The 541,175-nt window shown below is 40.2% G+C and overlaps 10 protein-coding genes across 39 annotated transcripts; 7 read left to right on the top strand and 3 right to left on the bottom strand.

Moving 5' to 3' along the window:
- Nucleotides 1-4,102: 4,102 nt before the first annotated feature.
- On the top strand, nucleotides 4,103-9,603 carry LOC129201865 (lysozyme g-like). The gene is made up of 5 exons (XM_054813713.1): nucleotides 4,103-4,512; nucleotides 5,179-5,268; nucleotides 5,885-6,081; nucleotides 7,080-7,218; nucleotides 8,650-9,603. Exons 1-5 carry the CDS (start codon nucleotides 4,506-4,508, stop codon nucleotides 8,781-8,783), a joined length of 567 nt encoding a protein of 188 aa, XP_054669688.1. The 5' UTR covers nucleotides 4,103-4,505; the 3' UTR covers nucleotides 8,784-9,603.
- Nucleotides 9,604-16,518: 6,915 nt separating this feature from the next.
- On the top strand, nucleotides 16,519-20,618 carry MITD1 (microtubule interacting and trafficking domain containing 1). The gene is made up of 7 exons (XM_054813703.1): nucleotides 16,519-16,826; nucleotides 17,117-17,218; nucleotides 17,342-17,478; nucleotides 17,560-17,646; nucleotides 18,278-18,393; nucleotides 18,730-18,790; nucleotides 18,878-20,618. Exons 1-7 carry the CDS (start codon nucleotides 16,619-16,621, stop codon nucleotides 18,971-18,973), a joined length of 807 nt encoding a protein of 268 aa, XP_054669678.1. The 5' UTR covers nucleotides 16,519-16,618; the 3' UTR covers nucleotides 18,974-20,618.
- A 3,050-nt stretch (nucleotides 20,619-23,668) lies between these two features.
- LIPT1 (lipoyltransferase 1) lies at nucleotides 23,669-25,679 on the bottom strand. The gene is made up of 2 exons (XM_054813702.1): nucleotides 25,590-25,679; nucleotides 23,669-25,148 (listed from the first exon to the last, which is right to left on the bottom strand). Exon 2 carries the CDS (start codon nucleotides 24,881-24,883, stop codon nucleotides 23,753-23,755), a length of 1,131 nt encoding a protein of 376 aa, XP_054669677.1. The 5' UTR covers nucleotides 24,884-25,148; nucleotides 25,590-25,679; the 3' UTR covers nucleotides 23,669-23,752.
- Nucleotides 25,409-65,157, top strand: TSGA10 (testis specific 10). Its single transcript, XM_054813701.1, has 18 exons — nucleotides 25,409-25,581; nucleotides 37,085-37,294; nucleotides 38,001-38,066; nucleotides 39,496-39,696; nucleotides 40,166-40,321; nucleotides 40,666-40,839; nucleotides 41,008-41,085; nucleotides 43,617-43,768; nucleotides 45,172-45,287; nucleotides 47,136-47,290; nucleotides 48,381-48,436; nucleotides 48,660-48,828; nucleotides 51,017-51,127; nucleotides 51,689-51,874; nucleotides 56,490-56,692; nucleotides 56,999-57,103; nucleotides 60,890-61,024; nucleotides 64,277-65,157. The coding sequence occupies exons 4-18, from the start codon at nucleotides 39,670-39,672 to the stop codon at nucleotides 64,350-64,352; spliced, it is 1,899 nt and encodes a 632-aa protein (XP_054669676.1). The 5' UTR covers nucleotides 25,409-25,581; nucleotides 37,085-37,294; nucleotides 38,001-38,066; nucleotides 39,496-39,669; the 3' UTR covers nucleotides 64,353-65,157.
- A 4,707-nt stretch (nucleotides 65,158-69,864) lies between these two features.
- On the top strand, nucleotides 69,865-137,103 carry CRACDL (CRACD like). 3 transcript variants are annotated; one of them, XM_054813698.1, is made up of 11 exons: nucleotides 69,865-70,141; nucleotides 109,901-109,977; nucleotides 110,930-111,095; nucleotides 113,993-114,128; nucleotides 114,486-114,650; nucleotides 115,290-115,358; nucleotides 118,572-118,802; nucleotides 120,936-122,535; nucleotides 133,072-133,271; nucleotides 134,974-135,109; nucleotides 135,931-137,103. In XM_054813698.1, the coding sequence occupies exons 2-11, from the start codon at nucleotides 109,911-109,913 to the stop codon at nucleotides 136,074-136,076; spliced, it is 2,916 nt and encodes a 971-aa protein (XP_054669673.1). In that variant the 5' UTR covers nucleotides 69,865-70,141; nucleotides 109,901-109,910; the 3' UTR covers nucleotides 136,077-137,103. The 3 variants fall into 3 exon arrangements, with proteins under 3 accessions (XP_054669673.1, XP_054669675.1, XP_054669674.1); XM_054813700.1 differs by lacking the exon at nucleotides 69,865-70,141 and adding an exon at nucleotides 70,163-70,180; XM_054813699.1 differs by lacking the exon at nucleotides 69,865-70,141 and adding an exon at nucleotides 92,629-92,856.
- A 15,657-nt stretch (nucleotides 137,104-152,760) lies between these two features.
- MGAT4A (alpha-1,3-mannosyl-glycoprotein 4-beta-N-acetylglucosaminyltransferase A) lies at nucleotides 152,761-230,024 on the top strand. 3 transcript variants are annotated; one of them, XM_054818031.1, is made up of 17 exons: nucleotides 152,798-152,900; nucleotides 153,653-153,795; nucleotides 156,952-157,266; nucleotides 183,990-184,157; nucleotides 186,664-186,804; nucleotides 188,873-189,006; nucleotides 199,338-199,384; nucleotides 199,985-200,098; nucleotides 200,721-200,796; nucleotides 202,252-202,366; nucleotides 210,941-211,071; nucleotides 211,703-211,810; nucleotides 212,213-212,406; nucleotides 224,734-224,812; nucleotides 227,008-227,074; nucleotides 228,107-228,219; nucleotides 228,390-230,024. In XM_054818031.1, the coding sequence occupies exons 3-17, from the start codon at nucleotides 157,173-157,175 to the stop codon at nucleotides 228,414-228,416; spliced, it is 1,608 nt and encodes a 535-aa protein (XP_054674006.1). In that variant the 5' UTR covers nucleotides 152,798-152,900; nucleotides 153,653-153,795; nucleotides 156,952-157,172; the 3' UTR covers nucleotides 228,417-230,024. The 3 variants fall into 3 exon arrangements, with proteins under 3 accessions (XP_054673987.1, XP_054674006.1, XP_054673996.1); XM_054818012.1 differs by lacking the exon at nucleotides 153,653-153,795 and having other exon boundaries at nucleotides 152,761-152,900; XM_054818021.1 differs by lacking the exons at nucleotides 152,798-152,900; nucleotides 153,653-153,795 and adding an exon at nucleotides 156,155-156,235.
- A 4,016-nt stretch (nucleotides 230,025-234,040) lies between these two features.
- On the bottom strand, nucleotides 234,041-238,707 carry UNC50 (unc-50 inner nuclear membrane RNA binding protein). The gene is made up of 6 exons (XM_054818045.1): nucleotides 238,596-238,707; nucleotides 237,681-237,964; nucleotides 236,658-236,778; nucleotides 235,057-235,196; nucleotides 234,879-234,980; nucleotides 234,041-234,345 (listed from the first exon to the last, which is right to left on the bottom strand). Exons 2-6 carry the CDS (start codon nucleotides 237,958-237,960, stop codon nucleotides 234,209-234,211), a joined length of 780 nt encoding a protein of 259 aa, XP_054674020.1. The 5' UTR covers nucleotides 237,961-237,964; nucleotides 238,596-238,707; the 3' UTR covers nucleotides 234,041-234,208.
- Nucleotides 238,708-238,725: 18 nt separating this feature from the next.
- On the top strand, nucleotides 238,726-244,422 carry LOC129203492 (cytochrome c oxidase assembly factor 5). The gene is made up of 3 exons (XM_054818058.1): nucleotides 238,726-238,949; nucleotides 239,440-239,523; nucleotides 241,609-244,422. Exons 1-3 carry the CDS (start codon nucleotides 238,848-238,850, stop codon nucleotides 241,648-241,650), a joined length of 228 nt encoding a protein of 75 aa, XP_054674033.1. The 5' UTR covers nucleotides 238,726-238,847; the 3' UTR covers nucleotides 241,651-244,422.
- Nucleotides 244,423-249,924: 5,502 nt separating this feature from the next.
- INPP4A (inositol polyphosphate-4-phosphatase type I A) lies at nucleotides 249,925-380,602 on the top strand. 26 transcript variants are annotated; one of them, XM_054817974.1, is made up of 29 exons: nucleotides 249,925-250,043; nucleotides 301,949-302,008; nucleotides 307,785-307,831; nucleotides 308,923-308,977; nucleotides 325,729-325,791; nucleotides 328,268-328,486; nucleotides 329,315-329,359; nucleotides 330,845-330,963; nucleotides 331,079-331,195; nucleotides 332,896-332,975; nucleotides 335,619-335,730; nucleotides 336,699-336,789; nucleotides 337,445-337,592; nucleotides 341,254-341,384; nucleotides 341,733-341,837; nucleotides 342,647-342,755; nucleotides 344,416-344,433; nucleotides 347,028-347,211; nucleotides 349,089-349,307; nucleotides 350,467-350,605; nucleotides 354,063-354,095; nucleotides 358,382-358,554; nucleotides 360,023-360,146; nucleotides 360,877-361,003; nucleotides 363,321-363,461; nucleotides 364,799-364,896; nucleotides 367,784-367,896; nucleotides 368,252-368,406; nucleotides 377,550-380,602. In XM_054817974.1, exons 6-29 carry the CDS (start codon nucleotides 328,381-328,383, stop codon nucleotides 377,680-377,682), a joined length of 2,820 nt encoding a protein of 939 aa, XP_054673949.1. In that variant the 5' UTR covers nucleotides 249,925-250,043; nucleotides 301,949-302,008; nucleotides 307,785-307,831; nucleotides 308,923-308,977; nucleotides 325,729-325,791; nucleotides 328,268-328,380; the 3' UTR covers nucleotides 377,683-380,602. The 26 variants fall into 26 exon arrangements, with proteins under 26 accessions (XP_054673949.1, XP_054673807.1, XP_054673830.1 ...); XM_054817832.1 differs by having other exon boundaries at nucleotides 335,577-335,730; nucleotides 350,467-350,740; XM_054817823.1 differs by lacking the exon at nucleotides 249,925-250,043 and adding an exon at nucleotides 287,660-287,824 and having other exon boundaries at nucleotides 335,577-335,730; nucleotides 350,467-350,740.
- Nucleotides 380,603-395,915: 15,313 nt separating this feature from the next.
- On the bottom strand, nucleotides 395,916-500,478 carry TMEM131 (transmembrane protein 131). Its single transcript, XM_054817781.1, has 41 exons — nucleotides 500,248-500,478; nucleotides 479,782-479,843; nucleotides 467,154-467,194; nucleotides 457,574-457,642; nucleotides 447,413-447,536; nucleotides 446,318-446,434; nucleotides 445,350-445,472; nucleotides 444,551-444,631; nucleotides 441,137-441,287; nucleotides 440,964-441,020; nucleotides 439,916-439,977; nucleotides 434,516-434,624; nucleotides 432,494-432,602; nucleotides 431,503-431,656; nucleotides 431,231-431,401; nucleotides 430,784-430,894; nucleotides 430,563-430,697; nucleotides 429,973-430,077; nucleotides 428,828-428,914; nucleotides 424,325-424,477; nucleotides 424,095-424,170; nucleotides 423,859-423,976; nucleotides 421,748-421,886; nucleotides 421,529-421,638; nucleotides 421,074-421,140; nucleotides 419,947-420,098; nucleotides 419,111-419,253; nucleotides 417,790-417,976; nucleotides 416,449-416,634; nucleotides 412,812-412,970; nucleotides 411,639-412,231; nucleotides 408,560-408,735; nucleotides 407,193-407,320; nucleotides 405,646-405,770; nucleotides 405,333-405,488; nucleotides 404,024-404,204; nucleotides 403,566-403,687; nucleotides 403,380-403,476; nucleotides 401,777-401,874; nucleotides 400,421-400,584; nucleotides 395,916-396,959 (listed from the first exon to the last, which is right to left on the bottom strand). The coding sequence occupies exons 1-41, from the start codon at nucleotides 500,405-500,407 to the stop codon at nucleotides 396,663-396,665; spliced, it is 5,655 nt and encodes a 1,884-aa protein (XP_054673756.1). The 5' UTR covers nucleotides 500,408-500,478; the 3' UTR covers nucleotides 395,916-396,662.
- Between the last annotated feature and the right edge of the window lie 40,697 nt (nucleotides 500,479-541,175).

Below are 541,175 nucleotides of genomic sequence, written 5' to 3'. Positions count from 1 at the left end.
GACATACAGGTTTTAAAGCTACTGTCTCGTCTTACTTTGTACCAAGTTGCTCAGCAGTACATCTGAAGACAAGGTCTTAGCACTGCCAATCTCCATGCTAACTCCCACCAAGCCCATGCAGTCAATGCCAAGTGAGGTAAGGGCTGCTGTGCAGTTAAATACAACTAAACATGAGCACCTTGGTATTTTCTACCTCCTGGCAGTTGATGTAGCAGAGTTTTCCGGTAGTCATATAATAAATACATGTCAAAAACATCCTGCCTTTTCGTTCCTTATTCAGGAAAAAAACCCCAAAGTTTGTAATTTGCCTTAGCAAAGATATAATTGGCTTAACATGTATCTTCACGAAGTCCTTACACACACATGGAGATGGCTGCAAACCTCACAGCAGACGTTCACTGCAGACATCCCTCCACATGGGTGGCAGCTTCACCTTCTCCCCATCCGCGCCACCAAGGTGGTCTGCGCTCCACACGCTGGGATTTGCCTCCCACAGCTACAGAGGGGATTTAATCTCCAATATCCAGCATCTCCTGTCCTCTGGGGACTGACACCACCAGCATCCCTAGCCCAGAGCCAGAGCAAGGCAGCGGGGTGGGAGACAGGAATGGGGAAGGCAGAAGTGTCCTGCTGTAGTACGAAAGCAACTGCCACACTAGGAGTCATGACATAGCGTTATCCTCTGCAAGACATGTAAGGTCTTCATGCTAATCATCACCAGAAAGGCCTCAGCCAAGGACCATGTTTGGTTTGGGTAGCTACAGCTCAGCAAAGATGGGGAGCAACTGGAAAACCTCAAAACCTCAGCAATAACCATGATCAGAAGTGAAGAAAACGTGGCCTGAAAAGACTGCAGAACTGGGATGGCTTAGACAAGAAAAAACATACTAAGGACAAGTATGTATGTCTACAGCTACATAACAGCCAGGAAAGGGAAAGTGGTAAACAGGTTTGCCATGCAGACAGAGTAGAGCAGGTACACACACATAAATGAAAAATACACGTAGTTTCCCATTTTTGGCTTTCATTTTTAATCAGCAATGAATACAAAGCATTTAAGTATTGCTCTTCAGTATTTATCTTGTAACGAGAATGGCCTTTGCTGTACTTAGGTGAGGTCATGAACAAGACTTCCAAGACACTTGAGAATTTATCTAAAGTCTCAGCTCAGCTTTGCAAGACCCAAGGCTTGCAAAAATGAACTTCTTATAAAACACACTGAAATTTGTGCAATTTGTATAAATTTCATGTTGCAATCCTGTTTGCACTCTCCAGCATGGGGCTTTACATCTGCTGATGGGACAAATAGAACTTCTGCAAAAACTACTGGGGACTTTTGAAATCAAATCAATAAATAAACCAGCAGGGTTTTGAAATGTATGGTGCAACTTGTTCCTTTTACTAGGCACAGCCACTGCTTTCCTTCTTTCAGTACTGTTGGAGCTTAACATCTTTTTGATTGCTTAAATGCTAAACTATAAAACTGAGCTTCGCTACGCTGGTGTCTTAAGTTAATTTCTTAAATATGAACCATTATTATAGAAAAGAAAAAAATAACCAGAGCAATCGTTGAGAATAACGTATCATCAATGGTATAGTTTACTGATGGGACTACACTACCTAAAAATTACATAGGAAAAAGAAAAGAGCCAATTTAATCCCACATACAACACCAAGGAGCCATGGGTGCTTCTAAACCAAGTCTGCAGTAGTAAAACATGCGAAGGATAATCCACTCAAAATTTTTGTTACATTTGGGCTTGTGTGATTCTTCATGAAATGCAGGAAAGGCCTAAAAGCATGTTCTTAGTTTGCTTTATGCTGCCCTAACCATTGCTTTGTACCAGACAGGTCCTGTTTGGCCTTCTTGGGCCTCTCTCCTTTATGGAGAAAACTTTGATTAAATGCATGCCAAAACTCTCAACTATTGGCTTACCGGAGTGGAAAAGAGACTTGTTTTATTTTAAGGGAAGATGTCCTTACTAGTAGTTACTGAAGATAAACAAGAACTAAAAGTAACATAAATCACAACTGTCTTCACACATTGTTTAAACATTTCCTAGCAGGGTTACCCAAATTCCACCTTCTGATTCTGGAAGGGTCACTATTTCACTGTTTCTCTAGCCATCAAAAATGCTGCAAAACCAGACAGGACACACCTGAGGACAACACAAGCAAAATTAAGTCCAGAAGAAGTAAGTCAAATCACACTCCTACAGTTAAAAACCATCTAAATACAGTCAAAAAGTTGTTATATATAAACCAGTTAAATACTATTTAAAAACAGACAAAGTTTCATTCATCTCTGCAGCACGATGTTAAAAAAAAAAAGCATGCTAGTCATTGCTTTGCCTTCAACTGAAAAGATTTCCAAGCCGCCCTGTCCCAGGCTGTGTGATATCACCTGCCCTCACAGGAGCTTTACACGGGTATTCTTCAGGTGAAGCTTTTGCGGATGAGCCAACGCTCACTCCACCACTGAGAAACAACTCTCTGAATCCCTTTCAGTAATGCATAACCAGCTTCTGAAAAATGCCAGGGCCTGCCTCCACAGCCATTATCTCAGTTCTTACACCAAACATTTTCAGTTTATAAGTTTCTGTTTTGATAAATCTTTCACTCATGGAAACCAGATTTAACTGACTCTGTCTCTTCCTACTCTTTCTTTCAGGCTTTTCCCCTCCTGACAGACAATCAGCAAGTTAAATTATTCCTTCGGGTATGTATGTGTATATCCCCGTTACCTTCAGATTATGCCCTTGCCTTCGGTGGGGTTGCAGAGACTTAATGGACGGAATTCAGCAGAGGTTGCTGGGGAGGGAAGAAGCAGCCCACGGCGCTGGCTCACGGCACTCTGCGGTGAGGTCAACACAAGACACCGAGTTTCATGGCAGAACCACACTGACAGGCTTTTTGTAGAGTGTCTGAGAGGTGAAGAAAAACTAGGATGAGCTGGATAAGAAGTAGAAGCTGCTGATTGCCACAACTAACAGCAAGTGCAAGGGGAATCCAGAAGATAAACCACGATTTGGGGCACTTTTGAGGCTGCCCAAAGCCACCACCTGTACCCCTGACGTAGCAGGAGAGATCACAATGCAGCGCGGCTTATGTACTGCCTCCTCAGTGACAAGCGAGCGATGGGACAAGTGAGAGATGCTGCAAAGAGCACTGGCAAAAGCCATAACTGGTTCTCCATCCCTGGAGACACGAACCTGCAGCAGCTCCCGAGCTCTCGCTGGAGCCTGCGAGATGCAGCCTGCTTGACATCACACAGATGACAGCCAGGGCTGTTGTTATGAACCATCGTGCGGACGTGCCATTCTCCCCCAGGAGTGTGAATACAGGTTTGCTGAGGAAAACACTTCCCAGGATATGTGCGACTCCATGCATGCGTATATGATTAAATAATAATTTCTGGATAGGGCTCCAGAAAACCCAGGAGATCCACCTGCCTGCCTCAATTACTGTGATGTAGAAGAAGCAAACTGGTATACCCTTTACGATTGTCCCCCAGCAACAAGGGAGCACAGGCTATGTGGAGGTTACTGGTTTGTAAATCATCTTTAGTAGTATGTTGAATTTTCTTTTTTTTTTTTTTTTAATGTCACTCCTGTATGAGCTATATCTGTTTTATTTTCCTTTCTGGCAGAGGTACTTTCCTCTGTTTCAACTTTCTTTAAACTTGCTCCTAATCGTGAACATGAAGAACTGCATACAAGGGCTGCTGTGACTTTTTGCAGCCAGTTCTCTACGTAAGGCATCAACAGTACAGGAAAAATTCACAGAATTGAATCTTTCAACACTATAACACAAGATGAATTCCCCAGCTTAAAATGTGAAAGAGCTGATAAAAGAGTGAAACAGCATTTCACCCTCATAAAATTTCCCAGGGAGGGGAGACGGATGTCGGGACGAATTAGTAGTGGCTGGGAGCTCTGCCATCCAGTGGCTTTTTTCCTGACTGCTGAACTGCTACAGCAGCTTTGACCCACGCTGCCTGCTCATTTGGGCTTGTGCCTTCACCGTTGTTGTTACTGTACGAGAGGGGATAACAACAGGCACCTGGCACAGTCTCTGCATATCCGAATTCTCAGTGGTTGCAGCCCTGTGTAATGTTATTGTTGCTGGGTCTTTGCCTGCAGAAACTTTATTACACCCAAAAGCACGGGTTCCTGTTTTCCTGTTGTCAGCACGTAATTGCTTCCAAGAACTGAAGGGGGGCGGTTGTTTTCAGAGGCTTCTCCTAGTTCCAAACTGTTAGCAACAGGGTTTTACATTAAATTAAAAGGTATTTCATTTTTAAAATCGTAATGTGCTGTAGAGCAGAAACCCTGTTGTGTTTGAGAGGACGCACCAGAAGTTGTTAGGCGTTCCTGTTTCTCGTAAGACCAGCGGCGTGCGGGAAATGCACTGAGTCAGCTGCTCCAAAACACCGCCAGCAGATTAAAAGCCCGTTTGTCTCTAGGAAGCATGGCGAGAAGGTGGGGAGACATCCTGCAGCAAACATGTCAGGTCTGTGATATTTGTCTAATATTCTTGTAAATAATTCACTGTACCAAAGTCTGTTTTCCATTAACTGCTGGGCTTGGGTTAGCATTGCTCCTCTTGGTTGTTGCTTATGTGTTTTCCCTTCTGCAACAGCATGTTCAGGCAACAGATAAATGTAGATAAATTGCATGTCAAACAAGCTGCAAGTCAGATAAATTTTAATGGATGTAATTGAAGGATGTTTCTCTTTGATTTTTCCTGTTGACGGTAGCTATGGAAAAGCAAGCTGGAGCCAGTAAGTAGTGTAGGATTTCTTTTGGCTCTCATAGATTTTTTTTTTTTTTTTTGGAATAGAAAAACTGCCTCTTGGAGGTGCTTTTCTCCATTGGCTATGTGGGCAGCCCAAGTCACAAGCTTGGACTAGACAGCTAAGTTTTAGGCAAGCTAAAATTTCAGATGAATTGTGCACAAGCTAGTTCACCTCACAAGCTAAGCTCTGGTTTTACGTTAGCATGACTGAGATGTAATCCTTTCCAGAGCACACGGTATCATGACCGCATCTCCTAGTACAAATGCCTGCACCAGTATCAAAATGATGCCATGGATTTCAGTGATGGATCTGAAAACATTTTAATGGCATGCATCACACACTGCGCTGGCCTGACGTTTGATTGTAAATACTGCTCTTAGGCTGTTTGGAGCGTTACGGGAATATACTGAATGTTGACACAAATGGAGCTTCGGAGGCAACCGCAAAACCGGAAGGTCTGAGCTATGCAGGTAGGCACTAATTCAGTTGTTCATCTCCCCTTACATCCACGCACAAGCTCATGCCTATTATGTGGTCTCTGGCTGTCAGTCATTGCCAAGCAAGCAGATTTTTCCACAGCCAACAAAGATCCCACCTGGGCACATAAGTTTATGTTGGGAATAGAGTTGCCTTTGAGATGTTCTAAGGAACATTCAAGATCATCACAGAGAAAATGCAAGGTCTGCTGGGTGCATCCAACTCCTGCCATCAGGCCTGATTTTCTCTCTCCTTTAAGGGGGTTTCCCTCATGACCTAAGTTTCTGAACATTTCCCCACTATAGTCCTAAATTAAAAGAAACTAAATCTGGGACTAATACAACCAAAGGCTTAGATTTAAAACAAGAAGATCCACCTTTTAGTCTGCACATTAAAGAACTGCCCTCTGCATTTGAAAAAATGTCTTTATATCATCTGTGTATTGATTTTTAGGGCACTTACTTACCCTTCAGCAAAATTGTTCAATTCTATCATTGCTTCTCTCTCAATAGATTCAGAAGGATTCAAAATGTCAGCTCAATCATAATGACTGTAGGAACAACTTGTTTCCGATTTTTAAAATGAAAAGTCATGCACATTGTGTTGTAGGAGTTCCTGCTTCAGAGAAGATTGCAGAAAAAGATTTGAAGAACATGGAGAAATACCAAGCGAAGATTACAAAAGTCGGCAACAGCAAGTGTGTTGATCCAGCTGTGATTGCTGGTATTATCTCTCGAGAGTCACATGCTGGGACGGTGCTGAAGGATGGCTGGGGTGACCACGGAAATGCATTTGGTTTAATGCAGGTATGGTTAACCTTCTTAAAAACACACACCTCATCCTTCTTTTGAAGCAGAAAGTCAGAAGAGCAGCAGGGGGCCCGCTGAAAGGCAACCCCTTTAACCTTTTCAGACAACTCTTTGGCCAGAATAAAGCCAACACTGAGCTGGCTGGCAGCTCCCAGCACTGGGGAAGGACCCCGGTGAGCGTCAGGGTACGAGCAGACTGCTTTTGCACTGTGAAACCGCTGCTTGCTTCCTAGTGCTCTCTTGCGAATGAAGAGATTAATTGTTCCTATTTCATACTGTAGATAAAAAATCTTGTTTCAAAAAGCTTTCTTTTTTTTAAACTAAGCACGGAGGTCTGTATGCTGCAGCTACACACAGTCAGGTTAATTACGCTTTATGCACCACAGGGGCCTGGCTAGTGGGGGATCCTGCTTCATTATTCATGCCTACATTCACGCCTCACTTGTTTGCCAAGTTGTACACTTATCCGTACAATCCCTAAGCATTTGTTGCACGCATTGGGATCCGCTTTTCTAACAGCTCTGGCCCTCTCAGACTTGTGCTTTACTACCCCATGGATAGGAGAAGGAGAAGGAGAAGAAGGAGAAGGAGAAGTAGGAGAGCAGAACTGGGGCAGAGACCAAGGGGTTTTCCCACCCTTGACGCAGCTGGGGAGGAGAGAAGCAGTCACATTGCAGCTGGAAAATCTTGAACAGCAGTACGCCAGCTTTCTGCACCGTCACCTTTACAGCAGCAGCTGTGTAGGGTTTTTAAGGCTCTGGCAGACAAGGAGGTGGGGCAGGCATTCCTCTTCAGTGCACCGATAGTCTGCTACTCACACATCTGCTGGTTTTGCCCGCACCTTGAGCTAAGTTTGCTTCCTCTCTACAGAATTACCAAAGAGGTAAATCGGGAGATGAATGATGAAAATTAACACAAGCAGCCTGTAAGCAATGAAGAACTCTGGATAAATAGTGGGGTTTTCTGGTGTGCTGATATTGCTGTCTCACTTTCAGGTTGACAAACGGTACCATAAGATTGTCGGGACATGGGACAGCGAAGAGCACTTAGCACAAGGCACAGAGATTTTGTGTGGCATGATAAAGGAAATCCAGAAGAAATTCCCAACATGGACAAAGGAACAGCAGCTCAAAGGTAGAGGTTTGTCAGTTTTAAAATGTCACCTTTAAAACACTTCATACACATAAAAGTCAGGCACAGTAACACTGTAAAACTGAGCACTTCAGGAAACTAAACACATCCCAGTCCCCCAGTTCATTTTATTGAGGTGTGGAACATATTCCTTGACACTCACTAAAAGGAATAGAAGAATAAGATGTGGTTGGCTTTCTAGCAGGCTTCTGGAAAACTTGGCAAATATCGTAAATCATAGAATGGTTTGGGTTGGAAGGGACCTCAAAGATCATCTAGTTCCAACCCCCCTGCCATGGGCAGGGACACCCTCCACTAGACCAGGTTGCCCAAAGCCCCATCCAACCTGGCCTTGAACACTTGCAGGGAGGGGGCATCCACAACCTCTCTGGGCAACCTGTTCCAGTACCTCACCACTCTCACAGTAGAGAATTTCTTTCTAACATCTTATCTAAATCAACCCTCTTTCAGTTTAAAGCCATTACCCCTTGTCCCATCACTACATTCCCTGATAAACCAGCCCCTCACCATCTTTCCTGTAGGCCCCTTCAGGTACTGGAAGGCCGCAATTAGATCTCCTCGGAGCCTTCTTTTCTCCAGGCTGAACAATCCCAACTCTCTCAGCCTGTCTCCATAGGAGAGGTGCTCCAGCCCTCTGATCAGCTTCGTGGCCCTCCTCTGGACTCGCTCCAACAGCTCCATGTCTCTCCTGTACTGGGGCCCCCAGAGCTGGACGCAGTACTCCAGGTGGGGTCTCACAAGAGCGGAGTAGAGGGGCAGGATCACCTCCCTCGACCTGCTGGTCACGCCTCTTTTGATGCAGCCCAGGACACGGTTGGCAAATATCATGACATTTTTCAGTTGCAAGGAGTAAAGGCTGGGTTTTTCCCCACCTCTCTCCATTTCATTTGTTTTGCGTTTCTATACCCACCTACAGAAAGCTACTATCCTGGCAACTCCAAAGAAGGAACACATTAATTTTGAAACCGTATGGTTCTCTCTGAAGGAAACATGGTTATATTCTTGAGCACTGATTACAGTTGCAGTTGTCACAGTTGGATCCCTTTACTCCAATTACAATAGAAATATGTCTGAGGTTATTAACACGGGTAGACGTGAAGGAATACGGGTAGACGTGAAGGAATATGCACAAAAGGAAACAGTCATACAACCGAAGATGTTATATTAGCAAAATATAGCTAGGGGACAATGACCATATAGTCTGGATGTAAAGGAGGAAATTATAATTTCTTCACAAAGTTAAAACACAAAAGGAACACCTCCGTGGCAAAAATAGCTGGAAATGGTAATACAATATTGGTGAAAAAGAGCGCTGAAAACCAAAGCAACACATTTAAGTTGTGATTTGTGTTCATTTGTTTATTTACTGATGAAGTGTCACCCCTGCTTATGTGTTTCTTTCACTCATTTCAGGTGGGATTTCAGCCTATAATGCAGGCCCTAACAACGTCCAGAGCTACGACAGAATGGATATTGGCACAACACACAATGACTACGCCAATGATGTGGTTGCAAGAGCCAAGTTTTATAAGAGAAATGGATACTGAGATATCCAAGTGATGATTAGATTTGAGTCACTGATTGCATACTTTGCTTCTAATTAAAAAAAATCCTGGATTTCTCCCCCAGAAAGAATAAGAATGGGGGAGGGCAATGAAACTAGAAACCAGTGCAAGCTTTCAATGTTTTTTTTTTCCAGCTGAGGAAAAAAAAAAAAATCGCTTTAAAAGATAACATCGCTAATAATCTGAACTGCAACCTATCTTTTGCCATTTATTTTTTATCTCACTTCATGAGAATATTTATGCAGAGTTTTCACCTGTGCTTGCAGTTTCTCAAGCAGCAGATTAATGCTGCAAGAAAGTTATAACACTGCTTAACAAGATTTTATCTGCCTTAGATTTTATCTGTCAATACACATGTCTAATAGCACTACAAAATTTTTTTTTTACAATTTGCTATTTTGGAATTTAATATTTGCAATAAATATTGCATATGTTTAATCCACCAGAAGAATATATCACAGTGTATCATTTCCTTTTAGAATAATTGCTCTTAACTTTGGTGGTGTGACCTCAAAGCAGCTGTTTCTTGTGACAGGAGGGAAAAAACTAAGCTATCCTTAACTTTTTTTTGCCCTTGATACTACTTCACTTTAGCATTTACAATTGCAAACAATCTGTAAAACTCAAGCTGCTGTAAAGAGTATTTCTATTGAAGCTATATATTAGCTTCAATGCAGGGTCTGGAGTAAGAATATGCACATTCCATCCTGTTTTTAAAATGGCACGTAGTTTATAAAATCTGATACAAGTTCATGCACAATAAACAGATCCTTTTAGTCAATCATATAATATAGCTTTTGGGGAGCCTTAGCTTCAGAGTTGTTGGGTTCATTCAGCCATTTCAAGACACAGGGCAGAAAAGTAAGTGGTTTAGAGTGGTTAAAGAAACCCCCTCAAGCATATCACTAGGGGCTAAAGGAGAAATAACAAAGACACAGGAGGGTTGTATGTTTGTTTGTTTTAAATATGATGCATTTTTTTATAGCTAGTATTTTGTACCTGTCATTAAAAATATCCTGATACTATTATTAAAACACTGTATTAGACTACAGTATTAATTACCAAATCCAAAACAGTAAGTGAATCTGCAACAGAGCAATAGCACAGAAATAGAGATTTATTCTTAAAACAGTACATTTCTACATTGTTACCACATACTGCACCAAATATTTGCTTGAATATATTTTAAACGCTACAGCAGGTAGACACAGCAAACGGTTCCTACCCAACAAGCAAGCTCAACACGAGCCAGCTGTGAGCTCAAGCAGCAAAGGCAGCTAAGGGTACCCTGGGCTGTATGAACAGAAGCACAGCTTGACCAAGGGAAGGGATTACATGCCTCTACTAAGTGCCTGTTAGATCACATCTAGAGTAGCATCCAGTTTTGGGCCCCCCAACACAGGAAAGACCAGTTAAGTAGAGTGAGGTCAGCAGAGAGACACCAAGGTGGGAGCTGGAGCCCCATGAGAAGGAAGAGCTTCAGGTGGACCAAAGAGCAGCCCCACAGTACCTATCTGTGAGGGACAACTGAGCAGATGGAGCCAGGCTGGCTCCTCCTGGTAGTGCAAGGTGAGAAGAGAAGAGACAACAGGCACAAGCTGAAAGAAGAGAGGTTCAGACTGGATACAAGACTGTATCTGGCATATAACCTTTCCCCATGAGGACAGCCAGGCAGCAGAGCAGGCTGCCCAGAGAGGCTGAGCTGTCCCTGTCCTCAGAGATATTCAAGACCCGGCTGGACAAAGTTCTGACTCTAACCTCAGCGCTGGCCCTACGTTGAGCAGGAGGCCAGACTAGAGACTTGCAAGGTATGTTCCAACCTGAATTTTGCTATCAGCTTAAGTCAGCCTGTTTGTTCCCTGCACAAAAAGGCAGCATCTCTTACCTGTACTTCATGCAGATTTACATGAAGCATTAACAATGCTCCATTAATGAAAGGACATGGACACACACTGTTTGAGCACCCTGTAGGTTCAGGTCTTAGACCTGAGAGAAAATCTTTAGAGAACGTATGCTTATACAGAGCAGGTTTGGGATAGCAGATTGACTGTATGACAGTTGTAACCTTGGAGGAAACACTATGTTAGAAACACCCAAACTTACACATATATTAAAAATTCTAAGAAAATATAATTTCCTTTTTTATTAAAGCTCCCAGCTCATCAATTAAAGACAGCTGTAAACATCTTTTGTAACTAAATCTTACCCAGAATAACAGATACTATCTAAAGCATTTTCCCTTGTCTGTACTTGAGAAGCAGTTATTAGCTCTGCTCTAACTTAAAAAGCACGTGATAAACTAAGTCGTGCACAGTACCAAGCCAGCTTGTTCATTAACACATTTTTCCTGGTTTACATTGCAGTACTTTTGAAGGCTGCAGCATCTGTATAGTGTAACGAATAGAAGATCCATATTCATAGACATACTGTGCACAACAGAACTGGCAGCGCTCCCTCTGTTGGAGATTCACCAGGCTGCAGTGCCGTGGACACAAATCCTGAAGGTGCTTGGTAAGGCTGAGTGATCCTGGCTTTGGTTCTCTGGGCCACCAAGTCTGCTACAAGACTTTTATTTGCTACCCCTCAGCAACAAGACCCATTTGCCTAATTTTGTGGGCCCCTGTACTTGTGCCATCTCTTTTAAGCATACCCTGTACCTTGGATGCACTACATACGTCCTTCAAAAGGGCTGAAATTTCAGCTTTACTAAGTACCTCCCTGTGGGGAACGTGGTCAACGCCACACAGAGATTGCAGTTAGAACACACTGCAGCACAAGATGCTATGCAGATACTGGAAGGAAGGAGGGAGGGATGGAGGGAAGAAAAGCAGCATTCATCTACCTGCTTCACTTTTTCCTTGCTAGTCTATATACTTTAGACCAACACCAGTATTTTCTGTGTCCTTCCGACTACAGCCTGAAGCTTGTTGAGAAACTGAGCTTTTTCAGCTCAATTTCACATTTCTGCCTTCAGCCTGTCTGTAGGAGCCATTACACTCTTCAATGCCACTGCCATAGCCTAGCCTTCTTTTTCTCCTGCACACACTGTCTCCAGCTTTTATGTCCCTCTACTGGTATGTCTATTCCTTTAAACTCCCACTGGTGTTTACTCTTCTCTGCAATCACGCAGAAAGGATAAACATTCATTTTCAGCCACTGTATCCCTCTGATCTTCTCAGAACATACAGTCATTAAGATTAACTCCTCTACAGTGTGGTAAACTATGGAATTTATGCTCGTGGGAATGAAAACTACTTTATCATTTGATACAGCAGCGCCTTCCTAACTTTGGCCACAATTCTTAAAACTGTAAATAAAAATACGCACACAGTACTATTCAAGATCCTTCAGTGAAAGGTGTTATTTTATAAACTTGCAGTCCATAATTACTAGCTTGCATCAAAGAAGTATGCTTCGGGGTCTCCAAATATCTGAAGTTTGCAATTTCACAAAAGAAAAAAAAAAAACAACAAACCCACAAAAAACCCTATCAAGTTTCACACAGACTGCAGCTCTTAGGCTATTATAATTAAACATTTAGGATCAAGAAATATGTATGAAGCGAGGTAGTATGTTTCCTGAAAGACAAAACTATGCAACCTACCAAGATGTGAATCACTCTTCTGTTACTTCCAGAAAGCCTATCATTCATTTAATATTTACGGCAAATATTAACAATATTGAATTTTATATTTGTACACATGGAATCCTTATTTAAGCATCGGTGTCAAGTCTGCCGTTCGTACCAGACAGGGTAAGAATTAAGTTTATATTTCATACACAAACTCTTAACTCAGGCATTAAATTATTTATTTTATAAAATATAAATCCAACCAGCACACCTTATGACTTAATTTCTTTCTGATCCACAGGTTTCAGATGCCGTTTAATGACAAGCTCTCCATTGCTTGTAAGAAAGGTGTCCGACATTTCCTCTTCTGTCGGCAACCCGTAAGGTAGTTTCAGTGGCTGTATTCTGCAGGCAAAAGAATTTGCTTGGTGAAGTCCTATGACTACAAGAGAGTTACATGAAGTGTGCCAAATTAAACAAATAGTTAACAAACCTTATCAGATGTTTAACAACTTTCAGTCTGGAATTCACAGAAGGGATATTTTTGTGCAGTCTTGGCCGATGCGCCTATATAAAGGATAGAATAGGTTTCACCAATGCATTGCCAAACCCCAAATCTCTGTTCACCGAACTTTTCACACTATCAGTAAAAATATAAACCATATTTGCAAATGTAAGATTTAGAGAAATAAGTTATGCATCACGAACATATATCAAAATACAAAATCAAAACTTGATCAAACTCTTGATTCCAGTAGAATGAAAAGTTCAGCTTTATTCTCATTACATTATCAATATGTTCAGAATTCTTCCAACTGTTAAAAATACTATAAATGTAAATACAGCAGTTTAGGGGTAAGACTGCTTGCTTCAGTTAGATCTTAAATTGATCTGTAATATAACATTTACTAGACAAATTTTTGCACAATGTGCAGTTGGCCTAAAAAATTTGGATAAACACATCTTTGACACAAATTCTTAAGAGTCTGTTTGAAAATTTATCATCCCTTTTGGATTTGGAAGCCTTTTCATTAATAAATGAGTCTTATTTGCCTACCTGCAATATCTGAATAGTATGACCCACAGAGAAAACTGAATTCTATGAATTTACAAAACTATTTTTATTATTTTAGCATAATTCTCAAGGTAAGGTTCTCCTCAGGCATGCATAACAATACCATACAGTGATATTCTAAATTTCCACTAAATGGGCATTTGGCAATAATGTTCCTCTCAGCTCTTAAACACATCAATTTCTCAATTACATTTATAGCAACTGTAAACCAATCCAAGTTTTGTGACTGCAAAATTGAGGTCCTTAAAAAAACCCCACCACCTTAATTCTACCCTACGTTTCTACATTTCTGATGTACACAATGAAGTATAAAGAACAACAATCATACTTTATCCAATCCAAGATCACGTATTATCTTCTTTTCCCAATAGGGGCGACCAATTACACTTTTTATTCTAGTAACAACATGGATTTTGTGGGGCTGCTCAGGATCACCTCCATACTTTTCATGATCTCCAGGCCGCGGCTGAAATACCTAGAATAAGTAGTTCACAAAAACAGAGGTTTTTTTCCTAAATATCTGAATTATTATAGTTTACAAAATAAATACTTCAACCTTGGTAAAATATGTTACATGTTTAACCACCTTTCTTTTCAGAAGGCCAAAGTGACCTCAAATTTAGCTTTTATAACATTAAGTCAAACATATTTTTATAATGGTTTGCACTCTTGAGTTTGGCCATACAACTGCATGGAAATACATGGACAACACTATACCAGCACAGCACTTAATTCATACGCATCTCATTGAACAACCTCTGCTTAGGCTCAGAATAAGTTTCTCCACAGGCTTTAAGAATGATTTTAAGTAAGAGAGTCAACTGACACTAGATGGTATCTTACAAAAAATAACCTAAAAATGTAAACTGTAAGTCAAACTTCCCATCTCTTAGTTTTATTTATTTATTGAATAGAATAGAATATTGTGGTTGAAAGGGACCTACAACAAATATCTAGTCCAACTGCCTGACCACTTCAGGACTGACGAAAAGTTAAAGCATGTTATTAAGGGCATTGTCCAAATGCCTCTTAAACACTGACAAGCTTGGGGCATTGACCACCTCTCTAGAAAGCCTGTTCCACTGCTTGACCACCCTCTTGGTGAAGAATCACAGAACGGTAGGGGTTGGAAGGGACCTCTGGAGATTATCTAGTCCAACCTCTGGCTAAAGCAGGATCACCCAGAGCAGGTTGCACAGGATCACATCCAGGTGGGTTTTGAGCATCTCCAGAGAAGGAGACTCCACAACCTCTCTGGGCAGCCTGTTCCAGTGCCCTGTCACCCTCAGAGTGAAGTTTTTCCTCATATTCATGTGAAACTTCCTGTGTTCTAGTTTGTGCCCGTTGCCCCTTGTCTTGTCACTGGGCACCACTGAAAAGTCTGGGCCCATCCTCTTGACATCTGCCCTTTAGATATTTGTAAGTATTGATGCGATCCCCTCTTAGTCTTCTCCAGGCTAAAAGAAATGCTTCCTAATGCCCAGTCTGAACCTCCCCTGGTGCAACTTTGAGCCGTTCCCACACGTCCTGTCGCTGGATCCCAGGGAGAAGAGCTCAGCACCTCCCGCTGCACCTCCCCTCCTCAGGAAGCTGTACAGAGCAATGAGGTCACCCTCAGCCTCCTCTCCAAACTAGACAAGCCCAAAGTCCTCAGCCGCTTCTCAGGGGACATTCCTTCCAGCCCTTTCACCAGATTTGTTGTCCTTCTCTGGATGCATTCGAGTACCTTTACCATCCTTCTTAAATGGTGGGGCCCAGAACTGCACATAGTACTCAAGGTGAGGCCACACCAACACTAAATGCAGCAGGATAATCACCTCTTTTGAGGGGCTGGTTATGCTGTGTTTGATGCACTCCAGAATGGGGTTTGCCCTCTTGGCTGCCAGGGCACACTGCTGACTCCTATTGAGGCAGCTGTCAGCCAGCACCCCCAGATCCCTTTCTGCAGGGCTGCTCCCCTGCCACTCCTCTCCCTATTTATACTTGTGCCTGGCATTACTCCGTCCTAGATGCAGAATCCAGCATTTGTTCTTGTTAAATTTCATGCCATTGATGATTGCCCAATGGTCCAATCTATCTAGATGCCTCTGCAAGGCCTCCTGTCTTTTGAGAGAGTCAGCAGCACCTCCCAGCTTGGTATCATCAGCAAACTTGCTGATGGTATGTTCAACTCCTGCCTCCAGCTTGTGGATAAAGATATTGGACAGAACTGGCCCTGGGACTGAGCCCTGAGGAACAGTGCTGGTGACCTGTCACCATTCACTAGCCCCATTCACTACAACCCTTCGAGCTCTGCCCTTCAGCCAGTTCTTCACCCAACACACTGTGAACCTGCTCATTTCACAGTCTCTAGAAATCTGTCATAGCACAGAAAGCACAGAATTAAGTAGGGTAATGTGTATTTTTCAGTTTCTCAACTACTGCAGGACATACCGACTCTGGAATTCTTGACCTGGTAAAGAGACAACGAACCCACACTGCAGATGCCATCCCCTCCATCCTCTTCCCCAGGATCTGCAAAGAGAGCAGGACATAACCGGTCGGGACTTTCCTTACAGCTCCTCATACTTGCAAACAGATTACGCAGCCACTCAAACTCAGACCGGCTGAGCACATATCCCGCGTCTATTACAGCTCCTCTCGGTGGCTGAAGAACGGACCGTGCTGACACCGGGCACCCGCAGACTCCTGGCCTTTCAAAGCCGCGCTCTCCTCTCAGAGGAGGCACCGGCCGGGCCCCGGGTGGTGCCGCCCCGAGGGGGCGAAGCTTGGCCCCTCGCGCCGCCCGTGACCGCCGCCCTCTCTCCTTCCCCCTCCCAGCGGCGGCTGCGGGGCACCGACAGGGCCGTTGCCCGCCGCGCCTCGCCTCGCCGCTTCACGGGGGAGGCCCCTCGCCGCCGCAAGCGGAACGCGCACAGCCAAAGGCGCGGCGCCGGTGCCGTGTCGCTCCCGAACCAAACCGCATCCTGGGCCACCACCTTCCAAGCGGCTGCCTGCCCCAGGCCTGCTCGGCCCGCCGCGGCCGCCATCTCGCTGCGCACTCTTCCGGCCGGCCACCAACACCACGGCACTTCAGTTCCGTGCCGGCGGAAGCACAACGATGAAACACAGCCCTTTCCCTCTTCCTCCGCTTCGGTTTCTAGGCCCCCGGTGGCGGGTGAGGCGGAGCGCATGCGCAGTGCCAACCCCCTCCCGTCCCCGGTCCCTGTCCCCGCCGCGGCGCCCATGTCGCGGGCGGGGGGCGATGGCACCGCCGCACTGGAGCGGGCCGGGGCGGAGACGGTGAAGCGGGCGGTGGAACTGGACCTGGCGTCTCGGTTCCAGGAGTCGCTGGTGTGCTATCAGGAGGGTATCGACCTCCTGCTGCAGGTGGTGAAAGGTACCGGGCAAGGGGCGGTTTGACAGACGTTTTACCGCAACCGCCGGGGCGGTTAGTTGTTAAATACAGCCCGGTTCTGTCGGAGGCCGCCAGCCGGGTGTGGTTTTGAGGAGACATAAGCCGTGTTTGGCGCCGAGGGCCGGTCCCGGTGTGCCGTCGCCTCACGGGGAGGGAGAGGAAAGGTGGAAAGGTGGCGGCGTCTCCCCGGGAGACCGGGGCCCGGGCAGGGCTGAGCTCCCCGCGCTTCCCCCGCCCCGAGGAGAACTGGCCTGTGTGCTTTTGATTCACAGCCACGAAAGATGAGGCAAAAAAGCATCGTTACCGGCAGAAAATATCAGAGTACATGACCAGAGCTGAAGACATTAAAAAACACATTGAGAAAGAGAAACAAGGTATGGAGCTGCAATGTACCTGTTTGCATTTAAACACCTGTTGTTACGTGACCATTTTATGGGTGAGGTGGTTAAGAATTATGTCATGATCTTTACTGAAAATGAGGCTTATTTTCTTTTCAGATGGCAAATACCATAAGCAAATCAGGATAGAGGAAAATGCAACAGGTTTCAGCTATGAAAACCTTTTCCAAGAGTACCTTACAGAGATTGTTTCTGAAGTTTGGGTGGAGGACCCGTACATTAGGCATGTTCATCAGGCAAGTAGATATTCGGTGTAACTGATACAGATGTAACTACTAAAAATATCCAAGTTACTAAATGAAATAAAACTTTTACAGTTGTATAACTTCCTACGATTCTGCGAGATGCTAGTTAAGGGGCCGTGTAAAGTGAAAACAATTCATCTCCTCACTTCCTATGATGAAGTAAGTGTCTAGATTTTGGTTTCTATTTCCCCGTACTCAGGTGATACCACATGCAAATACATATATATTAATTTTTAAATATAGATTTGTTCTTACCAGTACAGACTGAAGCTTTGATGCCTTCAGCAGAAAACACAGATTAAGAGAAAAAAAAAAAAGTGATAGTTGAACATAAGCAATTTTATAAGTTCAGAGTTTTCTGATAACTCTAACAAATTCTTGGTAAGCAGAATCTTAAATGGAAAAGATATTTTTGTGAAAGTTTTTTATCTATTGAGATATGGTTTTTTTTAATCTTCCAACAGTTGTATATAGTTGTCATTTTAGAGGCTTTGATGAGCTAAAACCTCTCAAACTATCACTGCACTTATTTTGGCTCAAATAGTAATTCCTGTCTAGTTTCAAAGGGCTGAGAGTGAGCTCCTCCTCCACATCCCTTAGCAAGCGTACCTGTAATCTGTCTGCTTTTTATCCTGTCTTTGAAACTGCGAATCTGCCTTCATCCAAGTTTCTTTCTTTCGGTTTAAGTTATTACTAAAAAGGTTTTGCTGGTGAGTTTAGAAAGAGGTCACCAGAAGTAGAATATATCATTAAAAAACCAAACCTACCACGGTATTTTTACTTTTAACAGGGTAGTGGGAAGAGTCAGCAGATAAGCGGCTTGGAAGAAATACAACAATCATTGAGGAATTATGGAGTAACACTGAATGTTGCATTTTCATCTTCAATACATGATCGAGAAATTAGGTGGGTGATATAAAAAATCAGTGAATGCCAGTTATTTGAAGTCAAACTACTTAACCATAACTTTTGAGACTATTTCTAATTACAGCTGTGGTTAACAAAGTGGAAGGCAGTGGCCCCCACTGGATGAAATCAGCCCTCCACAGTTTCACGTGTTCTAACTGTGAACATAATAGTAGGTGTCTCTTTCTACAGAATAGTGTCTTCCATGGTTCATACAGGTATCGGCTACACTAGGAAATAATTGTGATTGAAACAAGGAGCTTGTGTGTCATGTGGATATAACTTCTTTTTAGTCAACATACTCGTAGTATTCAAATTTATTAATTTTTAAAACAGATTCAACAATGGATGGATGATTAAGATTGGAAGGGGTCTTGATTATTTTAAGAAACCACAGGTAAGAATGCTTTGACCTCTTTAATTAACTTACACTGTAGAAGAGCTCATTCTATGTTCACCATGTCAATTCTGTTAATTTCTGCAGGGTCGTTTCAGCATTGGATACTGTGACTTTGACTTGCGACCTTGTCATGAAACAACAGTGGATGTCTTTCATACTAAACATACAAAGAAAATGTGATCAGATATGACTGCTTTTAATGAGTGTTTTTATAAGCATAAAAATGTAAGACTGGAAGATGCCATTTGAGTCCTGCTGTCCACCCTCAGAAGCAGTTCTTCTAAGTACTTAGTCCAGCACAGCTTTTATAATCTATAGGTTTAAGGATATCTGAGACTTTTCAGTCTGAGAAAACACAACTGTACAATTCCTTCACTGTACTTCTCCCATAATCTTAATTAATACAATCCATGTCTGAATTTGATCTTGATTTCATAACAGACCCTCAGTACTGCTTCTCAAAGGCCTCTCTACAATCAATTCTTATTTTCACTATCAATTTTGTCTTGAGCAAATTTTGGGTTTTACATCTTTAATTGACAACCTCACAAACATTTGAAGCTGGGCTGCCACATGTCCTCTTTTATAAGCAGCCCTATTTATTTCCTTTAATTCCTGTATTCTAGTCATGATTACTGTTCTGCTGTGTTTTGGTCAATCCCATAATACCTGACTTCACAGACTTTACCAGTAACCCCAAATATAACATTCCATTTTCCAAGCTCCTTGCATACAAATATTGTAGTGTTCAATATACAGACATTTTAGGGTTGTCTTACGGGTCTCTGCATGATGGATTTGGGGCTTGAAGGGATACAAACAGCTGTATTCTTTTCCCCGTCACTCCTATATGTTCTTTTATTCCGTGAGGTATGTTCTTATACCGGGTTTTCACCCTTTGCGTTAGGTGTGAAAAGGTTGTATGATCTTCTCCCAGTCTTTTCCCTGACTTCCAGCTTTAATGTCCTTCCAGCTAGTGGTGCCAGTCTGAAGTGCAGTAATCTATTTCTCTGCTACTAAAAAAATAATAATTGATTTTTAAATTCTTCCAGAAGTTGGATACCCTGAAACTTTCTTGTTAATAACAATTCTAAGAAATATGCTAATTGGAAAAAAGACAAAATCTTTCCTCGTCTTCCCTTCATCCTCTGGAAAGCAGAAGGTATCACGTGAGCTGCTGCTGCTTTTTCTCCTAAGAGTTTTTGATCATTGTCAGCAAGAATCTGTTGAAGTCGTATATTCTGACATGAAGAACAGGCGGTGGCCTCTTTTGCAGGTCCCATCAAAATCTTTTCAGCCTCAGGATTGATAGGTGCCTTATGTTTTCTGCTCTTGTAATACAAAATGCCTCTGTATTCTAGTAGCATGTTCATTGCTAGAACTTTTTCTCTCTCCTATGTTTCTTTTTCCTGATGGCTGGTGTATTCCATTATCCTTTTTTTATTATTTGCTTTACAATTCTTTCACCTTCTGTCATCTAATGCTGCTATTCTTTTAGTCTTGCCTCTAACACTACAAATCTATTCCACAGCTATCAAGAAAAAACAGAGCTGGTCTTTGCTTGGTTCTCTGAGTCACAGTTTGTCAGTAGTCTGCTGCCTTTATCCTTTTGCATAATAATGTCTCAGCTTTTCAGTGTTACATCAGCAAAAAGAATAACATACTTGCCACAGTAGCTGTATGCTACCAGTCAGTCCCCCCAAACATTCCGTAGAGGCTCTCTGGCCTCTGTGATACTAGATTTCTGGTCAGTCATCAGTTTTATTCAGTTGTGTATAAAATATGCCTATTTTTAATGGGAATAAAGGTTATTTTTTATTATTTGTAGTTTTAGTCATCTGTTTTAATTCTTCTCTGCACTACATACAGTAATTCAAGGAAGCTGGGTAATGCCTTCTAGATAAACCATGATTGGGAGAATGTGAAGCTTTGTATCTTTTAACCTACTCCAGCAGTTTCAAACATACGGGGCAAAATAAAAAGCCACCTTAAATATTTTAGATCAACTTTAAATCTTAATACTTAATTGGAAATCAAAATAAAAATCTTTATGCTTTCTGCATCTTGTAATACAATATGCCTCTGTTCTAGTAGTAGCTCCTTATGATGTGGTCCAAATACAAGAGGCAAGTATGGTCTTCCCTCTCTTGCCTGTTCATTGCTAGAACTTTTTCTGTTTTCTAATTAGACTATAATTCAGTAGTTAAGACTATGGCTTTCCTTGCAGATGTCATAGATATGCAGTATCTGTACATATGCACAACTAAGCCTTCAGTGGCATACCAGTTGGCACTGCACTGCAATTTTTACCTCTAAGCCCTTTACCTCTGAATAGTTCCTTTCATGGTCATTAGGAACACCATGTACAAAAAGGAATGTATATCAACGAATAGAAAAAAAAAATTATCAGAGCAAGCTAAGAATACAATTCCACAATCATTTTACTTACTCCAGGCCACATTCTTCTCTGGTACCACTTGCACTTATGTAGTCAGGTCATCACCTGGATTGTGCAGCCAGGACTGTCCCTCCTGGCACCAACTGTGGCGATGAGCTTAAGCCACCTTCCCAGCTGGAGTGAGCCAATAAGCCACCTTCCCAGCTGGAGTGAGCCAAGTGTCATTCAGCTCTGCAGTCCTGTCAGTCCCACTAACCGAGGGCTGGATTCACCCCCATCAACTGCTCTCCTTAGATAAAGGTAGGTCACTCCTGCCATGTCATTTCCTACTGAGTACTGGTCAACTAATGTGCAAGTAACATAGTAACACCTCACAGGCCTTTGCAGGCCTCACTAGTTAACAAATATTTGCAGCTAGAATCTCCTTGGCACAATTTAATTATCAAAGGAGTGAAGTATTCATAAAAGGATATACTGCCTAGGGCTCCCTAATCTATCTGTCTAGATCCTCCTTATCTGAAGAATTTCAATTGCTGCTGTTACCACATTACGCTTATTTCATAGTTTGGTGAGGAACAAATTGTATAACGTAGAAGTACATAAACTGTAACTGCCTCACTTCAGCGGAGATCCTATCGGCAGAGGCTGTCTCTGCTGCTCTCTGGTCTCTCCTATAGCAATGAACTGCTGCTGTTTTCACCTGATCAAAATTGCTTTGCAGTTATTCCGTGACAGGATTTGGTGCTGTGACTTGGATTCACACGTCCTGCTTCACCTGGGAGGACCGCAGACTGATCCCTGCCGAAATCCCGTTGGTGCCACTCAGAAAGGTAAGGGACCTTTTGACATCCCTACTGGAGCTTCAGCCAAGAGTTGTCTGTATGGACAAGGACGCTGGAAGTCAATGTCCTTACAGACCTAATCATAAGTCTTTAAAGTCCAGTAGAGTTCAGTCACCCTGACTTTCCAGTTAACTTTTCCTTCATGCCACAGCCTCAGAAATGTGATTAGGACACCCCCAAGGACATAAACATCATTGCTCCTTTACTTTCTTTAGGCCAGACTGGTCCTTATTTATCTTGCTCCATTAACAGCAACATTGTTTCTTGCCTAATTGATCTGGCATTTCTCATTCCACTTTACATGCCTCTGATTTTCCTGCAGTTCCCTTATCTTCAGAAGTAGTAAACGCTGTTGGTATTTCAGGACAACCCTAGAATGTCATCCGGTAACAAGCCCTTTGTCTGTAACTATCCACCTCATTTCTGGATACCATGCTTTCCTTTAAAGTCCTACCACCCCAGTTAACCCTCTGGGAAAACTCTTAAGTAAACTGCGCTGTGCCATAGCACCCTGAATGGAATTTACCTTGATGTGCTCACACTCAACAGGGTGAATTTATGGCTTTTTTGCTTGATGACCTTCCCATTTCAGATTTAACTAGCTCTACTATTCAAGGGCAGTTTGGTGAAGAAAGAGTTATAGAACATAAAGGTGTGTAAACTCTCTGCCTTATTTGGGCAGAGTTCACATCAGCAGAGTCTGTCACTGCTGCACTGGGTTCTCTCCTACAGCTGTCGCAATAAACTGCTTCTGTTCTGACCTGATCAAAATCGCGTTCTGCTTATTCAGCAACATCTTGAGCCTTCCTTTCGTAATGTTACTTTATACTGCTATTATTTTTATTTAACATGAAAACTGTCATTTTCAGTTTACTATTGCCTTTCATTAGCAAATTTTCTCTTAGGTGGTAACATAAGTAACCCTTTTCTCCTAGATCTGTATTTGCAAGTGTATTCCCTAATGCAGAAGAAGTGTTCCCACTTTTAGCTTAGATACCAGTACCTATGGCCGCAGCGGCTCTCAGCTTTGTGCCTGGCAGTGCAGGTGCAAAGGAGGCACACATGGCCTCCCTCCCAGTTAGCCTCTCCTGCCCTCATCACATAAAGCCCCGCACTGAACTTCCTAATCCTTCCCCATCCTTTTGTACACGCACAGACAAAAGCCCTAATCCAGGGAAGAACTGCTAGGCTGATTCAGTACACAGCAGCAAGCTTAGCTTACTACAGCAGAGAGGGTTACCAGCACTCTTCAAAAGGACTTTCAGCCAGAAACCAGGGGGACATCCCTTTTCACACAGCTCAGGGGCTGAGACACGACCTTTGAGCACTATCTGCAAGAAGGGGGATGCAGCCTCGGGGATCCAGCACAGAGGCACAGCAGCAGTTCTCCATCTGTCAGCCATCCGTACCTTGTCTGCTACAGAGCCAGTGTGTGATGCCTCCACCATTTTCCCTGGTTTAAGCAGCAATGATGTCTATCAGCACAGAGCAATACAGGGCTGCAGCTTATTGCAGTGGCTTACATCCAGTTTGGGAACCTTGGGTGCAGGCAGTGTGAAATCTAATTGCTGGTAGGCAATATTATGCAAAAGCACAAGATTAAACAGTTTTAATGACTAATAAAAGAAAAATTCAGCTTGTAGAAATTAATGTTTTAATTTTGTTTTCAATAAATTAACTTAAAAAGCAGCAGTTTAGCTTGCATTTTCAAAATGCAAGTCACATTAACATTTTCATACTCTCGCATAGCAGATTCCACCTGCTGTGCAACTCGTCATCTTGTGGACACAGTCTTAGCAATGTTGTTGCTAGTGTAGTGGTTTCGTTTGGGCAAAACTTACTGCCAATAAGGCCCTTCACCAGTTCACTGCACAGTGCTGGTGGCAGCCACTGCTCCGGCAGATCAATGTTACAGACTTCAATCCTTCCATGCTTTACATCCATATCTACTTTAACATCAAGAACAGAACCTTTATAGACCATGTTAAAACAAGTGCTTACGTTGAACTTCGGTGTCTTTCCATACACCCATTCCCAGGTTTGTAGTTCTTTAGTTTTATTATTAATTCCAGGAAGCGCAGTCTCATCAGCTGGATTTATTAAGGTGATATGATGATCTATTTGGTGTTGCATAGCATATTCTTCAGCAATGGCATCCAGGAGCATCTCACAAGTTAAACCAGGATCCTCTTCAAAGAGGTTTTTCACTGAGGCAGGCACGCTCGGAGTGGCATTGCTTTTTAGCCCTTTATAAGGACTCTTAAGCACAGAAGATAAAACAAACTTATCTGCGTTACAGAGTAAGGTGCAATGGTGATAAGCAGTTGCCCTTCCCAGCTTTGCAGCTGTACCTGAGATTTTGTATTGCCTGTCTAGCAAGATGTCATATCTGTCAGTGACATGTACATCTAACTGGGGGCACAAGGCTTTCAGTGCCTTCACAACTAGTTTCAGGTTTTCCATTCGTTCATATTTTTTTCTGGTTGTAAAGAAAGTCAAATTGATATTGCCTAAGTCATGGTAAACTGTCCCTCCTCCACTTCTCCTCCTGGCTAGTTTTATATTTTTTTGCCTCAATAGCCTGAGGTTGCATTCCTGCCAGGGATTCTGATGTCTCCCTATTACCACAGCAGGGGAATTTCTCCAAAGGAAAAGGACCTGTCGGTTCTCTAAATTCAAGTGGTCATGGATCCAGTCTTCCACAGCCAGATTTTGGTAAACATCATTAGAAACAGACTGGATAATGAGGCCTCCGCTAGTTGTGCTTCTGAAGCCAGCTTTTGGAGTCCTGAGGATACAGGATAGCTGAAGGCAGTTCTTTAATGATGACTGGAGTACCATGTTTTTCATAACTGGACAGCAGATAGAAGGAATGCTTGGTCTGGTAAAGCTGAACGTGGCAAGTGCTGTGTCACAACCTGCTGTTGTGACAGAAATGAAATGCTAGTGGCAGTCATGCTCTTCCCAAAATAGCAATGCTCCTGAACTGATGTGACTTGCAAGGCATGTTTCTCCTCCTGAAGCTCATGATGCCGTTCCAACCCTGACGTGTGCTTAACATAAAAGCTGGGGTTGTTGGAGTAGCTTCTCCTCACAGTCCTTGGTGCCTAAAAAACTAAAGGAAGAAATGGAATTAAACTGTGGATTTCCCCCTCCCTCGGTAGTCTTGCTAGTACAATTTGTGTATTTTGCTAAACTTTTAGTTGGCCATGTTTGGGGGTTTTTGGTTTGTTTGGGTTTTTGTTGGTTTTTTTTTTTATCTAATAAGAAAAAATAGGTGCAACAAGTTCACGAGCTTGTTGGGTCAGTGACAAGCCAGCCAGGCACAGGGCTTGCTGCCCCAGAGCCTGCAGCGCCAAACCGAAAGGCCCCGCGGCGTTAACCGGAGCCGGAACCACCCGGTGCCGTCCCAGGCGCCATTTCGCTCTCGGCGTAGGTGTTCCCTAAGCCACGGCGGCTCCCCTCGGCGGCCACCCCTCACCATACGGCAAGCCGAGCGGCAGCTGGCTCCATCCCCCCGTGGGGCTGCACCGGGACGATGCGAGTCGGTACTCACGGCGGGGCGGGGCCAGGCGAAGCGAGGCGGCGGTCATGCACGAGCAGGCCCTTTACCGCCGGCAGCGGCCCCTTAGCGCGCTCCGGAACACCTTCCGGTTCCCGAGGTTAGAGGTGCTGGGGGCGGGCGGCGGGCCTGCGCCGCGGTACGTGAGCCCGCCGCCCGGGGTGTAGGCGAGCAGGCAGGAAAGTCAGCGCCCTGCTGGTAGCGGAGAGCTGCGAGCGGCTTTTGCGGCTCAGGTGAGAGCTGAGGGGAGTGGGTGGCCCCACGGTAAGCGGCGCTCTGGGGCCGTGAGCGGCGCGTGCAAGTAACGCTTCTCACACCGCAGCCAGGACGTGCTGCGGCTTGGGGAAGGTGAGAAGGAGCGAGAATGATCAGCTCGTTGATGGGCAACGTGCAACTAAGTTAAGACTCATCAGCCTGGTGAAAAAAACCCCAAACCTCCTGTGGTAAGAGATTGTAAAGTGGTAAGTGGTGTTAAAGAAAGTAGGTCAGTGTTGATCTCTCCTGCCCCTCCCAACACGGTAACTGTGAGGTGTCGGGTCATGCCAGCAAGCGGCAGATGCATAGGGGGTATAATGGGTGATTCTTTGTGCGAGACCCAGCTGTGCAGTGACTCGCCACAGGATGTTCTGGGTGATAGAAGCTCTCCTGAGTTCAAAGGGGGACTGAACAAGTTAACACAAATGCAGAGAGGCTTGTCACGTACATAGAAACTATCCGTGGCATTCATGAAGATACACAAACTAAATGTTGATAGCATAATTCATTAACAAGCTGGAAATGGACAAAGACTAGATAATTAAAGATGTAGTGCATGCAGCAGATTGTCCTCAGATTTGCATTGATTTAAGCCATTCTTAAAGTCTACCAGACCTGAGCTGTAGCTTCTTCAAGAGCTGTTGTCTGTATTTAAGTTATCATTGTGGGTCAATGCACTACACTACTAGTTGAAGTTTTTATCCACAGTAGTATCTATATGGGCAAATATATGCTATATATCTCTTGCTGATGCACATGTATTCATAAAGGATACATTGCATGCTTTTAGTTCTCATTCCTCCTCAATATTAGAGTCCCAAGACATGAAGGAATTGTAGAGAAAAAGAGTGGGACAGTGGGTTGTGATAATTCACATAGACTATGCCTGTTGAAGAGGAACAGTTACAGGTAATTTTCTTCTTTCCAGTTCTAGGAATAGGTGGCTTAGGAAGAAACACCAAGTCGATATCCTTATTCAGGTGAAACAGTGAAATTATTTGAGGAAGTATTTTGGCTTTGAGTATGAGGTGTTCATATGTTTGCTTTGCCAAAAAGAAAACTGTTTACGAGGGGGCCTGAATTGCCTTTATCTTCTTATTGAAGAAACAGTACTAGAATAGCTATGTTCCCTGAAAGGTGAAGGAGAAAAGAAGGTGGATAAAGGGTGAAAGGCTTCAGAGGTTAAAGATGTGAGCTTGGGGTTGTTTCCTACCAAAGAACTGGATCATTCCTTACCAAACTCTTAAAGGAAAGATGTGGGTTTAGCAGGGCGAGTCACCAGATGTGTGCTGGCGGTGATTAATGGGAGAAACAGACTCTAAAAGGTGCCTGACGTGATGTGTGCCCCAGCACTTGGCATGTTGTACTATTGCATTAAAAAAAAGTTGGTAATTATTTTAAGTAGTTTGAAATGGGCATAATTTGTTGCTAAATTAGACTGGTGATAATTATGCACTAGGGTGAACTATTCTGTAATGCATAGGATAAAAGTATGTGGAATTTGTCCATAACAATGTGTTTGTTTAGTGTTCCAAATATTGGAAAATCAACTTTTGAGGCGGTTGGTAGAATGCACAAGTGAACCTGGCCACTGTAACGCTGGTCAAAGGAAGTGAAATGCACCTTGTGGGACTTCTGATGTTACTGAAAAACAAAAATGCTGGACGACTTGTTTCCATTTTGGCACCTAACTCTTGGAAATTTGCAATGTGTTGTTTTGCCACATGCTGTCACTAAAAACATACTGAGAGCTGTTACACTCTTGGTTTTTTCAAGTTGAAAACTGTGGGCCTAACCAAGGAAATTCTGTTCCTCTAGTTAGAACCAGAATTTGCTAAAAATGTAAAGTGTGCAGAATGCTAGGTGGACAGGTAAAAATGTCATGGGTCTGTTTCTGATGTGCTGAAGGATAAAATAGGCATGCAATCGTAAATGCCTGTCTTGAAAAATGGCTATTGTTGAAGATAAACCCAGCAAGATAATCAGAAATATTCTGGCAGTAAGCAAAAAGTACGAATTCATACAACAGGATTATGTTACATTATGAGCCAGCAGAAGATCCTGACAGAGAAACTCAGAATATAGAGTCAGCCCTTGGTAGGATCCAGCAAAAAAATGCCTTAGTGACACTTATTCCAGCATTTCTCTCAGGAATGCAGCTCTAGGTTCATTCTCTGTGTGCAGGAATCCCAAAGCCATCGGGCTGCTCTCCTGTGATGGAAGTCTAAGGCAAACGTCCATCTGCATAGCCAATGCTGATTTTCACAGAGCCTCAGGCAGCAGCCTAAAGAGGATTTTTAGATATAAGGAAAAAATTATTCACTGTGAGAGTGGTGAGGCACTGGAACAGGTTGTCCAGAGAAGCTGTGGATGCCCCCTCCCTGGAAGTGTTCAAGGCCAGGTTGGATGGGGCATTGGGCAACCTGGTCTAGTGGAGGGTGTCCCTGCCCATGGCAGGGGGGTTGGAACTAGGTGAGCTTTAAGGTCCCTTCCAATCCAAACCATTCTGTGATTCTGTGATTCTAAGATTTATTACTTTCTTCATTTTCTCTAGCAGGAGCTAAATTATGCATAAAGATGTGACTAGGGCAAGAGGGGAGAAGGTGGCTCATGTTAGCAGAAGAGAGATTGAACAAAGTCATAACAATGCTGACATCTTTTTCCCTGTGGACCCACCTAGCACCTTTCTAGACTTGACTTTAAATAACCAGCTTGCCAACTGGACTTCTGCAGTAAGAGGTACTCTGGTCACCTTAGCTCTGCTGCTGTCATCATAAATCTCGACCTTTTAAAAGTCTTCAGAAATATAACATTCTCCCAACTAATTTTAGAGATATTTTCCCCATTTTCTGTCAGTCCTGAGAACCACCTTAGAATGAAGACCTCCTTGTAACGATTTGAGCTCTTTGTTTTTCATGGGCCAGTAAGTTAGCCAGACTTAACGCTGTTGCTGTGGTTTCAAGTCTCATGGCCCAGCTACCCCATAAGCAATTCTGCATTTGTGTTTTACTGCCTTCAGATGCCTGTCAATGTAAACTGCTTGAACTTCCCATCTACCAGCTCAGTGACTACTCTAATAATGAAGTTAAAATATTTTTTTTTCTCTGCTAGAAACACAGGAAAGGGGCAAGTCTATCAAATTAACATCAACATAACATCTCTGCCATCTTATGTTGGCTAATGAGACTAGTGTCCTTCTGACTCCTTAAACAGGCCATGCATTGTTACAGAAACGCATCCTCGATGCCTGCCCTAGCCCCAACAATCAATGTAATGTGGAACAAACTATAATGATTCTGTATCTGACCTAATTTGTACCAAATTTCCAGGTGTGGTATCTGATATTTTCCCAATGGATGAAGAGTACACACCATGATTTATTTCTCTCTTCACTCAGCCTGCTGAGGACTGCATTATGTAGGAAGCTGCGAGTTTTGGAGGGTGAGGTTCATGTAAAGGTAGTGCAAAGCTATATATACTAATGCCATCTTCTTGGTGGACCAAAATAATAACCTTTTGGGATTGGAATTTTAAAATTTCTTGTGTCTTAACTACGATCCTATAAATCACATATCTGCAAAATACAGTGATTATTATTTTTGCTTTTGAAAACAATCCTGTCTATGAGTTTTATTCTTGTTTTATAGAATCATAGAATGGTTTGGGTTGGAAGGGACCTCAAAGATCATCTACTTCCAACCCCCCTGCTGAGGGCAGGGACACCCTCCACTAAACCACGTTGCCCAAAGCCTCATCCAACCTGGTCTTAAACACTTCCAGGGAGGGGGCATCCACAGCTTCTCTGGGCAGCCTGTTCCAGTGCCTCACCACTCTCACAGTAAAGAATTTCTTTCTAACATCTCATCTAAATCGACCCTCCTTCAGCTTAAACCCATTACCCCTTGTCCCATCACTACACTCCCTGATTAACAGTCCCTCACCATCTTTCCTGTAGGCCCCTTCAGGTACTGGAAGGCCGCAATTAGATCTCCCTGGAGCTGCCTTTTCTCCAGGCTGAACAATCCCAACTCTCTCAGCCTGTCCTCACAGCAGAGGTGCTCCAGCCCTCTGATCAGCTTCGTGGCCCTCCTCTGGACTCGCTCCAACAGCTCCATGTCTCTCCTGTACTGGGGCCCCCAGAGCTGGATGCAGTACTCCAGGTGGGGTCTCACAAGAGCGGAGTAGAGGGGCAGGATCACCTCCCTCGACCTGCTGGTCACACCTCTTTTGATGCAGCCCAGGACACGGTTGGCTTTCTGGGCTGCAAGCGCACACTGCCGGCTCATGTTGAGCTTCTCATCAATCAATACCCCCAAGTCCTTCTCCTCAGGGCTGCTTTCAATCCATTCCTCGCCCAGCCTATAGTCGTGCTTGGGATTGTGCCGACCCATGTGCAGGACCTTGCACTTGGCCGTGTTCAACTTCATGCGGTTTGCACAGGCCCACCTCTCCAGCCTGTCAAGGTCCCTCTGGATGGCATCCCTTCCCTCCAGCATGTCGACCACACCACACAGCTTGGTGTTGTCGGCAAACTTGCTGAGGGTGCACTCGATCCCACTGTCCATGTCACCGACAAAGATGTTGAACAGTGCCAGTCCCAGTACTAACCCCTGAGGAACGCCACTCATCACCGTTCTCCACTTGGACATTGAGCCGTTGACCACAACTCTTTGAGTGTGACCATCCAGCCAATTCCTTATCCACCGAGTGGTCCATCCATCGAATCCACGTCTCTCCAATTTAGACACAAGGATGTCATGCGGGACAGTGTCAAATGCCTTGCACAAGTCCAGGTAGATGACGTCAGCTGCCCTTCCCTTATCCATGGATGCTGTAACCCCATCATAGAAGGCCACCAAATTTGTCAGGCACGATTTGCCCCTAGTGAAGCCGTGTTGGCTGTCACCAATCACCTTATTTTCCATGTGCCTGAGCATAGTCTCCAGGAGGGTCTGCTCCATAATCTTGCCAGGCACAGAGGTGAGACTGACCGGCCTGTAGTTCCCTGGGTCTTCCTTTTTATCCTTAAAAATGGGGGTTATGTTTCTCCTCTTCCAGTCAGTGGGAACTTCACCATACTGCCAGGACTTCTCAAATATGATGGAGAGTGGCCTGGCCACTACATCCGCCAGTTCCCTCAAGACCTGTGGATGCAACTCATCAGGTCCCGTGGACTTGTGCACCTTGTTTTGATCTACAAGTTTTTGTTTGGTACACAAACAGCAAAGCAACATTAACCAGCATTAACATATAAGAGAGAACTCACCATACGTCACTTAGAGAAAACCATAGACATACCAGAACAATGCCAACTAAAAATATATAATTTTATTCCTAAAATGAATTTTCATGAGGAATAATTTTGATAAGGTTATGAAAACCTGAAATGCTATCTTTTTACATCTGTTTTGGAGACAAACATGAAAATGCAGAATCTTCTGTGATGATTTCCACCATGGCAAAATCAGAAAGTAAGACTTAAAAGAAATCCAGGATGAGGAGAAGAAAAAGACTGTTTCTCTTGCTCTTTTTCTGGAAGTTAAAATCTTCCAATTTCTTCTCTGTTTTTGGGTGGAGATCATATTTCAGAGGTATTACTCCTAATCTCCAGAAAGGTGAGCTCTATCCATGAATGCTGAATAGTGGCAGTTGCCAAAAAAAACCCCCTCCTGTCATTTACCCAGCACTGTCTCCAGAATATAGAATCTGCACCAATGCCTTACAGAGGTGCTGTAAATAAGAACTCCTATCATGGGGTATAAGAAAACACACGAAAGAAATTACTTATGATTTTTGCTAGTGGAATAAAGAAAAACGTAATTAGCCTTGTAATACCTTGATGTTTTTAACTTTACAATGTTTGTAAACCGGTCAATATGTTAGCATTAAAAAACAGGAATGAGTTCAGACTGGGGTTTATCATATGTGTGAAGCTAATGCATGATACTGTCAAGAAACAAGTTTAACGTTAAAGGTAGTATTTATTCTGGACAATACAACTGACACTGATATCTTACAAATACATATGTAAATTAGACAGGTGTTTGATAGAAGATGAGGTTTAATTAAAGGAAGGCTATTTTCACAAGATTAAGTCTTTCTTAGCTAACACTTGTTCTTGTCACGCCAGAGAGGTATGGCAATTGTTGGAGTTTTCATCTGTGAAAGTGTCTCCTTGGATAGTAGTTTCTGAAAGAGATGAACCTACTCAGAGTAGAGGTGTTCAGCTGAGCTCCCTGCCTGTCCCAGCTGATCAGCTGTAGCAGTTTACCATACCCGTCTTCTATCCTGGGGCTGGACTGACAAGGCATGGCTATTTGGCTTTGTCTCTGCAATCTTCTGACCTGTTAGCATTGCTCATGCTGCTTCTCCCTTTCTCTGAGGCTTTTGGATTAATTAGGGGTGAGGACTATGCTGCATGTGTGCAGGGAGGTTGGAGTTAAAGGTGGTTAAGGGTGCTTGAAAACAAAAAAAAATCCACTCAAACCAACAATGGGAGGTATTATTGCATATGTCAGGGTATGCCAATTTGTGATACTCAATCACCTCCCTGTCTCCATCCCCAAATAACTATGAATTATTGAATTATTATTTGAGGAAGTAGTCTTTTTTATCTGTTGAGGTCTGGAGACAACATTATGTCACTTAAGAGACTTAGCTTAGCTCCCCCCGCAACAAAAAAAGCCATTCAAAAGGATATAGCAGCAACCAGTCACTAAATACTCATTCGTACTTAAATCCAAAAAGAAGTATGAGCACCTTTTCTTTACTTTAGTAATGTTTATTGAGGAATTATGCTGTAAGTCATAAACCTGGTATCTGGAAGATATATTTTAATAGGTAAGAGTTACTCAAAAACCTCCCAAGATGAAACCAAGTAAAGAAATAATTAAAATTTCTATGAAGGCAGCGCTTATAAATACTTATATCAGAATTAATGGGAAAAGGGTTTTACTGATAATTTTGTACAAGATTTTACAGTGCATCAGGGTTTTTTATGATTTTTTTAGGATTATTTCTAACCTCTCATTTGGTTTTGCCTCTAGCATGTCAGTCGTACACCCCTGTAAGGACACCAGGTATTATGATCATTTCTGAAAGCAAGATTAAAGAGCATAAAAGTACAGAGACTGCATGCTCACTACACAGAGCTACTCAGCTTAAGCTGTTGTGCTGGTACTGTGCCAGAAGTTGGTATGTCCATTGCAGCTGCTTGGCTTTTGTCCAGCAGGACTCCCAGCCCAAGGAGGTGGAACAGCCTCAGGGGGAAGGGCAATATTGTGAGAATGTAATGGTGATGGGTAGCTTTTCCTTCAGGGGGAGGCTGGAGTCGGGGGTTCTACGGCCCTTCACAACCATCCAGACTAGCCAAAGCTTTCACTCAGCTACCTGGGAGAAGATGAACCACCTCCCGCCTTAGCTGTGCGGCCGCGGGGAGGCGAGGAGCTGCCTGCTGGCGCCGAGGGCCGTCCCCAGGGCTGAGGAGATAGCCTTCAGAGACGTGGGGGCTGTCCCGCCGCCTCCTGCCTCCCCCAGCCCCGCTGGGCAGGCTGAGAGGGGCGGTTGGGAGGGTGCGGCAGCCCGCCGGCCGTTGCCGGGCGCCCAGGGAACGCGGAGGGGAGGCAGCCGTTGGGGCGCGGGGAGCTCCCCGTTGGGCCGGGACGGAGAGCGGGCGCGGCGGCGGGTGAGTGCGCGGGGCGGGCAGCGGCAGGTGCCTCACCTGGCCCCGGCAGCTGCCATGAGCCGGAGGGGGAGAGCGGGGAGTCGCCCCAAGGTAGACACCGGCGGGACTTGCCTCGGCGGGACATGCCTCGGCGTCCCGCTCGGGGGGTGGGGGGGTGGGTGTTCGCCGAGCGGCCGGGGGCGAGGGGTAAGGAGGGCGGCAGCGCAGGGGGCGCGGGCATTTCAGGTACCGCTGCTGTGTACGCTGCGGAGAACAAGGAGGAAAGGAGCATCTTAAACGATTAAATACTGAAATACTTGGAACTCAGAAACAGTTTGGGGGACTTAATCAGCCTAAAAAGTTTACTATCTCTGAATTCTTTTGGTCGCGCTGCAAATGTCTTTAGTGCTGTGTGAAGTTTAGCGCGAAGTTTCATCCCGGTTGCAAGGGGGTTGCATTATCGCAGTTCAGAGGATGGCCGTGAAATGTATCAACAGCAGTAGTTAAATTTTACCACTTTATGGCAAGCATAAGTAATAGCTATTTTAGGAAATATAAATATCACCATGTTTTTCAAAAAATTCTCTTTTACAAGTTGAGTCGAAGTAGCATTGTGAGTGAGCAAATACTTTGTATTCTATCTGTAAATTTGAGTCCTCAATGCCCAGCGAGATACTGAAGGTACCAATAGCTTGTAAATGACTCTGATCTGTTCTCTTCCTTTTCTGGAAAGACTAAAGCAATGCATGTAAGTGGAGACAGTTGTGAGTGCCTCTGTCAGAGAGAACAGAATATTACGATGGGATTCACCTCATCTAATTTGACATGTCAATAGTGATGATGACTGTAATAGAGATGTCTAGGCTATCTTTATCGTCAGAGATAGTCCTAGGGCATGATTAATTTTAGGATGAATGCCTAAAATCTATGACAGGACTCACTTTGTAGAAATGCATCTTTGTAGATACCCCAAATTAAGTCAGCTTACTCTTAAACCGAACTATTGCTTATAGTGGTGCTTAAAAATACCTTGAGGCTGATGGTCAGACTGATAATTGGTGGCAGAGATTTGATTCAGATGAGGATGAATGTGGTAACTCATCAAACCAGCTGCCCTAAATTTCCTTGAAACTCTTGAATCTGAGCATGGAGAGAAATTGTTGTGGTCATGCTGGTGGTGATAACTTCCTGCTGGTGCGTAATTGAATGTTCATATTGTTAAACCTGTGGGCTACTTCCCATGTTATAACAAGAGCAGCCTATCAGGCGTTGAATAGCAGTGTGAGGCACTGGTGTGCTTGCCGCTTGCCCTGCCTCACTGTGACTTGTTAACCTTTCACTGAGGGACTCATTCCAGCAACCCTGCTTTATCATATTTATTCTGAAAAAGCTGCTAGAGAGCACTCCGTCTTTCTCTTCCTTCTTGTATTTCAAAGTGTTTGTGAATTTCTAAGGAAACATAAGCGACAGTAATGTGAGTTGATGATAACTAGCTCCATATCCCTATGTTCAGTGGAATTGAACAGAATTTGAACACTTACAAATGTTACTGGCCATGCTCTATATTTGAGAAGATGCTGATAGATGTAATTCATAAGTAATGTCCATATTTCATCTTATCATGCATTTCCTCTATTTTGATATAGTTGAAATAGAAAAAGATGCTTTTCTCCATCCTTTTATGCTTAAGAAGTTAAATGGTAGCATTCTCCTTGCCAGTTTATATTGCTGCAACAAACTTTCATGAGCTAAAGCAGAATGCAATAACATGACAGGAGCAAAGGTTATTTGTACTTTATGATTCTTTATGGCTATGAGTATTTTTTGATAGTGTTGGTATTGGGTTTTGAGTCTATAAAGCCTTAAGTGCTTGGTAACTTTGCTTACAGGTTGCTTTCATCGCATAGCATTATGAGCACAACTGTAATTAGCTAAGGTGTTCAAATTATAATTCCTGTCTGTGTAAAGCAGAGTAAATTTCTAAAATGGTATTTTCCATGAAGAACCCTTAATTTTGTAGTCTAAATATGGTATCTCTGAGTGCTTGCCATAACTTTCTTGGTTATCCAAGAGAAGATGAGGGGGGAAAATCATAGAATCATTTAGGTTGGAAAAGACTTAAGCTATGATACAGGTTGGCTGTATGGAACAACAAAACCACTTTTGGTGTAGTCAATTACTTGAGGCTTGGGGGTGTAGACGTGACTCAGACTTAAATTTCGTCATTTTAAGTGTTGTTTGTACATTCAGATAAGAGTAGGATTTAGCCTCCCTGCCCTTCATTGGCACTCCTGTTCCCACCATGTAGAGCAGGTGTCATTGTGAACTTCCTCCAGCTACAGCAGAGCTCTATTATTTTATAACTTATAAAAGTGCAGGAATCTGAAAACATAGATGTACAGATGCTGTCTCTACTGCCCTTTGTGGATGCTTTCTGTGGTGTGATGAGGTTTGGTTTTGGGGTTTTTGGGGGGTTTTTTTAAACTACTTTTCCACTCAACCAATCCATAATTACCACATTTTCAGGTTTATAACTGTGCTTTGTTATTAATTCAGCATCATTAGCTGGATCAGACTTGATGAAAATAATAAAATGACAATGAAAATAAATTCTTTTTTTTTTTTTTTTTTCACTCTTCTAATATATTTGTATACCCATTGGGCAGAAGTGGCAAAACGGCAAAATTAACTACTACAGGATGTTACAGGACAGAGCCCACCCAGAAAGCTTTTTGTCACAAGGCATCTTTCAGGTCTTCCTAAATAATTCAAGATGTATTTTTGTGCACTGCTAGTAGTACCTGAAGAAAGCTCTCTGACTATTAGAATCACGTGAACCTCACAGAATTCAACAATACTGATTTCTCATGCATTACAGGATCAGCCTGTGCAAGCAATGGAGTTTGTGTGTCGCACTGTATCCATATCTTGATTGGGCTGTGATTTTAGGAAATCTGAGGACTTGGAAAATTGAAAAGCTATATAAGGCAGTAATGTTCCTGTAGACTGAGATGTTACAATAAATTGATATGGCCAAAATAGTTAGCAACTTCTGGCTTCTTACAAAAAGGCCATATAATATTTTTCTAAAAATACAACATTGTTTCAGGGAAATCATTAATCTTATATTAATTGATGAATTCATATTAATTACCAATTTGCTACATTTCTGCTGGCCTTTGTGAGGTATGTGTGAAGGGTATGGGCCAAACTCAAAGAGGAGGATTGAAGGGCATTCCTACGATCTAACAGAACTATAGTGAGTAACTGTTGGAAACGTGCGACCAGGCCTGGAGAGACATTTCCCCTTGCAGTACTGTAGGAGAATAACTGTAGTGGCAGCCCAGCTTGAGACAGTTTTTAGCAGAAACGTTAAGGATCAGATTCTCCATTGTCCAGAACCCTTCAAAATTAATCTGTTCAAAATGGTGCTAGTAGTGTGTATATTCTTCATTTGTGAATAATCTTTGGGTTTTTTGCTTGTTAAGCATAAATTGCATCTTATTATTAAGTAATCTCTGCAAATCCTTGAGGATAAAGTAAAATACTTTCTACCTCCTTGTCCTCATAGATTGAAGATCTGAAGAGGATAAACCATGAGCTAAGGCAACATGTCATACAACTGCTTGATAAGAAGCTAGTGGTGGAAAGTCAAGTGGATAGAGTCACCTGTAAAAACGATCATCTGTGTAAACAACTTGCTGTAATTGGCAAACTATCGGAGCAGCTGGAAGAAGAATTGCTGTTGAATACTGCTGAGAAGGAGCTCGAGGAAGCAAAGGTGTCTGCTTATTAGAATTAATGTTGTGCAGTGATATTTTAGTGTGGTTTGCTAATAATACGGGGAGCTGTTTTGGGTGGGTTTTTTGACCTTTTGGGCTGAATTTCCAGCTTTTGTTTCTGCTTTGAAGTATCTTTGCTGGGATGAGGAAGGAGTAGATTCTGGCCACTGTGGTATTTTTCAAGTGTAGAATGGTTCAAGGATTAAAATCACACTTGCAATTGGAAAGAATGTAATTTCAGTGAAATAATTTTTTGATTTCATAGGATAATGGAGAATTGCATTCTATGCACATGCAATTGCGTGATATAGTAGTAGCAGTCAGATGGGAGAAAGCATATTCTTTGTTTGCAGTTAGTGTAACTGCATACTCAATTCTTTAGCTCATAGGTAGATTCAAGCTGTCCCTGTTTTCAAAAGTTTCTCGATAAAACAGTTCTGGGACAAGGTATCCCATGCTTCATGCTTCCTTTTTCATTCACTCACCTGAGAGTAACTCAACTGTTACTGTTTTTCCTAATCCTGGACTTTTAACTGATTCCCTTCTAGATTATTGTTAATAAATAGTATGCTTTCAGCCTAGTCAAACTAGAAAACATGTACAGAATGCTCCTTTGAACTAGAACAGTTGAGCTAAAATGCTGGATTTGCACTAATGTTTAATCCAAATTACTGCATCTCTTGCTCTCAATTTTTTTTATGGTAGATTCAAATTCGACACCAGGAGAACAAGATAAAGAAGCTGGAATACACAGTGAAAACACTAAAAGCTGTGAGTTAAACATGTATCCTTAATATGTATGTAGCTATGAAATCAAGTCATTTCCACATGAAATTAATACTTGCACAAGTGAATTTCACTTGCTTTGTTTTCACTGATAATGGACAAGCTATAGAATGGATAAACATATCTGTGTTCATTTGTAGTTCTCTGTCTCTAGATGGATGGGAATCTGTTTCTGTTTTGCAACTAGCTTGTCATGATTTTGCTTTTGAGAATCTTATTTTTTTTGCGGAATTGCATGTAACTGTTTTGAATACCTTGTAAATCACTTGCAAACCAGAAAGAAGTCTCATTTTCTCTTTAAAATTTTTATCTTAGTATTCTGTCTTCCTTAAAGTGTAATGATACTTCTGGAATATTTTGAAATATATACAGTGTTGTAATTGTAGAAATATTTGCCAGGGGTAAATCCAACTTAAATTAACATTTGAATTTATTAAGTGGACTCATTCACTTGCTTCCCATATAAGTTGATGGGGATTTTTTTATGTGTTCAAAAAAATACTTCTTTACTGTAATTTAAAGTTTTGTCTCAAATTTCAGGGCAGTGGGAGGTTTGTTTTTTGGTTTTGGGGGTTTTTTTTCCCTGTATAAAATATTTGAGCTTATGCCACAATCCTGCAAAGAACTCCCTCTGGAAAAAAACAAACCACTCTGATCATGTAGAGCTTACCGCTCAATTACTCTAGAAAGATTTCAGTCCTTCAGCCAGAAATTTTAGGATTTGAGAGCTAGATTCACTGAGAGATTTAAGTGATTAATTTACAACTTTTCAGGGATTTAAAGACCTACTTCTGCATGTTTCTTAAGAAAATAATAAATTTGCAGGGTTTAGTATCCCCTAGGTACTTAAACTTTCATGAATCCAGGTACTTCCAACAGATAGATTGCGACAGAGGGGGATTTGGTGTGCGATTTTGAACTTTGGAATTGCAGTTTATCTTCAAAATATGTTTTAGGCCCCTAGATGACTTCCTGGACATCAACTTTACTTTTTTGCACATTACTTTATTTCCGTTTCAAAAATTCACTTTTCATGGATCTTAAGGAAACATAATGGCCTAATTTATTTCATATTTAAAAATTCGTGAGATATTCCATACAAATCTACTTTATTGTCCTCCTTAGTTTTGAACAGATATATTCCAAGTTAATTAACATTTAGCTTTTATGTCCTTTTCTGTTCTGTTAGATCCATTTTAGAAGGACATTGGAGACCTATTCTGCAGTATAACAAAAAAAAGATAAAATATAGACATTCAAAAGTTACTTTAAAGTATTAAATGGCTATTTATTTTTATTAGGTGTCTGCTCCATCTTGATTTCGAAGAATACGTTTATCCATTTTACATTGAAGTATCATTCATTACAAAAGTTCTGTTTCAGTGAATGAATTCTCTCATTTTTGCATATGCAGGTTATTTTACAAACAGAAGCTGAAAAAAAGCAAGGGAAGTCACCTTCAAGGCTTGATACCTTTATTAAGACATTGGAAGAGGACAGAGACTACTATAAATGTGAGACTGAGAATTTGCTGAAGGTATTTAGAAACACATTTTCAAGTCCCAAGCGAACCTCTACTTGTGGCAGCATGTCAAAAAATTTTTTATCCATCCAGGTGAGCTTGGGAAAACACTTTGGAAGGGGAGGAATGCATTTTTTAAAATATTGGTTTGTCTTATGCTAAACTACCAAAGCCATAATTACCAGGAAGAAAAACTAATAGATTATAAACAGAAGGATGCATAAGATGGGAATGGGCCAATAATGTGAATTTTAATGCTGCTTTACAGCACATGCATGTATATCACTTTAAATGGTTACTGACAACTGCTTACATTTAACGTGATTGTCAGTACCATTTGTGATAGACATTTGCTGCTCAACATAAATGTGTATTTTAGAAAATGGTATGTATATCTTGTCTCTAATACTAAGAAATATATTTGTACAGTCTTGACTACATAGAGGTTACTAAGCTGGAAGGCATATTAAATCTTTCATAGAAATTTTCAAACCAGATGTAATAAGAAAGTGTACCAAGTTTTGTTTCTCTACTTCAACCTTATATCACCTTATTCTTTAAGGGAGTGAGTTCTGATCCGGAAGTTTTGAAAATATTGAGAGAACGTGAAGAACTTAAGTCAACGCTGAAAAAATATGAGCGCCATGTGGCAGAAATTCAGGGTAACTTCAAAGTTTTAACAGCTGAGAGAGACAAAATTGTCAATCTTTATGAACAGGTAATTTTATTTATATTTGTATGATTAACTAAAATAAGGTGATGTGCAAGAAAAAAATCCTATTTTTGGTTTAGTGTGAAAAAGAAAAAAATGCAAAACGTGTTTAAAAATAGGAAAACAGCTATGGAAGATCTGTGATTTGAATCTGCCAGTTAAATACAAGTTTGTAAGTGCTGTCCTGAGTCAAGAATGCTTTCCTGAATCAAAGAATATATGCACAAATCATTACTACTTCTTTTATATTACACAGTTTCTGGGATGCTTTGCATTACCAGCCATATGCCACAGTAATATATTACATTATCTATTCCATATTTCTGGTATGCCACTGTTTTTAAAAACAGGCACAGGAAGAGATTTCCCAACTTCGTCAGAAAGTTATCAAATGCCCCAGGACTCGTAAAAGTACTGTGACAGCTCAAGCTATGTTAAGGCATGTGGAGACAGAAAGGGATACAGCACTGTCAGATTTCCGAAGGATGACTACGGAACGTGATAGCCTCAGGGAGCAGTTAAAGGTTTGATTCTGCCCCCAGCCCAAGGTTATTTTAACATGAAAACTACTTAGTAGTGTAATTAAGGTTGCTAAAGGTTTTTATTCTAATCCTGAGAGTTAATTGCATTACACATCTGTGGTGAGTTCAGACTTGTTCTATATGTGATTTTGTTGTTGTTGTTTGATACAGATTTCCCAAGAGACTGCGTTTAATGAAAAGGCTCATTTGGAACAGAGAATTGAAGAGCTAGAAACTACTATTCAAAATGTAAGGGAACATAATTATTTATGGAATTGTAAATGTAATACAGGTGATGGTCCTGCAGGATTAACCATGAACAACCTGACTGCTTTCTATCAGGAAACAACAGGCTGAGAGCAGTGGATGTCATTTACCAAGACTGCAGCAAGGCTTGTGACACTGTTACCCACAGTGTTCTTGTATCCAGGTTAGGATATTATGGTCTGGATGGTTGGGCAGCTAGGTGGGGAAAAATTTGATTGTATGGTGAATCTTATCAGGTAGCAGTTAATGGGTTGTACTTGGCCTGGAGAGTGTTAACATGGAGCACCACAGGGGTTTGTTCTGAGGCCTGTCCTGTTTAGCATCTTTATTAGTGACCTGAAGGAGGCAACAGAATGTGCGCTCATAAAGTTTGCAGATAATACCAAATCAGGGAAAACTGTTAATATACTGAAGAGCAGGGCTATCATCCACAGGGACTAAGACAAGTAGGAAGAATGGGCAACAGGAACCTTATGAAATCCAACAAGGATGAATACCAATTCTTGGATTTGGGAAGAAGAGCCACTGGCACCAATACAAGTTAGGGACCAATGGCTTTGGGAGCAGCTATGCTGAAAAGGCACTGGAGGCCCTGGTGTACAGCAAGCTGTACATAAGCCAGCAGTGGGCTGTGGCGGCAAAGGCGGCCAAGAGTGTACTAGGCTGTGCTAACAGCATACAGCCAGTAGCTCAAGGGACGTGATTGTCCCCTTTTATTGAGTACTCCTTAGACCACAGCTGGAATACCACATCCAGTTTTGCCACTGTGGTACAAGAAAGACATTGTTAAACTGGAGCAAGTTTAATGGAGGGCTCCCACAATACTTGGGGCTGGAACACTTCCTCTATGAGAGGAGGCTGGCGGAACTGGGCTTGTTCCACCTGGAGCAGAGGTGGCTAAGGGGCACCTAAGTCCTACCTGCCAGTACTCATCAAGAAGTCAGAAACAGCCTTTTCACAGTAGTGCATGGTGGAAGGATGAGTAACAATGGGCATCAGTTGAAATGAGAAGGGTTCAGGCTGAATGCCTGTCCCATGAGGATAGTCGAGCAGTCTCTGGCCTTGGAAGTTTTTCAAGACTGGACTGGACAAAGCCTTAAGCAACCTTACCTCAGAGCTGGCCCTGCTTTGAGCAGGAGTTTAGACTAGAGACCAGGAGTCCATTCCACTGTGAATTATCTTATGATTGTATATTGTTAAGACCTGATGCTTCAAAATCAAATGTAATTGTACTGTTCTGGCAAGTCCTATTTAATATGGTTTAAGTTACTTGTCTGTGCAATTATTTGCTAACATATGGCGCTAAAATAGAAAATGAAAGCATAATTAAAGTGAATATAAGTTACGTATATTTACAGTCTTGGTAAAACTTGATTTTTAGGTAGATTAATGTTGATTTCTGTAGTGTATCTTTCTTCTAGATTTTGTGGTTATAAATTCTGGTTCATTTTCTTTTTCCCCTTCAGCACTTTAAATCCTACCAAGTTTATAAGTATAGTTCCAAGGATTATAATATTAAACTGAGTACATCTGTGATGAAGAATACACTGTAGGCTTAAATAGCTCTGAGTACTCGGAGCGGTAAATTAACTTTAACCACACGTTTGACATATGATGTTTTAGGTACATCATCTTATTTCTTCAGTTCATTTGATAACCTTTGAGGGCTATACATAAATATGAAATTTATGGTACTGGTTTTGAAAAATACTGCATACTAGAGGTTTACTGACTTGCTCTTCAGCAGTCTGACCTTTGATTATAGTAACACAGAAATTAGTACTGAAAGAATCAGTAAATGAGGAGAAGCATGAGGTGGGAATTTTTTACCTTAAAAGAGTTGTTTCAAATAATTTAGAAAGGATAGTTCTTTAAATGTTAAGTGCAAGCATTTTAATAATGAAACACAGCTTTCTTTAAACTGGAGATTTCAAACTAGCTTTGTTGGAGTCTGTGCAAGAGTTTCTAGACCCGTTCTTTGTTCTAGGTCCAGGTGTAAAGGCCTCATGGTGGTAACTTGGTGATATAGTGCTTTATGCAAATGTTTTACAGCGATTTCTGTACCCAGTTGTCGGCATACCTATCGAACTTAGTAGAGGCCTAAATCCACCTTTGGTAGTGTTGTATCCCAAACAGTGGTTTCTTCCTTCATACACTCATAATAATGTTTTCTGTTATGTTATTTTGCACTGAAAACTTTTAATGTTGATCAATGCCAAACATTTTTGCCCTTGGGCATAATTACCAGCCTAAAATTTTAATAAATGAAAATATTCCCAGAGATCTGAAAGATTGGAAATTCATTGTTCCTCAAAGGAAGCAAAATCACATTTCAGCTCTTTGTGAACTACCTTCAGTAGACTGGGAGTCAGGCCGTGAGTAAATGAGATACTCAGACATTTCTCCTTCAGTAAAAGATTTGTGCGAAAAACAGAGTATAATTTGAATTAATAGGAGAAATTCTATGTATAAATCAGCTTTTTTCAGCTTTTTATGTTTAATTATATTTATAGTTAGATAGTGAACGGTTAGAACAGATGTCCAAAGCGAGGCTAATGAAAGACACCATCGATTCTCTGGAAACTGAGATGAAAAGATTGGCAAGAAGAGCACTGGACTCTGAAACTGAGCTGAGCCGACAAGAAGCTGCATATGTTTCACTTAGGTAAGTAAAAGTATATAATTGCATTAATTTGATGAGGAATGTCAGCCTATGTTCATTGGTTTTCATAACTGTTATATAGCTGAAAGGGAAAGGAATTTACGATAGTTGTTCTTATGAGCCATCCTTCTTTTTGGAATTAAATTGTTTTCCTCATTGCTTATTTATATGTAAATATTCTTGGCTTGTTGACATTACAATATGCTGAAAACCATCTTTAGTGAAAAAATAAAATTCACTCTGACGTAGAGTTAGGAGCTTTCTATTGAAGCTGCAGGGATTGATGTTTTTTTGTGAATTGTGTATGAATTAATTTTTTTTTTTATTGGTTGTTTTTATAGAGGCATAAACTAATGAGTGTCACATGTAGTTAATTTCAAACATCCTTTTCCTAGTCTTGGAGCTTTTTCATGAGAGGAAATAAAACTGAAGCCTTGCATAGGGTTTATAGCCTGCTGCTCAACTGGAGTTCCCAATCATGTTCAGAAGCATGTAGTGGGACTAGACTCAATCGAAGCCTTTATGGAAGAAAGCATAGGTCAGTGAGTGCAAGATAAAAAAGGATAATTTACTGACTGTAGGGGAAGATCAAGCACCTGTGAAGTTTCTGCAGAGAGCTAAGAACTAGATCACAGACTGAACTAGGCTACAGAACGAACAGACTGCAAGAGAAGATACTGTCACTTTTCCTCTTGTATTTCCTTAAATATAATTCAGTTAGGCAAACACTCTCCTAAACATATGTATCCTTACAAGTGACTGGTGTAGTCGACACATGGGCGTTGTAGGGTTTTTTGTTAAATTTTGATTGGTGGGAATGCTGGATGCTAGCATGCAATATTGTGCTCGCACACAATACCTTTCTAAGGATACTGTGATTTCTAAAATAAAATTAATTCCTTTGCAAATCCTGTCCTGAGTTACAGCTGCTTTATAATAAGTTGTCAGATTTATGAATGCTGTAAAAATTGAGTTGTTGAAGGTTAGCTGCTGCTACTAAAATATCTTTTTCTTCCCCCACCCCCCTGCAAGCCAGGCTGGGTAGTTGTCCTCAGTTTCAGAATAAATAATATTACTACATGATTCGAATTTTGACTTGGATATAACTTGAGATAGGTCAAGCATTACAATGTATGTCCTAAATGATGATTTTTATTTTAATAATTTTTGAGAAGTTTTTATGTCCACTTGTAAAGAATTCTTCTTACTTTTTTGCAGTTCTTTACAGGAGTATTCAGACTTTAATATCCAGAGATTAAGGCTAACATTAATAAAATATCCCAAATAGTCTAAAATATACAGAAGAATCTTGCTTTTTCTTAACTTTTTGCAATTTTAGTGACATTTCAAAAAGGAAAAAAACCCCACCTTCTGAATTCTCCTTTTTAATGCTTCTGCTTTTCCAGTTTATTGAAAGAAAAGACAGAACAGAGTCTTTCAGAGACTCAGCAAAGCCTTATTAAGAAAAAATATGAAATGCAACTTACCCAGGAGAAAATCATGCTTTTGGATGAAAAAATTGGTGAGTGATAGATACAGATTTTGTAATAAAATTCAGTAGGCTAATTACTATACACTTTTTTTTTTCTTATGGGTTGAAAGAAAAAATGTTGAATGAAATAAATCTACTTTTGACGGCTTAACATTTCAAGTGCACAACATCTGTTTTCTTTCATTATTGAAAGGCTTTTGCATTTTAACATTATGTAATAAAGCTCTTGAAAGTAAGCTTCAGTGATATTACATACTGTCAGCTGAACAATGTGTGTTGGTACTGATGTGCAGTGTCTGAGCATATCAGTTATATTTATGATCCACTAAGGCGGTGGCAGCACCTCTTAGCATCATAAGATGATGATGACAGAATCAGGAAAAGATCCTTTATACTATATATCCTATATTATATATTGCACCTTTTTTATATTATGGGAGTAAAGGCGGTAGATACAGGAATTCCTGTAGTGTCAAGGAATATGTTGTGTTAGAAGTCTTTTTTTATTTTCCATAGATGGAGTTGACATAATCTGTTCTCAAACGCAGTGCTGAATTTGTGAAGGGAAAATAAAGCTAATGGCATCTAATGTTAGAGCTGCCTTACACTATTAAAACACCTTGTTTTCTGTTCCTTCCAAATTTCAAACCCTGGTTGTTTGGCTTTAAATATTTCATTCGAGATGAACATTTCACTCAAATGAATAAGTATTTCATTCAGAGTTAAACACCTTAGACAAAGCATTAAAAAATTAACTTAAGCCACTCTTGAGAAGGCTAGAGAAAAAGATGTTTTATCCATATTAAAATCTTCATATTTTATTTTGAAAGTCCTATATGACTGGTACAGTAAAGTAGGGACTTAATATTTGATAGGCATGTCAGTCTATGTGTTGTTGCATGCTTTTGATCATTCCCAGGAAATGTGACCAAATTAAGCATATTTTAAGCCTCAAAAAAAAAAAAACCATGAGGTTGTAGCCAGGTGGGTGTTGGTCTCTTCTCCCAAGTAATAAGTGATAGGACAAGAGGAAATGGCCTCAAGTTGCAGCAGGGAAGGTTTAGGTTGGGTATTAGGAAAAATTTCTTCACCGAAAGGGTTGTCAATCACTGGAACAGGCTGCCCAGGGAAGTGGTTGAGTCACTATCCCTGAAGGTATTCAAAACGTGTAGATGTGGTGCTTAGGGACATGGTTTAGTGGTTGGACTTGGCAGTGTTAGGTTAATGGTTGGACTCGATGATCTTAAAGGTCTTTTCCAACCAAAACGATTCTATGATTCTGTATAAGAATTGATTCTCTGACCATTTAAAGGTAAATGTAGTGTGTAACACTTTATTAGCTGAATGAAGATAGGGAGAGACATCTTTTAGAATTTGATTTTGTAGTGAGTAGATTGCTTTTTTAATTATTATCTTTGCAATGTTTAAGTGGTGTTGAATTTTATAAATGCATTACTCTTATTCACTTTTATATAAAGTTCATTTAATAGAAATAGGATTTCAGAAAAAGTGGCTAATCAATCTCTTTTATTTCATCAGACTACACGCTGCAGTCTACATATTGCTGCTGTCTATTGTAATTCTGCTTAAGCCTTTATTGTTATAATACCCAAGAAAGTTTTTTCTAATGATCTGAACATTTGCTGTTTAAAGATAGATTTGTTTTGAGCGAAGTAATTTAAGGCCCTGATCCACGGAAGAATGCAGTTCTGTAAGTATTACTCAGATTATTTATATGTTCCGAAAAGGTACATGCTTCAGTGTTTTCTTGAAGGGGAACTTTTGCCTTGTTCTTTTATGGTTTAGAAGTGTATCAAAAGAATTTTTATTTCAAATGGGTTGAATTACTAAAAATGAGACCTTTCTGCTTGTGTACAGATAACTTTTCAAGACAAAGTCTCGTACAACAAGAGGAGATCTATGCTTTGAAAGAAACAATTGCACAACTTGATAAAGAGAAGGCAACTTTGCAAGACTGTGTGGAAGAAGGAAGTGAGAAGATTGCTGCTTTTGAGGAAAGCCTGGCAATTAAAGTATGGTCTAAGATGTAAACAGTCACATAGTCACAAAAGATAAATAGGGAAAGGATCTATTGGGTCAGCACACCTATCTTATGTTCGTATCGGCAACAGTGCCTGGTGCTGACCTAGTTCTGCTTCAGTTTCAAGGCAACAATAAAACTCATAGAATCATGAAATGGTTTGGGCTGGAACGGACCTTAAAGATCACATAGTTCCAACCCCCCTGCCATGGGCAGGGACACCCTCCACTAGACCACGTTGCCCAAAGCCCCATCCAACCTGGCCTTGAACACTTGCAGGGAGGGGGCATCCACAGCCTCTCTGGGCAACTTGTGCCAGTGCCTCACCACCCTCACAGTGAAGAATTTCTTCCTAATATCTAATATAGATCTGCCGTCCTTTAACTTAAAACCATTACCCCTTGTCCTATCACTACCTGCCCTTTTAAACAGCCCCTCTCCAACTTTCCTGTAGGCTCCTTCAGGTACTGGAAGGCTGCTGTAAGGTCTCCCTGAAGCCTTCTCTTCTCCAGGCTGAACAGCCCCAACTGTTTAGTGTGGAGAAGACTGAGAGAGAATCTTATAAAGGCTTATAAATACCTAAAGGGTGGATGTCTAGAAGAAGGAGCTAGACTCTCCTCAGTGGGGCCCAGTGACAGAACAAGGGGCAATAGGCACAAACTGGAAAACAGGAAGTTCCATCTGAACAGGAGAAAAAACTTGGTCACTCTGAGGGTGACAGAGAGGTTGTAGAGTCTCCTTCTCTGGAGATATTCAAAACCCGCCTGGACACAATCCTGTGCGACATGCTTTAGGTGATCCTGCTCTAGCAGGGGGGTTGGACTAGATGATCTCTAGAGGTCCCTCCCAACCCCTGCCGTTCTGTGAATCTGTACCTTTATTTGCCAAATTAGATTATCAGAATTTTCAGCTTTAAACAGTACCTGATGAAATGTGGAAAATCACAATCCATTTTGCATTAAACAGTTAAATTAACCAGCTAGCTGAATAAAAGGAAAATATAAATAATCTTATTTAATTTTTTTTCCATTTATACTGAGGAGTGGTGAGAGGTTTATTTTAATTTTGTGTTCCTTTTCAAGGAGAAAATAATATCAGATTTCAAGATGCTGGTTTCTGAGTTGGAGCGTTCCACAAAGTAAGGATAAAATGTAAAGATCATTATTAAATTTTGATTAATTTATAACATTATCTCAAAAATTGAATCATAAGATGTGCTAATGTATAATTTTTTTTACTCTATTCAATATTAAAGTTTTGATTTGTTTCATGACTTGCAAACTTAATCACTGGAAAAGCTATCATTTGTATTAGGTTGGGCAGTATTGTCATACCTGAAGTATTTGTTGTTTGCCACATAGAAAATCTGCTGAAGCACTCTGTATCTGTGAGAAAGATATCACCACTTTGCATCAACAGCTACAAGAAACCACTAAAGAACTTGCACAGACTAACAAGAACAAAGAATCATTAGCTCAGGAGAATGACAGGTTACAAGAGCATCTTTGTAATATGAAGCAAGAAAATCAGGTATATTTGTACAGAGAACCCTTGAATAAAAAGGAAAATCATGTATTTTTCAAGTACTGCATAGAATTATTGGGCCCTCATCTGAAGTAAATCTGCAAACTAGTTTTTAAGCTCGCTTTTCAAACTTGCATATTGCTCAGCTCTCTTGTATAGTCTTATGTAATGGTTTGGGTATTTATCTGGGGGAAGAGCTAATTAATGTTTCCGATCTTCATGTAAAAACACTGTGGCAGTTATAACTATTGCTTATATGGGAAAGTACTATAAAGGAGGCAGCGAGTATTTCTTACACCGTGCTGTGACTGGCCCAGAGCACATACAAGCTTATGAATTTGACTTGCTGATAATTTAACACAGTATGCATTTTAATAAGGTTCAAAATTTTATTAATAGTATTGTATTTATTTACATTCCCTTTAAAGTGGCCTTTGGTTAAAAAAAATGCTGGAAATACTTGGTTAGAATACAACACTATCTACTGTGTAATTTATCTGTGTGCAGTTAGTAATTAAAGTAGTTAAAATACTTTAAAGTGTCATCCCATACATGCACAATGTTCATGCATCAATGTATCTTCCAAGCAGCTAGAAATTAAGCTTAATACCTGTAGTAGTTCATCACTGTGTAATGTTCTGTTTTTTTCATCTTTTTGTTCAACTTCTTGCCTTCATTTAGATTTTCTAATACTTGCTCTTTCTTCTCTGCATTTATTCTACTGCTTAGGATATCTTTGTCTTTGAAAATACTTTCTGCTTACCTGGCTTTCTCTTCCTCTAGAAGTGCTACCCTGTTTTGATGGAGCAGATTAACCTCACCTGATTTTAGCTGTATAAAAGTTTTCAGGCATTAAGGCTCCCTTTTACATGAAGAAAAGTCCTCCAGAAGGAGATTCATCCCATCCCAGTTTTTAGTGATTCATTTTATCTGTCTTTTTCCCTTCGTTACAGAGGAAGTGTAGCTAACTAGATCAGATCAGGTGCCTAATTCTGCACTGCAAAAATTAGGTGAGACAGCTCCCATGCTGAACAACTCTTCTCTCAAACATACTAATATTTTCTCTTTAGCACTGTCTTTGAGTATGCTAGAAAAGTAGCTTTAACTGCCAAAGGTAGTTTCTAGTGAGTGTCACTAGAAACATGGATTGCTGGAAGAAATTACTTTAGGGAATCGCTATTCTGAACCTTCTATCAGAATCCCAGTTGTTACTGATGTGGTCATCTGGTACAAAACACAGCCTCCTGTTGCTTCTAGCTGCTTTCAAAAGCCTCATGGTTTTCTTTGCAATGCCTGAATGCTTGTAGAAGCAGTTAGAAACAAAAAGTCTTAGCCTCACAGGATCAACTACTTTTTAATGGGCTTGCCTCTATAATATGTAATGGTTCCTCTAGGTTCTTCCATTACTTTAGGTGATATTCAAAGTATTTAAATTCACATTTCCTTTTCTTCAGTTTGGCTTACTGGAAAAGTTCACAGAACCTTTCTCAGCAATTCACAGCCCTTTTCACAATAGGAAGAATTTCTCCATAGCCTACTTCCTCCCCTCCCTGCTCCCCTCTCCACTGACCCCTCCATCTCACCCACACACACACATACTGGTTCTTACAGCTGAGTGTTCTCATAATAATTTTGTAAGGAAGGAAAAGTTTCTGAACAGGGCAGTTCAAGAAAGCCTTTCTGTAGGTTCTCTTCTTCATTCTGTTCTGTTTCTCAAGCAATAGTTGCCAGAATTGTGTCCATTCTCCTACTGGGGCTTTATTTCTCCTGATTAGGAGATAACCACTTAATTAATTAATTCAATTGTTAGCTGTCCTCTGCTTTTTTCAACATGTAAAAAAGAGGGAACTGTCTCTGAGCCCTGCTCCTTAAATGGGGCAGGCTATTTTGTTATGACCACCTAGCTGCTAAATAAACCTTCTGTCTTTTTCTTCTTAACTACTACATTCTTTTATTGATATTTTCCTTTCTCTTAAGAAGATTTAGCATTATTTGTAAGTCAGAGAAAGTAAATATTTTTGACATATGCAAAATTTCATTTATGGAAATATACATTGGTTAGATTTTATGTAGCCTTTAAATTACCTAGTTAAAGCCATGGGTTCTAGATACACACTAATTCTGTTTTGTTTTTTTTTTTAATAAAGGTGCAAACAGTATACTTTAACCTTATGAAACAAATCTTTCTTCGTAGATACTATATAAAAAACTAGCAAAATACCAGAAAGAACTTGATGATATGAAGTTGAAAGCCCAGCATTCAAACACAGATATTGTCAGGCTGAAGGATGCACTGAAGTCTAAAGTGAGTATATGGATTAAGGCTGTTAATAAAAGCTGTTGTTTTAACTAAAAGTGAAATTTTAACCATATTTCCATGGAATGATTTGCTTCCTAGCTGAAACTTATTTGCATTCTACTAACATGTTTTTAATATTTAGAACACATTTTCATTTGCAGTACATAAGTAAGAAATATATTCCAATGTGTTTTATATATATGTATGTGTGTGTTTATTAAACTTCAGAATTCAGACCGTGAAAAAGACAGAGCCTTGGGACTCTCTTGTCTTTATTACCATATGGGATTAATAGTAAAAAAAAAAAATAAATTCTGCAATATTTTGCTATACCTCACATTTGAAATGTTTACTTAGACATTTTTAACAAATGTCTTTTGAGCATTAAAACACAGCCATCTTGAACAAAACACTGGTTCATGAGAATTCTCTCAATGTTTTGGCTAAATGGCAAAGTTTTCAATGGAAAGAGAACATCCAATACCATGTCATACCTGTAGATGTCTAGATATCCCTATTTTGTAAAGCTTACTGTAAATTGTTAAACACACAAGGTTTATGTGTTAGGAGAGAGAGAACTGCGAGCTTTTGGAGAATTACCACAAAGCCTGTGAACAAGGAGAAAGTTGGGAAGCAAAATGCCATGAAACAGAAGGAGATTGTAGCTCTGTTAGACTGGCACTGATCAGTGTGGAGTCTGAGAACCGCAAGTTGAAAGAGAAAATGGAGTCCCTTGAAACAGAGATGGAGCAAGTAAGTCTGGTAGTATTTTAAGCCTGCAGCTGTTTAAAATTATGTTTAATGCCACTTCTCATGATTTAGAGATACTTGCTACAATGAACTGTATGGAGTTTGATTTTATTTAATAACGTGACTAGAATTCCACTAGTCACACTTGGAAAAAAAATCTTACCAAATAGCAGCATATTTCAAAGAAAAAAGTTTATAAAATGCACTCATGTTTGGAAAGACTGCAGGCATAATGTCACACACAACTCCACAGCATGCCTGAAACATACCTGGAACTTTATTACCTGTTACATTCCTGTCCCTGCTTTTTTTGCTTCCAGCTTTTCAACCTTTCCACTGCTTTAGGTGTCCCAAAGATCCTCTTCCCACTTGAAAATCTGAAAAACTTAAAGGGAAATGCACCCAGTATGGCTTTGGAAATATATTGCAAACATATAAGCTACCTTCTGGTTTTGGGTTGTTACAGTTTTTGTTGCAGATCATCTCTGCTTCCTGAATATCACATAGGCTACTGAGGGCTGCCCATGCACATTAGATACAGAAAAGAAACTGAACTGCTGCTCTTTAGAAAGTGGATGAGAACATAACAGTAGCAAAAGAGCATAGGAAGATTGTGTGGCAGATCTTGACATTTTTTTAATATACTAAAACTGGTGTGTGGTCCTAGTTTGTCCAGTGAGCCTCAAACGCGTAGAGATTTCATCCTTCTAATTCCTTCCCACATGCCTGCTACTAAGTGTATGAATAAACAGGCCTCTTCAAGAAAACTGTGTCAACAAATTGAGTCAGAATTCCAGATGTCATATTCAGGTTCTTAGCAGTTACATGTAAGGCACATATCTAAACCACAGAACTTTTTAGTCAAAAATCTCAACGTGCTTAGCAGTGCCCTGTGTTTCTTTTGCTTTTTTTTAGGTAAGATGGAGCTAGAATTAATGTGATGTGCTCCCCTTACCATCATTTCTTTGGATCTCATTCCTAATAAATGCTTCAAGGAAGTCACAGTGCTTTGTCTCTCCCTTTGCTTTTGCAAACCTCCCAGACTCATTCTGCCACCCACTGAAAATTAAGTAGCTAAAAGTGACCAGCGATACAAGCGTCACTGGGCAAAGTACCGGCATTTTTCAAAAAGGAAAAGCTAGGTTATGTTAATCTTAAATATACAAAATTCTGAATGCATTTAGTCAGAGCTGCTGCTGCTGAACTTCTCTGTAGTGTGACTTCTGTCATCTTGTAGTCCGGTGTCCTGGTTTTTGGCTGAGATAGAGTTAATTTTTACAAGAAGCTGGGAGGGGATGCAGCCAAGATGCCTTACCCAAACTCATCAAAGGGATATTCCATACCATATGACATCATGCTCAGTAGGTAAAGGGGGCTAGGTGGGGAGGAGGGATCACTGCTCAGGGACAGGCAGGGCATTGGGTTTTAGGTGGTAAGCAATTACATTGTGTATCACCCACTTTGTGTAGTCTTTTATAAGTATTGTTGTTGTTTTTTCCTCTTTCTTTGCTGTCCCAGTAAACTGTCCTTATCCCAACCCACAAGTTTTACCTTTTTCTTCCCATTCTCCTCCCCGTCCCACCTGGGTAGGAAGGGTGAATGAGCGGTGGTGTGGTGCTCAGCTGCCGGCTGGGACTAAACTATCATGCCTGAGTTTATGGGTGACAGCAGTGTAAATATGACTGACAGTATCTCAGCGTTCACTGATCATCTGCATGCAAGAATATATTTTATTGCTAAAATAAGAGGGTCTAATCTGAAAATGACATGGGGGCCATGGCAGAATTTTGACCCTTATTAGCTCTGCAGAAGGAGTAGAATTCTAGGAATAGAGTTTAAAATGTCAGTAGCTGATTTTGCTGTCAGAAGCAAGAACTCTTCTAATTTTTATATACAGGACTTATTTAAAGAAATAAGTTTAAAGTTTATTCCAGAATAAATGACTGCTGCCTCTTAAAATTCACCACAATCACAGAGATATTTTTGTAGGATTTTGGAAGCAGTTTTAAATTTTTTTTGCAGCAGAGTTTTGGTTATCTGATACTGCTTTACTGTAGCATTTAACAATGGAAGAAGCATGCAAGTCTCAGAGTTCTGTCTTAAGCAAGTCTCTTGTGAAAATGGAAGGACAGCTTCAAGACATACATTGGGAGAGAGTCTCTATACTTGCAAATCTCACATCTACGCAAGAACTTTGCATTAAACTAGAAGCATTCAAAGAATGATTAAATCAGCAGTTAACTTCCACAGCAGAGAAGGTAGAAAGGGTATGTGAAATATATTAGAAAAATGAGTTTATGCTAATGTTATAGGTAAGGGTTCTAAATCTACTTTGGGATCTAGAATGATCAAAAAGTTCACTACTGATGATTAGTATTTCAAGTTTTTGAATGTTTAATTTGGCATTCCTCAGGAGCTTACTCCTCAGAGGGTGGATGCTATATACTATTTGAAAAGCTCGCTGCTTTGCAAGGTTTTTACTATGAATACTCAAAAGTCAGGACTTAAAATTACTGGTTGTTTTCTTGAAAGATGCCTTGGATTTTACATCTAGTCACTAAGTAAGCAGAATAGCTGGAGTAGTTGATTGACAGAGAAATTTGACATGGACTTTAAAGTGCTTGACTGTTTTAGGAATTACCAATATCTCTTTAATAATCTTTATTTAATTTCCCTTGAAAATCAATTTCTGTTGACCTTGCTTTTTACAAAACCTACAAAATTAATGTTTGATAGGTAAATGTTTAAAAACTCAGCTTGGATAAACTCTGAAAAATTCGTACATACTCAGATTATTCAGATATTTTCACTATGATTCTATAACTGTCCTGTCAATCCTCTGCTCCAGCTGAGATAACTTTTTGTTCTTTACAGGCTTCCAGCATTCTCTTTTCACCTTTATGCCTTTTCCATACACCATGGGTAAAGCTGCTGTTTGACAGTTGGTTATTTGTTCCAGCCAAATGTGTGTAAGATGTCTTCCGTATGCCTATGGAATCCTCTATGATGCTTTCAATATGGAAGATTTCCAGCATATGACATTTGTCTGAAGCTTTCGTGAGATCAAATATGACTAAGTCTTCCTGGATCCTTCTGTGAGATTGTCAGTGAAAGGGCTTGCTGGGACTGTGGAGAGCAGCAACAGTTTCAGGAGAGAAAAATGTAGAAATGCAGTTGGAGAGTTGGAGGAAAGTCTGATGTTGGGAAATTTTCACTATTTTTTTCATACCTTTCAACCAGTAGCCTTTCATCAGCCATCTATAACCTTCAGATAGGGCTCTTATTTTACACAGTATTCCAATGCAGAAATCTGCGTGACTAGATTGCAGCATATGTATATTCAGAAGTGGAAACTAAATGTGATGCTGAATAATATTGTTCTTTCAGTGATTCTAATACTGTTTATTTTACAATAACTTATGCTATCTACAGTTTTCAGTATTCTTTTGTTCTGAAATACCAAAGTAGAATATCAAAGCTGTTTATAGGCAAGGGAACTAGGTTTTTGATTGGCAGTGGAAAATTGGATCTTTCAGGCTGAAGAAGTCTTTTAGTTCAGTTTGGTAAAACCAAATAATTTGAGTTTTGCTTTGGAAAGTGAAAAATGCTTTTTTTTCTTTTTTTTTTTTTTTTTCCCATTCCCCCCTCCATTGGCCTATGACCTGAGTTCTCTCAGTATCTTACTGGTTTGAACACACAAGTGGTTATCCTCTGAAAATTCTGAGGAATGTGCTCAAGTGGTGGGAGTTTGTTAAGATGTCTCAGTTCATAGATTTACCATGACCTTTGGGTGAGCATTAGAGTGCTTAATGTAAACTAGATTTGAGTAAAATACAGATAAAAGTGTTGGCAGTACCCCAAAGACATATTATAATACATACATGAAAAGATGAAGGAAAAATAGCATCTAGCTTGCTTATACTAAGATTAAAACAGGCAATTTTCTGTGTGACTGTAGCTGACTCAACACAGATTTTCCTGATATCTGGGATATTTTTTTTCTTTTTATGTATTTATGTCTCAGGTATGTCCATTCTTCCTGTTTCAGTGGAACATAATAGGTTTTATGGGTATTCTTCTTTTTTAGGTTCCCCCATGAGATGCAGAGGCTTAATCTCTTGGTTTGGATTTTATTCATTTTTCCTTTCCCCCCAGATTTATTCTTGATGCTCCTTTAATAAAATAAGTGTAATCTCACTGTGCTGGAGATGCAGATAGTGGTTTGTTATACCAGGTGTCATATTCTGCATGCAAATGGTTTATCAGTAGTTTCTTGCCTCAACAAAATGTAAAACTTCCCTCCTCTTTTTTAATGATTCTGTCTGCAGTCTGTGTCCATTGATCCATATATATTTCATAGCATTTTGTCATTTGTATCAAGTACATTTATATTCAGATATATACATTTGGTGAATTTATAAATCTGACACAGGATTCTGACTGAGGGCAAATATAACACTAATCATCCATCTGGGAATGAGAGCAAATTTTGGTCATTGAGCCCAGACTTCCTTTTCTCTTTTTCTCTTTTTCTTTCTTTCTTTTCCTAAAGGTTACCATAATAGATAGCCAGTAAGCTTAACAGACATACACCTAAAAATTTAAAATCTTTGTTTAGCTGCAGAGCAAGTGTGAGTCATCCAGTGCTGAAATAGAGCTGCTGAGAAAACAACTGGGAAATGAAAGAGCATCTATGAAAAACCTGGAATCTTTGCTTGCATTGAATCGTGAGAAAGGATTTCAGTCAGAGATAGCAAAGCAAGAACAAAACTCTGAAATTCAGTTTCTTAAGGAACAGCTTTCTTTAACAGAAAGTAAACTGTAAGTAAATGACCAGGAGAATATTGCAGGTTTTTTCATTCTTCCCAAGTGTATATAACCACAGATGGTTTTATAACTCGCTGCATTTTCAAATGGCCAACGTACTCTGGTTACTTTAACATCAGAAAATACCAAAAACCTGCTTCTGATTCCTTAGCTATACCCTAACAGACTTCTGTGTGGTGTTATATTTTACTCCAAAAATTTTTCTTAATCTCAGTTGCATGGTATAGATGCCCTTTTAATTTTGGTAACATACTTGGAGGATTATAGTTGCTGTCTAATTAAAGTGTATGGACTTTACAGTGCTGTGCAGAGTCGAGATTTTACTCAGCTCAGAAATAGAGCAGCTCAGCTAGAGTCGGAACTGGATATCACCAAAAGACAGCTGGGGACTGAGCGCTTTGAAAGGCAAGTGTGTGTTTTTGTATTGTGCTTCCTGCATCTAATTGGGATGAAATGCAGTATAGTACTAAGACTTGGACTAATTAGTAGGATAAACAGCAAAGTTTGATTTTTCTCTGCTGTATATCCTCTGTGTGTTCGTAGGCTATTCATGTCACTGAATTCAGTCTGTGTAGCTGTTATGCATACTGTCTAAATTAGTGGTCTAGGTTCCCTTTATAGCCAATGGAACAAGACAGTGAAATAAACTGCCCTCTAGAATTGCCTGATTTAGGATGGGATGGATCACTTTCTGAAGATGCTCATCTGTCTTCCTTATTTACAGCGATAGTCTTCATCTATAGTGATAGTCTAGATGACAAGTGATCTATAGACTACTAGTTCTGCGCTATGAATGGCTACCTTTTGGCTACGCCTGTACTAGTGAACTAAACCAGATCAGAGCATTCACTTGAGGGCTCCACACAACTGTATACTTGTCCATATAGTGTAATTGTTAGTACACACTCTGGACTGATTTTAGTCCATACCAACCCACGTTCTCCCAGGTACTGCTTGGGGCACAAGAAGGTGCTAGGGATGGTTCCCAAATCGCAGTATGGTCAAAGTAATTTTTTTTTTTCCATGGGAAGAGAATTTAACAATATGTACAGGCTGTTTCATATGATTTGGCCAGAGAGTGGTCCCTGGCCTGTTTCATGAGTTAGTTTATCTACATAGTCTCAGTTTCTTAAATAGTTTTCATATCTGTGAAACAACAGTACTTCTCTATTTCATGGATGTATTGAGGATAAAATATTACAGTGTCAGGCATTATTTTGGGTATGTAAAAGAGATGGCTGAAAGAAGCGGAGTGATGTGATAATAGCACAGGTTTGAGAATCAGGTGTCTTCTTTATTTGTAGTAAACTACTTTGTTGATATTCTGTTCTCTCATAAGTAAGGATGAGGGTTTTGGAGGAGGCATCCCTATACCCGAGGCTAGATGTTTTAAAGATGGATTTCTTAAATGTCTCAGCGTATGTTTCAATTTCAAATTGGATTCTCCTTTACCCCGATGTCATGGCAAAAACTGCTAAACTTTTGTGTTAGATGTGCAAGTCAGTTTAAAAGATGGCATTGTTTGTGCTTCTTCAGCTGCATAGAATGAGCCAGACCGTATGGTAACACAGGAGTACCTTTGTTTTAAAAGAAACTCAATCTTCTTCAGACTGTTGTTTCTCTCCTCCCCCTGTGTGAGTGCATCTGTCTCATAGTGCATGGGTGCTCCCTGGTAGGGATTGCAAGTGTTTCTTCTTTAAGTGTTCATTGGCAGAAAGTTGAATCGGCCTCCACACTTAATCTCTTCTCCTAGTTAAGGATAATTTGTTACTCATGTGGTTGTTTATAGTTGCAATGAGATCAACACTTAGTTTACAATTGGTTAGGAAAACAAATATTAGAGTGAGCCTATGCTGAGGCAAAGATCATCAGTATTCATTCCTGAAGAGAATTTCTCTTCAAGAGAATTACAAATATAATTACCTGAACTGTTTTGGAAAGAACAAAGCTAGGTTCCGTTATGCAGTCAGTTGCAAAAACAGTATGCAGAAATCTCAGATAGAAAAAACTGAAATGCTCTCATTTAAAAATCTGACATTAGATTTAGCTGTCTTTGAAAGACTAGATCTTTTTCCTTTTTTTGGCTTTTTCACAAAGACAAAACAGTGTCACTTCAATGTCCTGCAAAAGTTACAAGAATTCTATTTCTTGTCTGGTTTTCTTCAGAAAGTCATGCTTTACAAGAGCAGGTATCTATCTCTATTGCTTGTACGAAAAGGGATCAAAGCTCCAAGATGGCTTCTTACAGCCAATCTATTTTTCTGGTACTGGCAAGTGAAAACCAGAAAATTAGCCAGAGAGGAAAAATAATATCATCAGTATCATAATAGTATGTAATGGAAGCAGCAGACGTGAGTACTGACTGGGATTTTTTGTTGTCAGTTTAAAGAAGTGTGTAGGTGATACCCTTGTTCTCACACTGATTTAGCTAATCATATTGATTTACTGCCTTGGTGCAGAATGAAATAATGGCTGAAATTAGGTTAAAGGTGCCAGTGCTGTCAAGCCTTGAATGAGCACCAACACAGTGATACCAAGAGGCTTAATCCATCTGTCTGGGTTTCTCTTTACCAGTCAGGAGAAGCACCTCCCCATCCCTCCCATCCTCCTGACTGCGAAAGCAGTTTAGACTCAAGTGGAAACAACAGGTTTGATTTAGTGTCCTGTTCTGGCTCTGGTGACCAAGCATAGGGACTATGTCAGGTATCCGTGGACAGCCCCACTCTCGTGACTTGCGTATCTTTTTATCCCTTTCTGTTTCTTGACTCTCCGTTTCACTGCTCTTGTACCTCCCTTTCTCTGCCCCAGTCTCCTCCCAAATAAAAAAATTGCCCATAATTACTTTTCCCCATCAGTCATGGGGTTTTGCTACATTCATACCGAAACTTGATATTCTACAGGGCGATGTTACCTGTGAGAGGTGCAAGCAGCTGCACTCCAACTTCCCGCCATTGCCAGCACCACCTTGATCATTAAGACAGTAGAGCATATGCATAGTAAAGCCCTTAAAAAGCAATAATGCTAGTAAGACTAGCAGTCAACGTAAATAAGTCTTGTTCTGCAGTCTTTACAGCGCATATGATACCTCTCCAGGCACAGGGTTATGGAATGTTGGTAGCTAGGTGGAAGACCATTTACTGTCTCACTGGGCTCTGGCTGCTAGAGCGAGCCCTTTTCTTGCCTGTAGATTCAGATCTGTGAGCTGGTGCTGGATCTGATCCCTCTCCTGCAGGTTTTGGTGATTTGCTCCAGTGGTCTACTCCATAGGTAGGTCTGTGGTAATGGCTAAGCCATACTGGAGTCAATTTTAGTTCAATACCATAGGGGCAGTCCTTGTTATACCTTTATTTGCAAGGTTTTGGGCAACTTGGAGTCCATTTTCCAGCCTGGGTCAGTGATAGCCTCTCAATACGCCCATTCATTTATAATGAATCATTGCCCAGGTTTTACTGGGGTTATACTCTGAAACTCTGGGGCTGTTGTGAGCCAATTGTAGTTTCCCAATCCAACCCAGACTAGATTCTCCTCATGTAAACAATCAGCAGCCTGAAGCCAGAATCCCAGGTGAGTATATACCTCCAAAATTTTCCAACGTATTATCCAATCCCACGTACTTCCTGCCCCTATGCCCAGATGCAGGAGTTATGGATTGATCCAGTATCCAGGCCCTACCGTTTGCAGTCAAAATGACTAGACAACGATTTTACAACCTTCCCACTGAGAAGTTCAGCATCTCTTAAATATCCATTGGTTTCAGGGCACTTGAGGTAGACTGTAGTCCACTGGCCTTGCCAACTCAAACCAGCACATGAATACCGCAAGCAACATTGTTCTTACATTAATACCATTGCTGCTTTTAGTGATTGTCCTTATGTTGCAGACTTTTAAATAACCGTAAAATTAGGCTCTTCCTCCCTGGAGATTTTTACAATTTTTAGAGTTTAACCTGCAGCAACCATGGCTAGCTTCTGTGTTTTATGGAAAATGTATATGTAGAACTAAATCTGAGTAAGGGAGTAGAGAGAGTCACTTATCTGTCTTTCAGAGAAGAATATGATGAACACATCTCCTTATAAAATAAATAAAAAAGCTGACAATCTTAAATAGAAAAAAAAGATGATAATGACTATGAGATCATTTTGATGACTTTTGCAAAGTGCTTAGTCTCACTGTAAAATAATGTTTATTTAGGGAATGTGCTGTACAGGAGCTTCGACGCCAGAATTGTGCAATCTCCTATCAGTTAAGCTCTACGTTAAGAACATCATCACCTGAACATTCCCATCATCAATCTCCTGCTTGGTCTCTAGACTGGTCCCTGGAAGGGTAAGTGGTTTAACAGCAGTGAAGTTCCAAACACTGACGGGGAGAAAAAAAAAAAAAGATGAACTCTGGTATTTCTTGTCAAAATACTGACTGAATTGCATGGAATTACATTTCTCCAACAAAAGTTACAAGAAGATTCAGGACCACAATCTTTTGATGATACTCATTTTATTTTATTGAGCTGTATCAAAACTATATGATTAATAGGAACTACTTGCATCAGGATGCTACAGTCATAAATTCTTAAAATAGAAATAATGCTACAGACAATCTCTACTCGACTTGCCACCATTTTGTTCAGGTGTAGATGTAAATATTTTCATCTTTCCTACATAAAAGCTCCTAACTATCCAGCCTTTCTTCTTCTAGTAGTTTTCAGAATAGTTTATACATGTGCATTTTTTACAAGAAACATAAATGCATCCTCCAAGTCTTCAAATACGTGTAACCCTGAGGAGGAGCAAGCCCAGCTTTCTGTTTAACAGTCAGTGAAATGGAGCCTCCACAACATGCAGCTACTCCCCTATCAGTTTCACTCTCAGTGTAGTTTCATATCTGGTAGCTTGTTGCATCACACTTTTTTGGTAGATTGATGGCAGCACACATTAAAAAAAATGCCAGTTGAGAGGGAAAAAACCTCTCAATTCATGACTTGAAGGAAATGATTTGTGCTTTTGACATGGTTATGTACTTCCAAGATGAATTTTTTTAATACTTTTGTGTGGTTTAGTCCCAGCTGGCAGCTAAAGACCACACAGCTGCTTGCTCACTCCTCCCCCAGTGAGATGGGGAGGAGAATTGGAAGAAAAAGGTAAAACTCGTGGGTTGGGATAAGGACAGTTTATTAGGGCAGCAAAGGACAAGGAAAATAACAACAGCAATACTTACAAAAGACTATACAAAGTGGGTGATACACAATGCAACTTGCTCTCCGCCTGGAGCCTGATGCCCAGCCCATCTGGAGCAGTGACCCCTCTGGGGTGCTATGGTGTGGAATATCCCTTTGGCTAGTTTGGGTCATCTGTCCTGGCTGTGTCCCCTCCCAACTTCGGGTGAAAATTAACTCTATCCTAGCTGAAAACCAGGACAACTTTGTTAACTGAGATTATTACCTTTGGCACTTGATTAATCTTTGTTATCAAAGGCTCCTCTAAGTACATAGGTCCTAAGAATATGAGACAGGTTTCCTCAGGTCAGTGAGCTGATTCTGGTGCCCTTAGAAGGAAAACACAGCTGTGCAAGACAGTGATTTTGTAGCTATTGCCAATCCTTGATAGCAAGTACAGAGAGTCTTCATTCCTCTGATAGAACTGTGTCTACTCCTCCTTAGTCTGAGTACAGCATAGCTCTTATATTTGTTGAAATGAGCATTGTATCATTTGGAATGGTTTAATTTACTTTTAATTACCATAACAGTTTTTTCTATTTTTGATACTGTATAAAGAAAAGAGGGATCAATCCCTGGAGTCACCACATTGATACTAATGATTATGGTGGTTTTTCTATTTGTATCACTCCCTTTTCAGGGTGATAGAATTCCTTTCTAATTAGTAAACTTCTGGCTAAATACCAAATCAAGACTAATCTTCTACAAACTAGATTATGAATCCAACTCCTTTCTTGTTTGCTTTTTGGGTTTTGTGGGGGTGTTTTATTTGTATTTTTGGGGGTTTTTTTCCTGGCCTGCCTTATGTGGCATGATCTGCTTTTGCACATTCCTAGGGAACAATGAGTTTAAGTAAGGACTAAAAGTGAAATATGCGAGCCAGGTATAAAAACTTTGTTTGCTTAAAATCTTCAGCTGGTTTAAGCTAAATCTTTCTCAATTAAATCAATGTAGCTTTTGAGTGCAAATGAACTCTTTTGTTTTTCTGCTTAATTATTTGCCATTTTTGAGTGCTCAAGATATTAATATAATTCATAACTTTTTTCCTCATCCAGCTCTTTGTTATACTTTTTTGGCTAGCAACTAGGGTTGCTCCAGACTTAGTTACTTATACTAAATGGTTTGGGATTGTTTTCCTTTAAAAAAACTGTTCAATAAAAATAAAATCCGAAACTTTGGCAGTCTGTGCTATGTTTTAAAAGCTTAACTGGGAAGAATTTATCAGGTTTGTGTAGTGTAATGAAACAGTGATGAATAAAATAACCTGTTTGATAAGGCTCTCCTGAGATGAACAGAGATCTGAACGTGGATCTGTCTGCTTTGTATAAGTGATTTACATTTGATTTACCTATGTTTGGCTGAGTGCTCTAATGTCTGAATACGAAAGGTCTTTATAAAATATATGTCAAGAACTTAGAATCTGTATCAAGAAAAAGATGGAATAGTAGAAATGTCTGAAATATTTAGGAATGATGAAATAATTTCCATCCTGGCTAACTCTAGAAAGATTCAGACAAATTCATGGAGACCAGAAGAAAAAACAAGGTAAAATATGGCCTGAGAATAAAGCAAGAATATTAATGCAAATGTTTGGGTGTAATCATCAGCAGAATCACAGAATTAAGACTTTTTAGATAGATATGTGGGGAATTGATTAAACATAATCTAGGTGTAAGTTCCTGTTGGATTTAAAGCAGAATACTACTAGAAATAGGCGTCCAGGAGATGAAATCTCATTTTTCACTTGCTTGAAGACTAGTTACCAGGGTTTGAAAAAGGTATTGTAGAAACAACTACTCATTGTTAGCAAGGCTTCTTCCACAGCTAACATCTGACTGTGCAGTACATGAAGTATAATGAGATAACCGTGTTGGAATCGCCATTAATACCCTTCCTCCTCTCCAGTGTTTTGGTGCTATTTTAGCAGACAGACTGTGATGGGAGATGAGGCAGACAATCACTTTTTTTATTTTATTGAGAATGAGATATCAGAAGTAAATTGGACAGTAACTTTTTCTTACTCTTCCATCTTCCTCTCTGTCTATTGCACTAGACTCCTTGTTTCAGTAAAGAGAAAAGGATGTGCCTTGTAGTTTGTCTTGCAGACCTAGTGGGAAAGACCTTTTCTGTCTTATTTTCTTAAGTGATAGGAGTCCAAAGCTTGCCTTTCACCTCAAAGAGCGCATAGCACTTTTGTACAATGAAATCTAATCCTTCAAGTGATCTGGATTGACTGTTGAAGAGACTGGGAAGCCTGCTCAAAGTGCTTTCAGAATCAAAACCTTAAAATTTCACACATGGAAACATCAGAATGCATTTCTGTATTCACTGAACATGAAGCAAATTTGATTTCTTTTTCTTTCTAGGAATTCTTGTTTAAGGACTTATAATGTTATATTCACAATGGCTTGTGAAGACTCTGCACACCATCTGGAAAGTTAAAGTTTAATGCTTATTTAATTATCATTTTTCCCTGCTGAATGCTAAATTTCATTAAATCTATTTCACAAATGCTTGCACAGGTTTTTCATCACTCTTAATGTTGTTCAGTGGGAAGAAATCAGTCTAGATAGCTTCCTCTCCCATTCCTCTCCCAGCTCTTGTGTTATTGTGTGAGATGGCCCATCTCAGTAAACAGAAAAAAACCTACATGTTCCATCAACTTTACTGATAGTGTGCTTTTATTTTAAAAGTGTGCATACTTTTAAAGGATTATCAATATAACTGAAAAAAGGGAAAAAAATCATAATATGAAACTTTATTGGGGGGAAAAATGTGTCTATATTCAGGTGTTACGAATTCAGGTGTTATTTGGATGTATTTTTGCTGAACTGAGTATTACGGTACAGAGAATGCTGTGCCATCTCAAGATAGGAAGAGTTTGGGTTTTTTCCTCCCTTCAAACCTGACTGACTTATAAATTTGGATAAATAAGATACTAATGCCAGCAGATACCAGTGTTTTGATATCCATCTGTGAAGATATGTATTTTTTGTATGTTGCCATGCATACTGGAGGTGTGTTCAACTTCTAAGAATTTTATTAAAACTGCATGAAGTTTCTACTTAGAGTTCTTTAATGAGTGAGTACCATTTGGTGATAGTTATTGGCACTTAAAGTTGCTCTGAATTTCTGCACTTTATGTCATAACATTTGTCTGTGTTCTATATTCTCACGCTTTAAATGCAAGAGAAAATGTAAAATTCCTTATAAATCCTCTGAGAAATCTATACTTCTGTATTTGGAAAGTGAGAAGTAATTCCTGTTTAATTCATTTAAATTATCCTTTTTTTTTTTTAATAGATTCATCCTTCTTGGTATCTATATAAAAGAATTTTTAAAAAGGTCTCCAGTTTATTTTTGAAAGCACAGGCACATTGGTCATGGTAATGGTTTAAACGTACAGCTGGCATATATGTTCCTTCATATGAATTTGGTTTGTGATAACCTGACTGCTAAACATTAACATTCATATTTGAATAATGATTAAAGACAGCATAACCCATATGAATGCTCCTAACTGCCTTTTAAAACCTATTGATATGAACTGTAGATAGGAGTCTATGTTGCTTTTTGGGAACAGGTAGCTTTAAAAAGCCTGTAAAAGTATTTTGACGAATAATGTTAAAAAAAAAAGTAAAATATAAATATATACCTGTAACATAAATTCTAGGATTATCTTCCATAAAAGCAACAATATTTTTCAGTACAGGTGACTTGATTTTAATTTGTAGGTCCTGATTCTTCATTCTCTGTTTGGGGGACAGCCACAGAAGTAATTTCCACAATCACCAGTGTTAATGGGACTACTTCCAAGTTATAAAGACTGTAGAATCAGACATAATGATATTAACCATTTCCACATCATGCGGTTGTTAAAAGGCATATTGTAGACTTTTCCCAGATGAGAGAAAGTGGTCATCTCGTCATTCCAGAAGATGAAGTGGTTTATTGTTTTGCAATCATATTGCCACATTGATTTTTTTTTTTAGGTGATCACAAAAAGTTTGAGACGTGATCTTAGTTTATAAAACTAATACCTTATCATTTAGAAGATGAGAAGGAGAGATTAGATAAACATAAAATAGATAAAACTGAGTTATTTTGGGGAGTGGATATACTGTGCAGAGGCCCATGTCCAAAGATGTAATTCCTTAGCTGCAGTAATGACAGCTTTTCCATATAAGATCATAAAGAAGTCAGTAATGAGGTGCTCCACACCAAAGTAAAAGCTCAAGATTCTTAAGCAATTTGGACTTCAAAATTCTTCTTTTAAGTAGAGAGGATTAAGGGAATATGAGATTATAAATATCGAGATGTAATAAACTTGCTTTTTGTAGAGTACTCTGATAAAGTAACAGCCTTTATTAACAGGGTTAGCCTTTGTTTAGAAAACCTTACGGAAATGAGAACCTTGTTTTTCTGCAGGCAAATTGCAAAGGGATAATGTGATCATGGATGGGGCCAAAGGAACTTTTGTCAATGGCGATGGGATATAGACTTCAAGTGACTTCTAACAGCAATTAATTGCTATGTAGTTATCTATGGGTAAAAAAAAAAAAAAATCATTCAAGTGGGTACATTCAGAGAGCACTATCATTGTAGTGGTAACCCCCTACATCTGACCTAACACAAAGCCAGAAACTGAGAAAAGAAAAAATGAAAGAATTGATTGAATTTGCTGAAGTTTGCAAATAATACATTTCAGTTTAACAAAAAAGCTGCTTGTTGGCAATGTCTGTACTAATAGCCAAGAAGACTTGAACAGTGTTTGTTGATTGGGAATTGTATGTCCTGCTCCAATAGTATTTTTAAAAACCTGCATTGCTTAAGACAGATAATGAGCTCAGAGTATTTACAGTTCTTTGCTTTTGGTTGCAACCTCTCTAATCTGTAACATGCCTTAATTTTTTGAAAAAACAGGAAGTACTATTGAATATGCCCAAACTGAAATGTGTTATACATTTTGTGATAGTATCTATTTCCTCATAATGTGGGTTACTCATGGTAGGGTGATTTTCTTCTTGTTGCTTTATTACAGTATTTTGGTTGGAAAGAAACATACACCAAAAATCTCTTTATCATTTGTTTGTATTTGTGACACTTACTTGCAACTGTGAACAATGCTATACTTGATTTTTATCCTTTTTTAATTGCCTTTTACCACAATATTTTTACATAGGCAAAACTGAAAATACCATTTGTGGTTTTATATGAAGTAAAAGCATGTTAAACTTGTTCTTAGCTACTCTGTGATGATCTAAAATTATCTCTTTTGCGTAACAATCCTATAGTATTTTTTAAAGTATTCATGCTCTTCTGGAGCAATGTTTTTTAATTTCTAGCCACTGGTTATGGAGTTGTTTCCAACTGAGTTTGCTTACCCATGGCAATGGAAACTATTGCCATTAGTCAGTAGAAGGTATTTTACTTGAGCATAACTGGTTTACAGGGTTTGCAGAAGAAAGAATTCAGTGCCTCTGGTACCCTCCCTCCTTAGTCTCTTTTTCTTCATACTGGAAGAAACAGGAGCTACTATGTATACAGAACAGTTATCTCCATTACTGGTATAGCCCCTTCAAGGAAGAAGAATTCATTGTGTGTTGCTGGGTAGAAGTATTTCACTGCTTTTTGTAAAATCTATGCAAGCAACCTTTCAGCAGCATTTGGAACCATGTATCTGTGTGTTTTATCCTGCTCTTTCCACTCAAAGAAAACCAGATTTTTTTTTCCCCTTTCAGTCACTAATAAAGCTTGAACTTTAGCAACATGTAGTCAAAGTTAAGATTCTGCTGTCAGTGTTAAAGCAAGTGGTTTTAGTCTTTGACCAGAAAGAACACTTATGGCGTGGGGTACTCTTTGGTATAACTTGAGCTAAGATTTTTATTTTATCCCCCTTCTTTCTTTTGAGAGCAATTAATCCAGTTGGTATCAGTGTAGGCTGTGGAGTATTAGAGCGCCGTGTGGCTATCAACATCAGATATACTTTAGCAGCTCTGTTACTCGCTTGCTTTTGTATATTTATTTAATCTAACTTTGATATTAGCAGATCTTAAATGATACAATAGAATGCGTATAGTTAGTATCTATGGAATATTTAACTAGTTAATTTGCATTAGCTCCTCTTTCCAAGTGATTTCAGTATGCCACAAGGAATACAAGTTGTTTTACTGATGCAGACTTAAGAGTGTCTGTAAAGAAGTGTGATCTTTTAATAAAAGAAGCAAGAGGATTTTTTAATCTATCTTGCACTCAATGATCTTTCCTCTGATCCACTGAACCTTCATATTAATTTCCAGCAGAGGGAGTATGTGAAATGAAGATGAATGAATCATACATAGCTGTTGTGGTATTAACATACACAGTTATCTGAAGACATGGAAAGATATTTCACAGTTGGTTTTACGTTTTAGACACTTTCCACACGGAAGACAAATAGCTTGATAAGATGGATAAAATTTTCATGTGACTTGACTTAGATTGACTCTGTCAAAACATATATCCTCATTTCATGACACTGTTTCTTCAAAGTTTATTAATAAAAAATCTGATCAAAGTTTGCTCATAATGAAAACATTATATACAAGACATGGCCTGAAATGATGTTTCCATCAAGTGGACCTAACTCCCTAATATATTGCAATTTGATTTTTCTCTAGGCTGTCTCACATTTGACTTTTATTAAAATCCACTAAGCAGTTTAATCATTTCTTTCAGCAGATACAAAAGTCCAAGCTTAGTTTTAAGTTTCCTAGCTTGTGCTTCTCATCTACATTGTATTTTGAGTGGTTTTATTTCCTGAGGTGGGAGAAGAACAAACATTTTTTTTATCTTGAATGCAGCCTACACCCAAGCAATTATATAGAGTACACAAAGCAGAAAACTTCTTTGTTGTCAGAGCTGCAGTACAACCTAGCAGGTGAACAATGTGCTTCTCAGATTTGCTTTACACAAGGGTATGTCTTTCCTGCACACGGTAATATTTTGTAAAATTACTGTTGCCAATGCATACACATTTTAAAAACAATGCTACTTAACAGAAATAAAACTTACCATTTAATTTCTTTTTTGACCCATAGTGGCTGCTCTAGAAGTGATGTTGAAATGATTTCTCATTCTAAGACTGAGTGTGCACCAGTTTACCATTTTCATTTCTGCTCCCCTTACCACTGCCTTAAGAAATGAGCAAGCTCTACAGCATTTTTCATTCTAACACTTTTACCTTGGACTGCAAGGCAATGTAGTGTGGTGTTTGTCCTTTTTTCAGGCAACACCTGTATTTTCTGTGCAATACTGCTGTCCTCAGACTCACTGACTTTACACCAGAGAGTCTCTGTAGAGACAAAAATGGGCTCATGCTGAAGCTAGAGCTCACAAATTTGAGAGAAATTTATTGAAATAGATGAAGAGGGAAACTACTCTGTTCATGGTATTTTTGTCAACTCTTCCAGCCAATTCTTCCAGCCTTCCTTTCTTGCCTCTTGCATGAAAACTAAGCTTCAAATATACTATTTGAATATCCAAATGTACACAGCTGCAAGCAACTTCAGCTAGAACCCTTCACTTTGGTACTGCTGTATGGATCTTGACTGATTTTTAATTTAGGTCTGATCTGCTTTTAGCAGATGTACCTACTGACTGTAGCTACATGCTCCAATTACCCCGCTGACTCCAACAGTCTTTAATTTGCTTGAGATGAAAAAAAAAATGGAGATGGCCAGTTGCTACCTTAAACTACTAAGGGTAGGGAAAGGGGAAAGAAAAGCCGAGGCAGAAAGTTTTAGTGGTGAAATAGCTCTTTTACAATTGCTGGTCTGGTCTGCTCTCCTCTCCTCAGCCCCGTGTGTAACTCAGGGACCCAGCAGCGGCCAACGCCGGCCCGAGGCGGGGGCCTGGGCCGCCGTGCCCCTTACCTCAGCGCCGCACCTCTCCCGCCAGCTGCCCGGGCAGTGCTGCCGCCTTGCCTCGCCTTTGGCCCCGCGGCTGCGGGCGGGTCCTGCGCCGCAGGTGGCTGCCGGGCCCGCCGGGTCGGGCGGGGAGCAGTGAGGTAGGGCTGCGGGCAGGTGGCTGCAGGTCAGCAGCGGCTGTGGTGGTGCCGTCTGACTCACTCCTCGTCGCCTCCTGGGCGCTGCCAGCCGCGGGCACCGCTCTCCTGCCGTCTGCGGGCTGCCGGTGTCCTGGGCTGAGCCGCTGCCGGAGGGCTGCCGCCTCGCTCCTCGCACAGGCCGCAGGTGAGTGAAGGCAGCGCGGAGCCCCGTCGCCGGCACCGTGTAAGTGTTCGCGGAGTCCCGGGCGAGCACGTCGCCGCGGAGCGGTGGGAGGCCCCGGCGGCTCTGCCGTGCCCTCTCATAGCGGTGGGAGGCCCCGGCGGCTCTGCCGTGCCCTCTCATAGCGGCGGCCCCGCGCGGCGGGAGGCGAGGAAACGCGCCAGGAAGCGGCGGCAGGTGCCCAAAGATGGGCGCTGCGGGGGTAGCTTCGCCGCATGCCCTTTGCTGCGGCCTTGGTCGCGGAAGCGGGAGGAGGCAGAGTCGGGCGCCCGCCCGCAGGGTTCCCCACTGCACTCTCCCCGCTGGGCTCTCCTTTCCCCTCAGCCCCATCCGCCGGGATTTCGCCGCATGCCTCAGTCTGCCGGAACTCCGCCAGCCCGCCGGGGGCGGCGCAGAGGGGTGAGGGCAGCCCCGCACGCCGGCTCTCCGGCGTCGGCCGCCCAGGTAGAGCCGTTGTCGGCGCTGCCGGCCGAGCGCTGCCGTCGGGAGCGGGGAGGCTGGCCGCCACGGCGGTGCCCGCCGGCGGGGAGCGGCTCTGTTTCCCGTTGTGTTGTCCCGAGCCTGTTTTTCAGAGAGTATAGTGAAGGGAGACGCCTAAACTGAATCAAAATAGGCGTTTAATTTAGGGGCCGAAGGCAGATAGTGGGAGGACGCGGACACTTTTCCCTGTACACAAAAGGCTCTGTCGCTGTCAGCGTTTCGAAGTTTATCGAAGATGTGAATAAGATTGAGGGGAAGAGGCTTGCTGCGCTCAACAGCACTCAGGAAGGCCGAGTTCAGCTTGCGGGCCTGTTTTCTTGCCCCAAAAGGCTGTGGCTTTCCCTCTTCCATTCCTCAGACATGTCACAAAATGCTGACTGATCCTACGGCCTGAAATTATCCTTAAACGTTGTGACTTCTTCCCCACGTCAATATATTTGTGGACACAAGACCTGAAATATCACGAGCCATTTTTTCTTGATATTATATTAACTTCTATTGACAAACTTTACTGTCAGTAGTATATTTAATGTATTGAATTGTAATTGCCACTGATAGATCTGTAGGGGAATCAAAAACTAAGAGTGCAGGGAAATTTATTTTAGTTGTGAAAACATCATCCTGCCAGTTTTGCCATATGATTAACTGAAACCCCCCTCATATATTTAATACCAATATAAGCAGTAATTATATGCGTACTTTCACGCTAGTTAAAAACCTACTTTTTTCTGTAGCTAGTTTAATTGTATTTAATTTGCATAAAATCATGCAAATCTTAGGCTTTATATGCATATAAATACCAAAGCAATATAAATATCAGCTAGAAGTGTTCAGTGGACTATACGTTACATCCTTTGTCTGAAAGTAAATTGTTATTCCAGGTTGACACACACGAGATCTTCCAGAAGTTTTTCCTCTTCTACTGTTTTTCCATTATAAATCTAACATACCAAAATTAGCTTCCATAAATCTTCCTTCAGTTGGACGTCATGTTCTCTACTCAGTGCTGTATATTCTCCCATATTTGTCATCATTAGAAAGTTCATTTGTTTTATCACTCACATATCATTAGCCTCCAAAAATAGTAACCATGCATCAAAGCCTGTTTGATACTGATACAAGGCTGTATATCATTTTTGCATCAGAGTAATTTCTCATTCCTCATATCACCGTGCCAATAAACACTGGGGCACAAGTCCTTTTCCGTGCAACATGATATGGATTGGTTTTATGTAAATTTTAAGTGGAAGCGAGCTCTCATCAGCAGTTTCTACAGGGCAAAGATTAGATTACAGAAGGAAAAAATGTAACATTATTACTGGCACTTGCCTTGTAGCTCTTTAATCATTGAAAGAAGGCAGTTTCATGGTAGGAGTTGGCTTATCATTAAAGGAAAACGAGCAGGTGCCTTTAGCTTGATCAGTGATGAAGTAGAAACTTTCTGTGGTTGTAGTGATGGGTAATTCATTTGTTTACGTGCAGATGTCAGAGTTCATAGACAGCAGAAGGTCTTTGCTTTCACAATGACCATGTGAATTTTACTTCTACTGTGTTTTTAATTAAAAATGTTTTCTTTAGCATGAAGTATACTTGCAGATATAGTCTGATTCTTTTCTTGGGGGATAAAAAAAAGTAACCTGTGCAGTAGTGGCTGCAGCAGTGTTGCTTCTAACGTAGTGCATAGGAATATGAGAGCCTTCTGCCTGCTGCTGAGCTCTCCAGAGAAAAGGGCTCTGCTCACACGTGGCCTGGAGCAGTACCAACATCCTCTGCTATCCCTTCGTGCAGGACATTAACAGCTGTAAGTTACTTGGTGTCCTGGTTTTTGGCTGGGATAGTGTTAATTTTCACAAGAAGCTGGGAGGGGACACAGCCAGGACAGCTGACCCAAACTCACCAAAGGGATATTCCGTACCAGATGGTGTCATGCTCCAGCTATCAGGTGGGGAGCTGGCTGGGGAGGAGGGGTCACTGCTCGGAGACAGGCTGGGCATCGGGCTCCAAGTGGTGAGCAAATCGCATTGTGTATCGCTCGCTTTGCCTGTTCTTTCATAAATACTGTTGTTGTTATTTTCCTCTGCCTTTGCTGTCCCAGTAAACTGTCCTTATCCCAACCCACAAGTTTTACCTTTTTCTTCCAGTTCTCCTCCCCGTCCCAGTGGGGAGGGAGGAGTGAGTGAGCAGTAGCTGCCATGTGAGGCTAAACCGTGACACTTGATTGGCAGATTCAGTATTTATAGTCATGACGGAAGAGTACCAAAGAGGAGAAAAGAAAGAGCTCCATAATAGCAGGGACTGGCACTGAACTGTTACCAAGGAACTGAAAATATGATTAAATTATGGAAATGTCTCGGGCAAATATTTAGTGCAGTAGCAAGACTACATTTCAAATTCAGCAGGACTAAAGTGAAATCATTGATGTCATTAGACAAAGTTCTCCCTGTGTTTGTGTGAAGGTGTAATAAATGTCCATCGCCTTGTAGAGCATCCAGCTGTTCCACTCTTGGTTTCAGCACAACCAGTCTCTGACTGGGGCACTATAACCAAACCCCATTGTGGCTAGGGACCCTGCAGAGCACTCACTGTGCAGAAAGTGAAGGCGTCTCCTAAGTCTGTTTTTACTAGTGTCACGGATCTCTTGTCCAGTGTACTGTCCAGCTGGAATGCATTGGTTCTCTTGCCCTCTGAAGTCTTGCTTCTTAACAGCAAGAGCTGGCTTTGGCTCATTAAATATAGTATATATCCAGTGATGCACAATTCATTTATCTTTATGTTTTCAGATGCCTAGTAGTGCCTTTCTGAGACTGTAGGTGTTGATGATCTGAATGTGTCTGGTTTTTATCAGTCACAAATATTAAAGGACATCCATTTGAGCATGGAAATCTTTGTTGGAAGGCAGTAGTATGAAGGCTGTACATGCCAGGATTGTAACATACTCTTGTAGGAAAAGCTACTTCATTTCCCAGCTTTGCATAGTCTGTAAGAGAGTTAATCGCAGGAGAGATGGAAATTCAATCATAAACCACTAAATTTAATGTGTCCAAGATATTAAATATACAGTCTTCTCTTACTGAGAGATTTATGATTCCATATTATTAAAGAGAAAAGAGAGGCTATGCAAAAAGGTCAGGGAAGGAGACCATTTAGTTACCCATTTTGTTACAGTGAAATATCCATTCATGGACGAAATTATCACTTAAGGAAAATGGCTTTATCTGTACCGAAGCATTTCAGTGGATTGCTACTCATCCTAAAGTCCACAGAACTCCCTCAAAATTATGTTTCTCCATCCTTCAGCTTTGGGTTTGATAAGGTGAGGTCCTCACAGTTTATGTTTTTGGATCAGCCAGTACTGGCACAAGTCCCTCCTCGTACTCCCCAGAGCCTTCTCAGTGTAGTACTGTAGCCTCGCTCACTCCATCACCCCACGTGAAGAGGGCTAAGCTAAGATACGCTCATTAAATGTGTGTGATCTCATCAAGTCATTAATGGAAAGATCTTTCTAATTCAGTATCAGATTAACATTTTGCAGATCGATGTTGTGGGTTCTTCCAAAGTACAATTTAAGAGGCAAGGGGATCTTTGGCTGCTCTGAAATACATTTAAAATGGAAGAGTTTAAAATTTAAATATAAAAGTGAATGATGCAATCAGTACAGTAATTCTGGAGTACTTTAATTTTTGGTGTCTATAAAGTGTGAACATTTTGTGTTGTAGAATTTGGAGTGTAAAATACCTACATCTGTTTTATGTGTTATGACAAGGTGAAACTAAAAATCTTGGCAGTTCAAAAAGAAGCAATTGGGTCTGTCAGCACCTGGGAAAACACAGCAGGCTGGGAGTATAGCATAAATGTATTAGTAGATGTTTCTGCAAATACAATCAGCAGTGATGTTTTTAATGAAGCTGACACTTAAATAATCGTTGTCTTGATTTCAAGGGTAGCGTTTTATTGTGTTCATACCTCTTGCAAGTCCCACTACTTCTGGTGGCCGTACTCTGTATAGACTCAGCTGGAGCCAACAAAATTCCTCTTGGCAGAGGTAGCTTATCCAGTAGTGGTTGTAGGAATTTAACTAACAGAAAGCTGTCTTAGACCCCTTTAAACAGCAGATGGTGTATCTGCCTTTGTAGAGCATGTTTGAAATGTACCTTGGGAGCAAGTTTTGCTGTATGCATTGGTGATGCCTTAAATTCTGACAAATTTTGAAATAATTCAAGAGGAAAATTAAATCAATGACTCAGAGAAATATGCGTCAAAACAGGTGTAAGAGAGACAGTGGGATTTTTTTAGCAGTTTATCACTATTGACTCTCCATGACCTTGAAAGAGTCTAGTGAAGTGTCATTACAAGAGTATTTACTTAGGGCAAACAGGTTTTTAGCGTGTCTGTTATGTTCAAAGAGAATGAGATAAAACACGACACTGATTTCACTGGTATTTCTTCCAGTACATTTTTTTTTTCCTCGGAATTCTCAGGCCTGTGATTCTCCATGCTCTCAGCTGCTTCAGAGCAGACTTCATCAGTAAGCCCCAGGCATACGGGAAACCTACACGTGTACAAGGTGGTACATACTTTTGGTGGTGTCCTCTACCAGCTGGCTTTCTGATGAAGTCCGTTGCTAACCTGAGACAGAAGTAGTTTTCAAAAGAATCCTCCAAGAAAAATACCTTGACAGTACTGAAGTACAGCTTTTTCTTTTATGGCTACACTTACGGTTTTAGGTGTGATGTGCAAGTCTGAATTCACAAGGGGGACACACTCGTGAGAGTACACAGAGTTATAAAAAGTGCTTCAGCTTGTGCTGCTGAGCTACAGTCTCCATAATTTATTATATTCTATGGATAAAAAACCACAATAGCTCTGCTTTTTTTAAACAGCAAAAGAGTTTGGTGGGGTTTGGGTTTGGGTTTGTTTTTTTTTTTAATCAATTTATTTGGAATGGTGGTGTTTAATATTGCCTCCCTGAAAAGCTAAAAACTCAGCGTGCTTTGTTTCTTTATCTGCAGCACATGAAGGCACTGGGCAGGGGACACAAGTTGCAGTTTTACCCCTTTGTATCCAGAAGGGATAAGTGAGATGGGATAATTACCCAGTTTCTCTTTCTCCATGTCATTCTTCTTTTATCACATCAGCTTTGGCAACTCCGCTATTTAAAGAAAAATAGAATAACAAAGGAACAGCTTCATCTTCTAACTGATTGTCTAATACAATGCTATCAACTGCCTGTATTTTAGAATTTAGAAAGGGGTTTATTTGATTCTACACTTGATTAGATTTCATTCCTTCCTAAAATGGAAAATATTCCAGCACTGAAGAAAGAAGCTATAAATACAGTATAACAGAGCTTAAAGAAAACTCAGATGTGTAGATAAAAGGGCACTGTATGCCATCAAAATTAGTAGCTCCTGAAATCTTACAGTTGTGACATTCATTCCTTAATGCTGGAATTGGTATCGCTAAGCTTCTTGCAAGGTATTAGGGGTTTGGGCAGAAGCAAGGGCTGCACTGCACCATGGAAACATGCAAGAGAGACATAGGTACTTGGACAAATTAGAGGTTAAGGAGGGACAGACATGCTGTCTGTCCTTCTAACCACTTCCACTCCTAGAATAAGAATGAACTGCTAATTTCTGAAGCCTTCTGAGTTGGTATAGCATTTAATGTATCACCACTGAGGTGACAGTTTCATAGCTAGGAATGCTGTGCATATGGCTTAGGTCTCTGCTTGTAAGACTACAAAGCGGAGAGATTCCGAATTTACATCACTTTATGTACTGCTCTGCAGCAAAAAGACATATAAGTCTGGTCTCACCAAGATCCATTTTTTACTTAATTATATGTTAGCTTAAAAAAACTACTGTACAGAAAAACATTGGGAGAGGAAGAGAATTAATGTCACTGCTTAGTGGTACTAATCAGTGTACAGAAGCAGAGCACGAGTGAAGTATATATAGGAGTAGCTGGTGATAGTTCTCCGTTCAGCCTCACGGAAACTTTGGATTTGGTTGCCATCCCTGTCTTCTGCACCGTAGGCTGGTTGTGTAGTATGCTCAGGCATGCTCTCTGTTCTTTGGAAATAACCAGTCATGATAGCTTGGTAAGCATTCACCTCAGGGTCATCTGTTCTTCTCCAGCCTGCTGACGGCAAAGTCTTCATGAGAGAATGTCAGAGTGGGCAAAACTGGGAAGATCTTTGAGGTTGGAAATCACAGGGGAAAGACGACAAAAGATTGTTCCCCCAACCCTTTTATTTCATGTTTCTCTTTGGTGAGGGGGCAGTGTTGAGGGTTTTATCAAAGGATAAACAATGTAATTTTTATAAATTTAAATAAAAATCAAAACTCTGCAGGGATAGCGTGGTATTCAGAAAGACTATAGATGGCAGCATCGTAATAAAATAGAGCTTACTTGAAGTCTAGCCCAACAGAGATCAGTCCTTAGTTCCTCCAACAGTGTATCATGAAGAAATATACAAGAGCGTGAATCAAAACGAGCAGATGAGGAACGTGTTGGGGCTGATCACCAGTTAAACAAACAGGTAAAATAGGTCAATCAGTCTCTTAGATCTGTGTGTCCTGAGTTTTGTAAGCATGAATGAACATGCAGAGATCCTCTTTCTTGGTGCCTTGTGTGGTCCATTCAGGCCAGCAGTGGTAGCTGGGTCTTGCTACCCTGGCACATAATCCAAGCATGAAAAAGAAAACACTATCCTCATCAGCAGGATTCTCCCAGGATTTTGAAAGGGAGATTTTAAAAGAAAGACAAGGTAGTATGCTTCAGTGAAGTGTTCTGAATGTTCCTAAGTGGCTAGTGTCTTTGGGACACTGAAGGTAGATGGACTCTAAAGGCTGATGTTTTTCAGAGAGGAGTGCTCAACAGTTGATGAAAATGGAGCCTATTTCAGGTATCTTAAATTTGGCTTCCGAGCATGAATGCATCCAATGTATTTTTGATAAAGACAGCCCTTGTTACTGTAAGGAGGATAACATTTTTTATTTCCATCCCTCCTACTTACCATTAAGGTTTATGGGAACAGTTAATGTGGTGTATTACCTTGTCTCAGTGTGTGCCATCATTTTCTCCTAGTGTGCTAATTGCTTTATAGCAGAAATGAGAATTTTTTTTTCCCACAGCCCAGGGAGAACTGTGTGACCCATTTGACAGGGCACAGATTCACTTTCTTGTCCAGATGCATCCCCCCCAAAAGTACTCAGCCCCAAATTATCAAAGTGAAGTCATAGACTGTATTTGATCCATGGGTTTCTTGTTCCTCACCAATCTGCTTTCTAAGATACTGTGCAGTTTACTGCTCCAAATATTCACGTCAAATATGTACTTATCTCAAAGGTTATTTGATTCAAAATAATGGGAGCTATGGTAAACACATTGTTTAAAATCTTGTAGCCTAGCTATTTTTCACATCTTTCTGTAAGTGAGGTGAAAGTAGGAAGAAGGTATGCTGCAGACTGTAAAGCCAGACTGTCTAGTTGCTGCTGAACTGACTGATGAAGAGTGCTGTGATTCTTTACTAGTTTAGGTTTTTTAAGTGAGTTGATAACTGTATTTTGGTGTTTTAAATTGATTGCGCAAATTACAGAGTTCTGGATAGCATACATCGGTGAAAAGATGCTGGGGAAAAAAGTGTCACTGTGAAAATTATTTGTTCTTTCTAATGGCTTCACGTTCCCTTTTTTAATTACTTCTGCAAAAACCCTTTGACAGAATGCCAAACCAGTGTGAATTAAACTACTTAACTATTTCTGCTTGTCTTGTATCTCATGCTGCCAGGCAATGTTGAAATTTACCTCAGCAGCTTCCACGAGACTTCCATTTATTTGCTCAGAGATAGACTTGAAGCAAGATCTCAAAGCTGAAATATGCAGGTGATATTTTTTTATTTACCCAGGAGGAGGAAGACAACACTTGCTTGTAGTATTACTTCTATATTTCTTTCTTTCATAAGCCAGCAAAATGGATTAGAGACATTGTACTTGGGTGTCGAGGGATAACAGAAGTATCTCTCTTACACAGAGGCTTTTAACATCTTCAGGGATATAATTCCAGTCAACTGCAATAGGATTGAGGCACCTAACTTGCAAATCCCACTGTACGTCTTATCAGCTAATGATTCCTGTTCATTGCAAGAGGTGATGGCTCCCATCTCTATCTTGAAGCATTTAATGGCTCTGAAAACTTGACTCTCTAGAACTATATATTGAAACAGTGGATGCTTGGAGTGAGTACATCTGAACTTCTGAGCACAGGGTGTGCCATGCATGTATCATAGCTCTGTCTGGGTAGTAGCTGCATGTGTGTTATTTTCACCCTCTTGTTCACGTGCCTTGGTTTCAAGGAAAGGAAATTTGGTTCTGCAAGCCAAGAGGCAGCTGTCATGCACCTTGGGCATTCCCCAGATCTGAACAGTTTTGGGTGGCTGGACAGGGAAGATGCACCTGTCCTGCTGAACAGCACAGGGAAGCTCCCTGAGTCAGGCTCTCACTGATCACCTGTCCTCTACAATTGTTAGAACATACCTGGACACGGCCCTGGTTAGGTAGGCTAGTGATGGTTTTCAACAAGCAGTGTGGATGCAGTCACCTTCTTTCGAGGACCGTGGGAGTTTAGCAGTCTAGTTTCAAGCCATTGGCTCCAGTGCCACAGAACAGTCCTGAGAGCATTTCATTTACAAGAAAGATGCAGCCCGAGGCATGCCGCAGAGACTCCTAGATATGGGCTAGGCTGTATCAACCACACCAAGCAAAGTGATTTTGTCCTTACCCTGAGAGATGTCAGTAGGTGAGGGTTTAGTTATACTGGGGGGGGGAGATGAAATTGCCTCTTCTGTTTTGATGATTTTTTTTTTAAAGAACAGTTCTATTTTCTGTGCCAGCCTGTGCTGTATTTTTGTAGCACGGTATGAATGATTTATGTTTGATCCCACAGTTAGAGAGAGCACTTCCAGTTTGTAGGGCAGGAGAGGTCATTTGTATGTTGCTGTGAAGGTCTGTGGGAGCAAATGCTGAGCTTCTCACAGTCACAGCTGACACTTAACACTTCTGAGCTAGAGGTAAGGTCAGTGGGCAGCAGGGTGCTGATAAGGGTAGGAGTTCCCTGAAACAGATGAGTATTCACCCAGTTAACGCTTATTATTGTCTTATCCCCCCCCCGCCCCCCCCCGCAAGACTATAGCCCCTAACCCAAAGATGATCTAACACAATGCTGTTCCAATAGCTGCTGTAAGCAGAAGACATTCTGAGTATAATTGGGTTCTAAACACTGATGACTGATCACATGAATCTGATAAATTCTTATGACAGGATTTGTGGCTTTGAGGTTCATTGGAGAAGCCAGATTGTGCCTTATTTGCTGTTAAGGCTTAATAGAATTGCCCATTGATTTCTCTGCAGCCAGGTCCCCCAAGGGATTTATTCATTCAGGGATTAAAATTGTTCCACGGTTGTCTGATTTGTTTAAAGCTCATGTGTTACTCTTAACTGGAGACAGTGACCTCAAAAATAGCCAAAACCTTCCATCATCCTTATGTGGAAGAAAAAGGTGTACAAAAAAAATCATTTTCTAGCTAATGAAGGCTTTTATACCTCTGCTTTTGTACCTCCCTACTTCTGCTTGCTTGAGTCAAAAATGAGTTGAAATATCTGCCTGATGAATTTGTTTGGAGTGGAGGGAAGCCAAGAATTATTTTAACAAATGTTTTAGCTTGACACTGACTATGGAGGCTTAGTTTGCCAAGCTGGAAAAGTGAATAATTGGCAGTTTTTGTGAGGCTTATATAGGGTGTGGGTCATCTTAAATGTCAGTTCCAATCTGTGTTACATATTTGTAGAGGAGCATATCTTGTGAATGAATTGACGCATTCTCCTCATTTTTCTCTGAAACAACTGATTAGTTTTGAGAAACCGTGGCACATACTGCAATCAGCTGAGAAGCCTAAAGGACTTCAGGAAATCTACTCTTCTGTCTGCTGGACAGAATTTCACAGGTACCTGCTTCCCCTGTACATGTGTCTGAAGGAGCGCCGTGTTGGGTGTCGTGATGGTGTGAAGGTAATGTGTCTGGTAAGCTGGGCTGCAGAATACGGTGAGGAGCGTTACCAGCTCTTGTGAAAGATTGATGGAGTTCAGCACAGGAGAGGGGGCCTTCTAGCACTGCTCCTGTGAATGTTGGGTCCCAGTGGTCAGTGTGGTGCGTAGCTGTCCTGCTGTCTGCAGCCTCATGGCTGTACAACAGGCTCTCTAGCTCATTTTGACAGGTTTGCCACTATTAATTCTTGCCACAGCTGTGAAAGAGATCAACAAAACCCACCTGAAAGCGGACCTGCTGCTGCTACTTCCACTTTTGCGCCAGCATTTGAGAACACCGAGTAGCATGTATGAATGAAAACATACTTGAGCAAGACAGAGTGAAGAACTGCTGCAAGGTCAGAATTGGTGTTGTGACCCTGGATTCACTTGAGTTCAGGCTGTCAAAACTTAGGTCAAAACCAGGCAATTTTTAATAAGTTTTAGCCAGTGTTAGTCTGGTGATGAAGCCAGATTCGATCCTGATAATTAGAAAAACCAACCCAAACCTTGATTCCATGGATGAAGTAGAATTCAGTGAAGAGGAGGGAGGCTTCTCTGAGCATCACTCCCTACTTCGTTCCGCCATCAGTGAGGTGGTGCTCTGTCATTAGGCCTTTTCAGGGAAGTTTTCCCAACAGCTATTCTCGCGCTCTCTCAGACTTTCTGCTGCCTTTCCTGTATTGTTTTTCCTACAGCATTTCTCCTTCCTTTCTTTCTTCCCCACAGAAACACCTCTACCATACAAATATGTGCATTTGTGATAGCAATCTTAAGGGACATCTCCTTTGGCCCACAACATCAGTTGCTTCTTTGGACTTGCTGTGCATCTATAGACGATGGTTTTGTTGCTCTCGTTATCTTCTTTGATAAAGAGTCATAGAATCACAGAATGGTTTGGGTTGGAAGGGACCTCGAAGATCATCTAGTTCCAACCCCCCTGTCACGGGCAGGGACACCCTCCCTTAGACCAGGTTGCCCAAAGCCCCATCCAACCTGGCCTTGAACACTTCCAGGGAGGGGGCATCCACAAGAAGCTCTGTTGCATTTTACACTTGCTCTGAATTATAGCCATTGCTTCAGTAATGCTTAACTCAGTCACAAAAACTTGGGTTATTAATTTTCCTGTTGGCTTTTAGCTTGAAATTTAACAGCGGAAGATGATAGGAGAGAGAGAGACATTTCTGTCCTAGAAGCAAGTTGAAATTATGTGTGTGTAATAATTTAATACCGCATATCTGATATTCCAGGATCCCCAAGTGGGCTTCAACCCTTGAACAGGCAAAGTTCAAAGTTTTTATGGGACTGAAGGTTGGTCCATTTCAGAGATATCTGATGCAAGTAAACGTTCTGGCTCCTCTCTGACATTTGCAGTGAGTCTGCAGTGTATGGAAGGATAATGCTAGCTGGACCTGCTGTTTTGACAAAATTATGTTCTTTCAGCTGGTTACTGTCTCTCATGTAACTCAGCACTATTAGCACAAGCATATGAGGGTTTATATCTGGACTCTGGTGGAGTGCTTTAAGGAAATGCTGTCTGTTCTAGAGTAAAGAGGTTGTTTCCACAACTTTTGTCATGGTGAGAGGATTTTTTTAGTACAGCTGGTCCTGTGAATCTGATGCCAAATGACTCTGTGAGCAGAGAGCACTGTAAATTGTTTGTCATGTGTACACAAAAGATTTTTGGTCAGTTTTCAAACTGCTTAAATTTTCTCTGCAACTCTTGCAATGTGCCTGATGTAGCAAGTTTCTTAGTCAAAGCAAAATAAATAAATGGGTTTACTGGCAATTAACCTGTAACCTTTAGGTCTAATTCTCTAATTTTTATTCATATTGCTTCAACTATCTGGTTTAATAACCAGCTCAGCTGCTTTGTAGTCTTATTCTGAATGAAAGCACAAGCTGTAGCCCAATCACAACAATAATTTGTATTATAAAAGAGGACCATGTGTGCAAATAGGTATTTCTCAGTATGAACCTTCCTGTTGGACTCATGGGGACATTGGATCTGTGGGTGATGGTGGTGGGAGCCTCCAGCAGGGGCTTTCTGGCTCCATCTCCACAAAACGAACTTGCAAATTCTACTGAAAAGTATTTTGTTGTTTTTCCAACCACATCTGCTTCTACAACACTAAATTTTGTTGGCTGTATCTCCACAATATAAAGTCTCATTTCCTATTAGCTTTTCTTATCTGACTAGTTGTTATTGTAATAGCCTCTATTTCTGAAGCATAAGGCGAAATAAAACTGACCAACATATAGTTTTCATCATAATATTTATAAGTGCTTATACTATTTTATTTTCTCCATCACTCTTCAGGATGGAATTAGGCTGGAATTTACAATAGCACTCAGCATCATCCCAACTCTGTTTACTTTGCTATCAGATTTGGCCTAAAGCTGAGAGCTCGTATTAGCTCAGCCCAAGAGTCTGCTGTTGTGTCATTAAAATACAATATTCCACAACAGGTCTGTACAGCGGGTGGTGATCTGGAGACAATATCTGCTTTAATAGGTTAGGGTGAGGAAGCAAAAGCCATTTGCTAATGTAGGTGAGAAAGGTACTGCAATAGGAACATGCAAGTGGTCTACTTATATGAGAAGGTTCTTAATGAAAATGAACTTCAAATGTTAACTAGTCTTCCTGACATTTCTTATTAAACTCTCAGCCACTTTGCTTAAGAACAGCAGATTGTCAAATACCAGGGGAAACTACTTCAGTTTTTAAATGTTTTAGTTAATTATGTTGGATGTGGAATGTCTGATAACGTGCTGTGTGTTAAACCAGAACGCCCTGACAACTTTGTGCAGACTGCTTGAAAAGAACATTATTTACTTTGCTGAGTCAAAGCAAAAACTTGAGTGTGTCAGAACCAAGGTTCATTGTGCAACCATAACCTGCCTCTTGCATGTGAGGTGGACTTCAATTACACCACCACAAGCTAGTCATCCTTTTGCCCTCCCACTCAAAGGACTTAAAAGTTATACCACCTGCCAAAGTTACAAGCAACTGAATATAGTGAAGGAAATTAATACAAGTATCACTGTTATCTCATCTCTAATAAAATATGACTGGCTTATAGTGAAAGCCTGAAGGGAAGTTAATCAAGAAATAAAGACATTGTGTGCTGCATAAATCAATGCTGATTTCACATAGCTGTAAAAGTGAGGGTGTAAATTGTTTACATACAACTGTCAATTTCAAGACTTTCAAAACCAACTAAAATAGAGAGAAAATTACTTTTTCCTGGGCTTATATGTCATTGAAGAAATAAAAGGTACTTAAGCCCCATTTTCTTAAAGGCACTGTAGAATTTAAGAATTTTATCTAGATTAGGAAAGTAGTTTGCTCTGCTGTATGATTATCAAATCATACAGTAATCAGTAACAAGACCATGCCCAACTTATTGTAGAACAGACTATTTAAAAAAAATACCCGGTTTGGATGTTCAGATGGCTTTTAAAGTATGTTAAGGCTTTATTGCCTCGGTTTTCATTCTCTCCTCTTTTCTTCTTGATGTCACTGTTTCTTGCCTCAAGTGAATCCCAGGGAGAACCTGCACCAGGAATGAGCCAGAGAAATGGACCACATGCAGAGAGCCGTCAGATTCACAAATGGAATAAGCTGAAATTTGTGGCAGGGGCAGGAGAATAAGAAAAGGAAATTATTAAAAGTAACTGTGTTTGTAATAATGTTTCATCCTGCTACTTCAGAGGTTGCATACAGCAACAGGGCAGATGGTGCCTATTTTGTTCTCCTTGGTGTCCTGCCTGGCAGCTCGGCACGCAGGTACCCACCATCCAGTCTGCATGGGCTCAGCTCCGTGTCGGCCGCAGCGCCGCCTCTTGCCCTGATGATAACTGGAAAGAAATGGAGAGAGACAGTGTCTCTGCGAGGGTTGTTTGGGGTATACGGAGGAGCGGGAGCTCAAAGTGTTGCCCTTTGGACCATTAGAGTAACGCAGTAGGCACACGTGGGAGGAGACTGGTATCACTGTGCATTGTATGGAGATCCCGATTATTTCATTGCTTATGCAATAGCTTGTTCTTTCACTGGACGTTGGCCTTCGACAGTAAAAGAACTTTTGTGAGTAGTTATAAGGCACTGAAGATTGTCAAACCTTGCCTAGAGCGGATGCAATTACATCATCATAAATGTATTCAGAACATATTCATATACACAAAGAGAAATGAGCTATACTGGCACTTCATACCCAAGTGCTGTATACCGATAGCTGCACAGCAGGCCGTTGTTCCTTTCTTTAGCTCGTATGACCCAACCAACCAGTGCATGTCTTGCGTACTATACTGTATTGTGTATATTATAATGGATTGTCTGTAATACGACTGGGTGTGTTTGCATCAACTTCAGCTTAGGTGGAACAATAGCTGTGAACATGCAGAGACATGGACCACAGTGCAAGCTGGACAAGCCCTCTGAGGACTGAAGATGCTGATGAACCCCTGTTGTTCTTTTTCCTCATTGCTGTTGTTATCCGGGGGTGAACATGGCCCCAGCCTACATAATCTCACTATATAATATGAAAGCCATTTAGCCCTAATGCAAAGGGGAAAAGAATAAAGCTTCTTTGTTCCCCATCTCACCACTCCTTTCCCCAGGAGACCCTCTCTTGGTTACCATGGATATGCAGACTGGTGGTACAGTCTTCCTGTCCTTTATTCAGTACACCTACTAACATCTGTACCCGTGCAGCTTTCAAATATAGACCTGGCTTGTGCTGTATCTGGCTAGATCTGGTGCTGTTTTACACATTTCTGTGACGCGTTGGTTTTGGCTGGTTGTTCTACCTTCTCGAGCAGATGTAACATTTCATAACTTGTCACTGAATTTTTATCCATCCATTCATGATGGTGACAAGCAGAAATCTGATTGCCATCTCTTTATGAACCACTAACATGAAGTACATAAAGCAGCTTGGGAATTTCAAGAAACATGTTTCTCAGCACCACTCCCCTGCACGCTGGGTGGTGTGTGAAGTATCACATTACTTGAAGACCTGGAGCAGGCGGGTCAGCGCAATACAGTTCAGTAGCGAAGGAATTTGCATTGCAAAAAAATTTATACATCTTGTTCTTCAGTTGCACTCGAGTCTAATTGTGCTTGATTTGGCACTTACTGGGTAATTAGGGAATCTTTCTTTTGGCCTCAGTGGGCGTTGGATCAGAGCGGCTGAGACCAAGGACACTGAACTAGGATAGGTTTATTAGTTTCATAACTGAGGTGGGAAGCTCTGGAAAAGTAGGACCAGGTCTGTAGTGTCAGCATTTATCTAAATGTTAAGAGATCCAGATGCTGCAGACCTTGCACTGTTCTCACTTCACTATTTGATGCAAACCTGAGAGCAGGCGGGCAATTTGGATGACAGCTGAGCCACCAAAAACACAAGAGAATCAGAAAAAGACAAGTGTATATGCAAATTTAAGCATTTAACTAGGAGTTCTCAAGCTTTTGTTCACTTAGACTACTTGGATAAATTGTTGGTCTTTTGTGACATTCAGATATGAAATGAAATGAATATTTTTTCATGAAAGGAATGTTTTTTTCTTACTTTAAAATACCTTTAAAAGAGAGCAACAATAATAATAAGAGGATTAGAAAATGTGTTTGTTGAGAGTGTTGCTGTGCCTATGATTTGTCCAGAGCCATGCAAGATCTTCTCAAGTATGAATAGCACCAAGCTTTTTACTGCTCTTATTATTTAATTGTATTCTTATAGTATTCAAAGGACTCAGCCAGCACAAGGAGCTATTGTGCTTGGAACTGTGCAAACACTCAAGAGACGGAATCGTCTCTAAAAAATTTTGAGTTTAAAGTAACAACATGGGTAAAACATGCATATTCAGGCAGCTCAGAAATACCTTACTGTTAGGCATTCAGATGAGGTCATAGCGAGACCTTTGGGCACCTTTGCCTTCCTCCTCCCTCTGTGCTGCCTCCATCCTCTGCCTCACACCCTTCCCAGCCAGCTGCTGCTGCAGTTTTGCAGGCCCCTGTCCTGGCTGCCAGAGTTCTGGGCTGACAGCGGTCGCTTGCCTTTCCCTCTCCCCTGGGGTGCTGCCCAGGCCAGGTACCCTGCAGGACTTGAGCACGGTACCCATATTCATGTCGGTTATTTCACAAGAGTCCCCGTACATTGTCACTGAAAAGAGCAAGACGGTTGCCAAAGACTGTGGAAAACAATTCGGAGGATCTAAGTCAAGGTTTTTTTCCATACAGCGTTTGTTTCTTTTGGAAGTGCACATGCAATTCTCTGCCATTAGCCGCTGCACAACATGATATCCTCTCTTTGTACGAGGCCACACACAACATCAGCTGCTGGGGCTGCAAATCCTGCTTCTAGACAATAACCACAACGCAGACCACTTTCCATCATCAACCAAACATGGTTCAGTTCCTCTCGGTACTTGTCTTTCGCTCTGGGTTTGTGCTTTGTTCCCTGTTACAACTTTGCTCCTGTGGTAATGGCTCTCAAAGGCACAAGAAGGAGACCGGTCTGCCTGCTGTACTATTTTGGATGCCAAGTTGACATCAAGAATGAATCAATGCCATGAGATTGAAAAGCAAGTGTATCATTTAGCTGTTTGGACCAACAGATGGCAAATGTAGAGGAAAAAAATCAATCTAAGAGCCAATCCAGGGAATAGACATTAAATAAAGCCATCTGGCAAACGTATGAGGGGAAAGAAGAAGATGAGGCCAAGTTCTGCTTTAAATATCGGCTCACAACCAAGAGGAAGTTGCTGGGAACTCATGCCATGTGAGAGCAGACTTTGACCCTGTAAGAAGCTCTGTGGAGTGTCAAAACCTTTGGCAGCATTGAGGACTTATAAGAAAGACTCTAAATTGCCAAGCAGAGAGAGCCTAAGCAGCAGCAGCAGCATTTCTGCCTGTGAGAGATCCCAGTGATACTCCACGTAGAGTAGCGAGTACAGGACTGCTTGATCCCCCACGAGGGGATTGAGAAGACTACAGCTAGGAACCTGGTTTGTAGAAAAGGACTAAAAAGAAGGGCAGGGAGTAAGCAAAGAGAGTGATCTAATATATCCCAAATTCTGAAAGGCGTTGATAAATCTGGTTTTATGCCAATGCTGTGGCAATTTGTTACTTTTGCCCTACTATTATTCCCAGAGAAGAGAAATGTACGTGGTTTTGCGCTCAGGCTTTTAAGTAAAGTTTCAAAAGACAAGCACAATTCATTGAAAAGGGAAATGGTATCTTACATAAGTGCCCAGCCTTTCTTTTGGAAACTTGCTCTCAGGGAATGTGATTTCAGAACCCAGAAGTCTAGCAGATGTTATTACTATTTCTGTTTTACAGGTCAGTGCTTTGGTTTTTTATACTCTGAGAAATGCACACAGCTGCTAGCCTGTCTTTTACATTATAAGAATAAGGCAATTCTGTATCTTATTCCTAACTTATACATGTGTGCTTTTTTTTTTTCCCTGGTAAAATTGGGGGACTCTGGCACATCTTGAAAATTCAGATTCTCTAGTAACTGACTTTTGTTGGCAAACTGTGTCATCTTCTTATTCCCATAAAGAGCAATGGTGGATCATTTTACAATGACTTTTCATCTTGATGTCCAGGCCTGTGGCTTTAAACAGAGCAAATAATCCCACCGCGCAGGCTTAACTGCAATAAAAGGAAACAACTCAGTATTGTAACGTCATTTTTAATGCCTCTATTGATAATAAGGTTCATGTCAATGATGATGTAGTAGCTATATTTTGTGCGTTAACTGTTGGTTTCAGACACTTATGTGGAAAATGGTTGCCAACTCTTACTGAACAAGTTTTTCAAGTATCTGCTTCCTTTCCATCTCATCTGTATTGTTACTGATTAGTTATTGTATCTGAGAAAGTTGTCTTTAGTTTCCCTCAGCATCTAATAGCCAGACTAACAAAAAGGCAGTATTTCTGTCCCTCTGCTCAGATGAATAATTCATTGCCCTGCACTTTTTGTGTAAAGTAAATTTGAACTGTTTCTTTTGTAAAGATTATTTACAAGAGAGTCATGGACACACAGAAATTCATTTGCTGCCTTCAGGCATGTACTTATATTTTTACAGAGAGGAAAGTAACAGTTTATTTCTATTAAATTTGGTTAAAGAATTTGCTATATCTAGCATTAGAGGGATGGTATCCTTTAATTGGGGAAGTCGGAGTTTGGCAGGTTTTCAGTGCTGTTCTGCTGCTATTCTCCCCAGCTCAGACGAACAATGGGCTGGAGGGATGCTGGCAGTGTTGCTTGGATACAATTCATCAGTGTGAATCAATGCTTCACGCAGCTCCTTCTGCATCTGAACAACCAGGAGACTTCTCGATACTGTATTACTGATGTATGCGGAGATGTGACCGGATTACCTACTATCTCAATTACTGTAAAACTATACCTTTGCAGAGAGATTTGGACAGCAGCGTTTGACTTTCAGTGGTGGAAGTCAGGCAATTTTGAACTGTCTGTTTTACGTGGCTTTACAAATACATAGCTGAGTAAAGCAAATTTTGAACAACGTATTTTGTTGCAAGGTGTGTTTGATGAGTTTGGTACTTTAGCATCCTTCCGTATTCATCAGGAAAATTAAATCCTTCATTAAGTATATTCCCCTGGAATAGACACGTGCCTTGCTGAAACCTGCCTGCAGGCAAAGTAAAGCATGTAAGAGGAGCTGCCGCCTTCCTCTTACTCAGTGCATTCGGCCAGGTCCTAAGCTGGCATAAAATGAAGCTGGTGGAGTTATGCCAGTTTAGACGATAGGAAGATGTGACAGGTTATTTTTAACACCGTGGAATGGCTTTTCTGTACCCCACCCAGATCCATTTTACTACTCACCCATTCTTGCTGCTCAAGATGTGAACAGAGGAAATGTTAAGAGGGAGGAAAGGTGCCCAGTTTGGTCTCTCCCTTGAATCAGCATTTCCAGCAGCATTGTTCCCATCTACATCCTTTTTCTAACTTTTATATAAAACTGCTTTATTGCTTTGTGGTTCTCACTGTTTTATTGCCTGTTATCGCTCTGCTCCGTGTGCCATTCACACCCCCTTTTCCGCACAGAAGTTTAAAACTGCCCATGAGTCTTCACAGTTTTTCGCTTGTGCTTGAAAACACCTAAAAAAAATCGATGGCCGTATAATAATTGGCGGATTTGCCAAGAGTGTCAATGACAAATCACTGACTGAGCTATTTGCTCATCTGTGGCCTGGAGATCACTGGATTCTGGCACCTTCCTGAAGGGTTGTCTTCATCACCAAGTATCTCCTATGGCTCTCTACCCACATGACAGTCCTGGTAAATGTCCTTCAGTCTGTCTACAGAAAAATCCAGAAGTATTTTTTCTCATTTTCCTCCTCCCCTTTCACATCTGGAATTCTTGTCCCCAAAAGGCTTTCCCTCTCCCTCTCTCTCTCAGGCTCAGCAAGTCTCCGTTTCTTCTCAGATCTTCTATACTTGTGTCTTTAAATTTCTCTTTGTCTCTATTAAGGGCCTCATTATTAAAAGCTTCTATTTGCTGCACCTTTCATTTTGCCAAGCTTCCTCTTTTTCTCTAATTTATGTTATTTAGTGTCAGCTTGTTGCGTTGCTGAACATTAAGACCATTTGGAAGAATTTGTAGGAAAAAATGCACTGAAGTGGCACGCACTTCACTCGGTTTGCAAAAGAAGAGTCTATAGTAAAAAAATGAATCTAGCGCTATCCAAAATACAAATATTTCCATGAGCAGGTTCTCTGCATCATTCTGCCTTCTGGTAATGGTATCTTTAGGATGGCGTTCCATAAAGAAAATTGTTTCAGAATACCTGCACTACTTAAAATACAGTCACACTGCGCAAGACCTATGATTTCTGACTTGCACTCAGTATTGTTACGTGATCAGCTTTTCTTTAGCAGAAGGTATGTATTTAACAACTTAAATTTTCATTTTGTTTCCTCCAAATGTCACTTGGTTATCTATAAAGATTTTTTTTTATTGTGATTCTCTTTAAAACCTGGATTAATTCAGCTTTGCTGCTTCCTGGGTCATAACATCCATAACTATTCTGTTTGGAATAGTACTTTTGGTATAGGACTTAACACTGAGCTCTTCCTATTTCTGCAGAAAGATGAGAGAAGGTTAATGAGCTAAAGAACTATAATTTTCCTATCAATGTGATGGGCTTTGGCTGTTGTTCAGAAAGGTACTTGAAGCACTGTAATACTCATCTGCTTTTGGGCAGTTATAATTGCTGCAGGGATAGACTGATTCCCTGGGTAAATATGGACATTTATGGGGGAGGGAGAGATTTCAAGCAAAACTAAGATACCATTGCCTAACCCTGAGCCTGTGCTGAACACAGCTTCATTGGGCCACCGATCCTGGCTGTATGTAATAACGAAGAGAGTGCCTTTTTGGGGTACACTACACACATCAGTGGTAAACCTTAGGTGTGCCATTGCACAGCGGAGATGGTCTGGCGTTTCTGCAAAGACACTTGTATGCATTTCCCTTCCATTAAAGCATTGCTTTGCTTTTAACAGATGAAAAGCTATTGTAAGTTATGGAGTAATTCCCTTTTAAAGTCATAGCTGGACTTCTCTAGACACAACAGGCCAGCCTTCCTGTGCTCGAGACCCCTCTTTAAAAGAGCTTCTGCCCACATGGTGGCTGGGTGGTAGGTATACCCGCCGCAAATCTCTCATGCAGAGAGTGTGCCCTACAAAGATGATACTCAAGCTACTCTGCTGGCTGGACCACAGGTCCTCACTGATACTCCTGTCTGGGACTGGCAGCGACCGCCCGAGCAAGGAGGGAGCCACTCACGTGTGAAAACGTGCCCAGATGCAATGGGGGAGCATCCAGCTGGGACGAAAAGACTTGTTTCTGCACCGACGCCCCTCGTCCCTCCCAGCCTCACTGGCCCCTCCAGCCTGCGGGGGCCGTGCTGCGTGCGGTGTGCGCAGCATCGCTTCTTGGCATTCTTGTCAAGAGGACAGACGTTCCTTGGAGTCAGTGGAAAGCAAACAGGCATTTTTTCAGATAATCTGGTCTGTGTGAGACATTTATATTATACTGCATCCAAGGAGTCATTATTTCACTATACAGCATAACTTGGGTCAGTTATACCCCATGAAAAGGACCCAGAGGCGCTTTAGCTCTTCAGGTCTAATTCAGCTCTTATTTTTCATCTTTTAGAAAATGCATACTGAGGACGTTGAAGCTAAATAGAGGAATTAATACAATAGCATGCCAGTAACTTAAAACATTTAAAAGGACAGAAAATGCAGAGTTCTTGTGTCATCATTAACTTTCCTGATTTGCTTCTCTACAGGTTTTTATGTTATGAATTTGGCTTTAGAATATGCTTCGTGGCATACGTGTCTGGGATAATCTTCATGTCTTGATTTTTGTATGTTTAATATTCTGCCATTGCATTTGTTAGTGCCGTGGCTGTGTGCATGGTGGATAGTTTCTTCCATTTTATCTAATGACCAGATTTGAAATACAAAGATCTTATTTCAAGGTTAAAAACTTTCTGGTTTCATTGGCATGAAAAACAGAAAATTCACCCTCCATTTTTGCACGTGTGCTTCCCGTTTTCGCAACAGGTGCCTTTTTGTTGTAAAAGTAGCTTGGCTGCTGTCCCTTTGTCCTGGGTGGTGCTACACAGTGGCCTTTGCAAAGCCAGGAGTAACTTTGGCACGTCCCTGCCTTTCCAGGAAGGACCCAGCTAAGCTTCCTGAGCAACATCAGCCTCCGCTAAGAATTCAGGTCAGGATCTCCCTGCTCGTTTCCTAGCAACTGGGGGATACTGGTGCTTTCTCCTCTGACTGACTCCTTCGGCGTTAGATACAGGGATCACTTGGTGAAGGGATTGGGGCAGTGCTAATAACTCACGCTTCGGGAAGGCAGAGTGTAGCCCCGTGCTGGTAACTGATGAGACGTAGGGTGCACTATCCAAGTCGAACCGAATTGAGACTTTCAGAATCCTCCATGCAAACTTGAAAGTGCCTCTGCTGTTTTTGCTACCGCTTAAATGTCTGGCGAGGTGACAGATCCTTTTTGAAACACCAGTAGCCTTTTGTGTTACCTTGAATCTGGCAAACAGGAACGTACGCAGGTAAGCAGCTGAAGAAAGCTTATGTCTGAAGTCCTTTAAAGGTTGTTTTCCTGCAGGTGTCATGCATTTCTTGGTTACACAGATGCACAACATTCAGTTGTGCGAGTATTGACCTGCCTTTGTACCTATTAAAGTTTCATCGGATGGTAAGTAAAAAAGTTAAGTGGAAGGATGAACTCTCTTCCCTAGTTCCTTGTGGTGTCTGTCTGTAAAGTGCTGAAAACAACCTTTAAACTTCTCTAGTTAATTTATTGTAGAATTAGCTAATGAAAAATCCTTACGTGATCAAGAGTTATCAGTTGCCATGCTCTCGCTGCAACTGGCTCCTTGTAGCACTTTTACAAAAATGGAAAGCAGCAAGACCATCTAAGTAAGTATTGTGTGCAGGGGCCAGCAATCATTGCCTCTGGTTGGTAACACAATGGGATTTGTTACTGCTTTTTGTTTTCCTTTGATAGATTACAAGTAGAAACCCTTTGACAAATGTGAAAATTTAAGTGATGTGCTGTTCTAAAAACAAATGTTGAACCAAAAATTTTGTCTTCCTGGTGCTGTAACCTCTCTTTTCTACTCGCAGATAGCAGAGATGGTGGGAGGTATGCTAGGGTATATTCATATCTAGTGCTGATACAGGGCCGGCATGATAGTTTTCTGAAGGACCACTCCTCACAGAAAATAGTTTTCATATTTTGAAAAATGTGGAAATGAATGCCTGCAAGTGCATACAAGCTATTTAACTTGCCTTTTTCAGAAGTGTATAAACAGTACATTCCAGCTCTTCAGCGATATGATTTGGTACAGCTCCAATTAACTTCAGCAGTGGTCTGCCAAGTGACATCAGCCAAAGATCTGGCTGCACATCTCTAAGACAGGTACACTGCAACCATGTTCATAGGATTTTTGCACAGGAGGCTGTAGTGGTCCATTCTGTAAAAGTCCAGAATTCTTTAAAGCCATATGTTTTAATTATCTATAATATGAAGCTGTTAAATTTGAGTCTGACTGAGGCATTCAGGACTGATTTCTTCAGAGACACTGAGTAAGTGCAGTTTCAATTGATATATTTGACACTTGGTATTCAGAAAAAGTTCCCAGAGTGTCACGTTGCATACCTGATACAGCGGGCACCTTCCAAAGTGTGCATGTCTGATTTGGTATCCCAGGCTTTTTGTCTCTATCATAGATACGGGAGAGCTCATACATCGTTCCTGGGACTCACAGTGTATGTGTCCACTGAAGAAGAGAGAAAAAATCTATACCAGGGCAGGATCTTTGTGCAGTTCAGGATGTTCTTTATTACAAAAGGCTCTCCCAAGTATGTAACTTCACACTACTGTGTGTTTAGGTGATGTAGGACAGAGAAGGAGAAATACCTGTTTGAGGAGGTACTTCACATTTCATTTAATTGTTCCAATCTCAAGGTCAACAACTTTCAGGAGATAGTTAACAGCAGAAACCTCTTTAGTCACTTTGATCTAGCTGTTTTAGTAAAGCAGCACCCTCAGAGGATAGATGGAACCTGAGAGATTAAGTTGTCCGGCACTCCCTGATCTTCTGTTCACAAAGCCTTGTAGTGTCCTCTTAGTAATGCTCTTCTGCCAGAGCTGGGAGCTCTGCTAGACATCTCACTCCCTGCCCACTGCCATGACTCACAAATATTGTCAAAATGTCTGAAAAAAATGTTAAAAGGAAGGAGGCCCCTAAGCAAAGAGGGTCAGATTTTCCTCAAGCTTGAGCTAGTACATTTGCCAACTGCATGTAAAAATATTTTCCCGTTACACTTACACCAGAGACACTCTGCAGATACACAGATGGCTGGGCCCTTGCAAGTCCAGCCAAGGGAGCGTACGTCGGTGCTTCGGGGTTTGAAAAGAAGCTGGAATGGGTCCTGTAGTCTGGTATTGGCAGCCAGCATCAGCGATCTGGGTGGCTGGATGTAGGAAAGAGCCAATCTGGGGAGGTTATTGGAACATACGGCTTGCACAGAATGGCATTTCTTGACAGCAAACGGCTCAGACATGTTCTTGGACTCTGCAGTAGAGAGCGGGCTAGAGCTGGAAGGTGAATGCTTTCCTCTCTGCCTGTTTGCCAACCTATGCAAGTCTAGCTGAGAGCTGGGAAGCTTAAGTCTAATAGTGACCTCTGTGTCATCTAGCTGTAGAGGCTGCATGGAATCCAGTGCTTGGTTCTGCGCATCTGGCTGCCAGAAGAGGTGAGCTCGGAGTGGGGTGTGTGCAGAGAAGGGTTGGTAAGATGGCCAGGAGAATGGAGAGCTTTTCTCTGGGAGGAAATTAAGGTGCTGTGGCTTGTTTGGCTTCACAGGTGAAGGATGAAAGGGGAAACAGTAGTCTTCTCTAAATACTGCTGTCAGGAGAGAAAAGCTGCCTCAAGAAAAGGCATATTGGCGCAAAAATAAATAGGTATAGACTGGCCATTTTGTCTGGGAATTTCTAGCCATCAGAGTTACAAGGTTCTGGAATAGCATTTCAGTCAAAGGGATGGGGAAAATTGAATAGTTTTCAAAATAAGACTTTAATCAGCCTGTGCAAGGATTATGCAAAGTGTTTGCCAGCAACAACAAGGGACTGCATGCTCAGGAAGTGCCCCCTGGTAGTATGTTCCCAAGTTTTTTCTTGACACACCTATGCGAGGCTCAAAGATTTAAGTCTGCCAAAACATCGCATTCCTCAGGAGACTTTACCATATGAGAAAACTGAAAAAGTCCAGGCAATGCATGGAGCCCCTGCGCTGGGAAGGGGCTGATGGGTGGGAGGCATCTGATAGTTATAGGTCTTGCAAAACCACAGAGCTAAAGAGCCTTTGTAGGCAAAACAATTCATGACTAAAATATGTAAGAGACTGGATGGGTGCTGACCATCTCTTCTGTGACTTTGGACCTGACCAGGGCATCAGGAAAAGCCAAGAGTCCTGGGACACTTCAAAGGTACCATGAGACCGGTCATTTTGGACATGAGTTTTGATTTCTTGCTGTAACTCTTTACACACAGATATTTCACCTGCTTCCCTGGGAAAGCAAGCAAAACACAGCAGTTTGAGGCAGGGAGTTCCCTCCCCAGGAGAGGTGGGGTGGCCCTGGAGGGCTGTGCCATGCCTGAGGGACAGGTTGCCACTGAATGAAACCACTTCAGTGGTTTTACTCCACACCACCTGATTTGGTTGGGATGATGGCAGACCCACAGTAGGTGAGAGGAAAGCCCACCACAAGCAACTTTTTCTCGCACAGCTTTGCTTTCTGAGGTTCAGTTAGGAATGCTGCTCTGCCACTCTCTCTCCCAGTGGTGTCCCTTTTGTTCCCCATGAGGCGGTTGTGCGCCTCTCTGCTCCTCTTCCTGTGTCTGAAAGAGCATACTCTTAAGTTAGATTTTTCTAGTGTCTGGATGCCAATGCCATTTAATTTATGAATGCTACAGCACATTTTGTTGTGCTCATTTAAATCAGGCAGAGCTCATGTATCGTACAGTCACGTGTAAAGGTGACGGCAGATGAGAGCTCTTTATGTCGTGCTGGATTTCTGCAGCTCACTTGTGCTATATCTGCCAAATTGCAGGCAGGAAATTTTTGAATTAATGACAAATATTTCCCAACAGTAGTTAGTTAAGTGCCTGCACATGTTAAATTAACCATAATAATCTTGTCATAGTCATAAATTAATAACCTGCATCTCATCAGGCTTTTGAGTATTGAAGTAAAACATTTGTGGTGTAGTCAGAGAAGGGAGCCTGGGGACAAATGGGATAAGTCTCCAAATGGATCTTTTCCTTTCTGCCCCTTTTAAACAACATTCTCAGGTTGTTGTGTATCCTTTGGGGCTTACTTGGCACGGGGGCTGGGACGGTGGGGATGGGAAAGCAGAGCACCTAACCATGAGCTGCTAGATAACCCTGGCTTCCCTCTGTCCTCCGCAGAGAGGCATCTCCTCAGAGTAAGGTGATTCAGAGCTATTAATATCTGAAGTGTCTTCTTTTTTCCATTGCCTAGAGGGAGATGCAGACAGAGACAAACGTGCATGTGAGAGCTTTCTGCCAAAGAGATCTTAAACCAGCAAGGGGTTTCACAAGGAAAGTGGTCCTCAGGTCAGAGGAGAGGGAGAATTTCTGCCCCAGTGGCAGAAATGAGAAGACACTGAGGGCAAGTGGTGATGTGAGAAAAAGGGGACATTTCTCCCAGTGTATTCCACACCAATGGTCTGTGGGACCCCTTCCAAGGGAGATCCAGGGAGTGGGATCCAGTTCCCTTTGCCTCCTGCTTTCCACTGCACCACGGGGTGCCATGGGGAGCTGGGCCCTGGACCAGAGAGGGCACCTCAGTCTGTGCCATCGGCTCCTGCAGAGCTGGACCAAGGGTCAGGCCCGGAGCTGAGCACAGCTTCTGCATGACAGACTCACTGTGGTCCTTACTCTGAGGGATGCTTCTTGAAGGACATGGAATCATAGAATCACAGACTAGTTTAGGTTGGAAGGGACCTCAAAGATCACCTAGTTCCAACCCCCCTGCCATGGGCAGGGACGCCCTCCACTAGACCAGGTTGCCCAAAGCCCCATCCAACCTGGCCTTGAATGCTTCTAGGGATGGGGCATCCACAACTTCTCTGGGCAACCTGTTCCACTGCCTCATCACCCTCACAGTGAAGAATTTCTTCCTAACATCTAATCTAAATCAACCCTCCTTCAGTTTAAAACTGTTACCCCTTGTCCTTGTAAACAACCCCTCTCCAGCTTTCCTGCAGCCCCCCTTTAGGTACTGGAAGGCTGCTATAAGGTCTCCCTAGAGCCTTCTCTTCTCCGGACTGAACAACCCCAACTCTCTCAGCCTGTCCTCATAGGAGAGGTGCTCCAGCCCTCCGATCATCTTCATGGCCCTCCTCTGGACTCACTCCAACAGCTCCATGTCTTTCTTGTACTGGGGCCCCCAGAGCTGGACGCAGTACTCCAGGTGGGGTCTCACAAGAGTGAAGCAGAGGGGCAGGACCACCTCCCTCGACCTGCTGGTCATGCAGTTTTTGATGCAGCCCAGGACACGGTTGGCTTTCTGGGCTGCAAGTGCACATTGCTGGCTCATGTTGAGCTTCTTGTCCACCAACACCCCCAAGTCCTTCTCCTCAGGGCTGCTCTCAATCCATTCTCTGCCCAGCCTGTGTTTGTGCTTGGGATTGCTCTGACCCACATGCAGGACCTTGCACTTGGCCTTGTTGAACTTCATGCGGTTTGCATCAGGAAAAGCATTTAATCTCTCCATACTTTTGTACCCATCTGTAATACATCAGTGCCAGCAATTCTTTTTCCCCTTCGGAGAGCCTTTTCAAGTTGTAGGCTGGTTGTCATCCCAACGTAGTATATGTATGGACTGGTTCAGCATAAATTCATCACAGTAGGCTTCGTAGTGGTATGAATGGAAACAACTGTGCCTTTGTAGTACAGTTTCTTGAAATGCCGTGATGTTGTCCAGAAAGTCCTACATGACTTGAGGTAAGGGACAGGCCTTTCAGAGACCTGCGAGAACTGGCAGCTGCCTCTTCCACTCTTTTTTCTTCTCTCCACCTCCAAATAAAGTGGCAGCACCATGATAACGTCAGCGTCATTCTCTAAACAGCATCTGGCTTCTGCCAGGCCAGTCATGCTCCCCTGCTGCAGTATGCATCCCCCCCATGCGCTCTCTGCAGGACTTCACTTCTCAGTTCCTCCCTTCTCCTGACTCCCCGCCGTACCCTGAACTGTCCATATTCCCTAACAGCCAGCCTAGAGGCTCATCAGGGCTGCGCCTGGGCAACGGGTGTACTGACTGCTTGGCTGGCTAGCAAGAGGAACAAGCAACTGCTTTCCTCCTGCTGTCAGCTTTCCTGCAGTGGGGACTCTGCACAATCACCTTTTTTTTTTACAAAACTGGTAGGAACTTCATAGCTTTGAGATGCATCTCTCTATCAAACTCAGCTGAAAAGGACCAACGGCTTCAAAAGTGGTGGGGAAACGGGAAAATGGAGCAGCACAGACAGTGCAGTCACAATGTTGTTTCCTTGGGAAACTGAATGTAAGGAGTAGCAGCATTGTATGGTGATGTTTATCACCCGTCCTCCTGCACTGGTTTAAGATGAAAGCGCTGTCAGGGCTGGATCCATGTGCTTTGCAAATGAGAGAGGATGCACAATCAGTATGATATTGTGACTGGCAGCATATTCTGCTGCTGCTCTGAATAGATAAGGAGCAGGGCCCTCCCAGTGACTATGTCCCTTACTGTTGTTATGAACACTGTCAGGGAAGGTTTGAGGTCTTCAGCGCTGTCCTTCCTTGTACTTTCCTCAGTCCTCTCCCCTCATTTTGTTCTGCATGTAACATTTTTGCATATAATCTTCTGAATATATGAACACACATGCTCACTGTTTCTTGTCATGGACAAATTGACATGTGCAAATGCTTTCTATTTCCCAGTCCAAGGGAATGAGTGGGCTTGTGCAGGTGGTGTAGGGCACGCTGGAGACTTGGCTCTGGACTTCTGACAAGGCAGCAGTTAAAACTATTAAGCCGCATTCGGGGTATTGACTTCCAAAAGTCTGCAAATCTGAAGTGGCAACTGGAGGTGAAACGTGCGGAGTGACTTGCCAGAGGTTATTTTCACTGAGGTTATTTCTGCAGGGAAGGAGCGAAGGGGAAAACAAGAATCTGAGCAAGTGGCAATTATTTCCATTTGCTCATATCCTTGTTTTGGAGCACAGAGTGTGGTTTGGAGCACAGACCTGCAAGTATACAGGGAGAGAAGAGCTATGGGAAAATATCTCCTCTCTTTCAAACACAAAAAACCAAATTTGTTCTGAATGGATAGTAAGAATGTAAAGTTTACAAGTACATGTCTTGAGGGAGTAAATGACAAAAAATTATGGCTCTTACATTTGTGAAATCCTGATTGTGTTTTTCTTATAGATTGTGGAGGAAGGTTCCACACAAAGATGAAAGGACTCAGCAATGTTTTTTATTGTGGCGTGGTCAGAAAGCAACCTTCCAGCCTGTTCACATAAGAAATTATTTGGGTTAGGAAGACTGTCCCACTTAACTGGACTCCTACCTGAAATTCCTGCGGTAGTCACGTACTGTTGTGACCTTGCATTAAAAATCTCGTGCTCATTTTTTTCTGGAAGCTATCTGAGTGTTACTTGGATAGAGGAAAGAGAAAGGAGCCCATGGCTCATCTCTCTCCCATCTGGGCTCAAGAAAATGATTATCAATTGAAAGCCAAGAGAGACTAAATTAGGAAGGGTGAAAAGAGGCTAAATAAGGTCCTTCGCAATTAAAAGCCTGCCACATGTACCGCTTCAGAGTGAGCCTCATACAACAGTTAGACAAGAGGCCGTTCAGCTTTGCATTTAGCCTGTGGGGTTTTAATGCAACAGGAATGTGGAATTTGTTTACAAGGTAGCAGTTATTGCTGAAATATGTGAGCGCTGTTGCCTGGGGAAATTTCAAAGGATTGAGACTGTGCTGACAGTGGCTGTACCTCTTGGACAGTCCCTGTGGATGTTGAGGAAGAAACCGGCCCCTGAGTCTGCAGTCAGAGTGCTGTGGAAGGAATGCAGGGGAAGATGCTCCCCTTCCCCACCGCCTCCCGCTGCTCTCCCACCGCTCCAGCCGGATCTCACTCCATCCTCGCTGCTCCTTCGTACTAGGATGACCCAGGAGGGCGAACCGGTCCTTGGGCTGGAGACATGGCTTCTTGTTATCCGTGCATCAGATGTGACTCCAGGTTAGCGCATGAATGCAGCCTCTTTGGCGGAGTGGTGTGGGCTGAAACGAGGCAAAGCCAAGGGAGTGTTGAGGACTGAGGGCCCCTGATGGCACCTTTCATGAGCACCTCCTAGAAATCAATCTGCTTATGCTCTGGCTAGTCTCAGCTGGTAGGCTGGTTTATCTCTGCCTGGAAGGGCTCAGGCTTTTCTTAAAAGATTTCATTTTTTCTCTTTGCATTCCCTACCTCCTTTCTTTTTCCTCTTCTTTCAATATTAAAACTATTCTGCACATGGTGCATAGATGATCATAATGATTACTCCATCTTTCAAGCATAGGAGTTCCCAAGGAAGCCAGTAAAGCCCAGCCTGATCTCTTTATTGCATTACTTGTGTTTGACCGAACCAGACTGTATTTTTCATCGCATTAATGCAAAATATTTGGAAGTAGGACTGAGATATATTCTATGTTCAGATGAACATGACATTTGAAAAGATTTGTCATTAACTTTTAAAGAAACCTAATAAAACTGTTGAAATGACACTGTTCAGTACACCACACATTATGCAGCCAAGAGTAAATACTCCATGCAGTATAGATAGACTAGAAAGTATGAAAATTGGGCTGCATTCAGTTCTGATGTTAGCAATTGCCGCCTTTGTCTGGTTAACTTGGCCCACTGAGTTTTCTTCAGAATAGCAGATAAAGCTGAATAAGGATCATGTTCTGGGTAGTGCTAAATGCTTTCTGCATCTTAAACTGCCATTAACCTCTGCACTGCACAAGAACATGCTTACATTAGCCTAATTGATGGGGCAGCAGGTGTAAGTGTGCCGTTTCTCAGGGCTTGCTGTGGTTCCAGGTGAGTCTTATTCTTTCTTTGCCACAAAGTTAGTGTGTGTATCCGTATATAGACAATTTATTGTATTCATGGTGCCAAAAAGCAAGAAAGGATCAATGAAAGCCTGTTATGCTTCCTTGAATTTAAAGGCATTGAAACCTTATAACAGCGTCGATTTTTCTACTCATTCTGAATACCGAAAGACTTGTATAATTATTTTTGTGAAATAGCTTCAGAAATGTTCCCAGTGCTAAATTCAAGAATAATTGCAATTGCGACATGTAGAATCAAATGTAATTTTGTTCTAACTAAAGCAAGACATTTTACTTTCTTTTCTATTGCTTTTCAAGGAGAGGCACAGTGAATTTTTAATACTTTACCGACCTTTGACACTGAATGACGTTAGTCTGCTATTGTACAAAAGGGATGAACTTCAGAACATTATTAGCCAAAGTAGTACTCTACATGAACACTCAATATTATTTAAGTTAAAAATACAGATTGTGCTTCTATCAGTAAAGATGGCTGATACTCTGGTAGTATGTTGAGCTGTTTGTGCTCCTAAATATAGAAGAGGATCTCTGGTAGGGAGCCGTCCAGGGGAGGTCTTGCGTCTTTGTGTAAAACAGCTGTGTCTTTATTATCCCTGTGTGCTGAGAAAGAAGAAGGAGAACCAATGTGATTTTATTACTCTAACAGGTCTTTTAATAATAATGCTTTCCATATTGGTAGAATAGATCTCCTGGCCCCTCTATTGAATCACAAAAAAGAGAGAACTGAAAGCAAGAAGGAAGAGGTTACTCTATAGGAATAAGACATTTCACATGAGTTTCCTTTATTCTTTTGCCAACGTAAACTCCTCCCCCCTCCCTCCCCTTTAATTCTTTTATTCTTTTATATGGTTGTTTGGTTTGCTTTGTTGCTGGGTTTTTTTGTTTAAAGAAAGCACACAAGCTAAGGCTTTTCCCATGAACAAACTATGACCTTTGACAAGGTGTATGCCGTCGAGTTACTGAGCTCTATCAGGGAAGAAGAGTCCCCTCCACCCTTCTGGAGGGCAGCCTGTTCCCTGTGCTATCCAGGGCATCAGACTGGGCGATCGCAGTGATGTTTTCTGACCTCTTATGTTTGTCTGTTTTGCTGCAATGCACTTTTTTAAAAAACAAAAAGCTCACTCTTCAAAAGCTGCTTTGGAGGAAAGTTTATTTTATGGGGTGTTTCTAATTTCTCTCAGAAATGATGGGGGAAGGAAGGTCTATCAATTCTTGGAAAAAAACCCACCAGGTAGAGAGAGCAGGGTTCCCCCCCATCCCTTGGAAATGCATTGTGCTTGTAATAGAGAAAGGAATGTGCTGTTGGCAGGGGCACGTCAGAAGGGCTGGTGAGGATCCAACACAAGAATCTGCATGACCTTTGGAATAACAGGGACAGATACACCAGGGAGGAGTTTGTGCTGGTTAGGCAAAGGAAGATGCACACTGCCCAACAGCAGTGAAAGAGGCAAATTAAGACAACCAGACACCCAGAAAACCCATTGAAAGGCTTGGGAAGATGCATCTGCTGCCTCTTCTGTTATTCCTGTCGTAGCCCATGAAGTCCAACATGACGGCCATGGCAGGTATCACACTGTTTGCACAAAGGCTCGGAAGAGGAGCCCATGCAGCGAGCTGTGTCCTATCTCCTCTCTCCCCTATTCCTTTTAGCAGATATTTTATTACTTGAGATCCTTTAATGTCTCTTCTATCCGTGACCACAGGGGCATTGGGCACCACCTTATGTTTAAACAGTATGCAACAGGGGATTTGAGTGAGGGAGGCGAGTACTGGAAAGGAAAAGGCTGGTGTAGAGAGATAGTGGTATGTCAGTTGTTATACATAGCTGGTTCCTGTGCCGTAGCTTGCTATTCCTCCACCTCCACTGATGCTGGAGGTAGAAGAATAGCAAACTCTGGCACAAGGAGCAGCATTGGAAGAGATTATGTGTTGGTACAACTAACTTTTGTTAGTCATTTCTGAGAGAAAGGGCAAATCACTCACAGCTAGCTTGATTAATTTTGGCAGCAACTGGGAAGAGGATGAGAGGGTCCCTAAAAGGCAGAGGTTTAAAGAGGAGGGCATTGGCTTTGTGTTTGGGCTGGGTGCTCTCACCTGGATGCCGGCCTAGGACCCACAGAGCCAGGGAGAGGATGCTGGTAGCAAAACTACTCACAGCCAGCCTTGCTCTGAGTGTGAGGAGCGGCACACAGGCTCTCACCACACCATCGTGGTTGCACAATATAGAGATTTACTAATAACGTGAGAGCGTGCTACAAGGGTAGCAGTAGCTGGAGAAAAATACCAGGCACAAACAAAGAAACAAAACCATTTATTAACCAATAATGCAGATAAGAAAAGATGGGGAAGGTGTACCAGATTTGGTGTGAGACTGATGAAGACAGATAATGAACTATCATGTTTTATACAGCAAACCATTTGTGAAAATACCACATTTTGAAGATGATGTCCCCATGGACATCAGTCAGCATAAAGAAGTAGGTGCTAACAGCATCCGCACTAAATTATTAAAACTAGCAGAGAACACTGAAGTCAGAGACTTTGCAAAGTAATTCTTTTCATTTACTGATTCAAAACATTTGAACAAAATGGAAGGAGATGATTGTCTGCTCAACTTCGAAAACAAAAGGCAAAGTTATATACAAAAAGTGACAAGATGTTTTTCTTCTTGGTTTGGCATGAAGTTTATCTTTGATATTTTATATAGAGTTGGTAGAGGAAAACAGTGCCATTTTCTCAGGAAATATGTCTTCTCTGGATAAATTATTTTTAATAATTCAAAAAGGATGGGTATGCAGCTAGAATATGTACAGATCCTGTATAGGTGCTGACATGTGGTGGAAAGGCAGGGTGGCCCTTCAGTCACAGTGCTGGGACTCCACATAAAGCTCCTAGGATGTCTGTGTGTATGTAAGCAAGAACTCAAGTGCATTTGTTCATTTGATTTAAGAATTGGAGGCCAAATAAAAAGTGAAATCTGCGCTCCTTTGACATAAAGAGAGGTCTGGAGCAGGAAGATGTATGGCTTTGGAAATGGTGTTTCAGTTGTTATCAAATTCTCCTGTCCCTTTACGTGAGCTTTTTGGATGTGTTTATACAAACTAATTGGATTTGCAGAGACCTGCATCTCACTTGTGGACACTCCTAATACCTGGGCTCGTATGTGCTGTGCTAGCTCAGGGGAATCACTTCGCTGTGTTTCCTAGACCTCCTGTTGCAGAAGGTGGGGGTAGAGAGGAGAAGTTTATCTTAGTAACATAAGCTCAAGATGATGGATGGCTTCTGGAAAGGATTTTATAATTGGGCACACTGTGAGCTAAAGGAGCTCTGCTGATGTGCCTGCTGCTGGCGGGGGATTGCGGCAGGCGCCCTGGGCTTGCTCCCTCTGGAAACTTTGAGCTGTCCCTTTTCTGCGGTCCATGTGATGGGAGATAGGGCTGCACGGCCCATGGATGGTGCCTTCATTTCAGGTCTGAGCCCTCAGAGAGGCGGGTGGGTGAGGAAAAGCTGCCTAAGTGTTCGCCCCCAGTATTTAGGTTGTTTTGGTTCAGTTACTACCTCAGCTAGAGGAGTCTTTTTGAGTATTTGGGTTTTCTTTATATCCCCAGAATCCCTGCATTTTCTTTCCCAAATCCACAAGACTATGTAATACCAGTAGGAATTTTAGTGCATAACATGATATTGGAGAGAGAAAAGGGCAGATCTTTCTCTCATGTGAAATAATTTCCCTAAATCTGGATTTTTGAAGTCACTGTAATTCCTGATATTTCTTCGCCTACTAGAAACAGAAAATTTTTATGCAACGTAGGAATAAAAGGTGTAAATTGTTGTCGTTTGGTTCAACTGTGGGTTTTTTGGTCCACATTTTTGAATGTACTGACATTTAGGAGGGATAGTAAGGAGAATAAACACCTATTGTGTTGCCATATTCCCTCTCTATTCTCTGCACTCACGTAGTCTCAGCTGTATTTCTTGTATCTTAGCTCATCTAGAAAGGGCATGGGAAGAAAGAAGGAAAGTGGAAAAAATCTCTGCTGGGAAAAGTCCAATATAGAAAAAATACTGTTATAAGCTCGGGTAATATTTAGCAATTTATCATCAGACATTTTGGGCTTATAAAATCTCATAATAAATTGATAAACCAGGTATCTCTAGTATTCCGCTGTGAAAAGAACCACACATAAAATGCAAAGGTAAAAAAAAAAAAAAAAAGCAGAGGAAAAGAGTACGACTGCCAGCAGCGTGGTAAATCTTGCCCTTGCTAACAGAGGAGGAGAAGTGTTGCAGAGTGCTCCTCCAGGATGCGAATCCTGCTGAGTCTTCAGATCACAAGGTGATTTAACTTAGTGATGGACTTCAGCAAATCCTTGGGGAAACTGAAAATGAGAAAGCTCATCAGCCCTGCTCCACAGCCGAGCCTCCAGATCCAAGCATAAGTGCACACTGAATACCACCCGTGCCAGTGGGTACCAATTCAAAGCTGCTGAATTTTGCAGCATTTCTTTGCACGACTATTAAACTTGTAGGCTGTCATAGATTTCAGGCAAAGCATTGAGGAAGATAAAATTTAGCTCCAGAACAAACAATCAAATCTCTGTTTACGTCAGGGAAGTGACAGGTGGTTATAGTCATACCAAAGGTAAACTTTGACCTCTGTTGGTTTTGATTTTTTTTCTTCTTAAGTGTTGTGTTTTAATTAGATCTTTCATATGATGAATGTATTAATACCAGAGAGTTTGTTACAGACGCTAAGGAAAAAGCTTGAAAGATTGAAAACCTGCCTAAAGGTATTGTTAAAATAGGTTATGCTGAAGAAAAAAAGAGGAGATACAAATAGTACAGTTCTCTGAGTTCATATATTTGGGAAAGAAAATAGAGTTATCTCGCGGTGGGTGGTGAGCAAATGAAAACCAGCGTTTCTCTAACAGCAGTCAGCAAAGGAAGCATTTAAGAGGAAAAACAACTTTCCCCCAGGTCAATAAAAATGACATTGTAAATTTTAAGGTAGGAATGATTGTGATTGCCTACAGCTAGGTTTGGTGAGATGCTAAGCCAGGCAGCACCCTGCTTGCAGAGTGGTGCAGAGGATCTCTGGCAGCCGTCAGATGCTCAGCAGGGGCCAGTATCTCTTTGCGCTGTCTTGGGATATTGCTCCAGTGGAAACCATTGCTCGACAAAACACTCAAGCAAGTGGCTAAGTCTCAGCTTCAGTATTTGCTTAAAATCAAGGTTTGCTAAAAAAAACCCCGATCTGTTGACTTTGGAGCGTACTTCTGAAAACCCGGCCCCCAGCGCACCGCCTGCCAAGCTTTTCACAACTCCTTCCAGTCCCCTCCACCACCTGCTGACCCCCTCCGCCATCCTCAGGTTAAGGAAGCGGGTGTCCATTCATCCCTTGACGCAAACAAATCTCCCCTTGGTAACAGCAGCCATAAAACTCCTCCCGCAGCCTTGGCGCTGGGCGGGCGGCCGCGCCTCGCAGTCCTCGTCACGGTGCGTGTTTGCACAATATAGTGACTGCAGAGAGAGCTGCCGCCACCTCCTCCTCATCATCTTCATCCTGCGTGTCAGCCAGCACAGGCCCGAGAGAGTCACTTCGAACCCTGGGTTCGGACTGGAAACTTGCCTTTTGAACTGAAAACCTGAGGTACGTCCACTTGCAAGCTCTGGGCAGTGAAAGGTCTGCACGGTTTCCCAATCCTTGTAGTTGCACGCCGAGTTGAAATGCAGCAATATTGATAAAAGTCTTACAGTTCCCCCACGGCGAAAACAATATTGCTCATCTCACCCCAAACTTCTAGGAGTTATTTACCATATTTACTGTTTAAAATAACCACATTCCTGCTGGCACCATCAGAGTCTCCAGGCTCCTGCACAGGAGGCAGACGCTGCTGGTGCTTGTGCCCGGTGTCTCCTCCACCCCAGGCACCTCTGACCTGCACCTTGGGTCGCTTTTTGCTTCACTCCAAAATCATCTTACCCGGACAACCTGTCTCTGCACACTGCCTGGATCTCTTTGGCAGCTGTCCCACAGCGAAGCAGCCAGCTCTTCCCCCAGGCGGCACCAGGGAGCCGTCCAGGGATGACTCCAGCAGCAGTGGTGGGACCTGGCCAAGGACCTGGCTCCTTCTCACAAGCTGGTGCTCCAGCCCTGCACCCAGTGCTGCACCCTTGCAGGAGACATCCCCAAAAGCACGGCAGTGGCGGGCTGCTTTCCCCAGATCTTGGGCACTTTTCGGAAAGACACAGTAATTCTTAAAATAGCCTTACAAAACAGCAAAAACGTGGCAGACCTGAAAAACGGCCATGCGAGGTCAGAAGGAGAGTGAGGACCTTGCTTCGAGATGCACAGCTGACAAGGCGAGAGCTTATCAGGGTTCAGTAGCTTTCCGTTTCTCCTAAGTGAGGAGATGTATGCTGCACCCCTGGTCACATATTACAATCCCTAAATGTTTGGCACACCCAGGGGAAACTCTCTTCATGACCTTAGATGTCAGACATCAGTCACACAAACCTTCTCTGACACTATGGTGGAGCTAACCTTTTTAAAAATCTTTTTTATTCTCTAGAAAATTGGCTGCTAAGGTTTGAGATGGGACAATACCACATTTCTGAATTGTCAGAAATATATTATCTGCTTGGATTTTGCCAGAGGGAACGTGTTTATACTTGCCTGCATGTTTCAAACTAACATTTCCATTATGTGGATATTTATCCCCCGGTGCCTTTGCTATTCAGAACTGGTGAAGTATGGCATATAAACATTCAGATTAAAAAAATACACCCTCACCTGAGTGCAGCTGGATGCAGCGGAGCTGTGCGAGCGGGCCACAGCTGGGGATCTGAGTTATGGCATCCATAATTTATATAGAGATTGTAGGATCCCACCTCTGGATGCGTATAGCTTATAGATGCTACAGGGCATGCTTGTAACAGCTGAAGCTTTAAAGGTATTGATTTGCACTCCTGCCATTGCTATTGCATCATGACAACATGAATCTGAGACACCCTGAGCCTGTTTAATAATTGACTAGATGTGTCACAGCCCACAATACATATTTATCTGCTACCTCCCATCAGGCATTTACTTTAAAAATATAGGTATCATACATGTTCTTTTCTAGGGCTGGTTTCTTCCTAATTCTACCTACACAAGGCAGATGCCCTTGACCAAAAGTTGCTCTCCCTCATCTTAGTGTTTACCTCTGGTTTTGGTCTCCCAATGGGTGGTGGCAGGGGGTGTTTTAGAGTCGGCTGGCGGGGGAGCTCCGGACCGCTGGGCAGCAGAGCTGCCTTTGCTGTGCCTGTCGTGGAGCCGTTCGTCACGGCCCGGCTCAAGCGCTTGCTGATGGTTCAGGCGACGCATTGTGTTTTAGACTTGAGTAATAAATCTTTCATATCCATTTCGCTAACTCTTTGAATTGATGAGCCTCATCACTTAAGTCTGCTGGTACTTCAGGGGATCAAAATAGCCATGGTGCACTCACCTTCCCATCCAGGTTGTGGCGTCACCATTTCAGCCCAAAGTGTTATTCTACGGCACCATTAACTCACCATCCAGACAATGGCATCCATGACTTTATTCTGCCTTGACCATGAAGTTATGGTTTTCCAGATGAAGAAAAGAGAGCACAAAAAGACTACTGCTCTGAAAATGCATTTTAAATTATAGATATTCTGTCCTCAGGCTTGAGACATGTTAAATTTTGGAAATATTTTAAATTTAGGAACCTTAATGAGCAAAGTGATTTTGCTTCCAAAAAGCAAAGAAGTGAGAGGAGAAGAAAAGAAGAAATTGTTTTATTTTTACTTGTATTTTTCTGTTGTCTATATGAACAAAGGAATAAAAAGAGTTGTTACCTTTTCACAAGTTGCTTAAAAAAGAAGAAGAAATAGAATCCGTAGAATACTTCAAATTGGATATAAATAAAGGAAAAATATGTGCGGTTCTTCACTGACGTTACTTGTACATTACCCAAATGTCGTAATTATCACAGAGACATTTTGTCTGTGGTCCTGAATAGGTGCAGAGAGGGAGAGTCAAAGAAGCCCACGTCCTCTGATGCATGCTTTTGGAAGCATTTGAGAATCTCATGAAACTCAATTTTCAGTCAGGAGAGGCTCGTTGGTTAACTAAACCATAATGTACTATTGTCTTATGCAAGAGGAAATATTCTGTGGAATTTATTATACCTTAGACTAATAGGTTTCATCCCATGGGATATTTTTATATTTTATGTATATTTATATATATAATACATATATTTAGACATATCTTGTCTATGTATTTATATACAAAAGCACACGCATATTATTTTATATTTTATATTTTAGAAACTTGCCTGTATGTTTGTATGCATATATATAGTGAAGTACTATTATTTTGTTGATATGACTGACACTTTTTCTACCTCCTTTAGTGACTGTCACATGAGTTCCTCAAGGATAATGGACCCTAAGGTGCGAGAGACTGAAGGAGATGGAGAGGACAATTCAGGTACAATTGCTCCCTTCCCTGGTGAATGAAAAGTGCTGTGACTTCTTGAGCTTCAATGCTTTAGCTCTCTCACAGAAGTGAATCTGTTTGTTTAGAGAATGCATTCTCCCTTTCTCTCCTCCTGTCTCCAAGAGCTGTTGTATTTTTGACATTTTCAGAGGCTTGAAATATAAGACTTTTCTAGCATCTTGTGACAAAGTTAACTTTTTTACCCAACAAGATCCAACAGTAAGTGAAATGCTGACAGGGATGCCTCGCAGAGCTGTCATGCCAACTTGTGCAGGACAGGCACAAGTTGGTGGGATGTCTTGTGCAAAACTCTGATTTCATTTCAAGTAGCTTCCTTCTTGGAGCTTGCAGATGATCCTAATTTAGGTCTTTCCTTACTGAGCAGACTAGAATTGCTTTTCAAGATTATTGCTTGATTTCTAGTTTAATACTTTGTGATCCATTGAGTCTTGTAATTAGCATTCAAAATATTCTGGGATGTATTATAAAACTGACATTATAAAAGCATTAGCCTCCCAACACTGCACATTCCACCTAAGTTAGCCTTTTCTACATTTAAATTGCTTTTGGTAACAACATTGTCCTTATCATCACTATTTAGCTTGCTGAACAAAGGCAGTGGGTTTCCAAGTTGTAATTTCTTCTGAGTATCACAGGCTGTTAATACCAAAGTTTTTCTTCACAGTCTAATTATCTGAAGAGGCAAATAGAAACACTATTAGGAAAGATCCTACACTGTAGGTTATTTCTTATGTCATAAACATAGCAATCCATTCTCCAAGATAATAGTAATTTCATGCTATCAGTATAGTCTTGAAAGACATTAATGCAAGAGCAGACTGTGTTGCATTTTCCAGGAAAAAAATCTACTTATGCAGAAATTACAAGGGAATTATTATTGTTCCGAAAACTTGCACATGGTGCTTTATGTTTCTTCATTTAGGAAAGAAAAAATCAAAGTTTAAATCTTTCAAAAAGTTTTTTGGTAAAAAGAAAAGGAAAGAGACGTCATCTTCTGGGAGCAGCAGTCTGAAGTTATTCCAGTCGACAAGCGATGTTGCAGCCTCACACGACGTGTCCATTAATTATGATTCTGAAGATGAACTCCAGTAAGTGTTTGGATTCTAGCTGGTAAACAAATACAGAACTGCTACATTGTCTGTAGATTAAAGACACCCCAAAATTGCCTCTTCCTCTTGTTCAGAATGCTGCATTCTCAAACAGTTGCTTTTTTCAGGAAAGTACAAATTAAAATGACTAATGCAAAACAAATTGCAAGGGAATTGGATGGGGTGCAGCAAGAAATAATAACTAAAAAAGTTTTCATTTAATCATAAATAAGCCTTGGGTTATTGTTTCAAAAGAATGTAATTTCCATCTTCAAAATTTAATTAGGTATTCAGCTTATATCTTACCCTGATTGTCTTATGCCCCTAAGATGTAACTCGTAAGGATTTTTAAAGAAATTTAGATGCCTAACCATTTACACCAGGTTTTGAAATCAAGGAAGGGATAAGGGGATAACTGCAACTGAAATCAGCCTTTATTTCCTCTGTGTACATGGGATTCATCTGACCAAAGGACGAATGTCTGCATCTGAGTTATTCACCAGCTGCCTCTTATAATCAGCGGAGAAAAGTCAACATTACTAAGAAAGCTCATTGTAATTCTTGTGTAGACATCTGAAGTTGTTCAGATGAACCAGGCTCTAGAAGTGCCTATTTCTAGAGAGCCAGCGTGACCAGCTCCGATGTAGGTACCTGTGGTTTAACGTCTGAAGTTAGACCGGATGAATGGCACCCTGTGCATCTGTCTGCCTCTGAAAATCCTGTCTTTGTTCAGGCATCGCCAAAAATGTTCCCCACTGCTGAAAGGTAACCATGAGAAACACAGTCTAAAGTTCAAACGCGTTCCTGGATGGAGACATGGACTGAGGAGCCCCTTGGCTGCCTAAAAAGCAAGTCCTTGCGTTGGCTGTGCCTCTCAGAACAAACCTCCTGGTCCTCAGGCAGGAGATGCTGCTGTGGGCAGGGACGGGAAGGACAAACCACCCCGGCCATTTAAGGCGGCATTACACGACGCGGCCACCAGGCAGCGCCAAGCAACCAAAAGAAATTATTAACAATATATATTTTTTTTTTGGTCTTTTGTGGCTTTGGCAACAGTAATATTTGTCCACCTTGAAGCTCCAGGAGTTCCGGGCTCGCAGGACCAGATCTAACAGTGGGCTGTAGTGTTGTTGTTCAACAACATATTTTTAAGACATGGATGGTCAGATTTTCTCTCTCATGTGCATGATTCAACAAGGTGATGTCTGAGTGGGTACAGTCTTTGGCTGTTTTGGCCATGTTCCTGTGCCGTTACTTGCAGGGTTGTTACATTATTGTTTCTTAATATTTGTATAGACAGACAAAGACTGGGAAATTCCATGAAAGGAAGGAAAATTAATTTGAGCACTCCTAATCTGAGGAGACATTTAGGGTGCCTCCGCTACGCATCCGGGAGGTATGCATCTGCTAGAAAGAGAAAGCAAAGGTAGCACACTGGGATAAATGTGCACGTGCAACAACGCTGCTTCTCGGGCTGCCGTTGCAGTCGTTGTAAAATGTCGGTGTGTTGAGCAGCCATCACAGCCCTGACTGGCACTTACTTTGCAAATTGCTGTAGATCTGTCTGACCCTGGATGCATTGCAGAGATCGCATTTTCACTTAGATAAATTGTTCTTGTGATGTCTCTAATGCATTAAGCAGAAGCAGCAGGCTTTCCTTCCTTCTGCAGCAGAAATACAGATCAACTTTTTCCTACTATTGTTTTATCTGACATATTTATAGCAGCCATTACAAGGAAAATGTTACTTTCTGCCCTGTTTGTTTATGTTCCTGAATGTCCCTAAGACAGTATCTAAGATCCAAAAATACACAGTTCTCCTCCTTTTTTTTTTTTTTAATTTTTTTTCTTTAGAGTGTCTGCTCAAATAACTTGATAGTTACATGAACCCAAACAGTTCTGTATTCTGTACTCTGGTTTGCCGTTTCATAGCTGTCTTATTTTAAAAAAAATAAAAGAAGGGAATCCTAGAAGAAATGTCATGTGCAAGCATTTCTGGTCCCTGCTCAGTAAGGCTATTAGCTAGGCTGAGGAAAATGAGCACAAGAGACCTCTTAGCAGCTAGCTGTCTATCTGTGACTCTCCCATACCACTCTCATGAGGAAGCAAGGTGTTCATGCCCCACATGTAACATTTGCAAAAGAAGTTACATACCACATGCATCAAAAGTAGGAAACAATATGAGAGAAGCTACCCACAAAGCACCTCCTGCTTCCTCTCACCAGCCCTCAAAGAATGTCCATGAAAAAATGTGACCCCTAGGCTCATAAGGGAAAATCCCAGGGATCTTGATAAAGAGCACAGGACCTTGTAAGCACCTTGTAAGGATTTATACAAATGATTCTCTGTGAGAACTATATTGCCTGGAATATTTTCCTCAATGACCTGCATGGCAGAGGTACGTTAAATGCTGTACCACACTTACATAGTAAAAGGTACTTATTCTTCCTATGGTAATGGTCAGTCATTTGCAAGATATGTTTCTACATTAGCAAGTCCATCTCAGGTGCAGGCTTGTTTATGTGAACTCCCTTCATTTTGCACCTGGTTTTGCCTGAAGCACTGTCACGCCGCGCAGCTGCTGGCTTCTAGCCAAGGGGCAAGTAGCTTTTCCATAAGATGGAACTCAGTTGCTGGGGTTAAATTGTCTCTAACCTTGATTCAGTTTGCTAACGTGATGGATAACAGCATTTGCAAATTTTTGTTTGATTTTTAAAGGTGTTACCTAGATTAGCCTGAATGACTGTATTGTATTCATGGAGAAGTGTGGAATCTCGTGAGTGATGTGTGCTGCGCACACCTGTCTCCCACTCCATGTTCAACAGCCCACCTGAGCTAAGAGTAAGAGGACTGGCAAAAAAATCTGTATGTTTTCACTCATTTGTTATATTATTCTAGGACACATAAAGGCATTATGGGAAGCAGAGCTTTGTCACATGATAGCATTTTCATCCCTGAGACTGGGCAAGAGCCTGCAAGGCCAGTAAGAGTGTTTTCTCAAGAAAACATTTCTGATCGGATTAGAGCTTTACAGGTAATTTACACAACATACTTTTTTCAAATGCAAGAGGTGGAATGTCTTTCCAGGGTTGATTTTTTTGGGATAATATTTGTAGTTGAACATTTGATTAGTAAGTAATATCTGTCTGCAGATAAATGTTGCATTTGTTAATTAGACAGCAGTATCATATCTTGGTTCTCCTTAAATGATAGTTGAAAAATGGATAGGTTATTTGGCTCCCTGAGCGAATGTCTAAAGTGAGATGTCCTGTGCTCTGGATCATTCAGTTGTGAAGTTAAAATAAAGGTAACTCATTGACCTGAGCTAAAAAATGTACTGGGGAAACCTCAATCACTATCACATGCTAATGTATTTTATGCCACGCTGAAGTTGAAACTCCAGCCTACCATGAAATTGGGACCTCCGCCTCCATTTGGACTTCATGCAAAGCGAACAGAGGATGCTGGGACCAGTTCTGAAGATGATGGATTACCCAGGAGCCCTCCAGAAATGTCTTTGCTCCACGAAAACCTAAATTCAGGCACAACAACAAGAGTGAGTAGTTCTGGTGTTTACAAAAATCAGTGTTTAATGACTTGGTTTTTCTATGTGTGAAAGGCAGAATAAATTATTTGGTTTGCTATATGTATCACTACTTTATGCCTGGAATACCTTACTCAAAATGGGAAAATGCTATTTCTCTGTGTAAACAGCTACATAGAATCTCTGTTCCTTTTAAAATATAAATATCACGCCAGAAAATGCAAAACTAGGAAGGAGAGAATGTGTTTGTGTGAGTGCATGGGGATGCTGGGTTTTTTTAGGGACTACAGAGAGCTGCCAGGCATTAAAAAAAAAAAAAAAAAAAGCTGAAAAATCTGTATTTTCCCTTGAATGTGCTGATAAGAGAGCTCTTTTCTTTAATGTTTTTCTAGGCTGTCATCAGAAAAAGAAACATAAAAGAATTCGAAACTGTTTTTTCTTTTTAAATGATAGTTTTTTATATGTTATTTCATTCTTTATCTGCATGTCTTAACACTTTATGTTTGCAGTGTCCTTGCTAATCCTTAAGACTATAGAGAAAAACAACTTACGTTGTCAGTATCTGTGTGCACTTTGTGTAGATGGTTTCTGCGAGTATATCCACCTCGTTTGTCATCTTTTACTGAATCTCTTCCTCATTCCATCCCACAGTTCTCTGACTCTCACAAGCACCTTAGCTCTTTGAGTTTAGCTGGAACAGGCAGTGAAGAAGAAGAACAGGTAACTTCTGCCAACTGTATTAAGGGCCAAGCAATTATGCATAGTAGTTTTTTAAAGAAATGTGAGACATAAATATTATTTTGTTGCCCGTCTGCTGATAAAAAACAACCTTGTATGTATGTAATTGCATGCCTGTCTGTTTGCTGTGCTTTTTAATGCCTGTCCATCTAACATAAAAGTTCTGATTATTTATCAACATAATTCTGACACCAAGTAATCTCCCACTGATAATAATTAAGCCCTCTAGAATTGCTCATATCCTTTAGCAAACTTTACAGACATGATTTAATCTCCAAGCACAACCAACTAGATTTAGATACTGAAACAGTATCTCTTTTTTTAAAGATGGGAAATTGCAGTAAAGGCTGCTTGGGTTACATGTATAGCATAAGAGAGGAAGCTTGTTGAGGAGCCATGAATAAAATATAGATCCTCTGAAATCTGCCCATCCCCTTGCTTTAAGTACAAGGTTACCTCGCACTGATAAAGAAAGTGTTCGCCTGATGATAGTGGCTGACATTGCTGCTTAGGAGTCTGAGGTTCAGCCTTCAGTCGGATTCTGGCCACGTGAGCCAGCGTGAGCTGTGAATTTTGCTGAAGTGATGTTTTCAGGACTTGAGTACAGGCAAATAGATGGCTTTCTTCAATCAGCAGCCAGCCGTTCTGGCTGATTAAAGGGCAGTTTTGAAAGGCTCTGAAGAGTCCCTTTTAGTTGTCCGCAGCTGGAGTCATGGTGGAAACAACACAGGGGGTAAAGGGAAGAGCGTTTTCTAGAAATAGGAGGAGGCGTGGAGGGAATTGCAGAAAGGAAATAGAGACGCTAGCCCTGAGCTGACTGTTTCTTGGTAATTACGCAAAATGTATTTCAAGGCCAGCTGCAGCAGAGCTTAGCAAAGATTTCTGGCCATAGTTGTTAGATTCTGCATGAAGCTGTTGGAAAAACTGCTTATATACAGTGAAATTTTAATATTTGTAAAGAAAAACACCAGAACACGTGAAGAAGATATTTCTTGAAAACTGGTATAGGCTCACTGTAAATTTGTCCAGTTCAGATGATGTTTGCTAAAGGAGAATTTATGTCTCCCTGTTGTTCCATTAACATCACTCTCTGACTCACTCACTGACTCCTGAGACGCGGTGGTGACTGCGTGGCTGCTCAGCTTTTTCCGCATGCCCCATCATTTAGCTCAGAGCTCTTTTCATCCCAGTCCAGTTTCAGAGTGCAGCCAGAAAGTAACCCCATCTGAAGGCTTTCCTCCCAAACTGCAGGGTCGACTATTTGGCATTTCGGAGAGATTAGCCCTTCTTCTAGAAGTCAGGGGAGACCATCTCGCGGGACTGAGGAGCTTTGCATGACGCAGCCCTGAGATTTTGGGTGGCAGTGACACCTTGCTGTGTCTTGGAAGCTTTCATGGATCGAAGAAGGGAGAAAAGGATCCTGACAGTCTCATCCCTGGCTTTGGATATGGGGCTCCCTCATAGCCCCCCACCTTGTGCAACCCAGTGTGACCATCTAAAGGACAACTGAGCCATGTGCACATGAGGTTTGGGGAAAAGGATCTGCCAGCTGTCCCTTCCTCCAGCAGGCTTCACCAGAGCCAGACTTCGTGGGACAGGCAACTTCTGCAGCCGGCTCAGAGCTGGCATTCACTCGGGCTGCTGAAATTGAAGTAACAAACCAGATTCTTGATTTTCCAGCGTAATGGCCAACACTGAGCACTGCCAACGAGAAGACATGCAAAGTTCTCGAGGAAAAGCAGAAGCCAGAAGAAAGGCAGGCAAATAATGACGTGCCTTGAAAGAGAACATGTGCTGCGTCTTTATCATGGAGCTGAAATGTCAATGTATTCACTGTTAGGTACTAATGTATAATGCAGCCACGTATCATTTGTTGTACATTAGTCATGTTTGAGTACTAGACTGCAGATATTGTAGAGTGAAAATTAATGAGAGCATCCATTATTCAGCATGGCCGAGCTGCTTTTTTTTTTTTTCTAAAATAGAAAGTATGATCGGAAGCTATGGATCCAGCCTCCGCTAAAATCAATGGGTGTTTTCCCCTGGCCGTTGAGGAAGCTGTAGCAGGCCCTCTCTACACACAGAGTATCTTTTGGCGGCAGTGCATAAAGCAGAACTCTACTTGCAGAAAATGCTGATGCTTTTTCCCTCCCTAAATGAAATGAACACTATCCTGCTCTCCCCTTCTCCTATCCAACCCCCTCAGTAAAATATCACTTCCAGAGAGAGAAGAAAGAAGAAAAGACAAAAGAAGAAGAAAGCCCGCAGATGAAAGCATGACAAAGGAAGAAAGCTCTTCTAATGAAATGAACCAGAATTTCAAGCCTACGAAGGGAGTGGTGTCATGAGTTGTCAGAGGTCATGTTAATGCCATGACAGATAGTTTGGAAATATCATTTTGCCTTTCTGCAGAAACTGAATCAGAGAGAAAGGAAGAACTCTTTGTAGAGTCATTTTTCATAAATTCTTCGTTCTCCTTTTTGCATCAGCCTTGAGACTAGGGTAGGTTTTGGTGAAATGCACAGGCAAGCTGGATTCCAGCTTTATGAAAGTACTGCACCCCTTGGAGCATTCAGGAGTTGTTTCTGGATGGGTAATTGGCCTCTGGTAGGAATTATCCATCATTTCGTTCCCCAGAATGGTCTATAAATGAAATTTTACATTTCGGTTAAACTCCCTAGTTATTTTGCAGATATAAATACATGAGGAAAAAAACGCAAGCTGACTTAAATGTCAATGCCATTGGCATTTGATTCTTTTGTCTTTAGGAGGGTGTTGTAGACTTGGAAGAGACCTGATGAAGTATAGGAAGCTAGAGATGTTCCATCCCAGAATAACTGTGGGTAGGAGTGTAGACATGGATGCTGGAGGACAGACCCAGAAAGGAAACTGGCAGTTTAGGTTCTGTAACTGAGTACTCTTCATAAATCTGTCTTCTAAAACATGCCGGCCATGTATTTATGTGCTTTAGATCTTCTAGTTAAACGTGACTTGGTCCTTCCCACAAGCAGCTAAAAATGCAGAATTGCTAACACCTGTACTCCACATGCAACATTAGGAAATGCAATGCATTTTAAAGAGAGGTCAAAAAGAAAAAGAGGCAACCAATAAACATGGCCACTTATTTGTAGAATTGTTTTTTTCATGTCTTTGTTTCTTTGTTTGATTGTCTATTTGGGGATTATTTTTTTTCAGGTTACATTGGGTCCTTCTTCTAGATCTTGCTCTACAGATGGTCAGCTGTTCCCTAGGCACCGAAGTGCCAAAACTGGAGCTGCCCAGATATCTGACAGTACCGTTTCGCCTGCAGCCAATTTTGACACTCCACCTGAGCTTTCCTCTTGCTTGGATAATTCTGCTGCTAAACACAAGCTTTTAATAAAACCCCGGAACCAGAGATCCAGTAAAATGAGAAGATTTTCTCAGGTACTTGTGAAAATAAACAGTGTCACCTTTGACACAAACCCAAGAAGTTCTTACTGGACTTTGTATTTCAAACTTAGGTATGATAAGGAAAGTCAGATTGCAGCATGGGTATTTCATTGGGTTTTAATAGCTGTTATTTGATGACGCTATGTATATCTGGTGTAGACACTAGGAACAGATGAAATATTATGAATTTACTTGTTAATTCTTGATGCAACACTTAATGTAACAATTTCTTCTTAAATTTACCATGCAATACAATTTTGTGTCTTGTTTGTGATGCAGGCGTTGGGGCTGACTGCTTCATTTCTTACTTAAAAAAATTTTTCTGGAAAGTGTTATGGTCAACTTGAGTACTTTTCCTAGTCTGAAAGATCCTGTAAAATCTTGAGCCTTTGAGAGACTGTTGATGGAGGAGCTGTTTTAACTTCCCAAATATAATTGGGCTTATATTTTCAAAAAGTACAGAAAGAATAAGTTGTGACCTATTAATCGGAGCCAAATTCTGTACATTAGGACTGTTCTGAATTCAGACCTCTCCCTGCCCCAAAACTTGTAAACCCTTTATGTGCACTACAGAGACTTAAAATAAGTCTCCACATAAAAAAAAAGGTGTATGCTATTAAAAAAATTGTTTTTTAAACCAGCCTTTTAAAACACCATTTATCTGATTCTTTGACATATCTTCTGAAGGGCATAGCTTAATTTTTCTTTCTCTCCTCTTTTTAGAACTAAAGTTTGCAGCTCTTACTACAGTATTTCCACTTTATTGTTTGTGGTTTCTTCCAATGTTTTAAATACATTAAAACCATTAAATTGGCCTGATTATCACCAGGAATATTCTTTCCTCTGTCTTTAAATATTACTTAGCTGATATTCTGTATTTTCTAAAATCTGGGATTGATCTTTGGGCTCGGTAGAGCACTGCTATGAGCAACCCAACGATGAAGCCAGTTATTTAGAAAAGCATGTAAAGCAATAACTTGCTGATCAAACCTCCTCTTCCATTGTAACATTGCTACTGACATACAATTGCTTTGTCCGGTCTGCTTAGAAACTGCCCGATGACTGAGCCCTCCTGGAGAGCGTGCACATCTTTTGATAATACAATTTTTAATACTTTCCTGCCCGACTCCGCCTGTGCACCTTGCTTCTGGCTAATGGATGTCTTCCGCTTTTATGTTCCTGTGTACGTGGATTGTGAATGCAGGTGGCATTGCGGCTTTGTCTTTGCAATTGCACTTGCGAAACAAGAAGTTGGAAGAACCCTGAAAGTATCTTCAGCGTGCAAGTTTTGTGTTCTTAGGCTTAGAGCCTACATCCAAAATATATATTTACCCAACAAACTAGAGTGAATCAGTGAGCTAATACAGGCACCATATGAAAAGGCATATTCAGCAGCTTAATAATGTGCTTTCAAATCATCCTGTATATTTAGGCAGTCCTTATCTGAAGCTTAATCACAAGACCTCACAGATAACTACATATGCATTTATAAACCTTTATCAAATAGTCTAACTCTTGAAAGAAAAAGAAGACTTTTACACAAAGGAGGCAAGGCTGTAACGCTGTATGGCAGTGGGATTAGGCAGCAGACTGCCATATGGAGGTAGATACTCAGCTGGCATAGAGTGTCATAACCGGACGGACTTGTTAGGCTTTTGCTCTTCCTTCTACGCACCCTTCCCTCTTCAGAGCCATGCTTTAAGAAGAATGGGTTGTTTTATTTTTAATGCTAGTATGGAGTAGCAAAATACAAAGGGACAGATTTTTCTCTTTCAAGTGCTGCTTTTTGCCAGGAGCAACACAACATAGCCAGTATGCTCTGGGGAATTAAGTGCCAAGGACGCTCCAATGGCCATTGTTTGATGAACTTCCCATCTACAAAGGCATGAAAGCACTAGTTGTGCAGAAGGAAGTGTCACTTATTGCTTTTATATTGGTTAAATACATTATTCCAGGATCTGCTTAGGTAAAAAAGCATCCAGTATGTAGGTTAAGAAAACAGCAAGCTCGGCATTGGAGGCAAGCATTGCCTTCCTCTCTAAGATCTCAGTTGTAACTATAATGATGAATAAGAAAAAAAGTTAATCTGTACATGGTGATGGGGCTTTCTGAACTTCTTTCTTGCAGAGGACCCAGTCTGAATCTCTGACTGATTTGAGCTGTACCCCAGAAGAAGAAGAAGTGGATGATGAAAAGGAGATGCAGACCGACTCGCCAGATGCTGTATTCAAACCCAGCAATCAAGAACTGCCATGCGGCACAGCTGCAGCACAGGATGTGGCTTCCTGGCCCAAGCCCAGAATGCCTGAGGACCTTCCCCCTGCTTGGAGACCACTGATGACTCAACCTACTTCTGAGTCTGCTGTGATACAGGAAGCCCTGCTGCTAAAGAATAAACCAGAGGGCTGCCAACCAGCACTGGAAGTGACGTGTGTGAAGTCCGAATCCTCATTGCTGTTAGAAGGCAAAGACTCCACAACTTCTTTCTACTCCAGTCCAGACAGAGACGTACAAAAGCAAGAAGATTTCTCAGAAACACCGGTTCTATTGTCTGGGGATGTGAGCAATATGTCAATCAATATTTCAAATCAAGATAATGAGGAGCTTCCTACTGTGTTTTCAGTAAATAAAATACCATCTGAAGAAGATATTTCAATTAGTAAGAATAGTATTGTTTGCTTGGAAGGGTCAGAAGAAAATATACAGGAGGATGATGTGGAAATGCCCTGTAATAAAGAGGCAAAGAAAGAGGTTGCTGTATTGTCAGAGTCCAGCAAGCAATTTTCCATAGGTTCTTTCCAGCCCACAGACTCGTTCCATGTTTCACATCCTCCTTCCTCAGCACAGATGGGATCACCTGCTTCCTGCTCGATAAAGAAAACAAAGACTGCACAAGAGGCAGCTGCTTCTGGTGAGAACAGTCAGTCACTGGTCCACAAGGAGAAACTTTTGGGGAAGAAAGCTGAAAAAGCAGCCAATGAACTCAATGCCTTGAGAAAATTTTCTGTTTCCTCTGCACAGGAGAGACCAAGGACCAGAAGCCTGCACTTCCCAGAAAGATCAGAGTTGGAAAGCCCATTAAATACTGGGTTCTTCCTGTCCAAAGCAAAGCTCTCCTCGAGAAATGAGAAGTGGAAAGAAGACTTGCAGAAGGGATCAGATCCGGAGGAGGAAAAAAGTAGCAACAAAAAGCAGACTTTGCTGCCAGAGTCCGACTCTGAGAACACAGGCCAGCCTACAGAAATTTTGTCTGGCTGTGTTTCTCCGGCTGTCGATATAGTGCCAGGTGATTCTTCGGTGGTATCTCAGAATCGGCCAAGCTGTGAAGATAAAAGTCCTTTTCAAGTAAAACTTAGATCCACCTCACTGTCCTTGAAATACAGAGACAACTCGTCACCAGAATCAAAAGGGATTAAAAGATACAGTGCAGAGTTTAATTTAGAAAATGAGGGGTTGACATCCTTTCTAAAAGGTGATAAGACACAGATCAAAAAAACAGCCAATAGAAATATTGATGATTCTTTCAATGAAAAGATCAAACCCAAAGCGAAGTCCTCTGAACAGCTTAGTAGCAAACCTCCATTGCCTAAAAAGCCAGCCTTGCAAAACATAACCATTCCAAATACTACTGCAAACAAGGAGAAGCAGGACAAAACTATTCACTCTCCTGAATCCAGAAATGAAGATAGAGACTTGGAGAAAAAGTCAAATCCTTGTAAAGTTCCCGGTAAGATTCCCGATACTTTATAAAGTTACCTTAACTCTCATGGAATGACCTTACCTGTGAGAGAGGGCAAGGCAGCCCTGTCGTGCCAGTCACAACAGTGGTGAGCACAAGCTGATGGCTCTGCCTTCAGTGATGTTGCTCCCTGATTCTCCCTTGCTGAAAAGATTATCAGGACAGCAGGGAAGAAGCAGCAGACAGAGTAAGATATTATTGCCTGTGATTTTTGCATTTCAGGGCATTGTTTAAAGGATGTTCAAAGTGACACTCAAAAAATAAAGTGCATTAGCAAGTATTGTGAAACAGAAATATCAAGCCACTAAGTGTCCCCATTTAGAGCTGCTGTATGGCAATTCAAAAGCCAGGAGCACATATTAAGTGGAGTGCACTGCGTGGGATGAGTGACTCAGACCTCTAGACCTTCTTTTCCACCATAGCATTGAGGCAGACATACCAGTAACTGCCTGGCATGCTCAACACAACATTTATTTATTGCCTCCTGTGAGCTTTGCTTATTCATTTATCCATCTTTATCATTACTCATTCCTTGTTTAAAAACAAAAAATAACTACCCTGCAGCTTCCTGGAGTTTAAAGCCAGGAGAGACCGTAAGATCGTGTCTACTGCAGATTGTTAAATTTCACCCTGTTGTCTGTATTATATAATTGGGTTAGAGTTAAAAAAAAAAATTGGTCCTCTGGAGACTGATACATTGTCAGCTACAGGCAGAGAACAGAAAAGACTGGAAGTGGCACCACTGTCTGAGGTCTTTGCAACAACAGTAAACAAGTTAGGTGAAGCATGCTCAAGCAATTCTAGCAGGAGACCTCTGCTCTTCACTTCAGAGAACAGCCAAGAGCGGGGAAAACAATCTTTAGGTCTTCTGATATGTGGGAGAAACTTTTTCCCTGCCCTGAATCTGTCTGATGTTTGATGTTAAGAATGTGAGGAGGAGATGCTGGCCAAGCAAATGAAAAGGTTTCTTTGTGCCATTGCAGAGCTCCCCCCCACCTCTGATTGCTTTTCTCTGGTTGGGGTCAGTCTCTGAGCGTCAGAGTGGGGAAACACCCGGCCAGAAGAAGACCTCAGTGCACAGCAGGCCACTTGTCCTACAGGGTGACAAAAGCCTCTTCCTGGCCCCAGAGGCAACCTGCTCATGTCCTGAATGACAGCTTATTCCAGTTGTCATCTGCTGCAGCATCGCAGATGTTTTTGCAGGGCTCTGGCCACATTTACAGTTTTCTGCTCTCCCAGCAGCCGTAAAGGAGGGGATTCATCGGCTCCTGGCCTCCAGGGACAGCCGAGGCTCCCATGGCCGTCCAGCCAGAGCCTCCCCACACCCCATGGGCAACGCGCTCTCCCTTTACATAATCCCAACGCTCCTTTTAAAGGCATTTACCCCTCAGCCCTGCCCTGGGGAATAGTTGATTATTTGTAGTGATGCCCAAATCTCTGGTTGATTGAGATTTTGGGGAGGGTCATACTGGGAACAAGCAAGGAGGAGACCTAGCACAGTAGGGATGGTCAGGCAGAGGACGGGGGAAAGCAGCGGAGGCACCAGCAGTCCTGCACACAGCCTTTTTTTACATCCCTCCTGCTGAGTCCCAGGGTGCCTGCAGTGGGAGCAGAGCAGGAGATGGCAGGTGCTGGAGGAGGGAGAAGGGGAATAAACGAAGCCGAGGAGCACATTTCTCCTCCAGGCTTCTCTGCTCCTCAGCCCTGAGGTGAAGGAGACTCCCTGCTCCCAAGCACAGGACTGTCCTCTGCAAAATAGGGTCTGTGGGTGAGAGCCGTGCCCCAGCCCCCTGGCAGGGATTCACACTCCTGGAATTTGAATCTGGGGCTGCGGCTTGATGAGCCCCTTTTTAGACATATCCCTTTCCACTTGACAGTATTACACCAAACCTGTATGGCCTGAGGTTAACATGGTGGTTCAGATTGGTCTGCAGGTAATTAGTCTTTGTCCTTATCTACTGCCCCACTGATCTTATTGTATCACCTTAAGCAAAGCTGCTACGGTTTTCCACATTATTTCCAGCTTTGAGTCACTTGGTAATGGGTTCTGATATGTGGGCATGCCAGGACTCAAGAAAGAGTTTAATTCTAAATACAAAGCAGCCTGCTCCAAACTCACTTGAGGTCCTTCCTACCCCACTGCAGACCTTTCTCCTTCACCATCTGATCAAGCACCTCCTTGTGCTAAGTTGCTACATCAGCCTGAGCTGTCCGCCTGAGGTCATGGGTGAACGAGGTGTACCCACCTCCTCTGATTGCGCTGGCACCACACCAGCCTTGGTGGGGGGATTTGCATAGTGACCCCAGAAGCGATGCCCCTGTCCAAGGTGTAGGAGAGCCACGGGACGCAATGAGGGCTTAGCAGGGCAATACCCCTGCCCAAATGTCATTTTAAGCTCTTTGAAACATTTGCCTCAGCGCAGTGAGTTGGGAGCGTGTCTTTGCAACCGCAAGCAGCAGAAATCTGACAAGCATGATCAGCACAGCCCTTTGTGGATCACATGGCTTGCCAGCCATCTCTGGCCTCATGATCTGCTGGGACACTCGCTTCTTTTTACTTCATCCGCCCTTAATGCTGGCACCCAGCCCTCTCCTAGTCCTTGAGTTCAGCAGCCCTTTTGAAGAGCTGTAGTCACTGTCAGGAGATGCTTTAAGCTGTCAGGGAATTTCTTCCCCCTGCGTGTTAGGAAATCCCTGCACTGAGCAAGAAGACAAGTGTGAAAAGGTGATGTAGGGGGGTGCAGTTCCCTTCTCATGTACAGTCGTCTTGAAAAAGTCAGTTTGCTGTGTCACGGGATGGGCGGGAGCAATTTGGTTCGTTCAGTTCAATTTTTAGCTTTTCAGCACTCCTGGTGCCAAAGGCACAGGAGGGCTGGTGGGATGCTGGCTTACCACCCCAGGCAAAAGCAGCACTCCTGCTCTCCAGAGTTTTCTGGGGAACTAGCGAGGGGTAGCTTGGCCTCTGTCAGGCTGCAAGGTGGTTCTTTAATGGCTGCGTGAAATTAGTCACCCCAGGAGGAGCAATTTTTAAGTTGCTGGAGCTGAAGGCACAACTCTGCAAGAATTAAAAGGTTAAGCTGTGTTGTTTCGGGTTGATACACTTTGCTATAAATCCTGTAAAGGGCAGAAACAATTAACATATGCTAACGAGCAAAACCATAAGCAATACCTATGTGAATGTGCGTATTAGGATATATAAAAATCAGTGACTGACGAGCTGTAGCAGGGAGACATGCACTAACAGAGAAGGGAGCTTGGGGAGGGACAGTGAACATAATGGTGAATTAAATTGGCGTGTATTGTCTGGCAAATACAGGCTCTGAAATGACAAGAAAAATGTTTCTCTCTACATAAAAAAGACATTGCTTTAATGCTGTCCTGGCTACAGCTGAAAAGAAAGCTGTATTATTTTTTTTTCAAAAGAAGTTGCTTTTTCAGTTGTGTCAGGCTATTTTGCAATATGGCTGTTTTCCAGCAGTGAAATAGACTTTGATGCAAACATAGCAGTTTCTTGTGTAAAAAAGAGTCTCCCGGCATCGGTGGTATAGATCCAACCAAAAGTCAAATACCTTGCAGAGCAGCTTAGAGAAGAAAGAAATGTCAGACATACTTAGCCAAATCTTTTAGAATGGCTTTGTCTGAAATTAAGAAATTGGGTGTGTACATTGACACAAATGCATGTGGCGCTTTAATAAACAAAGGGAAGTATGTAGGCCAGGATATACTAAATGCCATATGCATTTGTAAAAACCTTCTTAAAATAACTGGTGTTTTATAAATGAGCAAAGATACAACAGTGTGGAATTGAATATGCAGGCATAAGCAGTGTTATAAAACAATGACACTGTTGTATACAGGGGGTGTTATCTCCCTGTGTAAAGTTGTTTGGATTAGTTTTGAGTATGTTTACTTTTAAAATACGCAGGGAATCCACAAGTTGGCTTTGCTTGCTCTCAGAGGTATGACTTTCAGTATTCTCTGACCTTTTGCCTGCATGGATGTATGTAAAGAGCAACCACTCTTTGCAGTCCTTGCAGGCATAAGATGTTAATTTTCAAGTATAAGATTTAAATGTTATAAAGAGCCTCTGCTATGTTTTGTGTGCACAGAGGCTTTTAGATTTAAAGAAAATGGGTACAATATCTGAGGCCATCTCAAAAAAAAAAAATCCCTGAATCTCAGGGTAATGTTTAAATATGTCTTTGCTGTGGTTAGCCATATAAGCAGCATACACACCCCCAGATATGCTCGAATACACTGAGTATATCTGTCTGTCAATAGACAGAAATAGGTATGCATTTCTCTTCCACTTTCTATGTGTGTGTATAAACCAATGCACAATAACAAGTCAATCAAAGATCTCCTTTTGTACATAAAGATTAATGTTTTATCTTCATCTTATTGTTCACACAACCAGTCTGACACACATTAAAGAATAATATCCAACTATCAATTAGAAGTGTACACATTCATTTCCACAATATTTAGGCAGAAGAAATTTCATCTATAAGATCAGAGCAATTAGAGCATTAGTCTCTGAGAAAAATTTTTTTAAAAAAGCTGCTTTAGTAAGATAGTGAGGGAAACAGATACCTGCATTTAATGAGGCTGCAAGCAGGGGAATTTCCCCCCTTAGGGACCACTGAGGCAGCCGGTCCTGCTGCTGTTAGACCCAGCAGAGAGGAGCTCAGGTGATTCTGACCTGCGGGGAGGAATTGAGAAGGCAGCTGTGGTTCACTTGGCTTCAGGACGTACCTTCCATGGTCACTCTGGAGGCTGCGGAAGTGATGAAGACCACAGACAGAGCGGCTGGTGTCGCAACTGTCCATGTGTCTTTGGTGGTGCTGGGAAAGAGGAGAAGAGAGGGGCTCCGGCTGCCTCTGGGTGGGGTTTTGTGTGGCAGCAGAAGACCTCAGCAGCCTACATTAAATACTAGTTTTAATACACAGTGACATTATGCACAGAGCGGCTTGACAAGTCCTGACCTGGTATCTTCCCATTGTCGGTGACTTATCCCGAGAGGAGGAAGGGGCTCTCTCGTCTTTCAGAAAGCCTCAGGCCAAGTCAGCTCCAAGGAAACCAGGGAAAGATGCAATCATGAGGTTAAGACGGAGTGAATGAGAGACAAATCGCTGCCAGCAATATCCTTTATTAGCTTATGAAGTTATTAAGTAACGAGTTGAATAACATATTGTTTAAAATAACATGTTGTAATAAGAACTGAAGAATATGATTCAGATTTTAGTTTTATTCAGAAAATCTCCCCAACGCGGAAGCAAGAGCCTCAGCCCTGCTTCACCGGAGGAGAAGTGAAACTCGGGGCATTTGCGGCAGCTGTGGCCTGTCAAACTCACACAGCTTCCGACGGAGGATGCTGCTGCTTGCATTCATACTATGTTGTCTCCCTAAAAGTGGCATTTACCAGCTGGGAACTGTTGTGCAAGCTGCTGTGGATGTGACGTGCGGCAGAAGCAGGAGTTAGATTGTGCTTTTGAGTACTTTTGGTTCCACTCTGGCTATACGGTTCCTTAAACGCTGCGCTTTAGCCACGTGGTAAACCATAAAAGTGTGCGGACTACCTCATGACGGGATGAAATAAGACAGGGAGGGCTTGTTCAAGGTGATCAGACAGTCACTGAACTGAGGAAGATGTGCAAGCAGCACTTCTCTTGCGAACAGTCACTTCCTGAGAAAGCTTTTGGCCTCTTGGTGCCCCTCAGGGTACCAACCACTTGATAGGAGAGTCTCAGATCACCTTAAACTGCCAAATCTCTTCACTGTACTATCATCTCCTGGATTACTTCACCACCTTTCATCCTTCTGGCTGGAACAACAACGCACGTATATTGCCAAGAAACCTTCTCTAGTTGGAGGTGGGAGGATGTAAAGACCTCTGGGCGATGGGAGAGATAATAAATAGTGACTATGCCTGTTCTATACCTTACAGTAATTCTGGCTGACAGATGAGGTAGCAAATCCTGCACGAGTTGCACCTATTTTGTTTTGCTGAAGAGAAGGCATCTCCCTGCCTTGCCTGCCTGCCTGGCTTTCTGCAGCAAAGGCTCTGACAGGGCCAAGAGCAGAACGTAATTGCTTAAAGAAACAAGAAAGCCCCTCCCGAAAGCAGATCAGCTCTTGATCCTCTGTAGGTGATACTACTCTGCTGTCCTAAGTCAGGCTCGTACAGATACATATAAAATGTTCAAGATGATGATAAAGAGCTTTTGTTCCCTACTATCACAGAGACATTCTGATACTATCTCTTATGGGATGATACTTGGCTGTAATTTGGCTGCCTTCTAATTGGCATGACTAGGATGTCTGGCATCTCATCAGGGAGAATTGTCTGAAGAGCAAAAGTGCTTGATGCCTTCGTTAGAGTATCTGCCTTATGAAAAAGGATGTTATAATAGCAGCTTCATCACTGTGGGACTAGGGACCCTGTTGTGCTAGGCAGTGCACATCGAAATAGCAGAAAGATGAATCATAAGTCCGTGAGGATGACAGAGAAACAGGAGCACAGGTAGCGATAACACCATTACCTGTAGCGCAGTAAATAAAGCCTGGCCATAGCAGTCATTTTGTCGGTATTGATTGTGTGGTGGGAGCAGAGAAGGAACGATGTGCAGTTCAGTTGGTGTTTACAGAAAGCTCCTGTGGTGTTACAGGGAAAATGGGACAAAACACAAAGGGTGATTTGGAATCACAGAGACTAAGAGGTACATCACTGGCAGCATCAAGGCAGAAGCCAGGTTCCCAGTTCATCAGAAAGTTGGTGGGTGGATTGAAAAGACCTTCAGGGTAAAGACGGTTTTTTTGAGCACCGAGACATTACAGACAGCGAGGGACAGAAGGTGGTGGAAAAGGATGCATCTGGTGGTGTGCCTGCAGCTGTACAGTCAGAGAAAAAGCCCAGTCTTCTCTGGGCTGAGAAGAAGCCTGTACATGGTGGGGAAGGAGTATGTTCAAGGGGATGGAGCTACAGGATGAGTCCAGCAAGGCACAGGGAGGTTTCAATGGGGAATCATCTTCATAATATTGAGCGTAACTGTTGGATGGGTATTCATCACAAGATGCTAGGAAAATTAGTTCACTAATTTGGATAGAAGGTAACTAAAGTGAAAAGCTACTTTAGGTACTCAGTGAGGGACCTTCGGTTCTGAGGAACACTAGACATCATCGTCACCTTCAGCAGTGGCAGTCGATCTGTGTACCACAGTAGTGCTTTGGGAACTGATGAAGCGTGGCACCTGGTTTTACTGGGCAATGCACTCATAGGTCCTGCCCCAATTGCTCACGACCTAAAACGGTGCAGATGGGTGCAGATGGATTCAAGGGCATGGCCTACAAGCAAAGGAGGGAATGTGATGGCAGGTGCATTAGCAGACATCACATCAATTCAACTGTGTGGGTTTACTTATGAAGATCCTAGTGAAGATTGTCCTAAAATACTCAGAGAAGATGGGCTAGCAGTCCTTGAGCTGCTAGTGGTTATCTTGGCAAACTGTGGAAGATAAGGGAAGGCTCCAGAAGGGGGCACATCTTGAAAAGGGAGGTGAGATGGTGAAGAGAGAGAGGGAGAAAGGGTGCTATATATACCACAACTTCATATGAAATACTGGAAGGAGTAATTGAGCTATTTCTAAATGTCTAGAAGATAACACAGATATAAGTTCCAACCAACATGGCTTGGTCAAGAGCAGTCATATCAAGCTGTAACTGGTATCATAGGGCATTCCTATAAATATCATGACATGCCTATAAATACAGTCTTGGTGAAGCTATTCACTGGGTTGATGCAAAACTACTGAGTGTGCCAACTAATGATTCACTGCCATAGTAGATGGTGGCGGTCTTAGGTCTGACACTGTTCAGTGTATTTAAGGGCATGGGTGACAGAACTAAGTGTGTGCTTATTACATTGGCAAGTTTTACCAAGCTGGAAAGCCTGTGGGCACACTGGAGGACAGTAATAGAAATCAGGGTTATCTTGGGAAAGTGGAAACATAGTTCGAAAAGAATATTTTTGTTACAGACAAGTAGAAAGTTCTGTTATGTGTGCAAAAATAACGTGATGCACAGATACAAACGGGGTGTGGAAGAAGGGAAGTAACACGATCCGGAGCTCACAAACTAAATACAAAACAGGAATAACATAATTCTGCAAGCACAGTATTTTGAAGATTTTGACCAAATTAGGACAATTCCTACAAAAGCAAGAGTGATCTAGAGAGTATGACTAATCATAAAAGTTAAAAAAATGGGGAAAACATGGTCTGAGTCTTCAAACGCATAAAAGGCTGCCACAAGGATGCTATGAGTAATCTGCTCGTGTCCATAGTGGATAGGAGAAGTTAATGATTTAAATTAGAGCAAGAAAGATTTAACTTACCCAATAGGGAAAAAATCGAGGATAAAAAAGAGCCAGGCCATAGGATAGGTTGTCTAGGAAGACTCTGACATCTGTCCCATCTTTGGAGGGTTTTAAGAACAGGTTAGATACCTATTTGTCAGGAAACAGTTTATGTGAAATTGGTCTTGCAACTGATCTTGCCTTGCAGCTGAAGGATAGACTACGTGACATCCTGAGACCTCTCCCAGCCTTATTATCTATCATCCTGTAAAATGAGACAAAAACGAAGCGAGGGTAGCTAGTGAAAGAAGGGAAGAAGATTATGGGAGGAACAGCTGTTGGCATGGAAAGATGGGGCGTGGGTGGGATGCAGAGAATTGGAGTAACTTGCTGTGCAAGAGGGAGGGAAGTTCCTTCAGTGTTCGGGGGCCCTGCTTTAGCTGTGCTGCATTTGCATAGCTGGACTCTCTGGCTTGTTTCTTTCAGAAGTTTCCCTGCCAGATCACACGAGGTGAACGTGAAGCGAAATGCAGGCATCAGCTGGCAAAAATATCTTGCTTCGGCCTTAAAGCAAAACTTGCGTTTTCTCTTTTTGTGGTTTTTCGCTGACATAGGCTTTACAATGTTTTCTTGCTTAAATAACTACTCTGTCTCTGGTGAGGTACAGCAGTGACTTGAGAAAAATCCCTGAGCAAAGAAAGTTTGTGGGGTTTCGTAATGCATCTGAGTTTGCAGACTCCAGCTCGTGGGAAAGCATCATCCCTTTCATCTCCCATGCCTTCATGAGGCATCTCAAACATGCCTTCAGAGACATTTGCCTGCTTTCCTGACTGGGGCCACGTTCCTCTAAACGTCCTGTGGCTGGGTGGCCTGGCTCTACGGCAGCACACCAGCAGAGCCCCGAGGGACTCTGGGGCAGTAATCCTTCCTGGCTGGGTCTGCCTCCTCCCAGCTCCCTGAACAAGACACTGACTAGGTAACAAACTTTTCCTAAGGGCGGGATCATGCGTGATTTGAGGACGAGAAGCTTAACTTCTGCTCTGAAATAGCCTTCTGTAAATTTGGGTACGTTAGTGGCCAGAAATGGAGGGGAAAGGTTAAATCATCTTTCCTTATGGCTCTAACATAACTCTAAGAGTGTTAGTACTGTTCTTGTTCCTTTTAAACCACGCAGAGGCTCCACATTAGTTGGAAAACTGAATTTTGGTTGCAGTGTGAGCCAATGAAGAAGCAGAGAACCTGGGGGCTGGAGCCAACAGAGGAGCTGAGGCACTTCTCTTGATCCAGTTCTGCTCAGCATATAGACAGGATTTCCCTTCACAGAATATTTGAATAGAGGGTATTTCACTTCCCCATACCTCTGGATACTGCTCGTCCTTGGGTAGCAGTTGTGAGGACGACAGGGTGGCATTTTTTACCCTTTACTCTAGGAAGTGCTTTTTTTTTCTTTCTTGTTTCACCGAAATCTCAGTTCTGGTAGAGCACGATGAAGGTGGCTGGCCCCAGTGCAGAACGCAGTCAGCGTCAGCAGAGATAAGTCAAAGTAAACCTTGCGTCAGAAGACAGTGAATTAACCGTCTGGTTTTAGCAGTATTTCTGTGTGATCAGACGGCACAGACCGTTGTGCTCGGTCACCCACAGCACCTGCAGGCACCAAGGGGCTGTGCGAGGGAGGCCGCTCCTAAAGGGGTGGAAGGAAGGCAGGAACCAGACAAAGGCATCGGCTGCCGCTGCATGGGAAGAGCGGGAGCCGAGGGCAGCCGCAGCGGGGAGGGGGTTGCCTTTGCCACACTGCGGTCCGGCTGCGTCCAGCTTTAAATCGGCTGCTGCTTGTCTCGAAGAGGCCACAAAGCAGATGGGAAGAGGGGGCAGAAGGGAGACATTGGAAAATAGGTAGATTAATGAAGCTTGATTCATGTTTCTGCATCTCCCTCACGTGAGGGCAGTGACATTGCGACTGTAGCTGAACAAAGATGCCAATTGATTTTCACCAGTGGAACAGTAACTTAAAACGGTGAGCAGAGGAAGATTGCTCTCGGGAGACCAAACTAAACAGAATTGCTGTTTACTCAGGCTGGTCACACATCCTGGGACCAATCAGCGTATTGAGCAAGTGCAGCTAATTACAATTCTCTTTCAAATAACCATGTATATAAATAATCTGTCAACAGAGAGAAGCGTGCCTTCCCCCGTGCCTGCTGGAGACTCTGGAAGAGATCCCAACAGTCCTGCGCAGCCAGCCTGGATTTCCATAGCGAGACAGAAGCAGAGGGGCATGCAGCAGGAACAGGAACTCGACGGAGAAAAACTTGTGGCTCTGGATGTTAAGTCAGATACAGAGAAACAGAATAAAGAGAAGGAGCAAACAGAGGTACTTACAGTACAAATTTGTGATGCTTTTGTATCACCTTCCTGTAGTATTCTTTGGATCCACTGCTATATTACTGTAATGCTGTGATGATCACAGATACTTAACGAGTATAATCATAAGTAACAAATCCACTGCTCTTGGAAATGCGTTACAGATTCAGAGTTCTCTGATTGTTCAGGTAAGTAATTTTACATCTCCAAGAAATCCTAGAACTGTGCGAGGTGTGTAAAATTTCTTGGGTGCCCAATACATCCTTACCAGATCTAATGTGTGCATTGCGTGCTAAAATACCCCAAATGAGGTGCTAAATTTTACCATCTCAGATCTCTCTCAATACAGAGGGAATACTTAACTATCCTTCTAAGCGCAGCATTTCATTGAACCTCCTATATCTCATGACTGATTTAACACTGAATGAACAGCTTGGTCCCAGAAGCTCCTAGGTAACAATTTTTAGAGCCTTGAGAAGTGAAATAGGATAAAAATAATGTTTGCACTTGCAGAAAGTGCCAAGACATAAATTCTGGTTCTCTGTATATGGATAACTCGGACACCCATGTGGTGCCATGGAATATGGGCTGATGCTTCCTCTTCAAAGATCCCATGCAAAAGAGGGTGATACCTGTAGCAAATGATCTTCCCAGACGACAAAACCGTGCTAGCAGAAGCGCTTGGCAGAATACTAACGAGGCTTCCCTGGTGCTGGGGTAGCTCAGGGAGGCAGCTGCCTGCATCGCCTCCTGCACAGTAAGAACCCTGCACTGATGCAGGAGCATGTGTCCCCTATACCAGTATAGCATTCCCAGTGCAAATGGCCTACTTTCTTGCTTCAGATGGCACTGTTAGAAACCCAGATAGCTGTATTATATCCTGGAATAAGAGAAGATGTCTAGATGATGAAAAATAGCAGTAGTTAGATTAACAAGAAATAATACCTAATAAAAGGTCTAGGCAAGATTATGAACTGCGACATTGTCGTAGCACTCAAAACACCAAGGGTTTAAATGATCCCAAAATACAGTTTCTGTGTCAGAATAGGAAACTCCAGATTTTAGCTGGCAATGTTCCCTAAAATTCATGCCATGCATTTTCTTTCCCTATATCAGCAAACAGAAACTTGCCAAGCTGCTCCTGACTGCAGTGCGTGAGGCTTGGTGCCACTGTCCTACTCCCACTTTCTCTTTCTCCCGCATGGCAGCAGGCACTATCACTTCAGGGTGGTTTTTGATACTGGCAAGAAAATCCATGGGAGGATGTGTTTGATTTCTTTTTTATGGAAAATCCATTTGCCATCAGCCCTCCAAAAATAGAGTGCCCTAGCCCACAAAATTTGGGAGGTGGAAGGAAAACATGAGAGAACAAGGCTGTTTCCAAATCCCATATATGTTAGTAGAGGTGTGCTAAGGGCTTGGAATACTTTTTGCATTGAAGACTATAATAACCTACTCACAGATACCATTATGAATGAGATACAGAGGGATAGTTTTAATTTGTAAAGTTGAGTATCATGGCTGCTAAAGTGAAACTGCTGGAGCTTTCTGAATAGGTATAAGCTGAAGTGAGAGATTTGGGACCAATGTGTGATGAGTGTGCATGGTCTTTGGAGTGTGACAGACACCACGTCCACTCCCTTTGCTCCTGTTCTTCCAAACTGGTCTCATTCTCTCTGCGCTACCTGGATTTTATCCCTCTCTTTGCCTAGGGGTCAGTGAAGCAGCAGTGGAGCAAACCTTCGCACTTGGCACCTAAAACCTCTTCTGAAGAACACAGGAAAGAGACAAAGTCTGAAGTGAAGGAGCCGCTGCTGAGAACCAATTCACTGTCACATTATGTCCCTGGTAGGAAATGAAATGCTTAAAATGTAGGCTGTTATCTCACAACCTTGCCAGAAGAAATCCTGCTTGAGTGTGCTGGAAAAGGAGTAGGGGCTAGATCCTAATCTCTTCCCCAGCCCCACATCAGCAAGGGCAAACTGTCTTCTCAGCACTCATGTCTGTGGGTTTATTTGGTGGCATCTTCCTTTTACCACTTTGATTACACAGCAGACAAAACTCGTGTTGAAAGAAATGTGAATCAAGAGCACTATGGCCGTTTCACAGGACGGGGTCCCAAATGCACTATCCCAGTGTAAAAAGTAAAATGCATACAAAATTATTTTCAATAGTGTCCAATTTTAATGTGGTTTCCTCAGCAAGCTGGAATGATGTGATCACAAACCGTCTGCCCATCAGTCCTCCCACAATAACTTCGAATCTATATTTGGTCTGTTCAAACTTGAAAGAAGGGCAGAGAGTTGGAAGGTAATAAAATTCCTGTGAGTTGGGGCTGGGTAAAGGAGGAATTCACAAATTAATGCTCTCGCTGATGAAAAGACTCTCCTTTCTTTGGCCTGGGTGTTAACACAGGGCAAGGCAAGGAATCCAGGTCATCATGTTGGTTTTGGTAAATTTAGGGACCAAAAGATATTAGTGATGGGAAAAAAATAATTCTTTGAGCATCGAATGGTTATTGCCTCAATACTGTATTGCAGAAGAAGCTTCCATGTGAAATGTAAATATTTTCCACCTTAGGGGAAAGCACAGGAAGTTTTTAATGAAAGAGCTAGGCTGTCTAGCTGCACAGCAAGTGAACATAAAATATCCATGTGTTTTATTCACAGTTGCTCCATCACCAGCACTGGTGGATAAAGAGGAAATAAGCCACTTTAAGAAAGTCAGTAATGCTGCTCCGGATCAGCCATCATGGATGGAACTGGCCAAAAAGAAATCGCAAGCCTGGAGTGATATGCCACAGATTATAAAATAGAATGATGCAAACAAATAGCATCTTTCATAATTAAGTCAACTACTTACCTGAACTTCTACAGATCAGCTAATCACAGTGAAGAATCTCTTGATACAGGAGAAGGGTTTTATTATATAGCTGTGGAGAGTGTGCAATAGGTGCAGTCAAAAAGTTTACCTTCGACTTTGTAGCAATCATGATTGCAGTGGCAATGGATTACTTAAATTATGCTAAGGACGGACATACACTTTGGAAAAAGTTTTGCCTACATATTTCCTGCGTTTTCTGCTTTTAATGACATTTGCATCAGAACAGAATCTTTGCTAAACTTTGCTGAACTTCCGTTGTTGCTGGAAACTTCTGTTTGTTATGGTTTCTCTGTTTACATTTATAAATTGTGCACTAACATCCTGATTCTGTTCATGTGTTTCACTGGAATCGCCTGACACTCTCTCTCTCACAGCTGTTTGGACCATGGAGGTATTCAGGAGTAGCTGCTAGCAAGTGCTCCCTTAAAATGTGTTGCTTGAGCTGCGTGTTTGCCTCGCTGAGCCAAGTGGTCCAGTTTCTGGCCTTAGATTACATTTCATGAGGCACAAATATGCACATTTATGGGTGACCATGAATAAAAATTCCTCAGCTCCTTCTGCAAGCTACCTTGGTTGCACAGTGTTTGCAAGCAGGCGAGCAGTAAGGAAACTGAACTGCAGTTGGAAGCTCATCAATGCATTCACACTTACTTTTCCTACCTGAATTTATCTGGTTGCAACTGGTTTTCCTTTATGTGAAATCATCATTCTCAGTTAGGAGGATAGTATTAGCATCAATGGACAATATGAATTTAGTTAAAAAATAAGAACTGAAAAGCCTTCAGCTAGAGTCCAAACTGAAATGCTGGGAAAAACTGTGAACTTCATTGCAGCGTCAGCTTCGCATATCACCCCCTACATGATCTTAATTATTCTCATAAAAAAACCAGCAACGTATAGCATTTCTGTTCTTTACTACCTTTATATAAAATTCTCATGCTCATCAGCCTGAGCCTCCCACACCAGTTTGGGACTCCCAGTCATGAAGTCTCCTAGGCTCTTCACCTTCACCCGTTTAACAAGACTGACAAGAGAAATTGTTGCTGCTGATTGACAAAAGTCACTCTGAATATATTTTAAGACCTCCCTGTGAGTTAAAGCAGCAAACGACAAACCCCGTTCGTTAGGGAATTTCTTTGAAAATAAATGCCCCACTGCTAAGGCAAGCATTTCACTTTGTGTATGTACGTGCGAAGTACTACCTTAGCACTGCACTCCTTAGGTTTGGTGATGTTTATATCTGCGGTTTTGTTTTTCTTGTCGCATCAATGTTCTTTTTGGAAAAATGTAGGGAGACTTTAGGAAGCCCAGGATTTCCTGACGCCTGCAGTTGCAGTTTTGAAATCTTGTCTGCTCTAAGGAGGTGAGGAGGAAACTCCCCTGATAATGACAATTGCATTTGGTAACAACTAAAGAAACAGGACGTTGGAACAGGTGAATATCCGAGGCACTGATAGGGGTTTTCAGACAGGTCGTCTTTCATCCTCAAAAACAGGAGGAAACCCAAGTTTTATATTATGTGTCAAAGCCTTTGGATAAAGCAAGTCAGCCTGCATGGCTACTGAAATCAGCCTGCGTGGCCACTGAAATCAGCCTGCGTGGCTGCTGCAGGCCTGATGCAGTCGCTGCACGGACCCGCTCCAGCCCATCGCAGTAGCTGTCAGCGGTCCCGACTCAAACGCGTTTCTGCCAGTTGGCCCAGGGTTTTCTCCTTTTTGCGGGTCACAAAAGGCAGCGTGGACTTACCTGCTGAAATCGGAAGCGGCCAGACAGCCCTCTGTTAGACAGACCCGCAACAGAAATAGCAACTGAATTACAGGCCATGCAGCCTTGGGCTCAATTGCCCAAAGGTTGGTTGTGTTTCACGTTGCTCCCTCAGGAACAAGCGTGCACAGTTCTTCATCTCAAGTGATTTTTTTGGGGGGGTATTCAAATCATACTTTAGGACCTACAGTAGAAATAGGTACAGTTTACAGATATAAGAAAAATAATGTCTCTCCCTCCAAAACACCCATTCTGTAATAAATAACTCATTAGCATAAAGTGTAATTTTAAGATTAGCTATTACTTTTTGTAGCAATCTTGAAAAAAAACCAAAACAGTTTCTGCATTAAAGGAATATAATATATAAAAAAAGACCAAATTTGCATTCTCTAATTATTGCCACCCCATGCAAAGAGCACAGTGTTTTCAGGAAATGTAGTTGAAGGTACAGTTTGTCTCCTTACAATTCTCTCCCTGTTTAAAATGATTAAAACTGTGTTGAATCATGACCAGGTTCCTCGAGCATGACCTGTGCAGCTGTGTGGGGAAGAGTACAAATCTCTTGGACTATCTCCTGTTTTCATAGACGGATGCTCAGGAATGACAGAGACAAAAGGTGGAGGTATCATGGCAAGCGCTGCACGGTCTCAAGGAGAACAAGCCCCGTGTGTCCCCCCCCAGCAGACATGTCAAGGAGAGGAGGTGAGGGTGGGCAGCTCTTCACAGAGCGCAGCCCTACTCCTCCTGCAGCATTTGGGATCTGAATTTGGGAGCACGCTGAGATGGGAAGTGCGGGGCGGACATCAACCTGCGCTTTGCCATGGACTGTGACATGGTCTGGGTACTGCTGCGTTAGGGTTTCCGCTGCCTCAACTCACTTTTGGTTTTTAGCATGGTCTGGGTGCGAATGAGTGCCTTGAGCGGTGGCAGCCGGCTTCATGGAACGCTACGAGCCCATGAGCAACCTTCACCCAACCTCCAAGGGAATGAGGCTGCGGCTCCGTAGGCTACTCAGGCCTCAGGATCTTGACCGATTCTGCCATAATTATGGGGGAATCTAAGTATCACAAAATGTGCTTCAGAGGAGCAGTAACATTATGTTCTCGTTTTCTCGCAATGCATAATTACACTGGAACCGATTGCCACAGGAGGCTGTAGACACCAAAGGTTTAGATGACTTCAAAAAGCAACTAGAGCACTCAGTGGAAGACAAAATCCATCAAGTGCTCCACTCAACACAAAAGACAGGGCCTTGGCCTGGGAGATTATGAAAGGCTTTGGGAGGCAGTGTGAATGCTGGACTGGTCATCTTGATATTCTCCTACCACTGCCAATGGCCCTGGCCTTCATGCAAGAGAAGACACTTGGCTACCTGGACCTCTGATGCGACGGCTAGGGGAATTGTTATTTTCTCACGGTGTCAGTCTGTATCCAGATTATTTCATTCTAAGTCAAAGGGTCATGCAAGTAGGTCTTGCTACAGCTGTCGTGGCAACAAGTAGGCAGAAAATAGTTTTAGAGCACATGTATTCTTCTTTGGTCAAGTGGCTCATTTGTGGCTATGGAAAGATGCAAATACAAATATATTTTACTTCTCTGTACGAATAGTGATTTATGTTTCACGCTCGATACCACCAGAAAAGCCTTTCAGATCTGATCAGCTTTCCTAAGGACGTCATTGTACTTTTCCAGCTGAGAAGCCGTATGACTGACTCAAGCTGATCCATTTTGCTCAGGCAGCAGCAATATATATCGTTGGCGTATAACATCTAACAGGGAAATAAAATGTAAAAATTCACCCTTTGTTCATGACTCATGCACATAAACTAACAGAGTTTGAATTACAGGCAAAGAACAACAACAACACGGACTTGAAAAATGAGAAGAGTTTGCTCTCCCAGAAGCGCTGCGTGAAACATCTTTGGCTTTCCGTTTATCGAGGAAGGGACAGTCTGGAAGCAGTTGTCCTTCCCAGCGGTGAAGTACCGCGCACAATGCAAATGAAATCGTAGCAGGCATCTTTCAGCGCAAAACCTCTACATTTGGTGACTTACACAATTTACTAGTTAGATTTGCCTAATTAGTTACCTCCTAATATTTAGTAATTTTAAGTAAAAATTACAACTAAATGATTTTTAATGCACAGCACAGTGCAATAAAATGTTAAGGCCAAAATATCCCTCTGGCCTTTACTTTGATATAGTGTTTTGCACCATGTTGCTTTTGATAGTAAAAATGTTTACTAAATCTCTTGCTTTTTTTTTTCCAAGATGCAGAGGAATATAAAATCTCATTGCCAGTGAAAATATCCAGCAGCAGCACAGCAAGCAGCTTGCTGTAATTTTGCAATGCCATTAATTCCCTCTTAGTCTCGAGGAGCATAATAAACTTGCCAAAATGTTTGCTTTGTCTCCATGATGAGCATTCTGCTGTGGGTAACAAAGGTTTAATTACAGGATTTTGTGTTTGTGGTTAGACGGTAACTTTTGTACTGTTATAGAGTCCAAAAAGACAAAAAAAAAAAAAAGGCAATTTGTGAACACTGGGCAGTGCTGCATGTCTCAGAAAGCCCCGGGGGAGAATGTAACCCTGTGTGGTCCAGCACGGAGTGGTGGCACGGGATTAACTCTGGAAGGAGAAGGCATTTCGGTTCCAAGTGGGGACAGGTCTCAGGCTCACATATTCCCGACGTTCACCAAGCTGCTCAACAAGCGACAGGAACCGTCGAGTTTTTATAGGATGGGATCTTTTATTGTCTGATTTCACAAAATAAAACACCGTGTGAAGATTTTTAATGGATTATTACTCCCAGATAGTTCTCTGCATCACGTTACACTTTGAAGCTGGAGACTGATGGGGCATGTTTTCACATAGTCCATCCAGATCTTCTTCCTTTGCAGTATCTTGCAGTGCCTTTGCTGCAGATCCTAATTCTCTATGTACACTGGCTGAATTCCCAGAAGGACAAAAAACCTCTCTAGCTCACCTAAAGCAGCTTAAATGGAGGTCATTCAGGAAAATGTTGAACTATCTCGCTCTCTGGGATCCCAAATCACTCTCTTAAGAACTGTTAGGAATGCACCTAAGAGTGTGTAAGATTTTACTGAAGCAAAGTGATAGAGGACAGTTTTCCTTCCTTCCAGCTCACACACCTTCACATTGAGTAGTTCTGTTGTTGATTGCTTTTTCCTTTGTTTATTTACTTATTAGCACATGAAATGGTATATGTTGCAGGTTCATAATTCCACTGAAGCCTATTCAAGGATGCTGAGCCAGGTACCGTGGTATCTGAGGGCCTCTTCACTCACTGGAGCAAGTAGTCTCCATTTTTCCCCACATATGGTTTGATTTCTAAAGTTTAGAATTGACATGTAATTTATTACCTGGCCTTTGAAAGTCAACTCTGCCTGAGAAACTTTTTAGTTTAAAAAAAGGAAAAAGAAATAAATCTCTCTTCACTGACTACTAGAAAAAGGACCAATGGGTCCTGCAGTGTCCACGCTGTCACTTGTCACCCACGTCAGCAGCTACAGGATGACAAGGCAACTGGGCCACCTGTGCTGCTCTCGGGCCAGACCATGGAAAACATGGCCCCATCAGAGAGAGCGAGGAGGCAGAGGAATCCAGCAAGGCTCTCCTATTGCTGACCAGCACCCATGCTGCCCTCCCCAACCAGCAGCTGGTGTCAGACCGCTGGTGTCGAGGTGAGGCAATGGTATTTACATGTCTCTGGGCTTCAGCTCCAGTCACGGGACTGTTTGTGCGAGTGACAGCCCAAGGTGCTGTAAAGATTTCAACACCGTATCAGAAACTGGAAGTCTTTGAACTGGAGAGTCAGGTTTTCCCCACGTCATGCTCTGGTGATCATGTCTCCCAAAGAAATCCTAATCCCATGTTATTTTTATCCGGAATTTAATGAGACTATCAGCAAACCCGTCCAAACTATTGCCTACATCAAAGAACCAAGGAGAACTGTCTGGAAAGAGCAGAGGAAAACACCGAGAGTTATGACAAGCGGAGAATTCAGTTACTAACCCTTCAGGAAAATAAAAGCCACCTTTCTCAGCAGAAATAACAGAGACTCCTTAATAAGCCGTTGGCTCGTCCTCGCTGCACTCGGCACAGGAGATAATTCTGATGGGCAGGCTGCCTGCAGACAAGGCAGAAGAATAAGGCCCTGAGCCTGTCCAGGCAAAACAGACATCATCTTCCCCATCTGGCCACTCCTTTAAACAAGGGTTGACTTCTTTTAACTCCTTTGCCTCTTCCTGCACTACTCGCCTCGAATATGTAAATGGGATTGCTTTTTGCCTAATGAAGCCTCTCGTTTGGTTCATGCTTTCTTTTGAACCACAAAAGAAAAAGACTCCCCAAATAAGAGGAGCCATGGCGCGATTCACTCCCCCGCACCCCGGCCTTGTGGCATTGCAAAGCGCGCCCAAACGCTCTTTCAAACCCCCAGGCTATGTGGTGGTTCAACTGCGCAGCAAATCCAGCTCCAGTGCTGCTGGAGGACCTGCTCAGAAACACAAGGGCCAACGGAGCCAAGGCCCTGCCGGCACACTGCAAATCGTACACCGCACGCTGCCACAGGAACCCCGGCGGGCAGACGTCATGCTGGACCTCATGTTATCAGACCTCCCATGGCCAGCAGAAAGCTGGTGTAGAAGTATAAGGCAAACATAAATTCACCCTTACTAATGGGTGTGCGTTCACCATGGACTAGATGTGCTGCATGTGCATGGGAAGTTGGCGGGCGCAGTCTGCGTGCGGTGGTGTTGCAGTCTGCATGCGGTGGTGTTACAGTCTCGGAAGGAAGAAAAGCAATGCAAAGAAAGAAGTTGCAGCTAGAGATAACAGAGGCAACCTCTCCTGCTCAGCGGGGAATTCTTACTGCCTGGTTTCTTTGCTGCTTCCCCCTCCTCCCTTGTGATTTTTGGTTTGTTGTCCTGGTGCGCTGAAGTAGCCTGCGGTGGGCTGCCTGCTGCCAAAGGCTGACCGTGCTTCTTCAACAGCAGATCCAGCCGCTGAGCTCGGTCCGTCAGCGGAGAGCAGGGCACGAGCAGCCTGGGGCAGCGGGTTGCACGGCACTTCTGATGGTGGGTCATGCCATCAGCTGCTCTCCAGAGAGACACTGAGCTTTTGAATTGCCTTTTCATGCCACAATCTCCCCCATTAATGTAAGGATATAATTTCTCTTACCTTGTGATCATGGGCAGGAGATCAGGGGAGGCAGATTTGACTAGTGACCTACTTCCCTAAAGCAGGACAGGAAGGAGGGTTTTGCTTTGGCTTAGGAAAACAGCAGCATTCCTCGTCAGAGCCTGTTTGTGTGGGCTTACGTTTCGTGGGGGGAAAGCAGAGGGTGGTTATTTGAACCGGTAGACTTGTGCTGGTTTTCCCATTTCTTTTACCCCGTTGCACAAACAAGCTCCTCAAATCTATCAACCAAAGTAAGCAGAATCCTCACCAGCTCCTGTTCGACACGACCCCCCGGCACAGTGCTGCAAAATAGTGACGCTCAGATTGAGTCCGAGAAGTTACACCAGGGATATGGGAGGAGAAGAGGTGGCTTCCTTGGCTGCTTTTATGCAATTGATGGACAAAAAGGGAGCCTCTTAACTATACGCACATCTCAGAAATTGGCTCAAGTAATTTGGAATCCTTATTAGCCAGTAACAGATGAGTTTCGGAGAGGGCAGAAGGATATAAGCTTAATTTCTTGTGTAACGTTATCGAAATACAACTGAAGTAGAAAGTTGAATTTAAAAGGGAGAATAAAAATCTCCATCTTGCCTAAATAAAATAACCTTTGAATTTTATTCTTCTCTTATATGTAAGCTAATAAGTTCAAATTATTGAAATATTTTATTTTAAAGGCAAATGCTTGCTCCCAGGACACAAGACATTCTTCCTCTTAATTTAGTGGGTGATTATTCCAATTTCTGGTCCTGAACTCTGCCTTCCCTTCAAGCAACTTAGTACAATTTGGAGCTTTTGAACTTGGGAATATAAACTGTTTTGATCAAACTGGAGTCCGATGTGTGACAACGAGTGTCCGTCTCTTCCTCTGCAGCCTGTCAGTTTTACGTGCTTAAAAGAACCTCCAGGTCTTGCCTGGCGCTGGGGACATCCCCAGCACATTCAGCAACTCCAGCCCAGACTCTGACCATTCATTTTAGGGGAATTTTTCTATTTACACACCAAAATAACTGAGTGTTGTGCTACTGGGAAGAAAATTAACTCTGTCGCAGCCGAAGCCAGGACACTGAGGTCAGGGCTAGCTCCTCTTCCCTATCAGCAAGCGATGGTGCAGAAATGCTGCAGGAGGAACCTCTTTCCTACGCTGTCAAGGCAGATGCTTTTATTACCTGCCTCTGGCTACTTTTCTAGATCCTGTTTTACTTCTTTTCAGCCTTGTTAGGAATTGCATAGAAGAACCCCTTCTGCTCCCAGGTCCCACACAAGGGGTGCAAACGTGGGCCCGTCACCTGGCGCGTGGGTCTCGCCGCCTTCCAACGGGCAGCGTGCTGGAGCAGGAGCCTGCAGACGCCTTCCCCAGGCTGCGGCACCAGGCACGGGCCTCCAGCTGACCCCAAATTTTACCCTTCATAGACACGGGGCTCACTTCAGCTGACTCAGTATAATTGAACAGGTCTTCTCAAAATTATATATATTGATTAATGAGTGAATTAAGCTATCGAATTCTGGCTCCCTGACCCCTCTGAGGTACAGCCACTGAACTGTTATGCTTTTAATCATATTCCACTCGGTTGCACATGGGGGGTCGTGCTGGTGCTTGCCATGCTTGGGGACCCGCTTCGGAGTGGCGTATTTTGATTACTCTAGCGAGATGTAGTTACTTGCTTGTTTCTGACTAATACATTTTATGAATCTTCCCTGCTGTTAATAAACATAGTGGTGTTTAATTATTGAGACATTTCATAAAAATGTTTTTGAGAGGAAGACAAATTTTATGTTCTGACTAAATAATTAAACATTATGCAAATGTTCACAACCCCAGCACTCCGGTTATGCAAAACAATAGTTGGATGATGGCCTTGTTTGCACACTGCATTAGTATTGTTGGGCTGTAATTAGCAGCAGATATGGTATTACTGAGATTTAAAAATATAACCAAGTTCTGATGAAACAAGATGAGCGCCAGGGTAAGGCTAAGGACTGCAGCCACGCTCTGTAAAGGAGAAGGTGGGACCTTTTCCCCCAGGAACCACCTGCCATCCCACTTGTGCTCCCTGGGGAGCAAGACCAGCCCTGGGCTCACCCTCCTGCAGCTGGCAACTTCACCTAAATGCAGAAGGAAGAAGTAGGGCTGTGGGCTGTGACACAGCCCGCAGTGTGGGAGAGACGGGGAGGAAAGCCATTGATTCCACACAAGCCCACTTCACCCGACGTGATGCTCTCCACCCTACGTGGTGCTCTCCACCTTGTCCTTGCATTTTCCCCTTCGGCGCTCAGGGACAAAACCCAGCCCTTGATGGTTTTAGGGTTTAATTATCCATAAACACGCTTGCCTCGAGACGAGTCGTCCTGAGGCCTGACTTTGAAGACATAAGTACACATGTGCTGTAACTCTGTAACCTAGGGTTAAGGTGTAATCACCTTAACAACCAAAGGGCTCTGCGTGTGTCAGCCTCGTAATTTGTTACAGCTCTGTTCCTCTCCGGATAGGAATAACAGTATGCATGCCTGCAGTCTGCTAGTGATACAGCTAATGTACTTATCAAACTCATCATCGCTGACATGTTACAAACTTCAGAAAGTTTATTAATTGCTCGGTGTGCTTCGGCTGCCAGCCGTACTTACGGCGCCGATTGGTGTCTGCTCCTGACCCCTGTCCCATTCACTCTCATTACTTGCACGTTTGGTGGGTGGAATTAGCATTTGCCCACGCAGTTGCACAGCACGTGGGATCCCACTGGGAGCTGTCATTCTGAAAAGTACTTTTGAGGAATAAAATACAATATCAACATATTGCTCTTAAACTGCTGGTTTCCCTTTCTGTGCCAGGAGAGTAATCTGCATGCGATTGAGAGGAGGCTGAACACCTAGTTTGCATGTGGAGATGGGAATCTAAAGCTTCGTTTGAATCTGTGAAGAAAGGAATGCACTGCTCCATTTAGAAATGTGTGTCCTCGGTGTCCTTCCTGGGGGATGGAGCTGTCTGATAGTCCCAAAGCTCTTATGTTATTACTGTCATTTTTGTTGCCTGTTGGAGCTGCAGCAGCATCTAGCTTGTTGCTATTTACACATTATTTCAGATATACGGGTAGGACTCCTGTCTGACTAGGGTTCATTTCTCTTTCTCCTGAAACCTTGGTCTAAAAAGTCCCAAGATGCAGAAAATTGCACTCGTTATTTCTAAATGCCGTGAAGAATGCTCCTGTCCTATCTATGTTTTCCTTGCCATCTACCATCCTCCCACTGCTGCTTGGATAACTATAGGTTTGCTTTGTGGGGAGGAGATGGGATTCTAAATTGGCAGAAAGATAACGCTCAAATGAAAGAAACATCACTAAAGCCTTTAAGGCCGGTCAGGACGACTTACAGCCAGGATCCCTGCTGCGATAGGGCAAAGCATGAGATCTTTTCATTACAGCAGAGCTACAGCTCTCCTAGTTTAAATGGAGAGCAGCTTTAATAATTATTTTAAGTGCTGTGGAGTTTGCATGCTCACAGGGATTGTCTTGACACTTGCCGTGTCTTGGAGGGATACAAGTTAAGGTTAATGATACGTACTATAGGTAAGTCGAGCAAGGGAGGCTAAAGATATCATTCTCTTATTCCTTTCTCCACCCCTGCTCCAAATCAGCTGCTGACAGAATCACTTTGGCACATACCTTGGGTTCAAATGACAGCTCTCATCTTCCCTGGGCTGGATTTGAGCCCACTCGTCCGTGGCCCTGTTGTGGTGTGGAATGACATGCACAATGAATATGCTGCTCAGGGTAAAGTTTAGAAATGGCAGGTTGATGGGGAAACCAAAAACCCCTTACCAGTGATTAGGGGTGCATCTAGGATTTGAACTTTTTACCCGTATCTGATGTGATGGGGCTGGACATGATTAGGAGGACACAAGTTGGAAGGTCATGCTTTTTCAAGGCACTCATGAATCCGCCTCTTCTTCCCTTCATGCCAGTGTGAGCTGGTTTTTTTTCTGGTTGTCTTTCACAATTTTAGTACATGATTATGAAGGTAAAGCAGTCGGGGAAGACAGAAGGGTGGCACAGGATCAGAGCAGGAGGTGTTGGGGTAGGGAAGGTACAGGAGCCATGGCTATCCCTCTTTGTCTGTTGAAGCAATGCTGACTTGAGCCTTGGTAGGCCACAGCCGACGACTGCAGTTAGTGCAAATTCCCACTCAACCATCATCTCAAGCATCAGGTTCCACATACACAGCTTTGGCTGGGAATGAGGTCGCTAAGAATGAATGTAGAGGGTCATACAGCTAGTACTGTTCATGGAGAGGCAGCCCGTCTGTCCTTGCGAACAACCCCATCTCCTGAGTTATTGCTACCACCCCCCCGTTCATCTTTTGCTGGGAGAAGGAATTTTCATTTCCTGGTGCTGTCTCTACTGGCAGAAAACACACACTGAGTTCATCCTTCACCTAGTGCTCCCCCTCTATGAAGAAAGAGGTCAGGTTGGTGCAAGAAAGCACAGGAAGCTTTCCCTCCCCACTGCTCCACCTGCAGAGCTCTTGCCGTAGCATGGCTCTTCGCAGGCTATTGACTGCCATCAGAAACTGAGCATGAAGTGAAGGGATGGGGCGGCGATCGTTTTATTCCAGTTTGCTCTGTGCGAGGTGTCCAGATCTGCCCTTCAGTGGAAGAAAGAGACACCCACTGACCAGACATCTCCTGGGTGATGGGGCAAGGGCAGGCGGGAGATACTTGCCCCAGAGCTGAGTTTTAGCCGATGGTCTGGTGTCTGATTTTGACTCTTAACGTCTAGTCCCTAAGGAAGTGGATTGAACCATGTCCCGCACCTGTGGGAAGGAGGATTGGCGATGAAGAGCCGGGCTGGAGTAGACAAAAAGAGAGGTGAGACAACAAAAATGACACAAAGACTAACGTGCGGCCAGCCCACTCTTTGGCAGGGGAGCCTGTGCCAGAAGTCTGGAGTATAAAGTTTTAGTCTGTGTTTCTTGGCAGTCAGAAATTTAGATTTGCATTGTTTTTGCAGATTTTAGCTCAGGTTTTACAAACCTCCATGTCTTTGGAGAATATGCTAGAGTCTTAACTGCGCATTACTCAAGTGGGTATTTGGGCATTTGTAGTGGGTGGAGCTTTATCATTTGTAACAATTCTGCACTAAATAAATCAAGAGTCCTTCAGGAGTCACCATCTCTCTCAAAGCTTCATCTACCAATGAGACAATGAGATAATTGAGACACCCTTCCTTCTAAAATATCTTCGCTTTTGCTATGTAAGTTGACTTGGATTTTTTCCCCATGCTGTCTGGACCTATTATTTATTTTTACTAGAAAAGAGTACCTTCAGAAACCTACACTCGCTGAGAGCCTGACTCAGACTTCCCTTCAACTGCAGCTTCCCTGCTGTCGGTAGACCTGGTTACCCCAGGGTAAGCGAAAGGAGATGTCTTCTCAGTGCGTTTTGCTTACAATGATGGTATCTAATGCACAAAGTCTAGTTCTCAAAATTTCCCTGAAAAAATTTCTGTCTTTTAAAATTAGGAGAGAGAGTACCATGAAGCAGGCACATGGAAAATGAGCTGGCAATCAAAATCCTTAATTCTTATAAGATTTCCTTTTGCTTGGACTATCTCTTCAACAGTAAATCTATCTGGCTGTTCTTTACGCAGGCATTGGACCTCAGCTACCGCCAGCAATATTGGCACAACATGAACTTCATGGTTTCCAGGTTTATGTTTATGTAACAGCAGGAATGCGTCTAAAAGCCTCTGCCTTCAGAAAGAGATGAATAAATGTAAATGTTCATCACCTCTGAGCATATGGCAGAAGCATTTGCGGCTCAGGCAGAACCTCCACAGCGAGTGAAATGACGGTGATGTGGGGGTGAGGGTAGAGAAACAGGAGTTTGGAGATGGAGCTCTGTACCCACCTCCCTGAGAGACTTCTTGGACAGATTAGTTGCTCTCTCCCACCTCAGTTTTTATCTTGTTAAAGTGGAACAACAATTTACTTACCGGAAGGGATGGCACCATCCCACCTGACTTCTGAGCGAGACACAGCTGTGTGAGAAGTGGCATCGCAACATATAACTGAAGATTATTTCATAATGTAGTTACAGAAAAGGCAGAATAAAGTTTACCTAAATGTGGCATTTTTTGGCTAAGCATATACATCTACAATCATATTTTCACGTAATTTTCTACATCTCTTTATTCGTTGAGTATTAGCACTACAATAGGTGCTACACAAGGCACACATTAATACATGAATTGTACATCTAGCAGCTTCGTGTATAAAATAAGTTTACAGTACTATGAAACAAAAACCGTCTTTTGCAAACTAGCCCAGCCACTGAAGCATTCATTTGTTTCGGTTTGTGCCTATAAAGCTGTAATGAGATCTGAATTTATATGAGCATCAAACCTGTCTGTGAGACGGGAAAACCTTCAGTATTATGCACACACCAGTTTACCCAGTCATAGGGAGAGAATGGGAAAGGCTGTTGGTTGAAAAAGGCAAAACTGGGGTGAAATAGAGTTAGAAGCACTGAGAGTCCCAAAGTGCTTGCTCTGTTACAAAACAAGGTTAGTGGCAGGCTGAGACTAAATCCTGTCTCTGAGACAGGATTCAATTGTCAGTCAGGAGACACAGACAATTTTCAGACGGACATTTTCCAGCTGAGCAACTGTTAAGAATTTCGCTGCCACTGCCAAGCACTCGTACCTTTTCTGCATCTTTCCTAGCTCCTGAGAAAGCCAGAACATGAGCACGGTGAAACACAAGAACAACAACGCTGTCGTGCTTCTGAATGAATCAGGAAAAGTGCCTGGATAAAACGAGCTTCAAATCTGATGAATGGCAACAACTGCACAGCCCTATAGAAGCCGGCGGCTCAGGTATGTCAGAAACAGTCAGTGCTGCATACGTGAAATTACGGCAGGCCTGGAGCATCTTTTGCCACTTTGTCTTTACTCTGACATTTAGGTAATACCTTAGCAAAAATTTCCCAGCATGAAATCTTCCCTCTGTCAAAATATGATTATGCATTTCTCTCTTGTGGTTTGTTTTTTGTTTTGTTTTGTTTTTCCCTGCTAGTAGAGAATAGCAAGCTCCTTGGTCTTTTTTTTTTTTTTCAGTAACCAAAGCTGGAACACTAAGGATTTAAACTTCCCATATTTTTAAAACAATTTCTTCCCCCAAATCTCCCCCATTATGGTTGTTATAGCATTTGCACCTTAACCCTTACATTTAAACACAAAGTGTTTGGAAGTGCTTAATCTTCTCCAATTTCAAACTGATACTCCAGTTGAGCAGCAGTGGCTGTACGATGAATGAAAAACTCGGCAGGAAGAAAGAATTCAGAAATCTGCCAGCATTAAATATTGTTCAGGCCTAAAAGGGAGCTGCCACCCCCACCAGAAGTAAGGGACATTTTAGCGTGTCGGCCAAACAGCCCCAGCTCCTTTTCTCTGGCAGCTGCAGCATTTTCCTTCACCATTTACTTTTTTCCATGCATCAAGCAGCGGAATATGCCAAGAGGCATTTGATTATTGCTGTGGTAGGTCAGTTGAGGGCAATGTTGAATTTGTTTGGGGTTTTTTTTTCTGTCTTGAACTTTGCCTTCCTTCTCAGGAAACTAACTTCAGGGAAAGATGTCAGAGGAACTGAGAAACAACCACATTACACTTACTCTATTGTTTGGGGAAGTTAATAGTTAATTGGTTACTGTCAAGGTCCAGTTGGTAAACCTTCCTAATGCAAATGTTCGATTAGTGGAAGAACAAAAAGTAGGAAGGCTCAGACAGTCCTCACGAAACAACTGTCATTAACCTCATCTTGTAACAGTCTTTTCTTCAGCAGACTAAGCTCTTCTGACAAAAGGACTTTTATGTGAAAATGTCTCCACCAGTTGTTTTTCTTTTCTGGCACAGAAATGCAAAAATTCATATCCCAAAGCAACACTAATCTATTAGAGGCAAACAATGGTGGCTCTAGTGTTTTTTAGCTTGCTGGGATCTCTACAAAAAATTTTGCCATAGATGTGTGTGTGTGTGCGTGAGGATGTGCATGCACTAATTTTTGTTTGAAAGTTATTGTGCTGAATTTGTTTTTTAATTAAAAAAATCCACTTCATTCCACTTCTTTACAAAAGGGAGGATTGAAGCGCACACTTACATAATAAATTCTCACCACTCAATGAATAAAATCACAGAACAGGCTGGGTGTCAAGACCTTGCAAACTTCTCCTGAGCTTCTTTTTTGCCCTCTGCCTGAGTTGCCACCAGCCCCTCTTTCCAAGCTTTGAGAAAGTCAGCAAAATCACTGAGGGCTATTGTGCTGGTACCCGAATGTGTAAAAATACTGCAATGTGTTTAAGCGTTGGTTAAAAAAAAAAAAAAAAGAGTAACCTATGGAGACTTGTTAAATGTCACTCTTCGGACAGAATAACTAGCAAGATTTTTCCACAGTTTCTAAAGTTCTAGTGGAGAACTATCCCACTGTATCTAGCATAAGAGCCTTAACCGAGAGCAAAAATGCGTGCTATAGACTTTGACTAAATTAGGTGGAAGATAAGAGAAAAAGGGGAAGCAACTGAATCAAAAAGGTTGAACAGTGCCAACCAGTTAGCACTACACGCTAAGAGCGTGGCTCTTGTGAGGTAGATTGGATCCTACCCTGAGGGTGCTATTTGTTTTTAATAGGAGCTTTCACATCCCAAAACACACACAAAATCCCTGGAACACATGAAACGAACCACTGAAGATAGGGGAATGCTTACAGACAGAAACACCACAACCCTTATTAATGAACCCATAGAGTAAAGCTGCCACTGACTTTTTCACCGGCTGCGCAACGCAGCGGTAACGACCCTCTAGAGGAAAGCAAGCTCATTTTCACACCTCCAAAGCGGTGCCTGTTTCACAGCCTCCTGGGCAGCACACATGCCATTGCAAAATGAACGCCCTCCCCAGAGCCACGCTGGTGAACAGTACAAAGGACAGAGGGTTCATTTAACTGGCGTGAAGCAACAAGCCGCTCTTTAATTCAAACAGTTCTTCATACAAGCTCTAGGAGATGATTAGCACAGTAGGAACTCAACGGTAAAATTCATGACTGTGACTTCTTGTCACTTGTGAGCATCGTGCAGGGCACCAATACATATTAATTTCTTGGCATTGACAGGCAGTGAGAGAAATCTGCTGAGCTCAACTTCCTCCCAGGAGCACAGACGCACCCTCAGACAGCAGGCCAGGGACTCGATCCTGAAACGACTAGAGAGCCAAAAACACGATGGACCTCCTGCAGCTGACCACGGGGCAACAAATAACCAAGTGCTGTGGCAGCTAAACCTTTCTCGGGACTCTTTCAGAACAATTAACCCCAAAAAACACCGCCTAAAAGGGGGACACACTGCCGAAAGAGCACCACTAACACACCGCAGCTCCCACCGTAGCTACTGTAGAAGTCCTCGCGAGACACAGCTATTTATAGCCGCGGCCGAAGAGAGCGACAGGCCACCCAGCCAATGAACAGCGCTCTTCGACGCGGCGTCCATTGGCTGCCAGCGAGGCCGACGCCTGGCCGGTGGGTGGAGTTCCCGCGCCGGTGGGCGGGGCGGAGGTCCGTGCGATTCCATGGCGCTCGGGGCGGGGGGTGGTTGTGCGACTTGGTTGCGTCGCTGACGAGGGAAGGGCGGGGGGTGAGGCGGGCGGGCGGGCGACGGGAGTGAGAGCCCCGGCGCGAGCCGGCACAGTCGCTCTCCGCCGCGCCCGCCGCCCGCGCCCCGCGGCTCCCCCTGCCGGAGCGCAGCGCACAGGTGAGGATGGCAGCGGCGGTCAGCGGGTCCCGCTACCCCTGCGCGCCCCGGGCCCCTCCTGCCGCCTCCGGACCCGGCTTGGAGCCGGCAGTCGGGTGGCAGCAGCAGCTACAGCCGACTCGGCTTTTTGGGAGGTTAGGGCCGGACGTCCCTCCTCTCCGCACCCTCTGGAGTGGGTGGGCAGCGGAGGTGCTTCCCCTCCCAGGGCCACGGGTCTCTGCGGTGTCGCTGGAGAGAGGGCAGGCAGGAGGCTGGGGGCCGTCCTGCTCTCCCATCTGCCTGCATGCTCCCTTCTGCGCTCACATGCACCTGCGTGGTGGTGGTGGTGTGGGGAGCGCTTGCGGCTCCCTTCGCAGGACTTGCTGCCACCCCCACCCCCTTCGCCCCTGTGCTTAGGGGTGCCCGCGGGGCGTGTGGAGGGCGGCGCTGGGGTCCGGGGCAGAACGGCGCTGCTCCCCCTCCTTCTCGGGCTAGGACGCCCTGGGGACCGCTGCTGCCCCTTCTCTCTCTGTCCACCCTTCGTCCTCCCTGCGTGCCGGGAGCCCGAGGGGGGTTCGGTAGAGTTTGCAGTTTCCTGTCTCTCTGCCTTCCCCCCAAATCTCGCTTCGATGCACCGGGCGCCGTGCAGCTCCCCGGACCGGCGCTCTCCCTCCCCTCCGTCGCCGTCAGCTCTCGCCCTCTGCTGCCCGGCAGAGCTGGCGGCGGCCGGTGCCGATCTCCCCGCCTGATTTTTCGTTTCCCCGACTAAATAGCCACAATCGAGGCGGAGAGACGCCGGGGAAGGTCCCGACTAACTCAGGCCGGTTTCCACGGAGGCAGCGCGTCCCCGGATCCCCCTTCACCCCGGGCTTGAGGGGACCCGGCTGCGAAATGGCAGGGCGCCGGCGAGCCTGAGGTAACGGCAGTTAACGGCCGCCGGTGACGGCGCCCAGCCGCGCGCCGCGGGTTTGCTGAAGCGTTTCGATGGAAATAAGGTGGAAAAGCCCCTGTCTAGCAAATCTCCTCCACCTTTTCCTTCTTGTTGTCTTTTAATCGTGGACCGTTCTCCCATGCCTTAAAGAACAACCTTTTAAATGCAGCACCGTGCCGCGGTAGGTGCTTTTGCACCTCCCGGCAGGATGGGGTCTGGCCTCATCCTCCCAGAAGTCTGGCACTCTTCAGGCTTTGATCCTGCACCATCAACTATGTAAAGAGCCTTTGCAGGGGCATCGAAGTGTATCTGGTTTTATGGCTTGCAGTTGGAAATATGCATTGTATGTGTTTTGGGAGTGCCTGGATACATACAGAAACTTCTTGGTTTATTTAAGATGTGATTCAATAGAGTGCTGCTCAGCACTTGAGAGGTGCTAGGTACCCTTCAGTACCCATGGCCTTCAGCATCTAGCAGGGTCATTCCTGTAAGACTGAAGTGGGAAAGGTTCAGGTCATAACGACGCTGGAAAATTTCATAGGCTTCATCTGTCTAGTTATACCCTGTCATAATGTCTGCTCAAACTGGATTACCCCTTGGTTAAATTTGTTTAGTTTGTGTTGTAAAGTATTGAACAAACCTAAAGTAACCACCTGGGGGTTAAATAATTTATGTGGGTTTCTGCTGGTTTAACTATATGCATTTTTAAAAGCTGGAACGCTTCTGGTTCATGCATGGCCTTGATGTATGCAGTTTGATATAGTGAAATGCTTGAATAATCATCTAAGTACTGCTGAGCTGCTGGTGCCTATGCTATGAGGAGCGGGTACAACACCAGAAGAGAAGGAAAAAGCGGAACCAGCCAACACAAACCCATGATAATTATTAATCTGACACAATTTTGTGCATACTCACTGCTAATTGAATCGTGTTGGTACTTTTTTGTTTTCTGAATTCTCAGGCTGTATTTTTCTGTGGATTCAAATAGCACAGTGAGAAGCCCTGATCACTGCATCTTGATTTTATTGCAGCAAATGTAAAAATGATGCCCACATTTTCTGACAAGGCAGGTGGTTCACTTTCCTTGCATTATCAGATGATATTTTTACTCTCCTGGCTGCCCTTTCTTGTTTGCATGTCAGACCAGCTGTCTGTTGCCTCCACGGGGATAATCTGTCTAGCTTGCAGCCTGGTCCTTCATGCACACCTGAGCTGTTCCAGAGAGATCTGGCTGCTGCTAAAGTAATGGTAAAGGTAGATTACAGTTTAGGTATCCTTGCTTCAGAGCCACTTTAGCTGTGTTAAACTGCTAATGTCATTGACCTTATTGGTTTCCTAGTCACTTCTTCTGGTGGTCTGGGAATCACCTGAACTTCCTAAATTCATGTACACAGGACTTACAAAACCTTGGGGTTTTGGGATCTTTGCCTCCCCTTGCTGTTAAAGTTCACCCAGACTTTTATCTTCTCACCTAATTACTATTGCCTACACTTCTGGCTTTCATGATGTCCATCTCCTATTTAAAGTGCTGGCGCTGATGATATTTCCTGGCATGCTGTGTTAGCTTTCTATAGGTCTCTCAGTTGTCTTTATCTTTCATTGTCTTGAATTCAGGTTTCTTGTATCGTAAAGCCTTTCACAGTTCTTTCTATTACTGCTCATTATTTTGTTTCTCACTGAATTTTACCATCCAATTTGTCTGCTTCCTGTGTACTTGTATTTGTTCCCTTCCTCATAGGTATTATGTGATTTCTGAGTTAATGTTTAAAGACACAAACCTGTCTGTGCATAAAGTTCCTCAAAACAAAGCATGTTTCTAGCATTATATGTGAGGTAATCATAGTCTGAAGGTAAACAGTTTCTGTAACCTGGTTGTTGTTACCAAGATTTGAATGCAAGAGTGTGTGGTTCTGCAACTTTGTTGTTCTCTTCCGTTCACTTGTTAACCATGCCTGTTGGCAAGCTCTTCAATAAAAGGTAGTGTGTGCTGCAGTAACTGCTTGGGAAGAGGAGTTCAGATTTGACTGGAATCTCTTGGTACTGTAATAACAAAAAGTATTTTTCCTCCTGTTGTTCTAAATGCACGGAGGCAAGAGTGTGACAGAGATTGCTTCCAAGGAAAATTCAAAGCAAGTTATTTATTACTGGGTAGCATACTTGTATCAGATGTAGTTTATGCTGGGGGAAAAACTGGCAGTGCTTTAGAAGAATGTTGAATGTTAACGTTTGAGCTACTGTAAAGGATGATTTAGTGCTTTGAAAACACTTCTCCCCCCCCCCCATCTTTTAAAGTTGGTTAATTTATTTCCCCATTCTCTTTGTCTTGCTCAGTTAGGACAGTGTGGTTAGATGCTGGCTGTGTTTGGCCAGTTGAGGATTTTCTAATCCCAGGATATGGAACCTTCCTCTGGGATAATACTGAACTGTAGGTAATTTCTGTATTTTGTCCTTGTGTGCCTGTGTGGCAGAGATAGAGGAGTAATATGGTCATATCATGGCATTTTGTGGAGCTTTTGGGTTGTTGCCAGTTGGTATAGATTGAGCAGTCTCTGCATGTGACTGTAGTCTGTGCTTTAGCTGCCACTAAGCTGGGAAAAAAATGGTTGTGGATGGATCAAATACTCTTGCACTGAGCAGAGAAAGATGAATGATGTAGGTTTGTAAATGCTGTTTAAAGCTCTGGTCTCTCTGTTTGCTTGAGGCGGTTCTGCTGCTGCAGTTAGGTTAGACCTCACTGATTTCAGAGGGGTTTTGTCAAAGTGAGTACTTAAGAGTGGGGCCTTGGGTTGCTGGCTTCCTGAAAACAACTCTTCTATCAGTTCATCACTTGCCAGAGCGACATGTGATCTTGCCTTGAGTTTATGATAGAATTGTAATGTTGGTGATGTGTATGTTTGTCCTTTAATGATCAAATTCATGTGAAATACAGCTCTTCCAGATACAAGCATTCTTAACAGAAAAAGGACAAATTAATCTAACAAGTTCTATTCCCCAAGCTGAGACTGAGGCAGTGCAAGGGGGGATGTGTGTAAACCACAGTATTGAGTGTGTAGTAGTATTTCTTTACAGTATTTTGGTACGTGGGGGACTCTTGTAAATATTTTTGGCATAATCTGTTAACATTTTGTTTCCTTTAAACAGGACTAGAAGAATAAAGAGAAGTTTAATTTATGAGAACTGTAAGAAAGCTTACAACAGTTTGGAATGGATTGATTTATGATACCTCTGATATGTGAGAGCTACATTTCGTGTCGCTGTTGGCCAGCTGCTGCTGGTGGACTTAAGCTGACTTCATTGCAGCAAGCCCAACAGATACGTCTTCATTGCTAATAGAACATAAACAAGTGTGATGCTGAAATGAGATGAGGCTCCGAAATGGAACTGTGGCCACCGTGTTAGTTTTCATCACTACTTTCCTCAGTTTGTCCTGGTATACTGCATGGCAAAATGGGAAAGGTAAGTAAAAGGCTCCAAAACCAAATTGACCTTCACGTGTACGGCAGAGGCATTTGCACTGCTACTGTATGTTAGCAATCTGTAAATTGCTTGTTGACTAGCTGTGTTCCAGAATATATTGCCTTGGTGAGGAATACACACCTGCTAGTAGATTCAGGAGAATTAACGTAGAGTGATCCTGATTTAACAAGAAAAAAAAATGTAGCTGAAGGAAAAACAAGTGCTGCTGTTGGAGGAAGGGGTTGGTCTAGGCTGAATAGTTATGGTTTGGTTTTTTTCTTCCTGGTTTATAGTTGTTGGAAAAACATATAGTCTCTGGTTGTTTTTCCGTTGTGTGTTGGTTGCTTCCTGCCCCTCAGTGTAACATATGGCCAATGGATCCGGCTGGAGAATGTTATTTTTGGTGCTGCTTTCTGTCTTCCCTGATGATTCAGTGATGGCAGTGGCAAACTGCCAATCAACATTGTTGAAAGACTTTTCTTGTTGTCTTTGAATGAAATGTAAAATATTTCTTGTCAGAGTATGATATAAGAACTAAAGTAATATGAGCAAATTGACCAGGTAATGGGAAATGCATATATTATAATAACATGAGCAATGTCATGAAATAATCAAGTAACTCTTGTGTGTAATAGACTTTTACATTTTTATATGTCTTTGTTGATCTTATTAGACTCCATGAGAACCTTGGAAAATTCAGTTTTTGTGAGGGTCAGGATGAAAAATAGTAGACTATGTCCTTCAAAGATCAAGTAATTTTAAAGCATGTTTTCTGTCTTAAGTGAGATTGCTACATGGTTTGCTCTGACTGTTCTGCTGAGAATATTCAGTTGTGCCTCAGGTCCAATAGGAGGTTTTCCAGGAATACTATCTCTTGTAGCACAGCCAACTTGTAACCCTTATGTAAGCATAAAAGAAGCAGATGAGTGCTGTGGCATATTGAAATTCCCCCCCCCCCCCCCCGCCATTGGGCACTTGTAGGAGAAGCAGATGCTTTGTGGTGTGATCTCTGCTGTAGCAGTTGGTTGGTAGGCTAGCCTTCTGAACGTAAGCAGCAGGAAAAATGTCAGGTTCTCAAGGTTGTGGTAATATATACATTTTTTAATTGGACAACAAAAGTGTAGATGTGCCAAAGACTGACAAGAAAAGGATATTTGAATAGCACTGTAAGTTGTATTTTCTTCATTTTGGCTAATACCACGTTCTCCAGTTAGATTTTTACGTTAATGATTCATTTCTTGCTGAAGAACTTCACAAGAATTTTGCTTTCACTTCAGCAAGGATATATATGTATGAAATTCTTTCTCATGTTTTTTTTTCTTTCTTACTTGACATGTGATTTACAAGTCTTGTTCTCTTTTGACAAAGCATAACACAAAGAAAAGTCTCCATTAAAAGACATTAACAAAAATCTGCTATTTGGAGAGTACTCATATATATGACACTTAGCGACAATTTAAGTTTTTGTTGGTCAGACTGCTCTATTTTTTTATACTTTTTTCCCATCTGGATGCTTAAAATCAATACTTTCTTAATGTTGGTATAAAAGTTCTGCATTTATCTTCTTCCAAATCTTCCTGTTGAGCATTAAGATGGTAATTTGTTAAATAAAAATCAGTGTAACAAGACATCAGTAATGTGTTAATCATAAATCACGGTTATAAAACTACAGTCTAAATTTCTCTTAAAGCAACACCTTAAGAGTGAATTATATAGAGAATATTGCTTTTTAAATGTTATTTTACTTTTTAACTTGTATTTAGCATTTTATTAAATTACACAGGTTGTCTAAAATCAAAATGGATTTGAGTTCATTTAGTACCATGTTTTCAATCAGAGACACTTTTGCACCAATGAAAAAGGTTCAGAAACTGATGATGTATATTTAAGATTTTTTTTTTTCCTAGCTTGATATCACTTTATGTTTATTTAGTGAGCCTTGCAGGATGGTATCTTAATTCATCAATAACATTTTTATTACAAATTGAGTGGCTCAATTAGAAGCAAATATAGTGCTTGCTGTTCCCATTCACTGAAAGGCTATGGGGTTTCACATACTGTCATCATCATCTTTTGTTATTCGTTACATTTATATGGCATGCACTGGATTCCTGTAGGTATTTGTCAGTCTTTGGACAGCAAAGTGAGTCTATACTTGGAAGGAAAATACTATTTGCATTTTTAAAAGAAAAAACAAAACTCCAAATTGCTAGTTTCTCAGTGATAAAACAAATTTTGCTTTTTAAAAGCAGAAGCATAGTGCTTTGTTTCTAACAACCCTAATCCAGTCTTCAAGTGATTAATTTTAATTGAGGAACTAAGGTCTTGGATAATTGTCACTTAAAATGCAGAATCATTTGTAGAATAGCAATAAGACTGGAATGATGTGATATTTTTGTAGATCATGTCTTCCTCTAGTAAATATACCTAGTCCCAGTCTGTGCAGGATAGGATTTAGACACTTCAAAATGATACAGACTTTGGTACTAGTTTAATGTGCAAAAATCTGTTTCTGCAGAACAGTGATTTACAAACTTTAAGGATATGCTGAAAAGTTATCAGAAGTTGAAGTCTGTCTGAAGTGCCATCACTGGAAACAGCATGGCTTTAGCTTGCTCAGTGGTCGTCTTATGTAAATAACCTTTCATGGGGTAGATACTGCTATTTGGATGAAATGGCCAATTACATGGTTTTGCTTTTAAAGTTAACTGTGTTTGAAGAAGGTTGACTGAAATACCTCTGTTCATTGGAGAGAGCCTTCAAAATTAGGCCAAGATCTTTGTCGCTTTCTGGACCCCATGCAATGTCTAGAAGCAGTATAAGCCCTAAATACACCTTGGAAGGACCTCTCCTGGGAGACTGATGAACAAGAGTTTAAAGACTGCTTTCTAGGAGTTAAACAAGTGCTATGGTTAGCACAAATGAAGTAGAAATCAAATCTTACTAAAATGCTAATTATTTTGGTGCACAGAAGGAGGGCTTTTAAAGGATCTGCAGTCACTTCACATTGACATTTGGTCAATTCAGTGTAAGATGTCCTTGAATTCCTCCTAAGACTGAGCCCTTATGCAAGTGACAACTTTCTACTTAACACCTTCTTTTTTGACTGAAACATGCTTTCTGGTATCACTGACCTGCTCAGGGTCACAGGTCTTCACCACCTCATTTGTAAGCTACTGAAATGCAGTGGAGTTTTTTTATCCTAAAGGCACTGCTTTTAGGAAGATCTAACCAGTACAAAACAGTACTGTGTACCTATTACACCAGTCACAAAAATTACATCAAAGCTATTGTGCGTTATGTAAAGAGTGTGGTCTTGATGCTTTGATCTTTAATGTGACTAGTGGTCTGAGTACCTAATGTTCCAGGAAGACCATTATGCTCCATAATGATCGAGAACTCTTTCTTGGGTCAACAAGCTTCCTGACGGCTTGTCACCACCAGGGAAATTGGGAAGGAAGGTAAATAACATTACTGAATTAGGGCAGGTGTGGTAGGATGAAATTCCTCAGCAAACTGAACCTTATCACTTGCTTCCTATGTTAAAGTCCTACTCTGATCCTGCTGCCTTTGATTAAAAAAAACAGCAGTTTTTTGTTTAAAGTATGCGTGGTTTGTTCTTGGTGATAGACAGTAGTTGGCTGTGTCTTGCGTCACTTTTAGAAGGCATTTGGCAACTTGAAGTGGTGAGGACATGTATGGAATATGTATTGTGAAAATCTGATGCAACTTAACCCTTCAGGATTGTCTAAACTGTGTAATTTTCAGAGCAATCTGAAATCAGTAGTGCATGTCATCTTTTTCTCATGTAAAACATTTCTTTAATGATGAAGAATTAGTTCAAAAACCTTCTGGTTTTCAGCTTCTCCAAGGAGGATGATGTAACTGTAGGATCTCTTCACTGTATGAGGATGGCTTATTTTGGTATGCTGATTTAAATTCACATGGGAAGACCTCCAAGAGGACTTTTGAGATATTTAACTAGCTTGCTAGTTTGCTGAATATTCACTTAAGTAATGATGGTTGGAGCTACTGTTTTATTTTAAGCATGACGTTTTCTCTCATTTGGAGAGAAAATGGCCTGGGCTGTATAATAAAACTGTTGTCATCTTTCTCCTCTGGCTGTTTTAATAAAATTAGAATTACCACACTGTTTCTCAGCCACAATAATCATAAATGCTTTAAAATATCTAAACTTAACAACAAGCATAAGAAAACCTAACTGAGACTAAACTAAAAAGCCTCAGCAAATGGTGGAAAATTTTGGAGTAAGAACCAGGAATATTAATTCCTGGAGTATTAATTCCTGGAGGGAGAAGAGTCCTACAGAACCATGGAGAGGACAGGAGAGAGAGAGAGAGAGAGAGAGAGATATACACACACACACACACTCTCTCTCTCTCTCTCTAATTTTTATTTGTTTTATTTTTATTTGTTTTATTTTTTCCTTTGGCAGTGGTTATGCAAATATTCTCTTTAAAAATAGATCAGAAATCTGAGAGATACATGTTAGTATTTTGCAACCATAACCTACCTTAGTTTATGCTTTGATCTGAAGAGAAGCTGTTATTTGAGTAAATGCTGATTACAGTCTTCTGGCTGCATGCTCTCATTTTCAGAGTTATGTGCTGATTTCCCACTGACATGAATTAAGACTGACCAACCAAAAAAGTTAAACGAACTACAAACTGGGAAGAGTGGATGCAGGAGAAGGGAAAGGACGAGATGGGATGCTAGAGTAGAAAGTGCATATAACAAATTATTCCAGTCAGCTTGTTTGGGGGAAAAGAGAGTTTGGGGTTTTTTTTTTTTTCTTTTCTGTTAAATAGAAAGGAAGTGTTTAGTTTCCTTTGGAAATTCTGTGGCAGATCTTCCAGGAGCTGAAATTAAAGGAAATACGAGTTTCCTTTTTTTCTTTTTAACACCAGCACATGAACATTACTCCAGTCTTTAGCTAAAATATACTTCAAGCTTGGTTTCCAAAACTGACAAATTGGCATGCAGCTTATTGAAATTCAACCCTATTTTTAATATCATTAAGGCCAATCAGGAATGTGGGATTGGAATTGTTACTGAGAGTCCTGTGCAGGTAGTGAATGCACTGTCCTAGGTGAATCGAGCAGAAGTAGTATATATCCCAGGTGGGCAGTGTTTAGATCTGCAGTATCTTTGTGTCCATCTTGTGGTGCTGCAGCAGAACAACTCTGACATCAGTGATTTTGGTGAGCTGCAGTGGAAAGAATCACAACCAAAGGGGCTTTTGCAGTACTGCCCTGTCCTTTTGCTTTTTTTTTGGTAACCTGCTAGCTAGGTTAGCCTGACAGTTTATGGGATTCTGAAACTTGGTTGCTACCAGAGCATTTAATGTGACTAGACTCAGCCAACATCTTGAGGCACTGTTCTTGATTGTGGGCCAGTCCTCAGAGTTGGGAAAAGGCAATACTTTTGCTCTGTGTGGCTTCTCTTAATACTTCTTCAGCCTGAGTCTTCTATGCTTGCGTGACTCCAAAACGCTGGTTGCTGCTCCCATGCAGAGACTATCATATGAGTGATTTCGCTAACCCAGGAAAGTAAGTTGCACCTGACACAGCGGCTTGTACCCTACTGTTGAGAGATGTATCTACTAAGAAACCTTTGCAATGGATTGTAAACCAGCATGCATTTATCTTCTTGCTAGCAACTGTCTTCCTAGAGTAGTCACAATAGATAGATGGTCACATTTTTAACAGTGAGTGGGAGGGGCTTCACAATGATCTGTCCTGGTTTTGGTGGTGGTTGATATTTTCCTTAGTGAATCAGGGTGATGAGAGAGAGATATTTCTTACTAAATTTCAAACAGCACCATGCTGGGAGGAGCAAGGAAGGTTGGCAGAGCGTTTCAAGTTTAAAATAAGTTATGCACATTGGAGACCGAGTCACGAAGGGGGTTGAATGGAAGGTTGAAGGTAGGTGATAGTGCCCCAGACAAAACATGGGGTGTAGTAAAGCAGAAGAAAATCAAATGTATGCATAAAGAATGGCGAAGAAATTTGCTGTTAGGATTCTAGTTAAGAATGGCAGTTTACTGCAAATTGCATTCTAAATGCGAGTCATCACATTATTGCAGAAAACAAAAGAAACTGAGCAGAAAAGGGGTGTTAAGGAAGTGAAGAAGTATGAAGTTTACTACTCCAGCAAGACACAGAACATCTTCTTTCTGCTCTACTTGTCATTCTGTCCACTTCTGGATGGTGTATTGCAAAGAAAATACGTTCTTTAGATGGGGTTTAAAGGAGCAATGAGTGATCAAAGATCTAGAAAATCTAAACTGTAAGGGGAGGGACAGTGTCCTGACATTCCTTAGCTTAAAGTAAATGTGTGAGAAGCGAGACAGGAAAATAATTCTCTATTTATTTTTTTTAATTTATTTTTTTTCAAGAACTTTTAAAATAAGGCATAATCTGTAGTTTGTGGCTATAGTGAATAACAGGATATAAGGGAGTGAAATTGAAAGGGAGAGCAAGGTCAGGTAGTGGAAAAAGTTTTTGTAATGGTAAGTACAGTTACATACTTGAGTAGATTGTTGGGAGGGGTGAAGAATTTCCATGAACAAGTTAAACCAGTGATGGCAAGTCAGATATCAACACCATATTTGGTACCGGTAGAGATTTGGGCTAGCACAAAAAGAGTGAGTTACACTGGTTTTTAAAGTCAATATGACTCTCCCAAAATAAATCTCAGGTAGGGAAGACCTACAGCTGGCAGGAATGATTTAACTTTAAGTTAGCTATCTTGCTGAAATTAGTTTTGAGCAAGGAGTTGAACTAGATGACTCCTAGAAGTCCCTTCTAACCTAAGTTACACTAGGTATTCTTGACCTTTGCAAAGTTTTCCTCTTCTTGTGCCAAGACCGACATGCCAGTGCATTTCATTACTAAATAATATTGATATTTGTGTGAGATATGTGAGAGTTGCCCTTTATTGTAAAATTTGATCCCTTAAAATATATAAAATGCTTGCTTGAATTTTAGCAGATTCACTTAACCTTTTACTGTTAATCTTCACAGCCTTTTATTGCTAGGAACCATTAAAATATTGTGTTAGAAAAATTTCAAAAAGTGACATTTTTATTTTCAAGTGAGATTGATTTCCCCCCCTGCCCCACCTCACCCCCACTGTTTAGAGTAGTATCTTATTCAGTAACCTTATTCCTGCTGTGTAATCATGACTGTATTTGCTGCCTGGGTAACAAAAAAGCTTTTTCAATTGTTGATACAATCTTTAGGATTATAATCCTATAAATTGTTTCTTTTTAGGATGAGACATCGGTAAGTCTATAATATAGTTTTGTTTCTAATGCACGATGTTTTCTTTTCCTGAACATGGCAGAAAGTGAATAAAAAGTGGTTTCCTTGCTTACAGTGTAAGGCTTTATTCCAGCTAGTCTCTGCCTAAAAAGCAATTACTCTAGGCAGTCTTTTAGAGCTGTTCTTCCAGCTGCTTTTCTGGTTGTCTCCTTGGCTTTTACACAACTTTCTGTCTATTCTTGTGGATGCTTCCCACAGACGTGCCACCCATCTATCTAACAGTAAAGAACAGAAACCCTATTTTTGCTTGCAGCAGTATATAATTTTACTATCTTACGTTCAAAAATAATTTAAAAGTTTCCTATGCTTATCATGAGTAAATGTTGCTATTGTAGTCCACAGACACATCCTAGTCTTACATATCAACACCTTGAACGTGTAAGTTTCTTCGGACAGTTAAGAGATGGGGCTGAACTAAATATTTTTTTTTCTTTCCATTACAAATCACTAGTAAAGTAGTTCTGCAAATAAAGAGCCCTCACACTTAGTTGCACAGCCCCTGGAGACAAACTGTAGACGTACTGTTGGAGAGAGGTTTGAATAAAACAAATGTGATGGGATCACATTTGACTTATAAGGTTGTTGCTAATTTGCAGTGATGTGGGAGCATGGTGAAGCTTTGATCCTGAGTTTGCAAGGAGGATAACTTAGAAAGAATATGTTCTCAGAAACAGAGCTTGTTCAACACAGTTGTCAAGGCACAAAGAAACAAGGAGCATTGGCAACATCAACACCCTAGCACTTGTGGAAAAAATAATCAAACTTCTGCAATGGTTGAATTTTGTGCCCAAGCTAATAAGAACTTCTAGAAGTTTCAGCTCTTAAAATAGCGTTGTTAATTGTGAGGTGGTAGCACTCTTCTGACCAGTTTTCTTTTGATGGATGAATTTTCTTCTAATGTATTAAAATATTAAACATTTGGCTGTGGATCCAGCATTACTAATCTCACTTTAATTTAGGAAGCTGGGTTTTCTTGCTGTAGTTCCTGACTTGTATGTGTATGCTTCATTTGTTTCTGAGGGGAGTGAAAGGAACAGTTTAAAGCAGGAACATCTTGATTAACTTGTACAGAAACTCACAGTTATTGACAATTCTGTAGTAGAAACAAATCATGCTAAAGTTTTCAGAAGCTTTCAGGTTGTGAGAACTGAGTGGTTGCTTTTTCTTTCTGTGTCATGGTTCTACTTTCCTGTGCACGTTGTTTCCTTGCTGCGTTAGTCTGTAGCTGAGTTCATCTGTCTGAGAATATACAGCATCTTAACTCCCAAAATCAAAGCCCTGAATGTTCAGCAGTGTGTGAGCATATAATATGATGATTCTTGGAGAAAGTTTGGGATACATAGACCTGGGTTTTCCTAGACATGACTTCTTTTTCTTCATGGAAATCTTGCCTGGGCAGAAATCCTTCAGATGCAGAGCCTGTTAGCCCTGGATGGGTGGATGCTGCTGCATAGGCATCCTGTTGCTGACCAGAAATCCCAATTGTGTACATAGAGATTGTTTAAGTATGCACAGTAGGTGAAACCTTTGGGAAGTTTTATGTAACTGCATATTTGTGATAAGTAGTTGCTGAGCAATTGCACAATAGTCCACATGCTTTGGGTTGCCTGAGAGGGAGCAACCACTCAGCTACTGCCCAGTTGGTTGGCGCGTGTGCTGTGAGTCACATTCTGGAGGATGTATAGAGGTGCATGTATTGTAGAGTTTGTTTGCATGGAAGCATCAAGTTTAAACATTTTCTTTTTGCACAAATGTATCTTTTGATCAGGGAGGTGCCAGGTAGAAATAAGGCAGACCTTTCTCAAACTCCCATGTGTAGACACATGATAGTAGAGTAACTGTTTTCTCCTCTGATGTAAATGGGACACCCGTTCATAGGTAGAGATGACCTTTTTTAGGTCAGGGCTTATTCTCCCTTGTTTCTTCTCCTCCACACTCCTTTACTGAGAAGACAGTAGTATACAATAAATGTGCAATTTTACAGTATACAGAGACACTGAAAAAGAGACTAATGTTTTTCCCTATATTTGTAATATATTGCTTTAATTCTAACTACCTTAGTTGGATAAAGTCTTTAACTTGGAATGAACAGAAGACTTTTCCTTCTCTTGTATTTTGGGGATCCAGAGATGAGTTGCATTGGGTTTTGTGGTATTTTAGCTATGTGTAGATTGCAGTGATCAAAGATTTGAATTGGGTGAAGTCGAGAGTTTGTCCTCATGCAGGAAAAAGAATTATGCGAAGACATTCACAATATGTTCATATATTCAGTACCAATGACTTTAAGTTGTTCTCCAGTGCAGTCATAACGATAAAGTAATGACTCAGATAATGAATGTAGAATGGCTGTGGTTAACTTTTTGAGAAAAGTTGAAATGTCACTGCACCTTCTTTTGCCTTAAGAAATGTTGCTGTATCCTCTTTTTTCCCCCATCACTCCGTAATATTTTTTTAGTCTGTCCTCCTTGCTTGGTTCAAATTTGGTGTTGTCAGTAACACTGTATTCCTCTAAGTTTGCAGGAAGCAGGGTGTTAGGACCAGGAGAGAGCCTCTACTTGGCCCCACGGAGGGAAGGGCTGGAGCTGAGCAAGTGTGTTGGGCTTTGCTAGCTAGGCAGCCACTGCTCGCTTTCCCACTGACCACACAACGGGTGCAGAGCTCTGCTGCAGCACTGCTGTTCTTTTGCTAGTGGTTAAAGGCAGATGTGTTTCACGTGTGGGAAGACATACATGGGGGACAACATGAGGAGCTGTGTGCCGAGGGCCAAACCCTGGTTCTGCTGGCTGGGGTTATAGTGGCAGAGGAATGGAGGCTCCTGGGGTGTGGATGGGAGTCTTGGGGAATAGCTGAGGCCACTGGGATAAAAGTCCCTGTAAGTGAGAAGGGGTGGAAACAGCAGTAGGAGAACAAATCTGTGAAACTTGTGTGGATGCAGTATCTATGTTCGGGTTTGGGTGTTCCCTCCCCACCTGACAATTTTGGCTCTTGCTAGGCACACAAAATTACCAGAGTGCCAGGTGAGAGCTGTTTTATTTAAAACTCAAGCAGACATTTACACATAAATTGTATGTATTAGTTTTTGATTGTTCATGATACTGCTGGTTTAATCCTACTTCCGAGTTTAGGACAAACTGCTTGTGATTGTGTTTGCAGGTGTTATTTTTGTACTTGGTCCCCTTTTGAATTAGTGGAGAATAGCCTTCTGGCTCTGGCAAGAATCTCTGCTTAAGCTGTTTGCTTTTATCCGCATCTGGTCTTGTGGTGCCTCTTTCTTTCTGTTTGTACGTGTTTACTGTCATCATTAAATGTGTCATAGCAGAAAAAGGCATTCATGGCTACTTTGCTATGTTGTTTACTTTGCTATGTTTTTTATTGAGATGTCATAGATGAATTTTTCAAATGGAAATTAAATGTAGGAGGCTGATTGTTAAGCTAAAGGGGATGTTGCCATTTGTGGTATTTCAGTGAAATGTCGAGTTGGTGGCTGACTCTACCATTCAGTCTCAAAAAAGGCTTAATAGCAGATTGATTTATATACTGCAATAATGGCATACAAGTAATAGGACACTTGTAGAAACTTCTGTGGCTGTATTGATTTGCATCTTTCAAAAGTAAAAACAGAATTTTATATACAATTTTTGTAATGCAAAAAGTTTTTTAAACCAATCTTTAGCAAAACCAAAGTCTTTCCTGTCAGGGAAAATCAAAATATACTTTATTTCAATTCATCTTTATTAAGATGTGGTTTATAGCCACATGATACTTCTTGGATCTCTTCTTCTGTGGGAATAATTCCTGCACTATGCTACTTCTTCCAAAAACTCTTTGCTTCCTTGTTACAGTGAGGATCGATATGAAAGTTATAATTCTACTCAGAAACCCTAATCCATTTGAAATACAAATGGAACCACATTTCCCTGTGGCATTGTTGCATCACAAACTAATGTTCAATTATATTGATAGTATAGTGGGAAAATAATTAAAATATGTGATTAACACAGTGATTTGGGAAAGTTAAACAAAAATATTAATTTTCTGCACTGAGTATTTTGGAGACTCTACTTCTCACCAAAAAAATTTAAAAATTCCAGCTGCTTATACCATGTGATGTATTCCAATGGCCTTAGTCAAGTCTACCTAGAAACCAAGTATTGCCTTCTCTAACCTTGTGACAAAAATGTTTGCTGCTTCTAGACTATTCTTCTCCTGTTTACAGATTCATTTGCCATGATTGAAATTCTGATCTGTTAAAGTATTTGTTCTAGCATTTGTGTATGACACAGACATGTCCATTCATTGTGTTCCCCCTCCTCTCCCTTTGTAACCTTTTACTCATTTTCTTTTTATTCCTATGAAAGTTGTCTGTGAAATTATGACAAAGCATACATGATTGTCGTGGTTTAGGCCCAGCCGGTAGCTGGGTGCCACGCGGCCGCTCACTCACCCCTCCCCCAGCGGGATGGGAGAGGAGAAGTCTAACAAAAGGCTTGGGTCGAGATAAGGACAGGGGGAGATCACTCACTAATTACCGTCAGGAGCAAAACAGACTGAATGTAGAGAGGAGATTCATCTAATTTATTACTAGGCAAAACAGAGTAGAGCAATGAGAAAATACAATCAAGTCTTAAAACACCTCCCCCCACCCCTCCCATCTTCTCGGGCTCAACTTCACTCCCGGCTTCAACCTCCTCCCCCTCAGCGGCACAAGGGGGGCAGGGAATGGGGGTTGCGGTCAGTTCAGCACACATTGTCTCTGCCGCTTCTTTGTCCTCAGGGGGAGGACTCCTCTCAACATTCCCCTGCTCCAACATGGAGTCTCTCCCACGGGCTACAGTCCTTCACGAACTGCTCCAGCGTAGTCTCTCCCACAGGGTGCAGACCTTCAGGAGCAGACTGCTCCAGCGTGGGGTCTCTCCCACAGGGTGCAGACCTTCAGGAGCAGACTGCTCCAGCGTGGGGTCCCTCCCACAGGGTCACAAGTCCTGCCAGCAAACCTGCCCTGGCGTGGGCTCCCCTCTTCGCGGGTCTACCGGTCCGGCCCGGACTTGCTCCAGCGTGGGCTTCCCACGGGCCACAGCCTCCTTCAGGTGCCTCCACCTGCTCCAGCGTGGGGTCCTCCACGGGCTGCAGGTAGAATCTCTACACCCCCTCATCCTTCCTCCATGGGCTGCAGGGGGACAGCCTGCCTCACCATGCTTTTCACCACGGGCTGCAGGGGGATCTTTGCTCTGGTGTCTGGAGCACCTCCTCCCCCTCCTTCCTCACTGACCTTAGTGTCTGCAGAGTTTCTTACATCTTCTCGCTCCTCTCTCTGGTTGCAAAAAACTTACTTTAACTCCTTTGTTTTCCTTCTTAAATATGTTATCACAGAGGCGCTGATTGGCTTGGCCTTGGCCAGGGGCGGATCCATCTTGGAGCCGGCTGGCATTGGCTCCATCAGACACAGGGGAAGCTTCTAGCAGCTTCTCACAGAAGCCACCCCTGTAGCCCCTCCCGCTACCAAAACCTTGCCACACAAAACCCAACACAATGATACATAGAGACCATGTTAGAGTTGAGATTAAACTAGTTTCAGGTGTCCAGCTAGGGTTGAATTTTGAATTGGTATAATGCCATAGTTATAGGGGTGAGATACACCAGTGCTCACGATTGCGTATTGATTAGTGTGGTGGTCATCTCTAAACCATATGCGATTCTGTGGGTTTTTTTCAGACGCAGACCTATCTGTGTGTCTTATAATGGTTCTCCTACTAGAATTTAAGTCTGTCATCAATATTCTCTGAATTATGGTTATTATTTAAGACTTTTGGGTGCTTCCAGAATGAAAAGTACTAAACCTGCATCTTATTCTCAAATTTTAACCAAGAATATTTATTTTATCCTTTGAATCAGGAGATCCCTCAACACCAGGCACTATGGGAGGCGCTAGCTGGCTTTGGTTCCAGCTACATAGTTAACGTTGTGTTATGTTAGCAACACTGTTTTTACTGGTGTAACAAGAGCAGAAGAAGGGGAAAAACCAAATTGATTTCAGATCAGTTAGTTGGGTTTTTTTTAATTTTCTTATGTGTAGTATACATTATGAATACAAGCAATAATGTGTGTAACCTTTGACTAAAACTTTATCTCTCTAACCTTAAACTACAGCCATAGCTGTAATTGTTAAAGCAGGAAGTTGATGTGGGGGCATCAGATATATAAAAGATTTTTTAAAAATGTAGAATACAGGTTCAGTTGATGACTGGCTATTTGCAAGATGTGAGTGACAGGATTAGAGGAAGCTTGAATGATGACTAAATTGATTTGGAAAATTGGTTTACTGTTTGTGCACCCTAGTTGGGTAATAAACATTTTCAATAAAAATGTTTTTACTGTGAGCTTTTATGGAAACTTGCTTTCTCTTTCAAATCCCTTTTTCAGTTTTAACTTACTAAGTCAATAACAAACAGAATCAAAGACTATACTTTCATGAATTCTGTTAGGGCAGAGAACACTTATTTTGTAAATTGAATTAGAAATTCAGTAGCTTATAAAAAGGTGGTATGCAGAGAAATATTTTTCATTAAACTAATAAAAAATCCCTTCAGGAATTTGAGACCACTAGATAGCATGGATATTTTGATTTGATATCTTAATATAGGTATATGTGCTTGTTTGTAGAATGTAGCTGAAAATACTGTCTGATTGAGATCTGAGGAGAAACATGAGATCTCACAGATGACTTGCAGTCAAACTGACTGTAAGGGGTTGAATTACCTAAAGGGTAATTACATTTGTTTACACTGTCAGCAAATCTGGAAGTATTTCAGGTGAAGGGGTTGTCTCTTGTTCTCTTTTAACAGATGTGAAAGAATTGTGTTTTACCAGGGTTAGATTTTGGTATTATTTTTAATGCTGAAATTACAATACCACACAGAGATGCTGATTGTTACATTATAAAGCCACACTCTGCTAGGATCAGCATAAGCGGTTATGGATTCTTTCATATGTCTTGTTAGAAGTGAGCATAATTAGCTATTATGTAGTTTTAAGAAGATATCCTTGTTTATTGGTAGCAATAAAGTGTATTATATACACACACATAAACGAAATGATGGAAACAAACATAATAAATGGATGCAACATGTATGCTCAATGCACGCATTTCTGCAGAAAAGTACAATAGATTGTTTTATTTTAATATGTTAAAAAAAATGCAGTGGGAATGCTTGCTTTCAGCTAACGTCCTTTAGTCCTTTGGTGTTGCCAAGAATGCAGGCTAGATATCAACCTATCCTGTATCTTAAAATGTGTTTCAGTGCTATGGTTGTAATGCTTACCTAAATTGGAGCTTCACGCTTGCTTGAGCAGTAGATCTTCTGCATAAGATTTTAGTCGTTGTTGTAGTGTGGTTTTTTAATTGGCGGTTAGTTTTTAAAAAATAATAATGACATAATGATCTTTGTAAAAGCTGTTACTGCAAATTGTGTTCCTGTTTTTGAGGTACTGTGATGTTATTGATGACCATTTCCTAGTTTCTTTTACACCATATGCTTTTTGATATTTCTTGTCTTGCACCAGACTCAAAGTGGAAGGTTTTGATAAAGGTTGTTTGAAGGTAATTTTTTCTGACACTATAAAGAGTTAATGTCCAAATTACATGAATTCCATGGATTGCGTACTCAGCTGGGCTCTCTTATTAATTTCTTAAACTGAACTCTTTGTGCTATGTACATGTACAACAGAAGTTGCAATAATTTTCTTTGTACAGCTTTGCTTTTTGGGAATAGAATCTATGAAGCTCTTATTTATTCCCTAGTGTTTCTATTCAGGGCTAGAGATGTGTTAAATGCTGATTGCTTATTGTGGAACTGATTTAGCATATGATTTCAGTGACCTTTTTATATCACTTTCCCTTTAAAGAAGAAATGCTAGCAGAGTTGACAGTGCTTCTTAGTACTGGGAATAAAATAAAAACCAAAGAGCTGGAACCTAAAAAGCCCTGAGGATTATATTCATCCATAGTGTCCTGGGCGGTGTTGTTTACTAGGCGAAGAAGTGTGAATGCTAGTTAACAGTCAGACCAGGATGAAGAAATTACAAATGTGAGATTTTTTCCATCACTGTATCTTGCCATTCTTTGTTTTTTAAAAAAAGACCTTCAGCTTAAATGCTGCCAATAACTCTTCTCAAACAAATCATGTGTTTAATTACCCTTATTGTCTGAAGCCAATGCACAGACAGAACACCATATGCTTCTGTTGACTTGATCTCCTTAGTCGTGGGTGTCTGGATTTTCTGATATACTATTCTTTTTATTCCTTGTGTCCAAAGGAACATTCAGACCCTCTGTCAGCCTTCATCAGTGGAGATCTGAGAGTCATGTCATAATAGGTTTTACAACCATATAGAAAATTTTCTAAATTGTGACCTTTCTGTATTGAACAGTTCGTATACAGAGGCAAAGGTGAGCAATTGTATCGGGAGACATTTAAAACTGTTCCTGGATGCTCTATCCAGCTATTAAAATACCCTTTAAGTAAATCATTCATCAGTTGTCACAATTCTAGTTTGTTTCTGATTACTTATGGTTGTTTTTCCTCTAGGAAAATGTTTTATTCTGTAGCTTTTTAGAAAAAAACCCCCCAAAACCAACCAAACAAAACCCCAAACCTGCCTGATGTACTACTTCATGCTTCCATCTTGATTGCTAAGCTGCAGCATTTTTAGTGTATTTATATTAAAGCTATAAAAAATGTGTTTGTGGGGAGGAGCAGGTTCTCAGTCTAATCTGTTTTGTACTCCCATTTTTCTGCTTTGTTTATATATGTGGAATCTGAGAAAGCAGAGTTTTTTACTTTTTCAAAAGAATGGTTACGAGTAAATAGATTCTGAAATTTACATTTCAAAATAGGAAGGCTTTACCAGTTGATATTACAAAGGATCATATTCAGATTGCTTTAAAAATTTTAGTGAAAACAACTTCAGCTCCTGCTGCAAAGGAATGTTTAAACAAAAGTATCTGGACTGAGATTGGATCAGGCCCTGAAAGTTTCAAAGCAAACACCTCAGACTTGTGCTAGTGCATTAGAATTGGAGAGAACAAAAAACATTATTTGTTTATACAGGTCCTTGAAGTGCAAAATGGGAAAAAGTTGCAATGAAAAATTAAGTAAGTGTAATTCTTGGGTTATTTTTTAAAAAATAAAGTTAGGAAAACTTGCAGAACCTCCACTCAAAAATAAGCTATTCTTCACAGTGAAAGCTACTTGAATAAGCATTTTTTAAAAAAACTTCTAGTCCTAATAAGTACATTTCTGTGTGGAAAACAAGGACAATAAACAGTAATTCTACTGGATTGTTTTAGTAGATTGAAATACTGGATTGCTGAAATGACCTGTCAATTTGAGTAACAAGATTAGGGATGAAAGAATGACTTATCCACTTCTTTTTCTACATCTTGATACCTTTTTTTTGTTTATTTGTTTCATGAATCAGAAAATGTTTTGTCATGATTAGTGGGATGTATTTTTGTATGCATTTTTTAATGTAGATATCTACCTTACTTTACTGTCTTTATTCCACAGAATAATATAAAACAATCATATTAATCTCTTTGAAATAATAAAATAGCTTTATGAATAGGCATAGCTACAAACTCTGTAACTAAAAACGTCCACAGGATCAAGTGCTCAAAGAGGACTGATAAAATTTGACCTTGAGCAGTTTTCTTAAGAGCTTTTATTTATAGCATGTCTGTTGTTAGCATTTACAGTATACTGCTTTATTCTGTATTTGCATGGTTGATTACTTTTCTGCTTCAGATTTTATAACTCATTATAACTTGCTTATAAAAGGTTTTAATTTTACTTAAGAGCAAGGAAGCTAATTAGCTTATGGGGAGTAGTCATCCATGGTAATATATTGTAACATTTCAAGGACACCATCTATCAGCTTTTAGGCAGTTTTGAGACACAACCAGAATCTGATTTGTAAGCATGCTTGAGATTTAAATTTGGGGGGCAAATTGTGTTAAGCCCTTCTTTACTCTTCACTGTTTGACATTGCTGGTTATAAATATGATTTGTGCCTATGTACAGGTTTTGACACATGATAATTACCTCAGCTTGTTACAAAGTTTTGTTGTTTTTATAAGCCTGAATGTCACAAGCTGGAGCATCTTTAATATCTCTTGTGTGGACAGAGCTTTTTGGCCATGCTTGTGCGATTGCTTTGACAATTCCTGTGCTCGCCTCTCCTCAGTCAGATATTTGACAATGTGATGCTTGATTTGTGCTTCATGAATGTCTTCTGATCTCTGGAGTCACTTTCAAAGGGCAATGGAAGCAATGTTTGTATTTCCTCAGTAAATGCCACTATGAGTTTCTTGCCCGTGCATCTTTATGTGGATGCTGGATGATTGTACAGTGCAGTAAGAGCAGGATTTTGTATCACAGTATTGGGTAATTGTATTTACAGTTATGTTTTGCCAAACCCACACAAAATAGGAAATCTAGCCTTTGTAAAAAAAAAAAAAAAAAAAAAAAGTGTCAGTTTTAAGATGAAATTGAAAATTATTTAAGTGCTAGTGTAGTAAGAATTTCTTTTGATTTACTGGAGGAATTCAGGTTTTTTTTTTTTTGACTGACAATGGAAATCATTTAGTTTGCCCTATAGCGTAACAGGCTTTTAATTTAAAAGAATGTCTGTTCGTGAGGGACAAAGATGACTATTTGATCAGGTAATACTGCAAATGTGATAGCTTGTAAGTACTTAAGTATTATTGATGAAGCATGGTCTAAAAAATATCTGTCGCATACATCTCTGTGGGAGTAATGTGCAGGTCACTGCAGATACTGTCATAACTTACCAGATTCTGATGTACTTGATACCATGATTTCATGGATCATATAAAGCATTTGAACTGATTTTAGGGGAAGTGCAGAACTTACTTTTTCCTGCCTTATGTAGCTGAAAACAAGAAGCATTCCTGTAAAAGCTATGCTAGATTCAATTGGCTGGCAGGTTGACAAATCCCTTATTCATTGAAGAGTAACCTGCTCTTGCTACACCCACTGACTATCTAAAACTCAGTGTGGCAGCTCTCTGTCCATTCAGACCTCTATTTTGTGTCAACCTATAAATTGATCAATAACCTTGATGCAACTGTAACAAATACATGAAGCTTGTTACTGTTTCTGACCTATGGCATGATGATAAGGACTGTGGGCCTTTTTTAATGGCAGTAAATGAGTTGTGGAATAACAAATCACAAAAGTACCTGAATTAGCACTTACTACAGTGTATTCTCACAGATTCAGACATTTATTTAATGACATTTTAATAACTCTTCAACAGAGTATACAAAAAAATTAGACATTTGCTGTGGAACCTTTAACTTATAGAACGATTTGCTTCAACTGAAGCTTTTTTTTCTTTGTTTTGAGAAGGTGCGGGCTGTGTTGGTTTTGAGTGAGGGTCTAAGGAGAGGGAACACTGGGGTTGGAAGAAGAAAACTGAAAGAGTTGCTACTAAGGTGGGCCATAAACTTGACTATTACATTGGTGAATTTAGTACTGTTACCAATGAGACGCTGTTGATTTGAATAATTATTTGAATATCCCCCTCTTGGATAGAAGAAGGCTCCTGCCACATCAGATATCTGTTCCTGCTCTTACCCTTTTTACTAATTGAATATTTGTGTGCAATACTTTGTTGCCAACCAGAGCCATTTGTCTGTGTGTCAGATGGCAGCCAATTCTTCCTGTTCCTATTTAATGAACGAATGGGGTGAGAGGTTTCAAAAAAAACCTCGGGTAAGAGCAGGAAATATAAATCAGGCCTACAATGTGGTAAAACTAAGCCCTCTGTACTTGTCTTGCTGTCTTTTATGAGTGCCAAGTCTGTGTCTGGTTACCTTTTTCTCTGTGTGGCGGATCCATCACTTCGGGTATTTAGCTGATTTGAGGTTTGAAGGAAGACTCAACTGCCTGCTGTTGATATGGAAAGGTCATAAAGCTTTTTCTGATCTTGTTGTCTGATGCATCTGCCTTTGGAGACAGCCAGCCATAGCACCATAGAGTTCTTGAGTAAATTATAGCCTGCTTTTTTTTTTCTTTTTTAATACAGTCAGCTTAGTTCAGTATGTTCTATTTACAGTTGTGGAAATGGCCTGTGATTTAACATATTTGTGAACCTGCTTGATTGATAAGAAAAATAACAGTTTGCAGAGCTTTCATACTGCTTTTTATGTTGTAGATGGTGCTTCTTTTAGCAGACAAAAAAAAAGACTTTTCTTGAGGAAGAATGGCAATACTAACTGAGAATTGCTGAAACATTTTTGGGGTTTGTAAGGGTCTTCATGCAATTCAATTTTCTTCTACTACCCCTAAAAAGGGGGGGGGGCGGGCATATTATACAACAGCCACAGATCTTTTTTTTTTTCTTGTAGAGAGTGGCAGGGGTTTCAGTGCAGTCACAGGCTATCATAGTATGGCTGTTGGAGGCTACATGGAATTAGAAACTTTGCAGATTGCCAAAAATGCAAATTTCTCTTTTTAGATGGTTTCTTGCCCTTTTTCTTTGTCCACTATTTAGCCCATTTCTTGAGAGAGGACTCTCTAGAGGGCCACAGAATATCTCTGATTCTGTAGTGCCTGTACCTCTCTTCCCTGATGCGACATTAAGAAAGATGGATGTGTATGCATATCATCTAAATATGTGCTCCTCTGTGTTCCTTTTCTGCTGTTGCCTAAGATATGTAAATAAAATCTTCTGATTTCTTCAAATAGTCAGAGGCAGCAGAATTTTGCTGATTCTGCAGATGTCTGTACTCCACTTAATTTAAAAGTGCACCCAAAGTAGTTTCCTCACATAGTTTTCATATTAGAATAGAATAGACTGCTTCAGTTGGAAGGGACCTACGACAATCTCTAGTCCAACTGTCTGACCACTTCAGGGCTGACCAAAAGTTAAAGCATGTTATTAAGGGCATTGTCCAAATACCTCTTAAATGCTGATGAGCTTGGGGCATCAAAAAATTTCACTTTGCTAAAAAGTAACATGAACAAAAAACTAAGAGCCGTTGATGATTTTTTAATGGCACTGAAGCTGAGTAGCCATAGAATTGCTCTGGTTGTGTTTCCAGGGTATTTTTGGCATTTTGTTGTTCAGTATGTGTTTCACTTGGAATTATGATACAGCGAGCATTCTGCCAATGCAGGTAATTTACCTACAATTCAGACTACTACTGCTATTTTAGTTGAGCTGAGATAATCTGCAAAATGCTTTTGTAAATTCCAACTACAGCATATTTTCTTGTTCCTTTGCTTTGATCCCCCTTTTTTTTTATCCCAAGGGAAAGCTCTTTGCTCTTAAAAAATCATGGGTTGAAGTACATAAACAGATTACTCTAGTAGTACAAAGCCCAAAACTAAGAACTAGATGTATGCAAAGACGTTCAGAAGCTCCACGTTAAGCTTAGGAAACTGGCACCTGGTCTAAAACTTTGCTTATGAGCTGTCTAAATTTGGAGCAAAAATCAAATTATATAATCAAGACTGTGGCTAAGAGGAGAACGGACTGAGTTTGTAACTTAGGCTAATGGTGTCTTTTTGGAAGGATTTTTTTTTTTTAACAGTTGTTCAGTAGGAGAATCATAAATAACCCAGAGAAGGAAGAGTAGGCTGGGAGCTGAGAGTCTGTCTCTGGTCAAACACTTGGAAACGTTCACCGTTTGATCTGAATTTTTAATTTTCAAAATACTGCTTCAACTTTTGAGTGAGCTTGTCTAAATTCTAGGTTCTACATATTTAGAAGAACATCTTGCAACACGGGAAAAAAAGTTGAGAAAACAAACTTCTGAGCGAGTTGATGTAGTGTTAACTTTCCAAGAAGTGCACAGCATCAAGCCAGATAAAATATTTAGGTTTTAGCTTCTGGAGTTTTGCTGAAACTACTAGAGTTTAAGAGAAAATGCTGAAGAATTAATGCTTTCAGTTCTCAAGTAATTTCTTAACAAGATATTTTCATTTGAAGTATAAGGGCTAGTTATTTTTATTTGATCTTTTTAGCTTCCAGAGCAAAGCATGACAAAGTATCACCTTCTCATTTCAATGTAAACCAGTATATTATTCTTAAATAAAAATATGACTGTATGCTGAAACTGTTGGAGACTAAATGTGTTTGATATTGGCTACAGCTGCTGTTAGAGGGATGTTTTATTTGCCAGAGAACAGATATGTTTGGGGTTCTTCCATCAGCTTTATAAGGCCAATGTCTTACTGTCTGAATTCCTTCGTCTGTTTTCTTAAATCACTCTAGGTTTCAACATAAGAAGAAAAGTCATTTATAATATTGTAGAAACAGAGACTTTTTTTCATGATGGTGACCACTGATCTCTGTGCTTGTTTCTGTTATGGTTTTAGGCTCAGTATTTTTCTTTTTACTCTAACAGCAATGAAAAAAAGTGGTTTGATACTTTTTGACAAGAAATCAATTCACTTTCTTTAGGTTTTAGAGAAACCTTTGGAAAATAAAACACTAAATGGTCAAATGTGTTTTGAAAATATTGGCTACACTATTGAATTTTTTGTATATACAATGCTTACAAGTCATCTTGTCATAGAATAGAATATCTCACTTGAAAGGGACTTACAGCAATCACCTAGTCCAACTGCCTGACCACTTGAGGGCTGATCAGAGGTTAAAGCATGTTATTAAGGACATTGCCCAAATGCCTTTTAAACACTGACAGACTTGGGGCATCGACCACCTCTCTGGGAAGCCTGTGCCAGGGTTTGACCACCCTCTTGGTGAAGAAATGCTTCCTATAATGCCCAGTCTGAACCTCCCCTGGTGCAACTTTGAACCATTCCCATGCATCCTGTCCCTGGATCCCAGGGAGAAGAGCTCAGCACCTCCCTCTCCACTTCCCCTCCTCAGGAAGCTGTACAGAGCAATGAGGTCGCCCTCAGCCTCCTTCTCTCCAGACAAGCCCAAAGTCCTCAGCCGCTCCTAATAGGACATGCCTTCCAGGCCTTTCACCAGCTTTGTTGCCCTCCTCTGGATGCATAGTTGAGATTCTGTCTCTGGTCAAATACTTGCAAACCTTCACAGTTTGATTTGAATTTTTAATTTTCAAAATACTACATCAACTTTTGAGTGAGCACACTGCCGACTCCTATTGAGGCTGCTGTTGGCCAGCACCCCCGGATCCCTTTCTGTGGGGCTGCTCTCCAGCTGCTTCTCTCCCCATTTATACTTGTGCCCAGCATTACTCTGGCCTGGGTGCAGAATCCGGCATTTGTTCTTGTTAAATTTCATGCCATTGATGAATGCTCCAATCTATCTAGATCTCTCTGCAAGGCCTCTTGTCCCTTGACAGTTGACAGCACCTCCCAGTTTGGTATCATCAGCAACCTTGCTAATGCGGCATTCAAGTCCTGCATCCAGCTTGTGGATACAGGTATTGAACAGAACTGGCCCTGGGACTGAGCCCTGAGGAACAGTGCTGGTGACAGTCACCAGCCAGATGTAGCCCCATTCACTACAACCTTTCAAGCTCTGCCTTTCAGCCAGTTCTTCACCCAGCACACCATGAACCTGCTCATCTCACAGTTGGACAACTTGTCCAGAAAGATGCTGTGAGGGACAGTATCAAAAACTTTACTAAAATAAAAAAAACCTCTGCACCCACTGCTTTCCCTTCACCCACTAGGCAGCTGATCTTATCATAGAATCATAATCATTATCACATTAGTTAAACAGGACTTTCCCTTTGTGAACCTGTATTGACTGTGCCTGATGATTGCATTGTTCTTTAAATGCCTTTCAAGAGTACCCAGTATGATTTTTCTCATAATTTTTCCAGGAACTGAGATTAGACTAACAAGTCTGTAGTTCCCTGGGTCTTCCCTCTTGCCCTTCTTGTAAATTGGAATAACGTGGGCTAGCTTCCAGTCAGCGGGCACCTCCCCAGACTCCAAAGACCTTTGATAGATGATCAAGAGGGGTCCTGCCATAACATCTGCTAGCTCCTTCAGTACTCTGGGATGAATCCCATCAGGCCCCATGGACTTGTGAACATTAGCTGATACAGTTGGTCCCTTACAATTTCAGTGTACACAAATGGAAAGTCACGGTTCACACACTCGTGGTCCTCTGATTCAGGGGACTGGGCAGCCCAAGGTCTATCAGTACTATTAAAGACTGAGGTAAAAAAAAAAAAAAAAAAGCATTGAATACCTCCAATATCTTCATCCCTATTAGTCAAATGACCATAGTCAACGCATATTGGTCCAATGTTTTCTTTAGACCTCCTTTTGCTATTAATGTACTGGACAAAGCCCTTCTTGTTGTCACATACAGCCATGGCCAGTTTCAACTCTAATTGAGCTTTTCATCATACATACACATTTCAGAAAGACTGCCTTAAATTTCTGGAGAAACTTCTATAGTCACTTGCAAATTTTGATTCCTTCTTCCTTGTGAGGAAAGAAGTGAAATTCAAAATAAAAATGGGACTTTTGTGTAATATAGTAACATGTTCTTCTCAAAAAGTTCTAATTTTTTGATTAAAAGATTTAGCTTTCAAATTATTTCATATTTTGGAGATGGGGGTAAAAAAAGCAAATACCAAACTTGAGCTAAGTCAAAGTTTAAATAAAAATAGATCCTTAAATTGAATTTTGTGGGGTCGTTCCCAAGTACTTGGGAGTCAAGAACTCTCAAAATTCAAATTAAGAGAATTTATGAACTCCTGATGCCTTAAGAGACACTTACTTTTCTAAAGTCTGAGACAGGTGGTAACCACTATTGGTGGTACTGTAAGAGCCCAAGAAGTATTTTCTCCTTTGCAAGTGCCTTTCAGTATAAGATGAATTTTTATGTTGCTGCTGTTGTGGGTTTCTGTTTGTTTTTAAGTAATAAATATCTGAGCAGTTTATCAAAGCTTTGAAGTACTGCAAGTATGCCAAAGATATAACTGTTAGAAATTTAAATTTAATTTGGTTTGTTTCAAAGTACAAGCAGTCATAAAAGTACCAAAAGGCCAAATTACATATTAATCTTCAAATACATGAAAAGTGCTAGCTCTGGTAGTTTTAGAGATGTAAATGTTTTAAATGACTTAAGTTCTTGCAAAGAACAATTTTTACTTCATTTTGTGTAACTAAGTAGAAAAATACTCACAGAAAGTGGATGTCAAAATATGATTATATTTGTAGTGTTAGCATTTGCTAGTTTTACTTGGCTGAACAATATTGTGACCTAACAAAAAAAAATTGGTCATACATTTTTGAACGATGGATTTCAGGAGTTTGTGTCTTTTAGAGCAGCCTCTTTAACCCAGATATGTCTGGTTGAGAGAAGCTGACTGCTCTGAACCAATCAACTAGTATTTCTTAAAGGAATTCATGCTTTTGAGGTCTCAAGTACCATAAAAGCAATACCAGTACTGCTCACTGGGAGCCTCAGAACTGAACTACTTTGTAATACTTCTACAGATGATGATACAAGTGATGCACAAATGTAATTGCTCACTGCATGCAAAAGGAAAATAAAACAATCTGATGCCCAGTCTGTTTCCGAGCAGCGATCCTGCCTCCCGGCAGCTTCCCCAGTTATATTCAGAGCATGATATTACATGGCAGGGAATATCCCTCTGGCCAGTCTGGGCCAGCTGTCCTGGCTGTGCTCTCCCAGCTTCTGGTGCACCTGGCAGGGGGTGAGAAGCTGAAAGGTCCTGGACTTAGTGTAGGCGCTACAGCTACCTAGCAACAACTAAACACATCAGTGTGTTATCACCATTATTCTCATACTAAATCTAAAATACAGCACTATACCAGCTGCTAGAAAGAAAAATTGACTCTATCATCTCAGCTGAAACCAGGACAGTATGGGATATCATTTGTGTACTTGAGTGTGGCATCTACACTAATACAATTCTATATTCGTTTAGCTGTTAAAATGTTTTGTAACCTTACTGTAACTAGTAGACATGGTTCCAAGCAATCTTTGATTTCTTTGGGTTATCATTGGCAAGTAAGAATGTCCTTCATGCCAGAAACTCCAGAAAATTTTCCTGGCTGTGTCAATACTGCTGACTAAAGCACCAAGTCCTGTTTCAAATAGCAGTCTGGATTCAGTCGTCAGTGTGTAGTGTGCCTAGCACTCTATCGTGGGCCAGCATCTGTGTTCTGGGTTTGTTGGCACAAAAGCCATAACCATTTGGTTTTAATGGAAAGAAAAAATAAAAAGGATAATAAAGCTGGCAAGAGAAATGTTTTTAAGAGGTAGTGAACTATGTTTTTATTTTTCTGTCTTCAAAACAGAGGGCGTTTTATCTAATTGTGTTTTCTAGACATAATCAGAACAGTACATCCCAACTACAAAAAAGGAAATAAATGTAAACTGAAAGAAGTTGGAGGAAATGCAGCATTATTAACAAGGGAAAGTTGACTGTCTTTCCTTTTTTACCTCATGTGTTACTGCAATGTATCAACAGGAAGAGATTCAAATTACTTGCAAAACTTCTGCTTCCTTACTACTGCAATACTAAAAGGCTAGGAATGGATAGGCAAATGACAAAAAAAAAGTTATGCATATGGATTACAGCTGTGTCGTTGGAATATTTATTACAAGGTATAAAATCACTTAAGATAATCCAGTCCGTATCTGTAGACAGGCTGAAGGAGAGTGATGGTGGTGAACAGGCGATTCAGGGAAATGACCAATAGAAGAGGGAAAGATGCACAAACCAGAGACAGATTCTTTGTTGGGTGGCAAGGGCATAGGCAACATATCAGCAAATGAATTTTGGTTTTTGTCTCTCCCTTTTGGTCTACTTTCAAAGAATACATGTGTGTATCTACATTAGCAGGATCTTGATCAAAATTTTGTTCTTGCGAGGCACTGACAATACCATTAAGTTAAAACCTGAGTTTGAAATTGGTATGTCTGAAATATTGTCAAATTCCACTCATTCTTACAAAGCGTTCAGAGGGGCTTTTGAAAGGTGTAACCTGTGCTTTTGTAAGGCACCACTCCTATTCTGCTTCTTCAAAGAAAGGGTTTGTGGGCATCTGTTCCAAGAAAAGATTCAGAATTGCCTTGTGGTGCTGAGTAATGGGAACTCAAAGGTTACACTTGTCTGTGGCTACAGTGAGGGGCATACCCCCCCTCAATGCCTACTTTGCATCCCTGTCTGGTGCAGCTCGCTCTTCCCTCTGTATGCTGTGTAAATGCTAAAGTGCCTAACTTACGTGGGGTTGTGCTGGGCTGTACCCTTCTTGGTTGAATTTCAAGTGCTGCATAGCTGAGCAGTCCCTGACCCTTGTTGGATCTGTCTGTAGGTGTTTGTTTCCAAAAATAACCAGGATCCTCTTTTTTTCTCTCTAGAAAAGTTGATTGCATATCAACGGGAATTTCATGCTTTGAAGGAACGTCTTCGTATAGCTGAGCATCGCACTCTGCAACGCTCTTCTGAGCTGAATGCTATCTTGGAGCAGTTCAGGCGTGCAGTAGCAGAAACAAATGGGAGTAAGAATGCAATGAATAATTTTTCAGGTACATACTGTGATTGAGCTATATTTTATAACTCTGCACTACTAATATCTCTTCTTATTACTATAGAGCAAGAAATTAATACCAAGAAAGCCGAATGAAACTGTTCAGCAGTGCGAGTAAAGAATCTGTAATACATTATATCTGGTGGGGAATTTTTTCTTTTTTTCCAATTTCTATTCTTAATGATCCACCCACCCTTCATTCTTATGACTTTAGGGACTGAATACTTATTCATGCCTGCCTCCAAAAGTTTGGAATTTCTGGTTACTTATTTAGCATACTGAATATATTTTGACAATAATTTACATCACTTTTCAAATAGAGCTTGAGAGGAAAGATGAGCAAACAGTGTTTAAGGAATGGATGAACTTGAAGCAATTAAAATATGTTTAAAAGTCAGCTGGAAGATGTAAAAACTTACAGGCTATCCAAGGTATTGGTTATGATTTGTAAAATGTGCAGATAACATCCTTTTTAATAACTGGTGATTAAGTGTTGAACTGGTAAAGTCTTCCATAAGTTTTTACCCATTTCGGAGGGAGATGCTCAAGTTTACTAAGAGCTGTGTGTGGCAATATTAGAGAATGCCTTTGCACTACTCACCAGTTTTGAAGTTAACTTTAAAAATCACACTATCACTGCTTTAGTCACTCTGACTATTCTAGATGGAAAATGAATAACAATAAATATAAGCTTTCTGGTGACATGTCTGATTTGGTAGGTTGCGGAAATTTCACTGTATTGCCCTCATAAGGAATATAAGTGCAAACATTGTGCAGATCAAAAAACTGGATCAAGCTTTTTGAATCTCTTATCTACTTTCATTTGTGCTATGGGTTACTATCTTCCATAGAATTATTTTTTTGGGGAAGGAGTGGGGAGTTATAATTACAGGCCCTCAGTGCTGATATTAAGGATGAATTGCTCTGTCTCACACTAATGGACTATCCAACTTGATCACCATACTTCCCTGGATCTCCAGGAATAGTATGGATAAAGGTTACATTTAACATAGTCTGTGACTCTTCCTCTTCTGTATGTTTTTGCTCTTAAAGCAAACAACAGAGGAAGTCATATAAGTTTGATACTGGATTTGTGATTAAGTTATTACTGCATTTATTTTAAAAAATGAGTTAGCTTGCTTAGACAGTATAATCATAGGGAGTTATTGTCTTCTGATGCAGCTGAAGTTACTGATTCAGATTTTAAATTTTCTACCATGTTTGGATCCCAACTGGGACATCCTCTTTTTTCCCATGTGGAGCCACGATAGGAAGTCAGATGAAGTCTTTTTGTGTCAGAACTTAGTGTAAGTTTAATGTATGCATAATAGTATGTAATATTTGCTGTCTTTGAAGCGGAAAGAATTCCAGATTGTTTTATGTAAATCATTATTCATGCAAACAGCTGTCATATTTTGAGAGAATTTTTAGTCCAGCTTTTGCAGTTGAAACTAAAGGAAATGTTAGCAGGAAAAGTAAAATTTACCTGTATTAGAATCTATCAAAATTAGCGTCTCTACTTATGACATCTATTTACAAAGCATTTTTCAAGATATGTGTTTAGGAATTTTTTTCACCCAAAAATAAATATTAAAAAAACCCCACAAAACCCCAAACAAACCAAACCCACAACAAAACCATTCTAGCTTTGTCAAAGCTGCATTCAGAATCTGAGAGGAATGACATTTATGGCATTGCTTTTCTCACTTCTACACAATTCAGTTTTTTCTCAGAAACCACGAGTACAGGTTTTTACTTAACCTGATATTGTAAAGCCCATAAGTTTTCAAAGGTCCGTATGCTATCATATTTGTCATTTGAAATAAGAGTTGTTTTCACACTTGTAAGAAAATCAACATGCACAGCAGGGGAATTTAAAAACTGTTATTTGCAACTCTGAGAGCCACCTGGACATCCCGAGAGGCAGTCATTCTAGAAAGAGCAAGAATTATTTTAAGTACTCTAATGGACTAAATTAAATTCATGTTATCATTCATTTTATTGCAGAAATACTCAAAATCTTAAGTGTATATTTAATGCTATTTTTGTTTTGTACCTGTATGTGCAGTGTATTCCAACATGTATTTGTAGCTTTGAAAAGTTATTTGCAGTAGCATCACCACATGGTGATGAGCTCTGTAAGCATAAGTAAAGCATAATCTAGGTAAATAAGTCTCCCACTTTGATTCATTGGGAAAAAAACCCACAACTAAATAAATGGAGCATTCTTTACTCCTGTGATTAAACACTAAATCTTGTGTGATCAGGTAAGTATTATCTATGCCTGTAGCAAGATTACTGAGTGGAAAATAATCTTGGCTATAGTTTATTTCAAAAATTAGAACAAGAAAAGACTTCCTTTGTACACAAGATATAGTGCCTTAGTAAAATGCAGTTGTTCTGTTTTTCAGTTAGGACCAAACCTGGAATTTTGTATTATTTACCACTGCATAAAACTTCATATTGTTTGTTTTGTGCATTACTGATTTAATGTGTGTTTGCAGATGAGACGCTGAAATTGTTAAAAGAGCTAACGAGTAGAAAATCTCTTCAAGTGCCAAATATCTATTACCATTTGCCTCATTTGTTGAAAAATGAAGGAAGCCTTCAACCTTCTGTGCAGGTTGGCCTTGGAAGGACAGGAGGTATGCTGATATGATGTTTATTTTATATTTTTTATCTGGAGGACTTTCTCGTTTTGGTAATATAATTTACTGCATTACTTGGTAGATGAAGGACATCTCATTTAACTTGTGCGATATTGATATCTGTTAGAATTCGCACTGAATCCAGGATGAAGAGAGTTTGGCTTCAGCTTTGCTCTTTTCTGCATAATCTCAATCACACCCCATCCCATGTTAAGGTACACATTAAGAAGCATTTAGTTTGGATGAATTTTCTGTAACTAAGTAAAAGGGAACAAAGCTCAAGTGTGACAGATTCTGAACTGCTAATGGACATATTCCTTTGGCTTTTCAGATTTGTGGGGCAACCGTGCATGGATATAATTATTTTAGAGTTGATGTTTCTGGTTTTTGGAACAATATATTTCAATGTATAACTTAGAGTTGGGAGAACTAGGATAATCAGATATAATTCCATCAATAAAATGTGGACATTCATTGGAGGGGGAAAAATTAGCATTGTGCTGCAATACTGTTGATCCTCCCTTTTTTTGTTTTTCTTTTTTTTCTAATCCTCACAAATTCTGAACATTGATCATTAGTATAGCTCCGTGGAATCCCGCTCTTGGAGCTATAGAAAATCAATAGCATAAAGCCCAGGCAAGCTGATATACCTTAAAGCATATATGTGTGTGTCTGAGCTTGAAGGCCCCACCAATGAATCTTTGTTTCTCTGTGTGCCGTCTGACTTCAATGGCCTGTGTTATTGTCCTCTAGACCTTTCTTTTTTTCTCTTCTCCCCCTCCTTGCTTTTGAAAGAAGCATTAGTTACTCCTGGCCTGGGGTTTTTTGGGTTGGGTTGGGTTTTCTTGGTAGCTGGTTTTTTTTTTTTTTTAATTACTTCAGTAAGTTTGCTCCTTCTTTTAACAGAAGGCATGGCTGTGTGACAAATATGTAGGCTCAAGCCATAGGGTTATTTTTCTGACTATAAATGTCATTTATTTCAATGTTGTTATTCAGGAAGGAAAAGGCTCATATTCCTTTATTGTTTTAAGTGAAGCCTGTATTATATCCCACTGGGAATATATAACAGAAGTTTGAAATTACAAAATAGAAATTGGAATCAGGTTTATTTAATTAAAAAGAGGGAGGAAATTCTGAGTTAAAATTATTTTCCTATCTTCCCCTTTCCTGGTCACTGTGCTTTTTGAGTGTTTGTTTTAAAAATTCAGAGCTTGTTAATGTGTAGTTGCTAGGCAAAGCAGGCTCTGTAAGGAAGGATAAACAACATTTTTAATAGTTGTTTGATTTTTATATATTTGATGTGGTAAATCATTTCACACAGATGGCTCAGAATGCTGGTGCTGACTTCATGAAGTCTGCTTTATCCTTTTACTGTGTTCCTGCTGCTGTCTGCTGTGTTCCTAGTAGGTAGACAGCCTTGGGTATGAGATGGGGTGCAGAAGAAAGGCTACAGGAAAGTTAAGGAACACAGGAGGCAAATGGCCAGCTGAAAGATGATGTTAATAGCATGATAGCTGGGGCCAGATTGCTTTGCATTTGAGGTGATTTTAACAGGGATAAGAGATTTCAGTGAGGAATTTCCAGGCAATCCAGATGGCCTGGACTTGTTTTTCTAGAAGAACCTAAATAAGGTGCAAGGGAAGTAATAGAGTTTTTTTCAGCAGTGTAATTTTAAAAGACAACTTCTGAGAAGTTAAATACTCGAGTTGTGAAGAATGGTTATGCCAATTTGAAAATAAAACTAAGTTAGGGAGTTTAATCACTCTAAGTCTTGGTGCACCCTATCTGATTAATGCCATGGTTGTTGATTATTACCTATGCAATAGTCTGGCATGTCTAGGATTACTTTTTTTTTTTGTTTGCTGTGTTTGCTCTGAGTGGTGGTGATTATGTTAATCATGCTCCTGATGATGGGTGATATATTTTTAAACTATTTTTAATTACTGTTATCTACATCTTTCAACTCTTTGCATTTCTTAAGTAATGCTTTATTGTGAGATAGTATTTTTTTTCTATCTTGTGTATGAAATCACTGAAAGTACCTTTCTGGTTTGTTTGATTTCAGTTTCCATTGTAATGGGAATACCTACAGTGAAAAGAAAAGTCAAGTCTTACCTTACAGAAACTCTCCACTCCCTTATTGATAAGCTGTCTCCTGAAGAAAAACTGGATTGTGTTATGGTTGTCTTTATAGGAGAGGTAATCACTTAAATATTTTTATACAATTTCTAACCTGCCTTTAATTACAAGTACCACTCCTTTCAGAAATTGATGAGGATCTACTTTTTCTTCAAGATGTAGACAGATGACTGTCTCCTCCTTCCATGAAAAAGGGACAGTGTCAGTCTTGTGTTTCTGAGAGAAATGATCCTGAAGACGATCACAAGACTTTGCAAAAATATTTTTATGAGAGAATTATATAAAAAATGGTATTTTAAAAGGATTTTAGTATTTTCTTGCTGACTTTCTTTGAGAAATCAAATTGACAGTGATTAAGAGTCATAGTCGTGAACTGTAATCTCTTTGTGCTAAGCACTCTCTTTTAATTCTTCTATTTTTTTTTAGTAGTTCAACATCACTCCTTTCTTGTAAATTTGACATTTTTACTAGAAAACAAGTTGAAAATTAAGGCTAATGGCCTTCTGCAAACAGCATGAACAGTGTAAACAGATGAGCTAGTGAATATAGATGCATTATGGTTGCTAAATAAAGAGATCTGCATATTCATTTACTGTATGGATATTTCTCAGTAATGTAATTATACACAGTAAATTTCCATACTGGAACTTCAAGGAATTCTAAAATATCTCAGCTGATGTGATATCTAATCACCAATTTAAATAATTACTAGAATTTCTTCACAGTAAACTGTGCAATTGTCCCAGTAACTGACATATGTCTGTGTTCTCCAATTTGTTAAAATAACTTTATTGCAGAGTAATTTGCAGGTATTCATTAGGATGACTAATAAATAGGCATGATTCATTATACCTCTATACTTAAAAATCTTTTTATTCCCCTTCACTGTGTAGCTAGTTCATAGGCTCATCAGATGACTTGAAACAAGCGATTCAAATCACATAAACCTGCTCTGTATGAGAATTTGCTTTCAGAATAAACTGTAGGCTCTAGGTTTAAGAAACTATGAAGTCCACATTCAAATGGTTGTCTAGTATTTTTATTTAATATGGTTTGTAATTAACAGGGGAAACATGATTTTGAAGTACTTTACGTCATCGTAGTGGAACAACAGACGTGTGTGTGTGTATATATATATATACACACACACTACTGAATATGAGAGAAATTAAAATACTTTTCTGGTATCTAAACATTTTTATTTTTTTTTTCCTGTGGGGAGATCTCACTTACCATGAAGAAAATGCATCTTAGACTTGTTCTAAATTTATCACAAATTATTGTCAGTCCACTTCGTTAATCAGAGACTGCGCTTAGCACAGTCTTTTGCACAAACAGTAATCAGTGTATATTGGAAAGACTATAAGCCCTTGATTTGAGCAAAAATATTATAAAGACAAATCATTTTGGTAAGAATTAGAGACTCTACAGGTATGCAGAAGCATTTTGCTAATTCTGTACACTAGCGATTCCATCTGACTATGCAATAACTGATCAGCCATTTGTTCTTGGAGCACTAGTCCATATGTTACACTTTCTTACATATTATTTAAATCTTACTCTGTCTTTTCGTGTGTATACAGTTCACTTAGGCTAGAAAAACTTGCATATCTTGAATATCTTTTGCTGTTACCATGTCATCTCTTTATGTAAACAGTGTCTGCTCAATTAAAAGATGTTAATCTTCAGCAGTGTTCTCTGTTCTCCTTTTTTGGAGAATCTTTTTTTCTTTATTATTTCTTTGGAAAAGTTTCTGTACTGGTTGGGTCAGCGTGACACGAGCACCCCACAAGGTACCAACCTCTGCGCTGGCATGAGCGAAGCCTTAGCAAATTAAGCAGTGAGTGTACATACTGGGTCACACCTTGCCAAACCTGTTTTGGATGTATTAACATTGGAGTGCAATGTGGAAAACTTCTCCAGCAAAATAAACAAGACTGTATTTTCACCTCTTCTTGCTGAATTATAGATGTCTTTGATCAGCAGATCTCTTGGTAGAAAACAAAGGAGTATTTTGTCTCTCTTGCTCTCAACCCAGCTGTATTATATCATCCTAGCGACAGAGATGTTCCATGCTTTCTGCTAATTGTTGAAAACTTGAGAGCCACCCCTTCCTGGTGCTGCCCTGGAGAAGTGTATTCCTAATTCTCAAAAGGTGTAACTGCACATCTTGAGTTGGAGAAAGACCAGTAGATCTTAACATATACATACATATGAATGTATGTAATATATTTATATTAAAAAAAAAATCAAAGCTAGGCAGGGCCGTTGTGCCAAATGAGGTAATTTTAAAGGCCTACACAGGTGGTAGTCTTTGTTTTGGACATCTTGCTCAAAACTGATAAGGATGAACACAGCTTCTAGATATATTGCCAACTCTTATATCTGGAAGGGTAGCTAGGTCTGCCAGTGAGAAACTAAGATATTTAAGCTGCTGTTGCAGTCCCCACTTTTTTGGTACCTAAGCTTTGGCACCCAACGAGTATGGACTGCTGATACTGGGCACCATCATAGGATTTTACGCTCCTCTTTTCATGGCAGTGACTAGCAAAGTTTTTATATGGGATTAAACCAGTGATAAAAATCTTTCTTAGATATAAGAAAAGATCCTTGACAGGATTTGAAAACTTCCATGTACAAACACGAGACAAACTTAGTGTCTTAGCACAAAGATAAAATTCAGGATTGTGCTCTTTTCTCAAGCCCTAGGCGTGAATCACTGAAGTGCTTTTTTATCTATAAGATACCTTCTGAGATGGATCTAGGCCACAGTAACTATCTGATGCTTCTGGTGAGGGAACATTACTGTTAATAGATGGAGTTGTGTCTGATCTCTTTGGTAACCTCTAGTGTATTTGTGATATGGAAAGTACAGTATTAATCTTATTTCAGAAGCATTGTAGCAGGTGACTTCATACCTGGATGATTGACTGAATTGACACTTTGGACAACACTATCAAATTTTGCCACTGTGGTCTGCCTAGGCCTAAAGATAAGGAGGACAAGTTCCTTCTATCCTCCAAATAAAAATGACATACCATAGAAGGGTACTTTTGACTGTACACAGCAGCTACCTATCTTCTTCTGGAAAACAAACCATCTAGACCTTTTCAACAATTTACAGGCTCACCAAAGGACAAGAAGAAGTTTCTCCAGATTGCAAGGCCACATATGCTGCTTTCTCTCAGACTCTACAAATCAGGCTTCATCTGTGATATGCACAAAACTAGTAGAAGGCTGTATGACATTAACATAACTTACATATGAATATCTTGTTTTGAATTATCCCTTGATTTTTTTTTTTTTTTGTTCTAGCTGGTCTTCTTAAAAGCTAAACTTGTTCTCTGATGTGGTATTGTGGTTCACAGCACAATGCATATGGACATATGCTCTCACCACTGAGGAATTGACATGCAGGGTGCAAGAGTAGGGAGAAACAAGAGTGAAGTGAAACAAGAATATACTTGTATTCCTGTTGTTGCAGCCAAAGGCTTTGCATTGCGAAGCCCTGTCTTGAACTGAATTGAGTTAATCACAAAAATGACTGCGGAGAGAAAGATATTTCTTACCTGTGTGGTTGAGTGGGGACTTTCAGTATGGGAGGGATGAAGACATTAGCTCATGTAGGACACAGAGGCTACATTTTGCTTATGTAACATCAGGCGGCTATGTTATGACAGTATTCTGCATTCCTGGTTTTTTTGCATCTTGTTCTCATGTTCACTGTATTTAACTTGAACTTCCTGCCTCAGATCTGAGAGCAGACACCATATTCCTGAAAATAATTTTTTTCAGCTGCATTTGTTGAACTCCAACAGATATTATTACCTTTTTCTACAGGCTTTATTTATATCCTTACACTATTGCAACCACTGGAAACCACTGCTGCACTTTTATTCCTTAGGGCTTTTTCTTCGCTGCATAAATATCCAAAAATAGGTCCAAATGCCACTTTAGTGGCTGCTTTTTTTCGATGTGAATTTTAATGCCTTGTATATAGGTAATTATGTACTTACACCATTTCAAGGCAAATACAGGTTTGCTTTGCCTTTCCTGGAGGCTGTTCAATTTTGCATTGTTTGTTATTATTTAAAATATATTGTAAAATTATTCCACCTCTATTCTGCAGGGATGATGATGAAAGATCAAATAAAATTGTAGAAATTAGTAAGCAATGAAATGACCATGCTTTGCAGATTGGCAAGGTTCTTTCTCAGGGATTTTTTTTTTTTTTTTTTTTTTGGAAGATGTTCTTGAATAAGTTAAGACTTACTTAGAGTAGATTTCATTTAAGAATTAAGATCTGAATAATCTAACAGGCTAGATAAACCACATTGTTTTGAATGTACTGTACAGTTAGTGTCTGAATTTTCCCCCTCTTTCCCCGTAGCTTCTTTTCTTGAATTTATAGTATTTTGGTATTTGCCATCTTAATTTCTTTTCCTAGTCGCTTGTGAAAAAAAAATATTTGAATTTTAGTGCCATCTTTGCTTCTATTTGCACTTCTCTTCCTAAAATGGACTCTTTTTGACAACTGAAATTGAAAGTTATTCCAAACAGAGGTTTGGTCTGTTAAGGGAAGATCTGAGATTCAGAGAAGATGATGATGATCTAGAAGATCATCTAGTCCAACTCCCTTGCTCAAAGCAGTGTCAACTGCTGAAAACTTGTACAGAGCATTTTACAGAGCATTTCAATATGCATCTTGAAAATTATAGCTTTAAAAAAGCTAAGGTTGCAAGTCAAACTTCCAGAACAAGAAAATGCTACAATTACATTGCTTGTGAACAATATCATGGCATTCAATGTTTTATTTGCTTTTTCGTGTTTTGTTTGGGTTCCCCCCCACCCCGCCATGTGGAGAACCTAATGTGAAAATAAAGTTTTTCTCTAGCCAGGTGCCAATGTTGACTCACACAGTTTAATTTTTTCATGGCAGCTGCCATTTTTTATATTGCCAAAGTCCAGCGTTCAGCACTTCTGATCCCATCAAGCGGACAAGTCATAGGAATGGGAGTAGGAGTAGTGCTTAGTGGCAAACTAAGGAAAACTTAATTTGCAATGTATCCAGTATCACTAGATACATTGTTGCAGGAGGGGTGAGACAGGAAATAAAAGTGGGTCAGGAATCCCATGCTTTACAATGGTTTGTAGATATCTGAACTTCAAGGCTGTTTTTGTTTCTTCTAGCTATACCATGTCTTGTTGGTACTGCTAGAGTACAAGACCATGTCTTGTATGGTCTGATGCAAAGTGTTTGTGTGCTTGCTCTGCCTGTGTGTCAGCTTGGCTCCAGCCCTGTTTGGACTCATTGTTTTGCTCATTTAGATTTTACATATGTGGATTAGAACTGATTCTCAGTTTGATATGGTGATACAGGTGCAATCTAGGTGCCACTAAATGAAATTAAGAGGCAAAATCTAAATCAAAAGAGTATTTTTAACTTGGTACATAGCTAAATTGTGGACCTTGTTGCTACTGGTTATTGTGAGATACAAGGGACTCGGTGGGTTCTGAAATGATTCAGGCAAATTCACAAAGATCCAGGACGAACTATTGAATATAATGGGTACCAGTCAGGCCTAGGAATTATAAACTGTTGATTACCGAGAACTGGGAGGTATACGAAGAGAAGGAAGGTTCATTCTGTACATACCCTCTTTATTGCACTCTATACCGCACTGGTGCGGCCCCATCTCAAGTACTGTGTGCAGTTTTGGGTGCCTCAATATAAGAAGGACATCAAACTATGAGAGTGTGTCCAGAGGAGGGCAACCAAGATGGTGAAAGGCCTTGAGGGCAAAACTTACAAGGAGCAGCTGAGGTCACTTGGCTTGTTCAGCCTGGAGAAGAGAAGGCTTGAGGGGTGAACTCATTGCAGTCTACACCTTTCCAAGGGGGGCAGCAGAGGGGGACCGCTGATCTCTCAGACCAGCGACAGAACACGAGGAAATGGAATGAAGATGTGTCAGGGGAAGTTGAGGTTGGACATTAGGAAAAGGTTCTTCACTGAGAGGGTGGTCGGTCACTGGAACAGGCTCTCCAGGGAAGTGGTCACGGCACCGATTCTGTCAGTTCAAGGAGCATCTGAACAATGCTCTCAGTCATATGATTTAGTTTTAGGTAGTCCTGCAAGGAGCAGGCAGTTGGACTCGATGATCCTTATGGGTCCCTTCCAACTGGAGATATTCTATGATTCTGTGATTGCATCTTTTTTTTCTATGCATCTGCTACTGGATAAGACAGTAGATAGACCTTTGGTCTCAAATTTTTGAGAAACAGTCCACCTTCTCTCATTCTTGAAGGTATGAAGTAGGTAGGATTTAACAGTAAAAACAGTTGATTCTTAAAACTAAAAATCTTGGTTTTGTCTGACGGTTGGCTAGCTGTTAATTGGAACTTTCTAACCTCTTGTTTTGTCTGCTAGCTAATATATTCTACTGCTTTGCTATGCCCACACTCACTCATAAAAATCAATAAAAAAAGATTAGAAAGTTCATTGCTGCTCTGGTTCTTTATGTGTTTGTTATGAATAACAGTGTTTGTTCAGACAAACAGAATATTTGTGTACTTGAAATGCAGCCTCACCTAAACTAGAGAAGGTACTTTAGAAAATTGTAGGGCAGCATCTTATAAAAACTAAGGAAATGTAAAAATTTATTTCACTGACAGTCTGAAACTTTAGTTTGTTCCACAATGGACTCTCAGTTTTCTTTTAGAGAGATTCATCAAAGCAGTCTATATGTGTGTGTCATCAAAATTACTGATGGAGGGCTTAAGGAGTTAAACCTTAGATGTTGCCATGTTCACAGGATTATGAAACTTCATAGATTTTGTAAGCTAAAATCTTCTTTTCTTGCTGAAAGTGTAGATAGGCTCAAGATAGGCTCTTGGAGATCAGTAATTTCATACGACTAGGAAGAAAGAACAGGCGGAAAGATTTGAACTACTGATATTGAAATAACCACCGCTACTTATGCCTTTCACTAGTTCCCAGAGATCCACGTAACAGGACAAACCTGTTTGTAAGGCTCCATGTGATTCATTGATAAGATGCATCTTTGTGGCTGGTACCGTAAACTCTTTGGTTGTGGCCTATCATAATTTTGCATTTAATCTCTTTAAAAGGATTAGTTCTTAAAATGTTCATTTTTGCTTCTTTTTCTTGGGTTCCAAACTCCTAGGGATTATTTAATCTTCAACCTTAAGAATTTTACCAAGGAAAAATTCTGGTTTTGTTATTGCCTTCTGATTTGATAGACAAAACCATTCAAAGTTCTAGTCTCACAGGTTGTGCTGCTTTGGTTGGGATCACCAGTGACATTTCCTTTCAGTAGCTGCAAGCAGCACTGATACCATGAAACAGAAATGAAGTCCATCTTAGCTGATCCAAAGTCAACCTGGTATCTACCAGGCGATCTTCACTTAAAGCCTGAAGAACAGTTCTATTGTCTTTCATGGATGACTTCCTTTTGATTAATTGGGATTTGCCTTGTCCTGTTAAAGGACTCCTTCATATTATATGTAGTTCAGAATTATTTTCAGCTGTCTCATGTCCTGCAGGTTGATAAAGAGGACCTTAGGTCTTACTTTGTCAAAGCAGTAAATGCTTTCTTCCTCAAAAATGTGGAACAGATTTTGGTCAAGAATAGATTTTTTTCTTCTTCTTCTGTTGCTTTTCAGTTACTAGCTGAATTTATTGATGCTGTGTGGAAGATCCTTAGGTTAGAGCAATTATCTAGCCATTCCAGATTTCCTTCCATTGCTACCCTGCAAAGTCTTCTGTATAGTTAACCCTTCCCTTGGGTGTAGTTACAGCTTGATCAAATTTATTGCATATTCTCATATTTATTTCATGAGGTTGTGTGAAATAACTTACAAGTGCCACTTTCCTGGGACGTGTCCACAGCTGAAGGGTGTTGGCAAAGATCCCACTTTGTGTTAGGCTGGGTAATAAGAGAAGTTGGTTGCCTCTGGAAGTTCTGATGTGGAAAGATGGCAATTAACCTGCTGTCCCGAGGGGAAGAGTTTGGTGTTGAAATCCTGGTTCTGAACCTCAGATGCTGCTGGTAGATGTAAATACAACTGCTTATTTAGAAATAATGGCAGGATACCAAGTCTTTTGCATTTGCTCATATGAAAATGGCATCAACTCTTTTAATCTCAGTGTTCTTTTTCATTCTAAAAGTGGCATCTCCCTTTGCACTGTGCTGATGCAGTGATTGTTGATTCAGGAGGAAGGTTGCCTACTAAACCAGCAGTGTTATTTGCCGTATCTCGTGATCAGTACAGCTAGACCAGACCATCTTGACTTTGTGTGACAGCAGCACAGATTACAATATGAGATTGGAAGTCTACAGGCTACATCTCTTTAACATAAAGCTATTGTGATTGCAGCTCTGACTGGGAAACTGCCAATCTTTTGTGTGAAGGACACAAATAAATAAGGGGAAGTATGGAAAAAACCCTCTTATTCCAGACGTTTGGGTTTTTTTAATTGGGGTGTGTTTTGTATAAGTGTGTAAGGTTTTAAAAGGACTAGCAAGGCTTCATGGTGTATCTGCAAAATAGGTCAAAACTATGTTCACTCTAACGAGACGTGCTAAGGCACAAGCTTGTGACCAAATATATACTTCCAATTGGGATGTAGTTTGGCATTTATTTTAATATCTGGAAGACTGTATGGAAACTATCTGTGTTTCTGCTCTGTGTGTGTATGTATATATATATTTATATGTAATTACAATATGGACTGTTTAACAAGTATTTGAGTTATTAATGCTAGACTGGGTAATTGAAGTCTGGCATGACAACTGGAAATTCAAATTGTTTGTCTTTTTTCTGCTGACTAAAGAACAATTTCTGTCTTTTTAATATTTAAAAGGTAAAAAAAGAAAAAAGAAACGTTTCAGATAAAGATTGGTATACTAAAATTATTTTTAGGTAGTCACTAGGTCACTGATTTGCAACTGTTAAACATGGCAGAAAAAGTTATGTCTTAAACTCCTTACCAGTAATAAAGTGAGTGAACAATCTGTATGTGTACTTAAAGACATAGTGATACATCAAGGTCCATATGGATTTGTGAATCTGCTTGTGTGGAACTCACTGCAGGATGAGTTTTAAATTGTGACGCCTTATCTGCCTATTGGAACTTCTGTCCAGCACTAGGCATAGCACTTACGAAGAAAATATGTGTGAAAAATTTATGACAAATGTTTTCTACTCACATGTTCTTGTAGTATTTAGAACCTACTTTTGGAAGAAACCCACTGTTCCTTTTTGGAAAAGTGTGCGTCACTGGCATTATGTTGGATTTTGTAAAAATAAATCTTTAAAAATAGGAATGGTGATTTTTAAGATCAAAGGGTAAGCACCTTTATCAAACAAGATTAGTAGTTCTATAGAAATGCTCGGGGAGGGATTTATTCTCTGTGTGTATAATCCTTTAATGATAATCTGCATTACAAATTCATCAGAAAAAGTATGAACTGTTCCTTTGTTTCCAGCATTTTAAAGGCAACTGTTTCTCCAGAATCTTCATAAGCCACCAGAATCTGGGTTGATTTATAGACTGTAAATTTTCTTTTGAAAACTGATAAATAGCATGTCAAATTATTAGATTAGTGACTATAACAAAGATTAGGATTTTCAGTCACATTTATGAGTTCACAAACTCTCTTTTCCTGAAAGGCATGTGTATGACCAAGTTAATAGGTTGAATAATGGACCAGTTCTGGCAAGGTAGATAATCTAGACTTTTCCAGAATGTCATGATTTGTATTTTAACCCAAAAGTAATTTTTAGAATGTGTGCATCTTTAAGGTGATTGATAGGATTGATAGTCCCTCAAGTTTTATCTCTGATGCAGAAAAGCAGGAAAACAGCATATTAGTTGCTGTCTATGGTTGGGGCATCCATGTTTTAAATGTAAAGTTTAGGAGGTGTATTTTTTGAAGAAAAGTGTGTGTTCAATACCCTGTTTTCCAGAAAGCTTTCCTTGGCAATATTTTCATATACAGTATTATTATTATATAACAATGATATGAAGTTCTTCCTACACAAACACTCAGTGATCATTTTGTCATTCAGAGCATGAGAGCTGCAAGAAAATTCCAACAGTTGGATTAGAACTGTCTGCTAAAAGCAGATATGAGGCAAATACTGTTCCCCTCTGTTTACAAAATAATTGTTTCTTCTCCCATTAGACATAAGACATAGTTATGTGTGTGATGTGTTCCTACGTTACTCAAATATCTTACACGTTGAAATTGATTTTTCAAGTACAGCTACCTCCAATGTTTATTTTACTGGTTCTTTTAAACTGTTGCTCCAAAATTGTTAAGCATTCTATTTGGTTTTTGTGTTTTGTTTTTTTTTTTCTTCCCCAGACTGATCTTGATTATGTTAACAGTGTTGTTGCAAGCCTGGAAAAAGAGTAAGTTGTCGTTTTAATGGGGCACTTTTTAGCTTATTGGTGGGTTTGCTTTTTGTTTTTTCCTAAATCAGGTTGTGATAAGTAATAAAAAGTATTCTGGAAGTATAAGATGATGCATTTTTGTTTCTTGGGTTTTGGACTTTCAAACAAAAAATAGTTGACAAATCAAGGGACAGTGATTCAGCCAGTTAAATTGTAAAACAATAAATGGGATTAAACGATTTGGTGTACTAATAGTTTATGCTGTAACATAAGCAGATGGGATTGTTTCAACATGAATGGAAATTTGTGACACCTGTGCTAGGGCATTATATTCCATATGTTCAAAGAGAACTATAGAAAAAATCACTAGGTTCTGGAAAAAAAAAAAGCAAAAGAAATGTTTAGAATCTAGTTAGAATTCTGATTACTGGATGAGAGTCTATACTGCTCTGAAGATGATGTTGAGGAAAACTATTTTTTTTATATACTACATTTATTTTACATGCCTCATTTGAATAAGTCATTGTAACCAGACATAATAACTGTACCAACAGAAAGCAAGCAGGAAGTCTACAGAACTCTGAATCTTTTATGTGATTAGGATGTTTCTATTAACAGGTTTTCTACAGAGATCAGTTCTGGCTTGGTGGAAGTAATAGCCCCTCCTGCAACTTACTATCCTGATTTGACAAACTTGAAAGAGACATTTGGAGACTCAAAAGAGAGAGTGAGGTTAGCTTATTCCACCAGATCTTTTCCCATCTCCTCCCACACACACACTTTTCTTGTTTATGAAATGGCAAGTGGGATGTGAATTCTTGAAATGTTTTCTTACTGTAATTCTTGAAAGTGTGGGGATACTAAAAGTGTCCTGTGAATCCATCTCATTCCTATCTGCATGCTATTCTGTGCATGGTCAGAGCCTAATGCTATGCTTGGTTGAATTCATTTGGTGTTAAATTTTGAGAGGAGAACTGACACTTGATACATATTTTTTTTCTGTATGTAGACTCCTATGTTTACTGTTTTTGTTTCTGAAATGCAGCGTAAACCCCAGTAATTCCTGCTGAATTACCATTTAAAATGCACGTGTGTTTTTAGTGAAATGTCAGGTAGTTTGCACAAAATCAGATTCAAGTTAAATGAGTTTTATGTCTATATTAAAGCATAGGGCGAAATCTTTGTTCTTTTTTTTTTTTCAGACAGAGGATTTCCTGAGGGAACAATGCCAAAAGCAGCTGTCCTAACATTTCACTAATATGTGTCTGTCTTCATAGTGAGATTTACTTTGCGTTACCAGTGTATATTGAAATAACTTTTTCTCATAATACTTAAGCTTTTAATTTAATTTCAGATGGAGAACAAAACAAAACTTGGATTATTGTTTTCTTATGATGTATGCCCAGAAAAAGGGAGTTTATTACATTCAGGTAAATTTCTCTTCTTTGTTTTGAGACAATTTTTCAAATCAATCTCCAGAAATTATTCTGTTGGACACATCAGAAGCACATACACAGAACAGAGATAACTTGAATCCATGGTTGAAAGGAGGGCATTAAGTATGGAGGTTATGGTATATGAGGAAGTAATTTGTGGAGGACACTGAAGCAGAAAGCGATTTATCCTATGTTACTTATTTTATCTTAAGATGCTTAGTGAAAAAAGTGAAGGAATGCAGACAGCTTAACCACTGTTTTTAAATTGTCCCCCAAATAAGTTACTGTTGAGTTGCCTAGGCAAAAAACACCAGCATAGTTTTGAGTGGAAATCTAGCTAAAATCCATTTTTCCTTTCTTTTGAAGCAAATGCAGCATCACTTTAATATGACCATTGTGTATAGATAAGTGTTCAATGTGGTGCTAGACTTGTTTTCTTTTTCCTTTTTTAAAGAGATTTTCAAGAACAGAGGAAAGCAATTCTTCTTAAATTTAATTTAGCTCAGAATTGTTCCTATTGTGTCTTGCTGCTTTGAAATAGAAGGCTTACCTGTAGATATTGCAGATTTAGTGAGTAACTCTGCTTATGATCTTTATTTAGATTTTGGTACTGTGTCATTTGGATATAAAGCCCCACTCATCTCATCTAGTTTTTACAAAGGTATGCTGACTGCTCTCTGAGAGCTGTTGGAGGCTCAGCTCTCCTGGAGGCTGCACAGGAGGCCCAGCTCTCCTGGAGGTTTCAAAATGAGACAGTCTTTTTGAAACTAGGCAGTCACACAAATATTAGTTCCCGCACAAGGGGGGAGAGCATAAATACACTGGACAAAGGACAGGAAAGGCAGGATCCTTAAAGCAGTGGCCTTACTTTGAATTAAAGGGATTGTAGCACCATGTGTTGGCAGTTCTGCTGCCCAGACTAGCTGATTAGTTTGGACTATGCACCTGTTCTTCTGTTGGACCGCTAGAGCCAGGTGAAATGAATCCCACCTCTGTAGACAACCTGCTCTTAGTCTCTTGTCTCAGAGGAGAAATTCTTTCAGTGCTGTTAGATGCATGAGTAAACTGAGTCATGTTTGTGTACAAATAATACAAGTATTCTGCTTGTTATACTGATGATGTCACTTAGTCTAACATTATTTCATGGATGATTTTTCTCTGAAGAGAGACGCTAGAAAAGCAATGTTCTGAGGTAATAAGTTGAGATACATTTGTGGATTCTTACTACAGAAAGATTCTGGATTAGTTCTCCACAAATAGACTGTGATCCCTACAATAGAATAGTTATTCTTGGCAATAGAGGCTAGGTTTTCTAGCAGCACTTGTGTTAAAAATATATGGCTGTGTGTTAGCAATATATTATAAATCAGTATTTCCTAGCAGTACATTTTCTTATTGCTTTACTGGTGCTTTTTTATTTATGTTGATATCGCTGCTACCTTCCTCTAGCTTGAAGATGACATCGTTGTCAAGCAGAATTATTTCAGCACAATAAAAAATTTTGCACTTCAGCTCGCTTCTGAAGATTGGATGATTCTAGAATTTTCTCAGCTGGGTTTCATTGGTAAGAAAATGTTCACTTCAGTAGTTTGAAAGAACATGTTCATCCTCAGACTCTGTGAATTAATAGTGACCTGACTTCAAAGCTGTCGTCTTTGTATTGGAAATAGACCAAGAAGTAGAAATTCATTTGGCTTTTTTAGGAACTCTGGTTTAACTCATGGATTTGTTTATCAGTTATTTCATATACTTTTGTATGACTGAGGCAAACTCAATCTGTTGGAAGAGAGAGCATTTTTATAACGAAGTTAATTAATTTTTAAAAATACTAACAGTCAAACTGCAAACAATGACTTATGTTGAATTTAGCTGCCATTAAAACAAAAGTGTCATTAAGAGACAACTGACTGAAGTAAAAGAAAAAAGCATGAAAACTAACTCCACCTAAAACAACTTCATTGGTGTTTGTGCCAAAATTTCCAAGAATCAGCAAGCATCTGTTTGTCTTGGTTGCAAGGCCTGTTCTGTCTCCACCTTTCTACTCCATCAAGGAGAAGTTATGACTGTCTGCTCCTAATTAAGTGTAGTTAGAGTCTACCTGTCATTTGCAATGAACAACAGTGAGAGAAGCTAATGCAGCATCTCGGGCTGTTATGGGTTGACTACTAGGGTGCTGCTGAAATTATGGTTATTTGCTCTTACGCTAATATGTTTTTATTAAGAGGTACTAGAATTAACAGAAAAGCAATGAAAAAGAAGTTTTGAAGGGATTTTACAAATCAAAAGGTTATTTCATTACTGCAGTGATGTGTCATTATCTGTTTAAAAGCATTAAGCTGGAGATACGTGAGGAAAAGTGAAAAGCTAAGTCAGACTGTGGAGGTACCTTTATGTAGTCAACACAAACGATTCCAATGCAAAGGCTGTAAATTGAGTGCAGAACAGGAAGAAAATCCTACATGTAACAGATAAAGTGCAGTCCTGAGTTCTGTCATTCCCTTGGAAATTCTTGTTGTACTCTTGTTTTCACTTTGTATCTACTTTCCAGAGAACAGCTTCATTTTTAGCTCAGTGACCCGTAATGGTTGCAAATAGTGGATGTGCATCTAGAGTGCAGAACTGAGAAGGTTGGCAACTGTGTGAATGGCAAGTACTGTCCTATTTCCAGCTCAGCATCAGGTGTGCTGCTGAGGCAATAGTCCCTTGACTTTCAGGGTCTCAGAGATTCACTGAGTAGAAAGGAAAATAGTAGTTATCTCCTAACATGCCGTGTTAAGGTACAAGACTTGACTCTTCTGTTTGGGAGCCCCTTGCAACTCTCTGTGATTCAGCACTGCAGAGACTGGTTGAATACCAACATCTGATTAGGCTTTGCTTCTACTTTTGAGCAGTTAAACAGTTAAAATGTGGGTTTAAATGGGGTTAGAGTTGTAGCTCCAGTCCTAATTGCACTTTAAATGTATATTCTGTATGAAGTTCCTGAGCTATAGAAGTAATTTACATTCATTCTACATTTGCTTAGTTAAGTAGTAGAGTGTATTCACTCACAAATTTCAATTTTGTAAGACTGACATGTCAAAATGAGCGTAAAACCACCTTACAGTTTAGGACATGCACTGTCTACCCCATGCAGATGTATTTCAGATCACTTATTATTTGTGTATTGATGTATTTCACACCCCTTTCTGTTCTCAGTGCTGCTATAGAGGGCACAGTGTTTGAGCCAGAAGGGGTAGGTAGATAGTTCTTAATACTGAGATTTGGCTTAATCACCTGCACAACTGTTTAAAATTATTTTAAAGTTGTTTTTCTATACTGTCTATATACTTTTTTTGGGGGTGTAGGCTCTGAAAATAGTTGTTAAATTTAGCTACTGCTGCTTGCATCCCTGTTCTTTGTTCCTTGTACCATATTTGCTTGCCTCCTTTTAATTAGATGATATCAGTAGAATTTCAGATGCATTTAGCTATGGCTACACATCTTAATGTTGATTTTCTACCTAGAAAATTAAATTAGATTTTTTTTCTCCCAATTTACTTATCCTGCTTTTATGCTTTGAGAGAAAAAATAGTATACGTGAAAGTGACTAGAACTTCTGACTCTGAGACACAGTGGTGTGCTATAACCATATATTGCATAGAAATTTTATGCACGTAATGCCTCATTTCTACTATCCCTTATGGATCTTGATGCAGACCAACACTATAGTAATTCAGTAACGTATATAGCTATAGGAAGAGCAAAAGTAGTTGTTTGTAACTGGGGATGAGTTTTATGTGTAGATGTCTAAAAGAGAAAGCAGAGCACTGAATTGCCTAGATGCTACTGATTTAGAAATAATCTCTAAAAAACAGAGATGTGGCTGATTCGCTGTAAGCTATTCATAGAACCACAGACTGGTTTGGGTTGGAAGAGACCTTAAAGACCATCTAGTTCCAACCCCCCTGCCATGGGCAGGGACACCCTCCACTAGACCAGGTTGCCCAAAGCCTCATCCAGCCTGACCTTGAACACTTGCAGGGAGGGGGCAAACACTATTGGAAACCTTGATCAGCTTGCAAGTTCTGTTAGGTAAAAATGGTTTTTGTCATAGTGTATTTCTGAACTGAAAATCTGATTTATGCAAGTACTACATGAGGAAGTGGCAAATGCAACTATTTAGGCTGACAGCAGGATTATAGAATTCTGTCACCTATGTCACAGAGCAGAAGTTGCTTTCTTTGGATTTTTTTTTTGATACTGAAAGCATAGTCTTAAGTGCTGTCAAGTATCTAATAAATAATGGGTGAGATACGTGCTGTTTCCCTAAGAAGCTCTGTGGAAGGAGATGCGCCTATTGCTTTTCTGGATTCTGATTTGCACTGCGGTCCCTAACACAACATAGGAAAGTCCTGTTAGCTTTTTATGAGAAATTTTGATTTGTCTTCCAACTGCCTGTGCGGTGAAGTGTTTTCCAGAGGATCTGCAATACTCTGCACTGTGTCACAATCTTTTAATGGAGCGGCCTGAAATCAGCCTTTCGGTTGTCTTATACAGTTCCTCTGAATCTTACTGTGCCCTGATGTTTTAAGGCCTGTTGTTCTGATTATTTTAAGTTGTTCTGATTAAAGTTTTGCTTAAGCAGTCCACATAGTTGAATTTTGGGGAAGAGTAGATCAAGTCAAATATTTGAGATTTAAATAACTTCAAACAGGTTCTGGTTTTAATGCCAGTAATTTGCATATCATTAACAGGGAAAACATTAAAAGACTTCAACTATGGTTAGAATATGCACTTGCAGGTATAAAATTATTGTTGGTGTAGACTGAATACATTTAACACAATGCTTATGTGGAAGAATGCAAATTAATGATTTAGATATTTGCAGTTCAGAGAACCACAGAAAACAAAGTTTTTCATTTTGTGTGTGTCTTGTACTTGGCAACAAAATACTGAGAGGGCCAGAATAGTTCACTAAGGATAGCATTTAAATGGACTGAAAAATCATATAGAAGCCTTGGCAGGGCACAATAAATAGCAGATGATGTTCCACAATATATTTTTTTTCAGTCCTGGCTCTCACTTTTATCAATATAGATAAATAATATGGAGAAAGTCTTCCACGATTTGTAAATCGCTAGGGATTTATGGAGCAAGATTTTACCTTTTAGTATTAATTCCTTTGGACTTTGAAGTTTCTTTCCAAGGGTAGGTTGCATGTACCCAGAATCTGAAAACTCTAAAATTTTGTCAGCAGAATCTCCTTGATTTATGTGTGTTCTCATGCACTGTACCAAGTGCATGAACATGGTGAAGGATGAGCCATTGCTTCAATTTGTTCACATTGTCTTTGGTTTGAGGCAGTGTGTGTTACTGCAGTTTTTGCTTTGGTCTCTTTGGCTTGATAGTTTTTAACTGCATATTGGGGAGGGCCAGTGGGCTGTAGGCTGGATTTGGATGGCATCTCAATGGCTCCATGGCTCACAGCATTTTCCTCACCTGCAGCTGCATGGGAGGCCACAGGAATGCAGGACCTTGGCAAATGCTGCTTCTTGTTCTTGGGCTTTGGCTATGCCCTAGGGAAGCCAGGCTGCTGCTGCTACCCTTCCTCAGGAGAGGCTAGGCAAGGGCTTGGATAGTTAGGATTCAGAGGGGCTGGGGTGTCGGATCTGTGGAGTAGGAGTTGTACTGGGCTGTTTTCCATCATAAGGAGTAGCTGTGGACAGTCAGCGGTCCAGAGCTTTGAAGACCTGTTTTGCCAGAGGCTTCACTGCAGAGGCCTGTTTTTGAGCTGATGTAGGAAGAGTGTTCTGGGGGAGAAAAGACGGACATTGATCCATGGCAGTACTGCTGTGCTGGTGGTGTCCTGAGACAGAAATGACACGAGGAATGCTGTGTTATACTGAAGGGCAAGGAGCTGGGGGAAGGCTGTGCCAAGATGGCTGTGCAAGGTGGTGAAAGCATTTCTGCAAGCAGTGCGTGGATGTCTGTCCTTGGTTACTGAAGGGAGAGGAGGGCTTGTCTCAGGAGCAGGGTGTTGCCTGTTAGTCTTTGCTCCAGTCATCATTACAAATTAAAGTGAGAAGGCTTTGCCTGCACTGTTGAACCCTTCCATGGTGCTGGGCAGTGTAATGTAGAGAGGCCAGTTGGGTCTAAAGATGCTAGTTCAGGTACAGTCAGCTGATGCTTACCTAGCATATTCTGACTAGTTGCAGTCAGATGCATCAGGGACGTATCAGGGTGTTTGTTTGTTTGTTTTGATTTTTTTTTCCGTGGTATGTCCTGTGATATCACTGCGTTAGCTGGATTATTCGCTGAGTCAGGGGTGGTTGACTGCATGGTTGGCAGAAGTATGCCAATCTGGGCCCAGAAGAATTTGCCATATGGAAGTAAATAATTTGTTTGATGATATTCTGTTTCTATTTTAGGTAAAATTAGAATAATTTAAATTAGGGAAAACAGTGAATTCCTACTCTTACCTTCAGTCTTGTTCTCTGCTTATTTAATTGTAGGTAAGGATCCTGTAGCTTAATGTTTAGGTTATAAGTGACATGGTCTATGAGTGTCTTTTCACCATAGATGACAACTGAAGACTGTAATCCTTGTGCTCTTCAAAAGATGAGCTAGTCAAAGGAAAAATGTACAGTATGGTTCTGTCGCACTGTCCTTGGGTAGAGGAAGAAAAGGATTCCAGAGCAGCATGACTGTGTGCATACCTCCAGGAAGAGGATAAACTGTCTCTTCAGTCAGTCTGCTTCCATTGAGATTGGAGCAATAATGTGGGGATGTTTTTGTCTTCTGAGTTGCGTGGTATTGTGCATCTCTTTGACATCACATAGAAAGGTCCACTTCCTATGGAAGCAGGTGTTACTGACAGACTACCTCAGCAGGTGTCATCTAGAAATGATAGTTTCAGTCCCATAAAGATCCCAGAGACATCTGATTAGTTCTGTTTTTCAGCTGGTATTTGATTAAGGTTTCTCATATTTTTCTCTTCTGCCCCATGCTATTGAAAGCAGTAGGCAGAGATGAATCACCAGGAAAATTTGGAACCCATTAAGTTGGAAGTGTGACAAGCTGAAAGAGCTGTTATTCTGCATGAATATTTTATACAACACTGTACAAGTCATATGAATGTTTCCTACTCATTTTTAAATATTTACTTTCACAAATAATGTTAAACAATATGACAACAATATAGTGTGTAAATAGTAACAATATACTAATAAAAAATCCTAACATCTTTCTTATGTCTTTAAAGAAGAAAGCTTTGCAGTCATCCCTAGTTTAGTAGTAGTTGTCCCTTGTTTAGTGGGAACTTCAAATTTTAGTTAGAGTATTTTTCAAGTGGAGATGCCTATTTGAGGACCTCATTGCAACAAGCACTTACAAGGAATGTCAATGTTTTTGCTTTGTAACAGTGTAATTCAAGGTTTTTGTACGGGATAGCTTTGCTATAGCAATGTCAGGTCAATTAACGTCTTACCACATTTACTTCTCCACCCCACTGTGTGAATGGTCTGCTTTATGAATATAGCATCATTCCCACAGACTAAATAATTTGGACTTTTGTCAGATACTTGTTCCGTATTTATTGCACTGCATCATGATGTAGCCGCACTCAGACCTCTCCAAACTCATCTCAGAATTCCAAAATAAGTAGTGTTTCATTGGCTGTGTTCTTATCCAATTTCGTACAAGTCATAAGGGAATGAGATCCCATATCCCATTAGACTTGTTTTCTGGAAAGGATGAGGCCCTTTAGGTGATCTCCTAAGTATGTATCCTCTTTTTGAGAAAATAAAGGATCTTGCAATTCAAGATACTGGCATTCTCAAAGCATATGTCCATATATGAGTCTGATACTGACTTCTAATACCTGGCAGTGTCAGAGCACACATAACGGGGCCCCTGCAACTTTGATGCTTTCCCTTAAAAATATCCTTGTTGCTAATATATGTAAGCTAACAACCTGGCATTCTGTATCTACTCTGAGATATTGTATAATATGCCAGGCTCAGTCACCTATTTCAGTAGAGAAATTTTCCATCCCTGTTACCACAGGGATTTGAACTCCCAGCTCCTCAAGTTTTTTTTTTTTTTTATGCTGCCTTGCGGTAATCTTCTATGAATTGCAGACTTCAGTGAGCCTCAACAGAAAGAGAAGTAACTGAATGTCTGGCTCTGAGTGATAGTCCACATGTACATTCACAATGGAAATGTATGTTCCTAATCACTTAAGACTAGATAACTTTTTACCTTTTGTGTAGTACTGGTTCAGGGTGATATTTCAGGTATAACCTCTTTTCTGTTTATATAAATATGAACATCCTCCTTGATGCCTAAATAAGGTAGAATGCTTGGCACCATCTCTTTATTTCCACTCAGCCACCTGCTCAAGTGGAATGTTACACTGCTGATAGTTTTTAAGCTTCATACAAAACGTTGTTCCCTATTTATTTGTCATCCAGACTAGCCTATACAGCTCTTTAGTGACTTTTCCAAAGAATTTTGTCCTCCTGTAGATGAGAACCAAATCCCATTTTCTGATGAGTGTGGGAAGGGTTTTTGCCGCATCAGCGGGGAACCTGTTCTTAATGTCTACTCCAGCTGTTCTTCTTAAACATAGGAGAAAATATTAGGACCTCTACCATTTGTGAAACTTGTTTAAAAAGCCTATGAAGGCCTCATAGATTACAAGTGGGGAAAAAAAACATTTCACATGCCTAAGTGCTGTGTGTTAGTGTGTTGTATGGAACCCCCAAGTGTGGACAGACAGAAGACTTGCATTGGAGAAGAGCTTCCACTGGACTGATCCATTAATGCACATGTGCCCATGAGCCCATGCCTGTTTAAGTCAGCACTGCCCACATCTCAGCACCATCTGCCGAACTGAATCACTTCAGTCAGTGTCCTCCTAAGAGATTCATTGTCATGTAATGTCTTTCTCCCTCGCCTCCTCCATTGTATCCTAGCAAAGTAGAGGCAGACTTCATCTGCAAACCCGATGTTTTCTGAATCTGCCCTCAAATCTGGAACTACCTTTGGGGGTTTAGTTGGCACTCAGTCGCTAGTACAAGCACTTGTGGTCAGTCTGTCTTCAGCCTTGGACTGCCCCACTCCCAGTGACGTGTTGCTTCTGGCAGCAGTGTCTTCATACAAGGTACCTTTCGTAAAAGTGCTGCATTCAGTTTAACAAAACAGCCCAGTGTGTTGGCCACCTTTATCTTCAGACGCCTGTACTAGCAGTGAAGTGTATTCCACAATCACATAAAAAATTGCTTTTCTTGATAATAAATAGCCTTTCTTCATCAACAGTAAGTTTCCTTCTTTTGCCAAGGCCTCCTTTAAGCCTCACAGTTTGCAGGGTTCCCAAGAATCCTGTAGCACAGTGCCACCCAGAAGTCCATCTGTACTTGACCAAGCAGTATGCTGTCTTGGAAGCCCCAAAGTCATGGCAGTACTTGGTGAAGAAGTTCTGCAGTTTTTGTTTGTGGGAGGGACTTAGACTTTCTACTGGGCAGCTGAATGCTTTGAGTGTGGCTAGTTGGAAATGTCCTCAGTATGAGTTTGCTGATGGCCTATGCATTTCAGAAAAAATTCTGGTTGCTGCTATGTGATGTCTCTGTTTTTAAGTTGCGTTGTCTCCGATTATGTTCTAGCAGCTTCCTTCTTTCCCTTCGATTTTCTACAGAGAAGGATCTGGAGTTAGTGGTAGATGTTCCACCTCTGCTTTCTGTACCTGCAAAGCTGAAATTGTGTGACTGGGCAGATAACGCTTGCGATAGCTACAGCTCCTTGTCTCAGATTCTTCAAGCTTACACATGGCATGGAGAATAATGGATGCAAATCCATAACTCTTCTTTCTCTATTTTTGCAGACGGACAATTTCTATTCTTAAGGAGACTGTGTTGTAGTATGCATTGAATATTTTGAGAGCACCAAGATACGTTACAATGAGTTCTTGTTTGAATAGTTGTTCTATTTAGTTTTGCATAGCTGACAAGTATGGAGCTTTTAATAACATTGAGATTTCAAGTTGTTCATTGCTAACATTTCTTGTCTTGGCACAAACTTATCATCTGTTGTCTCACTGATTTCAAAAGACAATGTTATTTTTAATCTAAAATAACTCCGGTTATTCTTAATGTCATCACAGGTAAAATGTTCCAGTCTCCAGATATCACTCTTATTGTAGAGTTCATATTTATGTTTTATAAGGAGAAACCTATTGATTGGCTCCTGGACCATATCCTCTGGGTGAAAGTGTGTAACCCTGAGAAAGATGCTGTAAGTTTGTTTATATTATAAAGCTTCTAAAATGTTTTCATAATGGTGACTGAGTTGGTTTTAGTGAGCTGGAGGCTAGCATACTATGTATTATGGTTATTGCATGTCCTGAAAGAGTCTTTCTTCCTACCAAGATTTTAATCTGAAAAAGATCTTTAAAGAGACAGTTCTCAGAGGCATTGTAACTGTTACTATTTCAGATTTGGGAGATAGATGCAGTAGGATGAAAAGCAAAAGTCTAGTTAGTTTCTGTGTGTAACAGTCCTAAAATAAACTCATTCACATAACCCCCACTGAGGCTCTGCAGAATGCCACTGCTTGGATAGAAGTCATAGAGCAGGTTACAAATGGGGAATAAACTTTGGATTTTGGTCCTTCATTTCTCAAGTAGCAGCCTGGCTGAAAGACTGAATAAACAGGTTCTGTGCAAGAACCTTGAACAGCATTATATTTGCACAGCAGTCTTGGTAGATTTCTGCAATGAAAACAAGAACAACAGGATAAATAGGTCTGGGATCTTGCTGAGTCTTTTTGGTTCATGTAACATGACATACTTGCAGTAAAAACTCAGGAACCTTGTGTTGGTTTTACTAATGTGAATTTTTTATTTAACACCTCCCTCCCATTTCAGAAACATTGTGATCGACAGAAGTCTAACCTACGGATACGCTTCAGGCCTTCTCTTTTCCAGCATGTTGGCCTCCACTCCTCTCTAGCAGGGAAGATCCAGAAACTCACAGTTAGTAGCTAAAATTTTCCTTCCTTTGCAGAGCAGGCTGATTAAATGAAAAACTTTGTAGCCTTTGAGAAAACAGGCATTTGTTGTCTGGCATTTTCAAGCATGTTGTATATTACTCCAGTTGGAATGAAATCTGATTTAAACTGATTACTCTCAAGTATAAGAAGTGCTAATCTCAGCTTATTTTTGTGGATTTTTGCTAGAGGATATTTTTTCTAATTTTTTTCCTTTAATGGTATGTTCATCTTATTAATCAGTACAAGATCTGATACACCCAAAAATGAGTATTGCATTCATTTTCCATTTTATGCAAGTGTTTGTTTTAAGTGTAGTCACTTGGGAGAGGGACATAATAAAACAGGTTATCTGACCAGCAATGATGTTTGTCTTTCTTTCGATTAGGATAAAGACTTCCTGAAACCGCTACTGCATAAAATCCACGTGAATCCACCTGCAGAGGTTTCGACATCTTTAAAAGTCTACCAAGGGCATACGCTAGAAAAAACCTACGTAGGGGAAGATTTTTTCTGGGCTGTCACACCAGTTGCGGGGGATTATATTCTATTTAAATTTGACAAGCCAGTCAATGTAGAAAGGTTAGTAATTATTTGCCTTTGGTCTCAAATCTAAAGCTGCTTTTTCGCTGAGAATGCTTGAAGATAGAATTTGGGGCTGTCATTATAAACTAAAGTGAAATGATGTAGCATCTTTGGAGTTCAGCTGAAAGTATGATCATTAGTGCCTTCCCTCTAATTCTTTTACTACTGTAAATTTTGTCTTGCCTTTTTTTTTTTTTAAATAAATTTAATCCAGACCCTTTTTGATAAATGCAATTCAAAACCAGTGCTTCTCTGGCAGTTCATGAGAGAATTTAAAAGAAGTCAATTTGATTCTATTTGTATTTGGTTGGTCTGCTTCTAATTACAGAGCAATTGTACAGCGTGGTGTGAGGTACAATATGTTGTGCCCTGCAGCCTGGGTCCCTTGATTGTCCAGATCAGAAATCTTGCTGGAGCATATCACGATGTCCCCAGACCTGAAAGCTGGGAACTCTGAAGGGTAATGTTTTTTAGATGTAGTTTTAGGGCTTGAAAAAAGTCACCGTGCTAAGACTCCAAGTTGACCTATTTAAAATAATTAAAATTTAACACGAAAAAAAAAGGAAGGAATGCCCTTGAAATACAAATATCCATGATTTGTTAGAGGACTAAAGGTGACTTCTTTTTAGCTACTAGTCAGATTAAATAAGGATAATAGAGTTTGCATTTTAGAGTTTAGTCATCCTTTAGTTTTACTGAGACTCATTTGCTGCTTTGTTTCTTACTGTCTTGCCAACATAGTAGTTCAAGACTTTTAAATTGTTTATTTAGTGTCTGTTAAAGTGTTGTTATGTTAGTGGATTCCTTTTCTCCTTTCTTCACATACCTTATGTGTTCTTTTGAGGCAGTACCTATAATCTGGTAAAGCAAAGTTTCTTTGAATCAATTTGACTGGACACTTTTCTTGTGAAGTAGCCCTTTTGGCAGTCTGAACTGAATCCAATTAGTCAACTTCTGTGCCTTGGTACATAATCAAAGGCTAAGTCTTCGCCTTGGTTTAGTGCAACAGTGAGGATCAGTAGTTTCCTTGTTACTATGTTATTCCAAACTAGTCTGACCTATGAAACTCAAGTTTGGTGTTTGCGATGTCAAATTACGCTCTCAGTTGATTGCTCTGCTTTAAAAGACTTTCCTGGTTAGCTTTCCAAGATGCATGTGTTGAGGAATATGACTGCCATACCTCCTTGGATTAAAGGCAGAATCTTTTTTATCCTATGCCAATAGTTTACAAAATACATATTTTTCAGCTCAGATGTATGAATTCACTGATTTCTTTTTGATCAATTTTTCCTTTTCAAAGTTATGAAGTAAACATTGTCCAATTTGTGTGTGCGTTTGGGTTTGGTTTTTTTTTTTTTAAATTATATGCATCTACATTATGAGTAGGGTAACTTTAAGCAGCAAATATTGAGCTTGGGTGGATTAGGATGAATCAAATGCACAATGGCAATTTTAGAAAGCATTGCTAGCAAGTGTCATGGGTCAGCACTGTTATTTAAAAAATGGCATACACAGGTCTGAAGAAAATATTTTTTTTTATATGTGTTACCTTAATGGTGAGGGAATGGGGAGAACGAGTAAGTGCTTAATTACCTGTGCAAAAAGTGGGAAGATAGTGTTCATTATTGTTCCCTGGAAAATTGTATCTAGGCCTAAGGTAGTAACATCTACCTGCTGTTTTAAGAACAGTCCCAGCAGTAGAGGATAACACGATTTTTTTTGTGTGTGTTGTTGTTGGTATTTCTATTTATTGAAGAAATGCATTTTAGTTTTAGAAGAAAGGGAACATCTTGTATTCTACTGCTTCCTCAAAGGAAGTTCACCAATTAGAATGATGCTACCTGTTCAGACTTAATTAAGTTTAACATCGTTTGAGCTATCATTGTAAGCCATTTCAAAGTTTATTATGATTTTAGTTTCTATTGCCACAGTGTCCTCAAAAATGCAATATTTTGCCTTTCTGAAGTCAGTGGCTGATTAGGGCTACAGATGTTGTCATTTCAAATTGTTGGGGACTTGGTTTTGTTTGTCTGCTTAACTTCAGCAGCAGCAAATTTTGGTAGGTGAAGGTCAAGTGGAGCAATGATGTAGAGCAATGTTGTTTCCGATATTTCAGGGATGCTTGCTGAGGCAGTCAAAAATAAAACTGTGGCTTGCAGGTTGAAACACAGAAAAGGGAAAATGTACCGAGCATTAGGAAGACTTACCTGGTAGGGAGATACATCTGATTGTACGAAGTAAGAGTAGAAAATATGCTTTGGAAAGCATCTTGTGTTTGTGAAGGGATGCAACAGGTTTTTCCTTTTTTTCTTTTTTTTTTTTTAAGTAATAGAAAAGCTCTTTGTCTTTACAGAAAATTTTGTCTGCCAAGTCAGTTGAGGTGTAGCTGCTTAATAACTCCCACAATAATTTCTTGATAAACAAGTTTTTTAATGGAAATATTGACCACAACTCTGAATGAATGGCAGGTCTGTTACACGGTAACAGAGCACTAACTTGTTCCTATAGTTTACTTTTCCATGCCAAATGTTTTGCTGAACTGAATTTAAATTTTCTGCTGAGTATAGCGGTTCAGTAATTAGCTTTCATTAAGTCTTTAAATATATAATTTCTGAGATCTGAGAATATTGTCAGGGATAACACTGGCAAGGATCCCTTAGTAGTTTAAAGTGAGAACTGAGCTCACTTTGCTGAGCAAAAAGTAACGTTTGTGGCTGTTTTGTGTAAGACCTGCTTGGCGAATCCCTGCTCAATATTGAACAGTCAAATAGACGGTGCTTGTTCTAAACCACACCTGGAGAACAGAGATGTATAAACTGAAATTGTCTAATGCTCATTTTAGTAACAACTCTTGTACTGAATCTTTTTAGGTTTTTTCCAAGCAAAAGATTTCCAGCCACAACACTGAAGTCCCTTAATAGTAAGCTAGGATCTTGTTCTTATTTTTGCAATTAGAAGATACATTCCTCTCTTTCAGTAGCATATGTTTGAGAGTGAAAGTAGATCCACTGACTTTCCTCTTATAAACAAATTGCACAGCAGCGTTGAAGGTGTGGTTTCATTCTGGTTTGTTGGGTTTTTTTAAAATAAATGGACTGTTTTCTAAATGCTCAAGACAGCCTACATTATACAGATAAGAAATACTGCATTTCTGTTCCCTTAGGTTGTTACATAATTACTGACATCCACTTTGCTATTTTGGTATGTAAACTGTTGTTCCAAGCACACATTTAATTATTAAAACTGACAGTTATATTTAAGAGTTTATTTTTGAAGCATATATTATTACTACTTTAATGTTGGTACTGAGTGTAAATTCATTTTCCTCACTATAAGTAACAGATTCAAGATACTTTATTAGTTACTGTTTTCTTCAGAGATATCAGTGAGGAAGGCTGTACCCGAGCAGCTCATTGTGAAGAACTTTTGACTTTAGACATTGCTTTCTTTGAGGGGTTTTTGTATGTAGGAAGCTCTGAAATATTGGTAGATGAGTAGTGAATCTTGAACAGAAATAATAAATTTTGAATGTGATCCTGGTTTAAAAAACTAAAAAGCAAAACACATCCCAGAACGATGTTCCATTGTAGCACTTAAGTGATGCTGGTGTCTGTCATCATCATCATAGGCATCTCTTTTTTGACTGCCCAGATTTCAGAGTCCTGCCTATAGATGTGACTGACACAAATCAGATATTGTTTTCAAAGAACACGTGCGCTAATTACATCAAGGAAGCTCTTGGAAGCACATAACTTATCACTGTTTTGATTAGATTATGTTTACGCTTGTCAGCTTTTCTGCAATAGGAATTTAGAATGGCTATTTATAAAAATGAAGGGCTTCAGGTTTGTTTCAGTATAAATTGCTTTCAAATGCTCATCTTTATTAAAAAATAAACTCTTCAGGAAAATACAAGGATGTATTTTATATTGTGGAAAGGAAAAAAAAAAAGCCAGCCCACCAAAACCCACTCCAACCTCACCAGTATATACATCTAAATTTGCTTTATATTTTTAAAATATGAGGCTCTTCCTTTCTTGTATGCAACTGCTTGTTAGTGTTACTTTGATTATTTTCAAAAGGATAGCAGAGTTTGTTTTCGGGGTGGGTGTGTATTTGGGTTTTGGTTTTGTGGGGTTTTTTTTTCTTCCCCTGTAGCACTGCTTTTAACTGTAGGTGCCCCATTGTTGTGTTGTTCTTTCAGCAAGTTAGTCATCCTAATGCAACATTGATTATTTATAATGTGATTTTATAAACTAGAACTTGCAGTCTGGAATTTCAGCTTTAAACTGAAATCTTGATACTTTGACAAAAGAGCTTGTAGATTACATTTACTTCTTTGTGTTCTGATATTGGCATAGATACTGAATGTGTAGTATTTGAGACTAATCATCAAATTTTCCATGTTGTTGACCCTGGAATCCCTAGGTCATGTGATGTTAACCTCACATATATTTCCTGTGGCATCTTCTCACAACATAGAATTCCCACTCATGCAATAAATATATATTTGACTATTTGATCTAGAAAATCAATGTATTGAGTGTGAAGAGTGTCTTGTTGGGCTCCTGGTAACTAAACATGTGCATTACTTTGCTTTGAAATTATTGTGACAGTGCGGAAAAATACCTGCATAAAAAGTGACAGTTGCTTGCCTGTTATTAGTGCCACTTCATTGTAAAGGAAATAAACAGAGCTTTTAAAACAGGTTCTCTAGCAGTGAAAACTTAAAAGCAATTTAATTTTTCTTTTAAAGTAGAACGAATTCACCAGAAAAAAAAAAAGTATCATAGCAGTTGGTCATGTTCGTATCTAAAATGTAGTTAATTATCCATCCTATGGGATGTAAGTCCTCCTGTGGGTAGAGAGATACAAGATAAAATGCATTACCAAGGAAAAAAAAGACTTTCTAACAGCTTTCCAAAACTGGCAGTGAAATGGAACTTTCTCATCATTTGCTTTTGAAGCAGCAACCCCTTAAAACCGAGGAAACTGCAAAATTGTTTGGGTTTTAGATTAATACAGCTGTAAGTTGACTGATGTATAAGCTGTTCTTTATTCAAAATCACTGTTCAGTGTAGAAACTGTCATTCAGTGCAATGCAATACATTCAACTCTTCTCGGGCAATTTTAGCTGAAGTAACACGTGTGCACACACAGTGTATGATTTAGAAATAATCTTTGTTCTGATTCTAAAGATATAATACAATTCACTAAAGTTTAACATCATCTTCATTTTATTGGTGGTGTCAGTTGATAGGAAATATTTGAAAGTCTTTTCATAGAATCACTGGAGCCTTCTTTTCTCCAGGCTGAACAACCCCAGCTCTCTCAGCCTGTCCTCATAGGAGAGGTGCTCCAGCCCTCTGAGCATCTTCGTGTCCCTCCTCTGGACTCGCTCCAACAGCTCCATGTCCTTCTTATGTTGGGGTCCCCAGAGCTGGATGCAGTACTCCAGGTGGGGTCTCACGAGAGCAGAGTAGAGGGGCAGGATCACCTCCCTCGACCTGCTGGTCACACCTCTTTTGATGCAGCCCAGGACATGGTTGGCTTCCTGGGTTGCAAGTGCACATTGCCGACTCACGGTGAGCTTTCATCAACCCACACCCCCAAGTCCTCCTCCTCTGGGCTGGTCTCAATCCATTCATTTATTATTTTAAATCTTTTGATGTTTGTAAGTATATTTCAGGTGGGATAATATTTTTAATGTATATAAAAAAGAGAACTGGAGGACTTTGGTTTCTGTGTTTACATAAGCTTCTGTATTAATGAGTAGAACATCCTCAAATGGATGCACTACAGCAGGGATTTGGCAGGCAGGCTCCCAGCCACTGATGCTTTTACTCTGAGCATGGAACTCTGCCCATAACAATGAGGCAAGGACTTCATATGAAAAGGGGAAAAAAAACCCGTAAGTACGGATCAGAGACAGAAGAAAAGAGCTGCCTGAGCCAAGGACATGCTGCTTCCTCCTTAATGGGACTAATATTCAAGATTTGTGTATTTGGCAGTGTTCCTGGGTTTACAGTTCTTAGTCAGAAATCTTAGAGGCTTAATGTTGTTGCCTAAACGTTAGATGTCTAATGCCACTTGAGATACCCTAAAATACTTCACCTGAGTTCCAGAAGGGCTCGAGTCTCTGAGATGTCATAATTGCATCTTGCCAGCCGGTGATGAGGTCTCAAACCCAAGTGCATCTCAAATGGTGGCAAGTGCCCATGTTTAACAAAACTGGAGTTACAAACTGTGCTTCTGGAGAATTAAGCTGGGGGCGGGGGGGGGAGATGTTTATGTGGGCACACACACACATATTAAAACAAACAAACAAAAAATCCCAAAGCCTTTCTACATTTCACTGGATTAAAAACTCAGCAGAAGTAACCTTGCAAAAGAACATAAGGGCCTTTGAACTAATATTGATGTGGTGGAAAAAGAAGTAAATTCCTTAAAGAGAAGAACAGAGATTTCAGGACAGAGAACAACCCCTTCCTTAAACAAACAAACAACCACCAAAAAAACCCCCTCAAAAACCTCAAACAAATAAAAAACCCTCGACTGCAAAACACCAATAAAACTAAACCAACTCCAAAACTAAAAATTAAAAATAGTTAAAATTAATTTAATGCCAAACCCTTTTCTATTACAGCTGATGTATGTGTATGCTCCAGAGAGCACAGTGCAGGTTTAGAAAGCTGATCTCACAGTCTTCACTGGGAGATAGAATGCAAGAGTAGACCTGGAAACGAGGAGATGTTCTTGGCCAGCTAAATGCCTTCTACACATATTGCTCAGCTGAAGAAAGTTAGGAAATGGTATGGGTAACCTTATAAAAAGATTCAGATTGACTTTTGAAGTGGTGTGAGAAAATTAATTTCTTGTGGGCGTGTTGGATTAAAAAAATACTCAGACCACTTCCCCAAAATCTCCCTGTTGCCTTCAGTCAGGCTACTTTGTGGTCCTTTGACAAACGTGAAAAAGTTCTCGCCTTTTGGTGTGCTGGTTTGGCACTTCTGTAAAAATGGGGAATTCATCCCTTGCAGCTCTCAAACATGCAGCCCAGTTTATATATGAACAGTTAGATTGGCTGGTTTTGGCAGGGGAAATGAAATCTTACCAGGCATTTTGCACAGAAGTTAATGGGGTAAACCTTCTTTCTTTCCCTTTTTTCCCCCCCCCCTTTTTTTTTTCTGGGAACCGTAACAACAAGCTAGAAAAGCTCCCATTAGATTGCTTACCTTTTGTTGAGTACTTGGTGGGTGTATATATAGCCTTGAGGAATTAAGCTTTTTTTTGGAAGTATAAGCAACTTTTGCGAAAGAGTGGGTAAGAGGCATAAAGGATAGGAGAATGAATTGAGCTTGAGAGGAGGAAAAGAAATTATTCATCTTCCGTTTGTGTTTTGCACAAGGAAATAATGCATGGTTAAAACCAGTTTTCAGTGACAGTAACAAACATTAAATAACATTTCCTAATGAGGATTCTGGGAAAATGACAGTGAGGAGGTGATTAGATTTCTTTTACCACATTTGCATCCACTGATGAAAAATACTGGATACAACTGGGGAATAATGACTCTTGCAGTGGATGACAGCATCTGTCAAAGAGAGCCAAAAATTTGCTGACTGAATGTTGCTTTTATAGAAATTCATGTTGTGCAGAATTAGAAATTGTTGTGCTGCATGTTGCTATGGATAATTTGCTCAAACACGGAAGGAAACATTTCCTCTCTGCCTTCCTACCTCTTTTCCTTTTCTGAAAATGGGATATACTAAAATATACTAAAAAGAGACATAAGGATGATATGTAGAGAGAAGAATTTGATTCCCAGTGTTTACAGAGCACAAAGGCCTGTGTTCAGAAATAGATTCTTAGAATATTTGTGTTTAGCATCAAGTGAGATAAGGCTTTTTCTTCCTTCAAAACAAAACCCAAATATATTGACAGTGGATGTGACTTGTGCTTTTTAAAGAATTTTTGTACATTATTTTCTTTCATAAAGCTGCCATAATTTGTTGATAAGGTTATTGTATTCTGTTCTAATTTTTAATTGCTCAACAAAATAGAAAATGCATAGAATCACACTTTATATATATATATAAAATCATTGACACTTCTGTTTATTTAAATATAAAATATAAAAGACAGTAAGACAGATTTTTTTGAATGCCTAAAAGAAAACATAGGTAATAGAGAGAATAACAGTTTTCTGGGCCTAAATATGCTTTGATGTGAGGGAAAGGAGAGAGATATATTCATAAGCAAAATAGGAAGAGGGTAAAGAGGTGTATGTAGTTGGGATTTTTATGATTTTTTAAAAGTAGAGGTAATGGAAGAGTTTAGCTATTCAAAGAAGAATATTAAATCTAACATGCAGATTAGTAATATTTATATTAATTTATACACATCCTTTGGGAGTTTTTAAAAAAGATGAGAGCCTTTCCAGGTGCTCACTACTGGGAGAGTTCTGAATCTGAGTGTAGGCTGTTAACATACCATAACAGTTAACTGCATTGGCAAGCTAATGATGTCGTTCATCGGTGTATTAGTGATAATCATGCTTCTGCCTTCCCCGCCCTTTGTGTGTTAGGATGTGTATGACTATTTGTTACAGCTTATTGTGGGTTTTTTTTCTCTCCAATTGGCTTGATTTAATAGGTGTATCTAGCTTCATGGCAAGAAGTCAAACCCTCAACATGGGTAAATACTCAAGTCACTGAATATGAAAACAGAAGTTTTGTTTGCAGCTTTGACTTTGCTCTGGTTTTGTTGTTGTCGTTTTGTGGTTTGTTTTGGTTTGGATTTTTTTTTTTTAAACCTTCAGTGCTCTTGAAATTTTGTGTAATTTTTTATGCACATGAGGTGTTAATGTTTAGCATCCTCTGTTACTCTCATACTGCACTGAGGTCATGAGCAGAATGTATGTAAGTTAGTTCACACATTTAATAACTTCTGGCAGAGAGGAGGTTGTCTCTGTTCTTGAATATCTACAGTTGCTAGTTTTTATCTTTGACCTGTGACTCCTTAAAAAGACACTGCCAGAGGAAAAGGTTCTTGAAGATTCAGATACATTAGTATTTCATTCACCAGTTGTAAGTTAGAGTTACTTTACTCTGATGACTTCCATCAAAAATGTCCAAATGTGTCCATGTTTGTACTTTGTAATAAAAAAAGCTGTAAAGTAATATTCCATAAAGTAATAGTAGTATTTTTTTTAACTTTAGGTGAATTTGTATTTGTTTGGGATTACTATATTTAGAGGTCTATGGCTTTCAGAATTTTAATCTGAAAGAATGGTTTAGAAGGTGTTATGTTTGAGCAGCAGGTAGACAAGAATATCTTAGTGATTCCATCCTAAGAAGAATGTCAGTTAACTAGGAAGAAAAATGCATGTTTGGACTGTCACATGCAAATCCCAGGACAGATGTCAGAATAACTTAGCAGCCAAAAGCACAGCTACTTCCGAGTCGTTCAGTATCTGTATTGAGGAATACCTGTCATAGTCTGAAAACCTTGGTAGCTTGTGATTTATCAGTATGTCAGGAAGGCAAGTTTTACAAAAGAATAGCTAATGACACATTTTAGGAGCTGTAGAATATCTGTTTGTAAATTAGAAAATTTAATTTGAAATAAAATGTAATTTGTAAATTTTATTTCTAAGCAAAAGATTCATCATAGATGTGAACTGGCTGTGTATGTGTATTCAGGCTTCTATTTTTAATCTGTGTAACTTTTTATGTCTAAGTAGGTGTTATCTGTCAAGTGTTCAAGCAAGGCTTAGATACGAAAATACCTCTTCATTTTTAAACATAACTTTAAATAAGATGTGACATATGCATCTGTTATATACGTGTCTGCATATGGCTAGACAGAGTTATAGAAAACATATTAAAAAAATGGGTTTGATTACATGGAAATATGGAAATCAGATTTTATTAATTACTTCTGTAAATTGTTTTGGCATTGTGCCAATGTTTGAATGCATTGCCCTAACAGAGTGATAACTGCTGGGAGGAGGAAACCACACTTCAGTTTCAAAAGTTGATAGCACAGTAGGAGAAATGGTTGGCTGTGGTTGTATGTTTGCAGGGTTGTTTTTAAAAACAAAGTAAACCCAAATAAATAAATACACCCCCAACACCGCCCCCCAAACAAACAAGAAAACAACCCACCACCACCACTTCCCTGCATGTCCCCCCCAAAAAACCCCCACCCCAACATCCCAACCCCATTATCGTTCATTGAGAGCACAGTGATGACAGATCATGAGGAGTTTCTTTGTGGCTTTTTAGGTGTGTCTTCTCAGAAATAAGATTTGTGAACTAGAAAGCACTAAGGAAAAGCACTGTGTCTGTGGTTTAGTTGGAGTGTTTGATGGCAGCACCTTAAATGTGTTTGATCACTTGCATTTTAAAATAGGTCTCCTTAGAATTTTCAGTGTTTTCATGAGAAGAATTCCCAGTAATGATTAGGATATCCGACAAACTAAAGGATGGCAGGTTAGATCTGCTAGGTCAGAAGACAGCAGAATATACTGACTGTTCTGGTCAGCTTTGCCAAGAATTTTGTTTTGCTTCTTACTAAAACGTACAATAAAGATGCCTTCCTAGAAAGGCTAAGTCTTTGGGGTTTTTTGGATGTCACTAATGTTTAGAAAAAGTCACAAGATTTTTCTTGGAAAACCTGCGGATTTTTTTAGGTACCCTGTGTACTTTAGAATTGACTAACCTTCACATTAAACTACTGCAGGGAAATTATGTTTCTTGAAGGTCATAACAGTGCTGAAGCTTACTGATCTGGTTTTGTTCTGCCATGCAGTTCAGTTGAAACCAGTGCAATAGAAATCTACATAGCTTTCTTATAACCAAGTGTGGGGTTTTACTCCTTTTCTGAGCCTTGATAAAAGAAATGTTAGGTACTTGTGTGTGTCACACAAGTCAGGGTCGGAGAGCTCTTTCTTCTACTTCTTGTCTTGTAGCTATCAAGTATGGATTAACGGCAAGTACTTACCTTGCATATTGGATAAAGACAAATTTACATCTCCAATTATGTCTTAATAAATTGCAAATTGAGCTAATGTTTGTAATTTTAATCAAGTGATAATGTCTGAACTAATTTTGTCCCTGGCTGGTGAGGTATTTAATGCCAAAGATGGTGCTTACTGTTAATTTCACTAAGTTCCAATTGAAGAAAGGTTTGAAATGTGTTGATAGATTTTTACATATTCATTTAAATGCATTAGAAGTAAAATTGGCTTTTTAAAAGTGGCATCTGAGTAAGTGCAATATCTAGGTAGTTTTAAACAGTAATCTGAATAAACTCTGTGGTCCATTAGAAAAAATGGTAAGAAATGAACAATTTTTCAAGTGTCGATACCACCTAGTGGTAAAAAAATATTGTTACTTGTTTACATAATACGTATTCAAAAGAATATGAAATTTGTGTTATATGTAAAGAAAGGGGAATTAAACTGTGTCTTTTGTAACATTATCTACACATGCACAGTACTGCAAAAGCTGTTTGAGAGTGGGCAGCTAGAATAACACCCTCACTTCACTGATTGATATGTGTAGGGATGGTTTTGATACAGTTTTAAACATATTTACTCTGTCCTATTTAAAAAAAAAAAAGAGAAATTTCATTAAATGCACAATTGAATGAGAGTAATGGGGACTTTGTACAGGTATGGAAAAAAAAGGTCCTTTTCTGTGTGTGTATACACATCGAAAATATGGTTTTGTTTTTAAAAAAAAAATAAAAATGTGTCTTTGAAATAGAAGTTTGAATTCAGGTAACATTAAGGGCGTGGATATGAGTTGGGACTTTTGCAGTGAACCAGAGTGGAGAGCTGGTCTTGGGGCAAACTGTCCTGGCAAAACATTGACTTGGATAAGTTCCCAGAACTGTTTCAGAATGGATCTGCAGAGATCATCCTGTGGGCACAAGGAGGGGGTGGTGCGTGGTGGGGAGCGGTGGGGAGAGGCTGAGAGAAGGCAGGGCTCTTGCTGCTGGAGGTGATGCCAGTGCACGCCAGGCAATGACGACTACAGTGTTGCTCACTGTGTATAATGCAATCTGTCAAGATCAGATTATGAAAACTACCTTTCTAAACAAAATATTGCCTGACTACTCTTTAAAAAATGCAAAACTTTAGCTGTTTCAATTATGGTAGTGCATGAAACCATCCTTTGTTTCTTATCTACGTAGTCCAGTATAAAAGTTACGTTTATCATTGTAACATCTGTAATGTGACTATTAACATGTAAGATGGTAACTTAGATAATTCTGACTGATGTATGTAGATTATTTTTCCGTTTTCATTTACAGGTACTTGTTTCACAGTGGCAATCCAGAGCATCCAGGAGACATACTTCTAAACACAACTGTGGAAGTTTTGCCTTTTCAGGTATAAGTTTCTTGATTTGTGTCTCTTCCATTATAGGATAAAAGCAAAACCTCCTAATTTTATTGACTTTTTTAACAGCGTGAGGGAGACATGAATGCTTCTTTTTTTAACTGGAGGATCTTGATGCTCTCATATTTTTTTCTTTTTTTAATTGGATTTGTTAACAGAAAACTATTGTAACTATTCAGATGTTCATTCAGTGTGCAGTTTGCTACAAGTGCTGTTGGTAATTTGGAGGTAAACAAGCTCCTTTTCTTCCAATTCTCTGCTACTATTTAAAACAAAAGAATAATCAATCTTCCCTCTCCTGTGTTTTTTGGAAATGGGAAAGCTAAGTCAATCTCCTTTTTGACTTAGTAAAAAAGTCTTGGTTCAGGAATTGACACACATCCAAACCTTACTAGATATTGAAATATCTGGGCTCTTAACTGAATGTATTCCTTTCTCCTGATTATTGATTTTTTTTTTCATAAATCAGTCTAAGTTTTGTCTCAGGAGGGCACTACATTATCTAAAGTATATTTTTGCTTGAATCCAAATGGTGGTATGGGTTCTTTTTCTTCAACTAGATATTATAGCTAACCATTTATATCACAAAACTCTGTCAGAGGATTAAGATAACTTCAGACAAGTTTATTTTATTCAGCATTAAAATAGCGAACTACTCCTATCTTCTCCCATACATCTGGTGTAGGTATCTTGGAATCTGTGCCTAAATTACTGTATGCTGAATGTCTTTATTTATTTATTTATTTTAAAGTAAATTATCATGGAGGAGTTTACTTCTCCATTCTTGCAGTCTGCCTTCCTGGGAGCAAGCAAAAATAGGAATTTCTGACCACCCTCACCCCTAAAAAGAAGTTTGGCAGTTTGATTCTAATTATACAACACAATATGTGGGATATTGTATCATATTGTAAGATTTATGGGGTTTGTTTCTCAAGACCTTTGGAAATATATTGAACCACAAAAACCAGCAGCAGCCCTCACTTCATCTGGGCCTGAGATACCACAAGAATGCACAAGATAATGAGAAAAAAGGTGCATCAAGCATGTCTCTTTTTGGCTACACTCAGCTGTGAAATGTCCCTCAAACTGGAGCATCCCTTAAGGAAGCAATGCTACCAAGCTTCCCTCACTAGTGACACAATTTGTGGGAAGGTAAACAGGAAATTCTGCCTCAGGTTCGTTCCTAAGCTATTGGTGTCAGCAGATGATGTCACCAATATGAGGACAGCAGCTGCAGAATGATAGGTACTGTCCTGAGAGAACAATTTCTCCACCATGGACTTCAGTAGAGCTGGAAGCTCGTTCAAGTACTTTGACCCTGGTTCTCTCTAAGCAGAATTCAGAAAAACAAAAAACAACCCTCAGAAACCAAAGTGCCCCCAGACTGGATTTATCTGAGATTCAAGCAACACACTAAAAAACAACCAACCAACCAAAAAACCAAAACACAAACCCCATAAAAAACCAAACCAAAAAAGCCCCCAAATCCCACCACTTTTTCCAGCAGCCTCCCTTAAAAGTAGGAATAAAAAGAACCTGAAAAAAACTGATGGATTTAATCTTCTGTTTTGTCAAGCATTTTTAATTGATTCCTAGGAGATTCTTACAGTGGGTCTTTTAGTATTGGATCATGTGATCCTGGCTGTAATTTTCCAGTTGTTTTTGAAGCTCTGGTCTACAATCTCATTTTTCGATGCTTATTGTTACCATCCTTTTAAGTAAGGTGGTGATAATTGCAATGCTTTCCTTGCTGGTCTGATGGCTTTTCATCTCACCCAAATTCTTAGATCAAAAAGTAAGCTGTAAGTTTCATTTGTCCTGAGAGAAATCTCTGGTTCATCCATAGGAAAAGAAGGCAAGGTCCTGCCTTTGCTTTTCTTCTACTGTGTATCTGCTACGTATTCTGTTCACATGGCAGTTAACACATGAGTTATGCGGGACACTTAAAGTACTTCTTTTTTCTACTTTGAAGCTAAATACTGTTCAGTTCTGGAACACTGCTGCTTTTGCTTTTTTTTTTTTTTTTTTTGTTGGCTTGTCTAAGGCTATGAAGAACTACTCTAAGCTGGTTCATAATTATTTAGAAAAGATGGATGCTGAATATATAACAAAGGTGCACACACATTTGTCTTTCCCTGGCAAAGTCATATGTCAAAATAAATGATCTCATTTGTGCTTTGTTCTAGAATGAAGAACTGGTATTAAGCAAAGAAACCAAAGACAAGCGCTTAGAGGATGGTTACTTCAGGATAGGTATGTCATAGTAGAAAGAAATGTGTGTTGTTACTATTGCAACAGTTAAGACATTTTTATTAAAACAAAACAAACCTGAGTTTTGATCATTCAGTTTTGGGTACGTGACCTTGTAGGCTTTACTTAATATTGTTTCTGATATTTCATTTCTGAGACCGATGTACTAAACAAAGACTAGCGTGAGTCTTAATTGTAGTGCGGCTACATCCAACTTCTCTGCCAGGATTGATTGCCTAGGTTATTGCAGAGGCATTTCCAGGTTGTATTAAGATCACCTCTTCTGTCCTGTGCTAGCTGTTGTGCTTGGCCTGGATTTGAACCCCCCCCTACAGACAATCAGCTGTCTTGTCATGGGACGAGATTGGCATTGCCACAGCCAAGCGACTCTTGGGGAAGGTGCCAGGATACCTGTTGTGTCAAGGAAGAGAAATTTTACTCATGGATTGTATTTAGCTTGCTGAACATAGGTTGGGCATCCCTGTTAGTAACAAAAGCGAGTTTTTTCATCTTAATGAATTGCAGCTGCTGTGTATCTGTTTTAAGGATAAAGTCTAACTGGGCTTTAAATTGGATTCTTATTCATCTCAATATAATTGAAGATCATCGAAACAGAAATACATTATGCATGAATGATACCCCTTGTCCTTAATACTCCTTGAAAACACACAACCTAGGGGCTCCATGTTTAGTTCCATGATAATAAATGGAAATCTGTGCCAAAATCTCCCCAGAGTTTGAGGTGCTCATACCCTTAGATGGTTCCAAAGTTTTTACTCTTGCGTGTAATCCTGTTCAGATCGGTGTGCTCTGATGATATGCCATATCTTGTTTGCTGCTGCAAAGCTGAATCTGATATCAAAAATCGCTGTCTGCTTTTTGTTTCAGGAACGATGCCAGTCAACCCTACAGCCACCAGCAATAGGTTTCACCTGTGAATTGTGATACTACAGATACATTTTTCTGGACACAGATTTTGTACTTTAGTTTGTTGAACAGGAGTTAATTAAGGATATACTTTTGCTTCTTTTGCAGGGAAATTTGAAAATGGTGTAGCTGAAGGAACAGTTGACCCCAGCCTAAACCCTATTTCAGCATTCCGGCTTTCAGTGATACAAAATTCAGCAGTTTGGGCAATTCTAAATGAGGTGAGAGGTGGTATAACCTTTTAAAATTAAACTGGCAAATGTGAGATTTCTTCATTCTGCCAGTGGGTTGAAGCTCAAAATTTTGGCTAATGCTGAAAACAGTTACCTCTTATTACTGCGAAATGTAATACCTAAACCATGACTTCTTTTTTTCTGATTCTCTATTTCAGATTCATATTAAAAAGCTTACAAACTGATCATGGAAATCTGCTTTAGAGGAAAGAGAAAGATTCCTTGAAAACTTTTCCTATAAAATCTGACATCCTTAGCAAGTCACAAATTGAAAATACTGAGCATGCACCTTATTCCAAATTTCTTTCATTTTCACTTGAACTCTACCTCTTGTGAAATCTACTGTAGATGAGAAGATTGTATTTACCCCTTCTTATCTGATCCATCCAGAAACCGATGCACCACACTGATAACATCCATCTGAGGTCTAAGTTGTCCTCCACTTTAATGTGACTTTTACCATCTTATGGTTACAGAACCCTGCTACGCTTAACTTGTACTATTTTGATAGTATAGTAATATAGAGAAGTTGTACATATTGTTACATTCCTTGAAGAAGAAAAAAAATATAATTATTGTTAAATATGTTTTATGAAGGGGGTACTTTCGGAGTTCCATTTATTTTCTATAACAAGAACCCTCTTTTATAGACTGTCAGGGATATATATTAAAAATGTTAGGGATATTTAATTTATTAAAATAATTTGAAAAGTACATATTTTTATGCAGTAAAATTTTAAATTGATATAGTTTTTTTTATGAATTCTCTAGTTTAAGTTATCTTTCTACATTTTTTTTTGGAGATGCAAACATAAATTAATACCATATTTCAAATATACTGCCATGTTTAAAAAAACTGGATTAAGTTTCTAAATTATGTCTTTTTGTACACAGAATCTGAATGATGTTCAGAGGCATTAACAGAGTTCTGAAGAGCATTATTCTTTGGGGCTATGAAATTCCACTATGTACAGTTTGTAGCCACATAAAAAGCATGCTGAAATGTCTTGTTTCATATTATGTACTAAATCTGCAGTGATTTTAGATTGAATCCATTGCATTTTAGAAGAATTTTTTCAATTCCAAACAGTTCTTTCTAAAAATCTTTGTAGACATTTCCTAGCCTGGACAAATTCATTTTCTGTACTGAAAAAAAAAAAATCACTTTCTTGCTTTGCTTTGGAGTGACAGAGGTTACCTTTTATCAAAAGAATTAATAGTAATTATGTACATTTGATCTGCAGAGGTCTCCTTTTAAAAAGTTCTGTTATTGCAGCGTTTATTTTAGATACATTACAGTGAGTAGTTCTGGTTTATTTTTTATTTTCTTCCATTGTTCAAGAACAAGGTTTCAGTTTGACTCCTTTATTGATTGGTGTAGTAACTCGCACTAACTTTTAGTAGGAACGGAATTTGGCTTCAAGTGAGTACCCTGCCTTTTCGTTTCAAGGGAAACAACAGTGATCTTAAATCAATCGGAAACTTGGTCAGGAACAGGAAGTGGTTTGGATTAAATCCAGAGTGGAATTGTTGCCGTACTAATGCTGCCGCTGCTCTTAAGAGTCCTTCTGCTTAGGTGCTTATGTGTAACATAAGGACACAGGCATGGGAAGATTTAAGTTACCCAGTCAGAAATGGTCAGGAAGAGGAGAGGCAGAAATTCCTCTCTTTAATAGGAACGAAGTGCCTGATTGACACTGGAGGGAGGCATCTACCCTGGTTTGGGGATTCTCAGCTGTGCTGTGAACCAGCCTCCTGGAACTGACAAGTCAGCCCAGTTTTCCCTGTGAAAACCCCCCCCCTCCATTATCCCCAACATCTTTGTGGCCAGGGCACAGATGGGCAAAACCTGTTGCGGGATCCCTGATCTAGAGCGGGGACCTTGAATTCATATCTCCAGCATGAAAGTTCTACTAATAGATTTGCCCTCTTTTTCATGACATTTTTGTAAGGAGCACGAGCCTACACCTGACTCGCCAGCACTGCAAGCTGAAAGCCATCACCACTGGGATATCGAGTCAACCTGTCTCGTCTTCTGCCTTGTTGGAAAATTGTGTCATAACTTTGACAGTTCAGCAGTATTCAAGTTTAAGAGCTTTACTACAGAGAGTAGTCATTTTGTTTTAGCTGTGTTGTCTGAGGACACAGGGAAGACAAGATTTGTACACAGAGATAAGACCTTCTGTTTAGACTGACTGGTGTAAGTTGAAGCAAAGTAGAAAGCTACCGGGTGGGCCTTGTTTACTTCTGGTTGCATCACGTGGTGTAAGTAAAATGTTACTTGGAAAGCTCATCTTGCCCATAGAGACTGTGGGTGTAAGCTAAGCACTGGCCACATAAATGGAGTTTATTCTTGGATTTAGGAACGTGGGTGAATAGGCTCAGAATCCCGTGTGAATCCAGGCTGTTGTGGTGCCAAAGCCCAGTTATATGTGTGATGCCGTGCCCCCAGATTATTGCCATGCATTGGGTTTTTATCACACGTTGGCTAGCAAAGGTCTGAGAACGTATTTAGGTTTTCTTCTCAGCTGTGCCGGTGAATGAATGATGCAAGTAATTTAAACTAGAGCTATCTATTACAATTTAGATTGCAGAAATATGTTAGATATTGCAGTTTAGTAATATAAGTAGTTTTGCTGACAGTGACTTTCATCTTTTTCCATGGGTTCAAAAGTTTACTGGTACCACTTATTTAAGCAAGCTGTGTGCTTATTCTCAAAGTGTTACTGTTCCTGATGTTTCACAGTAGTTAAGATGGATCATTGCTAATGTATTTCAATATCTAGAACCCTTACCACATTAATTGCAGGACTCTGGTTAACAGTATATTTAGTTTTCAAAAATGTTGAGATGGAATTTATCAAAGATGACAAATTAACTAGTGCTTGGTAAAGTATGTGGGTTTTTTTTCTAAAGATCGTTGTATTTTTATTACATTCTGCTAGCAGGAGTTGGAAATACTCTGGGCTGCTTTAACGCTTTAAATGTTCCTGAGTTTATATGCTCTCTAAATAAATGCACCGCATTAATACAAATTATGTTTTGTACATTCAGACCTGGTATCATCAGACAGTGCTGCAAATTTGCTTGGAAATTTTGCTGAGACCTAGAAAAAGCAGCGAAAATATTTTCTAGCTAATTATCTCTGCAGACAGCTATTTTGGGCCTCCTACCTTTCAAATTCCAATCCCCAAGTCAGGCTAAAGTGGTGCAAGTCTCCTTCCTGGAATTATGGTGAAATAAGACTGCATCGGCTGCTTGGCTCAGTGGTCATTAGGTCAGGCACAGTTTATTACTGGGTATACTCCAGGGCTTGTGTCTTTTACACCTCTCGGCTGTAAGCTAGTTATTACCACAAGAGTTCCTCTCAGCATCTTAAACCTATTACCTGATTTTTGGGAATTTTTTTCCTACATTTATTTAATTTCAGGTTATTTTGTTGTGGCTTTAAAAAAATCCCCTCTAGGCCACTGAATCTTATAGTAATCAAATAACAGAAAGTGTTTCAAAATAAACTGCATTATCCCATGATCCTATTAGCTCCTTCTGACACTGTTAAAGCTTCAGGAAAGAGAACTTTTGTGAAACCAGAGGCGTTACCAGAAACCTTCGTTATCCGGGCAAATTATTGTTAACTTCTTATACTGGATGCCAAACAGATGGGCTGATACGAGTACTGGCTTTTCTGAGCTGGTGAGGATTGCTCTGGACCAAGGAAATACAAGACTGTCAGTATAATCTTGCTTTGTTCAGTGAGTAGTCCTACTGAACGCTTTGTAGATAATGTGAACAGGATGCGATCCCAAATTAGCACTTTTTGTTTTCTTAATTAAAGAGGGTTTCTAAAGCACTGTATAAGGCTTTGTGCTTTTGCAGGCATCTCAACCATTTATTTGCATTGATAGAAAATATTCATATAGATACGTGTTTTTTCTTAACTGAAAGATGGCTTAGAAAAATTCAGATACACGTATGATTTGTGGACCAATAAGAGATTGGACTCTTCTGTCATATTGCTGCTTGTCTAGCTCTTTCAAAAGCAGTTTTCAAATACCTTGAGTTGGTTTAGAGCAAAGCAATTTATACTTTGCCCATGTGTCACACCATTCCTTGAATGGGCTGGAGTGTGCTGAATCTGGCAAAATTGAACAACTGCATAACATTTTTCCTTCGTTGTTTTCCAAGTATATTATCATTTCAGTAATCTCTGTTTTTTGTTGGAAATGTTTGCTCCAAATGAAGTATTGTAGTAATTTGTAGTTTGCGTCCAACTTGGGAAATATTATTTTAGTTTTGTGGGGGAAAAAAAGAATTCAATCTCTTCAAACCTTGCTCCCCTGAAAGAAATGAACCATAGGTTCTATATTTGTTCTTACTAGGAAGGATGTATTCTGAAAAAGCTAAAGCAAGTAGCTGTAGTAGAAAGGGAAAAAACCCCCTGTTTTTAAATCATCTTTACAATCACCAGCATACTGCTGAAAGGCTATTAAACAACTGGTGTTTTCAGGCTAGCATTGTTTGCTGATGTAAAAAATGCCCCGCCCCCCACAGACCTGATGAATTAAGTCTTTGAGAGTGTTGTTTTTCTGACCTTAGTGGTCTCTTAAGGGTTTTGCTGATTTCTGCTGTGAGCAGCTAGAACTTAAAGTAGCTTAACTTTGAGAATGGTGAAGCCTGCATTCAAGAGGACAAACTTTGACATTTCTAAAAGGAAGGTACAGAGGTCCCGAGTCCTTCGTGGATTTCAATGGTATTGCACCGTAGGGCACTAAATATGAAGTATTTTTACTGCTGAAGCGGGTGATCACTGGTGCTGGGATTCCTGTTAGGGAAAAGTCATATGGTTTGGCCGCAGCTGCCTGCAGGACGGGAGTTGGTGCTGCCAGCCAGGGTGGGAGCAGGTCCCAAACGGAATCCTTTGCCTTCAGTGCTTTTCTTGTGAGAAGGGGAATGTTGCTCAGTGTCTGCTGGGAGGGGAACACAAGTCTCTTCAAGCCTTAACAGTGGCTGAAACACACAGTACTGTAAGATGCACTGCCAGCATATTTGGTATAAGAGAAATATAGTTTTTCCTTAGAGATCAAATTCTAGTATTGAACTATTAAGTCTTACTGTAACCAGTTTACTCTTGCGTTGTTTTGGAAACTGAATCCTAGTGCTCATGCTTCATGCTGAACGCTACTTTGGAAGGCTGTCATCTTCATTTTCCAAAAGGTAGTGTTTGTGATGGTCTGTTTATACTCCTGCCTTGTGGACTTCACAGCTGCAGGCATTGCCAAGAGCCCACCCTTGCTAAACTTGTCCCCTCATGTTCATCAACCTGCCACTCAGAACAGTGGATGTAATAATACCCACTGGACTGCGAGAGATTGGGTTTTAAAACTTGCTGCTATATTTGGAAACCTGATATGGGTCATGTTAATTGTGCCTTTCATCACTTTCTTCTGTGTGCCAGAGTTGTCCATGTATATTTGAAGTAGTCATTAAAATAAATCTCAAGTTTTTTCATGAAAGGAGGGGACAGTTCTGTATCTAGGACAGTTGTTACTTTACCAGTGCAACACTACGAAGAGCCCTACTTTCACACGGTCCCAAGGCAAGGTATGCCAAGATTCTTCTTAAATAAAACTGCTTCTTGGTGTCAATTAAAACCCTCATAATGTAGAGCTTATGCCAGTACATGCAAAATATCTGCAGTAAGAGTTATGCTAAGTAGACTTGTTGCAGTTAAATTTAAGCTACAGAGACATACAAGTAACTTGTTTTTAGGAATGTACTGCAAAAATATTTGAACAAAATTGCTAACATGTTTACTGTTGTAAATATTTTAATAAAAAGGACACTTCAAACTTTTTTTTACACAATTATCTACAATAAAGAGAAATTTACAACCATTTACAAAATGTTCTTAACTTCTGTTTTTCTTAGCTGTCTTGACAGTAAAGAAAATAAACATTAGATACATGAAGTCCTGGTTTTATTTCACTCTGTATTTATAAAAGGAACAAAGCATCTTGGTGAAGTTCCATCCGCATGCTAATGAGATCAAATAGAGCATGATGAGAAGTGCAAACGGATACAAAAGAATAGCTGTGTTCTTCAAAAAGGGCAATGCTGAAAGAGAAGCAATGATGAAGCAAGTATAAAGTAGCGTTCTTTCAAAAAAGGTGCTTCATGTAGAAGGGCCTTAGGGAGAGACAGCAAGAAAAACCCAGTACTGCTCTGCCAGCCCCCTAGAAGGGCAGGTTTGTCAGCTCTGCCCTGCTAGTCCTACCCTTAGCACAGATTAAAGGGCACGTGAGTTCTGTTTTACCAAAACTATAGTCTTGAACTCACTCCAGAGTTGTTATCCAATGCAAACATTCTGAAGTGGATTTACAGAGGCACAAGAAAAACAAGTTGTGGTGCTACAGGTCCAATACCTTACAAGAAGATAAGTTGGTATGGTGAAGAATAGATTTTGGTTCATTGGGTAAGATGTCTACCCAGCTGGAAACATGAAGTGGTAAATTTCTATGAAACTTCTTTTACCAGGAAGAAAGAATTACTTCAACACCCAGCTGAGCCTCTGATTTACAAATTAATAGACTAAAAATCATGCTCTTGGTTTCAGTCAAACAAATAGAAAAGAAGCTGCCATTACTTACCACTGTATCCTAGGAATGTCACGTAGATGTAATAGCCAATTGCAATCAGCCACAATGTATTCCCAACAAAATACCCAATGACAGAATCAGATATGATGACATCTGAAAGAGACAACTGCTCTCAGATGTTTTGACAGAGCATTATTTTGAAGCACAGCGCACAAAATACTCTACTTACAGTTGATGAAAAACAGCTGGATAAAATGCAAAATGACTAGAAGTGGATAGAAAGCATTCAGATGAACATCAAAGGCATATCCCCACTCCACATCATAGTCTCTGTTCTGCTGCTTCACCAAGTACTTATTAGAAACAAACCTACATGAAAAGACATTGGAGTGTTGTTAATGTGAATCTATAAACCTGACTGACAAAACATTGGTTTGAGATAGGAAGCCATATCTGATTCTAACTCCGTAGCCCAAAGTTTCTGTTATCTGGGAGAAAAATATGGAAGACCTACACTGACTAGACAGTTTTTGTTAAAACCATAATTACAGCCCTTGTATTCACCAGGCAGCTGAAATACACTGCTAGTAATACAGAACCAGAACTGGTTTTGGGTTGTGGTTTGGTTTTTTTAACTAGATCAGTGCTACAATGTATCAATGCAGTCTCAAGTTCTCAGGCACCAGCCACTTCTGTTTGTACAGGCATGGAGATGACTTCAGAAAAGTGCTTGCACATTATCAGCACATCTCACAGAGAGATGTTTTACTTCACCTCTGCAGAAATGGCACGCTGCAAGGACAGAAAGAAGGCAGGCTAGCACTCTTTAGATAAGCCCATTCTTCTTACTGAAAAGAAGCTCTAACAGCGTGCGCGCTGCACTGCCTGCTGTTACAGACTCCCCAACAAGCCCTGAGAGTTTGTTTTCTTCAGCTGAAGTTCTGCTGATATCAGACGATTTATCCCATTTAGAAGAGGAACAAGAAGTCAACATGCGTGCAGAGCTAGGAAGTTAAGAGACCTGAGCTTTCACAGTAGCTTCAACGGACATACTCTTTGTGCCAAGGGCAAGGTCAGAAAGGCAGAGCCTGGGTGCAAGGTGAAGCAAGGCAAGAAGAGGTTTAGACCCATTAGGAACAGGGGAAGCTTTTCAAAAACAGGTGAGCCTGTACTGGAAGAAGGGACTGACCCAAACTGGAGCCAGCTGAGTGGTAGTTAGGCCTGCAGGAAGCTGACTAAAGGACAGAGGAAAACCAGGAGATGCTGAAGTCTTTCTGGTTTGGGAGACTGCACCCAGAGGAACAAATTGGTGGAGGATGAGGGGGAAGCATTACTACATGCTCTTCCCCCAGCAATTTATGGGCTGTCCCAGACAGGAAAGTAGGTCTGATGGACCTTCATCTGTCAGCTACAGTTCATCAAGAAGCATGGGCCAATTGTATATTGTCCTACTTAAACATAATCATCTTCAGGCTTACTTTATTTAAGCTGTTCAACTAAAGTAAGAAATGAAGAATTTTTTCTGGTCACCAAATTTTTTATTTGGCATTACTGCTGAAGATTAACCAGCTCAAGAAGAAAGAAAACAAGCTGAAATGTTTATCATAATACCTACTTTCTGAACATTCACCTTTTGCAGAAGATAGTAAAAAAAAAGATGTGTTCTTTTTTAAAGCAACATTTTGAAACCATTACCACAACGGCACAAAACATATAGTCAATACTTTATAATTTTGCCCCAAACAGAAAAAACAAGTGTCTTGCAAACAGCAGAGGACTATCGGTGTCCCAACAGCAATACTGAACTCAGTTTCTGACATCACTACTCACCACATTAGAGTTGCAATCAGGAGGCCAACACCTACGCAGTCTATGAAGACAACCCAAAGTAGCAGCTTTATTGTTTCAAAAAAACCCATGTCCAGCACAAATCCAAATCCTACAGTAGACACTGAAAGGAGAAAAAGATTATTTAAGTTAGCTATGGAAAAGAAAGCATGAGATCTTAAACTAATATGGGTTTTTTTAGTATACTGTTATTAAATCTCCAGTTTCCTTATTATTTTTCTCCCTGAGATTTTTCAGTCCAACAGCTTATTTTTTCTACCAAATGCAAAATACAGTGCAAGTTATTCATAATATAATCCCTTTCACAGATGGAAGAACACTCATCTGTACTTGGCCTTAATGATATAACACCAAATTGTACTGCCCCCCCAACTATCTTTTAAAAATTCACACAATGCTACTATAGAATATTCTTTGTTTTGTAAAAGCTCCTTCTTAACTCAAACCACGTGTGTGGTGATACATACTTTTATTTCACACTTAACAGTTTTGATATTACTAATGGTGATGTGCTACATAACAGAAGAAGACTAGGATAATGCTTCTTGCTGTGTTTTCAATTCAATCTAAAAATTAAATGAGACACTTTCTTTATAGCTTAATTCCACAATATACAGAATCTCACTAGGGCCTTTAATGTAAAACCAGTATTTTATCTGTAACGTTCAGTATTTTTTAACTAAAGCATTGCTGCTGCGTGGCATGGGTTTTTGTTACTGTCTGTAACGTTACAGGGAACTACATAGTTTTAAACGCAATAGAAAATGAGTTGAAATAGAGAGATTAATTCAGGACTACATAGTACTAGTTATGCCTCCTCTGTTTTCTAATTCCAACCTTAACTTCCAAAAGGTTAGGCCATTTTCTTCTATCCTACTTTGATTAAGAGATAATCAATATGAATCGGTCCTTTTTGTGTCTGTGTGTGTGATTAGAAGGGACGCAAGTGTTCATCCTTAAACTTTCCCTCCCTCTCTTTTATGCTGTCTATTCCCCTGCACTCACCGCAGAGCCAGATACTGAGAAGCACTAAGAAAGCAGGATCATCTCTTGCCCATTGGTCCTTTGTCTGTTTTCTGTAGTGAAAGTTCCTATAAACCCTCTGTGGTGAAGTAAATAGGTAAAGCATCTGCCAAAGAGCAAACTCAAAGTCCATCTGCCGGAAATGGAAGAGCCTCCGCAGGTACTTGTAGCGTTTTGCTCCAGCTGTGTGCCTTGCAGCATCTCTGGGGCTTAGCGCACCATTGCCCTGGCTTCGAGAATTAACTGAAGTGGTTGGCAGCATTTTGCTAAAGAAGGAATTTCAAAAGACGCATTTGGTTTTGCACATAACAGAGAATAAAAATAAGTCACATGATGCAGGGCACATCTGCAATACTGAAGTTAGAAAAACCATGCACAAGTATAAGCTACGACATTTACAGGCTAGTCTGCTATAGCCTGACAGTCACTTTGCTGACCGCTGGGGAGGCGGCAAGTGGGAAACCAGGAGCCGGCAACTCTGCTTCCAGTACTGCCCGTCAGGTAGCCCCAAGCCTGCGGCCCCCTCTCCTCAGCCCCGCGGGGCTGCGTAGCGGGGCTCTGGAAGCGGGCTCTCTCCCGGCATCACGCCTTCTTCTCATCGTAAAAGCGATTCAAGGCGCTAACGACCGACGGGCTTCGCGGGAGGCGAAAGGCCGGAGCGCCGAGCCAGGGGCAAGGGAAGGTTTACCGGCCTCCCCGCTCGCTGTTCAGCCCACGCCAGCCCGGCGCCGCCCGCAGTGACCCCCACACCCGCCCCACAAACAGCCGCCACCCTCAGCGGTCCGGCACCTCACGCCGGGGCAGGAAGCACCGAGCCCCCTCCCTCTCGCCAACGGTCACGCCCCGCCAACGGCCCAGGCTCGTGCCCTAGCGCGTGGTGAGGGGGCGGGGCCTCACCTGCTGCCCCGGTCCTGCGGCACGACCCCCGCCTCGCTCTGCACCGGCACCGCCGTCACCACCACCACCACTAACCCGAAGACTTCCGGCAACGTCTGCGGCGCAGGCGCCCCGATTTCCTTTCCGGAGCCGCCCCGCCCCTTCCTCCTCCCGCCGGAAGCGGCGGTAGGGCTTGGGGCGCCAACATGGCGGCGGCCACTGGTAGTGGTATCCCCACAGGCCGCAGCGAGGTGTAGAGCGAGTTTGGCCGCCATGCCTAAGTACTATGAGGATAAGGAGGAGGACGGGCGGGCCTGCGGGGGGGTGAGGGAGGACTTGCGGCAGTGCCTGCTGGAGAGCTCCTGCGTCCTGCAGGTGAGCGCTGCCGCCCTCCCGGGAGAGAGCCCCGTAGCCCCTGGCCCAGTGTCGCTGCTGCTGTACTCGCCTCTGCCGGGTTAAACCCGGTCCCGGCAGGCCAGGCGCATGGGAAGCCGCTGTCTGGGGCAGAGCCGGCCGTACTCGCGGCCCTTCCTGACACAGGGCCGTCTTCTGGCGGGGGAAGGCTGTTGCTAGGGCCGGGGGGTGCACAGACCGGGCGTCTCGGGGCGCGGGGTGCGCCTCTGGGTGGGGAGAGGCGGCCTCCCGCGGCCGTGATCCAGCCCTCGGGGAGAGAAACTTACTTCGTCCCTTTCCAGCCTGTTAATTCGTGTCTTAAGCAGGCTAAGAAATTATGACTTTAGAAGAAAGTGCAAGTCACCGTACCTTAGCAAAATCCCGAGAAAACCTTTTCTGAAGTATTTTGAGGGCTCTTTGGCAAACAGCAGAAATCCATTGAATTTTTAATCCTTTATTTTTCATCTAACAGGAAAAGAAAAGCCCTAAACAGTGCTTGAGGGAGGGACACTGTAAGAGTTTGCAAGTGACGTTTTTTGCATGCAAAAGATCGATGGTAAGTGTAGTGTATTTTCTTCTGCTAGTGGCAGAAGTGGTTGCTTTCTGTCCTTTTTCCTGCTTTCTGAAGAAAGCCGCTTTATTTCAGTAAAACTTGTGTCATTAAGGGGAACAGGTCTTGCCTTTGAATCCCATTTAAGTTATGGTTGTTGTACACTCTTCTCATGAAGAAAAAATCATAGAGTGTGAACAAGATGGAAACAAAGCATATTTAAATTTAATTAGGTTTAGCATGTGACACATGAATGAGCTAGTTTTGTTTTTTTTAAAGCTTTGGTTTAAACAATATTAGTAGATCAGCTAGCTGTAGGATACTGACAAGCTAATTTTTGTCTGTGAACAAACAACATTTAAGTGAAAAGGGTGTCCTACTGAAAGAGACTTCCACTGTTTAAGCAGGCTCTTGGAATTGACAGTTTTCTTGGAGGACTTGAATTCATGGTAATAGTTTTGATTTTGTTATATAATGAGCTATCAGGTATGGTAGTGACAAACCAGTTGTAAAAATGTAATTAGATAAAATCTCCCCATTTTTGATAGGAGTTCCTTGTCTAGAAACATCTTGCTTGTGTTTCCATAACACTTAAAAAATAGTTAAAATGTGGCAAAGATGGTATCAAAACTTTCTAATCATGAGTAGCGCAGGCTCGTTTTTATTTTTAGCTGATGTGATACGTAATGGAGAATATACGGCTGAAACTGTACCTAAAATTTTTCTTCCATTCTGTATTTTTGCTTAAGTCATAGCAGCTTTTTGTATCTCTCCTGTACGAACTGTATTAATCCACAAATTGACAAATTATTATTTCTGTGGACAGGAAAAAATGCTGTGTATTCAATGCTTGAAATACCTATTTGATGCTGCAGGAGCAATATATTTATCTCCAGATGATGGACCTGTATTCCTGTCTGTAGATTGTTAAGGAAGCATTATGAAACTAAGTTTCACGTGGGAAGAAGCATGGCTCTTATATGATTCTGTTTAACTGCTCCAAATTCTAAGGCCGAAGAATGGCATTTTTCTTGTCCTGTTAACTCTGTAAATTTCAGTAATTGTGCTCTGCCAGATTTCTTACTTGGTCTGATAGTGAGGCTTAAAGAGTATTTAAAAAACAGTTAGACACTAAATGCAGATATAATTTACAATATGCTAAAATCGTTAAGGATTTTTTCCTAGATGCTGTTTTCTTTGTAAGGAAATGTAATCTCTTACCAGAGGAGTAAACTTTAGTACGCTTCAGATATTAAAGTAGGAACAAGGTTTAAAGTGGAAAATGCTTTGGTATTGGACAAGCTGTGTCATCTTGCTATTTAGCTCTTTACAAATTTTGCTGCAGTTCTGAATCCTGAAAAAGGGTTATTTAAGGGAGGTAAAAGATACGTCCTCAATCTAATAACTGAGTATGGCTGACTTGCAATCTGTAACTGCCATCTTCAAAACTGACTATCTAAATTCAGAAGAATTCTCCCAAGATCAAAGTATGTTTTTCTGCTGCGCTGGGAAAGAACTCGCAATTTAGTTTCAGTAAGTGCTGCACCATAGCCATTATTTTAGCTTTACTGCCCTTTTTTTTCCTTCCATTAAATGCTTTTTTTGTAACTGCCAAGAAGAAACTTGAAGATTTTACAAGTTGAATATTATTTCAGTTTTGACTGATACTTTTTTTCAGACACTTGTTGTGTTTATGTTATCCCTGTCCTCACTGACATTTGCAGTGACTCCCACTTCAACCCAATCTGAATAATCCTCCTTCAACTTGTCAACTAAGCTTGGAAAAACAGATCTAAGCAGATTTACACTACCTTGTTTTCATGTATTCCTTGCCATCCCACTATGCTCTTCTGTCATTTGTGTTGTTGCACTGTTTGTTTCAGAATGCACAGGATGCTTATCACATAATTTTAATTTTGTGTGAGATTTAAGATAATACAACATCTGTTTCCTTTGAAGAATCTTATGACTTGTTGACTATGTTACTAATTTTCTTTACAGTAACGTTACAAAGTGCCAAGATAGCACAGGCACTCTCAAGTCTTTCTTTTGCAAAATGTATGGTTTTAATATATTGACTTCAATTTTCAGTTGGATACCAGGGCAAGATTCAGAGGAAGGAAGGGATACTGAAGTCCTTGTGAAAAGACCCAGCTATGGGAGGAGATCAGGGTTCATCAGCACTTCAAGCAAAATGGGGACTAAAGTAGGATGATTGTATCTGCTGCATCCTTTCATGCAGCATTTTCATGGAAGGTGTCTACTCCTGAGTATTCTGAAAGATTGACCTGGATGTGCATTTAAATGTTAAAAAGAAAGCAAGCATAAAACTGCAAGTTATGGCCAAAATGCCTACTTGTCATGCACTTGCAATAAAATATGTAAAATCCAGAATAAGCTGCAGAGGTTCTCATCATGTTTTGAAGTGAAGTGGTCTGTTGTGGTTTTACTAATTCTGATCATGTTTTACTATTACAAATGATACAAGATATGGAATTAGGTGTTCATTCAACTGGTATCCCAGAGGATACCTCATGATAGAGCTGTTTTCAGAGACAATGAGTTGACCGAGGTTGTGAAATAACACGTGCAAGCTGCTTCTTCCCCAATAGGTTTGTTACTAAATAAACCTGCACTAATAGGTAGGAGTGGTGATGTTTTTGCAGTGCAATGTATGCAAGGATGGCATCTCTTTCCTCTTGCTACAAATTCCTTTTAATGTGATGATTGAGGTACATGTTTATTAGCACAGTCTCATTGGACAACTTGTTAAAATTTGATTACTCTAAATTAAAGGATGTCTGCTTTATCTTTCAGTAATCTGTTTTCTCATTCTATTGACACAAGTGCAAGAGAATTATAGGATTATTCTAGTCAATGACTTGAAAGCTGTATGCCCTGATGTAGTTAATTATATATCTTTGGGTGGGTGGGGAAGGTGTTCCTCAGGCCAACAGTTAGGGAGACCATGGCTGCTATTGCTGTGTTACCAAAGTATTTACAATGATATTTAAGTTCCTCTGAGATTATTCTAAATGACGTTTCTGCATTATTTTCTAAGCAAGTGTGTAATACTAATCCAAATATATGTACAAACTAGAGATGATCATCTGGACTTTATTGTCTTTATAGAAGTCGTGTTCCACAAATTTAGTTTGTGAGCATTTTTATTCTTTTTACTTTGTCACTTCTTTTGGAATTCTTTGGTTCACATTTATGGGTGTAAAATGCTGAAATTGCCATTCATATTCATTTAAATTTTAACTAGTTTCTGCTGTGTACTTAAAACTTGCTCTTCCTTTGGAATTTTCTTTGTGCTTAATCAAGTTTTGTATAGTTTCATAAGTTACACAATGGCTGTAGTGAAAAAAGCAAAGAAATTAATACTTTTAAATACTGTTTAAATATACAGTAGAAAAATACTGTTTTGCTTTCCTTTGATCAAGGATGACTGTGGCAGATCTGTCTGCAGTATGAGAGTTTTCTTCAAGACATAGATAACATCTATCAGTTAGTCTCTCTTGCCCCACCTTGGTAAGGAAATGGGATTTATGGGGGTAACAAGCATTAAATAGTGCTTAAACTGTGACTGTGGTCAATACTTACTGGTTCTGTTTAAGAGCTTGTTTCTGAAGAATATTTCTTCTTCCTTCCTTCAGTGTCTCTACCTCCTTCCTGCCTTTTGAAGCCTTTAAGAAATAAATAGTAGTGTAACTCTTACATATGGAAACTCAAATAACTTCAGACAAGCTGATTAGAAACAAAATTAGGAAATAGAGGGGAGAGAGTCATAGTAACTTCTTTTCTTGGCTAAAGCTTATAGCCATGTGGCTGATCTACATTTAGTCTGAACAGATGCATGCCACACTGCTTGTAAAATTGATGATTTCAATGAATGAGTTCATGTTGATTATTTAATTCTGTCTTAAGCAACTGCTCTGATCAGTCAAAATATGTTTATATTCCTTTATGTGTAGGATTTTATTTTTGCAATCATAAATAACACTGATTTAACATTTTCATGTTCTGTTGATCATGTGAAGGCTAGTTCATTTGTTGAAGTGCCATAAACATCCTTTGTTTTCCACAACCTAGTTACCGTGTTACCTCTTTATGTATACTGAAAATGATAAATTGATGTCATGTCTGTAAGAGTTTTTTTAACTTAGCACTCTAATTTCAAAGTATTACTCTCAAGCCTTTTCCATGGGGGGAAAAAAATTTAAAAAGGGAATAGAGATAAATTTAAAGCTTCTTGGCAGGTAATTAAATGTCTGTTGGAAGAATGGGAATGGTATGCGGTTTTGGTAGTCAAGGACTCTTCCATGGTCTGCTCTGCCACAGGGGACTATAGGCTTGATGCTTCAAGTGATCTGTTTCTTTCTCAGCCATAGTCACTGAGCCGCACCTAATGGTGCTGCCCAACTCCTTTCAGAAAGGAGCAGGCAGATATATCATAGGCGGATAACTAGTGTCCTGGTTTCAGCTGAGATAGAGTTAATTTTTTTTCTAGCAGCTGGTATAGTGCTGTGTTTAGATTTAGAATGAGAATAGTGTTGATAACACACTGATGTTTTAGTTGCTGCCAAGCAGTTGAGGACTTTTCAGCTTCTCATACTGCCCTGCCAAGGAGAAGGTGGGGATTGCACAAGAAGCTGGGAGGGGACACAGCCCGGACAGCTGACCCAAAGTGACCACAGGGATATTCCATCCCATGTGGCATCATGCTCAGTATATAACCAGGGGGTGGGCCAGGAGGCAGTTCGGCTTGAGAACTAGCTGAGTATCAGCTTGGGGTGGTGACCAATTGTGCTGTGCATCACTTGTTTTGTATATTCTTTTATCATTATTTTTATTATTATTATTGTCTTCCTTTTCTGTCCTATTAAATTGTCTTTATCTCAACCCATGAGTTTTAACTTCTTTTTTCCCTTTTTGATTCCTCCGTCCCACTCAAGGGGGTAGAGTGAGTGAACGGCTGTGTGGCTGTTTCAGCTGTTGGCCAGGTTAAACCACGACAACTTGTTATTTTTAGTAATTGGCTTGATCCACTGGAGATCAAGTGTTAAAATTAACTGCAGTGGTTGCTATTGAACATTTAAGGATTTAATAATTTAACAAATTATTTGATCCAATAGCATCTCTTGGTGTCAAAACTTCTGAATGGTTCACTAGGCTATCTCGGACAGTATAAAAATACATATAATATGTATTTAAATACTGACTTGCCTGAGAGATTGTCATTGTTCAGTTCCAATATTGTGTAACATAATGTTCTGTCTAAAAATGACTAATTATATAATTGCCTTGGGACTTTGAGCACTATCCTACTTGAGAGCTATTAATGTTTCTTGTGTGAAAAATAATTTGTTTCATTAATGGAAAGTCCTAAATACTATATGTATACTATTCCAGCTTTTTTCCTAATACACAAAATCTTTTTATTTGAGTATATTGATATTTTTAAGTCTCATGCCTTGTGCTACACCACTGGCTTTTACTAAAAAATATACATTTCTAATCTATGGTAGATTTTGCAAGATTGAACATGTAATGTATTTGAACCTGTGAAATTGGACTGCTGAGGACAAGAGGTTGAAATGACACCAAAAGGTTCTTACTGGTTTTAGAATCACAAATATATACAATGCTAATAATTTGTATTGAATAAGTACAGGATGCAGTTTGCAAAAACCTTTCACTGCTGCTCTGATTTCTCCCATTTGTTTTACATGGTGGCAGAGTCCAAGGGTGCTGAATGCTGTCAAGATTCACATCACACACTGTGGCTCCATCAGTGTTGGGACCTGTCCATGTTGTTACTACATCTGGTTTCATCAATTAACATGTTCTCTCTGCAGTCCAATCCTGCAAACACATTTGTATTTACACAGCTGTAAACACATACTGCGGAACTACTCACATGTTTGTTATGATAAAGAATAGCCCATAGTCATTTACTGAGGTTTGAAAATTCTTTAGGTCATTAACTCTGGTCTTTTAAGTTAGTATGAAGTGATAAGCATATTATTTAAGCAGAATCTGTTTATTGAAGGCTCATGTGTACTGATATTGAAAATTGAGAGGGGTTTGCGTTTAACAAGTATGCATGCATTTATTCTGTAAGTTATGCCTCTTAAAAGGAAAGACAAAACATCTTTTAAAAAAATTCATTTTGAAAGATTTTCTGCTTCCAGAGCATGTGCATTTGTATTACAAAGAGCTTCATTATTCACTGGTTGGCATAAGAAATTGGTTGTGTATTCTCTCTTCACTTTGAAGTTTCTGGGGAGTAGCAGGTTGGATGATACGCCTTTTTACAAAGCAAACTTTTAAAGTAATATTGTTGTTTCAGTGGAAGCCTGGAACAAACTAGACTGACACCTTCTGCTCATAAGAGCACTAAGTGAAATCATCTTCTAAAAATGCAGCCACAGAATGTAGGTGGTAAGCAGTATCTGTTGTTTAAGCCTTTGGTTGGAAAACTTAAAAATACAGTGGTATGATGAATTTCACAAGTACTCATGCTGCCTTAGCACTTGATATGCAGTCATGCAGAATATGTGTATTTATTCTAAATATGTGTCTCATTGTCTGAAGCTGAAGAGCATGACAGGGTTTAATTTCCACCATAAACTGTACTTGACAGAATAATAACCAGAAACCCTAAGATCTTTTCTCCTTTTCCTTTTTCCAAATGTGCATGCTGCATTGTCTATCTCTAACATGGTTTTGCTGCAGGTATTTTCAGAAAATTATTAACCAGTTATTTCTGTGAGTGGTACACTCTGTGATGACTTGGTTGACTCTCTGTAGGAAGAAAATTCTGTAAACAGAGAGAGCATCTTGGACTATGCTTTATTTTCAGGATTATAGTAGGTTGCTTAATAAAGTCCTTAAACATTGAAAGGAGAAGAGGCAACAAGATTAGCATTTTAATAGCTGCTTAATGATCGTGATAGCAGGTGATATGTTTCAAATAATGTATTTTGGTAGGTAAATTATTGGTAGATTTGAAATCATTTTTTATATCAAGCTGAGGTTTATTCAGATGAAAGCTTTCATGTGCCATATTCTTTCTTTGCATGTAGCCGCAATGAAATGGAAGGGAATAATTTCTTAAAGATTTTTAGTAACAGAGGAAATGATACAAGTGAATCTCTGTGACTTAGAACAAGATATCCAAAACTATTTTTGCAATATTGCTACTATTACTTTAAAAGGAACTAGGGAAAAATAGTCAATATAGAAATTGGTTTGTAATTTGTAAGTTCCAATGATAAACTGTGCTACTGTAAAATTGTATTGTATTGTCCCTTGTTATCATGAAGAATAAGGAATATAGAATTTTTCTGTTAATTTGTGGCAGGAATTTTTAAGGCTTTTTTGGTGGGAGAAGTTTTGAAGTCTTTCTGGTATGTAGGTCACAGAGATCTAATGTTTCTTAGATATTGCTTGTCTTAGGCTTTTGATTCTGTATCAGCCATACCTCTCTAATGGTTATAGCAGGATGGTTGCTGGAAATCTGGGTGCTAAGAAATCTGTTACAGGTTGTGGGATCACTAGCATACTAAGGAAGATGGTGGTAAATAGAAAATGTGCTGAGGGGATTGATTATTAGTTGTCTAAAATTTTGCATTGCTCAGTATAAAGGTAGAGACTACAAAAAGCCCTTTATCAGCTGAGGCTGGACATCCAGTGAAGTGTCCCTTTCTTCTTTATATTAGCAGTTAAGAGAGTTTAACACCCTTCATCTAGTCTGATCTGCTGTGAAGGTTAAGTTTTTATGCTAGAGAAAGGCATTGACTCTTGAAAAAGGCATAAAATGTAATCTATGTCTTCATTTGACAGTATGTTTATTTCAAGAGCTAGTAATCCCTCCGTTAAAAGTGAATGTCTGTCTTGTGATTAGAATTTGACTTTGGCTTCCACTTACAGGAAAAGGGCTGGGGGTGGCTCTGCAACAGACGTCAGTAGTATCTTGTAATTTCTTGCTGGGATGCATTTAAAACTAAAAACACCTCAATGTTTTGTGATGAAATGCATGTATTGATGTTCTAAAACCTTGTGTTAAGCCTGTCTTCCTTAGTCCCCTCACAAATTTGTAATCTTCCTTTAAGAAAGAGATAAACCCCTGTTACATTTTTTTTTCCCAGTGATCTATATATGGGTAAAATCCCCTCTTCTTTCTTTGTACGCTATTGATTGTGCTTCCAAGTTGCACGTCACATTTTGCCACAGTGTTAAGTTGGGATCTTGTGTTCAATTCCTTGCTCGTTATGACCCTGATGCCTTTTTCAGAGTCAATAGTTTTTCAGTCTGATGTTTTCCCAGTGTTCAAGGTACAGCTTTGTGTTCTTTTCCTGGATGTATAACCTGAGATTTGGCTATTAAAAAAAAAAAAAGAAAGTACATTTTGAACAGTATGCTTTATCAGTTGTTCCAGAACTCTTACGTGATGGCCCATTTTTTTTTTTCACCATAATGCCAGCTTTTGTGTTGTCCACAATTATAATCATCAGTGAGTTTATACATGTTTCCACATCTTTGATGAAGATGTTGAATAGTCTTAAACCTTGTAATGGTCCCAGGGCAGCTCTCCAAGTACCTCTACTTGAATACAATTCCTCTCTGACAATTAGTTTTTGAGGTTTGCTACTTAGGTTTTCTTAATCAAACAAATCTATAATTTTACAAAAAAAAAAGGTAAATGAAAAACCTGCTTCCCTATCCTTTCCTACCCTGCTTGCTTTTCTCTTCTTTCTTTTCTCTGGGACTGCTCTGCTGATTAATAACATGGTGGTTCCCCATGTCCTCCTTCAATGCTGGTGCAACATAAGCGCCCTTCTGGTCTGTTGGGTTTTAGTGCTGTTTTGATTTACTGATGCTAAGTGAACAGCAGTAGTAAACACCATTCTTCCAGGATCCTTGGTGGGGAGTTGTCCAAGCCTGCTGTTTTTAAAAGGTTGTATTTTGGTTGATGATAATTAAAATTGTCATCAGCTACAAATAAACTACAATGTTTTGTGCTTCTTAACACTGTCAAGCAGTACATTAAAATTGAAGGGTGCTAGTGACAGTGTCTACTTGCTTTCTAGCCTGTTTGGGCCAAGTATATTTAATATTTTTTATGAGAGGATGGCTTTAAGCTTGCACTGTATGCAGAGGAACTCCTATTTTCCATCTTTGTTTTGTTTAAAAACATGGCATGGTTAATTAGCTTTGTGCTAAACCATGACTGAAGATAAATGTTAAAAATCACGTTTGACTAAGCATTGAAAATAAGCTCTTCTCTGCAAGTTCTGTCCGATTTTTTTTTTTTAACAGAAGTGCTTGGATCAATCCTGTCACACAGTTAAAAATGGAATTTCACCACTGACAGGTGGAAAGAAAAACGAAAAATTCAAGCTGTGTCTTCTGGCTTCTTCATCCAAATTCAGATCATACTGAGGACTTGAGCTGGCAGCTTGCAGTACCCGGGAACTGCAACAGGCAAATTAAAATTCTTACACTAGAGTGATGTTGGGACTGACTCAACTGGTACTTGGCAGCGGTCCTCTGCAGATCATGCACAGTTGGCTGGAGACATCCAAACAAGTGTGTCTGTGTGTGTCTCACTAATTTCCCACTTCAGTGTGTTTCTTGTGGGCAGGAGCCCCTCATGTACCTCCTGGGAGTTCCTGCAGGGCAGCTTGTGAGTAACGTGTCTTCTCCTTAGCATTTGTGCACTGCATAAGAAAAAAATAGAATGAGCCAGAGATGGACTGTGACCTCTTCGTATGTTCTTTCAAATTACACTTCACACTGCTTGAGCAAGTGAAGTCCCACATTGATAGCAGCGTGTTATAGAAATTGATTAAGAAATGGAGCCCAGACTCCAGCTTATAGAGCAGTTTCAACAAATGTAGCTGTTTAAGACAGCTATCAAGGAACTTCAAGTGTGGCCAATGAGTAAGGATGAATGGAGGAAAAGTGCTGATGTTTTCATTAGAAAAGAAAAAAACCTAGATTATTATCTCAAATTATTTGGCCCAAACTTTATAGCTGTGATGCAGGGACTTCTCATACCCATAACACTTTCTTCCCTGAAATCCCCAATTCCTGGCTGCAGAGGGTAATACAAGAGAGAATCCCAGTTTTTATATTTTTGGATCCTTAGGAGTCAGAGATGACAAAGCACGAAAGCATCGTTCGGAGGCCGGAAGGCGAGTTTCGGGTAACCAGAGGGAGGCATGCTGAAACAGGCTTATTTCAGCCGTGGCGGGAGGGCGATGACAGCCCGGCCGTGGCTGCGCCTTCCGTCCCCGGTACTTGCCGCCCTCGGCTTCCCCACCTGCCTGTCTCCCACGGAGCGGCGGGGCCCGCCGGCGGCCGCAGGGGGCCGGGCCCAGCGGCGGGGCGGGGCCACCGCTCCCGGTGCCGTCACGAGCAGGCGGGCGCCGGCGCGCGTCGGGCCGCCGGAGCCGGTGAGGGTGCGGGGCCGGCGGCTGCCGCGGGGCGGTGCCCGGCGAGCCGGGGCTGCGGAGGTAAGCGAGGGGCGCCTGCCGGGCTACCAGGGCAGCCCAGGAGCTGCACCGCCGCGTTCCGAGGAGAGGGCCGGAGGGAGAAGGTGCGCCTCCGCGGCGGGGGCCGGGCCCGGCGAGCCTCGTACGGCTGAGGCGGGAGGCGCGGCTGACAGCTCCGCGGAGGGGTGGGGGTGGCGGGGCGCTGCGCCGCAGGAGCGGTGGCAGCGCGGGGGGCGGCCGTTGGATCGGCTGTTGGGCGGGGGGCAGCGCCGCCGCGCCTCGTCGCCAGCCGCCGCTGAGAGCGCCCCGTCCTCCTTCCCACCCGCCCGCCGTTCCGGGCGCGCACCGCCGAGCCCCCATCTTGGGGAGGCCCTGGCACCCGGCGTTTGCTTCGTGCCGCGTCGCGGTTTCGGTCATCGACGTTGTCATCTGCAGCGCGCTGCTGTGTTTGACGGCGTTACTGGGTTTGGTGTTACGCGTTTGTCTTAAGGTCTGTCCTGAGCGTCCGCCCGAGCGTACGTGAGCCGTGCCAGGCTGCCGTGTGTGAATAAGGGCGCATAAACAGCTGTCTCGGGAAGAGATGCAAGAGCGAGACATCAAAAAAAAAAAATCTTGCTTTTAATTTTTTATTTAAGGGAGTGCTCGAAAGCTCCTGTGCGTTCCTGTTTCCAGGTATTTTTATGAGATCCGTGCTTTTCACTATTAGCCTGGACGCTTCTTTTACGGCTTTGTGCCGCGGCGTGGGTTTGTAGCGTAGCGGTCTGGCAGGCCCCGCGTCCCTGAGAAATGTCTGATCTGCCACGTTTGTTGTTGCGGTGGTAGGGTGACCCCAAGGCGAGGTGGTGTGGTTAGGACCGTAAGTAGCGCTATGCCCTCCACAGCTGCATGCTTTCATGCTCAAAAAGAGTCACGGAAACACTTGCGTGTGCAGGAGGCCCCGTCCTGAGGTGGGATTGTCCCTTCAGTGTTGCAAGCAGGAGTTTGAAAAAGTGAAGACTGGAGGGTCCGTTTGTGATCACTGTCTGATGATGTGTGGTGCACCCGTGCTCTTCGGTGAGCTCCGCTTTTTCAGCAGTGATGCCATTGTTCAGAGACCGGGAATCAAAAAGCGGAGCTTAGCGAGCAGAGTGTGCTGTGGGAAGTGATAGGATGTTTCAAAACTTTTAACCTCCCTTAATTTATTCCAGACCAGCTTTTATGATTCCTTTCCCATGTAGAGAAGCCTTAAAAGGAAACAGATTATATGTTTAGATTGGTGCATATTTCAGATTTTTGTCCATTTATTAAGCTAGAATGTGGTTGTGAAATAGAGTAGAAATGCCTTTGCACTACCGATGCACCATCATTTGTTTCACGTGGCTTTGACAGAGCGGTGTAAGAATGAAGTTGTAGCTCTGTCCCAGTGGCATATGTTTTTCCCTGTACAATAGGCAGAGTCACTACGTGCTGGTCAAAGCTCAGCATGGACTGCGTGTCCTGCATACTCGGTAGAGCCACTTTTGCCTGGGCAGTTGGGCTCTGTGTTGACAGTACCTCTCCCACTGCAGGGCAATATCATTCTTTCTGCGGAAGTCTGTAATACTGAGCTTGTCTATGTTGGCAGCAGAGAGCTATCTGAGAAGGTCTTGCTGCGTTACTCTTTAAGCAACAGAAGTAGAGGCTCTTATGTGTTTGCATGCCCTCAAACTCTAAAGCAAGGGAGATGAGCTAGCAGAACCCTGTTGTCCTGGAAACAAGACTATTTTTTTCCCCTTGAGGAACCACTGTTTGCTAATTATTTTTTTTTTTCAAAAGCTCTTAATTTAAAAACTTATTAAGGTTTTTCCTGCTTCTGAAGATTTTAATTCAGTGGGCTACCTTGCTTCTAGGAACTCAGAGAGCTCTCACAGGGAATGCAATATCTTGCCAATTTTCTTTTCACAAGTGTCTCTGACTCTCAGCACAAATGTTAGGCAAGAGCAAGTGGGGGGGAACATATGTATTTTTGGCAAGAATTTGAAATTCAGTATCCTTAAATTTAGGATATCTGGCATTTTCCAAGCTTTGAGGTGGATGTGACCTCTTTTATTCACTGCTCCCTGCTGGCAGTACCGAGTTGTTAGCAAATGATTATTTCAGTGCTGTTTTCAAGTACTTGTATCTAGACTGTATGCATTTTTCTTGATACATGACAACTTTGCCTGCAATTTAATTTATTTTTAATGAGCTAATTTTAACTTAATCTATAGTGGATGGTAACTTGTAGGGACCCACGGAGAAACAAAGAACCCTGCCAGAATGTGGCCAAGGAGGCACTTGATCTTCAGAGAGTGCTGGGCTCTGTTACTGAAGGCAGTGATCACACCTCTGCAGAAACTCTGTCTCGCTTGCTGTCAGCTGAGACAGAAGGCTGTACCCCTGCTAGGGTAGTAGAATTTTCGGTCTTAAGATCTTAGATGTATTGAAGGTTGGATGTCCTCAGCCATCTCTTAGACCTGGTCAAGTCTAGTCTGGTTGCACAGGTGCTGTATTAAATACAAGTTCTCCCTGTGGAGTGAAATGACTACTAGGAGAAATAGCTGCTCTGTTTCCTATATATTCCATGCTCCTTAATCTCTGTATTATTGTACTGGAACTAGGAAGGAAAATAAAAAGGCCAAGGATCCCCTTTTGGTTCTTGTTTCCTTTTTAACATTTAAATAAAGCTTCTGGCATGTGCTTTGTTACAGCAAATTTTAATTACCTAATTGCTAGTCCATAAGATGCACCTTTAGAATATAAGAATACCTCTTGGATCCCCTTTGTAGATTACTTTGTTGGAAAAACTGCCCCATTTCTTGCCTGGATGTAAAGAGCAATTGCCTTGCTTGGAGATGAAGTTTGAAACATCTACCTGTTGTCCTTGAGACAGATCAAGTAACGCAGGCAGCATAGCTCAGAGCTCTATCTTCTGTGCTCTTTGCTTCTGCTTGTCACTTCCCTTCCTGTTTCTTTTCTGACAGACTGAATTTCCTCTCTATTGTTGGATTATCTACCTAAATCTCAAACAGACATCCTTTGCAGAAATGTTGTTGGAAAATGTTGTTGACCTTGGAAGAAGAAAACTTTGAGGTGTATCTCCCTCATCTACATCTGTCAGACAGCTAGGCATAGCCTCAAATGTGTTTAAATCACACCTATTGCTGCTTAACCTAATACGATAAGCTCTTTACTGTAGAAAAAGTTGATTCTTCTGGCTTTCAGCTGGAATCAGAATTTTCCCTTTCCCGCTTCACAGCCACTTCCTGCTGCCTTTGCTCTCCTTCCTTTGCTTCCTGCATTCTGTGGGAAGTGTCGCCACAGACTGGCAGCGTGCAAGGTAAAACTGAAGAACAAGCAGGGCAAAGCAGGTTGGGAATGAAGTGTGGACCAAGTGAAGTAAGGAAAATAATAGGGACATTTGTCAATTAAGGACGTGACTGAGAGGAGGATGTGTGACTTGGCTGCACGGGGGAGTGGTAGGGTCATAGCCAGTTTTTGTGATTTGTATGGTACACAGTAAGGGAGGTGTGCGTGAATTAATGGAAGACCAACTCCCCAGACTTCCCTGGCAGTTACCATGGTATTTTCTCCATTTCAGAAGCAGGTTAATGCCGTTGCATCAGCCAGCACAGGTGGACATTGTGCTTCTGCTTCTGCCAGTCCGTTGAGCCAGCCACTTTTCTGTCCCTTGCAGAGGAAAGGGAGGTACCAGTGCTGCAGAAATACGTTAGTGCTTCTTGAAAACAACATTTGAAAGCTGCAATGAAGTGTATTCACTCAGCAAGAAGGCTGTCCCTGGCCGATTATACTCTCACCAAGCATGAATTTCTTGAATTTATGGTATTTTTACCAAATATGCAATAAACAGGAAATAGGGAAATTGAAGTACCGTGTATGTCCTAACTTAGCTAAAGCCATGTTGATGAAATGCGAGAGTAATGTAGTTTTCCCTCTAATCTCCAGGCAAGTTAAGATCTTGATCTTAGTTGAAGGAGACTACTTTCTGTGCTGTTTATAATACACGACTAAGGATTTCTCTGCAACCGAGGTTTGAGAATGTGTGTCTGCATTGACTAAAAGTACTCATTGCATACAGTGGTGAGATATCGCTAAGACCTCGTATGAAATCAGCAGGATATATTGCAGAAGACATTGACATTCTTCAGCTGTTGGGTGTAGACCTGGCCCACTCGTGAGAGTATAACCCCCTGGATGTTCTTTTATTTCTCGTGAAGGCCTGCATCTTGTTTGTGGTCTACTGCTCTGCCACGCTAACAGAGAAGCCTGTTGTGTGAGAGATGACACTCTCTAAATACAGCTCTGTTCTTCCAGTTTGTTGCAAGTAGAACAGATTTTGTGGAGGAGATAGCTGAGCGAGGTGAAAGGGAGTAGCATGGGAGAAAAAGAGTGGGGATATAGAGGGGGAAAGTGAAGGGAAAAGAGCAAGGAAGATGAGGGAGTAGATGGCTCATACAGGAAAGAAGAGAGATAGTTGTAGAAAAATGCATCCGGTGTGTTTCTGATTGATGTTTCACAGCATTTACCAGTGGAGCACTTTAAAGTTGCAGTTAAATAGTATGTTTTACCACCCATCTAAACTTTTATAAGAACAATTATTCTTTCCACCATATGACTAATAGGAAGCATATATGTAAAGATGTTGCAAATCTTTGGAAGCAGCGCACCTTGGTTCCTTGAGGCAGTTTATAGCTCAGGTACCCTTACTGCAACTACATAATTCTACAAATAAAACCAGTGCCTGCAAATGCCTCTGCACATGTGCAGTTCCTTCCTTTTTTACAAGGCTAAGTAGTCCAGACTAACTGTGCTTGAACAGCTTCTTTACCTGGTGGTAGCCTGCCATATTGCTGAGGTTTCTGTAACTTCCTTCCAGCTGCAGAAGCATGTACAAGCAGAATGAACTTAGAAAGTGCTTAGGAAGAATTTGATGCCTGGAATTTCACCTTGTGATAAATAGGACAAGTCTCTAAGGTAGAAATTACGACTAACAGTGGAGGTGCAGAGGATGCTAGATATGCTGAGAATTTGTTCTTCCACTCATTCTCTGTTGTTAAATCTATTATGTTGGGGAAAGTGCAGCGCTGGGCTTACTGCTAGGGTTAGGCATTGGATATTTCTGTGATTCTGGTTTGTGTTTCAAGCCTTAACCCTTGGCAGCCTGAAGTTTGCATTCAGGCTTTAGAAGAATTTTTCAAGAATTGTCCAGTCTTCGAGAGTTATAAGACTTCAGAATTAAATTGCTTTGTATAAGGTGTCTTAAAAATACTTGCCTGCTTGGAGTCTCCTCTGTTCTTTTTCCAGCTCTTTTTCTACATTTTCTTTGTGATGACCAGTGTTAAGGGAGTAGTTTTTCATAGTTTGCTAAGCCTCTAATTTTCATAGTGCTTTTCTGAAAAACAGCTTGTGGTTTTTTTCAGTGTGCTCAGAATAAAGTAGTCATTGGTAGACTCTCTAAAGATTTTTTCTCTTTTTTTTTTTCCCTTACCCACCTGGATTTCTCTGTACATTTTGCTGCATTTTGTCTTGCCGCTAACAGTTCTTTTGATCCTGTAGCTACTTTTTACATTCACTAGGCTGGAAATTACTGCCTCCCACAGCAGGGCAGGTGGAACGAAATGTGTGCCTGCGCTTCAGCAACTGTAGCGCAAAGTTCAGTGTCTTAATTTAAACTGTTGGTTTGACATTTCTGAAGAGTGTTCACTTGATTTGGTCCATTGACTTTGCTTGGGAGGCAGTAAACTTGAACAGCAGTGTGGTAATATCTTCAGTCACCAGAGCTACTTGCTGAGCTCTGTGTACCATTTTTCTGTTATATTTTTACCATAAAGTGATAAGTTTTAGTACATTGTTAATTCTGATAGCAGTTCTGTGAATATCATAATTTATCAAACATTACAGCAGTTGCTAGAAAAAGATGCTTGTGTCTTGTCTTGTGGAAGATGCTACACATAAAATGTAAAATCTGGGGTAAGTCTTCCTGTCCAGCTCCAGAAGTCTGTAGAGCATTTCTCAGGTGCTTTGTGAGCATGGGCATTATCTGTACATGAGAGTTATATCATGGGTATTTTATCCCTTCCAGTTTTTATGGATCACTTTTTTAAGTTCAAAATTGTACAATATAACACAGGCAGAAATAGCAACAATTAATATGAGACCAGTAGATAACGAGCAGAAAAGTCATGTATGTCTAGCCATGTTTAAAAGTCGGTGTCACAGCTGGAAGCTAGGAGGTAGTGTCATATGACTCGACTCCCTGTGGACTTGTGAACTTGCTCTGCTGTCTAGTCACATACTTCTAGAAACATGGATGAACATGGTCCTTGAGGTTTTCTAGTGATCATATCTTTTGCTCCCAAAGTGTGGGTGGATTGCTTGTCATCATTTCAGGGATTAGGGGAAATGTTTGGCACTATTGGCTCCATGCTGAATGGAAGGCAATGCTGCCCCATGCAAACAAGACAGTTACAGGGATGAAGGCACCATTTTAAACCACAAATGACCTACACTGCTTACAAACTAGTTGTCTTAAAAGAGCAATCCATGTAACCACAGTTTGGCCTCATGGATTCCAATTATGCTAAATCTTTAGTTAGATGATCTACTTTTCTGTGTTGTATTTAATGTGCAGGAGGGGCCTAATCTGGGGATGAACTGTTCAGTAAAGGACATTGGTGAGTGTAATAGCTTTATTTGTTGCAGAAATTGGAAGTTGTATAGCAGTCAAAGCAAGGGATTGAAGGAAGAGGAGACCAAGGTTGTTTTCTAATTGAGAGCTGTATCCTTCCAGAGGCCTGGGATGCAACCCTACCACTCCCCACAGTTCCTGTGTGGTGCAAGGCAAGTCTTTAAAAATTGTCCTCTTGTTGTTGATCAATACAATATTTCTCAGGTTTTGGGTGCCTGATTTAAGATCTAGTTTCAATTTTACAGAACTGCTAAACCCTCCCAGCTATTTCTGCATGTTTTATGTAAAAGACTGTATACTTCCAAAGCTGAATCATGGATGTCTTGAGTCGGACACCCCAAGCTAGTTGATACTTTATTCTTTCTGCCAAAGAAGGCTGGTTCTCCCTTGAAGTCTGTGTTCCAGTGTCTCTCCTGTTCCCATAGCTGGTTCCCAGCCTACTTGTGCCAGCTTAAGCTGCCCCCCGCCTTGGTTTCCCTCCTTATGCTCCTTTGTCTTTGTCTCTTAGGTCTGCCCATACCTGTCTGCTCCTCAGCTCTTTATTGCAATGATTCCTCCCAGCCAAGTAATTTTTGACCTTATTTTTAACTCCAGACCTCAGTCCTGGTCTTCAGACAGCTTCATTTTTTTAAGCCGACTTTGCCAGTATTGCTCTTCAAATCTATTACTTCTTCTCCCATTCCTTCAGTTTGGCCATTTTTCCGTGCTTTTGGATTTGATATTTGTTTCTTATTCCTGAAGGCTCGTCCTAGAGATACAGGTTCTGTTGGCCCAGTTCAATGTTCAGCCAAATGATGTTGAATGATTATTAAAAGGAACTGCTTTCTGGACCCCTGCGGCTGGAGCAGTGAGTCTGCCGATAGGGCAGTGCATTTGCAGTTAGATCACCTGTGGAAATCAAGAGTACTCACTTTTTTGGCATCTTTGGAGATTTTAGTTGTGAGTGAATCTCTACTGGATCTGTGTTTACTGTGACTTTTTAAAGAATTAGGATAGAAAGGAAAGACTGCCAGTTTTTGTCGTTATTTAAATTTATGCAAAACATTTTTCCTTTAGCCCTTACTCTTGGCAGTAGATGAACTGTTTTAGCTGAAACTAATGATTATTCTTTAAAAATCAGTCTGAGACAAGCACTCAGCATGAAAACTTTCTGGGCACACGCTTTGGGAAAATGTAAGTAACTGAAAGCAGCAGTTTTTTAAGAAGCGGTGTTGAGCAGCCATATTTATATATAGTGATGCTACTGGTCCCACCTTCTGATTGCTCCTCTCTTGCTGAAGGATTAGAAGGTGCTTTACAAACAGTTCTCTTCGTATGAACCCATGTATCAGCTATTGTGCAGTGACACAACAGCATAATGTTTGGCATGCAGCAGCATATAAGAGATTTTTAAAACAATGTGGAACCAGTGGTGGCATGTAAATGACTTGTCCATTAGGAAATGGGGGAAATCTTGTGGAGCAAGGAACTGATTTCAATGTAAACAGAGACTTTCCTACTCTTCCTCTATTGGTAAGAATAGTGGAAATGTTGAAGTTCATCTTTGCATTGATGTATACAAAAACTTTTTCTCTCTCCAGGCAATGTGCCCTTCCCAAACAACTGCTAGGAAGCCGTTAGGAGCACTAACTCAAAATATATGGGTGCTGCTATCTGTTGTCTGCATTACTTAGTTCTGGTGGGGTTTTTTTCATTAAGTAATAGACGGACTTCATTTTACCAAGTTTATAAGACTTGAGAAAACTACATATGCTCTGGTTGAATGTTTTCTACAGTATTTTTTTTAACAAGAACAGATTACCCAAGAATAGTTATTTTTTCCTGTTAGTTTGACCCAATCGATATTTTAGTAAAATACCTTTTCCAAGAAGTATCATTAAGAACTGTATTTCTGCTAGAAGTACTAATGGCTACGGTAACAGTGCCTGCGATACAAGCTTCCAACATGAGCTGTAGGTTTACTGCTTCACTTGAGCTAGAGATGGGTATGGAACAAGCTTTGTTAATTCTACATCAGGTTCTCACATAGCTTTCTATCTTTGCTTGTGATTTCTGCGTCATGGTGTCTGAAATGTTCTGTACTTAATATATTAATGGTAGGTTACAGTTCTGTGTTCCCAAGAGGCTTTCCAGCTGGGAGCAAGCAATCTGTTATGACCAGAAGGTTATATACTCTATAAAAAGAGAGCACAGCAAAATACAGTCAGTCGAGAAATCTATGTGAAAGCTCCTATAGTGAGTAAATCTGCAATGAGAGTTTTGTATGTGTGTGTTGTATTCCATTTTGAGAACATTTTAGATTAAATATCTAATTAATATATTGAATGAACACGCCTACATGAAATATTTAGCAGTTCTGTTGTATAGCATAAGTAGCCCAGTTACAGTAGAGCAATAAGTGTCCAGGTGCTGTCAAAAATTAGGAACTTCAGCACCCTGCAGGCTTGGATATGAACTGAGCAAGTGTATTAAAATCTCATAGGTAAAATGAGCATGCTGCTAAAAATGGACTGGTGGGATGTAAATAAAGCCATTAGAAGTCATCACAGGCTCACTGTTGGCTCTTTGTGTGTGTATTGTGCTGCTTTTCAGTTGGTGCATAATGCCTCTTCCTTCTCAGCAGGATAATACTGCCCTAGGAAGAGAGATGCTGATGGAGTGGAAGCTTCTGCTCTGCTGTGCAGAAGCAGCTCAGCATTAGACTAGCTGCTAGGCACAGGGAGACTTTGAGAGCTGCTCTAAAAACACTGCTCTCCAGTCCTAGCAGAAAGGAGGTACATGGGGAGACAATTAGTGAGGAACAAATTGTGAGAATCAATGTTTTTCTAGTGAGATTTCCCTTCTCAGGAAGAGCAGTGAAAACTTCTAGTGTTTTGTTATGTAAATGCCATGTCTCACATAGATGATTCAGGGGCTAAAGACCTGGCATAGGAATAGAGATTCTTTATTTCTGTGGTTCTCTTATGTTACCTCCTTGTTCTGTTTCCCTCCTGTCACTCTGAAGTGACAAAAGCATGTTTTCCTCCTGGTTTTCCTCACCTCAGAGTTAACTCAGGGTACTGCAGCTTGGAAAGTAACATGTTACAGTACTTACTCTTGGAATAGCAGAGTGCTGTTGTATTACCATCTTGGTGTAGCAGGCCAGGGTTGCTTTGAACATCTGCTGGCTAGCTTTGTTCTTTTAAACTGGTTGTGAGAATTCAGTGAAAGGTTCTTTCAGGAGAAGCCATGTTAGTCATGTCTCAAGTAAAATAAGGTCTTCAGTAATGATCTCTTGAACAAAGGAGGTCACGAGGCTTAACTTTTATATGCAACAGTTGAAAAAGGCTGTCAGAAAATGTATGTGGAAATATCAACCTTGGGCACTTGGAAGTCAAAGGAAGCCTTCAAAATCACAAGGGTTATTGAAATAATCCTTGCCATAGACTTCATATTTTTTTCCTAGCTTTGGGAGCTTTTAGGATAGCTCCCAATCTTGATGATCCCCGTTCAATATATTGAGTAAAATAGCATGCTGTGTGTTCACCTCATATTCCTGAAAACCCTCATATCTTCAAATTTTTGGGGCCTGTGAATGGTGCTGAAGAGCTAACGTGTGTCCTGCCCTCTTTTACGAGTTGACTTGTACAGCATGTTTGCAAGCTCTATTTTGATACTGATAAAGTGAAAGGTTTTGCCTTTCCTATGTGTAATGTAAACACATGCTTCAGGGACCTGAGACTTTCAGGAAAAGGCTGAGCATTGTGAGACTTGGGTAAAACAGTCAGAAGGAACAACAATTCCTGAGGGAATAATTGTTGGAGGTTCTACAAAATGTGTTTCTGAGTTTCTCTGAGGCCCTTCACAGTGGTTATGAGGATTAGCAAAACCCACTTTTATATGGGCTTCTAAATATGTCTGGATTTGTGTAATTATGTGTGGTTCATTGTCTTAGGGATTCAGGGTGCAAAATTATGCATGGGATGCCAGTTTGATACCGACATCAGTATCTGTATGTATTGCATCTACCTGGAACTTTTAGAAAGGGAAGAATTAGTGAAATGCAAACAAATCCAGTTTGTGGTATGTCTGCAGCAGAGTGGTATCAGGAGCTACAGAGTCTCTGAACTGGAGGTTTTAAGCCCTGTGTTTCACAGGAAGCATTTCATTTCAGGCTGCTCTCGTAGCCTCCCTGTCATGGTGAGTGGCCTCCCAGAGGATTCTGAGGTTCTGAGAGCGCAGTGTACCCCAGTAATTTCCATCTGGGACCTGCTACTGAGATTTATAAGTTAGAGCTTGCGAACAGTTGGTCTAATTTAAACTGTGATGTTGAAGGATTGGAGGAGGCAAGAAGTGGTAAAAATCCATCTATATTTTTGCTCTTTTTCTATTTTAATTGTTTAGCAGGTAGGTTGGAGAGCCCATGAAGGCATATGCCTCTAGGGAGGGTAATGTTTGTGGCTCTGGAAGGAGGAAAGCTTCAGTTCACCTAAAAAAGTGTCAAGAGTTTGGGCAATAAAAAAGAAAATATAAGTGTTAGTTCCGTAAGTAGAAGGAAATGGGGAATTTTTTTCAATGGCCCCTTTTTTCTCATTGTTGCAGTTATACTTGCAGATTAGGATTAAACTAGAATAGAGACCATTTGAAACAGTGAACTCATGAAGGTGGCAAGAGATATGTCTGAACAGAAAGAGTACTCGCAGAACACAAGCCGAGAGGCATGGGCTGTCTGTTGAAAGTTTGACACAATTAGGAAAAGCCATATGTATGAGTTCTAGGCAAACAAACTTTAAAAAAACCCTTGACATTAATTTATGGGGAAAATAAGGAAATTATCATTTATCTGTCATTATTTTTATGATGTACTTGGTGGGAAGGAGATAATGAAAGACCCTCTAGAATTATTATCGAAGATCATGAGAGCATAACTTAGGGAACTGCAAGAAACAAGACTTGAAAAAAAAAAAAAACCAAAACCGCAAGAAAAAAAACAAGGAAGGGGAACTATGAACTGTGAGGGAACTTCGGTACTACTGTATTAACAGAATTAGCAGTCAGAAAGTAAAAGCACCCAAAAGTCTAAAAAATGGGAGATTTGCATTTCTCAGAAAGAAAATGAAATAAGTAGCAGCCTTCTACACAATAAATTTTCAAAATACTGAAATAATGCTCGAAAGGAGTACCTTCAAGGCACTGTGTGAGTTAGAAGGTCCAGTACAGAGCCTGTGTAGAATTTTTAAGTTATAAGAATTTGCTGTACTTTCAAAATCAGCCTTCTAAAGCATAACAGGAAAAAAACCCCCCGAAAGTGAAACATGAGGTTCCCATGTTGACTACTACAGATACCTAAATCAAAGAACACTATTAATTGCAGTTGTTGTATATAGAAATAATATTTCACTTTGCATCGTTATCCTAAAATACTGTCTCAGATGCTTTGATTTTAGTGATGATGATTACTAATATAAAAACTTCTTTAATGGTTACCCTGTGGGTAGAAAGAAATATGCAAATGTAGTTAATTTCCAGAGAGGAAGAAAGATGACTTAAAAATAAAACCATGGTTGCCTAATTTACTATGTCTTCAACAAGCCATTGACACCAACGAAATGGCTTGTTATCCTCTCATTGGTAATCTGCTGTCATGATCTGATCTCTCCCGTTTCCATCAGCTCCAAGATACAATTTCTTCTCTGCCCAAATGAACAGCTTTTTACTTCTGATTGGACACTTGGTTAGGATATTTTTTAAGGTGAGACTCTTGTGGCTGTTGTGTGTTGAAGCTGGAACCTTGATGCATTACTAAAATGTTGGCTTGTAGTCCTTTCTGTCAGGTAGCTCTGAGTAGCACGGCATATTGGATATAAAAGGTTTTTTGTTTCCTACTGAACTAAAATAAGAGGGTAACATCTCACGACTAAGAAACAACTCTACCCTCCTCCAGACCAGGCAGCATGAGAGTTGTTTCTGGTCAGAGGAACAGCCTCTGAAGAGCTGCTTCCCGTCCTTCCTGAAGTGTAAGCCTTCCCAGACTGTCAAATGGAAGTCAGTCTCCTTCCCCCATGCTGTTTACTGCCTCCCTGTTTACTTCTGAACAGCTGTTGCACCTCTTTACAAGGTGTGTTGAGGAAGGGTTTGGTTAATAGTGGTTAAATGCTTTGTGCAGGGGGGTAACTGTAGGGAAAAGATTTTTTTTGTGTGTTTGCTTTTTTTAGTGGAGATGATACTTTGTAATGGAGTCTTGCATTTGTCTGAGGTTATTGTTTGCAGACAGGAATGAGATGATACAATGATGCAGGTTATATTTGTGCTTTCCTGTTGAGGTAGGTGTGGTTGGAAGTAATATGGGTGTAGACCTGGTTTTCTCCTAAATGGCATGTTGCACAGGTCTGAGAGCAGGCGCTGCGAGTAAGGTAATGGGGAGGTAGCAGAAGGTTGAAAAGGAAGATAAAGCTACATGTTTCCTTTTTATGGCTGGGTAGTTTTGGTTTGTTGTTTTTTGCATGGTTTTGGGCTTTCATTTGAATATTCTTAAATAACATCTAGTAAAGATGTGTGTGAGAAAAAGAGACTGCGCCTGTATGCGTGTATAGTATATGCCCATATTTACCAGAATACCAGAATGGTTCATAACCCTTCTGTTCTTGTGGCAGCCCAACTAAAGCCATTTCCTATGCTGCCTTTCAGACATGCGTCCTGCTCTTGTCCCTCTGATTTTTCACGAAGAAACTTTGCCATATGCTGTATAGACCTGATACTCTGGCTCAGATGCTCAAAAAAGTCCTTTCCCAGAGACCTTCTCTTCTGCCATGTTCACATTTGAAAGTGATATTTTGGTACTGATGCATGTGTATGACATGGCGTTTATCAGATAGTTAATTCCTCGGCAACGTTCTGTATTTGGTGGTAGAAGGGTGGAAATGAGGGCAGGGTTTAGACCTGAGAAGAGAAGCATCCCTGGCAGCCGTGGCCAGTGTGGAAGTCCTTGAAATGACACATATGATGAGCAAAGTTTGCAAGATGAGTAGGAAGGGAGTGGTCTCCTTTGGAGAACAGGAGGGGCATGAAGGTGGAGTGGGAAGGATGTGATGTCCCCATGAAGATTTTTACTGGAAAATGTGAGTGTCATGATCAGAGGGACATGCAGCATGTTGAAGGGCTTTGGAAATGTGATACTGTAGTTTGTTTGCACTGTCCGGCTGACTGGTCTACTTTCCCTCTGAAAGGGATTTGCTATCAACTGTGTGACGATTCTCCAAACCAAGGCGTAGCCCCATTTAGCAGCAGTCATCCCTACCTGTTGGAGCTGGAGTTTCTTTCTCCATCTGCTTGAATCTGAAATCTGTTGCTGGCAGCAGTTCGACCTCTAGGCTTTAACTGAATTTCCATATTCAGAGCACTAGATGTTGGCTTTCAGATGGAGGTGGAGGCAAGTTCTCTAGTAAAGAGTCACAGAAAATTTGCTGCTGTCTGCACCTTCACTTTGCTGATACCACAGCTTTTAAAATTGCGCTCTTAATTAACTTTATACGCTGCTTCCATTTCTTGGTGCCAGAAGAGTGCTTGAAGCAATGTGGGTTTGCTCCTTTTGTTGGAGTTAATGATTTCCAGGCAAAGTTGAAGGGAAAGAGGAAGTAGGGGGAGAAACACTGTTGGAGTTTGATAACACATTTAAGTAATTATTGTTTTAAGGTGTGGTGTATCAAAATCAGTTGTCTATATTTTTAATAGAAGTCTTGAGGTTTAGTTTGTTGTTAACATATTTTGATGTTATAAAATGCGTATGCAAAATGTGAGACAGCATTGCATGAAGTGTCTAGTTTTAATGCTGGAGCTTTAGCCTCTCTAGAACAGGATATTTGCTTAATAATATTCTGTTGGATCTTATCATCTTCTTTTCCCGCCCATGTTTTTCACCCACAGTTCAAATGGCTGGCTGAATATATGTTCTTTGGATGCATCAGCATGAAATTTTGCAGATGGCCACCAGTCTTAATACATGTGAAGCTGTGATCACAGTTTTCTAAACAGTGCCAGAGATGCTGAATTATGTTTGCAGTATTGCCAAATCTCTTTAATCAGTCTTGACTGAAAAATGATGGCGTAAATCCCAGATTAGTAATGGTGCTTCAGTGAGTCACTGGCAGTGGTTGTCTAGATTTGATTGTAAAACATACTTTTTACAGACACAAATGGGCCAATGCAGGGCAAAACGGGAACTGCTATGGTATGGCTTAGGTAGAGCCATTTTTAGGTTCTTGGACATGTATAAGAAACTTCTCGCCTAATTTGCTCAATGTAGTAATTTGTAGCTAGGATCTAGAATGCCATGCTCTCTGCTGAAAGCAGAGTTCTCAGAACTCAGTTCTGGTGCTGTTTTTCTGTTGTTGCATCAGCCATTTGAGTTGTGGGACTAGAGCTGAGTGGAGAAATGTGACTTAGCCCAACGTCCCGATGAGGTGGTAATTGCAAAACTGTAGGCTGAACAAGGGAACCTGTGTGGCAGGGGGGGAGCACGTATGTTTGAGTTGTACGGGTCAGTACTGGGGACCTTTGTCTTCCCTGTCCTTCCTTTGCTGAGAATAGGAGGCAGTTTGTGCATTGAGGCAACGCAGGGTACGGGCTGCTCTGGGTGGACAGCCCTTCTCTGCCACTCACGGTGTGAAGAGGTGCCGGGGCAGCGTTGGGCTGTAGCCAAAGTGCACAGTAGAAGCGTTTGATACTAAACCAAAACAAAAATGCTTATCCGCAAGGACTTTCAAACACTCAGTGTTAAGTCCATAACGAGTATCTTGGGGGACGTTGTTGTTGTTTTTAGGCTGGCTATTAACTGTGCAAGAGAATTGTCCATTGCAGAAGGCTTTTGTGTCAGCTCTGATGCAAACCAGGTCTCCCCTTGTGAGCCTGAAGGTGAATGTCTTCTCTTTTTTGGTTGAAGGGTTGAACTGCTGACAGGTTGTGTTTCGATAGCTCAGAGGAATTAAGTCTTAAACAAATAGTGTAAACGTTTGAGCAACAGCAGCATTTTCCTTTACACTGCAGATCTTGAACTGGAAGGCCTGTTTTTAATGAAAAAAGACGCCTACAGAGAAAAAAGGCCTCTTTGTTTAGATCACCTTGGTTTTGTGCAAACATTAAAAAGATCATTTTCAGAGCTCCTGTCCAGAAATATTTCTTAAATGTACAGACTTAACTGAGCAAAGTGATTAAACTTTTTCCTTTATCCAGACTAAAAGCTTTGTTTGAAGAACACGAAGCACTTGTCTTCTACTTGGATTAAATGCTTCTACTTTTAAAGCAGTCTATATCTGCTCACTAAACAAGAAACAGGAAAATGAAATGTTGTGCAGTGTTTAATCCTACTTGAAAACATTTGTGTGAAAAAAATTATGTACATTTTTTCTGGATATGTACTCAAGTTTTAAGAGAAAGGATATAATAAGCTTTACTTTTAGCAGCAGTGATGCATTACTTATTTTTCACCTTGCATTTTGTCTGGAAACTTTGGATAGTGATTGCTTTTATATGTGCAGACATACATTTTTCTAGGATTTTTATTTAGTGTTTCACTCTTTTGACAGTTAGCAGTCTTGTCGTTAGAAACAGAATTTTACATTTCTATGCCAAAGTTGCAAGATCAATATTAATGAAATATCAATATTTCATTGAATCAAAGCTTCAATGTTACCTGTTATATACACTTTCCAATTCTTTAGCAATTGTGTGCTCCAGATTTCAGAGAAAAATGTTTTCTCAACTAAAATTACAGCAAAGCTTAAAATCTAACTGGTGACATGGGTGTTATCAATCAATGTTTTCTAACATACCTCCAATTAATGGAAGTTCAATATTATTTTGCCTGTGTTACAGTAGTAAAAATCATCTATTTAGTACAAACTCTGTAAAAGGACTAGTTGATAAGTCAAAGTATAATGTCTTGGACAATAGAAGTACTTACAGATCTCAAGATGGAAAAAATCTTTCTTTCTCTCTGGGGCTTTCTTCACAAAGCAGATGTGGGAAACTTTTTGTATTTTTTGATTTTTACTGCTCAAATTTATAATCATTAAACAAACCACAGTGAATATGGTAGGATGCTTATTTCTATTTTGAGAAGAAAATATTTGTCTGGAGAGATTTCTTTTCATGATTTAAGTCACCATTTTAACAGATATTTTTAGAAATTTCCTGAATCTTTGTTTTTCAGTTTGTGGTTTCAAATTTTCTTTGACTTTATAGTTAGTGAAAACAGAATATTCAAGAAAAACAGTAAGTTTCTGGAGTTTATATAAAAATACATTTTAGTGAGATATATCTGAGTTTGGGATGTTTTCTTGATGAAGGAAAAGCAAAGTATTTCAGAGCAAGCATGGGGCAACACCATCTGTAAGCTAGTCAAGTTTCTTGTGGTTTTCTTCTGAGTGACTGTAGATCAAATAGAAGGGAAAAACTATATTCTCATATCTAATTCATAGGTATCAATGTCTGTTGTGGGCAATGATGGTGTCTACATAAAGTAAACACACGCCCTGTACTCTGGCTTTGGGACAGTTCTGTATTTCTGTATGGTTTTATTTTGGTGTGCTGTAAAACTGGACTTTGTTTCAGATGCTAAATTTGTTCAGGTCATTCTCTTTTTTTCTCAGACAATTCTAAATGTAATTAAATGTATTGCACTGTATAATTTTTTTTTTCTTTCCTTACTTCCTTTTTAAGTAAAGAAAACAAATCCCACAAAACTCATTTAATATTTTTGAATTCCCACATCTATTTATGGCTGCTTGCATCATGGGGGAAAAAATGCGACACGGCTCATAGGAGGGTGACATAAAAGGCTCTATGTGGCTGTTGACTGGTGAGAGTTCCAGTCCTTTTAGAACATCCCAAGAAACAGTATAAGCTCAAGCATCGTAGTAGTTCTTCAGGTTTTGGGGTTGTTTTGTTGACTTTTTTGGTACAAGTCACCCCCTGTATTAGAATCTGCAGACTTTTCTCCCCTTCACTACTTCTGGTTTTGTCCAAAGTGATCGCTGAGAGGAGGAGTGAGCGGTCGTGGGTAGACAGAACCCAATCTGGGACCTCCTGCAGTGCAAGAGGAGACTTGTCAGCCTCATCAAGAAAGCGCTGTGGTGTACTGGGCCGAGCGTTCAGCATTTAGCGATAGTTCTGGTTCTTAACATACACAGCACAAGCATACGAACTTGTGCTGCATATGGGCTGTGGGTTTCTTAGATTGTTATGCCGGGTGCTTTTTTTAGTCGTCTGTCTCTTTTTGGACAGTTGAATGAGGCTGGGGTCCTGAATTTGATAGGTATGTTTCGAACATAAGTTTGGTTTTATAGAGGGATAGGAAGTGTATGGCAGTTGCTGATTGTTACACTGCGATCAATAATGATCTTGCTTTGCAAAAAGTGTGTGTTCTTTCCCATGCAATGTGAGTTTAGGCTTTAAGACAGAGAATTTTATTAATACATGAGAAATTAAAAGGAGTGCTTTCTTATTGCTCAAGGAAAATGAAGTATAAAGAAGGGGACAACTCGAGACAGTAAATTATTATGATAATTTATTTGCTGGACAGAATTGTTGCTACCCATGAAATTGACTTTTAATTTCAGTAAAACAAAAAAAATTGGTAGCTGTCTCTTGTACAGTGTGTTATTCGGGAACTCTCCAAAACCAATGAAAAGGCCAATCAAAATATTATGGTTTGCTTTTTTTTTTCTTTTGACCTGTTGGCTGCTTTCCTCTTTGAACTTGACCTAATAATGACAGATTTGCTTAAGATAAAGTTCTGGGAACCAACATTTACTACCTTTTGGCTGTGGGCACAGAGAGCGCAAATAAATGCGACATCTGTAGATGGTTTTCTGCTCAGAAATAGGTGTTTGTATACACATCTGTGCGTGAGAAACATGTACAAATATGCAAACTTACATATGCACCTAAGTTACGTTTACACACAAACTCTTAAGTTTGGCTTTGTGGTTGTACAGGGCACGTATTCAGGTAAGCTGGGACAACAAACTAAAAACTTCTGTAGGTCAGAGAAGATAGGATGAAGTGATGTAATATTTTCCAATATTTTTCTTTTTTCCCCCCCTTTTCCTTTTTTTAAAAAAGAATTTCAAGTTCTGTTTTGTTGCAGGAGCATAAATAGGTCCCAGTGCATGAATGGAGTTCACGATGATAAGTGCACAGAGAACAAAGATTACACAAAACCCATCCTCGTCTTTGCTTATGATACGTGCCAAGTCTCCAGCTCAGGGAGTCTTTGTTCTTGGCTCTTGGTGTCACTAAAAGCTGCTAAAGCCAGAAACTAAATTGGTCAGAACAGACCTTTTACAGCCTGGATATTTTCCTCTCTTTATGGCCTGATTTGTCTCTTCCTCTGACATCGGTGGGTGTTGGATCAAACCTTTACTTCTGTGAAAATCTTAGAGACTGGAAATGAAAAAAGCGTTTGTAAATTTTTGTAGCAGGAGAAAATGTAAGTAATGCAGAAGGAAGGAGTACTGTTATTTAAAACAGGCTCATAATTTTGTCTTGGTAGCAATTGTTACATTTGTTGCAAGTTCATTAACTGACTTCCTACTGTGGTTTGTACTGCTTGTGGTTGTTACAGCCAATTAAACCTGAAAGTCTCATGATCAACACTCGCAGTAGTTTTAGGTGGAGACAGATGTCAGCTGTTGTACAGGAAAAGGCCACCTTCTCGTATTAAGTCAGTCCCATGGCCTTACATTTCTGCCTCTAATGCAATCTAATGAAAATATACAGTGAACATCTGACCCTTGGGGTGTGCATTTAGACCTCCATAGCTATTAATGACGAAAACCCGTAGTACTTATTTATACTAATTTTGCTGTTTAAGTACAGTGTTTTGTTGCAGGATTTGCATTTTACCTGAATTTCTCATCTGAATGATTTTACTGTGTAATAACTGCTCCTGCAAAGGTAGAACATCAAAGTGAAACAGACTGAGAAGGAGGGAAATAATTTGTAATTACCCATGTGAACAGACAAAGGACATGTCATTCACAATTATTAAAAAAAAAAAGTGTATTTCTCTCTTACAGTGTGCATAAATGAAAAAAAAAAAATTAGTGGACCACTGAAAATGATTTTTAACTGAGCTGTTTTTCCCTCCTGAATTGTGAATCCCAAGAAGTTTGAAATAGGACAAGCAAATGCGAGGAATGATAACAAGCAATGTACAGAAAACAGAAATACTGCTAGAACTTGTAGCTCTTTGGTTTTAGATGAAAAAAGTAATTTCTTTTAAACAAAATGATATCATGTTCTGGTTCATCAACAAAGTCTGAAAGGTTTAGCTCTTGCAGGTGAGAGTTGGGGTAGCTGCATGTTGCTGCTTTGGGGAATAGAAAAGCCCTGCTTTAGTTTCAGTGTCTCCTTTCTACTTGCAGACCTTTGGAACTGACAAATGATTAATTGGAAGACAAAATACAAGGCTGGTAGTTAAGCGTAGTTTAAGCAAAGTTAAGAGGTTTTTAGGTAACTGTTGGAAACCAGCTGAAACAGGATGTGCTTGTTTGCATCAGTATTACTGGTTTTGTAAAGGCTGTAAGTGCACTTTTATTTGTCTGGGCTGCAACCCAGTTGTCTGCACTCTGAGGGACACGAGCCTGCTGTTGGAAGTAGGGTGGGAGCGAAGGATTCACTCAGATTGTTTTTTCTGCAGGTTTTGCTGGTGAAGCCAGCACCAATCTGGCTTGAACCAACTTGCTTGGGCCTCTACAGGTAGGCATGTTAGAAAGTCTTGTCGCAAAGAGGTGAAAAATTATCTGACATATTAGTGGCATGAGTTCTTTCTGCTGAAGGCTTGTGGTGCAAGCATAACAGATGCAAGCTAGAGGCAAGTTGAGGTCTAAAGCACTGACAGATTTCGGATGGGACTTGGCAATTGCTACCTGAAGGCAACAGATGTAGTCAGAGGAACCCAAGGTCTCTGCAAAGTGACAGACTTTTTGTTTTCTTAATGCTTTTAATTTGTGTCACTAGAATATTTAAAGTGGTTTTGCTGTATTAAGGGTGAAACAAGGAAACAGTTACTAAGAAGCATTTCTTAAGTAGTCTACCTTTTACAGTAGTTCTCCAGTTTTGCTGTCACTTTTGCTTATACCTGTCAAAAAAAGCCAGAAATGTGGATCACAGATGTGTGAGGCTTTGCTAATCTCTGCTTTTGATGTGCCTTGCATCCCCACGGATTCTCTGGCTTCTTTTTATTTATTTATTCATTCATTCATTCATTGCTAAATGGCATATATCAGCCACAGACAAAGTGAAGCAATTCAGAGTTATGTATAGTTATTGATTAGTGCTTCCTAGCTGTTTTCTAAAGGAGACAAATTTGCACAAGACACTTGAGACGCTCATGATTGATAACGCATATTGGATTTCTCCTCCTCATTAGGCAGCTGTGCTCAGAAGCACAAAACTCTCGCCTTGGAAAACTGAATTGTTCCTGTGTCTCACCCAATCCTACGTTTTGAAAACAGCTTGAAGTTGAGCATTGGTGCTTTTCTTGTGCTGAGTAAGTTTTGCTGATATTGGTGAAGTTACTTGCAGAATAAAGAGTTATCTGTCTGGAGTCAGTGTTTTAAATAACTTATGTTAAAGAATTTATCTATAACCATAGGGAAAACCAGTTTGAGCATTTTTCACAAACAAATTGAAAGAAGTTACTAGAGGGAGAAGGGGAGGTGGCTTTGCTTGTGGATGTATGGCTACAGAGTCAGAGGGCAGGAGTTATTGAGAGCACCCTGTGACGTAGCAAGGCACAGGAGATGGCTGTGTGTTTTCAGGGGGAAGTCTTAAATTTGTGCTGTCCTTCTGAGAGAAGAGCGCTGTCCCGATGAAGGGAACCAGCTCACTTTTTCCATGGTTGTGGAAAAAAAAAAGTTCATTGCCAAGAGCCAGAAAAACGTTACTAGAACTTAGGACATACAGAAAATTTAGGGTGGTGTCCGGTATAGGCTGCCTAAAATAATGTTAGAACTTAGCACAGTACTCACTCTGATTTTTATTACAGTATCAACTACTTTTTAGCATAGGAAATTTACTTAATGTAACCACTTGAGAAGCCCAAAGAATGACGGATATGTCTGCAGAACTATTAATTGGGAAAATTTCTACCTTATTTATGTAGCTGTCATCTTGATAACTCTTTCATTCTAGTGTTAGTAGTGGATTAGTGGAAGTGAACAACAGTCATAACTTTCTTAAGAAAACTTCTGAGTAGTAAGTCTTGATTTTTATCCTTGACTGCCCTATCTCCTGACTTCTTTGCATGTGTTATTGTTATATTCATAACCACACAACAGTCTCTGGCAGGGATGGTCTGATATGTCAGAAGGTGTTTTTCCTTCATGGCTTCAGCAGCCCTCGATCTGCAGACAATCTAGCTTGTCAGAGATGTATTTGGGCTGATTTGATCTATTCAGGTTAGTGACTTGAGGACCAGACTCCTTATCCTGGTATTGATGTTTAACAGGCCAGCATATAGTAGTAATCTTATGCAGGCATATCCTTCGCTCGCTGCAGATGCAAGGTTATTTATCTGTGTAGTTCACACGGGACTGAGGTTAAGCTTAAGTGACTTTGCTTTGTGTTTGCTCTGCTTCAGCTAATGTGTTTTAACTTGTTAAACTTCAGTACTTTGATCCTGAGCTTTTATCTTTATAGCCATAAATGCAGAATATCTGGTTGGGACAGGCAGGTCTTCAGAGCCAAAGAATGGCATTTCTGTCTTTTGCATCAACATTTTTCATGTGCCTAAGATTGTGTTATGCTGTTTTGATTCTAACCAGTATTCCTTTAAAAAAACCCTAAACAAACCACAACAAAACAAAACAAAAAAACCCCACCTGTTTTATAAGTGTTGTTTTTATAGAATCATATTTGGATTGGATAGAAAGTACTAGTTGTGTCTGCTCTTTGACATTTGCTATTCTTGATCAGTTCCTTAATCTTACTAGTCTTTTAAAAGGCATCACACGTTTTAGAAAGAATAAGCTGCACTCTGCCCATACACAGGTTAATACTACAATGTTACTACACCGAACTAAGCCTTAGTTTTATTTGGTTGCTGGATATAAAAAAACCCAAGAGCCCATATTTCTGTGGTTAGGCCTTTGTCTGACATACTGCAGGAGTGAGTATAGCCTGTTTCAATTCCCACATGCATTTTCATACGAAGAGCAAGCTGCAGTGTTAGGAGTTCTTCACTTTCTTGTGTCTCAAGACGCAAGCATGTTTCAGATGTCATGGACTTGTTGAAGGGATTCACAACAGACAAGTAGAAGTTGTGGTCTTTCACTGGGCTAGCTGTTTCTTCTGGTCCCATGGCTGAAATGCTGTGGCTGCAGGTCTTCTATCACTTCAGGAACGATAGCTAGTAGCTACTTGTGGCAGCTACTCTGCATCTGCTCTTCTGCATTTACTCTCCCTTTCCTTTCAAAAGGAACAGAATATTTGGTTGTGTTTTGTGGCAACATGGATCCCCCTTTCTGCTAATGAACCTAGGCTAAATACTTCTGCAGTATTCTGGTCTGAGCAACTGGAAGCTGGTTTGGGTGCAGCTGCCTTGCTGCCAGTGGTCAAGACTCGCTATTCAAGCTAGGTTTAAACATTGATGAGGTTTTAAATAATCCTAAGGTGGAGGTCCTTCTAATTGAGTTCCATGAACTTTTGTGGTTCATGTCTTCAAACTTCCCTCTGCTAAATCATAAAAGAGCACAGATTTGCAATGATGGTTGCTTAGTTTTAGAAATCAGACCTGAGCCTTTTGCCTAGTCTTAAAATGTTAGCAGTTGGGCATTTAAGGAAAACATTGAATATCACAAAGTTTCTAATTCCTGATACGTTCTATAGCTCCACAGCTGCTTCAAAACTTATGACCCTGCACCAGCCTTGGGACAACACCATGACAGAGGGTGTATCTTGTCAATGTAATGCTTCTCCCAGTAGTTTCATCTTAAGGGGTTTTTCTGCCTTAACATGCCTTAATTTTCTTTGCAAACGTACCTTTCCTTGGTTTAATCTTCAGTCTCCCAGTGCAGCATTAAGCCAGATGTGGATGAATGTGGACCTGTGCAGGAAGACGGGTAGGTCTGTACCTCTGCACTGTCATCTTAATATATTCGCTGTATTTGCTGAACTTAATCTAAAGGGATTCAGGTTTTGTAGTCTGTGTACCTTCATGTTCTAAGTGACATTTCTTCAAGAAATATATTAAAAGATTTCTTGTAAATACATGAGTTAGTTACTTCTTTGGCACAAATTTTACATTTCTTAAAAGAATGCCAGGACAAAACTGTTCCTGTCTTTACTCTTAAAAATGACGCCTACCTATAGGCATATTTTTTCAGGTGGGTAATTAGCTCTGAATGATTTTGTTTTAATCATTTGAAGGGTGACAAAGCAGACAGACTTGGCAAAATAGAACAAAATGACTGACAAACTAGTTGATTGATTTTGTGTTTTTACCTGCAAAGAAAGGTAAGCACTTGATTGTGGTTCATGTGTGCATGAATGGGACATTATCTTTTATCAGCCCTAAGCACACAAGTCTCCCCCTTCTTTAGCAGCCATATGTCAGTCTGTATGCTGCAAAAATAGATTTTATTTTGTTTGTTCAGTCTGGCAACATGATAAAAAAATTTCCAGGGGATTGAATACTCTTTGGATGTTTAACTGTGTAATCTCTGTCTAAAAGAAGACATCATTTTAATTACTTATCTGAAAAATATTTTTGTCTTTTTTTTTTTCTTTTTTTCTTTTTCTTATTAGGGTTGTGTAGTGGTTTAACTCATCTGGCAGCTACAACCACACGGCTGTTCTCTCACTTCCCTCTCCCACAGTGGGATGGGGGAGAGAATCAAAAAGAAAAAAAAAGTAAAACTTGTGAGTTGAGATAGACAGTTTAATAGCACAGAAAAGAAAGATGATGATAATGATGATGATAAAAGAATATACAAAACAAGTGATGCACAGCACAATTTCTCACCACCTGAAGCCAATGCTCAGCAAGTTCCTGAGCCATGATCCTGCCTCCCGGATAGCTTCCCCAGTTATATACGGAGCATGATGTCCTATGGTATGGAATATCCCTTTGGCCAGTCTCGATCAGCTGTCCTGGCTGCCCCTTCCCAACTAATTGTGCACCTCAGGCTACTTGCTGTTGGGGTGTTGTTAGAAGCAGCAACTTGACTCTATGTAAGCACTACTCAGCAATAACTAAAACATCCCTGTGTTATCAACACTGTTTTCAGCCCAAATCCAAAACATAGCCCCGTACTTGCTACTATGAAGAAAATTAACTCTATTGCAGTCAAAACCAGCACAGGTTGTTAGCTCTCAGGCTTGAGAAGTTAAGGGGAGAGAAAAAGGAGTAACAGTAATTTCCTGAAGTCTCATTTTTGTGCTTGCAGATGATAGTAGGAACACCTTGAGACTTGATAGCAGTTTAGAGATTATCTTAGAGACATCCTGCTCTGCACCAGTTGCTCTCAGTGCTCTCCCAAATTGAATGCTAAAGATGCTATCCAGTGGCTCATGTCTTGCTGGGATTAATTTTAGGCTATTTTGAAAAACTAGGGCTGGTCTGCTTTGGTACACAAATATGGGTATGTTGAGTGTTATGTGAGCTGGAGACAGTTTTTCATTCTGTCTGGTGCTTTATTCTCCACAGTCCTGCATCTAAACCAGATTTGTCTTGTACTTCAGCTGTTACTGCCTTTAGTTTTTAGAAACTAGGCTGAGTCTGGAATACCATAATACTGTTCTCTGTCTATCTACCTTTTCCCTACCTTCCTCCACTGCTCTTTGTACTGTAAGAAAACTGACGAGCAAGAGATTTCTGAGGAAAAAGGAGGATGAGCAGCCCCCGAAACTTCCAAGATGTAAAGAAGCAGTCCTATTAGTTATCCCTTCCTCCTGTATTTGTCATCCATCTCCTCAAGACAACCCTGTAATTGGTAGCTCCTTCTTATAGTACAAAAAACAGTGTGTGGACTTAAAGAGGACAATAAAAGGCAACTGCTTCAGGCAGCTGTGTTATAAATTTCAGGGTGTTGATAATAGAGTATCATAGGAGGCTTAAACTTTGCAATACTGTTTTTCCTTTTTCTGTGGATGTGTGGCTTCTGCAGTATTAGAGGCTATACCTGCCATGGTACCTTTCCAGGCCTGCAGCCTGTGCAATAGAATATCCTGGGGAGGCTCTGCACAGCAGTTCTGCTGGAGGTACTGATGTTTTTCTTCTTGTCAGCTTTTCCGTCAGTGCCACATTCAGAAAAATGGCGCTAGAGCCAATCAGCAATGCGATGCTTGGAGAAAGCTGTAGTGACTATAAAGGAGTATTTCTGTCATGAGTCAAAAGCCCAGGAGTTTCAGGGATGGGTGGCCCAAAACAGTGTCCAAGCTTAATGTGTCATTGTCATGTGTTTTGTGTAACTGAGCTACAGCATGCTCAGGGATCGTGGAGGATTTGCTTAGCTCTGTATTGCAGCTCCAGTAGCCAAACTTTTCATCATTGCTTAATGGCAGACCAGGAGTTTCTGATCTGTGGTCCATGAAACGATGGAAACTTGCATGGTATTGCTTTCCCATTAGTCATTATTATTGCCTTTATTGCATTAAAGAAGCTAAGCAAACCTTAAATGCTTCATGTTAAATAGCACTTATAGAATCATAGAATCATTTTGTTTGGCTTGCTTTGGTGGAAGAATTTTTTGCGTGGTGGTAAATGGTTAGTCCACTGAACAAGGAAGGCTTGATTCAGGGAATGACTTTTGAAGCCTCTGATAACAGAGTTGTATGGTTTAGCGTCTTACTTGCATTCTTGCCAGTCAGACTTGAACTTTCAGGGAGCGATAGGTTCACATTGGAAAATTTCATCGGCCAAGATGTGCTTAGGACCTTCATCCAGACTGAAACCTGCAGAGGTCTGCATGGCTCTTCAGACCCCTGTGTCAGTGGAAGAGGCCTTACCGCTGGGAATGAGCACAGTTAAATACAGCAAAGTCTTAGCAGCCTTAAAACTCTTCTGCCTAAATTCAAAACAGGGGAAACGGAGCTGAAAAGTTGCTTGCTTTCTTTTTTTTTTCCCCCAAAGATTTGATGAACATTGTTTTTTCTTGCCAAATAATACTTTAATAAAGCTTTCCTGATGATCTCTTCCTTAGTCCTTTTGCTTCTCTCTCTCCCTCTCTCTTTACTGTCACAGCTTCCCCAGGCATCTCATTTTCTTGTGTTTGCTTCTGAGCAGCCTGTCAGTCAGCTCGCTGTTGCAGCTTACAAATGTGTGCCTTTATCTCTGCCTGAATCACTCCTCTCCTGAATCTACCTCCCTGAATCTTTCTCCATCTATAGTTAACTGTGCTATTTGACTTTCCCTGCCACGCTTTCCCCTAAGATGACTTGCCGTGCAGTTTTGCCATCACTTCTCCATTTCCTGTTCTCTAAACCAGCTTGCCCCATTAGCAAGCCACCACAGTGTTATTAACTTCTCTCCTTTCAAGACCATACACTAGGAACTGCTCTCAGGATGGTATATTAACTGGAACTTGTATCCTCTTGATGGTAACATCGATCTTTGCCTTGCTGAGAGTCTTGATTCCCCAGCTCTGACATTTCCTCTGTCTATCATCTTCTAAAAACATCTCATACCTCACAGCCAGATTCTTCCCATCTATGTTCTATTTTGAACTCTGCTTTTACTGGATAGCCTCCCTATTTAACTTTAGCACTCATTTAAGCCGCTGCAGTATTTCTGTCTGTCTTCTGCAGATTTTCTGTATTTGTTGGTAGGCCTGATTGGGGCATATTAGCACCAGCAGACTTCATCCCCTCCGCAGTTTTAGAGAGAAGTGAATGCCTTCGGAGAGGTGATTCCTGACACCTAAGTTGGCAACTTAGCTCCTGCATAGCTTAGGTGCTCTGAAGCGGGCTCTGCCTGTCTTGTTTCTGAGAAAGTAGAGAATTCAGTGCATTTTCTGACTCTGCTGGATGATCTTGTTAATGTAGTCTCTTCAGCCTCCATGTTGCGTATAAGGGGTATGCATGGATTGCAGTAATTGTCAACCTATTAAAGAGATCAGAGGCATTACAGAATTTTAAACCACAACTTTTTAATTTATGTTCTTAAAGATTCCTTTATTTCTGGTTAGCAGGCTGCATGTAGGAGGAATCAATAGATTTGTTTCTTTAATGCAATTTTTGAAGTTCCTACTTTTCCTTTTTTTTTCTTTTCCTTAATGAGAGATTTTTCAATGAAAAACTTAACTCTACAGACTATGTATTTCCTCCTTTTAATACCTATTTTACAGGTTTTTAGCCTATAATGATATGGAACATTGGAGTAATAAACCTGAAAAGACTTCTCTTAAACCAAAAGGTCACAAGTAAGATACCAAAAATATGTTGCTTTCCTGCGTGGAAAGCTTTTTATGCAGGCTAAAAAATTATTATTTCTTTCTCACTCTCTTATATAATCTATAATTGCTACCAATTTCATGCAAAGTTTGGTACTATTTGTAAAAAGGCTCAGGCACGTCTCCATGATATCTTTTGAACCTGCAATCAATTATTTTTTGGGAGGAAGAACTGAGGGGGGGAAAGAGTGGGTAGCAGAAACGTGCACCATTTTTGTACAAAAAAAGGCTTGTGATTGCTGCTATCTAAATTACAGTCTATAAAAATAAACTTTAATCTCATTTATATGAAGCTGACAAAGCATCAGGTCCTTTTGAAATAGTGTTTGGCCAGTATTTGTCTGGTTTCAGCCTATTATATGAATTCCTAAAAAAGGCAGGCTATTTAGAAACACTGTCTAACAGGTGCTGCTTACCCTTTTTTAGACCCACTGTAAAAAGAAAAACACCTATACTTTTGAAACTGGTTTAATGTGAGAATAGCTTTTGGTTGTCTACCTTTAATTTTCATGTGTCCGTTTCCTTTTCTATCTTAACTACGGCTGTTACACTGAATTACAGCCTGTGTATTTTAAGAGTCCTTCCATAGTTATGGGTGTAGATCATGTAGTTTTCATACTCTGCTGTGCCTGGCTCAAGGCAACTGCAGCTCCGTGCTGGTATTTGCCCTTAGTTGTGATTTCCTCACTGGATCAGAATTGTGCAGTAGTTAACCGAACTGGAGATAGTTCGGTTGTTCTCGAGCAAAATGGATGGTTCTGAAGCTATAAATGACTATTCTTTGTATTAGAGAGAGAATTTCTTACATTGTGTTGAAGAACTGACACAGATAAAGGCTTTGTCTTCTTTCTTTTTACTCAGTTTGGTGTCTCCGTTCAATCTTGATATAATTAGCAAAGATGTATATACTGTATTCTATTTCGGGAGGTCTTTCATGGAGGATTATTAGAATTGTTTTTCCCAAGAGAAATGAACAGAGAGTTAATGCTATTTTGGACTATAGCAATCGATAAAGTATTTTTACACTACCTGTCTGTGCGGCTCTTGCTGACTTACGCTTGTATTGGTGATCTTGTATTTATAGCCAAATCTTTTCAGTATGTCTTCTTTATCTCTAAAATTATTTCATGACTGTTTGAAATCCTTAACTTGCAAAAGTAAATGTATTTTGGAGCGCACTTTTCTGGGAATGTGACTGTAATTTATTAAATAGTTCTTTAGGCAGTTCGGCGTTGATTAGAATCAACCTCACAAGGTTTGGATGGGGGATAAATGGCTATCTTCCTTCCAGAACTAATCCCAAAGTTACTTAATAATACCTTGAAAGAAAGCTTGTCCAATATTTAGTGCACTAATCAAAGCTTAAAATCCAATTCCCAAGAGTCTTCGGGTAATGTCAGGGAAATAATGAATAAAATCATTACAGGCTAAGTGAGATGGGCCCTAGAAACTTGTGCCTCTGAGCCTCGGACTCTATCTGCTTCATTCTTCCATTTGAAAAAAAACAAAACACCAAAACACAACCACCCAGTCCCATGTCCCCAAAAAACCCCAAACCTGATGAGCTGGGGGAAGGGAAACCTTGCCTTCCTCTGGTTTGGGTTAAAAACTGTGAGGTGATCTGGAGAACACGTAATGAGGCTAACGTGTCCTGTTATTTCCTAGATTTCTGGGTCCATGCTTTGTCTCTATCCTGACTCTGTCTCAGGTGCAAAATGCATGCCAGGAGACCTGTGCTTTTCACCAAACAAATCTCCATGTCAAGGAAAGCTTGGGTCTGTGGCCCAGGTAGGGCTGGGAAGGGCAGCTGCAGCTCCCAGTGGTGCAGGGTGGCAGGACTCGGGGTCTGTGACCATTGTGAGCCTCATCGGGCAAATGCATGAGTAGCCATCAATTCCAGAAGTACATCAGAGACAGAATTAGAAGCAGGTGGAAGTAAGGGAAGGCAGGGTAATAGAAAAATATATGTTTTGCTACCTTTAATAATATAAAAGGACGATGCCAGTAATCTTACCAGTTTAGGCTGGTGGAACTGAACTATAAACAAGAGGTTGTGCATGGAGCTATGCACATCACTTTTCTGCATAGCTGGCATTGTTTGGTGACAGGTGGATCTGTTCAACAACTGAATGAATGGATGCCATACATTTGATGGGAAACGGAATGGATGCTCTGTAGAATCGTAGGATATAGATATCAAAAAATTACCTTTAAGTAGCACAGTTACCAATGTTTTCCATGTAATCATAATTCCTTAACACTAATTATGCTTCCTTAATACAGACACACAAACATTGTTAGAGAAGGTCAATGAGACTCTAATAATGCGTTAAACCTGGTAATTAAATGATGCAATGTCTTCAATTATTATCTGCCCAGTCTAATTCCCTATAAATTCAAGGACTCAAAGTCTTTTCTGAAAACACTATATGATGCAATAATCTGTAATCACTGGTCTCCCTTTAGTCCCCAAGACATCCCATGCAATGAGACCTTCTACCATATTAGGAAGTGAAAGTAATCTAGAAATATATATAGCAATACATCAATACATACTTCTGATTACATGCAAACAAATGAAGCTGATTTTAAAAAAAAAGCCAAAGCAACCACTCACAGCTCTGATATACCACTTGATCTGCCAATAGATCATGGAAAAAGATGTCATAACTGGTAGAAGTGCCAACAAACGGTGCACGGGGGTCTGTTTGGAGCAGTCTGTATTTCTATGTACCTGAAGAACAAGAAAATGGTTTCTTTAATAAGGAGATTCTGAACCTATTCTTGCTTTTTTGTTTTTTGCCTTCTCTTATTATCTTTGTAGGTTTGCTGGTTTGTAGCTGACTGTTCTTAGAATGAGACATGTAGTCTTTGACATTAAGATTTTTTGAAACTACATTAAAATACTGAGGTGCTACTTTTTGTAAGCTTTTTTCCATGGCCTAATTTTAGGAAAAATCCCAAATGATCTGAAGTCAATTAAGTTCTGAATGTCAAAATTTATATTAATCGTGAAAGAAACACTTCCATTATCAACACATTTAATAAGCTTTTCCACTTTGGGCTCCCACTGGTCTGAATTCTGATATACAATCCAACATGTACAGTACCTTAATCTTTGAATGGTCCCATTGATATTTGGTGGCATTAATCTGGGGAATAATTTGCAGCGCACTACAAATAAAGGTTGGATTCACAAGTAGCGACTTAAAATTTGTGAGCTTGCAGATAACTCTTTCTGATTGGATTGTTACATAATTTATTTTGAAAGAAGAAGTAAATTTGAGAGAGAAAGAAGAAAAATGCTTTAACCGTGGCTTTTCTTTTTATTAGATCTGTTACTGGTTGACATACGTTTGGAGACCCTCTTAGCTTTTTGTGAAGTGCTGTATTATGCTGTACTAACAACAGGACATTTTTTGCATGGCAAAGAATGCCAAGAATAGGAATAAGAGAATGAGGCACTTAAACGTGTCTAGGTAGGGAGTTCCTTTTCATGACTTTACTGAGAAGGAACATATCAGAAGATTATTTCCCTGCTAAAAATAGGGGCTGGTTAACTTGCAAAGTTAACAGATGAGTTGAGAAGACAAGACAAAGCATTAGAAATCTGTTGTGCAAACACAGAAATCTTGCATTACAGCTGGTCTTCATGCAGAAGAGGAGTAAATTTTATAAGAAATGTTGCACAATAGTCATGAAAATTGTCCAGCTTTACTTTCAGTTTCACAGTTTTTTGATTTAGTTTACCCAGTGCAGCAGATGGTACGGAGAAAACAATAAGTCTTTGCATCGACTTTCTCCAGCATTGACAATTGCTCTTTGTGAGGCATTTGAAGAACTTACCCATTGTAGGTCACGAAGACCAGCATGAGATCTGCAAGTCCTGCATTGTGAATACAACAGGAAAAACTTCACTCAGAAAATTTATAGAGTGTATTGAATAAGCAAAATGAGTGCATGTGGACAATTCCCACGAGAGTATAGCATTTTGATAGACAATGCAGGGAACCATGATGTTCAAGTCATATAGTAACACACTTGCCTCAAAACAACCATTGGATGTCTCTTTTGTTAGGACTCACAGATCAATGTTCACTTGAAATTATTGTATGAGTGCAGAAAATGGGTCACGCTGGTCTGAAACAGAGAAGCAGTTGTACATTGTAAAGAAAAAGTTTGTTTGGAATCAGAAATTTGGATCTGTGTTGATAGAACAAATTTCAATATTCTTGGAAGCCTTGGAGAGACTAGGTGTTTTCCGACTTGCTTTCTCTGTTATCCAAAGCGGTCTCTACAGCATGTGTGTAAGATTTGAGATTACAGATGCTTCTGCACTTGCACTGTACAGGGGTTTTTTTTTAGGAAAAAGCAGAGCTCTGAATATAAGGGGAGTGAGATTGGGCACATGGTAATTGCAAATGGTGCATCACTTGATTATCAGGTTGAATGTATCATTAGGGTCTTGCTGACCTTTTCTGTCAATGCAAAACATGGGCAGATGTTGGCATTAAAGAGAAAAAGAGAACAGAAGTGGATAGATGTGAGCAGACCAGCTGCCAAAAGATCAGCTGACACTATGCTGACATCAAGTGCAATCTGGGGAGTCCTTATCCAAGCAAGCCTTCGCCTGCAGCAAACATATCGACGTTTGTATAGGCAGGAGCCACAGCAGTGTCGTAAACTATAGTCTCTCATCTGGTCAGTACATCTTTGTTACTAGGAGATATATTTTTCTTGCCTTGTTTTGACTGATTTCTCTGATCTTAGTCTCTCAGAGTCTCATTTCATCTGCAGAGAACAGACCATAAAGAGGAAAAGGGCATTTAGGTCGTCTTGTGCATTTTCACTAGATGTGCAGAAGTACTTCCTCTGAGATCTGTGCAGTAAGTTACAGGCAGCTTGTAAGTTTTTAGTCTCTTTCCAGTGCAGGATATGTAGCTTTGGATTGTTACAAGATAAATACAAAGTATATTTTACTTGGGTCGCAGCTATAGCAGTAACTTGAGGAGGTGATCTCAGTGAAGAGCTGTACTTGCGTGGTGTGGTGAAAACGGTTTTCCATAGCCTCTTGTGGGATGCTTTGCTAACTGCTTTTGTAGAAGCGAGTTTAAGATGCTACTGAGACATTGGTGGGTGATGTACTGATGGTAAAAAGATCAACTACTATAGTGTGTCCTGTTATATAAATATAGATGCTAAATGTGTATGAATAAGGGCTTCCTCTTCCCTCCTCCCATACTCAATCACTAAAACTCTGCTTTCATGTGCGGCTTCCTCTATTTGTCACCAAAATTCGGGAATGAAAGAAAACTCCTTAACACCAATTTAGCATTAAGAAGCAGACATTTCCTTTTATTGCAACGCTGGGTGTCAGGAGGATAGTTCCTCTAATCAGGCACATCTAAGGCTGGTTCTCTTGTCATATTTATACACAAATGTTACAAAGATTACAAGGTGGTACGCTCCCCATTACAATAATTGGTTCATATTTCTTCACCTAGTATGCAAACTAGAACGCATGCTCAGTTCCTTTCTCCGCCTCTATCTTTTGAGTAGGTGGGATAATTTGGGTAGGGGGCTTAAAGGTCAGTGGTTGTGGGGACCCTGACCCAAATTACCTTTCCCCTAGTTTCTCAATACTTTGGTTTTGGTAATTGCTCACTGTATGCCTCAGGGAGATAAGGATGCTCCTGGAGGCAATTAGTGTCCTCCCTTTCTGAAAAGTACGTATATAAGGACCTTGAAGTGTCTTGTAGCTCCTCCTTTTTATCATGATGTGTGGCAGGTGCTCATTCTAAGAATTGTTAGCCTTCTACCTAAAGTAACAATGAATAGTTTCTTATCACATGTAAGTAGCCCTTCATTACAGGCCTATATTTTTGGCTACATATTCATTGTCTGCACAGGATAAAGGTTCTAGTGCTAATGCTTTTCCCAGCAGGAGTTTTCATTTTCCTGAGAAACAAACAGTGCTGTTGTCATAGCATATCAAAATTACCCACAAAAGGTAATTAGGTGGAAGAAATGAACCTGCTACTGAGATGCACCGAAAGGGAAGTCTGATGGCCTAGTGAGCAAGACACTGAAATCTAGTTTCTGCATTTGGCTTTGCTGTGGACATGTGGAGCAACCTTGGTCAAGTCAGTTAGTTGTGCTTTGTAAGATGATGCAAAAATATTTCCTTTCTCGACTTTTTGCCTAGATGTCTTATCAAAATATGTGCTCCTTCTGCAGTGGGTCTCTTCTACTGTGTGTGTGTGCACAGTGCTCACCTCCTTGTGTGGCTGCTTACTGATGAGGACCTTTGGAAAGTACTGTAAATGCCCATAGCAACGATAAAGGGAGTATGAACCTGAACAGAAAATGTGCTCTGCTTTTCATCTTGAAAACATGCGACAGTGCTATTAGTATCTCTGAACTCCCACCTTTCCACAGGGCTCAGAAGAACAAGGCTACAAAACATTAGGATGCAGCAGAGTATGCAGCTGATGAAAAGATGACTGGAAGGTTATGAGGGGTAGGAGGGAAGGAGGAGGGGAAGCATCGCTGTGGGTACTGACAGTGGTCCTCAATCTGCTTCTGTTACTCTATTGCATTGGGAGCCAGCTCTGTCCTTGAAGAAAATGAATGTTTCTGGGGTTTTGGGTTTGTTTTTTTTTCTTGGTTCCCCCCCCCTCCCCTGGGACAGTATAGCTAAGAACTAAAAAAAAAAGGGCTCAAGAACAGGAGTAGAGGTTGGTGTTCTCAGTAAGGACAATCTGACTGTAGACTGAGCGTTCATGAGAAAGCAGGTTAATATGGAATCTGACAACCTGGAAAAGGCTGTGGGAAACCATTTCCGCCATTGTTGGCATAATGATGACTTTTTAAACAAAATCCCAAGCAAACAAATTCCCAGAGACAGGGAGATGATGATGATGAACAGGATTCTTTAGCCTAGCATGTTCTGGGGTACCATGTTGAATAGGTACTATAGAAAAGCCTTTACTTGCTTGTTTTGTAAAGGAGAAAAGGAAAAACTCTTATCTCTAGTCCTTAAAGAGTGTATAATAGTCTACACTGCCTTTTAATGCAAAATCTGTTGCAGCAGTGTTTAGTTTAGCAGGCTGTATTAAATTCGTATTCAAGATTTCATCCACATCAGTGTAAGTTTTTGGTGTTTTACCTCTGCTGGGGTAAGAAGCATCAGGTTTTCCTGATCCTGGACCCAGGATCTAAACCCTTGCTATTGCAGAAGGTCCAGCTAAGGAGACTGATAAATTAAGCAACATGGAACTGCTGCCTGCAACAGCTAGATCACTTCTGATTAGTAGATGAGGTCATTTGCAGCTGGGGCAAGTATGTGCACTTTACAAAGTGCATGCTCGCTCTTGGTGTGTTTTATCTCTTTGAGGCCTGTAACAGCTCTTTTCTGAGTCATCTTGGTCCAAATGCATGCTTTTAGGTGGACAGCAGCACAAAATTGAATGTAGATATACAATGGCATGCCATACATTTAAAACCAGACAAACAAAAACCACCACCACCACTCCGCCCAGAAAAACCCAAAACCCCCAGACATTTGAAGTACCTTCCAGTTTTGTTTTCCTCTCTGCTTGTGTCAGAGATGCCATTTGGACCGTGGCCTTGCTGCTAGTTTTCGTGTTTCAAATCTCAGGAGTCTTGGTGTGGTGGTGGTGGTGGGGTGTTGCTGTTCTTCTCTTTTTTTTCTTTTTCCTTTTTTTTTTTTTTTTTTCCCCCAGGCATGCTGTGGGTTTTAGCATTCTTTTTAGACACAAAAATAAAGCCTTGAAAGCTTGACTTGAACAAAGATTCACTGTCATTAGTAAATTGGGGGAAAGGATGGGATTGAACAGATTTTCCAAGTAATAGAATACTAGTGGTTTTAGGGGAAAGAGTTTAGTTCAGTGCATCTTCAGAGACACCGGCTATTCTTTATCCCCCTTGTTTATGTTACCTCCATGACCATGCTTCAAGGATTGTTTTGCTCAGCTTGATTCCTTCTCATCTCTTGATCCCTGCCAAGCCAGTGTTCTTAGCTGCTTTGAGACACATGGAGGGAATAAACATTCGCCATCAATAGTACGAAGTTCGTTCAGCAGCTTTAATAACAACCAGGTGCAATACTGAACAGTGCTGTGCACATACTTGGTTTGGATGGGTGAACGTACCTTTCATTGGTTGGGCTTTGCAAAAGAAGGAATTCTTTAAAAAGAAACAAACAAACAACCGCAGAACCATGAAAGTCATGCTTTGATATTCGCTTTTCCATGAGAAGTCTCAACACAAATCTGTTTATCTGGGCTTTAGCCAGCTGGACATTTGCTAAGTATGAGGAAAGATGTTCCTCTGTAAATGCTTTGACATAAACCAAGTGCCTTTTCCCCAAACTATCTGGGATGTTTACATGAATGGCTGCTAAGCAGCTCTACTCATTTTAATGACATTGTTCCTTGGGCCAGCAGTTTCTTTTGACAATACTGTCTTGATTCATCCCACTATAATTTGTTTCCATGTGGTTGACCTGCTGGCTCAGTAGTAGAGGGCTTCATCTGCCTCTTCTGAAGGCTGGATTTGCTCAACGCTGCAACCTCTTAGTATAATGTGCCTTTCAGAAATGAAGTGTAACCAGTACAGCAGTGCATATGAACACTGTCTAGCATTAAGTGCCTAACTTTGGCTTCATGATGCTTGCTCTCAGTTGTATTCAGTGGGGAGTCTGGCAGGCTTGGGAAATAAACCGGTGATCAAATTGCTTCTTTGACTGTGGCCATCCGTGCCTAGTGAGATGGATAGCTGTGGGGGACACTGCCAGAATTCAAACCTAAACCTAAATGTGCTTCCCCTGTCTATAATGCAGCTATGCTCTTTTCCTGTAAGCACTTCTCCCTGCTGAGCTGATGTCAGGCACATAGGATTTCTGCTCATGTGCATCCCATAGTCCTTCCCACGCTTCTTTTATCTCACTGCATTAGAGACCAAATTTGTCTTCCCCAGAGCACTTAATAAAATCAGAGGCACTTTCCTATGAACTTGTGATGAATAAATGCATATTGCCCTAACTCAATACTTCTGGTTTAGAATCTTTCCTGGGGTATTTGAATTCTTCTCCTAGTCTTGATGAGCGGTGTGAGCCCACAGATACACTGTAGTAGCACACCACCTGGCATACCACAGTATTGACCTGGCTTGCAGAGCAAGCTTTTGCATTCAAGATAAATATATTTACAGTGAGGAAAGAACCAGAATTGCCATCTTGGAAAAAAAAAATGACAAAACAACAAACAAACAGGATTATGTAGAGGATGAAATCAAACTTGCTGCTGAAAGAAAAAGCTGGGTCAATCTGCTGGCATACACAGACACATGGGCAGCAAGTGCGTGCGTGCCTGTACGACACAGAGTGGGAAGGAGCGGGCGAGAGGAAGCCCTGAAACTGAAACTCCTCCTGCAGCTCTGCATCTGCTCTGAGTCACTGGTATGACTCACACTGACAGTGTTCACGTTAGCCAGCCTTCAGATGGAGCAGCTCTGGCAACAGAAGAAGCAGGTTATATTATTGATTACCTGCTGCAGCAGACAGTTGCGCCAAGATTTTTTTTTACGAGCACAGATGAAACAGAGGAGGCTCTACTGAGCATTTTTATTATTGTTTTCTTAAGGTAAGAATGCCTGTTATTTACTAGAGAAAGATACAAAAGGGAATTTAAAGCTTGTGAAGGCTGAGTTTCTGCTGCTGCTTAGTCTCAGAGGATGCTGATCTTTGGAGCTGCGTTACTGCAAAGCTTTGTCTCGACTGTTTGCAGTGCCATATGGAGAATCATATGGCTAATGGGCAGCGCACGTCCTAGGAAACAAAATAACTACATTCTCATTCATTGATGTTATGTAAGGCATGGCAGCCATGTTAAGGACAGAAGACCTCTTTCGAAGAAACGGTGGTGCTAGACGGTAGGGCAAGGAAAACAACTAGTTTTTGAGCAGCCCTCCATTCTTTGGAGAGTGCTGCAGTTCAGTCGTTGTTGCTTAAAACTGAATTTACTGACTTCTAAATTTCTGTGTTAATAGAATAAAAAAAACAGTGGCACTAGAAATAGCAAAATAATTGTTTACCTTTAGAATCACAGTGTTGTTTTGCCTTCAGCATTCAGACTGGGAGTGTGCGCACGCTGTAATCTGTGCAGTGCCTGGATGTAAACAATTTGTTCAAATACTTTAAATGATACTTCCAGATATTGGGATGGTTTTCATTTTGTACCACTAAAAGCCCATATATATATATCTCTCTATATCTCTCCTGTCTGATAATTGGTTATATTGAAAAAGTGGGACATATTCTAGTTAGTGTTGACATGTGCAGAGTGGGTAAAACAATTTTTTGTCATGACTTTGCTGCTATTTTATTCACCCTGGTTCTATAATTTTAATGTAGTCTAGACTGGTATTGCTATCTCATCTTACAGTGAAATTGGCAGCTACTTTTAATAACAAGGGAGTCCGGTCACTTCTTTGTATTATTTTCAGAATGAGAGAATGAGAATATTTTTGAAAATGGATCATTTACTAGTTTACTTTCACCTTCTTGAAACTACCACTCATTGCACAAAAATGACTGTCATCTTCACCTCACAAAGTTATATAGTGCTGTAGTAAGGTCATTTAAATATAATAGCATACTTTAGGTTCTTCTGTTTGCTAATTTATGGCATTCACTGATGCACAGTGTTTTCATTGCTATGAATTAACTAGATTTGGTGTTATTTCCCCTTTTAAAAAATATTAGGTTTCTTAATAAAATAGAGAGTAAGGTTTGTTAGCACATTTGTAGTATCTTTACATTTCTTGTGGCATTCAACTTAGAAAACTATAGTGTGAGAGAAACTTTTACAACATTGTCACTCATGGATGCCCATCTCCCAGAACAAAATTGTGGTGACTGATTTTAATGATTTATGTTTCTGATGTATTTCTGATTTTACAGCATTATAAACGCAAGCTAGTTTAAACAATATTAGCGTTGGTTTTAGCACCGCTCACTAACAGAGTTCTCTCGCACATGGCAGCCTTTCCTTCCTCTCCCAATTCAAAACAAGTTTAAAACACTGTTGACAGTCTTAATTCTTCCACTGATTTGTATCGGAATTATTGTTTTCTGAGATTGCATGTCAGAATTGCGTTTGCCTTCATGATTGCCTTTAACTATGTATTTATTTAGAGTGTGAATTCTGTATTATGTCAAACCAGGACAAATAATTTGTGATAATAAAACTCAATCATCTTCAATTGAGTTTACCTAATTTCTTTATTAATGCATTGTGGGTGCAATTAAATAATTTACAGCTAACATTTTGAAAAGGAATTGCAAGAACATGCTTAACATCTAAAAAATGGGATAACAGCTCCTGAGTCGACACAACCCTGAAGACAGCCTCTCTGTCCTACTTGTCCATTAGCTCTTTGTGCAAGTGCTGACCACCAGAGAGAACTTCCTCTGATTCATCTTGTTCTCATGCTGCCTGCTGTGTCCCTCTGTCTGCCGCTGGAATGCCGTTAAGTGAAAAAGAGCGTCCACTGAAAAAAGAACAAACAGGCGAGCCTCGCAAGATACCCAGGCAGTTTGCTTTATGTGAGTTGGAAAGCTTCTGGGAAGAACTACAGCAGTTTTAGTGGTGATTTGTTGTGATACTGTCTTGATAATTACACGCCTTCTTTTGGATATATTAACAAGTCACAACTAAAAAATAAATATCCAAGGTAGAAGAGATTTGTGCAGGGAAGTAATCTTAACTTTGCATTAAGTGCAAAGGAAGCAGCTGCGTTTGATCCTTCTATGCAGGGATTTCTAATAAGTGTTACAGGGTTTGTCAAAGTCTGCCCTCTAGGCACCCTGAAAGTTAGTTTTGAGTGCTTTAAGTCAGCTTTGCATCAGACCGTAAAGGCAACAAATGGCAGAAGCTGTTGAAACCGTTTGACCTGTACTTTTGGCAGGACTTGAAGTGTGAGAGTTCACAATCTCTGTGGCCTTTCTTTTCTGTAGTAAAGGTTTGTTATCTCCAGAGAACCCAATCAGAAGATCCCAGCTCACTGTTCTCCCTTCCTGTTCCTGACCTATGGGACATCACAGGTGCTTGCATGGTTGGTTTTCTCATCTCTGCATTACTCCAGAGCCATGTTTTGCTATCTCTGCCCTTGCTGAAGCTTTTGTAGACTTCAAGCTGAAATTTAAGCCCCTTTTTTCCATTCTCACTTCAGATGCTCTACTCTAACCTGTTTAATGATTCTCTCTCCTCAGTAGGTTTTCCACCTAGGCAAGCCTTAAATGATGCAAAGCTGCAAAGGTCATGTAATTCAGTTCTTCCCTTTTGCTCCTGTGCTGCTTGTGTTGCGAATGACAGGTGGGGCATTCAGCTGTCCTTCCTTTTGTTTCTTCCTTCCTAAAACCTGCTGCTTTTTTCTGTGGCTTCCTTTGTGGCCATGCCCTAACTGTGTTATTCTGAGCTCTTCGTCTGCCTTCCTGGCATGTGGGAAGCAATGCTGCTGGATTAGCTCTGATCTCTTACATGTTCTGCTTCCTCAGTCCTTGAGCAGAAGTTTCGAAATGGCAGTGGCATCGTCCTTGTGCATGCTGTTCTACCTTTCCTTGTAGTGGCAGGGGGAAATGGCTCTGCAGAAAACACAGCTGTTGCTGTGGGTAGTAAGTGGAGAAATGAGGGGCATGGAGAAAATAAAGCATTTCTCCAATATTCTTGAAGATTTGAGACCTTCAGTGGGAGGAAGCACCTACTCTCTTATTTCACACAAATGCTACATCAGCAATGATTTATAGCCAGCCTTGCTAAATGGCTGGTGAAGAACTTAGGGGAAATCCAGTCTTATTATCAAATCAAATTTACATGAATCATCTTTAATGTGGGTGATTTTTGGAGTGTATTACAGTTTTACCTAATGATCGACCCAAATTGGAGCACTGCTGTATCAGATGCTGAGTTTTACACAGAGTAGAAGATGGTCCATGCACTAAATAATGATTCTTTTCTCAAAAAATGGTTGCCATATTTTTTATTGTGATTTGCTATTCGACATTAGACTTTCTGAAAGAGGACTCTGCAGTATGTGAAAAAGCAGCGGTATATTGGTATTTATGTAGTACATCCTTGTGTCACAGAACAGCACAGGTTTTCTGTTTTCAACTCTAAATTTGAAAAGGAGGGAGGGAAAAAGTTTGAGTTTGGGGTTTTTTTTATAAGTTTTTGTTCCTTTTTTTGTATGTTAGAAATAAGCCCCTGGAAACTGGAGTTATATTGGAACAAAATCCTTACATGTGAGCAGTATGAAGAGCACTGTTTGAATACCAAACCATCTTGTTTGTTGGAAATTACAATTTTTACATCACTTGTTTTGAGGGTCTTTTTTTTGTGTGTGTGTATCCACCTAGAAGGCATCTGCTTTATCCCTTTTCCTGTTTTCTGAATAAGTAGTCTTGTTTGGATTAGATTTGTTGCCTGATTTTAAAGAGGACGGGGAAAGAACTGTTAAATCTTTGTTTATACTGTGTCCTGAAAAGCTCTTCACTTAATCCTGGAGCAGTTCAAGCAGGGGGACACCGAGGGAGCCGGTGAACACTTGCTTGCCCTGGAAGGCCCAAACTTTTAGAGGGGCTCCCACCTCATTGCACCTGCGTGAGGTTTCGTATCACACAGAAAAAGTCACGGGCTCCGTTTTCATCTGTTGAAACCTTTGTGTATTCTTGAGCGTGTGCTGGTTTAAGCAGAATGAACTGTGCAGCCTATACTGTGAATATAGCAATGGTGGTCCTTTCAGTTGCCTTCAGGGTCTGAGTTTCCACTATAGTCCTTCATGACTATAGTTCCCCTGCCCTGCTCTGGAGTCGGAGCCAGTGTAAGGATGAGTATAGTTCATTTTGCTCTGGTTAAATGAGATTATGGCCTGGATTACGGTGATGTGCTATTTCTGTGCTGAATTCTCCTTGTATTTTGTAGGGACACAGAAATACGGGATTAGCTCAGTTTTCATTTCAGTTTGGTGCTTCATCTTTTAAAGTAGCAGAGTACCTCTGAGTTTGCTCTGCGGGCTTAAATAAATGGTAGTGAACTGATAGGTTTGATGTCTCACGTGACTGTGAATTGAGTTTCTGTGTTCAGGTGAAACATAGTTTAAAAGGAATGGTTCATGATCCTTAATTCAGATTTACTTTTTAGGTAAATACTTGCTAATGCCAGATGGCAGAGCTGCTACAGGCAGAGGTGAATAACAGAGCATGTCCATTTCTGCAGGTTATTTGGGCAGCAAATCTGATTAAAGGAAAAAAGAAAAAAAAAAGATGATGATGACACTGCAATATTCTAGATTGCACTAAAAAGCCAGTGACTTCATCAGGTTTCCTGAGTGATAGGTAAGTGTATTTTAAGCCCCAGATTCCTGAAATACAAGCTGCTATAAAAGATTTCTTCTGTCTCTTTTCAGAAATACACCCCAGTGCTCTGACTTTAAAGCAAAAGATTTATTTTTTTTTCCCTGGGATTGATGTTATTTTTGTTGGGCAACTGGGAGGGCTTCTCCTGAGGACATATGGACCAGCACTGTAAAATGTTGATTCTTTTAATGCACATGAAAGATGTGAAAAAAAAGTAATACCATGCTGACAGTGTCCTCTGTTTCAGAAAAGCTTGCAAGAAGAGCTCTTCTGAGCTCTGTACGTTTGTATGGAGGATTTGTATGAAAAGGATTGCATCCTGAGTATTACTACCACTAAATATTAGTATTGTGACCGTGAATACATGACATAAAAATGCATGCAGATGAGCTGGCCAGAATGAGGTCTTTCTGTTATAAACTCTCTCTCAAATGTGGGTGCCTGGGAAAAGTTCATTAAATTATTCTCTGTTCATGAGATAAGTGGATGACTTTCAATTGTATTTTGGTAAACAGGAGGTAGTGAGTAATAGGAAGAATGTGGCCTTTGTGGTTTTGCCTACATAAGAAAGATTTCTAATTATTATCCCCTAGCTTCGTAATCTCATTGGTGAGAACATGATATTAAAACCACTGGTACTTCTACAGGACAGTGATTTTACAGAGAAAAGTTGTGTGGAAAAGTGATGACCATTTTGCCTGGTACATATGCAGTGAGGCAGACTAGACCAAACTAGACTAGAAATGGACTTTGGGAAAAAAGACTAATGGGGAATTAGAGAGGATTTTTCTTGGGTACCCTCCTGTGAAGTCTGCAGTTCAGCTGAGGAATAGAAGAGAACCAGGACAAGTTCGGTCTCAAATTTATAAATTTCACAGAAATTGCTTGTGGTTCTATCTCAGAAAGTAAGTTGAGAGAGCTTATGTTTGCAGATTGGCCATTTTAAAGAATTAACTTGGTGTGAGTAAGCATTCATACTGTCATTTAATTTGCTTTTTTCTATCACTAGGTATTGCTTGTTACTGGGCAGAAGCAAATTAAATGAAGTTTTAGTCCTAAGTTTGTCTTGAAGCGATGTGGTGTCTAATAGAGGATCCTATGAGAGACCCTGCAGGGCTTTGCCATCTTTATTGAATGTTCACTAGCAGTTTGTACAATCAGTTTATCTATAGCGCTTTCAATAAAATACATGGTGAATAGAAGTAGCCACTTAAGGGTGTGGGTAAAGTAAGAAATGAGAGTTGAAGGGAATTGTGTTTGACAGTGTTTAATCCACGCTTCAAGGACCCAGACCTGTGGTTTCTGGAGGAAAGCCACGACCACCATTGCTGAAGATGCTCAAGAGCTTTGATTTATTGAGCTCCCCAGAGCCGTGACTGGAGGGATCGGAGTGAAATACAGTCAGAATGTTCTTCCCCTGACACGACCTTAATTTTTTTGGGTGATGCAAGTATTTCCTAATAGCTCAAGAACAACTGAACGTTCTTTTCTGTGCTCGTTAGTGGGATTTATATTTCAAATACATAAACATCCCCACAACCTCTAATTTCATGGAAAATCAAAAGATGTCACAAGGACCCACTGCTAAGATTTTATTGAGGGCTAGAAACAATTTGGCACACATAACAACTGTCTCTTTAAAAACTGGGGTGTCTTTAAATACCAATTTGACATAAAATTTAGCCAAAAGACAAATGGAGGGCAGAACACTTACCAGTGTGAAGATATGCTTAGCTGCTGTTATATTTGTGATAAATAGCAGATAAGAGCTCACTAGTAATTTGACTCAGTTTGTGCAAAGATTTGATACCCCCTCCTGTCACAAGCAAGACATCCGGGATAAATGGGAAGAGTAGTTCCTTCTTAGCACAGTGCTTAGTTGTCACTAATAACATTGCAAACCTCTAAAAGGCTTCTCAGAGAAAGAATGGAGGTAGCAAATAAGTGTTTGGGAGGGCTGTGGTAGCTGATGGAGAGTGTAATACTTTGCAGCTTTTTTTTTTTTTTTTTTTAAAGTATGACATCTTACCCAACTTCCCTACGACTTGCACTTTTTTTCCACATTCCTCTGCAGTTCATTTTTCTGGGACCCAAGAAAACAATGTCTTCACAGTAAACATGACTACTTATATGCAAACATTAATAATGCAACTTATATTTCCCCATATGGTACAGCACATTTCATGGCTCAATGTTCCAATTTGCATCAGCTCTCAAATTGCATTTTGGGGGTCCATAAAACACGTCTACATGACAAGGTCAGTGCAATGGATTACCCTAGAAGGAAAACCCATCTTAATGTTGACATCTCAGAGATTTGTGTAAAACTGATCACCCTCAGAAAATATCATTTGGTTACACTGCATGAAGATAATTTCCACCCATTACTGCTTGGATGTTTAGTTTTACAATGGAATATTATTTAGCCTGAAAGCATAACCTTCTGCGATTTAAAAAAAAAAAAAAAGACAGGCATGTGGGCATTCGGTAGCTAAGAAAAATGTGTTTTACTGTGACACTAATACGACAAATGAGAGAAGGGAGCAACAATTTTAAGTACCGGACACTATTCATTTATTGTCAACAACATTACAAAACCGTCCTGGGTGTTCTTCATACACCTCATCTCTTCTTCATAAGCACGTAGTAAATGATTGGATTGATCATGCTTGTAAGAGCAAACCAGGGCTTCTCCTTAGTGTTTAAAATAGAATGTGAAATACAGGATCCACTCGTGCAAAACAGTTTGACCTTGAGACTGTGTTTTGTAATCTTTAACTCACTTCCCATTTTGCAGGACAGCACTCTTTAGCTAGACTGACTTGTGCAGGTGTGTATGTGACCAATGTCTAGGAACAAACCTCATGTCAGGGCTTGCTCTGACAGGTGGGTTTCCTCCATGTTTGTTCAACCTGGGGAGGTATTGGCATGTACTATGATTTCCTTTCCGTGAAAATCAGGTGCAGAGCAAGGTAAATTGTGACTATGTTTCTGCCCAACAAGGAGATGTGACTCATTCAGGAACACAGCCTAGCATTAGGAATGCTAGAGCACTGCTGCAACCAGTGATATAGATACAGTCACAGACGAGTGATTTAATTCTTCCCAATCAGGAGCTGAAAATAGCTGAAATTTTTATGTTGTGAAAGTGCAGGTTGCACACATAATGCAAGCAAATCTGAAATAATTCTGGGGAAGTCAGACCAAGAGAAGACAAGTTTCCTCTTTTTCTGTAAGGCATATTTTGATATGATGGTGACAGCATCTTGTGTAAGTTAGTGCTGCAAAAAGAGTTGCTACTTTGGTCACGATAATAATTTGCTCAGAACGAAGAGAGTTGATGTTCTTTAAAATCCTGAAGACTGGTATTTCAAAATGTGGAATATGAGGAAAGACATCAGGAAATCATACATAGTTTATAAAAGAGTTTAAAGAGCGCTGCATTTTATTTGCCACAAGGCAAAGAAGATCAGACGGAGCACAGCAGGACACACAGTATATTCTACCTTTTGTCTGTGTGAGGTTTGTAGCAAGGATCATAACTATCTTGACCTAGAAAAAGAACGTGCTGCTTGGGTTTGTAGGCTGATTATTGGAAACTTGAGCCTTTAAAATATGTTTACAGGAAATGTCTTCTGAGCTGCATTGGGTCTGACAGCTTGCTTTGAATAAGCATTTGTTTGCAGCTCTACTGTCATGTGGTTCGTCCTCAGCTGCTTGTCTGCTGCAGAGGTTCCTGCTCCTCAAATTTGCCAGCATAGACAGCAGGTACAGTTGTTCCCCAACTTGATTCTGTTAAAGTGCTTTGGTTTAAATTGTACCTTTTGCAAACTGTTCTGCTTTGCTCTTTTTTTTCTGTCCAAGTATTCTTTTAAAAAAAAATAAAAAAATTAAGTTGCACCAATGTGCAGTTTTGCTGAAGAAGGAGGGGAAAAGTGAGTACGAGCAACAGGAGGCAGTAGCTTAGGTTGGTTCAACTCCCATCGGAATAGCATGTCTGTTGGACTGTGCCAGGATAAAAGCTATCGAAGACAACCTCTGGGCAATGTAGCTCTGTTTTTCTCTGTGTAACAAAACCAGACAAAATCACACCTGGTGTCATGGGCTGCAGGTACTCTTCAGAGATGTTGACACCACATTTAACTGCAAAGGAAAAGGGTATGTTTTGTTCCTCCCTGGAGTGATTTAGCTGCTGTCCAGTGAGTGAGAAAGAGGGAAGAAGGGAGACAAGAGGAGAAAGCGAGGTATTTTCAATAGGAGCATGTATGCTCCCTGTCGGGTTTGTGTTTGGTTTGTATCACACTTTTAGGTTTCTCCACTGGGAATGGTGTCACGTGCTTCACTTTCTGCAGTATTTAGGAATAATGGTGTGGCAGAATTAATTGAGAACTGGTATTCTCCTCAGTTTGTGTGGTAACCCTGGTTGCAAGTACAAGCAATTGGGGAGGAAAAAAAATCTCACTCTATATTGTTTCCTTCCAGCGAAGGATCTGAATGGCTTTTAAAACCTGGCAGCAAGCACTAAGGCTTGAACTGCCGTCGTCAGTCGATTGCAAAACAATTCCTATATGGTTTTAATTAAGCAAAAACATGCTGCAGTCTTTGAAGAATCTTTTTTTCCATCATCATCATTTCTTAATGCAGAAGGCCGGAGGCAGAACATACCAAGAAGCTGGTGCTTTGGCTTTGTCTGCAGTAGCACGTTACCACACTCTGCTGTGGTCTTACTGCTATTACAGGGCAATGTGATTTAAAACCTGTAAAACGCAGGGTGAAAAAGAGGGGCTTGAGTTGGTGCCCAGTTAGATTCTTTCATATGCAAGTGACATTGGACTCTTCAGGCTTACTACTTGGGCATATACTACTGATGTTCGATTTAGTTTTTATGGCTAAAGCTAGCGCTTTAGTGGTTCTTAATCAGGAACCAAAGCACAACAGAATTGGGGTGCATTTAGAAGATGTGATTGTGTCAAAGAGGAGAAATTACAGGCATACTCTGAAAATGTAGTTGAAGAACAAAAATTGCTTTTTGAATGGGATGCAGAGCAAAAGGCACCTGCAGGAGGTCAGAACTTGCTGGGAGATCAGCAGGTAGGACTTACCTTCTCTGCAGAAGTTGCAATATTTTTCTAAAAATCTCACGGACAGACTGATTTTAAAACATGTCACTCTAGAATGTGTGATTGCCAATGTTGCTCTGCAAAATGGGTGTGACTTCCTGATGGTAATGAGCGAGGTACCAATATAACTTGCCAGCAGAGAAACTCGATGTAGTTACTAGGTCACATTGTCTCTATTTTACAGATATGTGAGATAAGCCACAGAGATGAAAGGGACTTGCCTGTGGCCACAAAACTAGTCATTTTTGTCGTAGTATTGTAAATAGGATTTTTAGATTCCTTTACCATCTCTGCCATTTTCATTTCTTAATTCGAAATGAAATTAATAATAACTTACCAGCTTTAAGTATTTATATGAAATGTCCTGAAGGTGAATGGTGGTACGGCATATTACAGAGTTATAATGTAGCAGGTCCATTGTATCAGCCCTTGATCTTGTGATTGTGGCTGGCTCTGACTTGCTTTGTGAGTAGCTTTCATGGTGCCTGGGAGCTTTCACAGTACGTGCCCGGCTTTTAGAATGGAAAAAGAAAAAATAACTATACTAAATACAGTTGGAGTTATAAAGGATACCAAATTAGAACTTTGTGTGCCTGCACTGAATTTACCAAAATAAACTTGATTTAAGGTAGTAAATGACTTTGCCAAAACCTATTGCGTATTGCATTTAACCCTGAAAAGAGCTCCACGTAATGTTGGATGTCTCTGTCCTCATTGAGGAACTCTCCAAAAGCCAAGGATAAGTAAAATGCTTTGTAACTTCACATCTGAACTGACAGTCATAGAAGTAAACCTCAAGTTTGTTCTGCCTTGGACAATGAAAAGAGAAGAAAACTTGAGCCGCCTTATAGGCTACTTCTGTGAAGAGGTATAATTTTGTAAGAAATTTCAGATGCTTTGCTGATGAGTGCATAGAAACATAGGGCTGGATAGAGTTTCCCAAGTTCTTGAGTCTAGTCTTAACAGTGGCATAATGCTCCTTTTATATGGAAACCAAGTTTTTCCTTGGCTAAACTAGCTTTCTTGGTTGCTGTTATTCCAGTTAGGTTAGTTATTTTGTTAACATCCTATTTATTTTAACATTTTTTTCACTTCTCTGGTGTTTAGCCCTTGTCATGTATTTTTGGAGAGCAAATTGTAAGTCATCTCAGCCTCCACTTTGCCGAGCTTAACCATTTTTTGGGATGCTGACTCTCCGTTGTCCTCTCTACACGCATTAGAGACTGAAGTGGGCAGCGTTTAAGTTGTCGTAGCCAGTGTTCCTGACTCTCTCTCATTGCTGCTTTTTGGAGTGACGAGAGCACATTGCCTGGTACACCCTAACACAGTATCTGCCCTTTTTGTGGCTGCATTGTCTGACACTGAGGTCTTCCTTCTTGGTTATTCTCAACTGATAACCTTCCAATTTGTGACGGAAGTTCTTGTTAGTTTTGTCTTAGTGCTTTTTAACTTCACCTTATTTCTTTTACTTTGGTCCTGGCTCTTCTTTGATAGTTTTGATTTTCCTAATGTTTACCATACAGCACTGTAAACTGATGAATTGCATCTTAATTACTGCATCTGCAAATCTGAACACTGTTTGCTTTATGTATGAATCTTCCCTGAATTTAATGTTTTAAGCAGTAAAACTGATTAAACTGATCAGTTTAATTTAAAGTTTTAGCTTTCTTAATCCTACTGTATGTATTTTTATATTTGCCTCATCTATATATTTTACTAGAGAAGTATCTTCTCCGCATAGGAACCTGTTGCCTTGCCACAGTTTTGTGGTACCACGGTCACAGATTTCTAACATGCACTGTTGTAGCAAAATGGCAGATATTTCAGATTAAAAATCATACTTGTTCTTGTCCTGGAGAGCATACTAGTTGAAGAGCTTTTGTTTTGGCCTTAAGATAAAAAATTTGATCCATGGAGTTATTTGCTAACTCCCAGATACACAGTTAATGTCTTTGTTCTATAATTCTGAGTGTAAATAGACAGGCGAAGGGGTGAAACTGAAAGATTGATTTGTGTGGTGTATATCAGTTGCGCAGTGAGCAATTGTTTATAAATGGTTGTTTTCCTTCTGTAATGCTTTTGGAAACGTGAAATAACTGTACTACCAGTTCCAGTGGCACCTGTAATAACAGGTAGTCCAGCAGTGGAACAGTTTGCCAAGAGAGGTTGAACAGTTTCTGTCCTTGGAGGTTTTTAAGACCCAACTGGATAAAGCCCTAAGCAACCTTGTCTGAGCTGAGAGGTAACCCTGCTTGGGGCAGAAAGTTGGACTATCCTTTCCAGCCTGAATTATTCTGTAAAGTCAGATTCCACTACCTCTTGCTGAGGAACGGGTTCCCTCTTGGAAAGAGATGTGCGGTGGAGTAATCATGCAGCAGGGTGTGCTGAACACACTAGTGCTGCTTTGCTGGGTTTGGCTTCTGCTCTTCTGTAACGTCTCAGCCTGTAAGATGCTGTGGTGCTGCAAAAGGGCAATCATGCACCAGGCCTACATGGATTCACATAAGTCTCTTCCATTCTGACAGGTTTTTCATGTCATTAGAAACAAGGGAAAAAAACCCCAAAGGATATATCTGGGGTAGTCATGTCTGGGATAGTAACTTCAGTAGGACCACATTAGAAGAAACCTGTCTCTTGCTTTCAAGGTAGAAGTCTGAGAAGGTGAGCTAGAGTATTCAACTGGCTGCTATCCTGGACTGTCCTGTAGGCAAACCCATTTCCCATTGGATTAATCCACATTTTGCTCCAATTTGCTCCCTCATCCTGATCACCCTCTTTTTTATACTGCGTGTTACTTCTGGGTTTGCTTCTGGAGTGAGTTGTTGGAGAAGATTCACTCCATGGGCTGCTCCCCATACGGACAGCACTGTGCCAGGTTTGTCTATGTACCTCACCTCGCTTTCCATCCCGGCAGGTTTTGCACTATCCAACACCCCAGCTGCCCCCATGCCAGGATGCGAGGCACCTGCTCCTAGTTTACCACTATAGAGCACCATTCTGTTGGGTTGCGACACAGCTCTTGCATCATTTCAGAAACTGTAAACCTGAAAATTCAGAAAGTACCCTCAGAAAATAATGATCGTGTCTTAGGATCACCATGGTGGCTGAGAAGACACCATGGGTGAAATGTTAAGATACAGAAGCAGTCCTGGGCAGTGTGATGGGGAGCCTCGCCTGCACCTCGGGGCCTCACTCAGGAGCTAACCCCAATAGCTGGTGGATTAAGCAGTGTAGATGTTGGATTCAGCTGGCTACAGAAGGAGCCTAGGACAGCTGTGGCTTTCGTAGTTTAAAGTTAACCTTCATGTCTAGCTGTGCCTTACTTTCGTGCCATGTGGCTTGTGTACCTATTTGGCAATGAACTTGGATAAGGATTCTGGACTGATTGACTTATGGGATAAAACGTGCTAGGAAATGTCTTGATTATACTTCTTGAAGGGAAAAAACCCCCCACAATAATAAGATGCCTATTGCTTAGGTGTGATGAGTGATGTTGGTATGGCCACGTACAGTATGTTCCTTGTCACAATGGAAGAGCTGTGGGTGTTGGCAACAAGAAATGAAACTCTTGAATCTTTCTGCCAGTGGCATCTGGATTCAGTCTGGGCCTGCGGGAAGTAAAAATTGTCTGGGGGGGCTGGGTTCAGTTGTTAGCATTTCTGTTTCATGGAGGATCCTCTTGGGGAAGGGAAGTAGTTGCAGGGGCGTGTGGTGACCCCAACACTGACTACAGCTGGAACAAGCAGACGGGACAAGTAGCCGAGTTGAGAAGCTCTTCTGGGAGAGCTTGGTTGTTGCTGGTGACATGAAATAGCTACTTTATTGAGCTGCTTATACTGTAACTGCATTGAGTCTTTTACAGACTTAATAGAAAAGTCATTTTAGTTAAATGCATTGTATTTTCATTAGTGTAGTAGAAGGGGGATATACATCGCATTCCTTAAGTGTAAAATGTTACAGTAACAGTACCTCATTCTGAAATTTCTTTCAACTTTATTCTTATCTTCTCTTTCCTCTGAACTGACCCACAGTCCAGATTCTGTTTTAAATGGTAAAGGAGCTATGTTATAAAATGTTAACACTCTGCATTTTTTACAAGTTTTTAGTGATTATTTTTTAAAAAATTGTTCCTATATTTATTGCTTTTCCCAAAAAATGTTTTCCTACACTACTAGCCTGTTTGTCTGGATCCATTCAGTCAGAAACAGTTTGTCCTTTTTTGTGTCTTTCAGACTTTTTTAATAAAGAACTGGATGCACATGCCGAATTTCATCTGTGAAAGATGGAGTAAGGTAATATAATTTCAGTGATTGCTACTGTAATGTGTGATGATCTGTGCACACTGAATGCAAAGGTTCAAAGATTAAATAAATTAGAGGCAGACAAAGCAAAAGGAACTTCAGCCTCAGAAATAATGACTGCTGACAAGATCCTACGTTCTGATATCAGTGGCATGCTTGCCCTATGTTTTGTACTGTGGGTAATTCATAATATTGGCCAGAGGTTTTCTGGTATCATTGGGTATGTTGTCCACAGAAGCTTGGGTAGGTCATTAGCTAGCGACAGTAGGATTTGTTCATCTTTGAACAAGTGATGTGTTTCTGGAAATTTGTGAGATTTAAAGTACAGCCTATACTGAAAGGCCAATATTTGTCACCTGTTTCCACCATAAGAAAAAACCAGTGGTTGTTTAATTTTCTTCCTTGAACATCTTGGGTCAACAGAGGTGGAAGAAGGCAGATCTGCCTTTGTTGTCATTGAATATTGCTGTAGCATAGAGCAATATCCTTCAGGAAGGGAACTGAATCCTGTTTGGCACTTCACAAACATTTGTCCAATATTTACTTCACAGTGAAAGACCTATTTTATGTCCTGTGATGTGGCAGGGGGCAGAGGCTGATGGTCACATTACTGGGTCCTGAGAGGTGAATGTGTGTCCCGGTGGGGTTCCTGTTAGCAGAACACTCTTGCCCATTTGTTTCCAAGCAAAGTTCAGTCATAGGCCTCCTCTTGCTTTCTGCAGGCAGGAGCAGCTGTTGGTGGGCTATCTGTTGGGCTGGCCAGCTGCACCTGGCTTCTGGGATTTGAGACAGTAAGACAACTTATGGCATACGTGCTGGTGATGTGTGGGATATGGCTGCAAAGCAGTATGAAGCAGATGCCAATCAAATGAGTCTTCTGGTAGAGGCAGGAGGTTTTTCTGGTCTGGGAGTAGGAGGCAGTGAGAGGTGAAACGTGATGCTCATGGTCAAATGTGATTCTCATGGTCACGTGTGACACTCACAGTCACGTTGGTAATCGTGTGCAGAAATTGAGGAGGAGCCCTCAGTCTCCTCATCTCTGATGTAGTGCCCTCAGCGCCCTTTTATAGAGTTCAGCAAAGAATGAATGTTGGAGTAGAGTCAGTGGTGAACAGCAGTTACTTCTCAGAGATGTTTTCCCCCAACTCCTGCTAAGGGAGAACAAGCTCATTTGTAAGATCAAGCAAGCAGAGTCAGCAAATGTACTTTTCTCATGCAGCTTTGCTTTTCTTCTATCAGATGTGTGTCTTAATGCAGACTGAGGATCAGTTACTGAAAAGTCTAGAGAGATATGTTACCATGATTGCACCTACATCTGGAATTAAAGCAGGTGGTCCATACCGTGGACTGGGTTATTTAACTGGGGCAGAATGGAATGCAGTGCACAATGGGATGCTCCAGGGACTTACGTGTAATTTTTTCCTTTCACCGTCTTGAACCGTTCAGTGAAGAATAACTTGGGATCAAGCATGCACTTACAGATCTTTCTCAAACACAGGAAGGCAGGGATGAAGTTGCTAGCAGCAAATAAGCGTTGCCAGACCCTGTAGCTAACTTTACCGTGACTTAAAAGGAATTGCAGTAATAGTAATTGCTCATATCACCTCTCCCTTTCTCTCTCCCTTTCTCTCTCCCTTTCTCTCTCCCTTTCTCTCTCCCTTTCTCTCTCCCTTTCTCTCTCCCTTTCTCTCTCCCTTTCTCTCTCCCTTTCTCTCTCCCTTTCTCTCTCCCTCCTATTAATCATTGTCTGCTTTCGAAAAAACATGCCTGGGGCAATCCTGAATCTCCATCCAGTTCAGTGCTGCTTCTTACTGAAGAAATTAAAAAAGAATTGTCATTCTTCCCCAAGACAGCTATGTCTTGTCCCCCGTGGGGTCTGTCTCCACACTTTCAAAGAAATTCATAACAACAGAGGAAAAAAACCAGCATTTGGGGCTTCCCTACAGCGACACCATATCATCCTAATTAAGTGTTTCTCAAATGTGGCCCTGGCTGTGCAATCAATTCCATATAGACAGATCCCACTACTCATTTGAAGCTTTGTGTTAGATTAGGTCTGGAAAGAAAACAGGAAGGAAAGAAAAGATAATGCCACCCACTTCTGTTTGCCTGCTTGCTTGGTATTTTGGTGGATATTCTCTTTCAACTCATTTAGATTTAGTGGCTTCTTCATTAAGAGTCAAACTCACTGTTGCATATGTAAATCTCCACGTAGCTTTTTTGGTTGAGGCTCCTTAATGTGTATGTTTAAAACAGAGTTTATCTCCAGTGGCACTCTTTTAAGTAGCAGTCCCTGCTTTCTCTTCATTCAGTTCTCTGGGTCGCATCTCCAGAAAATGTACCCTGCTAAAACACATACTGGTATAGGTGACAAATGGACAAACTGCATGACTGACTGATGAAGGAGAGATAATGCTTATTAGCACAGCAAGCTGCTTTATGACTGTTGTTCTTAGCTTTTACAGGAAGTTTACTATCTGCTTTTACAGTTTATTTTTTAACAAAAAACAACATCCACAAGTTTGTTCCTTCCCCTCTTACTTTTCCCTTCTTGCCAGTTTGTAAAGTATATTAAAATGCAGAGCAGGCCACGTGTGAATGCATGGCTGTGTTAAATGTGCAGTGATCCCATTTCTTAGACCATGATGTTCATCGTCCTGTTGTTAGTGCTAGATCAATTGCGTGAACCTTGCTGGATTGGTATGTATAATTGCTGTAACTCCATGTGCAGTTATTGCATAATGGGAGGCACTTGGCCTTTCAATAATGCTCTATATTACATTAGGTGTTCTTCTGGCTTTGTCGATTCCAGTCTGCAGAGTTAACCATGACTTTAGCAGTGAAGACAGAGATGAAGGACTGAGTTCAAATAATATCTTAAATGAAGGCATAATCAGATCAAGTAGAGCCTGAATGACGGGAGAGGGACAGAAAGAAGGATAAGAGGACATGATGATACATAGCTAATGAGAACGGCTGTAGAGGACACAGAGTCAGGGAGAAGGCGGCAGCAGAATTTCAGATGGTTTAAGTGTCTGGAGACTACAGTGATCTGTGGGTTAGTACTTTTGCTTCTTTACTATGATGACTTCTGTCTCTTTCTACAAGTATTTACCCTACATTATGTTCTACGCAAGCACAAAAAGAAATTAAGGGTTTTCTGGAATTAAATGCTACTTTTACATCAAGGCATTTAAAGTGTTTGGAACATGATCCTGTTCAAGCTTACATTCAATTCAGTAACATATTCATTTTACTCCTGTGTTTGCATTTTAATTATAAAGCTGTTACAGTTTTTAATTTACAAAATTATCTAGTACCTAATTGTTAATAATCTCAGCATTATCCTTGGGAGATACATAGATGAACTACCACAGAATCATTAGGAAGTTCAGGAATAATTATTTCACTAAAACATACTGAGAGGATTAACACTTAATCCAAACCATCTAAACCAACCTTCAAAATCAGCTGCCTACCATACTACTTTCATTTTTGGAAACTTGGCATATGGATCATTTCATACTTCCAGCAGTATTTTCCATATAGATAGGAAAATAAGATAGGAAGTGACCATGTGGGTCCTCAAGTCCAGACCTCCATATATCAACAGGTCTGGACTGTGCAGTACAAACACTTGCCAACTCTCTGTTTGGCCTCTAAGGCTAGATGGAATACAATAGCTTGAAGCACTGTAATGAAAGACAAAAATCTGCAGTAGTAGTATGCCTCAGACTGGGGCATCACTAGCATACTAGTCTCTGCAGAATAAATAGAAAAAAAGGCTCCTAGTTATTTTTAGCTTTACTGCATGATTTTTCATAACTTTTGGGAGGGCAGGGTGGATGGGCTTTAAATACCGGAGGTCAAATTTTCAAATATGTATCTTTAATCTGAACTCAGCTCAATAAAAGTCCTTTGTAGACACTGAGCACCTGCAGTCTTTGGTGAAGTCAGGAGCAGTTGTCAGTGATCCGAGGTCTCCCAGGAAGTCGGGTCAGTCTTGATGTCTACATCAGGAGAAATCTTCATTTTTCTGCTCATTTCAGTGGGACGACTGAAGCTTGTAGTTAGGCATGTGCTCTTGTGCTGTCCCTAAGCTGAGTTGCCTTACTGAACCAGAGTTTCCTGAGGTGCCCCGTAAGTGTTAATTTAGGCAAAGCATAAGTAGAAGTTTTTAGCCATGTAATTCAGAAGGAATCTTAACTGGCTGCCTGTTGCAAATTTTTTAAATGTGTATGGCAAACAGATAGAGATACAAAAGTCCTAAACCAATAAGAAAAGGAAAAAAAGAAGAAAGGTTCTTGCATCCTATTGAACAGTTTTCTTGAACTGGATAACATATTTATCTTTTTAAAAAGCCTTTAAATTTTATCAAGAAAATCGTGGCTCAGCACAAAAACATTTCCAGATGTAGCATGCTTGAGTGGCCCAACGAATTGGAAAGTCTACATGAACATATTCAACCATTTGTGAATATAAGAAATTGTACTGAATGGTGGGTATTTAAGGTACTGTGCAACTCTTAAAAAGCCTTGTGTAACATAGAGCCCAGAAGCATCTCAGTTTCACGCTGGGATTTCCCATATCAAGTTAAACAAGGGCCCTAGCTATATCTTGCTGTATATCTTCTGATTTTTGGGTCTCAGGAGCTTTCAGGAAGTCTGTCTTAGGTATTTTACTCATCATTTCACGTAGCTTTTTGTAATCTCAGAAGCAGCATCCAGTTTTTGCATCCCTCATTTTAAAAGCAGTCAGAGTTGCTGGCTGTCAGAGCGACTTTTTAAATTGCTGTATAGGTAATTCCCAAATTGGGAATTTCTTAAAGGTACCTTTTTTTAATGTGTAATTAAAATATAGATCTATTACTAAGATTTTTTTAAAGGGTTTTTATTACTTCATACTATTGTATGTTATCTATATCTCTAAGGAAATGGAAAATGTGGTCTAGGCAACTTCAGGCTTGTTAATTTGACCTTAATAACCTATGAAATTTTTTTAAGGAATGAATAATTAAAGACACGGGAGTTGAGTGGAAGGAGGATGAAACAGAATCTGTTTTGCTAAGATAGGTCATGTCAGACTGACCTAGTATCTTTTTTTAATGAGAAAGTAGGTTTTCTAGAAAAAGAAAAAGAAAAAAATGTGCTAGATCTGGTCTCTCTGGATTCTACTGAACCATTTAACACGGTGCTGCATCAAAATTCCTGTTTAAGGTGGAGAAAGATTAAGTTAGTCTAAGAATTGTAAACTCAGGCAAAGAACTGGCACAAGGGGGACAACAGGAGGTAGATATATGAGAAGAATTATTCTTTGGGAGTTGACATGTTTAGTTTTCTTGAGGCTTTTTTTTTTTTGGTTGAGTTGATTTTGTTGTCATGTTGTACTGCAAGCAGGCTGTTGAAACTTACTAATGGGAGGAGGACATTAATTTCCAGTGCACAGTTTTAGATGGAATGACTATACAATTAATTGTACAATTAGGTAATAGTAAAGGGGTGGAATTCAACACAGCAAAGTGTCAGGCCACACACTGGCAGGAATTCATTTACTGAGTTTAACCTTGGTGTCAAAATTAGCATTCTAAGCTCTTATATAATCAGTGGAAAGGGGCAGATTTTTAATTAGGCACGCAACTCCTGCCTTTCTCTCTTGACTGTTAACAGAGCCTAGGCACCTGACTCTGGCATCTGTGCTGAATGCCTTAAATTGGATGGTGCTACAGCCTCAGCTTAGGAAGTAATGCAACAACTTTTCCTATGAACAGGGGAGTTCAACAATGGAAGACTTCAAAGGAGAAAAGCCTATGTGAGGGTAAGTGGGTTCAAATTTGTCTCTTTGGCAAGTCTCTCAATTTGATACCATCATGAAAATGATGGACAGGATCCAGGGAAGTGTCAGGAGAGGTATTTCCAATTGAGGGAGGGCACCTCAGCTGGGTGCTTCGGGGCTGGGACCTGATCTGGAATAAGTGTGCAACACTTCTTGCAATATCCAAGAAACTTCAGCTCGTATGTACCAGATGCAGAGAAAAGCTGCAGGGATGATCAAAGGAGTGATGTTACAAGAGGAGTCTGAAACAGCTGTGTTGGATATGTCAGGAAGACTAGCAAAATGGGAAATGTAATTGCTGCAGCTATGCTGCTGGAGTCATGGGGAGCTTTGGAATGTGGCTGCTATCAGCTAGGTGATAGCTAAAAAGCAGGATGTCCGTAGTCCATCAGAGGACTAATGTAAGTCTCTGTGTAACAGTATGATATTGTTGGAAGAAACAGAAGTGTGCAGACATATGATTTAGAAGTGACGTGAACTGAATATATGGCGCTGCTTAGTGATTGGAGTTTGTGTATGTGTACCTAGCATATGGATGAAATATTTAACCAACATAGAAATGCATACTGATAATCCTATTATATATGACGGTAGTCAGAAGGAGAACGCTTCATGCACATTTAAGGAAGAGCTTAAAGATTTATGAAGGGCAACGATTGCTTGGATTCTTTGGACTTAGGCTGTTTGGCAGCTTGTGCTTTTTGATCACTCCTGTACAGTGTGATACTTGCCATCTACTGTATTGCCCTGCAGTTTTCCTGCACTGCACAGGGAAAGCTGTGTGACAAATCAGGCGTCAAGTCAATTTGTAGGGCTGGACAAAGTAGTGTTAAGTTTAGCCTGTGACAAAGATACCTTTAGAAGCAGACTGCTGGGCAGCAAACTCATGACCAGTGAGAGAAAAGCTTGCTCTAAAGTGAAAATTGTGGTTGAAGATCCCTGATGTGCCTGTAGTGACAAATGATGGGTGCAGTACTTACAGTCAGTGACAGCCCATGCCCCAGATATCTCCTTAGTTTGACAAATGCTTAAACTTGTAACTGTATGTTGGTGAAGAACTGCCCTTTGCCTAGATGCTGGTTTGTCCCAACACGAGGTTCGAAAAGGAGCTGAATTCTTTGAGCAAGGGTGAGTAATGTGCTTTCCACTCTCTTGCAAATCCTCTCTTGCCCTAAGTGGCTTTATCAGTTATTAAGACACTGATCTGGTCATTCTTTAGCAGAATTATCTGTAAAATAACAGGAGGAAAATGCCACAGCAAGAAACCTTTTTAATGTACTTCTGGCAATGCTATGTTTAGTTCTCTAGTTATTTGTTTATTATAAGTGCTTAGCCTGTGTTTCTGAGAATTCTAAGTGCCTAGAAGAATATCAGGAGAGAATAGTACGCCTTTTTTTTTTTTTTTCCTCCTGCTTCCTAATTAATTATTACATAGTGGTACTAAGTTGTTATTGTTCTGTGGTAAAAACAATTGTGTGGTGATCTCACAGTCCTTACTTGGAAAATTGCCGCAGTAAAGAAAAAAAACACTGTTTATGGACTGAATTGTCAATAGTTTGGAAGGGGGTGTTCTGTTGGAAACACAGTGCTTTGAATGACAGTCCGAGAGGAGGGATGGCAAGGAGGGAGGACTGAGAAGATAAGAGTGAAAATGTGTGAGTGCTTTTTCAGGTTTATTCTTTATTAGAGTCATAGTCAACTCCTTTAGATTTAGAATCTGTTCTAGTTTAGGTTTGGCCTTTTTTCTATATTATTGGGGTTTTTTAGCACCAAGTCATGGTTTTCTGGCTAGTAAACTGGGGTTTTAATTTGAAAATTTGTCTAAGTCTCTTCCTGAGAGACAGGAGTTGGAGCATCTCAGGCCTGCATGGCTGTCACTTATAATGATGCCCAGAAAAAATGGGAGAACATCACAAAGAGGTTTGTGGAGGAGCAAAGATGATCAGGTCTGAGGGACTTCACCTCTGAGTTTCAGGGAAAAAGGCATTTCACACTCCTGTTGAGGAAGAAAAAGAAATAGAGGAATTTCTAGCACACCTTTCCTTCCCATCACAATTCTTTTTTTGGGGGGGAATTGATGAAATAAGTGCAAATGAAGAGACAAACAAGAGTAGTCTCAGGTTTGGAATACTTCCCTGGTCAGCCCAAGAACTGTCATTATTAAACATGAAATGTTGAAATGTAAATTTAATGCTGTTTCATAGTCTCTTAAGATAACTGTTTAAAAGTCAGAAAGATTTATCTTTTGAGGGTGACTATCCCTCTCTGCTCAGTTCTAACTAGTTGCCTGTTTTGCTTAACTTCAGTACAGTTCAGTGAAGTGAGTCCCATCCAAAGAGTACACACCTTGCTTAACCTTTTCATAGCATGGTGTTTAGTCAAGGTAACCATGTCCTCATGGTTTGTTCACACAGATTCTTAAACAGTAATAAAAAATGAGATATTTTTGTACAATTAAATAGGGTCTATGTGAACTGTATCTCTGCTGAACTCTATGCAGTACAAGAGAGAAGGTTGTTCCAACTTATTTTGATCTTTCTGTCATGATACTTTTAACAGTATATTTTCTGCTTGGATAGATTCTATGCTATAAAAACTAAAAATAAAATGTACCAAGGCATTTTGGGGATTTGTAGGCAAGCATGACAGAGTATATTAATTTCTTCTTCAAATGTGTTTATGCTAATTTTGCTTTGAAACAAAAATATATCCATTTAGGAATATTTATGTTCAAGATTGTTCTGTAATTTCCATATTAAAAAAAAACCAAACCCAACTTAGTGCAATTCCTGCTAGACTTTAACCCCAGAGGTGCCTAGAACACGAAGATGAGATAGTTTAAAAGACCTAGGCCCTTGTGAGAGCTTACTCTCCTTGAAAGCATTTAAAAAATGGGCTGTCTGAAATTGTACTTTATTGTTGACTTTTTGCCCATGTTAACATGAGCAAACAAAGAAAAAGAATTAAAAAAAGTGCTGCTCAGCTGTTAGCACTGAGCTATTTTTAGTGGGACATTTGAACATTGATCTGGTGTTTCTGAAAGGAGGCATTTTCCCTGGTTGTGGTTGTGCACGTTCACATGGGCGACTCTCCTTTAGGCTAATCTGCTCTGATTTGGAATAAGATGATTGTTGGAGCTGTCCCAGGCAGCTGCCAAATATCCTCAAACTTTCAAAGTGGAGATGTAGAGAAAAACGGTTGTGTGGACTAAACTCCAGCTGTGTAAACCTACAGGTCTGGTATAGTGTCCTGGAAACATCTTGGGTAGTGGGGTTTCCACCACTCGGCTGGGAGCTTCATTCCATAAACTTGGACATCTTTATCTTGACATATTGGTTGTTGGGTTGGGTTTTTTTTTGTTACTCAGCTGGAACTCTCATCTTTGTTAATTCTATCCCATGAGGGAGCCAGGCTCCATTTAATAAACATGCCTTTTAATATTGACAGGTAATATTGAGATGAGCAAGGCCTGACTTTAGAAGCTAAACCTGTTTGAACCAAGGCACCAACTGTGATTTTTATGGGTGGTGGGAGGGAAAGCAGCCACCATGAGCTATCTTTTGTTGATTTTCCTTTTTTAAAGGTCATCATTGTGCTTTAAGGTGTGGGGTAAAGGTCTTGTCTTCAGTCTAGAGAGAGGGAAAACTTCTCTAGCTAAACTGCCACAAAAACTTAAGGAAAACACTCCTGAAATATTTTCAACACCTTTATTCCTGAAATAACTGGGATTCTCTGTATGCTGTTTCTTTTAGTATGTAAGTCCAGTTTAATATAGGAAGTCTATGATTTTACTATGAAGAAAATGAATAACCTTTAGGAAAGGAAAAAAAAAATAACACCTTCCTTACAGAAATAAAGTAACAGCCTTAGGAAACAAGACTGGTAAAAACAAAGTCGAAAGCATGTCAAATTCGTGATTGGAATATCATGGTAATAATCTGTTGGTAATGGGAATAGAGAAAAGATTATAAACAATCAGACGCCATTCTGTTGCCATATTCTGCAGAAGACCATATTCTACAGCAAAAGCCAATTTTTAATGTAATCCTCCTTCTATCCACTGTTACTGGGAGAGGAGTTTCTTGCTTTCTAATTATGTATATATATGTGTGTGTGTACATATATACATAAATAGTTGAGTTTAGTTCTTTGGAATTTTTTTTGTGATGCTTTTTGAACATTTTAGCAGAAGAGCTGTGAGTATTTTCACATGCCAGTCTACGAAGGTTTAAGCTTGGCATAGAATTGCAGTTATTTATCAATATAAGTGATCCTCATGCTTTCATTGCCAGTGAAAAAAATGTTATTGCCACTTTTGTGTGTTATTGTCTTATTCTTCGTAGGCTATATAAAATAAGAACTAAGTAAAAAGAGAAATTAGAGGTTTAGGGGATTTTTAATTTCTTGAACAATAAGGTAGGAAATAATACGAAATATTCTAGGTTAACTGATACACTCTCAAACAGACGAGTTCTTTGCTAGTTCAAGGCTGAGTTCTTTACAGTATACTTAAATAGCTGTTGAAGAGAAATTCTAAAAAAAATATCTTTTGCAAACACTTCAGACATATGTAGCACTTAGTGATAGTTTGAAAGGTAGCTATCGTTTCTGAATTACAAACTTTAATCTTTTCTGGTTTATTTCCCTGATATTTCTCTGTGGATCAGCTTTGAAATCCATATATTATAACAGGAAGAAAAGCCTGTCTATTTTGGATTCATAAGGACTGACAAATCAGCTTTGTTTTATATGGTGCCTGTTGGTGCATTTTATCCTCAGACAAACAATGGGTTATATGTGTTAACCCATTTGCTTTTATGAGTTAAGTAATAGTTATAAAGTCAAATAACACTGCCACACAGTCTTTTATTTCTTTGAGAAGGAAAGTTGGGAGAGCAATGCTTTCAGATAGTGTTTGATGTAGAAGGAGGAAAAATGGAAAGAAAAAGTTCTTGACAACTGATTTTTCAAGAAGATACAGCTGGGAGCAAAAGTGACTCAGGGAGCAGCAGTTTTGGATCCCCATGGACAAAATAGATGCCCAGAGCATTGGGTATGAGTCATCTGGAGCTGCTCTTCTGGGTCTTGTTTAAAAATTGTCCCTTTCCCCCTTCCCCAGGAGCACCAATAAGTACTTGGTGTCTGTTACAAAACATCTTTTGTTAGGCTACAGAAAATCAGTATGCTAAATAGGAGCCTCACAGAATAGGAAAGATCCCTTCTATGTCCAGCTGCATCCATCACTACAAAGGCAACACTGGCATATTATAACTTAATGTTTTGGCTTTGAAATCGTATAGCACAAAAAGAGTAAGATATTGTCTATCCCGAGGTCAGTTTCCATGTTAGTGATCAAAAAGGAAAATTTGAACATGAGAGCTGAAAAGATTGCCCTGTCTGTTTTTCAGGCACCTTTACAAGCACAATTACCACATGGTCACAGCTTTCCCAGAACTGAGAAGAAATTCATAGTATATTTTTCACTGTTAACTCCTGCAGTCTGATTTGTAATCTTGGCAGATTAAAGAGTCCTTTTATAATATGACAGATCACATTAGGAAAATCCATTCGGGTAAGTGTTTGCAAACTCTGTTCTCACTTATGCAGGAGTGACCTGGGGTGTCACTAGGAAGGAAGACAGAATATGTTTTAATACTAGTTGTTTGGATGCCACCGTTGTCCACTCCCAGGCAATGTAATTTTATCTACATTTGTTGTCTAGTACTTGGATAGTTTCATAGCCAAGATAAGGATGCCATTTGGTAGCTCGTTGCGTATGGAGTTCTTAAAATCTGGGTCTGTATTACCTCAGATACTTAGCCACAGAGCTGTTCAGAATGGAAGGGTTAACAAAGTGCTTGTTGAATGCACACTAATACCACTGTTTCTGCATCATCCTACAGTAGCCCGAATATTCACACGGATTTGACACTCTTGTTGCTTTAGTATTAAAAGATCTGCAGGGCTTGGGTTGGGTGCTAGTCTCCTGCATTTTAACCAGTGGTCCCTGGCTTTATTCTTCATAGGTAATGCCATACTCTGATTTTTCTTTAACTCACTTCTACTGGGGTTAGCAAATTGCTTGTTTGGTATTTTTGTAAGTGTATACCTCGTAAAGAACTATTTGCAGTGTAAGGTTTCAGTTAGAGTTTGTTTTTATTTTCTTTGTTGAAAAAGATTACTTTTTTTTTTTTCTTAATTGGATAAAGAAGTTATTATTAGACTTTCCCTTTTCAGAACTGGAAAGTGCCCAGAAAGGCTTTAGCTCACACTTTCCGAATACAAATTTATTTCCAAATTGAGACCAAACATGGAAAAATTTAGGATATTAGGTGAATAATTTATGTAGTTCTGAGCAAATGGAAACAATGTAAAATGAAAAAAAGAAATTAGTCTTGAGAATCGTAGCTGCTTGGTTCTTATAATGCTTAAGTCAGTGGTTTTAAATTATCCATGATTTATGCAAATAAGTTAGTGGGAAGTGACTGAGGAAAGCAAGCCTACGATCAGTAGCTTTAAATTAGCTTGTAGCAAAGGGTTCTTCCACTGGAAAATTTTCAGGGAGTTTTCAAATCAGAAAAGATTGCAAGCTATTGATATAAGAGTTTAATAATATCCCATTTCATTTTGTCATAGTTCTAGCTTGTTTCACTTCATGTAGTTAAAAAGTTTAGTTTTATGACACTTACTGTTTTAAAATAATGATTTGACAAAGATGCATTACACTGATGTCTGTGATTCGCAGTGATATCACTGTGGGCAGACGATCATTTTATGTTTTCAGTGGAAGCAAATAGATTGTGCTTGGAGCATAGATGTTATCCCAGTGATCACAAACTGTCCTGACAATATTACATCTAGCTCCCATTCTTGCATCTTTAATCTAGAAAAACTCCCTAAATGAAGCTGTAGAGATTAGATCTGCATGACCTTAAAAAACTGGAAACAGTAAAATCAGTGCTCCCAACTGTTCAAAAATTTCTCTCCTAAAACACTAGATAACAATGGCATCTTCTAGTACAAGTAAACAGTGTGGCACCAAATTCCACATCTGTGCCATTACACTCAAAATCTTTTTATGTGCAAAGATGAAACACACCTTATATCTAAAGGCTAAAAGTAGTTATTGTTGTAATTCATGTTGATAGTTTCTTCTTCTTCACTCTAGGATCCACTTCGGGTCATTTTTATGTTTACTAACAAGCTTTTAAACTTGACTCTTTCTTCATTGGTCTGCAGCTCCATGTTACATCCAAATTTACTATATGTGATACCTTACATACATGTTAGATACTATTTCTGTGTTCTGTTTATTACCCCTAAAACCAGTTTTGTCCAGCCTCAAGTCTTCAGTTCTTTAAGTGACAATGGGTGAATCGCGGTGTCTCCAAGTGTCAGCTCTGTACCCTATTTCTTTTTATCCCATGCTTATACTCCTCTCCATCCAATGTCTCCACTTCTCAAGGCCTCTGCTATACCAGACCTATATTTTTCTACACTACATCATTGTGTTAGAGCTGTAAAGTGATGATGATATCATGCAAAGATAAACAAAAGTAAAAACAAATTAGCCACAGACATCTGGGCAGTTGGAAAAATTGTTGTTACAACTAAACCAAGTTTAATTGCAGGCTAAAACAAAGTTGCAGGCCGGTCAAGAAAAGTTCAGACCAAACAAGCCTGAAAAGCCTAGGTCCTCAGGGTTTGCACGCCCACCTACAAGGCGTATGGCTGGTCACTACTGATGGCAATATGGTATTACAGAGCTACAGGGTAACAGTGCTGCAAGGGCCAACGATGAACTCTGGTAACACATTAGCTGTCACGTTACCACCAACTGTTAAATACGGAGGTCTGGGTGTGATGCCCAGCTCAGAAAGTTCCTAGGGTGCTTGTCAGCTGAATCTGGGAGTGCAAACCTGGAGATGCCTCACATGACACCAGTACTGCTCATGATACTGCTTTTCTCTGTCTCTAGCACTGCCTATTCTCAGAGAGGACCCCAGGCTTGATTAACCTTTTGCTCTGACCCAGTCTTTACAGTCAGCTTTTGGTCCTGCCCTTTTGGCAGAAGGTACGGTGGATGTTGGAACGCGTGCCCACATTGAGATGCAGTTCAGTGTCTTAGTTTAACCTCTTGTTGAAAGTAGCATTGATGAGATGATGGACTATAAACTTGTGTGGCTGAAATGCAGGTACCTGTTCTCATCTGGGCCAGAAGAGCAAGGCAGGTAACTGTGGGCAGAAACATTGTCTCTGCTGCCTTGCCTTGGTGGTTTGACTACTGAGGTAGGCAACACGCTCATGAATTTTTGAGAAGGTGTGGTGGGAGTCACCAGGAGTTAGCATAAGCCGGCGTCACTGTTGCTTGCCTGCAGCATGCAAAAATTGAGAGTCAAATATATCAGTTGTGAGAGTGAGTTAGTCATGAACTTTAAGAAAGGAAAGTAATTTGGGATGCATCCTTCAGATTTTCAGGCTTTTCTGTATCCACGTGAAATTTCCTTTTAAAAAAAGCGAGATTCAGATAAGCTTGGCCTGTAGTAGCACACCAGTTTTATAAGGCACGTCAGTGCTTGGAGAATTGACAAAACTCTGACATTTAAGCTCATATTTTTGAGCACTGAGTGCTGCAAGGAACTCAGCACTAATATATGCCCTTTGTCCTTGCATAGCGTTTATATCTTTTTGTGGTCGTTGCTTCCATCTCTGCTGCAGTTGTTATTTTTTAAAATAAACTTTTGAAGCCCACTAAACTACGTCACTTCTAAAGATTGATCAGTACTAGTTGCTGAAAACAAACCAGTAGATTGTGGTTACAATTATTTGAAAATTGTTTTTAAAGGCCCTGGACTCCAGAAATCCATGGTCGTACCCTATAGGAGTCTTAATTTTTCTCTGAATTTTGGACTGAAATGTTTATTACATTTGGTCTGCTAGTAGATGAGTGTGAAAGAAAAGAATGTTGTTATAGCACAATAAAATGTTGCACAATGCATACTGCAGCTACACAAGTACTCGCTACCGTCTGTCTGAACAGGCCACTTTAATCTGTAATATGTTGGGGTGCAGAGACATGAAACTTCTAAGTACGTACCTGCAACATTTTTATTTGTCCATGGGTGTTCGTATGTTTGTTCCTTTTACACTTTAAACCAGAGTAGTAGAAATACCTTTAATTACTCTTTCCAAACTTTATTTTATCTTTCTCTTTCCTGTCTTAGAGCCAGCATCATAATGTCCACTACAAGATATTTGTTTTCTATTATATCTCCTTTGTTCAATTACACCTCAACAAAGAATATAGTATTTCAGTAAGGCTGATAGTCAAAGCTGGGAAACCTCAGGGGATTTTTCACAACTACGGGGTAATTGTTGAATAATTGCACCCTCGCAAGTTTGCCAATGACACCACTCTGAGGGGAGGGATGCCATCCCGAGGGACCTTGACAGGCTGGAGAGGTGGGCCCGTGTAAACCACATGAAGTTCAACAAGACGAAGTGAGAGGTCCGACAGATGGGTTGGGGCAATCCCAAGCACAACTTCAGGCTGGGTGGAAAATGGATTGAGAGCAGCCCTGAGGAGAAGGACTTGGGGGTGTTGGTGGATGAGAAGCTCATCGTGAGCCGGCAGTGTGCGCTTGCAGCCCAGAAAGCCAACTGTATCCTGGACAGCATCAAAAGCAGCGTGACCAGCAGGTCGAGGGAGGTGATCCTGCCCCTCTACTCCGCTCTCGTGAGACCCCCACCTGCAGTACTGCGTCCAGTTCTGGGATCCCCAACATAAGGAGGACATGGAGCTGTTGGAGCGAGTCCAGAGGAGGGCCACAAAAATGATCAGAGGGCTGGAGCACCTCTCCTATGCAGACAGACTGAGAGAGTTGGGGTTGTTCAGCCTGGAGAAGAGAAGGCTCCGGGGAGACCTTATAGCAGCCTTCCAGTACCTGAAGGGGCCTACAGGAAAGCTGGAGAGGGGCTGTTTACAAAGGCACATAGTGACAGGATGAGGGCTAACAATTTTAAACTGAAGGAGGGTTGATTTAGATTAGCTGTCAGGAAGAAATTCTTCACTGTGAGGGTGGTGAGGCGCTGGAACAGGTTGCCCAGAGAAGCTGTGGATGCCCCCTCCCTGGAAGTGTTCAAGGCCAGGTTGGATGGGGCTTTGGGCAACGTGGTCTAGTGGAGGGTGTCCCTGTCCATGGCAGGGGGGTTGGAACTAGATGATCTTTGAAGGTTTCTTCCAATCCAAACCATTCTATGATGCTATGAAACGTGATATTCTAATAGAAGGCTGCTGATCTTGTGTCAGAGAATGAGTTGAAATCATATTCATAGAAATATTTCAGTGATACTTAATGTGATTTCCTCTTATGAGGTCACTTCAAAGACATGCAAGCCACTTATGATCTATTTTTTTTAGGTTGCATACTTTATTTATTCCAGTTCTGTGTTACTCATTTAGGACTTTTAAATTCAGCAAATATGGCAAGTTTAAATATATTCCAAATATTTTTTCCAGTATGTTTTAAAATGACCCATGTCTGTCAGTACATATCAGCTTTCCCACATGGTTTTGTTTCAGTAGCTCTGCTACAAGTTAAGAATCCATTTAAGAAATTATCTTGTCAGGTCCTATTAACAAGAGTTCAGTTTATGCTTGGCGTGGACTTTGCTTTTTGCAAATGTGGTGAAACGTACCTTCTCTTAAAATCCAGGCGCAGTTTATTCCATGTTAAAAACACATAAGTAAATGTGGTGGTCAGCAGAGTTAATTATGTTCCTGGTACAATTACAGCTTTCTATAAACTATTTTATTGGGCCTTGCTTACATCTTCCTGTTTCTTTTTTCTTACCTGAAATCTAGATGTATTGTCTACTGCTGATAATTCTCATCAGCACAGTCACTAAAATGAAAATACTATTGTTGATATTGAAGTGTAGAAATATTGGTTTCTCTGAAGTTACTGTCTTAACCTGTCTTTTCTGAAAAGCGTCAGTAGTGTCCTTACTTGTGACCTGCACTGGGCAGATGGTGACATTCTGAGACCTCTGAAAAATTACTTTTTAATGTTTTCTGGCTTTGTTGGGAAATGAAATTGTGGCTTCCTTTTCTGAAAGAGAGGTGTCTGCAGCAGTTCCTTGCCTATAGCAGAAAAGCTTGAACAAATTAGTGTATCTCAGACCCTGTCACTTCATTTCCCACTTCCCCTTCTTGTTGGCCTTGATCAGAATATAGCTGCTGTAACCACAGTGTGAAGGGCAGGGAGGATATGTATGTGTTTGTGTGTGCATGTGGGAGGGAGGTATGGGGTGCAGGGAGGAACTGGGATAGCACATCTGCATCCACTGACCCGGAACGCGCGTGCTGCATTGCGCAATGCAAACGCAGGATAACATGGTCCCTTTAGTCATCCCTGAGTCTCCTCTTGCCCCTTCCCAGTGTTTGTGCACTTGAATAATTTTTGAATGTATAAACATTTTTGAGTGTATAAAGGCTGCATCTTGCTCAAGGCCTGCTCAGAAATAGGTTTATTTCTTCTTTCAGTATCTGTCTTGAGGCATAGCTAACGGGTGACAGGTGATGAGCAATATCTTTTGCTCCATTTAGTCCGGAGTCCTACCACTTCTTGAGAAGCAGCTCAGCAATCCATCCTTTCTCAAACCTACCAGCCCTACTCCCTTTTGTCTGTCAGCTCACATCTGCCTTTATCTGGCTGGTGGAGAACCCTGTGCGAAACTCTGTAGTTTCTCCTCACAACTTGGGCAAGAAAGCAAACCAAATGTTGGGGGTCTTGGGCCCAGATCCTAGGAATCTGGACAGGATTTTCTGGATGAGTTTGAAGTCTTTGACAGGGCCAGCAAAGTGGGGTCTGCATGCTGTCTAAACAGATTGTCAAGGAAAATATTTTCAGAACCAGGCAAGACACTGAAGCAGCACACCCCTCACCCCACCCCCCATTATATCTCACAGGGCAATCTTACTGTTAACCCACAGGGTAGGATTGGCATGAAAAAGGATTCCTTTCACTGGGACAGCAGTCCCACTGGGGCGTTGAAATGGGAACAGTGGTGGGAAGCGTAGACTGTTGTTGGCCTGTATGGAGTTGGATGCCTGTGCTTCCAAACTGCCAGCATCCCACCACTTGTTTACATGACTCCAGAAAGGAATCCAGGAAAGAGCCTTGCAGTTAGCAACTTGGCTCACAACAACCCTCTCTCCCATTGATTTAGAAAGATCAGGGTAAACAAACAAATAATTTTATTTTCCAGGAAGAAGAAATGAAAGTAGAACAAAGGAATTAGATATCTGGAACCAAAAAATAATTACTTAATTTGAAAAGACATCCAGTATTGTGGCCATTAGGCATAGTCTATGCATGCACTATGTAAGAAGAAAAGATATATGGATCAGAAATACATGCACAAAACATAGTTCAGGAGTACAAAACAAATGTTGATGGAGAAATATGCATCAGCAGATTTGTATTAGTAGCATAAGACTCCAGTTTTGCTGTGCTGCCTAAATCCTGGTGATAACCTTTGTGGAATATTACTCCCACATTAACATCTATTTTAAATTTTCTAAATGCTTGACACTGTTTCATTTCCTGAGTCAATTAGTTATGTCTGAAAACACACATGTTAGAGAAAGAATTCACACATTTCTGGTTTGTCCTATGATGCTGCTATGTATTTTTCCTTTATATGAATGTTTTAAACAGTAAGCATAGGAATCACAGCAAGTCAGAGTGATGCCATGTAAAAATGAAGAATGCTTGGGAGATTTTTCTGGTATGCCTGTGACCTAATGGAGCTTTCCTTCCATTTGGGAAATTGTGGTGTAAGAAAAGTAAATGAAAGATTAGTCTGTGACCGTGGGGTGCAGTCCCGTTACACAGGTGAAGCTCATAGTAACCCACTGGTTTCAGAGCAGAATGAGACATCCCATCCAACACATAGAGGACAGTGCTAACTTGTGGTTGTTTTGACCAGAATACACTGGCTTTAACTAGTGCTACGTAAGGCTGTGAAGTGGATGAGTATTGTAGGCAGATAGATCAGATAGTTGCCTAGACTTTTTGCTGCAATCCAAGCTTGACCAAAACTTTTGATTAGAGATGTAGTTTCAGAGCTTTCATCCCTCTGTGTCTTCTGTGGTCACTCTCTCTCATTGCCTGTGTGTTGGAGGATATTTTACTGCCATCCATCTGTAAACAACAGCAATAGGAAATTTTTAGCAAATATTGAGATGTGTCTAGTTCATCTCCATTTCAGGTCATAAATTGTTGTTTTATGTGGGGTTTTTTTTGTTTGTTTGTTTCCTGCCTTTGTTCCCCTATCCCACCCTTTCCTGCAGCAGGAAGAGCTCAGCAGGGGGGTTAAACTCTTTGGTTTTTCTAGTTAGAGCAATGCTGTTTCTGCATCATGGTTATGATGAAAGAGGGCTTTAGAAGAGGCAGCCTGTAGGAGGGTACCCAAAGGACCAGCTCATTCCGAAATGTGTTTCCAGTCCAAACTCCTCAACAGAAAATATGTCCCCTGTTCTTATGGGCTTTTCCATGTCCGTATGGGTACTGGGAGAACCCCAGGTCATAAAGAAAGGAGTCATCCCATGCACAGGAAACTTCACCACTACATAACCAGCATGTTTCTTGTGAAGAGGATAAAGACTAATTTAGAGTAAAAACCATTTGTAAGGTGTTTCAGTTTCTGTTGGTAAAACAACGGAGGCGGCTGAGAGGGTTGGACTTCAAACTGCTCTGTAGCAAGACTCCTCATTTTCCATGGCATTATGCTGTGCTCAACTTGATAAAAGCTGTTCTGCAAAGTGAAACAGAGCTGTGCTTTTTCTTTTTTAGTTTGCAAATGTGTGTTACAAATACTCACTTCCACCTGTGTGTGTGCATCTTTTTGTGCTCATAGGAGTACTGAAGAAACAGAAATTAAAACATTATCTCATTACATTAAGAAGAATATTAATTCTGTTTCAGTTGTGAATATAGACAAATAGTCTTAATTTGCACAAAGAACTAAGTGGCCTAAATTGTAATTTTCTATTAAAAGTACTCAAATATATTAAAGAGAGAAAATTGGGTTTTTAGATTAATTGAGTTTGCTGAAGTTCATGGGGGGGGAGGATCAAGAAGAAAGTTTGTGACTTACAGATTTGTCTGTAAGTGGGAGAGGGCAGACAAGAAAGCAAAGAGAAAGAAAGCTACTTTCTGCTGCTGCAATGGCCTTTTATCTAAACATCACTGAAAGGTTGCATTTGGGGATTTCCATGCTGCACAAATACATTCATTGTATCTTGCAGTAGTTTATTTCATTTTCTTGTGGAAGACTTTTCCCTGTTCTTGCTGAGGTCATCCATTTGCTCAGAACCCTGAAGAGGGCTTCAGAGAGCAACAAGATGACTCTTCAGGGCAAACATTTGTCCTTGGTAATCAAGATTCTGGTCAGTGGGAGAGAGGGACATTGGACCAGCTTGAGAGGGAAGCCTAGATTGAATGGGCAGACTGAGAGGGGGAAATACAACCTCTTTGTAGAGCTGATGGACTCGCACCCACCAAGCATGTTCTTGGTGGGGAAGTAATTTCAGTCAGAGGCAAAGGTCCGTAATGGATGCTGGCACCACTTCCTTACTTTTGACTTCCAAAGTGGCATGGTAAGCGGTATGTCCTTGATCACGGGATAACTAAAGGGGAGTGAAGCTCTGTTGTCAGCCACTGGATCTGCAGTAGACATAGTCTGTGTTGCCACCCCGAGTTTGGCTGGAAGGGTCTGACTCAAAGTGTCAAGCTCATGGCTCTGAGTTTTCGTGTTGTTGTGATCTGTGTGAGATTCAGGACATTCATTAAATGAGACAGAAGAGTGAAATGCTTGTGAGACTAAAAAAATAGCTCTTAATTGGTGTTGGTCTTAGCAGGCTACTGCTGGGAGCTGCTGTCCTTTGAGTTGATGTTCTGCTCTTTGCCTGCCTCTGCAGTCTCAAGTGATAGGGTTGATCCAAACCTTCACCTCAGACCCTGAAGCATGGTCAGTAAAGTTCCTTGCATCTTCTTTGAAACAGCTGTTGGGGATGGGATGCTGGAATTGTTGGAAGATTGGTCTTGAGCCAGCATGGCAAATCTTGTTTCAGTACCAAGGTTTTCTATGGTTGGAGGTAAAAACCAAACAAAACAAAACCCCTGTATGCTAGTTATGCTAGAGATGGTGCTCTTCCATGGAAGGCAACGTAGGTGCTCTTCCATGGAAGGCAACGTAGTCATAACTTAGCATAGTCTGGCATTTCATCCTTTCCATTATTTTGTCCATAATGATACAGTTAATAGGATGTTAGTTGGAAACCTGGCCATGTTGCAGATCCAGGCACTATTCATTTCCACTTTTTTGTGTATTAATAAAGCATTTTCAACCAGAGAAACTTTTTACTAAGAAGTTATCTGAAGAATGTAGTTGGCTGAAGGAGCCCTCTTGATGTTTCAAAATGGATTGTTCAGGAACAGGACCCTAATTCATAAAGTTCAGAGAGTGGACCTTACAGTCCAGAGGTGGCAAAAATAATTACAGTTCAGTAGGTACCCCACAACTACTTTTTCACTTCCTCTTGGAGATAATGCTAAACTTGTAGTAGAATTGCATCCCCATTTTTTTTTAAGCATTAAAGCAGCTGTCACACTTTCCCTTTCTTTATTATTCTCTTCATGTAGATGTATCGGTAACATTTAGCCTTCCACTGCTGTTGCATTTTCTGCTTTGGCATGCTTCTTTACCCCATCAAATGCCATAAGCCCAGAGCACTATGAAAAGTACTATGTAGAAAAGTACAGTCTCAAAGTAGATTTTGATTTAGTCTATAATTGGAGTTGCCTCTTTCTCCTGCTTATTGATGTGTGAATCGGAAAAATCCTGTTTCTAACAGTTGTGTAATGAGTGTCAGAAAAGTAGGTGTTAGGGTGAAAGAAGGTTTGATCTCACCTGACACGTTTGTTTCAAGGTGTAGTTTGGTAGGAGATTTTTTTTTTTTTTTCAGGAAGGGAACAGACCAAGCACTTTGCCAAAACAATTGTAGAGATAAGGACAATATTAATACTTGCACAAGCTAATCATCAAGGGATGATTTCGGGGCCCACAGATGATCGTTGCTTTTGCTTGAGATTTTGCAAGCAGTCAGAGTGAATGCAAATACCTGAAGGTTTCAAGCCAGCAGCATGTGGAGCCATGCAGCTGAGCAGAGTGGCATTTGCTTCAGCTAAGGCTGAAGGCAGCAGGCTGGAAGTGGCATCTAATGATCTTTTCTTCTGGTCATGTGCTTTTGTGCTAATAGAGCACCAAATAAATAGTCACGTAACAGAAGAGAGGCTTGTTCAGAAGCCTTTTTTGCACAGTGGAAATGACCATTACTGTTATTGGGGATCAAGAACAGCTTTTCACACTTCTTTGAAGCCACAGTTGAAAACTGGGTTTGCAGCAAAACTTCATGAAGTGCAAAGCTGCAGGTATTGTCGGCATCCACTGTGTGTAGTATTAGCAAGGGCAAAGCCAAAGGCTATGTGTAGGTGTGTCATGCCATCTTCAAGATGGGGTTTGCCTGGACATGAATTACATCAGCCTTTGTGATTGCTGGCTCCAGGAGTGGTACCAGTCTTCGGTATCATCTAAGGAAACTATCTGCTGTGTTAATACTACCTTTAATTTGGTAGGAATCATACCTCCATTGATTTTATCAAAAACATGATCATAAAGTTGAAACAGTTGTAATTCAAGAGAGTGATCAGAGCACCTGCCTTTTGGGTCTATCAGGCTATGCAGTGAATAAAGGGAAGTCATCCCTGCCTGAGCTAGCACAACTGGGAAGGATCCAGTTTGCCCAGCTGCAGCATCAGTCCTAAGCTACTCATCTCAATTCTTTCTATAATTAGAGAAAGAGAGGTACCGTCATGGGGTGATTCATCTCACCTACCTTGGAAAATGGTGACTCATTCTCTGGAAGCTCCCATGTCTCACCATTGACTATATAGAGAACCTGGGCAGTGAATTGAGATCAGATACCTGCCTCCTATGCAGTTTAGGTGAGATAATACACTTTCCGTAAGTGATAAGAGCTCATACGTATGTTCTTAGGCAGTCTTGGGTAATTGGTAGGGCTGGTGATTAAATCAAAAAGCTCAGACTGGATTTCCCCATCTCTGGCATACATGGGAGGTCTTAAAAGGCATATCCTATTAATGCAAATGTACTTGAATGAGGTGGTACCACTGGCAAATACAAACCTTCAGTTAACCTGTAGTAGATTTAAAAAGAATTCATTTTTCCTGTATGCTTATTGCTAGCTGTTCATAGAAGCCTACCTCACATAGTAATTTTACCCAATGGAGAAAGAGCCCTGCATCCTGATCTTATGAACTTCTGTGTTTTGACGCAAGATCTTTTCTCCTGACACTGGCAGGTTATAACGCATCCAAACAGCAAAATTTTAGCTATGGAAGAGCAAGCGTAGTAACAAATGCTGTCTCATACTCAACATATCATATGCATTCTTTTTTCTTAATAGCATCAAGCCTTTCCATAAACATGTTAACATATGTTTCTTACAGCCATTCCACCCACTCACCAAATGCTGACCTGAAGTCAGTCCTTTTCAGCGTAAGCTCATTTCTTTGTGCTCCTGCTCTGACTGGCCATTGCTATGACTAGTGCTGGGTGAGGTCTGGCAGAGGATCACACTCTTTTTCTATTTTCAGTAAACTTTAATGTGAGAGCTAGTAATCAGAAGTTAAATTTACAGTTAATCTGAGAATGGTACCTGCCTGTTGGTTGTGATTTATGCTGTATAAAAAGACTGATTATTTATGTTGATTATTTTGTTAATTTTTTAGATGTGGACTTAACTGATATTACGATATGCAAAATCCCTCCACACATGGGGAACAGAGACCTCTGTAAGTATGATCAATGTAAGTAAATTAAAAATGTGTCATTATGTGAGACACTAATATTGCAATTTAAATGAATAGTTGAGAACTTAAAGAGCCTTGGAAAACTACTACACTCAGTATTTTAAATAGAAATAGTTTCAAAACAAAGAAAATACCTGACCCTTTTTTAACTTGTCAAGGCTTGACCCTTTTTAAGAATGTCAGTAACTACAGAGATTTTAGCTGAAAAACAGCTGGAATCTTTAACCTAACTGCTATCTGACCTGTAACTATATGGACATATTAGTTATTCTCTGATAAGGTATTTGTAGGATGTGGGGGAAGGGGCTAGGGCATCCTGTCTAAATCTCTGCAAGCACATTTTGTAGGTTTTCTGTTTCATTAGGCAGTCAGGTTTAATGGAGTTACAAACCATTAAACATCACATTACATAAAGAAGAAACCAAGGAAAACCTGTTGCTGAAAGAAGGGGAGAAGACTAGGAGAATGGAAAGACTTGGAAACTGGCAAAGAATTTTGATGGAAGTTTTATTTGACCAAATCTTAGGACATTCAGTACTATTCGAGAAAGATTGGTGGTTCACTAGCCACTTAACCCCTTAAACATTTAAAAAAAAAAAAAAAGGAAGGGGAAAAAAAAAATGCTTTTTACTGTGACTAATCAAACTTTGGAACAACCAGGTTAGCCAGAGAGGTTATGGCCAGAGAGGTCCATTCTTGTCCAAAATCAACTCAACACAGTCCTGAGCAACTTGTTCTAGGTGACTCTGCTTTTGAGCAGGGGGGTTGGATTAGATTAATTCCAGAGATCCCCTCCAGCCTCAACTATTATGTGATTCTGTATGAATTGGAAAACTGCCTGTTTTAATTTTTGGCTGTCATAAATTATATCTATAAGCAGAGTGGTGTTTTGAATGCTGTCACTGAGTTTCAAAGCTTTTGGGAATGGGATGTTCAGAGCTCTCCATTTCTGCTGCTTGTACTCAGGAATTCTCTTTTTTACTATTTGCAATTGGCTTATGACATTGTATTGTATAAACCTGGGTTGAATCACTGAGGCAAATTATTAGTTCTGAGTGGCAGCAGATTGGCCCATCTAGTGGACACGGCCCAAATTCCTTCCTCCCTAGAATGAGTTCCTCGTTTGAAATCTCATTCCTAAGCTTGTGCAGGTGGCCAGGGTTGTGTTCAATTCAGTTGTCTTAGATGCTTAACTTGCATCTGAATTTTAGATGTTCATTGAACCAGTGCTAGTTAAGAAGATGCTTGAGTTCCCTGTGGAGAGAGGCAGATTCTTTTGAAATCCTCCAGAGGGAGATGCTGACTAGTTAAATTTAGAGACTTAAGTTAGGCAGGTGGAATATTCCTCTGAAGGCCTTCAGACAGTTTTAAAATGCCTATTTAAAACCCAAGTAAAAGCTAGGTGCTTTATTTACTTAGAATGCATCTTGCCCATCATTAGGTCTGTCAACCTAAAAGGAAAAAAAATATGCTCCCGTTATGCAGCATGGTTCAAATGTTTTGTAAAATGAATGAGGGGCTGCTGTGAAGGTATTAGTCACTGTATTACGTACTACCTTTCAGGCTTATCAGATTTTACTCCTAATCTCACTTCCTAAATGAAGTTTGTCATAATAGTATGAAACAAACACAAATGTTCCATAACTGCAGTGCTAACGTGGCTGATGGAAAGAACATATGAGTTTATCAGCCAAGCCAAAAGCACCACATTTAACAACATAACCAAATTTTCTTTAGGCTGTGTGTTTCTTTTCTACTGTAACATTTCACTTTATATGCATTGTGAGGGAAAGAACAACTGTCATGGATGTCTGTGGACCAATACAGTGTAGGGTGAAGGAAAAGCACAGACGCTGCCCTGCGCCACATCAGCAAGAATCCCCTTTTGCTTTTTCTTTCCATCACCATTCCAGAATTTCAGCCTCGCTCTGTCCCAGTAGGTTTTATTTATAGTTTTCAATATCCCTTTCTCATGGCAGTAGAGCCTGGAATGACACAGTGTGCTGACACTAACAACATTTCCTGCCCTTTTGTTCTGCATTCTGCCGACCCATTGTCCCTTTGTCCTTATCCCTTGTCCTACCTCTGCAGACAGAGGCCCCATCTGACGAATTTACTTGTGCTCCCCAGGGATTATGAAAACCAGGAAACTTCATTAAGGATGGTTTAATAACTTAGACAAAGGAGAAGAGCAGCTGGTCTGTTAACGAGTCTCAACCCCCATTCTCTGACAGAAGAACCTTTCTTGCCTGTGGTACAGTCTTCAACAATTTGCAGTAAAATGCTACAGATGTACAGTTCATGCAAATTGAGTTACTGTGCATTGGATCTGCCTTGAGTGTTCTATCTGAATGACCCGAGGCAATTTTATGACAGTAGGTTTGCTGCTGTTAAAAAGAACGGTAGATGATAGTGGCCTAAAATTTTGGTATATGTTTTTGCTCTCTTTATTGCTTAGTGTGGTAATGCTAGAGGAATAGCAATTGGAGACAACCTGTTGCACTCTGCTGCTCTGCAAGACAAACATCGGTAAAGCCAAGCAGCAAGAAAAGAAGGGTTCTTCATGACAAAATGACAGCAAGAGATCACAGTCCCCGCCATGGTGCGAAATCCCGCACCGTGCAACGGGCCTCCACCATTGATGTCACCTCTGACATGCTAGGCCTTTCTCTAGCAGGTATGTACCTTCGTATGGGCTGTTACTCCTTTCAGACTCTGCCTTGTGCTAGCATTGTTTCTGTCTTTTAATTGCTAGAAGATTCAGATGTGTCTGGTTATCCAGAGGGAATGAGATAAAGGAATGCTACTAAAAAGCTAAAAAACCTTAAAATTACCATTTTTAAAATAGACAAAACATTAAAATTGGAGAGGGTAGAAAACAAAAGAAATTAAACTAGATTTTGTGCAGTTATGTTTATTGGTCAAAAATAAGCAATGGGGAGAAAACAATAAAAGAATGTCAAGGTCTAAGAAGAGTCTCGGCAACCTCCTTGTTTGACATTTTATAAAATTTCCAAGAGAGTTCAGGGAGCTGAGAATTATCTCCCTCATATTTTATGGTGAGTAAATTAGGACTGTAATCCCCAGAGGCTTTTTTTGATTAGTGAGAGAGACAGGTACTTTCACAGTTCTCCCTATTCACTGATCACAGAGGAGAGGTATCTGATTTAATAATTTGGAGTTAATAGTGGCTCAGACACTAAGTGGTTTTAATCCTGTTGTTTTCTACTGAGATTGGGCATTTTATATTCCCAGATTCCATGTAATCTTGCATAGTTTTGCATGTTTTAGCATGTTTTATAGAATGAGATCATCTCACATTTTTCAAATCATTTTAGATACCAAAGATTAGCTAATATTTTAAATACCAGTCATGGCTCATTGAATTAATTTTTTTTTTTTCCTATAAAGTTTAATACCTTTCTCTGTATGACTGCAACTTCAGGAAAGGATTCACATGACAGCAATGTTTGGCTAATCTTGTATTTATTTTTCTGATTTACAGGAAACATTCAGGATCCAGATGAGCCGATTTTAGAGTTCAGTTTAGGTAGGCTTAGTGATTTTTATACTAATTTTGGTGATACATGCTATTGAGTATGTGTGTGGTTTTTTTAATAGTTGATTTTGAAGTGCCTTTCATGTAGTAAGGATTGAAACTTTGCTTTGATTTTTATGGAAATGTGGTATGGTTTTCTTGCTGCCTGTACAATATCTTTTGATAAGCAGCCAGCAGTTTGATTTTGTGATGTTTTTAAAAGTCTGTAATTAAAGCATCTGTCCTATAAAATTTTAAATGTTTACTATGTGAATGTTATTTTTAAATGTTCATTTTGTTTATGTGAAGATACAGTGAAACTGTCTTCAGTCTCAGTGTTAATATCAGATCAGGTCTTCAAGCAAACCGAAGATTTGCTGGAAACACCATTTTAGGACAGAATATTTTCTAAGAGTTACCAATTATTACACATACCTTCTTTCCTATGGTCTTTGCTGTCAAGTGATAATGTGAAATGGAAGTGACCTAATTTCTGGGATGGTTAAATTTGGACAAGAAGCTTGTGACCTCACTTGAATAAGTGAAAAATATTTTCTTCATGAAAATTTAGTCCACATTTTCAACGGCAGCATGGTTTTTTTGGCTTAGTAGTGGATTAATGTTTGGAAGGTTATGCTCTTAACAGTATGTTTGAAATGAAAAATGAGAAAATTTTCTCAGATGTATGTAATTGTGTTATGAATAATGATCTTAAGAACTCCTTAGAGCTGAATAAGATACTTTAAATATTTTCAGATAAATCAAAAATATCTAGAACTGCAAAGCTCTTTAGTGTACATTTGAACATTTTGCTTGTCCAGATGGATTTCAGAATTAACTTTCTGCATCTAGCTGAAGCAGAGGCAGACCACACTGTAGTTAACCTTTATCTGGCTAGCTAGAATTTTGCTCTGAAGTTTAATGTAATTTTGTAGAGTCACTCACTGAAATTTTTTGTAGTTGTTTCTTACTCACCACGGTCCCTTCCCAGCAGTTAAACTCACAATAACATTTCAGAGGAAATAAATTACTGTCCTTTTACAATTACAAGCTAGTTCTTCTCATAGTATTGCTGCTAGATCAACATTCAAGCACTTCTATTAGTTCTCCATGGCAAAATGCTGTTTGGTAATGGGCTTAATGGAGCGTGACTTCAAATCAAATGCAGCCATGCTCATGAGATTCCCAGAGGAAAACCTATGCATGTACACTGTTCTAATGAGCTGTGCCAGGGGGGTGGATAGGCAGGTGTTAGAAGAGAACGAGTTTAAATTACAGCTCTACAGCTTGGAGCCAGACTGATCTGATTGCACGTGTACTGTTTGCATGCACAAAGGTAAGCGATGTCTGCCTTTATAGCATGGCGGTAGAATGTATATTAGGCCCTTCATGGCTTTATTGCTCAGGGTATATAATATGCTTTTATAAAAATGTAGTCTTACAGCAATATGAAAAAGATCCTGACTCTAAATTTATTTATCTATTGCATACCTAAAGCTTGCAGCGAGCTACTAACTCCGTCGCTAGATCGAAAACCAAATAGTTTTGTAGCAGTGAGTGTAACTACACCTCCTCAGGCGTTCTGGACGAAGCATGCACAGACAGAAATTATTGAGGTAAGTAGTGAGGTACTCCTGGATTAGATTTAAAATTGAAGCTAACACAAGAAGCATTTCTTCCTAACAAATATTACCTTGCATTCATTTTTGCATTTTTTGTTTATGATTACAGGGAACAAGTAATCCTATCTTTCTAAGCAGCATTGCCTTTTTCCAAGACTCTCTTATCAATCAAATGACACAAATCAAACTCTCCGTGTACGACGTCAAAGATAGATCTCAGGGAACAGTAAGTTTTCTTTATTCTGTTGCCTCCACAGTCAGTGTGGAGCAAGGAAACGAGAGGCAAGGAGATAAAATTAGTAGCTTTTGTGGAAGAAAGCAAAGGGGTAGCAGTATCTATCCTAGAGAATGCAACATGGGTAGGGGAAGGAGGGACAAAAGCTGCAAGATGGACTTGACAGAGTGGGGGACCGCTGCCAGTTTTCTCAAATAAGGCTTGTTGGCAGCAAGTTTGGGAACACTGATGTAAATTAAGAGGTTCTGTCACTTCTTCTCTTCTGTTGTGGACCGCTTTACTGAACTAGATAACAAGTGGGATCCAGTACCCCTAACTGAGGCCTCTAACCTGTGCCAAAATGTTGGGCCCATAATGAAAGTCCCTTATAAACATAACTGCTAAATTCCACATGTAGGCAGTCTGGTGGAAGTTTTCCACAGGGACCAATCATGTCTGTCTAAATTTAGGAACTTTAGAAGTCTGTTTCAGGACCTTAGAAGTCTAATTCTCTCACTGCTTAAAATTTAGGTGCAAGCTGGTGACAAAGTCAGACAGATTAGATTTTACCAGAGGTTGTTACTGGCCTCTAATGTTGTGTGAAATGGAAGGAAGAGAAAACAAAAGTCCCTGGAGTCCTGGGGGCTTCTGTAGTATTTTTGCAGAGGATCACAAATTGTAAGATAGAACTTGCCATTAAATGTTTTTAATCTAAAATAATGGAAAAATCATAATTTCAGTGTCCAAAACTTAATTTAGTAAAAAATGGGCCTACACTAAAGCCACCTTTTTCTCAGCAGGGAACATGAATTCAAATTCAAGGTGAAAAACATCAGAGGAAATGAAACTATTTTGGAGTACTTTCTAATTCACTATGAAAAATGGTTATTTGTTGTCTCAAAGACACTTATTTCTGCCAGTATCTAGAATTCCACAATACCAAAACTTTGTGAATGTTTTTACAAAACAGGAGATTGTTACTGAATTGCTTTCAGGAGAGCATCTATGCACTTGACTTCCTGACACACAGATTCTCTGGGCTGTTTTGCCCAGATAATTTTTTTGCATCGCTCTCGGAAATCTCCCTGCCCTGATCCCTTAGTGATTTTGTTCAGGTATAAGATTTATTCCGTTACTGAAAAAATAGTCTTAAGTGCCAGCTCTCCCAGGTAGCTACTTGGATCTGTGGGCAACTCTCTCTGGACTGTTGCCCAGATTTCTTTAGGTCCCACATGGCTGCTTTCCCATGACTTCCTCAGGGATAGCAGGGCTTCTTTGTAGAGTGCATCATGGGGAGGCTCTGGGGAAAAAGGAATACATCCTGAGGAGGCGTATTCTTCAAGAGGAACCAAGTTTCAGTCAGGGAGAGACTATGAAGTGTCAACCTAGTCAGTCTGAGTCCCATTCAGTCATTGCTTTCAGTGTTCCTGTGTTGCTGGGCCTAAGCTTGTATATATTGAGGTGCCTCCCCTCAAATCCTAGAGAAAGAAAAGGGCTTATTGTCCTCTGGTAGAAAAAGGATTTTTGATAAATTACCAAATTTATTAAATTTTAAAGGGGTTTGTTTAGTTATGCATGGGCATATGTAATTATATTTTTTTTCTCAGACTATGGTGCATAATAATTGTATTTTGGGCTTTCGTGCTGTGTACAAAAGCCTTTGTTCATTGTAAAGGTAAATAATTACAATTTCAGTACTCATCTTCTTCCAGATGTATTTGTTGGGTTCTGGGATGTTCACTGTAAAAGAACTTCTTCAGGAGAAGAATCACAGGTTGCACTTAACACTAAGGTTTGTAATGTTCTCTTCCATTTGGGAGTTAACAGTCTCAATTTTTGAAAGCATGCTTAAGATGTGGTAAAAGCTGTCCGAGAGATGTGATGAAAACCTTTTGTTTGTTTGTCTGTTTGCTTTTTAAGTTCCAGGCCACTATTAAGGAAAAAATATTTTATATTGCATGATAATTAAAACGTGTAGAACAAGACTGTGGTGAATAATGTTGGACATTGGTTCTAGTTCTACAAGTCAAAAAAGTATTGTCAAGACCGATTTGATTTTTGTGCATTTCACCATTGCATCCTGTCACCTCAGCGTATGTGTCTGTGAAGAGTGGCAAAATGGAGTATTTTTAACTGTGCTGATGTATGGGGAGAATGAAACATCACTGAGCCTGTGATGGGGAAAATGAAACCCATCAAACTAGAGGCTTAGCTGTTTGAAATACCTTGGCTTAGATAAATCTAGGCTCTATTTACTATTTCAACACCTGCCTGTTGCTAAATTGTGTATTTGTTGCTAAATAATCTATTTATCAATACAATGCACTAGAAATAGGAGGAGTCACATTACAGCAACATTGATTGATGTAATTTTCTAGTTTAACTAATATTGGAAATGTTCATGGAAGGAATGTGACTCAGGAGGGAATGAAAAAGAGGGTGTGAATTTAACACCAATCCTTAAGGCAGTAGGAATCAAACCGCACTCGTGAAAGCCGTTGTGGGACGAAGTTAAGTGCAGCGTTGGGGAAGAATGAAAAAAACAGAGTGAGGGTAAGAAAAGAGAGCTCTGATCTGTAAATGCACATTGTAGTAGTGTGCGTTGAAAGTAGGACAGGCATCCCTGTCACAGAAGGGAAGGGGAAGTCAGCTGAAGGGGGAAGCATAATCAGAGAGACTGACGATAATGGTGTTGGTAGTATCAGTGTAATCAGCACTAGGAGGAGTGACTGTGATAAACTTGCAGAAATTTCTTAGCCCAGACACAGCTAACAAAACATGGGCAAAGCTTTTCATGCTAAGAGTAGAGATGGGTGAAGTTTTTTGCTTTTCCACAATGAATTGTAAAAAAAAAATTTACATGATTTAACAGGGGGGGCAGATGAGGGAAATGTCAGAAAAGACACCAAAAGTATGACAGCAATGGTGGGTAAAATAGTCTAATTTATCACAGGTGTGAAGATAAGGATGTTTTGAGGGAGATGAAAATGAGGAGGAATGTAGTGGCAGGAGTTTGATGGTTGTGTTAGGCATGGTTATTCTGTTAGGTTTATTCTTTCATGACTAAGTTGAAAATGGACTTTATTAAACTCTCTTGTTTTGATATCAAGTGTATTCTGATTATCAGAGCAAAGCATGTGAATACATGCATGTCTTCTCATTGTCACATTACCCCTCAGATTTATAAGCTAGGTGCTGAGCAATGTCTATAAACATGCTGCATGACTTGGATACTTAAACCTTTTCTTGTCATCATCTTGTGTCCTTATTTCTTTTGCCTCCCCAGTATTGTCTGTTCCAGAGACTATTTTTTTTTGTCTTAGTTGTCCCAGCGTATTTTTACATGTAAAAAAAAATCTTAAAATACCATTTAGAATGTATCTTAAAATAATAACATAAAGTCTCTGCCAAAATTACTGTGTGTCATGGGTGAGACAGAATAAATGACAGCTGTGGTAGATCTGGGTACTGGTGTGTATTTTAAAACCAGCAAGATTAGAGCTTTTACCCCACTTGATTCTCTGCCTCTCCCTCCCTCCCCTAGTCATGTGTTCATATGGTCTCAGCTTCCCTCCCCGGCAGGGAGGTGGCTGCTGGTCGGGGAAGGTGGGACAGAAAGTTGTGTCAGGTTGTGCTGTGCAGCTCCTCAGCTGTCAGTGACCTGTCTCAGCTGTCAGCAGCCAGGTCCCCGGGGATCTCGGGCATTTGTTTCCACGCACCTCCCTGATCTCCAGGATCTTCCTCCACCTCCAGGATCTTTCCTCCATTGAGGATCTTCACCTTCTTATTCCCTAGACCACTTCTTTTCAGGATCCTGCTTTTTAGCATCAGCTTTTCTTTCTGGAATGTCAGGCCCCAGTTTTCCGAATCTAAATAGTATATCTGCAGAAGCACAAGATCAGCCTCCTAACTGATCGCCTTGACTGACTTCTCTATTAAGTGGAAGAGTTGGGACATGCTACTTCTGTTTAGTCCATGTATTATTAAAATTTACAAGTTGCAACTGTACCAGTTGCACCTAGCGAGTAGCAGGCTTCTGATTGGGACTCAGAAAGTTCGGTTTCAGACACTCACACGCATGGGCACACACACAATTATCTGCTCCCTGTTAATGTTCCCAATTTAAGCTGTTTTTTCCTACAACAGGCTAATTGTAAAATCTGAACTGAACTCTTTCTGGTTTTACGGAAGTATTGAAACACACGTGTGGTTTTAGGTTGCCTTCAATTAGGAGATCTGCACAGCATCCCTGCAGAATGAAGGGAGTGTTTTCCTGTTGGAATAACGTATTATAAAAAATATGTAAAATGAAGTTGAAAAGCTTCCTATTTAAAATGTTCACTAAGTTTGAAGATTAATAGCCTTTTATAAGTGTTCCCTTGTTGATAAACAGGTCCACCTCCAAAAAAATCTCAACGCAGAGTGTTTGTTGCAGGTCGGCTGAAAGTGACCGTGTAGGTAACATTACAGTTATTGGATGGCAAATGGAGGAAAAAACTGACCAAAGGCCTCCAGTGACAAGGTCACCCGATACAATTAATGGAAGGGTGAGTATGAGCATCGTATCAAATTCAGAAAAACACAGATTTATTGCCAGCATTGAAATAAGCTAGGTTGACATCTGCTGTAAACTTCCGTGTCCATCTTGATATTTAGTAATGCTTTACAATTTCAAAATACTGTAAAGAACAGCCTAATGGTGATGGAGCAGGTTTGTAATTTGCAAAGCTCTTGGTGCTCATGTTTGGGGTTAAAAGTCTTGGGGAAAATTTTAGTTTACAGTGATTAAGCTTTAGCTTCAAGTGCTCATGCTCTTCAACAGAATAGACTTGTGGTACTGTATGTTGGTGCACTTGGCACATTGATAACCAGTTTCACAAAGATGTGGTATTCCAGTTCACATTGTGAATTGGAAGGTGGCATTAAGCAAAGCTGTAATGGGGATGCTCAGGGAACTTCCAGAATTTTCACAGGCAGTTTAAAAGATTTTAATAAAACTGAACAGATTACTTAAATACTGGATTTTATTATTTTTTTTCTGATCCCCAAATATTTGTCTGAGAGCAGAAATTTCTAATGCTTTCTCAGCCTAGACATATGTTTAATTCTGAAAACCTTGTGTTCTGAATATCCTGGTGACAATTGCACTCATATCTGTGTATCACAGTCACAGTGTGGATTAGTGTCACTTGGTTTCCAGCCAGACCTGTAGCTGCCGCATATTGGTGCTGTACCTTCAAGGACTCTGGAGCTGTGCTAACATAAAGTAGTTGAAGGGCTGGATGAAAAATTTTACAGCAATTTGAACTGTGCGGTAGAAGTAAATAGGAATGTTTAGATTTATTTTTTCAGCCTGCAGTATTTTTTGTCTGCGGTAAACATATTTGAAATATCTATTTTAACCATGTGTTATGTAGAATATTCCTTTCAAGTCTGTGTAATAGGATCATCAATGCATATTGCCCTGGCACTGAGGTTTTATTCTTTACTACTTGTGGTTTTAATTTTTTTTTAGACTGTGTTGCCAGTTGATGAAAGTTTAACAGAATCTTTAGGAATCAGATCCAAATATGCTTCATTACGGAAAGATGCACTACTGAAATCGGGTAAGCTGTTGTGGGCTGTAAAACGTAAACTTTAGGCATCAGTAAAAACAAATCTCTTGCTGTTTGCCTGTGGCCCCAGGGCATTTAAGCAGATGTTTCATTTGAATAGGAACAGGCTGCTGATGGAGCAACCCTTTGAAGGTCATACAAGAATAGATTATTTTATCATCTGCACTATTTTGTATAGTAAAAACAGCAGAAGCAAACTTTTGTCATTAAGTTGACTGTAGTATAAAATTTTCCATGCAATTTGCTAGTCTATTCCTAAGCAACCGTTGGGGGTGAGGGTGGGGACAGAGGAAAATAGTTGCTTAAAAAAAAAAAAGAAGAAAGGTTAGTTTTCCATCAAATGATTGCATGAGAGGAAAATGCATGGTATGTAAAACAAAAAAGTATTTCAAAGGTTGAATATCTATTTCATTTCCTTACCAGTGTTTTAAATAATTTGGAGGCTTTTCCTGCAAACACTGGAAGAATGGTCATTGCGGAATGGCCACGCTTAGAAAAGCTAGACTGATGCCTGTCTAAACCAGATCTTTACAGCAGTGTGTTACAGCACGTTAGTGAATCAAAGCCAGTTACTTCAAAAAAAGAGAGACTTTGTACACTTTTAACTCAAACGCTGTGCTTAAATAACATGATTTTAATTGTCTAGTGTTTGGTGGCGCCATTTGTCGAATGTATCGCTTCCCAACCACTGATGGAAACCACTTGAGAATCTTGGAGCAGATGGCTGAGAGCGTCCTGTCACTGCACATCCCTAGGCAGTTTGTGAAGCTTCTTCTAGAAGAAGATGCAGCAAGGTGAGTTTGGGTCGATTGACATGTGCAGTAATACATACGGCTGTTACTGAGTTACCAAGGAATATATCTGTGTTAACGCACAGAGGCACTGAAGAAAAATTAGTAAAAGCAGCAAGTTGCTGACTGTACCATTACAGTGAATAAGATTTCATGTCAGAGTATAGAGTTTGGGCTTGAGTGTGTGGTTACGTGAACACAGTGGTGCCGATGGGAGTGAATTGTTGGCACAGTGAACACTTCGGATCATACTGAAGTTAGCTGCACTTAGGGGTTATCTGTTCCTCTCACAAAAGTATTGACAAAGCCACAGAATATATTATTCCATAGTTGTGTGACTGTATTAGGACCAGCACATTAGAATACGCTACCTTTTTATATATATAGTCATTTATATACGTCAATACACTTTGTTTTTTAAACATAGTTTATTTGTAATATAAAGAGAAGATGAAGTTGAATTAAAAATAAAACATATCTCAATGTTTCATAGGTGAGGGGAAGTCTGGATAGATGAGACAGCATAGATGAAAGACTTCAGCTGCTGAGAATTTTGAGAAAGGAACAGAGACAACACAGAAACCAGCTGAGTAGAATGGTAGAGTAGCAGAGAGAGAAGAAATATCTGAATCACTTTGAAGGTGAACTTTGAAGAAGTCAGTTGACTTCTGTGCTATGAAAGCAAAGCGAAGATAGTTGACAGGAACACTGACTCAACCCAGTGAGTTAAGAGATGGCTTTGAGAATCAGAAGAGTGATTTTGAATGGAAAACAAACAGAATAAAAGCAAGTAAAATGAGACACTGTAGGACAGTAATGACATTTTCTCATTTTAGGAGGTGGGAGAGAGAAGGTATTCTGTTAAGCGTTTTGTAGGTTTATTCTGAATTTGCTCCTTTTTGAAGCAGTTAATTTTCTTCCAGGTAACATACTCATTGATGAGTTTCGCTTCCCTACATTTCTACTCTGTGGTTTGCAAACATAATAGTTTGTGTATTCTGTATAAAAGCCAAGATTGGGATGGTAAAAGAATTTTAGCTGTATTTTTGAGTATTGAGGTTTTATTTTGGCTGTGTCTGAATCCACTCCTAGAGACCTAACCGAGCCCGACCTTAATTTAAAGTAAAACTATCTCATGCTCCCATTATCCTATATTAATACTTTTCAATTCCTTTGGCGTATTGTAAAAGAAAAGCATGTGTTAATCCATATGAGCAGGCAGAAGTAGTCTACAGTGCTTTCAGGTATTTTCACGTTTTGCAAAAAATGGTAAATTCTCACAGGAGGATGGCAGTGACTTTTTGTAATGTATGGGAAAACTAATGCATGAGATGACTTTGAGTTTCCAAAGTTCATACTTATTTATTTATTTATTATTTGCTGCTGTTGAGTTTTGGTTTTTAGTGACGTGCACTTAGTAAGAATAGTCAGATCTTAGATTCTAGAGTGTGAATGCTGTATCTTGCCTAGCTGTCCTGCTACAAGCTTGATGGAGGGGGCATGGGATATGCCATTATGCATTTAGACATGAGTTATTAATTATTTTATATCTTTGTTTCTCTACACCTTTCCTCACAGTACATTTAAAAGCACCTATTCATTATGAGCTACAGCCATAATAATGCAAAGAGTTGGCAAGCTTACCCATAAGGTGCCATCTGTGATGTAGTTTAAGGACTTGAAGATAAGAAGAGGACAATTTAGGGTGAATAGGGGAAAAAAGATGTGGCTTTCTGTAAGACGGGACAGTGAAGTTTCTTAAGGTGTTAGCCATGAAATGTTACTGTTCAGAGACTCTTGTTAAAAATCATATAGAGACTGATGGATACACGATGCTTAGATGTGGCGCTTAGGGACATGGTTTAGTGGTTGGACTTGGCAGTGTTAGGTTAACGGTTGGATCTGATGACCTTAAAGGTCTTTTCCAACCAAAATGATTCTATGATTCTATGCTGTATACAGTTACGAGTTAATAACAACCCAGGTGATAGCTAATACAACTTTGTATGCTCTGAATTGCAGGGCTCAAAGGTAAATACGACTTTTGTGTAATTAGCGAGAAAGACTCCGCGCTCTCTGTTCAGCTGAGAGTTCAGTGATTCTCAGTGACATGCACAATCACACTTTGTGTTCATGAGACCTTTATGATTTGGCCACGTGCTCTTTTCTCCATTGTCTATGCTGCAGCCCAGAGGAATGCTGGACAGGTACACAAGCTCAGCTGCTTCTGTCTTAACATCCTGGTGACTTTTAAAATGTCCTTGGATAATCACAACTGCTGTCTCTTACATAAAGCTCTTCTGGGCCAGAGCACTTTGAAAGGAAACATCTAAGTGGCAGGGGATATTTTGACTACCTAATTATTTATGGCATGCACATCCCCTGCTGTTTTAGCCCTGTGGGACAAACAAACAAACTTGAAGTGTCAAGCTGTGAATTTACTTCAGGAAGACCTGGGCTCAGATGCATAGCTAGTTTTGAGCAGGGAGTTTGACAAGGTAGTCATAATAGCATCTTATGGAGCTGTTTACAAGATGAAACTGAAAGTGTCTTTTTCCAAGTCACTGATAAATATAGTTTACACTGTTGCCTATTGGCAAATCAATCCGATGTTTTTCTTGGAAATTTGCTTCCTTTTGATAATATCCTAAATACTGTGGAGTGGGAATTGTTCTGTGAAATGCTGTCTTAAATTATATACAGACAATTGATTAAAACTATGGATTAGGGATATTGAGAGAACGGCAAAAAGAATCCTTTTGACAGATGATCGTTCTACTTTTTCTGGGGGGTAATGTGCTGTTGAGTTGTGTCTGATGTTGACTTGTTTACTTTTCCTCTTCTTCCTTTATTCCAAATATCTTAATCCAAGAAGACAGTAATACAAGCATGACATGAAATACACTGAGTATTTTCTCAGCAGCGCTGTTGAGGAACAGTATGTAACACAGCATTGCCATGTGTGACTAAAAACCTAGCAGTCAGGGTGCAATAGGAAAGCCAGGGATTTTCCTGTTCATATCTAGGGATATCCAGCTGTCCTTTATGCCACCTACAGTGAAACCTGAGTGCCTAAAATCCTGAATCTCAGATGTAGGTTTTGTTGGCTCGTCTTTTGTCTCTCCAAACCCTTATTAATGCTTATGCTTCTTAGGGCTTCCCTGCCTGGCCTTGAAAACTGTTGTGTAGATACCTGGCCAGTGCAGATACTCTTTGTACCTAATGTCAGATGGGTGCTAATCTCCCACTTCACCTCTGTCACAGTTCTGATTTAATTTGAGAGCCACCAAAGTTCAGTGGAGTGGCCTAAAAAGGTCCTCGTTGTCCCAGATCACCTGACATGATGACAGTGCCCATCATTTGCAAATCATCATATAGTTTGAGACCTCCTGCAGAAAGGTGGGAAGCTTTTGTTTTGGCCAACACCTGAGGCTTCTGGGGCAAACATGGTGTATTCTGCCTGTGAGGAACCCGTGTACCTTCGGGTAGAGCCCAACAGCCGTGCTTTGGGACATATGTTTGGAAGCATTCCCAGCCTGGTGACTGGGTTAGACCAGAGTAAACTGAGAATGTGTCAGCTAAGGATGGTGCTACATTGATACGCATCAAGTGGACAATTTTGCTAAACATCTCTCTTTCTTTCCTGCCCCCCACCCCTCCCTAGGGTTTGTGAACTAGAAGAATTGGGAGAACTGTCTCCTTGCTGGGAAAGCCTTCGTCGACAAATAGTTACACAGTACCAAACAATTATTTTAACTTATCAGGAAAATCTAACTGACCTGCATCAGTATAAAGGTGATTTATTTTACAGAATAATGTGATGCTTCTTAACCGTGATTATTAGTGCTTCTCTGAGATTGGGAACCCAGAATGTTTTAGTTCGATGAGTAAAAAAATACTATTTTTAGATTTCTTTATTAACATTTATTGTGAGTTTGCTAATGATCTGGAAATATTTGTATGCTTGCTTTATTCTCTTATTTTACCCTTAGAGAACAATTATGAACAGTACAGAAAGATATGTCTTATTTTTTCTCTGCTTTACTTTCAGCATGTAGCAAATGATGACTGAAGCTTCTTGAATATTTTAGCATAAGCAGAAGCAGAGGGGTTTTATGCTAACTTTTCTCCTGTATTTCTCAGGTCCTTCATTTAAAGCCAGTAGCTTGAAAGCTGATAAAAAATTGGAATTTGTTCCTACGAATTTACATATACAGAGAATGAGAGTCCAGGATGATGGAGGATCAGGTATTTGGTTCTTTTTGTCTTTCTTCACCTAATCCTGTTACTTTTTTCTCCATTTTTTTATTTCCATCCTTAACCATAAAGCCAAGTTTCTACAAACTACTGCTCTGTAGTGCTAGTGCTACTTGGGATTTTGTAGCACCTTCTATCCTCGGATTCCAAATCTCTTAGCAAAAGAAAAGGTGTAAGTATAATTATTGCTATTCTACTGGTGGCAAACTAGGTTCTGGAGTTAACTTTACCCTAGGTGACACAAGTCAGCCTTAGTACTAGGGAATATATTGAATTAAGCTGCTGTGTCCCTCCCAGTCATTTTGGATTGTAGCAGAATAACAAAGGTTCTGGCTGGTTTTTGTTGTTAAGCTTGTGCACTTTTTCTCTGGAACCATCATGTACAGTTATGCAAAATTACAGCAGTTTGTTCATATCAAGCTTGTTTCTTCATAAATAGCCTAGGTTTACCCTTCTTTTAACAGTAATTTCCACTAACCATGGACACACGTCCCATGTATCCATATGAGGCATCCCAGTGATGGCAGGTTTTGTGTAAAGACCAATGTTCAAAGTGTCCTTTTCACTGTCAGTCTTCTAGATTAAGAAGCAGACGACCTGCATTCAAGTATGGTACTTTCACTTCAAAAGTACTTCATGGATTTCCAGGGCATCTAAAACAATTGTTTTCCATGTCCTTCAAAACACTGGCACAAAGTTTTACAAAAATTACTTTCAGTGTAGTTTTTGAATTTCCACAATTGGTTGTCCACAGTAAAGTTGACAAGCTCTCATTTGTAAGTCCTTTTTATCCATCCCAGATCAGAACTACGACATAGTCACCATAGGAGCACCAGCAGCTCATTGTCAAGGCTTTAAATCAGGTGGCTTGCGGAAAAAGCTCCATAAATTTGAAGAGGCAAAGAAACAGTAAGTAGAAATGTTATGATGTCAGCTGTTATCGTGTCTTTTTGTCTTGGTCCATGCTCATGATTTGGAAAATCATTCCATTCTATGTTTTTGTTGCACTTCATTCAGTAGTTCTCCTATACAATGTGAAGATTATTCCCTGTTTTTTTCCAAAGGAGAGGGAAAACAGTTTCCTCTTTGTATTACCATATGTGTTTGTTTACTGATGGGCCCTTTCTAATAGTCTGTTTAGTGAAATCTTTATTTTTCCTGAATACTTGTTGCTTCATTTAGTTTAGCTATTTTGAGTGTTGGGTTTGGGTTCTGCGTAATTGTGGATTAGAAAACTTGTCTGTAGAACCTCCTCAGCAGCGCTACATCATGCTTTCAATCTGTTATATTCAGGAGACTTTCACCCCTCTCATAGCTTCAAGGTCCTGTTGCTGAACTCTCTTTAGTACAGAACAGCTGTGCCTGACAGGCAAATTCCTTGTTGACAACTTGGGTTTAGTTCTGAGACTATTACTGAAGGCTCAAGGTTTATGCACAGTTTAGGCTTCTCAGTCTGGCCTCTACTCTACGCTACTGGCAGGATCCTTGACCTTCACAGTCCTGTCTTCAGGGACTGCCTGGTGACCTCTCTGGAAATGCAACCATATATAAGAGTAAGGGGCAGAAATTGGGAAGGTCATGTACGCTAAAGGGAGAGACCTGCATGGCAGCCACTCCAGCTCCCAAGGAAGAGATAATGCTGCCTGAGTCTGCGTTACTTTTGCTGAAGTATGGAGAATTTAAGGAACAATGAGAGCAGCAGGACAAGGAGTCATTGTAGCCAGGGAAAAGGAGACCTTGATAATGCCCTTCCAAAGAAAAGATTTGTAGGATTTGGAGCTAATGGGAGGAGGGATTGACGTGGGAATCAGGCTCTGCCAACTGCAGAATTAGTTTTGGCATTGGAGAAGTGAATAGCATCATTCTGTGAACATCAGTCAGATGTGTACTGATAAAAAGATTGGTGCAAAAATATGGCTGGTGTAATTATTCCTGATTTACAGAGTGCACTAGGATAGGACCAGAAGAAACTGTAAACCTGGAAACACTGGTATGCTAGGTTCACCCTTCTTGTTCTTTTGATGCCATTTATTGCTTTCTGAAATAACCTTCTGTCAGCTTAGTTGCTGAAGTGGGCCTTGCTCCTGCAATATCTAAGCTCCTGTCTTCCCCCTGCACCCCCCAATAATTAAGCTGATTGGAGACCTTAATTTCTCTCCCATACTTTTCCTCTAAGCTTTATGGAACTGTTTTTTCTGGGTTTGTAAAAACTGCAGGTTCAACATTTGAAGAATAACTTTCCTTTTAAATACTTTTATATTATCATGAAAGCCAGTATAGTAGAACTGAGATCCATCTCCTCAGTTTCACTGTTACATAGATATTGTTCAGTTCTTTCTCCTTTCATTGGCAAAACTGTGCTTGGTGCATCCACAACATTTCCCCAGAACAACATATGGGCATCTGGCAATCTGTGGTTTTTCTGCTTACAAGTTTAATCGTTATGTACTTGCCGTGTTGAAAAGATGACTCAAATAAGTTATTTCCCCAAACATCCTTTGTTTTGTTTTCTGCTTTTGGTATTTGCTAACAATCTGCTAATTTTTATTTTGGTTTTTTGTTTTTTTAGCAGTTATGAGGAGTGTTGGTGAGTTTTCTGTTTCTGAGAGTTCTGTAGAGAGGGTTTCTGTTCTTTGGGTTGTTTTATTTTTCTTTTCTTTCTTTTCTTTGGCAAAGATCTGGTGTGTGTTACAGTGTGCAGGGCTTTTTAATGTCGTGCATCATGGTATCCCTAATTGTGCTCTAAGTAATTGTAGCTGCTTTGTAGAACATAATGTGTGAATGAATTTCATTTCATCTGCAATGTTTGTTTGTAATGAACAGCTAGCTTCCTGGCTCTCTCTGATCATAAGCAGTTAGAAAGCTGAAAATCAGAACACAATTTTATATCTTTTCCTCTGTTATTTCCAGTGAAAACTGCCTGGAGAGAGAAATGTTCTGCCAGAGGTGGAAGATAATTACGATAACTCTACGTATTTTTAAATCTTTATGTTGATAGATTGGGCATGGTTTATATTTTTGTAACCCATGTCTTCATTTAAACATTTTCACTTAACTTTTGTTTCTTTTACTTCATGTTGGGGTGTTCAATGCTATGAAAAGGGAACATTACTTTGATGGTTCAACAGCACAGAAGTTCTCTAAATTACTTATATTAAAGGTTGAATCCCTAATTCACTGAGAGTTTGAGGCTGTGTTAAGTTTGCTGATACAGTAAAATGAGAGCTGTTCATTTGAAAAAGCAATTGCAGGTTGGAAAGTAAATATACATGAACGTCACACTATAGATTTTTCTCCCTGATCATCCCAGCCAATGTTTGTGATTAAAAATGTAATAATTCTAAATCAGATCTCAATATGCTGCATGGCCTTTCCTGCCAGATACGTCTTTATGCATGTTAACCACACTGTCGTGGAAAGAAATTGCTCAGAGGAATTGTCACTAAGATCACCGGTCAATAGAGAGCACAAATCATGTACAGGGAAAGTCCTAAAAGCTGAGATTAATTTGCTGTATGGCGTAGCAGTACTGGGGAGTGTTTGTTTTCTGCTCCACTCAGGTGGGTGACCAGAGGGACACAAGTAAGGAAACTCTTTCAAGAATCACTTCTGCATTATATCCTTTGAAAACAAATCCCCCATTTTTTCTTGTAATGGAGCCCAGCCAGATACTGGGCTTAAGCTGCCCTCTTGCCTTAATATGAATTAAGGGACAACTGGGTTTTGTGGGAATGATTTTAAAGCATGCCCCATGCAAGCCTCCTGTCTTACCTCACAGACACACTGCAGCAATTACCATCATTGCTCTAGGGGTAGCAGAGGAATTCACACTCCTCGGAGGTCATGATCTGAGGTAACTGTGCCTGGAAAAGAAACTACTCTATGTGTAGTCTCTCAGCGTAGCTGTGTCCATTGAACAGCGCTGACATTGGTGCGAACAGTAGGTTCTTCTGTGCTGTTAGTATGCTGAAGCCATTCATGACTGGACAAAATGAATAAAATTACAGTAACATACAATTGGTGTCACCTCATGTTGATGCCATGTCGTGAACGGGCAGCACACTTGTCACAGCTGGAGCTGATGTAAAGGCCTGATCTATTGTATAGCTTTCCTACTGGGAGAAAAAAAACAGCAAATTGCCTTGCAAAGGGAGTAGTGGTGGGTTGGTTCCAAATAGTTAAATAAGAGCACAACTTCAGCTTAAAGTAATTTTCTAAGCTAAAAGGCAGCTTTTGTGAATGCCTGTTCTCAGGTAGGATTAAATCACCCTTTAGAAGTGCTGTTCTCTCTGCCACAGTTACAGTCCAAGTCCAAGCATGTGTCTTGGACTGGATGAGCAAATTCTGTAGACATCTAAGCTTAGAGGACACAAACTATTCTCCTCCACTGCCAAGTAAGCAATCTTAGTGGAGCTGCAGCATCCCAGTATAAAGATATGTGTTCTTGGTATAGTTTATTTCCCTTACTATTTGGAAAAGGCTAAAATTTGGTCCTGCTTTATATTGTTACGGCTGAGTTTATAACAGGGAGATTTGTACCATGTCCTAGTTTAGCATAGTAAGTGTGTGCTAACAGAAACTACACCAAGGAGAGAGTCCTTAGACTAGCCTGGAGATATACTTTATATATTGTAAGATTGCTTTCGCTGGTGTAACTTGAATCAGGCTTGCAACAGAGGAAAGGATATACTAGCAGAAGGAGTTTTTGTTAATACCACCGTGTTTGCATTACAGATCTTCTGCATTAGAAGGAGTGCAGATTTTCTTTTCATGGTGCTAGTAGCAATGTGATAATGCAAGTTTGTAAACCAAGCCTCAGGGAAGTGTCTGTGTGGTAAGGAGAGGGAGAGTGGGGCAAGCTGTCTCTGCAAACAGTGGTTCTGTCTCTGATAGCAAAATCTATCACCCGCATTCTCCTCAGCAAAATTGTCCCTCTGGTATCCAAGCTGTGCCCACAGTCCCTTGGCATAAGGGATTAGTAAATTTGCATCTGAATGCTTTCAGTGAAGGCGGAGAAGGCTCTAGGATCATGTTCCTGCTGTGCAATTGCCCACTGGTCTTTCACTGTTGATTGCTAGCTTAGGTAAATTTTTGTTGTCTGCCATTAATTCCCCAGCATGCCACTGTAATGTGTGTTCCTCTAGATCAATTTTCCCCCTAAAATCAGTCTTTCTTTTTCAGCACATCAACAAGTTCCCAGTCTATAATATACATCCCACAGGACATTGTTAGAGCAAAGGAAATTATTGCACAAATCAACACTCTGAAAACGCAAGTCAGTTACTATGCAGAAAGACTCTCAAGAGCTGCCAAGGATAGATCAGCTAATGGCCTTGAAAGAACACTTGCCATCCTAGCAGACAAGGTAGGAGAATAGTACATTTCCACACTGAAGTAGAGTGTATTTTTTTTCTCTGTCTCTACTAGGTTTTCTTGAAAGATCTGTTTTACCTTGTTCAGTAGTGTATTGTAACATGTACAGTCCTAAAGAAAAAGCAAAATCAGACCAGCCTTTAAAATTTGCTGCTTTTTATTTACTCTCCTACTTTTCATACTCTTGCCTTCACCTCCTCTTGAGAGTGCAGTGGAGAGCAATGTCCTCTGGTTCCCTCCATTCATCATATTCCAGAAATGTGCATTCTTCATTTTCTTTGTTTTCTCCATAACCACCTGCTTTTTTTAAATGTTCCTCTTGAGTCATCTGTCAAGCAGCAGCAACTAGGCAAAACTTAAGTAAATGAAACAATTCTATATTTTTCCACTGGTGAAATAAGGGATTATATAGCCTTTGCTTGAATTATAGTGATGTGAATCAGTTATTTCTTGATGGGTGCTAACAGAAACCAGACTGGACTCACAGCTGAACACAATCTTATTTACAGGGACAAAACCCCAAATACAGTTTTACTGACCTCTTCTGTCCCTGAAGTAGATCTGAAGGTTGTAAATGGCAGTAATGGCCAATCAACTTGCCATAAATTGTCCCAGTGGAGAGGATATGCATACAACTTCGTAAAGTGCAAAAAATAACGTGACCCTTTGTAAATGTATTATTTATTATAATATTCACTCTAAATGAGTACAGTGTGTTTAACTGATCTGTGGGATTTTCTACAGCTGGACAATGTATATATATAACATAGTAAGAGCTTGTTTGTTGAATTGGGTTTTTTAATGGACATATGGGCTAGATACTTTTCATATTCACATAACTTATAGAAATCCTTTAATACAACACCACTAAATAAGAGTCAGTGTTGTAGTTTAATTCCAGCTGGTAACCAAACACCATGCAGCCGCTTGCTCCCCCCTTCCCCCAAGGGGATGGGGAGGAGAATGGGAAAAAACCAAACTCATGAGTTGAGATAAAGACAGTTTAATAGGATAACAAAGGAAGATAGTAGTAGTAGTAGTAGTACTAGTAGTAGTAGTAATAATAATAATAATATCTAAAACAAGTGATGTACAAATGCAATTGCTCACCACATGCAGAAGGGTAAAAAAACAACCCAATGCCCAGCCTGTTTCCAAGCAGTGATCCCGCCTCCTGGCAACTTCCCCAGTTCTATCTACAGCATTACATTCCATGGCAGGGAATATCCCTGTGGCCAGTCTGGGCCAGCTGTCCTGGCTGTGCTCTCCCAGCTTCTGCTGCACCTGGCAGGGAGTGAGAAGCTGAAAAGTCCTTGACTTAGTGTAAGCACTACAACTACCTAGCAACAACTACAAACATCAGTGTGTTACCAACGTCATTCTTATACTAAATCCAAAACACAGCACTATACTGGCTACTAGAAAGAAAATTAACACTCTCTCAGCTGAAACCAGGACAGTGGGTTATATCTTAAGCCTTCCTCTTAAGTCTTGTTATGATTTCAGACAGGATGGTGGAGGTTAGGCATGGTGTCTCTGGTGTGGCAACTATTGTGTGGGGTGCAAAAATGTCTGCACATTTCATCAAATGGAAAGTGAAGTGCAAATAAAGGTGAATTGCACATTTATTAGTGAAATTTTCAACAACTGCAAGGCTAATATAGTAGTACAAACTTCAGAAATGTGCCATTTGTGTTTTGGTGCCCTATATTGCTTTTTAAGGCCATTCTGTAAAATGATTTTAAAGGTACCTAGTTAGTTTCTTTTAAAGAATACTAGTTCTTTTTTCTTTCTGAGAAAGAATATAGTATACATTGTGTACAGAATAATGAAAAAACGTTAAAATGTGTGTGGGTTATTTCTTTGTAGACCCGGCAACTTGTCACAGTCTGTGACTGCAAGCTGTTGGCAAATTCAATACATGGACTGAATGCTGCAAGGCCAGACTATATAGCTTCAAAAGCATCTCCAACCTCTGGAGAAGGGGAGCAAGTGATGCTGAGGAATGATCAAGATACACTTGTGGCCAGATGGACAGGAAGAAATAGCCGATCTTCTCTGCAGGTGGATTGGCATGAAGAGGAATGGGTACGTTCGCTTAGTGAAGAGATTAATATTTTCTTCTTTTTAGTTTTTGTTTGCAGTGTTCTTTTGTTTATAAGCTCTGTAACTGCTCACCAGATGTACATAGGATGACTATTTTGGAGGTATTGGTCAACTAGCAAAGACGCTTCTTCCATCCTATGCTCAGTCACTCCTTGGGCATGGGGATACAAACAGGCCTGAATAAATATTTCTGGATCTCCTAAACAGTGGAGATTGTTACAGTAGGCATGTGGCTTTTCTGAAGTTGGTTCCAAGGGAAAGTAAATGTCTTTTAAAGTAAAAAAACTGACCATACTGCAAATGGCTCTTACACTTCTCCAAGATAAAGCATATTTTGCATGTGTTAGCTGTACAATTCAGCCTCCCTGGCTTTTATTCTCATCTGAATATTTAGAACTTGCAGTCCATCTCTGTTTTGATTATGAACAGCATTTTAAAATTGTTTGCACAAAGAATTTAAATGGTTTTCCTTACCACACTGCCAATTGAAATGAGAATTGGGCTGTGTAAATTCTGTCATTGTGTAATATAAACAGAAGTGAATTAACTCTCAAGAATAGTCAAGATTAATTAAAACCATTATTAATGTTGCGAAATACCAATTTGGAAATGAGATCCAATTCATTTTGGAAATGGATCCTTGCTAGTTTTAATTGTTTTGGCATACTTGGACTTACAGTCAAACTCACAGTAATGAGATATGAATAAAGGCAATTCAGTTATTTAGACAGTAATACAATACAGTAATTTTATCTGTTATTCACTGAGTTACATGGGAAAAAAGATGTGTGATTATATACAGTTATTATGTCAAACATGAGGTTCAAGAATAAACAATAGTGCCAACTGGAAATGGGAATAATAGTGCAGGAAAAAGCACTTAAAATTGTTCAGCAAATTTACTTAGAAAAACAGCTTTGCAATTTACCATGCAAGTCATGTCGCTACATATTGTTGACGTGCTGGTATGCATTATTTAAATATCCAGAGTTTGTGTGTGCACAAATGTAAACATGATAGCCCATAGGAAACTTTGCAAAGGAATTGTGACTAGAATGACAGGAGGAAATATATTGCCAAGGGATTTGTTACCCAATGTCTCTTTTCTTTTTAAATTGAGAAAGAAATGTTTTCTTTTAAGGAGAAGGTTTGGTTGAATGTTGACAAAAGTCTGGAGTGTATTATACAGAGAGTGGACAAACTTCTCCAGAAGGAGCGCTTGCACAGTGACAGCTGTGAAGATGTTTTCCAGTGCGACATCAGCTGTACTAGTAAGAAAGGTAATCGGGACACTCGTGCCTACTGGATAAATCCAGAAGATGTAAATGAGACCTCATCATCCTCACCACCTTCATCATCCTCACCACCACCTTCATCCATACCATCCTGTGCATGCCATTCTCTCAGAAAGACAAGTGCGTATGCCAGACACTGCTTCTCACTGCTGCTCTATTGCTGTGCGCTGGCATCATTCCCAAGCCTCCGTTACATCCTTCCATGTGTTTTTAGTTCAGTGGTGGTGTTAAGCACTGATGTCAGACAGAAAAGGCTGGTGGAGTACTGGGAGCTGCTAAGCCCATTACTTATTTTGAAATCCTGATCCCACTGAAATCATTGCCAAATCCATTGATGACAGTGGCATTTGGTTTTCATGCTGGGTGTTTTAAGCTGGTAAAACAGGTGTTTGGGTTAGCATATGTCAAACACCACCTCTGGTAGCTTTCCTGTTGGCTTCAGCTTCTTTGCAGCAATCAAAGCTTATTACAGTGAACCTCTCTATCAAAGATAAATAAAACATGAGAGAAGTGCAAGCACTACTGCAACACTAACAGTCCCAACTGGGCTGCCAAAGCATAGGAGGGGAGCCAAGCAGTCCCATTAGACTGAGCTGAACTTGGATGAACCTACTGGAGTTTAAAGCAAATTTTAACCCAAATTGTCAAAAGCTGTGCTACTGAGGTACTCAGTTGGTTAGACTTCTTGTAGCTGGAAGGTAGGAATTGGCAGTGCAAGCTCCAAGTGGAATAATCCTATCAAAATTTGAGGTAAAATGGATGCTGGATTGAATCCAGCATAATGCCATGAGCATATGAATGAAAGATATTCTTATCAGTTTAGGTTGACAGTTTTGCAGCCGTGCATTAAATTTCAGAATTATTTCATTTACGTATTTAACTTATTCTCACATTCTTTACATGTGGTCACTATGATTTGGCCCCTTAGTAGAGCAAGTGTGCCAAGTTAATCTGTAGAAAGACTGATTTGTGTTTTCATTTCCTTTTTCCTGTTTTGTCTTATCATTTGATAGCCCTTTGTCCCTTACCTGTGTCTGTGACTTCATGTCCATCCCATTGTTAATGTTGCAATGGAAGGCAGTACCTTAAGAAAAAGAAATCAAGAAGGAAGTTAAAATAAATGTTAATATATTTTTGTATAGCTTTGTACATGTTACATGTGATTTGCTTAGTATCTTAAATGACCACATTTTTCTAGATTAGACTGACATTTTTGTGTATTATAAAGGAATAGGAGAGTTGGTTATTGTTTCAGACTGTGTTCTCTATTAATCATTGACTAAATTTCTTCTGTCAGTTTGATACCTAGAAATGTTTTTATCTGATAGCTAGTTTACATGAAGCTTTATATGTATTTACATGAAAGTTTTATCACTAAACTTCAATGGACCTTCATATCAATGAATAAAAGTTGTGGATTTTTAATATTAAAAAGCATAGGAAAAATCTGTGGTGGGCAATATCAGAAGCTGTCCCCAAAACAATTTGATGCTGAAAGCATCTTAAAACAATCATTTTCTTTCATTTTCAGTTGATCTTTTAAATCTTCTATACACCTTGACACTTATGCCATATAAAAGTGGAATTAGCTGCACTTACCTACCAAAGGTTTTGTTTGTGCCAAGAATTTCTGTAACATTTCCCTGCTGTTCCTCCAAAATAGTAAAAAAAAAAATCTTTCCATGTAATTCACAGAACCTGGGATAGAAACATTAAATCAAGAACTGTAGCAAGCTTTAAAGCTAAGGGGCTTGCTGCCGTTTCCCAGTGCTATCGTAAGTGTACAGACTAGATCTGAAGTCTGACTGTCAACCAATGTTGGGTGAATTTAACTTAAAAAATCCTAGAGAAGGAATCCTATTTCTTAGGTATTTGGTGCAAACATTGTTCGTAAGTCTTAATAAGCAATTTGAATTGCACTTGGGAAGTTTATTGTAAGCCAGGGCAAGCTGAATACTTGATTACATTCTCATCAGATGTAGTTCCTAATTAATGGTCAGTATTTTTGACAGAGGAACAGGTTCAATACTATGAAAAAACTGGTCTTACTGAAGTTGAATGGGAATTTTCCCATTGGGTTACTTTCCTTGACTCCACATTAAACCTGGCTTGTTAAATGGTTTTAAACTAAAAGAGGTCCATCTAGACTAGATATAAAGAAGAGATTTTTTTACAGTGAGGGTGGTGAAACAGTGGAACAGGTCGCCCAGAGAATAATTGAGGGACAAAGAAGATCCTTTCTCTAAGTTCAGAATCACAACATTTTAAAGTTTTTCCTTGTCATGTATTCAGAGAACTAATACTTTTTGTGTTAGTAATTCTGAGTTTTGAATAAATAACGCTGAGCAGGGAGCAGCCAGAGTTTTTTTAAAGAAAGGTAAAAACCAGCAAACCAGGATAGTTCCAAAGTGGTAAGAGAGAGACAGTAGAATGTTACTGAAGGACTTTAGAGGATCTCTCTAGAAACAAATGTTTGTGAAAGAAAATACTGCCTGAAATAGTAGAAGGGAAATTTATTAAATTCTTTTCAAATTTATTTTTGTTACAGGGTTAGATATTCATTACTAAAATTGCATGGGGGCATATAGCTTCTTTAATGAACACGATGAGTTTTAATGTACTGAGAGGTTTTTATCTCAGGATGTCTAGCTCAGCTGATTGTCCTAATGCATGAAATTGAATTTGATATTTTCTGTTGTTATTTTCAAATTCACAATTCATTGACTGGTGAATCTAGATTTAAACAACAGAAGTTTAAATCCTATTAATTTAATAAACTACTTTTCATTAATGCAAGACTTGCTCTAACAGGATGTATGTTACTTTTTTACTGTTTGCATTGCACTGTAGTGTATATTCATCTGACAGCTTTTTCCTCCCACTGAAGTGAGTGTGGAACACTCACAGGCTTCACTGGTGAGGTTTCAGCCCTTAATATATAACCTAATGCTTGCGTTAATTATCTCAGAAATTGTATAACAGATATTTGTCTAAGATAGCAAAGTGCTGGTTTTTTATTACTCTTGAGTTGTGGGTGCCTTAATGTCATTTTCTGTTAAGTGCATTGAACTTACTGCTAGTCTTTTGCTATTCTGTTTAGCAGCCTTACTGCCGGCTTATTCTGTAATTGCACTAAACCAGTGGTTCTCAAATTGTGCCCTGTGGATCACTGGGAATTGCTGGTAATCCACAGAGAGCCCCTGAGCTAGCGGGTACTGGCTTTCCTCCAAGGCCCCATCCAGGTGTTCCTTTGATCAGAAACAGTGGAGTGGAGGAGACAGCCCATGCCCTCGGTGCCCACAGGCAAAGGACTATCTCTGCTGAGTTCCTCTTCACTTGGTGAAAGTGTTTGAGAACCCTGGCATTGAGCATTTGAGTTGCTTATGTTTAGACTGTGTTGCTGCTCCTTAATCATGCATGTTGCCCCTCCATTTCTGTGCAGATTGCAGCCCCGCTCCGGAAGAATCTGGCCCAGGTATGTGCATTCATGGCTTCTGCTTCTGAAAATTGCAGGGGTTTGTTCATAATTAACAACTGAACAAGTGCCTTGCTGTTAAGATTGAGCATTTTGAAATGGCAATGCTCTGCAATATCACGTGAGTTACCTAAACATATTGAGAAGTTATTATTTCCTAAACAATAGTGCAAGGGGGTATCTGGTAACTTCTCGTGCCCACATATGGGAGAGCACTTGTTCACAGTCTCTGGTGTCTCCAGTTGATGTGTTTTAGCAAACTGTTGTAGGTGACAATGATTCGAGGCCTGTTCCAAATGTCACTGAAGTTTGTGGGAGTCTGACATTTCAGACGTGCCCTTTCATATGTGCTGTTGAGCTGGCCTTTCTGGTTGAGAACTCGAGCAGAACATGGAGCAGTCAACAAGGCTGATGGAAAATCTCTGTTATGGGTACAAACCAAGCAGTGTTTGGCACGGCAAATCTAATGTTTCAGAATACAGAATTTAGGAGATTTTCCATCCCATTGTTAGCCTTATTTTCTCTGTCCTTGTACTTCCACACACTCATGTTACATTTACAAGGTCTGAATAATATGCCTGTGTAATACCACTTTCTCCCAGCTAGATGGCTGTAATTTCTCCCATTTGAGAGTAGTTTAGTCTGAGTTCAGTGAAGGTTCAGTCTTTGAACTGTTAGAGCATGAACTCCTGGGTTTAGTGAAACCAATGGGAAATAAAGCCCCAGTGCAGATATGATTTTCATCTTCACAAACTATATTAATGTTCTTCTCAGCTATCCACCCTGTTTCCTTCTATCACTGAGAAAATGTTTTTAATCAGTAAAAGACTCCACAAGTTTTTAATTCTTGGAACATCCCTTTAGTTTTTTGCAAAATATGAATGTGGTGCATCAATAAATGCTATTTATTTATTTTTAAGATGTGAGTAATTAGAAGCATTCAGGTCAACCCAACTGGGTACCCAGATATACCCAAAACTGCATCTTAAACTTAAATAGCTGAAGTTACAGTGTGGTGAAGCAATCAATGCTTGCCTCTCTTGAAGCCAAATGTGTTGTGACTGTGTGCTTGAGTGGGTTGCTAATTATACTTCACTGGATCAGGGCTACCATTTTTTTAATAATATTTTTTTAGACATCATGAGTCCTTGCAAACCTGACCTAAACCAAGGGCAACTGCAGGTGTCCAGAACTTTGATTTATGGCTGCTAGGGGTTTTTCAATATGAAAAGACTAAAAATATCTTTTCAAGGCTCTGGAGGACAGTTATTTTAATTATACTTTTATTGTTCTGAAGAAGAGAGTCTCTTAGGGGGAAAAAGCAAAAACATTTCCCACCTGGCATTACATCCTTGATTTATACAGGCTTTATGTATTAGGTTCTCTTAACAAGACATTATTTTTTTATAAAATAGTCAGTAGTGTATAGTCAGAAAAGGTCCACTATGTAAACTCATAGGCCTTCCCAGCATCCCTCCCTTGCTGCCTCCTCCCCCCTCCCCTTTTGAAAATCCCACATTTCAAAGCGTACATTACGGTATGACTCCGGCCAGCAACAGTCATAAATAGCAAAGACTTACGGGGCCAAGTCTGGCCCTTATTTACCAGCTAGAATTCAGTTGTAGCTGTCTGAGTGGAGACTGCAGGATTTGTCTCTTGCGGTACAATATAAAGTACCTAAAGCAAATGACAGGCATCCTGCTGGTTTGTACAATGCCACTTAAATGGAGTAACTTTTAACATGAACTGTAAACCTCTGATTTAAAAGCGGGATTTGTGTCCCGAACATACCAACAGCTAGCTTGGACTAGGTCTCTGGCTGTTGTGAATCTGTAACAACTTGTTACATTTCCATTGTTTCAGGCCCTACGCCAAATCATTCTACCTATGGATCTGCCCACTGGAGTCTAGAATAGTTTTAAAAAGTTCTGGTCATCTCATAGAACATAACAGCAGAGGTCAGAGTAGATTTCACATTAGACTTGGTGCCTCAGGGTGTTTGAAGGTGCCATTCATTGACTTGATAGAAAATATACTTTCAGTAATAAAGTTCTTAATGAGGGGAAGACAGAAGGATGGGAAAATCCAGGTGAAAGTTGAACACTTAGGGTCCTTTCACATTTATTTAAACACTGCCAGTGAAATGTTCCAACCTGATTTGAGCTGGGAGTACAATTCCTTTTATTCCTGTTTACTGTTAATAGCAACCACCATTGACTAAAAAATTAAAAGACGACAGGTAACACCTCTATGAAGTAGGTAGCAAAAAAGCATTTAGAATTTTGCAGACTGACAAGGATTTGTTTTTCATGGCCAAAATTTTAATCCAAGAGAATACACAGCACAGAGGATTTTTGCTCATTACCCCAGATGAGCCACTGCATTGCATGTGAGTGTTGGGAGAAAAGAAACATCTAACAATTGCTTTATCTTCAGGCAGGCTGGTATACCACCAGTGTACTTTGTGATTACCACAGATAAACATATCTTTCAAATGAAGTGCTGCCAGACACACAGCAAATTTAAATCACCGCTGAGTTAATAACTATATACATGTATGTATATCCAGGCAATGAGATGATGATGATGTGCTTGAAGATCATTTCAGTTCTTTTTGTCGTTCTCATTTGTTTATAGAAAAGCTCTTAAATGCAGTAAGAGAAACACTGTTAGTATCATCTGTGTTTTGCTTTTTAAGTGTTCATGAGGCCATGTTATGGCATCTGATTTATTTTAACATAAAATACTTAATAGAATATAAAAGACAAGCTGTAATTCCTTGCCTATTCTTTTGATGTTTCCTGCTTTTTTTTATGGCAATGGAACAGAGCCAAACAACTTCCCCTTTGTGTAGTTTATTAGGTTATCTATCTATCTACCACATAGAACAAAAGCAAAAAGGATAGTTCTGTTAATCTTATCAGTTGTGTTTCTGTTAGCAGACTTCCAAAGTTCCCCTCTTTGGCTGGTTATCAAAGAAACGCTTATTATTACTAGGTCTTAGTCCTGCCTTTGAGTCACAATCCCAACTAACTTCCTTTCAGGGGCTTGAAGTGCCCCATTCATGCAGATTCTGATCTGTACGTTGCCTTCTTCCTACAGCCAACCGGGCTGGGGGTTGTGTGTGTTCTGTTTGTGAGCTCCCGTGCTTTTTAGAAATAAACCACATTGTCCTTCCCTTTAAAAAGAGAATGGTTCTTCTGTTTCAACCTTACATTAAGGAGGGCAAAACCAAAGCACTGTTCTGTTTTCTTTTTATATTGCAGAGCAAATGGATTTTGGTATAGCATCTGCATTTTTTTTGTACAGTCATGGAAATTGGTTTTTAAATTGGTGGTTGATTAAGACAAAAGATGAAAGAAGGAAAGAAAGGAAGCTGAGCTTGTGGAGCATTTTAAGGCAGAGCAGTCTCTTAGGGAGAAAGAAGGCACAATGTTTGGGGTACTAAAATAGGACTTTGGCAACCCAGTTTCATTTCTGTGCTCCCTGTGTAGGACCTTGAACAGAGTCCCTCTGGGACATATCTCATGTATTTCAGTGGAAGTCAAGTTCTGAACTACTTCCAAGGATCTGGCTAACTCTCATCTAAATCACTATACTTAGTGTTTCTTGCTAGCTAGCTCTAAGCCTTCAAAGCCACTCAGCAGACAGAGGACACTTAAAAGAGTACCTACATGAATTTTTCACCTTTCTGCCTTATTATTCCTATGCTGCAAATGGGAGATAAGCATCGTCTTACCTCACTGAGGTGCAACAAGGATCAATAAGATGGTGAGGCAGTTGAATGGTACACTTAAGAGTCCACAAAAGATTCAAAGGCAAGATATTTGGGAGGAATCTCATTGACAGAAATGGCTAAGCAGACATTCACTATTTCTCTTATACAATGGACTCCATACTGTCTGTCCATGTATGCACTGTGAAAGGGTGTGTTTGAACATGCACACACAGCGGTATACACTTGTGTATACAGATAATCATCCTTCTGTTATACTTTCCAAATCAGCTATTGTATAGCCTGTTCTGTGGGCACAAATCTGGGAGCTATTACATGGTCGGGAAAGTCATAACAGCCTTACAGAGTGAAATTCTCCATATTTTCCTCTCAGTCTGTAAGATTACTCAATTAAAAACAAGCAGGGAGTAACCAGCCAGCCAAAATAAAACAAGGCCTAAATGTGAATTATCAACAACTTTGACTTGCAACAGGATGTTTCTTCTTAATGCATGTTTGTTGGTTTCAAATAAAGTACTTACAGCACTGCTAATTTTTTTCTTTTAACCAGGCGAATGGAGCGAAGCTCTTTATCCCTTGCTGACAACACTCACAGACTGTGTAGCCATGATGAGTGACAAGGCAAAGAAAGCCATGGTCTTTTTATTAATGCAGGACAGTGCCCCAACAATAGGGCTCTGCCTGAGCCTTCAGTATCGCAGGGACGTTGTCTTCTGCCAAACTGTAAGCAAGCAAATATGCATGTTTGATTGCACTTTGTGTGGTGGGGTTTATATGAAATGTGAAAGATGACCGTTTTCAGAACTTTCAGATCTGTTCTACTCTTGGGTTTAACACTGTGATCTCCTCTCACAGACTGTGCTATCCTGTTCTTACTGGTCACGCATTTGACAATACATAACTTAATAGTCCTCTTGGATATACATTCACTATATAAAAAAAAAATAATTCCAGAACGCGTGAAAATACACTGCTGCTTACAGAAACAACCTTGGCCTTCCAGTGCCACTAAACTAAAACCAGAAATAAAATGTGAAAAGGGGGTGGGGGGGAACCCATGAGCAGAAAGTGTACTCCTTTGGTTACCTTTTGTTGTTTTCTGCATCAAGAAACCATCAGGACCTGCGGTACCTAAGGGGAGAAATCCAGCTACAGGGAGAGAAATGAGTGCTGTTTTTTGGTTTGGGTTTGGTTTTTTTTTTCCCCTAGAATTTGTTTCTGAGCCTGCTGGGGTCTCTTGTGTAAGCCACTAATTAGCAGGTGTCTGCATTAAAAAACCTTCCACATTTCTTCTGCCCACTACACTTCCATAGTGTGTCTACTTCCCCATGAAAGCAGTATCTCATTCATTTATTTCAAACAGTTTATCTCTTGGACATTCTTTGGTAGGGCTGTTGTCCCAAAATGTAATATCTCATAGAGATAAATGAAGGGAATTTTTCTATACAAAACCCACTTCATATTGCAGATAATTTTTAAACTCAATGCTTTGAATATCTTTATCCATCATAAACAGAATTTTATTCCCTTCTGCTTAATTCTGTAACAAAGTCATACACCTGTCGTACATAACATACACAAAGTCATACATAGCATATGGCAATCACCTGGGAAATTCCTTTGTTGACAGAGTGAATTAAGACTAGTACTAGTCTTAGTACTGATCTTAGTACTAGGTCTTCAGGACCTTGTCCTGAATATCTCATAACACTAGGGTTTGAATCTTTGCATGATGCAAACAGGTATTGCATTTTTAAGCTTTCTTAAAATGTCATTTTTTTAAAAAAATCATTCATACTATCAAAATTCATGGCCTGGAACTAGCTGTGTTGCTTTTCCATGTGAGCAATTCTCCAAGGAGACTCTTTTGTAATTTCTAAGTTGTAGACCCTAATACGAGTGATTGTGTCCAGAAAACAAATAGATGCAAGATCAACAGCAGTCTCATTTTGGGAGAGCTTGCGAGATGAAGGCAGTGTGCCCTAAATCTGATTTTATGAATGTTTGGGGTTTTTTGTTGGTTGGTGGTTGTCTCTTTTCAGCTGCAAGGAAAAGAGTGACATTTAAAGGAAAAGAGCATCAGTCTGACAGATTTTATGGCACCTCTTACATGCGATATTGTTTCCATTTGGGGTTGAAGAGCCTTTTTTGTCTTGAATTGTTTCAGCCCTGTCTGTTGTCTCTCCCGCAGCTGACAGCTCTCATTTGTGGTTTCATTATCAAGCTGAGGAACTGCCTGCACGATGATGGATTTTTAAGGCAACTCTACACCATTGGCTTGCTGGCGCAGTTTGAGAGCCTGCTGAGCACTTACGGTAAAGGCACAGGGCAAGTGGGTGGTATTAGCTGCTGAGTCAGCAAATTCTGCTTTAAACTGGCTGCAGCAGAACATGAGTGTTTGGGACAATCTGCAGCTCAGCTACAAAACGATTTTGAAAACTGAAATGCAAAACTAGATTATATCTGGAGTACTTAATTAGCTAACAACTCTGAATGTCTTTGCATTTAATTGAATTACTTCTAAAAGATAAAGTGTACTTGGCTTATAATGTCAAAGGTTAAAAAAAAGTATCATATTGATCATTTTTTTCAGAAAAGAAATGGATTAGAATTCTGGTAAACTGGGAGAAACTATGCCCAAAATATGCTTTTTTAATTTTCTTGACTTCCTGTAATCCTACAGTACAAAGTGAGCAAGTACAGAATACATTGTAACTTTTCCAACCTAAAGGATATCATGGCTGTGACAATGCTGAGAAGTACTTACTAGCGTCATCTAAATTGCAAAATCAGCATATAATCTACCTGAAGAACAGTAGACTGGACTGTGCTAGATAACTGGTGTTTTCTAAACTTGCTGAACTCATAAGTCAGTCATGACATTGTCTGCAGTCTGTAGGTCAAGGTGAAGGCCTGGGCTCCAGAGCCTCTTCGTCCATAGAACTTCTTTATGAGAGTGATGACCTACAATCATCATCAAATTGATAAAGGGAAGCTGTATGTAACAAGTAAGGATTACGATTCACTTTTTCCTCCTTGATTTAGGTGAGGAGCTGGCAATGCTGGAGGACATGAGTTTGGGAATCATGGACTTGAGGAATGTAACCTTTAAAGTAACTCAGGCCACATCAAATACATCTACTGACATGCTGCCGGTCATCACTGGAAATCGGTAAAAAAAAAAAAAAAATGGAGGGGGGAGCGGGAAGTGGGGTGGGACAGCAGATGGGAGAAGCAGCAATACTGCACTTGAAGTGAATTATGCGCTTTTGTACTGTCCTGTTTTTCTCCTCAGAACTTCAAGGATGTTTTGAAGTGGACTTACTAATTTTTACTGATGTTTCATTTTACAGGGAGTTAAGCTGAAAATATATGGCAAGGCTCAAATCCTGGCAGTATTGTTTTATGAAAAAATAATCATCTTGACCTAGCCTTCCATAATCATAAGCTAGAAGTATTCAGTCTTTTCATAAAGACTTGTGCTGTTTTTAAATTTCAGACTGACTTTTGAGGCTAATCTCATTGTCTGAAATTCACTGTTGATCAGTTGGTCAGTGCTTTACTGTATGCCTCTGAGCAATGGGCTGCCATTAGCACAACGGGACACAGAATGTGTATCAGGCAGTTGATGAGCTGCTGCTGAGGTGAGGCCTAATTAGGATCAATTTCCAAAGTATCAGGACCAAGCTGGCTTTAACTTACAGATGCTTGTGAAACATCAGACTGGTGCTCATTTTGGCCACTTGTCTGAAAAGAGATGTTTTCAAGTTTGAGCTTAAAAGCAATTTTTGTTTTAAAAGTCTGAAGTGACAAACATTCACATCCTCATGTAAAGTGGAGTGGGAGTGATCTGTTACAGCTTTATCATGATGGGAAGTGATGACAACAAACAGAGTCACACTTCAATATGGATGCCTCAGCTTGCTTATCAGTTGGCCTTGCACTGGTTTCTGACGTGTGGCTGATGGGCCCCTGCAGTAGAGTTCTTGCCCAGAGGGAGCCAGTTCACAGATGGGGACGAAGCTGTGAAAGGACAGAGGCCTCACAGAAGTCAGTGTTTTAGTGTTTCTGTATTTCAGAGTCTTCAGAATATTTTAGTTTCTAATCTGATTTCTGGAGGAAATAAGGCTTATTTGATTACAGCGTGCTGTACCAAGCTTCGCTGGAGCTTTGCCCAGCTTCATCCACATCTGAAAAAAGAGCTAGAATTCTGAAAGATCAAAACATTTAGAGGAACTTTGTTAAGATTTGCATGCAATGAAAAGTGCCGTGACTGAAGGAGGTCTGTAATACAGTCATGTTACGGAAATTGCTGAGACCTGTGGAAATGGCTGATAGCTGACAGAAAATTCCTTTCAAAGAAAATCTTTAGTTGAAACTTGCCATCAGCTATAGGACACTAATCAGCAGGAAACCAGTCTTCATTAGGTTCAGATCTGATAGTGTTGCTTATTATTTTGCTGTCTGTATTTTACTGAAGAAAGAAACCATGCGTATTTATTTAGGTACAAACTATTGGAAGCTTTACCTTTAGAGGTGAAAATAAGCTTTGTGCTTTCACACATGGAATAGGATTTGTGTTTCCATCCAATGTAAATGTGGGACGGACCAATTTTTATTACCTTATTATATGCTTCTCAGAGCTCTTCTGTTATACTTGAGAGGATATGCTGTACTTCAGAGTTCTGCACTGTAAAGACTTGTGTGTAACACCAAGGTATTGCTGCTGATAGGGTAACGCATAGCACACAAAACACAATAATTTGTGTCTTTTGAGTTCCAACATAGGGTAATATGACATACCTTAGTCTGCACTGATGTTATGGGGTAAGACAAGCTGCGTTACCTCATGTTTGCCGTGAGATAAAGCATATACCGTGCTCTTTGCTGAAGCTCAGCTGACCCAAGGTAATCTGTTGTGCTGCAGGAACAGCTTGTAGGGCTGAGTCACAAGTTCTGTATCAGTGCTTTTGTAAGCTCCTCCTTCAATTTATGTTTGAGTCGCTACTATCATTGCCTCTATCCTTCTGCTCAGAAATGTCAGTAGTACTTTACTGTATCAAAAAATGTATCCTTTTATGCATGTGCATCATCACTAGTCTTTACCACTTTAAAATCAAATATACTTTACTCTTGATGAGATGAAGACATGCCAAAATTTCGTTTTTTCTACCCAAGTTGTACAAGAACTGCAGTGTTAACAAGCAGAGAAAAATCAGCTTTCATCAGGAAATTGGCAGATCTAACTGAAATGTTCATGAGGATGTAAAATCAACATTACAGGTTGCTGCAGGTTTGTTTTTGAACTAGAATAGCTTTTCTGATTAGGAGCAAGCTGTGGCAGTTCCTTAAAGTCCTCAGTTTTGACTGACACTTATTTTTTAATAGTCATATTATTTCCTAGATGGTATCCGTCTTTACATAAATAACACGTTCTCGGAATGTAGCTTTTTGCTCTTTATGTCTAATAGCTGTTTATTTATTTGCAGTGATGGATTTAATGTGAGGATCCCTTTGCCAAGCGCCTTGTTTGATTTGTTGCCGCGAGAGATTCAAAGTGGCATGTTACTGAGGGTTCAGCCTGTTCTTTTCAATGTGGGAATCAATGAGCAGCAAACCCTAGCAGAGAAGTACGTATTCAGTCATCCAAGCTCAAACTTAATGGCAGTTCAGCAATCTCCTGTTGTGATGGAAGTTTGTCTCTATGGAATTGCACTGTTGCATTACTAACAGTGATTCAGTTTCTCCAACACACGAACAAGGGAATATGAAATGAAGCTGTCAAATGCAAAACAAACAGCAGGAGGTCATTCTTCACATGGCAGATAGCTGTGGAGCTCCTTACCTCAAGGCTTTGAGTCTAGTGCAGGTTTATGTGGTTCAGAAGTGAATTTACAGAAGAGGGAATCTATCATGGTGCTATTTAACACAGAGGTGCAGGTTGTGACTTGAGACCTCTGTGAGTGACAGATCACTAGAGGCCTAGAGGTCATTCTGACTATCGCTGTGCATTTGCGCTCTTGATTTTGTGCTCTCCCCTAGACTCCCTCTTCTGGCCACTGTCAAAACCCAGGATAATGGGCTTTGTTTTAACATATTGTTGCAGTACTTATGCAATGTAACATTCTTCTTGTAAAGCTGAAAAATATAGTTATGTAATTATATTTGCTAGGGAAACTGCTCAGTTTCGGAAGAGTCACCAGAGCTTCCGTCATGGCCATATCCTGTAACAAATACACTGACAGAGCACTGCTCTAATGGAGAACTCCAGTGAAGTCAGGCACGTGTTTGTGACAGCAGCCTTGGTACCCAGGTGGAATGTGCAGTATGATGGTGGACAATTAGAAAAAGTCTAACAAAGGCATTCCAGCAGTTACTTTTGTCTTCTGTTGCCTGTAAAGGGAGCCCAAGGTGACTAGCAGAGTTACAGATGTCAACACTGGGTGTGTTTATATATGTATGTAGATATAGCTAGATGAGGTGAATCATGCCATTGTTGACAATATTTATTACATTCATGGTTTATTACTCCGAGATACATATTTCTCGTTTACGTATCTGAAGTCAAAGTTCTCAATCCTATCTATTAATGTTATGGTTATTATTAGCGTATGAACCAAACCAGTAAATCCATTACTAAAAGTTTGAATTTTGGCAAAATGATTTACCAGATGGGTATTCAGTATTAAGAGAGAGGCACAAAAGCCGAAGAATTTTAAGTTATATTTTCTACAAGATTTTTCTTTTACCTTCCTTCCCACTTCTCCCCTCACACTCATATATTTTCTGTTTCTGTGATCACTACAACACTTCTGTGTTACGCTTTACTCTGCATTTGAATGGTTAGGCATTTCATGGGATGAATCTTTATGCTGTTTTCTGGTAGTCATATTGCCAAGTACAGTTGTTTCGAAGAAGAGAAACCTTTTACTTTGCGCTTAACTGTTCCTTTCTTCACTTTTTAAAGGTTTGGAGACACCTCACTGCAAGAAGTAATTAACATGGAAAGCTTAGTGCGGTTGAATTCGTATTTTGAGCAATTCAAGGAAGTTTTGCCTGATGATTGTAAGTATTGGGTAATTAATGGCAATTTTGGTTGAACAGCACAATTCAGGCTGATTTTTAAATTTGTTTGCTTCATAGAAGTTGTTTAAATGTTGATATGCCAGCATTAGTAACCTCCAAGAAATGACGTGACTCTATTTTAATACATTAATACTAAGTAGAGCAGATTTATAGGGGTTTAAAGGTCAGTCTGATTAACTTTCCTTTTTTAATTTACTTTGCCACTCTTTCCAAGTGGCATTATGTACTATATAAACATGCAGCTAGGCAGTTAGATTGGCACAAGGTGAAGGCATAAAAGTGACAGGTCGTCGTAGCAGCAGCACTTTTATGTGCAGGTTTTGGTCACATTCTCTGTACGTAGGATAACCTGCACAGAGAGCAACTGCCAGTTTTGAGAAACTTAATCACTTTCCCTCTGCTTATCTTTTGGCACTTTCCTATAATTGTTGCATCTGAAGCCAGCAACAGAGAAGTCTAGGACCTGGAAGAGAGACAACAGCTACAAGCTTGAATTTTACTGGTTATATAGGAAAATTCCTTGCTTGTTACTGGTTTTTTTGGGAGGAGGTGGCATAAATGTTATTTATGTGTGATGACAAAAATGGTGAAAATTCATTGATTCATTATCATTATTATCATCAAACTTTTTGTAAGTTAATTTCATGGGTCCCACAATTGCAGTTTTATTGCAGGAATATAAATGCAGCAACATGCAACAGGATAGCAAGAATTCTGTCTATTATACAATATTGTACTTTCAGTTACCTTGGATTTTTTTTTTTTTATGAAGCTGAGAGCAGTAGCTATTTCCCTCTTTCCAGGCATTCATAATCTTCCATAATTAAGTCTCTGAAATTTTAGCTGCAAAAATTTATTTTTTTTTATTATATAGTAGTCTAGCATCAAACTTTCTTGTAAAGTTCAAAAGTTAAAAAATTTAAAGTGGTTTTTGTTCTGCTTTTCTCCCTGTTACTTCACGTCTCTGTCCATAGTCTTCCATAATAATAGTTCCCATTCAGCTCCTTGCTCTCCTTTTAGATTTTGCTCACTTTTTTTTTACTTCAATCTCTTCCCTCATCTCCAAACCTCTTACTGATCCCTGCCACGTGAAATGAATACCGCAAAGGGGGAAAATCTGCCCTCTGCCAAAACTTCCTTCTGCTTCACTGTTTGTCCTGGGTAAATGCAACATATTGTACCTGGTTTTGCAGTCCAGCTTGGACAAATGGTTTGTGGTTATAAACATTAAGGAAAAGTTTTGATTAGAAGCGTGAAAAAAGTATTGCAGGTGTCCCAGCAGGTGTGTTAGAGATGTTCTGTGAAAAGCTGAGACCATATGGACAAACCTGGGACTGTGATTCTCATAAGGAAGGTCTGAGGGTGTGTTTTGTACCTCCTGTGTGGTGATATTTAGGACATAGAAAGTGAAGCATACTTTTCCATGAACCCTTGTCAAGAGAGAATAACATTTTACATTTAACTGTAAAACAGGTGGTTATTACGACCAGCCAGTGGTGTAGTCTGTGGTAAGTACAGGCAAAAGGAAAACCAAACAGATCATTCTAGGGCACAAGAGGGCCAGTGAATTATCTGCTGGCAGCTTGTAGGAAATGTTCCCTTCAAGAACAATACACAAGGAAAGTTGATTCCTGATCCACTTTCCTTGTCCCTGTGCTCTTAATTCTAAGCACAGCAGAATTTCTAAGAAGTGAATTACCGTCTGAGGTTCATTAGCTCCTTGACCTTTTTCCATTAGCTCTCCTTGTCTTTAGAAATGCTTGGGGAGATGGTCTGTGCCATCTTTTTCTTTACAGGTATTACTTTCTAGATGTAGAGTTCAAGCAGAGCAGACCAGGATAGGCACGACGTTGCTAATCACAGAATAGAATCTTTGAATCATTTAGGTTGGAAAAGACCTTTAAAGTCATCGAGTCAAAGGCTTTACTAAAATCCAGGTAAACAACATCCACAGCCTTTCCCTCATCCACTAAGTGGGTCACCTTGTCGTAGAAGGAGATCAGGGTAGTCTAATGTACTATTTGCTGTGAGAAGATACATGGTCCAACAGTAAAACCTCGTATATCACCCATGTGGGTCACGTAGTCATTTTTAGCACTGTGTACCTCCTTATTTATCCAGTCACGCTTTAGTTGGTGACCTCTGTAGTTACCCCTTTGAAAAAAAAAAAAACAAACAACCTATTTAATACTCATCATTGATTGTCTTGAGTATCTTGCTACATATGTAAGAGATGATGTATAACATTTTGAACATATGACTGCTGAAAGCACTCTGAAATATTGAAAAATTTCAACTGATTTATTTGCACTTAGTGAAATATTAATAACCAGATTGTGGCAGTGCGGTGTCCTGCTGGAGAGAGTGTTTCTTGTAACTGAAAAGTGGCCAGCTTGCAAATTTGAAATTGAAGATGTGAGCAGAATATAAAATATCTTCAGAGTTTCTGTGGAGGCATGCATGATATCCTATCACCTGTGAGGGATGATAATACAGGCAGTTACATGTTTATATACAGTTCTGAACAATGTGTCAAAGCAAGTACATCTGTGACACACAAACCAAGGTACTATACCAGTCTTGGTCCCTTTGTTCACTCTGTTATTATATTGCTATCAGACTCTGAGCCCCTGAAGTTTTAAATAACCTGAATGTATATTTCCAGTTGAGTTTAATGAAACTTGAATGTGTTTTGTTGATAGTACTAAGTAATTAAGAGTTGGATTAATTGTTGTAAGCTTTGATAGTTTCAAGAAAACACGATTGTGTTTGCAACAGGCATATAGGAACACTTTCCACGTAACTTATCTTTGTAAAAGTGTTGAATACAGATATATAAGTGGAGTTCGTTTTGTTTGTTTTATAGGTCTACCTCGATCTCGTAGTCAGACGTGCCTGCCTGAACTGTTAAGATTTCTGGGACAAAATGTACATGCAAGGAAAAATAAGAATGTTGATATCCTTTGGCAAGCTGCTGAGGTATTTATTAATCTAAGCATCTCTGCATAGTTCAGTTGATTTTCTGTATGCATATGTATTTTTCCCTTTTTTATTACCGATATGTTCGAATTTCTTCATTTGCTTGCATGTAGCTTGGAAATGCTGCCAGGTTAAATCTCCTCTAGAATGACACATGGGGAGACAAAATGTATTTTCCACATCAGTATTTTCCCTACAACTCATACAACAAAGTTCTGTTGTCCCAAAGATGACAACTTTTGACATCAAAGTCCTACACAGCATTTGTAGCTCTTTAAGGAGGATAAGTACATGTGTGTACAGATGGAAGGTTAAGCATGAGAAAGGAACGATTAATTGTATGTCCTGTTCCTAGATATGCCGCAGACTAAATGGTGTTCGATTTACAAGCTGTAAAAGTGCCAAGGATAGGACTGCCATGTCGGTCACCCTAGAGCAGTGTTTGATCCTACAGCATGAACACGGAATGGCTCCACAGGTCTTCACCCAGGCTCTGGAGTGTATGAGGAGGTAAGAGTTTGACTGTGCCACTTATTCCTAAATGAGGAATCATGCAAACTGCAGAGGAGCAGTGGTCTCTGTTTCTATTAAAAGGGGAAAAAAAAGTAAAATAAAGCCAAAAAACTGCAAAACTGGCTGCTAGAATTCATCCCTCCCTTGCATGTATTAGTGAGTTGCATATGCTAAAGCTGGTTGTTACCAGGCTTGCATCAGATGGGCTTTAGTTTTCAGTAATGAATCGGGAATTTTCAGAGAAGCATGTAAAAACCTGTTTTCCATTCATGCTGAGCTTACAGAACAGGAAACTGGTGGTGCTTTGAAAGTTGCTTAATGATGAGGTTACCTTAACTGTCATAGCACTGGGTTTCTTAGTTCTAGATCAGGCAGATTTCTCAGGGATGACCTGTCTTTTGTTCTTGGAAACACAGACACCTGCAGTTTGCACTGGTTTGCCACGTGTATTCTTTAGCAGTGAAACACTTTGCTCACTGGGCGAAATGTCAGTTATGAGTGTTTCACAATACACCAACCAAATTTCATCACAACGTGTCAGTGTGCTGTTGTTGTATCAATATAATGATGTTCTGTATTCTGAAGCAGCAGAGATGTTTTTAGAATTAAATACTGTACTAAAAAAAAAAAAAGAAAAATCTGTTTACTGTTGTTCAATGCCTTGTTTCAAGCACTGCTGGAAAACTCCGCAACTCACATACCAAAAGAAAGGATAAGAAATCTAGCTTTAGTCTTTATCGATGTAGTTCAACAATGCTGTTCAGTCCTGTTTTTCAACATTCACTCTTACTGAATGTACTGTACTGTGTGTCTTCTCACCAAATTCTCTAGAGTGTTCAATTCTCTTATCCTTTCTGTATGTTTTTGCTGTTTGACCCTTTCTTACTCTTTAGTTACCTAGAAGGTCTTACATAATAACACTTGCAGCCTCTTACACTAATAATTTGGGGTTTATATCTACATCTAATTGGATGTCACTGGACTTTTTTATTTTCACTTTTCTGCTGCACTTTTTGCTGTATTGTTACAGAGTTAGTACAATACATGAAAACTGCATTCAGAGACTAATTAAACCTTCATATTAGAAACAAAACTCGAAACAGCTTTGTGAGGGAGAAGTTATTAACTTAAAATGGAGCTAAGTTACTCTCAGATATCTTTATTTAAATTATGCAACTTGTCAACTTAGACATCTGAAAGAAAAAAGCTTTGTTGCACAGTTGTTTATTTAGTAAGAATAAAATAATACTAGGAATCTTGTTACTTTTTTAAAAATTAGTTACTGAGTTAATTTTTTTTTTAAATGCAGTTGTTGACACAGTAGAGACAGAGGTTGATAATAGCAACATTGTTTTGGACCTTCAGACTGTTGATTTAATGTAACACACAATCAGTTAAAATATTGACCCAAGAAATGCATTGCTTTATATTGACCTACACAGGGATTTTGAAAGAGGGCAAATTTAATCAAAACCTGTGGCTTGTGCATTCTAGCAACATCAGGGACTTGCTCTGACAGGTGAAAGACATGACTTTCTCCTGTTAAATCTCTGACTAAGAGAGATTGTGCAGAACAAATACTGACTCATCCTGAAGAAATACTAAGATTAGACCATTCTTCAAGCCCATCACTCTTTCTTCCTCACATCTCATTGCTCTCTGGGGTAAGTGGTTGTGTTTTTAAGATTATTTGCCAGTTCTGCTCAGGAACAATGGCACAGAATTAACAAAGCCTAAGCAGAGAGATAGGATTATGGAACAAATATGGAGGAGTCCAATTCCACCCAAGCCCATTTCAGCCTGGACAGGATGGCCTGACCTAGATGACAGACACAGGAAGTGAATGGGTAGCAAATTACTTCCAGGGCATTCAGAAAACTTGCTTTATCTTTTAACTTGGATCTTTTACTTGTGTAACTGAACTGGAAAAGCAAGGCTTGCTTCAGTCTTCTGAAGATTTCTGAAGTTTCTGGGGCAGTTGAAAGGGCAGGGAAGAGGTACTATTAGGTTGTGGGACTCAAAGAAAGTATTTAATCTCTTCTCTACTGGTAACTTTCCAGAGAAGAAAAACATTCTTGCTTAGACTGTTCTTGAAAAATTAAGAAAGTACCCTCTTCTTCCATGCGATGTTGGTTTTCAGAGGTGTTAGCTCCCACTTACTCATCATCATGGACTTCCTTTCCTTCCTAGTCTTGTGATAATTTTGTATCTGTGATAGTTATGGTCAGTGAGCGTGGACATCAGGAAGAGAACGATGAGTGCTTGTTCTAGATTCTTGTAGAAGTTCACAGATGCAAGTTTGCAGCTTTCACCTTAGAAACAAATATCCTATTAGAATAAACTCACTTTTCTGTAAATAAGTCACAGCTTTTCCAGTCCGAAATCAAATATATGGTAAGTCACAGCTTACAAATAGTACAATCATCATGATATGTCTGGAATCCAGTCCAAGCTACAGAGGAAATGACTACCTGGCCAGTAAAGGCAGCTCAAGAGTCAAAGTCCAACTGGATCACATAGCCTCTTCCATCCACAGCAGTGCCAACACTCTCCACTAGACCTATGACTCCTTGCCCTCCCTCCCCCTACCAGATTAATGTCCTGTCAGATACACCAGTGGAGCTGTTTGTGTGAATATGCTCTAATCCAGTTTCAGTGAAAATTAAGGTACCCTGGCTCATTTTCATTAAACCAATTAGGAAGTTGTGATACAAACAGTTCAGCCAGCAGAGAGAAGCTGTGTCTCACAGGGGCTCTTGAAAAGCAGGTGGAAATGGAGTGAGGGAAATAATATCTTCTAGCTGCCATGGTGCGGACTAAAAAGACTACATAATAAAGCCCTGACAGTCATGTTTGGATATGACCACTCACAGCAATAAAACAGCCATGATAAAAAGCTTGGTTGGATTTCTTCACTGGTTGACCTGCTTTAAGAATAAAATTTTGGTGCGTTGACCTTAGTCACCTACCAGATGCCCACCCAGCCACTTTCTCACTCCTCGTCCTCAACAGGACAGGGGAAGAAAATATGATGAAAAAGCTCATGGGTTGAGGTAAAGACAGGGAGATCCCTTGGCAGTTACAGTTACAGGCAAAACAGACTCAACTTAGAGAAAATTAATTTATTGCAAATAGATTTGGATGGTAAGAAACAAAGACAAAAATTAAAACACCTTCCCTCCACAACCTGTTTTTTCCAGGCCCAAGTACTTCACTCTTTCATTCCCAGCTCCTCTACCTGCTCTCCACAGTGCACAGGAGATGAGGAATGGGGTTTTGCGGTCAGTGCATAACAGCTCCTCTCTGCTGCTCCTTCCTCCTTGCACTCTTCCCCCACTCCAGTGTGGGTCCTTCCCATGGGCTGCAGACCTTCAGGAAATATTCATCTGCTCCACCATGGGGTCCTCCACAGGCTGCAGGGGAATCCTTGCTTCAGTGCCTGGGGCACCTCCTCCCTCCTTCTCTGACTTTGGTGCTCGCGGGGCTGTTTCTCACATCTCTTCCCATCACTCCACACTGCCATGCAGTGTTTTGCCTTTTCTTACAGATGCTTTCTCCAGGGTACCACCATTGTGGCTGAGGGGCTCAGCTGTGCCTTGTGGTGGGTCTGGTGGGACTGGCTGTGTTCGGCGCAGGGTAACCCCGGCCTCTCCTCACAGAGAGGATTCCCATACACAAGCTGGATTAGCCAGGAATCTGCTTTATCTCTTTACCCTGCTCCTCTCCTAGAGGTGGTCTGCTGATGAATACTTTGATTTAAGACACTGTATAATTTGTTATATCTGGTATTTCCAAAAGGCGACTTTTCACCCTCTGGGTGGAAGCATCTGCATGGGCCAACAGTGACAAGGAAAGCACTTTCCAGCTCTTGCCTCCATTCACACTGTACATGTCTGTGCATATGTCTTTGGGTAAAATTGAGTAGCTTGATAATAATTTTCAGTGGTGGGGATGTGGCATGTGATGTTCATAATGTCAGCTTGTAATTTTGAGCCTTTCTTCCTTCTTTCCCTCCCCCATTGTTTTACCTCCTTATCTATATCCTAAAACACTTTTCTTCCTCCAGACTATTCTGTTGAGCCTTTACCCACCACTTTCCGGTCAACATTAGCTTTCCACTTACTGATTCACCTGATCAACTTTCCCCCCTCTCGCTACAAAGATAATTGCGATTTGTGGGCGTCACAGACTCAATCTGTCCTTATACAGTGTAGGCACCAGGAGTGAAAACGTATTTTGATCACCAGTTTGGATGTGTTAATCTAGATCAGAAATACAGTGGTTTAGTTCCCTGCCCACCTAATTCCATTTGACTTGAAGCGTCGCCAGCATCTGAAGGCTATTTTTTGCTTTCGCTATCTCCAGGGTATCTCTGATGTCTTCCAAGACATTGTCTGTTGGTTACCTAACCTTGCTACGCAACCACCAAGGTTATGTATCACCTTTTACAGATGGAGTGAGTGCACTTGTTCTAACAGGATCAGGCTCACAGGTTGCATTTAGCTGTTTCTTTGTGAACTAAAAATGGAGTTGGACTGCACAGGGTGTAAGTGATCCAAAATGAAACATGACACTACAAAGCTTCAGGTTACCTGAGAAGGTGTTCACTGCTGTAGGCCTTTGGTGCTCAAAGCAATGTAGGAAGCAGGGGCATAATGAGATGGGCTGTGTAGCATGTCTTGCCTTCACATGCATTCATTGAGGCACTTCAGAAACATGCATTTTGGAAAGCATATTGATACACACTTGAATTCATGCTGAAGTGGGTGGTTTGGGGTTTTTTGTTTACAGCAGGTAGTTAAGATGTTAAATTCTTTCACTGCAGCCTATATGGAAAGATGTTTGAAAGGGTCAAATACTACAATGGTTATTCATGTTCAGCTTGCTTTTCAGAGCTCCACTTCTTTGCAGCATGCGGAAGCATGGCAGAGCAGCATGGGATATTATTGCTTGGTAATCTGAAAGAATGAACATGGAAAACCATTTATATTCAACCTACATGTGTTTATTTTCAGTAGACTACAGTACTTCTTTCTTATTTTTCTCTTTTATTCTCTTTCCCTCTCCTTATTTCTGTAATTGTGCTGATACATATTTTTGAGATGTTTTTCCGCTCTTTCTTTACTTCATATTCTGGTTTTGTTGTGCTTTCTTCCATGTTTTTTCATTTTCTTGACCACCTTGTGTTGCCATCTCTTTTTATACATTCATTTGCATGTCTGTCTTCCTTTCTGTTTTATTTTCCCTCCTCCCAACCTTCTTCCTTTTCACAGCATTGGAACACGGGAGGTAGTCACCCAGAAGAACTTGAGTGGCTTGGTGCCCATCCGAGATTTCAGACTAGATCCCAGCCTCCTCTACTCTATTCCTTTACTAGCTCTCAGCCCCAATTTACTGATTGTGTGGCTGTTTCTGAGCATAGCATACCTGGTGGCCAGATTACGTTGCAAGTGAAGATAAAGTTAAAAAAAAAAAAAAAAACCAAACAAAAAAAAACCCAACAAAAAAGTGCTTGAATGTGTATTGCCACTTGGTACCTGCTGGACAAAGGAATGTGTCATAGCATTGTCTGCCAAGAATTATATTTATGCCTTACAATTTTACGTTTCTATTGTACTAAACTGTAAATATACATCAAATTATTTTATCAAAAAGAATTGTATTGAAACTTTAAATTATTGTTCTGCTTTCAGTGCTTGTAACATAGTCTGACATTGGCCTGTTACCTCGTTACTTTAGCTGGCCTGAAGATCTCTTACCAAATATAGTTTTGTGTTACTTGTTTCATGTATTCCAGAGAAAGGAACTCTGAAAAGAATTTGTATCTTTTTGTATATTTAAGGTGTATGCTAATCTTGCCTTTCATTTTTACGAGGTATGAAGAGAAAAATAAAAACATGGGTGGGGTTTATAAGAAATTATAAGAAATTTATTTAAAGAAATAAACAAATTTCTACCTTCGTTTCAAAGCATAATATCCAAATTACATTACTGAACAGTTTGTAGAACCATAGTCTTGTTCCTTTCTCGTGGTTAAATACGTTCCAATAGACTAGTGTACCCACTCAAAAAACAACTTGCGGTGCGCTGCATGCAGAATTACTTCATTCTATTTGTAGATCTGCATTTTGTAATGTATTAAAAGACATAAAGAGAATGACTTGTGGTTAGGAAGAGGATGTAATTGGCATTAGCCTGCTAATGATCCATTATCTGTTTCAGGTGCTCTGTTATAGAACTTACTCTGAAATAGGGTCATTATCACCCTAGAAGTTAAAGATACTGGTCTTTAATCTTTCAGGCAAGAAGAGGGAGGTATCAGTTAGCTCCTTTAGTAGATGGGTTTGCGGTTTTCCACTGGCCTTTGGTTTAATTACTATATTACTGTTATTTCCATTTTTAAGTGTTGGACAGCTTTAATAAATTATGATGTTGATAGTGACTTAGAGATAAACGAATGATGGTAGGTTAACATTTATTTAAGTGGTAAAACTAAAGCGACTTACCTAGTTTAATCACGCAGAATAATTGCCGATGAAATTTGATCATCACTTATATGTAACACCAAACTATGAGAGGCCTATTTAATCGGAAAGATTTTGTTGATGCAGTGGTCTGGCAGAGCTTGTCAATAGCAATGCCTGATCAAAAAAACCTAACCTCATTTAATCTAGTTTGCTAAATTCATAGAGGGATTTATTTTGCTTGGTGCCTGAGATGACAGAACATTGGGCTTCTTAGGAGAACTCTTCTAGTACTGTGATTTCTATTTTCTGCTATTAACTGGCTCAAAAAACATAGGTGGCTATAGCTTTTATTATCAGTTTTAATGGTATTTGAAAGCTTAAAAAAAGAAAAGAGCACAGTTAGAATAAAAATTAGAAGAAAATCCTAAATTTGGTGAATATTCTAGCTAAAAAAAAAATATGTGATTTGTGTCTTCACAAAATCAGACTGTACAGTACACTATCTCCTGGTATTTTTCCTCACTATTCTTCCAGTTTTGTTCTTCAAAGAAAAAAGCCCAGAAAGACACACACACATGCGTGTATCCTATTTATTTTTAGTTGCACTGAATTTAGGTAAAGCCTTCCTGCTGATAAGATTTAAAATCATGGTATGATGGTATTGGACATATCCATGTCCTGTGCGGATACCTGCTACCACTGTGTCTCCATACAAATCATCTCTTCTTTCTGATTAACACTGCTTCATTTCCTATGGGTACCAAAATCTACCTTTTTACAAAGTGAAGGAGCGTCAGGTTGGACTGTGGCCTTGTTCTTGTGGCATGAGGAGTGTCCTGGGTTCGGTCTAACAAGATGTGAAAGTAACTTTAGGAGGAGTATCTCCACTGAACTCCCTGAGATAATTAATCTGTTTAAATAAAGGCTCATGACTATCATTAGGGTTGCAGTAAGACCACCCTGAAATTCATCTAGAATGAAAGCCTAGGCTTTTTGAAAACAATGTCGGTTTTTCCTTAAATTTTGGTGGGGACAAGTTTCTTTTTTTTTTTTTTTTTTTTAAGCTTGGTCTGTGCGTTCGTTCAGGCATTTGGATTTAAAATGCTGTGGTGCATACTGCTTATGTGCCTCCAGCAGAAGAAACATGGCACATGAAATAGTGTGTGAAACACATCTCTTGTCACCATCTCCGTGCCATAGACATATGCAATAAGCAGATGCGGTGCAATGAATTATGAGCAGAATAATTCACTTTGGAGTGAAAATGCTCATCTGGCACCCCATGTTTGCTAGTTAAACTTACTGGTTTTATTAGTACTCTGAACTATAATTTGTTCAAATTTTTGATTAATCTGACTGCAACAGCCTTTGGGGGGGTTCTGTAAAACACAAAACAATTCCATAAAAATCGTGTCATAATGTACGATCCATTCTGTAAAAGGCAGGCACAGAATGTGCTCTGGAAGCAAATTTCAAACTTACTTAATCTGTTTCTTAAAGCAAAAAGTTACACTGTTTTATGAAGTCAAACTATGTGGTACATGCAGAAAAGAGTTACAGTCAGTTTAGTCAACAAAAGTAGAAGAACAGTGAGGTCAGTAAGAGCAACAGAGCTTTCAAACTGAACCAGAATCCAAATGCTCCTTTTGAATCAGATGACCACAGTTTACCTGGTAGCTGCTGCAGCCATCTCCGAGACGGGAGTAACATGACATTTCCACCGTAAGATGGTGTACTGTACGCTGTGCTGTGAAGTTCTCGTATTCATTGTTTAGGTTTCAGTTCTCCATCAGGGAAAGACATTCTCCTGCAAGCCTAAATTGATTTATAATGTATATTTAAAAGACAGTGCTTCCTCTCTGTATGTCTGGTTTTGGATATAATCAAAGGAACTCTGAAGTAGATTTACAAGTATAAAGAAGACTTATAACTGGAGTAGTTTTTTATCATAGCACAGAACCTCTTTGTAATGTGGGGCAGTTGCACCAGAACATTGGGTAAAAATTAAATTCTGCACAGCTTTGATTCGTTGGGGTGACGACTGTCAACACAGCCAATCTTTTTTGCACCCACACAAAGCTGCTATTTCATGATTAAGATTTTTTTTTTTAATAGTATATTGGTTTTCAAGTCAATTTATGCATGCAGAGATAACTGGAAAGTCATTATTTTTGTATCAGCTCTAGTCTTTAAGTAAGTACTGATAATGCTGACATACAGGGAACAATAAAATTACTTTAAAGTTCTTATTGAGAGATCAGCAGTTTTTCTTTTTCGGCGTAATATGCTAATACATTAGCAGAACTCTTTTAAGCAATCTCTTGGGATCCCTTGTGCAATGAAGCGGCATGTGAACTCCACAACAGTGTACCTTGAAATACATGAAACCGTCATGAAAGAACTTTTCCAGTAGATGCGCTGCTGCTTTTTAGAAATGCAAAGCTAGCGATCAGACATAGCATGTGTCCATTCTGTGTGCTTCTTACTAGCATTGTATGATGAGTCATCATTTTTAATATTTGCAGTGGCAAATTAATTAAACACTCATTAAATATAACCAACTTTTTGTTAATGCTATAAAATAACCAGTTCATTTCATCTTAGTTTAAGTCTTTTTCTTTTTTTTTTTCCTTTTTACTGCTGTCATTTTTTGTGCTTGTTTTTTTTCCCCAGTGAGGGTTGTCGGCGAGAAAATACAATGAAGAATGTTGGATGTCGCAAGTATGCATTTAATTCCCTGCAGCTGAAGGCTTTCCCCAAGTATTACAGGCCTCCAGAAGGAACTTATGGAAAAGTTGAAACATAAGCATACTATGTCCTTTAATCGCTGTTCCATTAAAACATGTGGATACACTCTAGATTAATACATGATTTTGTCATCCAGAAGAGATAAATAACCTTTTTGTACGTTTCGCTAGGTTATACAGAGCATGTTACTTACAGAATTGGAATCTATAGTAACAATTATTCTGACACCTTAGCTTGAGAATAGTGTGATGACTCTCTGCCTGTTTAAATAGCCTTCAGTGTATGTAAGATGAGCAGATATTGTGCTACTTAATAATTACCTATATGCAAATAGCTAAGTACCTCCTGGATGGGCAAGGACTCTAGGAACGGCATTTAGGCAGCTGTTTCACATAACATCTTTTTATACTGAGTTGACTTGAGATTGAGCTTTTCATAAACTTTTTAAAACTGAGAGTAAAACTCAAAAGCTGTAAATAAAAAGGGATTGGATCCTAGACAGTCTAATAACTGTAGAATGCATTGTTACAATCAAGGAACAGAAGTTTAACTTTTAAAAAAAATCTGCACAATAAATGCCAGGAGTATAAATTGTTTTACTGTATATAGGATGCCATTTTCATATCTGAAATTAACAATACGTAAAAGGCCAGGCATATGAGGTCTAGTTTCTAGTTCTGTCCAAATAAAACAAATTACTGTTGACTTTGGCAGATGAGGACTTGGGCACACATCTTAACTGATTTTAAAAAAGTGTTCCAGAAACATAATGATGCTTAACCATTAATGCCAGCAACAGTTCCCCCTGCCCTTCCCCACTGTAAGGCAAGTGCAACAAGCAAGTTACTCAAATGTTGCACGTGACACGTTCAGTACGTTCCATGGTATTGTATATTAATTAACACATTTTTACCCAGGGCTTTTTATATCACTTCTGGATTGTAAGCATTAGTATCTTGGGTGGTTGCATTTTTTTCAATTGGTGTTTGATTTTTTTTTTCCATGTCAGTTTTGTATGTTGATACAAAAATGCTCAAAGTGCCCAACGCATCCCCATTACTCCATAACCAAAACTGGTTTCTGTTTACCTTTGCATTTTACCTGGGTAGAGAGATGTTCAGAATCGGGGAGGGGGGGGGAGTATAACTGTTTTCAGAGTGTTTCTGAGGAAGGTAGCGATGCCCCATGTTGATAGAGAGGAACTGCTCACGTGCTACTGCTAACACGTGAGAACTGCAGATGTGTTCTGGCTTATGACTAAGGTGATCAGTTTGATAGCATTTGATAAAAAAATGTTAAACAGATCTCCTCGGAAATAATCTCCCAAAGAATGCCTCTGAAGCTAAGATACCTTTTTAAAAAGCAGCTAAACATTAATTTCCAAATGTTAACAGGATTAAGTCATCTCTAGCTAGCTTCATTCAGCACACTGTGCCCTTTCCTCCTTGGTTTCTAAGGATAGAAGTTTTAGAATAGAAAAATCTGCCCATTTATTCCTGTGAGAGTAGCAACAGCCAGGTAAGTATATGGCTGTTTTCTGATTTCTTTCTCCCTCTCACTGATGTTTGTCTGTGCTGTCACTGCTCTATCAATCAGTCATGTTCATTCTGCTCCCATGTAGGTTTGGGGGTTCCAGGTCTAGCAGTTTTTGCATTTTGCTTTTTGCAGTTTAACACTGAGCAGCATGTCACAAAGCCAGGTCAGAGTTCTGCTGAACGAGGTTGTTACCATTCTTTCAGTCTCTCTAGGACAACAAAACACTGCAAAAAAACTGAATTCCATGCAAAATCAATGTATTGTACCTATCCTAGGTCTGAACAACTCATCTACAGTAGAACAGTCCCTTGGAAACTTTACAAACCCTGTTCACCAATTAATAAATTAGTGTTTATTTTATTGCTAATATGTCAACAACTGCGTGGTGAAAAACTTTTCAATGGGATCTCTTTAGACATGTTACTCCATTTGTTCTGCTCAACCTTCAGTCCCTGGCCCATTATTAAATGCTACATTTATTTTTGTATAAACTATACTCTTTATATCCCTTAGTTTTTATGAGTTGATAATTTTATTTTGTATATTTCAAACATAGTTAATTATATTTTAAGTCCTATATTGTTACACTAAAAATCTTCCAATGTTCAGTTTCAGAAGAAAATAACAAGAGGTCTATTGTAACAATTAGCAGAGCCACTCTCTTCGACTGTGGCCAACAATCATTAGATCTCCTCTAGAGCTTAACGATCCTTTATTTATTTTCTATAGCAATGTAATCAGAAAAAAGTTCCTGAATTTGTATGTGCATGGATTTTGCTCACCTTTTTAAAGTGGTGGAATATCGGTCTCAAGTACTGCATTATTTTGTTTAAAATACTCTGATTTCAGTATGCTTACATGTAAAACATCGATGTCCAGCTAATGTTTTATATATACGCCATTGTCAGTACATGCACATCGACGGGCTTGTTTAAAGGGCGTAATGAACAGTAAGATCTCGAGCAGTTCATCAAAAAGAAAAACTGTGAAACTTGAAATCCACATAGGACGCTTCACAAGGGTGGAGTAAGCTTTTCTGTTGCACAGGAGAGGAAAATTTAAGGATTACTGTAAAATGAAGTTCTGTCTAATGTTCTTTTTTGAGTACATTTTTTAAATTATAAAACATACAAAGGTTAAAAAAAACCTGTTGCCAAGTATGTTCTGTGTATGTTCTGTGAAAGTACCTACAGCACAGTTGCCTTTTGTTTCATTTATACATGTAAAATTATTGTATAATACAACACTGTTTTGTCCCAACACAATTGTATTTGCCAAGCTTTGTGCATTGAAATATTTTTATTTATTTGTTTTTGGGCAGTATTAATATATCATAAACATATGGCTACTGTTTTATATATTCTAGTTCATCCAATCATGTATGCTGTAAATGTGCTAGTCTTTAGGATGAAAACCAATAAAGAACTGACAAGAATAAAAAATGGTGGCTTGTTTTTAATGTGTTTGTGGTAAATTAAAATAAACGCTTTCAGGTTCCTTGATATGCTTTATCTGTTGGAGAATCTATTAAGCTAAGTTGTGTACGGAGATACGCAAAAAATTTCTTCACCAAAAGGGTTGTCAGGCACTGGAACAGGCTGCCCAGGGAAGTGGTTGAGTCACCATCCCGGGAGGTATTTAAAAGACGCGAAGATGTGGTGGTGCTTAAGGACAAGGTTTAGTGGTGGACTTGGCAGTGTAAGGTTAACAGTTGGACTTAAAGGTCTTTTCCAACCAAACCGATTTTATGATTATATCTCTTTACCATGACTTTTGCTGGACGACAGCCTTCAGGCAGGACCCGAAGCTGTGGTACAGCCTTCTGTGTATGGGCACTAACTACACTTCAGAAAGGCTTACCTGATGTCGCAAATGTAACAAATTTTGAAAGGTGTACTCTGACAAAAGAAAGGAAATTTTAATAGATGCAACAAAAAATGCATGAGATAATAGAAAACCAAGAGGAATACAACAAAAAAATAGCAAAATACTTGTTTAAACCAGAAAAGAGAGTCCTCATCAGAAGAAATTGTAGGTAATTTTGGTGACTTTGGTAAGCTTTTTCAGTTTGTGAATTCCTAAGCATTTCTAAGACCCACCTCGGAAATTTCCGATCTATATTGTTGCCGACTGCATATGGGGTTTTTTTTGAAGTAGCTCTAAAGAATGTAAAGTTCTGCAAATCTGGATTTTACAGATTTTACAGCATAAGGAACATACTCTACATCCCCTAATGTAATTTATTGTAAAGTTTGGTCCTTGCAGTCAAAATAGTTGAGATAACGTGCTGTTTATTACTTATGCACATCATTTTGTACCTAACCCCAAATCACTATGGTTGGTGACTCTTCCTGAGAGAGCAGGGTGGAGGAGCCTTCTCGGTGGCTCCAGCAGTAACAGCAGCTGTAACCCCTGACTAGATCACTTGGCCTCATTGAACATTTAATTATTCATAAAGTTGAAAAGTTAAAAGAAGAGAGATTACCATGGCCAATGGGAAAGGAATCATCTGCAACATGAGCAAATTACACTATAGCTGAAATTGGTGACCCGGGGTGGGAATGGTCTTGTTCGCTTAGTGCTCCCATCAGGGTCATTAGAAACCTTTCCTGCTGAAACTACCCAGGGATTCCTGGCAAAAAATCTTTGGGAGAGAGTTTGGACATACGCCCCAATTGGATGGTTGGGGGAAAAGGGGAGAAGTTTTAGAAAATTCTCAATCTAATTTAAAATTAAAGTTTGAATGATAAGGAATATAGAACTGGAATATAAAGCAGTTACTTATCCGCAGGACTTCCAGATCAGCCCTGATTCTGGTAACCACAGTGTGTGCTTAATTGCTTCAGTCTGCTACTTCACACAAGCTCATAAAGCTTTTTCAATATGCACAGCAAACCATCAATAAAAATCTTACTGTTATCTAGGCTCTGTGTGAGTTGTGCTTACGTACTGGTATGATGCAGAGGAAAACTGCCCAACTTGTTTGATTAAAATCAAGTCAGTATGGATGCAGTTTATCCATTTATTCGTGACGTAATTAGCCAGCGATTGGTGCATAACAAGAGTAAGTAACAAGAACAGGAGTGATTAACAAGAACAAAATTATTAACTGGGAGCAAAGACGTGTAAAACCATACCTTGGCCCTGCCAGGAATGAATCAGAATCACAGAATGGTTTGGGTTGGAAGGGACCTCAAAGGTCACCTAGTTCCAACCCCCCCTGCCACGGGCAGGGACACCCTCCACTAGACCAGGTTGCCCAAAGCCCCATCCGACCTGGCCTTGAGCACGTCCAGGGAGGGGGCATCCACAGCTTCTCTGGGAAATCTGTTCCAGTGCCTCACCACCCTCACAGTGAATAATTTCTTCCTGACAGCTAATCTAAATCAACCCTCCTTCAAATTAAGGCCATTACCCCTTGTCCTATCACTACACTCCCTGATAAACAGTCCCTCCCCAGCTTTCCTGTAGGCCCCTTCAGGTACTGGAAGGCTGCTGTAAGATCTCCCTAGAGCCTTCTCTTCTCCAGGCTGAACAACCCCAACTCTCTCAGCCTGTCCTCATAGGAGAGGTGCTCCAGCCCTCTGATCACCTTTGTGGCCCTCCTCTGGACTCGCTCCAACAGTTCCATGTCTTTCTTATGTTGGGGCCCCCAGAGCTGGACGCAGTACTCCAGGTGGGGTCTCACCAGAGCGGAGTAGAGGGGCAGGATCACCTCCCTCGACCTGCTGGTCACACCTCTTTTGATGCAGCCCAGGACATGGTTGGCTGCAAGCGCACACTGCCGGCTCATGTTGAGCTTCTCATCCACCAACACCCCCAAGTCCTTCTCCTCAGGGCTGCTCTGAATCCATTCTCTGCCCAGCCTGTGTTTCTGTTTGAGATTACCCTGGCCCATCTGCAGGACCTCACGCTTGGCCTTATTGAACTTCATGCAGTTTGCAGTGGCCCACCTCTCATGGGACCGTAATGCTGTTAGCCACAGAAAACTCATGGGCCCACGTGTGTGCGTGCGAGCAGGCACACGCGGGAGGTTTGGGAGCACCGTGGCACTCAACTCGTGAGGCTGAGAGCGGTTACCCTGCCAGGGGCCTTCTAACACCCCCTGCCCAGCCCGCTCTGCCCACGGCCACCCGTTTCCAGGTACACCAAGCCCGGCCAGGCTCGCACCCCACGGGGACGCCCTGAGAGCAGCCGCGCCCCTCTCGCCCAACGGCCACCCTCCTGCCGCGCGGCGGGCGGTTAAAACGGGGCGGGAGGGGCGCACCTCATCCCCCTGCCCCAACGGCCGCCTCGCGCACCAGCAAGCCCCGGGGGAGGCGGCCTCACGGAAACCTCACGGGAACCTCACGGAACGCTCTCCTGACGTCCGCGGGGCAGACCCCAGTACCGGGGGCCGCTCGTACGCCCCCGCCCGAGGAGGCTGAAGCCGACTGGGGGAGGAGGTTGCCTCAGGTGGGGTTCACGGTGGGAGCGACCCAACTGGCGGGCCGAAGGGGCCGAGCTGAGCGCTGGCGGACGGTAGAGCCAGTGAAGGGACCCGCAGCCGTGGCTGGCGCCTTCCTTTCGGGGAGGGCACCAGTGAGGGAGGCTGCTGTGAAAGGTGCAACCTGGCTGATCCCTTCAGTCGGGTGTTGTACAGCCCCCTCCCTTCCCTCTTCTTCCAAATTATCGTTCCTCATAAGCAATGACTGCTCCTCAGTGTGGACTATCCCCTCTGCCCAGTCTGCAGCATCTCTTTTAGAAACATGTTACTAACGTAGGATTGAGAATTCTGTTGTAGTATTTGTTAGATCTTGTGCTCAAATGAAACTTCCTAAAATTCATAGCCAGGCAACTGCCTATCTTTTAGATTTCTGTTGACTCGGCATATTGGTGACACTTGCAATTTCCATTTTGAAATAGAGGCAAGTTGATCTTTAGAGTTCATAAAATATTGCAGCTATAAAACATGTTTATATGAAGGAAAAATAGCTAAGTGCTTTTAATAATTGACTACAAATTGCTTAAATTGTAGCTGTGTCTTGAAGTACTGTTCACAAATAGTGCAGATTTGAGAAGAACTGAAAAGCAAGATTGAAATAATTTACTCTTTTGTAAGGTATTTCAAGACATTTATTAAATTGTCACTGATTGATGTTGGTATTGGGCAGATGATGGCTCTGGCATCTAACATTGAAATCCTGGCGATTACCTGCTGTTACAGAAATGCTCTGTTTGAAAATGTCTGTAAAAAAGCCCTTTATGTTCCAGGTTTGTAACAAACATGAGGTGATCTAGCCTAGATGTGTGAGAGACATCTGTCAGGTCTTGAATAACATTTGTTAGCCATAATAGGGTACAGTCATTCTGATTTTTTTTCCTGTAAATTCTTTCTGACCTCAGAACTTCCTAATTCAGGGTTATTCCTGCTCCGTTTTGTTATTCTAACTGAGATTTTATTGCATGTTCATGTTGCATTTTGACCAAATTTCCCATAAACCTGGCAGGACTTTCAGTTACAGTACATCAAGTTACATTTTCAATCAACTTTAGTTTAAGTTGTATGAGAGAGTGGGTATTCCTTGAAATGCTGTGGCAGTATCCACAACTTCACGGTCTGTAGGCAAATGGCTGAAGATGAGTATCTCTGACTTTTCTCTGTTCATTGTCAGACTTTTGGAATACTTTAATGAAACTCCTAGATCTTCCAAAAAAGTGAACTTCCTGTATGAAAAATAAGGATTTACAGTACCTATGTGGGAGTAATCTCTGGAAGTAGGTAACTCTGCAACACCATTGTGAGACATGGCTCATGGCAGGAGCTAGAATAAAGCTTACTGAGAAATATCAGCCAGTAGAAGTGCTTAACTATTGAGTTGAAATCTGGCAGTGCTACTAAAAATTCATATCTGGCTTGTTTTCTTCAGTCCCAGCCCCTTTCCTCTAAGAAGGTTCATCAGCTCAGCAGTAATTCAGAAAATGCAGGCATACTCCCCGTGGTGGGCTGACCCAGGTGCCCACCAAAGCTGCTCTGTCACTCCCCTCCTCAGCTGGACAGGGGAGAGAAAATATAATGAAAGGCTCGTGGGTTGAGATAAGGACAGGGAGAGATCACTCACCAATTACTGTCATGGGCAAAACAGACTGAACTTAGAGAGAAAATGAATCTAATTTACTACCAAGCAAAACAGAGTAGAGCAATGAGAAATAAACCCAAATCTTAAAACACCTCCCGCCACCCCTCCCATCTTCCCAGGCTTAACTTCACTCCTGGTTTCTCTCCCTCCTCCCCCCCCAGCAGCACAGGGGGACGGGGAATGGGGGTTACGGTCAGTTCATCACGCGTTGTCTCTGCCGCTCCTTCCTCCTCAGGGGGAGGACTCTTCACACTTTTCTGCTCCAGCATGGGGTCCCTCCCACAGGAGACAGTCCTCCACCAACTTCTCCAACATGAGTCCTTCCCACAGGCTGCAGTCCTTCACAAACTGCTCCAGCGTGGGTCCCTTCCACAGGGTGCAGACCTTCAGGAGCAAACTGCTCCAGCGTGGGTCCCCCACAGGATCACGAGTCCTGCCAGCAAACCTGCTTTTGTGTGGGCTCCTCTCTCCAAGGGGCCACAGGTCCTGCCAGGAGCTTGCTCCAGCATGGGCTTCCCACAGAGCCACCTTCAGGTGCCTCCACTTGCTCCAGCATGAAGTCTTCCATGGGGCTGCAGGGGAATGTCTGCTCCACCATCATCCTCCATGGGCTGCAGGGGCACAGCCTGCTTCACCATGGTCTTCTCCATGGGCTGCAGGGGAATCTCTGCTCTGGTGCCTGGAGCTCCTCCTCCCCCTCCTTCTGCACTGACCTTGGTGTCTGCAGAGTTTTTCGCATGGTCTCACTCCTCTCTCTGGCTGCAAAAGCTATGGCTTCTTTTTTTTTTTTTCCTTTTCTCCCCCCCCGCCCCGTCTTAAATAAGTTATCACAGAGGCGCTACCACCATTGCTAATTGGCTTGGCCTTGGCCATCTTGGAGCCAGTTGACATTGGCTCTGTCCGACCTAGGGGAAGCTTCTAGCAGCTTCTCACAGAGGCCACCCCTATAGCCCCTCCGCTACCAAAATTTTGCCACGCAACCCCAAAACACTCTCTCATCTGCCGGGGGGGCGAGGGGGGGGGCAGTGGGCACTGCAGCACTTGTGGGAGGTCAGCGTGCCTGTGGTATGGTGCAAAGCAGCACGGTGCAGCCAACTGGCCACCGCTTCTCAAGGCACTGGTTGAATTTCCCAAGTCACTGTGAAAAGTGGCATTCCTTTAGTGGTCTTTTTCCACGGCAGCAGTGTCAGGGGCTGCCTACAGAGCTGATTGATTGGAACTTTTGCCCCCAGGAGCTGATGCAAAGAGAAAAGATAGATTTGTTTTCTCCCTGTGTCAGGCAAGTATGACTTTGCTCCAGGTGTTTGTACCTCTGAACTTGAGAACATTTGTCTTAAAATGCTCTGCAAAGTGCAGGGAAATGAGAACTATCAGATGTTATGAAGGGGAAAAGGAAGACATGTCAAAGGAGAATGAAAGGTTTGTTCGTTCTGCCTTCTTCCCTCATGAGCAAAAAAAGGAAAATGGCCAATGTTTGTTTTTACTATGTGTGTCTAAATAGGTTCTGTACCATAACATGGTCTGACTCAGCATGCAAAATCCACATTTCGTCGTCAGCTGCGTGTGCTGGTTTTGTGGTGATTTACACATTACAGATTCTGGCTCCGCTGCTGCCAGAAAGCTTTGCAAGAGCCACTTTTTGACTAAAGCTACAAAGGATGCTCGCCACCCATAGCTTGCCTGACTTGTAGGTATCTTTGTTGCCTGAGGTGGTGTTGAGCTTCCTGAGGCTTTCTACTTTGGGAATTGCTAATGAGGAAGTTTATCCTTGAGACTCACCTCAGCCTAGGCTTCTTTCTGCCACCCCAGGGCTGTGAGAAGAGACAGAGCTTTGTACCTCTAATCTCACAGGCACAGCCTTACCCCAGCCGCATTTGGCACACCCAGTTAAGTAACACAGCTTGTGGACAAGGTCCTCTTCTGCTGCCTGCACCCTCTGCTCTCCGTTGCTTTGCAGCCCCAAGGAACTCAGTCACTACTGTGCGATGCTTTTCCCCTCCAAGATCCTTGCTGCAGCTCCACTGCATGAGCTGGTTGCACGGGATGCTGGAAACCAAGCTCTTCTTCTTTTTCTCTTCTGTGCCTCTCTCTTCCCCCCCCCCGTTGTCCTCGGAAGAAAATTCCAAAAGCACCAGGTGGCTTTTTTGGCGCATGAGTTGTTATCCAGTGTGGCAGATAAGGTGGTGAAGTGCTGCTGGTTTAGGTTGTGGGAATTCAGTGAGGATTTTACTGCGTGGAGAGATGGGAAAGTGATTTCTCATCCCTCCAGAAGAGATTGTCAGGCAGGCGGAGTGCCATGGGGCATTTCCAGGTGTTTCCTGGAGTGAACTTAACCTAAAAGTTAGCTACCTGTTTTGCAGTTTGGGGTGAACGCAAGAAGCAGCCTTGTAATTCCACAGCCCAAATGTTCCCTGCATATAGAGTTCTCGCAGTTAGGCTTATATTTTGTGAGCAGTGCCATTCTGCTGGTGGGTTTTCTTGTCTGCTCTGGGAACACTCATACTGGTGGGGCTCCCCAGGGGCCAGAGAAATGCTCATTTTCTGGGGCCTGCTTGGGCAGACACAGAAGTAGTTCTAGGTGTCCTGAGAATGACTTAATTAAACAGGCAGTTAATAGGTAAGATTGGGCAGTCAGCTAGATTCGAGGCTTACCAATCTAAATTAGGAACCTCAAAACATCTGTACTTTGTGGTAGGACAAGCCAGCCCAGCCTCATGTCCTGTCTGGCAGTGGCTTCCACCTTATAACTGTGAAAGGATAGAATAAACATGGCATCGGCTTTCCAAGTGTATTTGTACAATTTTTTTTTTTTTTTTACGACTTGCATTTTTTGGAAGTGTCTATGTCAGAAGTGTTAGCTCTGAATCAATCCATATAGTGCCATTATGGTGCTTTCCATTGTGTCACATTATCTCTACTTCCCCTTCTCTGGCTATTCATTTCTTTATATCTTTCTGGGCTCTCATTGTTTGAGTCCTCAGAGAATGAGGACTATGAGATTTATGCAGGTTGTGCATGGAGTACCTGAATTAACCTATAATATGAGTTTGTCTTTATGGTGGAGGTAGTTAACTAGAAAGTTGATGGCTTGTTAACAAACTGTAGCTGTTTTGGTCTTTTTTTTTTTTTTTTTTTTTTCATTTTACTGTCTACTGTCAGACTATGGATCTAGAGAGACAAGAATTTGATCATTAGTCTTGTTTTCATATTGTTAATCAAGATTGATAGTTATTTAAAGGATACAGAATTGTTGAACAGTTTTAGTAAAAAAGGGGGCAGCTCTTCCAAGGAAAGAAAACTTTTGAACTCATTCTACTTTCAAAAGACTGAGTGAAGAGGAAGTCAGCTGCTATTCTGGTCCCATCACTTACTCCACCAACTTGATGAAAGAGTTGGTAGCAGCCCAAAGTCTGTACTTGTAGAGACTAACAACCATGGGAGGGCATGCAGGGTCATCCACAGCGTTAGTACTTCAGTGCCACTTCAGTGTCTTGCAGGTGCAGGGCACTGTGTTAATGCTCTCGGTTGGTTGTTGGAGAGCTAAACCAGGAGTCAGGGCTAAAACTGAGTAGCAAAGTGGTACTTAGAAGGGAGGAAGCTTTGAAGGTGCTTAGACTGAGGATAGGTTTTGCTTTAAAATTTTGCTCATTAATCAATATTTATTCATAAATCTTGATGTACAGGTGACCTGTGTTCTTCATGGGCAAGGCATGAGGCTCGCTTGGATCTCAGGAAGAAAGGCACAACAGCACATAGTGTAATAACATTGCCATTTTAATAAGATGATAGACTAAAAAGAGGAATGTAGATAGCAAGTAAATCTTATGTCCTGTCAGGTGCTGGGAGCCCTGCTTTTGTGCATCAGACAGACCCCAGATGGATTCCCACGGCAGGCTCCCATCCCTGGGGAGGTTCAGTCCCCACCCGCACTGTGGTGCCTTTTGTCTTGTGTAAGGAACAAACCCATCTATCATCTCCTCCGGACAGGTAGGACCGTCCTGTCCTCTCTTTCATGGTGTTCACCAGAGCGCAGCACCAGTGAGCACGGGACATTCCAGCACGTCCCCCTACAGTGCTGCGTAGAGGGGGTTATACAGTGGTTACTCATGCTAACCTATGGGCTTCGCAAACCTGAGGTAGGAGGCCCAGCAGGGCAGGCGCGGCTTGGCCAAGATCACTAACTCCTCGACTACAGGATCGTCCGCAAGGCTCCCATTACAACCTGGAAGAGAGCAGGGCTGCGGCAGGGCTTTGCTATTGAAACTAGGCAGTGGGACAGAACGAACAAGAACTGAAATACTCAGAGGGGAGAGAATGCGGAGCGCTGGAAAAAAAGCTTAGCAGAGATCTTCCACAAGGATAAATTGGGCAGACAGACCGAGTGGAGGGCAGAAACCAACGTGTTGGGGATTTGAACAAAAATACAAAATAACCGTAAAATTCCTCAAGTAGGGGTGTAGAAATGAGTTGTAAAAAAAGTTCTGTGTGAATTGGAGGAGCTGAATTTTGTGAACGTGGTTAAAAGGATTCATATTGGGGAAATAACTTTGTTAGGCAAGCAGATATAAAAAAAAGATACTGAAACAATGTAGAAGGGGAAAGAAAGAAAAGTGGGTCATTTGTTGATAGTTTGATGAAAGAAATCTTAAATATAGGAAATAAATAGTTTGATTGCATTAGGCTTGTCTGGCATGTGATGCTATGCTTGAAGAGAAGTAAAAGCCTGATATGACTAACAGGGTGCCCCGAGTTGTGGACTTTCACCATTGAACTGCAAGATTTTCCAGTTCCTCTTGGATTAGGATTTTTGGCAAATTCCTGTTGGAGATATTGACAGTTGTATAGACTGGAGGTGGGGAAAGTAGTGTTAATTTTCCAAATGTACGATTTCTTGTTAAAGCAAGATGCTACTCTCTACCTGACAATTTTTTTTTTTCAAGGTTTCAGGAAAAATCATAAAAGAAATGTTAAGGCCAGCTGGCACTGCTGTGATGGCCTGAATGCAGCTTGTAGCCACAGAGGGGTGCTGTTTATCTAAATAGCACCACTTACTCTTCACTGTGCGGCGAGAGGAACTTGCATTACTCAAATTTATTGAGTTAGGGGAAGTGTTTTCCACTTTGCTGATTTAATCAGAATTCCTGAAAGCCTACTGGGATGTTTTTTCCCATGAGTTAATATTGCTGTATAGACCAAATTGGTGACTTTTCACAAGGAGGCTCCATTTGAAAAACAAAGCCAGCACAGTTAAATGCTGTCCATTTTCCAAAGCTCTCTGGTGCTGAGCCTGCTGATGTCAGCAGTGTTCAGTTTTTATTGTTCTAATAACTACATCATATGGATTTTTGCATGCAGTTGATCAATGCAAGGGCACTAAGTCAGCACACAGTGGGCCTCATTCTCATTCCATGTACCTGAAACCATGGGTTCAACTCACAGCCAGTGCCCAGGTCCCACATTTGCTCATCTGAGATGAAGCTCTGCATGAGACATTCTGTGTGCCACTTGTTGTAGCATGGACGTTTGCTTTCTGATTGAGCTGTGATGAGTTACCCTCTTGGAGCATTTCTTTAGATTGTTGAGTTCAGCTGCTTCAAAGAAAGGAACCCTCTTTTATTCTGCCTTTCCTCCCTCCCTCCCTCATATGTACATGAAATCTGAATTTATCACTAACTTTCTAGATGTAGCTGAATTGTTTTATTCCTTGTGTCTTTTTTTTTTTTCCCCCCTCAGTATTTCAAAGCATTAAGATATTCCATTCTGCCATGGCCTTTGCTTAGTTTAACTGAAGCATTAAGGCATTATTGATGTTTTCTTAAGCTCTGTTGATTTTTACCCCCACCCCTCCCCTTGAACCGGGAGGCTGAGTCTTCAGCCACAGAATAGGATTTGACAGGCAAGCAAATCTGAGCAAGGTACGGCAGTTAGACCTGCATGAGAAGCTCATAGGAAGAAATGTCTGTGTTGCTAGAGACATGAGTGAATATTCCTTGAAATTACTGTTGTCTGAAAAAATTCCTGGTTTATACAACACAACAGGAATTTTCCTGCGAGCTGTAAGGTGAATCATACCCGCTTGATGTAGAATGTTGCATAGTTTTTATGGGCTTGCTTCAGTCTTCGTTGCCAAACTCTTCAATGTTAGCAGAATTTTGCTGGTAATTAACTTGACTGATAAGGACAGGCTATACCAGGAGGATGGGCAATGGAAAGCTGAAGGGGCCAAAAGTCCTTTTCCCTTCCAGAAAGCCAACAACAGCCAGTGAAGGAGCACACCAAGGAGCATTTTATTCTCTCATCTGATTCCAGCTTCTGCATATTTCCCTCTTGAGAGCCAGTGAGCCATCCTCCCCAGCTTCTGTTGTCTTCTACATTGCTGTAAAACAGGTTAACGTCCTCTCTCTCCAGTGAGCGTTGTCTTCCCAGAAAATAACTCCAGAATGGGCCAGTGAGCGATACTGGGCGAGGCAGAAGCTGCTCCAGGTGCTCCTTTCCCGGTATACTTGCTTCCCAGCAAGTTCCTTGTAACTAAGCCAAAACACCACAAGTGACTTCATCCTGCCATGGGCCCATACCAAAATATGCCCAGGAAACTTCCCAGAATAGCTGATTTTTTTTTTTTCCTTGGGAATATTTGATTAGCCCCAGAATTATAAAATAGACAGCCTCTTTTCTAGAGGTATCTGTCCACGCCCCCTGCCCAATGCCCTCCCCAGCCAATACCTTTTGTCTCTTGCAGGATGCCAGACTCCAGATCCCCTGTCTTGTTTAGGGCAAGTAATTGAACTGTGATTTTTCACAGCTTGCAAGAGAGTCCAGATCGGACTCCAGGACAGTCTGTTTGCTTCACCTCCTGTAAGTACTCACTGGCATGTATCCCATATGAATCCTGTTATTGCAGTGCTAGAACGTCCCACTCACTTCCCGCTGCCACTCAAGCACTACTTGAGTATTTTCTTGTAAAAGTTGAGACACTGAGCGTACCCCCCTGAAGATCCCATATTATCCAGTGTTAATGACACTCTGACTTAAACATTTGCTTCACAGTAGGCAGATAGAGAGTGAAGATAGGTCTCAGCTACAGGGTCCTTCCTGAACGACCACTACTTAGTGATCAAAAACACCTCAAGGGGGTTTCCTTAGGAAATGGCCGTAAAAATCTTTCTTGACACTTCCTTCTACTTTCTGCATTTCTCTTGGTACAATGTAATCTGCTGTGTAAGGTCAACTGATGTTTTTGGATCTGACCAGCTACTTTTACACAGTTCTGCTCAAAAAAGAAATAAAGTTTTTCTCCAAGCAGTCCTCATGTTCCAACAAATATAATGATATTAGGGTTTTCATTGTTTCTTAAGACTCTGAGTTTTTATTAGTCCCCCACAGTTTAGGCTAGTGCTTCATTATATTTTCTCTGCCTCCTGGAGATGCTTGTGGCTTTGCTTTCTGGTGGTTTCATTTCTTCTCTGCTATGTTAAAAAAAAAAAAAAAGTCATGCTCTGCTTGCTGCTGGATCACACAGCATCTAAGTAGCAAACCAGTAGTAGTAAAAATGGTTAGCAGTTGAGTTGAGAGGGCTGCTGAAGAGCATGCTGATTCAGTCACCCTGACGACTGCTTTAGTATTTACGTGACTAAAGCACTGGCTGAACATAAAGTCCATCCTTGACTGGTGTTAGATGAGAACAGGCACTGGGCAAAAGACTCAGTTTTGAAGCAGAACCTGTTTAAAATGAGGTGACTGAATGCTCTTCCGTTTGCAGCAATCATACAGTAGAAGCTGGGTTATTTCCAATCCCAGCATTTGGCTCTCTTCTAACGAACTGACTCATCGTGAGCTGAAGTCAGCATTGCCTCATGAGGCCAAAACACTGAAGCTCAGAAAACTTGCTCATAATTACAGGTCGGGAAAACAGACAAGGCACAGTCAAAGCTAATTTAGTGTAAAACATCACTCCAGGTGAAATAGTTTCGGTGAAAGATCGCTTCTAGCCCGATGAAGGTAAAACACTTGTGCGCTCTTAATTTTACCTCTCGTTGGATCGGGCAGACAGTTCATGGTCAGCTACAGTACAGTGGACAATTTCAGTACAATTTGATCATGATGCTCCAGTGTTGAGAATTCTGCGTCTACATCATCCTGAAGTTTTCCCCAGTTTGCTGTTTCTCTGGCAGGGCAGTGGCCAAGCTACAGTACGTACCGCTGCTGACAGAGCCACGGCCATGGCCGGGCCCAGACCTTTTCATTGGTATGTTGGTTCATTCCAAGTGTCCGTATCTGTGAAATAAACACTAACTGTCCTTTGACTGGAATTTTATATCCTGTTCTGATATGGTCTTATACTTTAACAAACTCTCTAATGCCTTTCAAGAGCTTTTTGAAATACAGCTCATGCTAATTAAACTGATCTCACATGTTAGGGCCGTAATTACCTATTTCAGGCTTTCTAATTTTCGTAACAGGCCAGAAACTTTTCACACTTTTAAAGTCTATTTGTTAGAGTTGGCAGAATAGAACTGCCCTTTAGGAGCACCAAAATAATTACCAAAATTAACAGTAATTGTTTCTCTTCCTTGCCGTGAACTTTGTATTCCCAGTAGCTTCCAGGTCTGGAAGAGAACTGACTCATAGTAGTTTGGCCCTGATACTACTCTGAAGAAATGTTTTAAATTATCAGAAGGGCTGTGAGCTCCCTGGTTTCCAGGAGAGCCTGTCTTCTGAGCGCTTTAAGCTGTTTTTTCTCCAGTCTTTTTACTCGAGATGGAACTTACCTCAAGGTCTGAGCTTCAGTCTTGTTCAGTCTGCTTTTGACCTTACTTCTGCCCATGTTCTTTTATCCTAAATTGTCCTTCCAGTAGGCTGCAACAGGAGAGGTCTGTCCTATCTATTATTCTGTGATGTCTGTTGAGCAATTTCAAAACTGTTTTCAATGCATGTAAAGAGTGACTACACCATAAAAGCTGGTAAGTAGACACCTCAGGGAGAAGGCAAGACCTGTGTTGTTCCATGCAGAGAGGTTTCTTTAGAAATACCTAAATTCTGTCAATTATAATTAGGATGTCTTCTGAAGGCACCTCTTTTGCTTGCTTTAACTAGGCAGACCAGAGTGAAGGTGCTCTCCAAAAGAACCTTTGAGTAGAGGGAATGAAGACAGGACACTTAGAAATAGGAAGTCTTTAGGCCTAGGATATTTTCCTTATACATTTGGGAGAAGGACATGCTTTCTCCTCTCTTAGGAAACTGAAAAGTGCATCAAAGATCTTGATAGGTTGTTTCACCCCTGGAACTTAAGTAATATTTAATTGGTGCTCAAGAGGAAACTCTTCAAAAGCAAGAGCTGAGAATATTTTAAAGGCGGCAGAGGATATTTGCATTAACACAAGAGAATGGCTCACATTTTGGGGGAAAAAAGTCTAAATTACTTGTGTGTTGCCTTGTCTTGTTCAAAGGGAAATGTTTTTAAAGCAGAAAATTTTTCCTGTCCTCACAGCTGCTTAAACCACTGAGGACTATTAGTATCTCAGAATCCATTTCTGCTTCTATCCTCCATGGAATCAATTCCAATATAAACACCTGCTGGGAAAAAGAGGTGGCACATTACTTTAAGCAGCTCCTTTCACCTTGAAGTTACTGCTAGTTTTCTTCCCAAGTTCCATGTACCAGCGAAGCAGGCCCTGGCTTGTCAGTAGCTTAACCACTTATTCTTTATTTTGCGTGCAGTAAAAGACTTGTTTGCCCAGTTACTCAGAGGGAAATTGCATACAAATGCAAGTTGAACATTTCACGACCTTGCATGGTTCTAGAAATACCCAGATGTTAAGAACAAAGGAGTTCCAGCAAGTTCCTATTTCAGAGATCTGTATCTTCAAGCTTCTGCTGGTGGCAGCAAGACAACAGCAATCAGACAGTTGTAGAGATTTTGGTTACATAATGCAAGCTGGAAAAGTAGTCACTTAGTCTCAAGTATTTATTTAACCCGCATTTTGTTGCATACAAATATTCCTTGTAGCATAAAGGTGTCAACTAGAATAGAGAGTTCTTACTCTTTTAAAGCACGGATTCTAAAAAATTTCTGCTGCTGCAAATTTTAAGCAGTGCCACTGAGTCATAAGCAAATTTATGTTGCTGGTGTCTGTTAATGCTTTCTTGAAATTGAAGGGTTCATTCTCACCTGGCTTCAGCTCTGATGAATATACGTAGTCACTGGGGCTTGCCTGACTGTTAATGAAGGGAAACAGACACTTTAAAGGGACAGATAAATCGTATCTAAAAAATAGTCCAAGTTCTTGTTCAGACTTATACAAGAACAGTGTTACAAAGATATGGGTGTAGCATAAACAGCAGGAGCTGCTACTATGCCTGATACTTGGAAACTTAAACAGTGTAGACATTTTTTCCAGCATTTTACTATCCAGCAAATTTTTGTGCAGGTAGCACTGTGTAACCCTGAAAACAATTTCTAATTCTCCACTGCCATGCAAACCCATGCTGCTGAGAAGCCAGGTTTCATCTGCAGTGAAGCTTCTGTTAATATAGGCCCTACACGCAGTAGATTTTGGCCTGAAGGCTACCACTGCCAAGTGGATTCATGCATGCACAAGTTTCGAAAATACCAGAACAGAACTACAGCAGACAGATCTTGAAAAAAGCAGTATTTATTTTAAAGTACAACCCAAAGTTGTATCTGTAAGAAATGCACAAGGTATCTTGTTTCTTCCACAAGTCTTGGCTGTGTGCATTTCAGTTCAACTTAAAAATGCATTCAGGTTTACAAATGTACAAACAGCACAGAAAGTGTATTACAGTCTCAACAGAATGCTCTTACATTCAGCCATTTTGCTCTTAAGGTTTTGTGTTGGTTTTGTTGGTTGGTTGGTTTTGTTTTTTTACATTCTTAGAACCTGTGTTAACAAAGACAGCCTTATTTTAAAAAAATACTCTGCATTTTAGCACAAAGTGCCTTTTGATTTTAAATTAGAACTTGAAGGATAATACTGGAAAAAATTTAAAAACCCAAACTGGTACTTTTCATAAAAGTATTGCATGCCAGGACTGTTTTATAGTTCAAATTGTTTCCTAAATAAAGATGGCAGATGGTAAAATATGAAACCAGAGAAATTGTTCAGATTTGCAGGCTTCAGCTGTAGTTGGGATTTGTGACCACACCCTGACTTTTTCAAGCTTATCTGCAATCTCACACTACCACATTGCAGGACAGACTTCAAAAAGGAGCAAGTGATGAAAGCATGACTGGTGGGGAAGGAGGGTGGGGGGGGGGGAAGGAAAAAAAAGCAATGACCAGCAACAGCCTGAAAATGATGTTTCAAAAATTTGCATTCAGAATTGTATCATGACCTGGATAAGAGTTCTTTCCTTTTCCTTAACTTCAGTTTTCGTGAGGATAGTGTGAATTAGACCAAGGATCTGAACTTCTTCTTCCAATTGTTGGGCTCCAAATTCTCCAAGGATTGTAGGTCTGTCCCATGTCTTCAGCAGGATTGGCAACGGTGGCAGCAGCGGGCGGAGGAGGAGCAGCGGAGGAGTTTTCACTACCCATTAGATCAATGCCTGACAACGTGTTTGCTGGAGTGGTGAAGGGAAGGCCACTGTTGAGATTACTTGACCAAATGGAACTGCTGAATGGAGTGGTGGACCACAGGCCACTTGGGTTGCCAAGGATCGACTGCAGTAAAGATAGAGCCAGGTAAGTAGCAGTTTGGTAACCTCTATTTTCACCTTGTTTACAGCCCCCCTGCAAGAAAAGTACCCAAGAAGCAGCAAGCCTGCTGTGGAACCCCTTCCATCTTCACTGCAACATGGCAGCTTTAAACTCTCTCTACCAGAGCTTGCCCAGACGAACCACACTACGAACGGTCACTGAACACGTCTGGTAACTGAATGAGCTGCAGAGTGCAAGTACATTACAAGTTTTTAAGCTGTTTTCATTTGAGCTTATAGATCCCCATACCATTACTAATTTAAGCACTACAAGTATTCAAGCTTTAAACACACAAGGGCCAAGAAGCTCAAGCTTAATTAAACTAGTTAGAATGAGGTAGGTGAACATAGCTCAAGACTCAAAAACCCAACAAAATTCAAGTTGCAATGATGGTAGCATCAAAGTCTGTTCCTTGATCCTTTTTTTTTTTTCTTGCTGTTTGCAAACTTCTCTCCTAGTATTCGGACATATCTGTTACAAAAATGTACATTTCAGATGAACCTACCTGTGTTCAGCCCCACTGTACCTCCCCGCATTCCCAGTATACACTTTTTCCCCCCATCCAAAAGTTCTCCAAGATGAAGGGAGAAGAGATTGGAGAACTGGCCATTTGTCATGGAGTTCCAGTAAGTCTGTCCTGGCTCAAGACATCTGGAAGTCTCTGACAAATGGTCATGGTGCAGATGCAGGTGTGCTGCAAGACATGTCACAAATGCATTTGGGATGCATAGGACAGGTACAGCAAGCCTAGAGAACACATGCAGAAATGAAAAAGGCCTGGATTTTGTCAACTGCTTTATTAAAGCCCAAACAGTAGCAAGCCACAAGCAGAATAATCTAACTCATGGTGTGGTGGAAAGCGATACCCGGAAGCAGCCAAAGATGGAGATGAGAAAGGTTAGCATAACTTTCATGCTAATATTAGCACAGAACCTGCTACATGTAGGCTTAATGCACTACATACCTCAGCGCCAAAAGATTTAATGTACATATGCTGTAAATTCAATTTGCAAATATACAGTAAACTTGATAGATCCAAAAGGCAGTGGACTTGTTGAGTATGTGCTGTAAGGTACAAACATCCTTATGTTTGGATTTACTAGGTGGAGATAGGACGTCCCTTCCCAAGATCTCTGCCCTCAGATAATGCACACTAAAGGTTAACCAGTATCAGTGTACTCTGCATCTGAAGATTAAAATAAAAATCCCTTTAGAAAAGAAAAAAGGTAGACTCTGAAAATGTCTTCATTTCAGGTTTTTATTTTCTCCCCTGGAATGAAGAAGATATGCTTGGTCTAATCATACCTGAAATTGGTTGGATGCTAACACATTACCAAATGTCCTCACAGAATTTGATAGTGAGGGTTGGACAGGAGTTTTGAGCACACTCAGGGGTTAACTGGGCCAACGTCGTTTGGACTCTCCAATGTCACTGAGAAGTTGAGCCAAACCAGGGTTGCAGTTTATTACTGTTATATAACTAAATGTTTATATTTAAGCTATACAAGCATTAGACTACGAAGCCTACAACAGGAAACACTCATTCTGCTGCTCATTCACCAACCCTAACACACTAAAAGTCCACCCTGTTTCCTGTTGTGGGCAAGAGCAAGAAACTATTCCTATGTGTCCCAAAAGTGTTTGGGAGAGCCTGACGGAAAGGCAATTGCTCATAAAGGAAAGGAGCAGCAGAGGAGAGTACCTTAGGTGAGACTGCTACTCCCTTTCAAGGCTGGTGGAGGGAAGTACAAAGTGGCCAGCAGACAGAACTACACGCAGGGAAATGGAGGAAAGAGGAACGAGGGACTGTGGTTAGAAAGAAACTTGGGAAGAAGTACCAGCAATGCAGCAAGACCTGAGGGGAGACAGGACCCAGAAGTCAAATACTATTTAGTACAGAAGCAGAGTTACGCATAAAATGGGAAAGCAAGAGGAGTAAGGAAGGAGGATGATCAAAATCAACTCCCCAGAAACCTTCCTAGAAAAGAGGGTAACAACAAAGCCACTACATCATTGCTGTTTGCAAGAACAGCTTTGGCTCTTGTGCCAGAACGAAGAAAAGGACAGAGCCCTGGCCTGGTACCTGCTCTCTTATCTAGCACTTACAGCAAGGAGGTTCAGTGAAAGGAATAGCCAAATTTCCCTGTTCTGGCTCACCATAAGCACTTGGAAAAAAAATCACTATCATTAAAAAGGCTTTGAACATTTCAGTCTCTCTGCTGCTTCTTGTTTATTAAGTGATCTTCTCCTTGAATAAGCTCCTAAAATGCTTCCCCCTTGCACCTCAAATCAAACTACTTAGAGAGACTCATAATTCTTCTATACCATTTGTTTGGCTTCCATCTTGATGCTTCCTGAAGCACAGTTCCAACTATTTTTCAGAAGCAGCCAGGAAATAGGTTAGGAGTTAGGAGCTAGACAGATTGTTCTGGTTGTCCTCAATCCCTCCTTCTATCAAATGTGCTGAGGAATCTGCCCTCCATGTGACCAAAAAGCAAAAATCTCTCCTTACGTAGTCATAGTAAGGTTACAGCTACGGTTGTAACTGCATGACAAGGGTGGGATCAGTGAGTATGTGTCTATAAGAAGCTGTGTGACCTTCTTTGGCTTCCCCTGCCCCCCACCTTCCCCCGCTCCATCTGAACTGCTACCAGGTGAAGTAAACACTGCCTCTTACTCACTACAAAAACATTTTCAGAAGACAAGATGAAGAATGATTTCAGCTGGCACTGAAGACAGCTGTTGTGGTGTAAGTTTTATTCTGACAGATAGAGAAGCACAGGATGAGAGACCAGTGCTACAATCTGTGTAAAAGTTGTTTCTTCTTCTTTGGCTATACTCAAGATCTCCATCAAAATCAGTAGTCAGTTTAAAGGCTTCACCTTATGCTGAGTCCTTCAGTGTTTTTTCTAAGCTAAAAAGAATACAGTTTACATCTTTTACTTTTAGATAAGGTTTTTTTTTGACCTTTTTAATTTACGAGTAGGTGTGACACTGGATTCAGGAAGCGGAATCAAAGTCTGAAAATTATCATATTGGCTACTTTGCAATTGTCCATCAAACTGGCAGTGACAGAGACAGCATCCAGCCATGGCACAGGCGCAGAATGGCTCTTTCTACAATCCTGAAGCACATGGGAGTGGAACATGCTTTTGTAACTGCGGCAAGATGCTCTTGTGAGAAATATTTTTATGTGAAACAATTTACATGGATTTGTCATCAGCACATAAGTGGACTTATCACAATTTGACCAACAGCCATGTCAACTGACCTACACGGAATGATGAATACATATTCCCTTTCCCTTTATTCTTCAGCTGATTTTTTTTAATCCAAACTTAAAAATCCTTGAAATTCAATTAGATGGCAGATACAGAATGAGTTGGTAACAGTAATAAAATGCTGTATTTGGACTGAATACTTACTGCAGTTGTATGAGTCGGGGAACTTGAGCTTGTTGGCCAGGAGGGTACAGAATCTGTAGCTGAAGGATCCCAGATGGATGATGGAACGTTATTGAATTCACTCCAGTTTCTCTGAACATCCTGCCCATAAGCAGATCGAGCTAAACCAAGTTTGCTAAAAACCTCTAAAAATAAAATGAAATAAAACTGAGTACATTACTCTTCCTCTTTTTCAAAGAGCCACAGCAGACTAATACTCTTCACAGTTATTGCCTATATTTTTCCAGCAGGTCCTGCTGCAGTGCAGGAACTGAGATTAGAAAATGTCACACAGTAATACAGATCTCATCTCACCTGCCCTACATTAGACAGTGGCTACAAAGTTAAAATCATGATTATGGTGGGGAAAAGAGTTACACGCTTACTGTGTACAATTCAGTATCAGCCTATGGGATTTCTCTGGCTCCTGGTATTATTTACCTGAAAGCAAACAGTCAGGGAACGAGGCAGGAGCACAGCAATACCAAGAGTTCCTCATAACAAGTTAACTGCAAGTGCTGGTGCCAAGTGTTGCTGATGAAGATGAAAGAACCCCACACCAGCAGCTGTTATTGATTGCACACACCCAGCATTTTTCAGTAGACATACGATTTTTTCAGGAGATAGCATTTTTTTCAGTAAATATACCATTCATTTTGCAAATGCCACATACAAATAACTTTGCTTATCATCTTTCACAGACACCTTAAAAACTATCATGCATCCCCAAACACGGTGTACAAATCCACAGTAAGTACACAGAGCATCCACGCCCTACAATATAGCCTGCCTGCATCAAGGCCTGTCTCAATAGTCACGGAAAGTTTACCTAAATATTTAAATACAGGAATTAATGACTGGTTTTAGTACACATCAGTTCATCATGCAGCCAAACAAACACTAGAGGAAAACATGAGGAAAGCAACACGAGGGATGAGTGACTGCCTCATTTATAGACCAATGGTTTTATGGAGGCGTTAAGTGCTCAGGAAACCACAGGCCCAGTGGCACACTTTTGAGACCTACAGTAAAGCTTCAGGGGAAGGGATGGAGGGGAGGAAGCCTAAGGAAAAAAAAACTATCAAGAAATTTTTCTGAAAGTGAGAAACTTCAAACCAAGTATCTCTAGCCCAACAAACACTCTAAAGAGTTTCCACTAACTCTCTCTGGGCTGAAACACAGAATACACCACTAAGTTTTGAACACACTTTCCCCCATAGCCATCCTTTTTGGGGGCAGGGATGGGAACACTGTCTGTACTTAGACCAGTGGAATGGAGACATGCCATTTCTTCACCTGTATGTGAACATGGAAAATATTTGAAAACAAAAAACTCACCTCCAGTTAAGTTAAAAGAATGTCCAAATGCAGAGAATGAGTTGAGAGGTGTGAAGTCGGGACTGCTGGGATTGCTGATAGGACTCCACAAACCCGAACTAAATATTATAGAGTAATGGGAAAGCAATACACAACTCATTAACACAGTCTACTAACAATATTAACTTACTGATCTGTATATAAATGTATATGTACAAAGGTGCATGTGTGTCTCACAATGGTTTGGGTTGGAAGGGACCTCAAAGATCACGTAGTTCCAACCCCCCTGCCATGGGCAGGGACGCCCTCCACTAGACCAGGTTGCCCAAAGCCCCATCCAACCTGGCCTTGAACACTTCCAGGGAGGGGGCATCCACAACCTCTCTGGGCAACCTGTTCCAGTGCCTCACCACTCTCACAGTAAAGAATTTCTTTCTAACATTGAATCTAAATCGACCCTCCTTCAGCTTAAACCCATTACCCTTTGTCCTGTCACTACACTCCCTGATAAACAGTCCCTCTCCAGCTTTCCTGTAGGCCCCCTTTAGGTACTGGAAGGCTGCTAGAAGGTCTCCCCAGAGCCTTCTTTTCTCCAGGCTGAACAACCCCAACTCTCTCAGCCTATAATAGATACATAAAATGGTGATCAAGAGTTCAGAAATCAGCTTTTTTTTTTTAACTAAAGATTTCAGTGAAATACTGTTTTCCTGTGTATATACCCATCTTGGAGCAACACACTGCTATAGACACAGTGCTCTTCAATCTGTAGACTGAGCTCCAACACAAACCTGAGAGTAGCTCTTTTGATCAGTTTTTCAGAAAACTTACAGGGTCTAAGTCATAGCGCAGGTTTTTTTTTTGACAAGCAGATAAAATTTAGAACCACTCAGACGAGATACAAATGCTCTCACTCTAGCTTGTGGGGAAGCTTCTTGAAACTACAGATGAGTTAACTGGAACCAGTGATAAACATTTACAAAACCAAACCAAAACCCCGCCCACAAACTTTGCTCAGAAGAGCAATTCCTTTGCGTATTGAAACTTGAATTCAAGTCTCTTTCCTATTCCAGAAAGGTTACCAGACACTCACTGATTTTTACAACTGAGGCAGACTCGCACTGCCAAAATATGTCAGAAAAGACAGCGTGCCTTGGGGAACGTGACTGAGCGCAGCTCTATTCTGCTCCTACTCGTTACGCCAAGTCCAGTTATACTTCTGGTTGCAGTGTTAAAACTGGGAGTGAAAGATGTTGTGCCTGTAAACTATTTCAAGTGACCTTGGTTCACGCTCCTCAATACTGAAAGAGCCTGAGCCAAGCTGATTTCTCAGTGTTTGGATGCTTGGGGAACACAAGATTGTTGAGTTACTGGGAATGAGGCGGGGGACGTCCCCATCACATCCAGAACATCCTTCTCTCTACTTCTGAGTCACTCATAAGTTCTAAATTTTTTTGCAAGGTGAGAGATGCTGTGCCTAGACTTTAAAAAACAGTTTAAAAGAAAGAAAGAAAAAAAAAAGAACCAGAATGAATTCTGTCACATCACTACCTTCAGAATGCCATTAACAGCTTACAATCTCCTTTTCTAGGGGCCTAAGTATTTGCCTAGGGAATATAAAAATTACCTGTCAGAGCCATCACTGTCAACAACTGTGTGAGAAATGCTGATATTGCTGGAAACATCCATCTTACTTGGAGAAACCTTTGGTAAACCACTGCCACCTGCAAGAATACATCGAATGAGTAAAATAAAAAATAAAAAAGTAACAGAATATTCAGGAATATTTAGAACTCCAAACTGGTTCTAGTACCTGGGCTCTTGTCATAACCTGCAGCTACAGCAGCAAAAGTGGGGTTGCCATTCCTGCCTGGAAGAGAAGCTGCCTTTGCCAGCTTATGCTTGGTACTGTTTGGCTGCTTGCTTTTCGTTTCACTGGGGGGGGGGGGGGGGAGAGGAAGAAAAAAAACCCAAAATAGTAAAGTTTTAGACTTCAGCACTTTCATAAAAAAGCAGCAATTTAAGCTAGCATTCATGAAAATGTTATCAACAGTTCATGTAATTGCACATTTTTCCAATCTACCAAGTTGTAAGAAACCCCAGAAAAATATAAATAGCACGGTAAGATCCGCACAGTGATATCTGCAAAAAGCAGTTTCCGTGGGAAGAGGAAATGGGTCTGAGGAAAGGGAGATACACGACATGAAGCACATGGGTTCCACAAGTATTCTGTGCTTGGGAAATCAGTAGGAGGTGCAGATCTGGACTCACTTGCTGCAGCTGCTGTTCACAATGCTGCTGTAAGTGCCTCCTCGTGGCCCAAAAGCTAACACTGCGGGAGGAGGAGGAGGAGGAGGAGACGGAGAGGCAGGTGTCGGCGAGGGCTGTCGCTGCTTCAGGAAAGCATCTGCGTTCAGGGTTTGTAGAGAGAGTTTATAAAGGTTGTCTGTAGCTATAAAGAGAAACACAAAACATCTTCCTGCAGTATTTACTTTAAAACAAAGGCTTCTCAAACTTCTGCTATCCTTTCCAATTATTTGACTTCCTGGAGGAGAGAAGGCTCTGGGGAGACCTTATAGCAGCCTTCCAGTACCTGAAGGGGGCCTACAGGAAAGCTGGAGAGGGACTGTTTATCAGGGAGTGTAGTGACAGGACAAGGGGTAATGGGTTTAAGCTGAAGGAGGGTCGATTCAGATTGGATATAAGGAAGAAATTCTTTACTGTGAGGGTGGTGAGGTACTGGAACAGGTTGCCCAGAGAAGCTGTGGATGCCCCATCCCTGGAAGTGTTGAAGGCCAGGTTGGATGGGGCTTTGGGCAACCTGGTCTAGTGGAGGGTGTCCCTGCCCATGGCAGGGGGGTTGGAACTAGGTGATCTTTGAGGTCCTTTCCAGCCCAAACCATTCTGTGATTCTATGTTTATGACAAAGGCTGTTCCCAGTGACTGAAGCAGCAGCTTCTTCTCTATAGTCACCAATCACTATTCAGGTTTACTACCCCTTTTCAGAGATTGTATTGCAATAAAAGCACCAAGGTAAACTGATTTGTACGGAAGAAGGAATCTTTCTAAGTGAGTGCTGTGGGGAGAGATGACTTTATGTTTGCATACAGCCAAGAGGAAGGTGATTCGGTTCCCACACAAGGGACTTACAACGCAACCAAAAAGCTTTTAACAGTGCCCCACGCTAACCACTGCATTAAGGCGTTTTCAGTGTTCCCTCTCAAGGGCAAATCATATAATTAGTTGCAACTTCGGCTGCAGTGGACTTGATCAAATAAAACCCCATCTGCTGTAGAAAATATATTTTGTTTTCACGTGTTAATTCTCATTTCCTCAATTTCCTCATCAGCTTCTGAATCCTGTTCATCACTGAAGAACTGTGAAATGGCCCACGTTTTGCCCACAGTGTTTTCAAATCTCCCAAATCGTACCAGATGCTATCAATATGAGGCCTACAGCAGAAAACAGGAGCGCAACTATGCAGTGAAAAAAAAGATAGGAAGATCTATAAACAGACCAAGCCTACCTATGGATATTCATTGCAGAAAAGTAATTCTGTCATCCTCTAGCGATTACTTACAGCTGCCAGCTTTGTGAAGAGGCACAGAGTCCCACTCTGGTGGTGGAGAATCTTTTTCCCCTTCTGAGCTGCTGGTGTTTCCTAGCTCCTGTCCAGAACCACTGGGGAGAAATTTTGCTAATACCGGCCTGCTCTCCATTAACTTACTGTTCGGACCTATTCAAACAAAAGAAGAAAAGCAAGTCCGTGGATAGCAAACTGAACAGCTTTCTTCTCAGAAACTCTTCCCAGACTTCGAATGAAGCACTCAAGAGGCGTTACAAACAGCCAAATAAAACTCTCAAGGTATTTATAAAAAATAGCCTCACACTACCTCTAGTTTTGGGGAGGTTTCTTGATTTAGACCCATTCGTCAAAAGGTGCTGTGTAGATATCTTGGATGGAAAGGTTTTGCGCTGCTTGTTTTCCAGTGGGGGAGTATAAGACAATTCCAAGGAACTAAATGAAAACAGAGATCCATTTATTTTTAAGCTCTCTGAAGTGCTGAAGAGGAGATTTTATACATATATATATATATATGTATGTATATATATAAAAATATATATATGCCATATGGTCTTACAAAAGACTGGTCTCCTGTGGCTTTCTCAAGTCAAAGTTGTGGTGATCTTCAAAGCTATTCATAAGCAGAGTTTTGTATTTCTCCTATATGCAACTCCACCCTTCCTAGCCCTGGCTCATTTGCTACCCACACTGCTTCATACATTTATTAGGGCTCGCTCACCTTCCAGGAGTAGCTTTCATCCTGGAGCTCCAGGATTATAAAAGCTGTTGGTTATACAGAGGCAAACAAGAGATGGCAACTGCTGTATTTCTACTCTACCGCCACACACTCTTGTTAGATCACATGTTCCAGATATACTATTGCCTTGAATGTACATGATCATCTTTTAATTGATGACATAAAACTACTCAAACCCACCGACAAATTCCTTTGGCTATATATTGTTTTTTTTCTCCAGCTGATTATGTCTCTCAATCTTTCTAGGGAGGAACTATTTTACTCATTTCTTGCAGAAGAATTCCAAACCAGCTCTCATTGTCGCCTTTGAATACTGTCACATGTAATGAACTTGTGATTTAGAGGATAAAGGAAAGTAGATACTGATAAGAATAAATAAGATAGGGTGGAGACTTTGCCAAACAATGTTTTCAGAAATATTTTGGAGAAAATTAATCTATACTAACTACTATTCCCAGTTAGTCTAGTATTAATTACAGCAAGAGGGAAAACACAAGCCAATATACCATGCCTCAATTTGGTAAAATTTACTTATGTGGCACTTGGATACCGATCTGATTTCAGAATATTTCAGAATGAACCAGACAGAGTAAGACTACAGTTCTTCATTTTTCCCCTTTCTATAATCTGCAATCAACCACCTGCCAGTAAGGGAAAGGGACTGGCAGCAGCAGCAGCCTCCTCTGATAACATATCCAAGACTCTGATCTTACTCTATGATATGAAAAAGAAAATTGCGTGGCTGTAACTTCACCAAGGGCAACCAAAGGCACTCATGCTGGCATACTGTGCTGCCACTAGAAGCTCCTGTTGAAACATGAGCCCTATTTTGTGTATGCGATAGCTGTTAGAAAAAGCTTAACATTGCTTAACCTGATTTTCTTCTCTGGATTTAGTTCTCACTTTATTTCCACACTGTATTCCCATTAAATAATTTATTATTTACACGTTTCAGATATTCCCTGATGTCAGGAAGGAAGAGGAAGCTGCTTAAGAGGTATCTGCCGTTGGCGTTAGCCAGACTGGCAGCCACAACAGTCGAACACACAGATTTTTGTCAGTCCATCCTCCCTTCAAACATGATGCCTTCTCTACTAAAAAGCCTTTGTTTTGCTTACCTGGGTTTCCCATCTACAGGGATTTCTTTCTTGATACTTGTTAGCAGTTTCTTAGTTTTCTGTTTTACTGGGACTATTTCATTTTCAGGTTTTTCTGGTATAACTTTTCCCTTTTGTTTTTCAGGTTCCTATAAAAGACATTATAGCCACATGTTAATATTCATGAAAAGTAAAGTCCCTCTTGCATCGCAACATACATAGTATAAATAGGGATGAGTAAAGAAGGCTATTTGAAAATGTGCATTTTTGCAGCATAGAAGGTAGCTTTTTACTGCTTAGTGAGTATACCTATTAAATGTGGTATCTACCTATTAAATGTGGTATCTATTTTTTCCTATTTGTAGAAGTAGAAATTGAAATATCTCGCAAATTAATGTGCTTCAAGCAGATCGGATGTTTGCAAATACACAGCTCCTCAGGCCACGGCCTCTGAGTCTACTTAAAAAGATGCTCGCTCTGTACTGAGACTTATACTGCATCTGTTGTACGCAGTCCAGGATGTCTAAAACAGACTCTTCAAAGCAAAGAATACGAGCAATTTCACCATTCAATTTATTCTTTTTTTTAACCACACTTCCAAGACTTTCTGAACACAAGTATACTGCCAAATAGCCTTTCTGAAGAATCAAAGGTGATTTTCAAATGAAAACTTACTAAAGTGTAACTTCTAAAATGTATTACATAGATTTCTTTTTTCCCCCCAGCTAGGAAGTTCCAAAGTTCAAATTTAAGACATGTCAAGATTTAGGCTTGGTTTTCCTCTCTTTGTCATTACCCTTGCTTTGTTGGGTTGCCTAGCACATGCTCTAGGACAAAATATTTAAGACAAGCTGACCACTACATAAGCTGTCAGAGCTTTAGTTTATTACCTAGAAGCATGTAAGCCAAATGAGTAAAACAAAGGTAGGGGTATTGTCAAAGGTAATTAAGTTTCCTACCTGCTGACAAGTTACCACCAGTGAACTGACCCCCTTTCTAAGTGATGAAATGCATGGTTTTAGCATACACCTTAATTACTGAGTAAAATTGGTGTCCATACTTTGGTGTTTTATTCTGCAAATAGAATAGGCTAGGAGCGTGCAGAGAGACAATTACCCAGTGCTGCTGTCAACTGGTGGTTTCATCAAGCAGCAGTCACTCAGCCACTTTCAGCCCTGAGACTACGTGATTCAAGCATGTTCACACTCAGAGGAGCAGACTTTATAGAGAAGAATTGAAGGCAAGGATTGGGAAGGATGTTTTTTAATTAACATTCTTCCTTTGTTAGGTATTAAGAGTATATAAAAGTTGAGGGCAGAGATGTATTCCTGCTCTGACAGGTGACCCACCAGCTACACAAGAGCCTCCTTTTATGAGCAGTGCTGTACCTCTTTGAGAAGTGGTTCTGTATCTGGGTTGGAAGTTTCGGTTGTGGTTGAAGAACTGTCATCATCTGCCAAGGAATCCTTCAGTTCATCCTCCTGTTGCTTTCCTTTCCCTCTTCTGTCCTTTTCTTCCCGCTTCTTCTGTGGCTTAGCCTTACGCTGAAGTGCTTTCCCTTTCCCTAGGAAGATAAGGATGCTTCAGATTCTCAGCAGCAGTACTCAGAGGCTAACCCACGTGATTAATTAAGCCTTTGAAGTCTGTCATCTGTTACCATACACAAACCATTTACAGCCACTTCACACCAAATGTGAGCAACAGCATCAAACTTGAAGAACCCTGATCTCAACTGTCCCACTGTTCCACTGTCTCCACCTCCAAGCCCTACCTCCATTGCCTCTCTGTAGATGTGGACACCTGGCTACCTATAATTCTTCTCTGCTCTGTTCCTGGCATTCCTTTTAAACACCTCAGAATCCAATTTGACAGTTTGACCATGTAAGAAGTTGGTACAAGCTTTATCATCCGAACAAAGAACAGAAATGATTAGCATGCTTGTCAGTTAAACCCCCACCCCCAACATGCAGTCAGACTAAAGCAGATGATAAAAATCACTAATAGTATTTGTCCAGCAAAGAAGTAAAAAACCCAACCCCCCCAAACCCTGAAATCTCACACCCAAGTATAATTTCTCCTTTTGACACATTTTATTCTTTCAGAGTGTACTATTCTAAGATGTGTGACTAAGCTGACTGTAAAATTGTTTGGCTTGAGACATCAAAGTGTTACTGCGTCTCAAAGTAGGGAAAATAATGTGTTAGACACTCCAGGGGATGTTTAATCAATTTTCTTGAAGCAATCCACATATAAACAAACAATGCTACTCGAACAATTGACTATGTTTTTCTTGCCATATCTACAGACTAACTGAAAGGTAGCACAGTGTAAGTTCAAAACGTAGAGATTTAAGAACCTTCAAAATCAAGCCAGAGGTCCTGGCTTGCAAAATAGGCAGGATTAGGCTCCTGGGGAGTAAAAAAGTTATCAAAAAAAAAGCATCAATACAGAGAAACTTTGCATGCGGAGTCATCATTATCTTACCATCACCTCTTCTTATACTCTTACAGGATGAGAGCATTCACAATATTCTTGTGTCTTTCATTTGATGTAATATATGCCTTTACCAATAAGATGTCTTAGATACTGCCCTTCGACTAAGCATTTGCATTTGTAAGCCGCGCAGTGCCTGCATACTGTTGCCAGGAGGGACCTAATAGTTCCCTCAAGTAAAGACTCAACCTGTGCCGAATAAGTGGATTTGGCCTCTTCTGGGATTTGTGTCAGCTCAAGTTGGAATTGAGTCTGGAAGCACAATGACAGCCGTCATATTTCATTTGGCAAAATGTGCCTCAGGGAAAGTTTGCACCAGAACATAAATTTGCCTTCAGGATTTTGGCAAATTCCAGATACATATCAAAGGGCAGTGCCTTCAAACTTTGGGGTTTTCAGACGTAATATCAATGTTTTCAAAATCTAGAACAACAAAAATATTGGCAATAGAATATTTTTTTGGACATGAATGTAAACAAAAGTGTAAATACAAGTAGATCTTGGAAATTTTCTAGAGGCCAGTTTCTACCTTATTGGGTGTTTTTGCATCAGAAGGCCTCGCTCTAAGATTTGCGCCAAATTTAGGCCACATTCAGGATTGCTAAACAGTTTAATGTTCATCATTAGAAAATCTATTTAAAATGTTATCATGACATGAAAATATAACGTAAAGCAGCTGTTTAACAAAAATCCTATGTAGCCTCCGCAGTAGCCTCCTACAGCCCAAGTATTAGGAAGCTGAAACAGAAGACTGTAAAGAGGAGAATCGTGCACAACCAGTTTTAGTCCAGAAGCTGCTGCTTCTGCAAATGTTTGTGATTGGCTCAAGCTATTTATCTGAAGAGAAGTACCAGTGTGTCTATGTAGATCCAGATAGATAATGGAACTTCCCCTATGGTTTTACATTTTTAAAGAGGACAAATGGAAAAGGACAAGTTTTATTTGATGCTCTGAGCTTTTGTGAGTCAAGTTACAGTTCACAGATAATTTTGGGTTGGTCTGTTTGTTTGTTTGTTTTATAAAGCTTGTAAAAAAAAATTTAGATGCATAAATCTGATTTATTGATCCAAGATGATGAAGAGGTCAAGAAGACTATCTGAATTGCAAAAAGTAACATTCGTAATATACTTTGCAATACAGAATTTGTTTAAATATTCAGTATACCACCATGTCAAAGTGCAAATGATGCAAAGCCTCTGTAACAGGAGGAAAAATGTGAATTTATCTGAAAGAATTTGTCATCAGGAGAAAGTTACAAAACAGGAAAGTGATGCCAAAAAATGGAACTCATCTAAGTGGTTAAGAACTAAGTATTTTATCATCGTTTAAACACCTTTTGAAATTGATAGACAAATCAATAGAAACACCCATCTGAAGGAAATGTATTTAAATATAGTTGAAAAAATGTAATCAAAGGTCTACCAACACTTAGAAGCAGCTATTTGCTAAGACAAGCTCCCAATACCTAGACTGCTAGAAATTGCTAGAGGTACAAAACTGTTACCATAGGTACACCACATTATTTGGATCAGGAATGTGCTTTTGAAACCAAACTCAATGGTTTTTGTAATACACTCAGACAACTTCCTTTTCCTTCTCCTTTCCTCAGCCCCCAGCCCCAAGTACAAATGATGGAGGTGGGAGGGAGGGATGCTAACCCAAAGGCAAAGGAGTGGCAACCAAAAGTATCTTTCTGCTTCAGAGGGTGAGATGTCTAAATATTCACACTTGCTTTCATCAAAACGTTCCAAAGATTTTGCAGGCAGAATCACAATCTAGCATTGTATGGAGAACTTCATTGCCATAAAATGAATAAAGGAAGCGTTCAAGGCACAGCCACATACCGCAGGGCAGGGAACAGCTGAGAAGCTATCACTTTCCATGCTATGAAAACATGACCTTTAGAGTTGATTAAATCTTGTTCTGTGGCTTACGTAATGAATCATCCTGTTAAAAAAAGCAGAATTGTATTACCTTTGTTTTTTGCTAGTGGAGATGGGGGCTGCTCTGTAAACACATCTGGACAAGGGGATTCTGGGTGGTCAAAGTCTTTCTCCATAGTTTCTATGAGCCCAGTGAGATCTGAATCCTCTGAGCTGTGCCTCCTGCTGCTGGCACATTCGGCATGAGGTGGGCCAAGAAGCGGGAGCTGTGGCAAAGCACTTTCAGTCTGTTGCTCTTGCTGCTGGGGCCCGGATGCTGGGGGTTGTTGGGGGGGCTGCTCCGCCAAAGCCGGTGCCTGCTGCTGCGTTGGCTGCTGGTTCTGCCTCGTCCCCTTGGCTCTTTTGCCCACGGCATGAATCTGAGCTGTGGCACCTGAATCCAAGGCAGTGAATGCTCTGTTCACTGACTGCAGGGAAGCTGCTTGTGCTGAAGTCCTATTAGGTATGCTGGAACTGCTTTTGGATTTTATGGTTTCAACATCAGGCGCATTTCTGTTGCTGTGGAGGTGTGCTGTTGCATTGCATTGTTTATGATTCCCTGCAGCAGATCGTGAAGACGAACTGCCTGCTCCGTAGATCCCTCTGGATGAACTGTGATTAGAATCTGATCCAAGCGCATTCAAGCTGGAAGAAAAACAAGTGTTTAAATATACCCTACAACGTTTCCATTCTTCCATATGAAAAAAGAATCACTATGTCCAAAAGCATCCTTGAACTACATTGTTCTTGGCACATAACCCACAAAAATGCCTAAAACTTGTTTGGCAAGTCAGTAGCCTTTACCATTTCCTGTTCACTTGCTCGCTGTACATAGGAACAAAACCACAGTAAAATGACAGTCAATATATATGTCGGAGGGAACACTGAAAGGAGATGATTTTTTTTAACTGAAGACACCAAAGGTAGGAACTCATGGCCTGCAATTTTTCTGCAGGCTATACCTTTCATTTTCGAGAATGTTAACAGGAAACTTGGCAGGGTTTGGTTGGGGTTTTTTCCTTTCTTTTTTTCCAAAAGATGAATATTCCTCACAATCACAATATCCATCTTTTTATCCAAGCCATCTTTTTATAAGTAACTGGGAGGATCTTTATTCATTCACCTGTTCTAAAGAGCAGTATTACTTTCTTACTGGTTTTATAACTAAAGAAAAAAAAAAGGGGGGGGGGGGGAACATCCCACATAAACCCAAACATATACTTACTTTCCGTCAGATGAAATTCCAACTATTCTCCTGAGATCAAGTGGCCTTCCCATATCAAAGGGAGGGTTTGAGGCCTCAAAGGACAAGCGTCTCCTAAATGGCTCCCAAATTCCTTGAGCTTCTAGATAGGCTGTTCCAATTACCAAGAGAAAGAGCACACTGCAGAGAAGAGAGGCAGTCATCTAAGTATTTCTCAGTTTTGAGCATTTTAAGGTTAATGAATCTAATCACATAAGACAAAAAGTTTGTATCTTCTACTGAAAAGCTGAAAATTGCATCCGAACCACAACTTTGTCTGCAGAAAGATAAAATACGCAAGTCTAGCACAATATACACATCGCTAACACTGAGAATGGAAGCTAGGTGCAAGTGTGACACTCAGTTGCCAAGAATTTAATCCAAAATAAAAACAAGAGCTATAACAAATTATTAAAACGGCATCAAGTGGTCAGCAGCTCTCACAGCTCGTTGGTGCAATTCCATTTTAAAGGCAGAGACCCTCTGTAAAGGACTGTACTGCTGCTCAGAGAAGTGGAATTTAAGAGCATTATTTCAAGGAATTTTACAACTAAACTGCATCTGCTGTAATACCATGTTTCGGAGTTCTCCACTTACATAATGCACTGCAGTGAACTATATTTTTGAATGAAGCAATAAAACCACTGCAGAGACCTTCATCGCACTGCTATCGATTTCATCTTCTAACAGGTGGGAGTTTCGGGGGGAGGAGACACAATGACGATGACTAAAGCTTGCCTTGCCTATTACCCTGGAAAGTTTATGAGAAAAGAACTTTAAATTAGCAACTTCAGTTTCTGTTCTCCCTCGTGCTGACTGCCAGTTTTTCCAAGCCCAATGTATAAAAACCAGCATCAATTCATACAAAAGGATGAGATACCTCTTGCTCAATTTTAGCTAAAAGAATCTAGCCTAGATATCATCTTTTAACTATCACCTAAATTACGAGCAACTCTGGAGACCAACTCAGCTGTTGATAGCTGGTTATCAGTGCTTTTTTCCCTGCCCTAGGGATTAAAAAGAATTCTAGATGCAGAACCAGACAGCAGAAGGTAGGAAAGAATTTTCATCCAAGATGTTAACAAGCAACAGAAAATTTAAAGAAATAAGGGATTTTTTCAGACAAGCCTACACAAAAGAGCTTGCCTTGAGCACTGTACCACCAAAAATGGAATTACCTTTGGGATGTAGGGAATAAGGTATAATCTCTTTCACTTCTTAATTGTAATCCATGATGCTATTTGAAAGTTTCACAAGACTGATAGCCACAAGAGCATCACACCTCTATCAACCACCATGGCACTACACAAACCTGGGGTGGAGTGCACAGGGGTTTGGTGGGCTGGGTGGACGGATGCTCCTCCTCCTCAACCCCACAGTGCTGCCCTCATGGTATCACTGCTGGGCTCTGCAGAGGTTGTACAGGGGAGGCTGCAACACAAAGTCACCTTGAGGGCTTCTCCTCCTCTGTCACTCTTTGGGTAAGGACTCCACTCCCTTTACGTAAGCCAGCTTTGGTGTTTTGATAAACGAAAAACAGAACTAATCTTGTTTTGTGGTCTTTTTAACTGCGCTTTCTGGTGTTGGTATGGTGGTGGTGGGAGCAGTGGTGGTTTGGGTTTTTTGCTTTTTAACAAAAAAAAATTAAAAAGAGAAGAATATAATGAGCCTAAAGTGTTCATGTAATTTGAACTATAAAACAAATTAGTGTGAGGAACACCACACAGTGGGGAGTAACATGGTCTAGACACCCAAGAATGATCTTGGTACATCCCTCTTTCCCCTCATGGTTTATTCTGGAGCACACATGCGCCTTGTTGGTAAGTTCTTCGTTAAAAGGGCTGGCTCCTTTGTCATGTTTGTACGTATCCTGTCAAGCTGGACTTCAAAACTTGGAGCCACAAGTATGGTAACAATCCAGATGAACAGTGATTTAGGGAAGGCAACAAATAAACATCTCGTTATCAAATTAAAAACATGATCTAGACAAACTCCTAGAGTTGTTCATTCCTAGAAATTGAGGATAGCTTTACTACAACATGGAAGTATTGTTTTAGTGGCAACTAACAAACCCTTACATGATGGCCCCCTAAATGTTAGAGGCTGACTGTGCACAGGATCCTTGGACTATTATGAAATGGCTACATTAGGACTCTTCCTCTAATTTGCTGCTAAGAAGGATGTTTTGTAGTTGTAGGAAAAAGACATAGTGAGGGAAAGGATTAGTGTTCTGTATTCTTTTGTAAAGTCTATTTAACAAATACAATACATATAAACTTCTCCATGCAAACTACACTTATAAGCTGACAAGCATTACTCACTCTCAATAAACTAAAGAGAAACTAAACTTATACCTTTCTAGCAAATACTCAGAAGATAATCACTTTAGTACTTACACAGCACTTCCCTCAGTAATGCAGTGTTAGTTAGGAAACAAAATTTCCTAAATAACAGAAATTCTCCTGTTACTTTGGAAAATGCAGTTTCCTAAGTAAAACTGCATTACTTAGGAATGTGCTGAAGAGTCAAAAAACAAAATTCAGCAGGCTGTAACTTTATCTTCTCTATTTCTTTTCTCAATCCCTAGAAGGAAAGACGGCCTAACCGAACATTTATGTACTATAGTACAGCAAAATGGAAGAGTCAGTATCTTAATATGAAAAAAAATGCAGGAACATTACATATCTGTGATAATGCTTTGGATTTGCAGCACACAGAAAGACCACTTTTTCATCACAGGCATCTACAGCAGGAATCTATCTCACACCAAGGTATCAGCTTAACACTAATGAAAAAGGAAAATAGCATTTGTTGTTACTGGTAAGTAACAACTTTGATACGTTTCTGTGCTTGAGTTTTCTCTGGATAAAGGCAGTGGGGGAAAGTGTCCAGGAGATGAGCAGGGACACATTGTTCATAACCTCAGACTTCAAATAAATAAAGATAGGTAGAGAAGATAGACTAGGAAAACGCAATGGAATTTTCAACTCGTATTTCAACCAGTCATAGCTAACACACATCTGTTTGCTGGGAAAAATGTGCATTAATATGCTACTACGTAACCTCTGAGTGTGCAGCGTTGCAAACAATGCCCTTCAGGTTCTCAGAACTCCCATTATTAGTATCACCAGTTGTCTGTCACAGACAAGTGGCAGCAAAGTTAAATTCATTCAAAGCATCTGCTAAGCTCATTACAGTCACTGCCTCCTATCTCTCTAAAGCACAATACTCCAGAAGGATGCTTACATTTCTATGGGAAATCACAGTTAGCAGTGCTTTAACACCTAAGTTGATTCAAGTTTGGCTTAATTGTTTATCCAAATCCTACACATTACCAGGGTTAACAGGAGTATGTATCTCACTTAGGGAAATAGCCCCAAGCAAGAAGTATATTATGTTGTCCTCAGTTTGAGCACAAAGTCAGTACTCCTCAGCCTTAAACTGTTCACACTCAATACACGGGAGCATTTCTTAATTTGTTCTCCTTTTTCACTTCACCTTATTTTATTTTACACCAATTATAGCATGTACTGAATGCATATATATTTCTCTGTAACCTGTACTCAAACAGTAGTAGTTCATGCACGTATACCGCTAAGAACAAACATATACACGCTACCTCATTATTCCTGAGATGATTATGTACAGTGCCAATTCCCAGTTGGGCCTGGGCAGCGCTTCTGCACATGTTGCTAACATGTGATATGGAAGGGATGCATTCAAGACAAATATGAATTCAGAGCCTCCTGCAGTGATGAATTTTAATTCACGTATGACTCTGGAAGCAGTGAAATCAGGTGTAAACCTGAAAACAAAGTAAAGCATATTAGAACTTTTCATATGAACAGCATGAAAGTTTAAGGTAATTTATATTATTCATAAATTTAAAAAAAACCCAACCCAAATCACAAACTCCACCTATTACTGCCATGAGTGGCATCCCAATCAAACATTTATAACAAATAGCCTAGCAGTACAACTAATAACCATCCACACAATTAGCCTAAAAATATTTACGAGTATCTTTCAAATACCTCGAGATGTGTTTGACTAGTTCATAAACACCTATGCTTAACACATCTGATACACCATATGAAGATACAGTATAATAACTGAAATTAAGTTGTGACCAAATCCGTTAAAAGAAAGCTCTGAATGCAGTAAAAAAATTAATGGCAGCTGTAAGCAAGCAATGGAACTGACCATTACGTGAGCTATAAAGTTTTTAAACACTTCACCTTTAAGTCACAACTGCCTGCCTTTTCAAAAACATCACCACTGTGTTCCAGTCTCACCACAAACTCAGATTCTTGAAGAAATACTATTGGAGTTTCACTGCCTGCAATATCTCGTATGTCCTCTTGCAGAACAGAAGCATCTTCTGAACTTTTCAGATACCATATTCTGAATAGTTAAATTTCAATCCAAGCAGTCTTAAAAAGATCAGGGCTTGGTGCAGATATCTTTTACAATAACAACTGACAGAGTTAAACAATCATTATCATTAAGGAAACAGACAAAATATTCAGGACTAAAATGCTGTGTGTTATGGTAACAATCCTTAGACTAAAGGCTCTTTTCTACACACTGCACTACACACTGCAATGCACCAAACCCATATGTAAATCTAGATCTCATGTGCATTCGCAACCCAAGTGGAGCAAATGTATAAAAAGTCTATATAGTAACACCACTCCAACTCAGTAAGTTATACTTACAGGATAGTAATAAAAGCAATACCATAGTCAGTCATGAAAACAAAGTTATTTAAAAAATCAAATGGTGTTTGCAATAAGAGAGAAAAATTTCATGGTTTATGTTGTATTAAAAAAAAAACCCCAAACACTCAAAGCTTAAGTAAAAATCCTCAGAATTTAACCAGATTTAACTGTTTTCCTCCAAAGCAGAATTAGGAATACATAATGTAAGACTCCATTCAGATGTAAGAAAAACCACTTACAATATGACAATGTCTTTAGAGGCATTGGCACTTAGTGCAAACTCATGACAGTTAACTACTTTAAATCCATATCCTTCACATGTATAGCCACTGATTTCCATAGTTTTCACATTAATCTGCAGCTGTCCTGTGTTTTCCACTTTAAATGTTCTTCTCAGCGTGAAATTCGGTTCTTTGTATTTCATTTCTAGACACAAACAGCAGAAAGTAATTAGTGTTGTGCTAAACAGCTATCCTTCACTATATTCATACTCTACAGCAGAAGAGAGTTCTGTTAGTATTTTAGCAGGAAAGGGGACTAAGCAAGGCCCACAGAAATCTTTACGTGGCCTGCAGGAACAGATCTCTGCAGCCAGATTCTCACCACTGTCCAGGCAGGGCACTTGTACAATTCCAGAGCCCTCTAACTCATCAGGAAAAAACCCAAACCCCCAAACCTCTGATAGCACTGCTGCCTCACAAAAAAAGTCATCTAAGCTGTAAAGTTCTTTGATGTACTGCTTAGTATTGTGGTATTCTGTGAAAAAGTCCCAGCACGAGGAGAATTAAAACTTTTTTGTGTCTTAAAAATAAAATCCATGGCTGAGCTACATACATCTTATTAGCAAAAACATCCCTAAAGCACAACATGTAAGCGGTAATGACTAAGCTTTACTTGAAGTTTTCTTACTCATCCCTCAAAAAAAATCAGAATAACCTCAGATAATAATTAACATGGCACCTTACAAATATGTCTGGAAATCTACAAAGTAATAAAGCAGATTTTAATATAAGATAAAACTAACCCTCTTCTACCGGTTCCTTTGGTAATACAGGTATTCTTGGCTCTCCTCTTAGAAGCAAGTCTGGGCTGTAGAGCAGAAAACCTCTGACCCCAGAATAGAATCTGGCTCGGATTTAATTTTCACTGAGGAACACACCCTGCCTTTTTCCATGTTGGCTATGTGCATACTGATTCTGAAGGTGCAAGGGGGAAAAAACCCCCCAAACAGCCCAAAACAAAGTTGCATCTGAGATCCAATTTACTTAAATTTAGGAATTAGAGATTTTCCTAGTAAATGTACTAGGATCTTCACCTCCTCTGTCTTGAGTTTTGGGGATGAAGGACTTTTGTTTCATCTTTCCTAGTTTTCACATTAAAATGAAAAAGGTAAAATATTTCATTTTCTGCCTGAATGAAGAAGTTATTTTAATGTAAATAAAGGAATTAAATTTCTGGGGCGCTAGAACAGGGGAAAAATATTTCCACACACATTTCAATTTGTACACGCAAAATGTTAATTTCTTTTCTGTTCACCATAGTAGCTCACGAAGTACTCACTTTCTGAGCAGTCTTTTAATAATGCTTCTGTGATTTTAAAGCGTAAAGAACTTCCTGGACCAGGAGATTTGCCTGCAACCTTCAAGCTCTCAGTTGTTCCTTGTCCTTGTACTATTATGGCATCTATTACAGTCAAATTATTTCTGTGTACAAAGAAAAAGGGGAAACATTCATAAAAGGATTATGCTTTTCATGCTATTCGTAAAAGTCTATTGCTCCTGCAAGCTTCTCCACAGACCACGAAGTTATATCCCAAATCTGGAGGACAGAAATATAAGTAGTTCCACAAATAATTCCCCACAACACAGAAGTAAATAGCCGGGGATCTCAAACATAGTGTTTGCAAGGCAAAAACCTAAGAAATCACAACGTGGCATACAAATAAAAAACCCAGTGAGGTAGTAATTAAAGTTTGTATTTCATCATATTAATGTATTGCACCTGATACAAAAGTGAAATAGCTAGTCAGAGCTCTTTAGTAGAAAGACTGAACTTGCATTGCAGCCTGATGGTGCAAATGGCATCTATAACTGGAGTCCCTACTTTCAAGATAGTGTAGTATGTATTCAAGAATTTAAGCCTCCAAGTATAACAGTGGATTATATATTTATATTAGAAAGTATAATTTTCTATATAATATATACAAACTGGATACAGTTTAACTACTGTAAAACATATCACAATCACACTTAAATTAAATCTCTCTCCAGACACATGTAATTCTACAATTACTCTGGTAAAAGCAAGTTTCTTATTGACAGCTGATCACAAGTATCATCTTAGAAATAAAAAAACATCAGAAAAACTCACGCTCATTTCGGAAATATCTCTCATACCTGATAACAACTAGTGATGAAACAGTTTTATTATGAACTGGAGTGAATTTTACTTTGACAGATTTTCTCTCACCAGGTTTTAATATTAGGCTTAAAACTGAATGACGAGCCAGGCCCTTTGTAAGTCCTACAGTGCTCTGTAGTGGCTGAACCTTAAGAAAGTGGGGAAAACAAAGTCACACTTTTAAAAATAGGAAATTTTTACATGTATTTGATAGAAATGATATTATTTTAGCTAAAAAATTGGTCTTGTTATAAAGAAGCGTACTACCCAATGACATATACTAGGGTTTTTAACTAGAAAGTCTGATAGCACAAGAATTTCTCTACTTATTAGTAAATCATCTGTGTTCATTTAGAAGCAGAACACAGCAAGACAGAACTGAGCTAAACTATACACATGTGGAATCATAAAGCTCTAGAAAAAAAGAGTTGAGAAGTTTTTAAAATGTATATTTTAAACACCAAATCAGCATTAAGCCATTACGTATCATTTTCTACACTCAAAATGTTCCATTGTTAAAACATTTTTAGAATATTGGTTTTTCTAAGTAAAGCAAAAAAAGGGGAAAAGCAAACTTTAAATAGAAGAACTATTGAAAAAAGTGTATTTTGCCTAGTTTGCCTTTAGATACTGTGCAAGCATCAAATTGCTAACCTAAAGCTAACTGTAAATGAAGGAGAAAAGGTGTATATATTGGATGAGAAAAGAAAACGTTCAGGATGTGGCATGCTCTATATGAAAAAGCACACACAAAGTTGTCCGCAAAACTCAAATCATTTAAAATAAAGAACGAAGCAATGGAAAACTCAATACTTTGCTAATTTTAGAACTACCAACCACCATACCAAAGAAAATAATCCTGTATCAGTAACAGAATGAATAAATGCAGTTTTCCTGTAACTTCCGCAATCCTATTGTAACATAAGCATACAGAAAAAGCGACATTTTAACTATTGCATTTGAAGAAATACTACTTTTCCTAATTCTCTGAAAATATCCAAAAGAAGCATCACATTTTTCACACATACAAATACCTAAATTTGAAGATGTGTATGACTGAACTCTTATTAAAACATTAAAATATGTAAATATAAAAATTTAAAGACCATATTGAAATACTTACGCAATTTCTGAAGACCTGGAACTCTAGAGTCCTCAGATTGAAATTCGTTGGCTTACTCAAATTAAACCTGAAACAGACACACATTTTTTTTCCCCCCCGCTAGATCAGGGAAGATAATGACATATTTGCACTTAAGGGTTTTAGCACAAATCGAGAACTGATGGTAGGACTCAAACAGTATTGACCTGAAAGGATCATTTAATTTTTCTTATTCCCCTGCTCATGCTTCAAGTTAAGGAAGAAATATAAACAGCAGTTTAGCTCAGCAAAAAATACAGATGTGCATTCAATAGTAATCAGCCTAGATTCAGTTCTCAACTGAGCTAATGATTCAAATTCTACAAGTGGCCAAAACTGTAACTACCAACACAGCTGCCAAAAACTGCATGCATTTTTTGTAAAATGCATTTTGCTATAGAGTGAGAATGACCTAACTTCTCTAAAACCATACTTACCGTTCTAACATTTTGTCAACAAAGGTGAATGGGTTAGAATACAGAGCTACAGGAAGGAACTGAACATACACAGGAACATCAGCTGGATTTTCTAGAAAAATTTCTTCTTCCTATTCAGAAACACAATTTTTGTAAAGTTTACGTTGGGGTTGAAGTAATTAGAAACAGCTATTAAAAATGCAGTCCCTACAAAGTGATACTATCAACAAAATAACTTACTGATGAACTGTTTGTATTGGTAAGAGGGAAGCTTAGATGGCGTGGTGAACTAAGTATGGAAGGCCAGGCCATTTCTGCTGTAATTTTCAACCGGACATCCTTCTGAAGATCTGTGTCTACTTCAAATACAGCATTCAATCTGGAGAAACAGTTATAAAACTTACTTTACAGGAGTAAAATCAGAAAAGTCTGGAAAAAGCAGAGTGCTTAAAAGCACTCTGAAAACATTGGTTTGAGAAATAGCATGGTACATTATATTTATATGCAATTAAAGAAAAACACTGAACTCTGTCCATATGTACCGCTATTAAAAAGTGCAACAGAAACCACCAAAACATGCTATATGAGACCAACCCAAAGATTCTAAAGATGTTCTCTGTTTAAGTATTGTTGCCAACATCCATCCATTCCAAGTTCTGTTATGGCCTATTTATGGATAAAGGTGAGCAGAAAACATCGTAGGACTTATGCACTGCATCACAAATCTTGCAGCATTTGCATTTCTCTTAAATCACTGCTCTTTGGACAGTGAGACACAAATTTTATTTTTCATTGGGAAGTGCCTAGCTCGTGAATATTGCATAAACAGACTTTGAGAATATAACTGAGATTCAGATCAGTAGGAAAACGACCCAAAAAATACTTGATGATTTGCAAAGGTATAAACAGTAGAAAGGAAAAATACCAGTCCTGCTACAGTCTGTTCCCAATACAACATCCAGACATCCACTATCCAGAAAATGAATTGTGCCTGCACATGCGTAACATACAGGAAATCTGTCCATGTATTCTAGCTGCAACGGATACATGGAGTATGTGCCTGGACAGTATACTCCTGTCTAACAAATCTAAAGCAAATCTGAACCGGTCATACTTGGTGTCAGCTATTTCCATCAGTGAATGAAGTTCTTTGCTATTAACCAGCCTCTGCAACAGACTTGATTCCTGTTCTCCTACAAGCTCTCCACCAGGAGCTGAAACAAGACTACCAGCATTGAGTTCTCCAGTCAGCAACACAGACGAAACGCTAGACTTCAAACCTAGAGAAGTATTTTGGAGAGACTCCAAATGCCCAAGTCAGAAACCCTCTGTACTCAGGAGCATTTCTCCTTTGCTGAATGCTTCCTCGGCTAGTTAGTTAATTTTAACTCTCTAAGAGAATTACATATTCTAGATTATATATTATACTAAATAATATTAAAGCATTGTATATTCCAGCTAGAACTGCTACTTATTCTGAAGTAGTTTTTAGAAGAATTTTCCTTTACTGTCCTCTTACTGCAGGTGATAGAACATGCTTGAAAGTTACCAATGTGGCTAAATAGAGGATCCTGTTTAGATCAAATTTGCTTAGGAATTATTAACATACCAGCATTAGAACAAAAAAGTGATAAAGGAGGTATGCTTTTGTTACTCTATTTATGTACATACAGTCATTTCGTTTTTCTGCAAATATGCATACCTTTTTTGAAATGTTAGTCTTGATGCTATCATCACAAAAGCATATGTACTTGTTAATGCTAACTTATGTCTCTTGGAGATTAAATCACTTTACATATGAGAATGCAGATGTTTAAAAGGTACATAGCAGCCTGCAGAGTTGGACGTTTTCTAAAAATTAAATAGCAGTCATTAATTGCCTTCTCTTTAGCAAATCTCAGGAGAAATCCCAGACAATTTGCTAATTCACTGAAATGCAATAATCTCAGAACAGTAGCAATAGAAAACCTTATGAAAACTTAGAGGCATATTGAGGTTACTACTTTAAAACAGATTAAGCAGGGATACTGCACAAACAGTATAATCTGTTCTAGGAAATTTATGCAGAGTAGAGACTGCCTTGCTGTTGCCATATTCTCAAGAATGGCAGCATACTCCAGTGAACAGTAACTTTCAGTGTTGTGTTTGACTTGAGAACATTATTACTGGTTTTTAACTTCTAAAATGTTCTGCAGACAAGGCCAAGTAACACCTTCTTGTCCCCCTCTCAAAGAGCACTGCAATATTAAGAAATCCTATATTAAGAAATCCTATATTTTATAAGAGCATACTTAACACAGAATTATCTAGTGATTTAAGGCCTGAGAAAGTAGCAGGGATAAAATACTTACCTATGGCTTGAGTTCTCTTTTATTTCTGTCCATTCTTTGAATAAGTTCTCATGCAAATCCCAGTCAGAATCCCATGAATCTTCTTGCATTGTTATGCTGTGCTGAACTTTAGATTCCGCTTTAAGAAATAACATGGTTTTTAAACTCTTCATGTAAAATCATTGCTTAAGGAGAATACTAAACTTTTTTTTTTTTTTTTTTTTAAGATTTTCATTATAAAGCTGAACGTTACTTACATTTAGACAGAAAAGGCAATCCTACATAACAACGATCTCCACATTGCAAACTGGGGTCAAAATAAATATTTGCAATCTGCAGAACAGAGAAGAGTAGATCAATTAAAAAAACTGCACAGTAAATCTAATGACCAAAGAAAAAAGAAAAGTTTCTGATGTCCACACAAACTTAACATATGCTTTGTATAAGACAGAACTTATAAACATGTAGAAATAAGGCATAAACAAACCTTTGATTTTTTTCCTGGCTCTAAATCTTCTTTATTACTTCTTAGCCTCTTATAATAAAACCTTATATCTTCTGACAGGGAGCGTATGTGTTGTATTTTCACTTTCTGAGAAAAGGAGTTCATAATGTTCAGGCTCTGGTGAACTACTTTCCCCTAAAGAAAAAAAAAAAGAATGAAAAAAGTCTGCAGGATATGCATTTTCCCTAGCATATGTATTTATTTATGCAGGCTGGCAAAGATCACAGCAGAGCTGAAATGTTAAATTGAGATTTTTAACTATGCTATCTTAAAAAAAATGCCACTTGTAATACTTCAAGGTAAGTTTCTGTGAACTTGTATTCTTTCCTCCATCTGCTTCACAGTTCATCCCTCTTTCAAAAATAAATACACTTGAAGTGTCTTGAAGAGCTAGGAGAACAGTTCTGCTTCATCAAATCATGTTAAAAAAAATACCAGAGGAGGAAAGGCAAGAGGAAACTTCAGTTTTCTGAGCCTCCTATTACAAAAGGGAAACAAGCTTCTTGTAAAAGATCTAGTACATAGTTGCTAGTAATTAGAAATAACTTGTAAGGAACAGCAGAGTGAAGCTGCAGATTACAAACACTACGGGTGACAGAGAGCATTTAAAAACATCGGTACAATCCTCCTTCCCACTTCCAATGAAATTAAGACACCAGGTACTAAAATTACAACATTTAAAAAGAAAATAGTGCAAGTTTTTTCCCCACACCTTTACACCCTGCCTCCTCTTCTGAGCCAAACATTATTTTATCTTTTAAGCATTTTTAAGTTTAATTGTTTTTCGTAATCAGAATCACTGCAGTGCTCAAACTCTCCCCCTGCCCTCACTTGTAAATCAATGATTCTGTGGCTATGTTTTTCACCTTATCTCAAAACCCAAACCTGATGAGCACAGAATAAACAATAAATAAAAAACAGAACAAAAAACACAACTCAGGACTGATGACAAAATTTCAGATTTATATAAAATAGATGAATACAAGCAAATTTAAATATCCAAGACTATCTTCTAATGAACATGACTAGAGTTTTTCATGTTCCCCTTAAATCAATACTTTCAGCTTTTTAAAAAGTTCTCAAGGTAAGGACTGAAGTGGAGAGATGCATTCTGCAGGCTCAAAATTTGACTGTGCCTCAGGAAATAGTGACTGTCGTGGTTTAACCCCAGCCGGCAACTAAGCACCACACAGCTGCTCGCTCACTCCTACCCAGCAGTATGAGGGGAAAAGAATTGGAAGGGTAGAAGCAAGAAAACTTGTGGGTTGAGATAAGAACAGTTTCATTATTTAATAAACAACAACAACAACAATAAAGGAAAATAACAAAGAAAGGCAAATAAACCCAAGACAGACAAGTGATGCAAATGGAAACACTTGCTCATGACCAGTCTCCAAGCAGCGGCCCTCACTGCAACCTTCCTCCAGCTTTATATGCTGAGCATGACGTCATATGGTATGGAATATCCCTTTGTCCAGTCAGGGTCATCTGTCCCGGCTGTGTGCCCTCCCAACTCCCTGTGCACCCCCAGCCTACTCACTGGTGGGGTGGTGTGAGAAGCAGAAAAGGCCTTGGCTCTGTGTAAGCACTGCTCAACAATAAAATAAAACTCCTCTGTATTATCAACACGGTTTCCAGCCCAAATCCAGAATACAGTCCCATACTAGCTACTATGAAGAGAATTAACTCTTCCCCAGCCAAAACCAGCACAGTGACATAGTATAACAGTCTCAATAATAGCAACTGCACAGGGAAAGAAACTACAAGATTAAATCTCTAAACAGTACAGTCCTGCTAAACTGAATAGGAGGTAAGTCTGTGGAATCCTGTGAGTAACAAACTGCCATCAATTGGGTACAATAAAGGTTTGTTAAACTCTGTAGAACAAATGAAGAGTATTTTAAGACCCTTACGCAGCATGTAAACATGAAACAACAGATAAGCGAAGAAGACTTTACCCAGCAGTAATAAGAAAACCAGAACAACGCTATTCAGCACACAGGTCCTCAAAGATGAGCTTTGATCAGGGAAGAGTTGAGAGGTGGCACTGTAAGCTACAAAATGACATTATGAAGCAGAAGTCAACACAGCTAAGATCAATGTCTTGATTTAAACAGATCTTTACAAGGCTTGTATACACTGTTAGTGTATTGCTGACAAACTTTGTCAGAATACCAGAAATCAGACTTAGGTGCAAATACGCTAAAATTATAAACAGAGACAGTACTGGGAACCAGGCAGCTGCAGGAGAATTACATCCTAGATATGAACTGAAAAGCAAGTGTTACTAAAATTGTAGCACCTTGTTATTCCTGGATGGTATAGCTGTCAAATTTCTCTACCAAACACTGAAACAAGAACTGATGCTATTTTAGGCTTATTTTCATAAGTAATGGAGGCATTACAGAACAACTAGATGCAAGAGTGTCATGAATTCAGTGATCACAAGTTTAGTTTGAAATGAATCCAAGAAAAAGGAAAAGTTAATCTGCTGTCAATGTTCTCAAATATCGAAAGAGCTAAGTGACCAACTAAAAGAAGTAGCAAGTGAAGCTGACTGCTCTGAAAAGCTTGGGGCTTGAACACAGAAAACAGTGTAGAATCTTGTCAAAGCTGATAATTATATCTGAATCTATACTCCCAAAGAAAATGCAGGAGTCCAAAGGTCACCTGAATAAATAATTATGTGAAAACATTTCTGGTAAAGAGCATGAAGCCAATAAAAATCACAGCAGTCTGGGAATGAGAAAGAACGATGACAGCAAGGAAGCTATGCCTTAGAGGCTGAGAAACACAGGTGTTGCAAGAAGTAGGGCCTGCCAAAACAACAAAAAAAAGTGAACAAAAAAAAATCAAGCTGACTAAGACCTTGGGTGTATATTAAGATACATCAAGAAGCTCTTTAGCCATTCCAGTTAGAACAAAATAAAGGGAGATTTAAAAAAAAAATAAATACTTCTTTATGGCCCAAAATGGAACAATATGTTAATGTGGCATACAAGAGGGACAATAATCTTGCCAGGAATTAGGATATATAAATTAGGATACAGAATATAGAAATTGCTCTATCTTTAGTGAAAGAAAGGGAAATGGACCTTTAAGTTACTTCAATTCATCAAAGGCTTATGGAGCAGTAGTCAGTGTAATAAATATCCACATAATGGTGTGGCCATATAGTCAAATACGAAACACAGATCCTAAAGATAAAAAGATAAAAAATAACAAGAGATCTGTGCAACTGTAGGTATGACCATTTGATCTCAACAGTAGCAAAAGACTTCAGAACAATTTGTGAAGTAGATCAGAAGGGAGATGGAATGGATAATGGGGCAAATGTAGTAATGATTCACTGAAGTCCTGTTGACTAACCTATTGCATTACTTTTTCAAAAAATGATCATTTATCTACTAGACATGAGGTAAAACATTTGATTTGCCAGTGAAAAATTACTATTTAAGAGTACACAAATTGTAAGATAAGCAGGAGATACTAAGGCGCTATCAGAAGAGGAGGTGAGAACAGGCAGTGCTCTATGACAGATTGAGACCACGCAGAACAGACAAGGAAACAAAACCCATTTCCACCAACACGCGCAGAATTAGTTTTATCCTTTCAGAAAACTGCCATCTCTTTCTCCGTTTGCTCATGTTTTCCCCCCAGTTTTCAATCTCTCTTCCTATGATTTCCATCATATTACATTCCCCACTCATCTGAAAGTCACATAAAGTTCAGACTTCAATGAAATACCAGTTGCAAAGTCAATATGCCTTGACTGCCCATGCTTCTACGGTTATGCTGAATGCCAAGCGAGAAGAAACTATTATCCGGTTACCAGCTTGAGCAAAGAAGCTGCTTTCAGCACTCACTGAATAAACACTACTGCAGGAGCACAGATGAAAACAGCCGTTCATACTTTTGCAGAGAGTTGTAGACCCACACAGCTTTCTTGCTTTCCTGTTCAGGTACTCCACCACGTACCCTCAAGAAAATCTAATTTTAGTGTGGAAACAATACAATAATGCTTTCACAGAGATCAAGGACTTCTTATACTAAAATGTCAGTTTATTAGCTGACTTTGTTGTCTTTGGCATTACGCTTCAGGAATTTGAAAAATGCATTTCTGCAATTTCATCTCTCTCTTCTTACTCTTGGTGCTAATGCACATGAATTGGTAACAACCACATAAGTGACCACAGCTACGTTAGAATGAGGCTGCAAAGAATCAGGTTTGGGATCATATCAATATTCCAAGATCCCATTCAAGAGGGCAGTAGAGGAGATGTAGGGAAAACTCATGCTTGGGACATGTGTGTATGGGGGAAAACCCCCCCAAAATAGCAACAAGCTGAATCATAACAGTTTGGTAGCACAATCTCTGCAGCAATTTGACATGCAACAATTTAAGAGAGCAGTTTCTCTTGAAAAGGACAGATAAATAAAAAACACAGCAAGAAAACATTTAATGCCATGATCCAACATTCTTACCGGAAAAGAAGGTGGAAGAAAAACATGTTTTGGGGAGCAGGTCAGCGAGCCTACAGCAATCACTGCCTTCACTGGTATAGTTAAAATCTGGGGGGAAAAAAGAGAACAAGAAAAGTTTAGGAAAAAAATACTTAAATATCAGCCTTTAGATGTCTCTTCCACTTCTGAATTGCATAGAATAACAAAACTCTGAAATTCTATAGTTAATGTAGCCTAGGCTTATATATACATTGAAAACATGAAGACATGAATTAAGATTTCCACACATCATCATATTCAGATTAGCCGCTCCATACTGTCAAGAAGCACACCTTTGCTCAGTCATACTTAGCACCATTATACGTGGAACACAAAAGCAGAGTTAAAATATAAGTGAAAATAGGAAATTCATAACATATTAAAAAAAGCTTAAAATCTCAGATAACTGGCAGAAATAAGGAATTTCCTATTTTCTGCGGTTTCATCACAACCACACAATAAGCTATAGAATTTCCTGGTTTCATAAGCACAGTGTGTCACTTTTTTTTCCTACATATATCACCCAAAGATATTAAACACAAATTCCGTTACGTATTAGAATCTCTTTCTCCTGCAAAATAATTTATTAACAGGAAACACATATGAAGTTGAGAATCAACTGGCTGTTGTTCTCTCCCTTACTAATCTTAATGTAAGAACTCTGTTTCATGAACTGTCAGCAAACTTTGATCTCTCCAAAACAACTTTTACATTGGATTTTCACAGAAAAACCTCTGAAATTATAGCTCAATTTCAGTAACTGATAATGTACCAAAAAGCACATTGTTAGCGGGTGTTATGCCAAAAGCTCCATGCATTGATGCTTTGAGATGTGTCAAGTCATTGAAGAACCCATACCTCAAAGCATTAGGTCAGATTTAAATGGGTATTTTTGAAAGCCGGATGAAAAATCATAATGAAAGTCATTCTTCATTCCTTAGAGAAGACACAGCATAAGTAGCATTACTGTCGTTACCTTGCAGAGATAACCTGACCTCCAGAGGTCCCTTCCAACCTCAGCTTCTCCCTGATATTGCAATCTGTCCGCTAATACAACTCTTAAAACTTCACGCTTAAGAATTAAACATATCATTTGGGCAACACCCATGAATATACAGTAAATATACCTCATAATCTGTCGTGATTTGTACAGCTCCATCATGAATTCCTTCAAGTTCTTTCGCTATTAGTTTTACTCTAAACATAGCATAATAACCTGATGCTAGTATCACCTGTAAATGGTAGAAAAAGTTATCCATTGTATGCCAATTATTGGAAAGAAATTTCACTTAAAAAAATACCCAACATCCTCTTATTTCTTTAAACTAAATCAAAATACATTTGAAACAATAGTCAGTGGTAAAAGGAAAAATTCAAATATATCAGTTTCTAACACAAAAATTATCTGTTCCTTGAGGTGATAAATTCTACTCTTCCCAGATAAATGATAAGCATCATCTGAGGGTATGGAGGTTACTGTTTCTGAAGCTCCCCCTTTCAAAATCTAACCAATAACATAATACTGCTTCTTAAAATAAATTTAAAAAATTCTACATGCTTTATCATACTCAAATTCATACAACAATTAGGAATTTTTACACCCCCCACCCCCCCCCCCCCCCCCGCTAAAATGAAACTGCAAGAAGTTGCACAGATTTGTCTTCCCCCCCCCGCCCCTAAATCTAGCTTTAAGCAATGGATTCAAAGGATTACTTACTGAAGACTGATCAGATGCACTAGCATTTTGTAGTTCATGGTGGTTTGCAATTATCGTTGTTCTGTTTCCCTTTTCGGTTGTTAGAAGTTCTATGGCCAAACCATCTCCTATAATATGCCAACTTTTTATAGCCAGCTTAAAAAGAACAAAAGGTACTGTTTTCAGTAACAACACTGACGTAAATTTTTTAAAAGGCAAACTAAAAATAAATCCACCCTTACCTCTATCGGATTGCTGTTGATGACTGCAAATAAAATGCTAGTAGCTTCTGTTGCACTCAATATGCCAAAATCTATAAATCGTTCCTCTGTTTTTGGTTGCAGTACAAAGTACTGGAAAGATTGATAAAGGTATTTTAGCATAGGTTAAATACAAAATGTGCTCAAACTCTAAGCTCATTAACAAATACATTAAAAAGTCTAATACAGCAGTACTGTGAAAATCTCAAAATTTTATACATTTTCTATATAAAACTAAAGGGAACAAAAAAGAATTTTTCAGCAGTAACTGAAGTTGTTTAAGGAAAGAACTTGTAACATAATTTTGAAATTAAAAAAGCCATCCTCCCATAGAAGTAGAATAAGGAATTAAAAACAGTCCAATGAAGTACACCTCTAATTAGACTAAAGTAGCAAAAAAAACCCAAACAAAAAAAGGAAAATACTTACATCTAAAAATCCTGTGTATGCTCGGACAGGTAGGTGAAATTTAGAAGCATTGGTGATAAGTAAAATATTATTATCTATATGAACAGATGATGTGGAAGGCATAAAATGAAGTGTAAAAATATATCTGGATTCATTAGGCGGAATTAAGACTGGTTTACTGAAGTTCTGGACCTAGATCAGTGAACAATGAAGATCAATGTTACAATTTAACAAAGTGCAGTACATTTAAACATTTACTATTAGGTAAAAATGTTCATGGAAATGGAGCTTACTTTAAACATTGGTTTTGCTTCTTCTGGTAACACAACATCATGTATAAGGACTGCAAAACTGAATGTGTTTGTTAGATAGATCAGTCTTTCCACAGAATCAGCAGCATTGTCACGGATGTGAAAGAGTGTGGCAGCATGATCAAATCCTAAATATCTATTAAAAGAAAACAGTATGAGAAAAATAAAGACTTTCCTCAAACATAAAAGTGTTTTTCTTACACAAAAGACTAGAATTCATTCAATCAAACAGCAGAAAAGGTATATACCTCACTGCATGTTGAAACTATATTATTAACACTACAAGGACATTGATAATTAAGTCATCCAAATGAGATAAGAAAATATGTGAATTGCCATATTAGGAGGACTAAAAGGAAGCGCTGATGTGTTAAGACAGTTTGCAAAGCATGCATATTCCTTATTAACCAAATCAAGTGTCTGCAGCACAAAAGTTCTGATAGGTAAGGTTTAGTTTGTTTGCCTTTAAAATAGTGTCAGGTCTGTTGATAAAGTTGCACCTCATTTCAATATTAATGTTAAAGTCAACTTAGTCATACTTTGTAAATAAATAAAAAATAAGGAAGCACTGATAGTTCTTCCAAAATTTTGCTTAAAACCAAAAATGTTTTCTCTACTTTTACTTCATATAGTGATAGAACAGCAAATGCAAAACTGGAAAAATTTCCAATACTGCATTTTTTAAAGGTCTCATCTGCAGCCTTCAACTGCTCTGAAACACAACTCACTAAGGTCACTTTGAACCCCAGCCTTGAAACTAGCTTATGCATTACTAAGATGACCTCATCTACTAGTGTAAAACAAAAAAAAAAAATCAAACTAGTAATTGTAGTTATAAATGAGCTCCAGATTCAGAAAACTTGGGCTTCACCTCTTTATATCCCCTCTTCCTGTAAAAAGGCTAAATTCCCTGCTACGTCAGCTAATTAACAGCATTTAGGTTTTGAGCTATGTTCAATTACTGTAAGCTTACCCATCCAACACTTCTGCTTGATATGGTATTTCAAGTTTGGAGTAGCTCTTCTCTTTTGCTTTAACAGTTATTTTCCCAGAAGACTGCGATGCTTTTTTTGCTTTTGATGCTGTACACACAAGAATATAAGAAGTTTGTTAGAGCAGACCAAAAAAAAATGATCCATTAGGTTAGGCTAGCATGACTGAAAGAATAAAAGCACAGAGCTAGCCCAGAAATGAAGTATCACGGAAGAGAAAAAACATATCTTAAGGAAATTTCAATAAGCAACTTACATGGAGTAAAGTCTAGGAAGTAAGAGATCTGAGTTCTTAATTCCTCCCTCTTTACACCAACTGAGTTACTAAGCTTATCTACAACAGGGAAGCCTGACTGCTCCTGTCAAATAAATAACTTGGACATGTCCAGAGGATAACTCAGGTGAGCTGAATTCCCCACTTAAGAGTATGGGACACACCTATCCCTCCAGTAACAGAACAGAAACTTGAGATGGCTGGGCTCCTCACTTGGAACTACCAGTCAAGCAGGACTTTGGGCTAGGAACACAGCAACTTTTTAATAATGAAGAAATCAAAGAAATCCGAAACTTTACAGAAATAGAATCAGAAACCATGTAAGAACCCAAACTACAAAGGCACCAAGAATGATGCTCACGGGTCTGTGCTCCAAGATCACAGAACAAGCAACGTTAGCCTGGTAGCAATATCACCAGAAAAGTCAAGGGATTCGAACATTAGGAGAAACCACCAGCCCCTAAAGCCCCTGCATGTATTAGGATAGCTGAAATAGCAAATATTTAGGGCTGGCTGCTTCACCAAGTCAATCCCTTAAACACATTAAGCAGGTTGACTGGGTATTTTTCCCCAACTACCATTCCTTCCAAAATCTACCATATGTTAGTCAGCAGGTGCTCATATAACAATTCCCTCCAGCTTCAAAATCTGAACATATTACCACCTCAGGTTGACAGAGTTCAACTATTTCAGAATTTATTTATAGGTTAAAATATATTTCACTCATCTTACAAACCATAAGCTACTAAATATCTAAAGTGCTAATCAATAAATAACAATAACAAAAACCAATCCTCTCCTCTCTATCCATACAACTCCTAAAATTATGTCTACCTGAAATGAAAAACTTTTCATCTATAAACTTCCATTTTCAAGCAATCCGGGCAGAAAAACTTACAGCACCAACTAGTACCTTAAAACAGTAATACCTGAGTAGGTCAACAGCATTCTGATCGTTCTTTAAAATATCTATAAAAATGGAGGTGCCTTTCTACAAAATGTCAGCATAGTATTTACAGTCACACTACGTAGGAAGAAAATGACCCAACACTTCTTTCATAAAGATAAAAATGAAAGTCAGTATCAGCATACATAACGTATCTTTGTAGGAAAGGTACCAGTAAAAGGTTTTTTCCACCTTCATCTCACTTTTTCTTTAATATGAATTCAATATAGCAAAATAAAATAAGCCAACGTTCACAGTAAGGTTCTCAAGAGCATGTCAGAGCCCTATTTCCATGGGCATCCCAACATAAAAAGCAATTTTTTTTTTAGAAAAAAGATTTTTGATTCTTTTTTAAGCTTTGGAAGGATCAAAGGGCAATCCAAGGGATATACTCCCTTCTAATACACATTACTGTGAGGAACATGTCCTGGTTTGTCAGGATTTCTCAAAAAACAATGCCTATTTGGACTAACAATACTTTTAAAATATAAAATCAGTGCCTTAACATAAGAACACTGCTTATGTTTCATAGAATAATTAAGAATTCCTTCTCTTCTCACCAGTACTTACCAGTCTAAGTTACTCGCTGATTATGATCAGAGACAATCCCTTCAGAAATAACTGAAGTTAGAAGAACTGTAAGCCTTTTCCAGGTAGGAAAATTCCATTTCTTTCTCAAAATTACCAATAACATTTTGTTAAGAGAGTGAAAATGATTCATGAAGTTTCAGCAAGTTTTAAGAAGCACTTGACAAGTTCCAAGAAGAGAGGAGCACTACTTACCATCAAAGCTAATACTTGCAACTTTGGTATATTTACTTTCAGAGGCTTTTAACGTAACTGGCTTGAAATGTACTGTTATAGCTTCGTTCTGTGGTGTAGGTCTAACACTCTGCAAACAATCAAAATATGAAGCACCCATAAATTTATCATTATTGACACACTGTGCAGCCTTCATGTATCCTTCAAAGCGATAGAACTGCAACTAGTTTTGGCTGAGGCCTTACAGGTCCATCTTTCCTATAACAAAGCAGCATTATAAGAGGTTTCAAAATTTTTTTCAGGTCCTGCAAATGACTCAGTATGCAGGAAAGTGGGCAATAAAGAGTTCTGCTTGGGAATGTTGGATGAAGTGACAGTATGGCCAGAAACATGTTAATAAAACAGAAAACAAGCTGCATTGAAATTAAGATTTATTTTTTATTCTTAATGCTGCAGGGTTACAATAGCTAAACTATTTGTTTCTAGTGCAGTCATTAACAAAGCTGTTAACTGACTTGTGCAATTACTGATGATGATACAGGCATCTACCTTGTCTCTGATCCCATGCTAAGTCCACAGAGCTGCCACAGGAAAAAAAAAAAAAAAAAACAACAACTGTATAGAGAATGGTTTTGTAAATCTGAGATGACACTCATTCTATACCAATATTTTACAAGATCACCTTTTATATTGGAAGATTACTGTTTTAAACTAAATGAAAATGTAAATTGGGCATTCATGGAATAGCAAATGTGTTTGTTATTAGCCAGAGCTGATTTGTAGAGATACTCATTGCTACGCAGCAGGATTATGGACTCTACGTCAACATCTGAAGACTTCTATAAAGATTGCTAGCAAACTCTTTATTTAGATTCCATGGAGGGAAACTGGGCATGGAGTGTTTAAATGCTCTTTTTCTTGTTTTGCTTAAAATTAGGGTGGCTGCCATGATTCCTCCCCCCGCAGCTGTCTTCTCCTGCTGTAAGAACAGCTCAGCTGCTCATGTAGCAGCTGTTAAGCTACTGCAAATTACAGGATGCTGTATTAAGGAAACTGAAATGAGTGCTGGTTTACCTTATGCTGAGCTGCAGAGGTTTAGCACCTGCTTCATAAGCAGCTGAGCCTTTCTTGGTCAGAGAGGAGCAAGGCAGACAGCTAGTGGTACAAATCAGCTACAGTTCTTCCAAGCTAAGCTGTCCTTGATTGTAAATTAAAGCCATAAAATTGTGCATACACAACTAAGTTCTGCAGACTACGTGATCCTTAGAGGAAACAAGCAGCACTGCTCCTGCAGCTAATGAATAATCTCTGTTAACTCATCTAGAAGTTTTGCATTTTGGATTCATAGTCCTAACCTTTGTCAACCATCTGCATACACATGGTGCAGATATTTGCTATTTCTCTCAATGAGTCAATTCATAATTATCACAATTTTCTTCTAATTAAATCCATTCTATAAAACTGACATCTTGAGGTGTCTTTTTTTTAAAAAAAAAAACCACAAACAACAAAAAACTCTTAAAGCAGACAAAACCAAAGCTGTAATCAAATTCACAACTTCTGCATGGCAGAAAGGATAACCATTTCTACTAGCTCTTTTCATGCAAAAGGCTGTTTTTTAATTATTGAAGTTTGAAATTATGCTGATTTCATTTAGTAAATGAAATCAGAAATATTCAAAAGGACAGGCTGTTGCCAGAAAAATGGCAGGTTTCAGAGGTGCATCCCTTTAACCACAAGTGTAACAAACCTAGATATATTTACTCAAAATGTCTACAGCTAATGAATTTAGTTAAGGAAGGAATTTAGCACTGTTTTGTTGAAAATTTCTTAACTGTATCATGCACATTTCTTGTTTGTTGCTTGATTACATGCTACAAAAGGAAATACAGAATTAATACAACTAAAGGAAAAACAAACATCCTTAAGAATCCTTTCAATTTCACTTTCCTCAAGTTTTAACCTATTTCAAACAAAGCTTGAGCAAAACTTGTCCTGAGATGTGCCTTAAGAATCATCAAATACGGACAGGTTGTGTGAATACATGCAAAACAAGTTCCATCAAGAATCTACCACCAATTTTCTCGGAAAATCTAACATCAACTTCTGTGGGAAAGAAGAATTTGAAATAGATGTGCTTCAGTTACACATCGCTCTCCCATGGAGTGCCCCAGTCAGGATTCCTGACCCTGCTGTATGAAGATACATTCAATATTTAGCATAAAAGCAGAAAATGAGGAACTTAGATGTTCTAGAGAACACAGAGTGGAGAGAAAGCTTTGTGCTATTGCAGCAGTTATTGGGAAAGACTTCTAAGGTTTAAGGACTCTCAGACTACACTTATTCTAGTAAACTAAAGAGTACGGGTTGAAACACTGGCACATGTTGATCCATACTGTTTACCTGTCAGCAGGCTCCCGAACATAGTTTTATCTTACCCACCTAGCATATCGCTCTAAAGACTGAGCGGGCAGTAGACTTTTGCTTACAGATAGTAAAGGCATGGCTACCCTGCTGCAAGAAGAAAAAGCCCAGTGGCTACAGGCAGCAGACTAAGGCTGGTTCCATTATTGTCAAAACCACCTCTGTACTGTTTTATTCACTTTTACAGACACAATTATTTTGTCAGTACTAACTTGCCCTTCAGCTTATAACAGGGACACACCGAACAGAAGTTCACTTTCACCATTAAGCACCATCCAGAACAGCCATGGAATAAACTACTACTAGATACTAATCCTTTAAGGTAACTTTCCCTTGATAACTTTGAGATGTGTGCACTCAAATGTGCAGACTGAAAACATAACGCGGAAGTAAACTACTTCTCGCAGGTTGATAAGAGAAAAAAAATATACCCTAAAGTATGTGAATTGTGACAGAAGTAAGTACTTTCTTATACAAACCCTTTTGTTTTCAAACTGATAGAACTCAGCTTTAATATATGGCTGTCCTGAAATTCCTGGTTCTTCATGCATCAAACATGATCAGGAGCTCAAATTTTAAAGTGTGCCTTTGCTTTTAGCAATCAAATGGGCTTAAACTGCATTAAAGAAACACAAAATGTTCATTCTAGAGAAGGGATAAAAGAAAGTGTTTAACAATCTACATTTACTAGATTTTTGACAGTGTGGCTTAATTTTTGCAGCATGACAACAGTTCATCCAGTCATGAAATAAACACAATTCTCCCTAAAAGTGGAGAAAACCCCACAAAATGTAATTAAGGAAGTTTTTATAAAGAGCGTTAGAAGTCAAAAGTGACTCGCCCTTATTTTTCTCAACCAATTTGTTGGACCACAGCATGACTAAGTACTTAAAGGTAGAACAGCTACAACTCTGGCAACAGTATTAGCGGTCTCTCATACACAGATGACCTGAAGATATTTAGTTCCTCCAGTGCCCAGCTTAAATATATGCTAAATATAGCCTTGGCCTTTTCTTCTGACATTAAGACAAAATTTGTCACAGAGCTCTGTCTCACTGCTTTTAAACCCTAGTTCTAAAGGGTCAGAAATCCATTTCTCAAGCTTTCCTAGAAGTAAGCTATTCACCAGGTTCCTTTCAAAAATTCTTTACTCTCGCTTACCACTTTGAAATTCCTTGATTGGCATAGCAGCAGAAATTCACATGGCGCTTCAAATGCTAGAAAGGTTACAAACTTCACAACTAAGCTGTGTCTTAATGAGAAGAACAACTGACTTGATGTGCCATATGTGACACACTGAAAAATACATCATATCTGGACCTATATGGTAACTTTAGCATTGCAAAAGTGAGTCCTAAAAGCTTTAAGGCCACCAAATTTACTGCTTTGATATACTGTAAAAGAATAATTCATCTGGAAAAGTTCTGTCATGACATGTATAATGGTTATCAGATAATACCCTTCCATTAGACTGCAGTCTATGGTCTATAGTCTATGGTCCAAAAAGACCATAGCTTAGAAAAAAAGGCTAGGTTTTTTTTTTTAATGGAGGAGTATGAATTAGGTACTACGCTATCAGATACTAAAAGTGATACTGATGGTTTGAATATATGGTTCTTTGGATTGTACTCAGGAAGTATATTACACACTTTTAAAAAAAATTAAAAAACCCACAAAAACTGTCCCTATACCAAAAACCTGACAAATCTAAGATGATGGACATTATATAAAGATAGCAGACATAGCTAGAAAAATAATTTAATAAATTTACCAACCCTCTGATTGTAAAAAAATCATATACAGGCCTTTTTTTAAATAAAAACCCTCCATGGAAGCTGGTTCATAGCTTACAAGGCCACGAGAGACCTTATAGGATCATCTGACCTCATTAATGCAATAAGCATTAGGACTTTGATGAATTAAATTCTGTTTGCACTATACTGTGAGTTTCTCTCGACTTGAAAATTATTTGTCAACAACTTAGCAAGCATTGCAATGGACTATTATCACAGTGGAAAGTTATCGTTGTTACTAAAAATGCATCCTGTTTCTAGTTTAAATTCATCTAGCCTCAGTTTCCAGTATTTTCTTTTAAGTTTTTGTTAGACCTCTACTATTAAAATACTATTCCCTACAGTTACAGCTATAAGCTTCAAAAACACAGAAATGCTCTCCAAGAGCTCAGTAAGAAACCTTTGCCAATCCTTCAGTCGCTCTTCTGGCTCCTCTGGTTTCTTTTCAACACTTTAACACTTTTTGAAGTGCACTGGGACAAAGTATAGCTAGCTATACAACTAAATCTGGAAAACAAGGAAGACAGGAAGGGGAGAAGGAAAAAGTAAGAAAAATAGTGGGCAATGAGAAAAATTACAGAGGAAAAAGGTATGAATGAGTAGACGGACTACCAGACTAGAGCCAAAATTGTGTAATAAAAATAGAAAGCAGAAAATCCAAATCCTAGAATTCTGAAGCTGGCTGCACTTTATGTGCAGCTGCAGTGATCTCACTGGAAAGGGCTCCAGAGTGTTTGTGGGCTTTTTTCATATTTCAAGCTACAAAGCAGATAAGTGAGAAAACAAGGGTCATTTTACAGTCTGCTCTTGAAAGCAACTCTTTGCTCATCTTAAAAGATTATGTTGGGCAACCACTTTATACACTATCACAGAGTGTGTGATGAGGACAAAGAATCCCACAGACTGCATTAATCTCTCATTCACGGAACAGGAGTCACTGTTCTCAAGTATAAAAGCTTCCAGAGGCTCAGATATTGCAGGCAGAGCCTATAAATGCCGAAACAGCCATTCAAAGAAGGCTATGAAGCAAATTAATTTTACCATGCATATAGATTATTTGTCTTCCTATTAAGTGACGTTTTCAGTCACACATCACCTAGCTTCTAATTCTGTACACTACATGGTGAACCTGTGAATGACCGATTTTTATGAGAGAAAGTAAATCCAAGTAGAAAGTTTCAAATTGAAAGGAAATAAAACTTACTGTAATTGGCACATCTTTTGTTCCTGAATTTAATAAATGCAGATTTAAAATTTTTGGCAGATCTGTTAAAGAACAAAAAACACACCTGGCTATTAGGCTATTTTAACATAAGAACCTTATACAAAGTCATCTGCACTAGCTGGTTTCTCATATAAATCCACTTTTCTTCAGTGTTAAAAAGTTAGATTAACATGACAGTACAGCCAGTCAAAATACCTAGTCCCAAGAACCTGACACACTTAAAAACTGCATTTTTGTGTATTAGTAGGTATTACATGCTTCAGCTAGCCACTCATATTTCTAACACATTAAGAAATGAACAGACTAAAAACACTACAAGGAATGATTTTGCCAGATGCACCAATATTCAGCAGAAACTAATCTTATTTAAAAATATTTACATGTTAAATTGCAAAGAAAAGTACTTCAGAAGCTACCTTGTTTTAGTTGAAAGAAGATATATACTGTTTTTCTTCAGTAATGAGTCCCTTTTACAGTTTCAAAAGATACCTTCGGTTTTACTACTTTTTGCCATATGTACATTAATTTTTTTTATTTCACTCAACAATATTAATTTAAAATGTAAAATGTTAGGCACAAATGTTTAAGTGACACTTCAAACAAAAACATCATAAGTAACAAATTTGATTAAGTTTGCACACTTTCGCTATTCCCTGTGTCTGAAAATTATTAAAACTTACGCAGATCTAAAGCAATCTTTCAAAACACAGTTCACAAATTAAGTAAATTGACAATGGTTTTCAGACTAAGCCACACGCAACTAGAAAGCATATTAGTGTAAGACTAATTTTATTACTAGACTTATAACTGGATGTGCAAACTACTGTTTGCTTGTACACCTCTCAAGGATACTTGCAGGTGAATACATTTGTGCACTGTTGTAACACACTGTTATCCTGCTTTTGAAACTCTGGCTTTTAAAAAGCATCATTCCACAAGCAAGTCTGAATAGTACAAAGATAAGCAGGCTTTCCCCTCCCCACCTTACTCCTTATATAAATACTTTGAGACCTGAAGTATCATTTACCTTGTGTTCGTAGTGTACCAAAATCTAGCATTTCTGTTGATGAATAGATTCCTGGTGCTTTAAGAAAAGAAAGAAAAGTTACCATTTTCTTATTATACTAAAAAGTTAATTAAGCTGAATAACTTAAAATAAAAACCCCAAAACCCACAACAACAAACCACTTTTCTACAAACCTGTTGTAACTTCTACTTCAACAGGGAGAATGATAAATTCTGCGTTGTCTGAGGCATTTGTTTTTATTCTAATGAAGGCTGTATGATTATCTGCTTCTCTTGAAGAAAAGCTGGCTCTCATCACTCCTTTTGTTTCATAGGGAGGTATTTCCTGATAAATAATCAAAGCACATCTAAGAGTGCAGTAATTACAAAAAAAGCTGCCACACAAAAAAATTAAAACAGAAGCACTCAGTACAATTGTATTAAAAAGCTGCAGTAGCAGTAAGATATAGGCTGCATGTTATTGAAATTACCATTACATTTAGCAAGGATAGTTGTAAACATCTGACACTGATTAAAAATAGGTATATGCAAGAACACTTTCACGTCCCATTTGATTAAGTTTTATGTATTAAAATTGTGGTAAAAAGACAGTAGACTAAATTGACAGATTCTACCAATAAACAAAATCTATTCATAAAAATATTATTGAGCGCAGTAACATCAAATAGTGGTTTTGCATATTCTAATTGTTTTTTCTCCAAAGCAGACACAAGGCATACAGTTTCAGTGCTAAACAGAAATTGAAGTAGTGCAGAACTGCAAGTAGCCAGAAGCTTGTGGAGCTGCAGGTCTACTAGTCACCAAACAATTTACAGCAAAAAGTCAAAATGTGCTTTAGTTTCCGTACCAAGCCTGTTCCATCAGTTCCAATCTGCATTCAGGGTTTAAAAGACAATTCTTTCTATATTTGCTGGATACAGCTGCAGCACAAGATTAGCTTCTGAACCATAGTTGAAATACTAACATTGCATATTCTTCCCCATCACATTACAGAAGATAAAAACCTTGATTTGAAATTTGGAGCTTCTTCCACTTTAAATGTAAACAAACATGACAAAGTAGGAATTTTTGATGAGTAGTCCTTGCATCAATTGATGCTGTTTCAGTTGACAGCTTCTTTGTGTTTTTGATGAAGGAAACTGGATAGGACGCAATCCATATAGCTGCTGATTGTCTTATACATCTCTTCTGTGCTTTCTGTAGTACAAACTCACACCAATCCACTCTGGGGGTCAATTTTCACGGCGCAATGACTGTAGACGTACTCTTTGAAACCTGTTGAATACCTAAGTAACTAGTTTCAACTGCTACTACTTGGTGAGTCCCTAAACTAAGAAGCTTTCAGGTTCTGTTTTTGCACTTATTCACAGACCTAACATAATGCAGCCGTTCATTAACATTTCAAAGGATGTGATTTGATTCTTCGTTCGTGTAACCAGGGATCCAAGGTTTGTCAGATCCCTGAAGTAACTTTGAATAGTGATTACAAAAATACTCCTGCATATGCAGACTGCTTCATTCAATCATTCAAGCATTTAGCATCAAAACAATTTTAGACAACGATGTACATCCATATGTCAAAGTATCATCATATTTCAAATAATTTCTTCTACTTTCAGCTTTTTCTAACTGCAGTGCAGCTCTTGACATAGCCAACACAATGATACATCTGGGTGTTTCCTCCTACTGGTTTAATTTCTTCTAGTTGCCTTATTGTTTTGAAATAGCAATGGTTGATATGAAAAACAAGACTAGTATTAACCTAAAAGCCTTTCCATGCCATTGTTCTGGTTTTTGGCTGAGATAGTTAATTTTCACAAGAAGCTGGGAGAGGACGCAGCCGGGACAGCTGACTCAAACTAGCCAAAGGGGTATTCCATACCACACGATGTCACGCTCAGTATATAAAGACAGCTGGCTGGGGAGAAGTCACTGCTGCTGGGAATCAGGCTCCAGGTGGTGAACAAATTACATTGTGTATCACCCGCTTTATATGATCAAAAGATCATATAAAGTATGATCTTTTGAACGTATAAGTACTGTTGCTGTTATTTTCCTCTTCCTTTGCTGTCCCAGTAAACTGTCCTTATCCCAACCCACGAGTTTTACCTTTTTCTTCTGATTCTCCTCCCCATCCCACCTCAGGGACAAGGGGAAGTGAGCAAGTAGCTGTGCAATACACTGCAAGCTTTCATGTGCATGTCATCATCACTTTGGCAACCTGGCCTAGAGAAGCTGAAAAGCTACATGCTCAAGAAACAGAACTAGAAATAAACCAGACATTTAAAAATCCATTCTTCTGTTTGTGGCCCCAACACGTTTGTTACATACCTACTAATGACTACAGAATTCAACGTTCCCCTGGAGTTCTTTTGACAACAAGGAAGGGGCTATCTTTAGAAGCAATGTCATTTGACTAACCCAGTGTCAAAACATTAGGACCTTCGTTTTTTAAAATCCATTTTAATGTTTACATCTAACCCTCAGCATCTGTTTACTCTTTCTACTGCATTTTTTAAAATGCTTGTGATCTGTATTCATACTCAATTGTTTGCAACTTTTGTATCTAAAACTAAGATACCGCCATTCTCATGGACTTGTTCCAGAAAAGCCAGGAATTAAGTTTTGTGATATTCCTTCTTAGCTCACTTGGAAATATCCTGGCTTTACTTATTACAACAGATGTAACTGTCAGTGACTGTAATGATACACTTGAGCAAGAGACAAGTTTTGGAGCCCAATGACTTTAAAGTCTCTCCCAGACAAAAACCAGTCATCAACAAAAGGAATAATCCTAATTAAAGAGGAAAATAGGTTCTGTATCTAGTCAGACATTACCAACAGTGTGATATACAGCACAGAGCCAATACTTCACCTTCAGGATGTTTCTAAAATTTATTTCACTTAATGTAGTTTTGAAGTAACACATACTGATATCTTTAAGTGAAGAACACAACAAAACAGATTTAATGGGCCAGTGCCTGAGTCCATCCAACCCCCTACCCTGTCTCCAGCAGCAGACACGAAGAGTAAAGAGTAACTGCAGGGCATGCTTATAGGAATATTTTCCAGAACAGTTTCCAGCCACTCTTGACTCATGATCCAGGGATTTATTGCAGCTAGACACACTGCTGTTTTATTTAGTAGTCCTTAATAGATTCTTCTTCCCTACGTTTGTTCATCTGCTTTTTTCAACCCATTTATGCATTCATAGTGATCTATAGGAAGGACTTTTTCAGTTGAAAAAAAAAGTGTATATTTTTCCTGTGGGTTAGATGCAGCTACAGGCCATCAGGACCACATTGTCCTGAATGCTTAGGTAGGTGTAATTTATTCTACTAGCAATCATCTTATTCCTCTCATTCAAAAAAGCACCACTCAATAGAGATGGCTTCTTTTAATTAAACCTTTCCTTCAATTCCTATTACCATACAACTAACAGACCCTGTTATTTCATTTTTATGGGTTATTTTTAGTGATTACATGACAAGAAACAAAGCTGATAAAACCCCCCCAAAACCTAAAATCATATCAAAATAAAGCCTCCCCAAACAAGCACAACGAATGTTACAAGACATGACTACTCACCCATAGCTTCCTTGTCCCTCCTTGCTGACCTGTTGGAAGCTCTAAATGGAGATCACCTCCACTGGAATACATTTCTACCACCTGAGGTGGGTAACAGGAAAATGTTGAGTACTCAACTTGAGGGATCCAGTTTTAGTCATCAGGTATTATAATGTGCAATGGCATGGGTTAGCAACTATTTGACCACTGGAGTATCTTATAAATTTTCTTTTAATGATGATATAGCCATTTGCTAGTGCTACACTTTATGTGCTTTCTGTAGCATTTCACAGTTTGTGGATCACTCAACAGAATCAGATCATGTTTATCAGTGGCCTATTCATTTACTTTTTTGGTTAGGTACAGACATCAATCCTGCCTCAACAGAAGAATGCTTGCCAACGTTACATACTAGGGTATACCGTAAAGACACCTTATGCTGTGCAAAACACACAGAAGGAAGCTAAGAGGCATGCCTGGATTAAAAGCACAAGATCTATGTTACTTTGCTTGCTTCAGTATTTTTCTTAATCACCAATGAAGTTTAATTCTTTATTTTGCAGTAATTATGACCATTTCTAAAAGAGAAATTTCACAGTAAAACCTCAATTTAGCAAATTAAGAGATCTGTGAGCATAATCTAAAATGTCTAGAACAACTGATTTGCATTTAAACAAAAAAACATTTGTATAATATGAAAGATTTGGTCTCAAATAGCTTTAAAGTTCAAACAGAATTTTAAGAAGTACCAAAACAAACAAAATTTCAGTTTAAGATCATAAACATAGATGAGCATTTAATGGTTTTCTCTTAGGCTCACCTGCAAAGGTTCACTGTGAGGGTTATGTATATTTATTATAGGAGAAAAACTGCTATTTACAGGAACTCGTGCCCCAATAAATGGGCGCAATCGATAGGGGTTTGGTACTCCAATGCCAAACACCTGGTTCAGAAAAAGAAAAACAAGCTTAAGTAGCTGTATGTAACTGTTGCAGAGCCTAACATACATGCACAAATTTTAGAAGTATACTATAAAATTCATCAAAAAGAGTACTTGGTAGATTACTAACCCATCATTTAAAATCAGTATCATCCTAAAGCACTAAAATAAGAAACTGGTTTAGTTTGCAGGTAAAGGGCATTTCTCATAGCTACTACTTACACACCGATATATTTAGAGCACAGGAAGTCAAAATACCATCTTTTTTTCTGATACTCTGAAACATTAGATACCAGCTAAAGTTTAAAAAGATGTGAAATATCCTTTAATCATATTATTATGGAACAGACTATCTACATGGGAAGCATTTTTGTTCTTGTTTTCAAAACATTGCCACAGTAAGAGTCATATTCTTTCAACCAGAGGGTTTCTCTCACTTTTCAGACTCTTTCATCTCACTTGTTTATCTTTCTGAATCTTGAGTAATTTTTTTGCCAGCTTAATGAATAACATTGTCTTGTTACTGGATCAGATAAGTACAGAGCTAAAGAATCAGCTAGGTCACTGCAATGAGCCACTAAAGTAACACACATACAAAAGTTGTTGGGAGGATTTTAAACCCTACATAATTTCATCAATCTGGCTTACAGTACTGCCCTACAGATATTTATAATGGTATACCTCTGTGTTACAACAAGCAGCAGGGATGGAAACTTCTTCAACTGGGCTGATAAAAAACCCTCCCACTATTGTGCAAATATCCTTGGATGGTTAAGCATGCCATCATAGATACTGCTCTGGTTGATTCACACTTCACAACTTTTCCTGAATGAGTGTAATTCTCTTACCTGATAAGTAAATACCCCATGATTAGAAGTGTTAATAAATAAAGTGTTCTCTACGTTTCCCACTACTCTTGCGAGGAAAACTACATCAAAGGACGTGTTTCCTCCTGGAAGAATTTTCTGTAAAATATAAAAGCAAGTAAGCAGAGGAATAAGCAAAACTGTTTACTGAAGACATTCCACCCTGCAGATGAACAACAGTTTTTGTGCTACGGAAGATCTCTGTGTGTTCTTTATGGAAAACTGAAGTTAGAAAGTCTACTGCAGATTTAAAAAAAAAAAAAAAAAAGGTAAAGTTTTAGACAAATAAAAATGTATTACAAAATAATAAAAATACCAATATTTTACAACTATGATCTAGTGCAGGAGCATATTTAATTGATTTTTTTAATGTTGAATTCTGAACTTAAGCGTTCAGCTTATCACAGAAATATTTTGGACTGACAGTCTACAGAACATTGGGGAAAGGCAATTACTACAAGACTTCCAGAAGTGAGAAAGGTTGCTTATAGACAGCTTCTGTGAATTTTTTTACTGTTTACACAGCCCCTGCTAAACCACAGGTCCTGCAGACAAAACTGAAACTAGAGGACTGTATCTGACAATAATGTGGTTAAGAGTTAACCCTGCTGACACCATGCTCTTTAACTTGCTAGTTCTTGTAACAGGATTGCAGTGGTTGTAAGCGCAATGGAGTAGCTGCTTCACACTAACGTCACTCCTCTGAACTTACAATTTTCAGAAAAAAGTACAAGAACAGCTTGTTCCATTATGTGCTCTAAGGCAATGTACACTTAGTCACTTCAGCAACAAAGGAGATCTGCTGTTAAACCATCAGTTACAGTATACACCTCCAACGTAGTCAGAACTCCTATGCAATATTTTATTCCTCCTCTTCTAGTAGGGTTTCTGTGTGTTCCTGTGCTCAGTTCAAATTTGCTTGGTAACTGATATGAGATCACAAACTGCAGTATCTTAATATTTTTAGGTATGTAATTATTGCAGTAAGTAGTTCATTTAAAGAAGGAAGGGAAATCAAGCTCCCATTCAGGCTGGGAAGGGGGAAGGAAAAGCTCATTTTGAGAAAGCCGAACTTACCCTATTTTGAAAAAATGATGCATGAAAATGTGATGTTGTAGCAGATATTGATACTAATGTAATTGTTTCTTCTGAGCTAGGGTTATGTAGGTAAACTTTTTCCATTTTTGGCATTCCAACTGGCCTGTCAAAAGAGAGAGAGAATATTTTTAAAGTGTTAGAATTCTAGAAAATAGAGCATTGGGCTTTGTTCCATTAAACCAGACAGGAACATAACAGTGATGAACATTGACAATAGAACTTTGCATTAAATGTGTTTTTTTTCAAGTAACATATATAAATTCTACCTTGAAGAATTACATAGTAAACATCTTTTCCATTATTTTATTGATCACTTTTCCTGAAGGCTTACCTAACATTGTATCATCCTCTAAAATGACACCTATCCAGAAGAAAATTCTATTTTTCAGGTTTTTATTTCAGAATCAAAAGTGGCAAAATTTTCTATTCCTGTGCTAGAACCTCTAAAAAATTATCTTAAGAAAGGTTGCAGACAGGAACTTAAAATAAACAACACACCCTAGACAAAAGTCTAAGCACTTTTTTTTTTCCCTGATAGATTGTAAGTAGTCTTATCCAAGCCCAGAATTTTTCTGGTATTCTATTTTATAATATGCTCTACAGAATTAAGTACACAAACATGTGCAGCAACAACTCTTTTATTTGTATATTGCATTTGAATTCATACCTTAAGGATAAAAATAAGAAATTCCTTAGATAAATTCTAGCATTTAAGAAGTTTAAAACACAGAAGTCAAATAGTTAAACAGCAGCACACTTTTTCTGGAACAAGACACGCTAACAATTTATTCCATACAAGCTTGAGGCTTGTTCCTTTTTGCTTACAATGGCTGATGTGACAATAAATGCTTTAGTTTCACCAATTATTTTCCAGACTTTGGTATCTCTTCAGAATTTTTTTCTTGTCTTTTAACACATATGTGTTAAGCATCAACACCAAAGCATGAATAAAGCATGTGGATTACAATTTGCTACAAATTAAATTTTGGAATTCAAAATAGTTAACTCTCAACTTTCAGGCTACATGTATTCCACGTAGCACTCCCTCCCTGTCACCTGCTCCAAACATTGCAAGGACCACAGAACTATTGATAGGAATTACTATCTGTAGTACCTAAAGTGATGATGACCAATAGAAGCCAGTTGTTCTGCCATCCTCAGTTAACTTTAACAGGCCAAATTAATAAGCACTATTGTGGTTGCACAGTTTTACAACTTGGGAGTGAAGGTGTGTCTCAACAGATAGAGCAAGATAAGTTTGTTGTAAAATAAAGGTTGCACTAAATGGAGGATTTAGTGACAGTCTCAAACTATACCACAATTTACAAAGTGACTGTGGTAACAGACTCCTACTTATGAAACATGGGCTAAAGAGATAGATGGTGAAGACCATGATATTAATTCAAAGACACAATTATTAACCTTTGATAAACTGCATCATCACTAACCGTAGAATATATCTGCACTCTACTACTGTAAATCTCTTCGCTTTGCTTGCTGAGTCCTAATTTCATGTCTCCATCAGCAAACACTTGTTTTTGATCCTTCTTGCACTGTCAAAAAAATCTCATTTCAACTTCTCTGACTTAACTTGTAATGAAGATAACAATTTCTCTCCTCAGCTTTTCAAACCCATACAAAACCTAACATCCAGGTTAAGCCATCACATAAAAGTATCGGTATCTATTGCCAGTATGCATGGGGATATTAGAAAGGAAGAAGGTTTATCAGCTGTGATGTTTTGCGTTAACTGCTGTAACTGCTACATTACTGATCAATGGAAGTAACCAGTAAACCTATACACCTGTTCTCCATTTGCTAGGGAAAAGTTTATCAGACCAGAGGCATGTGAATGAGCACCAGCCCTCTAAAGTTCCCCTTCTCTAACTCACCCCAGAAAAAAAACCAAACAACAAAAAAACCCCAACAACAAAACACCAACCACCAAACCACCCACAAAGGCACAACTGAGCAAAGTGTCTGCCGATATGGTGTTACCCAGCACCCCCTGAATTCTGAACCCATGCTTCAACCACTCCTTTACTGACATCAGTACAGATGAGCTGCAGTATTTTATCTGCTTGGTGACTGTGCAAGGTATAAGCAAGCTTTTATAACAGTCAGCAATTTTGCAGTGAATTTGTTGTTCGGAGAAAGTTGTCATACCTGAAAGAAGTGCTTTCTGATTCTACCAATGCCAAAAAGAAAAAGAAAAAAGAAAGAAAGAAATAATCCAACTCCTCCAATGCTGAAAGAAAGCTCTGTCAGTCTCTCCTGAGGATCGGCTGTCAGTTCCCTAGTTCTCACTGCAATTTCTCACTCTCCTCAGTGGAAGACATGCTCCCAGCACCTTGTAGCAAGTCTTTTGCTTGCCACAGTGCATTTTCTAGGCACTTCTCTTCCTCAGAGCACGTTCAGTAGCTCCCCATGAAGGGGAAACCATCCTCCTGTTCTATTACAATGCACTCCAACCAGTCTTCATAAGAGGAGCTTAAGAACCGAAAACAAGAATCAGGCACAACAGTAGGAAGTGAGAGAAGATGAGGTACATTTTAAACACTGTATTACATGTGAGCAAACGGCATGACTAGCATATCACCTGTGGTCTCTACAGAGAACCAGCTGTGTACTGAAAACCTAAGATCAGAGTTAAGTGACACTTTTTATGATGCATAATGTGTGAAACACCACAAAGCCAAGAAAACTACGTTGAATGAACCGGTAACACTGAAGTGCCAGCCTGTTCTTGTCAGAAAGGTAGTTTGGAAGTAAAACTCGTTATCCCAGGAAATGTTTCAAATATTAACAATCTTTTAAGGCCTTCATGCTTTTTCAGTTCTGAAAAGAGGGGAATATAAGACAATATATTTGAGAGGCTAAAGCCTCCTAGGGAAGCAGCCATGACAGACATCACAGTTCACTAACTTGATTCCAGACTAAACCACTACAGTAGTATTACAGGTGATAAAGGCAGAAGTCACTAAAAAGGAATTCTGTTGCTAGGACTATGTTTTACCTTACTATTTTGTTGACCAAACAATGAGTTCAATATTATGTTTTCGTCAGATACAGCTCTCCTTATATTCTTTAAGCTTCATGTTCACCAAATCTACAGAAATAGGACAAACCTCACTTGTTTTTTCTGCCATCTAAAATCCAGGTAAAGCATTCTACACCAGACACGTTTAATAAACCTACATCCCAAGCAATAATCACGTAAGGGGTGCCCTCCAGGCTGCAGATTATCAAGCCACAATGATCTGCACAAGTACAGTGTTACCTGCTGCCAAATTTTACAGCAGAATTTCCTGGACAGGTCACAGCTAGCACTTTTCATTGCAAGAAGCTGATACAGACACACACCTTCAGGCAAACATGACCTGTCAAAGCATGTAAGATTTTGCTCCTAAACTTTTGTCCCTGCATAATGCTAGGTCCATCTACACTGATAAAAACCAGATATCACAACCTAGATGAGAAGATGGTAATTAACAAGGGTGAGGTGCCTGTTCAAATGGGTAGAGAAGTCTGTGTGCACATTCTTTACGGCTGCAACTCAATTCTATTTCCCAAAATCTGAGTTAGTACCTGCAGTGTATTGTAAGCATGTCCATGTAATGGAATTCATTGCTGTGCTAGAGATCAAGAGGTAGATTCTTTTAACAAAGGAAACGAGCTCCTGCAGAAAGTTGGGGAGATGAGTCCTTGACTTACAGGCTCAAACTTAACTTGCAAAAATTGCTAGCTACTCACTGCAAAGCAAATATGGATTGAGAAAATGCCCTTTTAAAAGCATAATTACATTTTTTCTTATTGCATATAGGTTAGACACCTCTGTAAAATGCTTGCTTGATTTACAAAAACTGATACAAATCTATTACTGAAAAGCAAAGGATACAAATTCAGCAGATACATTCTTCCTCTTCCATCTCCTATTCTTTCTAATGAGACTGGAGAGAGAACTGAAGTCAACCAAAAGCTTCCCATTTAGATTTTGGAATGCTGGGAATATAGATAAATATCCTCATTCAGGATATTTGATTCAGATAAATTCCTCATGAATTTGACAGTTTAACAAGTACATTTCCCCCAAAGTATTTTTTTCTTTTAGCATCTTTGGCCCCAGTACAAGAAAGACATGGAGCTGTTGGAGCGAGTCCAGAGGAGGGCCACGAAGCTGATCGGAGGGCTGGAGCACCTCTCCTATGAGGACAAGCTGAGAAAGTTGGGATTGTTCAGCCTGGAGAAAAGGCGGCTCCGGGGAGATCTAATTGCGGCCTTCCAGTACCTGAAGGGGCCTGCAGGAAAGATGGTGAGGGACTGTTTATCAGGGAGTGTAGTGACAGGACAAGGGGTAATGGGTTTAAGCTGAAGGAGGGCCGATTTAGATGAGATGTTAGAAAGAAATTCTTTACTGTGAGGGTGGTGAGGCACTGGAACAGGTTGCCCAGAGAAGCTGTGGATGCCCCCTCCCTGGCAGTGTTCAAGGCCAGGCTGGATGGGGCTTTGGGCAACGTGGTCTAGTGGAGGGTGTCCCTGTCCATGGCGGGGGGTTGGAACTAGGTGATTTTTGAGGTCCCCTCCAACCCAAACCGTTCTGTGATTCTATGATTCTATGAACTGCTGAAACAATTGCAAGGCCAACTATCACACAGCATATGAAAAGTTTCACACAGGTTGAATCAGTATCCTGTGCCTGACTGGAGTGAATAGCAGATGCCTAGGACAGAAGTGTAATAATGTGGAAAGCATACAAAGTCAGGTGCCCAGAAAACCCTCCTAGCCTCTACGTATATGCAGCTCAGGAACTTCCTGAACCAATGCAGGTTGTTCTCCAGTCAGAAGATCAGAGATAGCGAGCTCCAACAATAAGAACTTGGGTATTGACTTGTAATGCATCCAGCTACTTTTAATGAAATGAAGTGAGCTGGTCTTACAAGGTTACCTCTAGAGACTGAAAGGGAATTCCTTTTTGTACCCCATTCTGAAGAAAATGCTAGTTCCTTACATGAAGGAAGCCTGCATGAGGTACAAGACTAGAGAATGAGTGACTGGAGCATTCTTCCTGTTTCACATGAAACTATATGCATCACTGGTTGAGTGATGCAGACAAGTTGTTTCTTTAACTGAAGTTAGAGTAACTGAAGCACATAAGTTTGAGAATGCAAATGCGTCTCTAACTCGAGGAGAGGAGAGGAGAGGAGAGGAGAGGAGAGGAGAGGAGAGGAGAGGAGAGGTTTTGTATATGTACTAGCCTACAGACCAACTGTTTCTCAGCTTCCAGGTTTCACTGGCTTTTAACAAATCAAGAAAGTTCTTTTATATTACACTTGACAAAAAGTTAGTGTTCATGTAACGTATTAAATGGAGCAAATGTCCCATTTTATGCTAGGAATCTTAGACCCCATAAAACAAATCATACCTTTTCAAAACAGTTAGCAAAACCCCATATACAAAACACTAGTAGTAGAGTCTATCCAATTATGTGACCAACTGTGATTTGAATGAATTTAAGAGTGTAATAACCTATTATTTGCTTTGGCAGCATTTGGTAGTCTAGCATGATACGCGAACAAAATCAGAGGTAGCTCTGAACTAAATGTCAATTTACTGTCAAAAGTTTCTTACATTTAACAAACTCCAAGGGAAATGAAAATTTCATTTTGCAACACTTCTTAAAAATTCCAACAATCTCAAACTCTCACACGTTACAAGTGTGTCAAATGTACTGTGTAAACATTTGGCTGCACATTATAGGTACCTTATAGGTCCTTTCACTATTTGTAAATATACTTGTTTAAAATGTAAGAAAACTGGCAATCTGCATGAACTCTAGTTGCTAAAGTTACTGTTAAGAGATTAAGAGTTCTTGAAGAAAATAGACCAATTTGCTAAGCTTCCCATCCTCTTTTATTACTTCAGGTAACATAAGGTCTCAAGACTTGCAAGAAAGCCTCAAATATTTGAACATTACCAAGCAATTGCTTTCAAGCCCAGCTCAAGCTTTCATAGAATAACCTGCCAAACACTAGAGCTCACAAACAAGAAACATGAAAATGTTACAAAAATCCCCTAAGGGAAACATTTCAAAGGAAATGCAAAGTGAGATTGTTTATCAACAGAAAACCAAAAGAGATTTTCAGAATACTGTCCTACCAATGAGAAAACTTTGTCTAGAGAATAGGACCTTGCTCAAATTGAGTGAAGCAAGAACCTCCATTCACCACAGAAGCATATGCTGATCAAGGATTAAAATATTACTTTTGCTAAACGTATCACTTCATATATTAGCAATCATTTCTATGAAGCTGGGGTAAGATGTCAACTTCATCTTTAAAATAATTCCACATTTTAAAATTTTGATGGTAAGGCACTTCTAGCTCATATTGTGTTAGTATCCTAAAATACTCAATACCCAAGTGCTCCATTACCAAAAGTTACTTCCACTAAAAATTTAATTGTGAAAAACTTACAAACTTTACTTTTGATATAGTCAGAATTGAATCAACACAGATGAAGGCAACATTATCAAGATCTATGAAGATTCAAGTTCTCCCACAAAGCAGGTGCAATAACTGAATATAAACTACCCTGCAACTGTATTCTTCAGTCTTCACTTAGATGGGCCACCTACAAGAGTTCTAATATGAAGACTTGTCTCAAACACAGAAAGCCATATAGGTAATAACTGCTCTGCCAAAATATCCTCCGAGTAACCAATTTCCAAAGCTATGGAACACGACGTAATGGTTACTGTTTGCATGTTAGAATATCTCAATTATTCCGTTCCCATTGAATGACAGGGGAGAGTAAGAGATTAAAAGAGAGATTACAAGGAACAGAACACAGCTAAGAATAAAGGCAGTTAGTTGTGGAATTGGTTTTGGGTGGAGGTTTTTTTGCTTGTTTGTTTTCTTTAAAGCCCCAAATCTCCAAAATTCAACTGGGTACAGAATTTGCTCCAGCGGACGACTGGTGTCGCTTCAGAAACACAAGCAGGAGGCTTTCACGTTAAATAACCAAATGACTATTCCACTTAGTCGAAGCAGTCCCCTGGAACAGTCGCACGGGAGAACCTGCCTCAGTTCCACCCCATTCCCAGAGCCTTAATGTGTACAAAGAACATTTGGGATCTCTTCAACTCAGCTAAAGTTTTGCATATCCATACATTTCTTTTGATAAATGTGAGATTACCTGGACTGCCTTCAAAGTGGTAGAATATGGTAGTGCTTATTTTATATTAAAACAGCATTAAGAAAACCCCAACTGTTATAAAACAGAAGTATAAAGCCATTGTAATCTCATCTCCAGGTGGAACACAGGAAGTGTGTCTACAGCACCTATTTATGAACTTCATACTGATTTTGATTTTATGAGATCCCTAGGTAAAACAACTTTTAATAAATATTATTCCTGCTAAAGTTGGCATGTTTTTTAAACATCTGATTAAACCCACACACTGTTAGCAGACCAAAAATCTCCCAGAAAGAATGGGTTAGCTTACAACTGAAATTAAATATTGCAATTTTCTTTAGCCTAGGAATGATACATGTTGGTAACTCAGCATAAACAAGAACTTTGAACAAACTTGCTCTACTAAATGCTGCATGCTACCTATTAACACCATTTAAGTACAATACTTATTCAGAAACTAAACAGGCATTTTATGCCTTTCCAAAATTCCATTATTAACAAAGAAAGAAAAGCCAGAATTTGAATGTTAAAATCCTGTCTATTTCAAAAGGTAAAAAAGCCAAAAGCTTAAATCTGCATTATTTGACTTCCAAGGTGCTTGGCACCTGCAGTTTGTTCCCACCATAAGGCTGAGTTACTCAGCATTTCTCAGAGTTGGTTCACTTTTATTTAAATGCCTAAGTACAGATTTTAAACCGAACTTTGGGGCTCCATACCTAAACCTTTTCTAAAACTGTTTTTGACATCTTACTGAAGTTTTAATAAATAGAAGACAATTTCTGCCTGAGATTATGACCTAAACTACAACAGATAAATTAATTATCATATACTGTTAGGAAAAAAAAATAAACAGAACATATAACGAACCAAGATCTAACACACGGGTTCCCTATTTTAACTCATAGAAGGCAGCGATCCCACACTGCAGTTCTGCATTATTGTACAGAGCCCTTCCTAAGTAGGAGATTTGCACTACTTTAACAGTGTACTAGATTTACACTACTTTTTCATTGCTTTCAGCTTTGACAAGAACAGCTTACATAAAAAGCCAAAATATAATGAAGAACAGCATAAAGTATTTATGATATTGTCTGGGATCTATTTTTAGCAAGGGGGGGAATAAAAAGCACATCTGTGAAAATCCACAAAGCAAAGAAGCAGATGTAGCTTTCTTCAGATAAGCAAGCAAGCTACAGATGACCTTTAAAAGCAAGACCTTTCAGAGCACATCAACAAAAGACTTAATCATATTAGAAAAGGGTGTATAAAACACAGTTCAAATTCCACATTCTGTAATGACTATGAACTGCAAAATTTTTACAATTTTAAGAGAAAAATCACTTCGAACCAAACCAATAGGTAAGTTTACAGTAACTCTAACAAAAAGCAAAGTGTTCTACAAGACGGAGTTTGCACTGCACTCACCAGTATAAATTGTTGACTACAACCTAATTTTGTTATAGCAGAGATGCAGTAGAGCAGGGCTTACCACTAGGTATTTTACTATCCAATTTAGAAGCTCAATATCCTCTTACCTAGGATCACTTACTGACATTACAAAAAACAAAACAACAAAACCACACCACATCAAAAGCTAGAGATTCAGAAATTTTGAAGGAATAAGGAAGAAGGGACAGAGTGATTCATTATGTATTTACTCAGAAGTAAAAGTTAAAGTTTTGTTAGACTGAGCACAGATAAATTCTGTAAAATGAGGCATTTTCTTATAGCTTTGCTATTTAGTGGTGTTACAGTTGGTTTTTTGTATAAAGATTATTTCTGGAAAACTACTCTGTGCAAACAATATACAGTGACAGCCTCTCTTCTTTCAGAAACACAGAAGTATACACTATGCCAATACTCAGGAGCTTCCTTGCACATTTGTAGTCACCACACTGTACAATGGTCTCTCCTACAGACAAGAGGTACTATATTTTTATTAATAATCTGTGGCTTTCTGTAAATAAATCAGCCTTTCACCCAGCAGTAGCACTGGCTGAGGATGGGGGGAAGCAATATGGTTGTAAGGCACACCTGGGCTGTTTTCTTTCTTCCAGGTTGAGCTGTTAACAAAACTTTTGAAAAGTCCTCACTGCGGTTTACATTGTGTCAAAGTATCGATCACGCACAGAGGCTGCATCCATGTACACCAAGTCCAGAACTGATTTTGACTGTTAACAAGAAGAATGATTGTAGCTACCTATACACTGTAACCAATTACTGGTAAGGAAAGTTAAGACTGAAGCAGTTCTCAGAGGAACTGATTACAAACAGGTACATTGTTGAAACTGTTAAACTTACTTCCTCCTCCCTTTCTTTTATCTTGTAGAGAAGTCACAGATAAGTTTGCTGTAAACCATTACATTCAGCCACTGAAAATCAAAATAGCAACCAGCTGCAAGGCAGAGCATGGAGCTAGGCTCCTGGAGACTGTTTGTTCTTGAGGCTGTATTTTCATAACTCTACATTACTGTTCTAATAACTGCAGATCCACTGATAAAGTTTTTTTTGCCACCAAAGCAACAGTAAAATGGACATGCTAGAGTAGATGCTCTCTGATGTGGGTTATGTACAAGCAGAAAGGTAGTCTCACCTCAGTACATTAAGTTCTAGACTTAAAACTGTTTCCACTCTGCAGAGCAGCTGTACAAATACCTAAAAAGCCAGTACAAGTACCTACACTACTAAAACCACAGCAGCTGGTAAGTTGCTACATGATGTCTAAGACTGAGTACACCAGCTCTCCAGAACACAGAAGTCAACTACACTCATGGACAATCTATCAATGCAATTTATGTATACAACCTTCTCCATGAGTTTTTCATGCTCTTGAGCTGGATTTGGTTTTTTGGGGTGGTTTTTTGTTTGGTTGTTTGGTTGGCTTTGTTTGGTTTGGTTTTTTTCCTATTTGTTTAACTAAACAAATCAAAAGACTTTTCAACTTACTGTTCATGGAAATCCAGCATTGGTGGCTCAAACCGGAGAGGTCGGCAATTTCCCCGATATAGGGATACACTGCAAGAAAAATTAAAATGCTGTAAAAAACACTGTTAAATGATACATTTCTGCTCCCTTCCCATCTCATATTGCCCTTACTTAGCAAAATGTTCATTAATAATGGAGCAACTAATTCAAAAGAAGAAACAGCCTGACAAACTTGTCCAGTCAGAACACTGTAATTTTACCAGCCACTTACATGATTACGTGGTGTCTCCAAGAAAGATTATGCAAGAGTACAAATCTTGGAAATGGACATAAATGAAGTGTTAGTTTTCCTCTATACAGCGATGGCTAAGTGAAACAGTAGGCTAAATAGGTTTTTATCATCTTTCACAGCAATATCCAAACATCCTCCTCAACGTATAAGTCTTTTACATACAAATTGTGAGTTTATCTAGCTACATCTATACTAGTACATAAACAATCTTGGACCCACCTGATGGCACTTGAGGCCACATGGGAGAAAATAGCCCATGTCTGTACTGTAAAAAACTCATAATCTCCAATAGACAGCAACTCTAGAAACATTCCTGAGCTTTGCCTGTACTAACCTCCCACTGGGAACTCTTTAGGAGAATCCTAGTAGATGAAGACTAAAACTTAAATACCACTCACACAATCCAGCAGTGAAGACCACAAAGTATCTGGAAACATTCCCTACCTCTGCTTATTTTACCAGTACTGTTATATAAAGCACAATCAATAACCCACAACATAAGTTACAAGAAAAAATAACATGACAGTTTCATTGACTTAAAACATTTTCTTATTCAGAATGACGTGATTGTGACCACACTTAAGTATCTCTGTAATTCAGTAACACTTTATTTTGGGCTGAGTAAAAATCATATTCATACAATAAAACAGGGAGACAATAACATAAAAGAAATAAAGAGGAAAGGCTAAAGAATGGCTGAAGATCAATGGCTCCTGAATGGCTCGAGACCAATGGCTTTCTTTTTTCTTTAAATACTTTTGTTACTGATTTTAAAATAGCACTCTTGTTTTAGATCCTTGTTTTCTGACTTTACATCAGGCAAACCTAGACACCCGAAGACAGAGCTGCAGCCACGTGTCCTGGGTAAGCAAAGCTGCCCCATAAACCCAGCCAGGGCAACAGAAGTACCCAGTTTTGCCTCAACAGAGGGACAAGCCAGGAGATGGAAGATGCCCTCAGACAGGCACATGTGGCTTGCCTTATGAAAGCTGAGGTCTTGAACTCAATCAACCTAATTCCATCCAGCATACTTTCAGCAAAACTAAGTCCTGATCAAATTCAGATGTCTTTCCGTACTCCAGAACCACTTCAACGAAGAAACTATTTATAGGAGTAAAAATTTAAGAATAGGGTCTGAAATCTTAACTGCATTCTCTAATAGCACAGATCTGGGCAACGACAACAGTGTAACAAATCAACACCATCACCACCCTTTTTAATAAAAATAGTATTTTACAACTGAATCTTCACACTTCAAGTACAATGCATGTGTAATAGGCAGATCTATTCATGCTGATTGATTTACAGGCCTCTAAGTCTGGATGTCGAAGCATCTTCAATAGTACTTAGAGCTTAGTCATTAAAAATAGCTTTATCCACATAATAAAACACTACTGGGGCAAGAGTAAGCATAGTAGAGTCAGCTTTAGTGTATACTATGCATATGCTGGTGCGCATGTACATGTATGTGGATATGTGTGTGCATATATAGGTCACAATACAATAGAAGTGAAGGTGCAAGACACACCAATAGGAAGAACTGTATTCAGATCTACAGAAAATTACAATTTTTGCTACTATTTGCTGCTGCTGTAACTCACTACAGTTGTTGAATAGGAGAGCACTTGGGTGTACCTTCTCAGGTTAAAATCAAACCTCGTGGACAAGTGCGCAACAAAATGAAGTTTACAGAGACACTGGACATAAGGGAATAAAGTTGGAAAATCATATTAACAGTGATTTTTGAAAGAATAAAACAAGTTGATAATAAGTCTTCAAAGTGATCATCTCACTTTTCAACACTTATGGTCCAATTTTAAAAAAGCATTTAGAGTGTATTTTTTAACTGAAAAGGACAAAAATCTCACGTACCTCCACTATCAAGATAACACTAAACAGAAACTACTTCTCTTCAAAAATTACTTTTAAAATAGTTCTGTCAATTTCTTCCAATTTCAAAACTCTGAACAGTCAGCCAGCACCTCTTTTTTACTGGTAATTATTGATAAAAAGACATATCAATTCCTTTTATGGAAAAGTTATCGGCTATATTTACAGTATTTACAAAAATGATAATGAAGACCTTTATTTCAAATGCATTGAAAATACAGTCAAGAGTCACTTGAGATCAAACTTGAACGATCAGGACATACTCAATTCATTCACAAGCATGAAAAGTTTAAGCAACATTTTCTCAGACTGCATAGCTGTATTATCCTGGATAATCATTTAGACAACACAGAATTTTTAAGTGTCGAAAGTTTGGTAAAGGCAGCTACATCATAATGAATGCCAACTATTACAATAAAACTAACAACTGTACTAAGATTCAAATGGGAACAAGCAATATAGGAATTACCAAACTTTGCCTACCGAAAGGCCCAACATGAGTCAACTTGCAGCAGACTTAGAAAATGATGATAATGCCTGCTCTGCTGGGCACTTGCTCACTGAAGGCTGGATACACCCATGGGTAGGGCAACTTTACAGCATAATGACATTTAAATTAATTACTATTGTATGCATGTAGAGCTATGGCTCCCAGTCTTTTATCAGAATTTAAACATTTTTCTTTCCCTACCCCTCCAAGTTTTCTAACCTTCAAAGTCAAGAAGAACCTGAAAATGAAAAGATGCATCTGAATGAGAGAGGACTACTGACATCTTCCAACAAGCTCTGGCAGACCAAAAGCTGGCCAGGAGTGAACTGAACCTATGAAGTTTCAGGAATGACTAGTTCCTGACAATGATTTAAGATGGTCCCAATACTTCCCTTCTGCAAGAATCTTGATTTTAAAAATGAGACTTGAAAGTGAACTACATGCAGTCCCTGATACAATCATTACCCTTGCCTTACCATCCACTCTGTCATCCAAGTGAGAGTGCACGTACCTCAACTAGTAAAATAACTACTTTATTGCTAGGTCTCCTGAATGTGGTCTTGTTCAGGGTTAAACAACTATTTAAAAATACTACCCAGAGATCATCCCCTGTGACAGGCGCTGCAGCTACTCAAACTCCAGTGACAAGCACTGCAGCTACTCAAGCCCTGGCAATAAGCACTGCGGCTGAACTAGAGAACCAACTAGTACCCTTATCAGTCACCCCTATAGGAAAGAAGAAATGGACGCGAAAGTCAACTTATTTAGTAAAGGATGGCAAAACAGGGCCATCATAAGAACAGGAGGAAAAGACAGAACCAGAGATAACCACCTGATCTCTGTCCCTGAGTAAGCTACAAGATATGTGGAAAGATTTCAGTCCTCGATTAGGCAAGCAACTTGTCACCTGGCTGCTCCGATGCTGGGATAGCAGGGCCAGTAGCCTGGAATTAGAGGGTAGGAAGGCCAAGCAGCTGGGATCCCTGTCCAGGGAAGGGGGCATTGACAAAGCGATTGGAAAAGGGACACAAGCCCTCAACCTCTGGAGGCGATTTCTGTCAGGCATGAGGGAAAGGTATCCCTTCAGTGAAGATGATGTATGTCATCCAGGCAAGTGGACCACCACGGAGTGAGGTATACAGTACCTGAGGGAATTAGCTGTGTGGGAGATGATTTATTATGATCTAGACAATACACAGTTATCCACAGATCCAGATGAAGTGAAATGTACCCAAACCATGTGGTGGAAGTTTGTGCAGAGCACACCACCAGTGTATGCCAAATCACAGGCAGTACTGGCCTGGAAGGAGGAAGAAGCACCAACAGTGAACGAAGTATCTAGCCAATACAAAGAAAATCTCTCTTCCTCCCTTGGGTGAGAATAGCCAATGATTTAAATTGTATGGTGTTGATTGCTACATAATATTGCATGTCATCTACTAGGATTTTTATATGCCATAACAACAGATTACAGTAAGAATCACCCAGACTAATGAAGAATGACCTTTGATGAAAACAAGCAAGGAGCAGAGGTAATGAAACCAGAAGTCTGTGGCTTCAGCAACAAGCGCCCAGCAACTTCCTTGAGATTGACATCTTCAATCCACAGACTGTGGGCATGGACCACACAAGATACACCAGCCACCAGGTCTGGATACAGCACACAACAATCCAACATCACACACGATCTCCTGTGCCCTGAGAGACTGTTATGACAGATGAAGCCCAAAGTCATGGATTAAATGAACTCAACAAACATTTTAGAGGGATGGCCCATAGACTAGGGGAATGATATCTGTATGTACATATCAAGAGTCAGGAAAAGTGATGGTGATTAATTGGAATGTATTGGGAAGTATAGAACCTGGGCATGATGTAGATGGTATGGAATACAGGGTAGATACTGTCCTGGTTTTGGCTGAGATAAGGTTAATTTTCTTTCTAGTAGCTGGTATAGTCTTGGTTTTTGGATTTAGTATAAGAATAATGTTGGTAACACACTGATGTTTTTAGTTGTTGCTGGGTAGTTGTAGTGTTTACACTAAGTCAAGGACTTCTCAGCTTCTCACGCCCTGCCAGGTGCAGCAGAAGCTGGGAGAGCACAGCCAGGACAGCTGGCCCAGACTGGCCACAGGGATATTCCCTGCCATAGAACATCATTCTCAGTACATAAACTGGGGATGCTAGACGGGAAGCAGATTCACTGCTTGGAAACAGACAAGGCATAGTTGGGTTTTTTCCGCAGGTGGTGAGCAATTACATTTGTGCCTCACTTGTTTTCTACATTATTATTATTCTCTTCCTTTGTTATCCTATTAAACTGTCTTTACCTCAACCCACAAGTTTTTTTCCATTCTCCTCCCCATCCCCTTGGCAGGGGGGTAGCAGGGGAGTGAGCAAGTGGCTGCGTGGTGCTTAGTTCCCAGCTGGGGTTAAACCACAACACTGTTATTGCCCAGAAGCAACCTACTACCAGATGCAATTTGCTGAAGTGCAACTTCATGTCTCAATAAGGTTAGTCCCAGATGCAGTTATAAAGGTGGTCAAAATATTAATGTCTGGAAAGACTGTACGTGATATGGAAGTCCATCTGTGCTGAGACACCATTTTCTTCCATCTGAGGACATTCTGCAGCACTTCTATAACGTTTTATGGTTTATCACAGAGTACTAGGCACTTAAAATTTTAAATAATCTGTGCATGTCTGCATTTAGAGATGAAGAAAATGCTTGTCAAATACAGTATTTAAAGATTTCTGCAAAGTTGGGCAGTAACTTTTTCTGTATCCTCACTTTACCTTTCTAGCTGTTCTGGGATTTCCGGAGGAGGTCTGTGCTCTGTGCAATCTTACCTGAACCATTTTTAATTGCTATTGTGGAAAATTCAAATCCAAGCATTACTCTACATGCCTTTTTTCTCACATTACTTTACCAGTTGTTTAAAGAGTGTTATTTCATCTCCTGTGCCATAAATTGTCAAGAAATAAAGACAACAGTATTAAACCGCCAAACGGCAAGAGATCTCATAATTTTATTTAGCAACACAAACTCTTCGAAAGCCACTACTTTGTTATTTCTATTGCCACAAAATAAAATGAAAGTGTGTCCAAAAATAACCGTGTGAATTTTTAAAATGACAAATAGACAAATACCTCACAGTAGGTACTTTTTGTGCCAAAATGTCCTTGAAAGAACCAGTTCAAAGACAGAACATTTTTGGCTAAAAAAGTAAGTAACCAATCATATTTCCCTGACTGCATCCACAACTTGTTAATATTTAAAAATAAGGCTGAGCTACATATATCAGAAAATGTATTAAAATTTTTATAGTTAAAATTATTTTAGAAATACGGGTATTAAACATAGCCTCAGCGAGAAAGTGAACTCCCATAAAACATTTGACCACTTCAGTATCTGGCAGTAGCCACTGCTAGAAGTGCAGATGAATAAAAAGACTAGCAACAAAAGTTTTTCATAAACTACACCCTGCTACTGGTTGGCTCTCTTAGGCCAACATTAACCTGGTATCAGGAAAACATACTCATGATATCAGACATTAAACTTCAAAGCTAACACTTCCTGAGGGGGTTGTCTGGGGAAAGGGTGTGGAAAGAACAGGGAGAAAATGCAGTGTAACCTGACCATGGGCAAGAACAAAACAAATTAAATGGCTAGTTCATTTCTGTCCTGCCAATTAGTGTTAAAAAAGCAGATCAAAGAATTGAATAAACTGTCTAGATAAGGAAGAAATATCTGCAAGCTATACCAAGAAGGAGATATTATAATCTCTAATAAGGGCAATGAAAGACAAGTCATCTAGAGAAGTTAAGCACGTGGACCAGAAACCTAGAGTTTTTAGCAACATCACTGAAAAAAAATCACTTTGAAAAGTACTTGAAAGAAAAGTCCATGTACACCCAATAACAACAGAGAGAGAGAGAAACAAACAGCAAATTGGGTATATACTTTGTAATACGGTACTGAAGAGTTTGCGACGCAGGACTTTATCATACTGTGTTTGAACCCCAAATAGACCAGCACTCTGAAGTGGAACGGACTACTTCTACTGGCAAACCTGGAGATTTTTCAAATCTGTCACCCGGTGTTTTGTTAGAACACACTCTAGAACACTGACATTTCAAACACAGAAAGCAATCTTCTTAGATAAGAAATTAAAATAATAAATCCTGGAAGCATATCTAATCCATGGCCTCAGTCTCATTCTCAAGGACCACTGAATTCAGTTGTTTCTTGGGAGCCAAAAAAATTGCACATAATCCATAGGTCTCAATAAAGGCACCTTCTTTCTGCCATTGAGACTCAATGATTCAAACAAGATACTATTCCATTTAAACTATCTCTATAAAGTCTGACTCTACCCAAGACATAAAATACACTAATAATGGTTCTCAGAAGTTCAACTGTCATTCCTAAATGCATGTTTTCATACATGCAATCTGACTGACATACTGCTGTGCATAGCTACAGCTGTTTAAGTTCCTGTCCACAGCTGTGTCCCCAACCATTTTGCAATCCCCTAACAGCTCACAGAAGAATGCAACAAATCCCCACAGCACAACAGCTCCAGTTCACAATCCATGTACAAACCCATCATCACTGGCAGGGTAAACTAAGTCACTGGACCATGAACTACAGCAGCTGAGCCACAGGCACACATACTCACTTTCTCTGTCAGAGGAGGCAGAATCCTTGCCAGAAAGGACAGGTAAACAACAACTGGGGTACTAGCATGTTGTTTGTGAGTTATGAATGATCAGAAGTCCAGCTGATTTGGTATTACAAACCACGACAGGGAAGAACACAATGATCATTCAGCTTAAGCTACTTGGCTGCCAGAAATGGAAGTTTTGGAAGTTAATATTCATTATACTGCTCTGTAACCTACTTGCTTTGATTGTGTTCTTCCGGAGGCATTAAGGATCATCTTATTTATCTTCCAACATACAAGAGAAATTCAATAATGAAATTTAAGTGATTCTTTTACTGTTGTGCAAAGTCTGAGTCCACTGCATGGCGAGCACAGGGCTTCACATGAGCAGTTTAAGATAGCAAAATGGGGAAAATCCCTAGTAAACAAATTATTTAAAGTGCATCATTTTAATTTGATCTTTAAAAACCTGATTTTATTTTATGTTGACCAAAACATTACGACTTGTATGATCACAGTAACCAGGAAAATTAAATTCAAGTAACTCTAACTGCATGGCAACTTTACATGTGGTACTTCACTCTCCTATCACAGTACAGTTACACACACAGATGCGTATATATAGTATGTGTAAGTGGTTAACAGAGACACCAGTACTGAATACATCTTTGGAAGTGATTATTTATGGGAGCAGTTCAGTGAAATGTATATTCTGCTTGCTTAATCCAATGTTAACAGGCAAGTAGAAAACAAATAGTTTTGTAAAAGCACTAAGTGGAAAGTTTAATTTGAAGGACTTCAGAAATGAGAAATAAATGGGGCAGAGAGGAGCCTCCATTGCTGGAGAAGGGCAAAGACGCAGATTCAGGGAAGACAGCACCACAGAGTTTCAAGTTTTATGGAGAATGACTAAGTGCAACTTTTTCAATTAAAAAGCAAATGAGATGTTCATATAATACAAGTTTGACAAAATTCACATTACCAAAATACACAACTTGCCTCAAGCTTCAGATCAAAATATGAAGTAACTGCCTTATTTCAATATATAATATTAACTCTTCTCTTCTACATTATCACAATAAAGATAAGGTGAATTTATAATTCTAATTTCACCTGGAGTGAAAGAAAGACCTGCCACTTCCTCATAACATTCTTCAGTGATTTCATGTTCACTCTCTCCCCCTGAAACGCTGAGTTCCAAGTAAACTTAGAAACCTAGTACTAGGTAAACCAAAGCCTACAGTGTTTTCATGCAATTCAGGAGATCTACATCGCAGGATCAATCAAAAGCCAGCAGAGACTGGTGGCAAGTGATACAAAAAGGATCAAGGCTTTTAAGTGAAAAATGAAAAACATTGCTTTTTTTCCACAGATTTTTCAGATCTTGTTGCAAAAAGAATGCTCCTAAGCCCATGTTTAAGCAACTATATACATAGTAAAATAAGAACTTTTCATGTACTCATCTGAAATGAAAAAAAGAATAATCCTTTTGCTAGATTTCCTGGGAAGGAAAAGGAAGCAGCCCATGAAAAACAACTAGCTGTATTTACTGAAAATAAGCTATGCTTTACATGACAGTTTGTTGAATGCTATTGTATAAGAAACAAGCTTTATTATTACTGTTCAAGGTACTCATTAAAAATACAGGAATATTTGAGGAGTCTCCAGAGAAAAATTAGGGATGAGGGAAAACAAGAGGCCACTTCTTTTCCTTCTCAGATACTATACATGCAAAGTTCTTCAATAATGGATTATGGCTTGGCAGGGGGGCGGGGGGAGGAACGACATGACGACACAAAATGACGACACAACATGACACAGACTGGGGGATGGGGAACAATCTATTGAAAGTAACATCATAAAGTTTTCCTTCAAAAGGACCCCAAGAACTTTTGAAGCAGATAAACAAACCCACTCCCTTCCCAATAAAACTTCAATAAAATGATTTAAAAATAAAAATAAAAATCTACAAGCAGTCCCAGTTTACCCCCTCTTTATTTACACAGTTACTCTCTGGTATACATTACAAAGTGAATTAAATAACTCTTCAATTTCTTATTCCATATGTGAAGTGATTTAGCTGTCCAGTATTAAAAATTGGTTTACATTTTAGTTTAAATTTCCTCTGTATGAGACACATAATGGGAAAATTACATGATTTGTATTTGGTCTTGTTTACACTAAAACTATTATTCTTACAAAAAATATCACAAATCTTGCAATAGGATGGCTGTATTAAACTTCTAGAAAATCATGCTTACCTTTTCTGTTGATATGAACTGAGGCCTATAGTTGTCTCAGTCTGTAAAAGAAAAAAATAATTTTAAATTTAAGACACTTGACAGCATTACACCTCCTGTGGGAAAAACCCCAGCAACTGTAAGAAATCAGTAGATCAGATCTTGAAAGACAAAAGGAAAAGTTCTGATCTGGAGCAGAAAATGCAAATTGGTTTTTTCCAATTAATTACTTAAAAGAAATTAAGCCTCTACCAAAAAACTGTATGGCCCCAGCCAAGAACTGCCATCAGTTCCAGTGGCAGGAACTCCTACAAAGCGTAAGACAAGCAGCAACTTAACAACTTAAAAATTGAAAGGAGGAAAAAAGTCCAGGAAATTATAACATCGTAGGGAGCAAAAGAAAAACCTAGCATAGATGTAAGAAACAAATTACAAAGAAAAGCATATAAAACAAATTAACAGTCAAGCAATTATCTCACTGGTGTAATTTAATGAACTAGAAAACAAAGAACACTATAATCTCCCTTTGATTAGGAAACTTCATCTCCTTCCCTGCTAATGATCTTCTAGCCTCTACTATTGATACCTTTACTACCACTCTGCTGGACAGTACGGTTGATTACCTGAAAACAAGGAGGTTAGGTTGTCTAGGAAATTCCAGTAGTTTACCCTTGTCTAAGAAATCCCAACTGGTTGAGAAGGCTGTGTATGGAATATCCTCCTGATACAGCTAACATTAAAACACACCTGACTTAGAAAACTTCTGTCTTCCCATAGGATTTGGGGATCAAATTGAGGATTTCAGTCCTACTCTTAAAGGCATTTCATGGCCAAGACAAGTATTTATCTTCTGGGAGTGGGAAGAAAGCTTACAGGTCTGATAAAGTTTATGGTGCACCTTGGCTCACGTGTCACAGTTCACCTCTAGTGTAAGGATGTCATTTGTTTGCAAGGGGAACACAAATTTTTCATGTCTCATTTCAGAATAAAATCAAGTCCCTTGGCTGGGCACTTCACTAATTTCTATTTCACCTACAAATTACACTTTCCTACTTTGCTTTTCCCAAGATAAAAGTATTTTTTCTTAAAATAATTTTTTAAAAAATATCTTTACTTAAGAAGTCCTCTAATAAAAGAATTTGTATTTTGCTTTTTGGAGACACTTCTTTGAAATGTTTTAATTACTACTATTAAACCACTCAATCCACAAACATTAATGTTTGATTCATGTCAAGGACCAATTCTAGACTGCAAATCTAAGTAGTGTTTCAGATTTGAAACAAAATTATTTGGTTTACTGATCCTGCAATTCGTATCAAACTAAAGAAAGCTGGAAGCGTATCATAAAACAAAGCTAATCTGTTTGTAATTTGAGGATTTATTTGCAGTTTTAAGTGTCTAGGCAGAGCATTAATTAGCTTTTTTTTTTTTAAACCTCTGAAATAAGGGGCAGACTGCATTGCTAAAGGGATGCTGCAGGAGGAAGGGGTTCACGTGAAATTACACTTTGAAGTACAGCATGATCGGTGGAGTTTTTTCCTCACTGAACAGAATGCTAAGAGACAAGGTAAGTTGTTTTATATTACCGATTTTATTATAATTTAAAAATCAGAAAGTTTTCATTTAAACTCAGCAAGCTTTCATTTGAACTTACGTATTACATTTGTACTGTAATTAGGAAAACAGGGCATTTCTTATTTTTCATTAAAATATATTGGCTTGCAAATCTTTCCCTTAAGTTTTCCTAGCTAAGGTAAACTACTCACATACTGACAAGCTTTTACTTCAGCTTCTTCATTTCTGATGTCACCCTCCATTTTCTATTTCCAGTAAGATATAAATAAATACTAAAAATCTATAGTGAATTGTTTCAGAATAGTAAGAGAAATGCAATTAAAATGAAGAAAACAGAAATTTAAAATCAGTTTTAGTTAACCGATGAACACTTAAGATACAAAATGTTTTGTATCTAAAACTTCCTAGGAAGTACTGCCTAAGAAGTTAATTGATTAGCTCCAAAATCTAAAGAATTTCATCAGAAAACACATCTCTGCCTTCCATACCTTATTTTTTTTCTCATCAGACTGGAAAAATGAGAGCAAACCTTCTGGTTTTAAACTGCTACTCATTAATTTCTCCATTTAAAAAACAGATAAGAAACTGAATCAAAATCAATCAGCTGAAAAGATTTTCTCTCCATCCAAAAAGAACTTGAGCTGTCAAAAGCTGGTTTAACACTTCATACAAGCACTCGTTCAAACCATTAGGCCAGTGATTGCCTCTAGTTCACAACAGCATGATTTCCTAAGCTCTGCAGAAAATATGCATTGCTTGAGCAGTTTAAAAATGGTTTTAATAAGCTTCAAACAGCTACTTATAATTACATATGCTTATTCTTATTATCTGCTTTTCTATCAGAAGTCTGACAACCATGAATCACTGTCTGCCTTTCCAATTTTCTTATTTTTTTATTTTAAGCTATGTGACTATTGCCTACAGCTTGCAGATGTACCCATTCTCTCTAAAAGCACATCAGACTACACCTGGCTCTGAGGGCTCTGCAAGAGATGCTGCACAGCCTACTCAGTAGCAACAGACTACTGCTTGCTTTTGAGGACTCAACAGCCTGAGGTATTTGATGGTAGCTGAGAAGCACGATGATCTTCACCACAGCTAGCTGCCGTTGATTTAGGCTAATGGACAAATTGCTCAATAAGTCCCAGCATTTATGAGCTTTCTGCACATCTCTGATGCATGTAGGAAGTGGTACGCTCCACGTGTTCATGAGGAGGAAGGTTGCGATCTGAAGATTTATGCAATACAATCAGTAATGCAGATGTACCAAAAAATGCCCCAAATCCATTTCAAGTGTTTCCTCTACTAACTGCAATCATCTGCCATTCCTCTCTACCAAACAACTGCATGTATCCCTCCCTTTTTTACTACAGCACAGTCATTTAAAGCCATTCTTCTCCCGATTTCACCATTTCCATTCCTCCATGCTGTGCATTCACACTACTGACTTTCCTGCTTACTGGAGGGAGACAATGAAAAATTGCTGAGACTGTTCCTGTGAAATACGGTTATACAACTGTGCTGGTTTGGGCTGGGATAGAGTTAATTTTCTTCACAGTAGCTAGTACGGGGCTATGGTTTGGATTTTTGCTGAAAACAGTGTGGCTAACAGAGGGATGTTTTCGTTACTGCCGAGCAGTGCTCACACAGAGCCAAGGCCTTTGCTGCTTCTCACACCACCCCACCAGCGAGTGGGCTGGGGGTGCACAAGGAGCTGGGAGGGGACACAGCCGGGACAGCTGACCCCAACTGACCACAGGGATATCCCATACCATATGATGTCACGCCCAGCATATAAAGCTGAGGGAAGAAGGAAGGGGGCGGATGTTCAGAATGATGGCATTTGTCTTCCCAAGTCACCATTATGGGTGATGGAGCCCTGCTTTCCTGGGGATGGCTGAACACCTGCCTGCCCATGGGAAGTGGTGAGTGAATTCCTTGTCTTGCTTTGCTTGCATGCATGGCTTTTGCTTTACCCATTAAACTGTCTTTATCTCAACCCACGAGTTTTCTCACTATTACTCTTCTGATTCTCTCCGCAATCCTGCCAGGGGGAAATGAGCTAGCGGCTGGGTGGGGCTGAGCTGCCAGCTGGGGTTAAACCACAACAACAACCAAACTTACTCTGTGAAGTTAACAGATGTATAAACACCCTGTATTCCTTACCAATGTCCTTGAAAGTGCATTATTACTACAATTAAATACAACCTTCCTTTCAATAATTGATTTTTCTTTAGAAGTGTAACTAAAGCACATAATTTAATTACCAGCAGTTACCTGACAGTCAGATGATGGAGCTAACAGGTTCAGATCCTATGACAGGGCAATGAAAATAGTCATTACCAAGACCGTCCCATCCTTGACAACCAGCCTTGGCTCTAACAAGACAGCATGTTCTATTAAGTTTTCAGTTATTCGGTAGAGAAAGTTGTTTGTTATCTATGCTCTACAGCACCATAACTAGCAGCCAATACCCCTAATATTAGTCTTAGTCTAAGACCCACCCAGGCCAGCTTTTAGACTAAGGGCAGTGGAGATCAAATTTAACTCCAGAAAAATACAGAAACAAATGGAAATACCTATCATCGACAATAGCTGAACTACTACATAGCCATGGCTATAGTTAACTGTTGAGAATTAAATTCTCTATCTGATCATACACTCAAGTTTTCCCTCATATATTCTGAAATTTCAGATTTGCTATGAAAATACTAGTTTAATATCTCTACATAAAGTTTAACATCACAAATCATTTTGGTAGGACATTATATGTCTGAAATATATTTAAGAGCAAAAATTTATCAAGGATTCAAGCTTACAAAGAAAAGCCTGTTTTTTGCTTTCAGATGTCTATTAAATACAAGCAAAATGATAAATTCATTTCAATGACACTTTTTCTGTTTTGAGCAAGGGGTTGCTTGCTTTTTGGTTTGTTTGGAGGTTTTTGTGGGTATTTGGTTGTGTGGGTTTTGTTTTGTGTTTTTAGGTGGATTTTTTATTGGGTTTAGTTTGTGGTTTTTTTTAAAATCAGGGTCAACCAAGAGCAAAGAAATACCATACCAACTTCAGCAGCTCATCAGCCACAGCATCATGGAACTAAACCAAAAATAAATCTCATGTGGTAGTTTCTATAATTACCACTCATTTTTATTACACGTCAATCTTTACAGTCGTGCAGTAAACAAAAAACATACAAATGTGTTCAGTTACATGTTCTAAATATTTTATTTGATCTTTAAGTAAAATTGTGGACCTACTGTGCTGCAGTATGGCATGCTATTTTTCCTGTGTGACTGCACAAAACTGTCAAACATAAATGCCAAGAACTAAAACCATGTACCAGATCAATTCAGTATTTAAAGCGTAGGTTTTGTTGAATACTGCTGGTTTATCAGGTAAAGACAAATAAAATTATGTTCTTTAATAAATACAGTTTACTCTTTTCTCCTATAAAGGATACATCTGTCATAGAGCAGCATTAGCAAAATATGATTTATAGGAGAAATTTATTAAATCTTATCTGTACAGGAGAAGTATTACAAATAACAAAATACTACCTTGCAATGTACAGATCAGGAAGAAGGCTGCATGTGCACACTATTAATATTTCAAGAGACATAATAAGCTAAGTTACAGGGGAAAAAAAAATTCAGGTGGAATTATTTCCTGATCCAACTGACTAACAACAAAAACTAAGGTCAGCACAAAAAAACCCAGCAGAAATATACAACTGAGTGGGAAAAAGAAGCAGGAGAGGGAAAAATCACCCTTTTTACCACTACTGGGGGTTTATAATCCTTCCACCCAAAAGGCTGTGTTTAAGTCTTGGAAACAGATGATTTTATTTTTGATTTAAAGATAGCATATGCATTTAGGCTGTTGCTACTAACAGTTGCATGCCTTAATTTATCTCTTATATAACCCTAGAAGGATTAAACTATAAACCAAAGGGATTTTAGAATAAAGATCTTGAGACAACTTGCACATAGTGAGTTAGAAAATTTGAAGGCAGTCAGCCAGCACCACTTTCAGCCTTAAAACAATTTCTCTCCAGAGGCTCATACACTTAAGAAAGATTTCACAGAGAATCTGTACCTCAAAGCACACCTTACAGTCTCAGTACAGTTGTGGAATGATACCAGACAACCCTGCGCACATGGAGAATCAAAACCCACACTTCACAGTCTGAAGGTTGTCTCTAAAGACATACCCATGGTTGTTAACTTTAGCCAGACAACAAAAACAAAAAAATCCCATCAAAAAAACAACCAACAAAAAAAGAGGTTAATTTTAATGTCTCACCAGTTTGTTATAATAGCTATTCTTCACTTCTTGGTAAGAGGTCATATTACCTAGCACTGCATTCAGTCATCTAAACATAGGCATCTGCTGCCACTTGAGATTAATGTCCTAGGGCAACCTGCCTGGTCTCAGACTGACATCCTGAAGGGCACACAGTTTCTCCTCTGCCCTGTGCCATATCTGCCAGATCCATGTAGATGTCTGGGACAGCCCAGGGCAACTCAAATAGCACTATTTATCTATGTTTAAGCAACTGAATTAAAGACCTAATGTCTTAAACAAGGATGGCAGGGGGCAGGGGGACACAGAGCAGAGAGGTCCTCTTAATCAAGACCTGAGATTTCTGGACAAATGCTCTTTAATGTTATCAAAATTCTCAACAACCAAAGCCTTCTGTATTCCTGCATAAGAGTATCCACAGTAATTTAAAAGACTCTTCCAATTTTAATTCTGTGTAAACATTTTACATATTGTTATTTTATAGTAAGTCTGGTTCCTTCTTGTAGAGAGGCCATGTACTGCTTGCAACTATATGTCAACAGACAGCTACGAAAACGATACGTAGATGGTAGCTTAAATCTTCATTGCTGCATTCACGAGCTCTACGCTAATAAGTAGGATAATTAAAAAAACACAATTAACGATTAATATCTTGCTTAAGGTAATGAAAAAAACGAATGCTGTAATTTGGGAGGTAGCTGAAAGTGGACTGAACTGAGTCATTCTTGCCACGCTCTTTCATGACCCAAACTCAGATAAGGAAACAAAACCATCAGATGACTTTAGCTAATGCAACACATGCTATTGACATTGGCTTTGCAACAGTCCCTTACTCCTGGGCATCAATTAATTACTTTTAAACTGAAGCCTGGGGATGGCAATTCTTCCTGTACAAGAAGAAACTGCCTTTTTTTTTTTTAAGGGAGCAACAGAAGGACTTCAGCTGCTCGCAAGCGATGGCAATGAACTAGAATGGCTTTTATTCTTTTATAAAATCACACACATTGGAAGGAAGCTCCAGAGGCCATCTAGTTAACCCTTGCTCTGGGGAGGTCTAGTTAATGCAGGTCTCTCACAGCTTTGTGCCAGAGTTCTGAGTATGTCCAAAGATAGAAATTTTGCAACTTCTGTGAGTAACCTGGTCCAGTGTTTCATCACCCTGAAGTTTAAAAACTTTTTTCCTTACATGGGTTTGGAATGTCCCACACTGAAACTTGTGTCCAAAGCCTCTCATCCTTCCTCTGAGCACAATGAAAAATCTGGCTTTTGTCAACTTTACACTGCCCACAGCAATTAGTTTTCCCCTTGGTCTGCTCTTCTACAGGCTGAAGAAACACATCCTAATGTGAGAAGCATTCCAGTCCCTGATCATCCTGGTATCTCTCTGCTGTGCTTGCTCCAGTATGCCAGTGCCTTCCTTCTACTGGGTAGCCCAGACTGGACACAGTACTCCAGCTGCAGCCCCACAAGTCCTGAAGTGATAGGGGGTGGGAGGGGTGGGGTAGGGGTGTGGAAATCACACCCCTTATCTTCTGGCTCCACATTTTTTCATATAGTTCAGTAGGCTCGCAGCCTTGTTTGCTACAAGGGCACACAGCTAACTAATATTCAACTAGTTGTCTACCAGGACCCCCCAGGTCTTTTCTGCAGTGCTGCTGTCTAGCCAGTCCCTGCCCAGCCTGTCTGTTACACAGGTTTATTCTCTCCCAGGTGCAGGACTTCCATTTGCCTTAGCTGAATGTCATGAGGCTCCTGTCAGCCTGCCAAAGTCCCTCTGAATAGCAGCTTTGCCTTCCAGTGTATCAACTACTTTGCCCAATTTGGTAGCACCCACAAACTTACTGAGAGTACTCACTATACCACCATCAAGGCTGCTAATGAAGACATGAAGCAGTGTTGTCCTCAATATCAAGCTTCATGACAGGTAACTGCCAGCTGAACTTCGTACCATAGAGTACACCCATTGAGGTCAATGGTCCAGCCATTTTATTGCTCACTTATGAGGTCTGTATCTTAGCAGTTTGGCTATATGGATATCAATGGAGATCATATCAAAAGCCTTTTAAAAAAGTCAACGTACAATATGAAAATTCAAGGTAATAAAAAAAATACATTTAAACTTTACACTCTGAAAACACTATCACTGATACACCAGAACTGAATGGTTGCCACTGCTGTTAAGATACTTCTTTACTGTGCCATACAGAATGAAATACAGATTGTGTAGAAAATACTAAAATCCCTTAAGTAAGAAATCAGCATTGCTGATTCCCATGCATGTACCTCAGTCCCACAGCTTCCTCGTTGCAAAGCCACCACAAGCCATGTTAAGGTTCTGTCTATTTGACATTTAGGACCATTGTAATTCTCTTTACCAGCTTTTGTGACTAGCAGTTTACAGCAGTTTATGAACAAAGACAGCAAATATGTATAAAGTATATGTAATCACACAGGTTTTCTTTTTCTCCTATTTTTACTATTCTGCAAACCAGTAAGTATCAGTAAAATAATTTCTAGGAGCTCGCCTGTAAAAAAGCATTTCATACACTTAAGATTATTGCAGCAAGGGTAAATGTAGTGATTTATGTTAAGAGAATTTCACTGAAGAGTCTTACCATTTTCCTTTTTCATTGTAGGAATATGCTACTTTAAAAATACTACTACATAAGCAGAAGTACTTTCCAAACACTTAGTCTGAATAGAAGATCGCTCACTCTGGAAAACAGTGGCCCCAACGACATTGTGCAGGAAAACATCAGATACCCAAGGCAAGAACTCTCACAATACATAGAATGACCTGGGAAACAGTCCTTTATGAACTAAAAGCAAATGAAAACTTGGTTCTGAAAAATAAATTTACTGTTCGCTTTTCAAAATAAAGTCCTCAAAAAGTGAGACAGTATGCTGGCTTTACATGAAAGGATAAATTATTAAAAGTAACAGTTGTAGTTTATTTCAGCACTCCTAATATTTGCAGATGACGTCATTGTCAGGGGCTTGAAGCATCTGTCAGGTCTGGACAAGGGTTCAAATAATCAGGACACATGGAGGAGGTGACCTGACACTGACAAAGCAAAGTTCAGCTGAAGGAGAGCTCAAATCTAAAACTGGGAATAACTGACTAAGTGGTAGTGCACTAAAGAAAAGAATGTGTTTGGAGAACATAGTGAAATACAAACCATACAAACCAACAAAATGCTGTCAAAAATCTACAACTCATTTTGGAATTACTAAAACAAGCGTTACTACACAGGGAAGCAACTACTCTCTCCTTTCTCAAAGCCTTGGAGTACTAATGTCCCAATTAAATGCTATGCTTAAAGTATTACATAAACAAATAAAAATCCAGTAAAGAACGTTACAGGTTGTTTTTAAAAATTTCCATGAAGAAGCTATAGGTGTCTTTTAGTACAGCTTAGACATGAAACAAATATGCACTTATGGAAACTTGTGAAAGTTACTTCTCTAGAGGTTTTAAGAACAGAACAGTCAAGCATCTGCCAAGGCTAGTCCATCTACACACAACACTACCTGAAGAAAGCACAAGGTGATCTCCTGAGGCCTGTTCCAACCGAAGAAATCTATGACTCTGAAGTGTCAACCAATTATATAGACATCTGCAAATTGCCTGCCATTGAAGAAAAAAACCAAACCCTACATTGCATTGAGCAATGGACAATTTACACTAACACAATTCTTACCCTATGTTCAGGATCGAAATAAATCATTTGAAGAGTTCAAAAAATTGTTGAGTCCTTACAGGGACTATGCATGTGAAGAATAGACAGGATTAGGAAATTGTCTCATTATGGTAATTGAATCCATGGGCAGAAGTAGCATAAATTTATTCAGATATAAACCTTTAATCTAAACATGTATGTTAAAGAATAAAATTCCCACTTTTGCTCTGTTAAGACAGGTGGCAAAGCTACACGGTGTAGCACTTTCTAATCCACATACTGGAAGTTCACACCGAGAAAGTAGTCTCCACTTCGTTACTGTTACCCACTAGCATGAACCAATGAAGTTTCCACTGCCAGATTATTTTTACTACATGCAAGGTTACTTAGACATTTAAAGATTTATGCTCTTTCAATAAACAACAATTCTGAGTCAGTCTGGTCAAACCCAATTTTCCTACACATTTCATTTATTTTTTACTACAAAAGTCCTAAAATGTGATTGAAAGACATAAGGAGTGTTTCACCTATCTGGAGGGAGATGGCAGGAATCCCCAATGATTAAATTATGTAAGGCTCGGCATTTGATTTGCCTTACTTGGAAAGCAACTCCTTCCAACAAGAAAAAGGCTTGCTTCCATTGTAAAGATATCAAATTCTCTGAGGGGGGAAAAATAAACCAAGACTGGAGATGCCTTTGGCACTTCAATGATTATTAATCATTTTAATGCACTGAATCAGTTATTTTTTATATTAAAAGAAACACCTGAAGGTGACATAACATTAGACAATACTGAGTTACTACTACTTCATCATATTTGTGCTGTAATGATGTATGACCTAGAATCAACAAACATTTGTGAGAACTTATGGAAAGCCTGAAAGAGAAACATTCAATGACATTACAGTAGGTTTAAAACTTTAGTAACTGCTGTTCATAAGATGTAAATCTGTTTTTACGACAAAATATTTGCTTTAGGTTTATTTTTTAATTGCAGTAAGTAGTCACAAGAGGTCACCATATTAAAATCTACAGGAAAAAAAATGCAAATAAATTGTAAGCTAGAGAAAACATGCTGTATCATTCTGATTAAAAGGAACTGGTTTCACTTATGTAGGTATTTTTGGCTAAAGAGCCACAACTGTAATATAAAACATAAAAACAATTTATTAGAAATTTTGTCTCTTTTGCTTTGTTTTAAATCAAATATTCAGCAGTGTATAAGTGGCAGCCAAATACAATCCAAAGCACTGTAAAGTTTACAGTGCAACATCCAGAATTCCTTGACTTTGTCCCACCATAATATTTAAACTAATTTCCCTGTCTCTGTTGCTTCTTGCAATAAAGTTGGAATGATTAACAATCTGTTTTACTTCTCCATCTTTTTATTAATTATTGAGGTGGTTCACAGAAGCAACATTATTTTCTAGTCCTCAGAACTATAGTGATCAATAGTGTGTTAAAATAAATTAATTCAGATTTGTAAGATTAAAATAAATTAGTTTTTAAAAAAACCCACAATCCTGGGGAGAAAACAAACAACCAACTAAAATGCAGGTAAGTGAATTCAACTAGATCATTTTTTTCTTAAAAGTTGGGCCAACACCTGTCCGTCATTTTTATTAAACCTCTCTTGTCAAACAAAATATATTCTGATAAAGTATGTAAAAGAAAAGAAACTAAGTCTAGTGATTTTCTTCTCCTATATTTATACTGATAGGTGGTATCTCCATGCAAGTTAAAGAAATTCTATGTCAAAAACTGTAATAATTGAGACTGTAACCACTATATGGAAAAGTTCCACCATTCTACTCTATAAGTCCAAAAATAAGACTACATAGGCATCTATTATGAGAATGTGTTTAGCACATGACTTCTAAACAACTCTTTAATGAGGAACCTGGGGCTTTTTTGTTTGCTTGTTTGTGGGTTTGTTGGGGTTTTTTTTTTGAGGGGGGGGGGTGTTGGGGTTTTTTGTTTGTTTGTTTTTAACTGAAACATTTTCTGACACCAAAGTAGATAATTTTGAAGGATCTTATCCTTGTACATTGTAATCTCAAAATCTATAGCAAGTTATTCTTTATTTACATTAAGGATCAAGCAGTGGAAGAAGGAAAAAACCCCCAATCAAACAAAAACCCAAACAACTTTGGGGGAGGGAAGGAAAAAACACCTTCATAAATCTGAAACAAATAATATTATCACAGGCCCAGAACTATACAGCTTTTAAATTTGTTGACTGTTCTAGATGGGAGATAGGAATTAGAAATTAAGCACTGCACTGGTAACGAATGAAGTTGAACACAGTCACATCCATGTGTTCCAATTGTTTAAACAATTAATTGCTTTTTTCTTTCTCCTCTCCTCCCTCTCAACTACCAGGACTAACATCATCAAGGAATTTAAACAAAAGGTATTCTCAACATAAATACAATCCACAAAATGCATGTGTATGAAATTCTAGTCAATAGAACTTCAGAACTATGTAGCTCTAAAGTATCAAGCCACGTTGCTATGTATTTCATCCCAACTACTACCACCACCATCTCAAAATATCAGCATGTATTCTTTAACTTTTTGTCTGTTTTGACTCATGCCAAAAGAAAGCTGACAAGAATGGCAACATTATACCCCAAAAAACTGTATTTGCAACAGCAATTACCTCACTGCATTAATTTGAACTTTCTTTAAGGCTTGGCCCCAAGGGCTGCCTTTATATTTGGGCATCTTGCAACACTTCCCAGTTCCTCTAGTTGTGCTATCTGATCGCATCCCAACTCTACATCAAGGTGAGTCTTAAACACAAAGCATCCCCTCGTTTTTCTGAAGGAAAAAAAAAACCTGGACAAACAAGCCAGACACAACCTGTGGTAAACTTCACCAGTTTCTCAACACAAAAGATCAGGGAGCCAGCACCTCAGGTCACACCAAAGCATACTGCTGAAAATAACTCTAGAAGGTCTGAAAGTTTTTTTGACTTGTTTGATGTTTGCTTATTTTGAAAAATCCACTCACCCGTGAGTTTCAAAAAGCAGCTATCAAAAAGAGGATGAAACATTGCTAGTTCAGATGATTTAATCGGACTACATACCTGCAATAGGTCTCCTTCATCAAAACGTAGCATTTCTATTATGCCATCCGACTGGATGAAAGCTGCAAAGAAAAACAAAAAACTAAGTAACTTAACAGGAAAACATTTTGTTATTAAATTAAAAAGAACTTAAAACATCTAAAATCTGCTGTACCTCATTTTGTAGATAGAGCTAGGACAAACCAAGGTTACAATGCAGAGTCTAATGAAATACCAAACACAAATCTGTGATACTAATTTTTCTCTGAGAGCTCCAGTTCCAAGATGTGCATATTAATAAGCACCACACTTTGCAAATCAGTCTTTTGGCATAAAAATGTTTAACTCCAAAGTGAACAACTTCCTCTAGGTTCCCTACAAAGACTGGTTGTACCAAGCTAATTCAGTACTTCAACCAATATGACTGACTGGGTACCTAAACAACTGAGTTTAATACATCTAAGCCCACAAAAATTTCCGACACTTACAAATGGATTTTCAGTTTCATTTATACATCTAAAAATCTTAATTGTACACCTGGACTGCCTTGTTCACACTGTTCCCTAATACTCAGTGTGGCAACAACTCTCTCCATCTTGACAGTAAGTAAATTTGAAACAGTTTAGAAGCAGTTGCATCATATGAGTAAACTCGATGAAAAGTTTGTGCCTCAGTCACATATAGGATCCTCAAATTAAGCATTCCTCCTCCACTCATTTCCTCTAAATGTTTGGTCAGGCAATTGTTCTTCAGTTCCTCTCAAAACGTAGGGAACGCTACTTTCTTTTAAAGACAAAGAAATAAGGGCATTGCCCTTCCTGTAAAATATAATAATCTGTACAAGAAGGAACATGAGTTAGAGAGGAACGAAAAGTTCAGAGAGGTCTAAATTTTACTCCCCAAAAAACTATTCACACACACAAAAGCAGGTCTTTAGAATAAAATACAGTAACAACTTCAAACCAGAGAAGTGTATTAAAAAAAAAAAACCAAACAACTCTGTAAATGACTCCTCCCTACCCTACAACCTTATTCCATGACTGCCTGTACCATTCAGCTAGATGAAGTTGAGAGAGTGATAACACCCATCTTTCCACACAGAGGAACAACTTCAGCAAGTAGTGGTTACGGATTTCCCACCACGCAGAAGCATACTGTGTGCTCCTCAAAGACAGAATTTGGGGAAGATTTAAACCTTCATCTCCCACTTTGAAGCTCAGTGTTCTAACAAGAACAATTACTATAAGGTCACCAACACTGCCACTTGGGTCTATGATGAAAAGTGACACAAAAAAAAATAAAGAAAATAAAGTGACATTATTTTCAGAAAGCAAAAAAGTAAGGAAAGAGCATTACTGGCAGACAGGAGTAAAGGCACGTACCACACAGAGAAACAGTATTTTGGACACATATTTGTCCCAAGCATTTCCTCACTGGCTGCTTTAGTGACACCTCACTCAGCAGCCAAAATTCAATCTGCTATTTAAAATATCACTGTTTGCACATCCCATTCTGCATCCCTGACTCCCCCCATATTTTGATACCTTCTCCTAAAAGGTACAAACTCCACAACCTGGCTTTCATATGACCAAAAGTAAAAGTTAACACAAAACAGAGACTGCTGCTGTTATCTCCAAAAGTCGTTTTGGGTATGCAAAAACACCTCCAAACAAATAAACAAAACCCCCAAACAATAGAATTTATACAATTACTTTCCAAGCTGCCATACCTCAGAATTCTATTGTTTAGTGACACAGGCTGAGAAAAAAGCCCAGCTCATGTGGAAGTGTGAAAATCACCACAGAGGGGAAGGGGGGGATCCAGATTATAAACAATATGCATGTCCTGCAATATTAGCAGTGGCATGAGCAGTACTAGTCAGTCACATCAACAATATCTTAGAAAACTGTTTTGTGCGTTTATTGTTTCTACCTTAATTATTTCCAAAACAAACAAAAGTCATCCTTAATCCAAGAACTGAGGGTTTGGTCAACCATTTATATTGAAGAACTACACAGAAGACAGGACAAGAGATTAGAAGAAACAAACCAAAACAGCATTTAAACAGCTGTTACAAGATGAAGTCCTACAGCTTATAAAGATTTGGGCTTTAAACTTAAATTACTGGAGTAGGTCTATCAATTTAAAGTTTAATCCTAGAAACAAAGAACAAGTGGATTCTTGTAAATTTAACTGGCAATACATATGTAAAACATTCAAGTCACTGTTTAATTTTGTCTTTAAAACCACTTCAAAAAAAAATCTTTAAGAGGACTGCAGCACGAGACGTAAGAAAATGAAGTTTTGACATGTTAGGTTAAAAAGCAAAGTATGACAGTTAATCATAATTTCATAGAAATGTCATATCTATCCTCTGTACAAAAAACCCTGACAAACCCAAATTACAGAGTAGCTGATATGGAGGGGAAAATCAATTTTTAATTTAGGGAGAAATCCAGAATGGAATTGCATTTTCTCATGTACTTTACTGCAAGTTTAGCGATCACAATTTAAGAAAAGAATTTATCGTTACGAGCACATCTTCCTAACAGTCAAAAGGAATTGCACCTCTGAGGTTGGGCTTTTTGGCATTCTTCTGTTTTCTAGCTTTCTGCTTTGGAAACAAGGAATAGACAGAATTTGACTGTGACATCAGGCACAAACAAAAAAATTCATTAGAAAACAGCTTTTTATATTCATAATCTATCAACAACCAGTAAAACATGAAAGAGTGTTTCATCACATCACAAATTCTTAGTATTTTCCTGAGGCTTTTTAACCTGTTTTATATATATGATGCACTGTAAGTACAAAGAACAGAAAGTAGCAACAATTCTTCCACAAGGATAACACACACAGAAGCTCAGAAAAACTAGCCAGAGCTTACTACCCAAGCAGCTGGAATGCAGGCAGCCCTTCTGTAAACCCCAAACGCTTTCTCAGCCACTCTTCAGTTATTTCATCTTTGTTGCAACTTATGAACAAAGCAACAGATGTTACAGAACATTTTGAGTGGATGACACTGTTAAATAGAAGTGCCATTCATCATTGTATCACTTAAGAAATGTTTTCAGTGACCAGATGACAGTGCCAGGTGAAGTCAGATGCGCTGCAAAGCTTGGCTGCTGGCCATTTCGCAGCAGTCACATCTCAGCTGAGACTGTGATGAAGTTTCTGTGGTTATACCTTTTACTCTGTTTTAGACTAACTTTCCAGCCTTTCTTTCTACTTTATCCATTATTTCATCGACACAAAGAAGTGACAAATAAATACCTACATCTTCATGAGATGAAAGCTTGTTTTTGCAACTGACTTCTCAGACTCTCAATTCAGGATGAAGCAACGAGTCACCTTCAAATGAGGCAAAGCCAATTACATTTTAAAAAAGCTCCACTGACGAGTCATAAAGAATCACCCAAATCCCTGTAAAAGCAGCTCTCACACTGTCCAATATGGACCACGGAGAGGACAAATGCAGACAGTGCCCAAATAGCAGAATGTTTCCTTCTGGGTATTCCTTTTGCCCATTCCAGAATCAGAAGCAGTTGCTCACCATTTGCACTTGTACTACCTGAGCTAAGTAAGTTCACAAACTTCTGCAGTGCAAATCCAAAAAATAGTCTTTTCTGTCCTTTTACACAAAATATGTATGTCACTAATAGAGACTAGGTTATTACCAATGCCAAAAGACTCCATAAAAGATTAAGTATGAGATCACTTGGGCATGCTTTATTAGGTGAACCATTCCCCGTGCTACAGAGGAAGATGACTCTTTCTGCGAAGTCCCTCACAATTTCTCCTGGAAAAACTTCTGCCCAAAGTCTGGGCTGATACCATCATGCTCCATTATCACTCTAATACTGTAGCCAATACTTCAATACTCTGGAATAGTAAACTGCAGCAAATTAAGAACTGCTGATTGTGCCATTTTGGTCACCCCTGCCACATGACTAGCAACTGCTACGAGGGGGCACAACGTAACATTTGGGGTAGGAAGCATTTCAGCTGTCACAGCGTGATCTGCCACTGTGCAAATCAGCGGTCAAGAAGCCAAATTACACATTAGGAAAATAATTTCTTCCTGACCCTGCAGGCAATTGAAGGCCTGAAGGCTGATTATAATAGTTATTAGTCAAACTTTAAATGCTATTAGCATGTTGGGGGCCCACAGAAGGAATAGGATGAAGATTCATATCCACAGATTTCAAGGCCAGGAGAATCACCATCTCCTCTCCTCCTTGCCTCTGCCAAACAGAATATTTTCTTCTAAGAGGTATACACAGATCCCTCTCAGCAGAAAACCTTTATCCTTTCAAGCACCCCCAAGAAGCAAATTTATCAAATTCATGAGAATCCATGACAATTTTCAGTCACACCCACTACTAGGATATTAAGTGATTTCAGGGTCAAATTTTTCCAGCTTCTAGCTTGCGTACCCTGGTTTCTTCTTTTCAGACAGTAGGTCACTATTAACAGAATTGATACAAGCAACAGCAAACACTACAATTACTCTAAGTTTCAACTTCTGTTTGTTTTCAATTTACAGCCTTTAAAGTGCAACTTCTTTGCTTAAGCCAGCCTCTCTATGAAAAGCTTGTAAAAGGTATCAGAAAAAGAGCTGTGAATGTAGGTCTTTCCACTTGCTCCAAAGCACTTTTTTCTACAGAGAGCATTTTCTAAACTTTTCTAAACTTTTCCAAACTCCTTAAAAAATGGCAAAACAAACAACATCACCACAGCCATAATCCCTGCCCCCAAACCACAGCTTTCTGGAACAGTAAAAACACTATCTAGTCATTATTACCAGTAGATTTCTAAATGCTTTCCCCTGCTCTTTCCAACAATATCACAGTGCTCAATGATAAATATCTGAAGTAATAAAAATGGACACAACAGTGGCCTAAAGAGATACTGAACTCACTTAAATTTCTCAAAGCTTAATCAGCATCTTCTCACAAGTTTACACAGCTAGCAGCCAAGTTTTGCTCAAACACATTTCTGGTTTTATTGTCTCTGGTCCCAGCCTTTTACATGTTAGCTTAAAATAAGAAAAGTACAGACCTATAAAGCATCAAGTAATCAGAAGAAAATTTTAAAATCCCACACTTCTCTAAAGTAACCCAAAACTTAATATTAAAATCACTTTAGCCAACATCAATCTTTAGATGTGCCTGAATTACACATAACAGAATAAATTTGCATGTAATGTGAGACCAATGACTATGCCAAGACTCTTGGTGCGCAACGATAAAAAAAAAATTCTCCATGGTTCACAGGTTATGAGGCCTACTTCTGACTGAGGTCTGGTTTTTAAGGTAGCTTTGTGAAATTTTTCTTTCCTTTAGCCGCTGTCAATTTCTTCATTTCAATGGAAACATATATTCTGGCATATATGCTTATAAAAACACTATTCTGGAATACTATTTAGTTCTCCAGAATACAGTACCTTCTTTTATTTTTATGTTAATCATCATTATATATGCTTTTACATGCTTATAAGAACATTTACTCCCTTAACTCTTGTCTAAACCAATTTTCTTATAAGCTGTAGTTATACAACCTGGTATCATCTAGTCTATGAATTTTCCCCAAATTCTGGAAATAGTGTCCCAACTTAATAAAACAGGGCCAGATTGATTATTTAAATCTCTCCTAATTCACACCAAGTTTTTTAAAAGTTCAATTCCTAACCCTTTGTCTTAATGACTAAGCTCACTTCAAGGTAACTATAACCGCATGAGTCAATTACAGGGTGCTAAATGTCATTCACTTCTGTCTATGTAATTGTAATTACAGCATTTGTATCACTACCGGTTAAACAGCACAACTAAAACTGGACGAGTTGGTTTTAAAGCTTTGACTACAAATTAACTGCTTATGCACAATCACACAATTTCAATCATCCTTGAACAGTGGAAAACTGAGCATCATGTGAAATAGAGGCAGGTGGATATAGAATGATAAAATAACATTATTATGGGAGGAAAATCACGTTGTAAAAACTTAAATACTATACGGATAAAGAAAAAACAGCATTACAGTGTAATACAAGCCACCATTTTTATAGGCTTCAAGAAAACAAAAGTCTGGTGAGCCTCAAGAAACACATCCCAGTTCAGTGTTCAACACAATAAAAGCTGTTTAAAGAAAGGCCTGTTCTCCAAGATGGGAGAGTCAGTGTAGCCATCAGCCTGAATTTCTGCCTACGTCCCAACAGGTGACTGTTCACTGGAAATGTAAAAGAGAGAACCACCAGCCCACAGGCTTCCTTTCCAGCTAAATTCTCTTGAGCTTACATAGCCAATTCATTTGTTTCTTTTCCAGTAGTCCACAACAAAAGGAACCGGATAATAACCGACCTCAGGAAGAGCCATCACAGCCAAGACAGTAAATACACACAAACTAATACAGATCATATGCGAAAATAACTCACTTTGAAGTCTTTTTATATAGAAATATACCAAGTCTTTTTTCCTTATTAAAACACCTAATTACCATCCCTCAAAAAGCCATCTTGCTAAATTTTTATTTTCTGTTTACATTTTAGCTGAAATAGAAACATTCCTAGACAATGTACTTTAATCATCATATGAAATGAAAAAGAAATGCATTAAGTTAAATAACAAAGATAGAATTTTCATTAAAAACCTCATTTTGTACTACTGATTATAAAAAATTACTTGCATGACTTTACACAACACATACTCAAATAAGTTCATATGCACCAACCTATGCCCAAGTTAGTACAAGCTAAACAGAGACAGTAGATCACTTGCACCGCAATACCTGAGTGCATGACTCACTATTCCACAGTGAGGGGGGAAAAAAGGTCAAATAATTTGCATTTTACAGCACACAACACTACAAATTTGAGTGTATACACTGTTACCCAATTAAGTCTGCATACAATCTTTCACTAACTTACTTGTGTCATTTCTGACTTTAGACACAAGACAGGCTTCTTTACACAGCGAAGCCCTTTCCTAGTAAGGAGAGCTGTCACATCGCTTTCATCCACTCATCCCTTTTCCCCTTAGTTAAGGCTGATGCAGATTTTTAGGAATTCAGCGATCAATTCAGTTTTTAAAGCAAGCCACAAAACAGAAAGTGACAGCACCACTCTGATTCAGAACGCAGGCCCCAGACAGACAATGAAACTACCGCTTAGTCTGAGAAAGGAAGAAAGCGAGTCTCCATCCTGAAGATGCAGTTCACACACCTCGCTCACGACATTTGTTTCAGGCTTCAGAAGATGGTGTAACCGCTTGAAAGCTTCTTTTACAGAGTTTGAACTGGTTGGATGTGTTGTGTAATAGATGTATCCTTGCAATAAAACTATAGAAACATACCTAGAAACAAAAAAGCTCACTGAAAGTAACACATACTACACCTAGCAGTCTGCTTTCATTAGTTATTTTTCTAAGAAAATTACATTATTTTTAGATGGACAGAAAAAAGAATCACACATTATTCGAATACCTTTATTCTCAGATGCTTATTCTGTATTCAGCCTGTATTTCCACCTTACAGAACTTTGCATTTTCATCCACTTCAGCTACAGCAATTTTTATTTTAATCTGAATTTTTTGTAACAAGAGTTTTAAAAGTTATCTGCCACTGACCAAAATGGTCTATTTCAAATGGAAGCAATAAATATCACAAAACTTCACTTTAAAAGTTGCTACATGCTTTAAAATACCTATTAAAACCATTTGCTTTAAGTTGGTGCTTTACTTTTACACATTTCAATAATTTCATCTGTTCCTCCAAAGACGTTTAATTGCTGGCTCCAAAACACTTCTCAGGAAATAAAATAATATCCAATTCTGTTTTTTCATGAAGATTTCATGGGGGGGGGGGGGGATGTGTGTGAATGAGAACACTTATTTTTAAATGAATTTAAAAAAAAAGAAAAAGAGAAGAGACATAAATCTCTCATCTGGAGAAAGACTTTAGCACACATCAGTTTTAAGCCAAAGAGAACAATACTTCTGACACTCATGGAAACTTCTCGTAAATCATTTAAAGAGAGGGAAAAAATTAAAATGATGTTAAAGAGAAACCCAACATCTGCAAATAGTACCCTTTTTTCTGGCTGTGAGCCATACAAATTATAGCTTTTTATTCTTTCTAATGATGGTGATTTAAAATATTTTAAAATTTTAAAAATATGCTAAATTAGGTTATATCTCTATAAATTTATCATTATTGAGCTTGTACTGACAAAAATAATTGTAACTAGCCTCAAAAACAAGATAACCTGTCCTGCAATGAAAGGATGGAAAGCAGCAGCCCCTCCAAACTATTCTTAAATCTTCACCACACTTTAGTTCTCAAATTTTAGATCAGAAACTTCAAATTGTGGCTGTAAGTTTTACTACTCATGTAGCACTGCAAATGGATGTGTGCACCGATAACATAGATTATTGGAATTCTAACCTTTTCAGCATCTAGAAACATTTAAAATGTAGTTTACAAGAAATGGCAGTCAGTTCATAGATTCTGCAGCCTCAGGAGAACAATGCATTAACTGACAATAATTGTCGCTATTGCCATTAACATCAGCCTTCCAAACTTGCACACAGTGCAAAGATCTACTTAAACGGTACATCCAGGCTGATTAATGACCTTAATAAACCTACACAGAGAGCAAGAATTGTTGCATACACTGTAGAAAAGAGGAAGGTGGATGGGATTTTCAGAGTTTCCTAAAAACCCCACAGAAGAGGAAGACTACAGCACCAGACAGGTACCTCCCAACATCTAAATGTCTTGCTGGCAATGTGACTCCAATCTGGTAAGAGCTACAGCTATGTTCTGTGGACACGGCTCAGTTTTCTGTCCTCACTCCTAACTTGCTACCGGCCACAGAGGATCCTTTGTATCACTCATCTTAACCAACATTATGACACAGCAACAGTGGCTTACAGAGTGACAGAGTTCTGCTCTCCTCCCCGCCCTGATTCCCCTCCCTCCTTTTTTTTTTTTTTTTTTAAGTCACTTTTCAGGCTATAACTTCACAAACTTATAGAAGAATAAGGGAACTTGGACAACACATTAATTTAGATTTTGCTGCATAACACTTGCAACCTGGTTAAGACTAAATTATAACTGGAAAGAAGAATCATTAGGAGGGAGGAGCACAGTATCTCCACCCTCTCCGTGCTCATGTCGCCACTGTTACTGAAGTGTCCACTGAAAACACCTATTAAGCCTGGAGGACAAGTAAAAGAGCAGCACTATAATACTTAACCAGCTACCATACCAAATCTATAAATACAATGATCAAAGGTCAAGAAAAGGTAGAAAAAGCCTAACATTAAAGCCATAGTGTTAATGATGTGGCAGTAATGCTACTTATTGATCATTTAGCAAAGCGGTCTGTTGACTTGCCATGCAGGAACACAGACCAGAAGGAAAAAGATGGCCACAATGTCTGATAAAGCCAGAAAACAAATGGGTGGAGAAGAACAACTGTAGCAAGTTTTGAAAAAAGATAAAATATAGAGCAAGAAGAATGAAACATAATGGGGAAATTCCAGTTTGAGGGGGAAAAAATCTGAAAACATTAATAAGAAATTAAAGGTGCAAGCAGGCATACGGAAATGAAATACCTAAGTATGTTTAACTGCAGAAATTCAATTCAGTTACCCAAAGTACCTTGGAAACTCCCCTCGGAAGTAAATAAACAATCTCTTCTGGGCAGACTCCTTCAGAAACTGCTATCATGACCTAGGCTGACACCCTGCACAACACAGATCACAGTTTCACCCAATAATTCCAAAGCCTTAGGCTTAGTTACAGAACACGTTTTGAAGAGACATCTAATTCTACTTTAAAGACTGCAAATACACCACATCACTAAGCTGCCCCTTAACTAAGACAACAGTCAATTATCTTCACTCAAAAATACCTCTCGTTTCTACTTTGACATGCCTAGCACCAAGTCTCAACCCAGATGCATACCTTTGCTAGATTAAATGGCCCTCCAGCATTAGAATTTTCTTCCCTGATACCAGTATTTTTAAAGAACAATTAAATCATGTTAAATAAATAATTTTTTATTCAATTTCTGAGTTCCTTACTCTAATGTCTTTTTCCCTAGAGAAATTCAATTTAATCAAAGGAAGAATTCATGGGACTCATCAAGTACTGGAAGTCTGATCAAATTTTCCCTGATGAACTGCAAGTTTGTTTCAGTCTTTTCTCCATCAGATAATAATATTCAGTAGTACTAATTGGCAAAGTAACTTCAACTGTGAAGATTCAGTCCCTGTCAATGAAAGCAGTCTTTCCTTCAGTATCAGACATAAACAGGTTTCCCCCAAACCAATGAATTTATTCATCTTTTCATTATTTTGGAAGATACAGTTAAGCCAAAGGTATCCGGGCAGATCATGACCTAGTTAACCTATATGAAAGGGAACTGGCAAGCTATATGATAATACAAAAGCAGCTATATCATAATATAAAAGTTCCCTACACATCTTTCTTATCTTATATTTATATTCAGAGTGCAAGAAGTGTTTCAGTGCTTTCTATCACCACATTAAGTAGGACAGCTGGGTGCAAGGGTCTCACTAGATAACGGTCATTTATGCCCATTGATGGCTCCACAGACTGAAGTTACACACAGGTCCAGAACACCAAAGCAAACATACAAGAAGGAAATGGTTTCCAGCAAGGACCAAGTATTGCATGTCCCCTGCTACAAGAAAGGAACAGCCAAACCTGGCAACATTCAATATCCAGATCTTTCAGCATTTCCTCAGATAATATGAGTTGCATGGATTGTTAAGTATTACTTTAATACATCTTGTATATTAACATGTCAACCACAATCCAATTTATTGTCATATTGCCAGCAGCTAGCAAAGATGGAAACTAATGGCTATACTATCCTTTGCATGAAAAAAAAAAAGGATACAAATATTCCTGTGGAAATAAAATTTTCAAGAGAATGAAAACTAGGGGACAAATAAAGCCTATGTGATGCATGACTATAGAAACAAGGAATGGCCAACAGGGCCTTTTTTTTATTCTATGATCACATTTCTTCAGTGATGCAGCGACACGTGGAACTTCCTGGATCCAATTACAATCTGCTTCTATCTAAATTATATCTAAATTACTACTACCATAGCACTGATTTCACCATGGAGTTACGTTGAAACCCAGAATTCTCCTGTCTTACAGATATTCCCATCATTTGTGACAAAGTTATCACAACTTCCAACCTAGTTTTTGAGATCATGAGTGAGACCCAAAACACAGAGACAGAGCAATTCAGGGTGGATTGGACCTGATAATGTCATCTAGCTCAACCTTCCGCTGAAGCACGGTGAACAGTGACTTTGGACGATGTTGCTCAGGCTTTTGTTTAGCTGGGCCTTGAACACCTCCAAGGACAGAGATTCCACAACCTCTCTAGGGAAGCTGTTTCAATCCCTGACTGTCCTCATAGTGAAATATGGTCTCATTGCGTCAAGCCAGAACATTGTAATGATCCTGACTGAAGACCATAGTACATCGAGGAGTTCGTGATCTAAGAGCTAACCCGAGTAGGCGCATGCCTGTGCTGTGCTGCATGTACGGGCTGGCTTTCAGGCCCGTGCTCTGCTGCACATACCCCCGGCTGCAGGATGAGCCTGCAGGCAGCTCCCACTTACTACCTGGGTGGCCCTGCCTTTATCTAAAGGTGCAGCTAGAAGTTCTCATGTGAGCACCCTTTCTGCTTGACAGTAGAAACTAGTAATAGAATTGTTTTCTTCTAAGGAAATCGAACAATAGCTCAAAGGACCATCAGGGGTAACCCTTTCTATGGATGGGGTCTGCACAGTATGTTGCACATGGACGGAGGCCTGTTTGATGCTTGCACAACTCACGGTTCCCAGCATCAAAACAGATGGAAGATTATCTACACTATTCTCTCTTTATAGTGTTAGCTCTAATAAATAGCATTTTCAATGATATTTTACAGTGCCTGAGTGCCTTTCTTACTCGGATCATCACAGACCGGCACGTCCTGGTGCAAAACAAACTTACCCTGTTTCACTTTATGACCACTGTCTCTCAGGCTCCTGCCATGCATCTCTGAGGAGTCTGGATCCATTTTCTTCATGAACCCCTACCTCAAAGCAGGTACCTCCATGCAGCTTTGGGTTCCTCAGCCCTTCTTCATAGGTTATGTGCCCACCAACCATCTTTGCAGCCTTCCAGTGGGATGGAAGAGAACAAAACTGGATGTGGTTTAGGTGTGGTTTATTAAGTGCTGAGTAAACAGGAATAATCACTTTGTTTAGTCTAGTGGCTACACTCCTGTATGCTGCCAGGGTACACTGCTGACTCATCTTCAGCATTTCTAGCTTGTATCCCCTGCAAGTGGTTTTTTTTCTGTCCCAGACAAAGGACTTTCCATTTGTCCTTTTGGGATTTCATGAAGGTCCTGTCAGCTCATTGCTCTGTCCTGGGAGATCCCTCTGAAACGCAGCCCTGCCCTTTAGCATACTGACTGGTCCCAGATTTGGTACACTCCAGCTCCAGAGCAGTGACAAAGACGTTAAGCAGGACAGGTCCCAGAATAGAGCCAGGACGAACTCCTTGTAACCAGCCTCCAAAGTAGAGCATGAACCACTACTGGGAATAAACCAAAACCAAACACCCTGCAGTTTATGTAGTTGCCTGGATAATTTTTATCATTATATACAAACTCCACCTGCAAATATTTGTACAGTATTTTGTTGTAAACCACTGATTCATTAAGACTTTTTCTGTATTGCTAGATGATTTAATATTTATTTATAAGCTTTAGATAACCAGTTTTTAAATTCACTTAGCATACTATATCAATATCTAAAATGGGGGACCCAAAATCCCCTAGTGGAAGCAGATGTCATGAAAGATAACTGATGGCTTTATCTCAATATCAGTATCTTCTACCATCTTCAATCTGAGCCAGACGTTTTCAGTCTGCAGCTTATCTATTACAAAAATAAACAAATTTCCTAAGCCAGTCACATCCAACTATGCTGAAGTCACCCAATTTCACACTGAAGAAACTATCTTGAGATGTCTCTAACAGAGTATGCCTGTAAGGAAAGGAGCAAGCTTTCAATTTTCAAAAGGTAAAATTCCCTCTTTAAAAATCTCCTCTTTGAGAACTTCTCTCAGCCATTTTTTCCTTCACTATCACCCTCCTCTACAAGGACCCCATTATACTTCAGATCTATGGATCTAAAAAGTGAAGTTGATCAAAGGGCATATAAGAGGTTTAGTGGAAAAAAGTGTTACAAATTATTTAAATCAATGCCATGCCTGCCTATAACTTTGTCTCCTATTCCATCATCACTCCCTCAACTGGTGACTTAATCTGTTTAACACCACTGTTAGCTTTACTTCCTGACTTAAATAACTTTAAAAAACACCCTATAACCAAGCTGTTGTTTGGGATTTTTTTTTAAGTAACTTTAAAAAGTCTGTGCACATTCTATCACACCAAATCTGTACAGTCCAACATAGATCTAGATATTCAACTGAAAAAAACCCCACCAAAACCTCAGATAGGCATCACTGTTAAGGCAGATTGCTTTATGAAGCAATGTTAATGGCTACATTGGTCAAATAACTTTAAAAACCTAAGCATGTTGTATTACAGTCAGCTAAACAGTTCTATTAAATAACATTTTGTAACTTCATTCAGTACCTAGACAGAAGGAGCTGTTAGGTACATAGTTTCATTTCCTACACACCCCCTTCCATTACATTTCATTCAGGTATCCCTAAAACCATTCACTAACTACAGTAAAACTCCAGTTGTTCTCAGATGGTTCTCTACTGCTATGCATGCCAAGCAGTAGGAGGAGAGGTATTAAAATGTCTCTATGATAGTCTTACTAAGAAAGAGATCTGGTAAGCATAGCAGTAAAATCTCAAACTAGTGTAAAACTCCTCAATTTTTTCTCCTCTTCAGAGAGTAGAATTACACTGCAATCCTTCACCTCTTTGCTATTTCTCCACTACATCCAAGATTTTTAAAAATAGAGAGCATGAGTGCACACAATCCTAGTTTAATCCCTTTAATATTCCAGAGCACAAGTTATCCAAGCCTGCTTATCAGAAAGTGTTAAAAACAGATGTGAAAGTGTTAAATGAAGATGCTGCATCACATCCTTGCTACAGTCAGTAAATCACTAATTATTCCATACAGACACTTCAGAAAAGAGAAATACCCAACATTCCTGCATCATATGTTAAAATTGTACCAGCTGCCTCTAACAAACTCATATCTGACACAAGATTATTCTTTGCCTGTATGACTAGAAAGATAAATACCTCCCCTTTAACTCTCATGGTCATTGGTTCCTTTGATTTCCTAAATCAGGCATCTACATTTTCAGTTTACAAGCTTTACAAAATGGAAAAAGGGAAGTCAGTGGCAAGAATTACTGCCTCTATATCTGGACTATTAACAATTCCTCCATATAAAAAAAGGTGGGAGACAGCGAGTAAACTATGTTTCTATTTCCAAATTAACAAACTAGGTTACTAATGCCAAACAAGTCAATCACAAAATAAAGGCCATTTCAGCAACACACTGATGTAGTCCCTATGATTCTATGCAAGAAGAAATTCTGCATCCTCTACCTTGGTATTAAAAAAGCTGAAATAATAACACAAATTCTTAGAAAAAACAGAAAGGCTTTTTAAAACAGCTGTAGTTTAAACTCCAATTTGGTGACTACCACAGGTGAATGGATTGAATCGGTTGCTTCCCTAATAAGCACCCAATGCGCTCACCTTTTGGAACCAGAGGATAACACAGGCTGGAAGTGACCCCAGAGGCCCCCAGACCAATCACCTGCTCAGAGTGGGACCAGTTAGAGCAGGCTGCTCAAAGTATTACCCTGTCCAGTTCTGAGTATCCCCACTTATTACCATGAAGAGTACAGATTTACTTCCGATTCTGTCTTTTAAAGAAAAGAAGACACCTTCTCACAGGTCCTGTTACACCCAGGTAAGTTCATGCTGTAGACTGAGTCAGAGGCATCACACTGGACAGCAGTTACTAGCAAGAGAAATAAAACAGATCTTCATTGATTTTTAGTCTTGCTGAACACACAGACACAGGAACAAACCAAACTGGTTCTAGCCTGAGCTTCAGTCACACAACTTTTACTGCTGGTTATGCATGAACCACAACATCCACCATTCACTGTCAAACTTCCAGACGATTTACCAAGTTTACAGTTTGAAAGATTCTTTATACATATAAACTTAGTAAAACACACCATGGAATCATAACATGTATCGCTTTAAGCTGAGCAAAATTGGGTAGGTTTTGAAATTAAGTAAAACACAGCAAATGTCCAAGCTTTACTGCAAACAGCTGAAATTTTAACATGCACAAATGTATCCAAGTGACTCAAAGTAACCCATATTGCAATACTGGCAATCAATCACAAAAATCACAACTGAAAGCTTTAAATAAAGTCTATAGACTTCCGCAAACTTTGGAGGGGCTTCATCATACAAGTACACTATACAAATACAGAGCAAGTTCCTTCAAGAGCTTACAATCCAGGGCCCTGAACTGCAGCACACTATCCTTCAATCGACCTCTACAGGTGACAGTACCTCAGCCTGCCTCACACATGCAATATAACTGGAGACTGGCGAGGGAGAAAGAGATGCAGAGGAGGGAACAGCAACCATTTTGAGATTATATGGATGTTCATGGAGAACACGGGGTCTCAACCTCCTGTACATTGTATTACAATTTTTCCTTATATTTAATTTAGCCCAAAGATTCTGCAGACAAGTATGAGACCTTTCAATCCAAGCACATGGTTAATATTTATCATTCACGAGCACAAAGACATAGTGTGAACCTAATCAGCTCTCCCATACTTAAGTTTCGAAAACACAGTGAGACAGCATGATCAATTTTTACTCACTGTGTTTTCCTCACACTGTTCACGATTTCAATGTGCTACTTCAGTTTCTAGAGTGTTTTCAGTTCGACTGAGGTCATTCTTTCTTGATCGCTTTTTAAGTCAGGGTCAAAACATTAGCATTAAAATAAATGGCAGCATGCTTTATATTAGTTCTGACTGCAGGACATGACAAACAAGCAGTATATGTGAAGAGATTTTTATGTTATTTTAAATATATAAGCTTTCTCCCACATTACCTTCCAGCATTAATCCACTTTGAATACTCATATGAAGTACCCTGGATTGGTATTTTAGATATTGGTAAAAATCAAAAAGAAAAAGCTACTTGCCGGAGATTAGACAGAATGACAAAAGTGGATTCAGCAACCCAGTGCACTGTTCTAATGACGACACCTCCCCTTCAACTCTCCTGTGATTACTTTACACCCAGCAACTATCTTAGTTTCTAGGATGTTAGTATAGAATATGTCAAGCTTAAGACTAAAAGAAGATTCAGCATTTTCATCAACCTATCTGGTATCGTATCTTAGACGTTTAAATAGAATTTTTTCCCAGATCCAGCACTAAGATGTAACCTCAAAAGTTACAGTTAGGGATTGAACCAAGCCTAAATATCAACCTTGTTCTAATTGCACCAATATTGTGAACAGGTGGGTAGGTAAGAGAACTATGAAAATAGCCTCAACAGGCTTTCAGTCAGCTGACCAAATAAAAAGCAGCATTTTAAAAAAATGCTGTTGTATAAAATGAAGATTTTTTTTTTTAAAACAGGAAATTACACATTGAATATAAAGGAAAACTGACAAAACCATTTTCAGGTAAAAAAGCATGCTGATGTTAGACATTTGTCTTCAAAATATTTTACTGACCATGGGGCTTAAGGCTATTACTAGGGCTTCCTTCAACCTGAAGCTTAGAAGGCTGTTGTGTAAGAGCCCCAAACAAAAAAAAAACCCAAAACAAAACCCACACATGCTCAAATAGAAACTGAAAGTTGTCCCCAAACCATGTGGCAATACAGAATGTGATAATTACACTAGGAAAGGATGAACTTACAAAAAGCCTGAAAATCATATGTATTTGCAAAAGAAACTCTTAAATTATATTTTTGCCCCTCCTAGATGGCCAGAGGCTCTCCGAGACTGAAAGGACCATTTTCGTCCTGCCATATCATTCTTTTGCCATGGGTTCACAGATTTCCCAAGAGAAACAAACATCTACAATTTTCTTCTCAGTCTTACTCAGCAATACATGGGCACTAAGTACTCAGCTAGACAAAAAAAAAAAAAAAAAAATTTCACACATCAGTGTTTAGTCTGAAATTGATGTTTAAGTTTTCTTGGCTGCTCTCATATTTATTCAGATACCAGATACTTTCCACAAGTTCTATTTCTGTAGCACATAGAGAGCATACAGCAGTATCACTGTTCCCCGTGAGTTTGATTTACAGCTTGTATGCACAAAGGATTTCAGTTTTGTCTTTTGCTGTTAGACAAATGGCAAAGCTGTTTATGTCACATTTTTACCCTCAAACTCTTTAACTAAGATTGGGGACCAGAAGCAGTCACGTCAATCTGGAACACTCCAGCATCAATCTTCTTCCTACTAGTGACAGCTGCATAAAGAACTGCTTGCTGCTCCTTCTCCACAGAAGCATGAAGCCACCATTACTCTTCTGTGCATCAGCTCCATCTTTCCCGCAGTTCCTCCTCACGGACATGCAAGGTAAGAGGAAAATAGTGTCCTCCACCTTCATTTTTCACTTTATTTTGTGATATTCTGATCTATTCTTCTCTCACTCCTATCATTCACCTAAGCACCTGCCTCTGACAATTTTTCTCTTCTGTAGCAACTTCTCCGGAATATAAACTGCACCGTGTCTTACTACAGTCACCTTCGACTCAGCAGTGTAGAAATAGTACAGGAGCAAGAATGCACAACCTCAGTTCTAATCCCTCTCCACAGCTTCCTTCCTGCAGCTGTAGCGAGACATGTATGTCCACGTTTGGGGGGTGGAAAGGCTATTCCTAGCTATTTCCTTACTTCCAGATTTTTTTTTTTAAACTGTATCATACTATGTTTAACTTGACACAACCTGGCAGAAGCTAAGGCGCTGAAGGATAGAGCCCAAAACATCCTCCCCTCCTTTCTTCTGAACTAGTGTTTCATTTTGAGCTCTTACCTTGGTCTGAAGGCCTGCTGGCCAAGCTGGTCCTTCCTCTCCTATGCTCAGTTACTGCCCCTTGCAGACTGGCAGATGGATTGAGTTCCAGCGGGACTGGATCTCACAAGTCACTAACTGACTTTGTCTTGCTTTAAAACTCCACTGTTCTTTTATCCAGGGCTAGAAACGAGCATTGCACTCAGCAAAAGGAAGAACTCCAAGAAAACAGTTTTCAATGTGTGATCCACATATGCAGAACACCAATGAATTCTTCTAAGGAATCCGTAAAAGATTAATTAAAATACAAAACAAAACAGAAAAAAAACAAACCACAAAGCCAAAAAAACCCCACACCAAACCAAGACTTATTAGTAAGCTTAAATGCACTACTCAGACTACACTCAAGCAGCAGAAATCTTGGGAAGAAAAATTAGTATCAGAAATCAGAAAAGACTGAAGAAACCTGTGTTCTGTATGAGAATCACTTTTTGAAAATTACAGAAGCGTTGCTGGGATTAAGTTTTAAGTAATAGACTGTATCAATAGGAGGAAATGGTATCAAACTATTCCACTTTCTTGAAGGACTTCAATCACATCCATTCAAACTCTGTGAATCTAAACCTGCCTTTGTTTATCTGGGAATGCCAAGGAAGTCCACAGAGAAAAAAACAGCATCTCGTCCACAAATGAACAAAGCCAGACCATGGCCCCAGCTGTTACAACTTTTAGGGCATGAATCAATTCCATCATACTGGTATATGACATCACTGATTACAACTGCTGCTACAACTTTTAGGGCATGAATCAATTCCATCATACTGGTATATGACATCACTGATAAGGCATATAAACTCATATAAGCTATTACATGTTAAGGAATGCAATCAAAATCAGAGTTAAAAAAAAGGTATTTTCGAAGCATTTGAACTTTTCTAGTACCTCAAGACACTGCACACTGAACTGACAGAACTTACAAATTCTCATCAGTCCAAGGACACTATCTTCTTCACGCTGTTTTCTAAACTTTACATTCTCTGAAGACAGAGTCAAGTGAACAAGAGTGGCTGTGACTTAAAATTGATTGGCTTTTATTATCATCTTAATATCACCATCATTGTATTTGTAAAAACAAGTTACTAGGAAATTACTCAAATTGACCCCTTCATTAGAAAATGAAAGGCAGATCTACTTTTGTTCTGATACATGCATTGCTAGGATGTGTTTCTTCCCTCAAGTCTGGTCTCAACACATGACTACAGCCTCCTCACTAAACTCCTATTCCATATTATTCTTTTTATTCTTACTCTATTTCATCCTGTCGGACTCCATCTGGCCTGATACATTTCAATCCCCTTCCAACATAGCCTCCTCCAGTGCAGCAACTTGGTTGAAAAGTAAATTCTCGTGTCAGCCAAAGTAAATCTGTTTCACCTGATTCTGTAATATATGACATTTATCTGCTACTTTTTAAGGCTGCCACACAGCCACACTTTTAAGTAGACCATGAGTCTGCACCTTGGAAATGCTTGAAAGCTGTTCTCAGCAATGCTACAGAATATGCTTAGGTGTTTCGCTCGGGGCTTTTTTTCCTTGTTAAACCACAATGAAAAGACAATGTGCCAAAATCAAAGACGCTAGAAGTTAAAAAGTCCCCGTCTGACTTTCACTAAAGTTTGGAGAAAAAGCCAGCGACCTCGCGAAGGCATCAGACACCTGTCAAAAGTTCGGGGAGGCGAAGGGGGGCTTCGCTGTCACTTCCGAACCTGCAGTTTTGCCCTTTCTCAGGCAGGTTTGCCCGTCTGTTTGGCTTGGCTCGGTCTCCTGCTGGAAGCCTGACGCAGGGAAACCAGCTCAACGCCAGAAAGCCTTAGGGTCTTTTTGGGTTTTCTTTCTTTCTTTCCCTCTCTCTCCTTTTTTTTAAAGGGCAGCTCCAGCTCCATCCCCGCCGCTGTCAGGGAGGACAAACCCCACCAAGTTCGCCCCAATGTCAGCGACTCCCCCCGCGCCATCACACACCCCCCCACACCCGCAGATCCGCCGGCGCACCCCGGTAGTCGAGGCGGGGCGGGGGGGGGGACGGACGGGGACGGACACGGACGGGTACGGGACACGACGACAGCGCCAGCGACTCCCCGCGCGGCAGCCGCACGGCGGACAGCGGGACCCGGCAGCCCCGCCGAGGGGGAAGGGGCGCCAAGGCCGAGGGCCTCACCAGCCGCCCCCCGCAAGCGTCCGCGCCGGCTTCACCCCCCCTCCCCCCCCGCCACAATCGCCAGCGGGGAGCGCGCGGGCCGCGGCCGCCAGCGGCCCCGCAACCGCCGCCGGAGGAAGAAGGGAAGGACAAGAAAGGAAAGGAAATCTGGGTCTCACCTTCCTTCTCGGCCCGGGCTGTGTGGATGAGCACCGCCAAGGCGAAGCGCAGCGCCGCACCCCGCCAGGCAGCCGCCCACCTGCCGGCGCGAGGGAAGGGGGAGCCGTGGCAGCCGGCGGCCGCCGCCGCCGCCACCGCCGCCTCCCGCCGCGCCGTCATCGCGCTGCCGCAGCCGGTGCGGGTCCGCCGTCTCTCCGGCAGGGCTACGGCGCGCGCGCGCGGAGGAACTCGGGGATGGGCGGGGCGGAGCCGGGGAGGAGCGAGCACCCTGCAGCGCGCTGCGTCTCCTGACGCGTGTGTCACGGGAGGACGGGGGAGGGGGGGGGGAGGAGGGAGGGGGTGGCCAGCGCGGCGCGCGTGCGCCCGCGGGGACATGCCGCGGGCGCGCACACGCACACAGAGGCGCGTACCCGCTGCCGCCCCGCCCCCTGCCTGAGGGGGCGGGGATAACCAGGCGAGGGCGGAAGCAGGTGCCATTTTAAGTGCGGGCAAGCTACCGCTTTCTTCTGTCCCGGGCAGAGAGCTCAGGGAGTGTGCTTGTTTTGGTTTGTTTTGTTGTTTAAATGTGATTTTAGGCCTTCTGTAGGTGCTCGCTGATCTGGTGGGGTCATCCCGCCTCTTTAGTGCTCCCCTCTCCCTGTCTTTTGAAGAGTTCGGGTGTCGCTGTCATTGTTCTGTACGGAGGGCATCGGGGTTTCTCCTGCCCACGTTCAAGATGGTGGCGGGAGAGGGGTTGCGTGCAGGGCTGCGACGCGCTGGCCAGCCGCGGTGGTGGGAGGTCCGCTGTCGCGGGGCGGTCTGTGCCCAGCGGAGGCAACGGCCTCTCAGCGGGGACGTTTCTCTCCGGTGTTTGTCCCCTTTTCCCGTGCCTTACCTTTCCGCCCCGCGGCCGCACTGCTGCAGGCACGGGGGTTGCTGGGCAGGGACTTCGGTAGCCCTCCCAGTGAGGGAACCTGCCTCCCTGCTCCCGGGCCTGTCCGCGCAGCACCCTCGCCAGCAATAAACTCAGAGGACAGCGAGGTATTGTGCGCCTGAGGCGTAGTGTGAGGCCCAGTGCCAGAACAGGGGTGTGATACCACGCGTCTGCTGCTCTTGAGGGAAGACCTGTACCTGTCACCATCCCTTTCAGCGACGCGGGTGGCCATAGGGCCTTTGTGACATGCATGCAGCAAATTTGCAACAGGGGAGAAGGCATGTTGTTACAAATACGAGGTTGCATATCTGTCATGTGGATGCAATGTTGCACTGGCACGTGGGTGTGTTTCACCCGTGCTGAAAGGAGCTGTGATACCAGGCGTGTGGTGTGGTGAGGCTGTCGATAAGAGATGGGAACTGCAGCTGTGGCTTGCTCTGGATATTGGCTGTCCAAGACCAGGTCTGATACTGCTAAAGTCATCTTCGGTAAAGCGGCAGAGGGAAAAGTCCGTAGTACAAATTGTCTCTGTTCACTGGTGAACTGGCTTAGCTTGTTAAAAAGCTGCATGCACCCATGCTCCATTCCTTAATCATTCACTTCCCTATGTGATCAACATCTTACATTGGGTTTGAACTGCTTGAACATGTGGTTGAATTTTAGCTGTCACAACAGCGTAATAGATTTGGATAGCGTAATAGATCCAGAGTCTCTAAGGGACTGACTAATGCACAGCCTAACTAAAAATAGTAACATTTATTATGGCTTTTGCACAATCGTAACATACACTGTTCTTTATTGTCAGAACACCCCAAAGACGCCTTGAAATTCTGGGTGCTGTTGTTTTGTTGAACTGTGGCCACAGCATCAACTAGATTTATTTTCGAGGGAGAAAAGGAAAGTTAGAAACATTGGGTTGAAACCTTACCCAGCAACAGCGATCATTTCCAGAAGACCTGTGAGCAATCAAGTTAAAGGCTTCTGTGCAATTACTGATCTTTCAAATTTGCATAATCTTTTGACCACTGCATTGAAAAAGCACATACATGAATCAGTGACTTAGGAGCATGAGCTCACAGTTCTCAGAACCACCCAAACCACAGTAAATACAAAGCCCAATCACTGCCGTGAGCAGAAGCCCATATGTTGACTTCTGTGGGGGATAGGTATGTACATCAAAGAGCTCAATCAAATCTAAGTAAAGAACTCAGAAAGACAAACAGCAGTTAGTGCTGCTGCTTTATTACAGTGGACCCTGTATGATTTTGATTTTACCTTCTTAACAGGGCTGCTTCTGCTGTGCACGCATTACTTTTCTGGAAAAAGAAGTCAGTTTTTTCTATTTCTCGTATTTCAAATCCAGTGTTGCACAACTTAGCAGCTAGATTTTCTTGCTCTAATTCATGCTGTAGAGCATCCTACCCACTAAAATGAATGGGAACTCTAATGAAACTAAGATGTAAGGATGGCAAAATCTGCCTCGGAGTAAAAATGGAAATGCCAACTGTGCTATTAAAAAAAAGGCCATGATATAAATGAGAGAACAACTGTGAGTCCTACCATTATGGTATGTATGAATCTTAAACCTTACAGCATTAAAATATGGGCAGTTTTTAATTGTTCTATATACAGAATGTCTTTTTCAAAAGATATTATCAGATGTGTAGAAAACAAATAGCTCGTAGTACATATTCTCCCCTTCATCTTTGTCCAGAACTCCCACTGTTTTCTGTGCAGGAAAAAAACAATACAATATGGTTCAATGTCTGTAAATGATAAAGCAAAAAGCATTCTGTTAATTTATTTCTGAATTAATCTGGTTTATGTCATTTCATAAATGTTTAAGGCTCTTCAAGTTGGTTTATGCATGTAGTGCATAAACATTTGGGTATTGCAATATTGCTTGAGCCTATTGAACAGTTTTTAAAAAAACAATTCATATACTAAAAAAACCCCTTCTTATAGTAAACTGTGATGAGACATAGAATATAGTTCTTTTGGAAATGTATGTGTGTTGATAAACAGAAATTGCTGTTGAACTAAAGTTCAACAGCTGACTCGTCAGATGAAGAAATGGCCTGTTCTGCTGGAGAACACATCAGAAAGAGTTTGAAATGGGGAGCCATACTCTGAATTCTGCAGCCATTGTCAGCTTTGTTAGCATGATTGCTAAAACAGTAAATTTAACACCAGAGGAAGTATGGTCAGTCTACCTTCAGTGGAAAGGTGTGTACTTAAAGATTGCAACATTTATTGAGCTATGGTAGTTTAAAGTATTCCTCCTAAGTGCACCCAATTGTCAACATCCAGCTGTCATGGAAATTACCTTTGTTGATAGTTTACACCCTTTTTTCTGGGCAAGGAACCAGAACTGCTAAAATACAGATGTGTGGTTTCCTGCCACCTTTGCTATGGAGGCAGAAACTTCTGGGAGAGTGGCAGAGTGGTTAGTTAGAAGCTGTAGCCTCTTCAACTGCTGGTACTAATTAGAGGTTATCTGCCTGATAGACTCCAAGAGCAATAATAAAATGTTTGAACCTCCTTGTCTCTCCTGCAGGGGGTTACCTCTTCTGGGGGACATGGATCAAATCCAAGTGATGTTGCACTTGAATAAATGAGAAATCTTCATGGGATCCCTTTCTCAGGTTCTGCTGGGAGGACAGGAACTCACAGGGGGAAATACAGTCTCTTAAATTGGCATTGAAATTTCTGTCGTGAATGTGCCCCAGGTTACTTTCTATTTGCTTTTACCAAATGTTGTATATGGTCAATTGGTTGAAAATAATCCAAGCAAAGAAAAAATGGGGAGAGAGGAGAAGACTATTGGATCATCCAATCAACTCTCCTGCTAGTACAGACTTACTCCTGGTAGCTTGTTTATTACTATTTTTCAAATTATTTTTTAAATAACTTAACAAAAAGAATTCCCACCACTTCCTCTGAAAAATTTGCACAAGCTCTGCTCTTCACTGCCAACAAGATTTTCTGATATTCAGTCTTTCACCACCCTCTTTTCATTTACTCCTACTTGTTCCCATATGTATAAGCCCAAGTATTTCCTCCCATCCTTAAGGTTTGCATTACTTAAGCATTTGCTGGCTGGAGACTTGCCTCCATCTACCTCTGCTTTAACAAAACCGGATATATTAAGCTCTTTTAACCTTTCTCTATAAAACCACTCTTTCAGATAATTCTTGCTGCTGTTCTTTAAATTGCCTCATTTGCCTCGACGTTATAATGGATTACACAGAAGCGATGCACATACCGGCATTGAGTCTGCTAGGGAAAAGTTGTCATTTCAGAAATGTTTCAATAAGCTTGAGCTGCCAAAATGAGTTTGCATCACTTCAGTGCTTTGCATCATTTGGCTATGTTTTTGAACACCCTAAAACTGGGTTTACCACCCTGTGTATCTGCGGTGTGTCTTATTTGCTGATACTTTGCAGCTCTGGTACATGGCTGGACTTGTGTGCTGAAGGCAACCCTGCAGTAAGGACAAGTGGCCCAGGGCTTCCTCCTCTGCTTCGTTGTACACGCCAGCTTCAAGTCATTGGAGGGCTTTGTTTCCAACATTTTATTCGTGGCATTGTGAAACTTGTGCATGAAGAAAACAGAGTAGATATGATATGTTGGGGTTTTAATATTCAAGATTGTCTACAAGATTTATTTTCAGTGAACCCTCATTACTTTTTACTTAATGACTTTATTTTCTAGATAAACAGTGATAAATTTGCTTTGTTATTATTTGTTTTAGTTCTATTTTCTGTTCACTTAATCATTCATATGATCAAACACATAAATGAAAATCCAAGATATGTCATATAATTTTTGTTGAGAAAAAATATCCTTTGTTTCTATAAGAATTTTACATTTTATGAACTAAATGTAATGATTCAGAAGTTAGTTTCTCAGAAAAAGGGATGATTACTTTCTGATCTGGCTCATCTTTTATGATACACACTTGCCCAATGAGAACCTGCTTTCAGCTTTGCCATGATGAAAACCATGACGCTGTGTGTGATTTTGATTTACCCGTTTCCTCTAATAAAAGAAATGATGCAGTATTTTGCTGGCAATAGTGCTAGCTGTAGTATCACTATTGTGAAGTATAATGTGAACTGTTGGTGTGGATACATACCTGGAAAGTTGCATGCAGTAAGCATTAGCCTCATTCATTTGACCGCTACTTCACAGTAGTTTCCCTACTGCTACATCAGTGTCATGCAATTGCCATATCATAGGGCCTCTCACCAACTGTGATCCTAGCACCAGACAGAGTGGGCTGGTCTGATCTGGGATGACCTAATTAGTTGTGTCTTGCATAGAGGTTTGATATATAAAAGTTGAAGGCACCCGGAGGAGGTTGGCTAGGAATGGGTGTTGTGCAACTGTAATATATTGACATGAGATCTCCGTGCTGAGTAACAGATCAATGTTACTTGACCTAATGCATTGTCAGTGTCCTTGTGCCCTGTCCCATGTGGTGCTATGCACTGGGACATAGCGAACTTGGGAGATACAGCACAAAGGGCTCAATCCCACCAGAAAGTCCAATGTAGCAGCAGATGTCAACACCAGGTTAGCTCTGTACTGTCAGTGAAGGAAACTACTCCCGTTCAACCATGTGGTTGTTGGATGCCTTACTGGCGTGCTCCAGACTTTCCAGATTCATTCCCCAAGGGAGCAGCAATACAGCCCCCTTTTGCTGCCAGCACAGTAGTGTTGCCCCCTCAATCTTTGGCAGCCTGGCACAATTTCTGGTGTAGCTATGATAGGTATTTTGGTGTGACAGTAAGGTGCATGATATTTATTCCCCCTGTACTCCATGCTGATTCAGCAACGCTGGAACTTTGTAACACAGTATTCCTCTCAATGGTAGTCTGGTAGAAAACCAAGACTGCTGACATGGTATCATAGCATGCTACCCGCAGAATTATGCTAGATAGCTGCTAATTTTCTTGTGAATGCTGTATGTTGACTTTTCTGCTGGAAGAGGAGGCATCTAGTGCAAAAACACCCTTGACTGTAGAAGCAATCCACTGATGCAATAGAGAGACAGAGAAAAGAGGAAGAAATAGAAAATGAATGGGCCTGAACAGAGTGCTGACCAGCCAAATACGCTGTTCAGCCCAAAGATACACAGACGACATTCTTAAGTTCCTAAAGCTTTTCTGAGTGTTGAAACTTCATTGTAAATCTGCTCTTTCAGTTAAATGGGATTTGACCAAAATGGTGATACAGTCAGCTATGTGTATCTTTTCTGATGAGCACATCCAGCAACATTGCAATGATGTGCCAGTGCCAAAGGGTATCCATGCCTGGGTGAAAAGATGTTAGTTAATACTCAGACTAGTGAAGTGCGAGTGATTTTCATGGCAATTTGAAAAATGTCAGCATGCTCGATTGTTTATCCAGTTGTCTCCATGCAGATTCAGAAGCCCAGCCAGAGGCACCTCCACCTGAAATTCTTGGCCAGAGTTTATTCAGTCCCAGATTACCTGGCAATGCATGTGGAACCCAGATATCCCTATAGCATAGAAAGGCATTTTTGTGAGGTGCTGTTGATTTCAATTCACATGTTGAACAGAGCAATAGATGAAGCATGCGAAGAGGGCACACATCAGGCGCTGTGGATTCTGGTTGCTGCCTGGGCCCCTGGTCCTCAAAGAAGGAAACCTGATCCTCAAAGTCAGAGACATCTGTGCATGGAGATCAACTTGCAGGATGAGGCAGGATGAAATTCCAGTGGTAGAATTTGATTAAATGCCTTAAAATTTGAAAGCAGCTCCATGTGCTTCTTCTTGCTTTATGTACTTGCGGTATGTCATCTTCTCCATCTTTTTAAAATCTCTCTTCTGGAGGAGCTTGGATAGTTTGATGATTAGCTGCTTCTCTTTGCCCTTCAGACAGCTCTAGATATTTTCTCCATCTTAACTGAGTCATATGCTACATGATATGAAAAATGAGTAGGTGGATGCCTGGATTTTCCTGTCCTTTCAGGTAGCCTATATTATCATTAGTACTGGCATTCTGGGTACAGGCTCTTGGGTGTGCACTTCTTTTTTGGTCTTCTGCTGTCTCTTTCATTTCTGTTTCTGGGTTGGATTGTATAAATGATGGCTCTTCACTGTTGTTAGACTTCCCCTTTGGTGCTGTGGGTAAGCATCTCTTTCGGTTCTGCATGTTAAAATAGGAAAAAAAAAAAAAGATGAGACCGAAAGCTAGGGTAGTCTCTCATGGTGCAGCTTTGTAGGTTTGGAAAGACCTTCCCTGGTATTTTATTGCTGTGGACTGACTGACATCACTTTAACATGTCTCCAAGTGCTTATTATCTCATTTCTCACACTGGGAAATAAAGGCATCCAAGAAGCAAAGCAGAGATATTTTGGGGTGAGGGTTACCCCCGAGGTCTATAGACTGTACTAGTGTGATTGTTCAAGGCTCTATTCCTTCAGCTTCCGTGTATATCTGTCACCTCCTCAACTTCTTTTAAAATGTGCTGTGCTGTCCTTTTTGCGCTGCAGTCTCTGGGGGAGAGAGTGTGGTCTGCAGAGCTGAGGTATGGAGCTCATGAGTGTTGTGTCCTCCCTTTCACCTTTCAGAGGAGATACCAGATCTGTCAGGGCGGAAAAAGAGAAGTGGCACCAGCTGAGTGGGACAGGAGTAATACAGCTCCTGCAAGAAGCTTTAGTAACAGCATGGGGCTGAGCAGTTCTGCAAACGGGATATGGCCAGTAGTTCTGGAATTAGCTGCAGTTCCTGGTGCCGGCTCATCCTAAGTGGGCTAGCATGTCTTACTGTACTGCAAAATTGTATCTAGTGTCTATCAAACCCCAGTCTGCATAAGCTGAGATGTTGCTGAGCATGAGACATCCCAGTCCTTTGTTATACATCAGAGTACAAAAAGATTCAAAAGATGAAGCGCTGCCTTGGATGAGGAGCTGCGGTAGGTTGGAGGGCCAAGGAGGCCTGAGCGGAGGCTCCTGAATAAGTAGTCGATTTTCTTGAAGTTTGTTTTTAATAAGAACCTGCTGCTCTTCCAGGTGCTGCTCTCCCATCAGCAACACAAGAGCTGTCAGCCTTGCCTGTCTGAACTGAGGTATAGAGGTCTGGGCACGCATCAGGATGGAGGTGGAATTTCATCTAACACAAAGAACAGGGGGGAGAACTGAGAACCCAGAGAAGGCAGAGCATTTGGGAACTGATGCCCTTTATGGAATATTAAAAGAACTTATACATACCTCAGGGGTTATGTCTACATGGATGGGTGTGGAGAGTTGCTTGCCTACTCTTACACTTTGAGCTACCAGGATGCAGGCCAACGCTGATATGAAAACTGAAACCGCAGCGGTGTGACACTGTGATCGCTTTTACCATAACCGCTCTCTCTGCAGGACTTATCAACACAGCTCTGAGCTTTTGGTTAATGCAGCTACCTGATATCCAGACCAGTCTGGTTTACATCCAGCTAGCTCAGACCACAAGCAACTGCATGCAACACTTTGCATGGACACTTTCGGTTAGTCGCAGTAGTCTAACTAAGCTCTCGCAAGGGCTTCCGCAGCAGTTGTACACGGATACATGAGTGAATTGGCAGGCATTGCTCAGTGGAAGCAAACTGCTCTTGTGACAACAGCACTTTTAGTATATAATTTCATATTTCATAGTATATAATCCCTTTTGGATTGTTCAAGTAAAATGTAAAAATGACGATATATTGAAACCAAAGGAAAAAAAATTAAAACCAGAGCAGCTCTAAACTGACATATTTAAAATTCCTTTGAAATGAAATTAAGCTTTTCAAAGACAAATGGGTTTCTTGTGGCTCCAAAACAAGCAGTAAGCAATAAAATCCAGACTTACTTGTGCAGAAATGATTTAGGTGGTGAATGGGGAGGAGATGGTCATAGAGGGCTAAGCTGAATAAAGTACACTTGCAAGTTCTTGAAAACCCAAGTAGGAGGGAGTCCTGCAGAAAATCTGTACACTGACTACAACTCGACTTGGTCCAGGTAAGGTTTTCATAGGGGAATAAAAGATAAAACCTCTGATCTTGGTTGCTGTGATAGAAAATTGGGTATTAAGTGGTCCTGTTAATGTCTTAATCATAGCTTATACAGAATTTTCTCTTGCCAACATTTCTCTGCTTCTCATTGTACTTTGACACCGTGCGATTGCGTGAGTGTCTCAGGTGAACAAAATAGCTGTTCCAGGAGGAGGCCTGACTCCTTGTAGGCCACCAGAGCAGTGGACGTGTCAGAAGAAAGGGACTAGATGAAAAGCAGCCGAGGGGATTTCCTGGCTGGGGATTGTGCAGCCAGCCATCAGCCTGCTTTCATGGAAACACTAGTAACAGAAGAATCCCCAGAGAACCATTTGGGCAAACAACAGCGACAGATGGATCTGGGGAGTCCAGCTTCTCCCTTAAGCAACATCTGTTGGTATTGGAAGTATCCAGAAAGCCACACCACGCTTAAAAATGAAACAAATAAATAAATCTGCAAGAAGAAAAAGAACAAACCAAGATAACAAATTAGCTGCCCAAGTACGTACTTGCCATGATAACCTACATTTTAACAATAAAGCTGCATAAAAATGTTGCATAGCGGATGTCATGCCAGATAGAGAGCAAAGATCATTCAGTATCGTAACTGAGAGTCTGAGCCCAATGGAGGCCGGTCATGTCCAGAATATGCAAGTACTAAACTCTTGATCCTGCATAAAACATGGTTATTTACCATCCTTTCTGGTTTACCTCCACGTCCCTTCTAAAATAGGGGGAAGGCAAAACACTTAAAAATATTGGTACGTGAACATTTCTTAGATTCTTGTGTGGTTCATAAGTCTTGTGATCCGTTTAAAGCCAGAAAACTGAGATGCAAAATGGTTACATTGACAGAAAGGCAGGAAGAGGGAACACTGAGACTGAACAATGTTGTTTCTATAGAAGATCTATAAATTTTGAAGAGAAGAGATGAGAAACCATGTTTTTGAAATTACTGTTCTTAATAAAAAAATACAATTAGTGCTACAGTGACATTCTATGAAATTCTCAAACTTGTAACTACATTTGGTCATCAATAAATAAGTTGGTAACCCAGTGGCTACCTATATAGAAAGCTGTGCAAGTTTCTGGAGCACAAGTGAAAACTGAGTTATTTATACTTTAACATTTCTTTTCATGCTTTATATCTTTGAAACCAGTGTCATTTTTAGCTCTTCAAAATACAGAGGCACCAGTTTAATTTTTGCGAACCTACATATTTAAAAGGAGGGTGTTTAAACAGTGCTGGCAACTTTGTATTTCTAAATGTTAGTGTTCTGGTTTTCATCTAAATATAGAAAGCAGGATTTGCAGTTGAAAATTAAGTTTGTAAACTCAAAAAATATGGTTAGAAAAATATGTGGAAAAACAAAAATGCCAATTAAAAATATCTCTGTTAATTGGACCATAACATCTGCTGCAAAGTTACTCTTACCGATGCAGTTGCTGTAGAAAGCGGAGTACTGGGACCAGGTACAGAATTAACTTCTAGGTACTCCAGCAGGGCAGAGCCCTGTGAATCACACTAGGAAGCACAGATCAACTCTTACGTAAACACCATACGGGGCTGGCACTGGTCCTCCGTGCACCCTAGGAGGACTGCTGATGTGGCATTCCCCAAGCACACATTTGCTTTGCGTAATTGTGGGCAGTCGTTCTCTGGCACAGGAGGCCTAAGTGTAAGCTTTTGTATCTTCTGCTTGGGGTGAGGAAAAATAGATTTGGGAAAAGCAAACTCTGAACAAGGCCATGGGCTCCCAGGGCCACCTCATACACCTTTCGTGGTCGCTGCCCTCCCCACAGATAGGATATCCTGCCCCCAGCACACCAGTGGCACCCAGGGCCAAGCCTGTGGAGATGCAGGCCGCGTCCCACTGGCTCTGCATCATGTGTGGGCTCCAGAGCCGTGTTGCTGGTGTCCCCTCAGGTATCCCAGCAGTTTTCCGCTTCAGTGCAGAGCACTGAGGACCCATCTCCTGTTTCACACCAATGTTTAACTTGCTGAATCAGGACTCCATGAACTGATTCAGCCCGGGTGCCTGGTGACTAATGCCAGTCACTCCCTTCCTCCCAGGCAGCGGTAGCTCCTCAGCGCTCCCAAGCCCTGTTCAGCCAGGCAGCTACAGGACTGGAGACCAGATGTGTTGCTTTCCACCACTGAACAAGTGGTGACGGATAAGGCCTTATTTCAGGTAGCTGGGTTTTATTTACACAACAGTGTTAATTTGTAGTCTGGACTTTTTTCTTTTAAAAAAAAATATCTGTGTAGTCATACAATTGTAAAGTATAATCCCTGCACATACAGATCCTATAGTTTACAGGACTGATCTTCTCAAAGAGAGTCTGGGTGGGGTACTGTGAAACTCCTGTCGTTGCTCTTCTCAGTCAGCTGGGATCAGCTGTGGAATAAAGCAAATATTTTAGCAATACTTTTTAGCATTGAAGACTTTATGACAGGCATAATTTATCTATGTAGAGCTGTCTTCTACTAGCTTGTTTTATCATTCACACACAGGAGGCTAAGACTTAGAGGAGCACGGAGTAAAAGCTCTGGGCCCAACTTCCATTTGCCTCCCCTCACCTATCAAACACAAAAAGTGTAATATAATACAAACCCAGCATTTTCCCACTAAGACAACTATGCAGCATCACCGTCAGGCATTGTCTGCAACTTTTCCCTATTTTGTTTAGCAAGAATTTGAAAGCACTAGCAGTTTGATCACTGCTGTGATCTCCGTGGTTGCAGGAAGCCCACCAATCCTCGCAGGCTCCAGCATGAGACTGCCCACTCAAGTCTGGGGGATACCCCGCATTCTTCATTCTAGATTATCAGTGTCACAAAAATGTTTGTCCTGCTGACCAGGCCTGTCCATTGTGTGCAATTTGTCTCTTGAAGGCTTCAGTACAGAAGCCAGTGACATCCCCAGCAAGTTAAACCTTCTTAACTAATTTGCTAAAAAAGCTTCAGAGATCTTTTGGCCCAGGCTGGATCTTCCTCCTGTGTTTTTTCTTGGGCGTCTTCAGATTTCATACCTTGAGTTAGATAATTTATCATCCTCTGAAATATCTCTGGCGTATGCATGAATATGAAAGGTACTTTGCAGAACTTGCAGTGGTTTGTGCTCTGTCTTAATTTGTCAGTGTCAGGGTAATTGGATGACTCAAGACTCCCAGTCAAAACCAATAAGACATCCTGCTCTTGACTGCAGGAAAGTTTGCCGCTATTTTGAATTGCATTTCTCATAGTTATTGCAAAGCTTTGACTCAGTTGTTGGGGAAGTCGCTAAGGGTTGTTTGTTTTTTTTCTTTAAGAACTGCAGTATGGGAAGTTCAAGCTGATGTAGATGCAGTCAGGCCATTTCCACCACCTAATGTAATCCCTCACAGTTGTCCACTGTGACAAGAAAAAAAAGATGCAGTTGCACAGTGTGGTATGTCACCTGATACTACACTCTCTTGCATTACTTAAATCCTTGCAAATTTAAGGAAAATGGGTTGCATTAGAGCACTAACTTTTATTCTTTGTCTTCTGTGAATTTTTCCCTAATTTCTGGACAAAGTGGGATATTTCACACTTCTTTACCATGACATGCTGTGAAACATTTGGCTATTGTCCTTGGGGTCTGGTACCCTCAATCACATTTTCTGTTCTTTCTTAGAACTCAACTTTTGATGCTGTGTGAGGCAGCATCCTGACAAGAAAACCTGACAACACAGCTGTAGTTTCAAATACTCCAACAGGTTCACTTAGGCGTACTATTGCACAATGACCTAGTTGAGAGCTATCACGGGGAGCAATTAATCTTTGTCACTCTGTACTCATTCTAGAAGTACCTGAAGCCTGGAGAACTAACTCCCTGGAGCCATGTCTCTTCCTGCCAGCTTTCTGTGGAGGGGTTCAGTTCTGCTCCAGAGCACATTTACTTGCTTCAGTAGCCCAGAACCCCTCCAGGGTCCCTAGATGAAGATGACTCTCAGTACAATAGCAATAGAAATATTGATCATACAACATAATCCACTGAGTTTTCACACACACCAAATTTGATGGGAGAATTTCTTTTGGTGTCTGTATCAGCCAGTCATTAGTAGTTCCCAGTGTTATTCTGGCAGTATGTTTTTTCCCCTTCGGCTCCTAAGTATTTTTCTTGGATCATCTTTTCACCAAATCACAACCCTTTTCAGCTGTTGATTTCTGCAGCGAGCAGCAGGTGCCTGGACTGCTCTTCACACGTGTTGCTACGGCCATTGTGTGCTGACATCTCTGCAGCTCCTGCTTTCCTGGAAGAGGCTTCCCTCCATTTGGGCAACTCCACCTCCTTTGGCCTTTGTGTCGACATCATCTGCAAATACCATCTGGCCCGGGGCCCCCTTAAGAAACAGCTTCTTTCATCTGACCCATGGGATGCCTATGAATGCATTGCACTTGGGCCTCCTCCAACTCTTTAGTCACTTCACTAGAAATGATTCCTTGAAATGCTGCATCTGGTCTAAATGACTCACCCTGAGGCTGGGAATTCACAGCTGATACCTTTAAAAACCACCCTAAATTTCTGACTCTCTGTTTATATCTCGTTCGGTAGCATGTCCATGGCATTATCAGTGACATTATCTTCCTTGGCTAACAAACTGAGTTGCGTTTGTGCAAACTGTTTTTAAAGTAAATGTTAATACAAGAGTTTCTGATGGCCTCCCCCTGGGCACACAGTCTCTGTGTATTTCTCATTCCGAATTCAATAGATGAAGTTCTGCCTCGCTTAAACCATCTTCTGACCAGAAGGCAGAGGGAAACCCCCAGCAAAAGCTTCCTCAATGCAAATAACCGCCTCTGTGGAGGTTGCCCTATAGCTGCTTTTTGGTTTGCTGGTTTTTTGGCATTTCCAAGGAGCCACGTTTCTGCTTTTTGCCTTTCTGCACTTCAAGAAAAGTTTTATAAGTGCCTGCTTTGCAAGATGCACAGCCTGCATATTAAAAATTGTGGCAAAAGGCTTTGGCCTTGCCATCCAGAAGCACTGTCCTGCTTTCCTTTTACCCTTAGACAGTATCAGCTCAGTGACTGGAAAGTCCTCCTACTCAAGGCCAACAGATTTCTTCTTAGAAGAAATGCTTTTTCTGTTTTGACCCCACTGCCGCAGGTGCAAAGTACTCAAAGGCTACCGGGGAAAGGCAGTAACGTGCCCAGCACGGAGAGCAGCATCGCCTTCCTTTACTGCTGCTGGCTCAGAGGCAGTAATTACAGTATACAACTGTAGACTGTGTTATTAATAAAAAACAGCACCATCTTTTGGAAGAGGTTCTGTCTGGCCTAAACATTTTAAGCTACTTATTCCCTCACCTATCTGGGAGACAGCGGGGACTGGGGGCTGCAACCTAGAGGCAATTGAGCTGCCAGAAAATTAACGGTTGAGTTAAAGCTGCACGCAGTTTTTGTGCAGAGGAAGGCCTAAGTCAAGTCAAGGCAACCATGAGAGACTCACAAGACTCCTCTGAGCCTGAATCTGGCCCTTGGGCTGGGAGCTAGACCTGCAGAGTCCTGCTTCCAGGAGACCAGGCTTGCTGCTAATACACTTTTCTCAGTAAACAAACAGCAACCGCGTCAGGTTGTCAAACCGTCTTGTCCTCGTTGTCAGAGTGAAAGAAATATCATGCCTCTGCCAATTTGGTTTATAGTTGCTGTGTAGTCAAAGATTAGTAGGGTAATCTAAGGCTCTGATCCAGACGGGTTACCAATACCTTTGCAATAAAACATTTGTTTAAGGCTTTGTCTCAAGTAAAATGGATGTTCTTATGAAGATTAACATTAGAATCATACCTAATGTTTTTTTGTTCTCTTTTTTTACTTCTTCATACAAAAGAAATGCCTAGAATAATTTCTTACTGTGGCAGTACAATATCATTTAACTTTCTAAGCTCTGTAATGTAGAATGACTTTCATATAGCACAACAGCCGACGTGTAAAGATAAACAGTATTATTTTATTATTTCTGTGACTCACTTGACATCAGTCCACATTTATTCATATTTTGAGGAGCATATTGATGGGTAGGAGATTTGAGTTACCAAGCAAATGAATATTTTAGTTAATTTTATTTATGGTGTATATCTACCACTGTAATAAAATGCAGACATTTAGGGCTAAAGTCCTGCCTGAGGCCCGTGGATTGTGATCTCAGATTTGTAGGCAGCAGACAGCTTTTTTATTCATTTATGTCTATGGGGGAGCTAGAGTTAGTAATGCCGGTCAAATAACAGCTGCTGAATGTTATTTGCATACGATCTAGCAATTGCAGCACGTGCCATCACCTGATAACTTAGTTGTTCTCTTGTACAGTCCTCACTCTGATGGTTTCAGATGTTTGAATTCTTTCTCCTTCTCCCAGGGTATCAGATGGCTCTAAACAGTGAGTGTGGTCTAACAGGCTCTGTGCAGCAGGCTCTGCCTTTTTTCTTTCCCTGAAGGGGAAATTGCTTAGTAAGCAGGGCCTTCTGGGCTCATGAATGGAAATACTGGATGGGTGGCCGAGATCCCTCTATCTGTGCCTGTCTCCTTCTTGCTGAAGGAAGGCCAGTTTTCTTAATTTTTTTTCCATCATTCTGAGCATGAGAGTTATTGATCCCCCGTTGCCAAAGACATCTGAGAGCTGCCCAGCCATCTGCTGCTGCTCTGGGACTGCGATGCTGCGCCTCCCGTCCCTGCGGCGTGACTCCAGTGCTTTCCTTTCACAGGGGAGGGAGATGGTCCTTTGGCAGCCTCCAGCTCAGATCCCGTCATACCTGGTAATCCGAGTGCCTTCCGCTTACCTAGCGTACTGTAAACTTTTTCTTATCAGTAAAAGTCTCTGACAAAAGAGGAACTCAGAGGGGAAAAAAGACCCAATTATAAAAGCACTTTTTTTTTTTTCCAGGTAATGAAGAGATCAGTCATAGACTGTTCCTCTTACTCATTCTTCCAGCTACTAGACACTTCTGGAGAGTACTATATAAAGCCAATAAGCAGCTAAATGCTTCATGTTGCTGAAGAATTGATATATGTGTGTTTCCGTTCTTCAACCTGTTCCATTCCTGTGAAGCTAGGAAAGCAGAAAAAAACCACCTATATTTTTAAAATGCTAAAAGAAATCACTTAAATACAACTGTTTGAAGTGGAGGAAAGGATACTAGCCACAACAGGGAGATCGACTTTTTCTGGCTGTTCACAAAGTTGTGCTTTCTGCTTGTCTTCCTCTGATGATTTTCCGTATCTCCATTGTCCCACCGCTTTTTGTGCTTGACTGCTGAACAGCTTTTGGTCATGGGCTTCTTTTGACTAAGCAGATACAGCTGAAGTTTTCACACTGCCTGAATTTTTTAAATGGAAAAGACTCAAGACAAATATGAGGCCACCAGATCCCTTCCTGTCATCTGTAAATAATTTTCAAAGACTACAGAGAATGTTCTAGACATACCTAGTTTTCAGTAATCTCAGAAGGAGGAAGAGAAGATCCTAATGTATATATTATCTGTCCTGGGAAGCCATCATGCTGATCAAACTGAAAATGTGCTCTTCAGTAGAAAACTGCCTGCAGTTTTAATTAGCTGATTTTTTTGCAGAGTACCATATTTACCAAAGTGTAGAGTAACCTTGAATGTGACCTCTGTTTTAGCAGGAAAAAACCACCACCAAATATCATTATGTGTTGAAAATTCCCTGAATTATCATTGCAACCCAGAATGCTTCTACCTCTGACAAGCCACCCCTAATGCCTGATGGAGATGAGAGAATTAATGTGGAGCAGGAAATATGCTGGTTGTAAGGCCTGGGCTTTGCTCTTAGATGAGGCAGTTCCTAGTTCCATGTGAAATCAAGAAAAAGCCAGCAAATAAAAGTTATACCTCTTTAAATCCTGAAGGGTATTTCCAGGAGAATTTCTGGAGAGAAGCATACAGAAATGACACTAAAGACTTCTTCAGTAAAGAGCATGTGGTTTTGTGCCTACGATACATGGATAATGACATGAGTGCTACCTGTAGGCAATTATGTATTTTATGGGATTCTACAACATAACCCATACATTGGTGGAAATAATTATATCAGTAATTAAAGGTATACCTTACATCTAGATCCTAGGATCAACAACTGTGGGAAACCACAGCCGGTTCAGTATCGAGTTTGGTAACCAGATTGTAAAAGAAGGAACCATGAGCCACAAATATTCCTTGCTAGTAGCAGTGCCTTCAGCTGGCATTTCAGGATGCTATTGTAAGCAGTACTACTCTAAGAGATTCTTTTGAAACATTTGATAAAGTCACAAAAGTGACTTTATGCAGGAAATAAGGCACCTGGAGACAGTCACGCCTTTCCTATACGTAGCCAGCCAGCACCCATGCAGAAGAGAAGCCTTCTGTTTCTGAGTGCTGCATTGCTCTCTGTGCAACTCGTGATTGCCATGGTGAGATTGAATTTGTGGCATAACAGCTCACATGGAAAAAGTGCACATTAATTCCAGAGGCTGGCTAAAAGTCCTAAACATGGTACATCCATCCCAAACTCTACACAGATCTCATTTACTTTACTTGTTCTATGATATAGGCTACAATTTTTTTGGGAATCAGATTAATGCTCGTAAAAGTCTGAATGCCTAAGTTTCCAAGGAGAAGTTGTCTCTCTCTCTCCTTCCCCTGCCCCGTTCCAAAATCTGGAAGACCCCCCCCCAAATCGTTAAAGGTTTATAGATTTATTTAGCTAGCAACAATCTTACTGTATGTAATAACAGGTTTGAACAGAAAGAGTGCTCAGTTTTTAAAAATTTTGCAATTCTTGTGACAGCTCCAAGCTTCCTGGAAGCTGCTGAAGACATCTTTCAGGTGTATGGTCCTGATTATGCTCATAATCATGTGATTGCCCAGATTCAGCTGTAGCATTCAGACTTCTAGCTTACAAGAAGTTTGTTGGGGGCGATTCCCAAATGTTTCTGTTCACTCAGTCAAGCAGGACATAAACTATCCTCTAAAAACAGGGAAGCCGATATAAAATTTATTTTGTTTGGATCTGTATCCCAACATTGCGCATAGTTAAAGTGCTCAGAGCCACATGAAAACATGGCTTTGAACCACAGGAGAAAAGTCATGGCTTAGGGATGTATTACACATACATGAGGACTACACGGATGACTTGACAGCATACAGATGCTGGGGAGGAATACATTTCAGGAAGGCCAAGGCTGTAGATCATTGCCTGGCATCTCTTCAGCTCTGTAAGCTGTTCTATCCCGGATCGGGTTTCAGAAAGGAATGCTGTCACGGGAGATTTTACACCATGACTAAAACTGCTGACTTTCCAGCAGGATGATTAACCTCCCGTTCCAGGCTCGGCACTTGCTTTATTTACTAATGCAGTCCCTAGTTGTTACGTGGCGGAAGAGTGGGAGTAAACGCTCTGCCTTGGGAGCTTACGTGTGAGCAGAGGAAGTACCACTCATCTTCCCAGCATCATAGTCTCTCCTCCAAAACAGTAGGAAGAGGCCTCATCTGCAGTCAGGGGACTATTACAAGGAAAAAGCACAAAACCCAATTGGGATTCACTGTCAGCTTTGATCCCAGCAGAAAAATTACCTATAGAATACAGCATTCCCAGGCTGCAATATATCTTCTGTTATGTTCTCCGTGGTGGGACGGAGGATCTGGACAGAGTCCACTGCAAAGACAACAGCTGCAGGGAGGTTTTATGGCCACGCAGTTCTACTAGAGATGCGGCTCTCCGGTGTCAGGAGATTGACATGGGACAATTCCTACAAAACATACCTTTCACTGTACGGCAACAAACCACCATCTAGGGGTCAAACCTATACCCACAATTGCACCAAAATATTATTTTTGGTGAAATAGTTGGTAGTCAGTTATCACTCTGAAAGATCAATAATACTTAAATGACAACAGTATCTTAATGTCACAGAAATACCAGGTTTCTTATTAGTTGCTCTTTTGTAGTAGCAAAAATATACCTCAAAATGCAAAAGTTCAAAATGGGAAACCATGTATGCATTGCTGACCATGTATGCAGTCACTGCCAATGTTCACAGGTTCTTTATGAATGACAAGGTTTTATCTTGAACCCCAGCTTCCTGAGTCATGGGATTTTATAAGATTCTTCCTTCTTGTCCTTCTGCTCCTGTCAAAGGACAATGTTACAGAATCACAGAATCACAGAGCAGTAGGGGTTGGAAGGGACTTCTGGAGATCATCTAGTCCAACCCCCCTGCTACAGCAGGATCACCTAGAGCAGGTTGCACAGGATCAAATCCAGGTGGGTTTTGAATACCTCCAGAGAAGGAGACTCCACAGCCTCTCTGGGCAGCCTGTTCCAGTGCTCGGTCACCCTCACAGTGAAGAAGTTTTTCCTCATATTCAGATGAAACTTCCTGTGTTCCAGTTTGTGCCCGTTGCCCCTTGTCCTGTCGCTGGGCACCACTGAAAAGAGTCTGGCCCCATCCTCTTGACATCCACCCTTTAGATATTTATAAATATAAATGTTGACAGCCATCATGGAAGTATTTGCAAGCTCAGGCTTCCTGAAGCCTGAAAAATGAGAAAGCAAACAAACCCACCTTTAATGTGTATGTACATACAAATGCATACACCAATACACCCATAGGTATATGTATACATGGTATGGATAGGTGCGTCCATGTGTATCCATCTATCTGTATGGAGGGAGGGAGGGAGAGAGAGAGAGAGACATAAACATCTCATGATCTTTGTGAAGGCAAGGTTTTCAGTTTTTGGAAGGCAGTCACTGGCAATGTCAGCCCTCTAAAAAAAACCACCTTAGTTTGGAGGTACCTAGCTGCTTTGGAGAAGACTCAGCATGCTGCCAGACTAGATCCTTTAGGAGACAGCACACTTAAGGCTGGGTCTTGCAAGCACTTGATCCACTTGAGCAGCTTTTCACATGGATGGAGGTGGTAGTCAGCGGGGAGTGAGAGCTACCCGTGCAGAAGCACAAGATCTCCATCTCTTCCCGCAAGAGATTCCAGCACTCTGATACTGCACTTAGTTTTCTCACTCGTGGTAGTAAAGTTTGCATCATACTTTGTGAGGTCAGACGCGAAGGATCCAAAAATTACATTCTTCCTCATGAGTAAGCTTTAGCATGATCTGGAATGACTCATCAGGTTAAAGGGTTGTAAGGCCAAGCCATTTATGAAAATACGCTTTTAAATATTGGCAGAGTTTTCTGAGAAGGAAATTTTGCATAAAAAGCATGAAAAATTGCATCCAGCAGGCATTAAATATTTAAATTTAATTTTTTTGTCACGATTTGTAATACCATATGCTGTACATTTTCTTATTTGTCTTTATTTTTTTTTCTATTTGCCAAAATAGATTTTAAAGCAAAAAACAATCCATAAATGCTGGCAAATATTCTTACCATCCAGTATATTCGGACTTATTTAATTAAGTTGTCAGGCTTGGTTTTTACCAAGCTCTTTCTGTGGCTATGACAAATTATATCTTCCAGATCTGATTATTCATTAAATCTCTACTGTGAATTTCAGGCTCCCTCATGCTTAAAATACAGTGCATGTTTAATGGGATTAAGAATTAAAATATATTTCTTAATTTTATTTAATTTATGACTTAAATTACAGAACTTAAATTCTAGGGATGCTACAGAACACATCAATTAACTGTAGTGAGCTAATTAACTTTTATAATAATTTTTTTGACTGCAGCACATATATTTTCAGACCTGAAAGAAATTACTCGACTGTTTATTACTGAGATTATCTTAAAAGCTTTGTTTTGATTTCAGTGGTGGGCACGTTTTAATCCACTTTTGGAGTAAATAATGAATGACTGACTCCTCATTGCATTTATCGGAAAGATTCAATGATGAAATGAAACATTATTTTAGAGTATTGTTTCCCACCAACTCCTAAGTGGCATAATAAGGTCTTGGGAAGCTTGTTGCAGGACTCTGAGGACGTGAAGATCTCACTGCTGCGCTGTAGTAAACTACAGGGATGTTGCTCTCCTGTGGCAGGGGAGCAGGACGAGAGCTGAGGTTCTCAGCAGCTGCTGCTCAGAACCCCCCGCGCCTGGCCCGGTGCACACCGATGGCTACGGGGCGGTTCCCAGAGATTCCTACAGATTCCAGATTTGTGTTGCACAAAGAGCCACTGGTACATTATTTTCATATGCCTGTTTCTCTGGTGAAAGTTATTTCATCTTTTTTGTCATGAAGATGACATACCACTTTTTTTTTTTTTTTAATGGACTATGGTCCCTGTACGGATGTCTTTATTTTCTGCATTCAAGTCTATAAAAGTACCTTAACCACAACTTTGGGTAAAATTTGCATGAGAAATTATTTGTAGCACGCTGCCAACCACCACTTCATTATACTCACAGGAAACGCCCTCCCCTCTCAACAAAGGAAAAAATTAAAAATAGGACTCTGTATGCAGAGCCTGATGTTATCGCTGCTGTCTTCAGCTGCAGTACTGTCATTTCTGACAGTTGCGTTGTCCGCGCAGCACAGGTATTTACAGGCTGAGAATACGCGGAGAGAAATGCAATGTTTATGAAAAAGCCATTAGACTAATAAGCAAAAATGAGGATGCAGTGTGAAAAACAAGTTTAAAGGACAACACAAACTTCTCAGAGTCGTCCCGATAGATCTTTTAAACTATCTTAACGGGGAAGGAAAATAACCCCTGGACAATTTGCCAAAGATTGCTTCTCCTTCACAAGTAACTTCAAAATCCAAATGACAGACTTTTCCAAGAGATATTTTCTGCTTCAGCCACAGCTACTGGGCTGGGGAATGCATTAATTCAAGCAAGTCCTCCAGCTTGTGTTAAGAAGACCTCACCAGCTCTAAACTGAACCGAAAATCAACAAATCTTCGTGTCTTACTAGGCAAACGTCTGTCAGGAAGATTAAGATTTAATGTCAATAGGTTACATTTCTTACAGCCCTTTTACCTGTGATATCTGCAATGGTACCTTATTCTCTCTCACTGTAACACGTTCCTCTGTGGCATTCTCTTCTGCACGGAAGAACCCCCCCGAGGTCACCTCATCTTCCTGTAATGCATTTTCAAGTCCCTTTTCTGCTGTGGTTCCTGTAAGAAAACAGCTGCTGTTTAACAGCTTGAGGCACTTGTGAAACAGGAGCTACATTAAAAGCGTAAGAAACGGTGATACAGTTTGGTTTACGCTTGACAGTCTCCCCCTCTCCAAAATGGGTAAGGGGCTTGTTCTCTTACAGCCTCATCTACGAAGGGCTCCAACTGTAACATGGAACATTAAGAACCAGTGGGAGGTTCTTCTAAACTTTAATTAAATGTTTAAAGATAATAATATGTACGCCCAGCCCCAGTTAACTGAGGCTGGTTACATAAGCAGCCATTTTGCTGCTGGTGGACGTTCTTCGCTGCTTGGCAAAAATAGCTGGAAAATAGGTTTTTCTGATTTATAAAATTAGCTTGTGCCACTGCCAGTTTTGGATAGTCACATGAATCCAGTTTTACAATCTGAGATGGAAAGCTTGGTTGAAGCCATAGCAGGCAACAAGCCCTGACTGGCAATAAAATAATCCTTAAATGCTGAATGTTCCTCAGTGCTGGGTTGAAGGAGCTGTGTTTAAGGCACTGTTTGGCATTCACGTCATTCAGGGTAAATTTTGCCATTCAGTTTTTGAGCAAAGAAATGGGGTCTGCAGTTAGGGATGTTTTCAATACACAGCAATTAGGATAATGCAAAAAATAATCTATTTCTGTATTCTCTGGCCCTGCCCTGGTGAATCCACATGGGGCTACACAAGTCATTTGACTTTGGCCAGAAGGAGATAACACTTACCTCCCCACGCTGCCATGATATTAGCTTCATGTCTGTAAAGCGCTTCGGCAAGATTAGGAGCTAAGTGTTATTTGGGAGCCCTATGCTCCTGCCTCCGACACTGCCTCAACACCCAGGGCTTCGGCAGGCGGCGGAGGCAGAGGGATCATAGAATCATAGAATCACAGAATGGTTTGGGTTGGAAGGGACCTCGAAGATCATCTAGTTCCAACCCCCCTGCCATGGGCAGGGACGCCCTCCACTAGACCAGGTTGCCCAAAGCCCCATCCAACCTGGCCTTGAACACTTCCAGGGATGGGGCATCCACAGCTTCTCTGGGCAGCCTGTTCCAGTGCCTCACCACCCTCACAGTAAAGAATTTCTTTCTAACATCTCATCTAAATCGACCCTCCTTCAGCTTAAACCCATTACCCCTTGTCCTGTCACTACACTGCCTGATAAACAGCCCCTCTCCAGCTTTCCTGTAGGCTCCCTTCAGGTACTGGATGGAAGCAGCCTCCGCCATAGCCGCTCTCCCGCCCATATTAACATACGAAGCCACCTTTGTGAGGCTATGCCGTGCTTTAATTACGGCTTACTTTGCTCTGCCTGTCCCTTTTAATGTGCAGCTGTATGTATTTTGTCACCTTCGATTGGTTCTGTGGTTATACTTATATTGAGTGGGATTAGCTTTTGAGCAGCAGCGTAGATCAGTGGGACTAAGAAAACACGTTAGAAGAGCAGGATTGGTTTACTCGTAGTGTCATTTCTCAGATGTTTTACTTGCCCACCTCTGCTTCTTTGGGAAATGGCAAGCATCCTTTCTCTCTCTTTCTAAGCATCTGTGCATTTTCCTGTGCTTGTGGAAAAGGCAACTGGGCAATGACCTAATTTGATGCAAATGAAAGGGATTTCCTAGCAAAGGATGGTAATTTGCGGAGTGCTGCAGGTATGTGAAAGCGCTGAATGGTAACCTGGGAGTACTGAGAGGGGAAGACCTCTGCCATAACAGAGCTATAATCACCTCACACTTTCACTAATTGCCAAGAGCCGGAGCTCTTAAGTGCCATGTTATTTTTTATATAAAACCTATTAAATTGCTACATCTTAGCCATTTTCTCCAGCCGTTTCTACCAGCCCTCATTATCGTTGCCCTCACTAGTGAGTCTCAGAAATGAATGCAGTTCCTACAGCCCTTCATTCGTGAAACTGACGGTGGTAAAGGACAAAATCTCTGTAAAGAATAAAGAGGAGTGAACTGCTCATAACAATATAATGAAATGGGCTGTGGACCCAGCTCTCCCTCTCGAAATTAAACTAGGAATCATCTTCCAAACACAATGCCTTACCTCAGAGCAGACTCTTACGTATCTTACAGCTGTTATACTGTGTCACGGGGATGCTGGTGGTCATTCCCGTTTACATTTTCACATTTTTCAGCAGACTGATCAGCTAGATGGGTTTTCAGGAATAGATATATGTGCCATGTGTTTGTAATAGTTACATTCTTCATTCTCAGATGTTAACCTTTTCTAAAGCTTTATGTTATCACTTCTATAGGTCTGATAGATTGAGTGTGCATCATTTAAAAAAAAAATCAAAAGGGACTGCAGCAAAGAGCACACAAGTGAATTTTAGCTAGCTTAAAAATATAATAGCATATTAATAATAATATTTGGGAAGTTCCTCAGGTATTTGCTAAATGAGCTTATTACTGTGTTCCTTAAAGTTTTGCCTGAGAAGTGTTTTTATGGGGGCTTAGTTTTCAGTATGAATTCCCAGAGCTGTACATTTTTATGCTAGTTTTACTGAGTATATGGAGATGAGAGAGAGTGATACCATAAGAAAACCATTAACACTAATAGAAGAAGAAATAATAAAAGATAAGACTTTTTTCCACATTTCTACAAAAGTATAACAAAAGAGAACAGGCAGGTCTATACCATGGTAATTAATAACTATTTAATTATAAATGCATAATCCAATGAATAGTTTTCAGAAAGGTTGCCACAGATGCAAAGATGAATAAATAAGAATATTCTACATTTCCCTAGCCTAGCATATTCCATTTTACTGTGCTTTGCAAATATTAATGGAAGAGTAAATCTGCCATCAGCCTGAGATGAATGTAAGTGTGTTTCATTCCATGTTAGTGAGAGGGATTGAGAAACACAGAGGGATTGGGTGATTTGCATAGAAATGTCCTGATGCTCTTTCCTTTCCTTCCTATGTGATGTCAACAATGAGCTGAAAAATAATGTCTGAATTGCACCTGCGTGTTCATCACGTGTTTGTCTGTGCACTGCTTTTTTCTGAACGTTAGCACCAGCCAAGCCATACACCAGACCATGCATGTAATGTTATTTTTATATATGCAGAAGTATGAAGTAATAGCCTGCTTTTCTGTTATATTTTAAACTACAGCATGCTTATAGATTTACCAAACGTATCTGTGAGAAGGGAAAACATGCAACAAAAAAGATAACAATTACTCAAATTTTGATTTCAGTAATCAAATTGAATCAAAATTACAATCAGAATTAAATCACATCAAAATCATTTAAATGATATACATATATGGCTATCATAACAAAAAATACTTTCTTCTTACAGAGCAAAATAATCTTTAGCTTCAGGAAAAGTAAAGCAGGTGTTCATATAGAAGAATAGCTGCTGAGCTTTATTTCGCATGTTTACAAAAATCTGAAAGCTGTTTCTCTTGGGGAAGAGTGAGCTTACGACTGAGTTAATCTTCAACCAGAAGAATAACACACTCTCTTTCAGTAAAAGTCTGGATCCTTTTTGCATGCTTAGAATGAATGCTCACACTTAGCAGTTGACCTCCAAAAAGATAAAATAAGAAAACTGAAAGGTTTAACTTTCACCTTTTATTACCAACTAAATTACAAAGTTGATTGTTCATCACTGCTATTGACAATTTAAACAATTACACTTCTGTAGTGTAGACAAGACACGGGGATTTGTCTCTAAAGGAACAGAGTGTGGAAAGTACAGTGGAGAAATTCTGAGTTCCTTTCAGATACAGGGAAATCCTTATCGTCACTCCAGGTTGTATTTTCAGACTAACAAAATTTCGTGTACGGAATTACAGTGATTTTTCCTGTCTCTCACAGACCTGTTTAAGAAAAGTCCATGTCTGTTTGGAAAGTTTTTACATACGTGCTGAAGGGATTCGTGTATACACTTAGTGAAGCATATGTTGAGGATCTGTTTTGTCATTACAAGAAAATTTTACTGAATAACAAGCAACAATAGGGAGGAAGAAAGGAAGTGTGCCCTTTCCTGAATCAGAATAGTGAGGTGCCTGAAGATGCTAATAAGCTGTGCTGACTTCTGGATTTTTTTATCTGTCAAAAACATTAGCCCTCCTCTGCCAGCTGCCTCAATCTCTTCCTTACCCAGAAAATTCCAATGATATAGTTGTGTATTCCAAGTATGAATTTCTTCAGAGTGATGGAAATCACAGGACAATCTAAACCAAAGCAAATGTAGTATCAAAATAAGCAAAAGAGAAGACTCCGTCGGAGCAGAGCAAAATAATTCTGTTTTACTTGCTACATGTGCAGATCCATCAAAGTATGTGGGCTGCAGAGGGGGTGAAACATGCTTCTGGGCCATCAGTCGTGATCCTTCAGTCCAATATGTTTAACCAAGGCTAAAGACTGGGTCATGCTGGCTTCTGTTTTCCAGGATGCTGATAATATTTTTCAAAACCAGATACTTTTTGGCAAGATTCTGCTGCTGCATGTTTACACCTTGTGTCCAAAAGTGGAATGGGGGGCTGTTCGGGCAGTGAGATTTGTTCTGTTTCTGCTCTGGGAAGACCTGAAAGGGGAAGGGCAATGGAGTTTCTAGGAGGACTCTTTACCAAGAAGTCAAAAGAGGGAGAGCAGGGCTTTCTGTAGCATCTTACTCAAAGAGCTCCTTGTTTGCTGTTGGAGGCAACAGCATTTTCTATGTTTACTGTTGTCACATGATGACAATGTCAGAAAAACAAAGCTACTCAAAAGTTGATGTGTACCTGTCACCATGTCCTTGTTTAAATACTTGTAAAAGTAAATGATTTAGCAAAAAGAATATGAACTGTAAGTGCCAACACCCTTTTTGTGGTTGGCTACACCTTAAACTGCTTTTGGTACTTCTTTTTATGGCTAAACTCAAAAAGTTTGTTGGGGTTCAGACCCTTTTTTGCTGGCACAGACCATAAACTGTAGATCACATGTAATCACAGATCACAATTTTATGTAAATATTCATTGCCAGACTACTGCAAGACAGCCGATTTAACTGCATCTGAAGCCAGTGTAGGTAGCTGCAGAAAAGGGAGTCTGATGTGATTATTGCTTGCAAACGTCCTGGGCATACCAGGATTACTTGATGGCACAGGTTTTCTTGTTGAAGTGGATCTTTGGTACAGGATTCACAGCTTCTAGGTGCAAAATGGTGGAAGGGCTTGCTACAGTATTTTCTTAAGCACAGCAGAATAAAAAGCAAAATATACTAGCTCTCTGTAGAAAAATAAACATCCTGGGCTTCAGCAGTCTTTCAGGCAGACTCTCTCCTTCTCCTTATTTCTCTCCTGAATGGTGCTTTGGATAGTATTTGAGGAGGATGAGGAAGGGTAATGATAAATTGACTATAAACTTCTATGAATTAAGAAACAGGACATAAAGTTATTAATTTTATGGATGAGTAACAGCTGAATCACAACAGAGACTTGAATTGGCAGGCTCTTCGAATCTCTATTCCAAGTGAAATTCCAAAATAAAAAGTCATTCCAAAACAAAAAAATAAACTTTGAGACTTCCCATGGAGGTAAATTTTCAGATTTTTTTCCAGGACAGCGTTCTGAATGACATACTTGTTTGTCCTTTACAAATGCTTTCCTACGGTCTTCGAACAACCAATAGCTCTGGCTGTTGACCATGCTGTGATGTAGGAAGCTCAAGAATGAGGAAACCAAAAAAGCCTGATTTCCTCAAATTTCTGGACTGCTGAGAAGCCCAGCTCTTGGATGTCCTGGAAGAACCTTCACATGAGCATCTGTTTTGGAACCTGGAGCCGGGTTATTGTGGGATAATTCATAAGACGACATAGACTAATCACGAGGGCCCTGTCATTAAACGCTCCAATTACTTTTTTTCTGCAATAGCTTCTGCTCTTCTCCACATCCCACAATGCATTCCAGGGCTACTACGTTAATTGGAAGTATATTCCTGTGCGTGAAGTGGACTCTAATTAGCACCTAAGGGGTACATTCTGGTGTCCTGACTCATGTGGCATGGAGGTGTACCTCAGAGTCGCTCCATGGCAGCCTGTGGGACTGCTCATGAAGGAAGGTGTTTCCTGGCCCAGATGAAGGCTGGCTGGGAAGCTCCGAGCCACCCAGATGGGACAAGAGGCTCCACTGACTGTCCAGCATGCAATGCCGTGGCCCGGGGCCCTATAAAACAATAGTTACACTAACGCTTCCAATTATTTTGCTCGACTAATGAGTAATATGAGCGGCTCCAGATTTTAAGTCTGTGAGCAATGTAGGAACACTGTAAAAATTGGGATCACAGGCAGTCTTGTAATAAATTAATAACTTTGACTATTACGTGAGTCATCTGTAAAATGGGCCCTGAGTTATGAAGACACACACCAACTGGGGGGGGGGGGTGTATTATGGAAAATTAAAATTAATGTGACATAATACTACTTCAATTACAATAAAAGTACTGCAGCTAGAAGTGATGGGAAAAGTGGGAGGGGCATAACTCCACTGATTAGCATAATTACATCCACGCATCTGGTTTCCAAAAGCAGGAGGCGAATTGGTTTCAGCTCAGTATCAGCACCTCCTGCCAGCCGTGCAGCGAGACAGCCGTGAGCAGACATCCCGACTCCTGCTCCGCGGGATGACGCTGGCAGCCAGGGTGGAAGGAAACAAAAGGCACTGATTAAAACAAAAAGCCTAGTCGGCAGCTTTCACAATCAGTACGTAATAAGTCTTTTGTTTTGTTTTTGGGGTTTTTTTTTTCTTCTTAATACTATTAATCGCCTTTCAAAGCCCTTACAAAATGCACTTCCCTGGTGATATGAAACATCCCCTCCAGCATCAGTTCTCTGGCTCTTTCCTTGTTCTAAACCCACGTGCACTCAAAATCCTCACCTGGAGGACCGTGGACGCAGATGTCACTAAATACAGCTTCTTCAGCGGTTACTACAGAATGACGTGTGTCACTGTCCTTTTCATGGACATCATATGACAATCCCAGCAGGAGGATGCAGGGCCAAGTTATAAATCACCTGGGCAGCGTCCCAATTGCCCTATCTCTAAGAGACACATCCTGCCCATAGTGACAACTTGGGATTAAAATGTCAGCAAGTACTTCATGAAAGTTGTTATCTATGAATTATTTCATAACTCCACAGAGTACTTATGAAAATATGCTGTAAAGAGTTATTCAGACTTGAGAATTATCTTAATTGTGCTTGGACTGGAAAAATAATTACAATGCGCTGAGGTTACTAATCTCTTCTGAATGAGCTCAGGGGTAGTAAAATATTTTAAAATGCTTTAAAGCGAGGAGAGAGATGAAGTTTAATAAAAGGCTTGCCTAAAATATTCTAAGCAACATGTCCATCACAAATGTAATGTGGAAATATATGAAAACTAAAAGGTGAAAAACGTATCTTAATTGCTTAATACATTTATTTTCCTGTATTATCAAAATGTTGTGCAGGATTTTACCAACATCAAAACTACTTTATATTGTTAAAAGACGGTAAAATGATTTGAAATACAGCATCAATAGGTTTAATGTCTCCTGTAGAACCTGATGTAATTCATATAATGTGAAAAGACTGTATCTGCCAATGAAGAGAAAGCCAATCCTTAAATATTCTTCTATATTTTACGAATTATGCAGTAGATATTTTTTCTATATGAAATAACCATCCAATTTACATCCTGCTGGGTAAAGAATTGTCATCTATGATATATTTCTTTTGGCCAAACAACCCTTAGCATGAATGAATGTAGTGTAATTCATTTGTTGTTCAAAACACAGATCTCGGTATAAACACAGCAACTGGGTATAAACGTTGCTTTTGGGATCAATATTTATCATCTCTCAGTGATTGTTGTTGGACTGATGCTGCATTTACAAATGGAAAGAAATCTTTTTCCCCCCTTTTATCTGCCAGCCTTCAAACCTTCAGCTAAGATTTAGGAGTCAGCTCTGAGACCCTTTACTTTTGGCACATAATCCCCAGCAGCTCAGGTTCGGCAGAGCTGCGAGGCCCTCACCCGCGCTGTGGGTCCCGTGTCCCCTGCTGCCTTACACAGCGTTGGTGCAGATGTGAAGGGTGGGAGCGCAGCAAACAGCGAGCTCTCTGCTGCTGAAGCGCAGACCCCTGCATCTGAAAACAGGTTTCCCTCTCGCGGAGACGCATGAAGGCGCGTCCGTCTCAGGACAGGTCGGAGCCCGCTCGTGGGACCTCGCCTGCCCATCATTCACATCATTTCTAAAGCTGGAGAGACTGTGAGCATTTCCTACTCAGCAGAGGTGCAAGCCGGGATGCTTAGCCTGGGCAGCCAGAGCATAGGTGGGTATGGGGAGATGGCTACCCATCTCTCTCCGCTGGCTCGTCAAGGAGGGTAGGTGACTAGCTTTGTTTAATCACCCATTTCATAGATGACTGAAGTCATGTGAGGCAAATCCCTTTCTGTGGGCCTAAGAGACCGGCAGCACGTCACCTGCAATTCTCATATCCAGTTTTAACAGCACCACGATCCTATGCTCTACATGAAAGAAAGTATTACTATTTAATTTAAATAATTTTTCAAGCTGATGCACTGCACTTCATTGTATGCTTACTGGTTGAGGAGTACGTGAGTCCAGATCAACTTTACCTGAAATGGAAAAAGCTGCTTTCACAGTTGTCCACAGTAAAATACCCAACCTGGTCTAAACTGAAGCAGCTTACTGATATAGCCTTTCAATTTGTACATTCAAGTGTTGAATTTATTGTTATATGATACTATATACCTTGCAGAAAGGTAATGGGGTATTTTGGGGCAGCTCCCGTTCCTCTGGATTCCCCTCCTCTGTCTCCTGCTGTTCTTGCTTTCATCTGTAGCTGCCTCCTGCTCACCCTCACGCCGCCTCCACCTGCAGCAGCCATCGCTTTGGGGACTTGGTCTTATTTTCCTCAGTCGGTGCCTCTCTTACCCCACCCTTGCTACAGTTTTGGCAATAATACAATAATATTACAGTTCCTCTTGTCTATGCTTGATTAGAAATCTTAACGTACCGACTTGGATTTGCTATTGCTGTTGTAGGGAAGTTCCTGTTGTCTGCTATACAAGATGGGGAACTTTAAAAAAAAAATACTTGTTTTTAACAGTTAGTGGTCTTTTTTTTTTGGCATTCCCAACATTCCCTGGCCTCATAGGCTTAGTCACTGTAACAGGGATTTCTAGTGAATCCTTATTTCTTTATAGAAGGCAGACACAATGACAGAAATACATGTAACACCCTGGCAAGCACAAAATGCCTTGCATTGATAGCTGGATTTGAGTATGAATGGCAGGATCACCACACAGCCAGATTAGAATCATAGAATCACAGAATGGTTTGGGTTGGAAGGGACCTCGAAGATCATCTAGTTCCAACCCCCCTGCCATGGGCAGAGACACCCTCCAATAGACCAGGTTGCTCAAAGCCCCATCCAACGTGGCCTTGAACACTTCCAGGGAGGGGGCATCCACAACCTCTCTGGGGAACCTGTTCCAGTGCCTCACCACTCTCACAGTAAAGAATTTCTTTCCAACATCTCATCTAAATCGACCCTCCTTCAGCTTGAACCCATTACCCCGTGTCCTGTCACTACACTCCCTGATAAACAGCCCCCCTCCAGCTTTCCTGTAGGCCCCTTCAGGTACTGGAAGGCTGCAGTTAGATCTCCCCGGAGCCGCCTTTTCTCCAGGCTGAACAACCCCAACTCTCTCAGCCTGTCCTCACAGGAGAGGTGCTCCAGCCCTCCGATCAGCTTCGTGTCCTCCTCTGGACTCGCTCCAACACCTCCGTGTCTCTCCTGTACTGGGGCCCCCAGAGCTGGACGCAGTACTCCAGGTGGGGTCTCACAAGAGCGGAGTAGAGGGGCAGGATCACCTCCCTCGACCTGCTGGTCACGCTTCTTTTGATGCAGCCCAGGACACGGTTGGCTTTCTGGGCTGCAAGCGCACACTGCCGGCTCATGCTGAGCTTCTCATCAATCAAAACCCCCAAGTCCTTCTCCTCAGGGCTCCTTTCAATCCATTCCTCGCCCAGCCTATAGCCGTGCTTGGGATTGTGCCGACCCACGTGCAGGGCCTTGCACTTGGCCTTGTTGAACTTCATGCAGTTTGCACGGGCCCACCTCTCCAGCCTGTCAAGGTCCCTCTGCATGGCATCCCTTCCCTCCAGCGTGTTGACCACACCACACAGCTTGGTGTCATCGGCAAACTTGCTGAGGGTGCACTCGATCCCACTGTCCATGTCACCGACAAAGATGTTGAACAGTGCCGGTCCCAGTACTGACCCCTGAGGAACGCCACTCATCACCGTTCTCCACTTGGACATTGAGCCGTTGACCACAACTCTTTGAGTGTGACCATCCAGCCAGTTCCTTATCCACCGAGTAGTACATCCATCGAATCCATGTCTCTCCAATTTAGACACAAGGATGTCGTGCGGGACAGTGTCAAATGCCTTGCATTTACTATGGGTGCAGTGTGGCTCTAGGTATTTATAAATAAAACAACCTGACTTTCATAAAGGCTGTTTTCATTATAAATGAATGTCCTTTGAGTTGGATTCAGCCTCTAGATACTATCAAAAAATTGCCTCCAAGCTGGCTGGAATCCCAGGGACTCTGTTGGATCTTGATAACTTTGCCATACATGACCTCTCTTTGTCCTTTCACACCTTTCACACATCCTGCCAGAAAGGTTTTAGGTTTTTTTGATGATGTTGACTTCATTTGCACAATTGTTGTTTATTAGTGCTCAACACTGAATCTGTTGGTTCCCATAAACCACTGCATGACGATCACTGTTGCTCCCTAGCGCTTACGATAAGCCAGACCTTCCCTTACTGGAGGAAACTGTTCATTCTCTATCTCGCCTTGGAAGAACAAACATTTAACTTTAGCTTATCCTACTGTATTAGGCTTGCTAAGTTATTTACTAGCTTTTAAAGGTTTCTGCAGAATGTTTGTTAGATTTTTGAACTCTTCTGGCACCCAAAAAATCCAAGCATCTTAAGTATAAACTTCTGTCAGTTTGTGTATATGAGCTGTGCCCCAAATGTCTCTCCACATTCAATGTTTTTATGATGGTATAAAATGAGAGTTTGAACCCAAAGCAAATTTTAATAAATGTTTTACTTGATCTTATTTCAAATACTCCATTGAAAATTTCCCCACCAATGCAAATTAATCTACTGATTCATTCCTTCTCTTACTCCTCCTTTCTGTCCTCTTTCATTTTATATCTTGCATTCAGCTTTTTTGCATTCCGGCTCCTAAGAACAGATGAATGGACAGGACCTTATTGGTCACTTTGGTCCCTTGTATATCAGCCTCTATCTTAGAAGCAGTTTGTGTCCTACTAATACTCCAGCTTTAAGTCTGTTCCAAGTCCTCACAGTTCTCACATTTAAGAACTTTGTTGTGTTTCCCAAGCTAGAATTATTAATGGCTAGCTTAGTCTCCTTCATTTGCCTGTTGTACCAGCATTGGAAAAAAACCCCTCTTACTTTCTCACTATTGCTCTATATGCTTCCCAGCCTCTTTCTTTGCCTGTTCTGGCGTGCCTCATTTCTCACTGAACTGTTTCTAGACTACCAGTGCCTATGACGTTTGAAGCACTTTCCAGATCTTCCAGAGTGGATATGCACTGTCCTGGGGGTTCACAGCTGTCGGGGTTTAACCCCAGCTGGTAACCAGGCACCACCCAGCCACTTGCTCACCCCTCCCTCCCCCGAGAAGATGGGGAGGAGAATGGAAAAAAACCTCATGGGTTGAGATAAAGACAGTTTAAGAGGATAACAGAGGAAGAGAATAATAACAATAACAACAGTAATAACAATAATAATACAAGTGATGCACAAATGCAATTGCTCACCACATGCAAAAGGAAAATAAAACAATCCGATGCCCAGCCTGTTCCTGAGCAGCGATCCCGCCTCCTGGCAGCATCCCCAGTTCTATCCAGAGCATGATGCTATATGGTTGGGAATATCCCTGTGGCCAGTCTGGGCCAGCTGTCCTGGCTGTGCTCTCCCAGCTCCTCGTGCACCTGGCAGGGCGTGAGAAGCTGAAAAGTCTTTGACTTACGTTGACACTACAACTGCCCAGCAACAACTAAAATCATCCATGTATCAATATTATTCTCATCCTAAATCCAAAACACAGCACTATACCTACTACTAGAAAGAAAATTAACTCTCTCAGCCGAAACCAGGACAACAGCTCAAAGGACGTTAGCAGACAGATGTTAGTGGAAGTAGGCAGGGACTTTCTACTCATGTTAACTACAATCATCCTGTGGTGGAAAGACAAAGATGGGAAGACGATGGAGAGAGATACCATGATAAATGCAACGATTCCTCACTGGAATAAGAAACCAGTTCCCTTCTTTCCACTCCCATTGAAAAGAACCCCTCGGTTTGAGGACAAAGTGTAAACAAGAGTGTCTTCAGAAAGGGGAAAAAAGCACATCACTGACGATGGACTTGGGGAAGACCAAGAATTATGAAAGCGTCTCCTGTATTTGCTGAGGAGGACAGAAGCACTCCCATGCAGCTTATGCCTCATACTCTTCTTTCAGTATAGTCTCTCCAGCATGGGCACGGTGCATGCTTGCTTTTGTGCTTGTGCAAGCAGGCTACCTGGAAATAAATTCATGTGATATAGGTAAGGCAGTATCACCCCAGGGCAGTGAGGAATCAGCAGCGTTTGTATCTTTCATCCTCTGTTCCAGAAGCCACAAACACTGTGTGGGTACCAGGGAGTGGCAAACCTCCATGTGCAGTGCCTGTCTTAAACACAAAAGTCATGGAGCACTGCTATCTTTATTGTTGTTGTTGTTGTTAGCTTATTTGCTTATTTACTTATGTTCTTATTTATTAAGTTCTGATCAATCTGTTATGCACTGGCCTAAGTAGCATTGCTTCCTCAGTGACAAGCTCAGCTCCATTAGCACCTGGTCATGCTACATGTGGTAATTGGAAGACAGAAATTTGCATGCATGGAGAAGTTTCTGTTTACTCCTGTCAGTTTGGAAACACTTCTAGTTAAGTACAGATCTAAAGAAAAGTAAAAAGAAGAGGAAAAAAAAAGCCACAGAATGGAATGTGCATCTTCAGCAACCATCCTTGCAAGACTGCACATGGCAGATTCGGGAAGCAGCAGAGGATGACTATGTAGAGAAGACACGCACAACTCAAGAAACATGGGTGGGCTGTTGAAGACAACCAGTTACTGGCTCCTGTTGGAAACATGACTCTTTCCTCAAGGCCTGAAACTAGATTTTTAAACACGAGCGCTAGACATTCACAGGAGATGCCCAGCTTTTTATTATTATTCTACAGCTAACAGCTTAGTCCTACAGCTATTACAGTTTGGTTAGACGTATGTGCAGTAACATGAATCTCTTACTCCCGTGCCTTCCTCCTCCAGTCCAGTGCTCCTACAGCATGGGACTCAGAGTTTCTCCAGCGCATCCAGTTTGTTATGCAGATTGTGGGGCAAGGGGTAAAAAGCCCCTACATACATCACTTCCACCATGTCAGTCCAGCCCTTCCCCATTTTCCTATTATGTGTAGCCACGTCTTTAATGCAGATCCCACTTCTACCACTTGAATTCTTGCTTCTCCTTGCCACTGCACAGCAGTCACATACCCCTTAGCTCCCCTCCTGTCTCTAGCTTTCCTCCTAAAGTTTTAGCTTATCCCCATTTGCCCTTTCCCACACCTCCCTTCATCCTCCACTCTCCCACTACACAGTGCCTATTTTTTCATTTCATTACAAAGTCCTCACCCAACAGTGCAATTACTTCTAAGTTCACATCAGACAGACTAAGGTGCCCATGGGCTCTAAGTCAGTCACAGGCTGTAGGCTGCACACTTCTGACATGCAGAACTTACGGAATATCTTAAAAAACTGAAGGAACAATTTAAGGAATTTCTAGAAACTTAAAATGCTTCTCTTTGGGTAAATGTACAAGGGACAGTGCAATGAGATACAGATGCAATTGAGCCTGCTCTAAATTCAGCTCTTCTGCCCAATGCTGCGTCCTGCTGCGTTTGCCTGCTTTCTAGGCAGAACAGGCGAAATTCCACAGTCATGTCACTATACCACTGCTGACACCAGAGTCAGCCCTTCTACGGGTAGCTCATTTACTTCTGACTTTTGCAGATATACTATGAAGAAAAGTTTTTTAGGAAGCTCTTGAAGGGTGAGAACAACATACACATGAAAGGACTATTTAAAATATTTCATTTCTTTGACTTTTCATATTCTGCCTGTGTTGATAAACTGTTTTTAGATTTTTTTTTTTTTTTTTTGTAGACAATCACTGTAAACAATGTGTCTAGTAAGGCTAGCATTAACTCACCTTCAATCCAGCTTGCTTTTGTGGGGTTTTTTTCCTTACCCCTTGCAACCGATTCCTGTCTCTCTTTGAGAGGGAGTCAACAGGAAGCATGACACAGTGGGACAGGATGTGTGAGAGCATTAAATTTCCTGGAGAAGCTCCATTCTTTCTACTATCATAGCCATAAGCATCAGTGCCATAAGTATCCTTACCTACTGATCCTAGGTATCACTGTAAGAGACTGCCTCTTTCTTAATACAATAGCAGTTAGATTAGATACACCACGTACAATGCTTTGCATGGATAAAGAACTTTTGCAAATTAATGTTAAATGTGGTTTTAATTATCTAAAAAAAGAAAGGAAAATGCTAAAGAGCTTGGTTGTGTGTGGTTTGTTTTTTAAATGGAAGACAGAAAAAAAGTGGATTATATTTTTTTATTTTGGTAGAAAAAGAATTATCACAAACCCCAAGCAGACAGTCCCATGTTATAAGCACCAATATGGAGGAAATGCTCACAATGCTGATTTTTAGCCATTAAAAAAAGTGGTCAAATATATTTATTGATAGGTGAAATTCTACAGTCAGGATAAAGTCATGCTTGCTAATGCAATCTCAGGCCTGTGTTACAATACATTCTCTAATGAATAATAACATGCTTTCCACCCATCAATATCACTTTGTCATTCAGCCTAAAGGTCAGATGACAGAATGGCTCAAGATTTATTTTTATCATCCCTGTACAAGGACTGAATTCCCACTTCCCAGTTACTTGGATCCCCGCCTCCTTCATTATTCAGCCTTGCCTCATTCAGCAGACAGCATCTGGAGAAGACATTCCTCGTTTTCCTCATGAGTCAGGGTGGGCAGTGGCCCAGGCAGGGCTTCCACGTGAACCGGGAATGATGTTCATTCGATGCACAGAGAGCATCTTATTTTCCTAAGAACTTTACCTAAGAGATGATAACTAGTTGATCACAAAGCCTGTGGGAGCTAGAAGTGGCTTTGCATTTGCCAACCTTTGCCCCTGGGCTCGTCAGGCAGTTGTACAAGCCCTGCAATTCAAAGCACTGTAAGTAATGTTTTCTTGCAACACTTTCTGTTTAGTGTCGCCAAGCCTAGAGTGAAGGTTTCTGGCACTCTTTGCACAGAAAGTTACAGCACATATAATCTTTTTTTCTTTAAACTCGTAGTTAGTACATTTACAGATGTTTAGGCATCAGGATAGATGGGCTTGTTCTGTATAGTGTAGAAAAAGCTACCCGAGTAAGGCATTTTTGGTGTTTGATAAAAAACTTCTGTTCCTGGAAGCAGCAAAACAAATCACGAAAGCAGCAAAACAAATCAGGAGATAGACTAGATTAGATTGATTTTTGGGCACCTACTTATAAATCCATTGCACTTGCACTTTCAAGAGAAATTTTAAAAGGCCCCCCCCTCCCAAAATATGGGTCCCTAAAGAAGCCTGTGCTACGGCAGTCATGGTGTCTGAAAGGCTCCAAAGAATATTCAGTACCTACTATTTTTAATGATATAATGGGAAACTGTTTCATGCCTGAGAAATAAATGCCTTTTCTGCACCTCAGGGGAACAGTTGTGCAATCCCGAATGGCTTGCCATGCCTAGGCTAGTCTTTAAACCTTTGGTTCCAACTGTACCAGAAGCTGGAGCTCCAGAAAGCCGCGTTCCCATCCCAACCACACGCCTTATAAGGAACTTTTCTTTCCTATCTTTGTTTACCAAGCCCTCTTGGCGAGCTGAAGCCGATGCTTTGGCATGCCGCAGGACAGCCCCGTCTGTGCTTGCGGATGTGTATTTCCATCTGAACATCAATAAGTAGATAAGACTGATCAGTTGATCCTATAAAGCAACCGATCTTTTATTATTTTGTGATTGCACAGCACACTAAAGCAAACCAGGGAAAGTGCAGAGCTCAGCACTATGCGTTTTGGAGCTAGACACTATGCTCCCAAACATTTACAGCCCTAACACTGCATATAAAGACCTGGGTTTCTGGCGATCCGACATCAACAGGAGCTTTTTAATATCGAGTTCAGGTTTATGACACACATTTTTTGTATATTTTACTACACCAGAGTAATTTTTAGTTAGGCTTCTCCAGGAGAATGGCAGTTTTCCTGCAGTGTGCATCGTTCCTCTGATTTAAACAAAGGACACGCGGCTGCTCTTAATATAAATATTGTCAGCGACTTAAGTCTAAATTAAGAATTAACAAGACCGGAAGACTCGGATCCACTATATATAGATCTCTGGGACTCTCCAAGTTGGCTCGTGTATTTCTGGCTGCCAAAGAAATGAACGCACGGCGTTGTTGCGGCGTCTGTTGACGATGAATTTATTCGGCACGTACTTCCCCGCCGCAGCACAGCACGGCAGCGCTCCCGCACCGCGGGCCGGTGTAGAAGCCCTCGCCCGTCCCCGCCTCCTGCCTACTTGCCGCCCTTGGGCAGCTCTGCCCTCTCGCTTTTCCTCCTCCCCCGCTCTGTGCTTGGGGCGCGGCGGGAGGGGCGGGGGGTGGTGGTGAGGTCGTACCGTAGCAACCGGGCAGTCTCCAGGTCAACAACGGGGCGGTGGCGACGCCGCTTCAGGGCGGGTGGGGAGGGCGGCGGCGGCGGCGCGGCCGGAGGCAGGTGAGGGCGGGCGGGGGGGGGCAGCGGCACCGGCAGGGGGCGCCGCGGGGTGGGGGGGCGGCACCGCACCCGCGGCGCAGCGGGGGCAGAGAGAGGCAGCGGCGGAGCCCCCAGCGCGGCGGCCCTCAGGTCCCGCCGCAGGGCGGAGGGTTGCCCAGCCCCGGCGCTGGCGGGCAGGCTCGGGCGGTGTGATGCCGAGTCGTAGTCCTTCACCCCAGGGGCCTCGGTTTCCCTTCCCCGACCGTTGCCGTGCAGTGTATCTGGGGACATGTCAGTTACCTCACGTGGCGGCTGTGAGGGGTGGCTGCGAGGGCGTAGCGCAGCTACCGCTTGCCAGCACCGGCGAGCGACACAGCCGCACCTCACCCTGGGTGGCCACGACGGTGGGTCAGGCCTTGTCCTGCACTCCCCCTCTTCCTTAGGCCCCGCTGTGTTTTTGCAATGACACCCTCTGCCCTGTTCCCACAGAAGGCAGCTGCCCACGTCTGCCCCCCGCGCACCTTTCATGGGGGCTGTGGCGCTTTGGGTGGCGTGGGGCGGCTTCTCCGGCTGTAAGGCAAGTGGGCTTTCCCGAGGCGTTCCCATGTGTTGGGACAGGCTGGTCATATGGCCTCAGCAAACACTGCTGCATCTGTTAAAAACTCAAAATGCGTGGGGGGTGAAGGTTTGACCAGATTTGTTTGCACTGGCCAGAGCGGAAGGGTAGAGGTGCCCAGTTGAACTCTTGTTCACCTTTTGAAAATAACCTGTTTTGATCCAGACTTTGGGCTGAAGGTTATCCCGGCTGTCATCGTTTTTGAACTCACTTGCCTTTCCAACACTTGAGATAAACTTGCAGTTTCCGTTGGAAGTTGCTTTGCCTCCTTTCAAATGCTCCTTTTCATACAGTGCCAGCATTTCATGTCCAGGTGCCGTTCAAGCGGCTGGGGGTGGTGCTGGAGGCTAACGCAAGGGAAAACCTGTGGCCACACCCCTGGGCATCTGGAACATGAAATGGCACCTGGGATTTGTTCTCCAGTGCAGGCTGCTGCTTGAAATATGTCTTGATTATTACCGTGAGAGCATTGCGGCACTATTTCTGCAGCCTGAGAGAGAAATGGCGCAAGTCTGACGGCTCGCTATGGGCACTGTCCTCTGTGGCTCCTCTGTGGCGAGGACTCCCTCTTACTGCACTGACAAGAGTCCCTGCTAGTCAGGGGCTGTGCTGCTGGGGGGCATCTTCTGTGCAATGCCTGGGGTGTTAGGGTGCAGAATGGACTCCCCTTTTTTTAATGTACTCCCTGCCTTTCACACTGTTTGTGTCTTTCTGCATGAGCAGGACAGAGACCAGAATGGTTTATATATTTCTAGATGGCTATTTAAACCTGTATGAGGGGAATAAATAGCATGTTCAGTTCTGTAATGAAGAAAGAGGGAGGAGGCTAAGTCTTTGGGTTATTATTTTATCCCATTTTTGCTCTTCCCGTAGGAACTATGGGAAACATAGGCCACTAACATCTGGCCTGTTAGTGATTCATAAATATCCCTCATTCATGCATCTGTCTTGTTAGAAGAACCAAGTAAATGGCAAAACACTGTGTCTCAAAGCCATACACTCAGCCAATATATGCTACCTTGCTTCAACTGGCATTTTGTTTTCTATTCATATGTTGTGTCTTCTTCACAGTTGGGCCTTACACCACATAGACGTACATGTGTACACGCATAATTCTTTTTCTTTATGAATCATCTCGAGGTCTTATAAGCAAAGTTATGAATCTCTATACCAAATTGCGTCTCAGATACTCCCAGGTTTAGTCATAAATTGGATTATAGCAAAGGTAAGGATAATGCCAAGCAATAATAGAATATAACAC

This window comes from Grus americana, chromosome 1 (assembly GCF_028858705.1).
Source record: "Grus americana isolate bGruAme1 chromosome 1, bGruAme1.mat, whole genome shotgun sequence".
NCBI lineage: Eukaryota > Metazoa > Chordata > Aves > Gruiformes > Gruidae > Grus > Grus americana.
Note: the sequence above shows the minus strand (reverse complement) of the source record. Positions and strands in the feature narration are given on the sequence as shown.

Coding starts and splice junctions, on each gene's coding strand:
- LOC129201865 (XM_054813713.1), top strand. Junction 5,269..5,884: donor GGAAGGTCTGAGCTATGCAG/GTAGGCACTAAT, acceptor ATTGTGTTGTAG/GAGTTCCTGCTTCAGAGAAG. Junction 7,219..8,649: donor AAAGGAACAGCAGCTCAAAG/GTAGAGGTTTGT, acceptor CACTCATTTCAG/GTGGGATTTCAGCCTATAAT.
- MITD1 (XM_054813703.1), top strand. CDS start 16,619: ATGCGCAGTGCCAACCCCCTCCCGTCCCCGGTCCCTGTCCCCGCCGCG. Junction 17,647..18,277: donor TCCTCACTTCCTATGATGAA/GTAAGTGTCTAG, acceptor TACTTTTAACAG/GGTAGTGGGAAGAGTCAGCA. Junction 18,394..18,729: donor ATACATGATCGAGAAATTAG/GTGGGTGATATA, acceptor TTTTTAAAACAG/ATTCAACAATGGATGGATGA.
- LIPT1 (XM_054813702.1), bottom strand. CDS start 24,883: ATGAAAAACATGGTACTCCAGTCATCATTAAAGAACTGCCTTCAGCTA.
- TSGA10 (XM_054813701.1), top strand. CDS start 39,670: ATGTCAAAAAATTTTTTATCCATCCAG. Junction 43,769..45,171: donor GCTGCATATGTTTCACTTAG/GTAAGTAAAAGT, acceptor CTGCTTTTCCAG/TTTATTGAAAGAAAAGACAG. Junction 45,288..47,135: donor GCTTTTGGATGAAAAAATTG/GTGAGTGATAGA, acceptor GCTTGTGTACAG/ATAACTTTTCAAGACAAAGT.
- CRACDL (XM_054813698.1), top strand. CDS start 109,911: ATGAGTTCCTCAAGGATAATGGACCCTAAGGTGCGAGAGACTGAAGGA. Junction 111,096..113,992: donor GATTCTGAAGATGAACTCCA/GTAAGTGTTTGG, acceptor ATATTATTCTAG/GACACATAAAGGCATTATGG. Junction 133,272..134,973: donor AAGAGAAGGAGCAAACAGAG/GTACTTACAGTA, acceptor CTCTTTGCCTAG/GGGTCAGTGAAGCAGCAGTG.
- MGAT4A (XM_054818012.1), top strand. CDS start 157,173: ATGAGGCTCCGAAATGGAACTGTGGCCACCGTGTTAGTTTTCATCACT. Junction 186,805..188,872: donor TGGCCTTGGAAGGACAGGAG/GTATGCTGATAT, acceptor GTTTGATTTCAG/TTTCCATTGTAATGGGAATA. Junction 202,367..210,940: donor TTCTCAGCTGGGTTTCATTG/GTAAGAAAATGT, acceptor ATGTCATCACAG/GTAAAATGTTCCAGTCTCCA.
- UNC50 (XM_054818045.1), bottom strand. CDS start 237,960: ATGCTGCCAACCACTTCAGTTAATTCTCGAAGCCAGGGCAATGGTGCG. Junction 236,779..237,680: donor TCTCAGTATCTGGCTCTGCG/GTGAGTGCAGGG, acceptor TTCTCCTTTCAG/TGTCTACTGTAGGATTTGGA. Junction 235,197..236,657: donor CTGATTGCAACTCTAATGTG/GTGAGTAGTGAT, acceptor CTTTTCATGTAG/GTTTGTTTCTAATAAGTACT.
- LOC129203492 (XM_054818058.1), top strand. CDS start 238,848: ATGCCTAAGTACTATGAGGATAAGGAGGAGGACGGGCGGGCCTGCGGG. Junction 238,950..239,439: donor AGAGCTCCTGCGTCCTGCAG/GTGAGCGCTGCC, acceptor TTCATCTAACAG/GAAAAGAAAAGCCCTAAACA. Junction 239,524..241,608: donor TTGCATGCAAAAGATCGATG/GTAAGTGTAGTG, acceptor TTCAATTTTCAG/TTGGATACCAGGGCAAGATT.
- INPP4A (XM_054817787.1), top strand. CDS start 328,381: ATGACAGCAAGAGATCACAGTCCCCGCCATGGTGCGAAATCCCGCACC. Junction 337,593..341,253: donor CTAGAAGAAGATGCAGCAAG/GTGAGTTTGGGT, acceptor ACCCCTCCCTAG/GGTTTGTGAACTAGAAGAAT. Junction 350,741..354,062: donor CCATTCTCTCAGAAAGACAA/GTGCGTATGCCA, acceptor ATTTCTGTGCAG/ATTGCAGCCCCGCTCCGGAA.
- TMEM131 (XM_054817781.1), bottom strand. CDS start 500,407: ATGACGGCGCGGCGGGAGGCGGCGGTGGCGGCGGCGGCGGCCGCCGGC. Junction 457,643..467,153: donor AGTTCATATCAACAGAAAAG/GTAAGCATGATT, acceptor TTTTTCTTGCAG/TGTATCCCTATATCGGGGAA. Junction 428,915..429,972: donor AAATCACGACAGATTATGAG/GTATATTTACTG, acceptor TTTTCCCCCCAG/ATTTTAACTATACCAGTGAA.